Raw genomic sequence first — 574,251 nt, 5'->3', positions numbered from 1 at the left:
ACAGAATCCATGCTATATGTTAGCTCTAGGTAAAATATAGACAGGAAACAGTTTTACTGTGTCTGCTCATATGGAGCTCCTTGTTTCTAATGGACTCCCTTCGCTAGTGCTCAGTTTGGCCTCTTATATCAGCTAACAAAGACAAACATGAAATTAAAATGTATTCCATAGGTCTGTTATCTTGACATTCCTAATAAAATTGAACTGATTGGGGTTTTTTTTGGTATCTTGGTGGTGGGGGGTTGTCTTCCTTGTGAAAATGGATCCAGAGTTCACTTGCTTGTGAAACAACTTTATGGCAATGCCTGTCCCCTTTTCTTTTAACTTCAGCACACAGTGCATTACCACTGGTGTGCTTTCTGGTTGCATGCCATGAAGATGTTTTTCTGTAGTTAAAAATATATATGCATTTTTTAAGTTTGGCAACTGTTCTGCCAAACAAGTAGTAATTCAAAAATGTCCTGAAAATACATATTTCTCACCAAAAAAATGTTATTTTCTGATTCATGCGCAGCTGCTGCCCTCTTTGTACTGGGGTAGTGGCTACCTGCTGCTCCATGTGTCTCCATCCTCAGATCAAGGAAGGCATCAGACAGCTCTGGATTTTCTGCAACATTACTTTTTCCTTGAGGTCTTAATAACTTTGTTGGTTGGGAAAGCCGCCTTTGATCTTATCTGTGCTCCAGAAAGTTTGCTGAGAAAAAGAGTGATTGTATAGGTATTGCTTAAGCTTATTTTCTCAGATGAAAAGGGATGTCTTGTCAGTATATCTGCCTGTATCTGATATCTCTTAACTGACAGAGAGAGTGTGAATGATCTTTCTGCTTAATGGCCTTGTAGTGATTTACACTAAGCCCCCATCCTATTATTACGGAAATGTGAAGGGATCTGGAAGGAGGTGTAAATTCAATGTGTGCTTATTTTAAACATGAAGGTGTAAAGGAAACTTGACACGGGAGTTGGTTCCTGAATATTTAGCACGTCCAATTACTTGTTATGTGTCATCTGCAGAGGCTGATGTGGATTCTTTGTGGCCTGTGCTTGAGAAGATTTATGGAAGGTAGAAACAGGCTTGTGGGTGGTGGAAAATTCCCTTTCAGCCCAAGTTAGCTGTGCATGTTCCTGGGCTGCTGCCTTGGGGAAGGTTTTAGAAGGAAATGATCCTATTAGCAGCAAAGCCTGCAGCGCTTGGGCTGGTGAGTGGAGTGCCTCCCTCCTGGAGGAGGAGTGAGTTGGGCTCCCGCTAATGTGTGCAGCAGCCAGCTTTGGTGCGGCCTTGTATAAATCTCTGTTTTTGTGCTTTTAATGCAATTGTGTGCAGCTGAGCTGTCAGCTTGGTTTCCTGTGTGTAGCAGTAGCCTGAGGTGCCTCGTCTCATCGCCACCAGAGCAGCTTTGATAGGCCTGCAGCCTGTTTTGCTGTGCAGCAGGAGACGTTTCCCTTATGAAGTGAGCAGCATTAAGCCTGCAGCCATGCAGCTGGTGGCAGCTGGCTGGTGAAAGCACAAAATGGTGCTGTTTGGGGCTTCCTGCTGTAAAATCATCATTTTCCCTTTTAATCCAGGCAGGAGTGAAAGGGAAAGAAAGATGTGTGTTTGCTTTGAGTCATAAAAAAGAGCCATGCTGATAGAAATTCCAGACTGGAAAACCCAGGCAAAGCCATGATGTCTGGGAGAGCAATGCTGACAAAAGCCATGGGCAGTTGTTTCAAAGCCCCCAGAAATGCTGGACTCCATGCTGAAGGAAGGTTGCTGAAGCTTTATGGGAGGTGTCAGAGGAGCAAGTGTGCTCCCCCATATGATATGTGTGCATGCCAGAGGAGCAGATGCTGATGGAACAGCATGCACATGGCAGGCTGAAAGCACGAAGCATCTGCTATGGGTGTCTGTTTGAAATCACAGAAAAGATTAAAAGAGGGTGGGAAGGAAGTAAGGAAAAATATTCCTGAAGGTTGCACCCATGGGAATACAGTACCCACTGCTAACTGCCAGAAACACCCTGCCCTGAATGTGTACAAATAATTTCTGAGCAGTTTGAGGGACAAATGCAAATCTGCAAATGGGAGAGTAAACATGGATCATAGGGCATCTGTACATGCTCTGGAAAGTGATTTAATACTGAGAACCTGGCCAAGACTCCCAATTGTGCCTAAGTAAATGGATCTCATCTAGGAAAAATGTATAGCTATGCTGGAAGCATACAAAGAGAGAAGAAAAAGCTCTTGTGGGACAACTGGCTCTCTCAACAACTAAGTGTTATGCACCTGCTGTGATTTAAGACATAGGAACATTTTGTCTTGTACATCTTTTTTTTTTTCCTCTTGTCTACAGCCTTTCTGTTTTATTCAGTTTTCTTTCCCAGAGAGGTCTTTGGATGATAGCACAGTATGACATGTCATTTTTCTCTTGTCAGAAGGGCGGAAGAGGCTGTAGGAAATACAAAATGTCCTCCATAATTTTGAGGAACACAAAGAGAAAATTGAGGGAGTTGTTATCAATCATGAATGACCTGTGGTGACTGTGGAACATCAAGATTGTATGACCTACTTCTTAGATGTTTCATGAGTTGGGAAGGAGTTCACTTATGGAAAAATTATCACTGTTCTGTTCTGTATTTGGAATCTCTGTTCTTATGTTTTGAATAGCTCCCAGTAAGGTTTTACAACAAGTAAAATTTGAAGGCTGCCATCACAAATCTTTGCTTTGGATCCACTTATTTTGGTCTCATTCTGCTTTAAGCATTTTGTAGAGTAAGAGTTGATTCTGCACTTACTCTTGATTTCTGACTGTTCTTTGCAATGCTGTAGCATTTGTACTTGTGAAAAGTAAGAAGGCTCAGCAAATACTCTGGAGAGAACAGGATTCCAAAGTGGACTTTTATTTGTATGCTGCTTTCGTCTGCCAGCATCTGCTTTCCTTTCATTATCTTTTCAATTTAGCTCTTTGCTGTAAACCCCATTGGGGTATATATCTGTGGTTAAGATTACAGATTTAGAAATGCATGAGAGGAAAGGGATTAGGAACAGAGTTGCAGCAAGAAAGAAGTAGCATGAGTAAGGGGCTTCCACACTCCCTTTCACAGTTTTTTTTTTCACATACCTTTTGCTCCATCTTGTTTGACTGCTTTTAGGACCTGGGTTCTTGGCCTTATGGTCAAGTGTAGTGGATAGTGTAGGTGGGTTTCCCATTGGTGTCTTAGTGGCACACATGCACACGCTTGCCTTTCTCTGGTAGAAGCCGGATAGGTTCTCATAGGTGAGACCTTTGTCCCATCAAATGTTACAGCACTGCATAGCAAAGATGGAGCAAAGGTGTTGTTTCCTCACTTTCTGAGCAGTACCAGTGTGTTGTTTTACTTCTCTTGACTACTAGACAGCATAAACATAATTTTGCTTTTTTGGAAGATGTCCAGTGATAACAGCAGTATTTTAATCAGGTTTTAATTTCAGCACACTGTTTAAATACATCTATCTCTATGTGACAGCAAGATACTGCAGTAAATTGCAATTGGTTTTTGTGGGTTTAGAGTTGACTTAGTAGATCACTGGAAATGCCATTCTGATGGAAAACAACTTAATTGCATTGCTACTATCTCCATGTAAGGGTCTGTCATATGATTGCTTGCCGATCACAAAAAATTACTTCATTAGATAGTGTTATTTTTTTATTGTAATCCTCTTACTTGTGGATTTGAGTCTTTAAGATAGAGCATGGTAGATTTGTCTTGTGCAGTCTTCTCCTGTTCTAAAGTAATGTTGGCAGAGATTTCATACCTCTGTTATTTTGGGGCCTCTTTCTTCAGCTTCTAGTTGGAGCTGTTTCAGGTTTAAACACTTTGCATTGGAAAGTATGTAACTGGACTATAGGTACACCAGAAGGGTGTAGGCTTTCATTAAGAACTACAAGCCACATGTTACACTACAGTGTAACATGGCTGTGAGAAAGCTACAACTCAATTCTGGATGCATCCAGATAAATAATTCCAGTACTGGCCAGTAAATATTAATAAGGTGACTAAGGCTGTGGAGAGGCCTTGCCTTGACCTCATTTCCAGTTCTCATCAGGTGTGACATGGGGGAATTAGCAGAGATGCAGAGCTGCTGGCATTTGAGCAGAACACCCAGAAACTGTTCAGCCTAAGAAAGGAGAGGGAGTATAATTCCTGTCTAAATCTGTACTGGGACAAATGAAGCAGTGGGAGAAGCTCACATCCAGAGAAGGAGGGGAGCCAGAAGACAATGCAGTCACAGACAAACCAGTCTGAGTTGGCCAGGAGCCAGCTGAAGCTGGAAAATGGGAGATTTCCTATCCTGAGGCTCTGTGTTGTCATTTTGGTGTATACAAAGGAAGCAAAATAATAACAGGCTGCTGCGCCACTGTGTTCAAGCAGCAGAGGCCTTGACTTCATAGAATTATAGAATCATTTAGGTTGGAAAAGACCTCTAAGGTCATGTCCAGCCATTAACCTAACACTGCCAGGTCATTACTAAACCATGCCCATGAGTGCCACATCTACATGCCTTTTAAATACCTGCAGGGATGGTAACTCCAGTACTTCCCTGGGCAGTCTGTTCCCATGCTTGACAACCCTTTCAGTGAAGAATTTTTTTTCCTAGTATTCATTTTAAACATCCCATGGCACAAATTGAGGCCACTTCCTCTTGTCCTGTCACTTGTTACTTGGGAGAAGAGACCAATACCTCACTACAGCCTCCTTTCATGTAGTTGCAGAGTGAGGCCCAGTGATCTGTGGCTGTGAGAGGACAGCAAAGCAGGGTTGGTGTGTGTGCTGGGTGATCCAGCTGAGAGGAAGAGGATCAGCAGAGGCAAGTAGGGCCAATCTCACACAGCCATGTACATTCAGTTCAGTCTTATATGCCAAGGGATGGGTTATATATCTGGAGATATATATATATATGAAGAGATGTTGCCATCTCCTGCCTCATCATCTTTAGCTCTTGTTCATCACATTTGGAAATGATGAAAGAAACGTCAAATTTTGAAAGGACCCAGGAGCACAGAGTCAATTCCCTGACTTTGTTTTTAGTGAAAAGTTTATGGTTTTTGTGGAAAGCTTACAGTGCTTCCCCCGAGTTGATGTCTGACACAAGCCGAAGTGACTTGGTAGGAAACAAGACAGAAGGTAAAGAGTCTCATGGAAGTAACTTCTTCATTTTTGGGATCCCTGGTCTCTCTCCCTTCCTAATCCAAGGGAGAGGCTGGACAGTGTGCTAAAACTAGACTTCTGCTCCAGGTCCAGATATGCCATCTCTAACTGGCCAGACTGACTTGAATGTCAGCATGGCACAGTACAGGCAGATGTCATAGCTTGGAAGGACCTCTACAAGGCATCACTGCTGTAGGCTCTTCTGATCCCACTCAAACAGGTATCCCCTCCAGAAAATGAATCATGAAGCTTCAATCCACCTCCTCTTTCCCGTCCCTGAAGGGGAGAATAAGGAGCACTTTCTGCAGAATAGAACTGCCATCATCAGACATGAAGAAGCTGTTGCTGGAGGGACAGCATATTAAATAAGTTTTATTGATGACTGAATCCTGTAAACAAAACTTGTGCTATAAGGGTAAGAGTACTGAAGGTATTTGTAACATGTTTAGAAAAGGTGAAAAGTTCCTGTAGGAGGCAGAGCAGGACTAAAATATTTATGGCTTTATTATCAGCAGATACCCTTAAAAGAGAATTGTAACCTCTGGGTTCAGTCATGCAGAGTGAACTTAGCATGTAGGCTGCCAGTGCTTAGAGCTAACACAGGGTACACCAAATACTGTCAGGAGCTTAATTTGATGCATTGTTTTAGTTTTTCCCTGACACACAAACCATCAGAGGTGTATGTGTCTGCCATCGGTGCAGCAACCTAATGCTCCAGACCGCAAATGGTACTTTCATTTGCCATCTGAAACTTCTAAGATGTAGTTGAGGGCTTTCTTTGTAAAGTTTTATTCTGAAACATACTGAGTCTGCTAGGCACTTTACTTGAGCTAAAGGAACAGAAAGATTTAGTGTAGTCTGCTCTACCTGAGAGAGAGTCAGGGAACCTGGACTTCTGTGCAGTTACTTGAGTTTGCTTTGTTTAACACCTGTTACTTGAGGTAAAACAAATCAGGCCTGAAATTCCACAGAGCGGGAGGTGGACGAGAAGTAAGGGATTGACTGTGCAAGAAGACTTGCACTAAGAACCTGTGAATGATGCTGAAGCTGATTGGATTTGCTTTGCTTTTTCTGTTGTGGATTTTTTTTGGGGGGGGAGAGGTTCTTTTATTTTTTATTTGTCTGCTTGTTTTTTTGGTGGTGGTGGTTTGTGTGGTTGTTATGTTTGTTTGTTTGGCCTATGTCTAGAAATTTACATTCAGGAAGTGATGAGTTTGCAACAAGCTGGTACAAAAGGCTGGGAAATGCCAATATTAGGGGCTTCCCCTGTGCTCCTCTTGCCCACACTTCTTAGCATAGAAGTTATTTTCATTCTATTGTCACGTTACAATATTTTCCACAGAATTCATGTCTCATTCATTGTACTGGAGAAATGGAGCTCTTGGCTTGAGCAGGTCTTGAAGACAATTAAAATGCCTGTGGTTCTGCTTTTTTACCTCTCTCAGAAAATAGAAGGTGGATACTAAGAGAGGGGAGAACTGCATGAAGAAAAATTATGATCTTACAATCTGCCAGCAGTTGCTGCAAAAGTTTTGCATGATGCTTATTATGTCACCAAACCCCGACTCTCACTAATCATGTCACTGGTTACAGGTTCCTCATTCTTTAACTGCAAACCTTCAGATATGACATGTATGAGCCCTGTTTGTTCACAGCTGCAACTGAAGTCAGACAAGGCTGGAGTCTGAATAAGACACTTAGGTTTAGGTACGTCAGCTGACACTCCAAAATGGGTGGTTTTTCTTTCTTAAGGCCTTCTGTGCAGTAGATAACAGGCATTTTGGAAAATAATTACTGGCTGGAAAAAGAAAAGATGGGGAGTTTCTCAGTCCTGCTCTGGGCAGTGTCATATAAACATGCCCTGAAAGGACAAAACTAAGCAGAGGAAAGCTGCTCAGCCATGAAGGAGGAGAAACAAGCATAATGCATAGCTGTAAGGTGAAAGGGAACCAGGACTAGCAGGCACATTTCCCTAGAGCCCAGAGTTGCTGGTATTAATGTTGGCTATGAAATCACAGAGCTATCTATCCACAGACCATCTATCACTTCGTGATAGAAGTTACAGTGTGGGTCAGGAGCATTCCTGAAATAAAGATCTGACTTGCCATTCCTTTGATGCTATGGCTCAAATGTCTTGTTCCTGGGGCACAAGAAGTGGGCTCCTCAGATGCATGTAAGCATCTAACCAGATCATACCGTGCTGAACAGAAACCCCTTGAGTATGGATGTAGTGACCTCAGCACCCTTGGCTCTGCAGATCAGCTCCTAGGATCTCTCTTAGTAAATTCACACCTGTTCAGGCCACTCTAACTTCAGTGCTACTGAACTTTTGACCTTGGCTTTGCACCCTTGATGCTCAGGTTTTGGGGAAAAGGGGGTTGGTATGAATAAGGATGTATACCAATGGGCATGGGCTCAGGGTATTTCTTAAGGGCCAGTCACATTAGTTTGCTCTGGCGGTGAATATGTGAAAGGCATGCACCAGAGCCACAGTACAGAATCTTGGATATAGGCATAGATAAGGAGACTGACCACTTCAGGAAAGCTTGGGAGAGAAAAATAACAGGACTGAAATCCAACAGGGTGGGAGATGGAGGAGAAGCAAGGGACTGACTGTGCAAGAAGACTGGCATTAAGAACCTATGAAGGATGCCAGGGCTGCCATTCATCTCAATCTGAATTCCAGGAAGGATTTGTCTCTGTGAGTCTCTTATGGTACATGCATTAATGCACTCCACAAGTCTTCATACACTGCATGAGTTTTCCTCACAAATACTTGGGGCTGGAGGGTGGTGTGAGTATAAGACTGCTGCTGATCATCAGTGGAAAATCATGGAGATCTCTCTGATGATGGGGAAAAAGACTAATACTAGTGAATTAGGATCTAGGGACCAGCAGGGTGAGCAGCCTCTCTCCGTCCATTGGGTAGCAAGAATCACACAGCACATGCCCTGGGAATCCATTTTCAGACTCATGAAGTACTGGGTGGCCAGTCAGGACCAGTCAGCATGGCTTCACCACATGCATGTCACTCCTGGTCAGCCTGGATGTGCAGGAACAGCTGGCTCTGGAAACATGGGGACAGCAGTGGGTATCATTTATCTTGTCTCTAAAATGTCTTTTGATGTGGTGTCCCACAGGACTCTCCTAATGAAATGCAGGGTGGGTGAGGGAGTGGGAAGATGGATTAGAAGTTGTCCAATTGCCAGACTCAAAGGTAATAATCAATGACTCAATGTCCAGGTGGCAAAGCATAGTAAAAAGAGTGTCCTAAGGTCAATGCAAAGGGTCAGTATTATTTCATATGTTCATCATTGACCTCGGATGATGAGCCAGAGCGTACCTTCAGCCATTTTTGAGGATGGCATTAAATTGTGTGCTGGGCAGGAGAAGGCTATGCTGGATGGTAGAGCAGCAGCAAAAAAACTGAGGGCTGGGCCAGTGGAAACCTCTTGAAACTCACTAAGAAGTGCAGAGTTCAGCACCTGCGTTAGAACAATCCAGGCATCAGCACAGGCTGGAGACCAACTTGCTGGGGAGCACACTGTATATAAACTTACCCCCCGTCCCTTGTATACACTGTATCTTCCTCAGCTGTACAGACTGTGTTCTTAAACTACCAAACAGGTAGCAATGGTGGGTCAGTGCTGGAGCATGTGCCCAGGACAGCTGAGAAATTGCCATCCTTGGAGGTGAAACTGAGTTGTACACAGCAACCTTCTCCAGTGACTGCCTTCATCTAACTCTGTGTTTTTCCCTGTGTTGAACAGGGTTTGTAGCAGATGATCTCCAGAGATCCTTCACAATCCACATTGTTCTCTTACTATGGTCTAGGGAGGCAGCAAGCATAGTTCTCCTCAACTTACTGCTTACCTTTACCTTTCTGTCCTTTTTCTCTTGAAAACAGAAGTTATATGGAAGATGAGCCCATGGGACATGTAGTTCCATGAAGTGACCTGTGCAGAAGGTGAAACGCTTGCCAAGTGCCGGTCACTGTAAGTGGGCTAGAAAGGAACATTTAGTGATCCTATCTGCTGCTAGCTTTTTTTCTCCATCTGATTAACATTACTCTCTCCAACCTCTTGGCATGCAAGCAAGGCTCTTTGTAGAATTCCTTGCATTCAAAACCCCCTTTTTGAGACACAAAGAAAGCAACATTTGCTTGGCTGTACTCTTGACCTTCTTACCTTGTTTTCCACCACCACCTTCGTACCCAGGCAATGTGATCTCCTGCTCACACGCTCTTTTCCAAGTAACATAGACTGGGTGTGGTGTGCTGAGCAGAACACAAACAGCAATTTCACTTGTCAGGGAGTTCCTTTGGCCTGACAGCTCATGCTGTTGACTCACTGGGAGGTTTTTAACCTGGAGCACTACTGCTATGGGACCCAGTTTTACTGGAGGACAGTGCCTCTGGAACACCTGAATGGCACTGTGCATGTGCTGTGCTGTGCCTTTCAAAGAAACACAGTAAGTGCTTGATTGCTGCTACTCATTGCCTTGATTGACACCCACATAGAAACTGGGATGTTCAGTGTATGGTAGGAAGGGAAGCCACTGTTAGTAATCCTTTTACAGTTGCAGAAGCCATAAGGTATTTGTGTGAAGGTAATGAAATGTGCATGGAGAAAATCCTTGTAAATGGGTAATGATTAGCTTACATCACTATTGCTTATTTGGCCTATCCTGGGGGTTTTTGGTCATTTTATGGGTTGGGATGAGGGCCAGGGTCAGACTTTGGAAACAAAGAGAGTATTTTTAGTTAATTAAGAAAAATTAAGCTTGAGTTCTAAATTAAATCAGAATACCCTTAAGCTGCCCTGCTGCGAATGCTTTTACACAGATCTCCTGGCAGCGAGTCAAGCATTGTCACCACTCCTCCACTCCTGTGCCTAGTATTTGTTATTTAGGCATGTACTTTGGGATTTCTGGTGAAGACAGGGCATTATTAATGCTGCTGTGCAAGCTCTGAGTGAAACTTCACCCAAACATGGGCAAACAACTCCAAGAGAGACTTGTGAACCAGAACGACCACAGAGAAGCTCGGGAAAAGTTGTGTTAGGGATCTCTGTCCTGGACTGATTCACAGGTTGTACAGACTCTGTAGTCATCTTTTCTGACTTTCTACATCACACAGCCATTAAACTGTACTCCTGAATTGACTCTTATTTTGACCACAGGTGCACATTTAGGAAAGGGGAGGAGAAAGGAACCTGACCTGAATTTACAAAGGTCCATTACCGGAGAAGTCATCACAGCTCTTGGTAAAAGGTCTTAGTTTTAATTACCTTGACAGGTACTTACCTTCCATTATAATCACAGTTAAATATTTATTATTCATTTGCACTCTAAACTTTCTTCAAGCTTCATCTGATCAACTGTGGGATGCTTCAGTTCACTACAGCCAGGAGATTAGATGTGATGTCTGTTCTGGCATAGATGCTGGTGGAGGATCCTGCGCCTTACCACAACAATCATCAGAGGTGGGAAGAACTGGGACTGACTTGTAGCAGTGGGGTTTATGTCCTACTACTCTCATGTACATCACCACTCTAGTGTTCCTCACGGAATAAGGCTCTGTTCTTGGCATGCACTGAAGAAACAGTCAGCTTTTCAACTTCTTTGACCTTGTATGTCAGTCCCATGATATGTGGGCTGAAGAGAAATGGAAAGGGATAAATTAAAAGAAAAAAAAATGGCATTGTTTTGTTTCTCAATCCCTGTTTCCAGAAATTTGTTTTAAAAATCAAATCAAGCTGACCTAGCAGGGAATTCAAGAGAGAAGCATTAGGATGTCTTTTATTCCTTCGTGGTGTAAATCTAAACCCCTGGCATGATATCCAGAAGACATTTAATTTTGCAGTTATGTAGCAGCAGTCTGTATCTTTCTGCAAATCACTTGCATTGATTCACACTTAATTACACTGTTGTTTGTTCTCTTTGACCTGACAAACCAGAGACATGAGGATTAAGTTTCCAGACACCGTGAGTCTTTTTTCTAAGTGATCAATTTGAATTTCAGGTGGAAGTGAGCCAGTTGACCGCCTAGTGAGATATGGCACACCTTTTTAGCCTTGAATATAGTTGTAAGTCATCAGTGACACCTGCCTGTATTACTTTACCTGGTTAGCTGACACTGACTCTGTGGTCCATGAAATCTACTGACTTTATTAAAGGATTGGGTTTGCTGCCCCACCTAGAAAAATAAAGACATTGAAAGACACCATCTAAATAATGTTTACAGAGGATTTGAGCCAAGCAGTCTGGGGAGAAGAGACTGCTATAACAGATCAGAGTGGTGTGTAGTCTGCTGATTACTAGTTTAATAAAACCAGAAAGTAGGTGTGAGTATGTATGCAGGGAGGATTAAGACTATGTATTGTGCATGGTTTGCTTGAGAGTAGGCTGGAAAAGGATTTATTCATGTGATAATCAGTAAATGAATGGTCAGCTTTAGCAGTCAGCTATGGATATTCCATAATAGGACTTTATAAGAATGACCATTTAAAATGCACCTCCCTATAGCCCTCAGAAGTAAGTACTGTGTATTTCCATGACTGAGAGACTACAGATTTTTTACTTATGTTGTTGCATGAATAGAAGAATGAGCTTTATGTATGAACTTCACACACATTTGAAAGCCGTATCTGGTTCTGCATGACCCTGCTAGCTGTTCAGACTACATTTCACTGGAAACCTTAACAGCTTTAAGAGATCTCATTCTAAATATCTTAATGGAAGACACGCTTGTGTTTTTACTCATTTTAGTCACTGCTGCATTCATTAAAAAGTATTTTGAATCAAAATGGCTACAAACATCCTACACTTATTTTTGTACTTTCCATGTACAAAAGGTTTTTGCTTGTATGCTAGCTAACACACTGCAAATGCAATTAATCACAGAAGTGGTTTTCCCTTCTTGTCTTAACTTCTTTCCAAATAATTAGTTTTAACTGGGGCAATGGTGATTATTACACAGGCATTCACTTCCCAGTGTTCTTCTTTTGTTCCCTAACAGGGTGATTCACAAAATAGCCACTTGTTTATGGTGGAGTCAATATCTACATTTTGCTTTTTCAGTTCTTTTGATAGGGTTGCATTCAGATATTTCATTAAAGGGGCTGATCTAATCCTTTGAAGTTTTACTATTGGCTTCCTTAAATCTGGATTAGTTTTAAAACTAATAATTCTTAGCTGGATAACACCCAATGAATCTGGATGGTGAATAAAGCAGCATAAAGGATTATCTTTGTTGTGACTGAGCCAATCTACATGCACATAACCTTATTTTTGGCTGTGAACTCCCTTATGTGATCTTGTTTTTCTTCAGTAATTAATGCATGAGTCCAGTGGACATAGGTTAAAAAAATAATCAATCAAACAAAGCAAGGATTTTATCTTTTCTTTTTCTACTTCTGTTCTTCCATCTTCCTGATCCTGTGGCTGAATCCAGTGTTTTTTGCTCAAAAGGCTCTCCAACTTGGAATCTTGCTAATTTCTTCAAAGCTAAAAGACATTTGAGAAGACATCCCAGGTGCCTGAAGGAGCCTGTTGTGTTTCATCTCCCCATGGCACTGCTGCTATAGAAGCTTAAAAGTGCTTGCCATCTTCAGCCTCTCCTTCCCCAGAGACTCCAGCCTCTCACCTCCTGCCTTCTCTTACCCTTTACCTTGTTCTTCCCCTCAGCTTCTTACCAGCCTATGTGGTAAACATCATTTTTTGCAGCTGTCACACAACGCTGCCCTTCCTGCCTGCCTGCCCCTTCACCTCCAAATGCTATCAATGTGCTACTCTAATTCTACTATAGGTCATCCCAGTTTGTTTTTTTTGTCCTACCCAATGTGTTTTGCAGTTACATCCTGTCCTCCATGGAAGTGTTCTGGCCGTTGTCTCCTGATTCCCTTTCTTTCATGTCCTAAGGCAGAAGGATGCTGTCCCTTGGAGCTTTCCTCTTCAATGCCCCTCTGAGTGATGTCAGCCCAAACACAGCTTCAGCTATTAGCTTCTTTCTCCCCACAGCTAAAATAAGTCATGATGCATGCTCATTACAGCCCTTGGTGGGTACCTAGCCTTGGCTAACCTGTTTGATCAGAACCATCTGTATCATTGTATTTCTTGTTACTCAGACCTGTAATCTTGGTTTCCTACAGTTTGGCCCTAATGTTCTGGTTTTGTCTAAATATTTTTATTCCTGTCTGCACTGTGTTTTCCAAACAAGATATCCTGTCTCTTCACACTCTTTTATCATTTTCCTGGTCTCAGCCATGCTGTTGCCACAACTGAGGTGGCTGCTCTTCTCTGGCCTATTTTCTGATGGCAGCCATTTACTAATCAGTTGTTCAAACCTTCTTCCCTCCCTGTTCATTACTCTCTTATTCCTTCTTCAGGTCATCTTATTGCCTCACTTCTTCTGTGTGAGCAGAAATCCCCTCAGACTCTTCTGTAGCATTGTTCAGCCCTGCTTGCCTGGCTTTTTGGCTTCTGAGGTAATGGCCACTCCCTTGCTGAAGGCCATATCTCTGATGGATAATGTGGCTGCGGTGCTGCTGCCCTCTCCAATGCCTGGCAAAGAAGGCAGGTGATCCTGCCTGTGTCCTGATAGCTGAGTTTGGGGAGATGTGTGCAACCAAACCTACTGGCTTGGTGACACCATCCTAAAGTTGTCATCCGTGCTGATCCCCGCCATGTAACCTCACTCTTCTTCGTGGCTCAGCATCTTCCTCGTGTTGCAGAAGAGTCTCAGCACATGGGTTTTCATTTCTTGGAGTAGCAAACATCCAGTTTGCCTTCTTGGCCTAGGTGCTTGGAGCCAGCTCCTTCTCTAAGTCACCCAGTGACCATCCAGTGATCTTCTCTGAGCCCATGTTTTCACAGCCCAGCCCACTCAGTAGAAATGTTGGAGGTTCTGACTCGGAAATAGCGATGCCCTGATTTGGGCAGCTGATGAAATTCACCCCCTCAGCTGCACCCTGTAGAACAGGATAGCTGACCTTTCCACTGTAGCAGCCTGCTCTGCTGTGGTGACCCAAAATCAGTGTTTAATCAAAATATGAAAAAACACTATAGTCTTCTTTCAATAATTGGCTCTGTCAAAAAAAAAAAAAAAAAGACACTTTTGTTTAGAAGGTGGAAACTTGCCTTGTCCTGTTTGGGCTTGGCTGGAAAAGATCAGCAGATGTATTTTTATTTTGCTGTGTTCCCTCCAGATTTTATTGTCCAACCTGCCTATGCATTTTGTAGGCTGCTCAACTTCTAGGGCCAGGGATGTCATCAGGAGGTTTCTGGTGCTTGAGCTGATGATAGCAATGAGGCTCAAGGTGATGGGTGGTCTGTAAGGGACCCACACTAAACACCTTACCAGGAATCACTGATAGCTGCAGCAGAGACTCCCAGAGTATATTCCTTGAGCAGGGTCATGAAGACAGCAATCACCAGTTTACAGGGGGGACAAGACATGGCAGTACTCTCTACCTGTAAGAACGTAATCTCTCTTCTGCCCTAACACTGTCAGCTCTTTGCAATGTTTTTCCCATTTGACCCACATTTAATTTTGTTAGCATAATGTCTGGGAGTTTTTTTGAAAATGTGTCATAGGCTGACTCACAGTAAAGAATTGATTGAAACAGGACAAGAAAATTTCAGGCAAAACAGTATTTCATGTGTGCATCTAACTGATGTTATTTGCTTTTCTCATGCTAGATTGCCACCAACCACGAATTTTAAATTTGGGAAAGAAGTTCATGCCTGAGGTCCAGCTTTCCCTTTGGTAAATCCCAGGCAGCACTCCTGAAATGAAAGCCCTCACACCTCTATCAATAAGGGTAGTACCTGGGCCACAGCCCATAAGGCATGAGAAGCTGTGACCAAGGATAAGATGCTCGAACACAACACCAGGATGTCCTTCTAGAAAATTTGTTTCCAAACACATTCTCAGGGAAGACTTGCTGGTGGTGTCACACCAACACTGTAAAACTATAGGGGAACCCCTTATGAATTGGATCAAGGTGCTGCATTTCAATGGGTCCTTTTTCCGCTGGTAACACTAGCCAGAAAACAGGATGAAAAAAATGCCATGTAAAAAGAGAGATGTAAGATTAATGATGTTTCAAAAGTCAAGCATAACATGAAGGAGATAAAACATCTGAGAAGAAAATGGTGGCCTAGCAGGACTGGGAGAGATCATACCTTGAGAAAAGCTTCTCCCCATCCATATTTCCAAGGCAGGCCATCTCCCTGAAAAATATTTGTGCAAGGCTCCAGAAATGGGAGAGGTCCCCAGATGCCAATAGATGTCTGCTGTACCCATGGAGATGCCACCTGCTGTGCCACCATCCAGCTGGATGACCACCCATGTGGGTGGCTGGCACCAGAAGGGATTTGTGATGTCATGAACTGCAGCGTGCTATCCTGCTTTTTAAAATGAGCTCATTACCAGATGCCAGGAGAGTCCCTTGCCAGAGTGTGTGTCATCTCACTGAACTCCAGGACACCCTGGTGTGACATGAGCATGGGCAACAGCGCTTTCCACCCATGCAGGGTAAATGCTTGGGCTGTTAGCTTTCAGCCTGGGCCAGGTGCTGCTGCACTTAAGCATGTACAGGAGTCCAGAGTAGTGCAAGTGCTGCTTTGCTAAGCCACAGTTTAAACAGGGATTGCATAGAGGTGTAACTTCACCCAGTTTCACCGTGGATTTGCTTGCAGAACTCCCTCCCACTCAGTGGGCAAACTGACTCTGTGTAACCAGAGGTGGATGGAGATCAGCACTCAACCTGAGGGCATCCTCCTTCAGCTCTGTGCCTGACAACAGCCCTGGTGGCACCAGCAACAGAAAGAAACACAAGTCTTGATATTTATTCAGGTATGTGAATCACCACAGTGGAAAATATTTGTGTATTATTCCAAAAAATCCAAGCTGATGTTTACTGAATGAGACTGAAAAATTCCCTGATTCTATGCTAGGAAGTAGCACAGCCACTGGGACTGGGCTGTCCTTTAGTTTGTTTTACTTAAGAATGAACAATACCACCTCATTACATTACAGTGTATAATGTGAACTAATACATAAATTACAAAAGCTAATACATTCTCATTCTATAAAGACTGATTGTTATCATAGTTAGGAAAGGGGATTTTCTTTGCAGTGCTTATCTCAGAAGCTATTGGAAGGGAATATGGTAGTACACTTTAATTGGCTCCCTTTGCATCATAGAATGTGTTAATGATTTGTTGGACAATTATTAAGCTGTTTAATCTTCCTGTCAGCCCATGAAGGGTGTAGTTATGAATAACACCTTTTGTACACAATATACATGTGTCACTCTGAAAAGACAATACCCATCTCCCTCTTTGGAATGTTGCAAAAAACCACGAGAATCTCCAGAAATAATCCTAGCTCCTGCAATTCACAGCAGCTGGATTAACATATTATATTTCTTCGGGGGGGGGGGGAGGAAATATCTTTGTTATGTTTAACATTGGTAGATTTTAAGTAGCACCTTTGCAACTTTTTCATCATTGGCACTATCCTGCAACTTTCTTATAAAATACTTCTGAAAAAAAGGCTTTCTTGAAAAAAAATACATTTTTGCATATTCAGTTGGGGCAAATTCATTAAACTGGCAAAGACTTTAGTAGTAATAATCATACAGTGACCTTTTCTTTTAAAAGCTGGAAAGCTTGTAATAAATGAGTCAGTGATTAAGGAAAGAGAAAAGCAGGTTGAGTGCTGGCTGGAAGGACTGCATTTGGCACTCTGCTGTGAGTTTCCTCTCTGCCAAGGTGTGAGGCATTTACATCATGCGTTGGGTGGTGGTGGTGGTGTCTGTATTTTGCATAGCTCTTGTTTGCAGAGTGCTCTAGCTGAGGCCCAAACTCAGGCTGAAGTCTCAGCACCTCCGTCCAGTTGCTGCTCAGCTGAAGGAAGATGTACTTCTGAAATAATCTGCGCATCTAAAAAATCATATTCTGAAATTTCATCCCCTAAATCCAGTGCCCCAAGTTAGTGGCCACTCTGGACTTACCTCAGCTTCCCAGCTGCTAAAGGGCAAACTATTATTCCTTTTGACTCATGCTCTTGCTGCAAATATAAATATGTGCATATTTGGGAATATTCCAGTGCTGTACCCTGAATTTTATAGAAAAGCACACAAGGAAATCTGTAATTGTGCTACCACAGCAAAGTATGACTAATACAAATCAAAAGGTGCAAGGGGACTGCACAGTGACCAGAGAGAACATTACAATTTGGATGCCCATTAATTATCTTCTTTCCTGTGGTTAAACCACAACAGACATGCATCCTGCAGAGAAAATAGTATGTCATTAATTAAAATTGTATCAGGTTAATGCATGAAGGCTATATTAAATAAGCATATACAGCCTTAATTATTATGTACCCTAATTTTTGTGTCTTTGACTTTACAATTTCTGTAACATTTTAGCACGGTACCTGTATGTGACCCTGTGGACTGATTATATCCTAATTAACTCATCTTGAAACAATAAAAGACAGATTTCCTCAAAAAAAATCATCAAAACAAAATGGAGTTTAATACTTCAAACTACCTTGGATTAGAAAAGTGTTAGAGAAATTAAAAATGCCCTCCAAATATGTAAATGCTGTCATTTCAAAGTTGCTTCATCTTCTCCTTTCCCCTTCAAGCTTCAAGTAAATTCTACCCTGGGGAAAACCCTGTGGAAGCTGGGCCTCAGGAAGAAGTTGAAAATTAGGCTATGAACTTAAAGGAAACCTCACGACAACTTTGAACTGTGTAACAGTGACTCAGTTGAGTAAGTACCTATAATTCTCCCCTTGGAAAGCAGATGGACTTCTACACGTTGCTTGAGAGAGCGTGATGAGGCCACTCCTAAGGGGAAGTGTACTATTAACAGGAAAACAGTACTGATAACGGGGAGCACCTCTTAACAGCCTTCTACACAGGAGCTAATTTTGGGTAACAGGTTTGCGTGGGTTTTTTTTAAGTTGATGAAGCCAGCAGAAGTTTTGCCATGGTTTTGGTGAGAACAAGAGAAGGTCCTTTATCTCCTGTGGTAGACAACATTTCAGTCCTATGCAGTAGCTACAGCTTTTCTTCTAATAAAAGTTATAAACCAACTTTGGTGTTTCTTTTGGTGTCAGCTTTCAGGTCCTTTATGGCCAATTCATTCTGTTTTGTGGCTGTTGCAATTTTTTGCTTGTAGTTTATCCAGCAAGAAGCCATAAACCACATGACCATGTCATGAAGTACCTGTTCCACTGGAATTTCTTGGCAGGAGTCTCCTATGTCACATTCAGTGGGGTAGTCATAATACTGATAATTTCAGTGAGAAGCATGAGCTTCTTAAGTATAGATTATTAATAATTTTACTTTGGTTTCTTTAACCCTGGTTCTTGCTGTTTCTTAATCCTTTCATCTTTCCTGAAAATTATTAATACTTTGGGGTGGCTCAAGTGGTGAGTCCACGTTTTCATCATCCCTCCAAGATCTGCAGCTCAGTGAATTCTTATCGATTTTGCAAAAGGCAATTGTATTAAAAAGTGGCTTTGTCACTCAGATAGGGAAACAACAAAGTGCAGACAGATGTACAAATGAACCATGCTCTGGAGCAAGAAAACTTGTGAAAGAACACGGGCCCCAAAATAGACATTGAGGAGAAGAGTGACGCAGGTGCGTTCAGACGCAGGTGGCAAGCAATTCTGCACATGGAAAGCAGGGAAAAGATGGCACACTGAGTCGGTTTGAACAGCAGTGAGGTAATTTTGTTCCTTGCAAATAGATGTCTTGGGAAAAAATAGATGCTGTGTGCCAAGAGGCTATTGATCACGTTGCTAAATAAAGTAGTAGCCTTGCTTCACAGTAGGTTCTTCTAGAAGCACCTGCTAAGCATTGATGAGGAAAGGACTGCAGCCATTCCAGCATGCCAGCACAGCATGAGCTGACACAAGCACAGCAGCAAATGGAGGGGCTGACAGGCAATGTTCAATACCACCATCTGAGCCATTGCCTCCCGAGTCACCCATCAGAAGGGACAGCTAGAGCTGAAGGACCATCATGCAGCAATCCCAAGACACATGGGGAAAAGCAGCACACTAGGACGGACTTCCTTGCTGTCTCGTGCAGGAAAGCAAGGAGGGCTGCTGGGGAGTTCCCAGCCAAAGAGCCTAATGGCCAGGTGAGTGGGATGGGAGCAATCAGCAAAAATGCCATTGCTCCTTGTCAGGGTTATAGGAACCAGAAAATAACGCTAAGAAAATAAGGCTTAAGCAGTGAGTCTACATTTTCATCATCTGTCCAAGATGCCATGGCTTGTCCTTGATACCTCAGAGTAGAACTGACTGCACCGTTTCTGTCCTCTAACCTATGAATCATGTCCCCAGGTGACTTTGGTAAAATGGCAATGGGATTCCATCCTAATTCCAAGTGAACATGTCAAGAAAGAGAATGATGAAATAGTGACAGGCTGCTGAGGTCACCTTCTGGATAGAAACCGTGAGCCAAAGAGGACAGTACAAGTGTTAGAGCAGTGAGCATTGCTCAAAGAATCAATTGCTAGAAACACAAACAGTGAAAAATGGGTAAGTCACGCAGCAACTTACCACAAACATATCACCATTCCAGAAAACAACAATACTTCTACAGACATCATCCACCTGCTTCTTTATTGATCTGAACATCCCTGGAATCAGTCTTGCTAGAGTTTCTAATCTATTATGCCAGATAAGGGGAGGGTTTCACAGAGGTATCGGAGGGGTTAAGATGGCTGGCACGACTTTGGTAGTCTGGGGGTATCCTTTATCCATCATGGATGGCTTTGAGGATCTGAGAAACAAAGGTCCTGCTTCTTGCTGTGAGCTGGGTCCTTTGGTCATGCTTATTTCACCGCGAATACTGATGCTTAGTTATGCCTGACTGTGCAGTATATGACATAAACTACATATATCTAAAGAAAGATAATGTCATACTATTTAGAAAATATCAAATATCAAAAATATCCTTTCATAGGATAAAGACTATTTGGTACAATAGTTAATGAATGAGATATTCCTGACGTGGGCTAAGAGGCCAACATTTGGGGGCTGGAGGCCTAGCAGGAGAGAGGCTAAGCTGAAAATACCCTCCACTGTCTAGTTGCAGTCTAAAAAGCAGCTGGAGGTGGGTACCTTCCAGTTGGACTGACAGGCTCTCCGCTTCTCCAAGCGGTTTGTTTACAGCTGTGTCTAAAATAAACGTTGCCTTTTTTTTTTTTTTTTTTTTTTTTTTTACTCCTGTTATTCCTGCGGAGCGAGTTGGATTCCTTTCTGACTCACGCATGATTAACTAACTTCCAGCTGCATTATCTTTATTGTTGTTGCCGATGCACAAGCCAGCGCTCAGCATGACTCGCGGATCCCAAGCTGCGCTGGCGAGGCTGCCACTTACAGAAAAGGATTTTTCCTGAGAGTTGTGGGGTTTGGGAATTTGTTTTTTTCTCATTTATTTATTTATTTGACAGCACCTGCTTGCTTTCTCGGGGACTGGGGAAATAACAACAAACAGCAGCCGGTAGACGTGTCCCGACCCGCCCCGTGAGGTGCTGCTGGCCGAGAGGCCGAGCCCGGCGGGCGGGCAGCGCCGAGGGGGTCCCGGCACACGGCGGGAGGGCAGGGTCCGGCAGTGCCTGCGAGGAAGCAGTTGATGCCGGGCACCAGGAAACGGGAAGGAAGAGGCCGAGCTCAGCAGGGGCCGCACAGCGGAAGCCCCCCCGGCCCCGCTCCCTCAGGGCCGCAGCTGCCGCCGGACCGGGCGCACGTGCGGGCGCGGCGGCGCGCGGGCACGTGCGGGGCGGGCACGTGCGGCAGCAGCAGCCGCCGGAGGGAGCGGAGAAGGGAGGGAAGCGGCGCTCCCGCCGCCCCGGGGCAGGGCGCCCGGGCTGCCGGATGGGGGCGGTTTTACCCGGCCGTTCGCCCCTTACATAAGTCGGGAGCGAGTCCACCCCCCATCCCTTCTGCTGTTCCCCCTTCCCCCTCCCGGAGCCGCCCCCCTGCTGCAGCGATGTGACACGCCCCCTCTCCATCCCTTCCTCCCTCCCTCCCTCCCTTCCGTCGCCGTCCCCTCCCAGGAAGGAGCCGGAGTCGGCAGCGCCGCGGGCCCAGCATGGAGTAGGGCGGCCCGGGGCTGGCGGCGCCGCGCGGGCATGGAACTGGGCCCGGGGCCCTGCGCGCTGCCCCCCGCCGCCGGGGCCAGGGCGGCGGCGGGGGGACCCTGCGCCGAGATGCTGCAGGTGGCGGAGGAGGCCTTCCGCGGCGGCAACTTCGAGCTGGCGGCCGAGATCTACGGCTCGGAGCTGGCGGGGCTGCCGCAGCCCGAGCGGGGCCTGTGCCTCCGCCGCGCCGATGCTCTGGCCAGGGCCGGCCGCATGGCCGAGGCGCTGGACGCCTACGGCGCGGCGGCGCGGCTGGCGCGGTTGCGGCCCGAGGAGCTGCGGGAACTGGCGGAGAGCGTCGCCCTCAGCATCCGCGACAAGGAGCTGCGCCTGCCGCCCTGGGGGAGCGACGCGGCCGGCGGCGGGGCAGAGGGCGAGGGTCTGGGCGACCCGGCGTGCTGCCGCCCGCCTGAGCTGTTCGCCTGCCCGCTGTGCCGGCAGCTGCTGTGCGAGCCGGTGACCCTGCACTGCGGGCACACCCACTGCCGCCGCTGCGCCGAGCCCGGTGACTGCGGCCGCTGCCACCGCCCGCGCCGCTCCGCCGAGCCGACCCCCGCCGCCGCCGCGCCGCCGCCGCCGTCTGCCGCCGCCCGCCCGCGGGTCAACGTGGTGCTGGGCAACCTGCTGCACAAGTGGTTCGGCGCCGAGAGCCGGGCGCGGCGCCTCCGCGCCGAGGGCGACGCGCTGCGGGAGCGCCAGGAGCTGCCGGCCGCCCTGGAGAAGTACAACCAGGCCCTGGACATGGGTGAGTGGCACCGGCGGGGAGGAGGAGGGGGCCAGGCAGGGGCAGCGCTGACCTCGGCCCCCGCAGCCGTGCGGGGAGGGGGTTTGCGGTGAATGGTGGGAGAAGGCACCCGGGGGGGGGGTGTGGAGGTTACGAGCAGGAATCCTGCTAGCGGGTCTCCTCTCGCCCGCCCCCTCCCAGTGAATGGCTATTTTTGTTCCACTGGTATTTCTGTCCTTGCTCTCAAGGTGCCTGGTGTTTAGCTGCTCGTAGCTGATGACTCATTATGCAGTATTTCTAGAAAACCCGCTTTTCTATTTATGGGGAAGCCATCATTAAGTGCAGGATACGCAGTAGTGGTCATGTTGAGCCCCACCGCGGCTTCATGGATCGGATTCATTCACCTACGTGCAGCTGCAGCTTCAGCAAGATATAGTCTTTGAAAACACCTAATGAGGTATCAGTAGGCGTAAAGGCTCAGAAAATTTCCTTTATCTTACACTGCGCAAAATACTTAAGATAAACCTGCGTTTTGCCTCGAGGAGATAAGTCCGCCCATGTTTTGAGCGTAGCCTCTTTGTTGGCACGAAGGATTTCTGCGTGCAGTGTTCTCTGAGGAGCTTGGCTTTAAATAAAAATGGCACTGTCTGCCTTCCTCCTCTGCCAAACCGATGGCAGCCTTAGTTTATGAAAAGTAGGTTGTTTTCAGGCTCTGCGCCGAGTAGTAGGTGGATCCTGCTCGCTCGGTTGTAGCCGTGTAGTAGTGGTTGTGTGCGTGCGCGCGCCCGGCTTGTTTGCCCTGCGAGCGCAGGGGGTGGTACAACACCGGGAATGTCTGAAGCGCCTGGAGAGGGGCGTGGAGCTGGGGAGAGCCGGTATCTCGACAAATTCCCGGGATCTGCCACTCCTCTGGTCTGAGCGTGATGGATGTCCGATTTAATCGAGGAGGAAGGGAGCAGAAAGCCTCCATCATGTTAACAGAGACGAAATCCTGCCGGTAAATGTCTTCGAAAGAGATGTGTAAAAAAAAAAAAATGTGCTTCCCCTGTGAATGAGCTCCTTCCCTGCATTGAGTAAAATTGCTTTCCTTGTTCCTAGTTGTTACATAAATGGCTCTGGTTTGTTTTTTTTTTTCTTAATTTATTTTGTCGTGTAGAGAAACACGCTGTTTTGTTAGTCGTTGACTCACTGTCTTTTTTTTTGCGACGGTTGCATGATAGGCATTGAAGAAATAAGAGTTTGAGATGGGATAATATGGCATAGTATCACCTCACAGCTGATCCTGGCTGCAGAAACCATTACTTCTGCTGTTTCTTCCACTGCTGCAACTAGATGTGCAAGTTTTCAGTCCTAGCCGAGTGTCCCTGTAAAACTGTTACGCGGTTTAGCTGAAGTAATAATCTATTAAAGTAGGGCAGGACGGAGAGTCCAAGAAGGAAGGTGAAGCAGAGGGAGGGGAGAGGCTTTATGTAGGTCACTGGTGGTTACAGTGAGTTTTCAGTAGTGGAGCCTCCTGATATTTTGGGTTCAGGGTCCTACTGCAGGGGAAAGTAGCATCTCATCAATTAAATTAGTGTTTGAAGTGGTTTTTAAAGAACTAGTTCTCACTGTTGCCTGTGCTTTTTGCTGTGTCTGCATGGGGGTGAAAGGAGAGGGAAGACTGTAGTGTGCTGCTGGTGCTCTCACACAGCATGTCCTTCCCCTTCCTGTCTCTGGAGCACAGTCTCCAGCTATGGCTGCAATGCATCAGGGTCTCAAGATAACTCCTTTGCAGTGTCCTTATTTCTGTCTTCTGTGATTTCACAGCATGCTAGGAATCTGTTCAGAAAGTCCTCACTCTGTCAGTGGCACTAAAATTGCTTAATAAGACTTTTTAAAAATAAAATAATAGTAGGTATCTTGCTAGCTTTTGAAATCCAAAACTCACAGGCTCACATGTTGTAACTTCCCAGTAGTGGATCCAAATTCCTGCTGAAGGACAGCCCGCCTGCCAGCCCTTCACCTTTTTTGATGTTTTGTGTGTGCCTATGCCATTTCTCACAGCCTAAACTGCTGTATGAGCCTCATGTTCTGAAATTCTTCCCACATATTCATCAGGTACTGATTTTTGGCATGCTGCAGTTGCCCTCTTGTTTTCTAGTCAAATATCAGGGTAAATAAGAAGGAAAAAAAAAGGAAACACATGCCTTTTTGGTAGTTGTGTTAGCATATGGGCAACTTAAAATGCACACAACAACCCCAAGAAACATGCCATTCCTGAGACCATTGTCCCAACGCTTCTTTAACTCTGTTAGGCTTGGGGCCATGACAGCTTCCTTGGGGAGCCTGTTCTAGTGCCTGACCACCCTTTGGGTGAAGAACCTTTTCCTAATATCCAGCCTAAACCTCTGACACAAATTCAGGCCATTCCTTTGGATCCTGTCACTGGTCACTGCAGAGATCAGTGCCTGCCCCGCTGCTTCCCCTCATGAGGAAACTGTAGACCATGATGAGGTTTCCCCTGTCAGAGACTGAAATGTTTGATGACTTATGCATTCTAGGAGACTTTTGCAGGCTTTTGACTTGCATTATACCTCTGGTGAGCAATCTGGCCCCTCCCTCCCTCCAGTGCTGAAGGTTTGAAGCCCTGAAAAGGCAAGAGCCGAGCTTGCAGGCTTTTGACTATTGCACTGTACCTCTGATGGCCCATAGGAGCCCATCCCTCCCCTCTGCCAGTCGGGAAAAGGGTGGGAACCAGGCCAGACACAGTAACTCTTGCGCAGGGCCCAGGGAGAGGTTGGAGGCTCGAGGCATGGCCCGTGACACTGACCATGGATATAATAACTCATAACTTCTTGGAGTGTGGGGGCTTCCCTCCTTCACCCCCAGCAGATCAAGGCCACCACTTCAACTGACAGACATGGAAGCTGCAACTACTAAGTTTCATTGCTGGACCCCGTGGGCGGTGACTATATACATCTGTCCACTCTCAGCTTTTCTTTCCCTTACTCTTATCCTGCCTTCCTCTCCCCTATGCATTTTCTCCCCCCCCCCAAAGGTTATCTCTATGTCACATTGTTATATGACAGCACCTAAAATTCTAGCATACCTGTTGATGCAAAATTGTCCCCTATGCATTTTCTCCCCCCCCGCCAAAGGTTATCTCTATGTCACATTGTTATATGACAACACAGAAATGCTAGCATGCCTGTTGATACAGAATTGTTAAAATAAACCTTGCCAGTATATGTTTTCAGACACCGATTATTCAGTGTCGTTTTACTCTAATCCACCCCAAGGGAATTATTGATAAAAACCTGGGTTACCCCCCTCCCTTTTTCTGGGGCGGGTGGTAACATCCCCTCAGTCTCATCTTCTCCAGGCTGAACAGACTTCTAATGTGTGAGAAAATAACTACTTTTTAAAACCTCCAAATATTAATGTACTACTATTAAGTGTCAAGGGCCTGGGTGTCCTTAAAATGTCATTTTAGAGACTGAAGGCACATGAACACATTGATTATACAATTGTGGTATAAAGTTAGGTAAAACTCCAGGTTTCTTGGCAGGACACAGTTCAATTTTTTACTGGTGTTTTTTTGTGGAGTACTTTCTTGCTCCATCTGCAACAACTGGCTTTGCGTGATGCAATATTAAAGCAAGTTTTCCAGTTACCTATGACTTCTTTCATTCTGATTGTGATCTTCTCTCTTCTGGTTTGCATTTTAGTTCTTGCTATGACTGTGACCTCCTGTCTTCCAATTTACATTTTAGTTCTCAGGGTGCTTCAGTTCTAAATACAAAAGACTCCTGTTATGTACGCTTATTTCTGGTGTGATCTGGAATATCTGCTAGTTTCAGGTCTGGGAAGAGGTCTTTGTCCTTCAAGTTGTCAACTTTTTCCGATTCAGCTAGTTGCTGTTACAAAAGCATACTCTTAACAAGTATGTTCCTCTTTTGTCCTTTACTACCGGACCTACACCATCACTGTTGCTCCCATGTTCTCTCGATAGTCTGCTATGGTTTCAGGTGTGGTTGTGTGGGGTTTTTTGTTCTTAAGAAAATCAGCTTTGCTATTTGATCCTTTTAGTCCTGGTGAATTGCCCACAGCTTGGTGGTCTATGCTTTATATGTTTTATACAAAGTTGCTGGCTTTTCTTTTGCTGCTGTAGATGTTGGAATAGATCGCTCATTATTGAAAGGCATCTAATTACGACAGCTTCAAAGCAAACACATGTCAGGTTGCTTGAAAAGAAACATTTGTTTCCAGCTGGATCACTTTTTGTGCCAAGCTTTATGCTGTTCAGCCATCATAATATCAAATATTGTCCAAATGTTGTTCTCCTGGCTGTTACCCCAGCTTTCTGAATTTCATTTGTGTGGGGATCAGAGGTGGGCTTCCTCTCTGAGATCCCTTCTCTTTTAACTCGTCTTTTGATTATATGAACTATTAAGTCAGTTAAACTGAAATATATTACATATGTGTGCAGGATTAGTTTATTTGGGTTTGGTGTTTTGGATTTTGCATTTGTTTTTGTTTTGTTTAGATTTGGAGCTTTTTTGTGCAGTAAGTGCTTTCTGCACGCTCTTTTCTCTCACCTGCTGCTCTCTGATGGAGGTGCTCTCTGAAGGGCATGTGCCTGCGAGGAGTACAGTTGTTTCTGTGTATCCAGGCGTACAGATCCTTTAAGCTGTGTGCCTGAAACTAAACAAAGTTAGATTTCAGATAAATTAATGTATTTTGAGGATGTCCTTTTGCTAATGTGTTTTAGTTCTGTTTTTGTTTCTACAAAGCAGTTCCCAGTTACGGAGGTGGTAGCAGGTGGCTATTGCTTCATAGGGAGTTTGTGAGTAGAGCTTTTCCCAAGTACAGAGCTCTAAAGGAGACCAAGCTCTCCTCAGGATGAGGGTGCACTTGTAAGCCAACACATATGCAGAGTGTCAGAGGGTTGGGATGGTAGTGGCTCATGTCTTCAGCCAGCATTTCTCTGTGCCCTTCTTTGCACTGAGAAAGCCTGTTAGCATCCTGTGCCTTTCCTGTAAATAAGCCTGAGGATGTTTGCTCAGAGATACAAAGCCCAGTGGTGTAGTCCTGTGGCTCCTGTTGCTGCTGCTGTTTTGTAGCAGTGCTGGTTCCTGGGTTGTGTCTGCAGTTGCCAGTCTTGGGTGGTCTCTCAAGCCTGAATTAGAGCTGCAGCTCTGCTGGAAAGGGCTGTGTCCCTGCTGTGCCCACCTGACCCTAATCCCAAACAAGCTTCTTTTGGTGGAAGGGGTGACTGTGCCCTGGTGCCTGTGGTGTGATGAAGTAGCTGCTTGTTTGCCTGCTCTGTGCTGTGCAGTTGTGGCTGGCTCCCAACAGGGTGGCACACATTGTATCTGGACAGTGGTGTTTCAGGACACTCTGTTTCTGCATGAGACATGTTGGGTCCAGTATGTAATTACCTGCTGCTGCAAAGTTTATCAAGCCTGAGAAGTTCACTGTTTCCAGAGAGCTGTGAGAGCTCAGCAAACCCTGAAAGTGATTGTTTACTTTCTGATGTGATGGGCTCTTTCTGAGCAGAAATAGATTTGTCCTGGGAAGGGGGATAGCCAATGCATGCAGCTGCTCAAATTGCTCAGCATTTTAATTCCACCCCCGGCCAAGGGTTTCAGAATGAGCATGTAGGAAATAAAGCTCAGCTGTATCAGAGTTTTAAAACACAGCGAAGAATAGATATATATGTGAAGGAGGTCTTTTCTTCTTAAGTCCTTTACATGGATCTCTGTTTCCAGAGGATAAAGAATGGTGCAGGAAAGGCCAAGGAGAGAAGGCAAGTTTGTACCAGGCCCATAGTGTCAGAGGTAGCACACTGCAGGGCAAGCAAGGGAGGTGCTTCTGCCTGGGCACTGGAGATGCTCCATCTCTAGTCTCCTGGGATGGAGAGCTGCACACTGAGCTCTAGCCCACGAGGTGATGGTTAGGGCATTTCTAGAAACAAAATATAGGAGCTTTCCTGAGCTTTGGTGGAAAGAGGAGAATCTGCCTTTCTTGGCCAGACCTTGGAGAAACCTCTCCCTTTTAATTCCAGTGCATGTTCACCATAAATTGATCTGATCCAAAAGAAAGCTTAATGTGGCAAGACAGCACTAATTTATTTTGTGATCAAGCAATTAATGGAAATTTATCTGATGCCTTCCAAATTCTCCCTGTGTAAGAATTGAATGAAGGGGGCGGGGCAGGCCAAGAGACAGTAGAAAATAGATATAAAGGGAGCTACAGACCTCCAGTGATTCAGGTGCAACGACTGTAGATTGTCCTGCTACGTAAATGCCAGGTTGTGGGGTTGCACTGCTTCCTGAAGAGCATGGATAGGTAAACTTCCAGCCACACATTGTTAGAGTTGCACTGAGTGCTTACAGCCATGAGTAAATAGGTATGGGCGAGCATTTTGCCATGCCTCAAAAATTACTTGCTCAGGCGTTTTTCTTCCAAACCTGCTTCTGAGTTGTTTCAGGTAATGGGTGAAAGGACGATAAGAATTTCTTGCTGGGCTGGTGGAACAGCCTCCTGGTGACTTCCTACTGCAGCCCTGAGTGGTGATAGATTTCTGTGTTAGTCATGGGTCAAGATCAGAAGAAGCAAAGAAGAGTCTGTAAAGGGAAGCTGCTGAACTCTAATCTTTAGAGAGTTGTGCTTAAATTTTTACAGAGGTGACTGATGCCATTTTATTAATTCTACTGTTTTCAAAGGTCTTGCACTCGTTAATGGTGCACTTGCACACCAAAGTTGCGTTGTTCAAAGAAAACTGCTAGAGAGCTTCCACGTGCACCTATATTTGAATTATGTGTGTTTAGTGCACTTTAGAGGTCTCTTATTTTGTATACCATTTCTAGAAGGTTGCTAATAAAAGATAAGGTCATCTTCCTATGTGGCAGAAAAGAGGTTGATCAAATTTTCCTTCCTTACAGGGTCTTGGGTACACTTTCCAGTTTGCAGTAGTAAAGAAGTAAGTCTTTGATGCTGTACCAGCCATTTAACAAAAACCACAAAAAAGCCATGGTAGACAGCTGTCATGACTCCTGCAACAGCAAATGGTTCAATCATTTTAATAATTTATCAGAAGAATATTTAATTTTGTAGCTCCTAAAGGAAGGTGACTTTAGGAGAAGAATGAGAGGTAGTGTTTCTGAAATTACCTGCTACAAAAAACAGTAGATGCTTGCTGCTTAGAGGATTTGTGCTAAAAAAGGAACTTTCCTATCCCTCTGTAAAATCATGTCTTGGAATCCACTTAAAGTGTATCTCCAAAACTCCTTAGTTCTGTTTTACATGGACAGAAAAATGTGTAAAAGTAGGAGTTTGACTGTTGCAGTAATCCTAGTGGTACTATTTTTAAACTTAAAATATTTTGCAGAGTTCTGTCCCGTAGTTGCCCCTCCTCTTTTACTGAAATAGTGCTTGAAAAATAGTAGTAAATACTTCGTATATGACACAACTGGAAATGTGTCAAGTCCTTTGGAGCAGAAGCTCATGTTACTCTTGGTTTGTATAGAGCTTGCGGTTGACTGCTCAGATCCTGTAGTTGTATCTCTGGAAGGTTTTGGCTGCTTCCAGGGGATCTGCTGAAGACAGAGGCACTATAGGGCTGCAAGACCACATCCAAGGTGGTCAGGAGGCTTATACATCACTGGCAAAGGGAAGGAGGCATCATGCTGTATTATAGACAGTCTTTGTGGTGTTTTGTTTTTGTTTTTTGTTTTTTTTTTTTAAAGTGATTACATTGGTCATGTAACTCACTGTATCTTAAGTGGTATATAACTGTATTTTCCCTTCCCCCTTCATGTATGTAACCCAGATGTAACTTCCTATTAATAATTGAACTATTTCAGCAATCCTAGAGAGTGAACTATACATACATATCAGAAAGTCTGAGGAATTTTTGAAGTCTCTTCAAACAGCATACTCTTTTTTTTTCCTCTTTGATGAAGCATAACAGAATGTCTTTTGTTTTTGATAGAAGACATTTATAGAACTGATTTGTGCTTCCTTCTCTCAAAATTAGTAGGGTATTGCGGTACTCTCTCTTTTCCACAAGTGTATTACATGATCAGCTCTATATGAGGACAGAAGTAGTAAGGTAGTCACTGAGAAACAAAAGGCCCTTTTTGCAAAAGTCAGAAATTCTGAAACAAGCTTTAACTGGAAAAAGCAAAGGTTATAAAGACCTGAAAAGTAACTAGTAGATATGGTTGCTTATGTACTAATTGTGTCAAAGAAAGCAAGTAGGTTGTCACTGTTAAAATAATTTTATCATAGAATATCTGCCTGTAAATTGATCTTGTTAAACTGTGATCATGGGAGACCTACTTGGCTGGTCCTGCCTGTCTCGAAGCACAGTGTGTCTTTGGAGTGTCCTTGCAATCACAGGTTCACGTGCATCTAGCATAGTTCCCTGTTTCTGTGGGAGGGTCAGGAATTTTCTTTGGGTGCTTTGGAGATCTGGCAAGGGGGTTGACCTCATGAGGTGTTTTGTTTTGGTTTTGAATCTTGCTCGTTATATCATACTTCAGTCCGTAGGAATCTTGATTGGGGCAGTTTCTGTACCTGCTGTTTGAGATAATAGTTCCATTCTGACTGAGGCTTTGGTCAGAAACCTTTCCCAGCCTTGAACTAAATGCTGAGTGAACTAGTAAGCATCGAAAATGAGTCACATTTGTGTCATCATCATCATGGCTAGGCTTCGTGAACGAAGATTTGGGAAGGCTCTATCCATGTTTGTTACAAGCACGCTGGTGGCTTATGAGGCCAATACGAGATAGACATGTCCGATTGCAAAAGGCACAGCAGAAAGACTCCTTAGGTGGTATATTCTGCAAGACATGGTTCTTTCTGCGTTGCCTTTTCTCCTCGAGAGTGGTCCTGCATGTGTTCTCAAAGGCATCAGCAGCGTTATAGATGGTGTGTCTCCAGGCCTCTCGATTTGAGGCCAGAGTAGACCAGTTATGATGATGAATATGGCCGAGGCTGAGATGTTGTTTCAGGGAGTCCTTGTATCTTTTCTTCGGGGCTCCTCTCTTGCGGCAGCTGGTGGCAAGTTCACCATAAAGCAAGACACATTTGTGTACTTACTGTTTTTATTATGCCAGTGCCAAGTGGCCACAGATGGACTTGGGGTACATCATGCGAAGCTGTGCCCAAATGTCCAAAGGGTAGAGTGGGAACTGGAAATACAAGGAGGGGGTGTTGTTTCATGCTATCTGAAAAGAGTAGCATGCATCTAGCAGAGTGTTGAAACATTAGAACTTGGATAGGAGGGGGCAATGATCTAATGCATTACATTTAGCTGTATGCTGGGACATTCTTGAATTCAGGACTTCTGCCGCTGCTGCTGCAATTCATCTTTTAATTGCTCTGGGAAGAAGGTTATCATTGGCTTTGCAGAAATGCAGACTAAACTGTAGGTTAATGTAGGTCTGGCATGCTTCTGCCTCATGAGGCTAGAGGTACAACACAAAATCAAGGCTACAAAGCTAGTTGCATTGTCTCTGTAGCAGCTCTTCTTCTAGGTAGCGTATAATTTCCATTACGGTGTTTCTGCTGAGTAATGATGGGAATAGTTGATTAGCTGTGCTTAGTGGTAATGACAGTCCAGCTTTCAATAATGTATCTGAGGACTTACTGAGCCTGAAATAAAACTGCTGGGAATCTACAGCATTTTGTTCAGCACACAGAAAGATCTGTGTTCTTCAGCCTGGGCTTTTGAACAGCAAAATACAGAGGCCAGGAGAGAAGTTAGTTCAATCTTAAAATTATATCTTCCTAAAAATAATCTAGCTCATCTATTGCCAGTGCCTTTTCTTTGAGTCAGAGTAATAATACAAGGGAGTTACTTTGTCTCCTGTGCCCCAGACCACCGAGCACATGGATAAGTGTACTGCAGGGCAAAGCAGCGAGTGGGTTGATGTCCTCTGTCTTTGGGTGGGAGGGCAAGAGGAGAGCATTGCCATTTCAGTTCTGCTAATTAAGTGGTGACTGCAGTTTGTCCACTCCAGTTGAAAAAGGTCTGCTCTCCTCTTTCATTTTGGAGTGCTCTGTGCTTAGGTTGGGTGCAGAGGTGAAATCCCAGTCAGGCATAGACCAGTTCTGTAGCTGCACAGTGCAGATGAGTTATACTGGGGCTTTCTGATGATGTCTGAATCAACTTTCCCATGGAGGTAACAGGAGAGAAAACTTTGGCTCAGGGAGGCTTTTTTAAATTCATAATGGGCACTTCTGAAGGAAGAAAGACATGAAGAATTCTTCATATCTGCATGAAGGTAAAAGAAATTAAAATATTTTGAAGTAGAGCTTGATGGGATATACACTGCCTCCTCTGATAGAGTCTGTTTTATTACACTGGTTGTGGGCAGTGTGAGTGTGGATGAGGAGGGAGGCCTTTGCATGCACAAACCAGCTGCTGCCTAGTGTCAGAGTCTCCAAGAAGAGAATGGTGGGGCTCTGTGCTCCGTGTCCTCATCACAGCCTATTTCAGGAGCTCCTAAGGTCATACGCTACTGTCTGCCAGTGTTGGTCATCCAGCGGAAATGGGTTTTATATTTGCTTGCAGAGTACTGTCTGCAAGTGCCTGCTTCATAAGTGCAGTGGAAAGATGCTTGGTTGCAGAAGTGGACTTTGAGAGGAAAAGGTGTCTTTTATTGCATCCTCTGTGGACTAAAAGCTCTTGCACATTTCCTCTGTGATCTTTGGTTACTTCACTTCCTGGAGACTGACAGTGATGTAAATGCAAGGAGGAAAAGCCATGATATTCAGAAAATACATAGGTTTTTTTTAAATCCAGTTGCTAATTCAATTAAGGTAGACTGATTATTGAGAAAACAGGCCTGCTGATTGCAAGTATGTGGTCATCTTCACTGTCCCCCTTAATCAGGTTTGGGAAGCTGATCCTGGTTTTTGTCTTCGCTGTGAAATAAAGTTTTATTTGAATGTCTTTACTGATTCTGTTAATTCTTTTAAATGTGGCCCTTTCTCTGTGCCACCCTTAGCCTCTACCAAACAACCCTGTGCATCCAGTTTTTGTGTGCGGACTTGTCATGCTTCCATAAAGTTTGGGGGAGAAAAACTAGTTTCTGTTCAGTTAATTACTAAACCTTGCTAATTTCTCATTGAAATGAAAATATATGTTTCCTATTATTTTCCAAGCTTATGAAAAGGCTTTCAATACTGAATTGTTCAGAACTGAATGCATAACATAACAGAGCAAGCCAGATTTCTTTATCTCTCTAGGGCAGAAGTTTCTTCAAAATGTGGGAAAAATTTCCCCTGAAGTACTGTGCAGAGTTACTCTTATAAGCAAGACTGAAAGGTGTTTGTGATGACACTGTTTCAGTTCTGCTCATGCCTTCAGGAAATACGCTTAGGATTGAAATAGGTTTTAACAAGATGTGATTTTCTAGGAAGAAATGTCAGATAAGGAGGATTAGGGAGTTCTAGTAACTGTAAGCTTGTTCTTTTTCTGCTGAGTTCGTGGAAGAAATCTCAGTGGTAGTTTATTACAATAAAACTTCTGTTATCATCTCTGATCAGTTGGGCAAAATTCTCTTAATTACTCTAATTCCCTTCCTGGCCCAAGGAGATTTTGGGGAGCCATGTTCTCCTGCCAGCCTCTCGAACTCAACAGCATAATTTTTTTAAAAACTTGAATGCTTGGGCATATCTGTAAAAGTAATTTTGAGTCTTAGCTTCTGCATAAGTAAAAGCACAATGTAACAAACGTCTGCAGATGAGCACAAAGGTGGTGTGAGTGGAAAGTTAACCATTTTGGAGAAATCCAAGCTGACAACCACACTTTGGGCAGGCAATATTTGGCAGTCCAAAGGAAATTTCAACAGGCAAAGACCCACTCAGCTCCCTCGGCTCTGGGCCCTACATGGGCCAGTTTTGTGTGGTGCAGTGGGATTATGCTGGGAGGCTGAGAGGGAGGGAGGGAGAAGCGTGGGAAGGCTCCCAGGACCTGTGGCTGGGAGGAAGTCTCTGTGTCCCAGCTGCCCGGAGCCACAGATCCTGGGAGCCTCAGCAGTGCATCCCTGATTCTGACAAGGACATAAATTTTGCTGTGCAGCTGCAGACTCCCAGAAGGAGTTTGATTCAGGAAATGCCATCTGTTGGTATTTTGGAAACAGTAACATTTTCTACGCTTTTCTTTTTTAATTTGGCCTGAAATAATAAATTGTTTCATTAAAAAAAAAAATCTTTTCCCCCCCTCCTTTACCTCCAGAAGAAAGAGTGGGTACATTATTTTAAAACAAACTTGGCTATTGTGCAATTTTTTATTTGTGTTTATTTATTGTGTGTTGGGTTTTTTTTGTTTGTTTGGTTTTTTAACCAAATAAACTTGACAGTTGTTATAGTATAGAATCATAGAATGTTATGGGTTGGAAGGGACTTTAGAGATCATTCAGTCCCAATGCCCCCCTGCCATGGGCTGGGATACCTCCCATTAGACCAGGTTGCTCAAGGCATTTTCCAACCTGGCCTTGAATACTGGCATACTTGTATACTGGCATCTAGCAGTGTTCACAAACTCTGTATGTCCTCAAGCCCTCTCCGTCCACTTTCTGTGACTAATTATAATCACCACAATCCGTGCTGTGGTGTACACTTCCACATGTACCCTAAGTTGGAGTCAGCCAGCTGATGCCACGCTTCCACTGACAAAGAACATGAGGTTTCAGTCCATCTAGCATTGCCCTGACCAGTTGTGGACCCCCCAAAGATCTTCCCAGGACAGTCTTGCTGACAGCAGGAGGCTGGGAATGAGGGATGCATGGATTGGGTGCAGAGCTGGCAAGATTTCAGGCTGCACTGCCTGCTCTGGGAGTGGGGGAGCCTGAATGGAGGTGGCTGGGCAGTGCTCCAGCTGTGGCATCTTGTCTAGATGCTTCATTTTAGAAGACCTGTTATGCTATAGTCTCATAAATACTTCTCTCTTCAGCGATGCTGTTTGGTTTGTTGGGGTTTTTTATCCTTTCTCTCAGTTAACTAAACATTCCTTGCCAGTTACCGATTACTCATTAAGATAGGCCACACCTTACACTTTCTGAATGAGTCTTCAGTGAACAAGAGGCACAAGCTCTGAATACACACATATCTTTTCAGGTTTGCCTGGGGTGGTTCTCTTTTTTTCTTTTTCAGTAGCTTGTTTCCTTTCATATTGTGAGACCCTTTGAACTTTGCGTCTGGAGGACCTGCAGCCTTTGCTACACTGTTGTGCTGTGTGCTGGCATTTTTTTACTTAGAAGTCTTGCAGCAGAGACAAGATCCTGAAAAAGAGCTGATGAAGCTGTTCTCTCTCTGGGTCTGCTGAATGTATGAACTGTGTTGAATAGTGTGCAGGGAAGCATCAGCGTGCTCAAAACGTGTGGTAGTAAACAGAAGCAGGAAGCTGATTTGCCTTGCCCCTTAATCTCACACTACTTCCTTTCCCTATGGTGCCAGAAAATGCCCCACCCAGGGCCCTGTCTGCCTGCTGAGGTGCCTACCTCTGCTTACTGCCCCTATCCCCCTCAACATACTCTTCACACGTACTGTACAGCAGATACAGCGATGGAAATACAGACTATGCATTCTTACTTTACACTGTTCAAATGTAGCTAAGTTAAATAATTTCCTATTTGAGCATCTGCTAAAAGAAACAAAAAACTTGCTTCTGAAGATCTTTGGTTAATTACCTTCAATTGCATTCAACTTGTAGTCTTTAAGAATTGTGATCTAGAAATGTGGATCACTGCAGTGAAATAGAAAATGAAATAAAATATTAGATATTTAGCTATGAAGGTGTGACTTTGCAAAATGTAAAACTGCTTAAAAGTCTCTGACCAAACTGTGGGCAATTGAGATAAAAAGCTTAGAGAATAGGGAAGGCTTTTTAGCACGTAGAGAGGGGTGTATAACCTGAAACTGTTTGAAGTGATAAAACTTTATGTAACTACTCTATAATGGTAAGAATAGGAGGTAAAACTAAGTGTCTATTTAGATAAGACAAACTGCAAAGGAGTGTATGTGTATAACTTGTAACTGTTTGAAGTGATAAAACTTTATATAACTACTCCATAATGGTAAGAATAGGAGGTAAAACTAGATGTCTGTTTAGATAAGACAGACTGCAAAAAGAGTGTGTGTAAAGATAATTTTGAGCTTGCTACTTTCAAACTGTATAAAAGGCTATGTTATTTCTTGGCTCGGTGGAGTGCACTGGGGAGAACACCTGCCCCTTTGCATTCCCCGGCCGTAATAAAAGTGCTTTTCAGATTGGCAGATTTCTTTGAATCAGCAGAAGCTTGCAAGTGTAATAGTTGAAAAAACCCTAGCAAACCAAGACAAAACCAATCAGACAAAAAACCACACAGAACCCCAGTTTGAACTAGCTTTTGCAGACCTCCTTATTTTAAGTGTTTTCTCTAGCTGTCACCATCTGAGACCAGTGGAGCAGCATCACCCCTGATATGTCATTCTGCCATTAGTATATCTGGTGTCAGTCCATGCTACAGCCAAAAAAGGCAGCAGCACTCCTTGCTGTTACTTTCCTTCTCATCCCTTGTCCCGGCACTCATATTTGTGTGGCTGTGCAGTGAACTAGCTGAGGGGAAACTGATCCTCTTAAACCTTTTTATTTATTTGTTTTTATTGAATTAGCATTCGGTCAATTGATTCTTTGCTCTGGTTCTCAGCGCAACCATGCGAGCCTGGTTTGCTGCACCAGCACAAGGGAGGGGAGGAGGTGGGAGAGGGATGTGGTATTGGGCCATCCATCCTGGTAGGTGCTTGAACTTAATGAGTGGTGACACCTGGAGCAGTTGTGCTTACTCTCTGTCCATGCACATGTGTGCATGTGCCCAGGCTTCGTATTGGCAATGTGGTCTTATTGAGCACGTGTTTAGGATGCTCTGGCTGAAGTGAGATGCAAATGGTGAAGCAAAGCAGGCTGGAGAGAACAGGAAAGGTACGGAGACAGAAACCCTGCGTGAGGATATGCAAAAGGTGACATTTGATGGAAAAATCTTGAAAGAGCTAGCTTGGAGGTGAAGTTTAAAATTTGTAAAAATGCGATACCATCTCTCAGCACCTTGGAGCCTTTGTAAAGTTTATTACTAGTTCTGACAGTTTTAACCAGCTCACATTTTGGTAAGAGTTACTGTACTTAGCTGCCAGCAGCCAGCTTCCAGCCCTCTGGAGGCCTTTTCCAGCACATGAAGGTCAAGAGTGACCAGGAATAAATTTGATTTCTTAAGATGAGGTAACTGTTTTAGTGGACAAAAGCAGAGCGTTGTTTGGGACTTAGCGTGTGTTTTGCAAGGCTGCTACTGCAGCCTGCTGCAATGTCCTTCTTGCCAAGCTGGGGAGGTAGTGGCAGGGAGGTGGAGAATCGACTGGACCATCAGAGGCATGAGGTGGTGTCTCCTGGCTTCAGAGCTGCTGGACGACCAGTGGCATTGCTCAGGTGTTGGTAATGGGGTTGACGAAGCTCAGCACCTTATTAACAACCTCCATCAGCAGCCAAGAGTGCGCTGTCAGCTAGTTTGTCCATGATACCAAGCTGAGGGAGGTTGATGTGCTGGAGGGCAGGGCTGCTACTCAGACCAACAACCTTGGGCATGGGCTGATCAGCCTTGCCTATTGCAAATGCAGGTGAACGTGGGACAGAATAACCCTGTGCAACAGGATGGGCTGGGCTAGACAGCAGATCTGCAGAAAAGAGCTGGAGGTCCTGGTGGACCAACTGAATCCGGATTAGCCAGTTTTTTTCTGTGATTCTATGAAATTTTATGCTGGAGGAAGATTTCCAGCTTAAAATGTGTTCTAGAGACCTGAGAAAAGAACAAAGTAATAATGCTTGAGAAGTTCATAATCCATGCAAACTGAATGATTCATGAATTTGTGGATACAGAAGCAAGGTGTGTGATCATGAAAGGTTTGCCTGCCCCGAGGAAGGCAAGTGGATATGAAGTGTGAAGGCTGCATGCATTTTTCTTAATGAATGGCTTCCAGGAACGTTTTAGCTGAAGTCCTGCATTTGTGATTTCTTTCAAGTCCTTCGCTGGTGATTCCAGCGGGAAGAAACACTTGAAGAGTGTTTGGGAGAAACACTTTTTGCTTTCTGAAATGTCCTGTAAGCAAGGTGAGGGAAAGAGCAGGTGGCATCCTGTATGTGAATATGAAAGCTGTCTTGCTAGATAAAACACAGAGGTTGCTTCCAGGCTGAGAGGAATATATTTTGAGAAGGAAAGAATGAAGGAATTGACCTTTCTTTCCTTTACAGGAGAGTATAAATGTAATCGTTGTGCAGTAAAGCTTTTTAAGTTACTGTGGCTGGATATAAGTGTCGCGACGGAAAGCTCTAGACACCTCAATGTGAGAATCCAGGAACTTCGTTTATTGTAGATTGACAACAGCTTAATATACACTCTATAATAGGTTCATGAATATTACAGAAATTAGGCTCATTATTGGTGCTCAGTTAGGTGGTGATATCATCTTAACTGTCTTTCATTGTTTACACAGGTGGCTCGTTAAGTGTCTCTGTTTTGGTAATGCCTAGCTCCTGTTTTTCAGCCCAATTTAGAATACCCAAGGACGCTGCTGCTTTCTCACGGCCCTGCTATCTCACACTTTCTCATGGGCCTAGTCAGACTGCGTCTTATACTTTAGCAGCTCATCCATAGCCTTAGCCATGTTCATATGTCCTCGCATTTCTAACCAATCCTCTACATATAAGGTTACTGTATTTAGCATGTCCTAGTGCTTCTTTTAATGAAGTTCCGTGCAATCATTTTTGTTTTCCAGCTCCTTGCAAGTGTTCACTAATAGCACAGCGGGCAGAACTCTGTACGTTGATGAAAAACTACCAGCAAGCTCTTCACGACGCAGATGTCCTCTGCCGAAACAAACCCCACTGGCCTGCGGTACGGTGTTTGCATGCTGTAAAGAACGAAATGAAAACTCCTTTTTCTTGGGCTTTTCTCCGTGCTGGGGACAGCGTGGCTGCTGAGGGTGTTGTCGGAAAAACACTGTGGCATTAAGAGGGCTGAAAATGTCTACCAAGAGCCAATTCTTCATAGGACAAGTCTGGAAGGTCCTTAGCATCTCTCCAGCTGGTGGTATTTTGGTAGTGGGCAGGCAGCAATGTGGTTTTGTTTGTGCTGGCGCCTGTTATCTGTTACAGATGGTGCTACAGCTTGGAAGCAGAATTGGATCTATAAGGCACCAGCAGCCCAGGATGGCCCTGCAGGTCCCTCTAGGATGATGTTCCAAGGCAGTGGATGGTCTTGACAGGCTGTTGGCCAATGTGTCTTTCCGAGGAGTACCTCAGACTGTATTTCAGAATGGTTTTTTCCCCCTTCTTTAATACTAAGATTTCATATCTGTGATTTCCACCTGTGTCATGGTGACTCATAGAGGGGTTGGGATTTTTTTCATAATGAAGGGAAGTGCTACAAAGAGCACTGGTTTGTGGGCAGTCTGAAGCAAGCATCAGAAATGCCCATCATTACCATTGGTTGCCTGAGGCTAGACTAGATGTCCAGCAACTCACCTCACCTAGGATTACACCTTCAGTCAGTCCCTCTCCCTTCAGCAGCAAAACTGCAGAACAAGTTAGAGCAAATAAAGCCTCTGGGTGCTTTCTGGAAAGAGGGTGACATGGGGGATTGGGGAGGGCAGACCTTGGCTTCCTGTGGAGACTAAGGAGGAGTTGCATAAACGCCTTGGCTGCCTGCCTCAGCAAAGGGGGCTGCAGCTAGTGCTCATTTCCAGCCAGGGATGACACGGGGCAAGCAGAGAGGTGCTTTCAGAAGCACTGAGTCTCTGAAGGCTGTGTGTCTTGTCACCCATTAAAATCTTTAATGTTGGAAGGCAGTTCATAATCTTACCCCACATCCAGTTTGCCTTTCTGTCTAGGATAATTTCTCATGAAGTCAGGAATCCCATCTTGGGTGGCGTTGGCTGTGCTTCTGTGCTGGGGCAGAAAGATGAATTACACATGTTCAAATGTTTTCTTGAAGTGTCTTCTCTGTTTGCCTGAATCTGTGGAAATGTGATGTGTGTCAGTCGTAGGCAGATAAAGGTTTTATTAATCCCATCTCTGAAGAATGTTAATTGAAAATGAAATTTGTCATCATGGCATAACTAGCAGTGTCTCACACATACTTCACTTATGCTTTTGTGTTTGTGAGGACATCCATGTAAGTTGTGCTGATCCAGAATCTGTGTTCTCCAGGAGTCCTGGGCATCTGCTTTGTTTTGTATCTTGCAAAATCTCATCCAGTGACAGAGATTAGCTCAAACATTTGCTGTGTAGTTACAAAAACCCCAAAACCCAACAAACCAAAACCAAACAATAAAAGTAATTCTAGGAGTAGCTCCTGGGATGCAAGCATTCACCTACCAGTACCTTTTGGCTTATTGACAGTTGAAATTTAAAGACTTGCCAAGTTACTGTGAAGCTCTTTGGTATGCTGTAGTCACTGCAGCATAGATAAGTTGGTTTCTTTTCAGTTGCTATGAAAACCAGGTCCATAGACTCTCTGAGGCAGGGAGGAGTTTTCAGTTGCAGGGCTGTGTGAAAATAAGAAAGGGAAGGTGACAGCAGTAGTCTCTGAAGTATAAGGGACCTCTGGTCCCTGGGCCTAACTCCCAGTGTTGGATCTTTAGGTACTTTGTCTGTAGACAGCCCAGGTCAGTCCTCCCTTGCAGGTTGGATAAGGACAGTGCTCTTACGGCTCCTAAGGATGAGGCCAAAAAAGCTTGTCGGCTCCCCAGTGCAGGAAAGTAATGCTGACAGAGATGGCAGGCGGGTTAAGACCTCCCTTAAGGTTTTACAGGGGCTGTGCAAGCATCAAGGTAAGAAGGTCAGGGTCAGGTCTCACAGTACCTCTCTTACTGCATTGAGGAAAAGAAAAATTATGTCACCTGGAGAGGCTGGTGTGTACTGAGGCTTCTTGTTCATGTCAACAAATGATATTGTGCTAATTAATCTGGCCTAGGCAGTGCCTGTTACTTCCTTTTGGTACGAGCCTCCTACCCAACAGTGTAAAGGTAAAGATCTTAACAGGTCTCAGCTTGGAGGGCAGTATTGAAAGAATGAGGGAGTTACCTGCTCAGGAAGATTATGCGGTACTGAATCTTTTGGCATTAGAATGAAGGACAGAAAAGTGTATCTGCTTATCTAGCCAGTCCCTTAGATGAGTAAAGCTGTACTTTCAGTAGATGTTCGTGTGGCTCAGAGGTGGACTTCCAGAGCACACTTCTATCTAATAAGTGAGAGGCAAATGTTTAAATGCACACTTTGTTTTCATTGTGAAGGAAGTAATTTCCGTAGTCAGATTTGAACTGCAGTTTGATGTCCACAGGGAAATTCAGAGGTGAGACATTCTTCTCTTGTTATTAGTAGCGAGTAAAGTGGGACTTGTTCCCAAGCTGGCTACTGTGCCTGTTGGCGTGTCCTCTCCCAGGACATGGGAGAGGTAGGATGGGCTAAAAAGTTTAGATTAAGCATTGGTAAATTGCCCTAAATTCATAATGTTGTGGTCTTCTGTAGCCAAATAAAATATGTGAAAAATCACCTCTGTCCTGGTAAGACACCCAGGAGGAGTGAGTGTCCTGAACTCCCTCAGCTGCCACCTCCAGCCTTCCTCATATCACTGCCTTTTCCATGCAGCTGATTTACTGTTAAGTTTGCCTTGGTATGTGAAACTGTTCTCTGGTGTATCCAAGCCCAGTGGGATGTGTAGTAGACTTTGTCTTTGGGGAGACAAATATACTTTCTCATTTTCAGGTCTCCTCTGAGGAAAAGAGCAATGCCTTTGGCAGGGGATGATGCCGCAGTGGGTTCCTGGGGAATCTTTTTTCAGCAGAAGGGACTGAATTTCCTTCAATCATGTGCGTTTTTGTTACCCAAAAAGCATCTTGTTCTTACCTGCAGAACGATGTGAACTTTCAAGTTTGTTTCTGGTGTCTTGCTGCTAGTTCAGAAATGATCTCTAGATTTGTACGTTTCCTTTGTGTGAACAGGGCCATTATGTGAAAGCAAAAGCTCTTTCTGGATTGGAAAGGACTGAGGAAGCATTGAAGGAGTTTCTTTATTGTGTTGCCTTAAATCCTGAATGGAGCTCAATGAAGAAAGAAGCCCAAAAGGTATAAAAAATATTTACTGGCTACTTGGCCATCATGCTTCTTTTACTCCTACAGCCAAGTAAAATTCATGTTATTTCAAGTGACAGTAAACAGCCAAATGATAATTTGATTCAGTAGATTCCCTAGTGAATCTTTCTAGCATTATGCTGTGTGAAGCACCCCTCCAGTTTGGTTTGATTCTTCAACTAGAGGAGTTGTATGTTTGTGAATTACACCGCAAATCTGTAGGTTTGGCTGCTGTAATTTGTAAATTATGCTTGTAGTGTGTCAGCCAAATTTGAGTAGGTTGGTACGCAAGCACCTGGATTGCACAGGCTTGAGGCTCCTACTTTTAGTACCATGAGAAAATCACTTTTATGTGGGGAGTGGCAGAGAGTTGAGAAGGGGAAGCTTTGTGCTGCCCTTCCTGGAAAAATCCTGTGGTATTTGTAGCAGTTTGTCCCTTACGAGAAGTTAGACACACTTAGTGCTAACCAACCACCATCAGGTATTCTGTGAAAGTCGATACAGGCAGCTTTTTATAAAAATGCAGTGAGGATTTGGCAAACTTGGTGGGGACTGGTGAGAGGGGTAACTGGCTCTACACAGCTTTTGGCTAGGGGTTAAATCTGCTTGAGGATAGAGGACATGGATGCAGGGCATGAGGAATGTTTAAACACATCTTTGTTAACCAGCTGGGGGAGCATGGTCTGAATACTTCTCAAGGCAGGGTCTGAGGGTCAGAATAGAGATAGGTAGGGTCAGGAGAAGGATGCAACAGCTTGTTTGCTGCCCTGGATGCTCCTGGAGAGCAGAAGCCTTTGGAGAATGAGGTGGGCACCTGAAGAGCACCTTGGAATGTGACTGTGGTTGTGGTGGGGACTGCCGTTCAGGTTTCCCATGGGCATTGGGGAATGCAGGGTATCCTGGTCGTTGCAAGCTTCTTGGCATCTAGAAACTGTGAAGTTTTTGCATCTGTGTTCATACAAACATAAATATCTATGTTGTAATTATTACTTTTTCTTTTTTTTTCTCTTAATTGACTAGATAATGTGTGAGATGTTTTTCCCAGCCTTTGAAAATGTGCATGATAGTCTAACAGCACCTTTCTCTAGTCGAACATCCCATACAAGATTGAAACCTGCATTTCTGAGTAGCATAAATACACAGTCAGCTGTGGAAGATAACTCTGTTGCTGGGTCCTCAAAGGTAAAACAAAAAGTTTTCAACATAAAAATACCAAAAGTAACTCAAGAATCTGTCTGATCTGTGTGACGTTGTCTTTGTCTGCACTCATGTAGGCATTTACTTTCATGGTAAGCCTGTTTTCTCCATTGCTGTTGTATCTCTTATTGGGATGTACTTTCTCAGAAGAATAAGAGAATGAAACTTTTTCTTCAGAAAGCAATGTGATACCTTCATGTGGGGGTCGTTGTGTTTTTGGGCAAGTTTTTTCCACTAAGGATTTTAGTATAACAGGAACATAATTTCTAGAGACAAGAGCTGTAGGGAGAGAAATGGCCCTATTTCATGCAACTGGAAAGTGATCTATTGTTGATAAAACTAATAGAAAAAAGCAAAGCAAAATTGTGTCATGCTGTATATAACTGTTCTTAATTGTTTTAGGATACTGTGTTCAGGTTAACAAAAACCCCGTCCCAAGAATCTGATGTATTCAGAAGCACTGATTCTCCTGTTTCCCATCATGTTCTGGATCTCTATTTTGAAGACAACAAGAAGTCTTTGGGAGCTATTCTCTCCAGTTTACCTGGGGTTGGCTTAAAAAGAAAGCTGTCGAGTGATATGAGGGATTTACAGAGTTTGGATGTCCCCAATAAGATTCCTAAAAAAGGTTTGTGTTGTGGCTTAGAAAGGCAATTTCTCTTGCACATACTGAAAAACTATGAACTTTTTTACTCCTCCCTTTATATAGGTGTCAATGAAATATTCCCTATTGGAATTGGAATGATATTTTGTTCTCTGTGTCTGTGTAACAGCCTATTTACCTTATTTCAGAGCAGTTTCAGTTCATTGAATGAAAATTGTATTTTTCTTTCTCAAATGGGCCATTTCCAACGTGTAGCCCACTCACAGTTTAGTCTTTGTGTTGCTAGTGCCGTTTCCATTTTCTAAGTCTCAGCTATAGCTGAACTTCATTGTCTGTCTTTATGATTGAAAGATGCAGTAAGCCTGGAAACTGATCTTTAACTGGCATCAGAAACGGTCACATGCAACTTTACATGAAATTTTCCAAGCAAACAAAGAAGCCTTTTAAAGGGTAATAAGCCCACCCAGTTTTCTGTTACTTGATAACTGTGCTTACAATTGATATGCTACTCAAGCTTCTAACAAAGACCTCCAGAGTGGTTTTAGTACTCAGGGCTAAAAATGCTGAAGGCAGTATTTCACAGTAGTGGAATGATTGGTTAAAAGAAACTTTAAAAATGCCTCTGTACTAGTTTGCATTTTTTCCCTTAAAGAAAAGAAAAACAACCCGCACCTTGATTAGTTTGACTTCTGTCTTGAAATATTAAGAGTCTTTGAGTGCTGCTGTCTGTCTGCCACCTCTACAAATGATCAATATATAGCCATTTTCTGATCATGTTGCTGTGAAGGGAAAACCGTGTACTTGCTTGTGAACTGCAGACTCAGTAAATAGATTGTGAAACCTGACCCACCTGTATCTTCCCAGCAAAGGCCAGAGATTGCGTTTTACCCATAACCACTAATTTCTTGTCTGTGCTAGGTCCCAGTGCCATGTTACTTTTTGCAGAATTAATACAGTTAGTTCTTGCTATTACTAAATGCTAACAGGTGAGATGTAGGTTAAAGATAGTGCTGTTTTTCTTTGTAGGCCACACACCATCTACCCTGTCTGTGCTTGAGGTAAATCAGATGCTGAGCATAAGCTATCATTTAACAAAGTCTAGCGGTTTAACTTAACATAAAAAGCTGAGCTTTTTGGTTTTTTTTAAATGGTCAAAAATTTGTTTAACAGAACAGAGTGTGAAGGCACCATTCATGGTTCTATTGCAACTGTCACTGAGCAACAAAGATATGAATTGTAAAAGAAGTTGCAGAAATTGCCTATGTAAATGTCATCCAAAGCTGGAGCTGAGAGCTTCAGAGCTTAAATAATGCTGATGTAAAGTTTAAAGCTCATACCCTAACACCACAGGGCTATAAAGCACCCCCAAAACATCAGTCTGGGCAGAATTTTAAGTGAAGTGTTTGCCTCTGTTTGCAGATTGCTGAGCTAGTAGAATCAGTATTAGCTAATGCAACTCCAGTAGTCCTTTAACTTTAAGCTGTCTGAAATGTGGGATTTGCACAGCAGCCTAGTCTCGAAGTATGTAAGCTTTTTATACTTGTAAGAAAAAATAACCCTGCTGAGAAATCTGTGATAAACACTGATGAAATATGTTGACTGGATGTATACAAATTAAATTCTGGACTTAATGTACTTTAAAACATCTGGCCTGGCTGATGTGGAGGTGGTGATAGTAGGAAAGCAATAGCAGAGTATTTTAAAAACTAGACTAAAAAAAACACGTAACACAATCATTTTTAGAGAAGCAAATAATGGGTGTTCAGCTCTAAATAATGGGTGTTCTGTTCTCTGGCTATAGACGTCATCCTCTGTTCTCCAAAAGATCTTCTGTCAAAAAACCTAAAACTCAGATGGGAAATATGTTTGTTTGGAATAAAACTTAAAAAGTAAAAGACATAAATCAGGTTCTTTTCTTTATGAAAAAACAGCCTAAACCCCATCTGAAAATGTAACAGTACTTAAATATTTACTCTAATAATTTTCTAAACTACTTAGATGCAGATGTTTTACCTGAAAACACCACCGACACTTCAAGTGAGATACCAACAACTCTGGTGGATGCATCAGACTTTGAGTGTTCCCTCTGCATGAGGTATGACTGCGCTGACCTGGAATTAATATTAGAAAGCCTTTCTAGCTTCTGAAAAAAGTTTTCATGGTGTCAGAAGAGAAACCTGTGAGAGAATATCTAAATCATTACTCTGTTCCTTTTTGCTGAAACTTACATCTGGTGAATCTTTACAGATTCAGTTTTCTCCATTATGCATGGTGTTCTCCATTGTTTACCACTTCTAAAAATGAAAATCTTTTATATCCTTAGATAAAATTGTCGCCCATACTTTATACAAAAGCAGGAAAGAAAGAGAGGGCTAGGAGTAGTCACTCCTTTCACTCTTTGGGAATCTGCATTGTTTTTGTTGGCAGCTTAGCTTCTCTGTTCCATGTTTTCATGTTAAGGTTGTTCTACGAACCTGTTACCACACCCTGTGGACACACCTTTTGCCTCAAATGCCTTGAGCGTTGCCTTGACCATAATCCACTTTGCCCACTCTGCAAAGAAAAGCTGTCAGAAGTAAGTATGTCCTTGACCCAATTAACAAAACTGCACAAAGTTGTGTTCATAACAAATGTGGATAGAGCCTTCCTAAATCTTCGTTCGCGAAGCCTAGCCATGACAAAGTTGTGTTCTTCTGAAAACATCTGTGTGGGGATCTTTTGTGCTCTACTTGTGAGCCTCAGCAGCAGGTCAAGGGAGATGATTCTACCCCTCTACTCCACTCTGGTGACACCCCAGCTGGAAGTACTGTGTCAAGATCTGGGGTCCTCAGCACAGGAAGGACATGGAGCTGTTGGGGTAGGTCTAGAGGAGGGCCACGAACATGATCTGAAGGTGGAGCATGAGGACAGGCTGAGCATTGAGGTTGTTCAGCCTGGTGAAGAGGAGGCTCCAGGGAGACCTGACTGCAGCCTTTCAGTACTTCAAGGGGGCTTATAAGAAATATGGGGACAGGCTTTTTAGTGGGGCCTGTTGCCGGTCGTAGTTTTAAACTAAAGGAGGGTCAATTTAGACTAGATATGAGGCAGAAATTTTTTACCTTGAAGGGTGGTAAAACAATGAAGTAGATTGCTTGGAGAGGTGGCAGATACTCCATCTCTGGAAACATTCAAGGTCAGGCTGGATGGGGCTCCAAGCAACCTGATCTAGTTGAAGTTGTCCCTGCTCACTGCAGGGGGGGTTGAACTAGCTGACCTTTAAAGATCTCTTCCAAGCCAAACTATTCTATGATTCTGTGAAACCAGAACAAAACAGTATTACCAACAGCATCAAACTGTGCACAGACCTCATTTTCTCCAAGATATATTTGGTATTTCTTAGAAGACAAGGGGTTTTGCTGGTTCTTAAAGAAATAGAGGCTTCCAGTATCATGTCAGGCTCATGCCTGGGGAGTGCCAGCCATAGTCCTGTTCATACCACATCTCCAGACTGTATATCTGCCTGTGGTGAATGAGGAATGGTCACTCCTTGGTGAACACTTCTGCTCCTGCAGACATGATATTTCTTAGAGTATTTCTTGCCAGTAACTTGACAGCTCTAGGTGAAAAAAAAATATATATCTTCTGCAAAAGTGAGGAAGGACTGCCTTTTTTTCCTGGTAGTACAACTTCTGCCAAAAAAAGGGTATGGGGGGTTACAGGTAAAAGGACAGTGCAGTGAACCACATATCCTGAAGTGGAAGTTTCAGTGCCTAAGACTGAAAAGGATGAGAAATCAGTATGGTCCTAACTAATGTGTTCTTTGGCCTTAGGAAAGGATGGCTTGGGAGGAAGAGATGTTACCTGTCTTCTTGTTATCAGACTTAAGAGTTGACTCTTCCTTGCAGTTTCTGGCAAGCAGAACTTACAAGAAGACCGTCCTTACAGAAGAACTGATAGTCCGTTACCTGCCGGAGGAGTTATCTGAAAGAAAGAAAGTCTATGAGGAAGAAATGAAGGAATTGTCAAAGTAGGCTCTCTTTATACTACTGACAGCTGTTATAAAACTGTATTTTTCAATCTAAATTACTGAAGAAGCTTCATTTGTTTATGAAAATGCGTAAAAGGAATGAATTCGTAAACAAACCTGCCAGATGTTTTGTATTTTTGACATATTTATTGCAGATAAACAAGTTACATATCCATGGATGTTGGAGAGGCGCAACAATATTCTTAAAGATAATTGCCTTTTCCTCTGAAACAATATAATAGCTTTAAAAGTTATAATAGGGTTTTTCTGGGAGTAGAATTCAAATTATGAATGGATAAGGTCAGGAAAAGTTCAAGGATCTAGTTTTTGTCAGTGACTTGTGAATCTTATGCCATGTATAAACTGAAAGAGTCTGAAATATATTTGTCTTGTAAAAATGACAAACCTTTAACAGACATACATTTATGAAGAATGAGTTTAAGGAAACCACTGGAATCAGTCTTGTATTAAGGGTTCATGCTGAACATAGCAGTAGCCAGAAAACAAAGTGAATTTTTTTAAACAATTATCTTGCAGTTTGAATAAAGATGTTCCCATCTTCGTATGTACCATGGCCTTTCCTACCATCCCTTGTCCGCTACATGTCTTTGAACCTCGTTATCGCCTAATGATAAGAAGATGCATGGAAACTGGTACCAAGCAGTTTGGCATGTGCTTAGCTGATGAATTAAAAGGGTAAGGAGATGAGCTAAGAATGTCCTGTTGTTGCAGAGGCTGTTGTGATGATAAGGAAATACTACAGCACAGTATACTTGTCTCCCTAAACCACTGTGGTTCCTTCCAGTCCTATGTGAACCAATACCAAAGTTGCTTACTTCTTAGTTCTGTACTTTAAACATTCCTTTTGACACAAAGATGTAATTTTACTGCTCCCCTGTTGGATGGGTAGCAAGAATGCAACTCATCCTGCTACTGCAGGCTCCAAAAATAGCACTTAATTGGCTGTGTGGTTGGAAAGCTTGCTGGCCTGTTTGTTCCAGTGAAAGCTGACTGTCTGTATAAGGTTCCTCCTCTGTCTGCTCAGTTTAAAAACACAAAACAAAACAAAAATAAGGTAAAAAATCCAGACCCCCCCATAGGTTTCCCGCATGAGTGGTATCATTTTAATGAGACAAAGTATACCTTTGGCTGAGAAGTCTGTTTTGCTGCTGAATGTTGAATTTTGACGTTTGTCTTTACCTCTGTGTTGCAATGTCTAAACTATCTGCAGTGAGTGAGTGTCTTTCTGTATGATTTTACCTTTAATTCATTTTTGTGAATTCTGACATTGATGTGTTTCCAGCTTCCTATGCAGAGACTGACTAGATGACAGTTAAAGGTCCCTTACAACACAAAACTATTCTATGATCCTATGAAAACCATCAAGTTTTACGTACTTTACAGATAATAGGCTTTTGGGTGAAGGTGATAAGACTATGCTCATTGCAGAAATACGAGGTGGTCTTGAGAGGTCTGCCTTATGAGATGTGATAGTTACTGACTTCAGAAGATACGTTGGCATGATGCAGGCTGTAGAATGGATGACTGGCACGGGAATTCTTAAGAACACGTTAAACAGGCATCCTCAGGAGCAGCATTTTTATAGTGATCATCATTGGAGGTGAGAGGAGGGCAGTCATACTGAGGCTTGGCAGCCTTGCTTTGTCCACTTCATGTTTTCTTGGGGAGGATTTTTTATTTTTCTCCCCGACTGGACAGTAAGGTGGCTATAGGAATACAGGAGATGCTACAGCTTCCAGTCAGCTGTGGCTGTGCTGCAGTGCCATTTGGCATGTTGTCAGTGCTGCACTCTGGAGTTAAGGTTCTGGAGTTAAGCAGCTGATGCTCCACAGTTCCTTTCAGGTCTGTTACCAATTTCGTGGAAGCAAATACTTGTAAGAGTGAGGACAGAATGACCCTAGGACATTAGTGAAACTCTCCTTATATCTATGAAGGCTTCTGGAAGAGCCAAACTTACTTGGAGTCAGGTATAATACAGAGGGCCAAGGGCTTACAATCCCCAAAACACAATAATTGTTTTGTTAGAAAACATTATGAAGGATATTTTAAAATGCAATCAGTGTGATTAGGTTTCTGTGTGTGGTCTGTTTTAAGTTACTAAAATAATTAAACTTTTTGAGCATGATAATTTAAATCAAACACTGAAGCAAAGAAAGCCTGTAGCTGTAGACACCTAGCAGGCTGTTGCAGCTTCTTACACAAGTCAAGAAGTTCTTTTGTTTATTCAAAATTGCGAAATCAACTTGGGAATACAAGTGGGGAAACTTGTTTTGCCTCATCTACTAAGACATGGATACATAACTCCCTTGAAAAACACAGTGAACAAAACACGTTCAGTTCATTACCTTCCTCTGTTTTATTTCTCCATTTTAAGTTAAAGCTGGGAGAAGAATATAAACTTTTAATGTGTCAGTACATTTTATACCCATCTTCAGGTGCTTTCTTGACCTCTTTGTTTAAGGTCACTTTCTAGCCAAAAGTAACTTCTTAAAGAACAACAAAAAAGAAAAAAATCATCACTTCTGTATTATTTCCTAAATCCAGTATGAATGTCACTAAAATCCTTAATTAAAAACAATTGTCATGTAGCTGTTTAAATAGTGTTTAGTGTAATGCTACTGTAATAAACTAATAAACTCACTTATTTTTAAAATCAATCCTACTGGTAAAGCACCAAGGCTTAGCTGTTTGCAGCTGTACTCTTCTTGCTTGTCCTGATTTTTTTCCTGTGGAGTGGCTGGAAGAGAACAGTTGTCCGCAGTGGTGAGCTTCCCCTCTGCCCCTCACAAACCCACAATTTCTGGTAAAGCAGAAACAGAAGTAATTTCTTCATCACTCCATTGTAAGAAATGACCAAGCCCTGGTAAAACAAGTGTTTCCCTGATAAAGAATTTATCACACCCTGCAGGGATTTGGTATCCTGAGATGAGACTAGATACATGCAGTACTTTCTCCTGCCTAGCGGTAGGCTGAGGTGTAGAGCTGCAAATGTATTGTGGTGAAGAGTCATTGTACAATCACCCTCTCTAGTGAAATCACTACAGCACAAAGGTAGAGTAGGTAATCTTGATAAAGTAAAAATGTATTGCATGCTTGTTTCCAGGGTGTGATTAAAACCTGTGCCTACTTTAAATATAATGGATACAAATGTGCTTTTGTAAAGAGTATTTTGGGTTTGTTTTGATTTTTTTTTTAAAGGAAACAGATGCAACAAAAATCTTACTATATAGAAGCCTTTTTCTTCTAAAGCCTGCAATCCTCTGCTTACACGTTGGAGTAGGGGGATAGCCCTCACATTTTTCCTCAGTTTCTGGGCTTCCTTATGGTATCTTTACCCATCTTGTTTTCTTTGCAAACCAGGTGAATTTGCCACCAGCAGCTGGCAACTCCCAGAATGAAACATGCTTTATTTAGTTTCCTGTCCCTTTCCAACCATCTCACCCCACAAACATGCCCTGAAAATACTGCTGTCCAGGTCCTCTGAGGGAAGGCAGAAAGGGTGGGGGTTGTGTGGCTTATGGGAATAAGCAGAAATGTATTGTCACCAAAGCAGGATCCTCTTTCAAATAAGAAGTGCTCAATTAGGCCCAGTATTTGTCCTGATGTCTGTAAACACGTGTTGATGACTTCCACTTTTATGCCCTTCTGTCATTTCAGATTTGCAGATCATGGCTGTATATTAGAGATCAGGGACGTAAAGTTTTTTCCTGATGGACGCTCAGTTGTTGATACAGTTGGTGTCCGTCGTTTTAGGGTCTTAAGCCATGGCCAACGAGATGGATATAACACAGCAAACATCGAGTATCTTGAAGATAAAAAGGTGATCTATGGTGCAAAGTTATTCATACCCATGTATTGCTGGATTCACTTAAATAGCCTTTCCTTGTTGCATTTCAAGCTAGCTGTGCATTATTTTTAAACCAGTATCATTACAAATACACTAAAGCTCTATTTTAAAAACCGTGGAACAAACTTTGTCTCTTCTTTCCCTTTCTTCCTTCCTGCCCTTATAATTATCTCTGCTTAAAGTGTTACACTCCCTTCATGGATCTCAGAGTAGCTTCTGAGATGCTGAGGTCTGTCATGAATGTGTAGGTGAGGTCGGAGTAACATTTTAAAACTGGTACAGAATTTAAAGTCTTCTAAAAGCACATGCTCCTGTTGGTAGAGAACTGACTGTTCTCTTGCACTGAACAGACAATTGGCACACTTCCTATGTCCTCCAGACTCTCATTTACAGAACTGGTCCTCAAGTAAATGTGAGGGTCTACTCTTAGAATGAGTTCTGAGTGACATGTAGTTAACTGTGCCACGTACAAACCTCTGTCAGAGCTGACTGAGAGCAGAGAAACGCAGAGAGGGGAGTAGCTTTTAAAAACAGGTCGTCTTAGAAAACCTGCATCAACTGAGGTGCTTATGATGGATGTTGGCCAAAGGGTGAATTTTTGGCCATGCTTAATAGCTTCCTGGATCATCTTCAGACCATGTTTGTAAAACCCTGGTAGCTCTTAACATCGAGTTTAGTAGTAATCTCATGCCAGTTGATGGAGTTGGTTGGGTCATACAGCTCTTTAGCTCACTCTCATAGTTGAAGTGAAAGTCTGTAAAGTCTTAGTAGGGCTTTTCTAACCTGTGCAGAATGATGCAGTTGTTTGTCAGGGCATGAAGGGTGGATCTCATGGAGGTGTCTCTGCCTGTGAAAGGCTGGAGTAGGTGGTCTTCTCAGCTCTGCTGTGTTTAAATCCCCAGTGAAGAGTGGTGGAACACAGGTATCAAGGCAGTGTTTGTAGATGGCGCCAGAGACCCACCTCTTCCTAATCAGTGAGATTTACCTTGTCTCGAGTGAGAGACTGGTGTCTGTGTTCAGCACCCTACATTTATGTTATATCAGATGGTGAGAAATCTCAGTCCAAAGATGCCTGTTTTATCTGCTCTTAGATACCTACCTTAAGATGAGATTAATTGCCCTCTAGAGCTGTTTCTCCTGAACTGTGAAAGGCATCCACAGCAGCTACATCAGATGTGCATCTGAGTAGCATAACTGAAATCACACCATTGATATGTACATGTTAAAGGGGAAAGAAACCCAAACAACCCCTCCCAAAAAAAACAAAACAAACCGAACAAAAAACAAACCACAAAAATCAAAACTCAAAAAGCCCCCACAAATCACCATTTGGTAGTGGGTTTTGCCTATGGTTTTTTTTCCCCCCTTAATAGCTAATAGTTAGGGCTGTGCAACTAAAACACTCTTTGCTTCAATGAGGGTGTATTTCTTCATGGCTGTTTCTGGTATTGGGAAAGCATCCACTTTCCCTGTTTCCTGCCTGCTCCGGTGTCTGTCCTCCTCTTTCTCCTTGGCTGTCCTACCATGGCCTTAACACTTCTATGGAATACTGCTGGTCTCTTAAAGGCCATAGATCTCCCCATCTCTGTGCTCAGTGGCAGTAGTGCTTGTTTTGTCTTGCCAGACAATATACCACTGTTAAGGGTTGTTCTGTGACAGGGACTTGAGGCTGTGGGTTTGAGATGATTAATATGATGTCCTAGGATTAGAGAGCAGAATCTTCTGTTGTGCCAGTATTTAGGAATGGATATTAGCAGGGCAGTTACTGCTCCAAGAAATGTCACTTCAGAACACCTAGGGGAGGGTAAAAAAACTCCAGCATCACAGGTTTGAAATCTGAGACTTAGGCACAGTTGGTTTAGATAAGGGCTTTTGAACAGCTGTAGTCACTGCATTATTTTGCTTCGTTTGCTTCTGGGGAAGCATATGGGCTCCACGGTATCAAACCTGTTTTTGTTCCATCTCCCTTCTTTTAACAATAAGGTTGAAGGACCAGAATATGAAGAACTTGTCCGTCTTCATGATTCAGTTTATGATCAAGCTGTTGCCTGGTTTACTTCTCTTAAAGACAATATGAAAGTGCAAATTCTCAATCATTTTGGGTCCATGCCAGGAAAAGAACCAGAGCCACAGGTAATAGAACCTTCCTACTTAAACAGCCTTATTCTATACCAAATTTTTACAGTAGACTGTTTTCTGACAGATTTTTGCTGTGGTTTTGTACATTCTAAATCTTATTTACCCAGTTTTGGTCCGTTGGCATAAAGCATGGAAAACAGCGTCTCTATGTAACTTGATAGCTGAAGGAATAAGTTCTTAGTGGTATATATAGACAAAGAGAACATCTGCAATTAAGTGTTTAATTGTTGCTTGAACTGTTTTGTGGTAACTTTTTTAGCAAATACAAGGTGAGAAGGAAGGCGATATTCTTAATGGGGCAGTGCTGTTGAATACATAATTGGTGAATACATCTTTCTGTTCTTTTGCAGAGCAACCCCAGTGGTCCTGCCTGGTACTGGTGGCTCTTGGCAGTGCTGCCTCTGGAAAACAGAGCTCAACTGGCTATATTGGCTATGACCTCCCTTAAAGATCGTCTTATTGCCATCAGACGCGTATTGATATTTGTGACTCGCAAAAGACCCAGATAACATGGACTTCAGTTGAGTGGGCACTGAAAAAACATCTCATGATAGGTTGTTCTAGGGGAGGGCAAAGGGGAGGGGTTGTTTTTGTATTTTTCAAAGATTCCTTCAAAAAAAAAGCAGCCCTTTCTGACTATGTCCTGGATCCATCGATTGCATCAGTTTGTTATCCTGGGTATTCACCAAACCTTGCACACTCTCCTGTTATCCTGATGAAAACTGAGCCTCTACAAAGCTGTGCTACATTTAAAGTGTAGCTGATGGATGTGGATAATTGCTTCAAAGTACTGCGATAGAGTTGATGTTTCTAGCCTGCAAGAGAGTTAAGTACTAGAGTAGCACCATTGGCCTGCATGTGATTTGGATTTTCACTTGGTAGGAAAAGGAAACTGAACAATGGATTGAAGAGGTGTTTCCTAGACTTGTAGTGAGCAGAAGAGGAGTTGTTGCTACCCAGCAGAAGTATGCATGAAGACTATAACTGACACTACTGTCTGTCAGTGAATCGGAAGGCACTCTGTCATAAACCCACATCTCGCTTTCTCTCTCTCTCTCTCTCTCTCTCTCTTCAGCAAATAGTAGTCTGAGGAAAAAACAAGTTAAGCATTTGTGGTCAAGGCATCTGAGGATGTTTGGATGAAAGAATAATAGCTACTGAATAAGTACACTATTAAGTAGCCTTAGGTAATCCCTCCTTTGTGATTTATGTGTTGTAGCAGAATGAGTATGTACAAAATGTTTGGAAAGGTGTACTTTGGTTTCTTTGAAAAGAAAAACCAAAGTAATCCTAACTGGTCTTACCGCTAAATTCAAATCAAGCCGCTCCCTAAAGTATGATAAACACTGCTGTGAAATAATGATTTCACCCCAAGTAGGAGGGAGGCATGCTGCAGTTTACTCTGAGCACCTGCTCTGCGAGTGGGACCAGCGAGGATGAAAGATGGGGAGGTTTCCATCTCTCTCCTTCCTGCAGTGTCGTGCCAACCTCCCGTTACATTGAGGTGATCTCTACTGAACGTGTTTCAAACCGAAAGTATTGTAGTTTAGTACCAGTTGCTGTATGTGATGGGAATCAGTCCACAGTAACACCGTGAAAGGAGTCACAAACCGAACCTATAAAGGCAAGTCTCAATGCAAGCTTAAGTCAGGTGTTAACCTTCATTTGTCTCTTTGATTATTTTTTATGTATTATTTTGTTATTATCTAATTTTGATAGCTATTAAATTGATCGCTTGTCAGTCAAATGATCAATATTAGCTCAACTGCCAATGAAATAACTCAGTGTTACCAATTCAGTTGGCACAGTTTCCTATAACTAGAACTGATACTACCAACAGGGAAAAAAAATTGACTTGAATCTCCATGTGCTGCAAGCATAGCAAGACCAATGTAAAGACTTGTTCATGTGCAGAAGTCTGGTAAGAAGAAATGGCTGCTTACCTACATGGTCAAAGTGCCTGGTTTCTTTTTTAGTTCTTTTGTCCTTATTTGTCAATGAAGAGGTATTTAAACTTTTTTTTTTTCCACTTTGCACATGAATTCTGGAAGAAGACTGCATTAAAATGCCGTGATTGAGATATATTACCTGCTCTCTTTGGGTATTGTAGTTATAACCTGTGTGGTCTGGGAAACAAAAATTGAGAGTTTTTTTTCCTTTCAGCAAATGGCTACCACAAATGGTTTCTGTAACATACCCTGAATGTACTGTAACTGCCTCTACCTTGAACACGCCTTTTCTATTTAAGTAGTTTGTAAGTATATTCTCTGAATTGTGAAGTGCATAATGTACAACCAATGATGTCATAACCTCTACAGTAGCCTTCTGCAAGTTCTGCTACCACCACCAAAATACTCAAAATTCAAGTTAAATGCATTTCCTCCAGGATTTGAAGATGAGAAAGAGGAATTCATTGAAGTGTAAAGGACTGGTTACATAAGTGGGGAGGAAATGTCAGAAGTCAGTAGGTCTTCAGCCCACTGTCAGCTGAGCTACTGAAAGGTGATTTCACAAACTAATTCTCGGACCAGAAGATGGACTGTATTTGATCTTGCAATCCTTTCTGTTCAGATTCCTGTTCTTCCCATTCCTTTCCATGCTGTGTATTTCTTCGAGACTCACTCATCTTGCTTGTTTTTGTGTGTCTGCCTAGTTTTGAGTATTACTAGCTTAGCTGAAAGAGGACGCCAATTGTATTTGTATATTGCTGGTCCCGATCTTATATGTGCTTAATTTTACAGATAGGAGTGCATTTAAGAAAAAAAATATCAAGGTGCTAGTTAGTGTCTTCTTGGCTTTGCCTCAGTAAATGTTAATGTTAATATTCTTCTTTGCAAAAGTGATTTGTTCAAGATACCTACTTTTGAGGTACTTCTGAGAGAAAACCCTATGGAAAAAGAGAGGTTGTTTACTGCTGTTCTGTAATGTGTAAAGACATTCTACATAGGAAGTGACATTACTGTGTTCATGAAGGCCTGCATAGTTAATGGAGTGATTGATATTGAAAAGAAAGCGGAACTTTCTTTTCCCTGTAGAGGGATTTTTTTTTAGTCAAGGTTTAAAGCGGTTTGTGAATATTTCAGTGACTGATGTTTTGGATAAATGGTAATAACAAGGGAATTGTCTGTGTATGGATGCAAATAATCATATTAGCAGCCCAAAGCTGACTTTTCCTCCAAAACATTGAATGCTGATCAAATAGCAAAGCTTTAATAAATAAATGAAATCACCACTGCCCTGTGGTACTTGCTTTCTAAGGGAAAGTACCAGTTTCATTTTTACCAAATCACCTCTGCCATATAATATCTACAGCATCCAGTAGTACCTCACAGGAAAAGCTAGCTATCTTATTGCTCTCTAGAGGAGATGTCCATGTTACAGCCAGTCTATGCTTAGGTGTAACTTGTCACCAAGGTACATGTGAAAGCATTGGAGCTGAGCTCCTGGAAGAGATAGACAGGATTCGTTGCCTTTCTAGCTCATTACACTTTTCTTGCTTGCTATCCAAGCAAGGATGCTGGGATATATGATGAGTCTTTTCACTGTGGTGAATGTGGCCCTTCTTTATACATCGTAAAGAGGCCAAAAAGAAAAAAAAAATCCCTCTACCTCTACACCTGTTGTTCACCTGTAAAATTTCAAGCTACAAAATGATATATATATTTTAACCTTTTTTGTCTTTCAGAAGCATACTAATTGTTTGCCACTGAGGCCTTTTATCTACTGTATTTTAATATGTTCATTTGATAGTCATCAAGATCTCTTTGTACTTCTAACCTGTAGAACTTGTCATGTTTCTTACTGCTCTTTTTTCCCTGTTCTCCAGTCCACTTTTAAATTGATAAATAGAAAGCTGTACACTCTCTATTCCTGTTACATTTTACACAGTGGAACTGGTATTTTGGTAGCGCCTTAATTTTGCAGTTGTGAAATGATTGTATCAACTCTTATCTGGGGCTTCTGACCAGATGTAAACGAGTATGTTTAATGTAGATAAACTTGAAACCATTTTTTACTGTTTTAAAGCTAGAAATTAAATGGAGTGTGTACATATGTATAAATATAAATTATTAATCTGCACCTTTTTGTATCTAGTAAATACAGGAGAAGTTCATGTTCTAACCACATTTGGCACTTTTTGTTGCATAAACAAAGCCAAAACTTTTTTTAAAGATTGCAATGTTCATTTCATGTATATTTGCAATATTCATGGGAAATGTATTTAATTTATGTGATATTTGGAATAAACCAGGTTGAATTTATAAGCGTGTGAGTTCGTGGAGAAAGCTTTATCACTGGAGGATTAAGAGCTAGAGCTGTCGTAAATATGGTCTGAGCAGAAACAAGCCACTGATGTGCTGCTGTCAGAAGGGGGAGGATAGTTTGATTTCCCTTATGGGAGCCCAAGGGCTGAGCATTGGCCTCATGAGGTTTTAAGAAGCAAATGGCATCTGAGAAGCAGTGGTTGGATGTTGGGGCTCATAAGTTGCATGGCAATGGTTTTAGCCCCAGTATGAGAAAAGTGGGGGAGGCTGTAGAGATGGTGGCACAATGGGGTTTGCTGGGGACCCAGGGCAGCCTGTGGCACTGGGTGTGAATGTTAGGGGTGGATTTGAAGGGGAGCTGGAGGTCCCCGAAATACAGGGTGAGGGGGAAGAGGAAGAGGCCCTTGGAGTAGGTAGGATGGAGGAGATGAACCTTTAGCTTCCTCAGAAGTGAGTTGTGACAAAGATGGGGTAGGATCATGAAGTGGGCTTTTCCTTTTGTAGCTTCTTGGTTATTTTTTAGCCCTAAGCATGACCTGACTGGCCCCGTAGAATAAATGCAAAAAAAATATGTGGTTGCAATGAAGAACAAAAAATTGTTTTTTTGTCTAAGCCCAGTGAATTAAAATGCCTTCAGGGTGTTGCAAGGTAGAGGCAATGTTTCAGACTGAGACACTGGCCATGGCTGGCACCACTGTAGGGGGTGGTGAGACACTGGTCACGCTGCAGCAGCAGCAAAGCTTTGGTGATCCTTGTGGGTTCCTTCCAACTCAAGCTGTTCTATTCTAAAATGGAGTTGTGTGAGGGCAGAGTTGAGCCAGATTGTGCAGGGAATATCCCATCTCTCAGTTACGTCTTGCTGCCAGCAAGCTGCTGAGCAAAACCATTGTGAAGGTATTTTTTGTAAATAGTAGCCTTTTTTTTTCTTTCGGCATTGGATTGACTTTGGCCTTTGCGCCTGTATTCACTGAATGTCTGAGCAAACAAATGTCAGTTACAGGACTGCTCTTTTGCTTGCAAGTGTGTGTAAATGCTGCTTGAGCTGCTTTGGTACACTGGACAACAGCATTTTTGAAACATCGTTCACCAAAGGAAGGAGGTGGGGAAAGATGACTGATCAAGGTTTCCTTTTTATAACCCAGATCCTTGTGCACCCTGAGACTTGAGAACAAAAGTAAATAGAGTAAAGTAACTGCATGAAGTTAATAAATAGTTTTTTTCCTCAACCTGCATGTCCTGTGTTGGTAGATGTTGAGCCGTGGAAAGACAGCATCTCAGTGCCTACTTCCCTGAGTAATGCCATTCTTAGAGTGTGGAGACCCTAGTGGTCTGTTGTGCTATATGTATCGCTCTGCTTCATCAAACCAGGTACCAAAATAATGCTGCTTAATTCTGTCCAGCAGCACTTGCTGGAAGCTGTTGGCTATTGAATCATAGAATAAGATGAGTAATCTGGAGCAAAAAATCTGATACTATCAAGTGAGGTGCAAAAAAGTGAATCCATGCCAGCACTTTCCTTAGTTCCTCTAACAAATGTGCATACTGCACTTGCAGCTAAAAGACAAGCATGTTTTCAGTTGCATTTACATTACTTGGTAGGAACAAGTTGTTTCTAAATCGAGATGAATATCACTTGCTGACAACTTTTATAGCTCTGTTCTGCCATATGTGGGGTTCTGCCTTGTCTGCTAAATTTGGGACTTCCTGCATACATGGAAGAAATGTCTTTACTTGTAAATGTTGCTTACATTTTTTCTCATAAACATCTGCTGCTCTTTTTGTGCAACAGCCACGTTGGAGCCCTGCTCCTGGGAGGACGTGGGTTTTCTGCACAGAAACTGGTGCTGGGGTCAGGCTAGTTAACCTCACCACAGATGAAGTTAGAGAAACAACTCTGGTCCCTTTTCTCCTACACAGGATGCTCCAGAGGCAGAGCTGAAACTTCTCAACTTACAGTCTTGTGTCTGTGCAAACCTGAGAATGGCATCTTTAGGATGGTACATGGAAAGTGGCCGTAGCCCCTTCAGCCCATCAACCTATTCATGTTCACCACAGCATTAAATCCTCCCACCCTCCCTTCAGCTCATGAAGCCCACAGGAGACACCCTGCTCATTGTCCTAGGTATTTCTTCTGATTCCCAGCCCCTTCTCATCACAAGATCTCGTTCTTCCCTTGCTGATCCACTGGTTTTCTTTTCAAGCGAGAAAAGAGAGAAAAGGTAAATAAACCGAACACCCAGGAAGGTTTTGCTGACTGGTGGCTGCAGTTGCCAGTTCTTTGGCCAAAGCTGCAGTAAGAGAGCAGGTTCAGGCAGCAGGACTCATGTCAGAGCAGATCTAACAGGGAAACAAAGATACTTTTAAAGTAAAAGAGGGAGGAATATGTAATATGGTGTCCTTCATCATAAGAGGAGAGATATCCAACTTTGAGCTCAGCTCTGCCCTGGAGCAAGTACCTTCCATTTTCTGCTGGTGGCTGAGGCACCTCACAGTGCCCTTGTTGGCTAACAGAAAATGGACTTGCTGTTGCTAAGGAGTCAGTGTCAGAAAAATGCCTAAATGCTCCATGCCAGCTTTATTTTCTCTTAGCTGAAATTACTTGGCTTGGGCAGAAGGAGAAAGATCATCCGTTGCTGGAATGGAAGTCTACTTAGCAAGGACCCCAGGACCAATGAGATTTCCCTATTCTCTCTGTTTTTAGTGTTCAGATGAGATCTATTGTCATGAGGTTGTATGGAGATCTGAACCTGGCACCAACACGTCTTTCAGCAGTTCCAGTTAAACCAGCAGTCTTGAGTCTCTTTTTACAGAGAACAGGTTCTATATCAAGAACTATAACAAGGCTATTAAAGTAAATTTGGTTTCTGCCTCTCAAGTATGTGTCACCAGAGCCTAAGCTGCATCACGGGCTTTGCTAAAGGGTGACTTCATTCCTGACACCCTCAGGTAGCTGCCTGGAGCCCCGCCCATACTTTCAGAAAACATGCTGTAGCATCTGGAAAGGATACTGTTCTCACATCAACGGGTGCTTCTTCACGTGGAGCACTCTCAGAGCAACTTCGTTTTAAGTAAACCTGTGAGGTCTTACGTGGATGTAAGACCCAAAGGATGTACACCCTAAAATTTCATTGCCAGTGGAAACTGTGGTTCAAATAGAGGTATTCAAAGAGAACAGAAGATACTTACCTTGAACCAGAAATCAATGAGTATGTGTGCCGTGTGCGTTTCCATCCCAGCCTCCTTCCCCTCCTCTTGATTCTTTCATTCCTTGATCTCTGCTGGAACTGGAGTGCAGGGGAGCATGTGCGGGGAACACCCAAAGCTCAAGCACTGTGCTCTGTGGTGGGACCAGAGCAATTCCAGATGAATGGCTAATATTGAAGTATCCAGTCTCATTTGCTTAAGGTGCACCATTCCCAAAAACCTTTGGAAGATAGAGTAAGTTTTTATTCATTTGTTCACTGTTGTTATGAATCAGTTCTCTGTCACCTCTGCCCCCACACCAGATGTACTTACAAACGTTAATTTGAGTCTTCTATATGTCCTGGAAAGCTTTTTCTTTTCCAAATTTGTATACAGAATTTGAGGGAGGCTCTGACTTTGAGCAAGTAATGTGGTATAATCATGGCATCTTTTTCCTTCTTTAATCCTGCAATATTGTGACCTCAGTACCACAGTGTACCAACACATTCCTCAAATTAATTGTACACAAAGATCTTACAATTTCCCCTCATTTTTGTTTTTGTATTGTTTTATCCAATCTCAGAACTACTATTATTTCTGGTATGCTTTCTGCTGCTGGAGAGGCCCAAATCGATCACGCTTTTCTAAATAAAGGAATTGTAAAAAAAATGTGCCTCCCACTCTTCACGCTCTTGAATGTTTTGTTTGCTGCATAGACAGTTACAGGGTTGTGTTCAGAACAGTGTGTCTGAATTGCAGGCTTCTCGTTTCACAGAGGTGCCTCTTTACCAGATGGTCCTTTCAAGCAAGTAATTTTCATGTTTACTTAGCAGCAATTGACTCTGCATAAGTGTCAGCTTTGGCCAGATCCTTTCAAATATTGTCAATATGTGCTAATTATACAGTGGAAAGGCTTCTTCATTTTATCTTTATGAGTAATAACAGGTAATTTCTCTTGGAGAATGTGTACTAAAACATTGGTAAGAGTTCATGTTCTTCCAGTTGTAAGACAGCCTGGGTGTACATCTTTTTTTTAGCAGTGATATCTGTTCCCCTTTAGACAGACAGCTGCTGATTGCAGTCTACCTTTTGCTCAGCACTCTGTTCCTTCTGTGTGTAGTGCTGGAAAATCTCTTGGCATGGAGGAGTTAAATATTTCTGTGCTCTTGTTTGAGTCATATGTCCCCAAATGGGGAGTGGGTTTGCTTGCAGGCACGTATTGGTTTGGAGCTGGTCCTGGAACAGGAGTGCACGGCTCACGTCCGACATGCACCCGCCTGGGCAGAAACCAAGCAACAGCCACTGCAAATCAAAACACATGGAGGGGGGGGGGGGCGCGAAGCACAAGACTCAGGAAAGGATTAGCCAGTGATGCTATTGCTTTGCCTGCATTCATTCAAGGTGGAAGAAGGAACACAGGGAAACCAGACGTTTTTGGCTCTGCCTCTGTTCATAAGCTGTGTGTGAGACTGTTCTCTGACACAGGCACTCTTGGCACAGAGCAGCTGTGTGTGTCCACAGTGTTAAATCCTCTTTCCCATCCAAAATGTGCAACTTCACACAAACAACCTGTTGGGAATGGGTCCTGCTTTGTGCAAATTTAAGGAGGGGAGGAGAAAGGGGGTGTAACATTATCTGGCAGGAGCCTAAAGCTTTCCTCAGCTCTTCTTAATTTGTTTGTATAGGCATAGCCTTGAGGGTTGTTTTTCTAGGTAATGAGAAGTTTCGCAATGAGGGGCCCTGGGTGTGTGGGGGGTGAGCACAGCTGGGGGTGGGACTGCGGGAGGAGCAGTTTGGCTCCAGCTGGCTTTGGATAGGACACTGGTGGCTAGCATAGGGAACCCTAGCAGGCATCTCCTAGAGAAGCACATATACAGGGCTTTGCAGTGTTTTGGCTTGATCTCCCTAAGTGGAATATAAGGTCTTGGTCTGCTAGGTGTGTGTGAAGGGGAAGGAGTAGAGGACTGGAGAAGTGGTGATAAATTTTGGAAGAAATCACAGGAAAGTGTCCTAAGGGAATTGCCTCTGTCATGTTTCCCACTGAATGAGGACAGCATACAATCCCAGGCTCTTGCATACAGGGCTGATGATGACCAAAGGGCCTGGAGTACACTGCACCATAAAGGAGCATAAGGCCACCAGTCTGGACTGGAATAAAAGCCTGTCTGACTCAGTGTTCTGTTTTCAGCAGTAGCCAAAACCCAGAGGAGTACAGGGTAATACTACATCTCTCAGCCTCCAGAATGAAGAGACTTCCTAAGCCAGATGCAATGTGTGTGTGTTTCAGAGCCCTCAGTAGATCTCAGTTCTGTATTTTTTGAACACCTTTTTGAACCCACACCTTTGTTTGGTGCGGATGTCCACGGGGTGTCTGGAGGGTGTGTAAAGGACTGCTTTTCATTTTGGACTAGGATCTTACCAGCTTCTCCCTAGCTCTTGTATTGGAAGATACAACAGGCACCAACAGGAGGCACCAGGAGCTGAACAAGAAAAGGGATTCTTCCTCTAAGCCACAATCTCTCTTTGTGTTTTCCAGTTTTGTTGCACTTCTAGGGCTGGCATAGACCTTTGTCAGACCAGAGAGTCCAGGGTTGGCCTCTCACTCAGACCCTTTCTGTAATTCCTCATGATCAGCCTTCACCTGTATAACCTTAAATGACTCAGCATTATTGAGAGAAAAGAGACGTCTCCACACAAGGTCTGTGGTGGGTTCATGGAGGCTCAAGTGAGCAAGCAGCCAGGCAACCCCAAAGGCAGCTGGATCGATGGTCTTTGCCAGAGTGAGTTAGAGATGTTTGTACTGGCAGCAGAGTTTGCATGATGTGATAGAAAAATATTTTTAGCCTTTTTTTGTTTTTTTTTTTTTCTATTCAACAGGTAATTTTGCCATTTCCTCTGCCCACAGCTTTAGAAAGCCAAAGAGCAACGCAGAACACATGGTAGATAGAAATCAGCCTGCAGCATTCACAGGAAGTAGATGTTTCTGCTGTCTGTGAGGGAAGTGGCCACAAAATACAGATGCTAATCAGACTAAAGCCATGCATATCAAATGCTTCAATTCGCCATTGAAAGATGGAAGCTGAGAGGTCACCTCTGAGCTTTATAAGCATCAGCTCACAGCAGACCATGCTAGAGTTATGAGTTAGGCACTGTGGGAATACTTGGCTGTTACCTCATACTTGGGAGAGTCAGAGATGCTCTCAGCATCTGCATTCTGCACAGGCCAGCTTTGTTCTGGTCCAGAGCTGGGCCTGTCCTGCCTGCTGGCTTCTTCTTCAGCCCTTCCTCTGGATCCCACATTTCTGTCACCAGTTGCAGCTTGATGTGTTTCTTCCCCTCTCTCCCAGCCTATCCAAAGCATGTCAGTGAGAGAGCTATTCACAAGACAAGGAAAAGAGAACTGATTCTGGAGACTTTCTGGTGTGGTTTGACTGCTGTAAGTAGTGCTGATTCTGCTATGAGCTGGATGTGGTACCAGCTGGGGACGAGGGCTGGCAGGAGAGACCTGTGTGATCACACTGTGCCAGAGGGACCGTGAGTCTTGCAGCTGAGGCTGCTTCCCATTTTCTTCCTCAAGTACAGCCATGCCTTTGAGGATAAGAGGGAAACCTCAGCAGAACAAGGTCTAGTCAAAGTATTCTTCATTAGCTTTACTAACCTGATCTCCTTCTATGACAAAGTGACCCTCTTAGTGGTAATGCAAAGGCTGTGGACTCTTGTAAAGCCTTTGACACTGTTTCCCAAAGCATTCTCCTGGACTAATTAGCTGCTCGTGGCTTGGATGGGCATATTCCACTGGATAAAAACTGGCTGGATGGCTGAGGCCAGGGAGTGGTGGTGAATGGTGTTGCATCCAGTTAGTTGCCAGTCACTAGTGGGGTTCCCCATGACTCAGTTTTGGGGCCAGTCCTGTCTAATATCTTTATCAATGATCTGGACAGGAGGATTGAGTGCATCCTCAGTCAGTTCAAAGACACCACCAAGTTGTGTGGGAGTGTTGACCTACTGGAGGGCAGAAAGGCTCTTCTGCGCAGAAGGATCTGGACAGGCTGGATCAATGGGCCAAGACCAATTGTATGAGGTTTAACAAGTCCAAGTGCTGGGTCCTGTACTTGGGTCACAATAACCCCATGCAGAGCTGCAGGCTGGGGGCAAAGTGGCTGCAAAGCTGCCCAGTGGAAAAGGACCTGGGGGGTGCTGGTTGACAGCAGTTCAAAACAAACCAGCGGTGTGCCCAGGTGGCCAAGAAGGACAATGGCATCCTGGCTTGGATCAGAAATAGTGTGGCCAGTAGGACCAGGGCAGTGATCATCCTCTTGTACTCGGTACTGGTGAGGCTGCACCTCAAATCCTGTGTTCAGTTTTGGGCCCCTCACTACAGGAAAGACATGGAGGTGCTGGAGCATGTCCAGAGAAGGGCAGTGGAGCTGGAACAAAGTCTTATGAGGAGCAGCTGAGGGAACTGGGGTTGTTTAGCCTGGAGAAAAGGAGGCTCAGGAGGAGACCTTCTCGTGCTCCACAACCACCTGAAAGAAGACTGTGGCAAGGTGGTGGTTCGTCTCTTCTCACAAGTAATAAGCAAGAGGACAAGAAAAAACAGCCTCAGTTTACACCAAGGGAGATTTATATGGGGTATTAGGAAAAATTTTTTCACCAGAAGGATTGTCAGGCATTGGAATAGGCTGCCCAGGGAAGTGATAGAGATATTTAAAAGACGTGCAGATGTGGCAGTTAAGGACCTGTTTTAGTGGTGGACTTGGCAATGCTGGGATAATGGTTGGATGTGTTGACCTAAAGGGTCTTTTCAGCCTAAATGATGCTATTAGTCTATGATTTATAAAAATGTTTTCCTTCTGAAATCTTCCAAATCTAGCAAACCCTTGACAAGTTTCCCTGCTCTTCTTTCCCTACACCTTTTCTGTCTCTCTTTCTCTTTCCTATACTGTGATACAAAGGAACTTGAGGGTAAGGAGAGGAGCAGAGGGAGTCTGAAAAAAAGCCAGAACTTGGGTGGTTTTGCTAAGCCATCTCATTGCTATCCCAGCCTGAGTCACTGCACTCCTCACTCACTCCAGCCCCTCCTGAACAACACAGGCAGTCGCAGAGCTGTATGTACCTGTTGTTATGGTGTGCTGGTTTTGGCTTGGGTAGAGTTAATTTTCTTCACAGTAGCTAGTGTGGGGCTGTATTTCGGATTTGTGCAGGAAACAGTGTTGATAACACTGGGATGCTTTAGCAACTGCTGAGCAGTTCTCAGGCAAAGTCAAGGCCTGTTCTGCCCCTCACCCCACGAGACCCACAGGCAGGCTGGCAGTGCACAAGGAGTAGGGAGAGGACACAGCCAGGACAGCTGACCCCAATTGACCACAGGGATATCCCAATACCATATGGTATCATGCTCAGCATATAAAGCCGGAGGAAGAAGGAGAATGAGGGGACATTCAGAGTGATGGCTTTGTCTTCCCAAGTCAGCATTACACATGCTGGAGCCTGGCTTTTCTAGAAGTGACTGAACACCTGCCTGTTCATGGGAAGGGGTGAAAAAAATTCCTTCTTTTGCTTTGCTGGCATGCATGGCTTTTGCTTTACCTATTAAACTATCTTTATCTGAACCCACAAGTTTTCTCACTTTTACCCCTGCAATTCTCACCTCCATCCCACTGGGGAGAGGGCAGTGAGAGGCTGTGTGGTGCTTACTTGTCAGCTGGGATTGAACCATGACATACAGCCAGCAAATGAAGCCTTTACTTTGGTTACCACTGGTTACCCAGTTCCCCTCATTGCATAACAACTAACAGGTCACCCTCTCTTCTCTCACCTCTGCTTAGCTCTTGCCTTTTGCAAAAAGGCACAGGCAAAAAGGCAGCTGCCTGTTCTGCACCAAGCCAGTCCAAGGGCTTCACCCTGACCCTACCCTGCCACCCTCCCAGACACGTGGGAGAAGGGCCCCACAGTGATCCTCCACACTGTGCTGTGTCCCACTTGCTTCTGTTCCTGTCTGTAACTTTATGCCTTTGAGGGCTGTACATATGCAAGTATTTTTCCTAGGCACATTTGTGCAGACAGTTATTGCCTGTATGTTCTGCATTCCTCTGGGAGTTTTAGTATAATATTTGTACTTTGGGAAAATTCATCCCTTCTCCTTGGAGCCATGAGTCCCCTGTGGATTCCCAAAAGAAGCTTAGAAAGAGCCCTGTGAACCTGACTGCATCAACACATCCTGCTTAGCAGCTAACAGAGAAACTCAGATCCCTATTGCTTCTGGAAAGAGACACTGGGGCTCCTTTTAATGCTTCATTTCTCTTGCTAGAGTTTTAGATAGGAAACCCTGCCTGGGTGTAAGGCTGTGCCTCTGCTTTCAGCCACCCAATGCCAGATGACTGAAACCAGCTTCTTCTCCCTACAGCTCCTGAGAGGTAAATACATTATTCTGCCCCTGCAAACTGCTGGGACTGAACCATAACAACCACTGACAGAGACAGTGTTATGTTGCAATCACTAGTTATTATTGTGGTTAAAATATACCCAGAGCATGTAAAACATGAAATAATCCTTCCCATCTTTCTAGAGGGCTCCAAATGTTCCTGCCAGCAGTGACAACAGTGGGACTTCATAAGGCCTCACAGCTGGAGGGACAGCTCTTCCCACCACAAAATTTTAAGTTGCTTGGTGATTTCAGCAAGATTTCTCAGTGATAGAGAAGTCTCAGTTCTTGTAACTTTGATGAAAATTGTTGACCAAGCAGAGGAGAGAGACATTAATTCCAATTACTGTTCCTGCTAAGGAAAAATCTGTATTTTTAGAGGCTATTGATCAAGAAGGAGAAATAAATATTGAGAAAATGAGGCTGGGATGGTTCTGATAGCCCTGGGAACTACTTGTTTTAGTATTAAATCTTCTGTGTTGTCTTTTGCCCTCAGAGCATGACTAATCCCTACAGTACACTGCAAGGGTCTGGATGTTGCTCTGACCCAGTGTGACCACAGCAGTATTCATCACTGCTTCTATCTTTGTAGGCTCCCAGGCAGGAACCTGGAGATCCTGCTATTATATCCCTCCTGCCCCCTCACCTGGACTATCACAGTTTTCCCCTTACCCTTTTGCTGAACTGTGGGACACAGTGATGCTCCTCTGATAAATGAGTGTTGGTTGCCTGGGGGTGCAGCACCCTGATGCTGGTCCTACACTGGTGGAGCAGTTTAGCCCAGGAATCACAGGGATGCTCTGCCTCAGCCTCTTCTCTCAAGGAGAACTTCATGTCTAAGACATTGGGCAGGAGAACAATTACATTATTGTAAATGACCATGCATCACTTGGAAGAAAGGTAATTAAACATCTGAAGGCCAGAGACTTGGTTTAATGACAAGAAGGCTCAACCAAAAGCTGTGGGGCAGTGATACTGCCTACATGAAACGGTGATCACCTGGCTGCTGCTGTTTCTGAAACTTGAGAGAGAGGTTTTGAGACCTGTGGAAATTTTGAAATCATATTAAGTGATGAATGTTAAGAAGTAATTACAGAAAAAGAAAAACAAAAAAAATGAACAGTGTATTTTTTCCCTTCCTTCCCCATGTGAAATGGTAATGGAATATGGTTTCCTATTGTAATGTAATGCTTTAAGTACTGTGTGTCCCAGTTTCACAATGCTCAGTACGATGTGTACAAAAAATAATATGAGTATGTTGTGGTTAGGCTGTTTATCAGCTATCTGCTTTACGTAATATATATTTATATATATATGGTATTTTCACTGTGAATTAACTGTATAAGTAAAGAAAAGGAAAAATTCATTACCAGTCAGTTAAACTTCACAGGATCCTGAAAAAAGCTACAGAGGACAGTCAATGTCAGGAAGATAAATTTATGCTTTTTTTTCCCTTTTCTTTTTAGAGTATGACTTTTTTTTTTTTTGCCAGGGTGGGGGGGAGGAAATTGTTATTTGTGTTAATAAGTGGTGCCTGGATAAAGGAAGCAACTACAGTGGCACTTTGTAAAACTTGCTATGTATTCTCTGCTGTAAGACCTCTGAATATGAGATGATTGTGTACAATTGGCATCATTCACTGCTAATAACTGCAATTGACAGCATGTGCCAAAAGTCCACTAGCAAATCCTGGTTCACATTTCAAATGACTGCTTGTTTCAGCCAAGTGCATGCTCCTTTTAGTTGCTGTTCATGAAACAGATTGCTTTTTTACATCAATATAAATTTTTGCTTATGTCTATCCAATGAGATATATGGAAGGTGTGTCCATTCTTCTGTTTGCTACATATCATTCTGTTTGTGGTCCCTTCAGGCTACTCACATGATGGTGGGACTTTGATCCTTCCCCTACTGCAAACACTGACTGGTCAAAGCAAAGGCTGCAAAAGCCTGTAGACTCAGTGGTTGTTGTATGATCTGCATATTTTCCCTTCCATGCCCTCCAGCCCAACTGGAACTGTGCAGAGTAACCATAACTTTCTTCAGTCCTCCTTTTGCTGGCAGGAATAGGATAGCTTCCTGCTCTTCCCTGATGGTCAGAGTAACCCATCCCTGCTTTAGATCCTCTTTTGAATTCCTGTGACTTCAGGTAACCTGATGCCTAGAAATGCACACTATATTATATTCCAATATTTCCCCACCTGGATAGGACATACCTCCCTCAAGACTGAATCTTTTTAATGGATTCCAGGGCCACTGATGGATCATCATAAGCTCACTCTTTCTTTCTCTCCTTTCATCATTTCCAAGTTTGTGTTCCTATCTTCCAAGTAACTTTTAATTGCTACTTCCAAAAGATATTTTGCATGACTGAATTTCATTTCCATTCACTCCAGTCCTGTGGGTCTTCATACACATTATTCTTGTCCCCTCTGTGCTGATGTCTTTCAGCTTTTTAAAACACTTCTATAGTTATGTAAACCTCAGGAGTTATTAAACAGGAGGGGCTTCTCCCAAGACTGATCCTTAGGAAAAACCACTAGGTATTTTTTCCCATCTCCAGCCACATAATTACTTTTCAACCTGATAGATGGAGCACCTCTCCTATGAGGAAAGGCTGAGAGAATTGGGTTTGTTCAGCCTAAAAAAGAGAAGGCTTTGGGGTGACCTAATTGCAGCCTTCTAGTACCTGAAGGGAGCCTACAAGAAAGATGGAGAAGGACTTTTTACAAGAGCAGCAAAGAGAGTGCATTTAGGTTAGACACTAACCTAGAAGAAAATCTTTACTGTGAGGGTGGTGAGACACTGGAACAGGTTGCTGGTGAAGCTGTGGATCCCCATCGCTGGAAGTGTTCAAGGCTGGATGGGGCTTTGAGCAACCTGGTCTAGTGGAAGGTGTCCCTGCCCATAGCGGGGGTGTTGGAACTAGATGATCTTTAAGCTGTCTTCCAACACAAACCATTTTGTAATTCAATGAAAGAGATGTTGGTATCCTGTGTTTATTCATCCCGTTTTTCTGCAAAAACCTACGAGTCACTTAAGTTAAGTGTAGATGAGACTCAGCTGCTTTGGTATAAACCTCAGGCTCTTGAGTTAAAACATTGATGAATGCTAATTGCAGACCAAGTGTCTGTCTATGACTTTGAGAAGCCATAGCATGGCTAAACCCATGTCTAAAGTGGAAACCAAAAAGAGACGTATGGTACAGAATACCCTGTGACAGTAGTCTGAATGTATCTTTTGTGTCCAAAGTCACAAGACAAATTTTTTAGCCCAGGTGCAGTTATTACTGACTCATTAGAAGCCAATTTAATGGTCAGTGGCATTTTTAATTAAGGAAAAACAAGCAAGCAATCTGTTTGTTTTGCTCAAACAGATGCAACAGCTTTAATTGGAAATACCAAAATCTGTTTGTGACTTCTGGATACAGTATCATGCTTAATTAATAAACCTGAAGACCATCCATTTCTTTTTTAAAACAACTCTCTTCTTCTTCGATATATATACTATTTTCCTTTGTAATTTAAAGATTTGGTACACTGAAATTAGGGGTCTAGTCATAAACTTGGACAAGGGAGAAATTGTTTATTCTTTTATTGACAGTAACAAATTTATTAGAAATGCCCAAAAAAAACAGGTCAAAAACTACCACCAGGTTAAAATAACTTGAATTAGAAAAGGTTTTAGAAATATCCACAAGAGGTCACTGTTATCATTAACAATAGCTAAACAGAACTTGAGAGCTGAGCATCCTTTGTCCCTTAGAGAAAACATAAGGTCGTTCAGAATAAATGTTCCCTACATAATATCTCTCTCATCTATCTTACAAAAGAAAACCCCTGAGATAACAGTTTTTCATTCCTAAATTAGTTATAAGAATCCTAGATTTTAAAGATGCTAAGACTATTCAACATTTTCCCTGTCAAAGAATGACCTTTGCAAATCAAGATGTTTTAATTAGAAGGTTTTCTGGGGATGTGTGCATGGTTTGGTTCATGGTTTCCCAGGGTACTACAGCAAAAAATATCAATAAATAAGCCTCAAAATTTTGTCTTTCTTAGGTTGGCAGAGGATTGCAAACTCCCTGTGTTATAGGTTCCTTTCCTAGCTGGGGCCTTTTCTTATCTTAAAAGACACAGAGACTGGGGAAAATGACAGTAGAAGTAAAAGCATCCATTACAATATCAGATCCATACATTTCCTTAGGGAGAGGTTATATGAAATGGTAACTTGATACCCTGACAGTAAAATTTGATGGTTAAAAAAAGGGAAAATTTTGAACTGGGACCTTTGGAATACCAAATTTTCAACACCGTAGAAATAAAGGGGCTGCCTGTAAATTCCACCATGACAAACACAAGGGGAGAGTAGGATCCATGTTATTTGAACATTCTTTTTTCAACAAAATTGCTTTCTGTTACCTTGAAAGAATCATTGAAAAGCACCATATTTGAATGATTAAGATGCACACAAGGGTGCCTTTCCTTTCTACATCCTCATATGAAATGGAAAAGGAAAGTAGGGAGGTCACCATAATGTGCTGTAGACAGTAATTCATAGCAGCAGCGTGCCTGCTCAGTGTGATTGCTCCAAAATATTCTGCTGTCAAATGGAGGCAGTCATTCCTCACAGAAACAGCAGTCCGCTTCCTCACAGGGAAACAGAATGGAAAGGGCAGAGGGATATTACTTTAGGACAGATGCAGATCAAATGAAGCAGTGCTTTGACTAGGGCCTTCTGCCCAAATGACAGTGTAACTGCTGTGTTAATGGAAACCCTGGAGGTGGAATGAATATGGGCCCTTCTCCGAGCAGGCATCGCTGGACCAGAGTAATTCTATACTGTGACTGAGGTGCAGACGACAAGAGACAAAAATAGACTTTGCTTTTTTTCAGCATCAATTTTGTGCCAGCGGCAAGTGCTTAGGTAAAATCTTCCACTCTGCTCCTTATTGCTCCTTAACCTCTGGGTAAGTTGGTCAAAGAGCATTTCTAGTCAACACCTCTCCTGACCTTCTCCACCTGAGCAAATTTGCTATAATAACTACCACAGAATACATCATCTCCCAGTAGTTGCTTGGGAGTAGTTCTAACTAGGGCATGCTAGTTGAAGAAAAGCCACTGTATTTCCAGAGGTCAGTGATTATTCATGAGAAATAATCTTTTTCAGGAAAGCAAAGCCACCTGATGAGCTATTCTGGAACAGCAACTGGAGCATGTTTGTTTTGGAACAGTTAGTTATTCTGGTCTAAAAAGGCTGGAGGATTACCAGATAACCTAATGTACAGACACACACACAGACACACACACACACACATCCACCCCAGCTGGCTGGGAGTCTACAGTTGTGCGCCTATCTAGGCAATTATGTGGAAAAATTACATGCCCAGACACTGAGAAGTTTTAGTGGTGTGTGGCCCTTCTCGATCCCAGAAGATGTCCTCTGTATGCAGGGGGAGGTGTTGGCCAAGTGTCGTAGTTGTTTGTGTCATAGAATCATAGAATTGTTAAGGTTGGAAAATGTCTTTAAGATCATCAAGTCAAACCATTACCCTTACACTGCCTTATTCACTACTAAACCATGTCTCTGAGTGCCACATCCACATGTTTTTTGAACACTTCCAGGGAGGGTGATTCCACCACTTCCCTAGACAGCCTGTTCCAATGCCTGGAAACCCTTTTTGTTAAGAAATTTTTCCTACTATCCAATATAAACCTTGTCTGGTGCAACTTGAGGCCATTTCCTCTTGTCCTGTCACTTGTTACTTGGGAGAGAGGCCGACCCCCACCTTGCCACAATATACTTTCAGGTAGTTGTAGAGATCAGTAAGGTTCCCCTGAGCCTCCTTTTCTCCAGGCTAAACAACCCCAGCTCCCTCAGCTGTTCCTCATAAGACTTGTGCTCCAGACCCTTCACCAGATCCACTGCCCTTCTCTGGACATGCCTCCAGCACCTCCATGTCATTCTTGTAGTAAGGGACACAAAACTGGACACAGGACTCGAAGTGTGGCCTCACCAGTGCTGAGTACAGAGGGACAATCACTGCCCTGATCCCGTTGGCCGCACTATTGCTGATACAAGCCAGGATGCCATTGGCCTTCTTGGCCACCTGGGCACACTGCCGGCTCATGTTCAACTGCTGTCTGCCAGCACTCACAGGTCCTTTACTGCTGGGCATTTTCCAGCCACTCTGTCCCCCACCTGTAGCACTTGCATGGAGTTGTTTTAATCCAAGTGCAGGACCTGGCAATATAAGGTTTGGACCACCTCATGGCTAGAACTGGATCCTCCCAACCTGGGATACAACCCAGCCATGAAAGAGGGAAACAAGGGAATAGGTCGTGAACAGGCAATGCATTAAATAGACCAAAATAATTCTCAGACAAGCCCTTTTCACATAACTGTGTCAAATTGTTCAGGCAAAATTATTTGCATTAATGTCATATCTCAATGCATGATGCTTTGGCCCTTGGCTGTAAAATGTAAGGTTGCCTTTGAGATTGAAATGGACAACTTCAATTTCTCCTTAAGTATCTTAAAATCTTTAAATCTCCCTTTTGACAAAGAGCATTAATATATCTGAATTTTTCATTTCATTAAGACACTTTTACAAACTGTGTCTACCACTATAATTACTTAACAGTGGCTTGAAGTACGGCTTGTTTGTGAGCTTGCTCGTGAACAATTTTTGCAGTTGATGGAAAGCACAGCAGCATCTGAGCCCAGGCATCGGAAGGGTAAATCCTGTGAGTGAGAGCAAAGCAGGGATGGCAGCATAGCACAGAGCTGGAAATCCTTTTGTGATGGTTTTCCTGTGGGAAGTGAAGAAATGTTCTCTTGACACACAATTAAGTGAAAGGCAAATGCTAAGAACGGTGCTTTGAAAAATGAACATAAACCTTTCTAGGCCATCTGTTTCCTAAATCTGGGAAGCAATCCAGTCTGGAAGTGTGTTCCCAAACACCTTTCATAATCAGCAAGGGGTTTCTCTCACCTGAAGCTGAAATTTTTCCCAGGACTAGATGCCCAGTAGTGTTCCTGAGCTAATCATATTACCTTAGATAATAACTAAAGGACAGGAACTTGAGTGATTTTTTTTTTCCTGATTCAGTTATAGTTATTACAAGGAAGGGAAAGCTGTGGGATGCACTCAGATATAGCTTGTCATTGAAATCCACATCTGCGACACAGTTTGATTCACAGTCGCTGAATATTAGAAAGGCAACATTCGTGATAGTGATCAATATATGTGCTGCATTTAATGATGGCAGTTCAGGTAATTAGGAAGGACGCCTAGAATGAAGCTGGGATCTGAAACCTGCAGGTTTCCCTTCAGAGAAAGGCATAAAGGAATAAAGCAGGGGGAAATAGCACATTTGGCTTTCAAGCCCTGTGGAAAGATCCTCTTTGCCAGTGGCAGAGGCTCTATTAATCGGAAGAGGAAAAGGATGCTGCCTTTGAACCTCTTTGCTTTCTTACCCCGTAGAGCTTTGGATCATATCAAATGAGGGACACTGATGAGGATGCATGTGCACACACAACAACAGCAGGTAAGGGCATTGTAGCCACCAGAAAGAAAGGTTTCTTCAATTCAGCTCTTGTAATCCTGGGCAGGGCTTTATTTAGATGTTTCTAATTACCACAGTATGTTTAAATAGATACCCAGAGAAATCAGCAGGGAGCAACAGTTTTCCTCACCGCCTGGCAGGGCTGATGATGACAAGGGTCATGTAATGGCTTAATATGATGCCACTTAATATCCTACTTAAGCAATGTAATTATGGGGTTTATTTGATAGAGCAAGAAGGTTTATCTCCTGCAAAAGGCATGAATAAGACTGCCAGATGCAGGTGCTGCTGCGTTACAAGACTCATTTTTTATATTATATAGTTTTTACAGCCTTGTCCACTTGGGTGATTTTCATTTTCTAAATCCAATGCAGTCTGTCTCTTCAGTCTGTCTCAGTGGTGCCCCTGCATAAATAAGCCACTTTCCTGTAGTAGTTGGCAGCTCTCATTACAAATATTTTCTGCCAGCTGCTCTTGGAAGATTTCTTTATTTTAGCTCTTCACCACAAAATGGAGATCTCAGACACTCATCCCATGTTTTAACATAGTATGCCTCAAAGGAAGTGACTCAGTCTTTGTATACAGTCTTGGTTGACAGCAAAGTTTTCATGTAGAAACATAAAAAAGAGATTTATGTAACTAATATAACACTGAAAACAAACAAGCCCTCCAACCAAGTTCAAAGCAGCAGGTTAACACGTACTTTCTAAATAAATATGGTGCTTTCAAGCTCGTCCAGACCTCACGATCTAAATCTTAAGATGCTCAAAAGAACTAGGGAAGAGAGGAGGGAGACTGCGCTAAAATTTCAGAGCCATTGGGGATTTTCTGTAAGAATTTGCAAATGCTGAGCTCTTGCCACATCTTCTGAAGGACTGTAAAAGGAGAGAAGGGTTCCTGTCATTGAAGGCAGGGGCAGCAGCCTCTGGGGAAGTGTACCCCCATCAGTGCAACACCAGTTCCTTCAAAAAATACTGAAACAAATAATCTGACACCTGGAAGGGAGCAGGGAAGGAGTAGCTGCCAACGTGGACTTGTCAAGCTAGTCTTATTTCTTTATGTGACAGGGTGACAGATCTCGCTGACAGAAGCAAATGCATGTCTGGTCACGACATCTCCCGCAGAGCGCTCACAGGCAAGTGGAGCAAGTGTGTGGTCTAGACAGATCTGCTGCGTAGTGGGCACAAAACAGGCTGGAAAAATACTACTCAGAGAGTAACGGTGATTAACTCATTATCAAAATGGAAGTTTTGATCAAGAAGGCTCTGCGGGAGGCTGCTGTGGCCCTGTGATTGCTCAGTGTCTTCGGCAGTGCAGCCAACGGTGCCAATGATGGACTCGAGAATGAGCCTGTTGCATTTACAGACAGCAGCAAGGAGTGAGCACCCTCTGTGGTGCTGGGAGCAGGCTTCAAAAGGCTTGATGTGTGTAAGACATGGCCACCTAAAAAATGAAAAAGAAAAAAAAAAAGCAATTTAACAGGGAAATGTCTAAAGTACTAATGGCAAATGCCAGAGAGGGATCAGCTCTGCAAATAAATAAATCTGAGATACTGAACAGGAGTCTACTGTGTCATGCTTTAATGAGAAAAATAAACTTCATATTCCTACATGTACGTAAGAATATGTAAAGCAACACTTTAGTTCTGTTCATCCCCGATGTGGTCTCAGCTGGAAGGTTATGGGGTACTGCACTTGAAGAAAGGTGAAACCTATCTGGAGACAACTCAGAAGAGACCACTGGAAAAGGCAGAGCCAAGAAAGCAGGATCCATTAGCCAAGTCTGAAAGACATCAGTGCAGTTTAGCCTTAGGAGAGACAGCTAATCTGCCCTTCATGCCTATTAGTGAGGAGACAACTAGGAATGGACCAATGTTTCAGCAAAAATGGTGAGGTTAGGTATAACACAAGCCCTCCCTTGCTGAGTCAGGGGATATTGGGAGAGATTGTCAGGCCTCATTACTGGTGGCTGAAGAAAATCTTAGGCATGTAGCAGCCCCACACAGCAGACCCAGAGTAGGTGACCCTGCAAGGAGGGCAGCCAGTTCTGCTGGAGCCACCCACCAGCTGCCAGCACCCATGCACAGGTTTAAAGACATCCGCATTTTTGCTGAGACTGGTGGTCAGGACAGCCACCCTTCTTCCAGCTCTTAAACACCACTTGCTTCCCCTGCTAAGTGATGAGAAAAATAATGGAAAATGCTATTGAAAGGGATAAAGTTGTACTTGGCACCTAGGAATTATATGCAAGCAGTGACCTTGCTGTGCTGCCTGTCTTGCATGTGTCTGCACATGCATGCTTCTACCTTGAGGTCTGTATGACAATAATCTGTGTTTGGGTCAGCACCTCTCTTCAAGTTTCTGTAAGATTTATCTGTATGTTGCTCTAATAGCACAGTTACAAGGTTGTTTTTCACAAGAAAGTGCCATTTAAAGTATTGAGTCTTTGGGAGAAACCAAGTAGTGGGCTGTGTGGAGTCCCACAGTTTGAAACTCTCAAAGATATGCAGGTATCATGAACTGAGGTGCAGGGCACTAACATCTAACCTTTCTTAAAATAGGTAGTCTCCTGCTTTGCTCCCTTTCCTCCATCTAGTCAGAGGGCATGGCACATTCACCAGACATCTTATGCTTTAAAAGAAAATGAAAAGAAATGGAAATGAAAATGAAAATGGAAAGCAATGAAAAGAGCCTGCTACCGGTCTCACCTCAAGAAGAAACAGCTTTCTGTCCCTGGGGAGCACACAGGTTTCTGATGACAAACTCAGGGGAAGGACATCCCACACTGCCTGCCAGCTTTTGAAAGCCATATCATGCCCTCCCAGCTGGCACGACCAAGGAACTGGCTCTCTTCATGTCCGCAGGGAATTAAGGCTGGCTGAAGGAACACTGAAAATCTGAAGTGATTCAGACAAGCATGACTCAGCCACCCTGTCACAGTAAGTTTATAATGCTGAGGAAGAAATTTACTCTCGAACATATTTTAATTGACACACCAGATAATATACACTGAAAGAATATCTTTCAAAATAAAAGATGACAGACTTTCAACATCTGGTCTAATTCCCTGCAACTATACTAGCAGATGTAAACTGTTATGCATTCTATTAGCAAATATCCTTCCTTTATTTCCTTTTTCTAAGTATATGAATGTACTTGTATATATTTTTTATTACAGCTATAATAATCTATCTTAATTTTATGTATTCATGCTTGAATTCTGGATTTAAGCAAAAACTGCTCATGGTGCTCAAAATTCTGCTCATCAAAATGGATAGGAGTTTTGCTAATTACTTATGTGGGGCTAGGATTTTGCTCAATGAGATTACGCATGTCTCAGGAGTTTCCAGAAGCTATATAAACTGTGAGACTGAAGCCCAAGTTGTGTTTATAGGCACCATAACTGCACCAGAAAAATTCCAGGGTTTTTTGCTGTTGTTGTTGTTCAGCTTATTTGCATTTTTTTTCTGGAGCTGATTGAATGAGGACTGCTTGTGAGCCCTTATTTTGGCTGTCTCATGGTGATCAGAGAATGACAGAGTGGAAGAGCTGTGCCAGCTTCGCTCACTGCACCCTGTCCCATGAGCCTTCAGACAGGTTTTGATCCAACAGGGGCTCCCAAGGTGGGGGCTCTCAGGCCAGGGAAGTAAAACCTGCCAAGATGCTGGCTCAGCTGATTTTTGTTTGTTTTTATTTTTATTTTTTCCTGCCTGCAGCAGTTCTGCACAAAAAATTTCCCAGGTTTGGCTGCCCTTGGACCTGCCAGCTCTCTGCTGCTGTGAACAACCCCTAACCCCTGTTCACCTCAAAGGATGACTTAGCAGAGACCTACCATTTCTGGCTCATTTTCTCATGGGGTAGCTCACCTGGTAAATGCAGGGGGTAGTAATTTCAGCAAAGCAGTAGTGACAAGTTCTTGGGGCTGGTGACCTTTGCCACTGGAGCAGAAGCAGCCAGGATAGGATGTGCCGCATCCTGTGCCCCACTGCCCACTGCAGCCAGTGTTAAAATCCCTGCTTTTACTGACCGCACAGGATTGGTTTGGTAGGGCATTGCTCAAAGCATCTAGCACAGCATCTTCACAGACAAAGTGCATTAATGGAATGGGAGGGGGAAGCCAGCCTCCAAAACAGCACAGGCTGTCAACAGATGCATCGCAGTCCTCATTCATCCAACATCAGCCTCTCCAAATATCTAAGTTAAAAAGTAAGCTTTGAAGCCAGCCTGGGAGGTAAAAATTGAAGGAGATGAGAAATTTGCATCTTTTTGTGCATTCAGTCAAAACTGCTCCTGCAAAACTACATAAAAGCCCCTAACCATTATGGATTTGTATATGCAGATTTGGTTCTTCAGCTGTTTTATGGTAAGACACAGAAACCTGTCAACTGAAGCGCTGTCGCTATGTTCCATTACCATGTATTTATTTATATGACTATCAGAAACCAAACACTTAAATAAATCATTGTTAGGGAAGTGGACTACCTAAATAATGTGTGGCCCATTCACCCATAAAACACTAATTATCACAGCAGCACCTCTCCAATGAATCACCGGTAATGAGATACCGTTATGGAAAGTATCAATTTTCAGTGCAACTCATTCTCACTGTACATGGTCAAGTAATTGTACTGAAGTGCCTAGCGAATAAAACTTTTCCATGAAAATGCATGTCCTCTGAGTAAAATAATTTTCCAAGAGGGCTCAGTGTTTGTTTTTTTTTTTTTTTTACATTTATATTATGAGCAAATAACATCTGGATCTCTGTGTTGCTTGTTGCTGTTTGGAAACCTGGATAGGTCTTTACTTACAATAAGAGGAACTCTGTCAAAACCTGTCATCTTCAGGTGTGAGGTCACATTTGTACATCTGTGCTTCCTACCAGAAGGAAAGATTCACAAGGCCTTTAAAAGCAAATCACAGAATCACAGAATTACAGAATGGGTCAGGTTGGAAGGTGCCACAATGGGTCAGCTGGTCCAACCTCCCTGCTCGAACAGGGTCATCCTAGAGCACATGGCACAGAATTGCACAGAATTTCATCCAGATGGTTCTTGAATATCCCTGGTGAGGGAGACTCCACAACCTCCCTGGGCAACCTGTTCCAGTGCACAGTCACCCGCACAGTAAAGCAGTTCTTCCTCCATGATGTGGATATGCAAATGAAAATATCCTTAATTTGATTTTCTGTCCTCTTCTTGGTAGCATCCAGAGGCAATGTATCTTTGTCATGAAGCAGACAAAATAGGTTTTTCAGATTTCCTGAACATCTTCATAGTATTCCCATGAGGACCGTATTTCATTATGCTGAGGGGAGGAAGAGGCAGTTTTATACTGGTGCAAAATGGGTCAGGTTTGTGGTGATTCATGGAAAAAAGTCACTGAAGATACCTATCTTGGATATTCCACGTGAGTCAAGAGTCCCTCTTCTGAAGCAGCTGCTGTCTACATCTCTGCCCTGACAGCCCATAACGTTACAGAGAATCAGGTCATTGCCACAGCTCATTGCAGCCTTCAGATTTGTTTTAATGAGAGACAGTGCCTCTTGCTGCAAAATGTCTAGAACAACTAGAAAGAAATCTTCACAGCAACGTGCCTCCCTATCCTCCTTCGGAAGGAAAGCAAACAAAAGGGGAAGTCACGTCTGTACACGGCTCAGGAGGTGGCAGCCCCAGGCATTGACAAGTTCTTAAAGCAGGAGCATTGGCAATATATCAGGTAACCTCCACTGAGGCTGCCAGAGCTTTCCAGGCCATGGAAGCAGGCAAAGGGGAAAGGCAGTGCTTGTGTTAAGACAGGGAGTTTTTTACACTATGTGAAGCCCTGGTGTCAGGATGCACAGAGCTGGGCAAAGATACTGTTCTGCCAACCAGTTCCAGAAATTGGCTTTCTCCTATGTACATTAATGAGACAAAGCAGGTCTAGGGTGATATTCATGGTTAGTACTTACCATGGGGGCTCTGTAAAAGAGAAGATACTACAGTTTTTCTCATTCTTGATGTATGTGCAGACTGAAGGCCTGTTGTAAAAACTATTAAACAATGAGCATGTGGCATCAGTCAATAGAGACGATGAAATATTTCCTCCTGTCTGCTGCAGTTGCAGTACCTGGTTTCATTTTGAATGTATTCTTGCAGGGGTATGGATATGGGCTTCTCCTGCATCCTATAAGGACCACGGCTGTATGTTCACATTACAGTTCTGCATGTCCCATGTATATGGACAGATTTCTCTGAAAAATCAATTTTCAGGGTTGATCACTGTGGGCTCTGTCACTAGATGACAATTTTGGTCACTTTTTGCATTTCCATGCCCATAGGAGGCCTGTACATAGCCATGGACTACTTTTATCTGTCAATATCTACATGAAGTAGGTTATTCTGGAGGTTTGCTCTTGTGATGGAGCCCCATCTACCTGTGATGTGGTTCAGAACAAGATAGCAGGGCATTTACATTCTTCTTCTCTTTCCTTAAGCAGCTGTCTCTTTCTGATTCTCTTGTGTGAACACTAGTTTTCTTGCCTTAATCAAATATCCTAGCTCAGGTCTTCACTGCTAAACATCTTTTTCCTTTCATCTCCGACACTGTGCCAAGTGTCAGAGGATAGGTATTTAGTAGGTTTCCTGGTGGAATGGACACTTAGTGGGCATGCTGCCTGCTTCATGCTCAAACAGTATAGGCTTGTGAGTAGGATTTTATGGGGTTTGATTTACTAGAGATTCATTTATCATGAGTTTAAGCAGATGGCATGAGGCTGGAGTGGTGGGTGCTTGTCCTCCACACAGGGCTCCTAGGCCACAGGCAAGGCAGTCTCACAGCTCTCACCCGCGCCCTTCATGGGTGCTGCCCTTATTGGCTGCTTAATTGCTCCTCCCACAATCCAATGTGTAATTCAAAACCAGCAGCTCTGCTTTTGGCAGGACAGCAGCCTTCTCTGATCCATGAAATACTTCTGGCTGTTGATGTCGCACATCAGGTTTCTCCCTGCAGAAAGCTCAAGGCAGCAGTGGATGTGTGTTTTGTGGGTTACCTTTTTTTTAACCTTCATTTCTCATGTAACAGCCCCTTGTCAAGCTTGGATTTGGTCCAGGGAATGAGACTTACCCCTACATTCTTAAAAAACATCGTATATCTTTTTTTTGACTTATACACCCAAGTGAGCTATAAACAGAGAGTAACTGCCATAAGCAAGAACAAAGGGGTTTGCTAAGCAGTGATAAATAATAAATTGCCCAGGAAAAATGCATCCCCTACCTTGGGTTTTATTTTGCTTTGGCTTAGCACAATTTCCACAAACTTTTGGCAATCACACTGCCATTATCTTTTCATGACGGAGGCCCTAGGAACTTGTCCAGCCCACAGCGAGAGCCCTTTATGTACCTACTAATGTGCTGGTTCACAGACAGACAGAGGGAGGATGCTGATCTGAATAGCAATCAGATGCCAGCATACACTGCTTCTCTATGAGAGCCATGGACATTAATAATGTCTCTGGGGAGTGGCTGCAGCTGTAATAAAGAAAAGATATCTGCAGTGTTTGCACAGCTCTCTTCATTCATCCTGATATGTAGTGAAGTGTGATAATAAGGACTTTACAAAATCTGTCAGTCTTGGGGGGATATTCATCATGGGGAGAAAAGATGGAAGAAACATTTGCTTCTGCTAAACATAGTTGAAACACAGAGATATTCTTAAAAGTGACCCTCTGATTTTTTATGCTTTTTGCGGGATTTTTTTGGGGTTGGTTGTTTTTTGTACATGAAAAAAGGTTCACAATATGGTCATTTCTGAATATAAGCTAAGGGGGTTTGATTTAGAGCTCTGACTCTGAAAAACTGTCACATCACAAGACTGCATGCACACTTTAATTCTCCATCCACAATAACACTTGTGATTAAAGCAAGTTCATAAAAAATAATTGCTTTTCCTCTGAAAGCCCAGATACAACAAAGGATAAGTTACACGATAAAAAAACAAAACAGGCTATCTGATAGTTTGACAATACTATAGACCAGCTTCTGCAAGTGCAGTGTGTCCCAGATCAGGCCCTTTGTGCTTCCTGCAAGACATCAGGAGCTAAGCATCAGCCAGCATACACAGGTGAAGCATGGTGGACTTGCACTGGTGCATAACCTCCTAGGGCTTCAGGAGCTGCTCACCTTCACAGAGCAAAGCAATGCCTCAGGTGCCTTCCTGAGAGCCACAGGGGATGAACTGGGATATGGTCACCAGTGTTTCCCACCCTGGAAAGCACAGGCAGATGCCCACAGGTCAGGTCACAGCCAGGCTCCATGTCTCAGCCTTAAATCACACCTTGTCAGGGCTAAGCAAACAGAAGGAGAGACTCAAGGCACAGCGAGGCTGACTTTGCTTTATGTTTACAATCTAGCAGTTTTCTTTGGTGGCTTTTGGGCACCTAACTTTTCATTTTTAATGTTGCAGCAGCATACACTCATCACCTTGCTCCAAAGATGAGGGAGACATACCAAGACAGAAGCCATGTGCCAGCTCAGTGACTCGCATTTTTGACTTGCACAGCAGGTCTGTCAGAGCCTCAGCAAAGAGGAGGAGATACATCTCTTCAGTGGCAACCAAAGGAGACAGAGGCGACAGGGTACCTCAGGGTGCTTGGAGCACTGGAGGGTCTCTTTAGAGCACAGTTTAAGGTACCGAAACATTGGTTTCGGTGCAAAATCACCAGTTTCCACCACCAGCATCACTGGCCACCACTAAGACCCTGGGGCATTTCCATGGTCTCTAGCCCAGGAGAGGTTTTGGTGACAGTAAATGTAAGATGGGAAAGCACTTGTGGATGACAGAAGTGCCATTGTAATTAAATGCAAGAAAAGTTATATGAATACAAATGTAAGCAAGCACAGTGTCAAAAATTTGAAAACTTAATGTCTCATAGCAGTGTTGCCAGGTCTTTTTACTAGTTTCTGGCTAATTGAGACTTTAAAAAAAAATCTCAGTTGCTGGAGTCTTTTGATTGTGGAAGAATCTCATCTTTCACTTCAAATACCAGTTGGACTGCCAGTCCTTTTGGCTGAGTATAAATATCCTGAAATTATGGCTTAGGGATTCAGAAACTAAAAGACAAATAAAAGAAGTTCTGTATTTATTAATTTTAAAATTCTTTTGACTCTTAATTCAAATGATGCTTTCAAGGCCTGCACTGCAGTTTCATGAAAGCTTCAATTTTAGCTCATCTGAGCATCTTCCGCATGCTCAGTGTAAGATTTTTCTCCACATAGCAAGTGTATGACAGGCATAAAGGTAGGAGTAATCCCATATGCGCATATTAATGCCTCCCTACATTTTCTGAAGATACCAGGAATGTGGATGTCAAAAAAGAAAGTCCCTAAGTATAAAAATGTCAGTGGCTTCTTGTACAGGTTGGTTGTTTGGTGGTGGATTTTTTTTACTTTATGACAAACTAAGATGTAGCGCTGGGCACGTCCTCATCGTTAGTCCCCAAGATGCCTTTGTGTAGCCCTAGGGATAGTCTGGGGCAAGGAGAGCCACACAAAACCAGTTTGGAACGAAAACTGATGCTCTCACAAAACTGTGAGTGGCTCTGCTGGCCAACACTTCCGTCCGGATGGCAGCAGCACTCCACCACAAGTGCTTTTCTTCACTGTCAACGAGCAATTCAGAGAACAACATGATCCCTCATCTGCTGGCTCATGTTTTGAGTTGGTTCCAACTCCCAATTATCCAGGCTTGGCTTAATTCAGAAAGTATGTCTGAAGCGCTTCACCAACAGCAGTAACAGCAGCTGGGCAGCCATGCTGGAAGAGTGCTGTCAGTCAATAGCATGGCTGTGTGGTGAGGCCCTTCTCCCACATCCCTGTCATACACATCACCTTCCTCTCCACCACAAGGAGGGATTTCAGAACATGCACAGCAAGGGTTGAGAGGGCACAGGGGAAAGGACATCTAAACCATGGCAAAGGGAGCTCTCAATGGGGCATCACAGGCACCGAGCATTAATGAAAAGTGGGATGCAAACCCATCCATTGTTGTTTCACATTTCCCAGCCTTGGAGACAGTAACTGCTCTAATTGCAAGAAAGAGTTTGCAGGATGTGTGGCAGAATGGTTGGTGTTTGCTTACATTTATTTTTCTCAGCAGGTGAAGGGGGACATGCAAAGTTTCGGAGTCCCTGTGGTTCTACTTAAATCCGAACAGATCACAGTGTCTTACTCCTACTAAACATACCTGTGCAGGCCAGGCAGTCACCTTTGTGCTTTCCCAGCAGAGCAGGCATCTGTCAGTCCTCCAATATGTGCTTCAGACCTGGCTTCTATACATCTAAGAGATTAATTAATCTCTGAGCAGCAACTGGAAAATGTAAAGTGCTACATAAAAGATAAGTATTACTGTTACTAAATCTGTATTCGATGAGTGCAACTTGACATAAGGTGGCAGGTTTTATCTTACTCATTGCTACTATCTGAAAGACGCCATTGACAGCAAATTTCTGGAGCATAATTTATTCCATAGGCATAGTGGGGTAAGTAGTGAATGTGAGAAACTTACGTGGCATGCACCACGGGAAACGCTTTGCTGACAGAATATGCGATGGGTTTTTTTTCACACATTGCTCCACTACCTGTGACTCAGAGGCCCAAATGAGGGGCATCAGATGGGTATGCCATGCTCCCTTGGGAAATTTGGACTAATAAATCAATTGTGGCATATGGTAGCAGAGTCTCCAGCAAGACGTGGAGGGTGGGGGTTTGCGGGAGTGTGGCAGACTGTAATGGCAGAGGTGTGACTGGAAAGCAGTGACATTATTAAGGCTGTCACCGAGGGGGTGCAGGAGAGGATGAGAGGAGATGGGTGAGCAACAGTGCTGACAGCGTGGATGGAGGGTTGTAGTGCTTAGCCTTCTCCAGTTGGGCATTTCTTGCAGTGTTCATCGGCTGTGTGGAAGCAACAAGAGGGGTCAGGAAGACATGCTGGAAAGTAACACAACTGGTAAATACATATATGAACTAATATTTACATCTTGCACACTTGTGGAAAGCCTAGTGCTATATAGAGCTGATTCTGACTATTCCCTCTGGCCCGTATGGTAACATAAATATTTAATATTAATGATAGTAATAGTAAAGAGCTTTGAAAATGAAGAACTCTGTAGGCAGTTATTTTTATTAATAGGAGTATGGACTATTTGTGACTTACTGACTGCCAAATACTTTCAATTGATTTGAGTTTATGAAGCCAACCTGAGCACGTGATGAAGGCTCACAGCTTAGTGTCTCAATTTATTTGGATTTGGTCTTCTTTAAAGAAAAATATGCGTTAGTGTTGCTGGCTTCTCTTTTGCTTTTTTCAACATTTTGTGCCTCTTGACATCTTTTTGAAAAATAATGAAGGAACCAGTCCAAGCGCTCGGGCACAGAGAAACTGCTCACATGAGGATAACCTCTGACTTTGGCCCTTGACCTGACTTTTTCAGTCCCTGTGGCCACAGCCTAACAGCGTGCACATTTGACTAAAGTAATGTGTGCTGGAGGATGTAAATCTACCTGGTTAGTGGTTTAAACCTCACTTTCTCAGTAAGTCAGGTGATACAAGGCTCTGCTTACGACCAAGATCCCTCTCATAACAGATGCAGTCTTCTGTTTCAGCCTTCAGCCTAGCATTCCCGCTTGTCACCCCTGTTCCTCATCTTCCAGGGTTTCCCAAAGCTGTAAAGAAAGTACCTCACTTTTAAAGGGTTTAAGTTAATAAATGACAAATACAGCCACTTGCAGGTAATGTGTCATAGCTTAAGGAAAAGAGAAAGATCATGAACAAACCTCAGACACAAAATATGTGGTTTCCTTGAAAAGCCTCAAATGCATCGGGAGAAATTTTTCTTCTTGTGCCAAGCAAGGTTTCTGGACAAGTTCCCAAGCATGACTTTCTTGTGGATCTCCTGCAAAGTCCTCAAACCGGCACTTAAAAAATTTAGCTAGCCTCTGAATTTGCAAGAGAAAGAAAATTAAAGTAACTGTAAGGGGAAGGGTAAAGAAAAAGCCTCTGAGATTTGTTTTTTAATTTCTTGTTCAAAACTACCAAGGATGTGAGGAAATCTTTGCACAAAAGCAATGAGAGGGGACAGAGATAGTACCAAATGGAGGCAAATGCAGGGGAAGCGTGAGGAAGAAGCAAATCTGTGCTGCCAGCATCAAAGTGGCATGCTACTTCTCACCACATTCCACATTTTTTCCCCTCGTATTAACTTATTTGGTTATCATCCTAGTTTTCAGCAGCAATCCCACACAGAATTTGCTTGGCAGACAAAGCTGGTTATACCAAGGAAAACTGGAAAGAAATTTTCTGCAATTCTAAGTTAGCTGATGCACCAAAAAGCATGGCATGTGGTGAAAATGGTGACCTGGAGCCACTCTGGGGCCTTCAGTGAAGAGCACAGAAAAGATGCTAGTTTAACCTCGTGAAGGTCAAAAGCAAGATAGGACCTTAAGAAGATCCTAATCAATTACCTCATTATGCAAGATTTTGGACACGATCATGAAGTTCATGCCAGGGTTTAATACAAAGCTCACTGACTGCATTCAGTTTTATGTGAAATTTGTGCTATAAATCTCTCATTTCCTTAGGAGGTGTGGCTCCAAGCTTCTCAGGCACTGAGGTGGACTTTTATCCCCAGGTGGAGCTACACTTGGCCAGGATGCTTCTTTAACAGAAGGAGATGGGGTAACACAAGCTGGAAAGCAAAGGTGAAAGCCTGAATGAGGGCTTGTTAGTCTTGTTCTTGCCAGTGAGATGGCATGGAGAAATTGGGCAACTTCTTTTGTTGGATGCCTGTTTTCAATTCTATTGGCAAAATTCCAGTTTTGGCCCCTTTTCCCTTCTATCCACAATGTGTCTCCTTGTCCAGCACTTGGAGCAGGAGAGGTGGTGGGCTGTGGGAGCTCACAGCAGGTTTCCTGTCCTTGGCAGCTTCCTACCCTGTGCCCATACCTGCAGCTGCCAATTGCAGGTTCCCATGATAGGGCAGGAGGGAAATGCTAAACTCTGCCTGCAAGCAGCTTACGTGTTTCACAGCCCTGCATATTGCATCTCTTCAGATGCTGCTCAGGCGTGCACACAGAGGAGAGATTTTTTAGCTGTCCCAGCATCCCAGAAGATCTTTGGGTTGTGGGGATTTTTTATTATTATTTTGGAAAGTTGTTTTTCCACTCCTTATTTCATTGTTTTATAGCCAGGCTCTGTGAGTACATCACTAGCTCTCCATTTGCAATGGACTGTTGGTGCTGCAGAGTTATTTGACTGGGTATCAAACTGTGCAATATAAAATTATTGAGTAGCCTTGTTATTGAAATAACTCTTGGGTGTCTGCTACATTCCAGTATTGGACCTCTTCCATTTATTTCCGTATAGTCCTGCATTTGGAAGCAATTTGTGTCTTGGAACAGCAACCTGAAATTATTGGCTAACCTTGTGTATAACGTAATGAGTGCTAGAACATTTATAAGCTTAGCTAGTTTGTCAGGAGAATATCAGCTTCCGCTCCTCACCCTATTACCAAAGGTGTTCTGGCTGACCCTACAGTTGCCCCAGAGTTTTAGTCATCTAAAGGTTTTGGCTTCAAAATCAATACAAGTTTCAATGATGTTTGTATATCTTCAGCCATAGTAGAAAGCAATGGTCTCTGCATCCATCTGATCCTGGAAGCAATGTTGTCTAATAGCTGAGAGAGCAGACGGGAGTTGGGCTGGCTTGGGCACGCTCTGCTGAAATGGATTTTGAGACCTGGAACAAAGCATTTAGTTTTTGGGCTTCTTTTGTGGTCTATAAAATGGTCAAGGTGGATGTTAAGAGGATGGAGGAAGGAAGCAGTGAGAAAAATTTCTTCTTGAAAAGCTTCATTAGTTTGCAGAAAACTCTATATGAGGCATAGTTGCACACACGGCAAATAGATGCTGCTATAATAGACACTTGAAAGAGGATCTGCCTAGGGGCAGAGTTTTGCACCATAGTTGGAGACCTTCCTGATGGCAGATGAGAGAGGCAGGATCAGTTGTAATCCATGCAGTACAGACGTGCACAAATTCTTATTAGAAAGTTAGGTAAACCACACCATGGGCTCAAATACCCATTGAGGACCATGTAGCTAAAGGATTCAAGCATGAAATCTTGCTTTAGTTGAGCTGCTTCCAGTGATTTAGTGTGTATATGTTATTTGGACACCACTTATGAAAAAAACCCAAACAACCAAACCCCCCAAAAAACCCCATGAAAAATATGATAATTGGTTCACTTCTCTAGAATGGTCTACTCAAACTAAACAGATGTGCCTGATTTTCCAGAGAAATCTCCATTCCTTGTTTTCACAGGTCCTTTGAACATACAGCCAAACCACTTGATGCAGAAAAGGAAATGCTATTAGAGAAACAGATTGGACATTGTTTCATTACAATTCTCTAAACATATAGTAGACATTGACCTACAAATACAATAGCTATTGCCTCAATAACATTTTTCAGTAGTGTAGATAAACACTGCAGGTGAATAGTTGGCTTCCACGTTGGGTTCTGTTTCGTTTCCTGGACAGATGATGGCATTGCAGCCCTGCTGTATTCTGCAAACCCAGTCAAGGTACTCCCAGAGTGAGATCTTGATTTGATTGTGCTGTGCACGCTTTAGCAGCTTAAGATTTTGCCTTTTGCTTTTCATGTCTTCAGTGAAACAGATGAGTGCTATAATAGCAGTACTTTCTAAAAGGAAGACATGAAATTCCTACATTTATGATAAAAAAGTGTTACCAACCTCATTGTAATTCAGACTTGAACTGTTCACCCTGTGCACGTCCAGAAACTCATTCTCTAATACTAGATGCAATGATCTCTGGAGGGAAGTTTTCCATCTGTTTCCTTATGATGTTAAGCTGTTAGTGCTGTTCATTATTTATTACATCTACTGGAATATGTTAAGCTATGATTTTCTTCTTGTCTGGTATTAAGAATTTGACTTGGTTAGTGTAAAAAAACCCCTAGGATTTGCATATTGCACATTGATATTTAGCGTATTTGGGGTGGGGGGAGACAGAGGGCTGTAATTGCTCCCAAGCTGCTTTTGTGCTAGCAGATAATTTATATTTAATTCAGCGATACAGAGCAAAATTAACCACTTAAAATGGAGATAAATATAGATGTGCTATATATAGGTGGAATCTGCCACCCATACTCAGATTAAAGAGCATTATCTCTGCTTGACTTCAGTAGGACTACTGCAGGGTAAGATGCCTCCCATTATGAGCAAGGTAGGCAGAATCGGCCCCATCATAAATACGTATGAGTATATATTTCACCTATATGAATGAATGTGAGAGAGTGGGATATATAAAATATGAGTATGCAGTTACCAATGTGCATATTAAGCAAAAGCAGGAATATGGTCTATTCTCTGTATTTTCACATCTAGTACAGGAAAGTGTGGTGAACTTTGGTTATTACGTTGTTCTATGCAGAATGAATGACTAATTCTCTCTTTGGGGTGAGGAATGGTTCAGCTTGATTTGTTGTTTCTTCACGGAAATTATTACCTTTTTCTGCAGATAGAATTCTTGTTGAGTTTATCCTATTTTGTCACTGGTTCCATTTAATACTAACAACAGTTTAGATGCCCCAACATAGCTGGGAGGGATAGTGTTTGTGTTATTATTTGTATCAGGAAAAGCTCTTTATATCCAGCATCTACCTCACAGAAATATCTTTGAAGATGTACAGAAATAAGATCAGTATCTTATTAAACTGTAATTAAAGTATCAGTTCAGGCTGTGAAACATTATCTAGATCAACCACCGAGGTTACTCTTAACAATACTGATTCCTTTGGAATAAATATATGTGTTTCCAAACTGCATAATGGGAAGTTTCTGCATATCATTCTCACATATAGTGTCTTTTGATGTGATGGAGAATTGTAGATGAACTGAAATGTTCACTTTCCTGTCATGTAGCTGGTTCTTTATCATAATATAGACATTATTAAGATAAAATCTGTCTTTCCATATTGTAGTATTATAAAACTCAGAATTAGAAATGCTTTATCATTTCTGAAGAACAAAGACTATGACTACTTTAAGCAATATCAAAGTCAGACTACCTTTATCGAGGGGAACATGAAGGAAAGCACCAATATTTGCCAAAGCATAAGTTAATTCTTGTCAGACTTAACACAGGATGTTTGCAATTACTAGGCAAAATAATCACCAAATGATAAAACAAAAAAGCTTTCCTAGTGCTTTTTTAGCACTTTTACTGGGTGGTAGCAGAAAACACCTACCTGGGAACAAGATTGCTTGACTGTACCTCTGCTCTTTCGACTCCCAAGTCAGATGCTTCTGTGGAGTAAATCAACACTGCTTTGGCAAGCCAGTGGAGCTACGTTGACCAACACCTTCTAAGGTATATGTATAAGATACTGGGTTGATAAATATAAAGGTACTATTAAGGTGCTCTGAGCACCAGAAAAATTCTTGGTTTTGCACCCATTGAAGATCACCTCTATAATACTGAACCCATTGGAGCCACTTTGGAGAGAAGGTTTAAAGCAGTCATTGACAGATTGCAATTCTCACAGCAACATGATCCAGTGGGATTTTGAAAAGGACATGAAAAAATATGATTAATCACCATACAGGCACAAGACTCTCCTGTAGTCCTCAAAACCTATTGTCTGCGCTGAGGATCTGGAGATCATCTTTGTAACGTCTCTGTACAAAGACCAGCTCCTCTCCCTGCTTTTCAGATGGTTTTAAATGGAGGTTGTGGTACTAAATGAACATTACTGGTATTCCTCCTTGTATATGTTATGACTTACTTCACTGCATTCTGCAAGAAGCACATTTAGTCTACCAACTCAGTTAGATTGTAGAGATGAAGTCGTCTTCTTCAGGCATCCTTCCACCATAGTTATTTTTTCTCTAAGCTGGACACGTTCTTTAGTCCAGTCTGGGTATTACCAAACCCTTTCAGAGTTGTCAGACCACTGATAGGTGCTCTGGGGCTGTGTTTCTCCATGTTCCCATATGACTATATCAATGGATAGTCATATATGATTATCTGGCTAGTGTTCAGGGGTGGTTCAGACATCTCCAGGTCAGGCATTCCTAGTATCCAGGCACTCGGGCAGCAGCAGTGTTCCTGTCATTTCAATCATGGCCAGTTTGTGTATCCCTTAAAATTAACCCTTTGTATCAAAGTGAATTAGGTTCTAATTTAAATGTCTTCAGGGGTTGTTTTCTTTTTCACTATATTTTGATAACGAGTTAAACAGACAAATTAAAGTGTCCAAAATTATTAGAATAACACAGATTATGGTTTGTAAGGTGTTCTTGCATCACAGTACATCTGTTGAATCTCACTGAGTTTACCTGAAAACCTTTTAGAACATTTGATGTCAGGAAATTACATATAAAAGTATGAAGGCTGCTTCCCTGCTGCTAATAAGGATTTACAGCATAATCTATGGCAATTGCTGCATGTTGCCCTGTATTAAACTGGACATGAAGCAATGTGAACTAACCACAAATTAAATGATTTTGATATGGATTTGGAAGGATTCTTAACTATCAATATAGATTTTTATTCTTTTTTTACAGTCAGTTCTTCAGCATTTTAAGTTCATCCAAAACATTAGTTCCAAGAATTATGGACTCTTGTAAAATCCCACATGACAGTCAAAGAAAAAGAGAGAAAGAGAGAGAACAGGAGAAAGAATTCTAGCACTTACTGTTTCAGGAGTAAGTTGAATATATAATTAAGATAATTCCAAACCAAGTAGGTAGAGTCCTTAATGGAATCAAATAAAAATATAAGATTTTTAACCTTTACTGTTTGCAATGCTGCATGATATACCATTAGGGTATTATATCATTAGGGGACATACCACTGGGGATCAGGCCCAGCACACATGGGTTTAGGAAAGGAAGGTCCTGCTTGACCAATCTGATCTTCTTTCTTATGACAAGGTGACCTGCCTAGCAGATGAGGGAAAGGCTGTGGATGCTGTCTGCCTGGACTTCAGTAAAGCCTTTGATACTGTTCTCCTGGAGAAGCTGGCAGCCCATGGCTTGGACAAGTGCACTCTTCACTATGTTAAAAACTATCTTCATGGCCAGGCCTGGAGAGTGGTGGTGAGTGGAGCTACATCCAATTGGCATCTGGTCACTACTGGGCTCAGTACTGGGGACAGTCCTGTTTAATATCTTGATAATTTGGATGGGGGAATCAAGTGCACCCTCAGTAAGGTCACAGATGACAGTAAATTGGGTGGGATTGTTGATCTGCTGGAGAGTAGGAAGGCTCTGCAGAGGAATCTGGACAGACTGGATCGATGTGCTGAGGCCAGTTTTATGAGGTTCAAAAAGGCAAAGTGCCAGGTCCTGCACTTGGGTCACAGCAACCCCAATGCAGCGCTACAGGCTGGGGGCAGAGAGGCTTAAAAGCTACCCAGTGGAAAAGGACTTGGAGGTGCTGGCTGATAGCAACTGAACATGAGCCAGCAGTGTGCCCAGGTGGCCAAGAAGGCCAGTGGCATCATGACCTGTATCAGCAACAGTGTGGCCAGCAGGGCCAGGGCAGTGATTGTCCCTCTGTACTCTGTAGTGGTGAAGCCACATCTCAAAACCTGTGTCTAGTTCTGGGCTCCTCAATTCAAGATGGACATGGAGGTGCTTGAGCAAGTCCAAAGAGGGGCTATGGAGCTGGTGAAGTGTCTGAAGAGTAAGTCCTGTGAGGAGCAGCTGAGGGAGCTGAGGTTGTTGAGCCCAGAGAAAAGGAAGCTCAGGGGGTACCTTATTGCTCTTTATAACCTCCTTTCAGAAGGTTGTAGCCAGGTGGGGGTCAGCCTCTTCTCCCAGGCAAGCAGCAACAGGACAAGAGGAACCTCCCTAAAGCTGTGCCAGGGGAGGTTCAGGTTGGACATCCGGAAGAAATTTTTCACTGAAAGGGTAGTTAAGCATTGGAATGGGCTGCCCACTGAGGTAGTGGAGTCACCACCCCTGGAAGTGTTCAAGAAACAACTGGACATGGCACTTAGTGCTATGGTTTAGTTGGCATAGTGATGTTTGGTCAAATGTTGCACTCAATGATCTTGGAGGTCTCGTCCAACCTTAATGATTCTGTGATTACTTCAGAGAACCAAGCACTTACTGGCAGCAGCTTAGATGATCAGCTCCCTGCAAAGGTGCAGCTACCATCTGCTGTTAATTAAAGATTCAGCCATGGCCCCTCTTGTAGACACTGAGAGTGCCCTGCCTTTCTCATCCTGAATATGAGTTCTGACCCTGTTAAAAAGGGGTGGGGGAGGAGGATGGGCTAGCAGAGAGGGGATAGCCAAGAGTGTGGCAGTAAGAGCAGCTACATGAGATTGAGTGCTTCACCCATATACAGGCCAGGGAGGCTGAAGGAATTAGTCGGAAGTTACCCTATTGAATGCTCACTTCCCATTTCTTTAAAAAGACATCTGGGAAGACACAGAAATGAAAAGCCTGAAAATTGAAATCCCCAAATCACCCTTTTCTCCTGTTGTCTTCTTAGGCAGAAAACATGGCAGAGCACAAACCCCAGCTCTGCTCATGCAAAAAGTTTTGATAACTCGCATAATTATGTGAGAAACCTGAATGAGAGACTATTTCAGAGCTTCTCAGGAAGGTACACTGTAAGGACTAATAGTGCTGGAATTGTCAACTATATACTTGTGCATATATAAAAAGGTTTATTTATTTATCTTGTTAAATATGCTTTTAGCAGGGGGATTGCTAACAGTAACACTCTGAAACCACAACTAACATGGCACTTACACTCTAAACCCTTATCTTTAGTTACTTATAACTTTCTCAGAAAAGTAGCTTTTGCATTGATTTATCATGCTCCACTTGGGACCAAACACCATCATTTTGCCAATGAAAGGGAAATTTTATTAACATCCATCCAGTTACTTAGCCAATTTGGAGTTGTCTGACTGAGAAAAAGCCTTTTTCACTTTTAAAACCAGCACATAAATTCTGAGGGCTGAGATAACTCCAGACTTGTTTGGTTTAAAAGAAAAAACCCAACAAACTGAAACCAATTTCACCTGACTTGAATGGAGTCTTCATCTGTCCCCTTTCTGAAAAAGAAATCACAAACTTAAAAATAACAAAATAGCAACATGTGTGTTTGTGCTCATGCATGTGTGTGTGCATATGTGAGTGAATGTATGGACCAATTTAAAAAACAAACTGGCACAGGTAACATCTTCAACACGAGTCCCAGGTATCGAAAGGGTCAAAACACATGCCAGTCTTTAATCTTATCCTCCAAATTGCCCACTGACAGAAAGTGCTTAAGTCTGTGCTAAACTGGAGACTGGATTCCCAGTAACTTAAAAGAAAGGAGATATTAATTATGGAGGTTGACAAATCTCCTTAGCTTTTTGACTGTTACCTGCACAGCAGTTGATAAAATGTTCAAGCTAATGGTATAAAGAAGTTAAATAATGATATTGCAGACTTACAGGTTTATCCTGGGATTAATAAATTGCAGGAGTCCTCAGTTGTGTTTGAAGGGATAGCAACTGGATCCTTGAAAACAGATGGCCTTCCTTGTCTAAGTAGTCTTGATCTTGTCTAATCATAAAAGCTACGCAAGTTTGGGTCTGAAAGATCCACCAGAGAATATCTGGTGCTCTAGGTTGTTACTTTCTATAGCAGGAATTGCTGCTCATAATGTGATATGAAATTTTATGATAATTTTGTGAAAATAAATAAATAAATGCAAAAATTATAGCTTGATTTTATGTGGGTGGTGTTTTTTTTTTTTGTATAATTCCTGGTAGCATATTGCTAGAAATTTGCTGTGTTCTATGGATGATAGGAATTTAATACAAGCTTCCTTTGCCTTAGTACATGATGCTTTGTTCAAATGGGAAAACATTACCAGCCTGTTGCTGTGACCTGCAGCATGAATTTTGAGAAAGATTGTTTGTGAACTGGAGAAAATAAAAAAATTCTTGAAAATCCCAGATACCCAGTATTTACAGTAGTTGTTTCGTAAGTGGCATTTTTGTCTGTCCCTTTTTGTTTGTTTGTTTGGTTGGTTGGTTTTTAATTGTATTGGATGTGATTTTCTTGTAGATTTTCTTAAAAACCTGAGCTGTTAACACACTACATGACCTCAGCACACTACAGCATGACCATTCAATCCCAATCATTTAACATCTATGCATACAATTGATATGATATAGTATGGCATGGCCCCAGGAGGATGGAAGGTTCTGCACAGCCCATTTCGTTCATGCCAAGTGAGTCATGAGGAGGTCAGGTTCCCACTCTGGTTCCCAAACCACTCTATGGAAGGCAGGCTGCTGCCAGACAAAATCGCATGCACTCGTCATTAGGAACTCAGTAATTCAGATTTTGAGGAGCAAATTCCCATCTTATATTTTTTTTTTGTGGGAAAGCAGCAGGTACTGAGGCAATGCTACTTGATTTTCTAAAAGCTGGGATCACTAAAGATTTTGCCTTTGGCTTTGGTGAGAGCAGCATGAAGCCCTGGGGCAACTGGGGAGTATTTATAGGTGACCACTGAAGCTGGAGGCTGCTGAGTGCTGCCTCGCTCACACGGCAAACACTGGTATTCAAGACTGACCAGATTAATTAGTCTGTCAGAATGGAAGGATCTGGTTTATAGCCACTTGACTATTTGTTACGGGACTTTTTCTCTGAGCACTGTTAACCAAATACAAATGCTTGAAAACTGCACTATTCATGAATCAAGTGAATATGGAAAGAGTAATTGTTACTTCCTTAAAATGCAACAATTCAAAATGCCTTATATAAGCATTTAGGATTAGAAAAATGCTGTTCTTTTCTGGTAATTTATTTTATATTGTACTGTATGACAGTCAGTATGGTAAAGCCCTATATCAATTATAGCATTTCATCACACAGTAGCAAAAAACATAACGTTGTATAATAGTCTGCTTGCTCAAGAATAGGCAACTCTACCTCAGACAGTAAAACCCCCCTTAGAAATCCACAGTTAAATTACATCAACATCTCATACTATTGCAATCAAAAAAAGCATTTTTTAAAAAATCCAATTGAGCTAAATTAATTACTTCTACATAATCCAGGTTTCAAAACCAGAAATTTTCTCAATCAAGGTAAAATTTCATAAATTATTATTTTATGCATGTCATAGAATTTCTGATGACAAAACGAAACCATTATAGTAGTTTCATCCTAATCTCTTAAAAAAGACAGGCTTACAAGCAAGGATAATATACAAGTCTTTATATAAATGCAGTTCCAGATCTCCTAAATACACAAGTGTTTATAGGTGCTCATGCACAACACACAACTATGTGTGTGTGTAATTGCTTCTCCACTGACTGCAGAGTCGCTTGTAACGCATTTGCTCCACAATGTCAGTTCAGAAGTTTTCTAAGAATTGTGAGTCTCTGCAGATGGTGATAGCATTATTCTAGCTAGTAATCACTTACAAAACCTCATACTTGACTTGCATGTACCTTTATTTTTGTAAATATTTTTCTTGCTATAACCAAAGCAGTTTTTGCAAAACAAATATTCTTAAAAATCATTAGATCCTGTTGCCTGATGTAATGTGGATCAATTTTGTAATTTTGATATGATGAGATAAAGGGGCAAATAATAAACCAGTAAAAACCCTGAAATACTCTCCACTAAAGAATGTCTTGAAACTATAGCTCACTTAGGTTTCTATTACAGAAACACTTCCACAAATTTTACACTAGAATAGAGTGGAAAATTCATGAGTGGAATATAAAAAATATATCTCAAAAATAAAACCTTTAGTGATTTCCTGAATTTTCATCTTTATGGCAATAATCAGTAATATGGACCACGTAAACTTATGACTAGGTACTAAATTTTCATCTGATTACACGACCAATTTATAAATGTTCATGTCTGTTCTATGTATAAAATATGACAACAGTCTTTGCAGGAGCCACAGAGAAAAAGCAAATCACAGAGTATGCCAAGTTGGAAGGGACTCACAAGGATCATCGAGTTCAACTCCTTGCCCTGCATAAATCGTAGCTGTGTGTTTTGCCTCAAAGCAGAAAGGCAGGTGACCCTGTTGCTTCTGCGAAGAGCTGTGACTGTGACACTTTACATTTCTACAGTGCTCTCCACATCACAGTTTCAAGGGAAAAAAAAAAGTGCTGCTTAATGTATCCTCCCCTTGGGTGCTAAGTCTTGTTGTCCCTATCTATTTAGTGGAAATTTTTGAGGGCTCATTGGAAAGTTTAAACTTTGTTTTCTGGGAACCCAGCTGAAGCTGGACAAGCCCCTATGTTCCGAGGCATAGTCTTGCAACTCCACCCCTTTCCACCCATGGGAAATGGCAAGTTCAGCACTTCTAAAATTCAGTTTTAGAAGATAGAACTAAGAAAAATTCCAACTCTAGTCAATTACTAGAAACAATACGTAGTGAAAAGAAATACAGTGAACCCTCTTTTTTGAATATTAATTTTTGAGGCCTTCTATCCAGTGCAATGTTAGTTCACTTTGGAGATTGGTGGAAAAGGATTTCAGAAAGTATCCCATTTACTGATCTATAAACCTTTCTGTGAGACTAGAATGAGTCCAGCTCACTAAGCCAGGAGTGTCAAGTCTTGCCAGGAAGATGAAGATGACGAGGAGGATGAAGAAGAGAGAGAAATGAGTAGCCTGAGGGAGCAGGTAAGTTTATTAGCCTGAGCCCATCTACCCAGAGGCTGCTACAAGCACTGTGTGGTACAGCATCAACAACTGTATTTGCTGCTTCCCCAAAGGCAGATCTTGATGTACTCGTTTGTGTATTGGTGAAGTAAGCAAATATTAAAATTGACACACTGTAAGAGGGTTTTCTCAACTGTACTGAATAAAAGGAAAAAAGAAACCCTGACAGTTTGTCAGGTTAAATAAACCACTAGGATAAAGGGAGCAAAGTGATAAAGACTTAGATCCAAGCTACAGAAGCAAACATGAAAGCATTTTTTTTTTAAATTGAATGGGGTGTTGGGTCAGCCAGTCAGTGTGTCTGAACTATGATTTTGAATGAATGTGAGATCTTACAAAAACAGCTTCCCTGATGGAAAAATGGAGGGAAAAGCAGTTGCACTTTCTAAGGCAGAACAACTTTGAATGGCAACACCAATATTGATAATATTTGTTTGATCATAGTTCAGTAGGGGGGCTTTTATTTTTAAAAAATCATTGATGCAAAAGAGTATAACAAATGTTTTGCAAATCAGATCTGTAGCTAAATAAGACTATTCCAAACCATAGGTAGCATTGGAAAAACATGCCTGAATTTGAATAATCAGCCTACCAAACAGAATCATGCTATTGTTTACTTACTTTAGAAGGGGAATCATATCTACATCTATATCTATCAGTCTGTCCATTCATCTAATTTTTAAATATATATATGTATGCACCATTTTTAAATAAAAATATATATTATCTTCCTCAGTTGATGGCTTTCAATTTCAACTGGAAACACTTAAAACATTTCCTGTATCTTTGGAAGCTATTTACCAAAGAGTAGGAAAGTGTAGCACAGAACAGTTATGTTTTCATAGTTTCTTTTTGTTCCTTGCTACCTCATAGATGAATTATTTTCCAACACTTTCACAAGAATTTTAACTGTCAAGATTATACTTCCAGGAAAGTCTGTGAAAAAATTGATTTAATGGGAGGAAGTTAGCCCAATTTAAAAAAAAACAAAAACAAAACAACCAAACCAAAACAACAAACCCAAACTGCCAAATCCTGATTATTTCAGAACCTTGCAAAACTTATAAGATTTTTTGTTTGTTTGTTTGAGATGTAAATTTGACCTGATGACTCCCTTCTCTGGCTAATTATCACTGGCATTACCATTCTGCTTTAAGATTATAATTGGTTCAACTTGCACAATGAACCCTTTTTTTAAATTTTTGACTTCATAAGAAACCCTCAGTATTTAGCATTGTTTTTCTTTGCTAAAGAGAAAAATACATTTGGGAATGTGTTCTAGTGAACCATTTAAGTGGGTTCACACCTTAAAATACTTGAAGAGCCCCATGGGCTTCTCCTGTCTAGGTTATATTCATCACTGTGCTATTTAAATGCTAAACAAATTTATTCCATAACCTTGCTTTCCCTTTCCCTTTCCTACTCACCTTCTTCTCCTTCCCCTCACACATAGAATCATGTAGGTTGGAAAAGACACTTAAGATCATTGAGTACAACTGTTTATACTACTGTGTATGTTCACAGACTGCAAAACAGTCTAAAAGCCAATGCAACATTCAACATGCTCATAGAAGGTTTCTTTGGAGCCACAGCTTGGTTTGCTAGGCCTTCCTGTGCTTTACTGGAGGCAAGCTCAACCCAGTAAAGCATTTTGTTTGGAAAGCAGCTGAATTCGTATGGTAACCTTAGTGGTGACACTGCAGGTGTAGGGTTGATGGCATATCATGCAAGGAGAGATTATAGAGAGAGTTGCTGCCTTTAAGTGCACCTCTCAATATGGTTGGGAAAAGTGGTCAGGTTTCTAGTCTCTCTCAAGATCTCTGAGAACTTTGTCCACCTTTTCCAGTGAGAGCCCATGTTCAACAGAGGGAATCCCCTTTCTCTGTGAGCCTTGCATTTGTTAGGTTTTGGATTGTTCTGGTACCCCTGAGTCAATTGTGCCAATCTGGACCAGCCATTGAGATCTAGGCCTGCGAGTGTCCCCCATGCTGTGCTCATGCAACAAGGCAGTACATTGAGCTGAGGTTAAGGTGGGCTGATGCTGAGACATGAGAGCCCACTCCATGCACAGTTCTGCTCATGTAACTCAAGGAAGCAACAATAATGAAGGAGATCTGACCCGTAATGTATCTTTAAAGGTGTCGAGGCACCTTTATATGATGTTGTTTTCACAGTGTTCCCTGGAGTTATTATTGGTTCCACCTACACTAATTCATTCTCACGGAGCCTGACTCAGAAAAGAACTAGTCCATGTTTCATCTGACGCTATCCTAAAAATTAACAAAAACGAGTGAAAAATAGCTGAAGAGGTTATTTTCTAATGTCTACTTTAAATTTGAAAAGGAAATGTCTCTACTTTTTTCTTTTAACTCTCTCTGGTATTTTGTCAGGTAAGTCTTAAGACTGTCCATTGAAAAAAAAAGTATAATACTGCAGTATCTGGGTGCAAAATTTGCAGAGTGGAACAACCACATCCAGCAGTCTTTACTTGGTCTTGATACAAAGGTCCTTGTTAAAGTGTCAGTAGTATGATTTTAAAAGAACCAACTGAGGGACTGGGTCAAGTTAAGGTATTTTGGCATCCACAAAATAGAACAGCACTCTAAAAGCTCAAAAAAGGCTGTTGAAGCCTGACAACCAGCAAGATGTTGTGTAGGTGTGTTTGTGAAAGAGAGAAGCATGCAAGAAAGTGCCCAAGGAAGACTTGCTTGCCTGGAACTGGAAGCAGATTTAAAACTGTTTGACAGACTCGGTAGGATCTCAGTAGTCTTAATAAGCTCGGAAAAATACTTGCCATACTTACCAAGCCAAATTGACCTCTATTAATTTCTGGTTCCTTCTTGGGTATGCTTATAAGATCTGAGTTTTTCCCCCTCACTTTCCTGTTAGGATGAACACATGCTTTGCTACACTGAAACTTCTCAGCAGTGACTATAGCACAGTTCTTCTATCTGGCTGCATAGAGTGGTCACAACCTTGTTGCCTATCCACAATGACTAAAGATAGATTATGTCTGCTGCAGGAAAACCAAATCAGGATCAAAGCAGTTTATAGATTTGTTAACAGCACCTAATTAACCAGCAATTAGTGAACAATACTTTTGGGATCCATACCAGCACAGATAAACCACAGCACTAGTCACTCACACATATGACATAGCATTTACATGACATCAAGCACACCAGCAGCACCTTTGAAACCAAATCTATTGCTGCATCAAGGCCACAAAAAACTGCTTTTCCACATTATTTGCTTTTAGCTCATATAGATGAATTAATTTCTTGAAGAGTTTTGACTATGTGGTAACTCTATCCAGTATTATGAAGGTATAGGGAAATGCTTAGAAGATGAACCCTTTGAGTTGAATCCAGATACGGTAACAAACTTTTTATTTCCATGATCAGCTCTCCCTGAGAGAGGAGTAGAGTCCTGGCCCATGATTTCTCTGCCCAGTTTCAGCCCATTCAAAATGTAGAGTGAGAAGCCAGCATGAGCAAGGGTTGCTCTATCAGAGAAGCTGGTACAGAAACTTCTTTTACTGTTTTTACTTTTCATTGCAAGAGCAACCTTTCAAAGGTACTGACCTGTATAACTCCAAGTCCAAACCACTGGCAGATGCTGAGGTTTTTTTGGGAGGGTGATTGGGAAGGGCATTTTTGTAGCGTTGGAGGTAAGATTGCTCTAGAAGTGAATGACTTCTGCAAAGCAGAGGGTCAAGGGGTGCAAGTAATAAGGGGAAATTTTGATTGCATTTTCTTTCAACTTTTTCCTGACAATCCCACAGGGAATTGAATGACACATTTTCATTTCTTTCTGTATTGGTGTAAAACCTCTTTACTCTTCCTTTTCACAGTCACTTTCTTCTAGTGATGATGAATATTGTACAAACAGTGCAAACATAATAAATTGGTTCTTAATTTCCTTCTAGCTGATCCTGGATTCAGCTGGTGGCTATAAGTGAAGTAAATGTACTAGAAAAATAAATGGTAGGTTTTGAAAATACAGATCTGATTGTCATAGCCATATAGTCATTATGAGTGTTAATCACCAGAAGTGAATTCCAGTGTATACTTAACTGCACACCTGTCTGACATCTGGAAAATTGAACTAATCCATTTCCTGAAAGGAACTCCAACTTGGAAATCACATTTGCGTTTGGCACTGTTATGCCTACTATTGTTACAAATAGCCCTAAAGAAGATTAGAATGGAAGGAAATAGAGGCAATCTCCGTTGTTTTGCAGGCTGTGTATTTTGTGGGTTTGACAGCACTGGGAGGGAGTTATTTGCCTTGTTTTATCAGCACATAGCTCACACACAGCACCAAGAGGGCTCCTGCACCACTTGCCCAAGGCTCTGTAAGTGAAGAGTTACACAGCACAGCTTTTGGAAAGGCAAAGCCAGAGGAGGATGGTCATCAGGGCTGGGGAGAGGGAGCAACTTGGGATGGAAGAGTGAACCCCACTATTTGGTGTGTTTTTCCATCCCTTCAAGCTGCCCTGGTGAAAGCAGAGCGAACAGGGGAAGACTTCATGCTGTGCCTTTCAAAAGCGTTGACAACTCCTTTGGAAGATATTCCAGATTAAAATAGCCAGTTTGTTAGTGGTACTCTTTCAAAATCTTCGAAACTGTCAGGTGAGTTTGTCTCTCGAGCGAAAACGAGAGAGCTACATCTCATGCATCACCTACAGCTTCTCAGGACTCCTTAAGCCCACCAGCAGCCACATACAGGTTTTGCTGGCAAAGTGTAAAGGTAATGCCCAAGACTCAACATGCTAGAGATTAAACGAGCACATTTATATTAATGTAAGTTTGTCTTACATCAGCTACTTTTTACTTTTTATAACTGCTAATTCTTCTACCTGTAAATCAAATAGTATACCTTCTATCACTGGGAGTAACAGTTATTATACTGCATTGTTGTATTTTCTTTCTTAGAAAAATCTAGGGTGTCTTACGGGTCAATGTATTTCTTCCATAGGTCTTGGTTGTTTTGTCATAATAGCAGTACCTAAAAAAAAATTACGTTACAGAAACTAAATCAGACAACTGATTTTAATTTTGGATTATTTAGTCCTCTCATAATGTGTGATTGAAAGTTTATGAGATGCTCAGTGTGGTTTATAAAACCCTGTCAAGCGCTTGTAACTTTGGCAAAGAAAGACTTCTTAATACACAGTTTTTAATGTGAAATTACCATATTTTCTGTTAGCAGGAGAGGTCTTTTTCAGCAGCTAAAATTAACTGTTGAAAAACGTTGGAAATGTGCATGGTAATGAGTTCATTCCTGTCAAAATGAAATCATTAATATTAATTTTTACCCTCCTCTGAGTGACTCCTACACCATTTTTCAAGTTAGGAGAGAAGTTAGCAAATTTGCAAGACCATTTCCTGCAATAAAGGGGTAGTTGGTCTCCCCCCACCATCAAGAGACTATTTTAATGTCTTGGCTTCTCCTTTGAAAACTTCTTACCACAGTGTTTAACTTTTCCTCTGCTTATATACAGACAAAACCATTTAAATGACTGTAAGCCTGTTGACTTCTAAAACACGTAGATGTACAGACCTTGAGATTGCCATAAGATGGTCTTCCAAAAGGTCTGGGTTTGGGGTTTTTTTTAGCAGCTAAGTAGAGCATTGCATCTCAGTTCAGACTGTTCCCAAAGGACCTGTTCTCACTGAAGTAAATGGAAAAATTCCCATTGATTTCAGCATGCCTGGATCAAGTCCAAAGTTCAGACATTTACAAGAGGTCTCTGAGTGCAGCAAAAAATTGGAGGATTCAGAGGCTCTTGGTTCACTGGAAGATTTCAGTAGGTATTTAATCTATGCTGATTTTATTAAACTTATGCATAAAACTAAATACAAGCATGAATTTAAATGTCTTTGTTTAAAAGTTCTATTTATTTTTTTAAAATCACACCCCATACTGAAGCCGTGCTTACCAAGCAAGCAGGTGACATGGAGTCTTAGTGACAATAGCTTATAACAATAAATAGGTTTCATTTCTGTGTTAAAATTACAATTTTAACTCCACAGTGCATCATAAAACTTTTAAAAGATAGCATTAACAGCAATACTTTTCAATTTAAAAATGTCCTCATATTTTTAAGTGGATGTACCTTGTTGGCTTTTATTTTAATTTTGGGGGAAGGGAAAATGATCAACTTTTATCCTCGTTTAATGCCAACTAAATATTCCTTAGCTACTGAAGTGACTTAATGACATGAGTATGTGGTCTTATCAAAGTCCCATTATTGTTCTGACAGTATCTCATTTGTATGCAAATCCACTTGCCTGCAACTTATTCTTTGGCAAACGGTGCTAGCAAGCCAGCGAGCATCGTTTTAATTATGTGCATGTCTGTGCGTAGTATATTTGTTACTGCACAGGAACATTATGCTGCTGTAACAACTACGGTACCTTATATCATGCTTACGAATGGTGCTGCAGACCATCCTGCAATTTTTATTGTGACTGATAGACATGCTCTGTCAGTCTCTGTCACCCAAGGGTAATTGCAATACATAAGGCATCCATTTAAATAAAATATTCATGGGACACTTTTTTGGTGATTTCCCATCTTTTTCATAATGATGCCCATTGGATATCTGTTCAGTTGGTGCCTTACTTCACAGATTCTTGACCATTAAGAAAAATTAATCCTGTTAGACAGAAACCAACACAGAGACGCCTGTGCACCTGCGTGGTAGAGGACAGCTTCCACTTAGTACATGTAGGCTACTGTCAGAGGACAACTACTATCAGTAGATGTACAGTGGGGGAGCGGATTGGGGTGTATATGTGTACCTGATAGGGGGTATCTACCAAAAAATATGGGGAAGACAGGGCTGGAAGAGCTGTCTAGGTCATTAGCTGCAGTGCTCTGCAATTGCACACATCCCTGTATATGTTTATATACATCCCTGTGCACAGGAATCATAACATCTGCACACCTGCAAAGTAACCTGCATTTAGAGAAACATTTTCTGTCTGCTAGGAAAGAGAGGCTCTAGTCGAACCAGACGAAAAAACTTCTGCATTTACTAATAAACCTGACAAACTGATTTATGGATGTTTTTCTTGCTGTGATTTGTTGACAGATTGTTCTTTATGCAAAAATTACCAAGGTTTAAATCTGTATCATATGGCCTCTAATTCAACTGACAATATGTTACCAATTAAATTCCGCTTAAGCTATCATCAACTAGCAAACCATAGACTGTATTAAAGTGAATGACAGTCAGATAGTCAGTAAAATTATTTGTGCCATGATTCTGAAGGCTGACCTATAAAGGAGGGACATTAACTATGAAAGATAGAAAGAGATTTTTTTTCTGTTTAGTGAAAATGAAACTGCTGGTGTTTTTGCATTTAATGCATCTTCTTTTGGAGAAAAAGAGATGGGTTTCCTGCCCTTGGCATTCCATACTGTTCTCTCATGAAGAAGGAGAGGCACAGCAGGGTCGGTGGTTAGTGGGAGGAGTATTAATGAAATTTTACCACTTGCCCTTTCATTTGATCTTAAATTACTCTTTGGTTCAATTCTGGCCCTTGCTCTTCAGTATTTTTGTTTTCACTTGTAGGGAGAGGATGCATTTTCTGTCAGGAAAAGAGTGGATCCCATGGTAAAAACAAAGGTGTTTCTAAATGAGTTTCATTTCCTCAAGTACATTTCTTTTTCACTAAGGTGAAAAAAGGGCTCAGCACACAGAATGACATTGAATGTCATAAAGAAGAATACAGGTCCTCCCTCCCAATACTGATCTTGGCAGCATATGGAGTTGTGTAGGGCATTGATACCTTCCTTTGCAAATTCACATAGGCAACCTCACCTGGAAAAGACACATTTTGAATGTTGCTGTGAGATAAAAACTGCTACACATCAAGGTCTTTTAAGAGCTAAAGAAAAAAAGTGCTTTTCTGAGCAGCCATTAGCTGGGTTTGTTCCAGGAGAGGTGATCCTCAGAGTCAGAGCTCTGCTGTGTGAAGTGGGCTGAGGTTGGCTTAGGAGGTGGAGGTGGCTGATTTGCTTTCTTGGCTTAAACACAGTAGTGCCAAAGCCCAGGGTTTAAACACTGTGGTGGAAGCTTGTCTGTAAACGCTACATTGGACAGAGCTTCCTGCTGTCAGTATTATCTGCCTCTTTATCTCAGCTTTAATGTTGCATTTGTGTATTAAGTGTATGTGTGCTCCAGAGAATGGGTAGTAATCTTTGTTTAGAAAACAGAGCCTACCACTATTAACCCTAGTGAATTGAAAATTTACTCCTTTTCCCACTATATCATCATCGCAGTCATTATTTACTTAAGAGCTTTTTAATGTTTTGCTGTCTGTACTGATGACTGCAGTGTCCTAGGCAGGGACTAGGTTTTGGGATTTCATCATGAGGTGTCTCTAATGAATGCCAGAACTTCCCTTCCTTTCTGTATGTTGCAATACAATAACAGGAGGCAAAATAATCCACTGAGAAGCAACTAAAATCATAACACTTTCAAAAATACAAACATCCCTCTTACCGAAGATTACAATGTAAATCAGGTATCTATTATTTCTGTGTCAGTATAATAATTTTAAAAGAATTTGCACACGATAAGAGGCATTCTCTAAGGAAGACAAATTAGGCATAATAAAACAGTTAGAAGAGAACATAAATAAGGAGGCATTTGGGGCAAATCCTCTTCTTTCTCTGCAGTCATGCAAATAAACGGTTTAGAGAATATATGTCCCTGCTTACAACATGATAGCCAGTCCCAGAGGCTGTTAGAGATCTCATCAAGTCCCTTGTCCCAGCTGTCCTCCACAGAACAGAGGGAGGGGAGCAGCAAAGTCTTTTGTCCTTGCCTTACCTCATGACATCGTGGCCACAAATGTAAGGATTCACACTGCCATCTCACACCTCTCTGTCACGGGACAGCACGCAGTCCTTGCTCTACAGGTAGCTGGGACAGAAAGACCCAGGGCAAAACAGGCTGCCCCTGTAGTCAGAACACTAATATAAAGGTTATGCATAAAACTAGATCAACGTAACTGTAATGTCTATACGCATTTCTGTGAGGTCTTCATCAGCTCCTGTCTGTACAAGAAATGCAGGAATATCCTGGTGTAGCTTAGTTGAACTACTTAGTGTGCTCCTGCATGAACTAAGAGTCCCTGTGCTACTCAATATTAACTCCTTCATTTTATCAGTATTGTCACGATGTAATGTTTTTCCTGGTTTTTAATCTTGGCTGGGAATCTCCATGTCATGCTGGAGAAAAAGGCAATCCTGCAACAGCAGGTGAAGTTCTTGCTGACAGCTCTGCTATGGTACATTTGTCAGTGTTTTCTGCTGCTCTGCTGTCTCGTTCGGATTTTTTCCAGCTTATTTTATAGCTTGCCCTGCAGACCATGTGGGAATGCAGATCACTTCTGCTGAAAAAGGTAGTCATGAGGGATGTCACACCAGGAACAAGGATAGCTTTCTCTTCTCCATTTGCTCTTTGAGAAGCTGACACTGCAGATGCCTCGTGAGCCTTAGGCCTCTGAAGCCCTACTCCATAGGGTCTGGCAGACTGTGTGTTGCCTCTAGTTTTCTGTATCTGAACTGCTGGATGTGCAGGAGTAAGATCCAGAATCCTACTGCTCATATTTCCTCCTGCCCTCTGATTTTCCCTCCCACAGACAAGCTCTGCCTCAGAGCATGATGTTCATTTACAGGCGAGGGAAGAGGAACAGTTACCTCACCTCCGTGCAGACAGTGTTTTATTATAAGCAAGAGAGCAAGATGGAGAAGTCATAGATCACTTCTTCCAAAGACCTGGAATGTACAGATGACATAAGTCATGGTAGTCATGTACAGATGACATAAGTCATGGTAGTCTTTGTTGTAAATCAGCAGACTCTGGCCTCAGGATTAGCCATAATGGTTCCTCTGCTGACCTCTGTGTCAGCAGAGCATGGGCCAGGCATAGCCCTCCACTCTGGCTCTGGAGAGGAATGGAGAGTGTCTTTTGGACTGCTGCTGCAGTGGGATATATAAAGATCCCAATGGGAACCCCCCTCCTTGTCTGTTGCATTCCGTGCAAGGGCTCTGCTTGTTGTTGCGGAGATTGTCATGGTTCTCCCTACTGCAGGTCACCAAGTAGATGGAAGAGCATGGTTTTTGATAAGCCAGGTTGATAGGGGTCAGTATTACAATTTAATTTGAATACTTGGGGATATAAGTCTGCCACCACTCACTGTGATTATACAGTAGTGATATAAACAAGCAAAACTTCATTAATATCTCACTGTCTTCCATAGCAACTTTTTTTCCCTCCTTGTTTGATTTTTCAGATGAAAATACATTTGTTCAGAGGCTCACTGATAGTGAATGCACATATTAGACATTATGAACTGCATGCTGCATAGTACTTTGTAAGATTTCCCTTCCAACTCTACCAGCAAACAACAGAGATAACAGCTGCCTCCCAAATTTCCATACTCTGATTCCTTCGGGGCCTGGTCCAACTTGTACTCAAGCTAGTTCAGAAATTTTCACTCATTTTCATGGACTTTAGACTAGTCCCTTTCCAGAGAAAAAACGTAATTTATACCAGAAATGGATAATTACTTAATGGCATCTAAGCTGCATGTGCACACAGGAAGGATACAGGGAAAACAGAATCTGCACCATCTAAACTGGTGGCACCATCTAGTCCCCAGTCAGTGTGTTTGATACATTTCCTAATTTATACAGTGATTTAACATTACAGCAAGTCCAGCTCATTGAAGCAAATTTATATGCAGGAGCACTATTTTAATCTTAGACTTAAAATAATTTTAATTAATGATAGCTTCCTTTTCCAGTCTGTCAACATACCTCCACCTCTTGGCTTTTTAAGAAATAAAATAAATATAGAAATAAAAATATTAAATTATTACTAGGCAACCAGAACAAAGAAAACATCAGAATCCTCAACTCTAGAGATGTGAAAAATAGCCTAGACTTTTCAACTCTGCTGTACCTTCTCAACACAACCATACCTGGTTCCATCTTATTTAAGACTTGCTAATTTGACTAAATTAGGAAAGGAAATAATGAAAATACTATAACAGACCGTCTCATCCTTTATTCTTTCAGTCTCTAAGGTGTGAGATTTCTTCCTCAGCCTGCAACTGCTAACAAATATCACCTCATGACTTTGCCTGCGGTGTTTATCCTGCTGCTACTATAATTTTGCTTCCTCTTTGCAGGAGACAGCTGCTCTACATGAGTAGCTCTTCTGCAGCATGGTAAGACATTATCAAAAAGCTTATTGCTGATGCTAATGGAGCTGGTCTAGCTGCTGACACAGAACATATGGCGTTACTGGATTTCAGTTCCAAAATGCTGACCCTCTCTTTCAGGAGGAAGGAGCATGGTCATCTGGAGGATGTGGCTCAGCCACCTCCTCACTGTAGGAGAGTGAGAGATGTATGGGCTGTTTCACCCTCCTTGACTTGGAAGGGAAAGTTAGCATGCCTAAACTTCCCTCATCCAATTTAAAGAAAACAAACCAAAAAAGTTGTGTTCAGAAACCACCATGCTGATTCCAACAGGGTTAAAGTTTCTCCAGCAGTGTGCCTTTTGGAGGTTTGGATTTTTTTACTATTACTTGGATAAAAAAAATGAATAAAGATAAGACATGCATTTTTCTTTTTCTATCAATGTACTTCTTTAATGGTTAAACACAAAAAGGGGCTACTAGAAGCATCCTGAATTACAGCTTAAATGAGTTTAAAATTCCAGTTGCTTATAGTTTAAAAAAAAAAGCCTTAAACCAAATGGTCTCAGTGGGGTGATGCATGGGCAAAATGTAAAATGACACATAATGAAATAATTTTATTTGCAAACCTATTTGAAAGGCTGGTACAGAACGTAATGATCAAGCAGAAGCAGTCTGGCATTTCTCTTGGTGTACTTTTGCAGAATTATGTGACCCAAGAAGGAAAACATTAAGATGTTCTGATTTTACCCTATAGGACAGAGAAATACACTTTGGTTAATGCTTACCATAATTCTATCTACTTGGCTCAGACAGTTATATTTTTATGAATCTTACGTTACTTTCTGTCACCCTCTAGGCAACAATATAGAGTTATTACAGTATAAAGGAAAATGCTTCCTGTTGAGCTTATACTTGAACAAGTCTTAACCAAGTGGAAGCTCTTAATAAAAGGGTAAATATACTAAGGAATAAACAGGTAAAGTGAATAAAAAAGGAATATCGGCTTTATGGATGCTCGGGTTGATGGCATAGAAACACAGAAACACAGAAAACTCCAAGGTAAAGCTGACATGCTAAGCTACATCAGAAATCTGAGGGGGTTAGAATTTTGTTAAGTGAATTTAGTGCTCATTAAGGGATTTGTGGTGTCAGCATTATAAAGCAAAGTCCTCTCTCGCCCTCAGAATTGGAACAGCACAGTGCAGCAATATTAATTCCATGGCCGTTCCCTTCTTGGCCTCGCCAATAAAATTATTACCCAGGGACCCAATTGTTCGGCACTGCTCAGTGAGTGCCTCCTCATGAGGAATTGAGCTGAAATCACCGGCTCTTTTAATGTGGCACACAGATTGTAACACACTGTGCCATGCCAGGCTTGAAACACAGACGGCTTTCACCTTTAGTTTAAAGGAAAATATTGTGAATTACTCTTGTTGCTTGCTATAAGTGTCTCCCTGAAATATCCACAGAAACTGTTTCCTTCTGCTTTACATCTCTCATCATTTTCCCCTTTGTTCTCAGTCTAGTTATTTTGACTAGAAGTTTATTTTGCAGAAATAGAGATCCCCAAGTACTAACCAGACTTAGGAAAAAATATCAGTGTGTAAGTTTTCAAATCAGTTATATGGAGCACAGAAAACAGTGTGGTGCGGAAAACACTGATGAGATTGAAAAAGCTATGCTTGGTCTCTCTGTTTGTGCATCTTTCTCCCTTAGCTGAAAGTCAGCTCAATATAGTTTTCATTCTACTGGAAACTCTTTATAATGAGCATACACATTTATTGCAACCCCTTTTTCGCTATGGCCCCACGTGGCTTTTTAAGCCCAAATATAAAGCTTTCCTCAGCATTACCTTATCCTTTCATTCAGACATCATTCAAAGCTACAGTTGACTTTCTAAATTACATCATATGTAAGTAGATTTATTTTTCCTTTTCTGCAGATACAGTTTAATTTCCTTTTCCAATTTGCATGGGTGCACACTCATAAATTTTAAATATATTTAACCTCTTCTTGAAAAATCCTTTGAATTTCTCTAAGGTCTATGACCTTTAACTTTGATATACAACCTTTTCTACATTAAAACCCACTAAGACATCCAGAAATAATGCTTTAAACACCTTACTGCCTTTTGAAAAGGTCCTCTTTTTCCCTCATGAAACAAAACATTCTCCTGCATGGTGGTCCTGGTAGCCTAGAAATGAGGGCTTCAGCTGAGAGACATTTTCTGGGGCTTTGCTGATCACACAGTTCATCAAGTTTCAAATTAGTGAGGGAAGGTTGGACGGGCCATCCTGGATCCAAACAGCAATCCTGCAAGCCCAGGAACTGACCAGCACCTGCAGCTGTTAGTGGAAGGCAGAGAACACATTTCAACATGACAATGATAGGTTAACTTGCACCCATGGCAAGTCCTTTGTCAGCTTCTGAGATGTTACCAGTGATGAAAGGATCCCACCCTAAACTGTGGAGTTTTCTTTTAAGTGCCTGCTATTTCTGTACAGTCCTCTTGTCACCCAGGCAGATTGTTACCACTCTCATCTCCTGTTCCTCACCATCAGATGCCCCTTTCTAGGAGTAACTCCCCTGAGAAGTCCACATCCACACCTGCCAGATGACCATGCTGAACTATTTCCTTGAATCTAATAAACCTTTGCCATGAAAGGCAAGAAGTAGGAAGCAAAGGACCTGTATCCTGAGCTGAGCACCTTTGCTTAGGTTTGGAGAAGAGTAGGTAGCAACCTCCAAGCCCAGTTTGAATGATTTGTCTGGGACAGTAAGCGGGGACAGCCCGTTTCAGATCCTGGAGAAGATGACCTAGGGACCACAGCTGGCCAGAATGGGATTGGCATGCTGGCTCTAATTCCATTCCCACCTCATGCCCCACAGCAGGTCCTGGCTGCTGGTAACTAATCCCAGCTCACAGCAGCACTCGAGACCCCCAGAAAGCACACAGGTGATTGTTCAGCAAGGATCACCTGCCTCCTCCTTGTTTTGGTTTGTAAATGTAATTATCCCAAATTATGTATGTATGTATGTATGTATGTATGTATGTATGTATGTATGTATGTATCTATCTATCTATCTATCTATCTATCTATCTATCTATCTATCTATCTATCTATCTAACTATCCATCTAACTATCTTAATGTAATCTTTCCTCAGTGCTAATTTCTCAGCGCTGCCATTACTCAGGGTTTGTCTGTGAGCTGCAGGCAGTGGCTTGAGATGGGGAACACGCACAATGTCTGGCACGATGTGGAGGCAGGCAGGGATTGTGCTGTGCACCACTGCCTTTGTCTCCAGCTTGCCTCTCTCTGCCTGTTCAACGAAGGCTGCCAGGCAGCAACCTTGGTCACGCGGAGGTTTTCTTCAGGGACCTACTGCTCCAAGACATGCTCTGAAACGATGCAATCTTAAACTGGTGCAGTCACTGAGAATTGTAATTATGGCATTTATTAAAGCTGTTTACAAGGTGGGAATGTCAGACAAAAGGAAGTACGTAGTAATCGCTTAACAGAATCTGACATCTCTCACAAATTCAGAAATTTTTGGAGGAAAGATGAGGGACATGTTAATAACCTTTCTCTTTCAGGTCCAAGGGGCATTGTGTGCTGCTGGCAGTGGTGACCAGCTTGAGCCTCCATCCACTGATCCTTTGGCCACTTTGTGTGATGGGCCCTGACATCTGTTGGGGGGTGACTGGCAGGCATGTGTAATAGGGAGCTGTCACTGGGGACACCCTCTTCGCTGCCCCACATGCCTGACCCCAACCTGAAGACCCCTCAATGGGCTCTGCTTTGGAGGATGGCGTGTACCTGTCGTGCTCATTGCCAGCAGGTCGTGCCCTCCCCATCGCCGAGAAAGCTACCATCCAGCAAAAGGGCTTTGTTCAACCCAGACCCCAGGGAAAACCCACTCATAGCGTTGGGTTCGGTCCTTTTGTTTCCAGGTTAAAAACTTGACCTTCCCCTCCCCTGAGCCTGAAACAGCCCTCACAGCACTTCCGTTCAGCAATTACATTTTCTTTTTAAATCTTTCTTTGGGGCTCAGGTGACAAAAAGACTTTAATAATATAAATAGGTCTCAAAACCTTTTGTGTGGGTAAAAAACTAGAGGAAAGAGAAAAACAACAGAAAAAAAAAATCTCTGTCTTTCTAATTGGCATAATTCCTTCAGCCCTGGCTTATAATTCAAGATGGATCAATTCTGCAGCTGACAAGATAGATGATGTCATCAGTACTCAGAAGCAGCAATTTATATTTCTTTGTTTGGGGACACAGCCATCCACCTACCTCCACAGGGGTCCTATGTGTGAATCAAGAGCAATATGTGGCCAGTAGACTAAGACTTGACTTAGACTTCCAGCCATGCAACTTATTAAAATAATAAATATTTCCATTATCCAGAGAATCCGTTATAGTTCTCTGATTTAGCTATTGTTAACTAATAATTTGGATTAATTACCAAGTTAAATCATTAAAAATTAAATCCATATATTTTGCTTCTTTAAAAGAGCGATAGCTTGCAACCATTTGTGTATTATGCATGTTAAGTGGGAGAGTGATGAAATATGTTGCGTTAACTTAACTTTGACAGCATCTGTATCCATGCCATATTACACTCTGATCTTATCAAATCTCAGAAGCTACAGTATATAAATAGAATGTGATGATATTTGCAGGAGAGAAATCACTCACAATATTTTTGGCATCTTCTGTAGTGACTACAGAAGAGCCACCTAACGAATACAGCATATAATAATCCAATAAAGGGGTGTATAAGAGCGTAGAATCAAGGAGTACTTACACCTGCTGAGTCAGAGTTAAGGTTAGGCATACGTTAGCAATCAGACATAAACACAACTTTCATCCTAAGGAATTTCAAAGCAGATTGCAAGCTTAAATAAATAGGGAAACCCAATTCAGAGCTCATTTCACTCTCTGCTGAAGCAAAACCAGCCATAGTGCTGGAACTTAGCACTGACTTATTGAAATATTATCAGCTTAAAGACATACAGATACAGGAGGAAAGTAAAGCTATTTAGAGAGTAAAAAATTGTTCACAAATGTACATCTTATTATGTTAAGAGTACTAAACTGTGGACTGTGCAACTGCACACTGCAAGTTACTGAGCTCAGTATGAGAAAAACAGTGAAACTGGATAGGCTGTGATATACAGGTGGCTACAGTAAATTATCCAGTGGGTTTGCCTTGTTCTAAACTACTAGGTTATGAAAAACTACTACATTTAAGACTCTTTACAATTAAGCCTATAAGTATATAATTATAATGGAACACTCTATTTGAATTTAAATAGCAAACCTATTATAAACTATAGTCATTAGACTACTTTAGAGATTCCCGGACAAACAAAACACATTCTAAAGCACTGAGACACTGACTCTGCAAAACCAGCACTAGTTTAGGATTCTTTGCCCCTGTGGAGCAGGTGCCCATCTGAAGTAGGTACTACTCAGAATGGTAATGAAATGCTGAAGCAGCAAGACTAAATAATGCTTCTTGGCTTCTTCATCCCTTGGAAGAGATTTGCGTCGAGGCATTGTGTAAACACACACTGAGGAACCACATATGTCCTGTGCCAGCCTATACAAGAGCTCAGAGCAGTTAATGGAGCTGCCATGGGAGGACTGCCTTGCAATGAGAGCTAGAAGTGCATTGCACACCAAGAAATGTGTGACTAGGCTTAGTAGCCCTCTCCTCGAGCATTGCAGCAGTCTGGCCTCTGAAGGAATTGCTGATGGATTAGAATGTTCAGACAAGAGCAGGCATGGATTTACTGGAGAGACATGGTGAGAGATAACAGCCCTCACTTTGTCCCTGAAACTGCAAGATGCACTGTGTAATCCTGGACCACACTCTGTGTACATGGCTGTGAGGCTGCCCCAGCAACTGCTGAAATTCACAGGCAAAAAAAAAGGTACTGCCCATGTTCCACCATGAATGCATTGGTGTGTCACAAGTGGGGTAAGATGTAGAAAATCACATTTTTGAGATTCACTGTACTGATGCTAAAGTATTTCCTACACTGGTCACCTCTAGAACTCCTCTCCTCTTCTTTGAAAGCATTCAGCTAAGGTCTTATGAATTCTCTGGCAATTAATTTCTTGGGTACATGTTTTAAAGGTAGGTCATACCAAAGAGATACTATGGCGATATTTTGTATAGAGGATGTTGACAAAGAATATAGTATTTCTCACCTCCCTCTTATTTTATGTTGCATTAAAATTATCTTAACTCTTCCTCAGGCTATGTTGCTATACCACACTTCTGACAGAGAGTCTGAGAAGTGGGAGATACCAACTTTTAAGATGATGTTCAGCTTTACTGATACATGCAATCTTTATGTAAGGTATTTGAATTACACATTGTTCCTAGGCCTTCAGCTCTTCTTACAAAGTCTGCTTGACTGGGCACAGTTGCTTGCTTATTCTTAATGAAAAGTTGTTAAAAGAGGAAAGAGCACAATGAGGGGGCAAGTAATGTCTACATGAATCATTAAAAATATATGTACAACAAGCAGGATTAGATGGCACACGGAATACTTTTATTTATATATAACACCATGCTTTCATAAAGAGGCAGGATTCACTCCCTACAGGAGCTGAAAATATGTTGACAAGTCACACAGCAAGGGATGACAGGGGAGAGCTGGTAGCTGTGGGGAAGCTGTGGGTTGCAACAGGCAGTGTGGAAGGAGTTCCTTCAGGCACAATCCTGAAGTCCTTTTAAACAGTCTGCGTTAATTTATTGTATGTTAGTGTTCTGATCATGGAATGCATTGGAGATAGATGGGACATTTTTAAGTAAGACAGTAGCAGGTGAGGTTACTGTTCTGTGGCTGGCAAGCGGAAAGCGTTTGAGTGAATGAGACCATGTAGTACAGAGAATGCTCCAGCCACAGGAACCAACCACAGTGTTATGCTGAGGAGTCAGCAGAGGAGCACAGCAAAGTCCCGAGCCTGCCCAGCCAGGAAGCAAAATTAGGGGGAGAAGGTTAAAGGTCGCACATACATGGAATTTCCAAAATGCCACCAGGGTCAGAGGAAAAAAGGGGAAACATCCAGCATCTGGCAGCTAACCAAAGCAGTCGAGATTTTCAATTGATATTAATTTCAATGCAATTAGTCTTGATGTTCTCTGCTCCGCATGAGAAGAGAATCACGGCCATGATGGGAAAGAAAAGAAAACCACAATAATAATATACATGCAAGAAATGTAAAAGAAAAATAATAATTTTTTGTGTTAAAACATATTAAAAACATAAAACATACTGCCTATGTCGCTATCATTATGTATTACTGTTTGAAATTTAATTCACTCAGTGCTATTCATGCTGTTTGTTTACTTTTCCTATTGATCTCAGTTTGGATGATGAATTTAGACTACAGAATTTTGCTTCCAAGTTTCCACGTGTTTGTGAGCTACCACTTGTGAGCATTGCAGTCCACCTTGTGCTTTACAGAATGACCTTTGATCTGCTCCAGTGCTGATGTAAAGGGAGTCTACCTCTAGCAATTTAGTCCATAAAGACAGCCTAAGGCTGACCCGCCATACGTACTATTTCAGGGGTGATTTAAGCACTTCTGCAAATCATTGTGCAAGCTCAGTGCCAGGGAAAGAATCTGTGCCATGCTACAATATGGGTTGCACAACTTCCCTTAAAATAAGAACAGTGAGGCAGCACAGGCTGTGTCTTGAAAAGGTCAGAGTAAATATGCTACCCTTCGCTCCTTCACACATAACTAATATATTTATTGAGAATGTTATCTGCTTTGCAAGCTCAACCTTTCAGCCATGGTAAGCTTTACTTCAGCAGACAGAAAAATCTGTTTTCAGATGGGTTTACGTGTCCATTTAGTATTGGACCAAGCCTGGCATCTGAATTGGCCTGAGTTTTTCTCATTTTCATCTTCATTTGCTCTGATTAGACGGGGAGTGCCTCAAGCCTTCTCAAATGGGACATGTCCTTCTGCCTCCCCCGGGTAAGGTGAGGAGACAAGCCTGGCAGGAGCCGGCTCCTGTGTGTCAATCCAGGGCGAAGATGTGCCACATCCAGAGGGGTCGGGGGACTTCTGGCAGTAGGAGGCAGCACCACCTTGGCTGTGCAAGGGAACGGAAGCAGCTCTGGAGTGGCTCGGGACTTTCAGATGATTTGCCGAAAGCTGCGTGCAAACTGTAGGGGTTTTCAAACCTTTCCCTTGCAGCGTGCCTACGCTGCAGCCAAAGCTGCGGCTGCAGCCCATGCAGGATTACCAACCCTAAATTAAATCGAACTAACTCAGAAACAAATGACATAGTCACAAAATCAGACGAGAAGCCTGCGTAAATACTTGAGCCTGAACAAGTATTTTCTTGTTCTGGGCTGCCAGGGTGCCACGCACATCGGGGTGTCCCTAACCAGCTGCCAGCTGGATTGGGTTGGTCTCCAGGAGCAGGGATCTCCCAGTGTGGGATTGCTCTGCAGATATTCGCGTTGGCGCTGTTGCATGAATAGCCCCCTCTTTTCATCACAGATTTTGCACATTTCTTCTCCCCGTCTGCGATGACATGGCACTTCTCTGGCAGCTACTCACTGCTTAGCTGAAAAGCTCAACATTCTGGAAAGTATTTAATGTGCGTTAACCTCTCCTAATGTGATTCAGCAACTACAAATAAGGAGCGCCTGCCTCCCTTGGCCAGCCAGATATCACAGCCAGTGCCTCACGCAGGCTGGATGGACAGCGTGAGGCGTCTGACTCGCTTTGGGTGGCAAACGCTGATGATTGGTACTTGTATTTTTAACTAGAGATCACTCATTTTTAAACGTTTCATGCAATTCAGGGACCTTTAATGAGCTACGCAGCTCTAGGTGGACCTGCGTGGAGATGGAGACTTGCACAGGTGCAGTTTATTACACATCTAATGAGGAATCGTTGTATAAAGGCCTTGAGCCACCTCAACTGTGGAGAGTGCTAGGGGGCCGCGGACACCGTGGGGGGCCATGGCCGCATCCCACAATAAATATCACAGTTTCTTCTTAGTGTTTCTCTGCTGAACGTCCTGGTGCACGCCACGCATGAGGTGCTCGTCAGTCGGGGTGCTGTGGCCCACCCGAGGGCAACCGGCTAGAAGGAGGACGAGGAAGACGGGGAAAACCCCTACCCCAAACCCAACTCCGGCGGGCCAAACCCTACACTGGGGGTGCAAGTTCTCGCAAACTCCCGGTGCCCGGCGGGCTGTGCCGCCCCCTCCCCCCCCCCCCCCCCCCGCGCCGAGCGGGCGCTGCGCGGGTGCTGCGCGGGCGCAGCGTGCGCGGGGCGGGCGCCGCCTCGGCCGCGCTCCCGGCGCGCGGGTGGGAGGGAGGAGGCGCGGGGGAGCGGGGCGGGAGCGCAGCGCGGCGGCGGCGGCCGAGCCGAGCCCAGGCGAGTCGAGCCCAGCCGCGCCGCTCGCACAAGAGCAGTGGCACCGTGTGCTCGCTTTTGGGGGGGAGCGTGTTTGCTTTCCTTTTAGGGGGAAGCGGGAGGAAGGTGGCCGTGGGGGTCCGTCCCTGCCCGCGCGTGTGCGGAGAGGGGCCGCCGGCAGCGCCGGGGGTGCTCCGCGCCCTCGCCCTGCCCGCGGTGCAGTTACGATGCGCCCCGGACGCCGTGTGGTTGCAGCGCGCCGGCGCTAACATCGCTCACCATGGACAGCTTCGACTTAGCTCTCCTTCAGGAGTGGGACCTGGACTCTCTATGGTGAGTGGTGCCCCTGCTTCCCCCAGGCGCGGGGACAGAGGGGCTGCGGGAGATGCGCGGTTACTAAAGGGTTGTGATAACTGGGGGATGTGCAATAATTTGGAATGGGTGTCCACTTTCCTAGAGAGGTGGAATAAATGTGGGGTGCAGTAATAGTGGGTGTGTGATAAGGGGAGTACACTGGCTCGAGGGTGCAATAACTGGGGCAGCGGGTGCATTAGCAGAGGGTGCAGTACCCCGGGAGGTGTCTCTCCTGCCACTTGCTCTCCCAGCATTGCTGGCCCGGCAGGAGCAGAGGGAAGGGTACCCCGATCCCCTGGCTGCCAGAGTGGATCCAGGAGGTGAGTGCGGTGTTTGGCTGAGGGCGGAGGTCTCCTGCACTCGCCCCTCTGCCGCCTCCCCCCCCCAATAGTACCTTGTGCTCACCCGCCTCTGGTACCCCGGTTTGCACTCCCGTAGCTCATCACCCATTCTTCCCGCACACCCCTTTAAAACCATCCCCTCCTCGCCCCCTACTCCCTGCAACTCCCTCCCGGACTGTCTTTATTGCGCCCCCCCATTGCATGCCCTTGACCTCCCCCTGCTCACCCCCGTCCCAGCGGCGGGTGCGGGGCTGCCAGGGAGGAGGGGAAACAATTTCTAGAAATGTCATTAGCGGCTGGAGGTGGGAAGCGCTGCCCTCCCCCCCGCACCACCTCCCCAAGCTGCTGCCTCTGCCAAGTCCCGGAGTTTGCTGCGGGAAGCACGCTGCCCCCGGGCGGCCGCCGCTCCACGCCGCCGGCTTGGCCCTGGGGCGGCGGGCTCCCGTCGGGTCCGTGTGGGGTCCGCGGGGTGGGGCGGACGCGCTCCGCTCACCGCCGGAGCCACCCGGTGTGCGGGGAGGAGCCCCCGGGCCGCGCCGGGACCCCCGGGGCGATGCCGTGATGGGAGCCCGCGGTGATACGCGATACCGGCGAAGCCCCCGGTGGGACGCAGGTGGGATGCAGCGGGGCCCCGCCGCTCCCCCCGCGCCGTGGGCAGGCGGTGTGTGCCTGGCGGGGCGGGGCGGGGTGCGCTCCGCCGGGGCAGCGCCCGCAGTGCGCGCTCGGCCGGCCGGGTCGGGAGTGCGGGGTGATGAGGTTACTTTTGCCTGACATGTTACCGGTGTGCGTTTTGTTTTAAACCTTGATACATGATCTATAGCTTCTGTCAGTAGGGTGCGCGTTCGACAGCGCCGGCTTACGTCCCCGGTGGCAGGTGTAGCGAAATAAGCCGGACCAGCGTGTCCCGTTAGTTGAGCCGCTTCTTACAAAAGGACCTCAGGATGACGAGAACAGCTTGCCCTGCATAATATGGGTGCTTATAAATGCATACATTGATCATATCGAGCCTAATAAAACTTTTACATTGCTGTGGGAACTTTAAAGAGTACATATAATACAAAATTAGTTACTACCCCATACAAGTTTTTAGTTATAGTATTTCTGGCTATGACACAAGATTATATCCTCGTTTCAATTATAAATACTAATATGCAGTTTATGTCCAAACAATAACATTTATCTCTGGCCTGATTTTAAGTTTACAGTCTGTATGCATGGTTTTATGATTAAATTACACGTTTTTTTCTAATAAACGAGAAAGGGAGAAATAATACTTTTACACATTTGAATGCTTTTCCTTTTCTTCTTGAATGAAGACAAACTTTGGGGGAATTTCCTTTTTCCAGAAAAAGTGGGCTGTCCATTAGGTTATTCCACAAGCTGGCTATTTGAGTTAATAATGAATTTGAAAAACTAATGATGTAACTCTGGGACATTTGGGCTTTAGGCTGGCAGATGCTCCTTCTCATAACATTTTTAGCATGCTTTTTGACTGTTGTGGAGCCACATTCAAATGACTTTGGTTGCCATGAAGCTCCCATACAGGTCCAAAAGGCATGAACTGTTTTCAAGCTAAATTGTCTGCTTAAAAATACCTGTATTTGACTTGCAGGTGATCTTGTGGTTTCGTAGCTCTTATTGTTTTTCCCTCTATAATTGTTGCAGTTTAGAAGTTGAGTTCATCAGAAGGGCTTCAAAAAGTATGTGAAAAGCCATTATGTAGTGGCAGGCCTATGTTCATTGCTAAACTTTCACCCTTTTGTAGGGGTTGAACCCCACAATTGCCCAGAACAGTGCCTAGTGAGGGGGGAGCAGGGGGTTTGCAGGTATTTGCTGTTTTGTGTCTGAGTCCTTTTGGGGCACTAGGTTGTGCTGAGTGGCTTTAGCTTGGAGTATTTGAGATCATGGGCTGGAAGTTCATTGTGAAGCAGCTGTTTTGGCAAATGGTTCAAAATAGTCAGTTTTGAAAAGTTGTACAAGCAGTAATAAATAAAAACTTACTTTTGCTTAGTGAGGCCTTCCAAAGTCTGTTGTGAAGGCCATCAGTGCCTCGGGGCCCTCGGTCAGTCTCCCATTGCAGGTGAGGTGCCTGTTGCACGCTGCCCTCCTGCTGTCCTGCCCACTCACCACTGGGCAGGTTATGGACGTTCTCCAGAAACCTGGTTTGAATTTGGTACTACACTAAGGAAAACAATGCTGTTATGATAATGTTAAGCTCTGAAGGCTTGTGAGGATGCCTTCAAAGTTGTGCAGTTGTTGCCAATAAGGGAAATAAAATATACTACATAGATAGAAAGTACTTCATGGCAAAGAGCAACACTTAGAGACTTAATTTTCTCTGCAGCAAGAATGAATGTTGTCCTCTTTTCTTTTGAATGTAGCCATAATGGCAATTTGTGCACTTAATTTATGACTGAAAATCCACTTTTTGCAGTATTTGGTGAACATTTTGCTTAAAAGTACGGTAATTAAATATTAATGTGCTGTTCCAAAGTGCTTTCTTTGACTTGAGATATTCTTGGAAAATCAGAAGGGGTTTCCAAATGAACAGCAGCATGCTAATCAATTCTCATTGATTGTTACTATTATACTATTAATGAATTTTTTCTCTAATTAATACATGCTATGTCTTTTATTTTGCTATAGCATAGAAAATGTAATATGTCACATAATGGGTATAAGACAGCATTTAACTAGTAAACTGCAATGAGAGAATATTGTAATCTGTATTTTACTAAACAGTAGTTTTTCAAGGTTGTGTTGATGCCAATAACACTTCTGCTTCCCAGAAAACAACCATAATTCGAATAGTGAAAGCTGAGCACAAACTCAAATAGAAATTTTAAGAAAACATGCCAATCTGTGGCATAAACAAAAATTGTGCCCATTGGTAAGCTTTTTCTGGAACACTTTGGGGTGATCAGCCCAACTTAATTCAAGGTGTTGTTACTCCTGACTAACACAGTTATCCTGAACACAGGGCACTAATGACTTCAAACCACAGCTCCATCTCCTGTTTTTCTTTCTCCGTGCATTTGTTTGTGCACTGCATGGGTAGTTTTACTTGTCCAGACTCAAGGATGTGGATTCTCCAGTGTCTTACAGCTTGGCATTTGTTTACACTGGACAAAAAGAGATGGAAAATCTCAGACGTGTTTTATATGCCTCTTTTGCAGCAGAAGACATACTATACATGAGTGCCAGGACTAGTTCTGCATTACAGGCATTTGTGTTATTTGCCTTATGTAACAAATCTAGAACAAAATTCAGCCAGTTCCTTAACTCTGTGCTCAGGCACAGTGATAGCCCCGGTGAAGACCAGTTAGTAAAGGCTCTCCTCGCATGCTGATGAAATAACACGTGTAGGCAGAGTTGTTCCCCATTCATTAAAAGCAATTAGCAGATATATTAAAGCACTTACTGTGTTGTACCAAACAAGAAAATAATCTTGAATGTAAGATATTTGTTAGCCACAAATGAAACCGTGTTTGTTTAAGTAAAAGAAGCCAAGTATGTAATTGGTTTATTTGGTACTTATCTGATACTTCTGTGAGTTTTGAGTTAGCATCAGTTTTGTAGGGGTTGGATAGTCATGTAAAAAATGTATAGCTGTATAGCTTCCAAGCTGAGATCAATATCAAATGCCACAGTATAAGATGGCCCAGTGTGTTTTACAGACCACATATTGAATTATTAGTTCATTTGCTATCTTTGGGTCTGTTCCTGCTCCATTTGAAGTCAATGAGAGTTTTGTTTGGAAGTTGCTATTAACAAAAACTGGTCAGACATCCAGCAGTCTTATAAATGAACCTTTTGTAACTTCTTGATCCCAGGTTGTCTAGCTTTTAGTCACTACACTTTGTGTAAGGCAAGATTTTTTTTCCGTATGTTGCACAGTGTTTACTAGAGACAGTTTTAGAAAGCTACTTCCACATATGCTTCTTCAGTCAAAGTAGAAGATCAAGATGTTTTTTTCAGATAGCTCCTTACTGTTACTTTGGGGGAAAACAGTCACTCCAGCCATTCTCTCAGTATGGGACAGGCTGGACCAGCTTAACGTTTTTACAGACAATACTCAGCAATAAGACCTCCCTCTCACAAAAAAAAAAAAAAAGCATTAAGTTAGTGTTTTCTTTTATCTCCCATCTCCTTTACACATCTAGTTCAGCCTGTGTCTTGGACTTTGCCCCTCATTTCTTTCTCTTTAGCTCTTGGACTCTTTCAAACAATAATGCTTGAAATAATCTTTGTCCCCTTCTTATTTCTCTCTGTGGTGTTTCCCTTTTTGCCTTCCTCCCAGTCTCACCTCACAGTTACCACCTTCCCTTCATTGAGATCCTATCTAAAAATTTGTTCTTTCTGTGATGATTATAAGTTGTGAGCAAAGAATAACACAAATGATAACTATAGATTGTTCCCTTCTCCTGCTTTCACAGCATGTTCTCTCTTCCTGATGCCTGTTTTTTAGGCTGGAAGCCTTTTGGGTCAGGAACTGCTTTTATTGTTTAAGTTTCTTTTTCTTACAGCACTGAACATATTGTATGTGCTAAAACATTATAAATAATAAGAGGAGCAAGCTTTTCATGGTCATAATACTTTATAAACATCAACTGAATAATAATATTTTAAAAACACATCTGCTGTGACGTGTGAATGCCCATTTGCTGTGTGTAATGTACCATGTCCTCCTCTCTTGCTTTAAGTCTCTACTGAATCCAGAGGCTTTGTCACTTTATATCAGATGAGAATCTGGCCCATCATCCCCAATTCACAGTACTCAGTTACCTTTTTTTTAAAAGAATAATTAGTTTTCTAAACTTCTGCTTTGTTTTTGTGTAATAAGTAAAATTCTGATATGCCAATAGGACAGTGGATGTGTTTTCATCTCTTTCCCTGAGGACTGTTTGAGCACCCATGCCCAATTGTGTGATGTTAGAGATGAACAGTCCTTTGGGCTTTCATTTTGACACTCAGACCTGTAGATTTGTGCTCCTCTGGGGATGCATTCATCAGAAGTTGAGGCAAAAACCATACTGGGTTATTGGAGAAGGATTCAGAAGAGGGCATGAGATGCATACAGCATTTCCCATTTTATGTGAATATTTTGAGGAAAATACCAGGTTTCTTAAAACTAGTGGAAGTTTTAAGCCCAAAAATACTAGCTGTGGGAACATCTTGTCATCTGTATATTAGCAATGACATCATACTCAACTCCACAACACTCTCACTGAAGACAGCAACTGTTTAATTGCAAGGGTTTTAACCTTATATAACAGATTAATCCATTTGCATCATATTTATAACTAGGAAACAACAAAGCATGGATAAAAAGAGAGATACTTTACAGTCTGGTCATAACATTTTTAACAATAGGAGTAATAAATTAAAATCTATAGAAATGAAGAAAAACTGATACCACATACAGCTGGAAATCAGGGAGGTTAAATTCTCTGTGAGATGATGTCACATCTGACAGACTGATCAGGTTGTAACTGTGAAGTGGCCTTGTCACAAAAAGAGATTTCAAAAGGATATTTACTAGGAAACTCATGGGGTGGTTAGCATTAAGGCTAATTCCAGGGAAAACCCCCAAGTTCTTTGTGGAAAACTGAAAGTAGGAAAAGGGAAAGCTTTTTTGGTTTTGAACAGAACTAGCTCTTCGTAAACCCTGCCCTGCTGGGGAGTGGGAATTACTGTTTCAGTGCTGCTGCTGCAAGCTGGATTTGCTTGCTGACTGCTCCCAGGGAGCCCGCTGGTCCCCATGCCAGCCAAATCCACTGTGTTCACATCATTACCAGTAGGGCTACTCACTAGTCTTCTCTCTCTTAAAATCAGTATTAAGACATTGGTTGTAGTTGCTGGTGCTGCCTAAGGCCCCAGGAGAGCAAAAATAGACATTTGTAGTTGAATACTCAGGTATCTATATAGTTTCTGAATAATTTGTGGGTAACTACAGATCTATACTTAAAGAGCGAATGAACTGTAGTGACAGTTAAATGAACGTGATGACAATTATTAATATTCTGTACTAAACATCTTCTGTATAATTTCAAAAATAAAGATGCATAACCTGTGTTCCTCTCTTACAGCTTGATATCTCAACTTTTCTAGTACTTTAAGCAAGCAAAAAGTAGTGTTAGTGACTTAAGATGACTGTGTTCTATCCTCTTAGGAAGATTTAAACCTGCATGCATGTACCAAGGACTTGGATATGGATGTACCTTGGGAAATATGACAGTAGGAATGCAATTTAAACTTATCCTTGGAGATCCTTTGTGTATTTTTGAAAAAATAAATTAGTTCCAACGCAGCAGTGGTGGTCTCAGCAGTCAGGAAACACTTAAAATTATGCAGAAGGGACTAGAAATCTTTGCTAAGAAGCTTTTTGTTACTGTGTTTTGTTTCTCAATAAAGATGATCCACAACTGTAAGTACTTAAAATAAGAGGGTTTATATCTGACAAAGCTGCACAACTTCTTAATGTAACCCAGGCTTTCTGTGTGGTTGTTTTCACATGTTTTAGACCAAAGAAAGAGTGGTTTGTGGCTTAGCCTGGTTTGACTACATGGCAGGAGTGGGCAAATAGAGGATAAAGGTGGCATCTTCTTTTGCTGAGTGTGTTTTGATTGCTTTGAGCTGTGATCACTTCTTGTTGCACGTTGAAATCTGTTAAGAAGAAACTCATGTCCTCCCTAGCTCATGCATTGCCATGATGGTGCAGTCCAGGTGATAGGTATTACGATGACCTGTGGTGGTAAGAAAAATGCAAATATGACAGCGAGATGGATCAGGAGGAAAAAACATTGGTGAAGTATGCATTTGCATGGTTCAGATTCAAAAGTCATCCCAGCAGTGGTCTCTCCAACTACCTATCTGCCTGTTTCTGTCCTTGCCGCCTTTGTTTTGGTCACTGTGAAGGTTTTGGGGAGCCTGTTCTGATGTACAGGTGCTGGCAGATGTTCTTAAACCTCCTTTGGGGGATGGTTAGCTTTTTTTCTGATGATGCTAAATGGTGTCTACCTCCTAGTGATGCACCAAGACAAAATTGATTCTTTCTATCATTGACTGTTTGTGATTGACCAGGAGGGTTTGTCTTTCAGGTCTGTCGATTTTAGGAGGGAATGATGTAATTTTAATGTTTTTGTGCTCCTTTGTCTTACAACAGCAAGTGCAGTAGGTGGTTGAACCTCAGTCCAGCAAAAATGAACAGTTTGTTGACAGAGATACTCTGGAGAAGATAATTATATTGATATGCGTCCAAAAGAAGACGCTGTTTTACATTTTTTGTTTCTGACATAGGTAGGCAGGGGACCTGTCATGTCATCAACTGTTTTAGAGGACAAAGTAACAATAAAAGCTACGCGTGCATTTCTTCATCTGTGTTTGGTAAGGAGAGGGTAACATTTTCTCAGGATGATGACCTTGGGTTAACAAAATGTAACCAGTTTAAAGAGTAAATCAGTATCACTATGTTCTTTCTTTGCAGTTAGGCCTGAAGACTGTCAGGAATTTCTTAATACAAAAGGTGTTTGTGTGCTAGTCCATTTATGCAGGCTTCCTGCAAGAAAAGCACCACGATCCCAACTGATCTGAAATAGTATAACCTCTTTGTCTTCTATGTCTGGTTTTGCCAGTGAGTTTGCAGCTAGCTTGTGGAGTTTTGCCCCTTTCACCCTGTATTGTAGAATCATAGAATGGTTTGGGTTGGAAGGGACCTTAAAGATCATCTAGTTCTAATCCCTCTGCCATGGGTGGGGACACCTTCCACTAGACCAGGCTGCTCAAAGCCTCATCCAACAGGCCTTGCAGGGAAGGGGCATCCACAGCTTCTCTGGGCAACCTGTGCCAGTGCCTCACCACTCTCACAGTGAAGAATTTCTTCCTAATACCTAATTTAAACCCACCCTCTTTCAGTTTAAAGCCACTACCCCTTGTCCTATCACTCCATGCCCTTGTAAGAAGTCCCTCTCCAACTTGCTTGTTGCTTCCTTTTAGGTACTGGAAGGTGCTAATATGTCTCCCTGGAACCTTCTCACAATTTCTTATGTTTCCTTTTTCTAAGAAGGAGTGAATCCCTTCAAAACCCACTCATGCTCTAACATAAAAGGGGCAAGGGTTTGGGGTTCGTTTGTTTGTTTGTTTTTTGGTCACTGCCACTGGCTGTGAAAATCTGTTCCAAACCCATAGCATTGATAGGAAAAATGTACATGTTACCAATATATGTGGCTTAATTGCAACTGGACTTGTCTATCTCATATTGGCCTTTTTAGCCACCAGGGTGCTTGTAGCACATGTGGGTAGAGCTCTTCCCAAATCTTTATTTGTGAAGCCTAGCCATGATTATGTGGCTTAATGTATCCCTGGCTATTTAGTACAGATGACTTTGCAACATCTGAGGTGAAATGGCATTGAGATAACCCCAACAAAGAAAAGCACAGCTAAATGCTTTTGCTGCTAGAGCTGCACTGGCTTTTGTAGATCCAAGCAAACTACCTCCTTATGACACTCTTCAAGGCCTTGCACTGTATAAGAACTTACCAACTTGGGTGCGTGGCTGCACGAGCATGATTACATACCAAGTGGTATAAATGCAACACTTTTTTTAATTGTTGTTCTTAGAAGGGTATAAGTAGCAGTATCTTGAACTAATTACAGCTGATGTAAAGCACATTTAAGGAAACCCATTAGGAGAGAATTAGAACTAGAGCAGATTAGCTATTCTTTAATGGCCTTGACTGTAGATCTTTTGATGCCTTGGTAGCTTTTCTAACACTCATTGCTCATCTGTCTTGACTAAATGACTGAGAAGCTTCTTTCAAGTCACAGTCTGGTTGTAATGTGAAAAAGATCACTGTTTTCAGCTGAAAAAATGATTATCTGGAAAGGTAAACTCTACAGAGTTCTGTACTGTATTTGTTGTTGAGATTTAAAGCATTTTGCTGCTCAGTGTGTCTGTATAATAGAATGAGCAATCCCTAATATGCTTCCTTGGAGTTATTAATTATTTACTTTCTTGAAATACAGATCATAGACTATTTTACATGACCTCCCTTCTTATAGACTTCCTTGTCTCTCTCTTTATTTTTGTGTGCTTTGCAAATGCCTGTAAATTCATTTTCACTGAAAGGGGAAATAAGTAATTTAGATGATTGCAGCTGTTTCATAATTAATTAATTTCAATTTAAAACAATCAAATAGTGCCCATCCATTGTTCTGTGTGCTTTTCTGAGGCATTAAGATTCACAATATCAAAATAAGTTCCAGATGGAAGTGCATACTTTATAATCAGAGAAAAAATTTGTGGTTTTGTCAGAAACCTGAAGAGTCCTACCCTGATCAAAATAGAAAGTATTATGCTTAAGCCCATTTTTCAAGTTTTGAGGCGTTGCTTTAGGAGTTACTTAAAAGTACCAATTTGAAACGTTTATAGGGTACTAACTTATAAACAGAACTATAGAGTGAGAGAAACAGTGATGTAGGACTATTTATTAATTTGTTTCCTCAAATACTCCTGGCATCTGTTAAAATGTAACAAGGCTTAGCACATTTTCCCATTTTTGGCACTATTCTGTGATATAAAGAAATATTTGCAATAATAAATCATCTCTTTGCTAATAATCAATAAATAATGCATTTGCCTGATAAAAAAGTGTTGGTAAAATGAAATAAAAATATTGAGCAGAAGGAAAAATGGTTGAAATGGTGCACTGAGAAAGTCCATATGTTCCTATACTTTAATAAATACTAGGGTTAGCAGAAGAACTTTTAATGTGGCAGTTTGCAATAAGAATAAAAAGTCTTTTTTGAACGTGAAAGATTCTTATGTAAGAGTTTTACATTATGTAAATGTTAGTGTTATTGGCAATAGCCCATTATAAAGGAACACTTTATATTCAAAAAAGCATTTGCAAATAATGGGATAGATGTGGCAGTCTCCAGTCCTGACTTGGACAACTTTCTCTTTGAAGTCAATGGAAGTTTTGCCTGAATAAAAGTGGAAGGAATTAGCCCATTCATTATTATCTGAATTACATCAAGAGCTGACTGCTAAACAATAAAATCATGATTCATAACGTAACGGCTTCACTTAATTCTTTTGTAGTCTTAATATATCTCATTATATGGTACTTCTGTTCTTTCCTCTCTGTGCAGTATTCAAATTAATAACAACCACCTTTACATAACTGATGGTTCGACATGTTTTGCTGTCTTAGCAAGATCAAAGGATTTTATATACCCTTTTTGGATAGATATCAAGAATGGGGTGATCAATCTCTTCTGTAACCATTAAGCATAGTGTAAATATCTCAGGGTACCCAATTAAACACAAGTGGTTTGCCAGATGCTGAGACCATCACCAGTTGTCAGGAGGTTCCCAAATATGTGGGACAGTCCAGAATTTATTAGGGATTAGTGGTGGTTCGAGTTGTCACTCCACTGATTTGTGGTCATTCAGCTGTGCCCTGCCATAAGCAGCCTGCATGATATGTGGAGATAAGGTTTAAGTGACAGATTCTTTGTCTTCCCCTCCCCATCCCTGCTGGCACCTTTGGGTGGGAAGGAGGTAGGGATGGATGGACACTTGTGCTCCATTTCCTTGCCTGTGACAAGAAAGGAATGTGGGACATAGTGAGTGAGATAGCAAAATTAGAAGAGCATAAAAGAAGCAGACTGAAGAGAACAGCCCAAGAAAAGAGACCCCCAAAAGGCTTTATTATGAAGCTGGAGTTAACCCCTCACCGAGAAGCCATCTGCAGCCTTCAGGCTTTAAGAATTCTTTTTATCTAGAGATGTAATTGAAACAAGATGTGTAACAGCTGCAAGATGTCAGGTTTGTCAAAGTAACTAGAAAAATGAGTTCTAGGACACACACACACACAGAGCAAAGTAACATATAGCTGAAAAAAAAGAAAAGTAATAAATTGTTATATGGGTTAAAAGGAGGAAGAAAAATAGTCAATTAATGAAAGTTACAGTTAATTCTGGAGCATTGATGCTTTGAAAATAAATTACAGTGAAGATTTCCCAGAAGAGTCAACATCCTAACTCTTTACCCCAATAGAAATAATAATGAAACTCCTCATGTTCCCATCATAACTGTATTTCATTGATAGGTTGGAATGGCTAGTGCTCTGCACTGACTCCGTAACAGAGTGGCAGCTGTGTTATTTTACCCTACTGCCTGTTGCTGTTGTTATTCAGGTGTGTTACCGTTGCACTTTGCATCTACATAAGGACCCAGATTTGCTGTACTAAGAGATGTGGAGACTTGGGACACACAGCCAGTCGCGGGACCAAAAACTTTGCAGACAGTGACAGGCAAAGGAGAATTATGGATAAAGGCAAAACTGGTCAGCGAAAAAAGACTGGAGTATTTTAATAATCCAAATAGACAGTGGTTACAGCAAGCCACGAGCCTGACACTGCTTCCAAGTGCATGAGTGTAAACATGATGGGAAAGCCAAGAACTTTCTTTTTAAGAACCTCAGAAGGATCAATGAAGTGATTTTGAGCGTGTTTATGAGGACTCCTCCCAAGTATGAGTGACAGCACAGGAATACCCTGAAGGGGTTAGCTGGAAACTTGGAGAGTGAATTGCCTTAATGGGTCAAGAGAAGACTGGCGTCAGCCTTTTTGTAATAACTTCTGGTACTGATGTTTCATAATGATGAGGATAGGCCACAAATGTCCTTCATGCTGAGGAAAGTGGGAACCAGTGAAGAACTGTGAAGAAAAGAGCCTCATTGTCAAAGCACCCTGCCTGGGATATGCTGCTTGCTGCAGCACCTCAGCTGGAGCTGGCTCTCATCTGTGAAATCCAGTTGTGCAAACGGAGGCATGTATAGCAGCAGAAAAATGCCCTTAGCCAAAGAATTCAGTAGATAGGTAAGGTAAGTCTCAGTAACACATGTTGATAACTATTGGGTATTCTTTAAGGCACTCAGCACCTCATCAGACTACATGTGGCACCAATGGGAACTAATTAAATATACCTATTACAGTACTACTGTGGAATACTACTCCAGTTCTGCTGCTTTGGATCAGAGTGAGTCTTGGAGCCTACACCTGAATGCCAGTCAAATATACCTAATTCCCACTTTCAGAAATTACTTGGAAATGTACCTCTCATTAAAAGTCTTAAAGAAAACGGAATTCTGATTTTTTGAACAAATACGTAACTCAGGTATTTTCCTTTGCTCAACACACATTCACATGCAAAAACAGCTAATAAAATTACAGTGTTGCTTATACTGTACTTTGGTTGGCGGCAGAAAAGTCCTCTATTAAAGCTGAAGTCATCATAACATTAGGCACTAATGTATCTGCTGGTTGGTAGAGAAGCAGGCTGGCTCTGTTGAAATGCTGCTAGTTCGCCCTCATCCGCTCACAGTTGTCTCTGGAGGATTGGAAAGTATAAACAAGTTTTCTAACAATACATGCTAAGAGTATGCTAAAGTAGCTGCATTTACTTTATCCCAGAAGCCTGTCTCTGTCTGCAGACAAGTACAGAACCAAAGTGAATCCAGAAGTTTGAATGTGGTTCCCATATTTCCTCCAAGGAAGTCTCAGGAGAAAAGGTGATTGTGTGCGCTCACAGATGTCCTGTGTATGTGCAGTAAATCCAGCATTTTCTGAATATGCTGCTGGCCTTGCTGCACCTGGTAATAAACCCTGGCAATAAATCAGGTGATCTGCACATGCATAATAATTCTGAGGCACCTGAATGCCGGCATACAGGATGGACATGCTGTGCACAAACTGGCAGTTTTCCAGGTCTTCTGGATGTCAGGCTTCCACCGTGACTGGCTTGCCTGGGAGTCCTGGCAAAACTGCTGACATTTTCTTTTCATATCAGCATTTCTAGGGCATATCCAGGGGGAGCGGGACACATAGGGTACTAAAGCTTAAGCATCATTTTTTAGTGTGCCTGTACTCATTCAAGCAGTGATACAACCCTGAAAGTATAAACAACCCAACACCCATAAAGATGCTCTTTCTGTTAACTTAGGCATTTTTTGCAAATTATACTTCTGTTTCCTCACAAGTTCAAATCTATTCTCCAGTTCTTTACATGAAGATTTTGTGTGTGTCAGGTGAATGCTCTTACCACTTCAGGGCATCAGCATACTGAGTACCCTGTCAGTGTCCATCAAAACATTTGATTTTGAAGGAGAGCTTTAGCTTAAGAGCTGTCAATGTGTGAGGACCTTCCTGAGGGCTGTGGAGGTCAGAATATCTCAAGCAGGGAGAGATTGGAGCCTGGTAGTCCCATGGTGTGATTGCATTTTGTTCTGCCACCTCTGAGGATGGTCAGAAATAGTGAACTCCAGGCTACAGCAGAGGTACTAAAATAGGCCAGGGATTGCTCCCTGCCCTGTAGGCCAACTGACTTGGCACCAAATATCTTCCCGTGCTGGAAAATCATAGAATTATAGAATCATAGAAAGGTTTGGATTGGAATTGACCGTAAAGATCATTTAGTTCCAACACACCTACCAGGGCAGGGATATTATTGACTAGGTCAGGTTGCTCAGGGCCCCATCCAATGTGGCCTTGAACACTTGCAGGGATGGGGCATCCACAGCTTCTCTGGGCATCCTGCTCCAGTGCTTCACAACCCTTTGATTAAAGAATTTCTTCCTAACATCTAATCCAAACCTGCCTTCTTTCAGTTTAAAACCATTGCTCCTTGTTCTGTCACTGTCTGCCCATATGAAAAGTCCCTCTCCCTCCTTTTTATAAGCTCCTTGAAGGTACTGGAAGGCCTCAGTGAGATCTCCCTGGAGCCTTCTCTTCTCCAACAACCCCAGCTCTCTCAGCCTGTTTTCATAGGAGAGGTGCTCCATCCCTCTGATTATCTTCATGGCCTTCCTCTGGGCCCTCTCTAAGAGGTCCACATCTTTCCTGTGTTGAGAACTCCAGAGTGGATGCAGTGCTCCGGGTGGGGTCTCATGAGGGCAGAGTAGCGGCAGAGTATCACTTCCCTTGACCTGCTGGCCACTCCTCTTTTGATGCAGCGCAGGATGTGTTTGGGCCTTCTGGGCTGAGGGCACACGTTATTGACTCATGTCTGACTTTTCATCCACCAGAACCCCCAAGTCCTTGCCCGCAGGGCTGCTCTCAATGACTTCTTCTCCTAGTCTGTACTCATATCTGGGATTGCCCTGACCCAGATGCAGCACCTTGCATTTGGACTTATTGAACTTCATGAGGTTCTCTTGGGCCCACTTCTCAAGCTTTTCCAGGCCCCTCTTCATGGCATCCCGTCTTTCTGTTATGTCAACTGCACTGCTCAGCTTGTGTCATGTGCAAATTTACTGCAGGCGCACTCGATCTTACTCGACAGTGTCTTTGATGGAGATACTGAAGAGCATGGGTCCCAAGGCAGAGCCCTGAGGGATACCACTCACCCACCTCCACCTACCTCCACCTGCACATGGAGCCGTTGACCATAAGTCTCTGGCTGTGTACATCCAGCCAATTCCTTATCCACTGAATAGTCCATCCATGAAATCCATGTCTCTCCAGTTTGGAGATAAGGATGTTATGTGGGACCGTATCAGAGGCTTTACAGAAGTCTAGATAGATGACATCTCTCGGTCTTTCCATGTTGGCCATTGCTGTAACTCCCTCATAGAAGGCCACCAGATTGGTCAGGTGTGGTTTGCCCTTAATAAACAATGTCAACTAAGTTTTACATTAGTAAGGTAAAACAAGGTAGCCATATGCAACTTGTGTATTATAAATGCTTCCTTGCCACTTGGTTATTGGAAACGCCAAGCATGTACACAAGGGTTTGATTTTATTTTGGTCCAAGTGGAAGCAGGAACAAACCTCATTGAGAAATGGAGGAAGAGAATCACAACAGAGACCGGAGTGGTGCTTCTTTATCGCCACCTCTGTATTCATTTGAGGGGGAAAGGACCTCAGTGCTGTAAGAGTAGGTGACTGATTTTGTAAAAACGAAAACATCTCCTTCTTTACTTTCTCTTGAGCCGCCTTTGCCATCATGATATGGGCTGCACAGAAATGAAGCAGGGGACTTTACTGGACTGTAAATCAACTGCACTTGTGTTTAAATAAGGACTATATTCAGAGCAAAGATGCTAGCTTGATTTAAATAAACCAGAAAGCATGTCAAATGACACTAGATACTATTGATTTACAGTCTTGTGTCTCCTTAGGACTTTCTTACAGTGGTTTTCTGTGCCAATTAAGGACACTGCCTTTAAGCTAATTAGCAATTCTGAGAAAGTTGGAGGGAATTCATGTTTTTCTTCATCTGGGCGACATGCTTATCAAGTCAGCTACCTACAGTCTGATACAGCAGGCTGCCAAAAGACTTGTCACAATTTATGAAAAGGGTTTGTGGTGGAGAGAGAAAGTATAATGAAAACCACATCCACCAATTAAACACCTACATTTCCTTTTAGAGTCCAAACAATGGGCATCTTTCCTTTTGCAAAAGAGATTTCTCAAATCAAAGCAACTCATAGAAGAAATATAAATTAGGAAGGAAGTTGTGAGTAGATCTTTAATGAGTCTCTGGCACAATGACATAGTAAGGCGTGACACATTCATGAATATGATATAGCAAAGATTTAGGTTTCAGCAATCAAGCAAAAGTAATGCAACCAAATATGGGATGTGTTCAGGTCAAGGTTTTGATACCTGTAGTATCAGTCTTTTCCTGATAGGACAAGAGTACACGTCATGCTTTTCTTAGTCTGTGATACATAGTTTTAACACTCAAAAAGTAGTATCAGTTATATTTTTACTCAAGTGAACAGAAACTGACCTTCTCATAATGATAAAAAGAGGATCTTTGAAAATAACTGTGGACTTTTTAAGCAGAGGATGAAGTAGAGCCTGGATATGACATGTTCAGTGGCATTGCAGGTAGAGACGTAGCAACAGGAGCTTAGAGAGCTATTTTCTCTGAAGAAAATCTCTGTTACATTACAAGGACACAGAAGAGCAGAGCAGAGAAAGGGTGTCAAAATTAATTTGCATAATTTTACTGCCAAGACATCATACAGTTCATATGGACTGGATGCATTGAAAGGCATTACAAAAACACAGTGGGTAATGATAAAAACAAATTACATTATTATTATTATCAGTGGGTTTGTATTTACCTCAAGTAATGGTCTGCGATACTTGGCACCAGTTGCTCTGAGCATTGTGTCAGTGGGTCTGTAAGCAGTTCAGCTGTGTTCACAGAGAAAAACATCTGAGTTGATCAGCTTTGTCCATAGTTGTGTTTTTTCAGATGGAAAGAGTAACTATTTTGGGCTCAGCGTCATGTGAGTACAGCTATGCTGCTTCTAAACCAGAGCCTATAGGGCTGCATGGTGCTACATGTGAAAGTCTTGCTCTGGTTTCTGTTAACTTGGGGATCTCTGCCTGCCTGGGCTGTGTACCTATGCCCAAAGTTTCCCAGAGGATGTAAGCCACCCCTTTTTTGTGGGCATGGACCACAAAAGGAGAGAGGTGAGCCAGGCTTTTGTGAGACTGTGTTTCCTAAGGAGGATAGAAAGTCAGTAGATTGCACATTGTACAGTACTTCATAGAGTGATGCATCTTAACCTGAAGTCTGTAATTTAAGGTGTGTGATTACTGGGAAATGCAGTCAGTTTAAGCAAGAGACGTTGCTTGTGGGGAGTACAAACTAAGGGAGCACAGAAGAATCTTAGGTCTTCAGTAAAAAGAAAAAGCAAGCAGTTCTGGAAGATCAAAGTACATCAAGAAATCCACAAAGTATGCTTGTTAGCAGGCTGGAGACATACCTAGGTTGGAAGCTGAATGCAGTGCTAGCATACTAGTGGCCTATCTCTCCGAACCACTAAAAATCACTTTCATTATATGTGTCATTTAATATGCTTAGCAACTGACACATCAGCCAGAAATTCCTCTGTTATTTGGAGGCTGGATTTTGATTTTGTTCATTGAACCAAGCAGTGCAAGTTTATGCCAGGAGATTAATTTAGCTAGTGGTGTGCCACCAAAGCAGATCCTTACTTCAGTTTTACCTCTTTACGGAAGGTTCAACATAGTGGTTTATGTGCATATGTAGGGAAAATTAACATAGCAAACCACATGATCGAGAAACCCCACATGACCCAAACAGGCACCCAAGATGATGATGTTTTCTGGCAGAAGCACATTTAGACTTAGATCCAGCTTTGCTACTACATGTGTCTAGAAGCAATTTGGGGATTAGCAGACTTGCTAGCCTGATACATAAGAGTCTGGAAAAGTCCAGGATATGCTATGGCCACACACTGTCTGTGCTGCTTGCATGTCACACATTATATAGCTTTGGGATGATACTACCCAGGGAAATCAGGACTCCCCTTTTCCAGCTGAATATTTCGACCACTTTAGTCTTGGTCCCGTGATCTCTCCATTCCCAGATCCATACTGGGTGGGTCAAGCTTCAGGGAGGGTGGTGAAGGAGGCTACAGAAGTAGCTTTTGACCTAAAGTCGAGCATGTTCCTTCAGACTGAATCTGTGGATGTGAACCCCATGCTGGGGAGATACTTGGATCTGGGCTTCCCATTTTTTATGCTGGTGTTTTAACTGTTGGAATGTTGGCAAAACAGTGTGCTTGGCTGCGTCCTTTGGTTTTCTTCTCAAAGAGAGGTGTGCCCCTCTTGCCTGACCTAAAAGCCCAAGAGGCCACTCATGCTGTGAGTCCTGCTTTCACAGTGAAGTCTAATCACAGCAAAAACAGTAAGTTCTCTCTGACATTTTCCTTTGGCCAGTGTAGGGTTTAGCTCCCAATGTAGCCTCTGGATGTTGAGAAGCTGTCTGTTTTGGTGCCAGCTTCTCCTCAGTTTCCCTATGGGAAGCTTTGGTACCCAGTGCAGCACAGTGACATTCTTTTTGGGAGCTGGGTACCTAACTCTGCACCCAGCTGTGCAGCTCACCCAAGTCTTTTAGAAGAAGGTTTAGATCTTAATGTCATTGCATTTATTAAGTTTATTGTTACCCCACCAGATTAACTGAAGCCAGCTGCTTCTCTCTAGCAAGGGCTGGTAAATGTTATTTCAGAGGAGACAGGAACATTTGTCCTATCTTTTAGTTTTTCAGTGAAAGCATGTTTGCCTGGAAAATATACCCAGTTTTTTTTGTTAATGCCAAGATGGTCTAAAAAGACAGAAGATAACTCTCATCTAATCTAATCTATTTAGAGTATTTCTGGAGAGCCCATTACTGGTGTCTGAGTGACAAATGAAGGTCTGGATTGCACCTGCCAGGTATGTGCCTGGAGAACAGGCATGTGCAGTACATAAGGGTAAAGGCATTCGTGTCCTCATGCTCTCATGCAGGAACTATCCGCTATCCAGCATTTTCTGGTGAGACCTATAATAATTCCCAATAGACAGCAGGTCAGATTTCTGAAAGAATATCAGTAACTATGGGCTTGCCTATATGTGACCAAGCAAAATACGTGAGTATGTAAACTGAGTAGCCTGCTGTAGAGTCTGCAGGGTGCTGGCACTGATATGTGGAAAATTACACACATATGCGCAGTTATTTAACTGAATTTGCTTGTACAGATTTAAAATACAGCTAATGTAATACTGGGCATTTATTCTAAGAGTGAGAAGTACCACTATAGGGTAGAGCAGTCAAAATTAACAACTTCTATCCAAATTTTGAAGATAGCCTATATCCGTAATTGGCAGCTTCTCTGATACTCCTCAACCTGGTGCAGGCACAAGCATGGTGCACAGATTTTGGCATTAGCAGATAATTTCTTTCCAGAAGGAAGATGGGACAAATAAGCATCCTGTTCTGTTCCTGTCAGCAGGAACATTTCTATCTGTTCCTCCTGCAGATGCTCATTCCTTAGGGCCACTCACACCAAACAACACCAAGCAAACAGTACAGGATTTCACACCTAAGGCTTCATCTGTGCCTTTGCAGCCACTTCTAGGCTGTCCCAGTGAAGTCTCTGTCTGGTCCAGCATGCTACTTCCTCTCTCTGTCTTTTACATGAGCTGCATTGACCATGAAGAACTAGGACCAAGTCTAGGACTAGGTTGTGCTGGTCAGGTGCAGCCATAGGGGAAAGGAGGATACGGTGTACAGGAATGTGACAGTGGGAAATGAGGGTTGCTTGAGGCCTGGCTACCTCGTAACTGGCTCTGAGAGGCTGGCAACCTGCCCTCCTTAAGGAAGATTCTGACAGCTCCTCAGAGCAATTGAGCTCAGCTCCTCTCCTGCTACCCCTGACCATGCAGGAATGGCATGGTTACAGAAAGGGGTTTATTCAGGGGAATGAGAAAATAAAAAAGGCTCCCCACACCCTTCAGTTTGCTGTCAAGCATCACTCGTCTGACAACCAGAGAAAATGGGGAAGTGAAGGGGACTTCAGATTGCACACCTCATCTCTGTTCTGCTCAGGCTCAAGAGGGGGAAGAGAGGATGGTTGCCTGCAGAAGGTTAGTTGCCCCTCATGTCCCTCAGCTATTTTGTTTCCAGCAAAACCAAGAATTTCATGAGGATGACAGGAGCTCAGTGGAGAATCTTGCCCATTGCTGCTGTGCTGCAGTGGGACCCTTGCCTCCCACCCACAATATTTAGTATTTTCTCATCAGTGAGAAGTAGGTAGGGAGCTGGGCAGCAGCAGAGCTTTGTGCTGTCAGAGGGCTTCTTAGTGCAGCAATCTTTTTTTGCTGGTTGTGTCTTGTCTCTCTGAGTGCAAAGAAAAATAGGGAATCTGCCTGTTAGCATGTGTCCTACCTAGACCCCAGCCTGCATTCAGGGACGTGGGTTATTTCTGGAACTGGGTACACTGCAACATGTATACATTAGCAAAATCAAGTCCTTATGCTGTTCAGGAAAATTTGGCTCTGAACTGAATAGCTAAAAAAGCTATCTGTCTGAGCTGCTTAGAATACTGTACAGCTTTTGCCAGCTGAATAAAACCAATAGCATTTTTATGAACAGAAAGCTTTTGACAACAGTCTTTGAATTATGCGTGGCAAGAACTGTTCTCTTCATTTTTAACTTCTAACCCATGATGAATAGCGTAGTCCTCATTTGAGGATAAGAGGTTAGTATCTTATTGACTTGGCTTTAAATTGCATTTCACTGTATTAAAGAGCATCTGTTTTGGTTTGGTTTGGTTTGGGTTATTTTTTGTACAGAGCAAGGTATACTGTAATGCAGGAAGTATTTGAGTTTCATGTAGCTGTAAGGCTAGACTTTGGAAAACAGTCAGCCTCAAAGCTAAGATGCTATTTAGTAAAAACATCCCAGAAAATTATGATTTTACAATTACCTTATTGGTAGTTTGATTTTAATGTAGTTTTGCTGATAGCTACCTTTGTGCTTAAGGATTGTAAATTAATTAGACATACTGCTTCATCTACTCAGGAGGCAGGAGAAGAGCTGAGCTAATAGCTATGGGAGTGCTGTACCAATTTGAGATTGGGGCTAAAATGATATGATGGAGGGAGAGGTTAGTCCTCTCCCAAGGTTGTCACTCCTGGTCACATTTTAATGTGAATTTATTGGACTAAAAGAGGTTAAAGAGGCAATTCTGCACAAGAAGAGAGAAATTTCTAACATAAAATGGAACTCATCAATAGTCCTGGTGTCAGTGGGGAGTTGTCAGATTCCATAATATTAACCATGTAATTAACAGGATATATAAAGTGATGTGCTTTAAAATAATTTGTATTTCAGATGCCTTTCAATGTGCTAATAATACCTCTCTTTTTTCCTCCAGTTTCTTGGAATCACTGTATTCCTTTTTTTTCCTTTCCTCTGTATAAAAACCCTTTGCATCTATCAGAGAGTTCTAACTAGTGCTCATTCCCAAGGGTGACTTAATGGACAAAGTATGGATAAATCCACATGACACATCCACTTTACAATATGGCACAGCTGGCATTCTCTGCTCAAGTTCAGCTCACAAATAAACCTGTAGGGAAACTGCATCGATGCAGAGTGCAGGGCAGTGCATATTGCCTCACTCTGTCCTGGAAATGACCTCTCATACAGGTGCTGGTGATGCACCTTTTGCATCACCCTTTTAGACGAGTCGGGGTGCTGGGGATCATTTGCAGAGTACTTTGCAAGAGGATGAATGCTCATTGGTGGTGTTTTTGTTGCTCTTCAAAACCTCATTTTTCTGTCTTTAATGATTGAGCTTTGAATACTTGTAGGGTCTGACTGACAGTTGCTAGAACTCAGTTATTATTATTATTATTAGTCATCTAGATAGGAAAAAAAAGCAGGTTCCCTGAACAGTGGAATTACCAAAACTACACCATACTTGTAACCCAGGAGTCCCACTGCATAAACTGTTTAACAGAGATGGCATCTTCCCTCATGCTCCTCTTCGGTGACCCAGATCTGGGATAGTTTCAGAGCTGTGCTTGAACTCAACAGGGCTTGTGTGCTGATGGACAGCTGGCTGCCATCAGCTGGCACGGATAAGGACCAAGTTATTAGCACTGCGTAAACAGCTGCTCATTTTCAGTAGGACTTTTTTGAAACTTCTGTCAGATTTGGTTGAAACCGATTAGCAGGTTCAAAGTAACAGCCATGAAGAGAGAGTAGATGGCAAGGAGACACCACAGTCTGAAACTTTGCTTCCAAAGGAAGCCCTGCTGACCATGCAGTATATATCAATCTGTGAAACAAACGTGGGTTAACAAGAAATTGAAAAAAAGAGATATGTATTTCTTGTTTCAAAACTGTATTTAATTGATAGACGGGAAAAAAGTAAGATTGAATATCTGGTGTAGAGCCCCAAACACATGCTTGCAAGAGATTTCCTGCTGGAGTAAATGAGTCTTTCAGAAGAGGTGAGGGGAGTGGCAGCTGGAGGAGTCCGTGAAGGGCAGTTGCTGTGCCTGCGCTGGACCTGGTGCAGCATCTTGCACCAGAAGAATCCTGATACCTCATATTTACAGCTAAAATGATAAAAAACTACAAAAAGTTGAAGGGAAAAGGAAGGTGGAGCCTGGACCTCAGTCTGAGGCAGGCCACCTCTCCCAACACATATTCAGCAGCATGATGAGAGCCAAGCCGAAGTCTATATCCACAAACCCTGCATGTCTAAATGTAACACCCTGGGTTTACAGGCTGACTTGGTTGCTGAATAGTCTAATGATTACCTTTTGCTGTGACTGAAGATGAAAATGCTTGGTCTAGTTGCAGGACATGGGCCTAAACCTATACCCAAGTATGAACATATGTGTCTGCACAGGATAGCTGAATGGTGTCAAGCTGGTTTTCTCTGCTATATATAAGCAGCATATGGGAAAAAATTCCATTTCCATTATCATACTAGAAACATTTTTCTCTTATATCTGTAATACTTATAACTGATCAACATAATGTAATGTCATTCTAGGCATATTCTAGTAACTGCATGTATTTCTATCAAATATTGTCAAAGAGCAATATTTTGTAGTAATATTTACAGCTTATCAGAAATTGAAGCATTTTCTTCTCCTATGCCCTGACCATACTATTGTGAAAATTCACTTATACAACCACTTCCAGCAACTGAACAATAAAATATTTTCAGTCACCCTACAAGTTCATTTTATAGTAATTTAAAACTACCCGTTACAACCAATAACTTTGGTGCTGGAAACCACTACAGCAGTTATAAAGTCCTGGCGTATAACTTCTTATGGAAAGCAGTGGTTTTATCACAGCCATGAACACGCAAGTGACCTGAGGCATAAAATTACTGCTCAAAAAAAAAAAAGATCTTATCTCTGGAAAATGCTCAGATATCTACTTACGACAATTACAACAATGATAATTTCGCATCTGTTAGGCAGACAGTTTTAATCTGTAAAAGGTTAAGTATTTGACAGTTACTTGTTCTTACATACAGATTAGCTGCTTGAAGGTTTAACCTTTAGATGTACTTAAGCAACTACTGTTTAAAATTTATTGTGTAAAACCACCCAAATAAAAATGGTCTCATCACTTGGAACTCAGGAATATGGAAGATTCAGGAGGTTCCCCTCCCTTCTTACCAAATTGCTCAGCTGGCTTTGCTTCTTGCTTTGTGCCTGAAAATATTTACAAGCAATGCTGCTTTATTCAGCAGACACTGGTTCATAATTAGAGGATAAAAGGAGGATTCTGTGATTAAAAGTGTGGAATGGGTTATTTTGACTCAGTAAAGGAATCTGGTGAAGAACATGATTATTCCTGCACATTGAATTGTCCTGAAAAGCTGGGTAGGGGAAGAAGGAAAGAGAGGATGAATCTTCACTTGGCCTTTGCACTTCCCTGCGAGTAGAGTCAGGGGAATTATTTATTTAGTAGCAGACAGATCTCCAGATTTCTGTAGGCTTTTATTAATATTTTCTGAGTATCATAAAACATGGGTTATTTTAAACCTCTCACATGGAGATGATTTAAATTTAAAATTATCATATGGAACTCAGATTTTCTTTTCATTTACGCAGCTACAGTGTGTCAGTGGGAAGGGCTTTCTCATTTACAGAAGCAAAGCTGCCCAGTCCTCCCTTTTTCCTTGATATCAGACTGTCTCTGTCTTCCTTTCATGCTTCTCACAGTCATAAACTTCTTATTTTCATCAGAATTTGGGTCCCTATGTGGGACATTGCAGGGACAGTTTTTATGGAAAAGAACTACCTTGCCAAACAAGGTTTGCAACATTGGGCATAAATATGTAATCGTATCAGTCACATAAGTGCTCTCTATCTGTGATTTCGGGGGGATATGGAAGAAGGAGACTAGGCCTTCTTGTGGAGAGTGCATCACTTTCCTTTTTTTTCCCCACATGATGTGGCGGTGTCTCGGAGTGCAGGGAAGGTGGATCACCTCTGCGGTTGGTGTGTGCAAAGGCTCACACTTCCTGCAGGGAGGGCAGTTACTGTATGTGTTGGGTAAGTGTCTCATAAAGGAAGCTGTTATGGTGGATGCACAGCTCATGGAGTGGAAGGAAGCCCAGTACACACACTGGGCAGCAGCTGTGTTGCTCTACAGACCTGCTCCTCTCCTCTCGTCCTACTTACGCTCTCCTGTAGACCTTATTTTGGTTATCAGCACTTGTGGAGACTGGTCCTTGCCTGTGGAAAACCGCCAAAGGAACTGAGGAAGCTTTTTTTTTTTTTTGCAGTGGCATTAACTATTGTGTTTTTATGCCCCACTTACCTTGCATCATTGTAAATGTGACTGCAGTAGGTCTGCCAGCCCCGTAATACTGTAGACCATTTCAAACCCATTAAAGTCTAATGGATATCTAGTGACTTCAAGTGTGCTGTGTGCCAATTAGAATATTTAAACTGTGCAATAAAAAGGAGTTAATAAAATCACCTTAGAACTTGAAAATATGATTGAAGGTAATGTACTGTTTTTTCTTCAGATGTTTGAACAATAAGATTGTTTTTAAAACAAAATTGATCTGTCATTTTTTAAAGGCCAAAGAACATGCAGAAATATGTCTTCTTTCCCTATTTTCTTAATATATTTTGCTATATATTTAACAATGTAGAGTTTTTTTCCCTCACATTGTAATGAACTCTTTCAAAACTGATAGCTGGTGGATTCATGTGCTTAAGCATAGGTTTTATTCCATATATAGAGCAAGAATTTCACTGAAGATACAGAATGCCACTGGCATGAATATTTGATAGTTGCACTTTTAAAGTTTTTCATCCTTCTTTCTCTCTCTGGGATTACCAAACCCATCTGTTTGACCTCTAAATCTGTATACACGTATTTAAATTAAAAAAAAAAACACAACCACCTCTTAGGTGCAATTTCAGAATTTTATGATGAAAATGGAGAATGCTCACCTTATTTGTGAACTGCAAAGTAAGTAGAACAGTTGATTATTTTTTCTTTTGGGTCTCTGGTGACATGCAGTATATTATATTTCAGTTCAATGTAAGAGATGCACTTTGTGGGAAGCTACAGGCCAGACACAGTGGTGTAAATTCGTAGAGCTCCATTGACTTCTAAGGAATTAGACCAGTTGGCTGATGGTTAGTTATGACTGTGGCCTACATCTTCATCAGAAATTATGAAATTCATACATTAGCTGTAGTTGTCATGTGTGGAAGCTATTATTTAGGTTAATCGAATTAATTAAAATAAATATTTATGTTTAAAGCAAAACAGTTTATGTTCTAATAAGATAACAGACACATTTTACACATCCTTTTCTTTGCTGGATTTTCTTCCCTGCAGATAATGATCTTTCAATCTCTGTTCCATAAATATGCATGTCATGTTCAGGTTTCTATTTAATGCATGTGTGAGTAAGTACTGCTGAATTTGATTAACTTCATTAATGATAAATAATGAAGAACGCTATATTAACTATTTTAGGACAAACACCTGGATAATGTTACTTGCTTGAGTAACCTTCTTCATCCTAATGGGATTGCACACAAGGGTAAAGTTACTCAGATATGTATGTATAGGTTCAATCTTTTATTATGTAGCAACCTTTAGAGCTTTTACTATCTGGCAAGCAATCATTTATATCCTTTTTAAAAAATATTTATGGCTTCCTTGACTAATTGCTTCTTACATGACTTAGAGCCTTTTGCATTGGTATCATTTGTTAAAATATATCCAGAAGCAGGCAGAGCAGAATCATTTTTCAACTTTTTAGTGTCATTTTTATAGACAAATAACACTTGTAAATGATGGATAATAGCCAGCAGAATGCTGTGTTGTATAAAATGAGCATGAATTATATTTGCTGGGAGATAGAAGGTTAACTTGGCTATGAACTAATTGAGGAACCTCATGGTAAATGCAAAGTGGTGTGTGCACATTATAAACAAGACTTGAACTGGCTAAAAGGAGGATTTAGGTTAATTCAGTATTTAATTTATTTTTTTGCACACTACCTGGTGTTTTCTTTAGAAAATAAATCTCAAAAGCCCTATTGAATCCTAATGAGCTTGTGGAAGGTCCAGAAGGAGAGACAGAGGCAGCATGTTTAGTAAGATGGGATATTAATGTGTCAGAGTCTTGGGGATGGATCTTGTGCTCCTTCAAGTCCAGTGCAGGCTTGGTCACTTCCATTTGCAGTTTTGGCTGGAACATTTGTTTCTTGTCTCGTAAAATACTGCTTGCTTGGCCAGTATTTGAAAAAGTCATTACATTTTTTTGTGTTCTGCAGTTCATAGTTTACACTTGTGCTGTATTTTATGGCAGAAATCAAAATAACTGCCTTTTCTTTACCCGAGAAATATATGCAGTTGCATATTACAAATGTATGCAACTGAATAATTTTTAAAGGAGAGTACTTGACAGATGCCAGTTAGCATCAAGGGATACAAATGCTCAGTGCCAAGCGATGGCAGGATATACAAATCAATCTGGTACCAATTTTTTTTCTGCATAAACAGCACAAGACTGTGACCTAAATGGACCCTATGCACAGGAGGAATTCCAGTGATTTAAATGGAATTTTTCAGGTATTTTAAATGTGTGTGCTTATGTCCTCACAAAATGGGGGCTACGTGATGTAAAATCAGTTTGAGATTTCAGGTTCTGTAGAGAGCTGTGTAAATGTTCTTTCACTCACTGTAAAATTCCAGATAATAGGATCACTTACAGAGGCTGGATCCAATTTGTCAGTGCTGCCTTACACTTTGGGGGACATTGCTGCAGAGCAGATGTAGTCAACCTTTGGTCTGTCCACTGATTAGATACTCTTCATCTCCTTGGGGTTTTTTGCACCTTGCAACTTGCAGGCTGTTTGCTTACCTCATTTCATTGCCTTCTTTGGGTATGAGAATTGAGAAAGCTGTAGACCATCTAAACAGTTATGGTGGTCTACAGCTGGTGTCTGTCTCAGGGGTAGGCAGCATCTCCTCCCTGATACGATCAAACCTGCCTCCAGCATAGCCCAAACAAAAGCATTGTTCTTGCTTGTCAGCCGTGTGCCAGCTCCTATAATGGGCTGAGCTTTCTTGCACTGGGACACAGGTTGGGCCCACAATGGCACAGGTTCAGCCCATCGTGTGATCGGGGTCAGCCGTGTGCCTACTCTGCGTGGTGGGAGAGAAGCCACACAGAGTCCTCCTGTGCCCACCCTGCCTGCAGGGCAGGCACCACTTCTGTAAACTCAGTCATCACAAGCCTTTCCTTAAGGGCTCCAAGTGCTCTCTGAAGCTCAGCTCACAGTGGGAGTTTGGGATGACCTTTTTAATGCATGTTCCCAGAGATTTTTCCAGTACTTTAGTAGGGCTAGTTTGCCCTTGTGGGTCATTGTAAATACTTAACATTGTATTTACTCATCCTGTCTTTAATTTTTGCAATGGTTTCAATTTAACTTTTAAATAAATATTTAGGGTGGGGATAGAAATTAAAGAGTTGAGCTCTTGCCAGCATCCCCTTTTTTGTCCTTTTTCAAAGGCACTCATGAGACTCAGATGTAAAACTCTGGATAATATCCTTCCAGTTATGGCATCTGGCTTCTTGGCAGCCTTTTTGAGAAGTTGGCAGGCTTGGTGTTGCCTTTAAATCCAAAACTAGCTCTCTTGTAATTTTTTTAAGATGCTTTTTCCTTCTGCTCATCATTTTTTGCTTGCTTCACCTTTTGATTCAGATGAATTCTTGCTTTATTAATCATTTGAGTCTACCGTGCTTGTCCAGTTTTCCATAGTAGCCAGAATCTTATGGTGAAAGGAGATTTGTTAATGGTTTTAAGATGCGTACATATATCTGTTTTAAAGTGACCTCCATCTGTGTGCAAGAATCTGGTTTGGTTTTGTTTTGTTTTTTTCTTCTGAATAAATCAGGAATAAAAGTAATCTTAACTCCAGTGGACTGAGTAGCCTGAATGTTACGTTTCAGTAGCTTCTTTATCACTATGGGTCTATGTTTTTAAAGTGTTAGCTCTTTGGAAGGTAATGTAATAGCTTTAGTGAAAAAAAAGTTTGGGTAGGGAGTATTTGACTACAGCTACTTTTCAGATATTCCACTCCCCCCATTTTTCTTTTCCTTGCGATTTGTTTTGGTATTCAGGATCCTTGTGGACCCCGAGTATATCTTTCAGTCTATTGTAATTTCCAGTTTTCTGTATTTTTTCCCCCATGTTGTACATAATGTGCAGCTGTGTATGTGTGAATAGGTGTCTGTGTGTGAGCATGTGTATGAAGCAGCATTGCCTCAAGGTAGCTAGCAAGCCTGGAGAGGGGAGTGTGCTTGTGCACACACACACTGCGGTGTAGTTCCTGTGCATTGCAAATAGTCAGGAAATTGGTTTCTTTGTTTTATTTTGTATTACCTTGCTGCTTCATGATTCTCCAAGCGGTTCTGGGGGAGGTGAATCCTCCATAGTGCAGTTTCACTGCGGTACTGGGGAGAGAAGGGCATTAAGTCTGTGATACTTCCTTTCCTGCCTAGGGAGAAATATTCCCATGCTGAGGTCAGTACTAATTGAAGCCTTTTGCACGACAGCTGCAGGAGTGGGCACCAGGAAGGCTGCCCGGGCAGCAGCCTTGCCTTTTAGATAGTGTCAGATCACAGGTATGGCTTAATGCAATTATTGCTTATCCGTCAAAATAGTGTTATTTTCTACTAGGAGTAATAAGGAACATATGACTTGTGTCATGTATTGTCTTTCTGTTTGCACTGGTGGGTTTCCACTGGATGCAATATCTTTGGATCATCCCCTTATTCTTTTGGAAAAGACAGTTACGTCTCAATCTTTGTTTTAGGGATAAGAGGAGGAGGACAAGAAGAGTATAAATGCAGTGGTCCATCCCCAGCTGGTTCCCAGCTGCACCAGCAAGGCAGAGTGCCCCCCTGGCTGGCTGGGCAGAGCTGAGGCTGGTGTGCTGCTTCATACTCAGTGAGCTTATTACCTGGTGGATGTGGGCTAAAAGTAATCAAAAAGCTCTGATCTTGGCCAACATTGTGAGCATTGAAGAAAATGTTAGGCTTTTCTATGGGTTTTTTTGTGTCAAAATATGCTGTGGTGGAGAAAAAAGAATTAGACCAAGGTCAATATTTGGTCGGAAAAGCAGTATCACTGCTTTCAGTCAGTTGTTGCAGATAAGAAAACCCCTTTTGGGGGTTGGGGAAATCATACTGAACGAGCCCCAAAAGAGCCAGCCCATGGTTACAAGAAAGTAAAATATTAGAGGGTATCAGCGGGAAAATATTAGAGTGAATAAATGTATTCGGGCGCTGGAACAGGCTCCCCAGAGAAGTGGTCACAGCATCAAGCCTGACAGAGTTCAAGAAGTGTTTGGACAATACTCTTGGGCACATAGTGTGACTCTTGGGGATGGTCCTGCACAGGCCCAGGAGTTGGACTTGATGATCTTTGTGGGTCCCTTCCAGCTCAGCATATTCTGTGCTTCTCCTATAAACTCAAATTTTTCTGAAGTCTGGTTAATTTAGCAACTACAGACCCCTTTTTAAAAGGCACGTACTTGCTTTGCATGTATATATTCTACCACTTTAAAACTCAGATGCATTACAACTTACCATACAACTAGGTGTATTTCTGACTTCAACAAAATAACATAATCAGCATAATTTCAGTTTTAATTGCTCATGCCTCTTCCCTGCTGTTGCAGAGGGAGTAGCCTAACTGTAGAAGCAGCAATAACATACCGTGGTCAGCTTTTCCTGACCGTGTCTCAGCAAGGGTAACTAGATCCATTTCATCAGTTTCTTCTTTGGGAAAAAACCCAGCATTTATAGTAATCCAAATTTTCTGGAGGTGGAGGTAATTAAAACCATGACACTTGAGGAAAGGCCAGAAATTGCTTGTGTACAGGCTTGATTATGTTACAAAACACTGATTTCTTCATTTTAATTATTGACTTTATAATAAAGGCACCATTCAGAAATTTTGACTAATTGGATTTGTTTTCAATTCGCATTTCTTTTAATTAGTTATGACTCAGACTAGATTTGTTATCTTACACTTCACTATTAAAGATAGTTAGCTATTAGAAATTGTCAGTGCACTTTGGATAGCCTCCCCTTCCCTGTGCCCCATATGTAAATAAAAGAGAAAATGCTATTAGTGTAAGGTCAGAGATGGGGTCCATTAAGTCAGCCTTTGCTACCAGTGACCACCTGGGGTAGATAAAGGTGACACCAGAACGTAGAAGGCACTAAATACTTGAAGTCAACCTGTGTACATTAAAGTGTGTTAAACCTCTGCGTGAACACTCTTGGTCTGTCCTCAAAGTGATCTTACATCAGTGCAGTTGATCCCTTTTCCTTTTGGAGGAAGGATAAGCTGCCATAATATATGTTCGTCTGACTGGGAACTGGCTTCAGTCCCTCAATTAGTTTGCGTTGACTTTCCTGAGAACCCCTGTGAAGATGAATCTTCAATTGCGGCACTATTTCTCTCCTCTTAACCTACAAAATAGTTGCCTCAGCTGAGATATATCTCTGTTAGTTTTTTAAAATGCTGACTTTTTAATAGCAGCTTTTTCTGCGTTACATGAGGCTTTCTATTTATACACTGTTTTCTTTTCTCTGTTGCAGTGGATTAGGAGAAGGTGGGTCTGTGATCTTTGGCCACAGAAGATACTGGCTTAATTCTTATTAGATGTTTAGATTTCATCATTCTTGTTATGCATTATATGTCCAAACCATGATGATCTAAATTCATATATTTGATCATTATAGGCAGCATTTGATATTCACAGCTGTTGCACATCATTCCAGAGGCAACCATTGCCCCTATTTGGGAAGCTATATCCCTGTCATAGCCACTTTGACAGCATCAGCTCATCGACTGCACCCGTTTGAGTGCTGTACAGATGCTCTGCCCATGTTGTGACAGTGAGATAGTGTAAATGTGTTAACCTTGATGGCTGAATGAAGCAGAGCACCTTGCGACATAGAACTCATTGAGGGTCCCCCCCGACTTGTACAATTTTATTTTCAGTTTTAGTTTTCAGAGTACTGAATTTTGTTGTAAGTACTGACATAATGTTATTTGAAAGCAACAGTACGTCATACTAGGAGCAGCAACTATCAGTTAGAAACATAACTCTTTTTTTAATCCTCACTTCAGATTTAAAACATAATGCTAGGAATGAGCTTCAAGGAAGTAATTCATAAAGAATTTTTATGACTCTCCTCCTTTTTAATCTGAGCAAGTGGATAGATAATGCAACTTTCACTGGAAAAGCTCAGAGTCCTATTTGTAAGGGATAAAGACATAAACTTTTTATTCCCAAGAAGTTTAAATTGCACTTGATTTGCAAATTTATTGAGCACTGTGTAATACATAAGACTAACTCTAGATATCAGTGGATGAGTATCAGTAGTAGTTTCACATTGTGCAGATAACTGAATGAGCTGAATACTTATCTTCTGGTGATTCCAAGCTTACGAATGCTAAAGACAGTTCTCCATGTCACTGGTTTAAGATCTTTGATTAAAACAGTTGTGCTTGTTGTTTAAATAAAATGTCATTCTGGTAATCTGCAATTATTGAATACACATTAGCAAAAATGGGAGAAAGCAGTGAGGTCACTAGAAAGTGATACCCAGTCACCATATGTATTTATTAGTGTCACATATGAAATTTATGAGGCAAAGTAGTGCTGAATGAATTTGCTGTCTTTCTAAGCAGTACTCATTTGAGGAATTGCCTAAGATAAATGGGTTTGGCTAATTGAATCATACGCTTTCATAGTGTGCTACATATAAAACTAGACTAGGAAATAAATATAATTAAAGTAAACATGCCCTTCTAATTAGTAATTGTTTCTGCTATTTTAAGCAAATTTCAGTGGCACAAAGTAGCTGTTCCAGTGTAAACCTAATAATGGAGGCTGTAATAACAGGTGTAAATTAATACAATGGAGAACATCTACAGTGTAACGTTCTGAATTAAAAATGACATTAACAAGTCTGATTTTTAAAAAGCTGTATAGTTAACATTTATTCAACTCCTGACAAATTAGTTCAATACAAATACTAGATGATTTTATTTATAGCTTGTGACATTTTTTCATGCTTTATTTTTGTTAAGCAGTAAATGGAGCAAGTGTGGTTCATTTTTTCTAAGAACATGTCATATAAGGGCACTGTCAAAGCAAAGGCAAAGAAAAAGAGAGAGCAAAGATATTTACCCAAAGGCATTTTTTTGTAAGTGATGTGCAGGAATTGTTTGAATACTTAACAACATCACCCCAGTCAGTGTTCAGAAATAAAACATTTCAAATGGTCCAGGTTTGGAGAAATGCAACTACAAACAGAAAAATATCTATTGAGCAATAAAATACTTTGATTCCCCCAAGTGCATCTTCAAAAAAAATGTAACATACTGCTAAGTGCTTAGCATTCATTTGTCTCTACAACTAAATATGGCCAACAGGATTTTCTTTTTATGATGGACATAATAGAATGCCATGTAGGTAAGAAAAAAGTATCCGAATAAGTTTAAAAAAAAGGCTTTACCATAATTTGTGACAGAAGATGCCATAATTTTCACATTACAGAAAATACTTAATCAGATCCCAAAATTGAGTATAATATATCTGCACCATACAGACAATTTGTTTTCTTCTTGTTTGATTTTTTTTTTCAAAGCTCATAAGAGTAAAAAACGTGTTCTGGTGAGGGTAAGGGGGAGTTATAATTTTTTTCAGCTTGCCTATCAACATGGGATGCTAACAGTTGTGACATTCGGTCACTAAGTGATCTTGCTCACCCCTTGCCTTTCCTGTTGTTATAAAAGAGGATTCAGATTCCTTGTGCCCCACAAGAGTTTGAAGGATCAAAAGTAAACTTCTGATAGCAAACATAAGCTGCCACAAGTAGGACCTTCTGGAATTTTTAGTGTCAGAGGTCGTTTAAAGTTCTTGGCCACCCGTGCAAGATATTTTAGAAAATCATGGGTTTTGCCTGTCTCCTTTTGTCTGCCTTGCATGTCTCTAGCAGCTAAGCATGGTTGATTTGGAGGTGCTGGAAAAGATGTTCCTGCTCTCACATCTTGCAGATCAGTTTCTGAATTCAGTGACTGAAGAAAGGAAAATATCTCTGTCCTTTAGCCCCTATATTAAAAAAAAATATCACAAATTATTCCAAATAAAAATTATTCCAATACTGGGCTGCATAGAACCTTCCTTCCACCCCTCAGCTCTAAGTCAGGAGAAGAGCACCTAGGCCAGCCTAACAGGTGAGAATATAACCTTTATGGCACACATGGGTCCCTTAAGATTGTGGAGCAGCTGCATAGGGACTTACGTCTGTAAGTCCCTATGTTCCTCCCAGTGAAGTGTCTTGATTGTTGCAAAGAACAAGTCCTGCTTTGGTAAGTGCTAACAGGCAGGTATGTATGAAGGAGGATATATATAATAATGTGAGGAGGCACTGTTGCTCATCAGGAAGGAAGATTTTCCATTCTTGTTTATTTTGTGTATTGAACCTGTCTGAGAAGGAACAAACTTAGCAGTAACTGTCTGCTGCTGGGGATAGGGTTGGGGGAGGACTGATCAACCTGTTCTGAGATAAAGAAGCCATGAAGGAGGCTGTGGAGTCGATAGCCAGCTTCTTGCAGCCCTCCTTTTTAAGTTAGATAGCATTTCTGAAATCATATCTAAATCGCCTCTTCTGCAAATTAAGTCGCATGACCTAGCAGACAGAGAACACAATTCATCACTGTCTGCTCTGCAGCAAGTTTTTATAGGTGGGAAGATCATTATCATCTTCTCCCAGTGTGTCTCCCAGTCTTCTCTTTTCTGAACCAGACAAACTCAATTTGTCCCTTTTCGTACCTCACTCTTTTATCCATCTGTTTCCTCTTTTCTGGGCTACACCTCCTCTTTCCTACAGCAGAGGTCCCCAGGCCAGTGTGTGTGCATTTTCTCGGTCCCCAGCTGCGGGTCATATGGGGATGAATCACAGAATCACAGGATGGGTCAGGTTGGTCATTTGGTCCAACCTCCCTACTCAAGCAGAGTTATCCTAGAGCACATGGCACAGGAAGTTTGTTTTCTTAGCTTTAAATAATATTACCTTCAGCTTGATACTTATGTCTGCCCAACTAATCATTTCCTTTTAATTTAGTGGAACACATCAGGAACAGCACAATGTTGTCTAGAATTACTGAAAAATTTCAGAACTCTTTGACAAACTTTTGTCATTGAGTTACTGAGATATGTTTTGGTTCAAAGCAAAATAGAACATGGGTATTACAATTATTTCACAGCTTTCCAAGAAACAGTCCCAAATTTAAAACTGAACAAATTCACTGAGCTTATTTTCTTTCAGTTGTATCAAAAAAATAAAAAAGAGTATTATTATTGAAGGTTTTTGCTTTCCATAATCAAGAAGGAAGTAATTCTCTGCCATTCCCTTTGTCACTGAGAAGCTGTATCAACATTGCTGCTTAGGAAATTCTAAGGAAGGCTAAATGTAGTAGCAGTTTTCTGCTTAACATGGCATGCTAGCAACTAAATATTCTCTTGCTAATAACAGCTTCTATTAATTTTTTGCACTGGGATATTGCAGTTACAAGTGTGAATGTTACCATGCTTTGTTTGGGTTCAAATAAAAACCAAGTTCACCTGTGATGTCTAGTTTTATGCTCTCTCACCCTCATTTTTTCTCACAGCGGGCCCATCCAGCAGGGTTAGGAGGGGACAGCAAGCAGCTCTTTCGCCTTTCTGTTCAGTGCTACACCAGGTTTCTGCAAGCAAGTAACACTGGTGGAGTAATGCCACGTTCACTCGTGTTACAGCCCACTGCAGGAACATCACCTCTCTGACATGCAGAGATGTGCTGGCTTTTGGTGGGGAAAAAAATGTGTTATTGTACATCTCCCAAACCCATGCTTTTAGAATAATACATAGAATTTAGATACTGTCTCATGCTTTTACAACAATATATAGAATTTAGATACCTCTTAACACTTTCAAAATGAAACACTGAATAATTTTACACCTTACACTATAAAGGTAAATAATACCCTTATAATCTATTGTGATACAAATATACATTTATTAACTCAGGCTCCAAATAAGTTTACAGTAAAAATTAAAATTTCTCTCTTTCAAGCTTTTGTTGTTCTTGCTAAAGCTAGCATTTGCTAAGAAAAAGTAGTCAGGGTGAGGCAGCTGTTAGAGAGAAGAGGGAATGATGTATCCATTCATCAGGTCACTCACTTCCCTGCTTTGGACTGGAACCAGGCTGATCCCCCCCCAAGAGACAGCATCTGCCTCTCTGGCACCATCCCTGCATGGACATGGAGTGGTTTCTGTATCTACTGCAACTATTCAAACTTCTGAGAGGTTTTTTTTGTCATTTTTATGTCATTTCCTTCAGATTTGGAAGTATTTAAAGGCATTTTAACCTACCTGAAAGTGAGGCACTTGAACAGTTGTACTGTATCTGCAAGTTAAAACACAGGAGCTTATTTTGCACTTATGTTACCTTTAGAGTTTTGTATTCCTGACATGTTACATTTTGGTTTGGGTTTGTGGTATGGCCATGTCACCACCACTCTTCTTGAGCAGAAACACAGTGTCAAGGGAGGCACAAACTGAAAATTGTGTTTGAAATGTTGTGGAGTTTTTTTCTATAATGAAGATAAATACCTCACTTCCCATTGTGTGTCACTTAAGGGGGGAAGCGCATGGGTGCTTCTCTGTGGAGCTCTGAAGGTGCACATGAGTTATGATACAGTTGTCTTTGTGGGCAAATGAATTGGGACTAGCATGTGTTAGAAGCTTATGTGCATTACACCAGTCACAGGGTATGAAAGTTTTAACTTTTTCGTTATCTTAACATGTACGCATTTTTATTCATATATGGACGTAAATTCCCGGCCCCGGCAGTGATACCCGCTATAGCAGAAGGAATTCTACCTGAAGGCCAATGTGGTTTCAGAGCCAACAGGAGCACCACAGACATGGTGTTTGTTCTCAGACAACTTCAAGAGAAGTGTAGGGAACAGAACAAAGATCTCTATGTAACCTTTGTTGACCTCACCAAGGCTTTCGATACTGTGAACAGAAAAGGTCTGTGGCAGATTTTGGAATGCTTAGGTTGTCCCCCCAAGTTCCTTAAAATGATCATCTCGCTCCATGAGGATCAGCATGGCCAAGTCAGATATGGCAACACACTTTCTGAGCCCTTTCTAATAAAGAATGGTGTGAAACAAGGCTGCATTCTCGCACCAACCCTATTCACAGTCTTTTTCATTATGATGCTCCAAAGGGCCACTGCAGACCTTGATGATCAGGACAGTATCTACATTCGATATCGTACTGATGGAAACCTATTCAACCTAAGGCGACTGAAGGCCCACACCAAGACCTTAAACCCTCTTGTCCGGGAGCTGCTTTATGCTGATGACGCCGCCCTTGTTGCTCACACAGAAGCAGCTCTGCAGCGTTTAACATCCTGCTTTGCAGATGCTGCTGAGCTCTTTGGGCTGGAAGTCAGTTTAAAGAAGACAGAAGTTCTCTATCAACCGGCACCTCAGGAAGTCTTCCATCATCCCCATATCACCATTGGCCAATCAGGGCTCAAATCAGTCCAGCAGTTTAAGTTTAATTACCTAGGTAGCCTCGTCTCCTCGGATGGTAAGACTGATGGAGAGATAGACAATAGGTTAGCAAAGGCATATAGTGCCTTTGGAAAGCTTCATAAAACAGTTTGGAGAAATAAACACCTGAAGAAAAGTACAAAGATCAGTGTTTACAAAGCCATAGTGCTGTCTACTCTCTTATATGGATCTGAATCATGGGTCATCTACCGCCACCATCTGTGACTCCTAAAATGCTTCCATCAACACTGCCTCCGCACAATCCTAAACATCCACTGGTCAGATTATATGACCAATACATCTGTTCTAGAACAAGCAGCAGTCACACGTATTGAGGCCATGTTGCTGAGAACACAGCTGCATTGGGCAGGGCACGTCTCAAGGATGAAGGACCACCGCCTCCCTAAGATCTTGCTTTATGGTGAACTTGCCACCAGCTGCCGCATGAGAGGAGCCCCGAAGAGAAGATTCAAGGACTCCCTGAAACAACATCTCAACCTTGGCCATATTGATCTTCATCACTGGTCTACTGTGGCCTCCAGTTGGGAGGTCTGGAGACACACCATCTATAACGCTGCTGATGCTTTTGAGAAAGCATGCAGGATCACCCTTGAGGAGAAAAGACAATGCAGAAAGAATCGTGCCCTGCAGAATATACCACCTAAGGAGTCTTTCTGCTGTGCCTTTTGCAACCAGACGTGCCTGTCTCATATTGGCCTCTTTAGCCACCAGCGTGCTTGTGACAAATGTGGATAATAGAGCCTTTCCCAAATCTTCATTTGCGAAGCCTAGCCATGATGGACATAAATTATTTTCTTATGCATGGTATACTGGTTTTGACTAACTTCCTAATCTTAGTTGCGTATCCCTTGGGGCTACATGTCAAGATATGACAGAGCTGCAACACAGCAAGCAGGATATAATGAATAAGATACTAAAACTCATATGGTTTGCATGCTGTGCACTCTTCTTGTGCAGGTTCCAAGGATATGTGGTGATACTATTGTCTGGTCAAGCATAGACCTCAGTTTACATTCTTCATTTTCACAACAAAGAACTGGGAAGGAATTTGCATTTTGCCTAGTTTAAATGTATACACTGACTTTTAAAGAAGTTAATTAGCTTTATGGTACAGTGCAATATGTTTGGCTACTACAAGTTTCTTGTGAAAGGAGAGTGAAACATCCTGTATATAAGCAGTTTTTTCATTGTTTGTACCTTACAGTTATAAAAAGCCACAACTTTCTTAGATTCTTGAACCCAGACTTCGTACATTGGTCCTTTTAGTTCTGTGAAAGCAAGCTGCCTACATAGGTACTAGACAGATAGATTTAGAGTTAAGTTTTTTATATTTATATTTATATGTAAATATGTAAATATATATCTCTCATTCCATTTTCTATTGAAATGTTTTCAACTGAGCCGAATGAAGATGGAATTTCATAATTCCCCATAATTAGATTTTATGCTTACAGATTGATACAAGCAAGTTATTGCTAAAAACAGTCACAGTTTCTTCTCATAGTGAGCTGCATTTGTGTGTTCATGTGAACAAAAGTACAGTTTTTATTGAATTTATTATTTAGGCATTTACAGAGGTTGATTTTTTTTTAATCTATATGATTGACATAGGTCTTAACTTCTTTGGTTGCTTTATCTGCATGTGCAATTATTGACGTAATCCAAATTTATTTTTATCATGTAGACATGCTAACATAGATCTATTTAAAACTCAGTTCAACCTTATGTGTATGTAGTGATGGTTTCTCTGCCATATATAAAATGGTATAATAAGGTCTCCATCTCTCTATAAAATGTGAAGGAAAGATAAATTAAAACAAGGCATCTCAAAACATATCAATTCTATTTTTACAGAAAGCAAACTCACTGACTATCCGCTGAAGATCCCAAGAAGTGATTTTCTGTGAATACATAAAATCTGATGACTTATGCACTGACTTGTTAATAACTTTTTTCCACAATGGGGCTGTTGCGTGGGTTCCATAATGCTGTAAATCATGATTAAACACATAAAAAAGATTGTTGCTGAAGATCCATTTTAAGCCAAGTGAAACATAATGCAATATAAAATTTACATCATTTTCTTGATTAACCTTGATGAACCTTCAGTCATTATCCATTATGGTAAGAGTAAATTGGAAATGTTACTTTGTTAATAAAACATGTATAGACATTTTCATGAGTCATAGATTTGATGGTTATTAACAGCTGACACATTCATAATGAAATACTGTGCTTTGGCTTTCCATGAAAGTACAATACTATGTAAGGCTGCACTCCTGTGTCCTGTACTTCAGGACTGTATTTTGGTACTCTTTGGACATCAGATAATTTTGAATATTGATTTAAAATCAGAACATAATACAATCAAGAGTTTTCACAGCTTGAACATTTTGGTGCTGAATCTCTGTGTATCTTTCACTTGTGTGTTTCATAGGGATTCTTAGCAGCACCAAAATAATTTAGCAACTTAAAACTACTCATCTTTGTCATCCATGGAAGCCTGTGAAGTTTTGTTCCTTTTGCCTCTATGCCAGGAATGTTTTCTAATACACACTGCTGTTGCCTGTGTAGTGGCCAAGTGCTCTTAGAGCTGGCCTTAATGATTTAAACTAGGTTTGAAGGGAGAAGGGCATAAAACCAGGCTCAATAGAGGTGAGCCTAGGGGTGGCATGCCAGTGTTGGGGGTGAAATCAATAGCCCAGCTGAAGCGCATCTATACCAATGCATGAAGTGTAAGTAGCAAACAGGAGGAGCGGGAAGCCATTGTGCAGCAGGGAAACTATGATGTAGTCGCCAACGTGGAAATGATATGGGATGACTCGCATGACTGGAGTGCTGCCATGGATGGTTCTAGGCTCTTCAGGGGGGATAGGCAAGGAAGGAGAGGTGGTGGGGTGGCTCCGTACATTAAGGAGTGTTTTGACTCTGCAGAGCTCAAGAATAGTGATGATAAGGTTGAATGCCTATGGGTGAGAGTCAGGGAGATGGTTAACAAGGCAGACATCCTGATAAGAGTCTGTTACAGACCACCCAACGAGGATGAAGAGACAGATGAAAGCTTCTATAAAAGGCTGGCTAATGTCTCATGATTGCTAGCTCTTGTTTTTGTGAGAGACTTTAATGTGCTGGATGTCTGCTGGAAACTGAACATAGTGGAGAGGAGGCAGTCTAGGAGGTTCCTGGAGTGTGTGGAAGGTAAATTCCCAACACAGCTGATAAGTTAGTCTACCAGGGGTGGTGCCCCTCTGTTTATGAACTGCTGACTTGCTGTTCATGAACAGAGAAGGGCTGCTGGGAGGTGCGCTGGTCAGAAGCCATCTTGGGCATAGTGGCCATAAAATTATAGAGTTTTCAGTTCTTGGTGAAGTAAGGAAGGGAGTCAGCAGAGACTGGTGGTGAATAGAACTACATCCAGTTGACAGCTGATCATTTATGGTGTTCCCTCAGGCTCAGTTTTGAGGCCAGTTCTGTTTAATATCTTCTTCAATGATCTGGAAGAGGGAATTGAGTGCACTCTCAGTCAGTTCACAGATGACACTAAACTGCATGGGAGTGCTAATCTGTTAGAGAGCAGGAATGCTCTGCAGAGGCATCTGGACAGGCTGGCCAAGTCCAGTTGCATGGGATTCAGTAAGGTGAAGTGATGGGTCCTGAACTTAGGTCACAACAACCCTACACAGTGCTACAGGTGGGGGACAGAATGGCTGGAATACAGCCCAGCAGTAAAGGACCTGGTGGTGCTGGTTGACAGCCCCTGAACATGAGCCAGCAGTGTGCCCAGGTGGCCAAGAAGGCCAATGGCATCGTGACCTGTATCAGCAATAGTGTGGCCAGCAGGATTAGGGAAGTGATTGTTCCTCAGTACTCTGCACTGGTGAGGCCACACCTCGAATGCCCCTTCCTACAAGAAAGACATGGAGGTGCTGTAGCATGTTCAGAAAAGGGCAACAGAGCTAGTAAAGGGTCTGGACTACAAGTCCTTTGAAGCAGTGAGCTGGGGTTATTTAATGTGGAGAAGGGGAGGCTGGAGGGTGACCTTATCACGTACCTCTACAATTTCCTGAAGGGAGATTGTAGCCAGGTCGGGGTCACCCTCTTCTCCCAGGCAACCAGCGACAGGACAAGAGGAACCTCCCTCAAGCTGTGCCAGGGGAGGTTCAGGTTAGACATCAGATTGCATCAGGGTGAATTGCACGGTAACATTTTTCTACCAGTTGCAAGCTTTCAATTTGTGTGTGCCATGTGAAGTATACCTTGGTGTATTTACCAGTCCTGCAATTAGCTGTGGGTGGATGGACCACTGTACAGAGCCCCCTGGAAAGAATAGGCTACTTATTGCTTGGAAAAAAGTGGCTACAAGGAGGTTTTTCTTTTCTGAAAAAGGCCTTTTTTTAAAGAAAAATATCATAGAGGCAAAACATATTTTTTCACAGTTTTTAGGAGACTTTTAAATTCATTTAGATTTTGCTAGGTTTCAGGAAACTTTTTAAATTTTTATTAGGTGTTGTTAGGTTAAATTTTTTTAAAGTTTTAATTTTTTTATTACTGAAACTAGCACTGAAAATCTTTATTGACTGAAAACCAGTTTTCAGCAAACGCATCAATAGGAAGCTCAACAAACATTTTAAATAAAATATTAAACACTTACTCCAAAATGTCAAATAGATTTTTAAAAGGCCAGAATTTTTTCATTACACTTTAAAAGTTCAGAACATCCCTAGAAATCACACAGTGATAGGAGTAAATTCAGTTTATTGCACCACTCAGTCTGACCAAGACTGTATGAATAATTTGCATATGTGTGCACATCCTCTACAGAGATGGGGCAATAAAAAAAATGCTATAATTTTTTACTAATTATGACTGTAAAGAGCCTAAAAAAGTATTATCAAGGAAGAAAACCACACAGGCTTGTCAGATCATAACTGGAACGGTTTCCCATGCATAAAGATGCAGTGAAAAGCAAAAGTCATTCTGGAGGTACACAGACAAGTGGGGAGTTGTGTCTGACATCTCATGCAGGGAAGGAATGTAAGAAGAAACTGCATCAGATATAGACATCACCAAGTTAGGTAAAGCCTTGTGTAGTAGCCCAGGGAATTCAGCATTGTTAGGTTAGACAGAAAAAAAAGGTTTCTCATTGATTCCCTCAGCTGAGAGAAGCCCTGAGGAGAAGGACTTGGGGGTGTTGGTTGATGAGAAGCTCAAGCATGGCCTGACAATGTGCACTTGCAGCCCAGAAAGCCAGCTATGTCCTGGGCTGCATCAAAAGCAGTGTGACCACCAGGTCAAGGGAGGTGATTCTGCCCCTCTATTCCACTCTGGTGAGATCCCATCTGAAGTACCGCATCCAGTTCTGGGGTCCTCAGGACAGGAAGGATGTGGACCTGTTGGATTGAGTCCAGAGGAGGGCCATGAAGATGATCATAGGGCTGGAGCCCCTCTCCTATGAAGACAGGATAAGAGTGTTGCGTTTGTTCAGCCTGGAAAAGAGGACACTCCAGGGAGACCTTACAGCACCTTCCAGTACCTAAAGGGGACTGACGAGAGCTGGGGAGAGACTTTGTACAAGGGCATGTAGTGACAGGACAAGGGGGAATGGCTTCAGACTGAAAAGAGAGTGGGTTTAGATTAGATATAAGGAAGAAATTCTTTGTTATGAGGGTGACAAGAGAGTGGAACAGGTTACTCAGGGAAGCTTGAATGCTCCATCTCTGGAATTGTGCGAGGCCAGATTGGATGAGGCTTGGAGCAACCTGGTCTAGTGGAAGGTCTCCCTGCCCATGGTAGGGGAGCTGGAACTAGATGATCTTTAAAGTCCCTTCCAGTCCAAACCATTCTGTGATTCTGTTGTATTTTTTAGTTACGACATAAAAGTAACATTAAAAAAAATAAAAGGGCTTCACTGTGGTCTGTCAGGTTTGTGCTCTTCAGTGTTGATTTCGTTTTTATCTCCACCTGGAAAACAGAGATGAGGATACAAAAGGAATACTTTGTCATATCTCCAGTATCTGTTTCTTGGCAGCCAAAATCTCCACTTAATTTCTGGAGATTTTAAATATAATTTTGGATTCTGAAGAAAAAGAAACAGTCATTCCAGGTGTGAGATGATTAACAGCGGTGAATTTTACACTTGTGAATATACTTTTGAAGAGTATATTGTTAGAGCAGTACAACATTAAAAGTGATAGTAATGTTTTGTTTCTAGTAACAGTGTTGTTACTAGATCTTCATCCATCTTAGGCATTTTTGCTAGCAGTTTTAGTGTTAGACAATAGTAAGGTGTTGAATATAGGATTACATATTAATACTGAGTGGCATATGTTTGGATATCTGTGTATCCTGTAGGTATGGACCGGTAGATTTTTATCATGTGATAAAGTTATTTTTCCTGAAAGTAAAAATAAATTAGAATTATGTCTCAATTTCTCTCATTGGGCAAAACTTCACAGAGGGAAGAAAATGTGCACGTTTTATCTGTAGCAGGGCTGGAAGAGGTGCTCTTAATAGTGTTGAACTAGACTGGATTTTTTTTTTAATGTTCCTCTGTTATGATGCTCTGGGTCAACAACGTGGATCCCAGTCTCAATTGCAGCCCTGGGTTTTCTCAGTATTTCAATATATATTTAAAATTCAGTCAGGTTGCATGCAAAGCACTCATACATTTTTTGAATGTCCAGTGTGAGTGCCTATAAGTTAATAACTGCACCCACAATCAGCCTTTCCTTGGTTCCTTCCAGTTGCCCAGTGTTAGCCCTCAGAAGACCTGACTCAAACGCTACAGTGCTGATTTTGCAGATATGATATGTATATATTCATTCATTTGGTGGATGTAATATATCTGCCCCTGAAAATATAGCTCCCCGTTTTGGACGTGGAATTTCTAGGCAGATAATTAAAGCAATCTCACACCTTCCAGCCTGCACCTGCCACTGTGCAAGCAGCCGCCCCAGCTCAGCCCCCCCGATCGTATTCATGTTTGGTCGGTAGTGTTTCATGGCTAATACAAATCATAAACAGGCTGTAAAAGCTGAAGCATCAATGAATCCTAGCTTTAAAATTGCTGGAAGGTAAAGTTTTAAAACTGATACTGCAAAGTGAAAAATGAAATTTAACCAGGCATTTTGGTGAAGGAAAAATAATTTATTGGATGTAAGATGAAAAGCTGTGAGAGTAAACATCAATCTCATCTTAGACACATGTCATTGATTGATGTTTGCTCTGTGCTGCTGCCTGGAGGTAAACTCTTTGAAATAGCAAAATAGGTACTTTATCTGTCTGTGGATTGGAGCACAGTTTGTTAAGTTACTGCTTTTTTGAGACCCTGCTACATCTTTATGTTCAATCAAAGTGAAAACAGTAAATCAGAGTAATTGCTTTATCCCATGGCATTCCTGTTTGTAAATGGGAAAAAATACTGTAAAAATCATCAAATTAACTTCTGCTGTTTAAGCTAGATAAAAAGTCTAAAAAGTCTAGTTGAAACTTAGGAAGGTATTTCATTGATTATGGCACTTGACAAAGGCAGCCCCTTTGTCATAATTTAAATAATAGTTCAAATATGATTAGGAAAAACATTTAATGCTCAAAAATGTAAGGTTGCCGTCTCTCAAAGCTCCCCTACCCCATTATCAATAAATTTCCAAACAGGTATCAGTTATACTTAGCTGGAAACGGAACCGGTACCAAGAAATTGGCCAGCAAAAACCCTGGACATGAACAGTGAAAGCGAAAACAGGCATTAAATGTTTTAACACTTTCATGTTAAGCACAGCAATTCAGCAAGCAATGTAACCCTGTTGTAATTAAATCATCAGAGTTAAGACTATTTTCTAAAAATGCCGGGGACTGTTGCCTTTACAGGGTTTCAGGCTGGTTAGTTGTTTCGAGTTTTAAAATATGGCAGAGATACAGGAATGATAGTATATTTAAATTCAGAATCCACTTTCCATTCTGAATTGAGTTTTGAAATCACTGTCCTGAATCAGGGCTGGACTGCTTTTTTATTGTGTTGTGTAAGTTTTTCCTTTGACTTTCTCTATTTAGCTACTTTGGCTAAATGTAGTAATTCAGAGGAGAATTAGACTATTAAATATTTAAGAAAATGTCCTCACTTCAGCCTGAAATTTAGTATATTGACTTGTGTGCCAGATTAAAATTTGTGGAAAAATGTTCAGAATAATAGTGGACCGTTTTAAAATTTATTTTCTTGAAATATTGCCTGTTTTCCATGGCTTTGAAGCAGTTCCAACTTTGTTCATAATTCAAAAATGACTGTGTGCTAAAGTTTAATTTCAAAGATGTATGTGTCCTTGCAGAAAACTTGTTCACAGGTCTGGTTTGTTCTTGAAGTGCACATATCTTTTAGTCACTTATGGTATGAGTTGTGTTTCTGGGATGGATTTTTGTTTGTTTGTTTGGAACAAAGTCAGCACTGTACGCTCCCAGGGGATATTCAGGGACTGCACCTGGCAGGTTGGGGATGATGTTGTTCCCATGACACTGGGAGTGAGTGTTGTAGTCTCATGGCATTTTGATGGAGCCTTTAAATGTGATTACAGAAGAAGGGTCAGTTTAGGAACAAATGGGGAGGTTGATAAAATCTGGTAAAGAGGCTCAGCCCTGGGAGCTATGTCTTTGCTAGCAAAGACCTGCCAGGAGCCCGCAGGAACTGTGGGTTTGCCAGTTTAAGAAATAGTTGAATGGTGAAGCATCAACTCTGCTTTTGTAATTAATATGTCTAGACTTCAGGTTCTGAAAGTTTTATTCTAAGTGCCATGGGTAGGTGCTGGGGTGAAGGACATCAGTCTCCTGGGTAAACATTAACTGCAAATAAACAAGCTACACCAGCTAAATTTATATCACAATATTGGGGGGGGGGGGGTAGAAGGAAGGTGAGTGTGTATGTGGGTATAGCAAAACCCTCACAATTCAGAAATAATGAACTAAATCTTTGGACTGGAAAATTATATTGGAAGGTCTGGAAAGGCAAAGGCGAGATTTCATGTTGCTGTAAATGATAAGTTCAGAAACTGCAGCCAGGTCTGCATATACATGTGGTAACACCATCCTCTGTCATGCTGGTAGGGCTGCCTGGGTCACAGCCCCCCACAGCCAGAAAATAAACTGATGCCAGGCAAGGGGAGTACCAGCAATCTCACTTTCAATTTACCTACCCATGTCTTTCACAGCCTCAAAGATGCCAGCTGTTATAAGGATAGTGATCTTGTAACAAAATAACACTACCCTTCCTGAATCTCTCCTTAGTGATGCAGCAATTTTGTGGTTTCTGAAAAGGTCAGGCAGCATCGTTAATACACACCATACGCCTGCAAAGGCTTGTAATTCCTCAGTGAAGGTGCAGTGCTTTCATTTGTGGGAAAGGACGTCTTCCTCTGAATGCAAATTTGGGCATTCCCTAAAACAGAAGGACAGTAGGATACATTGGTGCACTGTCTCCACCCAGTTCATTATGGAGATCAGACCTTTTTATTTGAGCTGCTCCAAGAAGTGATGTCTGAGGGAGGTAAATAGAGTCAGAAATAGTGTACTTTAAAAAAAAAATATAAAGGAAAGAAAGAAAAGGATATTTTTCAACATTTAAAACTTTAGGCTTTTTATATGATTACTTTCAGCCTAGCCTGAGGCAACATAACTCTTTGGACTTTGTAGGAGATTAAATCCAGCTGCAGGTTTTTCAGGTAAAATTATTGCTCTGCTCCTAGGCTGTCCCCTGAGCCATCTCTATTTCTAATTAAGGACTAAAGGAAATGGTTCCTTCTGATGTCAGGAGTAGCGTGAAGAAGGCTGTGAGTATTTCTGTGGGGAAACTTGTGTCACTACCACTCTCCCATCAGGCACCAGCATGCCTAGGCTCTTCTCTTCAGGCTGTTCACCTTGCACACAGCCAAAGAGTGGGTAGTCATCAAGGTGATCTTCCAAAAGGCATCACAACAGATCAAAACACTGAACATACGTACTCTGAGAAGTTTGGAAATCCATTGGAATTCTGATTTATCAAATATCTGAGAGTGAAATTACTCAAAGTATCCTGGAAAAATCAGAGAAGGTACGACAGCTGTGACCATGTGGTGGTGATGGTGTGCTGAAAGTGCTTTGAGACTGAGACATTGGTATTTAGACCCAATTAATTGGTAAATCCAGTGTGTGCCTTGGCAGATCTTAGGGTTGAGATAAATCAAAAAAAAGCAGTGTGCCAAATCTGAGATAGTTTAATTTCTATCATACAACCTTTATTCATATATAACTTTTGCAAGTATTTGACTTGTTTCCTGTGCTTTGGTTTGTGTCCTCTAAGCATGAATTTGAAACAGATGCAGCATTTTAAAACTAATGGTATACCATATAAAAACTATTTAAATTCACCCTTTTGGAATTTGACCTGTATGAAACAAATATAAATGACAGTGACTTCTGAGAGATGAGTATTTGCATGTTCTTTAGTTTCCAAGTCTTACAAAACTGCTTCAACATTTTGGCCCATACTAGCAAAATTCTTCATCAGTAAGCTGATGTATAAGCATGGATATTACACATATATATGTAGATATCACTCACATATGTACATATCCCCCAATGAAGAAAAAATCATGAGATTTTCACGAGCTTGTTCTTCATGTCTGAGCTGTGGAAATGACATGCTGTAAACGATTAACAAGTAGATGTACCTTTGGGATTGTTTTAAATTGCAAATTAAAAAAAATAGAGAAGAAAACTATTAAAAAGAACTGTTTTCCATTAACTGAAGTGTTTGCAATAAAGACAATTATAGCAGTTGGCAGTATTCTCCTTGAACCAAAACAAATAAATACATTTGGTGACATACGTTCAAGGAAATGTGATTGCTACAATGTTCATGCAAATAAGGAACAGCCTCACAAATGCTAGACATTTTGCCATCTGGTATTACCAAAGGAACACAACTCTCAACTTGTAGCTCTTTCTAACTTACTGCTTATAGATGGCATGTTAGGCATTGTCACACAGTTCTGCCATTTGCATAATCATTCTGAATTATTGCAGGTTGTGCATTGCATTGCCAGCAGTGAGCTCATTTGAGAAGGGGGTTCAGAGACCTGGTGACTTGTACGTCTTCATCAAGTATGTCTCCATCCAATAAAGGGATAAAAATGTCCTTCCATTTCAGGAGTATAACACCAGTGCATTTTTAAATTTGTATGAGACCTAGTGAAGAATGCTGCACTTGCTTACTTCTTAGAAATTGGGTAGAGATCAGTATTATAATTAATCTCAGGGAAACTGCCGATTCTCTATTTTATTGCAAGCTAAAGTCCAAATGCAAAGCATCTCAAAGAGCGAAGAGATTCCAGATGGGGTCATGTAGCTGAGGATGAAGTTATAACCCGATCCCTGCAACTCCAGAAAAACCCAACCTAACAACAGCTATTCATTGTGGCAGAAAGTCTGCTTTAGACACAGAGGCGGTTGCTAACTGACTTAGCTGATGGGAGTGTACTCAGTGGCATGATGTAGTAACTGAAGACCTTTGCTCCCATAGCAGTCAATGACAACTGCTCTGCCTCTGGCTTTGGCAGCATGTGTCGCAGATGATCTCGTGCACAGAGACCCAATGGGGAGGCCTTCGCTATCCCCTTCTTCCTGGAGGAAGGCATTTTCCAAAATTCTACCCCTACAATTGCTGCCTCATACACTGCTTTCCAAGGAGAGCATGTTGGCCCGAATAACATGTATTGCTCATGAAAAATATGGTATTAAACCCAAAAAACCCTCAACCACCTGTAAGTGGAATAAACAGATATGTATTTGGATGCTGTCTCCAACCTGCTATCCTGAAACCCTGTGCTTTATAGTAAGCCCCTGTGTCTGAGAGCCCTGCTCGGAGCCTGGAATCTGCCCTCAGACCCATCAGAAGGGTACTGTGCAGTCCAGTTTGAGTTAGCAGCATTAACAAGCAAACACAAGATTTTGTGTTCCTTTGGTGACTGCTGAGGCATTGTTTTTAAACGCTAATAGTGCCTAACATATCCTATGTATTTTCAGCTCCCTCAAGTCTTGAATTAGAATCAGATCACTGTTGGCCTTTTGGCTGCCTTGCCTTAGGCATACTAGGTAGCATCACGTGGGTAGCCAATGCAACATATGTTTTACTAACTGGGAAGTTGGTTAGTAAGACGATGTTTTTCTTATTAACACGTTGTGCACTTACATGACATTAATACATATTCCTACTTTACAGATTTACAGTGCCAGAAGAAAAGCATTAGCTGAGCTAAGCAAAACAGGCAATCAGCATACTTGGCACATTGTCCTGAAATAACACATAAACTTTCTTAGACACGTTGGTTTTCTCTGTGAGGAGAATAAAACATAACAGACTGAAATGTGTAAACCTGTGTGGCTTCTCTGGTTTATGTTGTCATGCATTAAACTAGAAATCTGGAGGGGGGGGGAGGTGAAAGAAAAAAATTATTCTGAATGTCTGTATTGGAGCCAAAGTAGTTAATTTCTAAAAATTAATTCTTTTGTGTAATGCAGTGATTTTATTCTCTCTCCAGCTACACTCTACCAGCCATACATGCACTGTCATGCCAGTATTCATTTATTCATGTTCTGAAGTTGTGGTAGTGTCAAATCCATCAGAGAGAGGAATTGTTTTAGTAGTAGTTTCACGACTTGGCTGATTAACAGAGATCAGAAGAAGCAACCTAACTGTGGAAACCACTACAGCATATAGTTTTAACAGCTCTTTAGGGAGCTAGTTAATGAAAGAATCACTACAGAAACACATCCATGTGAAAAAAAGGAGCATGCAAAACTCAGAGGATATGTCATAAGTGGAAATATGTTCATAATTTCTATTTACTCATAGCTGTAATTACCCTCTGCCTTAAGAGTACTTTCAGTCTTTGTCAAAGTTGCTTAGATATTTCCTTTATCACATTTCAAGCAGAGAAGTTCTGCATAGACTAGATCCTGCCCTGTGATTTCTTTTTTATATTTCTATAAGAATTTAATTATCTATTCTCTGCAAAGAAAGCACTAGCATTCCCAGAGACCTGAGCCTCCCCAGCCTACTTGAACTGGCATTCATCCGATTCATGTTGGTGCTTATTTGTGCCATCTGTCTGCAAAAGTTTTTAACTTTTAAGTGCACACTGGTTTATATGTTGCCGTCTAATTTTTAACTCTTAAAAAACTATTTCTCCTTTTTTTTGTTGCAGTGTCTATGAGCCAGATAGAAATGTGCTGCGAAGGAAAGAATGGGAAAGGAGAAATCAGGAGGCCCAGCAGGAGGATGGCACATTTAATACGAGCTATTCCCTCTTCAGTGAACCATACAAGGTAGATGCTTCCCAGCTGTGTGACTCTTTTTTAATTTATTTATTCCACAGTTCAAAAATGCTGTCTGCAGAAGGCATTGTCCAGGTGTCAGTACCCTCCCCACCAAATTCCCAGAGAATATGCATGATTCATTGAGAATCAGATTTTATGTATGTGTATATATATATATATATGCATATGTATAGAGCTTCTTATAGTATTCAGCAGCAAGAGTAAAATAAACTAGAACTATCCTAACAATATTTGAGATGGAATTAAAGCTAGGAGGTGAAGGTGACGGTGCCCTGTTTCTGCAGCACTCAGAAGAAAACAATTGTGTAAGAATAGTGGGTGAAGGTCAAGCAGTACAGTAAGCATTATGCCGTGGCAGGGTTAATGTAGTGAAATATGTTGCTGTTCGCTTCTTTTTTTTTCTATAAGCATTACCAAGAAAATTTATCTACTATACGTGTTTTGCCCTCACCAAAGGCAGAAGTAGCTTAGGAGTCTCAGCTCCCTGCTTTGCTTCTCGTGGTAACATTAGTTTGATCAGGCACAACCGTCTTTTCTCACTCCGTGTTAGAAGGCTCAAGCAGGATCTTCTGCACTTTACAGAAGGCTGAAAACAGAGCCCTCGTGAACAGGACCAGAGAGCAGTATCCCACAGAGGCTGCTTATCTTCCCCAGTGAAACCAATGACTTTGACAGCATGCATCAAAGCATCATCATGTATTGTCTGGTGTGCCTTTCCAGTAGTGTCGAAGTTACTGTTACAACCACCACACTGTGAAGTCTTTCCCTCCATGCAGCATCACTTGTCCTTGATGCTTTGGGTGCTTTAGTTCCTCTTTCCATGAGACGTATTTGGGACCTGGCACTTGGCTTCTGCACTTGACTTCCATGCTTCCATTTTTCTTCTCGTGCTTCAGGGTCAGCTTTTAGCTTGCTCTTCTTCCAGATTGTTTTTTGTATTTAGTCCCTAGTAAAAAAGAAAAATCTGCCACTTTCAAACCATGTCCCTTGATGGAACACAGCTCTATCTGCCTTGAAGCTGACATTCAGCTGCCCAAATTTCAGATTCATTACAAAGACATTTAGAAACCATGGCAAATGTCTTGAACTCCTCAAGGATCCACTTGAAAAAGTCTACTGTGAGACCAGTCAAGGGCTAATCCATGGAAGAGAGCCTGAAAAACATAAGTCAGCTGTGATTTCTTGAGGGCTCTGTTTCAGTGAAGACCTAATGATTTTCCACTTGGTAGGTCCAGTTGAATAGACCACTCACAAAAAGGACTGGGCCTTTTGCTGGGTCCTCACTACTGTTTTGTCTGTGGTGCCTCAGGTTGGTAATACTGAAGCTCAAATTACTTATAAAAGTGGTACAGTTGGAATATTTTGTGCACTTTGATTATTACCTCTGGGCTAGTGTAATGACTATCATGACACAGGCGTGATATGTCAGGGACACACCAAGAGTTTCTGAGTTACGATGTCTGAAGGCACCTCTATGCAACCACAGTTTAATTCTGTCAACTCTAATAGGAATGATTGAAAAATCATTACCAACTCTAGAAGCAGAGAGGATACTGAGTGGATATCCTACAGGGTGATCAGAATAATGGCTCCATCCTTGCTTCTTATCTTTAAACACTATGTCCCTCTTTTGGACAATCATGTAAAGAAGGTGCTGCAGAAATACATCCTACAGCTAACTTTGTCCAGGAAACATGGCGAAAGGCAAAGCCCAGGACAGCAGTATAACTCACAGCTCTGTTGGTGTGACAGCCACAGTTGCTTGGGGCGACCAGTCATTCTGGTAATATTAGACATCAAAACTTCATCAGTTTTGTAATGTATACACTGGCAGTGGACCATTGGGCTGTCTGAAATCATCCAAGCATTTGTGAACTTTCAGTATGGGGGACAGAGCTGTGGCTTGGGCATTTTGATCTTATTGTGGAGAGAGGCTAACTGCTAAAGAGGAAACCTTTCTGCAAAAGCAAAACTGAAACCCATTCTTAGTGCATTTAAAGATGTTCAGCTTTTGAGTGTTTCCAAAGGAGAATGAAATTATAGCAGACATTCACTGCAAGCTCTGATCAAATTCAGTATTCCTCTGCACAGCTTGAGAAACATGAGTTAAAGCCAAAGGATATGCCATTCAGAAGGCCATATCTGAAAATCAAAAGCAGACTGGAAATCTCTTAAATCTTATGTCCTCTCTCACCTTGACATGTATCACTACTACTGTAACATCGAATTTTCTCAAAAATCCTGACTCTTTGGGTTGCCCCTTATCCTGTTCAAAGTATCCATAGCAACCCTTTATGAAGGATTACAGGAAATCCAGTATCATTTACTTAAAATCTCTTTTAGAGGGGGATGTGAAAAATAGAAAATTAGTTCTGGATATTTTCTGGACAGAATATCTTGCCCCATTAACCATGTAAGTATTTTTAATGAGGAAAAAAATTCTGATGGCCTTCTGGGCAGCCATCAGGTTTATTTTTAGAAGTTCTGGATGTTGCCATCTTCAAATGCATGGATTCATCTTGCGTTGCAGAAGAATATCAGAGCACTCTAAGTTAGACATGTTTGGACAAAATGCTTTTCCTAGTTACTCATTTTGTGACCATGTTTTCCTTATGTGAATGCTTAAATAAGGCCACCAATGTTTCAGAGCAAATAGTGGGACAAACTAAAGCTCGTAGCAGGTTACCTCAGATCCCATCATGTTCCCAAGAGGATTTAGGTGAATTCTTCTTTGTGAGATCAGCTCCAAACAAAATCTCACCTCACATTATCCCCAGTGTGTTCTGAAGGAATAAACAACACAGACCAGTTGTCAGCACATGCTGTGATACCAGTTTGCTGCAATTATTCTTGTGGTTATCTGTGATCTCTCAATACAAGATGTCTATGTGTGACCTTCACATCACATCCATATAAAAGGCAACCTGATGACTTTTCTGAGCTAGTGATAGTCTAGAGATAATCTGCAATGAGGCTTTTATTTCCTTCCCATCCAAATAGCAGCCATTAGAAAAAAATAAACCTTCTTTTAGGGAAATTGGATTTTTCAGGGACAAAACTTGCACACAAATTCTTTTATGCTCATGGAGCTAGTGGCATCGGGGTGGAGAACTGCCCTCATGAGCTATGCATGCTGTAGGAGACTTGTGGATGCCAGGGGCCCCATCCCATTTGGTGGTCCTTGTTGCCATGCTCTGGCAGGGAAACAAACCTCATACACACACTGACTGAATCAGACTGAGTGCAGGCCCAAGGACAGATCTCTCTCCATAGAGGGAAGCTGGAAAAATATTTCTCTACAAGGAATCTGCACAGGGTGGAGAATCCACAGGAAACATAGAAGAGACCCACTGGGAAAAAGGAAAATTCCCTATGTCTTCTGGAAAACAATTCTGCTGGCCAAGGAGATGCCCAAATGTAGAAGTTATTTTATGGACTCCAGGAGACATGTGAGTGTATCTCCAACCTTCTTTCTTTTCAGATGTATATGATGCTTCCTACTTTTGAAGCCTCATTAATAGTTTCCTCTTCTTTAGGATATTGATGTGATTCCTGTGAAGTGAAGGAACACCCCTTTTTAAATCACTTGCTGTCTGTGAATTAATGCTTCATAGTTCTCTCCATAGCAGGTTGTTGTCTTTATGATAGTAACAGCTGTATGTGCAGAGGGAAGATCAGGCTGTAGTGGTTGAGCCATCTTATTCCCAGTTTGAAAAGCAAAGTTTTGGATGCAACACTTTTGAGTTTTTCCCTTCCCACTCTCCTTCAATATATATTTTCGATATATATTCAGGTCTATTAGCACAGTAACAAATATATATCAGAAAGCTAGATGGGATATATTTTACATAGTTACAAGGTAGTGTCCTTGAAATTTGAAGGCAAAAGTTTCAAGCAAAACAGGACTGCTTCTACTGTTTGACTTAAGAATGCTTCCACTGTAGTCCTCTGAAAATTTGCATTTGGCAATCACAACACTCATTTACGGGGCGTTTTTGCTTGGGTTTAGCTTTCCTACTAGGAAACCCTAAAAAAGCATTGTTCCAAACTGGGTGTTACCCTTACATACCTTCCCTTACATATTCCAGTTTTCTAGAGTAACTGATGTGGTCACGACATCTTTCATATTTTTTAACATAACTTTAGGGGGATCTTCTCCAGTCCCTTTTTCTCCCTTTTTTCTCCTTCTTTCTGTTTTCCTCTAAAACAGAGAGTCTCAAGATGAAAGCTTGGCCTTCTGAAACCACTAGGAGTTTTCCCATTCAGACTCTATGTCTAGAAGAGAGAAAGGAGAATTGCACTACCTCATTACTGTCTTCCTCTGAAAATGTAAAGTAAAGGACATCACACGCCTGAATCTTGGCAGGGTTCAGAAAAATCCCTACTGCATAAATGCTAATGATACACTCTTTTGCTTACAGTGGCTTTTTAAAGCAGGATTCTTCAATCTTTTCCAGTATGTTTTATTTGCTTGTTTTATTTCTTTGTGAAGCTTCTGCCTTTTCAGTCAGGAAGTAAATGGGTTATTTTTAAGACAATAATTAATCTTAAAGGGTAGGAAGAGTGTCTGTGTTCCCTCTGCTACTCACAGCAAACACTGAGCAATGTGAAAAACTTGGTGGGCGTTCTGTTTACTTCTTCTTTAAAAGAAGAGAGTGCCCTGGAATGAGCATCCTGTCAGAGCATTTTCAAAGAAGGGACATAATCATCTGTACTTTTCTCATTTCCCACAAACTGTTTTCAAGTCACCTTATAGCATTTGGCTGGCTTAGATTGATGAATTTGTTCAGTGCTTGCATGGGACATTGTGTGGCTTCCCAGATGGTTATGAAAACTTAGGCAGGCAGAGAAGGAAATTGGGAATGCAGTCTTTTCATTCATGGCTGAAGGAGAGCTTGCGTTGAGCTATAGGAAAAGTTTTATCATGGTCAGATTTAATCCAAACCATTCTGTGTAGTTGCAATAATAAATTTTCCAGTTTCCAGGTAATATACTTTAAGTACGGCATGATATCAGTGATAGATTTCTTTTTTTATATACTCTAAGGCCCTTTATAGCTTTTCCAGTTCAGGGTAGATTTAAGATGTTGACAAGTGTCTTCAGAGACAATAAGGATTTTCGATTTCATCCCTCAACGCTGCTGCTGAATAAGGCAGTGCTACTTCAGTAAGGATTTCAGCAGAATCATGCAGGGAACTTTGTTTTCTTACATTGATTGTTGCAGAACACTCAATTTTTGTTTTGCAGACTAACAAGGGGGATGAGCTTTCCAATCGCATCCAGAATACGTTGGGCAACTATGATGAAATGAAAGACTTGTTAACTGACCGATCAAACCAGAGCCATCTCGTTGGGGTTCCAAAACCTGGGGTTCCTCAGACGTCTCTCCCCAAGCCTGATGACCATTTTATTGCAGACTCAAGACTGCCACCTCCTCCTCCCATTTCGAGCACTACTTCTTCCAAACCATCATCCCTAGCTGCCCAGCAGAGCAAAAGTACCACAATGGGCTGGCAGAAGACTGGGCGTAATGCCGCTTCAGATGGCCAGCAGAGAGTGAGCAAACATGGACACCGGTCGCTGGAGTCACACAAGGGTGACTTCAAGTTGGCGAACCAAAAATCCAATCTGGAGAAACTAAAACGCTATGCATCGAGTCCCACCTCCTCTTCCTCCACTTCCTCCTCCTCCTCCTCCTCCTCCTCCTCTTCCTCTTCCTCCAATACTGCCCAGCAAAGCTCACTGAGGGCCACGTTAGGAGACAACATCAGTAGAGTGCAGCAGCCAGCAAAGCTCAGTTGTAGCTCAGAAGGAGGAACTCAAGCACAAGAGAGGCCAGCAAAGCATGGTGGTGGGCACTGCGTCCAAAACTTCCCACCCTCTCTTGCTTCAAAGCCCAGTCTCGGTCAGCAGAAACCAACAGCTTATGTAAGGCCAATGGATGGTCAAGACCAGGCTCCTGATGAGTCTCCAAAGCTGAAGTTACCAGCAGAGACGACCAAATCATATAGGGGAGTGCCTTCCAACAAGCCTGATTCGGCCAGGCCCAAGTCCAAGATAGCCAAGTTCAACATTCCTAAGCAAGAAGAAGTAAGTGTTTTTATACTTCTTATGACATACCCCTGTAGATGGATGGATGTTGCCTTATTGCACCTGTTTCTTTTACACATTTTTAACATATTAGTTTGCATGTTGAAATTTTTTGGTAACATTGACATAGTAAATTGCAAGTAGAAGTCTCACAGTAATTTAAATATATCTCAACAGTGTCATCAGGATCTCGCTGTCATCAGGACCATAACACTTCTGCAAAGGCACATTTTCTAGTAGTATATGTTATTTCACTGATTTTTTTCTGAGTGTCCACATATGAAATCTGGATTTTCTTTTACTAGGCAGGTATATTGCTTCTTATTGTTCATTGACTTATTTCTCTGTGGCAAAGATGAAATGAAGTGCATGTGATTAGGAGTAGTTCTGCTACCCTTGATGTCAAAGTAGTTTCACAATCTAAAAAAATTACTTATATAATATGAAATTTGTGAAAAACATTATGAAATTTGTGGAATAGATGAGAATACAGCAAGGAAACTCTCCTTTTAGTTCATAGTTTATGTTTCATTCCAATCTGTGAGAAGACTGAGGTTTGCTTCTTAAGGAATTGCCATCTGTAGAAACCTGGTGTAGTGGGTTGACCCATGCTACAAGTATGAGAAAGTGTCTGAAGAAGCTTCTAGACAACATTTCTGTTACCAGCAGTAAATATGAAAGATTTCTGCTTTACATTCATTTATTTCACATTCATTTTATGCCAGTAGGACATTTTGCTTTATCACTTCGACTGTGATTTTCTGTTTGGTCTTTTTGGATGGGGAGGAAATGATCGATTTTGGCAGAATAAAGGGTGATTTTTTTTTTTTCCCAGGGGTGTATTCAGAGGCCTGTATGCCATTTCAAAGATGGTCTCATCATCCTCTTATGCAAATTGATAGCACTCCCATGACTTTAAAAATTCATAGTATTTATAGGACTAAAAGACTATTTGACTGAATCTCTGTGACTTCCTCAGAGAAGACACAGTGATTGTTTACTCTTACTTGACAGCTATGGTGTGTCTTGATATGTTTTTAGTCTTAAAATTTTGTTTCTGGCATTGTTAAAGGAGAGGAAAATCTAATTTTTGAAAGAGTTCTCTGGCCTCTTAATGCCCATTTTTCAGAAATGGAGTTGACTCTTGTATTCCCCCTTTGGTTTGGTTTGGGAGAGAAATCTCTCTGGAAGCAATTACTTCTGTGGTTTTTCTATAAGTGAAAATTCCATCAGTTCCAAACAGCACATAGGTGATATGTTGTTCCGAAAAAGGGGTTGTTTAGCCTCTTAAGCCAGATTTCATACACAAATTTAGCATTCACAAACTGCTGTAATTGTGCAGATAGATCAGGTAATTGCAGATACTAATATCCATTTAGCTATTATTGCGTCTTTCAGGCTTGTGCTTCTATGTGCAAGTGGGAAATATTGTTAGAATTAAGGATGCCTGTGGCAAATATCTGGCTCTTTTGCATTTTCCCCCTTTACATGTATGCAATGCTCTAAGGACTAGTTTGGAAAGTAGTTTTGATAGGCAATCATTTTTTTGTCTGAAATTCAGGATTTACCATTTGCATTCAAATTCACCTACCTCAGGAAAGAAAGATTTCATTTGTTGTATGTAATCCATGCTGATGCATAACAGTAAGTTTATACTGCAGTTTCTAGACATGTAGACATATTTGAGATAGCTTTAAACTTGTTTGGATACTGATGGCAATGTAGATTATGGTAGGAGAGAGTGGACTGCAGAGTAACCACTAAAGTATCGCCAACTTCTCACAGATTTTATATGATGCAGTATTAATAAAACAATATTTGATAACATAAAATAAACATTTAACAGAATTTGAAGGACAAAAGCCATTGTATAGTAGGTTAAAAATAAATATTATGAAAGATGATGGACAAATTACTAAGAAGACAAATAGTAGGTACTATAGGTGTTGGGGTTTGAAACTGGAGCTAATGAAAGACAATATTTAGATCTGCAAGATCAATGCAAGACAATGTCAAGAGAGCTGAGAGTCCTGGTGATAAAACTGGCCAGCTTTTTTTCTTTACCCTGATGTTTACTTTGTTCTACCTTTTCAATCCCAAGTGGCACAAGTTGAAATTGGTAACCCACTGGTATTGCTACAGGGAGAAATGTTCACAGAATATCACAGAATATGCCAGGTTGGAGGGGACCCAAAAGGATCATCGAGTCCAGCTCTTAGCCCTGCACAGAACCATCCCCAAGAGTCACACCATGTGCCCAAGAGTATCATCCAAACACTTCTTGAACTCTAGTGCTGTGACCACTTCCCTGGGGAGCCTGTTCCAGCAGAGACACCCTCTTTCTAATATCCAACCAAAACCTTCCCTGACACAACTTCAGGGTCCTGTCACCAGCCACCACAGAGAAGAGATCAGTGTCTGCCCCCTCTCTTCCCCTCACAAGGAAGTTGTAGACTGCAATGAGGTCTCCCCTCAGTCTCCTCCAGGATGAACAGACCAAGTGACTTCAACTGCTCCTCATACGGCTTGCCCTCAAGACCCTTCACCATCTTCATTGCCCTCCTTCGGACACTCTCTAATAGATTAATGTCTTTCTTATATTGTGGCACCTAAAACTGCCACAATATTCAAGATGAGGCTGCACCAGTGGAGAGCAGAGCAGGGCAATCACTTCCCTCAACCGGCTGGTGATGCTTTGCCTGATGCTACCCAGGATGTGACTGGCCCTCCTGGCTGCTGGGGCACTGCTGACTCATACATTGACCAAAACTGAAAGTTTTTTCAGTTGATGTTGCCTCATCCATCATCCTCTTAAATTTCTGCTTTTAAACTCATAAATTTTCTTCAAATGTTCACCATCCTCTATTAGGGAGAGAAGTTTTAAGCTGCTTTCAGCTCAAAAGCTGTCATGATCCTGTAAATATTTGCAGGCAAGATGAGGCTTCTGTTTTTCAGGGTGAGGCTAAGGGTGTTGACCAGGAAAGGCCTTGTATCCGTAGTGGCTGTTGGAAAGAGTAACAATGCCATATAGGATGATCATGAGGGAAAGCAGGCTGACAAGTAGGCTACAGCAGCGCCTGGAAGCTACGTGGAGACAGAAATGAGAGTGGCAGAAAGCTGCCTAAGATCAGCCAGGAGAATATAGGAAGAAGGACGGGGGCAGGGAGCTTGGGGGTAGGGTATCTGGAATGCCGATGGTGAAATGAAGCTTTTTGTCTGCTAAAATAAAGAGTGAGTGGCTGCAATGGGCTAGGTAGGGCAGTTAGTGTGCTCTAGGGGTTAGTGTAGACAGCACTGTGAGGTGTTTCTGGCTCCTGGTCACCTTGTTGTCCACCAGAACCCCCAGGTCCTTTGCTGAAGAGTTCATGTCCAGCCAGTCAGCCCCCGGCCTGTACTGGTGCTGGGGTTATTCCTCCCCCATTCAGGAACTTATGTTTTCCCTTGTTGAACTTCTTGAAGTTGATGTCAACCCATTTCTTCAGCCTGCCAGTGTCCCTCTGGAAGGCAGCACAACCTTCACCAGAAGGTCCTATCAGTCACTCTTCCCAGTTTTGTACCATCTCCGGACATGCTGAGGGTACACTCTGCTCCATCATACATGTCATTACTGAAGGTGTTAAATGGTATCGGCCCCAGTATTGGCTGTGGGGACTGGGCTCCAGCAGGAGTTTGCACTACTGATCACCACCCTCTGGGCCACTTTTATAATAAAGCCTTTGCTTTCTGTCTGCATGTCTAATTTTGTCATTACACAGGTTTTTTTTACTTTCAGCTCTTAAAATGTGTTCATAGTGATACCATGGTCCAAAGCCTATGGTTTTCAACTTAGCCTAGAAAAGTTCTGCAGCTGCCTAACTGAACTGAAAACTGAGCTGCAGAAGGCTGTAAGAAGAAAAGTTGCAAAGAGGGGAAGCAGATTAAAAAGAGGAAAAATTGGAGGGGGCAAGGGGCAGGGGAGAGGCTATTGAGCCTGATCAAGTAGAGAAGTGAATGGAAAGAAGTGACCATTTCCCCAACTCTTGCAGAGTAGGGGCACATGAAGTGATGAGCACTTCTGTGTGATGTTTCAGTTTTAATTTGAACATCATGTGACTTTGGGCAATTTCAAGATCCACAGAGAAAATGAGGGAATAAGAATATATTGTTGTAAATCTTCTGGTTTACAAATCCACTTACTAATGCATCCAAGTTGAGTCCTCTGTTTCTGTGCACATATGTTTAGCTTATAGTACTTTCCAGAATCTATCAGTATATCTAATACTCCCTCTATACTCTGCTTTTGTAAGAACCCACCTGGAGTACTGTGTCCAGCTCTGGGGCCCCCAGCATAAGAAGGATGTGAACCTGTTGGAGCAAGTCCACAGAAGCGACACAGACATGATCACAGGGCTGGAACACCTCTCATATGAAGATGGGCTGAGAGAGTTGAGGCTCTTCAGCCTGGAGAAGAGAAGGATCTGGGGACACCTTTTAGCGTCTTCCAGTGCCTAAAGGGGGAGCCCACAAGACAGCTGGAGAGACTTTGTACAAGGGCATGTAGTGATAGGACAAGGGGTAATGACTTTAAGCTGAAAGAGGGTAGGATTAGATTAGGTATAAGAAAGTAATTCTTCACTGTGAGAGTGGTGAGGCACTTGAACAGGTTGCCCAGAGAAACTGTGGATGCCCCATCCCTGGAATTGTTCAAGGCCAGGTTGGATGGGGCTTTGAGCAGCCTGGTCTAGTGGAAGGAGTCCCTACCCATGGCAAGGGGCATGATTCTAGATGATCTTTAAGGTCCCTTCCAAACCAAACCATTCTATGATTCTGTGATACCTATGCACTTTCATTTGTGTTTACCAGTTTGAAGGAACCTTCAATGGAAAAATAAATACATAATGAAACCAAGTTAAGCCTCCCTGTAAGAACTGGAGAATAAGAAGTATCATAAAAAGTGTGTGTGTCTTCAGCAGGATACAAACTCCTCTTATGTATATCCCATGAGGTTTTCAGAGAAACAGGGCACAGAGTTGGCTGCAGTACAGTTATTATTCACTGGCAATAAAATCAGTTGAATACAAATTATAGACCATTACTTTTCAATACATGAAAAAGGTTGATTTTTAATGCAGTTCGATACCTCATATAATATTTTTAATCAGTTTTGGAAGGCCTTCAATACCTTGACACAGGCTGAAGCTTATAAATTTTTTTAATTGTTGTAATGAGAATAATTTGGATAGATGTGTGTAGAAAGGTAGCAGTTACTCATTTGGGAATTTAATCTTTAGGACCAAGGTACATCAGTGTTAATTAGAATCCATACCCAACCTCCTGGTCCTTCCAGAATTATCATACTGCTCTGTAGAAATGATAGCTCATCATCTCAAATACTGCTATTTCACATTTTAAACTACTTATAAATTACATTGCTTAGGTACCCACTGTATTGGATAAAAGGGAAGAGAAATTTGATACAAGGGTATAGAGAAAAAAAGGCAGAGAAATCAAGTGCCTCATTTTTCTAAAATGTTCTTGAGTGAAACAGTAAGAAAAACCTAGAATGGCAAATCATGTTCTTTATATTTGAGTTTTGTTTTCAAATTTTATTTCAGAGGCTGCATGCTGCTTTTTTATTACATTGAAGAAGCCTTACCTATTGTCCTTTACTTACTTCTCTTAAGGGTTATGGAACAAGGAAATAGAGGTTGTATTCAGGAATGACTATCAGTCTAATGGTAAAAAAGAAAGATTTGGTTTTGTTAAATTTGGGAGCACATTTATGTGAAATGTAGATAAGGTCATCGTGAGGACGTGTTCTTATTTCACTTCACGGAGTACTTACACAACTTCTTCTGCAGCAGAAATGCACAATAGATTAAATGTTGAGTTTGGTTTTTTCTTTTCATTTTTCTGGATCCCTTTCCCCACCCTCGACGTGGGGGAGCCCAGTTGTGGTTCCTTCTCCATCTGAAGAACCATTCCGACGTCTTGAAAGGACGGGGAAAGGGGACTCCAGCGACAGGGTTTTTCAGGCCCCGAGCCTGGAGAGGAGAGGTGCTCCCCCCTCCCCCCAGCACCCACGTGGTCCCATGGCAGGCACAGAGACAGCACACCGGGCGTGGAGAGGAGGCAAGAGGGTGTTTATTGTTGGGGATGTCACATTTATAGGGTTAGGGAGAATCACAGGTTAACCAATTAGAAGTCTCAAGGGGCTTACAGGAACACCCAATCACAGGAAGGGGTTAACAAGGACCAATGGGACACCTCAGGACACCTTTCCCAGGACATTCCTGCATGGGAGATAACAGTTGCTGTGGGGGGTGTTGGGAAGAAGAAACATGTGTTTACAAAGGGACCACAAAGAGCCATCCTAAGACATGTTCAAACAAGTTTCTCATCAGACTTAGTGCTACATCCCACCCCTTTTAATTCCTTAAAGATGAATATGTCTTTATTGATATATGGATTTTAAATTTACCCCATTCTCTTAGTGTCTGAGGGTGTCCCTATAAAACAGAATTTAAAAATGTTTTTATTGATGTATTCATAAACAAGTTTTTCACTTACACAAACTTCCAATTTACTGCTGAACCAAACAAACTACTTATTGCTGTTAATTTTAGTTTCATTAGAGTCCAAATGGTTGTTTTCTTCTGTTCCTCGGAGGCAGTCCTGGTGTCCAGAGGGGCTGCGGCGGCGGCTGCTGCCTCGGCCACATGGTGGGACGTGGGGGGTGCTGTGTGCGGCAGGAGCAGGGCGCAGGCGGGATCGGCGGGGGCCGCCAGCAGCGCCGGGGTCTCGGCGGAGCGGCGGTACCGCGGGTGTCCGGTCCGGTCTGTTGCGGGGCGGGGTGCGCCCCGGGCGGCTCGGCCGGTGGGAGCTGGAGCGGCGGGAGCGGGGCCGGCTGATGTAGGGGTTTTCCCGGAGTCGCGGCGCGGGGGGGCCGGCCCGGGGCCGGGAGCCGCGCAGGGGGATTGCTGCGGAGCTGTTTCTAGCAGCTTTAACCCTTTTTTCGCCATGCTGGCGTGGTCTAAGTCCCTTGTTAGAAACGGGACTATCTTTCAGGTTAGCAAAACAGTCTTATTAGATGACTTGCGGATGGAATTAGATATGTTCTTTAAGCTTTCTTTTTCTCTCTTAAAGAGGCATGCACGCTTCTTGTAGTTACAGGTTTACAGGGGGAGAGGTTTAGGGAGTATGCCGAAGTCTGCTTATAAGGGAATATGCCGGGTCTGCTCCTTACCTGAATGTCCTCAGGAAGGTTGAGGTATTCAAAACAGGCTGCTCTCTTGTGGTGATGCCGTCTGCTAATACCTTGACGCTTAGACTCCGGTCCACCGTTGAGCACGACTTCGCCCCAGTCTGTGCGTTAGGACTGCTCTAATCTTCACAGAAGAGTTCAAACAATCTTGGCCTTCACCACGTGGCACCAATTACGGCGGATTGAGGGGGATTGGGGAAGACTTCGGGGCGTCGGGGAACACAGATGTCGCATCTGCGCCTTAGGAATCACCTATCTTCATAGAAGAGTTCAGTAAATTCGTTTCCTCACACGGGGCACCAGTTCTGGATCCCTTTCCCCACCCTCGACGTGGGGGAGCCCAGTTGTGGTTCCTTCTCCATCTGAAGAACCATTCCGACGTCTTGAAAGGACGGGGAAAGGGGACTCCAGCGACAGGGTTTTTCAGGCCCCGAGCCTGGAGAGGAGAGGTGCTCCCCCCTCCCCCCAGCACCCACGTGGTCCCATGGCAGGCACAGAGACAGCACACCGGGCGTGGAGAGGAGGCAAGAGGGTGTTTATTGTTGGGGATGTCACATTTATAGGGTTAGGGAGAATCACAGGTTAACCAATTAGAAGTCTCAAGGGGCTTACAGGAACACCCAATCACAGGAAGGGGTTAACAAGGACCAATGGGACACCTCAGGACACCTTTCCCAGGACATTCCTGCATGGGAGATAACAGTTGCTGTGGGGGGTGTTGGGAAGAAGAAACATGTGTTTACAAAGGGACCACAAAGAGCCATCCTAAGACATGTTCAAACAAGTTTCTCATCAGACTTAGTGCTACACATTTTTACCCTGATCTTACTCAGGCAAATTCCTATTTGCCTGTATAAGATACTCTCTGCAGTCATTCTCCTTCAAGGGGCTATATATAGCTATCAGTATCTGGCACACGCACTAGCAAGTGTCCTTTAAATCTGCAATCTTTTTTTTACCTCTCAGCTCTGTCCCCACATATTAATGGAAAGCAAAGACACCCTACAACTTTTTCCTCCATCTGAAAAAAGTCTTCAACATTTGGCCTTAATGTTGGTAATTTGTTCAAAATCAGTCTCTTTTAAGAAGAGCTTTGGTGCATAGCACATATAATAAGCAGTTCCATTCCAGTTTAAAATTTGAAGTGGAAGTTCATGTGTGAAAAAAACAAGTGCTGCTATATCTTACTTGATAACAGAAGGTCCAGAGTAAACTAAAGAGGGAAGATACTCATTATCAATGCATACTTCCTCTGGAATTACCACATACCTGAATCTATGGGGCAGTAGAGGTGAAACAGTGTCTCAGGAGGAAGGAAAAGGGTTTAGAGGAGAACTAAGTGCTTTTCCTCAGAGGCCCAATGCCACATCCCTCTGGCTCCAACAGATCCTGTTGAACTGTTGCAGGACTAAGAGCTGAATCCAGGTTTTTCTTTTCTACTTCCCAGGCTGTTCATTTCAGTCCCAGAAAGGCAGAAATGAAAATAAAAGTAATTGAAGATGCTTTTAGACAAAAAGGGAGGGAGAGATTGAATGCATTAGCAAAACGGTCCAGACTTCTTCCGGCAGCGTTTCAGGATGTGCCCAAAGAGGCTGGAGACATAAGCTCAGAATTAAGTGTGTTGATACTCCTCTACCATTTATCGACTTCATTGAAGAACTTGCAGTGCTTGAGAAGCCAGTTAGCAATCACAACACTCGAGTACTTGTAAGTATGAACCAGTTGTAGATGTTTTCTTTCCCAGATGTTCATGGGAACGAGTTAGCAAGCTGCGTTTACAAGAAGACACAGATCAATTCATCCCTGTAATGGTAGTGCTGACCTTCCCCACAAATAAAGGATGTTTTTCCATGTTAAACAGGAAGAACTGCATAACAAGAGCAGTGTGATGCAAAGATCCCTGCTAGTTGTGAGTTATTCAGGACCTTCGAGTGTGTCTGTGGGAGGGCTGTGCATTACTGCCTGTTTTTATGTAGGAGAATTCAACAGAGTAGAACTGCAAAAAAAGAGTGTATTAAATAGAGTAGTGTTGGAAATGCTCTTAACGAACACAGTGGAGACCACAATGTGAAGGAATGTTTTTTTGGTATAGTTTTCAAGTTGTGACTCAAGCCTTTGCCTTTCTCGCATTCTGCAGTCACTGAGGCACACAACAACTCTGTGTGCAGGCAGCTCCAGTGAACACAGTGGGCCTGATCTCTCTGGTTATTCTTCCATGGCAGCTCTTGTAGAGGGAAAATCCTGTTTAGATGCCTTTACTTTTAGAGCTCCATACTGTTTCTACCCTCAGTGAAACAAGTTTCTCTTTTGAATTAATTGTCAGTATATTTTTTTCTTGGAAAACGCTAGCTAAACTTATCTATAGGTTTTTCAAAATAAAGAATTTAATAGAATCATAGCCTCTAAACTTTTCTGTATGGACTGATTATGGTGAATCTCTTGTTCCTATTTGTTTTTCATTGGTAGGATGACTATGATCAGAGAAAAATATCTTGAAATAGAATGTAAACTTACGATTGTCAAGAGAATTCCTTAATCTTTGCACCTGCTGTTTTGCAAGTTTTCTCTGAGGTTGCTGCTTTCTAATTACGGAAAAAATATTTGAATTCAGTTCATTGGGATCTTTCATAAGTCGGATACTCCCTTTGATAAAACTGACCTTTCCATCTTTTCAAAAGTTGAAAAGCAACCACTTTTGGGGTAAGGATAGCTTGATTGATGTACGAATATGATTCATTGTGAGAAACGTTTATTCATCATGCCTTTTTGTTTTAACCCCCCAGAGTGGATAGTTTGGTTTATGAATCAGCTCTGGAGCTGATAGAAGAGTGAATGCATAAAAATGTCCACAACCATGTATAATTGCTTTTTTAGTTCCTTGTAGTAAGCACTAAAGTTATTGATGAAGGAAATAAGATTTCTGGAATTAAAAACCCCAGATTTTAATGGCACATTTTGTCTGATTTTTTTTTAATCCGTTGTAGTCCTTATGATGATAACTGCATGTAATAAAAATCCTCCCAACCAGAAACAAAGCAGTCTAACAGACATCGTTTGTGAAATGTGCCTGAGAAGATACTGTTATCACTTTTCCACCTTTGCCCTCATTAGCATGGATTGCTCCCAGGCCTGTAAGGGTATTCAGCAGTTGGAGAAAGCAGTCCTTTCTGGACACGGCTGCAGGAGCTGCATGCTGCGGCACGGTACTCCAGCCAACACGAGAAGCTGTCCTCAGTGTAAGGTTGTGGCTGAGCATCTTCTCCCCATCTGCTTCATGGCTCCTTGAACAGAAGAGCACTTAGAAAGGGTTAGGGTACAGAGAGAGAGACAGGGTGGCCTTGCTGTGGACTTCAGATTACTGGAGAAATACTTAGATGCACTCTCTTTTCCCAGACCTCACAGTGCACAGCACTGGAGCATTGTATCAGTGCGCAGTCAGGTGTGGAGTCCAAGCCCTTGTTGCTCCTACAGGGCAGTTATATTAATGCCAACTCACATTCTCCTTTCCACTAATTATAGCAAGGTAGGGCATTTCTGTCTACTCTTTGTCTTCACAGAAATCTGCAAGGTGGTTTAGGATATTTAAAAAAAAAAAGCAACAATGAAAATTATTTAACTGCTTTGTTCTGTAGTTTCCCAGTCTTCATGAATCAGAATGACATGAAAGTGTCACCACTGAACATACTCACTCGGGTCAGGTATGACTGATGAGCAAGAGAACCAAAGGAAAATAAAGCGAGCTTCACAGATCACTGTTAAATTCCAGCTAAATAAATAATGTATATGTGCCACTTGATGTATAAGGTCAAAGAGGTCAGATCACTAGTAATTGTTGTAAATGCATCCAGCCGGGCCAGAAGCAGTTAAAATCTTTATTTTTGGTCACATATTCACTTAACAGTAAATGAAGACAAATATACCCTTAAATATCTGCATGTAACATACTTTATTCACACTATGTGTCATAAAGTTGTCATTTCTGTAGCACTTCTGAATCTATCTGAAGATCTATCCCTGTGGTATCACAAAATAGCTTCCTAGAAAAGTAATTAACATAAGGCTTTTTTTTTTTTTAAGCTCAGAAAAGATAAATAACGTAGGCGTCTGATTTCCTGTCACTCTTGGTTAACTTTATATGAAAATGGATAGCTTCCAAATTAAAGCAGGCACCGGACTGTCTGGAGAAAAATGCATCTGTAAAGAAATGTGTACATTACATATTCATTTAGTTCCAAATCTCTTTAAATGTATTTTATATATAACAGTCGCATGTTCTGAAATATGGTACCTTTTTTACTTCATGTGTCAAAACCAGCATGCCAGAAAGGCTGAGGTTGTTTCTTACACAATTTAGGTTAAGCATTTCCTTTCCCAAATTCACTCATACATGTCCACTTTCTTCCTTCCCCACCAGCATGTTTCTCTGAGCGCTGGAGGCTTAGTATGAAGTGGCTTTACACCATGTTTTATTAAGAAGATAAATACACAAAAATCATTCAAGCTAGTGAGCAGCACGGTCAGGAATACTGAGAACCAGCATTTTCCCCCCAAACCAAAAATTTCTATTTGTATTCCTTTGCATTTACTGCAAGTGGCTGTAGGCTAAGCTTGTATAGCTAGAAAGAAAGGAAAACCAAGAGTATTTCTTGTTAACTCTTATGGCTAACAGGTGTTTAAGGAGAGATGAGATGGAAGACACTCTCTCTCTTTGTAACTATTTTGAAATGAGATGTTGTGGGTGATTTTTTTTCTTGCACATGCTAGACATTATTAGTATTCAAATACCAGCAGCATAACGCTAATCTAATTTTGCATTTATTTAAAGCTAGTTGCACAACTGCGGTCAGATACAGAGGCAGGTACAACTTTATGTGACTGCTGCAGCTTTGAGACCTGAAGTAGAAAAGGGGAAGACAGCTGTGAGATTATTGATTAGAAATGCAATCAAACCCAGTATTAATATAACGTATATAAAATGGCCATGATTTGGCAGTTCTGTAATATTTTCCAAGAGGCCTTTTCCAATTTTAATTACAATCCCAGGGACATCTGATAAAAGAAAACATATTATCAGAGACATCTGATACAGTAAAACATATTAGCTGGGTAATTTCTGATTTCGTGGAAGTAGCAGTCCAGAACAGAAGTATGCTGTCTAGAAAAAAGGCATGGGATGGAGGGCCAAGTGCAATGTGACAGTTGGAAAAAATACCATTAGCAGAAAATGAATAGTCTTCCCTGCACCAAATTGTCAATGTTTAGCCTGCAGGAAAAGTTAAAAATACATAGATAGAGAGGACATAACAATGAACTGAGCTCCATAACTGTGGAGGAGTCTGAGAAAAAAATTATGTGGGAGTCAGAAGAGGAAAGAATGAAATTATTCATTTGGGAAACCCACCAAAAAGGAGTTAGTCACGGTCTAAATGTTTGTCCTCATAGGACGACCAAGTGCAATGTGAGACAGTTTGAAAAATACCATGAGTAGCAGTCGTAATTTATGGTAAAGTCTGCATGAAAGATCTTTCAGTAGCTTAGAGATGGCTAAGCAGGAACCAAAACTTTATTGTTTTTCTGTAGTGTGTTTGTTCCCATGAGGAAGCCTTAGGGAACACCCATCCTTCCCATGCTGTTCCTGCTCCCAAGTAGGAATGGCCCTACATGCAGAGTACATCCCTGAAAAAAGAATCAAACTGCATGACAGTGGTTGTTTCTAAAGAAGCTTATTCTATCCCATGAGAAGAAAAATTTAGACAGTGGGCATCATCACCTTCACATATGTGAATCACTGTCTCAGGAGGAAAGCGCATTACCCTTCTTTTCCCCCATAAGCAGTATCACAATAGGCACAAATCTGGGCTTGTGTGTAGATGTAGCTTCAGTGGGAGGTGGAAGAGGTGAAACGTCACACTCACACAGGGTGTGCTAAAAGTCTGTGAACAGCCTCTACACAGAACTGACATTTTCTGAAACACAGCAAGTCCTTCCTCTCCCCCCCTTACCTCCCCAAAGGGATTAGTGCTCCTGATAACACCCAGTTGCATTCTCATCAATAAATAAAAATTATTTTTATTTTCTACTGCTGTAATTTATTGCATTCAGGAATTTCAAAGCTCTTCATAAGCATTAATGACATCTGTGAAAAGAATATTTTAAATCTGGTTACAGAGGGATTAGCTGGGGTGAAGGTGGATGGGGTCACTTTCTATGATGGTGCTGCTGGCAGAACAGGCCAACTTCTTTTGGCCCCATTTGCTGATATAGGTTGAGGGATCAGATGGAAAATAATGTGGTAGGCTGGGGTAGAGGACAGAATGACACACCCGGATTGTACGCCTTATTCCATCCCCAGACCGAGGCTGGACAAACTTGTGGCTGGCCACAGGCCCAGAGCAAGAGCAGCCCGGGTGAATTGATGTCAAAGCAGAGTGCAAAACTGCAGAGACCGAACCCCCAGTTCTTTGTTCTGATGCTTGTGCTACAACTTGCCACATTGCAGAGTGGCGCATGAAACTCTGCCATAACTTTGTGCTGGAAATGGAAGTTAACACAGAAGCGTAAATAAAGGCTTCTTACTAAATTCTGAATTAATGTTTCTCACTGTATTTCTTCCTATCATTTAGGTCGCTTTCAGACAGAGACAGTTTCTGAGTGATTATGTCACTTACGTTTTACCACCTGCATCTGAGTTATTCACTGCACATCCTCCACTAGAAATTAATAGGGGTTTTGCCATTGCATTAAGTGGTAGCAAGACCAGGGTTTGACAGGGAGGAATATTGGTTTTCTACATTGTACGAACTTCCTTTGGTCAAGACGATATTGCTTGAGGGAAGATGGTCTTTTTTCTTCAGTCTTCCTTTGTTTTGTTCCAGAAGCGCAGCTGTCATGCTTGTGGTTGTTTTTTGAAATCATTATTACTTTGAAGAAAGTTAACAATAGTAATACAGAAAAACAATTGGTGGCAGCAGTTGGCATTTGAATTCGGAAACACTATGCTGCATTAATCTATTAAATTCAGGACATATCTTTAGAGCATCAGAGGAGCTTCTTGACCAGTCTGAGGTGTTTGAGTAATTTTTTTCTCTCTTGTAATTAAAGTTTCTAGCTCCCTGTTCAGAATCAGTTTCTTCACCAACTGTTCAGTGAATAAATCTATGTGAGTGATTTCCTGACAGTCGTACATTAGGAATTATGGCATATCTCTGCTCATAACTTACAGAACTATCTCAATACAGAGAAGAGACCATAAAACATGCCAAATGGGGATTTCTCAGATATGCTAATTGCTGCTATATAAAGAGCACGGGATGAAGAGCTGACACAGAGGAAGTTCAACTAGAAAGTACCTGCCACAAATCTTTGAAGGTCCACAGAGAAGCAAATCCTTCTGCTGCCACTTCCTGGCAGAGCTCTGCTGAGCGAAGCCTTTGTAGCTGAGTGAGCTTGGGCAGGGAGGGTTGGTGGCTCCCTGCAGGTTCTGTGGCCAGACAAGATCAGGGACAGACGTCTTGACTCTGGGAGCTGCTGCCATCATCTAGGGGCCTGTGGAGTCGGCAAAGGACCAGTATAATAAGCAGACCCCACCTTCTCTTGCCTTCTCAGGTGTGGTGCCCAGGCAGGGTTCTCATCTGTTCTAAAATAGACCCAAATGCAGGCCTCATTAATTTCTCTTGAAATGGACTGGATTGCATTTGGCACTCCCATTTTCTTGTCTATGAGCTTGGCTCTCAAAATAAAGCTGCTGTTTTCTTTAGACTGAATGTTTGTGTATTCAGAGCAAGGCTGACTAATGGACATCCACTGCCTCTTCTGTGAAGGTTAGGTTTGCCATTCAGTGACAGAAAGATGGTGTCCATGTAAATCATCCTCTCCTTTTTTGCAAAATTTGTACTAAATTGACATTCATGCCAAACTTTGCAAATTAACTCCGTATCTGTAGAGTACCATGAAAGAATTTACAGAGCAGAGTGGGAGATACAGTTTAGCAAATTTGCTGTAAGCAGGTGTGAGTTACACTCCTGTAGCTTTTTTAAATGATACGTTTCATGCACTGACTACAGATAGGTATTTTTGCACTCAGTGGAGTGAGGCTGGATCACTGAACTCATTTTAAGTAGGCCATTAAGCATCTCTGTTTAATACTGATTTTTAGCCATTGCACTTGAACTCTTTGCCTGCAGGCTGACCTGGCAGACAAAAATCAAAATAGCTGTGCCCCAGCAGCTAACAGCAGCTCTGCTACATCTGCTGATACACCTGTACACCTTTTTTTTTTTTTGTAAACAAGTTTTTTGTACTATTTATGAAATACACATCTTACTAAAGGTAATAATTAATGTGGAAAGATGAAACCAAATAATTATTATTCCATAATTTCAATATAGAACACTTTTTAAAAATAAGTCAGCTAGACGAATCAAACAGCATAGAAATGGAATGTCCCTTTTCAGGCCCTGTGGGAAATTCAGCTAATGAACTGAACAATATCAGTTTCTAGACAGGCAAGAAAGTCTGCTTAATTTAAAGAAATAAATTCAACTATTTGCCTCCTTATTTAAAATCATAGTTTTGGGAATGATCACATAATATGAAAAAAGTAACTTCAGTATGGTCTGTGTGTTTTTAACCACCAAGCAAAATACAATTAACTTTAAAATGGTAAATTGTAATGCTAAAAAAAAAATTTTCTGCCTTCTGGGTGTGACTATCATTTGAATGTGGTGATGTCACCCTGTGAGCCATTTAAGCATTATCAATGAGCAGGCTGTGCTTTTTCTAATGATTACTGTGGGGTTGAAAAAGACTCTGCAATGTTCCTGCAGTTTGTTCATCATTTTTGTTTGATAATTGTCCTAAAAATCAATGACAGCTACTGAGTACAGAAATTTGATTTAACCAAGTATAAATATAGGCAGCAATTTAGACTGTTCTTGCTCAATAGGAAAATGTCTTTGGATAATAAGTGGATTCCTATCTAAATTCATGAGTTCTTTTATGACATTTTGGGTTAAGCCTGAAATAGATTAATCTTTTTCTGATAAAGTTGCATAAGCTGTGATTTCTCTGGTGACCACATTTAATTGGATATTAAATAAAGTGCTTATCTCTACACCAACAGGTTTTACAGGCTGGATTTCACAGATTAAATAACAAGTAGTAGGCACACACAAAATTTTTTTGATTAAACCGTGATATGCTCAGATTAAAAATTAGACTGTCTTGATTAAGGTAGGCTTTTGAGGTGCATGATTGCAACTGAGGGTTAAATGCACAGAATAGAGGGAAACTGCAGGGTGGTGCAAAGAGCCATGAGGACAGGTCAGGTCTGTGTATTCTTCCTTTCCTGCTTATTCTTCAGCAAATGTACGGTGGTGTGATTTTTTTGTTGGGTTTAACAAGAAGCTTGAATTCCTGATAATGTTTTTGAAAAGCTTGAGGTCGGGATTCATTATGCAAGGTGCTGTACAAGCGCACAGCAAGAGGTATCCTGTGATAGAGCCTATCAGCCCTGGAAAGGCAGAGGAAAGGTTAACAGAAGCCTGGAAAGTAAATTAACCTATCGCACCTGAAGAAAGGAGATAGGGACAATGCTGAGAGAAGTACCCAGATGGAAAAACATAGATGGTGTCTGGGAGGAGGAAGTCTTAATAGGGTGAGCAAAGACCACACTTGGGAGGAAGAGTGAGGTAAGAAGGAGGGGATGGAGAAGGTGAAGCTGAAAGCACAGCCTGGCTGTTACAGGAGGCATTTGTCTGGTACTCTGCTTGCTGGAGAAGGCAGACTGGCAAAAGGGCTCCAAAGGGGCGAGAGGTAGTTAGGACTCGCTGCATTTCCTTTAATGATAATGGAGGACACTCTTTGGAGCTGAAAGGACACTTCTGTCTGAGAAAAGGACAGGACGTTGAAGGAATTTGTCTGAATGGCTCAGGTACATTGCTGAGATCCGTTGAAAGGAATAGAGCAGCTGTGCAGAGTAAGACAGGAGGGGCACCACCAGTGTGAGCCGGAGGCCTTACAGGGGGAGAAAATAAATGAAGACATTTGCGTTGAGTAAGCTGTGCTAAACCAAATTATGTGGAGCTCACACTAATTACCATTTTCTCCCCACTGCTATGGCATACTGTGAATGTGAGAACAAACTGATGCCTTCCTATGTAATCAAGCCTGCTTTTGACTTTCTGTGCATGGAGCTGGCAGCCCTCTGATAGCATTTAGTTGGTTTTGTCCTCATATATGGGATGAGAGAATTGCAGTAGCACTATGCAGCCAGCTCAGGAGCTTGGACAACCCTTTCCTGGTGGATTTTTTTTTTACTTTGGTAAGATCAACCAGGAAGAGCTGTGGTGTGAGTTTATCTTTTTTTCCCCTAAATAAAATTGACCCATTGCACAAAGCATGCAGTTGTTCCCAAGCTAATGTCAGACTTGGAAATTGTAGTTGCTTGCTGAACACAGCTTACAGCAAGTCGGCAAAGGCTGGCAATGCTACAGGTGCCGTGCATTGTTGGCCAGGCTCTGGTGACTCCCGGCTGCTGGCATCATTTGGCTGAGATTCAAGGCACAAGGTGTTAAACAATCCCAAGTGTGTTACTGAAAGACAAAAATGGAAAGTAGTTCCACCAAGTAATGGGGACATGCATAATGGCCTCGTGCTATATTCCAGTCTGGGGTCACTGGGCCTGTCTTTTTGCCTGGTAGAAATAGCTGGTGTCATGATGATAAAGATGTTGACAATTATCTTCTCTATCCTCCAAAGACCACACAAAGCTAAGCCTTTTCTTTTTACTTTTGCCTAATTTTCTTTTATTTGTCTTGGTTTTTTTTCTTCTTTTTATTTGTCTCTTTATTTTGACATTGGCATGAGGCTATTTTCCAGAGGAATTTTTTTTGCCTTCTTAGCATTTGGTAATGCAAAACATTTTGTTAAGATTTTTTTCTCTGAAGCCACATTTTTTGTTAAGACTTTTTAGGATGATGTTCTCTTTCCTACCTCTCACAGAAGTCAGCTAGTACATTAGCAGCCATTATTTCTCCCTAGGCTTCAGAAAAATGGTAAATTACTTAAATTTTTCTCTGGCTTTTTTTATTTCCAGTAAAAAAATAAAACAGCATTTCCAAAAAAATGAAACATCAGGAAAGGGATGACAAACTTCAGAGCTTGTGTTCCTTTTGGAAACCAAGAGTTGGGTCAGGGGCTACATCAGTCCACAGCCACATAAACGGGTTTCTGTGGAAAGAAGGGCTGTACAGGGCTGTCCGGTGGCAGCCACAACCTGCCCTCGGAGATGAGTCAGGATGCTTCTCAGTGTCCAGCTGGGAATTCCCAGGGATGTCTGCAACCTCTGCTGTTAACAAGCAGGTGGCACGTTCCCTGTGCAGTCAAGGCAGTGGTAAACTGTTACATGATAGCTTGGAGACTTTTCTTACCAGAGCTGTATCTGTTTTTTAAACCTTGTGCAAACCCATGAATACATGAGTTAGCACATAGCGTACCCTTAGAGGTGTGGTTTGCAGGGGGGCTGTTTGTCTGTAGGCCTCCTTTCTCCCCTAATAGACCTGGGGAATTGTTCAAGGGGAAGCAGATTTCTTTAAATGTCTCTGCTCTGTTAGGGTGTCAGTGCTGAGATTGAAAAGATGGTATCTAGATCACCTCAAAGTGTAGGTATGTTTCATTTCTAGGTAACGGGGACCACGGCCTCTGCAGGTATAAATTGATCTCATGCCACCAACACTGGGCATTTACCTCTTTACTTACTGGTCTCTTACTAGACACAAGTAAGTTCCCAGGGTCCACACACCCTAACAGTAGTTTAATCTCTGCTTTAACAGCGGGTCTTTGTAAAATTCACGTATGCAAATAGAGTGTTTCTAAATTGCCAACACAACAGCAGAAGCTTAAGTGCAATTTTTATTCCAATAAAGACATGATGAAATTATGCCTAATGGTCTGCAGACTGCACTTTTATATGCACTTGCAATGCTCCCATTGACTTCAACTGCTGTTGTCAAGGTATTTCAGTACTACTGAGCTAAGGATCATTACCCTGTGCTATTACAATACATTAAACTAATGCTATCATTTTTCTATTATAACAACAATACCTGGCGACTAAAGGCTACCTCCGACCCAATAACTTGCAGTCAAATATTTGTTTCGGATTTCAAAATGCATATAAATTATGAGACCTGACAAAAATGTCCAGATTAGACTAGCCCATACCTCCACCTCGATCTTTAATTATTTGCATGTAAACAAAACAAACTTGGCACTGATAAACAGTTTAGACATACTAACATTTTTAGGAACTTGAGGATTTTAGTTTATAAGTTGTGAACTAAGCTTTCATTGACTTCCATGCAAACAGCGTTGGAATAATAGATCTATACTGTACATATCCCAAATCCCCGAGCTTGTGTCCTTCAAAAACAAAGTAATTCCCTGACTACTGTTGATGAAGCATGCATCAGGGAATGCTTATACGAGTGTCTTGGAGCTGTGCTCAGTTGTCTGACTTCTGCTATTAAAACCAGTCCACCATTTTGGGTGAGTCCTGTTTGCTCTAATGTAACGAAAAACACTGTACTTAAGTGCTGCAAGGAGATAGCTTTGCAGAGATTACTGGTTCCTAAGAAATTAATAATTTTAAATCCATAAAGGAAAGGAAATTCACTGCTTATATAGCCTTTGCTACACTTTCTGATTGCTTGCTACTTCTTTTATCTTTTTTACTACCTAAAAAAGAAAAGGAGCTGGAAAAGGGTTGAACATTTGACTGATATTACCTTTATGATAAAGTGAACCACAGACTAGGAGGGGAAAAAAAAAAAGAAACCAAGACCCTGAGTTCCCTTGGAAACCTCTGCAAACTCATCTTAAAAATGTACACACAACATCTGCCAGACAAACAGGAATGAGGACTCGATAACCAAAACAGAATCCAGATGTGCACAAAAATGGGCTTCTTACTGTTACTCCTATGTCGCTTCACTGCAAATTTACAGCTAAGAGATACGCAAAAACATAGTTGATTCACATAGTAGGTCTTTTTGATATAGTTTTCTCCCCAAAATCTAGGAGTTACTTGTTTATTGTTGCATGTTGTTCGCTGTTAAGTTGGGAAAAACCCTTAACTTTTCCTTTTTAAGAACCAGTTTTCAAGAGCTACTCTTCAAGACGAAAACATTGTTATGAAAGAACAAATAATAAAGTTATGTACAGATCTGGAAAATTGTACTTTTAAGACATCAGGCCAACAAGTTTCATTGCAAAGGTATTTCATGGTTCAAACTCAGGACTTATTCTAATATGCCTAAGAATTTTGCTTACGGAACACATTCAGCCCTGATTGCAGAAGTCCTAATTTGGCCTCCTTTTTCTGTGCACGCAAAGTTGCAGATGCAGAATCAGCTGCTTGTGCACGTGGGCATCAAGTTTGGTGCCCACTTACTTTAAGGGTACCTAAGATTGTCAGCATGTAAGATCCAGTGTTGGCATCATAGATGTCTCCAAGTGGCGCCTCTCATGTCCCTTGCTAAATGGACAGGTAAATCAAGAAAGAAAAGGATTGGTTCCTCCTGCAAGAGGAAAGAGTTGCAGTGCTGGTTAGGTTCAGGAGACCTGGGTTCGGTTTCTGGTAGTGTTACCTCCTCAGGGGTATCTCCCACACTCTGTGAAGAGCATGGCTAGCTCTCTGTACGGAAAGAACAGCAATAGAAAGCACTCCGGTGCTATCTGGGGGGTGCACAAATTGCCTCATCAGTGTTGCCACACTGGGTGAGTGTGGTAACACAGCTGGAAGATTAAAGGGAATTTCTTGTATTGTCTAGAGGCCCTTCCTGCAAAACACAAACAAGATGTACATGGTAAAAAAGCGTACATATCAGCACCACTCTGCTCTCCTGGCTGTGTAGCCCCTTCGTTATTAATGGAGATTTCATTTGAATTCTTTGCTTGCTGTTTTGCTGTTAAAATCTTGACATTTACCATTTGCAGCTAGTTATATACTTCTGTGAAATAGCACTGATGATGCAGTGGCATTAATTATTTGCCTTATAAAGGTGTCCATTCTCCAGAAACTGGTTCTCAAGCAATAACCTCCTTTTGTAAGCATGTGAAGATGTCCACACAGATATCTGCGGAACTCTTTACAAGTCCCAACCCCTCCATGTAAAGGTGTGTATCTCTAAAACGTGCAGATTTTAAATCCCAGTGCCTGTAATACAGAGCAAATCAGCTTCTGAAATGAGTACCAGAGGAAGAGGACTGAGGACACGGAGGTTTGAGTACCTACAGTAAGAGCTGTATTTGATCAGTCTGTCTGAAAAATAACTGTGCTCCAACTTAATCATCTAATTCTGCACAGTACTTAAAATAAACAAATTAATTCTACAGAGGGATTTAAATTGAACAAATGTATTCACTAAGGAAAGCATAATTGCATGACTGAATGGCTTAAAATACATCTAAGGCAAAACTGTTCTTCGAGTTACCAGCAGATCTGCAGATTTGCTCTTTAAACAGTCTATGGACCTTGATAATCACATTCTTTCCTTAATTATCACAGATTTACAGACAGGAAACAATTAAAAAAAATGTTATGTCAGTTTGCATAAAACCAGCTAGGTTATTTAGCTATGAAATAGCCATAGCTAAGAAAGATCTATTTTTGGAGTGAGGACAAGAGAAGCTAGAGTGTCATTGTGTTGTAAGAGAGGCTCTCGAGATACTGCATGCAACTTCTAATGGACATGCTGAAGTTGTGGGGGTTCGGTCACTGTTGCATTAATAATAACACTCCGCTTTCACAGGGCATGATGCTATACCCTTTTTAGTTTGAAAGGGTTGCATTTCTTCTCTACTAGATGATGCTAGGTGACCTTTGAAAATATGTGGATAAATGAAAGGGCAATAAATTTTGTGCATGTCATGATTAAGAGAAGTAATTCTCATATTTCCCCTTTTTATCTTCCTTTTAAGGCATGCCACTTGCAAATAGAAGTGCCTGAGGATGGTTCAGAAAGCAATTCAAGATTGTATCTTCTTGGACATGATAGGAAGTTTTGGTATTGGATTGCATGACTGAAATGTGGACTTAATAGGTATTGGTGTTGCATTATATTTCATATACTGATTGAATGGGTTTGATGAGCAAAGACAGAGGATTAGCATGCAAACCACCCCCATTGTTTCATATTAAAAAGTGAATATTTAAGAGCTGAAAAAGCAAATTTGTTTCAGCTACATGGCACACATTTTTTGGTATGCAAATGTGCCACATCTGTGTATTTGTTTTGCTGCAGATACAACCAGCAAGAGTTTAGTGATGAAATCTGTTCTTAATTATGATAGCAGCTGTTGGAGCAGTAGCCATTTTTTTCCTCCTGATGTGAAGTTGCCTGATTTACTCATTTTTGTCTGCATTTGTCAGGGCTGCCAGTGCAGAGAGAGAACTCTTTGTGAGGGGTTGCAATTTGTTTTCTGTGTGAGAGCCAGTGAAAATTGACTAAATCTGCACAGCAGGGTAGTTTTATCTTTTCTTTTCCTGCATTGCAAGCTGTTGTACCTCTGCTCCAGCACAAGAGTCCTATAAAAGTACCAAATAAATGAGGGAGCTGTTAAGTGTTCCAGCAAGTATCTTAAGCAGCAGTTTGTGTAAACGAACTATGCCTTAATGAAGAAGGAAAAAGAAGTCTGACATCATAGCTGTGGGACAGATGGCATTAATATAATGAATTGATAAACACTTTGGAAGCTTATTTTTCCTTTCTCAATTATTTCATTTCCATATATGAGCCCAGTACATAACTGAAGTTTGTAAATTCCAGACAGTTTAATACTCTATTTCCTCAATATTTTGGTAGTAGCAAGGAAGAGAAAGAGTGTGAAGATTATAAAAGGATGATAAAAAGCCTCCTTTTTGAATACGCAATCTCTTACAGTAATTTGTTAACGAGGCAATGCTGTTGCAAATCAACAGAGAAAACGACCAAGAATGCTTCATAGCATAATGAAAAATTGGCTAAAAATTGCAGTGGAAATGAAAACAGAATAAAGAGAAGACATAAGTTATTGATACTAAAACTTCTGTGCTAAAAGCCTGCTGAATGCAACATTTATTGTCTCCCTACAATCACAGACTAATAGTCTGTTTCACACTGGATTGTTTCCACACCAATATTTTATGCCTTGTTTTTCTTCTGATCTAGGCAACACTAAATTTAAACAGATTTCAGCCCTGCTCCTCTTTTGGTTAACTTTTTGATGCCTTATCTGGCATGACTGAAACCAGTGAAAATAGCCCCAGAATACAGTGAGAGCTGGAATAGGTCTTGAAAGAATGTGCAAAATTTGCCATTCTTTATTGAGAGAAGCAATTTTCTTCTGTTTCCACAAACAGAGTTCTACGGATTGTACAGCTCTTCTCTTAAGATAAGGATTCTCCCTTTATTTTCTACAATTCAACTTTTCCTCTTTCACTTTTGACCTTGGAGTCTTGCATATAGCTAAAAGAAACACAAGATCATGAGAAAATGAGACAATGCAGGTAAACTATACCTTACTTACAAATAAAAGTTATCTCAAAGTTAAGCTCTCTGAAGTAGTACATCTGTAAGTATAGATTGTTTCTCAGTAGAAGAATATGCTTCTATGTCATGGAGATGGTCATAATAAGAATTGATGGTCAGAATAAGAACATAGGCATGGATACCATGGGAGAATCATCAGAAATCTTGTCCACAAGTAGTTTTTTACTTAAAAAAAAGGCAGGAAAAGGATTATGCAGTCGATTCCAGCAAGGAACTGGAATGGTATACATGTGTAGTAGGTAGGCAGGAAGACACAGTGCTTTATCCAGCGATGGGCAAAGCATACTGTAGTAGGGCTCACCAGCGGTACCACTGCCTGTCTGCTGCCAGTGCAGCCACCTTCATGGTGGATGACAGCAGCACATTCTCACTGGAATAAATATCTTCTCTTAGAATTTACAGACTCCTAGTTTACTATTTTTCTGAGCTTTCCAAGATGCCTGGTCATGGGCAGTTTTATCCTTTTGAGCTGTATATATTGTTCCCATTAGCCTGTATGTTAGAATGCAGCTATGAATCTCTGTGGTTTCCCATATTTTTCTTTGAGCATGACTTTCTTTAGAAAGGTATTTTGTCTCCTGTCAAGAAGCCCAGGTGCTGTTGTTGATGGAATATAAAAAGGAGTTTTGGGACTTTTGTCTATATCACATGCATGTTTTCATGAAAAGTATAGTTGGGAGGAAAGCAAGAGTCATAATGAAGTTACTGGAGAAGTGAGGAAGGTCTCAATTTTCCACTAAAGTGGAAATTTAAAATTTGTCTTCTCTGACTTTTTGTTTTAACCATTTCATGTCTTCTGTGTGGACCTGCCATTAGATGTTTGTAATACAGATGTGGTCATGTGAACTAGTGACTCACGGCTCCAGTTGCACTCAGTTGCAATAAATAGACTGCTTTTAGATGCAATTAGTCTGACCTTCCCAAATGTCCATTTAGAATAAGATAAATCCTTGAAAGCATGTAAACCTCTCCATCAACCAACAAGGGAATGTAGAGCAGTTAGCTTACATGTATATGTCTGGTAAGTCAAATAAATGCCTCGTTTTCTCTGTCTGTTTTCTATTGCTGCTGTGCCAAGCATATTGCATACCTAAATAACTACTGTAGTTTTGAACAGTAGTCACTGAGCCTGTAGCTGTGAATTGCATATTATTCACTTAGTGGATTTTTTTCCTCTCAAAAAAGTACCATTTACAAGAGGTTATAGGTTTTAGCAAGGTGTCTTCGCACTTTACTATCATGGTTACAGTAATAAATATACAGAAATGTTGCTCTGTAGCATTATGTCACTGAAATTTGCTGACACAGTAAATGCAAAATTGAATACAGTGAATTATGGCTTATGACTTCAGCATATGTTACAGAGGGTACTTTAGTAGAAGAGGTGCATATGATACTAATTACACTGTGAAATCACACTATAATAATACTTCAAGTAATCACACTTCAGAGTGACAAAATTTTCTTAAAAGGCATCTTGTTGGGGATGCTGTCTGTTCCGACTTCTTATGCCTTTTCCTTATTACATAAAAAACATTGACTTTTGTGTTGGCAAATATTTTCAAATATATTCTATATAAAAACAGAAGTCTGATACTGCATTTGGATCAATGCATAGCATTTCAAAGCACTTGAGGCTGCAAAATCTTCAAACCTTTTCTCTGCCTCAATGAGAAGACCATCTCCTCTATTTTCACATCATGTCATCTAGAAGGAGCAAAGATGTATTATAGATGTCACCTCCTGCTGTCTGGTAACTTACAGTCTGTTAGGCAGTATAAGAGAAAAAGATGCCCTATACTCAACACCTCAAAATCTGCATGGTTGAGAAATGTGTTCTGCGAGGAATTTGGAGAAGAAACCATACCCAGTCCTTGCTGCTCTGAGTAGCAGCTTGGCAGCAGTTACCCCGGGCTGGGAATGAAAAAGTGGGATGTTTGATGCACTTCCACTTCTCCACCCTACCTCCTCATGTTCCCACAATTAAGACGCATTTGAGGATAAAGTAGACAGCCCTGCCTTCCTGATGGAGATGCACGCAGAAACACCCTAGTACTCACCTCCAACATCCTGCTCCATCTTCTTACGATCTTGGTTATCTTCTAGTCATCGTTGCCACTGCAGGATGTTTGTAGGGATTTATTTTTCTTTGCATAACATGAATTTTTTCCTCCCAGATGATTTGCACAACTACATGACTTCTGGAGCTAATGTTCAAAAAATAACAGATCATAGAAAAGTGTGTAATGCATAAAATCTATATCAATGTAGGTTAAAAATTCAAAATACCAGGTTTGTTCTCAGTCCTACCAGGTTTGCTCTCAGTCCTTTCTAGAAAAATCACAATATCTTTATTGTGTAGATAAAGACAAAAGGAGAAGTCCTGGCTCCATTGTCCTGGCTCTCATAAATTTCTCATGAACTTCGAGGTTTTTTAAAAAAATGTTTGGCATATTATTATTGAGCTAGGTTAATTTTCTGTTTGTGAATAGTAGATTCTTCAAGGCAGTTGGCGCAGAGACGAACAGAACTAACTGCTTTAACTGGGGAAAATAAAAAAAAAATAGAAACGTTAAAAGAGTTAATTCCAAAATTTCAAAGTAAAATGTTTCAGATTTTTACTGTGAAACAATTTCCTCATATAAAAATTTTCCTTGGTTTCTTACTCTTTCAAGGGATAAAATTATTATGATATCAAAACATTTGGTTTCAAATAAAATAAATAGTTTTGAAGAAGGTAGTACTATTAATTTAGTATTCCTTGTTTCCTTTTTGAAGAAAAAAACCAAACCCAAAAATATTCAGCTCAAATGAGAACCGTTTTTCTTACAATTTTCACTTCAGCTACCAACCCAGAAAATCCATTATTTTCACATTTTTAATTCATGGTAAAGTCTTAGGAGCTATTTTGGCCTGTCACTTGATGGGCATATTGCAGGAAATACCTTAAATATTTATGAATGTATCAAACTCTATGACACAAGTAGATTGACTATCAGATTTGTTTTCTGAAGGAAACTTTACAGATGTATGATCTCTGTATGATGAAGAAAGTCTTGCTTAAACTGATGCCAGAAACATTTCATTATAAAACACATGGTTTAAAATAGAAGTGGGGGGAACCCAGAAGGTATTTTTTGTCCTTCTGTCTTAGGTCGCTGCAGACTGAGCTATACTAAATGTTTAATTCATAGCCAAGAAATATGTGATTTTTAGTAGGTTCTCCTGCTGGAGTACAGCTCTCTGTGACTTAATTGGAAATTTAATTTAATTTAAATTGAAAAGTTTTTTCATTTGTGAAGTATTCCCATCAGAAATCTAGGATATCTTGCAGAATTAAACTGTATCATTGTTAAACCCTAATTGACTATTTCCCATCTATGTGCTTTCATAGTCATAAGTCTCTGTTTGAATTTTGCATTGTGTGTATTTGATGACACGTTCCTTTCTTTAATGCATCCATTTTTTCCTAAAGAAAAAGTGACAATGAAAATAAATAATTAACATTGAAGTTGAAAAGTGATTAATTTACTGAACATTTGCTGAGAAAGCATTGAGGTAAACCCACAATATATTTTTGGATGTGTTTTGGATCAAGGTCAAGCTAAAACAAAAGGCCTCAACTTTGCCATGAGGGAACTCACTGGGACCTTTCCAGGAGGATCAGTATTTGCCGTACATGGAGTGAACAGTAATTGCCATTTTCTTTAATACAGAGGGAAGGGCTGCAGAAGTCATTGTGTTTGGAGTCCTCCATCTAAATCAGAGTGGCTTCCTTCTCCTTCCAAGGTGGAGTGTTGCTTCTTGCAGCCAGTAGTCCCAAATGCCACATCAGGCAGAGGAAACCTAATGCTATAGCTGTGGAAGACAAGACAGGTACAAGCTACTCGAGGGAAGTGTATGCCTTTGGTCCCACTTCAGTAAATCCTATGCTAAGCTTTAGGGGAAAACCGATGTTTAATTGTCATTTTAAAAACTTGTATTTCAGTCAGCATAGGCCTTTGGAATATTTTTTAGTAAATCAAGTCACAGCATTTTGGCTGCACAAATTGCATCCATCAAATTCACTTTGCGTGTTGTTAAGAGGGTGATGGAAGGGAAGAACAGTACAAACTAGCAGGGAAGATTAAAACAAACCAAAAAAAAGCTAACTGCTACATTACTGACTGGCCACAGTCCGACTCAGATGGTTATTTCTGTCCTCACTGGTGGCTGGGCTGCAGACACAGGCAATGCACTGCTGACTGTGTCAGTGTCCTGGTGTTAGTTCTGTACCAACTCCTGTAGCAGCGCTGGAAAAGCTGGAGAGAGCTGGCTTCCCTCATGGGGGTTTGTATTTCCTTTTCTATGAGGCTGGAGAAAAGAGTGTGTAGAGTGGTGGACCCACATCAATACTGGCAGCGCTTGCTGCTGCACAATATTAACATTTGAAGGCTGGGACCGTTTTTTCAAAAAGTGGAAAACTAAATAATCATCTGTAGGCATTGACCTGATGTTCTTCTGTCGATTCATCATGCACCCAGTGGCCACTGCTGATGTGAAATGAAACTTTCTGAGGTTTTTGCAAGGAGCAGGGTTGCTGCTTTTTGTGTTGATTTGGCAGCTCTTGCTGTTGTTTTAGTTACTCTTAAGGTGAAGACGGTTTCTGTGGGCACAGACTGAGACTTTCTTTTCTGCGCTGTAGAAGCATGGCCCAAGGAGTGCCACAGCTGAAGTGGGGAGGAGCTCAGGAGGATGATGGGTGGCCAGCCTGGAAACCAAAAACCATCAGACCCCGCATACTTGAAGGTTTAATTTTGAAATTCCTGACTCAGACATTATTTTCCTAAGCATGATGTGCTGAAAAAAAACCCAAAAGGTGAGAAGTAGGTGGATCAATATGAACTATGTATGGCCTTATTTTTATTTATTATCAAGTCCCTTTATCTGCTTTTTATCTCCATTATAAAGGAGCCCTAAAATTAGTGTAGAAATTGCAATTTAAAATCCACTGCATTCATTGTAAAGAGATTCCCTATCAGGATGAAGAAAGAGAGACATGGTTTAGTGATAATGAGAATCAGGCCCATCCATTATTCCCAAGAAATTCGTTTTTCTTGAGTGAGAGAAGGGGAACTTCTAGGTCATTTCAGTAGTTGTTTTATTCTGTAAAGAATAAACAAAGGAGACTCTGTACCACTGGCAAATTTGATCTATAATGCCTCATGCACAAATCAGATTGCTCAAATGAACCTTGATGACTATAGAGAAGTGTAAGAGAGACTGACAGGCAGTATTAAGTTTGCAGAAAATAAGTCTTTGCTCTGCAGCTGATTGACTTGGTCATCAAAGAAGCTGTAGAGCTGAGAGCTGAGAAATGTATTTTACTGGTGGGTTTGCAGATACATACCCCATACTTCAGGAAGTTTCTTTTACTGTGTGTATTAGACAATATTTTTATGTGGATATCCATACACTTTGGGAAATACTGTACTTTGTTCTTCAGTGTGATCTCTAAACCGCTTTCACTGTAGTTTCCTCGAGTCAGGAGCATGTAACTGTCACCAATAAAAGTGCTCACCATGTTTACCAGTGTTTCAAGGGCTTTCTCCCCATTCAGAAAACAGCAGTAAACTATATTTGCTCAATTTTCTTCATGGCTTGAAGTTGGCTTAAGGGATTTAACTGAAACAAGTTATCAGAAAATACCGAATGTTAAGCATACTAGCCCAAATGATAAATATTTTGAAAAGCTGTGAGCTGACAAAAGAAAGAAATTAATATAGAGACAATTTTGAATTAGATGCAAGTAGATAACCCTTATGAAATCTAGTGATAAAAATTCTTTACATACTGAGGTAAATGAATTTTTACTTTACCTATTGTATGTATGCTAGCACCTGTTATAAAATATAAACTTCCTATACAGTAACCTAATCCAATGCTATTTATAACACTAATATAACATATTTCCGTTATCGTGCTCGTCTTGCTTTGGAAATAATGGCATGTAGATCCAAAAAACCCGGGTTCACTTTTCTGAGTTGTCTTATCTTTGCTTGCTTTTAATTCCATAAGGAGTGTTAATACAATTGGCTAGTGAACATAGAAGGGAGAACTTGTGTTAATGGTTTGTAGATCAGTCTCTTGATCTCCCAGGAGGATTTTATCTTCTAGCTACAGTAATATGATGAGGTATATGACTGGGTTTTGTTTTAATTAATGTTTTAGACTTCTTATCCCAGAGAGTTTGGATGGAGATGGTGTGATCATATTGCACCACTGTGTCAGGAGTGTTGAATAACACACTTATTTCTCAGCTTGGAAAGACTTCATAATGAGTTCACAGGTGTTAAATTAGAATTATTTTAATCTATTATATAAAGTCAGGCACCGATTAATTTCTCAGTACTGGTTAGGGCAAACTGAAGAATAATCAGTTAACAATTTTAAGCTCCTGTACTAAATTGCTTCTTTACCCCAATGCACTGCAGCCCTAGGTTTTGGATTTTTGTTTCTAAAGAAGATTGGACTTATAGATATGAAAACAATTGATATATGAAACAATAACTTTGACTAACTGTATCTCTATCTGTAATACATAAACATCCTTTTATCCCAAATCACTGGTAAGGTTAAATTCCTTTTGGAATAATATTTAAATGTAATACAGAAATGGTGACTTCTGGAATTAATGAATGTTTCTGCTGGTTTAGATGTCTCTTGTGTTCTGATTACAGGACTTGATGCAAGGCTCTTATTAAGAAAATGTCTCATTAATACACTACTTCTAGAAGGGAAGAATTCTCAGCAGACATTCACTCCCATTCAGCAGATCACAACACAAGGTCCTGGCCACAGATATTTAAAAATGAAATGGAACCAAGCAATCTAATTAAAATAATATCTGTAGAAGCTCTATGTGCCACCAAAGACCCATACATGGAGTAATAATTTTCTGTAAATGGTTTCATAAATAGAAAACAAAAGAAGCAAAAAAGAAAATTTCCAAAGGAGGAAACAAAATGTTTATTTGTAATTAATAACACATAAATTCAGCCCCATCAAAACTTCCTTTAAATTAAACCAGAGAGAAGAAGATTGAGGGAGTGTCTGTTTTTGCAATATATATTGCCTCAAGTAATGTTTTCCAAAAATGTTGAATGCTACAAAATTATCAAAGGCTATCTAGCAACCTTGACAAGATCAAAACCCATGAATATACATGTAAACAAGGACTAAAAAAAGAGAAGTGGATAAAATCCACCCTTCCCTGAACAGAATTGTGAAAAGGTTTTTTAAACATCATTTTAAACCTGTTTAATCCCTCTGCAAGAGTATGTGAAACTTGTGCTGGATTCAGGCAAGGGTAAAATCATCTAGTCTGAATTAGCAGTATTAGCAGCACTTCAGCAGAGAGAGATGGAGGAAATGATCCTTTCAGAGCTTGTTTTAAGAAAGCTTACACTCAGCGAATAAGTAGCTTCTGTTATTAGGGCATCTATAAAAATCCCTTCTTTATCTATGTTTGCATTCAGTTAATACTAATGTAGAGATAAGCAGCAAAACAGTGGAAAGGGCTTACTTTTGAGAGTTGCTCTTGTAGCTGATGACAAGAGATGATAGAAGTTCTGTCAGGGATGAGCGTGGGTGCAGGATGCTGAGAAGAGCAAGTTTAACTTCAGTGAGCAATCAATATATGGAATCTGAAGGTCAAAGGAACTTGAGAGCATTCAAAAAATATATAAGGTATGTCAAAAAACTTGAGGGGGTTGCTAACAGTACATCTTTCAGTCATTTTCTAGGCAGACATAGAATTGATGTGATTTTTTTTCACAGCGTGTGTAAGAGTGTATTTTGGTAATGGTATTAAGGCCAGGTATGACACTCATAACCACTTGTGAATAATGGTGAAGGTGTACTGATATGTTGCAACAAAGTGCTTGCAGGTGGTTTATTGACTCTTTATATGGCAGCACTTGTTCTGTTCATTGCATTTGATGTGATCAGCTTGGCCTTTTAAGGGGTGGTATCTAAAAGTCCACTAAGTAGAAAAAGGTATGGAAATCTCAAATCATTCCTCAAGAGCACAACAGAAATCCCCATCTCAAATCAGACTCTGTGTACCTTATTAAAGTACCAAAAGGGTATCTCGTTGAAGAGAGGACTAGGTGAAACCAGAAGTTTCTAGTTAGCAGTAAGTTTTGACATTTTAAAAATTTGTTGTGCTTTTATTCAGAATCCTTGACAATGTAGATATTGCATTGGCATATCCTGGCTTCTCCAACTAAGAAACATGCAGCTCCCAAAGTCCCTGGCTCATCTGGAGGCCCAGTAGTGATTGCTCCCAGCTCATCTGCCCAGTAGCATCATTCCACATCCTGGAGAGCTTTTGGGGAACCACGTGATCTAGTAAGAAACCAGACCAGCTTCAAGCGGGCCCAGGGACTCCCACCTGGGACATGTGTGTCTAAGGTTCACAGTGTTTTTCAAGAGCAGTGTACTACTGTGAGACAGACTGCAGCACTCTGAAAACAGGAGTTTCTCTCTTCAGATAGCCCCTGAGCTGTACCTGAAGCTTGAAATGTACATTATTAATTCAAGTTGCCTTGTTCCAGCTGGTATGTATAAAACTGGCTCCATAGTTATTATCAAATATGGATGTTCTTCTAACAGCTTCCTCTTAAGTGAACTAATGTAATCTGAAACATACTTATGTCTGTGTCAGATACCTGTGGTTGAAAGAGATAATTTCACTGAAAGTCCTAATGCATGTAATTTCAAGTAGTGTTTTACAAAAATGTTGCATTTTATAGATGAGCCAAAGATTCATCAATACCATTCAGACCATCTGTTACATTTCCTGATCACCTTTTCCACAGTACAGTGTGGTTTCTGTCCTGTTCCTTTCCTTCACTTCCTTTCTTCATGAAATGGAGACAATCCCTATGTATCAGACATTTTCTCAGCTTACAAAGGCAAGTGTTTTGAAGGATCATTATCTGTAAAATTCAGTGCCAGAAAAGGCAAAAGTGTGTTTTGCATATATCCAGCATATGTTATACACATTTATTATTTAAAGTAAACCTGTAAAAGAATAATGTAAATACATGGTAAGAATTTTAAAAGGTTCAGCACTGGCCTCAATTCCCACTGAATCAAATGTGAGCAAAGGGAGATTGAATTCAGCAAGAGTGCTCTTGAAAATCTCACCCATGGTTGTTTGTTTTGTTTTTTTTTTAGAAAAAGGCTGGGTTGGAAATGGGAAAACAGCAAGCATGTTCTGGTCTCTGTCAAATGATGTTTGCTGTCACTGAGAGCAGAGAATGTAGCAGAAATGGAGTATATTTAGAGGATGCCAACAATGTACCTTCCTCCCCATCAGGACTTTGATAAATAGCATGTGTTCTGCTGTGTTTCTCTCACAGGGCATCCAGAAGCAGTAGAATGACATACACACACTGATTTTGTTTATGTGACAAGTCTTCTGGTTGGAAAAACTTATGAATGAAATGCCACATGTACAGCAATGCAGGAGATCTCATTTCTCTTCGGGCTGGAAAATGTGTATTGTGCTGAAGTCACGTAATTGTGTGTGTGTGTGTGTGTGTATGTGCATGCGCGCACATGCAAACAGCCAACTTCTGGGAGCTGTGCTGAGACAGTACAGCTCAGGCCTTTGCCAGGGCTGCCTGCTAACACCTCTTGCAACAAGGCAGTGGGGACGCACATCCCTGGCCTTCCACCCCGTTTCTACAGGGGAGGTGATCTCACTTTGCTGCTGCCCTCCCCCAGCAGCACCCATTCCCTGCCAGAGCAGACTCTTTGGCCTTGCCACATACCACCTGCTCTAGATAGTATAAGGGAATTGGTACAGTCTCTCTGTACTTACACAGGTGAAAGGATATACCCACTTTTGGTTTTGGATTCCTGTTCCTTTGTGTCATGCCACAGTTAGTTGATTGTGACCCCTGAGCTGCATGCAGCTCCAGAGCAGTTTGCATGTGGCTCCCAGGTGGGAGTACATCCTGTGACAGCCCAAGGCAGTGCAGACAAGGGAGGAGTAGGGGTAACCCAAAGGGAGTTACCTTCACAGCCAGGTATAGGGCAGAGGGCTTATTCACACCGGTCCTATCTGCCTGGGGCTAGGCTTTCCCAGTAGCTTAATGGAGTGGGTGGTATGTGCCTAGTGGGTCAGTGGAATGTTTTGTAGGTGTCCCAGAGAGGCAGGGAGGTTGATAGCACCATCACAGCTTAATAAGCATAGCTCTTACATTTCATTTAGCAAGGCTCCAGCTCCAGCTTTGGCACATGGCATTTTAAAAGCACTACCTGAATGTTCTGTCATGTCATCTCACCACATTGCAGACCAAATCTTTCTGGCTAAAGGATGTGGTTTCTTTTGCAAATGCTTGTCCTTCATTGGCAAGCATGCCTAGCAGTTCATGCTTCCTCCTGATTACTGTGCCAGGGACTCTTTTTCACACAGATCCTGTCCATGATTATCTCATTTCTCATGCCATCTCCTCAACTACCCACAAACAGTTTGTTTCAGAGGCTCAGTCCTTGTCTGGCAGCTTTCTCAAAGGTCCACATCTCTGTTGCATAGAGCAGGATGGAGAGCATGCATACAGAACAGTTTGATTTTTGCATCTCAGGAGAGACCCTTGTCTCTTCACATAGGCTTTATGTTTCTCTGGGGCAATGGTCCCAGCACTGTCCTCCTCACAGTCCCCTTGGAGCACTGTCATTGTCCTCCCTGATGATGCTTATGAATTAGACAAAGCTATCTGCATTTTCTGTTTTGCAGCCTTCTGTTTTAGTGTCTTCACTATCTTGTATTTTTCTGTTGAAAAGGTCTGTGCCATGTTGTATGCATCTGAATGTGGTAAAATTCTCCAGGCTTAGCCCTGTTATCTTTTGATACCTGTGTAATCATTAGCAGGCACATGTGCAGATGTACATTTTTCTTTGCTTTATTTCTATTTATGTGTATGTCTTGCATCAGGTGCAATGGTAGATGTGTGAATTTTTGTACTGCGAATGATCACAAAGTGTTAACTACAGAAGTTTTGGAGGCTGACCCTGTAAACCATATCAGTAATAATTGAGAAGATGTGCATGTGCTATCTGCCTCACAGAAGCTTAAATTCATGCAATCAAATTATTTACTTGTGACAAAGGTGGAGGGAGAAAAGCATAAACTCTAGGCATTTTCTTCCTATAGTGTATGTGCTCTAGGAGGTACAGAAGATGAGAAAGGCAGCAGTTTTTGTGTTTCAGGAGCTTCAGCTGTCCCTCAACATTGGCTTCATGTTGTCCAGGATCAGCAGTACCAGCTCATTTTCTGATCAATCCATATCTAAGAGGCCCCTCCTGGGCAGCAAGCTTGAGGCACCAATTGGTGGATGCACAGTACCACCATATATCCCACCTGTGCTTTTCTCTCCACACTACTGGAAAGAGTTTACGCCCATGGTAAAAAGATGAGTGTTTTTGTTACTTTCTCCTTGGAAATGCTTCAGTCTTGGCCCTAACTTGCAGCTCCGTGTGCTTGGCCTCACTGCAGCCATTCAGATTAGATCCAGGTAGCTCCAGCCCCCTCCTCCTTTGCTACAAGAAGTTGTCTCCATTACCCACACCAAGCATTTCTCTTCTATCCAGCCTTGACATCCCACCCCACGTGGCCCTGCCCATCTGTGGAGGCCAAATGCAAATGTAGAAATGACCTGCAGTGACTGTGATCTCCAGAGCCCACCATGAAATACTTGGGATAGGGAATGGAGATCACCTCTTGTAGCAAAGGAGGAGAAGCTGAGCTATTGAGCTTTAAACTGGCCAACAGTAATGAAAGAAGCACACTTAGACTTGTTTGTTGTAATGGCATCATCTGATGTGAGGAGAGGAGATGGCTGGCTGTGGCTGTACCATGACTGAAATTATTTTTGGGGAGTTTTTTTCAAGTGCGCGCTTATACTACAGGGAGGTTGCATAGATGAATTCCAGTGATCCCTTTGAGCTGTAACCATTCTGTGGTTTTGTATTACCTGGTACCTCACCTCTTGTTGTCTTCCTGACTTCAGTGTTTAGGAGTCTTAAATCCAAACAGCATCTGCTTTTGTTTGGAAAATGCCTGGTATATTGGAAATGCTCTTGAAGTTAACAAATGAAGGCAATGGTGATGGCAGTGTAATGTAGACAACTTGGGAAGCAAAATTAGTGATTCCCCCAAAGTACATCTGGGTCAAATTTGGCTCTTCTTACTTCCATACAAGACAAGGGAGTGAAATCTGCTTGGATTAGTGGGAAGTCAGAAATCTGATTTTTCTGGGCTCAGATGTAGATTGGAAGGGAAAGCAAGAGAACTCTGCTCCTGATTATGCTGCAAATCAAATTAACTTTACATGTTTGCTACGTCTTTCAAGTTTAGTGTTCTCTGAATTACTGCCTTCATATTTACACTGTTAAAAGCCTAATGCATTAGTAAGCAGCAATCACCACAGCTTTGCTCCGCATTAGGGAAAAAAAACCGTACTCTCTTTACCAAGGAGGACTGTCAGGGATTACTGCATGTGCGCATTGTGACAAACCAAACAGCCTTCAGGGTGCTTATCTCTGCTGCTGCTCACTCCATGTTTTATCCATTAAATGAGCCTGATGATGGTATTTTTTCTTGACGTCACTTTTAGCACACTGGCAAAATTTAACATGCAGTATCTTTGCTCAGTATAAGCAGTAATGTAATACAAATTAGTTTTGAAGAAATAATTTTTTTGTTAATCATGGATTTAAAAAGCTTCCTTGTTCATGTTGTGTGTTTTGAAGAGAAATACTTCAAAATACTTCGTATGCTGTTTTCAGGGCCTCATAGAATCCTCAGTGATCTCCTGAATCTGCGCATAATTGAGTTTTTTCAGCTAGATCAATCCACCACTTGTTCTGGATGTCACGGAGTTTCTGTTGGAGCTTGCTGCATGCAAGACGAAAGGCTGTTTTTCTTGCGTGACAGGATGGCAGTGCAAGGTGTGCTTGGTGGGTGGTTCTCTTCTTCCTCAACAATTCCTGGATCTCTTGATCATTTTCATCAAACCAGTCCTTCTTCTTCTTGAAGGAGAACCCTAAGGATTCTTCAGAGGATTGCAGGACACTGTTTTTAATATGGTGCCAAATTGTTTCAGGAGAGGAATCTTTAGAATCTATGGAATGGTTTTCGAGCCTAGTCTGAAGGTTTGCCTGGAATTTGTCTCCCACTGTGGCTGATTGGAGATTGTTAACTTGGAGTCTTCTCCTTGGGATACTGCCCCTTTTAGGTTTGAATTTAAGATTGAAGTTGAGTTTGCAGCGCACAAGCGCTTGTAACAAACGTGGATAGAGCCTTCCTAAATCTTTGTTCGCGAAGCCTAGCCATGATGATGATGACTTCAAAATACTTCATTACTTGGGTTAGGCAGGTTTAAATTTGGTAAGATTAAGACAAATATGCAGGACTTTCCCCACATTATAGGGTTTTTATTATTGCCCTGTTCTTGTGGGAAGTGTATACATTTTAAACGTATTTCAATAATACAGTTAGGTTAATCACATAGAGAAAACCGTTAATATAACACTATGGTGATCTATAGGTATTTTTAAAGGGTCATTCCAAAAGAAGAGGAATTGTTTGAGGAAATGGGTTTATTGTAAATGTATTGGGATTACACTCAATAATGGAGTTGATTCCCTGGGAAAAAGCTTTTCCCTTCTTCTCTGTTGTATGTCAGTCCTTATTTGCATTTTTAAAACATTTTCATTGCACTCTGTGGAGTTTCCTCACTTCTTCTTTTAAGAATTTAACATAGTTGAAAGTGATATTTGTCTCCAGTTGCTCTGGGAAAAGAATAACAACTGCTACTGAGAAGACAGAGAATTTCTGATTGTTGGGTTTTTCCACACCACTAATTACAAAATTGCATATTGCCTGGCGTGATAGTCTTTGAGCTGTGGCTTCAATTGGTTGTGGCAGGATGAGGAGGGCATACACGCCCGGCCTGCCAGATGGGATTTGTATTAGCAGGAAAATTCTGGTTTTGACAGGGCTATCATAGTGTCCCGCTGCTCATCTTCTTTGGTATTGTACGGACTGCTCTATTCTTCAAAGACTAGCTCATCTCTTGTGCTTCTGATGTAGAATACACATCAGACACAGCAAGAATTTCCTAGATCCTGAGGTGGATTTCCCCTGAAAATGATTTAGCTTGCTGCCTTTATCTTCAATAAATCTTGGCAGCCAGACAGCACAATCCATTGCCACTCACATCTTGCTTTGTGTGAAAGTTACCCTTAACCTAATGGGAGCCATTTGATCCTTTTAAAACTGCAGGCTGTGTTTGGTGAGGTCCTGCTTTTCAAATACTGTGCTGCAGCTTCAAACAATTGTTTTGCCCTTGTCGCCATCCATTGTTCTTTTCTTCCTCAGCATACTTAATCTCCTATATCTAAATCCAGGCTTACATGTAAATAAACCCAGAAAAATTCTCTTTACTCAGTTGTGTATGATAATGTTTAATAAAAACAAAAGTTATGTGGGAGATAAACATTTAGGAATGATACAGGTGCACATTTAATCTGAGAATCAGTTGTTGAATGAAAAAAAGCTGCAATACCTTCCTGACCACAGCATTCTATGAAAAACAGACCTTTATTAAAAAATTATCTGTATCCTAGAGGAGAAACAAAACAAATGGTGAAAAAAAATTGTTCTATTTTGTGGTGGTTTTATGCATGTGGATGTTATTAATGACGAGGTGGTGCTCATAAGTAGGGCTGGTTTTGTTGGTGCACTTTTGTAGGCTAGGGGGAGTGCTCTCATCACTCCTGTTAGTGTCCATCCCTCAGAGATATTAACCACCCTTTAATTTTTGATGTAATAAAAAGACCTTAGAGTCAGAGCCCTGTACTCTGGGGACCAGAGTGAGCCTGTTGTATCACCCAGAGCTTATCTCTCCTCTCCATCCACAGGTCCATCAGTTCACATCCGCTGAGGGCAAAATGGGGTCCCATGTAGGTATCCCTGAAGTCATTTGAAGTGTAAGACAGCCAGGTCTCCTCAAGGAGTGGTCAAATATGACACAGGCATGATCTATGGTACCCAGGCTGGTCTGGAATGAAAGTCACAAGTTCCCCACTAGACACCAGTAGTGGTCAACCACATCCAGCACTAATTCCTGATCCAGGAATTGCAGCTACCACCACATCATTTTTAAGGTAGAAGTGTAATATATTCAGGAGGAGTGTTCTGCTTTGAAACTAGGTGAACCATGTGAACTCAAGTAATCTAACATTAATTTTTTCATTCTGGGTTTCAGATTTTTCAGAATCATTTTGCTTTACCACTCTGTCTTCTCTCCATCAACAAAGAAAGCACTTCAGTTCCTGCAGCTTCATAATTCACAACCTTGATTTGCTTTCAATATAGGATTTGGGGATACAGATGTTAAAAATTGTTTTCAAAATTAAGAATTAAAGACTCTGTTTGAATTAAACTCTATCATTCCAGATTGAAGTAATTGAGAATTGGCTCCATAGGCCAGTTTGTAATTATTCTTGTCTTTGATTAGTTGACAGAAGATGTTTAAAAAGCCAAGTCCATATCCAGTAGGAATGAAAGCTAGCAAAAAAATTGCTTTAAAAACATTTTTTAGTGAAAAATCACGGAGTTTTGCATAACATTATATTTTTTCTTCAGAATTCTTTGATTCATTCTTTCTTTTTGGGCTGAAACAACCAAAGCCTGAAAAACACTTTAGGTATTATATATGAATAGCCTGAATCTTTTAGCAGAAGCTATGCAAGCAGTTTGAGTAGCAACACTGAGACAATAAAGCTTGCTTGGAATTTTGTATCATTAATCAGGGTTCTTTATATAGAAATGTTGCTTGAATTGGCACAATCCCACACGTTGATGGGAAAGAACTGCAGAATGAAGAAGTTCTTTTATTTAAAAGCAAAAAATAACCCTGCAGAAGCATGACTAGCAATATTATACTAAAAATAGTTGCTTTCTTTGACTTTTTAGCTGATTAATTGGTTATGTAAGAGGAATATTTGTAGCATAGGAGCAGCCCAACCTGCTGCATACCCAAAAAGCATAGCATGACATGCAAAATTTGGGGAGAATAGCTGAAATAAAAAAGACTTGTCTTTACCTTCTTGTCATTCTAATGATATTATATTATAATATATAGGGTATACTATTTCATTTGATAATTTGATGTGATCTATCGCTGAGGCCAAGAGACACGACTGAAACCAAGATCCTTTTAGCCCCTTCAGTTGGTTTTTGGGGTGGCAGATTTTCTTTGAATGAATGAATGAATGAATGAATGAATGAATGAATGAATTTTCTAAAAGAAGAACTGGTTGGTAGATTTAAGTTTGATTGGTGGATTGTAGTAAATTGAACATAGCAATGTTAGTGTCTCACAGTAATGACAATTTCTCAAATGGCAGTGTCATTCCTTCACAATTTCAAGTGACCTTGCCTTGCTACTTTTACTATTTTTCTTGTAGAACAAGTGAAGGTGCCATATGCCAAATACGCTTCGTGCCATGGCATCTCCACCAACTCACAATGATACATTACATCTGCCTTAAAAACTTGATTCCGTTTTGTAGTTTTATATAAGAATGCCAAGGTTTTCTCAAAACAACTGAAGTCACTAATTTACCAATCTGTTGCCAACACACTAGGAGCAGAGAAGGAGTGGAGCCTAAGAAATATGTGAAATGTATTCTTTTTCCTCTTTCTAAGATTTTCAGCACTCCCAATTTCCTTGATTAAGGATAGGCTCAAGAAAGTGAACTTTTGTGCTCTGAATTTTGTCTGTTTCTGTTCCAACTCTTATGTTGTATGTATACTAGAAGAAAACTTTCCAAGTTAATAGAATATATGAGATTAAATGAGAGAGGTGAGATTAACAGCCAAATAACAAGTTTTGGCTGCAGCCAAAGTAAAGAAGAAAAGAAGGCAACACAGTGAATAAGGACAGATGCACAGAAGTGCTGTCTGCAGTGTGTTGTTGTCACTTATTTTTTCAAAAACAGACGAATGCAATCTTCATCATTATCATTGCCCCTTCTGTTATGCCCTGCCATTGGCAGTGCCACTAACTCAAGAAGAGTGAGTTCCATGTAAATTCTCAATTTATATTTTCTTGAAAGCAAACTAAGAAAACAAGCTGTTCTCAATGGAATGAAATACCTATTCTGGCCCTTAAAAGTTAAAATAAAACAGCATAAAGCTGTTTTTCAGGTGCATCTGCATTAGTGCCCTATTTTGCATCAGGAGTTGCATCTGAGGTCAATCTCTTGGTCATCCTTACTTAGCGGATTCTGGTTCATCTTGTCTGTCAGAGTGTGCAAACTAGGTTCACTTCAAATGAAAGCAGCCCCAAAATTTTTTTTAGAAGCACATCTAATGCTCTCCAGACACTAATGGGCACTCTAAGGAGTAGACTAAATGCTAGTCTAAAGTCAGACACACAGGAATTCAAGTAGGGGGGCCCTCGGCACAAACTGGTTTGGTCTACTGCTCCACTTCGTCCCCACTTGTCGATGAAATATTCTTCTTTACAGAGGTTCTCATTCACTTACTGTGACCTTTGTTCAAGCAGTCTGTGTCTCTCCCCCAGTTCTACCTGCTCTGAGGCTAGTTCTTTCCTTCCCTGTTAAAAATCAGCAAAGCATAAGGAAGTGAGTGAAGTGATACAGCCTCATGCCAGCTGAAGATCTCAATACTCCTGCTTTCACCTGCCAGTTCTGTCTCTCTCATGCTCAAAAGATTGTTAGAAAGAAAAGCTGATGGAAGGAGGATGTCTTTGTTGGGACACACAGAAGCATTTTTGTGATAGATCCATCCAGTTTTACATCAAATCTAGCTCAAGCAGCAGTGCACCTTTGGTTTTATTTTTAAATGGTAATGTTTGCTCCTTATTAATAACAAGATTGCCTTATAGTAGACAACTTTGGACCAAATATGTCCGGTGCTCACATATTTAAACAGTCACAAAAGAATTTTAACAGTTGCCTATAAATTTAATTGCTTCATAGCAATTATTATACAGAATAGTATATGTTTTTTATTACCCTGAGGTCCCTTTTTAATAGGAGTGCTGTGCTTTGTACAAGTCAATTATTTTTGATAGTTACAGTAATTAATGTTTAATTATATTTTATTAGTCTCATTTTGTTCAACTATCTTGGAACCACTCCAAGCATTTCTAAATGCTATACTTTGTGTGTGCACGTGTGCACACATCTGCATACTCTTCTTATGTTGATATGTGCAACCTTTGAGAGCATTATTCTCACAGAGGGGGAAATATGAGACTCATCTCAAAAGACTACAGAAACACATGTGCTGTCCTCTTTCCCATGGCTATCAATGATATCCCTCATGTTCATCTCACAACTGCAAGACCATTTCCCAATTTTCCCCTACACAGATATATTTCTGATATCTCCTGGTAGATGTTTCTCATGACTTTAGAACTGTATTTTCAATGGCTTTCAGTTTGCACATGTATGAGTGACTTTTTTCCTCTTTAATTATTTATTTTCACCTTTTTATCTTTGTTAGCTTTCTGCCTTCTTCCTCTTTTGTTTCTGTTCTCCCTGGAAATTACTTTTGTTACTCTTTATTTCTGATCCCTCTTCCTTTCTTTTTCTTTCTTCTTCTGTAATGTTTCTCCCTTTTCTGTCTTTCTTCCCCACTCCAAAGGGACTAGAAAACTTCTGTCTTCCTCTGAAATCTCTCTCCTAACTCTCACATTCCACCTGGTGTATACCCTGTCTCAGAAGTTTAACAGCTCTAGCATTTCATATTTTGGTTCACTTTTTCTGTTTGGGGTGGTGATTCTCTCCTCCTCTCTCTCTTTCTCCTCAGTTTTGTCTCTGTGTCATCTCTCCCCTCTTTCCTGAATACACAAGTTGTGTTTACTTTGTTCTTTCAAAATGCATACTCTTTATTTTCTGGATTTTCATTGAATCTTTATGCACTTCATATGTTTGTCATTTCCTGTGGAATGAGGATAGCACCGCAAAACTGATAATAATTTACTGGATTTTTTTTTTAATTCTTGAAAGAGGATACTGCTACTTGAATTGTGGTAATTGACCAAGCATGATTTCCCAGCCAGTTCAGGAGCTTGTGACCTTATGGATGAATCTCAAGTCCTGGAGAAGGCTCCATGTTAGGGAAAATCTATTGGCTCCACACACATTGCTAATCTTCTGTCTTTCTTGTTTGATTTTTTCTAGTTTCTAATTTGACCTTTTTCCATCAATGAAGCAGCTGTGACCAATTTTGTTCTGAGTACCATTTGTGTTATGGGAGTATCCAAAGGCCTTAGCAGTTTGGAGCTTCATAACCTGGGTGTCATACATTACTAGAAAAAAAGTTCCTTCATCTGGAGGATCTGCTGCTTAAATGGCTGCAATGAGAGTTTTGCTGTGTGCTGTTTTCAAAGCTAACCTTTCTAGCATATTTGCGCATATCACAGTGCAGTAAAAGGCAGCTGTGCACAACTTCTGGAGGCTGTAATTCCATTACCAGGTGTTTTCTGTTCCCTTCAGTGATGATTGAGTTCAACATAGTGAATTTTGCCCATAAATCAGGGATCAGAGTCACCAGTGAAGTGTGGGAAGGAGCCTGAGTCATCTCACTCATTAATTCCTTTTCATTCATATAACCATGTTAAACTAGTGTTGACATGTCAAATTTTGGGGATAGCTATTTTGCATGTTGAAGGACAGCCAGTGTTTCCTAGCTGTCCTGGCCTGCTGCCTGTTCCTGTGTCCTTTCACTTTGCTGTGAACACTCTCAGTGCAGTGTGTAAACTTGGACAGAAACTGAACACACCAGTAATGGAAGATGCTGCTGAGTAGTTAGCTATTGAATATAATCTTCTCACACTGGTTTAATAATGTCATGGGGCATCAGTTATGAAGAACATACTGCGTGTAATAGGAATAATGGTATATTGACCACATATTAAAGAACATGTTAGAACTGCTGAAAGAAAAGCTACTTTACACAGTGTATTAGATAGAGCAATGGAAACTGAAGAAAATTATCTCTTCTGAGAGATTAGGAAAAGAAAAAAACAAAAAATATTTCCAGCACTATAAAAAGCATTGACAAACGCCACAAAAAAGCAGGGTTCTGAAAAACAGATCACAGAAAGACATCCAGGAGATGTCTTGTATGGACTACATGACTCATTGAAGTGCTTCTAGAGTGGACAGAGTGGTCCTGGTGTCCTACAGATACTAAGGTAGGATGATGGTACGGGTTTACTTCGAGACTTCTTAAAGATTTCTGTGATGGAGAGATCCTTGCCTCCCTCCAGGCAGAATGCTTTTGCTAATACACATTATCAGATCAGACCAGATATTTGCCCAATATATAAAAGTTCAGTTTCTGCCCAAATAAATCAGAGTGGGGCCTTTGGTGAGTACTTAACTATTTGTCTATGGCAGAGCCTTAACGTTTACCACTGTACCCTAAGGAACCTGTCCAAAACCATTTAATCGAACGCAATACATTCCTATTAAAGGCTTGAACAAATCAGCATTTTCCATTGCTTATCATCAGAAGTTTACCAGCCAGCTCTAATAGTCGAATCTAATTGCCGAATGCCAATAAGCATTTGTAGGGGGACCCTTAATCCTTTGCCTGAACAAGACTGTGGAAGGCACTAACAGCTTTGGCAAAGGCACTGCTGGTCCTTTCTACCAAAACCAGCCCTGTTGACAGCCTGTTCAGAGATGTTCACCACCACATAAGGATGTGCAGTGAAATACTCAAGGGGGTTCTTCAGTCACATAACACTGTCCAGGAATTATTCAGCCAACTGAAGTGGCCCCTTTCCTCACTTCACTGCAGTAATGCTCATGGGCGTGACATTAAACAAACTCTTACCAAGCATCTAATTAAATGGGGTCTGAGTACTGTATCCCTCAGTGTTCTAATGCAGAATGTGGATTCTTCCATGGCTAACTCATATCAAGCCAGCAATGGCTGTTTTGTAATGAGAATACAAGACCCGATAATAGCTCCCCAGTTATTATCTCTATGCCAAGATGTGTAACTGTAAAAGGTATTACAAATAGGAGACTGGAGAGTGCACTCCAAAACCCTCTAACTAGTAGATGGGAAGCAGCTTTACAGCTTGAGCAGATTTACTACTTTCCCTAAAGAAATCCCTGTCTTCCAGAACTGAGAAAGACAAATCGTTGGAGAATGCCCAGATGTGATTGTGTGCAGCCGCTTTTGCTCCTGTCAGCTCCAGTCCCATGCATCTGCTTCCAGGCTTGGACTCAAACAGCATCAATCAGATGAGCTGAAACGGCACACAAAGAAACACCCATTCTAAAAAAAATATGTGGGAATTTTGTAACTGGTGTTTCTCAGCAGAAGACTTTAAAAAAAGACTGAAAACATTGATGTTTCTGGTGTGGTTGGTACTAATCTAAGTAGGCAAAGGCAAATTCAAAGAGATTAGAAGAGACAGCACTTAAAAACAGGGAAATGCCAAGCACTGTGCAAACTATTTCTTAATCTTAGTAATAAATGTAGACCGTAAAATATTAACAAAGATAATGACTAGCAGATTAGAATTTATTATGCAAGACTTCATTCACCATAACCAAGGGGGATTCATTAGAAATAGATTACAATGTACAGCAATAATAACAGACAATTATTGAACATAATAAATCTATGTAAAGAGAGGGATGAGTTAATGTCTGTCTTTTCCATTAGAGGAAGAAAAAATTCATCTGATCATGTAAACTCAAGTTACTCTCTTCTTGCTGTCCTCAGAATTTTCTAGCAAGAACAGGCCCATGTGACAGAAGAGAGCCATGAATAAGCAGAAGTGGATTCAAGGAGATGTTGCAGAAAGAGGCATAAGCTCAAAATGCCCCACTCCTTTTTACTTTTCAATTATTTTTTCCATAGTAAAGTGTAGCCTTACATAACAACCACAAATAAATGGATTGGGCAAGGATAAAATAAATGATTGGTAAATAGTACATTAATATTGCTATCGCAACCAACATATGCTATTTGTTAGTATTCTATATTTTTCTTTCTTACTCAGTTCAGTTAGATGGTAAGAAAGAGGATGTGTGGGGTTTTTAAAACAGCCTTAATTAATATTCACAGTACATCATGGCATTATATTTCTAATATTCAACTTTTGATGTTATTCTAAGTGTTTTATTAAAAAATTTATTCCAGTGGGAACTTATTTTATAGTGCTTCCAATTCAACATTGTCAAATGTTGTTATCTGTGGCAAGCTTTCTATGATTCCACCTGCGGGAAACATTTGCCTTGCAAATTTTCCAGATAGTAAACAGTTTTTTCTAGGTTCTGTCATCTTTTTTTCTGATTTTTCTCCTACCTTTTGGTCCTATACCATTCAGCACATGAGCTAGTCTTGGAATGATCCAGTGATCATGTTAGGCCATTTTTCTTAACCCTAACAGACAGCTTTTTGTGGATGTTTGCCAGCTGACTGTGTTGGGATCAAGCATGCTGGACTTATTCGGGAAGCTTCATGGATCTTAGAATGAGTTGTACTTTACATCCAACTTATGGGTTATAAACAAGTGGACACTGTCTGTGCCTTCTGCTGTTAAGGGAAGACCTTGTTTCACTGGCTGGTGACATTGTTCTTGTTATTTCTGTTGTTACTGACAATAATTTGATAATAAATATCTTGTCAATAGTTACTTATTTAGACAAATATCCTTCATTCCCCCTTTTCACTAAATAGGTATGCTCTCAAAGATAATTTTTTTTTTAGAAGTTAAATGCTTTCATTTTAATGAAGCAGTCCAGAGCATCTGGCAGATACTAACTGTTCCTCAGAATGACAGACCTTAAGTTGGATGGAGCATTTGTAAATTTAAGATTAAAAAAATCATGACTTTGAAAACAGGGCTCTTGATGCTATCCTGTGAATTTTAGCCCTAAATCCAAATTTCTGATTTCTATTGAAAAATACGAGTAAAAGCTGAGAAAGCTAATAAATCATTCTCTGATGTGAACTGAGCTCCATTATAAATAGAAATTTGTTGCTTATAATGTACAGCTCTTGGCTCTCATTAAACCCTTGTAGAAGTGATGCACTGTACTTGAAAACCATAGACTGGAAAATAAATACATTCAAGCTGCATTGCTGGGCCAGTGCTCTGTATCCCAGCGGTAAACTTAGCCTATTAATGGCTAATGCTTTAAAGAAACACAAAAGCCCTAAGGCTACACTTGTATTGCATTGTAGCTGCATAGTAGCTGCAAACACTAAAGCCTTTGAACTTGTGAAGTAGCGCTGTCCTTGATCATCTGTATCTGAATCTAGACCAACTTTTGACACGGTTTGACTAATTGCTTCTGCCTGAAAATGTCTGGTATCTTTTATAAAACAGCTTTATTCTCCATTTAATTGCCCAAATAAAAGAGTTGCTTAACAGGACAAGCAGCAGTGTTAGGCATTGGATGCTGGGGACCTGATTTTGCATAGATGTCCATGCTCATCTGCTTCATTGAAGTGACTAGAGGAACCCCCATAGAAGTCCCTGCGCTCTCCTTCCCCATCTTTGCCGTGAGCAAAGACCCTCAGCACTGGACATGTCTTTCTGTCTGTCTTCCCTCTCTCCTTCCCTTGCCTTCTTCGACCCTTCCAATGCAGTCTTCGTCCAGGGGCCCTTGTGACAGGGAACAAGATCTCTCACTGAGATGAGAAAAGAGTATTTGCAGCTATGGAGATCACAAGAATGTCCTTCTCTTTCTTCCCGGCCTTGTCCCTCCCCTGATAACAGAGCACTGGGCTCTGGGGGCTTTACCAGGGTACTGAGTGAACCCAGCAGCCCCATGCAAGGAAAGAAGACAAAATCCTCTCCTGGCCTCTCTCTTTTTGCCGAGTCCAATGGACACAGAGACACTAGAGGAGCTTTTACTTCCATCCTGATGAAGCACACAGTGTCAGTGGATACCGTACTGCTTCTTGACTGGCTCTGTGGGCCCAAGAGCATCCATCAGTACTCCTGGCTCAGGTCTGGACTGGAGGGATCAAATGTTTCAGTCTTCCAGCTAGCTGACACATATTATGCAGCATTCAGAGCACCAACACACAGAACACAGTGCAGGTGGGTTCCAACATTTTATCCATAGCTGCATTGAAATCCTAACAAACAGGAGTGTATGGAATGTGGCAGTCCCTCACTTCCAAAGCTTCCTCACAGGGGCTACACTTGCCACCTTGCATGTCATGAGTGGCAGTAAGGCTCCTGTGAATTAGAACGACATCAACATGGAAACTTGAGTTGCGTCACTGTGAAAAGAAATCTATTTAGTGAAGTGAGTCACCCTGGAGTGGCTGGCAGCTGATTGAAGGCCACAGAATGCTTCTTGGGAAAGTAATTGCTCAAGCACTTGCTTTTCCCAATCTCTTTTGTGAGGAAGGAGGGGAAAAACAGTGTTCTGTTCATTTTTTAGACTCCAGGAAGGTTGTCAGTCAATCTGACCTTTATCAATTTTGAAGACAAGAAAGCAGTCAGCAAGAGTTGCTCTCCCACCATGTTTGGGCAGACAGCAGGCATAGGGTTCTGGAAAAACCCAGACTTCTTGTTCTGAGTGTGGAAGCCATTGGGCTTGGCCTAGGTTTTTCACTGCCTGGTTTTGGTCTTGTCATTGCTCTATTTACATCTGGTTTGTGGGACGAAATTAGTGGTGCTACTGCACTGTGCATTCAAACCACTGTAATGCCTTTCTTTAATTTTGGTACTGCTTGCCCTCTATTTATCTCAGGATTTACAAATCTGCAGTGTAATTTGTTCACAGCTAAGGTTACACTTACTCAAAGTGAGAGCTGAGAAGCAGGAGTTGCAGATTGCTGTCAGAAGACATAGACCAGTATTTTCAATATTCTTTGTACAAAGCCCTTTTTTTTACTCATCCAGTGCTACATGGGAGAGTGATCATAAGGGATATGAGGGAATACAGTGGAAATTCAACTTGAAAAAGTTGCCTATCACTAACTAAGGAGACGCAGTTACATCATTTCACCACTTTGTTCTAGGTTCTTTTCCAAGATTTAATTATTTAGATTATGTCATTTTATTCAGACATGTACAGCAGCAGCGTGTTGAAGATTCCTTTGGCCATGATGTCTGCAGTCTCAAGATGAAGAATTGGACAGTAAAAGTAATCCACAAATTTAAGTTAATTTAAATCTATTGATTAGTTTTAAGATTAAATAATAAATATTTATAATTATTAAAAAAGTATAAGTAGAATCCCCAGAGGACTGAGCTTATATCCTGTATTAGTGACATGCAGATTTGTCTTTAAAGCAGGGAGTGTGGGGGGACATGTAGCTATTTTTTAGTTATAAATTAATAAGAAGAAGCAAGGTAAGCCGGAAAATATAGATAACACCACATGGTTCTTCTCTTTTCCAGATTTGTTTGAACTGATTAGGGAGGAGAGTGAAACCTATTTTGCAACTCAGAAAATGTGAACAAATTGCTTTTGAGATCTATAAAATTAAATTTCAGTGATTCCCTCTTACATTCAAACACTAGCATCAGGCTTGAGAATGAACATAATTATAAGAATTAATAAAATTACTTAGGAGACACACCATCATACTGAAGATTATCACTGAGCATAAATATCCTCAGCTGATATAAATTGGTATGGCTCCATTGACGTCAAAGGCTCTGCAGCAATCTGCACAGGCTGGGGAAGCAGTCTTCTGTGGCTAAGAGTGTTTTCACCCAGTCCAGACCTGCTGCTTTAAGAATTTTAGAAAGAACAGAAAAATGCCTCATAGTCTTGTGACAATTGCTTGTTGCTGTTGGAGAAAATATTGTACTCTACGTGCCTCAGCACAGGCTGCTGGAACAGAAAGACACCTTCATTTGTGAGAATTATATCTGAGTACTGTGGACATTATTCAGTTTTACTGGGCTGTATTTACTTTAACTGGGTTTATTTATTTTCTTTCTGTACAAGAATTTACTGCATGCACATAACACTTTCTCTCTTCTCTATGATTGGATTTGCTTTATCAACTTATCTCACTCCAATTTGTTTTGGTTATAACCGAGCTGTTACTTTTTACGTATAAACACTGAAATGTAGGAATTGCCATTCTGGGCAAGACCAGCTGTCCCTCCAGTCCAGCATCCTGCCTCTGGACTCAAGGCAAGGCACTGAAGTTCAAAATAACCTCAAAATAAGCCAAGGGGGAGCACTCAAGCCTCCCCAGTCTTGAGGTTTCTAGTTGCTTTATTCACTGAAATGTGAGGCTTCACACTTCTCATTAAGAAAACTTTGTTTGCCAACTAAGGTAACAGAACGTGTTCTCGTTACCTATATAAAGATCCTGTCTGTCTTTAATCCTGCTATGCTCCAGGCTTTTCTCATTAGTTTGTGACAGTGAATGCCACAGTTTCATTATGTTTCACCTAGAAAAAGTTAAATCTGTCTTCAGTGTCATCAACTGTTCCCTTATGTTGGTATTGTAGGAAAAGTCAAATGGCAGCATCCGACTGACTTTTGCTGCAATAATCTGTGACCCATTCTTCTCTCAGCTAAGCCATTCAAGTCTTTTCCATCTGTCTTCATCTGGAAGTCCACACATGCCTTTTATCATTTTTACCAGTTATTTCAACTCTTCACTCTGTTCTCGTTTGGTCCCTGTCCTAACTGTAGGGCAGTTGTGCTCCTCAAGGCACTGCGCAGTCCTGATTTGCCACTTACCAGAGGGATTTCTGGAGCATATTGTGGCCTCCTTACTCCCTACATACCTATTTTTCCACTAGAAATCAAAACACTAGTGGTGCTTAAAAATGTAAGCAAAGGATGTTACACAACTGGGCATTAGCAGGTCTTCTTCAGTCAAGACACAACTGTTGGGACCTCAGAGTTGACAAGTTCTCACACAACCCAGAGTTGGACAGCATGAACTAAACACCGCATTTCAAGGAAGGGTGAGTCACTAGTTTCAAGCAAAGCAGCCTCATCTCTTCTGGTTGGGGGGATTGAAGGTATGAGAGATGAAGGATCTCACAAGATGTGACCTTTTACCTGTACCTTGTGAGATGTGTCCTCCTACCTGAAACTGAGGAAAGCTGTTTGTAGATTTGTGCTCTAATTTTGTTGTCTTCCCAGCATGGTGACTTTGTCTTAGGTATATTTAGCAGAGTACAGTACTCATCTTCAGCAGTACAGAGAAGAGAGTGAATAAGCTAATGATATGACACATTTCATATGACACATATGACCTAGATGTAAAAAAAAAAAAAATTGCCATTATGATGAGATCAGTTTTAAAGCAGAACAGAAGATGAAAAGTTCAAAACTGTAAGATTGCCTAGGCAACATAAAACCATAAAATGACTTGCAGCAACTGGGGGGAAGAAAACCCCAACAAATCACCATGCAAAATAAAAGATAAGTTCATGGCACTGTTATAGCCCTTTAGCCCATGCAGTATTTATGCATATTGGTTTTACTTGTAACCATGCAAAAGAGAATAAATTTAAGTATTTCCTTCTTTTTGATAAAAAAAAGAAAAATGTTTTCATATTGCCTTAAATTTATAAACCACTTCTCATCATGAAGGAACCCTGACTGACAGGGGAACTGAAATGTAATATCATCCTTCAGAATGCTGTACTTCATACTTCCGGTAGCATTTGTCATTTATTTGAGACAAAAGCATCTTAAAGCTCTGTCTTTTCTATATTCAGTATAGGTTTAATGCTTTTGGAGCTCAACAGATAAAAATACCCGGTTGAAGCAGATCACTCTTCTAGTCTCGGGTAACTAAACTGAAGCCCAGAGATAACCTCTTTGCCTGAACTAATGGCATCTATTGGTGTGTCTTGGTGGAAGAGCCTCTCTCTTTTTCAGAGGACAACAGAGGTTACACAACAGAGGTTTTGCTGTATTCCTAGCAGAGTTGTTTAAAATTACAGTTCACTTATGCACCTTGTCTAAGAGTGTCCCCTGCCATCTCTGACAGGTAGCCCTCTTCCCCTGAAGATAATGCTGACCACAGTATTGAAAAGGAGAATGTTCTTGAGTGCCAGTTAGGGTGCCAGAGGAGGGCTTGCACACCCACACCTGCAGCATAGTCATCACTGGTGAAGTCATTTATGAGGGTATGGATAATGTCACTTGACAGGTGCAAAGGACCCTTCCTTTAGCAGTGGCAATGGCTGCTGAATCATTAGGTCTTTGTTAGGGATGTAGGTCTTCTTGCACAAGAAATGGTCCCATGCTGTATTTTGAACAAGTGTGGTTTTTCAGAAGTTCATTTTCTGACTCTGCCATAGGCCCTGAAATCTAGTGATATTTAGCAGTGTTTCAGCAAAAAGGATGCTTTTGAGAGCATCTCTTTTTTATTCTGTTTTCACTTTATTTTTCAATACTGTTATCTCACTCCTCTAAGTTACCAACCTGTGCTCTATGAGCATCTCAAGTTTTGTTTTAAGCAGTATTAATACAGACAAGCTGTCAGCAGCCTCATTGTATAAATACTCCATTGATTCCCTGAGGGAACCGTCCTGCTTTGAGCTACTTAGCACTTGGTCTACTGTTTGGTGGCTGTAAGGAGGCTGGTGTCCCTGAGGAATAAGGTTAAACAAAACCCCACAGCTTGTCTTGTCTTCGTTTTCCCCCTCCTGCCCTAATGAATGCAGAGTACTTTTGTTGACGGCTTGGAAATGGATCCCTTTCATAAAAAAGCAGCAAATTTCTATCACTGACAGCCATAAGGCTGAGTTTGACTGGGAGAAGGAGGGCTGCAGAGAGAGTTATTGTGGATAGTGGACCTTAGTTTGCATGTCAGAAGTATACAGCGTCAGCAGGCTTCAACCGTATCGTGCCTTCTCAGCATCTCCCTCAGCCTAATGGTGAAGCAGAAGCAGCTGTCAAGATTGCCAAGAAAATATATTGAAAAGGCAAACTGAAGAGATAAACACATGCAGACCGTGCTGCTGGACTGGAGCAGCACACCAACAGTAGGTACGAGCAGCCTAGTGCTACATTTCATGTCACACTGTTGTGCAAGCTCTCTGTTGCCTGCAGCAAATAAAATCTCAAAGCCATAATAGTGGAGAAAGTGACAGGATGAATTAAACAGCTGCAACAGCAAGGCAGTAATGCTCATTGGGTACCAGAAGGGACATCCAGTAAGGCTACAGCCAGCATCTGATGACAAAAAAAGATGGTTAGGACCTCTCTGCAGCGTTATAGTCATAAAGTAGCATCCATGTGGTGTTATATGGGAAGCCCTAGTGAGCCATCATTCTCCTGGGATAGTTCAGATGAATCTTTCCATATGAGTGCTGTAAAAAAGAAATCAAGTATTGACTCTGAGATCATGACATGCCTATATGTGATCCTCGGGAACTACATCAGTGACCACCAGTAGGACAGAAATCTGTGGGAGACGTGCTGGTATGTTCCTTACATGCATTAGAAAGAATATAGTTGACTAAAACTGATTTCCACTCCCAGGTAGCAAAATTTGTCAGAGAGTTCTATGTCCACATGTAATTAAAAATAGATTCATTCTATGTCACTTCAAAAATCATGTAAGTGGTTGCATAAATATATGTATATATACAGGAATGTAAATGCATGTTTCTCATATGTGCATGACTAGACACATAGAGTGGTTTGGATTGGAAGGGACCTTAAAGATCATCAAGTCTAACCTCCCCTTGTCGTAGACAGGGACACCTTCTGCTAGACTAGGTTGCTCAAAGCCCCATCCAGCCTGGCCTTGAACTCTTCCAGGGATGAGGCATCCACAGCTTCTCTGGGCAACCTGTTCCAGTGTCTCGCCACCTCATAGTGTCTCACCCTCACAGGAAAAAATAGCTTCCTTATATCCAATCAAAACCTACTGTCTTTCAGTTGAAAACCATTACCCCTTGTTCTGTCACTACAGGACCTGGTAAAAAGTCCTTCTCCATCTTTCCTAAGGTCTCCTTTATGTATTGAAAGGCTGCACAAGGTCTCCCTGAGCCTCCTCTTTTCCAGGCTGAACAACCCCAACTCTCTCAGCCTGTCTTCATAGGAGAGATGCTCCAGCCCTCTGACCATTTTTGTGTCCTTCTTCTGGACTCACTCCAGCAGGTCCACGTCCTTCTTGTACTGGGAACCCCAGAGCTGGACACGGTTCTCCAGATGGAATCTCACCAGGGCAGAGCAGCAGGGAAGAATCACCTCCCTCAGCCTGCTGGCCGTGCTGCTTTTGGTGAAGCTCAGGATACAGTTGGCTTTTGGGACCCTGAGTGCACATTGCCAGCTCCTATCTAAATTTTCATCTTTCCATATCCCAAAGTCCTTTTCCTTAGGGCTGCTCTCAATCCATATGTGCTTGTATATACATAGGATACCTCAGGAAAAGTAAGAAAAGGTTTTGGAGTCTCTCTCTTCTTTTGACCCTCTCCTATAATCTGTTCATTAACTGTTTGTTGCAAGGGAAATCAGAAATTGGAATTCTTCTCATCCAGACGACTGCCATGACCATCAAGCCATGTGATTATTTTCTTGTCATTAAATACTAGCTTTGTCATACTGTATGTCTTGCTATAAGAATTTTGCTGAGTAAGCACCTACCTTTACACTGGGACACTGTGTGATGACAAAAAGTTTTCATCACCTAAGAAAATGGATATAACATTTTTGAGGACATAGTTAATATTAGTATCTCTGTTTCAGTCTGTTCAGTCTATCTTTTAAAGTTTTGTTCAGTCCCAAACACAAGTGTTCCCCTTCTACCATACCTGTATCAATTCACAGAGCTGAATTTGGGATTTGACAACAGTCAGGTAGATGATCTTTCTGAAATTCCTAAAACAAAGAGAAAAAAAAAGCAGAAGCAAACAAAAGTCCTGCATTCAGGGAGCTACATTGGAAGTGTCTCACTACCAGACACTTTCTCTGGGAGAGGTCAGGCATCACTGACAGCGCTGGGATCTAGTCAGAAGTGAGCACAGAAATATCAGATCCAGGGAGGTTTATGTTGAGATGGCATCAACCTCCAGGAAGGCATGCTTTTCCTGGAGACAAGAGTGTCCTGCACATGTGGGTGCCTACAAGCGTGGTCTCAGGCATTTTTGAATATGTATAGCAGCTTAAAATTATTTTTTGATTGTCAGAGGAACCAGTGTTAACTCCTGCTGGTGATAAGCAGACCCTCCTCCAACTCCTGTACAATTTGTAATGCTCCTGGGCTACTTTTAGACAGTTGTTGTAGTGAATTGGAGGGAATCAGTTCAGGAAATAACTATTAACTTATCTGTTTTGCTTAAAATTCAGAAGGTTCAGATCCACTATCATCACGATCAACAGCAGTAGGAAAGAAAAAAAGGGGGCACAGGGCCTTGAGTAAGTTATATGTGCTTTGCTTCAGTTCTTTAGCCAAATAAAAATATATTAAAAATTGTTTAAACATTAGCTGAAATTGAAAATACGGGTTTTTTCATCAGAATGAAAAACTAGGGGAATTGTTTCTACTGGAACAAAGCATCCTACTCCAACCCAAAGGTAAAATGCTGCTGTAGAACGCGCTTGTGCTGAGAAAGCAAAGGCACTGACAAATTATTTTGCTGATAAAATGAGGTGAGGAAGAGATGGCACAGGTACTTTTACCTAAAAGCATTTGAAAGACTGTGTGACTGCAAACCTGTAGGATACTTCAGAGAGGACTGAAAAGGGTTTTCCACCCTTCCTTTTGGTGCTGTTCTACTTTCTCATTGCAGACTGGTCCCTGGAGAATGGGCATCCTGTGCCCCAAATGAACTCCCTGTAAAGCAAGGGAGTTATTTACTTGTTCCCTCTCTTTTTGAGTATTGAGTGTTCAGTGGAAAAAATGGAACAGCTTTACTGGGAGGAAATTGCATATGTCCCATCTTCACATTGAGGCATGGGAATTTGAGCTTGCTGCTGTTTGGACCAGGATGGATCTAAATGTAGCTCTCCAGTCTTCCCGGTGAGCATCTAGTCAGCACGCAACATGCACAGCAGGACCAGGCTCACGCAGTTAGTTCTGTGGGAGATACTCAATTTTTGCACCCTACTTAAACATGCAGTGAACCAGAGAGAGAAAAAGTATGATGACCCAGGCTCAAACCCCTGCTTGCAATCAATCAGGTTAGTGAGTGTATTTGAGCCTGGTTCTCATACATAATGTGTGCTAAAAGTGGGGCTGATGGTAAACAGATTGCTAGCAATGTAAATGTATACCTGATTTTCTTTTCACCTTAAACAATTTAATAAGTTTATCAGCAGTTCTGTGAAGGCCAGGGTTGAATTTTTAGTTAAGTCAAACATTTCTACCCTAAAATTTTCAATCCCTTGTCTCAAGAATGTGACCCAGGCCTCCTAGGACTTCACAGATAAATTACTGAATTTCCATGCAGAAACAGCATGAAGTAAGGCCTTGGGCGGTATGATCCATGCATGATGTTCCTGTCAGTAAGCTGCAGAAAGCAAGTCCAGGTTTTTATTCTTAGAGAGCAAAATTGTACTTTTTCAGGTGATGAAATATATTAAACCTTCATTTCTATGGCTCTTTGCCAGCCTCCAGATTAAAACAAAGCAATAGTTCGAAGGTTCTGTCCAGCGCTGTGACTTGGACCAGTGGTCTCATAGGCAGGCCATAAAACTGATCAGGAATTTCAGCCACTGCAGTAAGGATTTTGCAATGTCATGGGGAAATAATTATCTAAATCTAGTATTGTATTCATTCCAGTACTAGCAGTAGGATTTTGCTATATTCAGTCTGGAGCTGGAGTGATGACACTATTTTAGGGTGGCCACATATGTTATTTTTTAATTCCCAGTAGTCATTAAATTGTATTTTAGAGAGAGTTATCTTTCATTCCTGTCTTTAAATATTTTATGTAGTTATTTCAGAGTTTTAAGGGTCAACAGTTGAGTGTCAGCCCTCAAAATTATTCACAGGTCAGTGTGTATTCATCAGAGTTTTAGCTGAAAAATACATCAATGAACATACTGCAAATGTACCTAGAGACCACTTACCATGACCAGGAGAGTCATCAGTGATCACCGGAGCAGAAATTAGAAAGGAATCACACCAACAGCAAGGCCAACATAGCAAACATTTTTAGAAGAGAGTTTAATGCATCTTTTGCCCATTTCAAAGTGATGCACTAGTGTAGATCCCTCTTACAGTCAAGTAACCATGCTGTTTTAAAACACTGTGACATCTAAGATTTGAATGCAATTCAGAATCTCTGCGTGATGCCAAAGACAGTAAATGAGTGACTTCAATGTTGTCATTAAAAGATTTTGAGGAAAGGCTACACAGGCCATGCAGTTGTTCTCAGGAGTTAGATTCACTGCTACCTATCTGTTTGGGGAGGAGGTGAAACTGAAAAATTTGAATTGGAAATCTGATCCTCTAAATACTGTTCGTTCTGCTAGTAAATACTGGCTTCTCCCACACCAGTAAACTGATTTGAAAAATACAATTTAAAAGTAAGAATTAAATTGTTTCTCATCTGAAGACTCCACTAATATAGGCAAGTGTTGTGCTGTTTCATACATTCATTTTCATTCTGATCTTTTTAAGATTATTCCTCAAATACTTTAAATATGCAAACATTTGGGAAAACAAAGGTTTTTTCTTAATGATAAATTAAGGTCTGTCTCAAATTGAAACACTGTATTTTTTCTTAGAAATACTGAGTTCTTAATCTTTGAAAATAGGAAAAAATCTTCTTGATGGAAGCATTAACTAAATGCCTAGAGCATAATCTCCTCTGCTAAAAATGGAGGTACTTGAGCATTTATGGTTGTTCCTCTCCAAGAAATCTTAGTATCTGCTGGCCCACACTGTGCAGCCCTCTTGTAGACATGGTCACCTCTAGTGTTGGCAAGGTGCTCCAGCATTTCTCTGCAGAGTATTCTGATAACTCTGTTAACTGTGGGGTAGTGTCTAGCCAGCTGTGAACCAGTTTGACATCACCAACTTTTATTTAGTTGTATTAAGAATCATAGAATTACAGAATCACAGAATGGTTTGGGTTGAAAGGGTCTTTAAAGGCAATCTAGTTCAAGCCCCCTGGCATGAGCTGGGTCACCTTCCCCTAGACCAGGTTGCTCAAAGCCCCATCCAGCTTTGCTTCATTCTATATTAAAAATATATGCCTGTGTTTATAAGCTATGTATGGTTTTCATTTGGAAATGTGGAAATTGTGAAAATTTACATCAAAATAAATCCAGGCAGTCCATTACTGGTTTCATAAATACCTGAACTCTTGTCAAGCCATCAGTGTCCTGTTGGTGAGCTCACTTGACCAAGGGTGAGCACATACCTCTGTGTGCTCAAAAAGTTAACAGATTTTAAATGGTCAAATTGTAAACAAAGAGTGCTCTATGTGGTAAATGCAAAGTAGAAGAAATTTTTTAAAATAATAGGAGAGAAGTACCAGATAGAACAAACAGTAAATTATTTATTCCCTTTGGACAACTAAACTACTCTGAAAGAGAAAAGCTTTTATAAGAATTGATTGTGTACTAGCACATTATGACTGGAGCAATACCACACCATACTAGTTCTTCAGAGTTTTTATTTCTGTAATATTTTTATGTAATAGCCAAAACAATAAATAAACCCCAGAAATTTCTTTGTACTCTTTGTGTGGTGGGATAATGCAGCACCCTTGTCAGGCAAGAAACTACACAGTCTGTCATTTATTCTTATTATTGGCTAATATAGTATCTGATGTGGGGATGTTAGTTCATGAGAAACCTAGACAGGAAATAACGTGAAAGGCTGTTAATCCCTATTAAGAAGGATAACAGTGTCAGGAGAAATACGAGGATGCTGTTCCATTACAGGTGTTAGATGATGGGGAATGCACCATACCAAGAAGCTGTGACTAACGTCCTTTCTATCTGTGGGTTTCCGTGAGAGTGCATTTATGACCCTTTGCACAACATTTGTCTTCATGAACATAACCTTTTGAAGGTTTTCCTACTTAGCTCCTCTCTCTCCCCCTTTCTAACACCTGGCCTGGGTCACAATGCATCTGGTCCTTGCCACCATAGGTGGATGGATCTGTGTTTGCACACATCCAGTGCAAACACCGTGAGGATTACAGCCTCCAGCTGTAGGGAGAGGACAAAGACTGCATGGAAAAGCAGGTTGTGACCTTCTGCTTGGTTTTGTCACGGTCTCCAATTGCTCAGAAAGAGCACCTGCATTTGGGACCGGTAGTTTAAATATCACAGTTTGATCATTAATTGCTGTGCGAGCACTAACCCTAAATCAAAATCTATAAAATGACAGCCATAAACTTTGGGATACAGATTTTACTGCTGACCTCTTGGTGATATCGTGGCCAATTAAAATTGTTAAGGTGTGCTCACTGTGCTCCATGGAGTCTGAAGTTCAGATCTGTCTCCAACACATAACTTGCAAATGCTACTGCCTTGAATACCATATATGTGTAGAAGACTGAAAATGTCTAACATCAGTATAATTAAGGAAAATAGTTAAAATAGGGGTCTTGAATGCATAGCAACATATCACTATGAGCACTTTTTTCAGAGAGTACTGTTAGAGATCAATCAAATTGATATTTTCAGTCTATCCCATTTTAGATTCGTTCTGCTATCATATATATCTAAAAAGCTGACCTCCTAATGGATTTTGATTGTTGTATATTTCTGCAGACAGCTTAGTTTCTAACAGTTTAAAACTCCAGTCTGTTTTAAACTTGCCTCGCTGAACAGTGCTTGAAAAAATTACAGACTCTAAATTGTCAGAACAAAAAAGTTATTTATTGTATTTTTCACAGGATCATTTAGATAACTGTAAATCTGAAAACCTGCTGAGGCAACTAGTAATGTATTTTGGTGTGGCAAGACGGGGTGTGACTCTTTGCTAATAATTCGTACAATTCCAAATTATAAACTGACATTTATGAACTGTATTTGGCATAAAACATAAAATTTTAGCTAAAGGTAGAACTACTTATCTTTATGTCTGCTGGCAAATAGTTTTCCACAGGTCATAGTGGTTCCCACTCTGAAAATTTAATAATGCCATGTTGTTAGGTTAAGTATTAACTTTATGGCAAGTTAAATTTTATAGACCAATCACTTCCACTAATTAAAATTTACTTGTCTATAATAAGGAGAACACAACATTTTTTATACATTGCACTTTACATTTCTAATAACTGTTACTTTATAGTGTGTTTTGTCAATGTAGTAGCAATATATTACATTTAGATGGCACAATGCATGGAGAGGCCTGTGTCTGGGAGTAGGGTCCAGAAGCCTTACCAAAGCTGGCCATATGGAAATCTTACAAAGAGGGCTATATTTTTGGGTTATTCTTCTCCTCAAGGCTTGTGCCTCTAACTCTGAGCTGCAGATAGGTGCACCTGGTTACTCCAAATTCACTTGCTTGATCCACTACCGACCCTGGTGAGGTCCTCCAAAGAAAAGCTGCCAAAGATGATCCCTTTTACCATCTTTCCCCTTCACTCACTCCCTCTTCAGTAACAGGTGAGAAGTGAGAGCACTCACCTGGAAAAGAGAAAGCTCATTTTCCAGTCTCTCCTTAGTCTATCGGGTTTTCAAGTCCATGTTGTCTGTCTGCTAGATGCTCTTAGCCTCTGCCAGCTTCGCTCCTTCCCTAAGGGCAGATGGCTCTGTTTCTGTCCCCACTGGGTGTTTTTAATCTGCAATAGTAGCTCTTCAGACTGCTGGCGCCATGTTCCCTAACCTCAGCAAGGCATCCTTGCTGTGGAGGCACTGGTTAAAAGGAAGCACCATTCTCCTGAAGGTCATGTGTTTTGTGGTACCAGCCCTACAATTTGTTACATGGTGAGACCAGCAGATAGGTGATAGCAGGCTTGGAAGCCCATTACAGGACTTTGCTTTGGGGTATGGTGTGTGCCATGTCTCCAGAGCCTCAGTGAAATGTGCCTGAGACACTTCAGTGCAATCCTGGTGCCCACAGTAGGTGATACCAAAATCCTGTTACAGACCAAGTCAGCATTTTCTGAACTGGGGAACATCCCTTTTCCTCAAGGCAAGGAGCATGGAAATACTTACGAAGGTGGTGGGAGGAAGGGCAGAGCACAGCAGCCCAATTTTGATCATCTTGGCACATCCAGTGGTGAAAAGGGTGCAGTGTGTGTAGGGACTGGGAACTTCGAAGTGCAAAAAGTTACCTCTGAAGATCCCAGGCTCCCATGTAGTAGAGAGACTGAGGTGCCTGGGTTTAAGTGCTAGACTTTGTGGGTTGTTGATTGTTTGGATTCTCTCTGATTTTGGTATGGGGGCCTTTTTGGATCATTTAGTTGTATCAGCTGCATTTGTATATTCTAATTTGTCTAGTTACTGTGCTTTGTTTTGGTCTATTACACTTTGTTAAGTTATGCATTTTTATGGGTTTTTTTGGTACTGCTATTAAGCTTAATGGTATGCTCAAAAAATCCTCATAATGGGACTTAAACTTAAAAATATTTTTTTTCTGGTTTGTGTGCTTCACAGTAATGAGTCTGTTTGTATCTAATATAGTCCAGTAAAGGTAAGAAAGAAAATAAAGTCACAGCAGTTGGTATGTGTTACTTTACAGAGGAAAAAATCCAAAACAACCTAAACTGTTGCAAATTTATTTACGTGAGTAAAATAAAGGCACAATTAGTGCCCAAAACATCTGACATAAGGGCTATAAAATTGGCTTTATCAAGGGCACATGAAGGAGGATGAAATTTTGCATTTAATCTGAGCCTCCACAGATCCTTCAGAAGTGGCTGGTTTTTAATAGAAAATTAATTAGCCATGATACAGGGAGAAACAAGAAGGACTGGAAACAGCTGCAAAGAATTAGGATTGTGCCATGTAGCCCACAATGTAATTATTCAGGCATTTCAGTCAGGTGGGAGGGAGCATATTCAGGGAGATGTAGGCAGGGCAGAGGTTACAAAGTGCAGAGTAGGCAGGGGAAAAGTGCTTGTACCAGAGATGATGTGGCCATGCGTGGAGCTGATGGCAGGAAGGGTTGTGCAGCTGACAGGCAAGGACCCAGTTCTCTTGGTAAAGAGCTTGCTGTCCACCTCACTAGCTACTGATTCACTTCTGGGTCTCATTGTACATTATATGATGGACTGCAGGAAGACCCAGATGTCCAAGTTGTGAATTGTACTGACACAGAATGAATGTATGAATATGAATACCTGTGATAAGGGAGGCCTACATCAAGTCCTTGCATTCCAGTTGCCAGATCACAAATACTATTAAAATCCATATCTGTTCCATTTGCTTGGATCACTGTTGACCATCTGAGCCTGTGTGTCTCCTATGCAAGTGTCCATTTCAAGGCCCCTCGGAAATAATGTGCCTCAGGCTGCCAGACCCTATTTATTGAAGCCTAGGTGATATAAGAAGGAAAGATGGCAAATGGCATCTGTGTCGAATAAGGCCCATGTTGAAGTTCCAGGGCATTTCCTCCAGTCTCTCAACCCTCCTTGGTCTGGGTGGGGTATGCACCAATGGGCAATATACCACCCAGGACCACTTGTCCCATACAGTTCAGAAGGACAGTTATACTTTTGAAGGGGAGGCATAGGAGGTTAACGGGTGTGGTGGATTCACCTTGGCTGAACGCCGGGTGCCCACCCAGCCGCTCTATCCCTCCCCTTCCCAGCCGGACAGGGGAGAGAGTAAGGTGGGAAAAGAAAACAACACAAATCATGGGTTGTGATAAGGCAGTTTATATTTATGGAAAAAAAGAAAGCAAAAGCAGCGTGCACACGCACCAAGCAGAAGCCAGCAGTTAATCTCTACTTCCCATAAGCACCAATGAGCAGCCACTTCTCTGAGAAGCAGGGCACCAGCACAACTCCAGGTTGTCAGCAGGCAGCCATCAGAGACAATGACTGCCTCCAATCCTGCTCCTTGCCTCAGCTTTTATATCTGGGTTGACATCATATGGTATGGAATATCCCCTTGGTCAGTGTGGGTCAGCTGGCCTACTTGTGTCCCCTCCCAGGATCTCGTCCTCGATTGAATGTTATAGTGCTACGCTCAGCAGTAGCCAAAGCATGGGTATGTTATCAACACTCCTCTAGGTACCACTGCAGAGCTACTATGGGGAAATAAATTCCAGCTCAACCAGACCCACCACAATGGGCCTGGACATATTTGTGCTATTTCATTTGTTTGGCAAAAGTTGGTAGAGATAATCTATCTGAAGTGCACATCTCATGGTGGAATAGAGTCTTTTATGTCCATAATGCATGACTATTATATTACAGTAACAGGACAGGGAAATAACAGGGAAATAACAAATGGGAAGAAGATAAGAGATTAGTATAGTCTTTAAAAAATGTCTATTATTATTCAAAACTTTATAACTGTCATTGCTGAAGACAAATTGTATTATAAAAACACAGAGTAATATAACCTGAATTATGGAATCATAGCTTCTAGAGGCATAAATACCATCGTTTTGGCAATTCTGCTATGGTGTCAGTACATAGATCTGCTTGTTCTATAGAATGTGGAAAAGCTACATCAAAATTTCCTGACAACTTCTGATTCAGCAATTTTTATAATAAGTAAAGATTAGACTTATGCCTGAAAGACTGTTTTGGGGGACTTTGAAATACAAAAAAACGAAGGTGAAAACAGAGCACAGAAGAGAAAAGAAGGGGAGAAGGCAGCAAAAGAGACCAGAGACCTTAGAAAGATGAAGGAGTGCCTGCTGGATGCTACATCTGGTTGGTATACAGTCACTAGTGGGGTTCCCCGTGGCTCAGTTTTGGAGCCAGTTCTGTTTAATCTCATTATTAATGATCTGGATGAGGGGATCAAGTGCACCCTCAGAAAGTTCATGCACAACACTAAGTTGTGTGGGAGTGTTGATCTGCTGGAGGGCAGGAGGGCTCTGCAGAGGGATCTGAACAGGCTGGATTGGTGGGCTGAGGCCAGTTGTATGGGATTCAACAAGGTCAAGTGCCAGGTCCTACACTTCAGTCACAACAACTCCAGTTCAGCACTACAGGCCTGGGAAGAGTGGCTGGAAAGCTGCCCAGTGGAAAAGGACGTGGGGGTGCTGGTTGACAGCTGGCTGAACACGAGCCAGCAGAGTTCCCAGGTGGCCAAGAAGGCCAGTGGCATCCTGGCTTGTATCCAAAATAGTACGGCCAGGAGGACCAGGGCAGTGACTGTACTCGACACTGCTAAGGCCACACCATGAATTCTGTGCCCAGTTCTGGGCCCCTCACTTCAAGAAAGACATTGAGGTGCTGGAACATGTCCAGAGAAGGGTAACGGAGCTGGTAAAGAGTCTAGAGAGTAAGTCCTATGAAGACCAGCTAAGGGAGCTGGGGTTGTTTAGCCTGAAGAAAAGGAGCCTGGGAGGGGACCTTATTGCTCTCTACAACTGCCTGGAAGGTTAGGTGGGGATTGGCCTCATCTCTCACGTAACAAATGACAGAATTAGGGGAAATGGCCTCAAGTTCCACCAAGGGAGGTGTAGATTGGGTGTTAAGGAAAAAATTTGGAAGGGTTGTCGAGCATTGGAACAGGCTGCCCAGGGAAGTGGTTGAGTCACTATCCCTGGTGGTATTTAAAAGACATGCAGATATGACACTTGGGGACATGCTTTAGAGATGGACTTGGCAGTGCTAGGTTAACAGTTGGACTCTATGATCTTAGAGGTCTTTAGGTCCAGCCTAAATGATTCTATTATTCTGTGAATACTAGAGTGACTAAAACCTGAGGCCAGCAAACATGGTGAAGGTATGATTATTATCCCATTAACTCCAACTGACTTGCACATACTTGGAAAAGGTGTTCAGCCAACCTGGTAATGAATAGTTCATGAACTGCCAGTCTTCCTCTTCATGGAGAGGAGAACTGGGTGTGCTTTGATCAGCTTAAATGCCTGAGCAAAATACTATCATTTCAGTGGCATCTACTCAACTGATGTAAATTATTTGGATTACTTAAATTAATCAATAAAGTTCATTTCCTATCTCCTCTGCCCATCTTCTAAACAGATCAGAACACATACAGGAGAGGCAGAGTTCCTCAGGTCCATAGCAGTATAGGGTATTGAATGTTGGCACCTGCAAACATGCATCTAGAAAGCTGTGGATTTACAAGTGGGACCTGAAGACCCAATGCCAGGTCAGGAATTAGCATGACTGGTGAGGGGGAAAGCTTGCAGCTTGCAAAGAGTTTGGATGTACATGCTCCAGAAAAGACAGATAAACAGGCTGTGATATTCAGATCTTTTGAGCCTTGTTTTACATAGATACGCTTTGCACTTCTTGGCCAAAGTGAACTTCTGCTTAGGCTTCTGTAGCCTCTTCCCTCTGCGTTCAAAGCTAAGGATCCCAGTAAGCTCCCATTTTCCACCAAGGTCTTAAGAAATACACTTAAAACTGACATTTTAATACTGTTTTGTGTACTTGCAGCCATTTTTTTAACTACAGGTATTCATAATATTTATTTAACATGTGATGCCTTGCGATGTCATACTGATTTGGTGGGGTTTGGATTAACAGTGGCCAGTAAATTGGTAAGCCAGCTTGTCCTACATGGTGCTGGGGATTGATTTTTTAACTTTTTGAAGTTACTGCCTAAATCTTTCCACACAAAGAACCATCTCATTCCCCCTTTTCCACTGTGGTTTGTAAAGATGGGATTCAACTGATCAGATTTCACTGAGCTAATTGTCTAGACTCTCCTTGCTGTCACAGGAGAGATACAGGGTCTCATCGGTCTCAGTTCGCTTAAAGCAGACAGCTATAACAAGCCAGATGAGTGACATGTTCTCAATGCATGTTTCTCTCTGGTGATTCATGTGAATCAAGATGATGTGAGTGTGGATGTTTCAATGTAAGTGAGTCTTTACCACCTGCAAGTGACATTCTGCCAGAATAAGATAATTCCCCTTTAGCAAGGATTGCTGGTATAGGGGACTGCAGCCCTTACTCAACAAAGCAGGCTTTAGATGATTAATTTCCTGCTGATTTCTTATATACACTTTGTCTCCAGAAGAAGTATGCATTTCAGAATAATTTTTACATGATGGGCTTCTTTTGGACTGGTTTGGGTTTTGAGGAGGGAAGTGTTTTGCTTGTCCTCTTTTCTTCTCTTGAAATATTTAGCTGTGGTTTGTTCAGCCAGAGTTTGTTGTATGTCTGTTGTATGTATGTTCTTGTGGAAAGCACTGTAATCCTTGAAGTCATGGCACTGAATTTCATTGCTTTTGAAAGACGCTTTAGGAGATTCCTAGAATCAACTTGGGACCAGGAGGAAATAGTGCTCTGAATATTTACGTTTTAACACAAGATGTCATTCAGTGGAGTAACATCTGCCACTTAATGTGCTGTTTTTTCCAGGAAACTGAACCAGTAACAGTTAAGTTTTATCTTGAATTTGTGCTGATACTGTGATTCCTTGGATGGGAAGGGGAGAGTTTATCTGAATAGCCAGGAGGAATGAAGAGCTCTTCAGGTTCTGGAGGTACTACGAAGAAGTTAAGCAGCCTTTACATTGCTGCAAACTAAAAGAAAACCAGTCCCAACCATATCAAAGAAAGAAAGAGCCAAAATAAGTCCTACCTCTGGGTGGCCAGTTGAGTGGATCTGAGAACAGACTTCATCCTTGCTAAATAACTTGGACACTTGCCATGACTTTTGCAATCTGTGTATACAAGAGCAAAATTCTGCCTTGTACTGTTCTGCTGGTAACTAAGGCCAGATCCTTGATGTCCTACTTTTTATTATTTGGTCAAACAATATGTATTATTCAGCAGGCTTCCCAATTAATTGATTTTCTACTATTTGGGATATAAGAATTCAAGCTGATAGCATAAATGGTGTTCGTAGTGGTAACACAGACCGATGATGCTTGTAGGGAAGATTGGGGGATTTTTGTTTTTTAAGTGATACAGCTGTGTTCATCTGTTCCTTAGAAGTGCATTTAAATTGGCTTAACCATATGTTCATCTAGCTTTTCTAATACATAATGGCAGGAGTGAAACCTCCCAAAGAACAATTCCCTTATGCTTCCAAACATGATGTTAAACAGGTCTGCTTTAATATTCTTTCACTGCATAAAGCAAATGTATAAAATAAACTCATTTATCAAATGAAAAGAATACAAACACTGAAATACAATTACTTCTCTGATGGCAGTTGAGCAGGTGCTATATTGTAACATAAGACAGAATACCAAACATATTCATTATGATTATTGCTCACCATTACAATAAAGGTAACTTTTTTTAGGGTGTGATCCTTCAAGCATTTGTACACCTGCCTGACTTTGCAGATGACTTCAAATAAAGTGGTCCCAGGGGCATGTTTTTAGGATTGAGAATGTAATGCCTGGACTCTTAAATAATACATCACTTAAAGTGTAAGAAAGTGGATTAGTTAATTATTTAGTTTGTTTATTACTGTCTAAAACAGTTGCCAGCAAATAGAACAGATACATAAGAAGAGTCATGACCTGTAGAGATTTTTAAATATAGAGCAAACCAGAAAATGTTATGTTGCCATTTGCATAGATTCCTAGAAATAACAGAGAAACTCAGATTGAAAATCGGAAACTGTGAATGAATTCAGCAGATTTGTCAAACAACATGATTTAAAAATAACTGATGGGTATAGCATATGTCAAAACAACCTAGGCAAGGCAGCTTCACTGTCCTTGCTCCTTCTTCCGTGGGAGTCACCAGAGATGTGCTATCTGCCTTGCTGAGGAGGGAGGTTGACCTCCCATTGCTGGGAGAGGTCAGTCTCCCTGGAGCCTGCCTGTGCCCTTACCTCACTCTACCATCCTTCAGCCACCATTCCAGGGCACATCTACAGAGCTGTGACCAGCAGCGGCTCTTTTCTCCCCCTACTAATAGAATTTCTATCCTCTTTTGAGTCAGTTGCCTTCCCTGTCCTATGTGTTTTGGCTCAGACATGCTGCTGCTTCAAAGCTTTGCAACAACAAGGTTTTGACAATCTGTTGGTGTTAAGCCAGGTTTATATCAAAGCACAGCAGTGAAGTAATATTGCATATAGTGCCTGTGGGACTGATTTTTCCTTTCAGAGGTGTGGTTGATCTGCCACCTTCCCCAAACATACATATGATCTTCACAGAACAATGTTACAGAAGGGGAAGAGTTTTATTGTTGTCCAGTTCGTGAGCCAAAACAGCATCCCAGGCCAGAGGAAACATACACTGTATCGTGTATTAACCAGTGGGCAGTAAAAAAAAAAGGGGAAAGAAAGTCATACTGAAATATATTTATACTAAATATATACTTTATTATGTGAAAAATATTTGTATATCGTACATGAATATTGTTGCTGGAACATGGGAAATGTTATATCTCCACTGTTTTTTTCTGGTTACTGTTGAAAAATAAATGGTTTGCTGGAGCAAATAAATCACCACTTCGCAGCTGTTACTGGCAGGACAGACAGTAAAACACACATATGCCGTGCACAATATTTCTGTCTCCTTTTGTATGAGCGTAAATGAAATAAAATACTAGTAGGTGCTTCTGACCAACATTAAGCTACTCTTTGTTAGTCTCCAAACAAGGTGAATACATAAAGATTGGTTGTAGTTGGTTTTCTTTAGCACCCAGCCCTGGTTGATACAGCAGGTTGAAGTTATGTACATCTGGCCAGATTCAGACACGTGAATGGTTTTCTTGAAGCATGTTTCACCAAGAAGGATCTTGATGAGTGGACCCTAGAGCCAGTTGGTCTTCATAACTGACAAGTAGAGCATCATCTTCCCATCCTGAATTCTCAGTCTGAATTCATGTGTCGTGTGGTAGTCATCTCTGCTCTGCAAGGGAAGGTTGCCTGTACACCACTGAAGTTTGCCACGTGGTAGCCAAAAGCAGTAGCTGCTTTTGTTGGCTTTCATTAAGGCTCTGTCACTGTTAAAGCCTACAAAATGTTAGGATTTTTAGCCTCACTGGCAAAAAGATGGAAATAAAGCCTAGAGTTGCCTGGTGAACAACACCAAGGATCTTCTTCTTTGGCTCTTAGGTGGTCATGGAAAGAGCTGTGTGGGTGTGTGGAGCCCTGATGTCATCAGAAGAAACTTGAAGGTCAGCTCTCATTGCCCTCACCTGTCCATGGCATGCGTACATAAGATTGTAGGATACATAAGGGCTACCTTACTTTGACCAGTACTTCCAGACAGCAAGACTGGAAGGGCCCAGGAGGGCCACAGGGGCTATCTTGCAAGACTGAGGTACAGTGGTACTTATCAGATCCCAGTTGAAATGCCAAATCAGATTTTGTTTCATGGAGATCAAAAAGCACAGCTCTGAACTGTGCCAGTGTATTTCTTTCAATAGAAGTTTACATGCTAAACCAAAAGGAAACCTGCTTGTTTATTAAGTTGTCAGCTTTTGTTAGCTCTCCTTTTCTTCATGCCCTTCAGTTTCTTTCCATTAACCACTTAACACCATCCTTTTAACCTTTTATTTAGCTAGCTGTGCTTTTGTAGTCCTTCAGACTTTAAAAAGCCTCTGTGTCTAACCTCTTTTCTTTCATAAGAAAGCACCTCCACCACTTGCAGTAGACTTGTTTGGCCATGCATAGTAAAGTTTTCCTGAAGTTGCCTTTCATTGTTTCTTCCTCTCCCCATCTCCACTCTAAATGCGGTACCTTAGATAAGGAGCCCTTCTCAGAATACTTGCTCTTCTGGGAGAGTGGGGCACTGCCTTGCAAGTTTTAGTATGCTAAAACTGAGGTGAAATCACAGAATCAATTATGTTGGAAAAGACTTCTGAGATTATCAAGTCCAACCTATGACTGAACACCACCATGTCAACTAGATCATGGCACTGAGTGCCATGTCCCATCTTTCCTTAAACACCGCCAGGGATGGTGACTCCACGACCTCCCTGGGCAGTCCATTCCAACAGCTAATTACCCTGTGAAGAAATTCTTCCTAATGTTCAACCTAAACTTCACCTAGCTCAGTTTAAGAAATGTTGATTGTTCTGAGTGACCTTGTGCTTTTCCACTGGCAAAAGGGTGATAGTCTCTTCAAGTACTCTTCCCTGGGTTTCTTAGGAGGCTGCTGAGAAGTCATTAACCTAGTTTTTAAGAAAAAAAGACTCAGAGAGGTTTGTTCCAGTCTTGTCAATGATGTTTTCATTGAACCCCATGCAATCATTTAAAACTGCTGAAAGTTTAAAACCATATGTGTGTCCCTGGTTTTTTGTTTGGGTGGTTTTGGAGTTTTTTTTGGTTGGTTGGTTTTTTGGTTTGGTTTGTGTTGGTTTTGGTTTGTTTGTTTGTTTGTTTGTTTGTTTAGGGTTGTTTTTAATTTTTATTTTATTTTATTTTGATGACCATGGGAAAGGCAACTTCACTTGTTGAACAACTACCTGATGGTCTCTCATTCTGGTGAATTTGGGATGTCTTTCTTATCACTGATACGTTGTGTAGGGTTCATTTCTCTTCACTTGGAATTTTTAAAATTTGCACGTCCTAGACTAGCTTAGACTCTTTTTATAGTCAAAAGACCAAAGCAGGTGCCCACAAAGGCTGACTCATCTGGTCTTTCTTATACAGAGACCTCGGAAGAGGAACTGTTTGCAGAAAGTATTTGATTCTTCACAGGGACTGTGAGCAGAGCAAAGCTATGAGCTGAGGTGTCTAGTTTCTAAATACTTCAATTCAGATGTATAACACTCACCTATTGCCTAGGTATCATATAAAAAAGGGTTATACACCTTCTCTGCCATTTTATCTTGAAACCATTGCATTTTTTCTGTTTATTTACATATATAGGCTTACAAAAGTAGACTCAGTCTCTCCCAGTGACAGCAGTTCTTATGTCTTACACAAATCTCATTTTTGTCTTAATATTCTCTTAGTACCTTAAATGCACATCATAATAACATCATAGCAGGCTCTGCATGACTTTTTCACTGAAATCTTTATAATATCGTTGTAACTTTTTGAAGTAGCTATTATCCTGCTTGCAATTACAGCTGCATAAACTCACTTCAGAACATTCTTATTTTTGTGGGCGTATGTGGTTTTTCTCCCCCTGGAGTTGATGATGGATGGTTCTAGGGCAGACTTCCTGGTGCTGACCAGGAAGAGGGCCAATAGAAGTTTTAGTAACACCTCTGTGATAACATATTTAAGAAGAAGTTTTGTTGCGCAGAAGAAAATTCCAGCGAGGGGAGAGCTGACCGTAGCTCCCGGGCGGCCCTGCACCTCCCCGGCCGCCAGCCCGAGCCCCTAGCCCAGAGCAGGCAGCGGCAGCCCCAGCGAAGGGGCCGGGGCTGAAGCACGGAGTGCAGCCCCACAGCACCCCCTGGGCCCGCCCTGGCCACGGGCTAGGCCGATGTGGCAGAGCGGCCCTGCCGGCAGGGATTCCCCCCCTCCCATCCAGACTGAGCCGGGACAGGCCGGGGTGGCCCTACCGCGGTGCAGCCATGCCCATACTGGAGAGGGTGGATGCATGAAGAAGGCTGCCCTCCATGGAATGCCCAGGGTGCAGCGGAGTCCTTCAGGAGACTTACAGCCTGTGGAGAGGAAAGTCCACGCCGGAGCAGGTTATTCCCGGGGAGAGACTCATGGCCCTGTGGGGAACTCACATTGGTACAGCTCACCCTTCGTGAAGGACTGCATCCTATGAAAACCTATCAGGGTGTAAAGACGCCCTGCACTCCATGGAGGAATGATCTCTGGGACGGTACATATGGAAGACCTGCAGCCCAGAGGGGTGGAGCCACGTTGGAGAGGTTCATCAAGGACTGTTTCCCATGGGAGGGACTCCACGGACAGGGGAAGGACTCAGAGCTTTAGCACCCCCTGTAGCCTGTGGTGAAGCCTGTGGTGGAGCAGGCTGTCCCCCTGCAGCCCATGGAAGGGTGACCCATAGGATAGCAGACTTGGAAGACCCGTTGCCCTGTGGGTGGACTCCTCTCCCTGCACTGATGCAGGGGGAGGAGGGAGAACATGGAAGGAAGGAGGGGTGGTTGGAAAGTGTGTTTAAGACTGTTTTATTTCTCACTCTTTAGCTCTTATCCTGTTAGTAATAAATTTTAGTATTATCCCCATGTTAAGTCTGTCTTGCCTGTGTGACCCCTCCCAGCCCTTAGCGATTTTCGTAGGTGCCTAAATTCTGGCCAGGGTCAACCCACGACACTCATTGCTTGCCAACATGAATATGTGAGATGTTACCAATTTTTTTATTTTTTTTAAATAGCAGAATGCATCAGTACAAGTGTGATTCAGATTCATTGCAAATACAAAAATAAAGGCTCTTCTCCCTTTCCTTTTCTTATCATGTGAGAATTTCCTATCTTGTGGAGTATTCTACTCTACATACAGTAATACTCATCCTAATTCACCAAACCACATTAAGAATAATAAACTAGGCAGTGTGCATCAACAGTGAAATGTCATATTTTGTCCTCATTGTTAGTACTCAAAGCAGCATAAATATAATCCTGATTTTTCAGCTCAGTCCTGGCAGAGTAGATATTTTCCCATTGTTCTCAAAATCTTTGTATGGATAGTATTTCTTCACAATAACATTTATTTATCAAAGTTTATGCCACTTTGACTTTCTATAAAATAACAGCAAAGATAAATGAATCGATTGACCCCAAGAGCAGTTTATTTATCCCTTTAGTCACACTTCAGTGGCAAAATCAATACTCTTCTGAAATATCTGATATTACAGTGGTTCCAGTAAATACTGACATTCCTGAGCTATGTGAAAGGGGAACAAAAATTTATTATCAACTTAGATTTTTAGTACCTTTATTGATTTTTCTGGGGATGCTTGAATTTTTATTTATCTGTCGCTAAGTAAGTGACCTTTGTTTCAAAAAAAACCTCAAAAGCAAAACCAAAAGACCTTAAGTTTAAACCTTAAGAAAAGTAGAAAGGGAAAAACCACACATCTAACACTGTCAGTGACAAGGATCTTGGCAGAGAAGTGTGTCTGGTTTTAAATGATGCATAGCACATCACTGTGTGTTCTTTTTCATACCATCTCTGCATTTGAAAGAGCATTACATGTAATTTCTTTTATACTGATATTGTTGACATCCACTTCGTGCAACAGCTAAGATGTTTCTGAAGCATGCAATGCTACCAATTATTTTGATACAAGGGTGGAAGAGATGAGTGACCTGAAAGAAAATAAAATAGTGCACAACAGGTTATATATTTGATCCAACAAACAGATCTAATTCCTGCAAGCCTTAACAAATATTATGCACACATACGGGAGAAAATTTTCTCTCTCTTATCTCTGAAAGCTTTGAACATATAAAAACTGTCTGAGAAAGGTAAGATTCGAGGGAGTTACTGAGGGCAATGTGGAGTTTCCAGTTTGGGGGATCTCACTGAAACAATGCTTGGACAGAGTACAGCAGAGAACAGCTCATTTTTTTCAGTTGTGCTAAACTGACAGGAGCTCACTGTATCAAAATTTGGAAGACAGGTATTACTAAACCAATCTAATGTTTGGGACAGAGATGGTCAGGAAAGCCTAAATTCTGCAGTTGCCGAGTAGTGCAGGTTTGCCCTAGGTCTATACCACCCTTGCCATACTATGTGCTTTGAGTTGTGGCATAGTTGTCCCAGGATTTGTCAAAGATGGTCTTACAGACATTATGTGTCTTAGAATATTTCATGAGACTCTGCTATCCCTTCTGAGTAGATAAGGAGGCTAAGTGGTCAACTCAAGGTATAAATCAGCTTTCCTACTGTTTCGTGTCCTGGCCGTGTGCTGAACATCACCCATGTTACTCGGCTGTGCAGAAAAAAATTCGAAATGCATAGAGAGGGGGGTGCTTGCATCTGCATGTTTATATAAAACAGTGAAGCTCCTTACCTTGGAAGAAGAATGATCTTTCCAGTAGCAGAATATTTGAGACCTGAATAAAATTTTAGAAACTGGCAAAAAACAAACCATAGTTTGAAGTTTGAAAAGTTACTATCTTGCCAGTTCCTTTTCTTCCTGGGATAAATGTGCTCATTTTTGAACAACCTTAATGTTATTGATGACACATTTAGATTTAAATCTTGAACACTCTTCACCAAACTTCACCAAAAAAATATTTGATCGTGAGTGCTTTAACTTGGTCGTCACTCCTTCAGCTGTCACTTTGTTCAATCCTTATCTCAAACAAGTCTGTTCTAATTTCCGTTGGCATCGTTCACACAGAAACACAATCTGCCACCAGCAAGAACTAATGATATATGTCTGTGGTTCCTTGATGGAAGCGTACTTCTCTCCAACACTCCTGTTAAGAGCAAAAAAAGAAAAGGCTCAGTGGCCCTGTACCTCTTTAGGATGTAGACCAAAAGGTGTGAAAACCCATCACAAGCTCTGGCCATCAGTTGGTAGATACTACAGTGAGTCTCAGTAAAGCATAGGTCTAACCCTAATATTAAAAAACCCCAACATTTTCTATGGTTTTTTCATTCCTTTCTAGCTACATCCCTTGATAATCATCAAATCATCCAGAGAGAATTATCTCATTGTACATTTCCTCCTCTATAAGACCTGCCAAAAGATTTATTTTCCCCCGAGAAAAAGAATTCCATAGCTTCATTACATCTGTGTAAACCAGAAAATCACTTTCCTTCAAAAGACAGTATAATTAAAATACATTTTCAGAATTTTTATGAAAACCAGAAAGTTTTAAGTAAAATTTCTGACCCAGATGAGAACTAAAATACCAGTATGGTCTTAAAGTTAGTCATTGCATAAACTTCATGTAGACTGCAGGTTAATCACGACCATAATTTCTTTGCATAACAGGAATATATAATATTGGAAGCAAAAAAACCCCAAAACACAAGCCAATTTCAAGCTGTATAGCTAGAATAGAACTGCCTTATGGAAGAAAGATCTGGGAGCAGATAACTTTCCAGAAGTTTCAAAAACATTGGGAAAGTCATTGTAATGTCCTGGAGCTATAAGCAGGAGAGTACATGAGGCTAACCTTCAAGTATTGTTATGCTGAGTCTAATATTGAGACAAAACTTGCCAGAGGACAAAAGAAGGAAAATAGACTAAAAAATGTTCAGAATGGCTGTTATGTGATGGAGCTTTACTCTCCAAATGTTGCAATACTCTTTCCCAGAGACCTTTACTGGTGTTCTGCTCCTCCAAAGAACTGATAAGTTCTGACCTATTTTTCTGTCTTATATCCCTAATGTCATAGTTATAAATCTGCTGAAAATCAAGTATATTTTGAAATTTTTAAATTGAGTATCACCAGAAGGTATTGCATATCTAGAATAAATTTTCTGACAGGAACATTTCTCACATTTTTTCTTAAGTCTTGTTTCTGAGAGTTCATGCCTTTAGACTATTGATCACTAAATACCCCAAAACAATAGAAAAACCTGTTTACCAATAGGTCCAAAATTGACTGAAATTTTAAAACATGAGACTATTTATAAATGAATGGATTTCTCCACTTGCATTTAAAATCAGGATGTCTGACCAAGAAGAATCGCATCATAATTAGTAAGACTATTCAGTTTTACTTCAAAATAGCCCTGAACACAAAATTATTTTGGTGCTGGCTGCATGAAGAATGTTCCCCCTGCAGTTTAACATGTCAGGTGCTGAAAGGCTGTATTGGACCAAATGGTTTTGTACATGTTCTCTGGTAAATATAGGAAATAAAAGGATGTTAATAGACGTGGGGCGGGAGACTTAGAAGTCTCGGCATGCTTTTCATTTCTACTCTGTTCCCTCTGTGGCAAGTGCCAGCATATGTGTTTGAAGCACCAGCAAAGGTTCTTGCCATATGCTGGACCATTTCAGTGGTTTTGCCTGTATGTGTTTGCATGTGCATTAATATGCATATATGCATACATGTGCGAATGACATAAGGTCAGTGTGCAGTGCCAGATACTGAAAACAGTCAGTGTGGAGGAGGGGGAGAATCATAACTTTGACTGCTTTGAACTCAAATTAAATGTGAAAATGAGTAGTTACTTGAAATGGATTTGTCAAAATAGCCAAAGGGAGTTTGGACCTCGTCACTCATACTTGATTGGCTTATGGACAACTAAATCCCTAGGTTCCTTGAAAATCCCAAATCTAAAGGATATTTTTTAGAGCTAGCAACAAGACTCAGTGCCACTGACATAATTCTGAGAAATTGGCATCGTGAACCTTCAATCTGATTAGTTACACAGGTACTTGTGAAATTGCTTTATACCAAAGCCTTAAAAAAATGTACAGGATGTATTCCAATGCTCAGAGAAATTATCACTGTAAGAAATACACGTTGCCAACAGGAAAAAACAAGTCAATATGCCCCTGCCTTCGTATCTAGCCAATCTGCCTATCCAAGTATTTTCCGTAAATTTAAAATAAATTTAAAAGGTTTAAGGGAATGCAGTTGTATCATCATTTTTAAGGCAGCCAAATTAATTCTTTCGTGCAGTGCTTGAACCTAATGGAGATTGACTGTCCTGTTTTCCTATTGTAATGATGTGTACCGAGTTGAAAATGAAGATGTTGGAGGATAAAAAATAGTGCTGTGACTGCTATTGATTAGCTGTCTTGTTTGCTTCATTGTTCAGGCTCCATTGGCCTCTTGGGCAGAAGGACACCCAAGAATAACATCCCTGACATTTTCCTGAAAAGATGCATGCCTTAAAAGTGACAGATTTACTTTAAAAATGCAGTTTTGATGTATAAATGTGGTAGTTTTACCTGAAAGGATTCTGATGAATTAAAGCAGACAAAGAGAAAGATTTCTGAAACATACCTCAGGTCAGTCTTGTATTGAGAATAGATTTAATAGCAAGTGTCTTACATGATGATGACATCCCTAGTGTTTCTGCATTTCTGTATATGTGGGAATGAGCAAGAAAAGCTGAGTTTATCTTCAAAGACAGAGCGATTAGGTTAGTCTGACTAATGTGCTCAACTTTCATTAAAGGCTTTGAGTGGTCATGAATTCCAGAAGACTTGACTGTGTGCACTGAAGAAGAAAAGAGGCCCTTGAACTAGCACATAATTTTATCAAAAATACTGCCTGTATTTTTAAAAGCCCTGGTATAGATTGTTTTTCACAGCCTTCGGGCAATAGGAATTTAATACCATTTTGTTTATTTCCTTGCCTGTTTTCCATGCAAAATATTTAGTACAAGAGTCATATAATTAAATTTGTAAAAACAATTACTCTTAATTGCATACATACAAATTGAATACACATGGATGTGTATACTCAAATATGGCTCTTGCTTATATAGAAAACAATAATTTACCTACCTCTCTGTCAAGGTATTTAAAGGAGTCAGGTACACCAAGTGATTTCATGCATCACCTTTTAATGAAATGCATGAACGTATGAGCATGACTGTAGGACTTGGTCACAGCCATAGTTAGAAATGCCTCTGCTTTTATCGGTGTTACATTAAAAAGGGTCAGATTCTGCCACATGTACTGTCGTGTCTAGAAGAAAATAAATTTGCTCAAAAACTGACCTGCTGCTCAACAGAGGTGGAGATATCAGAGACTCAGTTTGCTAATGGCTCTGTGGCGAAACTATGCTTTTTATTAGTTAGCAAAAACCTACCCAATCTGTCAGGCAGTAAGTGGAAATCAGCCAGAAAAAACAAAGAGGTTTCTGATGTGCTTCAGCAGGAGATGTTGCAGCACAGATCTGACTCTTCCCTGCCTCTCATCCTGTGCCCCTGAGAGCAAGCCCAGGCACTGCTTCTCTGTGATCCATGCTTTGTAATGATCCTTCCTTCACAGAGCATGTCCAGCTTGGCCAGTTTCTCGGCTTGGTGTTTCTCTTCTCCTGGCTCATGACAAGGTCTCATTCTGCTCTTGCAAACCCCCCTCACAAAGACCACCTTCCACTTGGCAATGTTAGCCCATTTCTTGTCTACCAGATTAAATTTACTTTTCTCCTTTTCCCCCTCAAAGCCACTGAGAAGCCTGTTCCTGTACTCTTCTTCAGCCTTGTCCCCAGTGAGCTGAATGCTCTGCTCCAGCAGGGACACTATGTCTCTTGCACTTCTCTCCGTCACCATGGACAATGGAGCATCTCTGCTGAAACAACCCACAAGATCACTCCTCTTTCCCTATTCAGGATCTCCAGGGAATCCATCTAGCCTGCAGCATCCACTGGAGATATTTATTTATTAGAAGTAAACTATAGAAGATTGACAAATCCAGGCCAGCCCCCAGTCCATTCAGTTCACTGGTATGTTTTATTCCTCTCCATGCATGATGTTCCCTGTGTCTATTTTAATGGCAAAGTGTTTTGGGGACAGAATCTACTTCTTGCCTTCTGCTTAGTTACTTTTCTGGTTTGAACAAAATTACTTGAACATGAAGCTCTCAGAATTAAAGTAGTAGCTCAATTTTGGCAATGGTAATCTTAATAACAATCTTAATTTCCTTCCCATGCATTGTGATTTGATGTTTCTTTATATGGTCATGAACTATTTCTCAAATAATGCAGCATATATTTTTGGCTGAACTAAGATCTATTAAATACGTATTTGCAATATCTTACAAGCATGACCATGCATATATGTGTTCATACAATTACTTGACTTACAGAAAGTCGTCGATAAAGTGTAGATACACTGAAAATGGCATGTATAGACAGAAAGCATATTAAAATTATTTCAAGGAATATCAGACATTATCACTGAATTAACTACATGCATCTTATTTGAAGCAGAATCCCTGTTTTTAATTCTGTGAGCACTCATTTCAAAAAATGCAAGCATAGGGTGGAAAAATGAGGAGAGTGCAGTGTCAAATCTAGTACGGAAAAACGGGTCTGATATATTCAATGTCCATTTACATCCTTCAGCACTCTCAAAATCTCTTTCTTCTTCAGCATTCACATTTTACCCATTCTTGACGGGTTTTGCTTCTAACTCCTTTGTGCTCTACAAAGATATTAGGAGGAGGTTTGTTACTTCCGGTATAGCAAAAGCTGCCAAACTGCACTATATAAAGGATTTTTTTCTTTTCACTCCTTCTCTTTTCTGCCCAATGCCCTCTGTAGTAGTCATTTTTGGAGTCTGTGCAATCTAGAAAACTGTCAAGTGAATGGAGGAGTCGTAGCTAATACTGCCAGCGTCAGACTTACAAATATGTCCCATGTAGCCAGCAGCAACAAATGAAACCGGCCAAGGAACAGGATGCATGTGCTCAGGGGAGACGAGAACATTTTCCCCAGATGAGCTTAATTCTTCTACTTCCTTCGTGTTTTGATGTATTTCATTTCCATCATTGTTGTCAACATTGTCGTCATTGTCAGCAAAATGAATCCTGCATAATAGGACCATACCTGGGTCCCAAATGACAGCATCTATTTTGGGGTTTTAAATTGCTGCAGGTGCCAAGGAAGAGCAGAGGTTGTAAATTCTGTACAGCACTGATGGCTAACCTTCAGGTAGCCTCTCCATCCACTACAGGAAGCACTGAGGCTTCAGTGATGCTGAAGAAAGCCAGGATCTCTGGGAGAAGGCTCAGTGGCAGATCAGTTCCATTAACTTTTCCTTTGTTGCTATTTCTGTTAGATTTTAAAAATCAAATGAACACTGATTAAAAAACAACCAACCAACCACCACCAACAACAAAAAACCCAAACAAAATAACCCACTCAAAATCCAAAAAGAAACAAACAATATCTGCAACACCCAGTTCCTTTCTAATTATGCCATTAAAATTGTGGTATTGTGGATGATCTTTAAAATAGTGAATTTGCAGTATTCTTTTAATACCATAATGAGATGCACTGTTTTCTGGTTGTCAGAGAGTCAAAATAAAGAGTTTTCATTTTTATTTTCTCTTTTCTGGCTTCTTGGGTGTCCTGATGTCTAACAGGAAGATTTTTATGGAATCTCTGTTCCTTTTTGCTTTAGTTTTGGACAGCTGACTGGAAAGACTCTGACTGGAAATTTGCAGCAGTATATAGGATCCAAGGATCTGTGTTTTGACTGTAGTGTAAAAAACTTAGGTAATAAGAGGTACTAAACACATCAGTGTTCATGAAAAGGATGGTTAGTAAAAATACAGGTAGATGTGTTGTATGTGCACAAGGATGTGAAAGGCAGGCTTTTCATCTAGTAGCTTGTCTGTGTTTGAAGATTAGTTGAGCGAAGTATAAACTCAGATAGCTTCTGCATCGTGCGACTCTTTCCTACAAGCTGAGTATATTTGAAGTATCTTCATATATATTTTCAGCTTCAGCAACTTATTCTGTGTGCATAGTCTTTACTTAATTTGTAAATTACTGTCTTCATTTATAAACTACTATAGTGTATGCATTTATTTTAATCAATCACTGTAGTTGTGCCAGTCTGATTTCTGAATCAGCACTCAAAGACAGATGATAGATGGTCTATTAGGTTCTCTCAGCTAGGGTTCATGATGCTTAATTTTCTTAAGTGACAATATTTCATACTGTAATCCTGATGGGTTTTTATTCTTCTTTCTGCTTAGTGGAGTTTAACCTAATTACATGTATGGTCTTTTTAACAGTTGCAGTATGGAGCCTTCACTGAACTTTCATAAATCACCATTTTAAGTTTTTTAGAAGACCCCCTTCAAAAGGTCACCTGTCATCAAAGATATTCTAGCTAAAAGTTGCAACACTTAACCCTGTCTCTAAGCTCTCTTAACTCAATTACACCAATGCATCACTCATCTCTCCCTGGGTTTGCAATAAAAGGAGTATTGGTCTAGCACCACTTTTTGGATCCCTGGCAGCAAGACACCATACGTGTACTTACCTCTTTCACAGCTGGATGGTTTCATTGTAACCCCTGGTGTCTCACTCCAACGTTTCGACCTCATAAAAGCATAATGTCACTGAATGCTGAGATTTTACGTAATTTATTCTGAAGATTGTGGCTTTTAAATCTTCCATATGCAGTTTAATACCGTATTCTTGTCATCAGGCAACCTTTGCTCTCTCTATTAATATTTTTATCTTCATTTTGTACACACAGAAACATATATACACCCAAAATAAGTTGAAGATGATTTACAGAAGCATTAGGAAGGGAAAGAGAAGGAAACAAGATAACTGAAGAGTAATCATACCAAAACCAGACATGCTTTTGCTATGTTTTTTTCCATTCCTGTTATATTTTTGTTTGGATTGGCTCCAGAGAAGCACTGTTCCTCATTGCTCTTGTTGTTGAGTGTGTGCTCATGCATAAATTCAGGTCAAGTATGAAACCTCTTTTCTGCATTCCAGGTGAGAATGTGTAATGTCCTTATCAACAGATAACAAGAAATCTCAACTAATTCAGCTCATGACCCTGGATCCTTTTATTTTTGCTGCCATTACCAAAAATACGGTGTTTGCTTAATCATTAATGTATTCAGTCCTGTAAATTAGAGCTGCTTGAAATTTCTACTAATCCTTTTCCACTGAGGGTTTCCCTGTACTAAGTGACGCTGAATAAAACAAAAACCACATGCATGCACAGGTTTCTGAGATTTTCCAGATCAAATGTAATTTAAGGGGCACAACATTTTTAAATGAAGTGTTGTGGTTTTGTTTTCTTTTTTTTTTTAATTACTGTACCAAAAGTAGCAATGAATAAACAGTGTTTACTGAAAATATGCTTTGCTTGAACTTGGCCATTATAGTATACAAGGGCTGAGGGGTTATTTTGCAATGAAAGAATGAACCAATATGTAAGGACAAAAGTAGAGAAAAGGTTTAACACACAGCACAAAGATGTTTTTGAATGAATCAGTCCTTGCTATTTAATTTACATTTTGAGGGCTCATTAGGATGATGAATGACAGTGCTTGAGAATAAAACATACTTCCTGAACAAAAGAAAATCTCTGTAGCCTAATAACATTTTATGCCAGCACTTACATTTGTCAGAAGTGGATGCTATTTATCCCTATGATTATTTAAAAATCATTTTTATTGTCCTTTGTGCTGTGTCCTCTTCAGGGAATTTTAATTCAGAGTTTGACACCTACTTATTAACTTCCATGAAGTATGGAGTACAAAGGCTTATACTATATAAAGGATTCTAACCAGCCATGTTTATATTGCCTGCAGCTGTATACAAATTAGCTGAGTTTGGATTCATTTCTCTTAGAAGTGGAAAAAAATTTGAGTTGTGTAACCTTTACCACCTCTGTAAAGTAACTGTGGGTTGAGTATGGCTGACCTGGGCATACTGGGAGACAGCAGTAAGTCAAAAGAGCAAAGAGGGGAAATGTATGGGATTAATGCCATGAGTTAGGAATCTGTATGAGTTGAGAACATTCTATTTCATGTCTTCTCCTTTCTCCTCTGGAAGGATGAGAGTGAAATAGGAATACTAATGTTTCAGACTTCAAGCCCATCCTCTCCTTAATCAGTAAATAATTACTTGCTGTCTTGCCTTCTTCAGTGCTTATACGTGTCTATACTCTAGAGTCAGAGGTATGCAAATTCCAGAAAACAGACTATTTGGAAAAATGTCAAAATATTTTGGTAAATTACACACTATTATAATAATTGTATTTTTATGGTTTGTCTCAGGAGACATACTGCTTTTTTATCAAACATTAGATTTTAGAACCTTATCGAGCAGAAACCATCATTTCACTTACCTTCTCTCTTCCACCTTTCGTGTTGTAGATCTGCTCAGCAGCAGTGATATCCAACCTTAAGGGTGAAACAAATCAAAGATTTTATTTGCCTTGCTGGGGGGAGTTTACTAGTTGCTCAGTTAACTTTTTGTGAGAACATGTAAAAGATGACGTACAGATTTGTTTGTTCATTATGATAGGAGATGGGAATGTTTGATCTTATTTTCTTTCTGCTTTCCAAAACCATCCTCCATACCCTGCAAGAAGTCCAGCTGACAGTAAAGCATTTCCTTACATCTAATTCTGCAGTTTCATACTGATTCTTCCATGTGCGAGGTAGAAGATGAGATCCCAATTTTAGCTATATTTTTGATTTCTGAAGAAATTGCTTGTCAACCACCAATATATTTAGCAGATTTTTGCTATTTCATGTTATATGGGCAAATAAATTACGGGAACATTTCGTAACACCGTGACCTGACTATGTCCTCGCAATGGCTGGGCACACAGAAACTTTTGGCTACTTCTCGTCCCAAGGTGTGGTAGAGGTATTTCTGGGCATCAGCTGTTTGGAGAGCTCCTAAGGAGTTCTTATAAACCTCCTCTCTGTAGCACCCTGTGGTTGGGTCCAGCTGCTGTGAGTGAAAGCCCTGGGAATACAGCTACAGGGTGGACCGTGCCTTGACTGCTGTCTTGTGAAGGACTGAGCCTGAGAAATCAGCTTGATGTCTGCAAGCTTGGTTTGGAAAAGCTGGGATCTTGTGGACAGGCCTGTTTGGTTTCAGAATACCCATTGTATGTTTTTAAGGCAGGGGTTTGTTAGAACTTTCCTTTAGTTGGTACTGTAATTTTCAGGGGGAATTACATTCTACCTACCTAAAAAGATTCCAACCCTTTAGGCTGCACAATGTACTCTTTGTTATCTTTCCTAAAAATATATAGTGTTGCCCATATAGAACTGTAGCCATATTCTGTATCTAAAGTTAGAAATACCACTGTATGTCTAGATTGTGAAGTGCTATGCAAGCCTTCATGGTAATGTGCATGCATGAAAAATGCAGGTTATTTCAAACTATTTTCAGTCAAGACATCTATTTAACGTCTTTGTTGGTGACATGGACAGTGGGATTGAGTGTACCCTCATCAAGTTTGCTGACAGCACCAAGCTGTGTGCTGACATGCTGGAGGGATGGGATGCCATCCAAAAGGACCTTGACAGGTCTGAAAGGTAGGCCTGTGCAAACCTCATGAAGTTCAACAAGGTCAAGTGCAAGGTCCTGCACCTGAGTCAGGGCAATCCCAAGCACAAATACAGGCTGAGAGATGAATGGATTGAAAGCAGCCCTGAGGAGAAGGACTCGAGGGTGTTGGTTGACGAGAAGTTCAACATGACCTGGCAATGTGTACTTGCAGCCCACAAAGCCAACTGTGTCCTGGGCCGCATCAAAAGCAGTGTGACCAGCAGGTTGAGGGAGGTGATTCTCCCTTTCTACTCTGATTTCATGAGATGCCACCTGGAGTACTGGATCCAGCTCTGGGGTCCTCAGCAAAAAAGGACATGGACCTGTTAGAGCAAGTCCAGAGGAGGACCACAAAGATCATCAGAGGGCTGCCTGTGATTCTGTGATTTAATATTTTCCATCTGATCAAATAGCAGGATATGCCACTTTCAAAAGTCACGTCTTTTATGTTGGTGGCTTTGATCGAGCTCTGGACCCTAATACACAATGTTTGACTTTGGGTATATTCACATGGCAATCTCTGCTGTGGTTATTGCTTGTACAGCCTGAGAGGTCTGTTGCACAGGTGGGCACAGATGAAGAGCTGCTTCTGCTGTAGAGATCCATCAGCTGTTTATGCAAATTGCCAAAATTAGTGCTAGTTTATTTTAATATGCCAGACAGTAAACTATAGCAATTCAGCAGCTGCTGTGCAAGCAGGAACTTCCGAGAGAGTATCAGTACAGAGAGATAAGAATGGAAATGTAAGCTTGGCTTCTGTCTCATTTTTGCTGGGTTTTTTCTTCTTTAGCTTAGAGGTATGGATATTCTGGGTGGCAAATGAACCAATATCACACTTTTTAAAAGGCAGTGGTTTGATTTTGTGATTATTTTCCAGGAATGAGTAATCCCATTTTATCTTGAGTTTATATATAGGTGCTGTCAACAAAGTATCTTGGGCAGTGAGTGAGAGGTGACTGTTACCCTGCCAAGCCTGAGACCTGCCTAGATGAACTGTGCAAATGGACTGCTGTGTCTATACAGTCCCCATGGATAAAGTGTTGCAGGCATTCAGCCCATACTGTTGACTGATGTGCCGACTGCAGGTATTTAAAATCCTGTTGTGTTTGTAGTGTAAGTATTTATAAAATTTAAATTAGGTAGGGACTGCTCTTTAGTGGGGATTTTTCCACCAGCCCTCTGGCAGAGGCAACAGTGACCAGCCAGTTTCTGAGTGCCAGGGCTGTGCATTCTTTGCCACAGAAACAGTTAAAAGTCTTTGCGTGTTAGAGTACCTTGTTTCATAGCTGTATTTCTCTGTCAAAAAAAGAATCATGAAAAAGAGAGTGTTTTGCCAAGAACATTTTATTCTTTTCCTCACAAAATACCTGTTGCTGCAAATAGTGCAGAGCAATCCATGTTCTGGAATACTTCCTTATCCTCTACCTGCCCTAAAATTTTAACTGGGCCACAAGTGACTTGAAGTGACATCTGCACATAAAATATGCATGAAATGCTACTGGAAGTATGGCTGGGGAAAGGGAGCCAGAAAGCTAAAGGAAGCCTGTAGAATATGCATAGCCTTTTGCATCTTTGTTTTTTTCTGGTGTTATTGCCTGGTGTCCCTACATGGCAATATGGGCACACAATTAAAAATCAGAGCCCAAGAATAGCTTTGCGTTTCCCTCCTCTCCAGGAACAACCAGGACTTGAAACTCCAAACCCTTCATCAAATAGTTAATTCTCAGGAGAATGAGCCATTCATCATTCTCTTCATAAACAAACAAATAAATAAAAGATACAAGGATTTGATCTGTTTAAAACGCACTCTCTGAAAAAAGAGTGCAAACTAAACATAGTAATCTGATGATTACAAATTATTCAGTCCTATAAACAAAGCATGACAATTGATGACAATGTGGTATTATATATCATAAACGCAGAGCATCTTCTCTCATCCAAAACAAATAATTTGGAGTATTTCAAACCCATAACAAATATATTTAATGCAGTTCACTGTAAAATAATGTGTGTTTCTCTGTTTCTAATGCTGTATACAAAAGCCAGCCAAAAGCTTTTTGTGTTTTATGCATTATATTCATTTATGCTGCCAATTCTACTTACTATTTTAGTATTCTGATTTGAAAAATCAAAATTTAATGTATTTCAAGGAATGCTTGATGCATGCTTGCCTTCAAATTATAGGAGATGGTTTATAAAGTAAATTATGAGACCTTAATATAATTCCCAAGTTTCAGATAGATTTTTATCTCGCTAATTAAAGTATTGATCTCAAACCTTATATTCTATTGGTAGGTTGTTATGTGAGACAAATCAGCTGCCATTGTTACCAATGCTGAAAATCTCCCTGAGTAACCCATGATAGGTTTATTACATAGGATGCTTTGATCCTCAGTACTCAACTAAGATATTCAAAGTTCTTATAAAAGTGTCTTAGAGTCTGCAATACAAATTCAGATGTCTGCTGTCAAACGATTCCTATTCAGCAAACCCCTGTGAGCCACCTTTGAAAGTGAAACAGCAAGATGACACCGTTCATAGCTTGGCTTTTGGAGAGGTCTTTGTGCTCCCCTGCCTTTTGGTACCTGACAACTTGTTCCAGGCCCTATCAGAGTTGCATAACAGAATTTCTAAAAAGCCACACAGAAGGGTTTAATGTGTTGAGAACAAATAACTTTTTTGATATCCACTGCCAGATCAAAGAGACTGAGAGTAGTGGGCCCAGGACTGCATTACCTTCAGTTACACCAGGGAACAAAAGAATAAAATAAAACAGGGGAAGGCAGCAGAGAACAATAAAAAGGGAAAATACTAACAAGTTTAAAGGATTCAACACCCTGAAACATGAATAAAAGCCACAGAAATAAATTCATCAAGATCACATAACAAAAGGGAAGCATGTAGCTTCTCAGCTCAAAGGCTTTCCAACTGCAATCTTGTTTCCTATATATGTTGTTATAATTCAGGGTGCCACAAGACCTGCCATTTTCAACAGGGACAAAGAGCTGGCTCTGCTGCTTAAAAATGCAGATTTGTTGTACTTGACCTAGATGGAAATGTCTGTGAGCAGTATTAAGGATTTTCTCTCCATGTAGCTTCCATTTAAAATGCAATGGGGGTACATTGAACATTTCTTCCTCCAGAGATAAAATAACCTGGGTTTAAGTGAAGGATCACCTCATATGTTCAAAAAAATAAATATGGAAGTCCAAGAGGCTTTTTGAAGCTTTCCAGTGAATGTTTTGGAAATAACCCAAACCAAAGCGAAGGGCAACATAACCTTTCTGAGAAAACTCACAAACCCGTCTCATACATTGTAGTACTAGTTTTAGTCTGTAACCTAGAAAAAATTAAACTCCAGTATCACTGTCCGTTTCTTCCTTTTATTTTTCCTGACTGTATTGTATGTTGCATGTGCACAACTCCTGATACATACAGGATTTAAAATAACTTTTTGGCACTAAGGCTGTTGGGAGAGCAGTTCTGTGTAGGCACCAACCAAAGCTTTGCAGTCCATAAACCAGTTATGCCCCTATGGCAGTGCACTGTTATAGAATGACTTGTGGCTCATTTTCTGTATTAAAAAGAAAATTGTTAATGTAACAGTAAAAAGTGGTTACAGCCCCTGAGTATCATGGCCAGTAGTTGTTCTCTGTACAGTTTTGTATTTCTGGGTTTTATAAGTGATGCTCCATTAGCCATTACCTGTGTGGGAGAGCTCAATGCCAGGAGATGGGAAATGTGTACTCTACTGGAAGGACAAGCAAAGTCTTTCAAAGACACAAAATCTGGAAAAGCTGAAGCCAGTTTTTCTTTATATTTTCTTTCTGTATTTCACTGTTACTTGTAACAGTGACAGGCAAAAACAAAATCAGAAAGCTTCGCGATGTTCAGATGCAATATCCTCTTTAAAAGGGGATAATTTGAGAATATATGGAAAGAAAAGTGAAATCCGAAAGAGAAAGAACTAAGATCATTTTAAGCCAACCTTTTGTCCTCCAAGCCGAAGAACGAATGTGGCTTCCATCAAAAAATGTTAACTAGTAGTGTACAACTACTTGAGAGCTACCTACAACCCTTCCCCAAACCTGGGGCATCCTTTATTATCCTGCTCCTGGTCTTTGTGATTGCCCAAAGAGTAGAGTTCTGTCATGGAGCCCAGAGGAAAGCAGGGACAAGTGATGGGAAGCTGACACTCCTTGGGGCAGATGGTTTTACGGTGTGAAAGTATCCTCACCTCTGGAGGTAAGGCAGCATAGCAGTCTGCTATGGTGCCTGGCTTCTGCTTAGCTCCCAACAGAGAGGACTGATATGGACCTGAAGTGAATCAGTGGTAAAAAAAAAATCGATGAGGTGTGGAGGAAAGACAGGACAGGAAAAATAAAGAAGGTATTTCTCTATTCTGCAACTTTATAGATTTGCTGAATTTATTGATTCCCACATTAAGGCTACTGTTGATAAGATTTGACACTTGTTTGGTTAGTTTGGGCATTTTCAGGAAACAAAAGTTTTTTTGTATGATGTATATGTACATACATGCATATATATGCATACTTTGGTGTATATGTATGTATACTGTGATGTATGCTCAGTGTCATGTACATTCTTAACTGGAAAGAACTTACATGCCTGAGCTCTAAGACATTCAGCACTGACATTTGAAATTTTTCGTGTCCCATTAACTGCAATACCTTCAGAGTGTACTGTTTTCAGTAGCTTTGCAGTGAGTGTGTTTCCATCAGTCTGTCAGTGACTACAGTATAGCTGGATTTTTCTTTTGACTTTCAGGAATGCTGAAAGCACAATAAAACTTTGCGGAGATTTTCAGTGCAGCTTGTAGAATTGTGCTATTTATCATCTTCCATGTGGATTTTAAGAGAATCTACCTGAGCTGACCAGAGGCATCAATGGATTGATTTAAAGATGAAGATGCATACAATTGTTTATCTTCATTGATAATGCTTTGGGTTTTCAATAGCAAATTATATTCCTCTTGGACAAATAGTTGTCCAAGCCGTGATTGCCATTCTTAGCAATGAGACTGAGCTATCATTGTCAAAACCATATGATGCTCTCTTCCTTACACATAATCGACTCTTTTTTTCTAACTCCTAATTCTGGTCCATATGTTCGATGAAGCAATTATATTCTGTGCAAATCAGGGAAAGCAGTGCAATGTAAGTGTCTTAGGCCAAAATTAATTCACTTTTAAGTCATGATCCAGAAAAGAAAGGAAATATGCATGACCTATGCCTAGGCAAGGTAGAAAAAAGGTTGAGCTCTGAATTTGCAAATAGATTTAATTCCACTGGCTTTATCACCAGATACTCTCTGCTCTGCCTGTACTTCAGGTCTGCTTTGTCAAGGGTTCTTGATGCTTGTTGCCCTTATGAAAGCAGTTATAGTGAAAGATTGAGGTTTATTTTGCTGGGGAGGAGACACTGTCAAAGCCAAAACTGTCAGATGCTGGTGACATCCTTAGACTAGCAAAAGGCTTTAGCAGAAAGCCAAATGTTGCTCTGGTCTCCAGATCATAGGGGTTTTTTACCATGTAAGTTTAGATCATGTGTCAGTCTCTAAAATTCAGAAGGCCGCTTTCAGCAATAGGGATTAATGAGAGTTTGTTTCTCCCCAGGAAATTTTTTCGTCTCTGTGTAGCAGCCTGTTATGAGAAATAATCCAGTGTTAACTTCTGGAGACACAGGCTGCTGCTCAGTGTTTTGGGCTCTTGGCTGCCATTTGAAGTTCCTGTAATCCTCTTTTAGCCCTCTGTGAAAGCTTTTGGCCCTAATCTTTGAGGGAGGTATGGGGTAGAGTAGTGTCTTTGTTACCAATCATGACAGAAAGCACCCCTGTGTCCTTTGTCCTGTCCTCAGCTTTGTTAACAGGATCATCACCCAGATTTTTAGTAGCATTTCAGTGTTAATATCTTCCCTTTAGACTTCATAGAGATGGTTTTTTGTATGATTATGTTTCATTAATATTGAATTCCTTGTGCCAGGTTCCATTTCTTTTTCCCTCCACCACTGCCCAAAGGGTAGATTTTTTTTTTCCCCCATGAGCTGTTTCTAAATCCATGTAAATACGCTTTAAGGAACACCTGGTAGATGTTACTCTTTCCATCAACACTCATGTACAGGAGCTTTCTTCCATTGGGGGCCTTTCGTGGGAGAGATTTCTGCGGAGTTGTGTACCATAAAACATTCTGTCTGTAAGAGGTTTAACCCTTCCTGCACAATGGTTTGTAATCACATACCCTTTAACTCAGTGGGAACGAATACCAATTATCATTTATAAACAGTTCCTCTCATTATGTGCCTATTTATGGCATCTTTTATAGCTTGCTAATTACAAGCACACAAAACAGAAATGTTTGTAGTTAAATAATGTAAACAGGGATGTAATTGATTTTCATGCTGAATAGTTTTTATTGATTTATTGTTAATTAACACTTTTAAAGGATCTCTTGGCAAAATAATCCATTTAATTTATTGAGTATTATACTAGCTGATGGTAAATTCACATTAACATTCACAAAAATATTAACAGTTCCATAATACTTGTTTTTCCAACTGTTGCTGCTATGGAGATGTTATATATCCTCCCCAAACAAACACAGACAATATATTAAATGCAATCGATTGCTCTCAGTCCAGGTCCTAGTGAACAAATGTCCACATCACTAAAAACACGGCATTCCAGTTGACACTAATTGACCATCTGTGCAGCAAGGAGGACGGGCATCTAATGGGGAGAAAAGCTGACATCTCTTGGTCCTAGGGCAGGGTCCTTGGGTGGGCTGTTGGAGGACTGCATGGGTGAGGGGAGCACATATCTCCACTAAAGAGCCTTTCTTGCTGCAAAACCAGAAGACTCTGGTGTCTATAATGGAAAGTTTCCAACAAACAGACCACTGTGTCAAGCAGCAGTTACTCAATACAGTTACAGAGCATGCATGCGGTGCTGGCTTTTTCTAATTTTTGGGTGGGAGGAAGGGGTTGTGGAGTCCATTCAGGGGGTCGTTGACAGCATTTTCAGATCTGTCAGTTACCTTCAGCTCTCCTTGACTTTACTGAAAGCACAGGTCACTTACTTAGCACTTTTACAAGAAGTAAAAGTGCAAGTTGCAATCTTCATTATTACCAACCCATTATATTTTTCACATGGGTAGTAAGAGAGTGTAATCACATCAGACCCTGTTTTTTAATTAGCGAAGAAAAACATTAATATGCTGTGACATGGTATTGATTTGATAAAATCAATCTTTCCCAATAACAATAAAACCTTTATATTTTATTAATAGAACAATGCAGTTCTTCTCCATTACTGCTCCTTTTTATTGTTCTGGGTCACGGTGTAATTCTGGCATGTTTGGAATTTTATTTTTATTAATATAATGTAAAAGCCTGTAAAATCACTCCACTGTTGTGCCAGTAGGTTTCATTTGAGGCTCCCAATCATTTGTTACTAGATGAAATGTTACAGGTACAGCTCCAGTCGTTGATTGTTCAGTGGCCCCTAGAGATGGAGAGGGGGAGAGGGTTAAAAAGGGTTCGTGGCCTTTAATTATCTTGATTTTTTTGTTGTGTGGGCACTGAGACTTGGACTCAGACCATCTCATCAGAGATGACCTCTCAACACATGACTTGACTCAGTTCTTCTAAATCCCCTCCAAACTGGGCTGTAGGTGTCTAAGCTCTAGTGAAGCTCCCAGCAGCCATCCAGACAGCGGCCCTTCAGCATCACTTCACGTTGTGCCCCTGGGTTTCCTACACTTAGTTCAGGTCAGGTGCTACATGGCCAGGAGGTGCCTCAAGGTCTGGGACAGGCCATGGATATGCATTGGTGGAGTTACACTCTTAACATAATTTCCCTACTATTTTAAAAAAACTACAATATGGTGAATGCCTTTACTTTCACATCCACAGTAAATCCATCTTCAGTTAGACACCAGCCTGAACATCAGGTCTACATAAAGGGCCAGCACAGCCTAAGGCTTGTGGTACTCTGGATTATGGCTTTATGATCTCCTCTCCTTTATGAACTTTCTTCTGGAGGGTCTTGCTCTCCAAAAGCTGCTGTCCTGCCGTGGCTGTGGGGGAGCAAAACGTGCTCTTGTCCAATTAGCTTCTCTTTTCTAGTGTGCGTGGCAAATCTCTTGGATCATTTGGCATTTCTCTCTATCTGCAGATAAATTTTGGATTCATTGTCTTTGACTAGCCAGAACATCTTCTTGTTCCTAGTACAGGATGGGCATCATGGTATTCCAGTTGCAGTGAGGCTCCCAGTTAATACAACCAGATACTTTCATTAAAGCAAAGCTAGATGACATTCATAACTTGCTCTTTATTAATTTTTTTCCTGAAATAAAATCTTTGTTAAACTTACTCCTCTTCCCTTTTGAACCAAGAACAGTGTTGCAAGATCCCTTGGTAGAAAAAATAATCCCCATAATAAATATGAAGGCTTCATTTTGAAAGAGATGGGTTTATTAAAGGTAACAGTTTATTAACATTCACTGCAAATTAGATGGATTTAATAACTTTAATTAGTGCAACACTTTCTGACACAGACCTTGAAGAGAATTCAGCTGTTCTTTCTCATCTCCCTCCTGCACTTCTCTGTGTCTCAAGTGTCAGTAGTTCCTCATAGTTAAAGTGAAACAGGTCCTACTTGCAGCAATGCAAACTGCAGAAGAAAACTACTATATCAACAGATCATGGCCACTGGCCCTACAATTAGTAGTAAGACAAAGCATGAGTGCAAAGTAAAGCTTTCAAATATCAGGAACAACAGAAAATCAAGTTTCCTGAGCTCTCGCTTCATGTCTCTTTCCCTGGTGTAACCCGACAAAATGGAGCCCTGCTTGCCTGCATCCTCAGGGAGAGATCAGGAGTCTTCTGCATTTAAGGCACAAGCATTGCTAATGCCAGCTGGTGAAATGAGGGTGACTGCAGTATGCTATGGCTCACTGAAGTCCAGCCCTCTTAAAGTAGATGGAAACAATGCTGGTAGTTCTTACATCACCCATCAAGATGGAAATGCCATTCTTGTTAGGGGGGGTGGTGGGAAAGGATAAATGCCATTTTTAATTCTGTTCTGGTCAAAGGTTTTTCCTGTTCCATCGTTTTCCTATGAGATGTTCCAGGTTATCAAAACTGAAAATGTCTGCATCTATGTTGATTTTAACCAAACCCATTTTCATTCTATTTTGAAGAAAATTTTTTCTTAAAGTGAAAAATCACCAAATTTGGAAAGAAACATTTTTATATTTTGGTTTAATATCTTCTTGATTTAGGCCATATCTTATTCTGTGACTTCAAATTATATTTGTATTTCTTAAAATTTACCATTGAAGTATTTTGATCTGATCAAACTTTGATTTCTCAACTTAATTGAAGAATGCTTCTTAAAATTTTGTTTTTAAGGGAATGATGTGACACAATTGCATTTTGAATAGGAACACAGCCAATGGAATAAAATTTACATGGAGGTGCCTGCCCCTCCACCCCCCAATTCAGAATGAAAACACGTTGCAAAAAGTGTGCATTTTGTGAGGGACAGAAAGGTAAGATTTTAACCTGGTTGAGATCTGTTCTTTTAACCAGCTTCAATTTAAGCCTTAACCTTTCCTGGCGTTCAAAGCCCTGCCTTTTCAGGACTTTGTGCTGAACCTGTGCAAGTTCAGCGCTGCAACTTCATAAAGAACATTTTGGAGGATGTAGCACATGTAAGGAAATCAACAAGTTAAGCTCTGAATGTCTTAAAAACTCTTCCTGGACATCTGCAAATGACACCTCCCAAAAAATTCCTTTATACAGCCTGGCTGTATTTCTACAGAATCTCCGCAAGTCACATCTCTGATCTCACGGATGAATCCTAAATTCCAACATTTTATTCCACAACTTGAAGGTATTATGGTCTCTTTAGAGAAATAATCAAAGGGAAACTTTGGTGAGCGTAATGGTTTTCCACAACCCAACAGGCAGAAGCTGCACGTATGAATAAGTAGAAAGATAAGGAATTTATTTATCTTCCTCCTACTGGAAATTCCTTTCTAGCCAAATGCATTGTATAGAAAGTGTTATATATACATATGTGCATGTGTTTGTGTGTCTTGCCTGGCAAAGAAGCATTTCTAATATGCTTTCAGATCCAGGTCCATCAATATGGGCTTTTTTTCCCCTTTTTTCCCCTATTTAGTATCACCATGGATTTAGGTTATTGGCTGCCAGCATTCACTGCATGAAGCTTCCCTTTAGGCTCTGGGGGAAATTCCGCAGCCCTGCAGGAGCAATGCTGTGCCATGCCTGTGCAGCAGGGGCAAGAGCTGCCCTTGGGGCAGAGGTGGCACCCAAGGTGCCACGTGTGCTGGCCACTGTCATGCCGATGGTTGCCGATGGTGTTCAAGCACCGACACAGCCAACCTGGCTCCCACTGTGAGTGGAAGAGGATGAGTATGTACCTCAGGCTTCTGGAGATTATAATCATGCCTAATTGATACTGGAGACAAAAATCCAATGACTTCTGGATACTTTGTAAAAACACCTAGTACAGTCCAAATAATAAAAGCACCAAAAGCTTGCATCATAAAAATCACTTAGGCTAAAATGGAAATAGATACTTGCAGAAGATTTTTCTTTCTTTCCCTAACACAAAGATTTGAAAGGAGGGAAAAGTATCACAAGATAGGCAATTCCTTTCAGAGAGGTTTCTTTATATATCTCCATGTGAAAGCTCTTGGTAAGGGAAGAAAAAGTAATGCTCTGAAATAAAATTTGTACAGAGGTAGCTTTTTTTGAAATGACATCCTGTTTCCCAAGAATTTGATGTAGCCTTTAGTCAGCCTTGTTTCTTACAGTTCTCTGTGCTTTGCATGGTAATTAGCTGCTCGAGTTATCAGCAGTGCGATGCTCCTGGCTATTTCTTCAGCAGCCACTGCTGTCATCCTCAGCAGCAGCTCCTCACATCTAGCCTGCACTCCAGCCCACCCATGTGTGCAGATGTTTGGTGTCCCAGTCCATACTGACTGAGGGACGGAGGTAATGGGCACAGCATCATCGGAGGGGGAAGAGACTGGAGCCCACTTCCCCTGACAGCTCCCCAAGACTTGCCACTATTTCACTGATGGTCCACTGGAGGTTCAGTGAGGCAAGTTTGTTATGACATATTGCAAAACACCACAAAGGGAAACAAATGAGACAGGTTCATCAGTGTCAGAATAAATACAGGGGAGCAGCTGCTTAGCTTAGTTGGCAACAGCAGCCTCAAAATCTTTATCTTGTTTTGATTTTACATTTTTTTTAAGTAACTAAAACATTTATTGTACAAGTGTGCTGTGGCTGTTGAGGGGGTGGATGGGACTGCCTTGCACAGCCTGCCAGCACTGCCAGCATAAGCCTCACGTCACACAGCCAGCACTGACGCAATAGCCTTCGGATCAGGCAAGCTCACTGAAGCAAATAGCACATCAAGTGCTCTGTGGTGCTTGTTCCCTGCAGTTATTACAATCTTTTCTTTTAATTCAGATTTCAAGAAACATTTTCCAGCTTTTGTTTAATTTTCTTAATTAAACTATGGCCACAAAGTTTAATTCAGGTTGCCAGATTCCCGGGCAGTGTGTATTCCTCTGTAATGTGAGTAGAGATGTAGTGGGGAAGAGCTTTTAAAGTGAGAATGGGGAGTTTTTTCCATGCCAACGTCTACAGACCCTTTTCAGACATACCTTAGGTCCCACAATAATATTCTGCATTGTGTTATATGATATCATGACAAAAAAACCTCAACAATGGCCCCAGGCCATATCAAATTGAAGTCACTTGATGTGTGTAGAGCATGGTCTCTTAACTACATTGACCTTTTTCTAGAAAGTTTGATATCAACAGTAAATTTAGGATCCTTACAAGTGTTCAAAGCAAAAATAAATTTAAAAATTTATATTTGGCACTCAAAAGGTGAAGAACTAAGAGGAAAATGTAGAAGTTTAGGGGGTTTTTTCCAAATAATGTTTCAGTCGTGCGTATCTTGTCTTTGGTTTTGTGTTTCCAGCTCATTGTTCATCTTTTGAAAGGCTGTGTGATGATATTGAGGGAGAGATGTGAAAAGTTTTTTACTTCCTGCCCAGAGAGATGATAGGCTAGGAAGACTAGCTAAAGTTTTAGTTCTGTGGTGATAGAAAGCAAAATTTCTTGCTGATGAGTATTTGAAGACTTATTTAATTCCACTTCTAGGAGAGTTACTTAATTTTGTAACAGAAGCTTGTTTCTAAACCTAGTCTGAAATAGCGTGTTGCCAAATTTACCTTCAGTAGTTTTATCCTCACACAGAAATAGAGGTCATTATTTTATTGTATGTTCAATGCATTGTATACAGCATAAGATGGTAAGTCATTTAATCCCTTCTTCTGTAAGATGGCAATGGACTTGAATAGAGAACTTAACATTATTGTTTGTGGAATAACAAATTAATAGAAGGGGATTTGGGGACAGAAAGGGAAAAAAAGAGAAGAGAGAAATAGCAATTATCTAGTATGAATTTTTGAATTATTAAATATCCAAAGATCTTTGTGTTTCTGTCCATCTTGTTAGGTTCACTGGCAACATGAACACTGTTCCCCTGCTCCAATAGCAGGAAGGTTGCACATGGTGCTATGCAGCTCCTTGGGGATAGGACTGAGGTCTGAACTGGCCTATCTGCTCAGGCTGCAGCTTCTCTTCTGCATTTGTACATCAGATATGAGTAATTCTCCAAAGGCTGACTTTATTGCATGCTTAGTTCCTTTGCCTTTGAAATCAGCAATGTAATTCGTGGTGAACTGTAAAGCTGATGGACTTGTGTTGCACAAAAAAGAGTTAATGCGATTCATTTGTTTAACAGTCAAGGGCCATATTCAGCAAAGATTTAGCAGGAGTGAAAAGACAACAAAGGACTTAGGACTTTCTATGAATCAGTGTGAAATAATAGCCACAAAAAATTTAAAACCAGAAACTGTTCCCATGCATATGCATGGCTGCCGTTCTCCTGCCCTTGGTTACAGCTGGTGGGCTGCAAGCGGCTGCAGATCCAGACCTCCTCAGTCGCTCAGCTTGGGCTGGGGAGTGGTGGTGAAGGTGTCTAGGAGCAGGATTTGCACAAACTGACTAGTGGGATCATTTGGTGCCAGTAGGCACAGAGGTATTCATTTTTGAAAGTCCCTGATGATTTTTTTGGGTGCATAAATACACGTCATAGAGAAGTCTGATTTCCAGATGAGAAGAGTTCGGCAGTTTGGAAAATCATATTGCATTGATATATCTCCAGGTGGACACCTGAAAATTAAGAACATCCAGGTGTTTTTTGAAAATGAGAGAAGACCAAGCTCACCTCTCTGCTCATTTTTTGGGGACAGTAATTAATCAGGTTGGGCTTTTTTTCTGTCCTCTCCTCCCACATGGGAAGACCTCGAGCCCCAGTCCCCTGCCTCCTGAGTTAGTTCTGTTCTGCAAAAGGAAGAAAGCCTTTCTTTGGGGAATTGTCAGGGAGTTAGGGTGGTGAAGTAAATCCCCAGAAAACTTGCTGGATGCAGCAGCCACATGTGTCTTGTGGAGAGCTGCAGGAGACAGGCATCCCCTCAGCATAAGTATCATAAGGTATGCCCTCTCTTCCCAGTTGTGTTGGGCAGCGCAAGCAAACTGGGCAGAGGGCAGGCAGGAGAGTGGGGAGGGCATAATTGTTGGAGGCTGGTGTCTCACACTTCCTTGTCCTTGCTGGCAAAAGTTTGTGTCCTAACAAACAACTAAGCTGAGCATGTAGGTGAGGCACTGGCTGGATGGTTCCTGTGGGAGGATAGCTGCTCTGCCAAATCTCTCAGTTCCTCTCTCCAGAGTGGCTCTGGAGTGAGACAAATTTGGGAGAGCCGAATTCTTCTGCACCCTCAGACCCACAATGTACAGGTGGCTTTAAGGTTGGCATTTTGGGAAATGGTAGTTCCTCAGGACAGCTGTGCTCAAGCTCAGTGTTGCTGCCTGTGCTGTAATCTCTGCAGGTGTCCCCTCAACAACATAGGTACATACATGGTCAGATTTCACATAGGCAGTGTCACTGCAGTCTTTCCTTCACAAAGGATGTGGAGAGATGTTATTTATTTGATATAAATAAATGCTCATATATATAATACTCATGCAATAGAGCCAAAACAACAGGAATCGCACCCAAAAATGGTGTAAACAAAATCCTATGAATTTATAAAATATGTTGCAATCATATGTAGACTGCAAATATTGCATCTTCCTGTTGTGCTGATGGGGAATAATTTGAGAATTTTAAACAGTGCAACTTCTCAGATGCTGGAAGGACTTGCCCTCATTTTGAAACTGAAGTAGAGGGTGAAATATATTTCATGTGACAAACCATGTCCTCAGACCTATTTGTTATTTCTTTTAAAAATATAAACAAACTGTTTTCTCATTTTGTTTACAGGACAGTGGAACAGGAGATAACAGCTGCATTGAAGAAATATTACGGGTAGGAATCCTTAAAAACCACATTTTTCCAGTTCCATTTTGTTTACTCTGAAAAACCAAGAGAATAACAAGAATATTGCAGTTACTGCTGTTAAAATATTGCTCTTTTAGATTGTAATCTTTCTAAGAAAAAAGTAGGCAAAATTATTTTCTCATGAAAAATAGTTGAAAAATCTGTGAGAACAACATTTCAAAGCCTGTGGATTTCACTGCTACTTTATGCCAGTACAGCTGACCTTCACACATGGAGAAGCAGATAATGGGATAAATTATAAACTGAAATGTACAATGATGTTTCAGGTTTACAAACCATGCAAAGTGCATGTTTCCATTAATCATGACTGTCAAAAATCTTAATTTTGAAGGGAGGTCTAGGAAGGTCATTTTCCACCTGGATTTAATTATGTAATGTCATTATGTTCATTATGTCCATTATATACTGACAGTGTGCAAAATCCATACTTATTTCCATACTTCATTATTATTTCTTTTATCTTAGTAATTTCTAGTTTATTTTCATGGAGTAAATTAACATACATCCAGACATGTCTTGGCTTGAATCAACTTTGATAGTGATTATTTTCTGTGGCAGACAAATTTCCAGACAGTGAAACTTTTCCATATATTTTAACTCATGGGGTTTTCGGTACTTTTTCAAAAATTATAATTCAGTAATTCATAATGCTTATAAATCTGATCTAATAGTGATTGAAACACAAAGGAAGGTAGATGGAATGATAAAACCTCCCTATTACTGTCTGTGCTTCCACCTCTTGGATATCAACTACCCAATATTTCTGACAATTTATAAACTACAGGGCTATAAATATTTGGTTTAGAGATTAGTAGTGGATTACACCCGTTGTTTCTAAAGGCATTTCTCTATTCTCCCTCAATATCTTAAATGCAGCTTTTAATTCTTAAGCTGGACAGTTGATGATATATTGCTTATGACTTCACTGGCAGAGTTTTTGCTTAGCTAACATTTACAAAATAGGCTTTTGTAAGACTGAAACGTATATTCCACAAGCCTTAGCCACAGTCCTGCTTGTTTGTCACAAATTAGTAGCAGATATCACGAATTCATGATTTGATGAGGCTCAGACACCCCTTTTTTATGCAAGGCTTTTAAAATTAAAAGTCAGAGAAGCTGACTTTAGGTTCTGTAATTTGTGTCATGCAATTAGGAAAAACGTAGAAGAGACACAATTGCTTCCACACAGAGAAAGATGGATATGTAAGAGATCCCAGCTGAGAAGAAAAATGCACTGTATGACTAGAGGTGTATCTCCAAACCTGTGAACACAGCTGCTACTCTCTCTTTTTTTCCCTTTGGCATGTTCCTCAAGAAATATTTTTATCAAGCTTGATGATGGGCAACCTCTCCAATCTGCTCATCCTCCAGGTCTGCAACCTGGATATCGCTTACTATTCTGAAATTCCCTCATGTCTCTGTGTCTAAGATTAAACATAAATCTTGTAGGCTGTTACTCTCTATATAGCATTTCTACCTGAATCTCTATATTCATAAGGGTGTAAGTCTCAGGTCCAAAATTCTCATTACACACTTTGATTGCTGCAGCATCCTTCCCTTGTTTTTGACAAATGCAATGTTACCCACCTCGATTCGTGCTGCTGCACAGATGATTTTCCTAGCTTGACATCTTGCCCAAAAACATTTGTCTTTACATCTCACCAATGTCATCTCCTTCTCTACACATCAAGTACAGCTATTTGTCTCTGGTTTTGAGAACTCAAGTCTACCAGTCCATGCTAACATGTTAGATCCCACTTTCGCTTACCCAGTGATACCATCCCCTGTCAAAATGTTGCTAAGTTTTACATCAATGAGTTTCTCCCATGCTTCCCCTGAGATCTGGGAAGAGCCTTGAAGACTTTCCCAATAAGTTCCATAGCTATCTTCCAGTCCTTTCTTAAGGGCCTCCTTTTTCCCAAGCATGGTGGAAAACCAGTGGTGAGGTCAGGGCAGTACCACTGTTTCTCATGCCTGCACATTTCTGCTCCACTTGTACTTTCCCTTGTAGTACTGTCTCAGATCGGATATATCTATCTGCTCTCTTTTGTACTGAAAAGTGGATTTTCTGTGTCAGGAAACTGCTGTGTAGTACAAAAGCACTGCCTAGGTAGTCTCACAATACACATCCAGATCAGCAGTGGTGGTTGTCACTGCTAATTGGTGAAAACAGCAACAGTAATAACAAGTCTTTGCTATTCACTTTGTAAATTACTGGCATCCAGATTTTTCCAGCCCTCCCCATGCCCCCTTTTTGTCCCAAACAGATCCATGAAGTTGTAACACAGATTTTCTGCTTTTCTGAAACAGACTGTTTATAAGGAATGCCATTTCTATGTTTTTTGTTGGAGATGCTATTACATAGTAAAGGCAAAGTTTAGCTTCTTTTCAGACAGAATATAGGAAGAATATATACAGGTGCCCAAAGGCAGACAGGCAAAAGCCACAGGAGCTTCAATACCTGTGTTCCCCTAATAAAAGATAGCTGGTGTGCTGAAATGTATTTATTATAGGAAGAACCAGTCCTACTGTATGGAGCATCAGCAAAAGGAAGAAGATGCTTAAAATTCATCTTTTTAAGGAACATTGCACCCTGTTTTAGCTGTCTCTTGCACAACACAAAGCAGAAAACATCCTCTCTTTCTAGGTAGTGTGTTTCTTGGACAAGTCAGGATGTGGCTTTTCCAAGGAACAGATACTTCCATGGCATGTCCATGTTTCCTCAGTCAAGACCAAGGGCAGTAGAAAGTGTACTCCAGATCTGCTCCATCTGCTTCTCTGCATTCCCTTCCGCCCAGCAGGTGGGGAAAGGCAAGTGCTGGTTTGTGCACAGATCTTGTCACCCTCTTTTTTTGGAACATCGCCATGGCCAGAGCTAACATCTGAGCCTGGGCTGCAAAATCAGTTTAGTCAGGGTTTAAAATCACCAAATCTTATTTTGCACTAACTGAAACAAGAATTTATAGTCTTTTTACTGTCTGGTGCAACACAGGGTGCCACAACTAAAGTCTAGCCTTTTTTTGATGTTGTTTTACCAAATGTATCAAAGCTCTGTAGACTTTGTAAACTGACAGATCCTTCTGCACAAAACTGCAACTTCCAGAGAAAGCCCCCAAGAACTGCTTCCAGTCCTTAAGGAGGTTCACACAGTCACACTGTCAAGATTGGAGCTGTTGTGAGGTCTCCTGCTGAGTTTATAATCACTGCAGGAATCCTGAACCTCATCTAACCCCATGCACTAATTTATATCAACTTCTTCAAAGTGCAGTGACTTCTCTGTATAACTGCAGGCACACACATTGAGGATAGATAAACTTCCAAGAGAGCCTTCAGTGTAAATAACTATACTAAGACCAAGTTACACATGTTATGTCAAAACATGAGATAGAAGACTCATTACTTGCTAGTAGATGTAAAAGGCAATTCCTTGTAAGCTTTTGCATTGTTTGTAGAAGACATGATAGAAAACTTTGAAGTGGAAAATAAAAGTTAAGACTACACAAATATCCTTGATGCTGGAGCAGTTCCTATGCGAGTTCCTGAGACATGGTCAAAGCCAACCTATTCACTTCCTTGCTAAAACACAGGCTTGCTAAGCAAGATTAGTTCAGTTCTGGGATCCCCAGCACAGAAAGGACATCTACCTGTTGGAGAAGGTCCAGAGGCATGCCACCAAGATGATTAGAGGAATGGAGCACCTCTCCTATGAGGAAGGGCTGAAAGAATTGGGGTTGTTCAGCCTGGAAAAAAGACAGCTTAGGGATGGCCTAATTGCAGCCTTCCAGTGCCTGAAGGGAGCTTATAAGAAAGATGGAGAGGGATTTTTTACAAGACCATGTAGTGACAGGACAAAGAGGAATGGATTCAAACTGAAAATGAATTTAGATTAGGTTTAGATTAGATATTAGAAAAAAATTCTTTACTCTGAGGGCGATGAGGCCTGGAACAGGTTGTCCAGAAAAGCTGTGGATGCCCCATTTCTGAAAGTGTTCAAGGCCAGGCTGGATGGAGCTCTGAGCAACCCAGTCAAGTGGAAGGTGTCCCTGCCCATGGCAGGGGGGTTGGAACTAGAAGGTCTTTTGAGGTTGCTTCCAACCCAAACCATTCTGTGATTCTATGATAGTAATTTTGGCTGATTTCTATTTGAATATATTAGCGTGTGGAACCATGTATTTTGTTACAATTGGTGGAGTTTGGAGTAAACATTTGTTTTGCTGTAGTACCTTCAACAAGAGTCCTGCCTCTCTACTAAGTTAACTGTTGCAACCAATATTGGATGCATTCTGAGCATATTTTGCTATGGATTTAAGGAGTAAGGAAGTGTGTCAAGTGCAGGCAGCTCTTGATTTGTAAGGTAAGTGGCTGGAGATTGATCTGGCTATTCTTACAGTCTTAACTGTGATTTCCTACAGTTGCAGTAGCTTTGTTGAAAGGAAACCCACAGGTGAGCTGGGCTTTTAATTATTGAAGATGTTCTTTGTGAGTTCCCTGGATTTTTTGTGTTGACATGACAGGTGTCATTGAACTGGTGAGAGACCAACATACTTTGAGTGTTTAGCCTGCAAACAGTGTTCATCTGCAGGATGAGGAGACAGTAGGAAGCTGATGGAGCAACAGGAATGCAGAGAAAGGACTGGAGAGAAACCAAGCTCAGCAGTTAACACAGAAGAAGCCACCTCCTTTGAAATGGCATGGAGCAGTGGGCAGACAGGATGGGGTGTGGGGTGGAGAACAGATAAGTTTCTTTCAAGGAAGATGGAAAAAGCGGTTGGGAAGGCAGTGAAAGGACAGGAACTCTAGCTGTGTACATCTGTCCCAGTGAAGGACAACTCTCTGTGGTGCCATGAACCTCCTGTCCAAGGATGAGCACCCTTTTGCAAATTACCTTGCAAATGTCACTCCTCATGGCCATAGGACATCCACTTAATGAAAACATGACACTTTAGGTGTGATGGATCTGATGAATGATTTGCTTGAATCTCTCTACCCTGTGAGTCTAGTCAGAGTATGTAAAGTACTGTACTTCTTATTTGAGCAACATAAAAAAAAATGAATAAAAACAGAATCTCATTCTGTATTTTTTCCCTTCCCCACTTGGAATCCCTTGGCTCATTACCAGTCTTGCTAATTCTTTAGCAGAAGGCATTAAGGATCAACCTATCAAATATTCAGGGCCTTTTTTCACACATGAACAGCCGTATGTGCTTTTAGATCAGCTGCACTCCATCAGCTGACTGAATTAAAACAAGAGCAGAGGTAAATTATAAACTGTCTGCACAAGACATGTCCCATGAAAACATGATATCCTACCAAACACACTGTCACTGTGAATAAGCATCACAGTCAGTGGAGCACGTGTCAATACTTAGAGGAGAGAAAAATCAGTTTCTTAGAGGTAAGTTGTTAGTTCAACAACTGTGAACTGCTGCCTTGTAAACATTAATGACTGTAAGATCCCACTGGCTATAGTTAAGCTCCTGGTGGAGTTGGACATGTGAAGAATTACAGAACACAAATACGGTAATCAGCAGTATATTTCTAAACACTACTCTTGCTTTCCAAAGCAAAGGGAAAACCCTACACATGGAATGAGACCCACTTTGCTGCTCAGTGCTGGTTCAGTAACTGCCTCTGCACTAGCAAAGCATTTCATTGCAGTCTCACTGCTGGAAAGAAATTGCTGGGCTACTCTGAAAAGGAGAGGAGGAGGCAGCACCTTCATGGAGAATTTCAGATTGGCTGTTGTGATGGAACTGGGTGAGAAACTCCTGGAAAAGTTGCAGGAGGAACACACCAATTTCAGGCAAAATAGAGATGGGGGGTGAGACAGAAGGTGTGGAAACTTAGAAGCAACCCCAGTCTGCTGACACTTGATTAGTCTCATTGAATACAGAAGTACTCCAAAGTGTCAGAATCGTATTAAAAATGTATCAGATGCATAAAATATCACTTTTTTTTCATTGCAGTCTTTCAGAACTTTCACAGCACAGCTTTGCTTTTAGTATCCTAAATTTCAAGCAATTAAAGCATTATTTTGGCTCATGTATACTGTTAATTGCATTTCTTCAATATTATTCTTCTTGTCTTTCTTACTCAAATAAATGAAAAATCATACATACCCAAGAGTGTTTGAAAAATCTGTCATTTTACCCAAAGCATTAAATCCCAGAAACATTAAAACATAGTTTGAGCCATTTAATACAACCTCCAATACTCAGCTATTAACATTGCCCTTCTTACCACACCATACATCCAGCTCATTTGTACAGTATCTTTTCTATTGCAGTCACTGTACCTATGTCAGCTTTCCCCCAGCCAGCCTGGGTACAGCTAGTGGTGTGGATGGCAGCACCAGAAAGCTTCAGCAAGCTCTGTCTGGAGCTTCTCCAGCTTCTCAGTGAGAATTAGCATTCTATGCAGTACCTTGTGCTGCTAGAGCAAAATTAGCAGCAGTACCAGAGCTAAAGATATTTTGTCTTTGTCCATGTAAGCTGCAGTGACTAGAGGGGACCCATACCTTTGTACACCACCATCCCCTTGACTCCTCACACCATGACAGCTTTCAGGATACGCCAAATGTATGTGGTGCCTTGGACTATGTGTGTCTGCTGCAGTCAGGGTCTCTCTGTTACCTCTTTCTCCATCCGAAAGGCTGGGGGGAGGTTGCTTACTTTTCACAGATTTTGGCCCTTTTGGGGCTTTCTCAAATCATCACAGTCCCTCTTCTAATGATCTGTTACTTGTTATCAGCTCATCTGAACAGTAACTGGTCCTGGCTTGGGCACCATGAATGACACATCCTCTTTATTTCCCACATTGTGATTTTCAACTGTCAATAAACCTTCAGAGCCAACATGTTAAGCCCAGACATGTAAACATAGCTTCCCTGGCCCTTAACATATAGAGTCTGAAGTACAGAACACCATGTAAAATGGCACTAAAATACTCTAACAGTGGTGATGTCAACCAACCATAAATCAGTTGTACATCAGCTGCCCCCCAAATTGTCATAGTTGGATTTTTGCTGCTGTCACTGTTTTTGTTGAAAATATTGTCTCAAAGGAGTCTGAGACTTGAAATATGCTGTATATTTAAAAGTTGAACATAACAAATCTTGGTATCAATGAAAAAATACCACCTTGAAAAGGCAAAAACTATAAATAGTTTAGTGGAAATAGGAAATCAGGCTAGAAAATCTTACATGGGACTAAGACGTACAACTAATGCCACTCAAAAGTAATGTCTTTCAGTCTTCCAAGTTCTAATGCAGGACATGGAGGCACATTCTGTGGCATTAGCTACCAATATGCTGGCACTGACATTTTCAAATACAGCAAAATCTGATGTGTTTTGAATTCAGTAGGGTGGTACAGAGGAAAGAGACCCGTATTCTTTTTAGAACTCAAGTAGCTGATGTGCAAAGGCTTTGTGTTAGGGAAAGGCAGGTCAGTATAAAAGACCCGATGAAACACTATAGTGCTAATGTGGTGGAATTAATTTTCAAAATTGCTGTTTTGTAGTGAATGTATACACTCTGTTATTTGACAAAGCAAGAGAGAATCCAGAATGAATTACCCATCCTCTCTGCTATGCAAAAAAAAAAAAATACAGTAAAATACTTAATAATTTTTTCTTCCATTTAGAGTGTTTTACAAAGCTGTAAAAAAGGCACAAGCACCATCTTGTTCCAATACAGAGAAGTGATTCCTTGTTATTAATGGCAAAGGGCCAAAGACATCCTCATTTTGTATATCCCTGCTACTGATCTTCTGAGGCCAACAGAATTAATACCATAATACCAGAAAGGATCTGTGATACCAGTCCTGATGAAAGAAGAATAAAATTTGGGCAATAGCAAGTATCTGCACTACTACGAGCCTGAGATTTGATGCCTTCAGTTGCCGCCTTTAGAGAACAATCTACATTCTACCCCCTTGATAAAATTCACTCAAAAAGAATTGAAGTTACAAAGGAAGTGTAACTTGAGATGACAGCAGCATCCTCCAGTATACCCGATGGTGACAGTGCTTTCCTCCTTGATTAAATAGGCACTAAGGAACCAAACCAATCAGAGAATAGAAGTAGATGCTGCTACATGATACATTTTCCACCCAAGTTAATGTTCCCATTTTCTTTGCCATGTCTCCAGGGATAGGTGTAGAGGAGGGACAGACCTGCTGCCATCCCCACTGTAAATCGTGTCTCTGAAAACCTGCATTAGATCAAGATGTGAGTTTCACACATATTTCCAAATACACAAATATTTTCAATAGACATTCTCTTATATCTAGGAAATTCCTCTCTGGTGCTCGACTTTCCACAACTGGAGATGATCAGTGGGGACTCTTCCACCACTATCACATTTTCATCTGACCCAGGATGCATGAGCTCCCAGTTTATGTCTGAGAGAGGCAGCTTTCCTCATCTGGGGGCTGAGACAAATACTCTTTTGTTAATCTTATTTAATCATCTTTAGGAGCAACACATGAGTTAGCTTTGCTTGGCAGAAAGACTTTAAGGAAATTGTGGGAGAAAAGAGGAGTCTAATAAAAGGAAATTAAACCGCTTTCAAGAATAATCCACTGCAATGTCTGTACTAATAAGTAAAATGGACTAATAACTGTTCTCTTAGCCTGAGGCCAATTGGTGTTGCATGGCTCATGCCCAAAGAGCTAAACTCTCTTACAGCCACTCATGAAGCAGAGTGGCTTCACCCATGCTGCCTGTTGGGAGAGACCCCAAGCATGCAGGGATTTTCTCTGGAAGAGCTGACCCCAGTCAAAACCATGCTAGTGTCAGTGATTTAATGATACACACAGTTGTGGGCCATCACTGTTAGGAGAGATGCAGTCTAATTTTCTGTACAGCACACTAGGCTTCCTCTGGCTCTGTGAAAAAACTCAAAGACTTTGGAGAATACAGTACAAGCCACACTGCAAAAAAAGGTGATTGAAAATCTCTAACATTTTTAATTCTGGCATCTTTTTGCTATTGTAGTTCAGTGCTCTTGGGAGATATTGGGTTGAGTTTTTTCTGTGAAAATGTGAAAGGTAAAATTTGTTTTTGAAGGAAATTCAAGAACGTACACAGCCATTTTTCTGCAGTGCTGTTAATAGGATACTTTAAGAGAGACTGACTGAATACTGATCAAGTTTTCACCAACCAAAATGCCATAGTATCTGTCCTTCATGGTTAGTGCTAAATGCCATTTACCGTGTATGGTACATTGTGTCATTCTTAGAGTTATTTTGGATTTAGTAGCTTAGGAAGTAAAATGCTATCAGGTGTGATGCAAAAGTGAGGTACTTGGAAAAGACGGAGTTATTTTATGCACAAATTATTAATGTTGCCTTAAATTATGGGATTCTGAGTCAGCCATCCAAACAGTACACTGTACAGATTATGATGAAGATGGTGATAAACCAGCACATTTCTGACAATTTCTGAAAATCTAATTTTTGCCAACAAAATTAATTTAATTAAATATATATATATATATATTTCCAAGAATATTGACTGTCCTTAAAGCCACACTATGTGTAAGGGCTTACACTTAAACTTCAGTTAAAAACCATGCAGTTTTATATAGAAATTGCAAGCCTGTCACTTTACCCTCGGAGGGGGAATAAGTTATTCAGAGTAATGACAACAGCTTAGTGGGAGAGAAGGTGGACTTCATGCAGTAAAAAAGTTTCTCTCCAGCTGCGTGGGTTTTCCACGAGATTCTTTTCATTAATATTATCAAGTTATTTGTTATTTACTCATGAATGCTGAATAAATACCAAGCAAATTCAAGACATTATTAATTTTTCTGGTATCGCATGTACGCATATGTAATGGATCATTATAGCGCTGCATTTTCAACATACTCTAGTGTAAATGAGAAAAGCCCAATTAAAAAAACTGTAGACCCTGATCCAACCTTTGTTGACTTCAGATTCTGATGTTGAATTGAGCACCAAAAGAGAAAATTATGCCTATTGAATTGAGTAAACATTTTCTTCATTTATCTGGGCAGCTCTTTTCTGTCACTGAAAACTATTTTTTGCTAAAAATGCCAACCCTTAAAAACTTAATGAAAAGCTGGAATAATTTAGCATGGACAAAAGGAGGGTAATTTTCCTTAGACGTTTCGTTTAATATGAACTGAATCCTAAAAGGTCTATTCTCCTTGTGGTTTGTCAGAATAATTCTCATTATAGTCAATAGGTACCAGGTATATATGCATCAACAGCAGAACAGACTGCTAAATAATATAGTTGCTGTCACAGCAGCTGGTTCTCTCTCATGTTCATCAGGTGGGGAAGCTCGAAGCTGCAATAACCTCATAGTATAAGAAGGTGATGCTTGAAGAAATTTTTTTTCCTGGGAACAGGGGCATGAGCTCAGTTTTTCATTTCAGGCACTTCAGACTTTTTCCAAGAAGATGGACAGTCTTCATCCTGTTAACCGTAGGCCCACACAGGGATGAGGGGAGTGCAGGCTTTCCTTCATCTAAGCAGGGGACCCAGATTTTCTGTATGCATCACATTGTCCAGGCTCTGTGACCACTGCAGGTTCTTCAGTCTTTCTAGAAAAATAGGTGGCTGGGCTTTTCTCTGTTAGCTGTAGAAGCAGCGTGTATCTCTAGACAAAGCAATAAAAGAGCTGCATGCTTTTCCTCATCTAAATTTCCCCATCGTTTTTGCTGTCACTCTGCAGCTCCCTGCATCTGAAGATGACATTTCCACCCTGTCTTCCAGGCTCAGCCTGGCTTACTCTCTCCCTCCCCTCCCTGGCAGCAGCATCTTTCATCCTCCCTGGTGTCTCCCTTCGAAGAGAGCTGCCCCCAGGCTCTCTTCTCCTAAACAAGCTGCCTTTGTCTCTGGGCCCTGGGAGTCTCACAGGAATCACTTAGGCTCTGTGATTTTTTTTAAGACCCAGGATTAGTATCTGCTGTCTTTTTTCTCTTGTGTGGGATTTTCCACTATCCAAAACCTAGACCCCTCTGGAGAGGCAGGGAAAAAACCATGGCTCCTTAACCTTTGGTTTTCCTTGGGTAAGATCTATTCAGGTGCTGATAATCTTTAGCTATCAACCTTTTCACGGACAGACATCAACTTCTTTTCCTTGCCTTCTTAGCACATGGAGTGTAAAGCATTACACAGTAAAAAACAGCCATAAGGAATTCATAAATTATACATAGGCAGATTCCCCAAATCATCAAACATTCCCTTCTGTTAAAGATGTTCCTTATCAGTTATTTTTTCTGTGGTGTATGTACCTTTCCATATCTTGTCATCTATGCTTTCATGAATTTTTTCTTTCTTGTGTTTGGTTTGATTTGGTTTGGTATTTTGTAATTTCAGTGAGTTCTGATTTAAAACAAACCAAACCAACAGGAGTCTGTTTTTTTAGCCCAGTCTCTGTCCCTCTTCGCCAGCAGAAATCACACAGCTTGGAGGGACAGGTGGAGGGATTTTTCAGCACACAGACCTAGGGTCTTCGGTTTCTGTGTCCTTTCTCACACACTTTACTTGGTAAAAGATAATTCAAAAGTCATGCCGGCTAAATACTGTGAGTACCAGCAAGCTCAACACATGCAGAAATGGGCTGATCCATGACTGCATCTTGTTCTGTCTGTTCAAATGTCTGTATTTTGGCTAAGAGCCATCGTATTGGTAGGCAGACTACACCCTGAGAATCATGCAGGATTTGTGGCCAGCAAGATGTACCTAGTTATGGTGTTACCGTAATTGTATGATCCATTGCAATGTTTCCTCAATTTTTTTCACGAAAGATACCACTCTTCCTAAATTTTTAAGGCCATGTCTCACTCTACATGTGAGCTTTCCTGCAGCAATGATAAAATCAAGTATTACAAGTGAAAACTTAGGTGTCTTTAAAATACAAAACAAGGATTTTGAAGCATTGTTGGTTTGGCAACTGCATTTTTACAAAGCTCATATCCCAAAATAAAAGCACTTTAAGAATCCTGTAACTTAAAGTGTGTTAAAGTATATGGAAATGGAGCATTCTGTGAGACAAAGATAAGGGGAATCAAGTGCTGAAGCCAGCAGAAGTAAGAGGGAAAATGTAGCTGATCATACACCAGCCATCCCAGCCATTCTTCTCCAGCTCACGTCCACTCATTTCTCCACTGCTCTGTTGCCATTTCTGAATCCAGTGTCAGTCCAGCCAAGCACTGCACTATTTTTCTGATGTGCAACAAGTCAGTCTCCTGCTGTGAATCACCTTTGTACTGCTGCCTACTTCGTTTGCTGACTCCTGTGAGGGCCTTGAAGGAGCAGGCACCCAGCCACAGGTTCAGTGTCAGAGACGCTCAATTTGAGCACCCCTTGCAGAACAGACACAGCACTGACAGGTAAATGCTTTGCATTAGTTCTGAGCAGGAGGAATGCAAGAACCTCTAGGCAGATCTAATATGTGAAACATGTTGTATAGATCTGCAAAATGAGATAGGTTTGTGTAAGAATGCACTGTTGGTCCATCTGACTCCATCTAAACTGGTGGTGGCCAAGAGGTACTTTTGATCTCACGTCTGGTTGTGTCCTATCTGCACAGGAGGACAACAGACCTATGTAAATCAGCCCACACAACTTTGCTGCACCCTAGTTTCAGCCCCAAATTCCCTGGGTGCATGAGTTGAAGGGAGTCCCAGTGTAGCTCAGCTGGTTCATGGATCTGGGTAGTGAGACAATAAGGAGCATTGGGAGCAATGTACAGCTCTGCAGGTGAATTCAGACTAAGCCAGAAAGAAATCATTACATTCATGAACTATCCAATGTTTATGTCATTTATCTGTCATTAAGATGTGAGAAAGCCTATAAAATGCACAACTGCACTTCTCTGAAAAATTACAGTGTTTCTTCTGTTTGGAATAATGACTGTAAATTCCTTGCTATTATGGAGACTATTTAAGGTCACACCTACCAAAATGTATTTAAAGAAAGTTCAGACCTTTTGTGTCTGACACATTCTGATTATCTGTCTGGAGGCAAGGCTCCTCATTTTGATATGTAATGAATAAAATGCACAAGTGGAAGGAATCAAGATAATGAATTTGCAGGATAATTTTACTAATTATCTTGTTGCTGATCACAGAACCAAGGCTCTGCAAGTCAATCCTACCACAGCTATTAATATGCAGTGCCTAAAGCTGTTCTTACAACATTTATTATGCATTTCTCTGGTTCTACACAAGCTGATAGTTTACTAATAGATTTGTGAAAGCCAGGTTGCTAACATGTTCATTGTTCTAAGCATGACATGTAAAATTATACATATTTACCAAAGTCTAGAGTAAATGAGAGCATTAAAAATAAGGTATTTTTTACTCGGTGAGTTGAGATGGAATTTATCTCACCTTTATCTCACCTATCTGAAGATAGGTATCTAATTTACATCAGTAATTCAATCTGTCTAGCCACAGGAGAGAGGATGGGACAAATTATTTTTTGAAGATGCCTCTCTCCTCACTGACTACAGAGGGATCCCAGTCGCTTTGCCAAAATCAACAGTTAATTTTTTTTTTACTAAAGCTAAGGGGGGTAAAGGTTTGTTGTTGGGAAATAATGAATAGGAAACTTTTCAACAAGGAAAAAAGCCGGAAACAAGTAATAGTATCGTGAGGTTATAACTGACCCACCAACTGTTTGGTTGGCAATGCTTAAAAGATAGTTGGAGGACTTAAACATAGAATCCACAATGATCATCTGCCTTTGGTAACAGATGAGGAATATGAAAAAGTATCTGTCAAAGTGAGCCATGGAAATCCAAATCACAGCAATGAGGGAGACAAGCTCAGGAGCCATAATGTGATGCACAGTGTGACTTAAGGAATAGGAACAGGTGAATGAGGGTGAAAAATTGTTAAGTTAAAAATATATGCAAGACAAAAGCAAGCACAATATTGGAGAAGTGACCAGCAGGAGGAAGCAGGTGGATCCTGTCATTTACCTATCTCTTCTGCATCCCAGAGGACCAGGATCTCAATTTTCTCACTCCCCAGAGCAGTGAAGCGTTGTCTCCCTACCTGTGTAATCAACCACAAATCTCTTAAACTGGTCATGTGACCTTCACTGCTGTGCCCTCCCTTATGCAAAAGTTTAGATATTGCCCTTTATTTCTCCCATGTAAAAAAGTCTGGTGTTTATTACATTACGGTGCAAAAGGGAATCAAAAGAGAAAATCTGTAGGCATTAGAAATGTAGAATTCCATAGACTGACCCCATGGAAAGGGAGTGCTCTGGGAAAGTGGCTCAGCAGATCCTGACCCTGTAACCTCAATTCTGCGTCATCGTGGCTGGGCACCTTGTCTCTGACTCGCTCAATGTTTGTTTAAGCAGACTTAGATCTCCAGCCCATAGTCCTTGGCCCTGCCCATGTGATGGATAGCATTGTGATGGGTATACAATTTCTGCTTAGAAAAAACAACAAATCCTCCCAAAAAAACCTATTGAGACTACTCCTGCAGCAAGCTAAGATCCCATAAAGTTTTTGATAACTAAATCCATTTGCTGTTTTATCTCTTGCCTCAAATCATTTCCCTCTGATATTAGACAAAACTACAGCACAATAAAAAACAATAATGGTCTGGCACTTGGCTTAATAGAAGAGTCTTTTGAACTGCTATAACAACACAGAAAAGAGGTCACCCATTTCAGCATGGATCTTAAAGTTAGCTGGAAATATTTGTAATATTAACAGACGAATCAAAGCGGCTTCTCTGCCAGCCATGCCACAAATAAGGATTCTGCAAGTAAGGACTTTATAAGCTCCAGAGGACTCTGCTTTAGTAAGCAAGTCATCTAAAAGCACTGTTGCAGACAACAATAGGGTACAGAATAATCCAGACCAGAAATGATCTGGCTGCAGAGAGACACTGGAAGGCAACAGGTTCTCTCTAGACAACTGGATAAAAAACAAGACAATTCTGAAAAATGAGTATCAACTGCCTTTGTAGTTTCTGTTTCATGGTTGCTTGGGCTTTTCTCTCCCATAAAAGTTGATCAGAAACATTAAAAGTAGAAATTGAGTGCTATTTGCAGGTTTTGGTTTTGTTGTTGTATGAAATGGAGAGCGTACTGTGCTATAAATAAAAACTTGTAAGCAAATTAAAACCTGCCTAACTGGAGATTAAGATGATCTGAAGTCACTGACTCAGATCATAAACAGTACCGCCAGTAGCTGAAACTATTAATCACTGTGGGACGAAATAAAAGAGGAAATTTGTTAAAAAATAAGCAGGGGCAGGATGCTAACTCCAGGGGCACGCTGTTTGGCTCGTTAATAATGTATAACGAAGTGTGTGCCAGATCAAAAGCAAATCACATGCAGCTGGCAGAAAATGAAATGGTATTAGGCAAAGTATTTGTCTAGCTATGAGGCTATTTAAGAAACTGCTATCTATTAATGTGATGTTGATTAAAGCTTTTCAAATTAAGCTTTTCAAATTAATTTTTGCTCATGGAAACCCCATCAATAAAACATGGTATATGCCATTTATATATATTCATGCACACATATGGGGATATCCATATGTATGCATTATATATTATAAATACTGCAAATATTTAGTCACAACTTTGCAAAATTACCAGGCGTTATCAGCAGCTTATTTAATCATCTTCGCATTCTTATTGTAATTGTCACTGTGTGTATGTACTAAATAATTGTTATTTGACTGTGTTATGATGCTATTTCTGATGTGACAGAATTTGACAAAAATCTATGGCAGAGGGAAAAGATGAGTGCTGATGTCACATTCCTGTTCCTCACATATTAAATTGTTGGCTTTTAAAATCTAGAAGGGACACACCTGTCTGCTGAGCTTCTTCAGCTTTGAATGGGTTGGCTCAGCAGCCAGGAAGCTGATGAGCACTGCTTACACAGGCAGGTGCTTTTCCATCAGCATTCAGTTTTTAAGACACTGATATACCCATCAGTGGCTGAGGCTAGGCTTGTGCAGAAGTCCAGAAACATGTGCTTCTGCATCTGGGTTCAGCATGGACCTGTTTTTAATCCAGCGAAAGTATAAATCCTGGCCTGAAACACTGAGGCTATCCCTCTCCAGCCCTGTGGTCTAACTAAATGAGACCCTTCACTGTGCCTCTTGGGCTGCTGGCTAGGGCTTTGCTGCTTCGCCAGAGGTCCAGCTTCAACAGGAGGGAGTGGGCAGTGTTTACCCCCAAAACTCAGTGTGGCCTAAAAGTCTCCTGAGAAGCAGGAGCCACCTGAGGCCAGTGATAGCTTGCAGAGTCCCCACTCTTGAGGTTGATCCGAGTAGCAGAGTGTCAACCAGCCCCTCTGGCACTAAATATTTGAAAGGCAGCGTTGGTCTGTGCTGTTACACAATGAGCGACACCACATCGCCTCAGACCGCCCCGTTCTTGTCACTGTGCAGCAGAAACCGTCGGCTGACGTGAGCGGCACGTGTGGGGAAAAACAGAGCTCCCGCAGTCTGGCAGCCCTGCGCCCTTCTGCAATTACCATCAACACTTCGATTCTATCACCGCTTACTAAAAACATGGCACAGTTACCGAAATAAGTGAGCACTTAAGGGAAACCCAGACCTTTTATGTCTGCCACTTATTTCCTGATTATCTTCCTGGAGGTCAGGCCCTTCGTTTTGACACTTAATGAATAAAATGCCCACGTTGCAGGAAATGGGATAATGAATTGTGAAAAGACATAATCAGCAATGACTAAATAATTAAGGGAATTGAAATGTAGAGTCATATGGGAATGTATTAATAATAACATGATTTTTCCATATGCTAAAAAATTCTGCCTGTTTTTAGAAAAGCAGTCATCACACGTGCTCTGTGGCAAAAAAAAAAAAATTAACGTAGACTAATAGGAACTGTAATTAGACGTTCTGCTTTTAAACAGCTGAATAAAAGATGAAATCATATAGAAAGTATATTTAGATACAAGCCAGAAAGTAAACTGATTATTATTCATAGTGCTGTTAATAGGAGCTGTAATTTATGCATCTAGTGGGAATCATGTTAGGCAATTAGGAAAGGGAGTCACACTTGACTTCCCTTTATGCATTTACATATTTATATATTTTTCTATATCTTGCCAATGTCTCCATCTTTCCAGTTACCTTTAATCTGCATAACTGCCTAGAATAAGACCTTTTACAGTGAAATTCTCTGTTGCAACTCAAAAGTTGGCCTTCACTTAGATTAAAGGAAACCACACAAGCTTCTCTTTGATCACGTTTGTCTCCTGACACTGGACTTTTGCAGGTCCCCAGTACTAGATGAAGAATGGGACTTTATAATTTTTCTCATCACTTCACCTTCAAAGGCTTGCAGCAGAAATTATCCTGGCAGCAGGTCAGAATTGTGCCTGCTTGTGCTCTCCTCTCTCTGTGTTACTCTCTCCCTGCTTACTCAGGACCTGGGCTCAATTGTTTGGTCTCTGTTATTTGCACCTAACAAATCCTGGGATCCTATAATTCACCACACTCCCAGCACTGAAATCCCTACGATTTGGATTTTGGTTCTGGTTGGCATTGATGAGTTTGTGGAATATATGATCCATTACATATATCTAATACTTTCAAAAGTTCAATGAAAGAATGATTTATGGGGGTTTTGTGCAATAACATGGTTATTGTTTTCATTTGAAAATGTCCTAGTGTCTAATCACATGTTAATGCAGACTCGCAGCCCTCCCAGAAAATGTGGGTCAGCTGGAGAGGATCACATCGCCAGATATGTTTGAACAGATGGGTGGGCTGAGGTATAGAGAGCTGTTGCAGTTTGCTCAAGGTAAAAAAGCAAGTCAGTGGTAGAGCAAAGATTAAAATTCAAGGCATTAGATCATCAAAGGATTAAGTGCTGTATTCATCTGCTTCATTTCCAGACATATGTAACATGTACCCCAGCTAATCTGCAGGTTTGGAAATATTCCAGGGTTTGGAAATATTCAGCACATAACTTTCAAAAAATGAGAGGCAGGGAGACTCAACAGGGACTGGGAAGGGATGTCAAGGGAGGAGTGGAGCAGTGGACCTTTTTCCCCAGGAGCCATGCTGCTACTGGGTTGCAGGGCTGTTTCACAGCTAGCCTGTCCCCATGAATACTCAGGAACAACGCAAGGTGATAACCTGAGACAAGTGCCCACTCACAGCAGATAAACAAAGTCTCTCTTTTCCTCTCTGTGTAATGCTGAACTGGGCAAAACTGCCCCATAAGCCAGATGCCAGCTACTCCCAGATGTGTCTGAGATGACTTCTCAACAAGCCTTGTAACACATTACCAGTCCTAAACTTTGAGTTATTTATCTGGTTTTGCTTGCCATGTTTTGCTAAGGCTGTTCTTCTCACCGCTTTGTTGAGTGCGATGCCTCAGAGGGAAAGTGAGAATGTCCCCAAGACACAGGGTACATCCCCTCTCCCTCTGACCCTCCGCAAGCACTCCTAGAGATGAGGACCTAGTGTCTTGGCACGGTCCTCTGGCTGCAGGGCTTGCATTTTGGCTGTGGACCATTTTTAGTAATTGGGCTGGCGAGTGCTGCCTCTGCTTCTGCTTGGGGCTGGAGCTGCCGGTGCCAGCTGCTCCCCCTGCGTCCCGAGCTGCAGATGGCCCCACCAGCACCCAGCACCTCACCCTCTGACAGTCCCCTCATTCCCCCTGTCTTGTCGAACCATCTTCACAGTACTACTTTTAGCAGCCATTATTGTGTAATGACCCACTCTTTGGCACACCCTGCCACCCTCCTCGCCTCTCCCATTCCAGAGCTTGGAAGCAGGAGGTACTCTGTGAACAATATTGTGTTAAGCTACAAGTCATAGGAAAAAAAAAAGCAATAAGTGCATTCCCATGCATTCCAATAATGCTATTTTTTTTATCAGGCAGCAGGTGATTTTAATTCACCCCCCATAAGTGCATCTCCCTCTCCTGGACCTTGCATGAGTCTGGCTCACTGCATTTGTTCTCTGTCAGAGTGTGATATCTTGGGATGGATTCTACAGGCTTAAAATAGAAATGTTCCTGCTTGCTGCTGCTGATGTATCATTGGGTAATGATTAAATAAATTCAGTGTTTTACTGCATTAACAAAAACACATGATTGTTTAACAGAGTGTATTACAGAAGATGGAGGCTTTAATGGTCTCTATGGATTTTTAGTTTGTAAGAGTACATTATGAAGCTGTCTTGGTAGGGTGCTGTTTTCATATGTGAAAGAAGTTACTGGCGTTATACATCATTTTTATATCTTGTTGCTAGGCAACATATCATAGTGCAGTTATTGCAAAGGTGTCTGCTTCCTCGTTAAAAATCTTCATGTTACTCCTTAATTCTGCAAAATTAGCTCTGTTATTGATCCTATTCTGCTTCCTTGGATCTCTCTTGATTGAGGTTTCATCTGTTAAGTTTTGGAGAAATATAATAGATTTTTTATTAACTGAATTTGGGGCTGAAGCATGTTCATTAGTGCTAATCTTTAGTTTCCCCCTTCATCACAATTTGTTTTTATGCAGGGAGCCATGTGTTTCCATTCACTTGAGATTCAAAATCAGAGAAGTAATTTGAGTGGTGGTGTATTTAAGATATGGCCTATGACAGCTAGGCTTAAAAAACCAGCAACAACGAAATGCAGGGGCTACCTAGGATGCTCTGGGAAACTTACAAAATTCACTTTCAAACTCATTTCTTTCTCTCTTCAACATAATCTGCAGTTCCTGCTTCAGTGTGGTGCTGTTGCAAACTCTACTATGTTAGCATTTCCAAATCTGGGGACAGTTCTGCCTCAGCTTGGGTCAGGCTGTGCAAGATTTGACGCTTTACAGGACCAAGCTGACTTCATCACCTCACTTCATTCTCAGCTGGAAAAGGCAAATCTATTTCAGAAAAATGCAGTTGGTAATAACAGGCAGTATCACTCACAAATATCTTCCGCACAACAAAATAACATTTTTTTTCCTGAGTGCCAGCATTTATTCCCTTCATTACCACTCCTCCCAAGCTTCTTTGATTTGGAGAGCTGTCTGCCAGGGCCGTTATGTGCTCCCCAGGCAGAGAGGTGGCTCTGGCACGTGTATCCCCAGATGCCTTCGCAGGCTCACATGAATCCACAGCACGTGGAGGGGCTGCCAACACCAGGCAAGGGGGAACCAGGGGCTCCCACAGACCTCTGCATGCAGCAAATGGCTCTTTATTGTCCTTATCCCTCATACCTTTGTTACTAGTGTATTATAATTCCTTTCATTAACTAGATTTAATGCACTGGCAGTCAGTATTGCTACTGTTCATTTTGGGGTAAATAGTACTATTATAGTATCAGGTTTTAATTAAGCTGTTTTGGATAAAAGCTGGCATGCTAAAAGCCTTTATTAATGCTGTTCCTTGGTACACACCCACATAACAACAACCAGTAAGTCAATGGGATTTTGTTTAACATCTCCCTTGGAAGATATAATTTGGCATGTGGTATCAGGGCAGTTATTTCTAAAGGCATGTGCTCCAGAGGGGAGGAATGAAAGAAACTTGAAAGAAGTTAATTCTCTTTTTTTTTTTAGCTGTAGAATAGTTAGAAACAGACATAAGAATTTGTTGTGCTCTAAAGCCCCTTTTTTAAGGAAAATGTGCAAATAATTAATTTCACAATTCTGTGAAATTTTAATAGATGAAATTGCAAATGGAAGAAAAGAAATTGCCAAGGCCAAAATGTCTAACTCCCAATCAGTCAATGTACTTTCCTAAAAAATATCTGGAAATGATTTTGACAACATTTTAAAGCTGATAGTTACCTGTTCACTCTGGAACAACTGCCTACCCATGGATTTCTCCCCAGGAACACACTGGGCTGTTCCTGAACAATCACATGGCTCCATTTGCACTCTTTCTGCTTCCCTGTAATTTGCAAGAGAAGGTGTAGGGTGGCCTCACACTACTCTTCCATTGCTTCCAGCAACACAATTTGCATTAATATTTGGGACCCTGAATCATACAACATCTTTAGCTCTGTTCCTCCAACATAATTAGTGAAAACAGCATTGTTTTCCCAGTAACAATTCCACTGCTCTGCACCACTGGCTGGCCCTGATAAAAGTGAGTGATAAATATCCAACCTGACTAGCTTGGTCTAATTCCTTTCCTCCCCCATCTCTGATCAATTTGAAGAGATTGTTAAAATGGATGTAACTCACTGTAGTTGCAGAGGTGTTGCCAGTGTCCAGAGGAACCTTCCATCCATTTCAGAGAAGAAAGGAGTTTGGGGAATCAGCGTCATTTTTATTATCTGTTTATACACAAAGTCGGGCCCCCTGGTGGTCTAGTGGTTAGGATGCGGCGCTCTCACCGCCACGGCTGGGGTTCGATTCCCAGTCAGGGTAGCGCTCCGGGCAGATGGAGCTCGTCAGCCCTGTAAGGCCATCCATCTAAGAGAAGGTCACTCTAAACAAACCTACGTCCCGAGGACTTCGCTGCCACTGTCCGAGCTTTGCTCGGCTCCGGCAGTTGGACCTCAGGATTAAAGGGTGGGCTCAGTTCAGTGCACACTGTGTCTCACCTAAAAAATCCACTGCGCAGGCTCAAAAGGTAATGACCTTTCCCAAATCTTCGTTTGCGAAGACTGGCCATACATATACACCGTCATATTTTTTTGAACAGTTTTACCAGTTGGTCTCTTGTTAGCTCCTTTGGTTCATATGGAAACCACTGCAAAGGTGATTGCATTCCCTCATGGCCTGCGAACTCAGTTATCGGTTAGAATCAGGTTAACTGGATGATTGTTTCATTCATGGGAAATTTCTGACATAGGTAGCTGAGTTGGCTCAGTTAATCACCTCGTTTTTCTCTGTGCAGAAGACTGAGAATTCTCTCTTAACCCACAGTCAGATTAAAGAATTAACCAAGACAGTGCCACAGGAAAACACAAGCACACCTGTGAGCACTGAAAAAGCTGTTACTTCTCACCTGACAACTCCAGAACAAAATGGAAGGCACTCCAGAACAAAAGAAAAGGTGAGGCTCCAACTCACACACCACATTATGCCCCATACCTATGTTGTTTATTATTTCACTGGTTTATAAAAAATTAATCTGTGGTTTCCAACAGCAGTGTAGACCCATTGCTTCCCATTTCTCTAGAAAGGCTGTCCTTGCTGATCAGCAGGACAGACGTGCAGCAGGATTGACTCATCTTCCAGCTACCACAGTATCTCCCCTCATGCTCATGTGCAAGTGATCAGCTCAAGAGGTGAAGTGACAGCCTCCCTCTGGAACTTGCTGGCAGGTATGAGACTGCACGCTGCCTGTTCAGGTGATGACAGGAAACCTAGTCCTGAGCTGTTACAGCCATGAGACACTTTATCTGGGTCCTGGGGAGCAAGCAGACACACATCTTTCAAGACGATGCATATTTCTAGCTGCCACCAGCTGGCATGATCTATAAAATGCCCTACCCAATCAACTCAGCTTTTCAGGGCTCTGCAGGGATTTGTGGATTAAAAAATAGCTATGACTTGTAAGAGATATGTTACCAACATCAGCACCCTATAGCATTCATTCTTCTGAAAGCTTTCAATAAAGACCAGATACAATAAGTGCAACACTGGAAATGTTGTGTTTAGATCATGTCACAGCCTGTAGATAGTTTTAGAGACTTCTGTAGATCTTACATCCATCTCCAGCTCCATCAGTTTAGCCTTCTACTTGTTTTCTTCCCCAGAATCTCAGTTCACTCATAGCATAGGATGAGAAGGGGATGAGAATTCATTTAACTCATAGATGGGGATGAGAAGTCATTTAACATGTGTGGGATTGACACATTTAGGTGATCCTCTAAAACTGCTCAGGTGTCCAGTCTGAAAGCATTAGAAGCAAATTTATTCCTATGCAGACCTGTCATGTAAATTTTTTACTGTATGACTAGTTCCCATGAATATCCTCCAGAGCGAGACCACTCGTCTCTGTTTGCTGAGGTACTCATACCTGCTTCCTAATGCTTTGTTTACTTCAAGTCCCAAATTTCAGGTGGCAAATCAGAGTGCTGATCAAGTTGTTCTTTGCGTAAGATTTCTCCTCCCACATCTGTATTTAAAACACAGCTTGTTTGTTACCAAGGAGGGGTCTTTGTTGACAGGCACTTGGAGGAGAGAAGCAGCTTCCTTGACGCTAACTGTGGTTTTTCACAAAGAGTTTTCTACACAGACTCAATGACCCATGTTCCCTCAGTGCTGACTTGGAGCCCAGTGCTCTGACATACCTCACTGGTGAGGTACCAAGTGGCAAATGCCCTCCCCATCACAACCTTACTGCTGGTGCTCCTGAAAAGGTCTGGATGGAGCTGGTGCACCTGGGGCCACTTCAGGTCTAGACACTGTAGAGGAAGCTGGTGTCTCCTGCACCAGAAGCTTGCCCCTGCAGCAAAATCTGTGGAAGCCCCTCTTCAAGAACCACAGTTAATGTCAGGTAAGTTACCTTTTTTCCCCCTCAGTCTGTAATTAGACATCCCAATTATGCAGTTTAATCTAATTAAAGTAATGATGCAATTATACAATAATTGATACATAATCGGCATGCAAAAACCTGTGTAAGTATTATTTAACCAACAGAGCAAATTCTAGATAAACCTTTTCAGTCTCTTAATAGTATATCATTTTAGCAGCCAGCTTGAGGAAGGGATTTTGCTTACTCAAGCATTTTTAAAGCCTTACTGCCACTAGTGAAATGACTTTTTCTTACTATTTATGGGCATTCAGCTTCCATTGACTTCAACGCGAGTTGTCTGTGATCACCCACAGACAGAAGTAAAGCTTAGAGCCTCTGAAAGACCCACCACAAGTATCTCATCCAAAGATGGCAAAGTGCTACAAAGTCATTTCAGGAATGCCTAATACTGGAATACGTGCTGGTAGAGATGATAAAAAAATGAAATAAATCTCATTTTTGATTGCAAGAGAAAACAGCTCTGTGGTACCTGTACTATCACTTTCTCAGCAAACCTTACCACTTAAGATATTTTTTTAAAATTTGCTCCCTCATTATCCAAAGTAAACATGCAAAATATGCGTATTACTATGCACCACACACAAATGTATAAACTAAGCCTTAGCTGTGTATCCACCCAAGGTCTCATGCACCAAAATGAGAGCATGAATGTGGATTCAGGAGTCCTGGCTCTAATGGCACAAACATTGGTTCATTTTTCTGAAATAAATAAACTGAGAAGCATATGTTTCATTGTATGAGTATGTTAGCTCTATCTGTAATTGCCAAAGACCCATGTTCTGAAATGACATCAGAGACCTGGGGGCTTATCTGATAAGAAATGGGATTTCTTCTCATCGTTGGATATTTCCTTTAGCCTACTCCCCATCCCCTTTCTGTTGTGCAGTGAACTGTGTACCCTGTGTGGCTTTTTCTCATCAGTGATATGGCTGAATGTCTGCAATATTTTACCCTTGTTTTGGAAAGTACTGTGGAATCAAATACATCCACATGTATTTAACACTCTCTATGTAATCCAGCACTTCTGGATGTGTGAGGAAATGAGAATGGCCTGTCCCTTTCTTGGTTGCATAACTCATGCTTTAAACTAGATGCATTATTTTGAGAGATGTTATATAGTGAGTTTGTTCAAAATGTCCCAGTATCTGCGTCAGTAGAACTATTCACAAATAGGGAAATTTCAGAAGAAAATGTGAATGTTCCCTCATAAGCAGTCACTTGGAATTTTTTTGATGTTGTTTTTGCACAATTTGCTGCTAAGGATCTAGTCTTAAGTGTTATTACTCATGTGTGTGGAAGTACAATTTTGATTTGAACCATATTGTCTTTAATGCCAAAATTGCTTTAAAAACTTGTAAAATTTGGTTTCAATTCAAATATGATGGTTTTACTGTCATCTTTTAATTGTCAGTATTCATATTGCTAGTATAAGTGTATGATACTTTTCATGACAGACACTGAAAATATGTTAAAAAGCGCCTTTGACTGAACAGTTGTTCATTCATGGTGATATAAATTGGGTTATACATATGGAGCCACTGATAACTTGCACATATGTTTCCAAGCTTGAGAAGAACTCACAGGTGCTTAGGTGACCCTCTGGTCACTGGTAATGGTAATAGAGAGAGCATTTTTTTCTTCCACCATTTTTCTTCCTCCCACTTGGTGGTTTCAGACTGAATGTAAGGGCACAGATTTGGCTGGGCAGTGTATAAAGGAAGTTTCTGGTTCATATTGAGCTCTAGTTCTTTGACCTGAAGGATTCATTTGTTTCAAAGACAGAAAAAAAAAGCTATTCCCATGCCTTTGTTGAAAGAAATTCTCTTGTTAATGGACTAGAGAACATCAGTAGGTCCATTAGAAAAAACTTCCCAGGGAAGTTATTTAAAAGATGTGTAGATATGGCACTTAGGGACACGGCTTAGTGATGGACTTGGCAGTGCTGGATTAATAGTTGGACTGGATGATGATCTCAGAGGTCTTTTCCAACCTAAACAATTCTATGATTCAGTAGCAGACACCTGGAGATGGGAAAAAAGCAAGGTAAATGAAGCTAAAAGCTATGAAAAAAATCAGCAGGCACGCTACTGCACAAAACCCCCCAAAACTCTAACCTATTTATATTCCATGGATAAAAATCTAATATCCACTTATTTCACAGCTCTGCTTACATTCATTGCTAACAGAAGTCTCTGTAGTGTAGATCACAGGCAGAATCATGGTGCTAATTTTTCACCAGTCTTTGTTGTTTTAGCAGGAATTCACACATATTTGTTGTAGGAACTTGAGCTGAATTTGCCAACAGTTTGGTGATTCTGATGGGCCAGGAGCTTCTGTCTTTGGTCAAGATACAATAACAGCCAAAATACAGCTGATCTCATATTGCTAAGTGCGATTTAAAGGCAGATCTTTGAAAGAAGTATAACTGCCCGAATTACTACTCTTTTATATGTTTTTAAATGAGAATGTAAAGGCCAAGGGCATTTTTTCCTATTTAATACTATTAAATTCATCAATAAATCTCTTGCTGAACACTGGATTTAATGGTGCCCTCAAGTGCTGATGCTGATGCTTGACTGTGTTAATATTGTTGTATATACAGATACAATAAATAATACTTAGCTAAGGTAGTGTTAGCAACCTTATTAGGTATATCAGTACAAATAGCTGCACTAATGAGATTAAGCATCACAAACTAACAGCAATGCGAATCTAGGCAGAGGCTAAAATATGGGAGGAGATTCAACACACTGAACCTATCAATAAAACCAAACAGACTCTACTAAAAGCTTTACTGCTAGTTGGCATTAAAGGATTAATTTGAAAGTACAGTTTTTATCTTTTCTCATCACACTTTATAATATGCTCTGTCTTAAAACTTCTGTCTGTCTGGTACACAGGTATTATGAGTGTTTCTATTTGCAGAAGAGTTGGCAAACGCCTGAGCAGGCCAGTCTGCTTTGCCTTGGTGTAATGTGAGTTCCCTTTGGTTGATGTAATTCATCAGTGGGAGTGGACCGGTTTTGTGCTGGTTTTTTGTATCAGTTTTTACGTCTGGTATTCTAAACACAGAGTTTCATTAGTTAAGTTACATCTAGATCACTGTTTCTTCTCTCCACATATACCCTTTGGATGCATGGGTATATATATTCTCTCCACATATACCCTTTCCCATGCAGATTATTTTAATCCACCTTAATTCCAGGATCCCCAAATGTTCCTGATTACAGTACTCTTTTACCAGTGTAGTAATCTCCAACAGTCTCCATTTAATTCTGAGGGCCTTACCTATTTATGTTTTTATTGCTGGTAGGGAAAAAAGCTTCATGTTGTAATCTTTCTTCTGATGGGCTTCTTTGTGTGCTAAAGATTTGAAAGATATATCCACTGCTTTGTTTTACTAAGAAACTCTTTCAAAGTGAAAAAAAATTGACCTAAAGGACTAACTCTAATAAACAGTGGTGAAAACCTTGCTTGGGTCATCATCACGGCTAGGCTTCGCGAACGAAGATTTGGGAAAGGCTCTATCCACATTTGTTACAAGCACGCTGGTGGCTAATAAGGCCAATACAAGATAGACATGTCTGGTTGCAAAAGGCGCAGCAGAAAGACTCCTTAGGTGGTATATTCTGCAAGACACGGTTCTTTCTGCATTGTCTTTTCTCCTCGAGAGTGATCCTGCATGCATTCTCAAAGGAAGCAGCAGCGCTATAGATGGTGTGTCTCCAGGCCTCCTGATTTGAGGCCAGAGTAGACCAGTTATGTTGATCAATATGGCCGAGGCTGAGATGTTGTTTCAGGGAGTCCTTGTATCTTCTCTTCGAGGCTCCTCTCAAGCAGCAGCAGGTGGCAAGTTCACCATAAAGCAAGATCTTAGGGAGGCGGTGGTCCTTCATCCTTGAGACGTGCCCTGCCCAACGCAGCTGTGTTCTCAGCAACATGGCCTCAATACGTGTGACTGCTGCTTGTTCTAGAACAGATGTATTGGTCACATAATCTGACCAATGGATGTTTAGGATTGTACGGAGGCAGCGTTGATGGAAGCGTTCCAAGAGACACAGGTGGTGGCAGTAGATGACCCATGATTCGGAACCATATAAAAGAGTAGACAGCACTATGGCTTTGTAAACACTGATCTTTGTACTTTTCTTCAAGTGTTTATTGTGCCATACTCTTTTATGGAGTTTTCTGAAAGCTCTATATGCCTTTGCTAACCTGTTGTCTATCTCTCTGTCAATCTTACCGTCCGAGGAGATGAGGCTACCTAGGTAATTAAACTGCTGGACTGATTTGAGCTCTGATTGGCCAGTGGTGATATGGGGATGATCACAGAATCATAGAATCAGCTGGGTTGGAAGGGACCTCTGAGATCATCAAGTCCAACCCTTGATCCACTCCCACTGTGGTTGCTAGACCATGTCACTAAGTGCCACATCCATGTGTCTCATGTTAAAAACCTCCAGGGACAGAGAATCCACTACTTCCCTGGGCAGCACATTCCAATGTCTGATTACCCTCTCTGTAAAGAAATTCTTTCTAATATCTAACCTAAACCTCCCCTGGCACAGCTTAAGACCATGCCCTCTTGTCTTGCTGATAGTTGCCTTGGAAAAGAGACCAACCCCCACCTGGCTACACCCTCCTGTCAGGTAGTTGTAGAGAGTGATGAGGTCTCCCCTGAGCCTCCTCTTCTCCAGGCTGAATAGCCTGAGCTCCCTCAGCCTCTCCTCATAGGACTTGTGCTTGAGTCCCTTCACCAGCCTAGTTGCTCTCCTCTGGAGATGATGGAAGACTTCTTGAGGTGCAGGTTGATAGAGAACTTCTGTCTTCTTTAAGCTGACTTCCAGCCCAGAGAGACAAAAGGCTGCTTTTCTTACGTGGCAGGATGGCAGTGCAAGGTGTGCTTAGTGGGCGGTTCTCTTCTTCCTCAACAATTCCTGGATCTCTTGATTATTTTCATCAAACCAGTCCTTGTTCTTTTTGAAGGAGAACCCTAAGGATTCTTCAGAGGATTGCAGGATACTGTTTTTAATATGGTGCCAGAGTGTTTCAGGAGAGGGATCTATAGAATCTATAGAATGATTTTTGAGCCTAGTTTGAAGATTTGCCTGCAATCTGTCTCTCACTGTGGCTGATTGGAGATTGTTAACTTGGAGTCTTCTTCTTGGGATACTGCCCCTTTTAGGTTTGAACTTAAGATTGAAGTTAAGTTTACAGTGCACAAGCCGATGGTCTGTTTGGCATTCTGCACCGGGCATCACGCGGGTATGGTGGACATCGCGGACATCTCTCCGTCGCACCAAGAAATAATCAATGAGATGCCAATGCTTAGATCTGGGGTGCATCCAGGTTGTCTTCAGACTATTTTTCTGTTAAAAGATAGTATTAGTGATGGTGAGCTGTTGCTCCGCACAGAATTCTAGCAGAAGCCGACCATTATCATTGCAGTTTCCAACACCATGCTTGCTTAATACTCCTTTCCAGGCTTCAAAGTTCTTTCCTACTCTGGCGTTGAAATCACCAAGGATAATGATCTTATCATCTGCAGGAACCTTTTGGGTAAGGCGGCACAGGTCAGTGTAAAATTTATCTTTTTCGGCAGGGTCAGCTTGGAGAGTTGGGGCATATATACTAAAGAGGACGACGTGTTGCTTGTTGTGTAGTGGAAGGCGTAGGGAGATAATGCGGTCAGAATGACCTGTCAGCAGATTTTCGAGTTTAGGAACAAAAGAGTTTTTGATAATGAAACCAACTCCTGAGAGATGCCTTTCGGTTCTGGGTTTGCCTGACCAAAAGAGTGTGTAACTAGCACCATGTTCTCTGAGGCTGCCTTCCTCATGGAGACGGACTTCACTGAGACCAGCAATGTCGATGTTGAGATGTGATAGTTCATGGGCAATTAGGGCAGAGCGACTCTCAGGGCATCCACTATTCGCAGAATCAAACATGGTTCTGATGTTCCAGCATGCTAGAGTCAGTTTGGTTACACCTTTGGAAGGAGGTGTATGCCTTTGTCTCTTGATCTTTGTGTGACCGCATTAGTAGAAGATGCCCGTTGGCTGCAGTTAACCAACCGGGTGAAAGTGGAGATGAGCTTTGTTTAGGCCACCTTTTCTAGGCCCCTCTCCAAGTGGAGCAAGCAGTGCTGTCCTTGAAAAGGCTGCTTGGTCGTTCAGGGTGCTGCCCCAAGAGACTGTCATCTCCAGTCAGTCTCAAATGACCAATATCCTGAACCGCCTGCATGCAGGGTTGGGTCTGCGGCTTCCAGTGCACCTTTCACCTGCCGTTTCGACCCTCGCCCGTCGCTACAGGGCTTTGTGAATGTGGGTAAAGCTTTTGAGCCTGCGCAGTGGATTTTTTAGGTGAAACGCAGCATGCGCAGAACTGGACCCACCCTTTAATCCTAAGGTTCATCTGCCAGGGCCGAGCAAGCTTGGACGGTGGCAGCAAGGTCCTCAGGATGTAGGTTTGATTAGAGTGACCTTTGCTTAGATGGATGGCCTTACAGGGCTAAATGAGCTCAATCTGCTCGGGTTTGGAGTTAGAGTTGTTCTTCTCCTAGGATGACTGCCAGAAGGCTAACGAGCTCATCCTCCCCATGGATATATTGTGTCTGACCCTGCGGTTTTGATCTGTCTGGCATGGGAGACCCTGCCAAAGGCATGTACTATCGCCAGCATAGCTCGCAACTGCGAAGGGGTACACAGGCTTCTTTCCACTAAAGCAGATTGGGGCAAGCCATTCACCCCCTACGTTTCTGCCACCCATCTATGCTCAGTCTCAGGGAAATACCCAGGAACATCCCTTTGTCCTGACCATCCATTCAGGACACAGTAAATATATCCAAGACATACTGAACCTGAGCAGTAGCCTCAGGTGAGCCAAAAACAAACTGTTCCAGCCCCCGCACCCACCTGGGGCTCGGGTACTTCCCAAGGCCCCAGCCTGGCTGAGACCCACCAACCCCCCCACTATCCACCCTGATCTTATCCTCCCCCCACCGTGTTATCACAGATCGTCCCACGCACTGCTCACCCCTGACACACCATACACTCCATATGGGACTGCCCTGCCCGGCTTCCCGCCAGCCCGAGGACCCTCACGGCCCACCCAACATCCCACCCCTCCCCCAAACCAGACCGCCAAACCTCTGTGTGCTCCGAGGTTCTCAGTCTTCTCTCCCACGAGGACGCAGTCCTCGCCGGCAAAGCTGCTCCTTCGGGGCCGGATGCCCAGGGGCCGCCCCGGGGCTGGGTACCCACGGTGCACACTGAGGGGGGCCACGCGCCCACGGTGCACGCCGGGCTTGCTTGGGTAGAAAAGTCATTGAAGGCTTAAGTGGGTGTTAATTGCTACATAGACGCTATCTGAACCTTCTCATTTCAATGAATTGCAATTTGATGTTTCTCATGAAGAGAAATCAAAATACATTAGTGTTTGCTGCCACAAAACAAACTTTTGTGACTTTTAATATTTTAAATTTCCAATGCTAAGACAGTTATTTTTGATTCCCTGCACTCTAAAAATAGGTAGCATAATTAAACAGTAATAATGGTATGTCTTCTTCCCTTTTTCTTAATGTATTACTGTAATTTTTCCACATTATTTCTATGAGGTTAAAAAAAAAAAGAAAACACATACATCCTCATTTTTTAAACATCAGCAAAAACATGTTAATTTTGTTGTAAAGTGGATAAGTAAATCGTGTAGTTAAGAGCAAAAAATAAACAAGCGTTTGTAACCATCTTACTTTCTTGCATACCTCTGTCGATACAGCCTATAATTTTATAATCACCTACTGCTTGCTGGCAAACGTATTGAGGAATTTTTAGAGAGTTGTAAAAACTTTCATTAGTATCTTTTTTCATATCATTCTAGCCGTAAAACCAAGCTGTCTTTTTACAGAGAGTCTGGTGTAACATTGACAGAGGGTACCCAGAAATGGTGAGGCAGCAAGATATGTTATTCCATGTATGCTTTCTGTGCATACTGGGGCTTCAGCAGTTCAGGTTTAGTTGTTTCATAACCAGTGTACTTACAAACTGTTTAAAAGATCTATTTATTTTACTTTCCATTTACTTAATTTGATTTTAAGCAATTTAGATAAATCTAAATATATTTGGGTTTAGTTAAAGTGATTTAAAATCATTGGGTTTTTTTTAAATAGATGCAAATTTCTTATGCAGACAATGCCAACAATAATGAATAAGATACTAGTATTACTCTGCTTTTTAATGAAATAAATTGTATAATGGATGAAGCTAGAACGTGCTTTCAGAGTAGAGTTAGGGCTTTAGTGTATATTTTCAGACCCTGTTCTGTTTTTTCCAAGTGGAGTCACAGGTTGGCATTGTGCCATTTGTGCCAAAACAGGGATTTTCTTAAGGGATTTTCTGACTCAAGATTCTTTCAACCTTCGTTCCAGTTTTATGTGTTTCAACTCATAATAATATTATGGTACTTACAGAGATTACAAGGGTACCTGGGATGCCTAATTCAGGTTTGCAGGCTACCTTGCAAATGAAATGAGTATGATAAGCACTAAATACTATTTCAGGGCTTAAAGCAGACAGAGCTTGAGACAATGATGGCTTTGAAGAACCGACTTAATATAATCACTAGTCAAGTGTGAATTGAACAGCTACAGTATGGTCTCCTTCACTGCTCCATGACTGTTTTTGCAGCTAGAGAGAAGCACAACTTGAAATGAGTTTTAACAAGAAATGCCAGATTGCCTAGGGACATCTGAGGCAAACAAATGGGCTCTGCCTGCCTCCGACAGCATTGCAAAGGCCACCCCTTGTGTTGCAGGGAGAAATGGTAAGTGCAGTTTCGTGCTCCTGGCACAGGCTTCTGAGAACATGATGGTGAGCAGAGGCATAAAGCCCTCGCAAGGACTCCCAGAGGCACCATGCTGCTCGCTTTCTACACAGCAACAAGGGACTGGCCTCCAGCCCTCTCCCCACTCTTCCAGAGGATGCTCCAGATCTTAGGTCCAGTGATGTGCCCCATGCTAAAGTCTGTCTTTCTGCTGACCATAGCAAGAGTGTTGGGCAGATACCTCCATTGTGTTGACCCCTTCGTAAGATCCCCAAGGTTAATTGTGGTGCATCTGGAGCCTGTACAATCAAAAGTAGCAGAGAACAACTATAGGCCATAGATTACTCATAAGGAAAGAAGAAACTTTTGTTTCTGTGTTTTCTAGATGTGAATCTGAATGGTGTATTTTATCATTCAGACTGACTAGCATTCTGAACTGTGTGACAAGCCAGATAACTGCAGCCCCTCTCCCCTGTCTTGAGCCCATTATCTTGTATTTGGCTGAAGCATATCATTCAGAAAATCATCCTTTCACTATCTTACAACTTAAAGAGATGAAGACAGGCATTTCCATAGCACTGCGTCCTAGGAGTAAACTACCAGCTCATGAGAAGTTTTTCTTTATTCCTAACTTCACTTTGCCTTTTTGTTCTTCTCTCCACTGGCTCATGATGCTAGAAGTAAGTATGTTGTATCACTAATGAAGTTAGTGATTTTCATCTTTTTCTATTATTGTGAACTGACAACAGTTTCCAGTGAGACATATTTGGAAATTTTGTATACACTAACTCTATTAAGCATGAACAACCTTGATTTTTTCAGTCATCTCTTGAGAATCCTGAAAGCATCCTCTTGAGTTGAGTAGAGGTTCTGCCTTTACCTTGGGAGACTTGACAGTTAGCTACAAATAAGTTTTATAGAAGTCTTGTTAGAGAAAGTTTTCCCCCCGTGAAGACACTTATGCAAATCAAGCATAGTAGCTCTTAGTCTAACAGAGATGATCTCTGTAAACATCTGTGATCTCTTTTTGTTCCTTTTTTTCACCTTCTGAGAATTTCCAGCATTTTTGAAGAAATGTTTTCAAAGAAAGAGGCTATTCCAGCATTGGCTTCACCAGTTTTACTGTGCTAATTACTTATCCATTTTCAAATACACCCTGATGGATTGAGCTCCTTGGACAAGAGTATGAGATGTTGGGAGATCGTTTTTAGTTTCTTGTCCTCTGACAGTCCCTAACACCTTTCTGGATCCAGTGTCCCAGTCTAACAGGTATATATCGTGTTCTTCCTTTCCAGACATGAATGTGTGTTCAATTCTGTACACTTCTGTACTCTTAGCTTGAACTGCTGTCTGTTGGCTTCAGCCATCACTTTGTGCCACTGTGCTGCTTCTAGAATACAAACCATCAAGATTTAACATCTTCCTGTCAATTCAGATCTAGGAGGCACACGCAACCTTGAGAACAGATGGTTGAATTCACGTACACTGAAGCACACAGTGCTAAACTGATTTCTTAATCTCATTCAGAATAAATGACTTGCATATGAATAGATTCCCCACGTTGTCAGAGCATCATAAACAAAATTGTTTGCTAATTGCAGTCAGCCACATCCATGCAAGGTTGTCCAGGAAGGATTTACAGACTGCTTTGCCTTGCAGAACCTCTCTGTTTTACGACAGAGAAAAGGGAAGAGTCCCTGCCTTGATGCTCAGCTCTGTAGTCTGAGGTCCCAGCTTGGTGTAATTTTCACCTGTAAATTGAGTACATTTAATCTAATTTCATTAAGAAGCCACAAGTGCAAAACCTCTTGGAGCTGTACTTTATAGAGCCACATTTGACAGCATTTTAACCTGTAATACTTTAATTCTGACTTTTTTTTCCTATGGTCTTTTCTTACCCTCTCTACCATCTTTTCACACTGACCAAGTTTGTTGTAGTAGCAGAGAACAGAAGCTTCCTTGCTTCTTGTTACAGTTGGCAGCCTTCACAGGTATGTTAGCCAAAAGACATTCTGGTAGCATCTTAAATTTTAACCCCAAGCACAAGGTATTTACTTCACGTAATGTCTACCCATAACTTATGTACAGAGCACACAGGCATCACTCTGTTACCTCGAAGTTCATGAAACTTAACATAATCAGTTGGCTGAGCAAGCTGAGCTAAAAATACCAATTCATACCCACTGGTGAACCTCCACTGTGGATGCACAAAAGAGCTCTTTGTATGAGCCGTCAGGTTCCCAGGAACCAAGAAAGTCTTTATGGTACCCCCAGTCCTCTTAAAAGGGCTTCAGGAGTATGAAAAACTGGAACTAAGAAAGAAATCACAGAATCACAGAATATGCTGAGTTGAAAGGGAGCCATCAGGATCATCAAGTCCAACTCCTGGCCCTGCACAGGACCATACCCAACAGTCACACCATGTGCCCAAGAGTATTGTCCAAATGCTTCTTAAAGTCCTGTCAGGCTTGGTGCTGTGACCAAACCAAAGACCTGCTATTTCAGCTTCTGTCCAGGGTGTGATCCAGGACTACTGATGTACCTAGCAGAAAGCTTCCAGCCTCCCACAAAATAAGAAACTTCAAAAATTTGTCTGGTTTCAAAAAATAATAGATTTTTTCGCCCACAAAACTTGCTTCAATGACCTCCATGCATTTAGCAGTATATTTTTGCCTGGATTAAAGGGATGTTTATATTAGAACATTGCATGCATTTGTGGAAAAGATATTTCAGTATTGATAAATATTTACCGTGATGGTATTCTTGTCTTCTCCAAACTGCGGATGTTTTCCTTAGTAAATGTGCCTGTTCTTCAGCTTTGGACACTTTTTTCTGTGTTCTTTTGTCCATATTAATACAATCATCCATCAAAACCAGAATAAGACTATGACCAATGTCCTGGTCTTTTTTTTTCAACAGTCTTTGTTTTAACTTCTGAAATGTTTTCAGAGCAACCCTGAGGCCACTACCATTGCTTTGTTAGCAGAATTAAATGCTTGTTACAGTCCCTGAAAATGTCGGCTATGTGTACTTTTTCATTATTATCTGAAATCGTGCAGAGATCTGGACCTTGAGTTATCCTAGGTCTTTTCCTTTCCTCTTTCTTCTCCCCGCACTCCCAAGAGGCAGCTATTCATCTTCATTAGCCACTTCTGTTAGCTTGCTGCCAACTGAGACTAGAAAACTAGCTGCATCAGTCTTGCATGGCAATTCAGGAATTAGAATCCATAGTCCTTGGGTGCAGGAGGTTAATGCACTAATAAAGATTGTACCTTGATTAACCACATCATCTCAGCTTGCCTGGGCAAGGCTGGTTTTCAGACAGTTTGTTGTATCATATGGTTCAATGCATTCATCTAAAAACATAGCTTCTTAGCAAAGAACAGATATTCGTTGTTGTGACTAAAGGAGAAATTTTGTCCTTTTTTTTTTTTTTTTTTTGCATTTAAGTGAAAACTAAAAGATTTTAAGGAAGTCCTCTAGATGTTGTTGTATGGTTTACCTGTAAAGGGACACCTTGTTGCAGGTTATTTGCAGGATGGTTCCACTAAAGCAGAGATAACATATTCCAAACAGAAACTTACTCCACTGACATTTCTGATTTCTTAGTGAATTGATCCACAGTTCACATTGCAAATGTTCATGATTTGGAATCCTTTAGTTCTGTAGATACAAAATACCTGGAGATTTAATGCTGAATACATTCTTTAATGCTGCAGTCTGCAAAATCTCTTACCTTCTCCCTTTCCACGGGCCTCATTTCTCTTTTTTCTTTCTTTCTTCCCAGCTCACAGGCATGTGAGTGCACGCACACACATGCACACACATGCACACACACTCACACACAGAATCCTGTTTCTATCAAGCAGTTTCTGCTGATGACCATCTGTGCATGTCTAAAGAACCAAGCACAGCACAAGTGACACAATCGGAAGCTGTACAATTACCTTTATTTCTTTGTTTAGAACAAAAAACAAAGCATTGACAAGCACTGTCCCCTGGATTGTCATATATTTTTGGATGTTATACCAATGAAGCCTATTGAAAGGAATTCATATTACAGAAAGCAACAGGGCGTTTGAAGAGTCTTGGGATGGTGCCAAAGAGGAAATGTGGTAGAATGTGTTTGCAGTAGATTGCTATGACAAGAGTGACTCCTTGAAATCATTTTAGCAGGAGTAGGGCAAACCAATTAACTGCTGACTGAGGTTCAGTGCTGAACTGGTACCCAGCTCAGTGTCCTTGCTGCAATTTCAACACCTTGACAGGGATCTCATGATCATTCCCTTATTTCCTCCTCCAGTTAGTGAGTGGGTAAAACTACATATGTCTCTTATCTCAAGTTTAGAAAGCATTTTGCATCTTACATGACATAAATATTAACTATAAATTAAAACCTGCCCAAATAAATGGACAGAAAGGAAGTAAAACAGGAAACAATGGAAGCTGGAAAATGGCAAGTTATTTTGTTGGGTGGTGGTGGTTCTCGATAACATGCTATCAAAAAGATAATGACAAAAAAAGTTGCTCAAATGGAAAGTGGAAAATTGTTAATTGCTCAAGAGAAACTACAGGGCTTATGAGGAAGAAGAAGAGTTCTGAGTATAGATAAGTGACATAGAGAAACGAGGAAACGGCTTTGTCTTTCCATTTTATAGGTGCATATTTGAGGTTTGGGTTAGAAAAGTTACAGCAAAAGCAGATACTACAGAAACCAATTTTTGAAAAAGAAAATTGGCTTTTCACATGATAGGAACCTTACCGTAGTGAAATGCTGTCAGCTTCAACATAGTCTCCAAGTTTCAGCGCCAGACTCTTTGCTTTGGGTGTTTGACACTAAAATTATAGCCATGTTGTCAGCTAGTGGCAATGTAGCTTCACTGAACTGAAAGGGATATTTGCCAACTGACAGCAGTTAAAAAGTCTCCTGTGTTAAAAAAAAAAAAAAAGGGAAAGACAAGAGAGTAACTGGATTAAAGGTTCTCAAACTGTGTCTTGTGATCACTTGCTAAAGGGTCTTGGAAAGCTCTGCATTAGCTTTGCGTTGCCTTGACTTCCAACTGAATAAACATATCTAATGCTTCCCCTAAAATCTGCATTTCAGTGTAGGTAACTACAAAGACAGATCCTCTCCAGTCACCCTGAGCTAACCAGCAGAATATTTGCAAAGGAAAATTGTGTCTCATGAATCTCCTATAATTCTGTGACGTGTCAGTAAAGCAGTGGATGAAGTTGAGTCAGCTTAAATAATTTCCAAAAGGTATTTGACAGGGTCCTTTATAAGATGCTACAAATATTTCTTAAATCATCATGTGTGGAGATACAAAATATTATTAATCAAAAATTGGCTTGGTGAGCACAAGCAGAGAGGAGGATTAAACAGTCAATTTTCGTAATGACCCGGTGATCATTTCTGGTTTTGGCAGTGAATGAACACCAAGTTTATACATATGGCTAGACTTTAAATCTAGATGATACCCATCTCCCTACTTGTTATTAATCAAAATTTTTTTTAATCAGTTCAACCATTCCTGGTATCATGTGCCACACAGCAAGATTGATGGCACTAGATAAATAGCATTGCCTTAAGTCTAGAGTGAATACTGTTATTTACCTCTGCATGGTACTTTTCCTGAAAAATTACTTACAAGCTAGGGTTAAAAGCCCCAAATAAAACACTGCCAAGCAGTCATTAATCCACAAGAAATGTCTGGTTACTTAATTGTTACTGCGGAAACTGAATTTGGAGCAAGGATACACAATACTATAGATTTCTTTATTTGAAGGTTTTCCCTGCAGTAAGAAGAAAAGCCAAGTTGGCACATTGAGTAAGATTAACTAGGCTTGGACCTTTATAGCTTGTAAAAGTGGACATTTATGTATGACTGCTGAAAACTGATTTACTGCAAGTAGAGGCGAGTAGAGTTGCGGAATTGTAGAGTTACAGCGTGAGTATGAATGAGATGTGCCATCACCACCACCACCACCACTACCAAGATGTCTGTGCAAAACAACATCACTGCAACCCTCACAAGGAGAAATGTGTGTTAAAAAACAAAGAGGGTGCCTCAGAGCTGCCCCTCAGACTTGTGCATCTGGCTGCAGGAGGAGGAGGGCAGTCACTGTCGTCTCAAACAAGCTGTCCTGCAGTTGGGCACACATGCTCGCTCACATGTATTTTTAAGCAGTCTAGTCAGGGCATCCTTCTTTGATCCAAAAGTCTTTGTTTTTCCCACTTCTGGACCCCAAATGTCAGTACCTTCTTTAGTTAACATTGTTCAGGACTTTAAGCTTAATATAATCAATTTTGAAGAAGGATCTAAATTGGTTTTAAATTAGACCATTATCTTGTAGTGGCTAGAACATTTTCTGATGCCAGGTGTTTCTGACTTATTTTTTTGTTTAATTTGCTTTTTTTCTCTTTCTAATTTCAAAAATCTTTTCTGTCAATCAATGTTCTAACACCAAGTTGAAGCTTCTGAGGATCTTAAGTACATTTAAATTTTCGTCAGTCAATTCAAAACAGTTTTCAGTCCAGCGGGTGCTTTATGCCAGTACTGCCAAACCCAAACTCCAAAGACAGGCAAGTTACCTAAGCAGAGAAGAGATGCTGTGCATGAAAGTTAATTTTAACATTAAAAGTTGAGTCCTTTCTGTTTAGTTAATTAAATAGTTGCCATTTGGGCTTGCATTTTCAAACATTTAACACAGTGTACTGAAAAAATTGATCTTGATTTCATCATATGTCACCACTAGTGTTTTTAATCTGTCTCAAATATCTTCAGATTGAGCCTAAGATCCCAAGATTTGGCACACAGCAACATATTCTGGGGTTGTTTCTGTTTGGCCTTGCAAGGTGCTGACACTTGCTGGATACCTAAATTCTTTCTCCTGATTTTTGAGATTCTGTTCTTGGCAGCCAGAAGAAGACTGTGCACATAGTTTAATGTTTCTCTTTTTAAAAAATATTTTACTACATTTAAATCTTACCACTCCTCAGTGGTGACAACCTATAGTTTGGGATATTTTTCATGGTAGTTTTCTGATTATTTTTTCCTAATTCAATTTAATTTTCTAGTTGTCTGAATTTTAAAGTGTAGTGATAAATATGCCATATGATCACAACTCAATATATTATTCTAGTAAATTTCCATTCAGCTATTCATGATAATGGCAATTATTAACCCTGACAGATATCAGTGGTCTTACTAAATCTTTGTGTCAGAAAGGGTTACATCAAATTTAAATTATGTAGAAAGCATTATTATATACCACAACTCAAACTAAAAAAGGAGAAGAGAAGCTAGCTAGGAAAAAAAAAAAAAAAAGAAGACGACCATTAAGGCTATTTTTCATTGAAGTGTGGATGAGAAATAATCTTGGGGAAAAGAAGAAATGAAAGATTTTGACATGTCAAAAAAAGGTCACCCTTATTTTTAATCAGCCCTCTGGTCCTTTCCCTGGATGAAGGCATCATTGTCAGACTCAGGCAGGCAAGGTGGGAGGAAGGAGCTCTGCTGCCGTAACAGATTGGTTTCTGCATGGCATATAGCAGACTTCTCAGAAGATGTTTCCCTGAAGGTGACAGTGGGGGTCACCAGTCATATAACCTGGAAGAACTGCTTCTTGAGCAAATGGAAATCATAAGTACTGAGTAGAATATTTCACAAGTAGGATAACTTTAGGTCAAAGCTACCAGATGTTCCCAGTCTGTCTGCTCCCATTCTTCAATTGACAGAGATCACGTGAAGCATTGCCCTTCAGAAGAAAGGGACACATAGTCATTCCTATGCATTCTGTTGGGCTCAGCACCTGAACTTGTAGGGAAAAACCCTTCTTTTTTGGGAACAGGATTTACCAGTGGAAACACCTTTAGTCTATATACACAACATTACATTTTCTACAAAGTAAGCAAATGGTCCCGTAAACAAAAAGCAGAGAAAAGCAGGTGTGAAAATTATGCTTTTTTTTAGTCACAGATTTAGGGTTAAATATCCACATTGCAAATCTCCTTTTTGTCAATTTATTGTCATAAACCTTTACCATTGGAAAAATTCTTGATATGTAATTCCTTAATATTTTGCAAACAATAGCACGTGTGCCAGGTATTTGTAGCAAACAACAATCTGATTGCCTATGATTTTTGTTGCCTGAGTTTTAAGAAGTTACTGTATATTAAAAATTACTATATCCTGTTATTGCTGGCACTTATCAGATAAGGAAGTCATAAGATGAATGATCTGCCTCAAAGAACTGAAAAGCAAAGCAATTCTGATACAGAAACTGCAAACCAGATGATGCTCTGATTAGAGGCACGCACATAGATTGCAGACGTATAATAAATCATGTAACTTTTTAGCCTCAAATAAAATAAAAGAATGCAGTTTTTATTAGGAAATAAACTGTTTATCAAGAATGCTTTAAAGGTGACATTTATTACTAATAAACCACGTTGAAAGGCCTGATCCTTTTATTGGCAGAACAGTCAGAGACTTTCCACTATGTAAAAAATGCCACAGCTCAGTCCATGCTGGGTCAGGAAGCAGTTCCATCAGCGCTAATGAAGGATGGGCAAGAGACTCACATGCACTTTTTTCCAAACAAGAACATTTTCTCTTTAAAAAAGAATGAGTCATAGAAATATAACTCCAGTATTATTTTGGGACTGATTGTGGATCTCTGCATGACTCCTTGGAATATCACTGAGAAACAATTCCACAGTCAGCTAAGGGTAGCATAACCCAGTAAAGCATCTGCCAGGCAAACTCTTGATAGTGTCAGCAAGCCCCCTGCTTAGGCAGGATGTTATTTGCTCTTGAGCTCTTCAAACGTATGGGCCAGATCTTCAGGGTTGTCACGCTTGGCACTACTTCTCATATTAATTCTATTAAGTTACTGTGTACCAAATATTATGGCTGTTAGTGCTGAACATGTCAAAAAAACATGCCCATCCCTTAACATCCTGCACTAGAGAGGAATATGAAGCCTCTCTCTTAACGAACTTCTTGTCTGAAGTGTTTAATTTACCCCTCCCCAAAAGCGGCCTTGCTTTGGAGACCAACTCATTCAGGCTTGAGTGATAACCGTATTGAACATGTGTCTACCTGCTGCCTGAAGCTGTGTCAAGGATGATCGCATACAAGTCAGGTCAAGCTGACCTGTCTCTTAGGTGTTAAAAAATGTCCCTCAAGACAACACAGGGAGGAGACGAAGATGGAGTCCAGCACACCTAGTTTAGGGCTTGCCACATATCTGTCCTGAAATACAGGATGTCCACAAATACATTGTAGTTAGGAACTTATTCAACTCCTTCACAATGATAAAGGCAATTTTAGGAATTGAGTTTTGAACAAGTGCTAAGCATTTATTATTCTGACCTTGTCTATGAAATCTATTTTGTGGTGAGCACATAGTGTGTACCCCATTACTTGGTCATGAACTGAAATTTCTATTCCCATGCTTCATGTTAGTCTTACTAGCCAGAATACGTTGTGTGATTAACATGTGTTTGCAGATTGTCCGAAAAATCAAACTTGCTACTGATATGCTATCATTGTCTCCTGTTCCACTGACTTTCTAAACACAGTTTGCTGAATTATACTGTTTTTCAGGAGATGACCCATTCCTGGCCTCCACCACTGTCAGCTATTCACACACCAGGAAAGGCAGAGCAAAGCAAGTTTCCCTTCTCAAATAAGGTAAGATGTGCTGCATCATGTAGAACCATTCCTCCTGCACCTCACAATATGTCCTACACAAGCCCTGACTGAGTGTGTGAGGTCTCTAGGCTGAGGTTGATGCTGTGCTGATGATCTTCTCTGTATGTGTGTGCCACTATTCCCTGCTTTTTCTCTGCTTACAGCCTCAGGAAGGCTATACAGTCTTGTTTGCATCTCTCTTGGCAGCAGAACTGATGCTGATGTGTGGGTCACACATTCCTCACCGCAAGGCAAAACCACAGGTGTCTTGGATGGGATGTCCAGATGTGGTGCTTTCTGTGGGCACCTGTTGAAGCTCCTGCCTCAGGGCACAACAGCTGTGGAGAGTCAGGAAGCTCCTCCTTGCACCCATTGCTCCTGCATCATTTGGCTTCACTAGCTGAAATTTTTGTTGAAGCCTTTGAGGTCTGAGGTGGCCTTTACACTGGCCTCTGTAGTCGGGGACTGAGGATTGGGCATACATCTCCTGCCACCAACCCGACTTCAATGGGCAGCTTTGCTAGAGAGGCAGCCCAGTGCCATGATGCCCAGAGGGGCCATGGAAGCATTTGCCAGGGAAGTATTTGATTCCCTCAAGGGACCAAAGCCACTGGTCCTGCTGATGGTCCCTTAAAACTAGCTCCACTATTGTTATGTATTCCAGGGAAGATACAGTGCGGCATGATAAAGCTCATCAGCACGAGCTTGGGGAAACCACATTATTTATACATGGTAAGTCAGGAGGGAATGAAATCGGCTATCCCGTGCAAGAGCCAATAAATTTCACGTTGTATCACCATATACTGTTTAGATGTCACAACCATATTTCATGAAGTGTTCAAGCTTGAAAGATGATATTGATGCTGTTTATAGTCTTTCTCCTGTTAATGCAAGCTCCTTTGGCAACTTTTAAGTCCATTCTGCAAAATTTAGTCCAGGGAATAATTGTAACCAGAAAGCCAAGAAAACTTCATTTGCCTACAGTAAAACAGCTTTTCTGTGGATGAGAGTGTCACAATTTTGAAGTATCAGGGGTGTAACCCAAAATATGTCTGGCATTTTATGGAAGAAAAAGAAGGAAATAACTCACAATTTTCTCGTTGAAGGCAGACAGATGACTGAGGATGGTAGGGGGGCTAGAGGCTTGTTAGGTTAGGGTAAGTCCAGTAGGAGATAGATGGATTAGCAGCTTACAAGCAGGTGAAGTGCCAGATAAGGGGTGACAAAGTGAAGCAGTGCTTGCAGCTCTGCAGTTTCTGACACAATTACCACCACACTATGTGCTTGCATGGCACGTATACAGATGTGCATAGGCAAGGTGCATACACGTACCTGTATGTGTGTGGCCATCGTGAATGCACTTCCTTACAACTAAATGTATTGTGATAAATATAGGAATAGGAGAACCACAGATGAGAGAACAAACATATGTGAATAATGCTTGATAATTGACTTTCTCATATTCTGTCTGCCAGTTCATCCATTTCTCTGGGAAATTTTCTATATTGCAGAGCCATTTCAGAGATCTACCATTCATTTTTAAAGATCATTCTTAAGGTGTTTTCCCTTATCAAAGTAGAATTTCTTTTTTTTTTTTTTTTAAGCTTAGGATGGACAAGATTTCATTTAGCAGTATATAAGCATACTTTTGTACATATAATAACATCAGAACTGTATTGTGGTCTGAGTGGTCTGCATGGTCAGAAATTAGAGTGCTTTGTGTGAGATGGGGAAGAAGTACCTTAAAAAACTCATCACAGTCCTGGAACAATCTTGTATTACTGATCATAGATTATGTTAATTTTAGACACCATTTCTATTTTAAAATAATTAAAAGTTAGTCTGTGGCTTAGTCTGAATCTGCAGTCATGGATTTTAGAAGGTATCTGCTTTTCAGGCTCCAAAATGCAAAGAATGGTTTCCTAATTTTTCAAACGTGTTTTTTAAACCTTCATAAGCTAGCTGTTGTTTTTCACAAAGTGTGGTGTAAAATCATTTTTGGACTTCGTAGGGGATGTCTCCATAGCTCTTAAGAAGCATTCCTGTAAGTAAACTACATAGCTGTACCAACTTTTTAAAGCTTGAGGACTACACCAAACTGTTGTGGATCACGCATTATTCAGATGAATGGGCCTGTCAGTTAAGTAGTGACCAAGGCCAACAAAGAGACTGCAAGGCTAAATTTGGGGCATATGCTTTATCTCTTAGTTCCAAGCCATGCATGGTAACATGAATTCCTTTTCAGTCTTAATGTCAGTATTGAGAGATCAATTCATTTGCAATGACTCTTCCAGCAAGAGAAGCAAGTAGACTGCAATCCCTTTTAACAGAAGACAGTTTCCAAGCATAAAGATACTCATCATTTTGGGAATGGAAAGAAAAGAAGCTTGTAGGACTCATACCCTGTTGCAAGGGTGCAAATCATAATTACTTTTCTGTCCATAAGAACTGAGTGTCAGCATCATTAGTTCGCATACCTGCCACACTGCTTTTAACCTGCAACTCAAGTAATTAGCGATCTGACAGCTTGACACTTGAAATTTATTAATTAGGCTATTAAAGTTGCAAAGGCCACAGCAACTGTAGCTAGACTGGTTTTGAAATCAGTCTAGTAATAAAAGCCAAATAACCGAGATTTATATATCACAAATATAACAGAATTGCACATTTGAAACTGCACGTGTGGATGTATCCATCATTATAACTATATGCTGATTTGATGGAGGGTATGTATGTGCATATGCTGCACTTCTGTATGAAATCAGACCTCATTAACGTGGGCGATCTGCATTGATTCACATTCTGGAAGGAGAGTCTGGGTCAGGTTTGACACATGTGGCAGCGCCCAATAGTCTTCCAAGTACAGCGCTGCTGGAAGAATACCATTAGGGAACTGCCCTTTATGTAATGGAGGGCATAAAGTTACTTCTCATCCTTAATTTTGAATTTTCTTTCTCTCTAGAATTAATTTGTACTCTTGAATTTACTAGGAATGGGCAATGACAGTCTCTTTATTTCTTGTTTTCCAAAGCTTAAGGAAAATTGAATCAGTGTGTGATGTGATGGGCTGTGTGTGCTTTCCTTTCTCCTATCTCTGCCACATGTTGTTATGCACAAATGATCAGGCATTTCATGATTGTAATTTTATTAAAAGCATCTTAATAAATAAACTTTAAATGAATAATTAAATTTGTAAATAAGAGCTCACTTGATGCTTGTGCAAATGAGCTTTCATCTTCAGGTATTAGTTCTCTTGTGCAGGAAAAAATGCTTTTAATTCTGCTGCCTGCTTTGCTCTCTTTCTTCATTTTTACTGTGATTTCATGTCTTGAAAGTTTGATCAGGTGTTTGATTTCTGGTTATGTATATGTGATATTATGGGATCATCATTTTGTTATTTGAGAATTTAATTTACCCACTCCAGGTGAACTGGTGTCTTGTCACAAAGCTATTGGGTGATTATTCTTAGCAGAAGCTAAGTTATCATAGTGATGTTGTTCTTTACATGCTCAATTAATTTACTTTTTCCTTTCTTGTTGATTTAAACAAGCTGGAGGAAATACACTGGACAATAATCTTCAGAAATGAAGACTTCAGCTTTTTTTAGCCATACTTTTATAAAGCCATACTTTTATAAAGCCATACTTTTTTTGTACCTCAGTGGGAGCATTCTGTATTTGTCTATGAGATATTTGTATTAGCCTTTATCATTAAGACTAATTTGTTGAGAATCAACAAATTTTAAAGAATTGGTTAAAAGGAAACGTGAAAATGTGTACAGTTTACATGTTTGGCTGATATTAAATTTTAGACTATGCATAGCCAATGGCAGAGTTAAGATACTGTGCTAGGCAATTAAACAGGAGGTTAATGAAAATGTAAAAGAGTAAGCAAGATCCTTGTTTAGAAGTTGCAAACACTTTTACAAATATGAGGGTGAACATGCTCTAATAGTCTACATTTATTGGGAGTGTGACAGGCTACAAGAATAGCATTTAAATTCAAGTGTACATACCATTATATCACCGCTGCAAACTAATCTCGACTTTTTAAGATTACATTCAGAAAAAACAGCTTTAATTTCTCTTCATCAAAAACATTCACAAAAAACTGACTCAATTTGTCAAAAGTGCACAGTTTCACATTACTGGGAAATTATTCTTGGCATGTTAAACATGGTACAGATTTTCTCATATTGCAGTAGAAGGTAGAAATTCTTAGGGCTTGCCCAGAAATTTGACGTCTTGTATTACAGGTATGTAAGATGGAAGTGAGTTGCTGATTTGTATTGTAGTATTAAAATTACAGATCAAAGTCATGCAGTCTGGAGAGCCTTGACTCCAGAGCAAATCGTGCAGATCGAGGGGTTTTGATCAGCTGAGCCTTCAAGACCTCAGATCCTGCAGTCCACCCAATGTCTGTTTAGAGAGGCCAAGAAGCTCTTGGGACCCGAGCCCCTGAGGTGTGCTCCTGAGGGACTCAGCAGCATAATCTCAGCTTGGCCAGGTCAGAGCATCCTTGAGCTTTCTGGAGACTTGCAGTTCCTTTCTTGATGATCTGTGTGTTTGGCTCATCACTCAGCCTCTGAGGACCAGGGATCTAGTCTAGAGCCCATTTCCTCACCAAAAATGACCACATGTGTTGCTGTGGGTGCCTGGCCTCTCTGAGTAGTCTTAGCTGCAGTTGTAACTGCAGCATGTATAGAAGGTGTCATTTCTCTGTGTGTCTGGGTTATTCAGAAGCAGAGTTATATACAGGATGCCTTCCCTGCTGTCATCCATAGCATTCTTCTTTCCCTTAATTTAAATATCTTTTTGTTATAGTTTATATTTGTATTCCCTTCTATTTATAGGCTTCTTTTATGTTTTTGTGAATGCAAACAAATTCTGTGAGTAAAACGCAGTGAGTGAACATTTCATGAGGAAACAATGGTCTGATTTATTGCACCATATTCACAGATATTGCTGTTGTCATACAAGGTTGACCTTGTAATCTCAGGGACACAGAACTAGTCTGTATTTCCATTGTCTGATGCTGTCAATGTCAACATGAGAAAAAGAAAGACCAGCTGTGCTACCACCTCAGGAATCCAATGGTCCATGAAACAATATTGGTCTTCCCTTTGTCTTCTCATCTAAACTTGTAGAAGATAACAGACAAGTTTTGGCTGATCAATAAATGAATAGTGAGCAGGAGGACCGTAATTGCTATACAAGGAATTGCACCATTAAAAGGTTGTTGCGAAACAAGTTTACAAGCCTTAGAATTAATGGATTTTCCAAGAAATATTGGATTTATTCTTGTAATTGAAAACTACTTTGAAACCAAATGAACAATCATCAATGCTGTTTGTGTTGTTAAGGTAATGTCCAAGCAAGTATTGCAGCTAAAAATTGTTGTAAAATAACACACCTTACCTTTTTTCTGTTATTATTGTAGGAGTCACAACAGGGATCTACAGGACACAGCAATACAAGTAAGTACCAACTCATTTTCTAGCTAAATTGTGGGGGGTGACAATGACTATGAAAAAGAAGCAGCTGATGAGCAAGGGACTAGTAGCAGACTGGGACAGTGCAGAGCCTCATCAGGCAGTACGCAGCTATGTGGCAGAATGTGGAGAACCAAACTGAAGAGTGACCATCAAAATGTCAGATCTTTTGGTGGCCTGGGAAGAATAAAAAGTATTAATTTTGTTATGGCCATTTCATTACGTAAATGAGAAAGACTGAAAGGGCAAAAGAGTGTCTTTTTTTGGAAAGCCAGAAAAGAGCTGACCTAATTGCAGGCCCAGATCCAGACTGCAAGAAAATTCTGCGAGAAGACTTGTTATCATTTATCTTTCATAGGCAATGGTGTATTTTGTGGCCACTGCACAGTAATAAGCTACATAAATCCTTGCAAACTAACACCAAATAATGTTTTGAAGACCGTATGGCCATGGGTCTTTTTGGCTGGCATTGTGGGTACGGAAGCAATATTTGCTTGTTTAGCTTCTGGTCAGGGCTTTTCGGTGGACTCCAGTTTACAAATCATGGTGCAGATCAGCAGCATTTTAATTACATTTAGTTACGGTAACAAACTTAGCAGCTGTATTGAAAGGGAAGATTGAATTGTTCTGCAAAACAAAATATTAATCCTCTCCCCTGACACCTCTGATGGTTGTTGATGTTGTCTTGCATATTAAAAATACATGATCCTGTCCTGCTCTCCACATAAAATGACTGCAACCAGAGGAATTATTTTGCTAGCTTCCTGACCTGTCAGCCAACACAGAGCCCTGTTTGCAAATTGCAGGGCTGTGACTGAAGACGAAAAGTGCCCTGAGCTGGTAGCTAGGGCCCTGAGCTGGTAGCTAGGGCTTTGAAAGGGTCTAGTCACTCACTGTGTGAGGGAAAAGACATCCAGAGAGACAAGGCTGGGAGATGTAGGCTTTTATAACAGTGTGGCTCTTCACTGGGGAAAGGTCAGCATGTGGAAGGCAATGTTGTGAAGAAACATGCAGTGGTGTCACTTAATTGCTGGCGTTGGTTTGATATCAGTTCAAGTACCAGCACTAAGGAAGTAATAAAAGGCAAAGGGGATGAGGTTCTGTCAGAAAATAATGAATACAGTAATGAGAGAAGGAAGCACAAAAGAGCCATAACAGAGAGGGCTACGCAAACACAGGCAGAGGCACAAGCATGACAAACACACCAGCTGAGCTGAGGGCTTTGCAATAACATCAGAGGCCACAATACTTGGCCAGCTTTGGTCATAGCTGAATATTTCCTTCTTTCAGCAATTGAATAAAATAGGTTTTTTCTGCAGATTTAATGAAACTCACTTTCCTGTAGATTATGCAATTGATCCCACGTCCTTAAAAGTTTCCCCTGCTCTTTACTCCAGCAGTCTCTGACTCCACTTCACTTCCAATTCCCCCATCTGCCTTCCCACACCATAGTACCTCCAGTTGCTTATCTCCTCATTCATCCTGTTTAGCAAAATCAGCATATATTTGCAGCTGTGCAGAAGCCAGACTCGGTACTGACTGGCTGATGGCAACCAAACCAAAGAATAGCTGAACCAATGCAGAAACATTTTATTCATTGGTACCAAAAGTTCTGGTCACTGTCGGACACCCAGACACTTTTCCTAACATCACAAAGAGAGTTTGACTACGTCTGAGACTGTATTCTTGAGGATTCCTGTTGAGGTGCTGGAATAAGACATCAAATAAACACATTAGAATGAGATATAGATTTTACCGGTCCTGTGTGTCAAGCCCAAGGGAAATTTGGGGAAAAAATTATTCAGATGCATGGTGGGTTTACCCGGACCAGGTGTCCACCAAAGCTGCTCTATCGTTCTCCTCCTCACTTGGACACAGGAGAGAAAGGACAACAAAAGGTTCATGGGTAGAGGTAAGGGCGGGGAGAGATCACTCACCAATTACCATGATGGGCAAAACAGACTCAACTCAAGGAAATTAATATAACTGATTACCAGTGAAATCAGAGTAAGACAATGAGAAATAAATCTTAAAAGCACCTTCTTCATGGGCTCAACTTCACTCCCAGATTCTCTGCCTCCTCCCCACCACCAGTGTAAAGGGAACGGAGAATGGGGGCTGCAATCAGTTCATCATACCTTGTCTCTGACACTCCTTGCTCCTCACTCTCTTCCCCTGCTCCAGCATGGGGTCTCTCCCATGGGAGATGATCCTTCATGAACTCCTCCAACACGAGTCCTTCCCACAGGCTTCAGTTCTTCATGAACTGCTCCAGTGTGGGTCCCTTTCACGAGGTGCAGTCTCTCAGGAACTGACTGCTCCACTGTGGGCCCCCTGTGGGGGCACAGGTCCTGCCAGCGAACCTGCTCCAGCATGAGCTCCTCTCTCCATGGGTCCACAGGTCCTTCCAGGAGCCTGCTCCAGTGCAGGTGTCCCATGCTGTCACAGCCTCCTTTGGACACCCACCTGCTTCAGCATGGAGTCCCCTATTGGTTGCAGGTGCATCTGTGCTCTACCATGAACCTCCGTGGGCTGCAGGGGGACAGACTGCCTCACCGTGGTCTTCACCACGGGCTGTAGGGGAACCTGTGCTGCAGCACCTGGAGCACCTCCTCCCCCTCTTTCTTCACTGACCTTAGTGTCTGCAGAGCTGTTTCTTCCCATAATCTCACTTCTGTCTCTGGCTGCAGTTGCTTTTGTGCAGCATCTTTCCGCCTTCTTACATCTGTTATCCCAGAGGCGCTACCACCATCACTGATGGGCTTGGCCTTGGCCAGCAGCAGGTCTGTGTTGGAGCTGGTTGGCACTGTCTCCATCAGACACAGGGGAAGCTTCTGGCAGCTTCTTACAGTAGCCTCCCCTGTATCCAGCCTCCCCATTACCAAAGCCTTGCCACACAAACCCAGTACAGGATGTGAGGAAATACTAGCAGATTACTCTGTGGAAAAGAAATCTAATGATCTATGTACTGTATTATCCAAGTGCACATCTTCAGAGTCCGAATTAGCTGTTATTTCCCATTGCACCGTGTCTTCTTTGGAGTGGCTCTTGAGCCTGTCATTTGCAATGGTTTTACTGCAGCTGCCAACACTGTCTTTCTCATGGATAACATTTGCATTTGTGTTACCCTTCCCCCACAAGGAAATCAAAGCATTAAAAATCCAATAATGACTGAAGTTATACAACTCCATCACAATAAATATTATTTATCCCTGTTACCCAGAAGGGGAAACGTGTCCTGGTTAGGTTGAGTGATTCACAAAATTCCAACTCAGAGGAGAGAGGTCTTTTTCTGGCCACCTACTATTCAGCAGGGAAATCCTACAGAAGTTCATTTGAAATTTATTTTGAAATTCGAGAAATCTGGACACATATCTTCTGCTTGTATCTAAAAATGTTAGGAAAGAAGTTGCGTGAGATGAGGTAGAAACTAGCAAAGAACTCCCAGCTCTGGGGGTAAGGATCTGAGGACTGATGATTTCCACTGTGTGTTTTCTGGAGGCATGTGTGCACATACACCCACCAACACACAGACACACCTGTTTCAGGAGACCTACACAGCACTTAGCACCTGAAATAAGGTGTGCTAACAGCAATCCCATAGCAAGGTGGGGAGCATGTTCTTTGTTAATTCCAAAAAGACTAAGAAAAACAAAGGATGACACTAATTGACCCAAAAGAAGAAGCCAGAAGAATCTAGAGAAGATTCAGCAATTTGGCAAATGCCAGTCTCCCACAATGGTACCTGCATGCATTTGGCAGGTTACATAAAAATGAAGAGGAAATCTTAGTCTGGTCAAGGCTAAGTATAAAAAACCAAAGTTGTTGTGACAGGTAATTCTCTTTTACATATGCTTGTCCAAAAACAAAAACTGTACCATGCCTGTGACATTCAACTATAATTAAGCTATATACATTTTTAAAATTTCTAAGATTCAATCAAGTGAGAATAAAATAAAGCATTAATGGCCAGATTTTCTACTCTGATAGGCTGGACTGATGAGTTTTTACCATCTGTACAGGCTTCATCCTTGCCCTCCACACAGAAGTATGTTAAGTGACAATTAGCATAAAAGCAGCTACAAATGCTTAGTGTAGGGTAATTCATTAATATCCAGTTTGGCTAAATCACAGAGATTCCATTTCCTCTTTCCTCACAGTACATATACTGTTTTCCTTGTTGCTGCATTAACATATATTGCTGAAAGTAGAACTAATGTGAACTCTGCTGGCAGAGCACTCAGGAATCCATATTCCCTCTCACACTCAAACAAACCAGGGTTCATGGTAATAATTCATGACTTAGAAAAAGCCCAAGTTACAAATAGAAAATCTTTGAATATATGCCAACTGTTACTGTTGGTTTCTTGTTCCAAATTACCATAATGCAGATGAGCTCCAGTGCTCCAGGCACCCTAAGGCTGACAAACACATACTGTAGCAACAGCCTTCTTGCCAGCGAGTTTATCATTTGGATATACTTTCTGAGGTCTCTGCTAAAAGTGAAGAGCAGCCTAGAGATTATGAAGTGGATGTATTCTGTCCTATGTGGATGCCCCACTCATGCCTAAATTTTGGGTGCCTTTAGCTGTCCTCTTACAGAAAGTGCTTGGCTTCTCTAGAGGCATCAGTGAGTTTCAAGTCATCCAGAGTTTTCCCCATCCTGTTTAATAAAGTTTAGGCACCTCGGTTGGGTAGACACAAACCCTTCCAGAGGGGAGAGGACAAGATCTGAAAGTGTTTGCAATACTCAGAACCTCCTGTACAAGACACCTACTTCCAGAAGGTCACTGTCTAGGCTAAGTCCTTCAGCTTCTTTCTGTACAGCAATGGAAGAACATTGGTAGCAAAATCCTGCCTCTTCTGAAGGCAATAGCAAGTTTTCCAGAGGTGCCCCTTACAGCCATTGCTCTATGAAAACTGAAGGTGAGGACTTTACCAGCAGCAAATGGATGATGCATAATGCTCACATGCATGGATGTGGTCGACCAGGACTTGATGCAGAACTCACTCAATTCAATGAGCAGAAAATCAGGCAACACCACTACAGCCTGGCCAAAATAAGCATTTCTCATATTTTTTTTCAGAAGGCACAGGTGGATTTTGGTTTAACAAAGCTCATTAAAAGGTAATGGAGAAAAACACATCCATCAGTAAACCAGTCACATTCAACCTCTGTGACTCCTTGTCTGCTAGGCAACATAAACTCATGTATAGACAGCCATTAGCATCCAGTGACACACGAGGAGCAGCAGCTGCACAGTCACTAGGTCCAGAATTCAAGGTGATTCAAGTGGAGTGGCATAACCTGTACATCCATGGTAGAGCTAAACAGAAATCTTACACTGAAGTGCAGCTTTCTTGGGTTACTCAGAGAACATTAAATACAAAAAACAACATCAGCCTTCCTGTGTTTTGATAGGGGGTGAGGGGTAGAAAGGAGGGCAAAGGATCTGGCCTGACTTAGCAGAAGCAGTACCACCTCATGAGCCAGCAGTCTGCTCCCCCTGTCTGTGCTATGTAACTAAGTTGTGTTGGGCAGATGCATTATTTTGGACTCAGTATGGGGGTTGTAACAAGCCAACATGCCAGGACCCATGTGAGTCATAAGGAAATGTGAAGAAGCATCCCTTGGGCCTCTGAAAGTTCTTAAGCATTTGGATACCTGACCTCTCTGACGCTGAGTGCCTTTGCCAAAATGTACAACATAGCAAAGAGGGCTTCCCCAGCCCCTGATTTACAATTGCGAAAGAACACATCCTTAATCTGTCAAAAAGAATGTGAACCAAAATATCCATTGGCAGAATTGTGCCCTAATCACTGCCTTACTATCTCCTGCTGATGCTGTTTTGCTTTGTATGAAATAGTTATTGTTCCTGGAGCAGGGTTTTGGAGCAAGTGCATGTTGTATGGAGTACACTCTCAGTAGCAGAACTGTAGGGCCCTAGAGAAATCCTTTCCTTTGCTCCAGGGTCTGCTGTCCCTGGTAAATGCTGTGTCCTCTAAGCAGCCTCTCTTGTGGAGTTTCTCTGCCTGACATTTAGAGAGTATATGTATCAGGGACAAGAAAAGTCAAGTCAGGATTGACCCCCTACTTGCACATGCTCCAGCAGTGCCCCTGCAGCCCTGTGGTTGCCTCCACAGCCGTTTGTGTGTGTGTGGCAAGAGTGGTCAGTGTTAGCAATGAATAAAACATTGACATGTCACATCTGAGCAGTTTCCATATTGACCCATTTCTGATGTCATTTTCTTCTTCTTTTTTAAAGGGAAAAGTGATGTAGAGCCAAAGAGCCCAGAGAAAAGCGCAACCCATACATCGTAAGTCACATTTGCGTTTAAAATTAGAGAAGACAGCTGTGTTTTTATCAGATTTGTGGGCAAAATAAAATTTGTTTGTTTTCATTAAGATGATCGCTTTCACTGATGCTTTTCTTAAACCGGCTTTTTAGATAATGACTAAACATTAATTATTCCTATAACTTTTGCATGCTAGTAAGTCAGAGATCTTTGCAATTGAAATGGCTCCATATCACACTGAATACATATGAGATTATTTTTGTGGGTGTGCGAAGCTGGCCTTTACAACCTTACTTCAGCATTACCTTAATGCTGCTGGAGTTTGTCACACTTGCTAAAAAACATTATGTCACATATACCTTTGATGTACTGATGTAATTTTAAAAGACTGCAGCTTCACCTCCGAATTACTTGGAATCCAATTACAGTTATCTCTGGTCTCTCACGATTTTGTTGATGTTTTTGAATTAACAAAAGAAGTCGAGAAATAGATGGGAACAGGCACTTGTAATATATCAGTGTTCACCCTCACTCTAGTGCAACAATAGAAGCTTTTACCATTTTTAACTCCAGTATACAAAAGATTAAATTGTTTTGCCAACATAAACCAGTCTATGAAACAGATAGGCTGCAAGTTAAAAAAAAAAAGCATCAGTCTCCCAAACTGAGCAAGATAAGTGAATTCTTTTAATAACTACCAGGCAGGAGCACTATGAATTTCTGCAAAACCATTCACCTTTTTAATCCCATTTGAGGGAGGGAAGTTCTTGTAACAGTCAGTCATGTGAATTTTAGAATGTGTCTAGTCCATAATTTATGTATTCTGATTCCTGTTATTTAAATTCAGAACATTATATCATGTAAATCTCATAAGGTGTCACCATTTGTTACATGGCCAAAAGTATTCACAGAAGGAGGTACAATAACAGTGATTTATTGTGAGATGTTTTGATTTCTGCTGCAAATACGCATTAAAAAATCTTCTGGAAATGAATCTAGAAAAAGATTTGACACAGTGTAAGAAATGGCTTGTCCTGCAGATTGTGTTGTGGAATGTAATTATAGTATGCGAGCATATTTAGCCAAACTTATTAAATGAATTAAGCATTAGCAGCCTTATGCCTTCTGATAGTATGATTGCTGGGAACGGTTAAAGAATGATTCCAATAATTATCATTTTTTAAAATAATATTGCAGTAAGAACCAAAAGAAGAAGGGTTTTAATGCCATCTGGAGGTATTTTGGAGAAATGAACATATTTATTTTTGCTCATATTTAGCAATATGTAAAACGTAAGCTGTCCTCCAAAGTGTTTTTCTCTAGTTATACAGTATTTTATTGATGAGGAATGTTCCTTTCTGCTCTTTCATCGGACCCTGTACGATGTCTGAACCCACAATAGTGGGATCTCTGAACCCAAACTATGAGTTCAGAGATACACCTCAGTATGGTTACAAATTTGGTTTGAGACTACATATTGTGTCATATGGTGGGCTGCGTTAGATTGAACAGACTTCAGAGTCTGGTCTAGTGTGAAAGGTTCCTTGCCTAATAAGAGATCTTAGTACAACTTTCTGAAACTGTGCTGTCTACCAGATACAGTATATTTATAATGCTTATCTTTAAATTGTTACTATATTCTAAGGCTATTCCACAGCATACACTGGTTCCCAGAACAACTTTTAGAGGTAGAAACAACTGGTTACTGTTGATAAATGTCTGCGTTCAAGAAGCAGAGGAGCCTCTAGTTAAAGAAATTCTGCAGAAAAGGAGGCAGAAGAAAAAAGAGGAGATGAGAGGAAGGGAACCAGCAAGTGCTGTGCCAAAAGAGGAGGAAGAAAATGAGAGGGGGGATACAGCTAAGAAGTAGAAAAAAGAATTGCAAACATCACGTTTTCAGAAAGAGATACAAAAGTGAGAGCAGTAGAAGAGAAAAACCAGAGGTCAAACACTGAAAACAAGAAAGAAGGGAGAGTGATACAAGTAAAAGCTATTAACAAACTAAAGTGCATGTATTAGTCAGTAGAGGACTGGGTCCATAAGCATTATAGTGAAGGAATGCGACTCGTGTTGATATGTAGGCACACACCAATGCCTCAGTTCTCTTTATGCTACCCTGCTCTTGACCTTCCACAAGTTTCTTCTCTTTTCTGTCTTCTTCTAGGACAGGCTTTTATCCCTGGTATCTCAGGCAGTCATGGATACAGACTTTCTCTGCTCTTTTGATGGTGTAGCAACTCGCACCTGTGTACACAATGCACAGGCAGAAGGACCTGCAGTGCAGGCACACACGTGGATGTGTGAGTGTATGTGCTCGGTTTGTCCACAGTATGGGATGTACTCTTCCCTTGCACACATGAAGAAGGCTATACCATTGTGCAGCTGGATGAGAGGTCCAGCAGTGCCCAGCTAGGAGCTGCAGGGGTGTGCAAGGAGGCATGAATGCTGCCAGGGGTCCCTGTGAGTAGAAAAGCCTGCATCTTCTTGTGAAGTGTCACTCCCCTGAGTGTCAAAGGAGTCCAGTTGGCACCTCTTGGCAGGGGTGCTAAAAAGGAACAACACTGATATAGGAGAGATGGCACGTTCTGGCCTGACCAGGAAAATCTGTGAATTCATTTCACTGTGAATCAGTGTTTCCTTGTGAAAATGGAACAAACAGCAACAAAAAAATCCCACAAAGTAAGTCATGTTTGCCTAGAGGAAAATAACAGAGAAGATGGGGAGGAGTAAATTAATGTTTCTTCCTTGAAAATGTCTTTTTTATTTTCCTCAGGCATGTTACAAGCCACACACTCAAGCCAAGTTTATATGACTCAATGGCAGTTAATTCATCCCTGGTGTAGATATACTACCTCCATCCAAACATTATTTATGCAGCTTCAAAGGACAGGTTGATTACCCTCCTGAATCAGGCAGTGAGGCATTTGTGCACCAAGCATGTACATGATGTCTCCGCTTCAAGACATTCCTCATGCCTTGTCCGCTGGTCTCCAGGTCCTCAAAAACAAATGTAACTCTGAGACCTGCAGCACTAGGGCCAAAGGTGCTAACCTCCCAGAGTATAGAAACCTAGAGTGCAGGACATGTGGTGGTCTGTTCAGAGGGGTTTGGGTACAGTAATCATACAGAATGGCATTATGCATAGGGGTTTTTTTCCTATATGCATTAACTCCCTAGACAGACTTGGTATGATACAGCTCTCCACTGATAATAATATTAAACATTAAAAAACTAGTATGCATTAGATGATGCACATTAATTGATGCAGCATCCTAATGAGGCAGCTAAATAAGGGCAGTTAGTACAATGCTAAGGATAACTGAGATGGATTTAGGAGAATGAAACTAATGAGAAAGCAGGAAGGAAATCTGAGCAGAGCTGTGTTGTTTTGCACAATATTCCTATGGCCTTCACCACTTTGGCGTGCACAATAATCACCTGAGCTGGCACTGAAGAATTGCAGTAGAAGATACCAAGGTGTAAAGCTGTCTGGGGTCTTCCCCAGTTGATTCATGTTCCTTGTAATTGAATGCTTTTAAAGCTGTGAGAATTGTGGATTTGAAGGGATTTTGTTGTTGTTGTACTCAATATATATATAGCTCTTTAAGGGTCATATGGTTACAGCTTCAATGAGCATTTCTAAACTTTTAGGATTGCTCAGAAATATCCAGCAATGTTTTGTTCTTTTGGTTTTATGACAAGAGGGTCAATTTTCAAGGGTCAGAGAACTTCCACAGTTTTTGTTAAAAACACCTAGTTTTTGTTAAAATCCTTCTCCCCCCTGGTTTTGCCAGTTGTAGTCTGGAGGGCTACAGACTGTATTAAGGAGTGGGGAATGAATAAAGAAAGAGAGCTCTTTGGTTCTTTAATATTTGAATTTATAGAATTTTAGTCTTTCTTTGGCAGACACTGTGTCCTCTCAGTAAGCTTTGGATTGTTGCAACTAAAACTTTTAATTTTATAAAACTTGTGTGCAAGGCAAAGTGATTCCAACCAGTACACATGTTTCCAAGGACCTTGCAGTGCCACAGAAACTCCTCCATGAGTGAGGGTCTAGGACCCCATGAGGGGTCTAGGATCTTTCATCCTCCCATGTGCAAAATATGACAATAATTAAAAAATGGCATGCATACACAAAGCACTCAGCATGACTCCTGCTCTTGGAATGACTTTAGATGTCTGTTGAGATGTTCTTCAGTACCTTTGTGTTTGTAAATGATTTCCAGTTCAGACTACCCAAGGTTAATCATGCCTGACTGTGATTCACTGTTATGCATTTACCTCGACATTTCTAGTGCACTTACTTAATGATATCAGGGCTAGCAACTAGATACCTCAGTGCTGTCTCTTTATTAACCCTCCAACAATTGTTTTCATGCTGAGCTGCTCCAGATTTTTCCCTCCCTTTTTACAGGAGAATTAACCAAGATTGAGGGACACTTTTATAATTTATGGCAGTTATGCAGGTTTTATCCTTTGCTAATATTCTCTGAGAACCACAACGACCACATTGTGTGTGTGTTGGCTTGTTTGCTTTTGCCAGGCAGAAATAGATGTTGACTCTGTTCCTTTCCTGCGCTGGTCCCCAGCATCACTTGCAGAATGGTTTGCTCAGGGGAATCTTCATTAACTACTAAATTCAGCAGCTTCCAAGCTGCCCATTTGCAGACAGTAGTGCTACAATTTCTTGCCTATCCAACACCTGCTCATTTTTCTCACCATCCTTATTCTTCTTCAGGAAGGAAATAGAAAGTGGCTGTTGTTGCTTGATGTGACACAGCTGTAGTGGTATAAGCGGTCACCTGTTGGTTCTTTCTTCCTCCCTTCTGTGTTGCCCCTTGTATCTTCAGAGTGACTCATGGATAAACAGCCAAAAACTCCTGCTGGTTTCCCCTTCTGCAGGTGGGAAGACTGAGGCAGAGGGGTTACAAAGTGCCTGCAGAGAACAGAGAGAACCAGTCCCAAATGCAGGCAGTGAGCTTGAGTGAGTGTCATCAGTGCTCTGTTCCGCTCTTAGCCCCCAGGGAGCTTGGCCTGTCACATCTAACTGATGTGTGATCTTGACCTTAAGTCTCTCAGGCAACAGCTTAGCTCAGTTGATTAGGGCATGGTGATAATAACATCAAGGTCGTGGGTTTGATCCCTGTATGGGCCATTCCCTTAAGAGTTGGATCTGGTGATCCTTCTGGGTCCCTTCCAACTCAGAATATTGTGTGATATGACCTTGGGAGTCTTACTGTGATATGAACTGCAGCCTGGTGGAACACTGGAAAGAAGAGTAGCCTTAATCCCCCCTCACTTCACTGAAAGGCCCGGTGCAAGTTATTTTAAGTTAACCTTGGCTTTCCCCCATCTAAAATAATTAGACCACCATGAAGACTGTCTTACTAATATTTGTACAAGGTGTTGAAAAATGTAATGTTGTGTAAAAAAGGCTGAGGATTACTCACCCAAAACAGTAAAGGAAATGAGTAGTAGTTTAAGTTTTCAAAGACAAACCTGGGTAGTAAGTAGTAAATGTCCTGAGGAGTGTAGGGAGAAAGCTGTAGCAGAAGATGCTGCCCCTCCCATGTGCCTGCAGACCTGGTGTGCAGGGGCAACTCCTGACCCATCACCTCTCCACCCGGAGTTTCAGTCTTGGAAGAGGGGTCATACAATTTAAATTAGAAGGATCTGGCTTTTGTCTTGCTGAACTGGAGGGAGGGGTAGATGGCAAATAGGGAAGGGACAAAGCATTCAAGCTGCAGAGGAGAAAACCCCTCCAGTGGGTAAATCTTCAATATCCTTCTCTTTGTTTGCCAAAAGGACCCTGATGGTTCAAGTCAATTGAACCAGAAAATAGCTAACAGATGGGTTTAGAGGACAATGGAGGGGGTGAAATCCATGCTAGTGAGGAAGTCGGTTCCCAAAAAAGGGGTTCCCAAACTTTCATGGGGTGTAATCCACTTTTTAGCTCTCAGATTAAGATACTGGGGCAGCTTCCCAGTCTTCCACAGCTCAGATTGTGGACATTTTAGGTGACAAGAACATCTCCAGAAGATACATCAACCAATGATTTGGTGAAACCTCTTTTAGTAACTCCACAGGCTTTATCGGGGGCTGTCATGGAGTATATCAACCCTCTCATGAGCCACAGATGATGCTGCTCTGCTGAGAAGCACAACTTCCAGGAGATGGTAACCAATATGAAATGGTGTATTTTATGTTAATTTTTGAAATTTGTTGTTTCTGAAAACATCAGTGTGTCAATAGCTTTGAACGTACATCTGTGATGTTTCTGAGAGAAGTTGTGCAGTCCATGATTTCAAAAAAAAAAAAAAAGGAAAAAACCTCCTTAGAATGATGAATGAAGGCAGTGTTTTTCAGAGCGATGGAGGTCTTGAAAACTGTAGAAGTGAAAGTCTGGTGTTTATCCATCAACTAAGTTGCTGGCAGAAGAAGAAGGCTGGCTTCATTGCACTATTCCACCTGTTTACTTGAGCCTTGGCTTGCCGAGCTAACCCCTAACACTGCCAGACTGTCACTCTGCTCAACCAGTCCAGCGAAAACAGCTAAAATTTTAAAACACTCCCCTCAGCTTTCAAAGTCCCATGAAAAAGTTCCTTTTTCTGCCCTGTCCCCTAAAGAATTACCTTCAGTCCATGTATAGGGTGTTTCTCTGCATATTAAATATATAGACTGTTAAAAAATATAATTCCACCATAACTTCCCACTCCCAGAAACAAAGTGATTTCACCTGTTGGATGCATCAGAGCCACTGTGGTATTGTCAAAATACTGATGTGAACCTTTCCTGCCAATTCCTAACTTTTTCTGAGCACAGATTTTTTGAGTTTACAGTGTACAATGCTGCTGATAGTTCACAAAAAACCCTAATGTAAGTTCATACCAAGATGTCTATTTTCTTCAAATGCTATAAAGACGTTTTCTTGGAAGACATTTGCTCTCACAGATCTTTACTGAATCTGTCTTTAAAGCTTACAAAGTTAAGGAGGAAGAATAAATTTGTATTATTGGTCTTTTCTTTTTTGCCATGTAAAAAATATAGACACATAGCAGTCAAAGATGATACAAGTAAAAAAGAAATCTCTAAATAGCACCTAAAGTCATATAAAAATATCTTAAAAACATGATCTCCCTGAAAGCAGATGAGATGGAGCTGATTTGTTTGGTTTAGAAAGAAAACACCTGGAAGCCCAATCTGACCTTAATTGCAGCTGTGGTTTTCCTGGGACAAAATTTAGCTTCTGTTGATTTCGAGTCAGACCAAAAAAAGCATTATCTGAGATGTCAACAGAAATGGGGATAGGTGAATGCTAAATAAAAGTACTACTGAGTCTTGTTTGACTTAGATGGGGTGAGATAGGGCTTTCACTGTCCTGTTTTTTAAATTCTATCCCTCTCTTTTACCAGATATAGCCAATAGCTTGAGTTAACCACCCTTATTGCTCTATTCAGAGGTTTTTTTACCAAGTACCCTTGATACAGGCCCACCTTCACCTTTACTATCTGCCTGTACTCTGCACACTGTAGGGAAAAATAATTAGCCATGGGAAGTTGTCCTTGTTTTGATGCCACCCTTGGCTCAAAGCTGAAGAGAAACCTTATACAGGAGAAACCTTCACTCTGAAACAGCAGCTTTTGTCCCATTGGAAAACTTACTATATTGATGGGCATTATTCTAATTTTATACCAAGTCAAAAAATGCTTCTGTATCACCCATGTTCATTTAATGTCATTTAGAATAAAGCTGAGTAATTTAACTGGCTAAAATATCATCAGGATTGAGGAAATGTTTTCCTGTATTGCACCAAAAGCATATTATTTTTCTCTTAGGCACTGTTTTCCTTGGACTTTGTCATTTGTAAGGGACTAATTAGGAATTTCATATTTATTATATATTTGCTTAGAATACAGTGGTTAAAGAGAGGTTGCCAGGAAAATGGGGATATGCGAATACCTGGGAAGAAGGCTGTTTCACTGGAAATGCCTTCAGGAAGGCAGACACCATCGACCCCGCTCTGTATTTTTTTCTCAGAAGAAAATGATAAATGGAAGCTCAGCGTCTCACACATTGAGTTTGTGGTGTGTGCATGGTGGTGTTTTTTGCTGGGCTAAAATTCCTGGTTGCCAGGGTAACACATTTTGGAAATCTCTACCCTGGGCGAAAGCGGCTGCAACTTGAAACCTGCCAGGGCTGATGCTTGGCGGGGCACCACCACTGCTGGATGCGGGGGGCTGCTGGCTTCCCCCAGGGGTTTTGGGGAGGGGAACAAAACAAAATGGGTCCAAAAGAAGAGAAAAGCAATTGGGAGCATTTGATACTTCCAGGGTGTCGTAACCTGATTTTTTTCTCCACACTATGTCCCGTCAGCCTCGTCCCAGGGCTGAAACGCTGAACTGCTGGGTGATGGGAAGAGGAGAGGAGTGTGTGTGCCTGGAGGGTGGGGAGAGGAGGACGGCGAGAGGGGGAGAAAGAGAGATATAGGGTTCTGGCCACCTGCCAAGAAAAATAACTAGTATTTTGCAAAAGAGAAATCCTAAGACTGAGGTCATAGTATGGAAAAAGTCTGTTTCACAGACTCTTGAGCCTGAATACAAGCCAAGTTTTTTTAGGGTTATTTTTTGGGGGGGATTTGTTTTGTTTTGGTTCTTGGTTTTTTGAGGGTTTGTTTTGTTTTGTTTTGTTTTGTTTTGTTTTAATGCAGGCATCCTATTAACATTTGAACACTAAAGCTTGTCCAGGAATGGAAAGATTTGGGAATTTGAAGTGCCTTAGTTTTCTACTTTGATGATGCACAGATAATTTTTTTTAATAACAAGAAAGTGAGATTTTGAATGAGAAGCTCCCTCATTTTGATGTTAACTTATTTTATGACTACGAAGACCAAATTAAGGGAATCTAAACAAACGCCTGTTTCTCCCAAAGAGTGACTAAAAAAAAGAGACTTTTCAGACTTGGTGGACAACTTTTTATTTGCCATGCAAAATACAAAAAGATACTGAAACCTGAAATGATGATGAATTTTCCTGTGTGGAAAAGCCCTACTCTTCAGCCATGAATAACTATGATTTTTTAACCTTTATAGTGGCAGCCTGGCAGTTTCATGACGAATTACTTTTCATACCTAACTAACAAATTATTGAAGTTCTTCTGCCTTAATCTCTGGATTTGGATTAAAAGTCAGTGTGTGGATATTTTTTAACTGGGGAAAAAATAACTCTTTGGATTTGTTAGGATGTTATTGCAAGCAAGTTTTCTGGTCTTTGATTTGCTAAGCTACAACTGGAGTCTGTCTTCCTCGGGGTAAGAATATTTCCACATTATTATTTCACCTGTGGTATTTTAAAAGGGAGAATATTGTATCTCAGCATGTATCTTGGCTTTTTGCATTCTGTTCTTTGTTTAGCATGCAGACAAGCTTCATCTCCCCAAAGAGATGTGGAATATATTTATCGGCAATTTAGAATTGATGATAGATTTGACAAGCAAGCAGGGTGACACACTGAAGCTATCAAAGCTGGAGATGAATCAGGACAAAGGTTTGGATTAGGTATATTGTTCCTGAGATTCAAAAGGGTTATATTTATTGATCATTGCAAAAGCAGGGCAACTCTGCCATTGACTTACAAAGATAAAAGCTAAGTTTTTCCAAAGAAAAAAAAACAACCGCATGGTTTGATTGGCCCACAGACCTTTTATGGCAAAATAGTGCAATTACAGCTGGCATCTCTGCATGCTGATTTTTATTAGTTTTGTAAGATATTTTGTCAGGATTCATTTGTGCTGATTCCACCTTTCATGACATAAACTGTAAGCAATTGTCAGCAGAAAGAAGGCATCTCTCAACATATTTCTTCTGAGATACGCTCCAGAAGGTGTGATAGATAAGGCATACTAAATTAAAACAGAACTGATCTGTTACCTGATAAACATGTGGACTTACTGTGTATTTAATTGCATTAGAATTTAGTACAGTTATGGGTACAAATCCTATACATTCACATCAGCTTTCCTACTATCAAAGCAAAGACAAATCAGCAAAAATAATCTCTCAAAAGTATTTAGTAGCATGATAAAGACAAAGGATAAGCAAATTACCCTTTTGTACCTGGTTTGATGACCAATTTTTGTGGCATTTATAATGCGGGGGTAGAGGGGGCCTTCTGGTCCGAAGTCCCTTAGGGAGATGAGGCAGGCAACCCAGATGCGTGACCCGTCTTGATGTAGTTCAGATGGAGGTAAAATACAGCAGAGAGCGAGGAGAAGGTCTGGGGCTGAGAACCCCAGAACATCACAGAACGTAAACTCAAAAATAATTTGTCATGACTCTGGTCTATACTGGTTTTAACTGTTGGACTTAAGAAAAAATTAACGTTCCTGCTCACATAAAATCTACATATGTTCCCAGTAACTTATACAAAAAATGTAATATGAGACACAAACTCTAATACTTGCAATCACTGTAAGTAACAGCAGTTTCTGTAGACTTCTGTGGAAGGAAAAGGATAAAGTCTTTTGCCACAAACTGTTAAAAAATCCTGGGTCTTCCTCTGTCACAGAGCAAGGTTTTGATCTCATAAATAATTATAGACAAGCATGATGCCTTCCAGCAGGACTTCTTTCAGCATTATTGTTTGAAAGACCAAGAATTCCTGTAGGTGCCTAAATTGGTGCTTATGCTGTGCTGTCCATCTCTAGTTCAGTTAAAAAACATTTCCCCAAGAGCAGCATGCTTTACTGTGAGCAGTCTCAGTAAAGCAGGATGACTTGCGTGTGTTGAAAAAGTGACTGCACATGAAAGACCGAGGGGAAAAAAAAGAAGAACTTGTGTTGGTCAGGGTGGAGGTCTGCTTCTTCTCCATATCCCTCACAGCTGCCATTAGCACACTGATCATTGCATCCTGCAGTGCAGTAATCCCAGCACAGCTCCAGTGAGTGAGCAGTCCAGCACCGAGGCCAGGAGAGGAACAGTCAGCTCAGGAGGGATGTCCTTTCCTCCCCTGGAGATGTTTACTCTTTCAGGCTTTGTATTCAAGAGAAAGAAACCTCTCCCTGAGCCTTTTCCGTGGGTTTCATTACTGTCTAAGAGTGGCTGGCTGATGCCACTGTTAAGCCCTGCAGCACCCACAGCAGCCTCCTGTGACCAATGCTGAGTAGGCAGAAGTCAGGACCAAATTTCCAGCTCTCAAGCCTGGGAAACAGTGGAATATAAAGAGAGAAAAGGGAAGATCAGTGGTATAGTAAAAGAAGACTTGTCAGCCAGAATTTTAGGAGCTCCATTACTCTATGTAATACATAAGACTAAATAAATACAAAGACATATATAATACATGAACAAAGAGAGATGGGCACGAAGCTGGATGCTAAAAGTTAAGTATGTAGAAGGACCTATAATATCGATATTATTCCCAATTTGCATATATTTCCTTCAGACAACAGTAGGTGGACGACTTAATAACCATCATCTCCAGACATTGTGGAAAGATTATAAAAAGCAACAGCCCTCCTTTTAAAATTATTTTGATTTATTTTTATCTAACAGAAATGGCCAAGTGTATCTTTAGCATGATCCCATTTGGCTCAATGACATTGCAGAGCTATGAATTCTCTATAAGAACAACTCTTTCTGCGTGCTGAAGAACATAAAAGCCTTGGTGCCTAGCTGGAAAGCAAATACCTCTTGCTCAAGCCGCTTATGTTTTCCTACTTGAGAGAAATTAAAATCCCATCTTATTTCTTTGCATGCACTTGTCATCCACTCAGAGTTTTATCCAAATAAATCTCTGGTTCTTTTCAAAGAATATCTTCTATATAAGTTGTATTAGCTTTAAAGACTCACCAAGAACAGCGCAGTCCAGGCTGACACACTTCCATAAATCTTATCCTACAATTCTGCAGCTCAGTTAATTAAATATTTGATGTCCCAAGAAGCTGCTGCCTCCCAGACACAAGGAGAGGAAGCCACCACACTCCCTTCCTATCTTTGTCCACCAGACACAGTGATGTTAGAGACTTTCCACCCATCACACCATGTTACACAACTCTTCCCCTCTCCCCAGCCCACAGCATTGATGAAATTAAATAGCACAAAAAATTAACCCCACTGTTGTTGTAATGCAGCTCGGTAATGTGTGGCCATTTCCTGCTACAGGAGAATATGTGTTTGCTGCTTTGGTAGTGGGTGCTTTGTGGATGGGGCAGAGGGGATCCCAGTAGCACAAACCTGGAGAGCACTTCTGCAGCCTCACATCCCTGCCCACTCTCCAGGTATCCTTGGGCACCTTTGATCCAATGCTCAGGATGATCTCTGATTTGTCTTTCCCTGTCTTGTTACCTGCTATCCATCCCATGCCATTCACCACTCCTGATTTTCTTTCCTTCCTTTTTCTTTCTTGCTGCACCCTCTCTGCTGTTCTCCTACCATCCTAGCCCTGGTTTTGTAAAGATTCATCACCTGCAGTCTCATTTCTTACTGCTTTTCACTTCTGCTGGCCCTTCCCTTTCCACTTTTTCCTCACAAAACACGTCTTCATGTTTTCTGAGAAACAGAAAAGAAATAAAGTGATATATGTAACAAGGGATACACAAATACACCCACAGTAGCTCAGGTTTCTGGATTAGTGCATGTCACCATTTCTCTCCTTTCTTCTTTCTCCTTTGATTTCTCCATCATATCATCTTGGCTTCACGGTAAAGAATAACTTATAACTCTTTTGTCAGGTGCCCAGGTGTTGCCCCAATCTTCCTTTGAGGGACATAGTTTTCCATTCCTTCTCTTTTAAGAAATACACAAGAAAAACAAATTAAAATAAGAGAGAGAGATTAATATGGAGAAAAGTTTTACTTAGCTACAAAATGTTTTCCGTTTATAACTTTGGGCATGATTGACAGATAGGTTTATTTAATCAAATTGCCTTTTCTAAGAGTGTATTATTTAATGAGGGAGTCATTTTTTTGATTGCATAGGAAATGTGAAAGCATCTGAGAATTTCTGATGTGCTATTTACTCATCCATTATGTTGGGAATCAGTGTAATTTCAATGTCAGCAGTGGAATTAATAATCATAACTGTTATCTGTCACAGAATGATCTATTTGGGGATTTTCTCAGCAAACCGGTACATATCCCCCACCCTTTCACCACAGAAGGAAGTTTTAAAAAATAAATCAAACTTGAACATGTTTTTGTTTTGATTATCCCTTCCGGGCTGATGGTAAAGGCACATATTTTCAGGCTTTAATTCAGCATTGAGTCACTGATATGAAATCCTTAGTAGCGTAAATTACCCCTACTTTCTTTTCCCCACTTATTTCACTCAGACTTTCTCAAACACTTCCATCAAGGACGTCTACCCATTGAAGTGCACCCTCCTTTCCTGAAAAAAAAAAAAAAAACACCAAAAAAAACCAAAAAAAAAACCCCAACAACAACAACAAAAACCATAGAAATCACAGTCTATCTTCCAGAGATAATGCAAAATGCCTTTTTGGCAGTAGTGTTAATTTGGACTGACTTTGTTCCATTTTTGGTGTGGTACTTCACTGTTGGGCAAACAGGCTTCCCATGTGAGAGCAGGGGAGTGCTTGAGCAGACGAGTGGACAGATGTGAGGGAGGCAGGCAGAACCCAAATCTGTTTTACTCTCTTTAGGTTATGTGCAGCCTCACATAAGTAAATAACTGATAAATTAATAAAAGCTTTCAATTGATACATTAAATAAGTACCAAGACTCCAAAGTAAGGGCAGTAGCTGTTAACTGAATTTCTTTTTAAATAAAACACGTAAGAGAAATTTTTAAATTCGTCATTGTTCCTTAAAGTGTTTTAGTGCCTCATTAATTCTTGATTAGCCTGGTTGTTAAGAGGCCGTTATTATATGGTAATAAGGTGTAGGAAATTACATCTAGGACAATAGTAATGTCACACAGACCTGCTACAGTTAGCACCTCATCAGGTGCTCACACCAGGTGCCAGGGGTTCCCTGCCTGGTGGTGGAGCTCATAGTGGTTGTCTACCATGATGGGCTGTTCGCTGAGATGAGGTGAGTCCTCTGGTGCAGAGAAGTAGAGAAATACGACAAAATAACCCTCTCAGCAGCCTCCTGTCTTTCAAGGGCTCATTGGTCTTGCCTTTGGCAGAGTAGGACAACTGCTGTAAAACAGTGGAATAAAATTACTTTGCAATTATATTCATTTAAGTAATTTCAAATATGCCTGAAGCTAGCACAGGTGAAAGTCCACTCTTTGCCTATGATTTGTTACATAGAGTAAGAGGAGATTTGGTGCCAGTCCAACACAATGTCCCCAAACTAATGACCTCTTCAGGTCATTAGTATTTCTTTTGAACATACAATCCCCCTCAAAGCCTGCTACTCACATTGGAAACGCTAATCATTATTACCCTTTTACAAATAGTAAAATGAGCCCTAGGGGCTATTTTTGTTGTGATTTGATGCAACATTAATCAGCATTCTAAAACAAAAGACATATTTCCATGTCCCAAGCTGCATATATTTATTTTTCACTGTGTATTATTTTTTTTTCCCTTAAATCTCTTTGAGGTTGATGCTCTGATGCTCACAGCATACAGCTCCCATTCTTTACCTATACAGGGAGCTAATGTTATACAGTAGCATCACCATCTGAAGAGCCCCAAAGATGCTAATAATTAAAGCCACAGAGTGAATTCTCATTAATGTACTTTCCTCCTCGGTTTTCAGTCTTCACACAGTGGATGAAGCACAGTCCTCGGATGAGGGAGAGCAGCTCAGGGCCAGTGTGGCCACTGTCACTCCCTCTACCAGCGCACAGGCTAATCAAGAATTAATGAGGCACTAAAACACTTTAAGGAACAATGACAAATTTAAAAATTTCTCTTACGTGTTTTATTTAAAAAGAAATTCAGTTAACAGCTACTGCCCTTACTTTGGAGTCTTGGTACTTATTTAATGTATCAATTGAAAGCTTTTATTAATTTATCAGTTATTTACTTATGGATACCTCGAGGAGTGTGCCAGTGCCTGCTCCCTGACATCTTCTTGATGTCAGGTGTCGGAGGGTGTTCACACCTCGCGAGCAGTGTTGGAGCAAAGCTGTGAGGGAGGCTCATGTTGTGCCTGAACTCACAAAATTGGGCTGTGGTCTGGGTTTCAGTCCCAAATATCCATGTTTGTTGTTAAATAGTTACTCACTCCTTTGTGCTTTCACACAGGTCTTCAACATTCTCAAGCCCCTAGTGTGGTTCTTGGGCAATGTGTGACAGTGTCCCTCACCCCAGCCCTGAGTACCATCCCAGAACTCCTCAGGGACTGGCCCTGAGCTGCAAGCAGCTGGAGGAGGGAACATCTTGTGTCCCCATTTAACCTTTTGTCCGCCTCAGAGTTGGGGCTGTGGGACAAAGTCTCCACACTGGGTATTTCAGCTGCTTCAAAAGCCAAAGTAGCCCCAGGACCCGTGCAAGGGTGGCTGCTGCAAGCTAAGGGCAGCACTCCCTCTCATTCCCAAGCCCCAGACCCTAGAGCACCCCAGAGGACATGGCCATCCTTCCGAGCTAATTTTCACCTACACCTTCTCGCTGTGACCAAGGACACCGCTGAGTATGGCATTTGGCTTTGGCTGATTTTGGGTGGGCTTGCCTGCCTGCTTAGTAGCAGACCCACACCAGTGCTGAGCCAAGGACAGACCCGGTCCCCCCACAGAATGTCGTGCTGGCAGCAGACCCCGTGCAGCTTACAGGCAGTCAGGGACCATCATCCCAGCTGTGGTTGACATCTCATGCACAGCACCAGTGGTCGCAGGCCGAGGTGCAGAAGGCATATATCTGCTGCTCCTTCACAGATCTGCTGAAATGTATTTTTAGTATTTCATGGTAATAATTAGCAGTGAATTGTCCTGGCTTTTACAAGATGGAAGGAAAATGCCACCAAAACTCAAGTATTTAAAGAGAACTTTTGAGTGCAGTTTCAGGTCTCAAAAAAACTAGTGGAAGGAGCAATTACAGCCCAAACCGAAGACTATTAGGAGTTAATAACTACATGAGACTAACAGTAAAGAACATCAAGAGTTAACAGTCCCAGCGTGATAAAAGTTTATTTAATCCTACTCTAAACAATCAATATAACAAATCCCTGTTAAGAATGAATGATCTCTCACATGTAGCTTAAAATGATCAAATTTTGATTTAAAATACCAAAATAGGTCAATTTTATTTTGTATTTGCAACATTTTACAGATGAATAAATGCATTCTTTGCATAAAACCCACTTGCCCCATTTCAGGCAGGAATGTGTGTTTGCCAGAGGATTACAGACTCTTGAGTGTTGACATATTCTTCTCCAGTAACTGCTGTGCTCCTCTGATGGAAGAGATATTGTTGTATGGAGAAGGGGACTGTTTTGGCACATCTTCATCTTCCCACCTTGTCTTCGGCTTTCTTTCACTTTTTTCTTTCCTCCTAGTGCAGGTTTCAAAAGTGAAGTGGAGACTGAACTGCATAAGATGTTGGGTCATGGGTGCTTCTGAGGCAGTGCCTATGCCTTCTCATCGGGATCTGGAGTTTCCTTCCCAGTTCTGAATCTGATTGAACAGTGTGACTTTGTTAAAAAACAGTGAATATCTTTGCCTTGGTTTCATCTCTCTGATTGAATGAGAATTATCATGGGTTGGCTTACTTTTGGCATCATAGGGCTTTGGGAAATGTAGCTGCACAGAGCTCTCTAACTAGAAAACAGTGCAGTAGAATGCAGCCCAACAATAAATTGGTAGCTGTATTAATGTTTCATACTAGTTAATGATCCTGGTAACAAAGAGAGTAAGTCCTCATGCTTTAGTGTTCAGCTAGGAGGAAGAGTGGGAAAAAGCATCGATAAGAAAATTCAGGCAGACCTCTTTTTTTACTCCCTATTCTTCCCTGGCACTCCTTTCAGTTGCAAATAAACTTGAAGCATGAGATATTTATTAAAAGATGTAATGAGGGCTGTTTGCTGCTGCATCTTTGGAACAGGAAAAACCTTTCTGCAGTACACTGAAAAATACACAATGATTTCTTTGGACTAATAAACTCTCTGCTGGAGATAGTCTACACGTTTATAGAGCTTCTGAGAAGTTATTTAAATATTTCAAAGGTCTTTATTGTCAGTCTCCTACATTTTACCTATTTTATTTTGTATTTTTATCAGCCTTCTCTGCTGTTGTCAGCACTAAAAATATTTAAGTGCCTGATATAACATGTACATCTGAAGTTTTTTCTCAGTAAAAATCATCTTCCTTGAATATAATAGAGTGGGATAAATTAATTGCTGATGAAACCAGTTTCACTATAGTGACACCAATGATGAAACTAACCCAATACATTTTGCTCAGGTGATCCACTTTTGACCATTAACAGTGGTTAAAACTACTGAATTGAATTCTTTAGAAGTTGTCATCTCTTGTATACATGACTTTTTAAATATATATTTCATAAGATATACATAATATTTTATCACAAATTATTTGCAGTTGTACTAAATTATCATGTTATTATCTATAGGGTTTATTCTTACCTAAATATAAAACAGATAATTACCCATTACCCACAGCTCTGTCAATGTTAACTCCTGCATATTTTATTTCTACACCCAAAAGTACTTCTGAAATAATGATTGTTTTGATTGAACTCAATCTGAGATCAAAATAATGACAAGTTAAGCCTATAACTTCCTTATGAGAGGAAGAGGAGGGACAGACACTGATCTCTTCTCTGTGGAACCTGAGGGAATGGCCTGAAGTTGTGTCAGGGGAGGTTTAGGTTGGATATTAGAAAAAGATTCCTCACCCAGGGGGTGGTTGGACATTGGAACAGGGTCCCCAGGGAAGTGGTCACATCACCAAGCCTGACAGAGTTCAAGAAGTGTTTGGATGATACTCTCAGGCACATGGTGTGACTCTTGGGGATGGTTCTACGCAGGGCTAAGGGTTGGACTTGATGATCCTTGTGGGTCCCTTCCAGTGCAGCATGTTCTGTGATTCTGTGGTACTTAAAGCCATTTTTTCGAAGGTGGAGGCCATAGGTGGATCCACTAAAAATCCAGCAACACAAATCCTTCCATTTCAGTCATTTAACAATCTGGTTCATACCAACACTTGCTCACAATGCTGCTATCGATGTTTGCTTCTATTGATGGCAGTCTGATAGCTCATGACAGAAAAAAAATATTTCACTGAAAGCTTCAATTAACTGCCAATGAGTGGGAAAAAATAAAAGAAGCCAGTAAGTTATGTGGATCCATCTGAAACTCAAAACAAGGCTAGGTTCAGGACTTAGCAAACTGAATAAAATTAACTTCTGAATCAGCATGGGTAATTGATATTTTGTTTGATACAATAAAATCATGTGGGTTAACTGAAAATAAAAATACTTGTTTTTATTTTCTCAGCAAAATAAAAAAAAATACATTCAGGGCTAATCATTTAATTTAGGTTAAATTAAATTTAACCTCTAGGGTTAAATTAAATTAACACTCTAGGGTGCTTGGGCAGCCTTGTTACAGTACTAGATACAAGCATATTTCAAAGTATAGTTTTTGAAAGAAGAAAATGAAAGTGTAGCATTTCAGAAATGTTGAAATTAATCATTTTACATAGCATTCAAACTTCTTTAGTTATTTAGGGGAAAGCATTGCTCAAATCTAGCAATTGCCAAGCATTTTGGCTGGTCCTCACACTGTTCTTGAAGGCTAAACTATTTGTTAGAAAATTCTCCTCAGCTCTAAATCCCTCACGCAAGATTCTCGAGTCTTGTCCATGCTCGAGCCTTCATGAAAAATTATTGTTGACATTTTTCTCAAAATGGTTCAACATTTCTAAAGATTTAGGATGGCAGTAAGTGTTGTCAAACATAATTTAGACTTCCAAATGATTATTTTTTACAAGATGGTTGTGGTAGTTAGCAGCTGGGTGGTAGAATTTGTCAATCAGAATACAATTGTGTCTAATTCGTTTTTATACACTACTCCCATTAGTTAAAAAAGGATGTTTCTTTGCAAGTGGCATTACAGCCCTGACATATGATTTTTGCATATGACTTTTTCTCAGAAACTGCCAGCATGGTACTGTCAGCACGCCAAGCTGGTGCCCAGAAGAAAATTTAATAGCAGTGTGATAAAATGAAAGGAGAAAATAGAAGCCCTTCTTGCAAACAAGGGTTTGTAATAGATATTCTGACACAATACGAATGATGAGGGATGGAAAATTCATAAAGTTGTGTGGAATTGCAACGCACACTCTGTGCATAGAAGACTGACCTATAACTCATAAGATAGGGTGTGTCGAGTGAGTTATGAGAGTTGTTCCCTGGTGTATATTTTAGAAGAGACATTAGAAAGGAGATATAGTGTGGTTTACTGTTTGAGAGCTATCTTCATAATTTTTTCCGAAGACTGTTTTTAAAGAAAAAATACTTTTTTTTTTTTTAATACATATATATTAAAGTCCAGATGGTGTATTTCTGCACAGCACATGCTGTATCTGAATGCTGGGAGTAAAGCTCTTCTCTCCAAAGGAACAGCCCTCAGCTGACTATTTCTGCTCTTGCAATGTCCAAAGGAGATTATTGCTAAGGAAGAGGAATTTCCCATTTTGAATCCTAGAAGGGGTTATCTTGAAGTGAAACAAGCACTGAACTGGTCAGTGCCATCAGACCCCAGGGCAGCTGAGGGTCTGTGACTGAAAGCCCACGGGCCTCCACACACACCACCCCACGCACACACCCGGACCGGAGCTGCACGGTACAGTTTGAATTACTGGGATCCTACATGAGTAACCATCCCTCAGTGCACCTCCATGAGAAGCAAAGGAATTATCTGACCACTGCAGATTGCACACATTTTCTTCCCCCAGCAGTGAAGTTCATGGCCACGAGCTCGCCCCAGGTGCCAGTGCCTGCCTCTAGCTCCCCTGTCCCTGCAAAGCCCCATGTCCTGGCCCTGCCTTAGCAGCCTCTTCCCTCCCTTCCTCAGCCTATTGTCAGGCAAACCTGAAAACTCCCATATTTTGGTGGGACTGCTATCACTTTGGAGATATCTGCCTTGTTGGGATTATCTTTTCCCCTTTCAGCATCCTGCAATACATCAAAAGCAGGGAGGAGTAAAGGGAATACTATCACTAATGCACCATCTCCTATTAAGTTTGTTAGCGTGCTAAGCTTAATAAAGCTGTTGAAAACACCATGGCCATGGATGTAGCCCCTTCAGGAGCAGTGGTTCCCGATGCTCTGAGCTGAGCCTGCAGCCTGCAGGTGTCCATAACGAGCAGCAATCCATTTGCCCCATGGGGCAGAATGCTTCCTGGCGTTCGGCCGAGAGCTTTGCTTGCCTTTTGTAGTCTGCCTCGTAAGGAAAAAAATGCGTTTTTCCCTATGTCTAGCTTGGCTGAAAATGAAAGGCACTGAAAAACCTGCTCATGGGAGAGGTTTAAGCCCATTTCTGCAGAAATTTGAGGACTGGAAACTTCGGCAAAAATCACAACAGCCCCTACATACTTAATGTGCAGAACTCTCTACAGCTCACTCCTCAGCATTAGGTGATGGCACATCACCCTGGCCATATATAAGCTTTTAGGTCTTTCTATCCCTTGTTTCTTTTTTTTTTCCCTCTCTTGCCACACGCTGAATTAGTTATTTGACAATATATTCTGACATTGTATTATTTCAACAATAGTGGAATGTAATGGTGTGTAATTAGGAGCCAGAATATAATAGTGGTATGAAGATGATTTTGGCAATGAGATTTTTTTTAATTAAAATTTCATTACTTAAAAAGCATTGTGCTATTGCCCTTTCCAGTGTGTGAACAACAGTGTCCATGAGAGAAAGGGATGACCGCCAGGGATGGATAACATGGTTTTAAGTCTCTTGAACTCCAGTTGGGGATTCTTCCAAGGCACTGCTCTTCCATACCATGAGAACCTATAGGGGCACAATATATTTTAAAGCCTCTGTAGTGTTGATTTTATAGTGAAACTTCTTCCACTTTTGAGGGGGTGGGATTGTTTAGGGAGGTGTCTCTGAAGCATCTGGAGTTGCAAGAAGTCTATGGACTATGGACCTGCCAGTTTTCTATAGATTATCCTCACAGCCCTATCATTAAATGAAATGGTATGCTTTCTTTCACAGTAGCCAACTGGATTCTTGTCTGTTTGTTTGCTTGTTTAAATTATTTTTTCTCCATCTAGTCAAATAAACCTCTAAATTCAGTGTATGCACTATGGAACCTCGTCCAAAACTATACTGTCTCCTTCCTGACAGGGCTGACAGAGAGTATAATCACTTGTATTGTCCAGAGTACTGTTTACATAAAGGAGCAATAAATACCTGTTGAAATTTTTACTGGAGGCCTCCCAGATGGATAGTTCATTTATTATTACAGACAGGGTTTCATTTACTTAGTTATTAAAAAAAGCAGGCCGCTACAGCCCATTTATAACTATATTAAAACTAAATGAAGCTATAAGTATTGCAGACAGGACTGAGTAAAATATATATAGTGACTTTCCAGGAAATGGCTAGGAAAAGTATTTGAAAGGAAATGCTGAAAACTTTGGGGGTCCCGGTGTGTCTTTCACAGATGTGCTTCTACTGGCTGGAGTTGTAGAGAGAATGGAGGAGGTATAGTTCCCATATGTTCCTGTGCCATGTATATATTCTGCAATAGCCTCTCTGTGTCAGCCAGTCAGCCATGTGCCTTTGGGAGGAACCAAATTAGCCTGTTCCTCCCTTCCTCTAGCCTTTCTTGACATGAAAAGCTCCAGCTCGGGGTATCAAATAATCTTCTTCTTCATCCCAGAGCCAGAATATCAACTGAATATCAACTCCTGTTACAAGAGGGGACGAAGCTGCTCCCTCAGCACCAACCTGTAAAACAAAGGCAGGGTGGATCAGGTGGATTCCAGAGGTCTTAGTTTGGAAGGTATCACCTTCAGCTGTAAAATTACAGCCAGCTGTAAAATTGAAGTGAAGGTTGTGGATGGTCTTTGTGGCACTTTTCTAGCACTGAGGACATTTCATCAGACATTCTCACCCCTGCTTTGAGTAAAGATAAATTAGTCACTGGATGGGAAGCACATGGTTGCCTGTGAACCAGATCATGCTTTTATTATGTCCAAGCTAGAAAAATAAGGGACAGTCCCAACAAGGAAAGGCTGGTGTCCCAAAGCATAAAAAATTGTTGACCAGAAATTAATGGGGTAGAAAAAGAAACAAGGAGGTTTGGAATTTTTTAAGCGGAGTTTGTTAAGTTAGCAAGAGGCTGCATTTCCACAATCAAAGGAAAAAACAGTTTTGCTGAAAACTAGTTTATCTTCAGTGGCCAAGTAAAAGTAGTAATTAAAAATGAAAAAGCAATGGACATGAATACATGTACATGAAGCATAACAATCAGTCTAAAAAAGAAAATATAAAATACTGAAGATGGATAAAAAGAGTGGATGATACTAGAGGAAAGTTCAAGGAAAATGAGAATATGGGTTTTGTTAAGATATATAAAGAACAACAACAATAAAGAAATTCTAGCAATATCCCCTTATTAGCTGGAAATATTAAAGCTGTAACAATAGTAGAGTCAGTAAACATTTTTTACATGAGAAAAAACAGGTTTGCTTTTGCTTGCTAGACAGACAGGAAGCTGAACAGTGTCTAGAGACAATAAGTTATTTAAAATCAGTTATCCTGATAGAAGTATCTGTAAGCCTCAGATCTTATGCTGCCATAAAGATGTGAAGACCACTGGCTAGCAAAATCTAGGGTCATTTTGATGTACCTTGAAATGTGGGGTAAATCCCAGGAGGCAGTTAATGCTGTGTCATATGCCAAAAGACTCAATAAGAAAGTTTAAGTTTTAAGGACAGGTCACCTGGCCCCTGTTACAGCACACAAAGTTTTAGGGGAGCCCAAACAGGCTTCCTTTAATACCATTAAGAAACTGAAACATAAGAGCAAAATTATTTGTGTTCAGTATTTTACTTTCAAGGAAAGAAATACAACTCCTTATCAACCAAAGCTCATTTCATTCTGTGAGGAGTTGGCAACTAGGTCCTATATTCACAGACTATGGAACTTTTTGGAGGATGACGTAGAAAGAAACAGTGGGCATAGAGCAGGTTATCAAATAATCTGGTAATTTAATAATTCAGCCTCACTTAAACAAAGGAGGCTTGAAAGAAACCAACACAAAGTTGTATATTACAGAACAAGGAATGTCACCCTGACTCTGTTTTTAAGTGGGGACTGTACCCTGTGAAGCTGCAACTCTGAAAATGCTTGTAAGATGGAAGTGAACAGAGAACTGGAAGTGAGTGCCAGCAGGATGCCATGGCACAGGGATACATCGTGAGACTCTGGTAGGCAAGGCAGGACCCAGAGGACCACACAGGGATGTGGACCCTGCTTTCCCCATTGCTTTGATGATACAAGACACTTTTCATTTCAATGCAGGAAAGTTTGAGAACCACTAGACTAAATGATCTTACTTCCCTTGCCCCACCAACAAAATAGGGATAAACACCACTGTGGCCTCGGGTATGAACGTTGATAAATGTGTTGTACAGATGACTGAGTTCATCTGCAGGGGAGCACAAGAATACAAATGTGTGTTCTGGAGGCATCCTCATGATGACTCCAGCATGAGGACAGATGCTTGTAGTGCTGGGGATTAGGCAGTGAGAAACCATTTGTAAGGAAATAATCACTGAGTACAAAATCAGATGCTGCACCTTCAGCCAGGAGACTTGGCAGTGGCAGTTCTGTCTCAGACACATTAAATTCCCCAAGATTTCTACCACAATGGCTGACACATAGGCAGAAGTGCAGTTCATGCACTCTTCTTTCATTTTGCATTTGAAATTAATATTTTGTGGATGGCAGCATCAGCTACTGTGCAAAAATCGGAGGGAGAGCATTAGTAAATAACTGCTAATTACACCCTTTAGAGCCTTGGGGGAGCAGGGGTAGGGAGGCAAGAAATGGATTAGAAAATTACGAGCAGCCCATTCAAAACTTTTATTCCCCAAATGTGTTTCCTCCTGTCACACGGAGCATGATTAGCATGAAACTTTGGTAAGCGTGAGCTGCCCGTATGTTGCTCATCACTCTTCCCTCTTTCTGAGGTATTCATGCATTTTTAGGTGGCTCCCTTGCTCAGGGAGTTTCCCTGCTTTTCTGCATTTCTCTCATTTTTAGGGAGGTACTCAGGGTCTTTCTGCCCAAACATCCTTCTCAGAAAGTGCTGTGGTCTGTGAGGCACTTTCTTACCACCATGACAAGGAGTTAGAAAAATCAGGGTATGATTCAATTGCATTTGTTCACTCTTTCTTTAGAGGGGGGGAAACATCACCAGGGCAAACACAGTCATTCACTGGGGCAGCTGCTGGAGAAGAAACCTTATTTCAGCTTCTGCTCATAGGAGAGAGTGATGGCTGTATCCCTCGGAGAGGACTGCCTTGCATTTCTGATGAGACCATCAGTGTAATGGGAGTTTAGCAGCGCATTTAGCCAGTTTAAATGGTTTTGGAGAGTGGTGTAGACTAGCCTAGATGGATTCAAGCCAAGGACAGAAAACTTTTCCTTCAGAGTATCTATTTTTTATTTGAATTGCTAATTCTATTTCTATAGACTGAGTCCGTTTTTCAGACGTTTAAATTCTGCGCTCTGGAATTAAATCTCACATTGATATATAGGCTTCATTCCAGCATTAAGTACATTAATATTTCACCAGCCTGATTTTACTAGCTTTCTCTCTCTGTTTTTAATTAGATTTGACGATATTCTATATAATCGTGTTTTCCTACATGTTTCTATGGAGCAGAACTTGCACAAACTGTTTGTTGGGGAATTTTTACAACTTAAACAGTGTATATTTCGAGTGAATTTTAGATGTTTCAAGCAGTGCTTTCAGAGGTCTTACAAGCCTGCCAAAAGCTCTATCACAGCATTTATAAAATATCCTCTTGATCTAGCTGTTTACCTCAATCCATAACCTTTTGACTTTCTTATAAAATACAAATAAATACTACACTTTTCAGATAATATAAATGCATGAGCTTTTTCAAGTTGAAACATTGGCATCAATTATAGCACTAGAGTGAAAAATAATTTCAGCAATCAGAATCTAATTAATTAAAAATTACTACTGTATAAAACCAGCCACTCCTATATTTAGGATTAGTAAACAAAGCTATTTGAAATATCTGTAGGTAAGTAGTGAATATAACTGGCCATCTGTTATGTGCAGTAACCAAGGTAATAGCAAGAACATTCATTTCCCTTTTCTTCTCTCTCTTTTGTTTTTAAGAAAAGAAACATGTTCATCTGTTTCTTGTCAATTTTCTGTACTTCTTACCAGGCATATTTTTCCTTGCATTTCTCTTTTAGAAAGCAGTGTAAGACAGACAGAAACTGGAGGTACATTTGTCCCGTTGGAGTTTAAGTCGTATTACGTACGTGAGCGCTCATAGGTGAAACAATCCCAGTAACATAAGGAGCAGCATATTCCCACCTGGTATTCTCTTTCATTTTGCTGGGGACAAGAGCTAAAGGTTTTGCACGGTGCTGTGCCTCCAGGAAGGTTTTCTACAACGTGAAGGAATACTTTTCTTCTCCTATATCAGCGCATCAGTTGTGACATAAAACATCTGGGGCCAGTCTGAAAGCCTTTTAGCATACTGCTACTTAGAATAGTATCTATTTTCTTTCTGGGTTTCTGGTAATATCGAAACTAATGTCCGCTTCTTGAAAGGTCACTATGCATTTATGGGAAAGAAAGAAAATAAAATGCCAATATAGTGCATTGAAAAATAAGATAATTTTCCAAAAGCATTCAGAATGAAACATTGTGGTAGCGTAAACTTGAATGAGCACATAGTTATTTTATTTTGGTATTTCATCACAACTCTTTTCTTAGTGGGGTTCCTCTTCAGCTAAAATCAAAGTATTTTTCCATTACTGAAGTTCCTTTCCTACATAATGAGCAGAAATCACAGAAGTCCATAATAAACATGTTATTCTGACTGAGATGCTGCCTAGAATTAAAATGGAACAATATACTTGATCAGATTAACACATTAATGAGATTTTTCACAAATTGCAGAGATGGTGACTTCTGAGTTTATTTAAATGACAATTGCAACATATATATATTTGTGCCCCAGGCTTACAAACCTTTGGCATATTCTCTCCTAAAGCACTAGTATTAATGATTTAATTACTACCAATATTTTTCCTTTCCCATCTTGATTTTTTTTGTTGTTGTTCTAATTATCAAAATTATCATCAAGAAAGACCATATCTTGTATAGTAGCTTAGACCACCAGAGGGGCATGAAGAGAGTTTTGTCCCTCATTTGTATAACCTCTCTCGAGGTGCCAAAAGGGAATCTCTCTAACAATAAAACCACAGAGGCAGTTCTTGAGAGTTTTATGCCTCAATAAGTAATTTGCAGGGAGGAAGGAAAGAATGCATTAGGCCAAGGAATGTGAAATTTATCAAAGGTTAAAGTGAAATACAAGGTGTGGTGCCTACTGCTTCTTTCATGTTCACCAGCAGACATGAAGGATAATTCCCGACTTGAGGCATGTCTTCACCCTGGAAGAAAATGGATATCTTGTTAAGTAGGGCTATGCTGGAAGGGTCTCAGACTGGCTCCACATGTGACAAGGGATTCCCAACTGGCTGTTGAAGACCACCTCCCCCAGACACTGCACCAGCGACATCTCCTTCCTCAGCAGCTCCTTCTTCTCAAAAGGAGAATCTTCCAGCTCTTACAGAGACCTTTGACCTAGGCCCTGGCTCCAACCTCATACTTCAAACTTGTTACTCTGATGTTAACTCCCAGAGGGGAAACTATCTTTCTTCCTGCTATCCCCTGGACTCTCACAGGAGCTGAAGATAATGTTTACCTGGGACTTGACCTTCCAGCAACAACAAATCAGGAAAAAAGACAGACAAACAAAACAGTGAAGCTACAAGTCTTAACTACTCCATTTGAGCAAGGCGGTTCCCAGGCAGCCTGCGATGACCTCCCATCCCATGTACTTTTGACCAGGAGCAAATCCTGGCCCTTTGGCTTGCTGGGATTAGCAGGAGTCTCACAGGGTCCCTCTGCAGTGCCCCACATGGCCACTCCGCCACTGAGCCAATGAGCTCCCAGATAAAACAGGTCAGGCTTTCTAATAAGCTATGCAGGAGATTTGGACACACAGTCACACTGAAATTGCGAGATGTTGGGTATCAGTGCCCTCTAGATGACTTTCTATTTTCCACTTCATGTAAGTAACCCCACATACCTCCCTTCTTTTCCTCTGTAAACGAGTGGCCCATCACCTCAGGCTGCAACCACTTAGCTGGTTACTGGAGACAGAAACCAGCTGGCTTGTTGAAGCATTTCTCAATATCCCAAACTCATCCTAATTTCCTTTTATTATGCCTCTACCTGTCACATTCTTTGTGGAGAAAGGAAGAAATGCATTAACTAGAGTGCAGTGAGCACTCCCTCCTCAGCCTTCCACCCCTCGCTACCTTCACGACCTCACAGAGATTTCTCTAAAAATGTGTAATTAGGTTCTGCAAACTGACTTCCTGACTGTATGCACTCTTTTCAAGTGCAGAAGCCCTAAGTGGTGGTGTGTGTTTTTCAGAGCTGCTCTGAGTACCACTTCATTTTTCTAGCTTTTGTTTATGAAGTTATATTTACTTACCAGTGTCCAACTACATCAAAGCCAGGTCCATTTGAAAAAATCTGAAAGCTCATAGATGATGTCACTTACTGGCCTGGATTTTGTGTATTCTGAAAAAGGTGTTATAGAAAATAGCTATAAATAGTCTGTGTTGAAAAGGCTGTGTTTGCACATGAGCTTGTATATGTTTGTCCATCCTTGTACTAGTTTGCCAGAATACATAAAAAAATACTGTCCTGAGCAAGGGTTGATTTAAACATGATCTAAAGTGCTCTGCTAACACAGGGTGTACCAAAGCTCATTTGGTGCTGAATCTGTGCCAAAGAGCTTTTCAGATAAATTACAAATTAATGCAATACCTCTTGTCAGCTTAAAGTATTTTTATTCTCTACTGTTCTCCCTCTCTTCAGGTGGGGTCTCCTGGTCCGGTTGTGGGCTTTTTCTTTTAACCATCATCATTTTCACAAGCTGTTGAGGAGAAACATTCCTCAAAAGCATCCATACTCAAAATTGATCTAGCCTACTTAAGACTCTTACTGCAAACTGGAATCCCTATAACACAAACGCGCCCTCCTCACCCCAGGTATGCTTCAGCCTGGGCTGTGAGAGCTCTGGTGTCCGAAGAGTGTCCCTCTCTAGGACAACTTCAGCATTACCTGCCAGGTGACAGTGTGTCCTGCTCTGGCTGTAGCTTTGTAGATGAAGGCTGAGGGCCTCCCTGACAGTGAAAGCAGTCTGGGAAGCCGTGAAGACTTTCAGGCAGAGAGGTTATATCTGCTCAGCTCCTGCCTTTACATGGTAGACCCCTACACTGGCACGCTGTCTTAACCTGATACATCCTTGTGACAAATACATGGATCAGGCTGACCAGGTCCCACTCTGGGGAAAAAAAGCAAGCAAGCATTCTATGATGACCTGCTTTTTCCTATCCCCAGTGTTAGGAGCTTGTTTGTACGTTGATGGTAGTTCCAAAAGGGGCCATGAGCCCCAGGCAGGCAGTGCTTTTCTTGGAGAGCAGTGCTTCTGAAATGAGAAACAGACAGGGAAAATAAAGACGGACTAAAACATACAAGCAAGGAGAGTTTGGTGGGCCAGAGCCATGGTTTCTTGTTCCTTTTGTGTGGATGGTACCTGACTGCATACCTTAGTGCACACTTCCATACAACCCAAAGGCTTCAAAGATGATCCTAGTTGCTTCTAATCAGAGGATCGCAAAACACTTTTTTTTAATGTTAATACAAAAATCCAGGACACTAATAAATACATAGAACTATCTAGAACATTTCATTATACTCTTTTGATTTGCCAGCCTCCATTTAGGAGAAGAACGAAGTTGCTAAATCTAAAATACTGTTCTTAACTACCACATTCATGCACTCAAACTGGCATGATTTACCTCCAGCCAGCAACGAAGTACAGTTGAGCGAAGAGCAGACAGTGACACCCTGGCTGTTCTGCTTTTCACACAATAAGCACACCTCTTTCTGGTTAAATCACTATCAGTCCAGATTTCGTCACCCAGTGCCCAATATCAGATCTGAACTTTCTGTTTTCAAGCTCTGTTTTCTCAGAGATGGGAGATCCCTGAGATCTAACTAAAAAGATGAGCAATTATAAGGTTGTTTGAATCCCTGTAAGTGTTGGAGCCAAAGCCAGTGTGGATCTTGCAGTGTTTACAGGAAGCTTTGCCTCTCTGACATAGTTTAGTTCCTGGGAGCCATACCCTTTGTCATCATACCTATCCTGTTTGCCCACTTCTCAGCAGGGCTTGTTAGCTGGGTCAGTGGCTGTATTGATATGGCCATCAGAGTTTTTGCTGACTTGGGAGATGGCAGAGAGAACTTTTTCCTAACCACGGACATACTTCCAGATAAAACATAGCAAGTCCTGCTGTGAGATTGTCAAGTCCCTCTCAGTGGGTGTCCTATATATTTGAGGTGTCTGCATTGCAACAAGATTTTGCTGAATTCAGTATGTTGACTTTACAGAAGAAAAATCTTGGCACAAGCAGAAGGAAATGGGGAGGGGGGGGAAGCAAGATGAGATGAACTAGCAGGAGTTTCTGCTCTGACCCCCAGTCCTGTTCTTATACACCTACGTTCCCTGAAAGGTGCCGTGGGGAAATAGGGAAGCAGCTGTGACAGCAGCAACAAGCAGGGACTGTATGTATAGCAAGGAGCTGAGGAGAGGGTGGTTCGTCTCAGCACTCTTTTTAAGACACAGCACACCATGTTGCCCATGTAAGAATCATGCTTTTCAGGCACACTCTTGGAAGATCTAGGCACAAGTACAATGAGGTGGTTTGAAATTACTACATATGTCTTCTTGAGATATTTACACTCCGGGGACCACCCACGTCACAGGATGTGTTTGAATTGCTCACCAAGCTTTCTTCTGGAGTCAAGATGAAATTACAGATTCTTTTTTCCCAGAATGCAAGAAAAATTAGCAACTTTCTGAATTATTACTATTATTACAGAGGTATTTTTTCAAAAATAGGTCCCATTATTGAAGACCTTTTAAGCACTGGGGGAAGTCTTTGCACCTCTTCAACTCCTTTAAATGCTGGTTACTTAACCTTAGCTTGTAAAAAAAAATGCATGGAGGGAAAAACAGATTCTTCTTCTTTGTGAACCAGTTTAAGCAAGTTGAGGAAAGGATATGGGAAGAGAGGATGAAATCCCCATTAGAAAAGATGCATTATTTTCTATATTTACATGACAGTGAAATCCTTGTGGATACTCTTGTGCAGAGACAATATATTTTAGTTTTAATTGTTTCAGTCAATGTCAGTTTTGCATCAAACATGCAATAAAGTAAAAGTGGCCTTTGGGAAACATCACTGAACCTTATTTTGTGCTGCAGTACTGCCAGTGTAAACATCTACTTCTGTTTTGTAAACTCAAAGCCAAATGGAGAAAAATTTTCCTTGCAGAAAGATTACTGACCTGTCAGCATCAAAAATATTATTTTTAGCATATAAAAATTGCTTGTCAGTGATTGTAATAGCAAGAATCTTTGCAAAGTCCATTATTACTCTAGTAAACATTTTCCTTTAGGCAGCAATAGTAGGAAATTTATTAAGAAGTTAGCTGATAGCAACTGGATAAGAAAAAATTATAGTGTCACAGTTACAGAGTTATTGGGATAAAATATATTTCCTTTCTATTTTAATTATTAAATGTTTACAGTAGCTCTGAGAAAACATCAGATCTAAAGCATTTTTGGTAAGTTACAATTTATTCTACTGCTTACTTTCCAGAATGCTAGAAGATGACCTCAAGTTAAGCAGTGATGAAGAAGAGAATGACCAGGTAAGAACCAGACAACTAGCATGTCACTTGTAGCATGTTTCATGTCGAGACTGAGCTACTGCAAATATTTTGCCAATGCTTTTTCAAAACATACATAGAGGTTATCAAAATACATGGCAGTACTGTAACTGGAGTAACAGATGTTGCTTCTCGGAGCCAGCCTCCATGTGCTAACTGCAGGATTGGTAGGGAACAGTCTGCACTGCTCTTGATTTATTACCTTCATGTGACCCAGAAGGTTTTTGTATCAGCTTCCTTCTGATTTGAATTTGTTTTGTTTTAAAGATCAGCCAAGGAGGGGAGAAACTGGAATTCTGGATTAAGGGTTCAAGCCAAACTTTTGCAATCATGAGATGGCCTCAGGGATTAGCTGCTGGGCTGCTTATCTTTTACCTGCCTCTGGCATCCCCCCAGCCCTGGCCTCTTCTCTGAGTATTTTTGGTTCTGTCTCTGCATGGTCCGTGCTTGCTAAGAAAGCTGAAGGGAACTGAGAAAAAGCCTTAGCTGTGCATTTGGTTCACTCTGTAACACAGTAATTAGGGTAATTGCCTGTGTTTTAAAGACCCCAGACTACCTGACTGGCAGCAGATATATCATCTGAACTTTTCCATGTGTCAGGAGAGCTGGGTTTTGTTGGGAGGTGTCTCCCAGTTTTTCCATAAATTATTGCTGTGTTTTGTCTAAATAATTAAGAACTCAGTAGAATAAGGCTGAATCTTGACTTTCCCATGAACAACTGAGTGCCTTGATGCCAAGCAGTGCTACGCCATGCTCTCTCTTTCTCAGTATACTGGCATGGGTGATTTGGTTGGGGATGAGAGGCCAAGAGCCACTTTGGTTCCTTCTTGCCCTAAAATGCATGTCCTGTGCCTTCACCACACGAGAGCAGTACTGCCCCTGCTTGCATCTCACAGATGGATCCAGACTTGGATATAACATGGTTTTCTTTCCTGGTTTTGGCTGGGATGGAGTTTGTTTTCTTCCTAGTAGCTGGTACAGTGTGACTTGGATTCAGTATGAGAATAATGTTGATAACTCACTGATGTCTCAGTTGCTGCTGAGCAGTGCTTACCCTAAGTCAAGGACTTTTCGTTGTCTCATTCTCTCCCAGTGAGCAGGAAAGCTGCTGGAGAGCTGGTGAGAGATCATGGCCAGGACAGCTGACCTGAACTGGCCAAAGGGATTTCCCTTACCACAGAACATCATGTTCAGTACATAAACTGGAGGGAGTTGGCTGGGAGGCACCAATCGCTGATTGGGGATGGGATGGGCATTGGTCACTGGGTGCTGGGTAATAGTGCAGTGCATCTCTTGTCCTTTCGTGGGGTTTATTTCTTCTGGTTTTGTTGTCTCCCTTTTTATTGCAATTATTATTATAATATTATAACTCTATTTTATTTCAACTGTTTTTAAATCAACTCAGGAGCTTTATAATTTTTTCTGCCTCTCCTCCCCATCCCACTGGGGTGGGGGGAGTGAGCAAGTGGCTGCATGGTAGTTCGTTGCTGGCTGGAGTTAAATCATGCCAGTTTCAAATATGATTATTTCAGTCATGGGTAACTAGAGTTATCTAGACTTGAAATTCAGGATCTTAGACAAATAATTCTAGGTATGTAGGCATGAAGCTCTTCCAGGGTTTTCTTTAACTCTTGTTATTAGATGTCTCTATTTTACAATATATTCCAAACAACAGGTAAATCAAAACTTTTTAATATTTATACTAAACCATTTTTTCATCTATTTTGAGCAAGACTTCTTGGTGTTAAGAAGATTCAGCATGTAGATTTGATTATTTACATATTTATACAATTTCTTTTTGTTTAACGTATTTCATCCTGAAACACTTCACATTTAATTACTCTTCCTGCTTGTCTAAAATACAGCTCATAGACAGCATAGGGCAAAGTAAAGTGAGGGACGGAAGGGATGTCTGAAGAATAACAATAGCACACCAATGTGCCGTGGTGCTTCCAGCAAGAGGCTGAGTGGGAGGAGAGGGGCGAGCTGGTGGCCAGAGAGATGGTTTGTCCTTCAGGCAGGGAGATGGGATCCTGAGTAATGGTTGTCAGAGTGGAACAAGCTGGCAGAGCCAGAGAGATGAAATTCTAGTTTGCTTCATAGCAAGCAGAAAAGGACATGTGAAAGTGTTTATTGTGCATAAAGAACATTAGTAGGTTTAGGCAAAGAAGGGATTGTGGAAAAATAGCGCTATTCAGGCATGCGCACATGGTGCCTTTGGTTTAGCACTATGACTTATAATTTTTAACATCTTCCATGTGCTTGGATTGCTCAGTGTTATGTGTGCTATGCAGGGTCTCCCCTCAGAAACCAGGGCTTTAGGTTGCAGCTGATACAGCCTGAGTCTTTCACCTCAGTGCTCAAACAAGCTCCTCAGAGCCAAGACAGAGCTTGCCACCCATGCAGCAAAAAGCAGGGCTGAGATCCCATTACTCACTTCTAATCATCACAGGCCTTAGCATGAGCAACCTTTGGAGATTACTTAGTTATTTGGTCCCCTTTCCTAGTCACATTTTTTTTCTGACTTGACCCTACAGACAAAGATCTTCCAGAGGCACAGGCTGGCTCCTGCTCTATGAAATGCTTTGCAGAACCTCAGCTGAGACTTGCAGGTTTGTTTAAAGAACAGTCCTAAATAAATATGCCTGGTGGATAAACAAAACACTACGTTTTCATCCACCTAGCAGGAAATAGACCCAAAAAAGAATAACACAGACCTTCTCTGCCATCAAACGCTCAGATGGGAACATGGATCTGTGTTTAAATGTCAGTAGGAGAACTTGTTTCCTTTTACTTCCTAACTCAGATGCTCTTTAGTCTCCTATCTCCTGAGCTTGGGAACAGTAAAGAAAGAAACCAAAGATGAATGGATAGGAACAGTACATGAGGCATTCCCAGATATTCCTCATGTAATTCATTAACCTTTGAGCAGTCAGACTCATTCAAGTAGTCCAGTTTCTCAAAGAGCTGAAGGTGAGCTGTACAAAAACTGGGAAACTTTTCATTTTGCTGATTTATAAATGGAGAAGTTTAGGGGAAAGACTTTGAAAGCTTTGGAGGAGATTTTGCATTTACATCTGAAATTGCCAAGCAGCAAACAGGAAGTTTCTGAAGCAATGCAAAGGTGCTTCTGTGCTCCCAGGGCTGGCATTTGAAGGGCTGTGACTGACCCAAGGAATGTGAGCCATGGATGAGGGAGGCCAAATGCAAGACAGAGACATGATTAAGTGCTTCAAGACTGCATGGGCAAAGCATTCCCAGCCCTTCCCTCTGTACCAGCAATTAAGGTAGTGAGATTCACAGACCCAGGAAAAGAAAAAGAGGCTTGGTTTGAGCTGAGTATGTGTGCACCCACAGTAATTATATTATCCACACATATTAGTCTCTTAATTTTAATTACATAAATGTATTTTTCCTCTTTAATGAGCATAGTTTATCCATTTAATCTGATCATTTCAATTTTACAGGCAGTGATCATAGGATCTAATATGCAGAGAGAAAATTTCCTGTTGGCATATTTTACACCACACAGATTGAAGAAAATACACTTTTTAATCCTCAATCAATATCTGAAGAGCATGCAATTAACAGATACCAAGGTAGTTAACATAAATCTGCAAGTTAAAGAGCCAATTCATTTTGATTTATAACACATAGAGTAATAATTTCATCATCATCTCTCCCAGAAAGCATCTGAAGCTTTGTAGCATGAAGGTGTCAAAATTGTACTTAAGATTGTTCAGAGTGCTGAATTGTAGTGGTTATTGCCTTTTGGTTCTTTGAAGTGTGGCATAGCACATGAAACAGTCCCCATTATAATATACCCTGCTCTTCTCCATAGAGGTCACTGGATAACTTATATCAGTCTTGGGTGAAATATTAAAAGGAGATTGTCAATTGTAATATTAACAATTCTCTTTTTCCCCCCCACTTGTCCTTTTACAACATGAACATTCTGTAGTAGAAAGTAGTTCTTTTAAGGGGAAAAAGATCCCTGGCATCATTTGTGCAATTCATGTCACTCAATAGCCAAATAAATTAACTGACTGGTACGCATACATGGAATAATAATCTAACATATTTTTGCAACCCAAGTCTGTTTCCTTGTATGCATTTTTTTCTGTGCAGGATCAGGTTGGTTACTGCTGAAGTTTTGTGGCTGTGAAAATTTATTACCCACAGAGTCAATCTGCATTCTGGCTGCCAAGTCTGAATAAATAGAGTCATTGTGCTTGTGTGGAATATGTAACCAAAGTTCATCGAGTCAGCTTGACTTTCACATCCCATGGGATTCATAAAAGCCAACACCCTGGTATGTGCTCTTGATTCCTGCCAAAATTTTGTAAAATTGTATAAACAGAAGTTGAAGAAGCAATCATAACACACTCCCAGGGACATGGCTCTGCACTCCAGCCCCGGCTGATCTCAAAAGGGAAGACACAACTTTAATACTTTTTTTTTTCTGAAGAAAAAACAGTAGTATGACTATGCTCCTGTGTGAGCAGGTAGATGTGGGAGCAAAAAATGCCCCCCCACAGAGTGCACAGGGAGGCAGCAATCAATCCTCTCAGGTTCCTTGATTTTGCTCATGTGCCCTGCACTGAAGGAAGAGAGCAGGCAGCATTTGCCTGCAAGCAGCTGCCCTCCTCAAAAGGGACAGGTACAGACTGGCCCTGTGGGGTCTGAGTGGTGTGAGCAAAACCAGCCCCTCCACAGGCAAGCCAAGGCAAACAGAAAGCCATGTGATTTCACAGGAGACCTCGGGGGAAGAGCAGCCTCAAGAAAGTTCACAGCTTCAGGACAGTAACATAAAAGTCTTGTCAGTTTGGTCTGGCTGGCCAGCCAAAGCCCCACAGGGTGATGGCAGCCCACCCAGCCTGGTGCCCTCATGGGGATCCTGGGAGTGCCTCCCATGGCAGCCTAGGGACAGTGAGGGTGGGTTGCTGGCCCTGGGAGACCTGTCCATGCTTCATCATCACCCTGGCCATGGTTGAGCCATGAAAACTGATGTTAAATTGAGTTACACCCACAGCTCCCCATTTCTTTTCCTACATTTCTTTTCCATCGCGTACGCCCTGAGGGTTACCAAGGCTCATCACTGGAAATGCATCTTTCTGGTAGGACTGTCTGCAGCACAGACATTTCAGACAAGCCAAATCTGTCCTGTCATTGCAACAGGACAAAGGTCCATCTATGTGGTCAGTGGCAATTGGTGTGGCCATGTGCCTACATAAGTAGCATTAGGAAACTATTAATTTTTTTAAATCATAAAATCTTGTTTCATTTCCTTAGTGGTACTCAGAAACAAGTGAGTAAGAATGTATGTTAAGACAATCTGTTTAATGTGTAGAACTTTTCCCTCTCACTTCTGGATATGGACTGAAAATCAACAGAAAGATGAAAATTATCCTGAAATGAACAGTCATGCATCTACCTTCTTCCAGAAGGAATAATTCTTAGTAGAGTCTTTAGAAGCAGTACTTCTGCCTATGAAATGTGATATTCCAGCTAATGTGAAGGCATCTGTAATGAATTCTGAAACAAATTGAAAAAGAAGCAAAGCTTTCTTTTTTAAGACCTCTGTTGGGACAGCACTTTCTGAAGTCAAAGATCAGCTCAGCAGAGCATCAAGGCAGGTATGTCTAGAGAGAAGAGTTATATTGGAAAAATTGTAACACACCACTGCATAACCTTGTTCAGCATTAGAACTACTGTTAGATAGTGCTAATTGCATTCACATATGCCATGTCCAAATATTTTAACCACATTAAGTCATTTTATTGTTGTGCTCCCTTTTATTCCCTTCTTCATCAGTGCAATACTTGATGCTTGATCAGAAGGGAAAATGAGTGAAAAAAGGAGATGAGAACGTTCAGTCCTGGAAAAAAAGAAAAAGCACAGAGCTTGCATCATTTCTGCAAATGATTTTTCCCTCAAAAAATGCTCTGATAAACTTGGAGGAAAAAAATCTTTGTGATGAGAAGTTTCTCACCCCACTGAGCACAGAACACTTATTTCGTGAAATCTGGCTACATAAGAATCTGACTGCAACCAAAACTGCACAAATCAAAGATAAGCAAAAGTGGAAAAATTAAGTTTTGGGTAAAAGAATAGCCATCACTTCAGGTTGGTTTTTACTTAATCCAAATGTTCAGCCCCCTGTCACTATAACGTGAGTGTGTTTTTAAACTGGAGGAATAGCCACTGTAACAGCCTTACTTAACTCGAGTAAGTCTATTATTTCCTATGTTTTAAAGAAGCAATCCTTTTGGTATCCAACTTCGCTAGAATCCAGAGTAAGATTTAAGCCAGCTGAGCCAAATTCTTTTTTGTGGTTTGCCAGCTCTTATTTTAAAATCTCTGTGACATCTAAATTTGCACTTCCACAAGGCATGACAAGAAGACCAAGACTGCCTCACTGAAACTGTCAGATGAAACAAAATAAGAGCTCAGTCTTGTCCTGCCAAACTTGGCTCACATCACTGACTGTCTTACAAAGTCAGATTCAATGTCTGGCAGGCAGGATCAAGCTCTAAATTTGAATGCCACCACCATGAATGACAGTGAAAAAGGTTAGAGATCAACTTGGCTGTTGGACGTGCCCAAAATTCAGGAACATTTGAACACAACACTCTGATCTCCATGCTCCTCAATAGCAAACCTCTAAAAATAGACAGGAAAATAAACTTAAAGTACACAAGCATCTTCCTTTTCTCTTCGTGTGAATGTTGTGACTAAGCTAAGTTTTAGTAGATCTCCAAAGCTTGCCCTTTTCCACTGGTGTCACCTCTTCCCAAGACTAACAGTTTCTCTCTGTATCTACCATAACATCCTTAACCTCATCTTCTTGAAGTCTTTGGTGAGAACTTTTCCCCCTTGTGAACTGGAATTGCTGTTCGAGCATCTGTTTTGACTGGGGTGGGAACATATCCCAGTGCAATCAATTCAGAATTGTTGGCTAACTTGAGGCATAACAAAGGATTCGATCCCACATATCCAGGCTGTCTTTCCCTTGTCCCCATCTCTCGTGAGTCCTCCAGCCCACGTGCCACTCAAAGGTGGCCACAGAGCGTCTGTTTGCCTTCAGGCAAATTCATTCCAGCGTGCCTTTAAGAGAACGGTTAAATAACCAGCAGTCACAAATAATTTAGAGCACAAATTAGTGCCATTTGCAATATTGCAGCTATTAAAAGCTGTAAGAGGAGAATGCACCCTGTTTTGTATCTCTCTCACACGTGGGCACATGCTCATGCATGCACACAAACACAGATTTCCAGCCTCTCTAGGAGCTGCCTGTTGCTTCCTGCAAGGCGGAAGGTCAGGCTCACTTCACTCCCCTTGGCCTTTCAGCTCGGGCTGGGGTAGTGTCAGCATGAGAAGCTGTGTGGAGGAGATGTGGCGCACAGAGATGGATGGCAACAGACACAGAGAAAGAGGCATCTGAGAGCATGTCAGAAAACAAAATGAACACAAAAGGAGAAAGGGATTAAGGGAATAAAAAAGAAATTAATGAAGAAAAGAAATTGCAGGGGAAAAGGACATTATAAAGAAAGTAGCAGCTATATTAGAACATGATGAGAAATAAGTAAAAAGATGCAGCAGTCAATCCATCAAAACTAGCATTTAAGAAAAAGAGGCTAAGGAACCATTGCCACAATTTCTCCTGCACCTAGGATGAAATCTGTCTCCTCTGAGGTCATTGAGAGTTTAGCCAGTGATTTCAATCAACCTAGGATGTTACCCCCTGTTTTCTTTTTTATTTCCTAGCACAATCCAAGCAGATACTTGGGTAGTAGCAAATGCATCTTAGGTGGTTGACATAGCACATCCCTGGGAAGAGTTACCACTATTTGGGGAATTTAGGCTTGTATTTCACCTATTTTCACATATATGGACTTTTGTGGGGGAAAAAAAACCTGCTTTAATTTCTGAGCTTTCAGACTTCCCAATAAATCTTGTAAAGCCTGTGGCACAACACTGGCAACTTTTGTCTGCGATATCCTAAATGCTAGCAGCACTTCAACCAAGTTACTTTTTCCTGGATAAGGAGACTACTTCTGTGAAGACAGAAGAGGTGTTCCAAGGTAACTGCTGCTTTGTTTGCAATGACCGAGACCTTCCTCCAGTGGCATTGGAAATTAACCATTTTATTAATGTAAAATACCAAGGATTTTTCTTCTGCTCATCTCCACTGAAAAAGATTAAAGTTAACTCATCTGCACTGAAACCCTGCATGGTTGTTGTGGCCAGACTGCAGGAAAAATTTGAACAGATGCAGGACAGAAGACTCAGCATTTACAGATCTGAAAAATTCTCTGTATGGTTAATACCCATGCTGATTATACATCAATTTGGAGATCCAAATCATTTAACAAGAATTAACTGCTTAATACAATGCCCCTGAGAGGTATTTAGGTAGAGCTAAGCAAGAATTATTGTCTCTGTAGAACTGACAAGGGAGACTGAGACTGAGATGCGGCTTGTTTGAAGCCACATGGCAAGTCAGCTGCAAAATCAGGATTAGTGCTTGGGTCTCTCACTCCCAGGTGCCATGTTCAAGTCACTAGACTGTGTTGCCACTGAAGATTAATAGGGATTAATGAGCAAAGCAGAAGAGAAAGAACAATGTATGCCAAAAATATAATAATAAAACTCCAGGGTGAAAAATGGGTACTGAGGTGTTGAAAGGCCCAGAGAAATCATGAAATCCAGAACGAGTTTTACAGTTTTTTAAAAGATGTGGCTCTGATGATAACCAACTCCAAAATGGGAAGGAAGGGAGACCCTTTTAAATCTTACAGCCTGTAAATCTTAGGAAAATATGAACCAGACAGTGAAAATCACATTCATACATTTATATTGCAGATTTACAGAGAAACACTCAAGCCGCAGTTTACATGTGATTGTAAATCCCCCAGAAATCCACACTGGAAGACAATCCTCAAACAAAGCCCCTAGGAACAGTGAGTAGTACAGAATAATGCAGTGAGAGAGGGCATGTTAGGAATCACGATAAATTGCCTGACCTGAGCTCCTCAGACAACTTCTTGTGGCCACAAGATAGTCATGGGCATTTAAACAGGGCAAGTCTGTAGGTGCAAGAGGTTTTCCTTAACCTGTTTTCAGCCCTGATGAGAGAGAGCATCATTGCAATGCTGTGCAGCTCTGCACTCTTCAGGGAGAACACCAAAAACTGGACAGGGTTTCAAGATGAGGGAGAACGATGCTTAACATGTTCAGAAAACATGCCTTGGAGTGAAAGATACCCACGCAATGAGCTGAGCTTGTCTGAAGCAGGGCCAGTGGCTGACTTGATCACAGTCTATAAACACCTACACAGGGAGAGGAGCTATGAGGCTGGAAGGCCGCTCTGTCTCAGAGGCAATGGTCTAACTTTAGCACAAGAAGATGTTTATAAACAGAGTTAGACCAACCTCACATCTTAACACAGAAGGTGAAAAACTGTGCGTGTGGTTGGACTGAGGTGGGTTCACTATAAGAGGATTATCCAGAAGTTTTGCTCTGGGTCCACAACAGCATCCAGATCTGAAGCAGACAAAAAGCTCTGGAGAATCCTATAGCCCGAGTTACAGCATGCAATGAGGTTGTGCCCTTCACAAAATTTTCTTCCCAGCTTTGCCAGCTTAGGAATAAACTGCACTTAAGCTAAAACAAACAAAACCTTAGGAAATTAAAACAGAATCAACATGGAAGACATATGAAGAGTGAGACGTGAAAGAAGACAGATATAAAAGCATTCTTTCTGGTCTGGTTCCCAAATGGCAGTATATAGTAATGACATCTTCCCTTAACCTTGGCTTGGAAAAAGCGTGTCTAGAGCTCACCAACTGTGGTCCAAGACAGGGTGACATCCAAAACTCTGGGTGGTTGATAATATGACTTAGAGCATAAATGGTTCACTGCACAGTTCCAGAGCAGCACCTACCACCCAAGGAAGAAAACAAAATCCTCCAGAAGCAATGCTATTTACTCATGAACTGGCAGCACATATTGCTACACTGTCACCAAAGAAATGGTTCAAATTCTCACCATGTGTACCCCTGTGCCATCTCACTGAAGTCTCTGGTATAGCTCGTGTAACTCCGTACAATTGCTGTAGCAGAGCTGTGCCACGATAACAGCAGTTAATCCACAGGACAGGCAAAATGGAAAGCAAAATCTCTGAATCTGCCAACAGTGAATTTATTGGCTTTTATTTGCCAAAGCTGCCATGGGTGAAGTATAGGAAAATGCATCCACAGTCAGCCTACAGTGCCTCCAAGACAGTCTTCCAAGCCCAGCAGAACATACTTCAATAGTTCTCTCATTTGTTTCTTATCCAAAAATGCCTGTGAGCCCAGCAGTTTATGAAACAATCCTTTTATAACAAATAAATAAATTAAAAAAAAAAAAGAGGGGTTTCTGGGGACCACTCTTAACACTTCTGTATCTCCATCTCAATAGCTGTATTCAACCTGTTCTGCTCACTGCTTAGTACTTTTATTACAATAAAAGTATTCAATTTCCTCTCAGATTTCCCTTCAACAACAGAATGCAACTTGTGACACTTTAAGCTAATTTTGGTAGCTCATTTAATACACACTGAAACCTGAATATGTTCCCAAGCTCTGGCTCATTACAATAAGGGATGGAGAAAGGAGATGAAACCTCTGGATATCGAGAACCTGACCATGATTACTGCCGGCTGAAAACTTGGTTTGTCCCAGCATCCTCGGGGTACAGCTAGAATCTTTAGTGAATGATTAATGGACTATAGGCAGATCGATGAAAGTCTGCCCTAAATGTATTTGAACCAACTTAGGTGGGAGTCAGAGAAGTTTAACCAGCCAGTATCCTGTAATTTGCAACCTGATGTAGTGAAACAGCATAATGCATCTCATTTACTGTGGCTGGTTTCTCTAGCCCAAATACCTGAGTCACCTGAGTGGTTATTTTTTTTCCCTTCCCTGCTTCCTACTCAGCATTAAAGTTATTATGTGGTGAGTTGGCCTCCAACATCCATTTTCGTATTGAGGAGAACCTTCCTCCATCAGTAACCCCTCTGAGTCCAAGAACTGAAAATTCAGGTTTATATTCATTGCTGGTGAATACACTCAGCCACTTATCAAGAGAATATTAAGCTTCCCATAAAGCACTTTACAGTGATAAGTCTTGGAGATATTTAAATTCTGTCACCAATATTGAACTTCAACATTATTTCTTATCCCTGATTTCTGTAACCAGTACAGTCACTTACTTCCAGGAATAACAAAGACTGTAGAACATATTCTCATCTTTCTTGCTGGATGATGAGTTGGCCTCAGTAAAGTTGTTAATGATGTAAAATAAAATGCAAATTAAATAGCACAATCAAAATCTAGCTATTAAAAAAATAGGCAGGCAGTATATGATACTAAGTACCATCCTTTTGCTTACATTGTTAGATAGATAATACCAACATATTATAAATATAATAAATCACAAAGAGCTGTTTCTATAGTCATGAGTTTCTCAAACTATGGGTCATTACCTCCATGGGGATTCAGGAATGAATTTGAATGGGGTCACAAAAAAACTGTTAGCAAGAAGTGAGGGCACATATTTCCCCCTAAGTTGAGCAGCCTAGTCTTGTGGCAGGGGAACAGGAGAGCAGACTGTAATTAGTGGCTGCAAGTATTTATACTTGCTAGGGAACTGCTAACTACCTTTAATTACAACAGCTCACTTTCTCCAGGAGAGGGAAGCAATATAGGCTAGAATTAAAATTGCTGGATAGTTGCTAACTGCCTTTCATTGCAGGCAATAGATCTGTTTCTCCAGGGAGGAAGAATAAACTTGTGACTGGATCTTATTCCCCCATCATTTAGAAATGGGGCCATTACCAACTCAGGGAGTCACACAAATATGCAATCAAACATGGTTGTATTTTGACTGTAAGAAAGAAATCAATAGTCTCATTTAGAGAATGTGTGACCACCAGGCAAAGACTGAGGCACCCCATGCAATCTGCATTGCATCTTGGTGAAGAAGGATATTTATTAAAGGACTTAAAATGAGAGGGTAATTGAAAAAGTAGAATGATCTCACTGAAAAGCATTTGTGCACTTCTCTCTGCTGCCCTGCCTGTCATCTGAACTCACTTTCTTGCCCAGAAGGGAATCATCTTTTCAAAGCTGTCAGCAACTGGATGCACCAAGCTGGAAACTGAAGATTGGCACTTGAGGCTGCAGTCCCACACCATGTGTCCTGGCTCAATTAGCACAATAAGAGTCTTCTCCTCTTCCCTCTTGAGGGCAGCTTTCCTCAAGCCTGGAAGAGAAAGTATCCAGCACTTCTCCCTCTCAAAATTAGGGATTTTAGGGAAATAGAACAGTGATATGAACCCTACATCCCATGTTAGGGGCTTTTAGTGTAATCAAAGTCCATTTTTGCTTTCCTGAGGTCTCTGCAATGTCCATGAAGCCTGTGGCTGCAGGGCAAACTATCTCCTTCAGTGCCTTCTGGCTACCACAGCCACCATGTGCCTTGCTCCAGGAGTGCTCTGCAGCTCCAGACAGGAGTGGAATTCATGTCAGGTGAAAGCAACCCTGCTGATGGACATGACCATACATCAGCAGCAAAGGTCTCTGCTGCACTACTCCCATGATCCCATTCCTATTCTCACACTGCACCCTGTGATGTGACATCCTCTCCCTGGGGAAGCAGCTCAGAAAAGTGATGCAGATTAAAAATAATAAGGGGGAAATGAAGGGGGGGCGTAAATTAGGAAAACTGTTCTTTTTTGGCTGGATCAGTTTTCCAACCTATTGTATTGTACAACCACATGAGCACCTGTGGTGACCTGAGCCAAGAGTGGGAAACAAGGTAAGCGGCTTAAACAGCATTGCCACATAGTTGGCTGCATGTGAGGGAAAGACTAGCCCTGGCTGCTGGTGGAAGAGGAGAAGGAGAGGTGACCTGAATGAATGGTGTCTGCACAACTTGGCCATGGAAAAGGGCTCTGATAGTGCGAGGAGGCTCCTGAGTTTTGCAGGCAAAAGTGTAACATAGCACGAGCCTCAGCATCAAAGCTGCGCAACTTGAAACTCAAAATGCACATAGCTTCCTGCTAGTGAGGGTGATGAGGTGTGGGAGGAGGGGAACCTGTGTTGACCCAGGGTGTTAAAGAAGAGGTTAAGCCATAAGTCATTCTGAAATCTAAGATCTGGGTCTCTCCTGTGCTTGTGTGCAAGACGTGAGATGAAATTGTCCTAATGAGGCCTTTTGGGGAGGAGATAGGAAGAATGATGCCACCCCATTGGACTGGAGAGTGGCAGCTCTCTATTTAAAGACTGCCCCGTACTCAGTGGCTGGATGGCATGGATGGTGGTGTATCTAAAGAGCATGCAAATAGTATGACCTACTGGAAACAGTGAAAAATACCAGACTCACCATATTATTTTCCTAACACTAAAAACAGTGTGTTCATGCCATGGGCACACTCCTGCTGAGCTGGTAGGACCTTCCAAGCCCTTCCCACAGGTTCTCTGCCCACTGCAGATGGTCAACACTAAGGAAAAACCCTCCTGCAAGCCATGCCACTCTGTCTTCTGACAATTTGATATGTGGCACATGGCAAACTACATCACCCCAGGGAACCCAGGAGGCACAAGTTATTCCAGAAACTTCACAGAGCAGAAATACTGATTCAAAAATCAACTGGAAACTCTTCCCACTCCTGTCAGATCTTCAGGGATCTGTTCTGAGGATCTTTTCACATCTTTTTTGTGAAATGCAACATAACTGCAACCACAAATCAGGTTCTATCAAGTTTTCCTTTGCAACCTGTCAGAAACATTTTGACAATCCAGAAAGGTTACCTCCATGCTCTCTAGTGCTGAACAGGATGCCTGTAAGCCATCTACCTCTTTTGGGAATAAGGATGCAGCCCCCAGCCTGGAAAGCCAAGAAGAACAGTTTCAAAACGTATTTACTGGTAACTGCAATGAGAAAATCGATGTTTAATTCCCCGCCTCTTGAGTCTCCATAAGTCATTCTTAGCTCTGTGTCCCTTCTGTGCCATGTGAGGCACAGCCTGGACAGGTACAGCTGGGAAGAGGACACTCTGGACAGCTCCAAGTAGAATGAAGGCTTTAAGGCGGATTTTCAAAATGTTATGAATTTCATCTTTGCTTAGCAGCTGGTTACTGTGCCAAAGCCATGAATCACATCACTTGAAGTGATTGAAGGAGGGGAAAGAATAATAATAATAAAGTGGCAAACTAGCTCAGGGATAGGCTTGGGAGTCCTATTAAACTTGAGAGGCTACAATTTCTATTCCCAGACCTTCTGGTTAACACAAGAAAAAGCATCATGCTTCCCCACCCCATCGAAAGAGTTGTACTAGGCAAAAACTGAAGAGCAAACCAGTAACAGGTCAATCCTGTACTTTGTAGGCAAACGCTGCCAGCAGATTAACATGGCAGCACTCAGGAGAAGTCTGCAGCAGCTCTGGCAAGCTTTGCAAAATTTATAATTCATCGCAAATGGAACAAAATATGTGATGTTTGTTTCTGTGGAAGAATGGGAGGAGACTAATGGTAAAGGAGAGGGAGTGGGAGTGCGGAAGCGGGGAGAGGGGAAAGCAGAGAACCAAGCCCTGGCGAGTTTTCAGGGACCCGCAGAAAAAATTGTGTAAATGAGTAGTTCAGACCTCAAATACCATGCAGTGCTTTGACAATCTTCTGGGTTTTGGCATTTTAAACAAAGTGTTCTTACATTTACTAGGCTGGAATGCCCATTTGACTATAGACTCTCTGCTACTTTGCTTGTACTTTAACATTTTGGACACATGACAAAAATGTGTGTAACGCATTTTTTAAAGTGTTGATTGTGCTCATAATTTTCAAGTCAGAATATAAAATAAACATCTCTGCCCTTTCTTCCAGCAGGCAGCACAGAGATCTGCTCTCCGCGTTCTATCTGACAGGTACATTTTGTCATTTTTATGAACTATAAATTGCTTTATGAAACGTTGAGCCCTATTTATTGTGGCATATAACTCATAATCGGATTTTGTCCCCAAAGTATCTGTGAACTGGGATGTTAAACATTTTGCATGCTTGGATTTGTCATGCATGTGTAGAGTTTATTACTGCAAAAAATCACGGTCTTGTTGTATTTCATACAGAGTATGCAGAATGCCTTGTTGTGATACCAAACAAGAGATAAGAAACTTACTGGAGAAGGCATGAATGATGCAGTAAATTCTGAGCTTTAGAGTTTGCTGAGATATATCTGAGCTCATTTTTCAGCAATAAGTACTTCATTTATTCCGAGATGTTCTCTTTTGACTTTTTCCAAATCCTTTCTCTGGGAATTACACTTCTTTTGATGAGATCCTCTATATGGTTTATGCACAAAAACAATGCCCTTTTTTAGCCCTTAAGTTTTAAGGGATTGGTATTTTGGAGGAATTTAATTAATTTTTTCACTTCTTCTGGAACCGCAGCAGTGCTCCAGGCAGATAAGCAGGGGATCTAATCCTTAGACAGTGTTCAGGTTTTACTCAGCTCTTTTTCAAGCAAAAATCCATTAACTTCAGTGGGAAACTTGTCCAAGTGAGGAATTCAGGATTTGGGCCATAGTAAATGTTATAGTTGGGCTGTAGGTCTGCACAGGTATTTACCTTAAATGACTTTTATGAAAGAGGATTGATTGAAACATAAGGTAGCTTTCTAAGACGGTCCTGATTTCTTTTCCAGTTTTGGGAAATGGGGGAGGGAAGGGGGAGGAGAGACTGTACATTTTAGTGCCTGTGAAAAAGAACTAGCAGATTTACATTTTTCCACAAATGAGGTACTGTGTCATGCAGGCTGACACAGAGTAAATTTCCCCATGCCTTGTTGGCAGCCCCCTCTGCTCCGTCTGGCCCCCAGCCCCCCGCCTCCCTGGGAATAAGCGGTAATTGACTCTGGAAGCCAGCTCAGGCCAGGATTTCTCCAGAGCAGAGCCTGTCACTTAGGCTGAATTATATGTTGTGCATGGATGAATAACATTTCTCTCTGCTCAGAGGCTAAGACCGCCAAAATTATCGACTTTCCCTTCCCAAGTTTACAAACACAGTTTTGTTTAGAATTTTTTGCCCCCCTTTAAGGAAAAAAAAATTCCCCAGTGAAATGTATGGGATGCTGGTGAAATTGCTGGCACGGTTGTAGGGCACAGAAGTATTTGCTGTAACTGGAATGAATGTGAAACAAAGAGGAGTTGGAGTCAGCATTATGCCCCTCTCCCTGGAGGTGTGCAAACTCACCCCTAAGGCAAAGCAGATTTTGCTCTTGGTGGGGACAATACCATGACCAAAGGAATCACGGGGATTTTTTTCTCAGTATCCTTCCCCTGAGCTAAATGAGGAACATTTCTACAGAACTGCCCCTGGAGGTAACTAACAAGCCCCAAACCCCGCAGCTCACTTTCTGTCTCCCCTAGGAAGAAAAGTAGTGGTGATGGACAGATGGTCCCTACCTCATGGAAGGTGGTGAGGGAGCTGGACACAGACTGCCCTCATCCACAGGGCAAAAAGGCTTCAGTGTTAACCATCACACCTCAGTATTTATCATCAGATAAATGTCCTGTCTGCCCCTAGAAGCATGCCCAGGGACTACAGCTTTCTCACGTGCTCTGCCAGCATTCGGTGCTGGGGCACCCTTCTCCCCCGGCTTCGGGAGGGGGTGCCGGGAAGGCTGGGGGTGCACCCTGGAGGTTGCCTCGCTGCCACCCCTAACCTCACTGCAGCAAGCAAAAGCAAGGGCAGGGGGCCAAAATCCCACACTGTGACAGCAGCTTCTGTCTCTTTTTGGCTAAAGGGAAGATGCCTGTGATACCGCTGCTCATTAGTTGTGTCCTAGTAGCAACTGAGAGCTCCCAGTCACACACCAAGTGTACTTCCCAGTACCAAGGGAGATGGCAGCTTATATAAAGCTTTCAGTAATTTTGCCCACTATTTTTAAAAAAAAAATATTCTCCAGCAGTTCCTGTTGCAGTTCCTGCTTTCAGTTTCTATTAACGAGCTAACACCTAAACTAAAAGAGGAGAAAAAAAAAACACAAACAAACAAAAAGAGAGAGTTTTTAAACTTGTAGCCATTGATTTCTGTAGTGTATCACACTCAGTCTTGTTTTCAGAATGACACAGTAACCCCCAGCAGATTTATGTGCAAACACAAAGATTAGTGACCCAGAAGCTTGACTGAAACAGCTTTTCTGTTTCCAGAAGACAGGTTGCTCTGCACATGCACCGACTATTTTGTGAGAAAAGATGCACTGGCCCCATTAGCTTTTCGTTTCTCATGAAAAGCCTTCGGTGTTTATACAGCGCAGCTTGGTTTTAATTTTATTGTGCTCTCCAGGAAAGTGGTCTAACTCTACAGATTACTCAGTTTCTGGGACAGAGAAGAGCAAGATCTTAACTCATATACCTTAATGGTATAGTGCTGGCATATTTTCAGCTGTCTAACTCTCATACCCACTGCCTGAATGGCTTTCAAATGAATAAAAATGTCTGTAATTAAAATATTCAGTGTGTTCTGTTGTTATTTAACAGTAAGCACTGTGGTTAAGCCAGGTCTTAAACCTGCTTAATCCCACTGAGCTAAATAGATTTTATTATTGACTCCCATGGTTCCAGAACTCTGACCTTAAGGCTGAAGTTAAAAGCTAAGTTTTTTGTAGCCTGTTCCACTAACCCAGAACCACTTGCTTGCTGGATACATTTGCAGTGGAGAATGTCCAGCTGTAAATTACAGCTGTTTGCAATCATACCCAAACATAACACTCATTATTATTCTTTTGTTCTTTTTAGGCTGAAAAGCCCACCATGAGGGAGACCGCACAGTACTTAATCCACACATTAAATTTACTCACAGCTCATATTCATGTGCAAGATAAGATTTTCCATGAAGTAAAGTTTTACAGTGGTCCTAGGGCATTTTTATTCCTCTGGCTGCTTTTATTTCTCTGTGCTGGAGTGTAGGCCAAATGGTTCTGCTGAAGACTTTTGAATGATTAGAGGAAAGTGTTGTACCACCACTGAATTTACAAGGCAAAGATAGGTCCTCCACTGCACTGCTTGGGTGGTTCCTGGGTGGTACTTGGAGATGTGCTTACTTCCCAGGCGCAGTCTGTTCTCCTTTCTGTGTACTTACACTGGAGGATGCCCGCAGACCCCGCTAGCTCTGCCCATATGGATCTCAGTGCAGGCATGTAAGGTATGAACCCGCTCATCCCAGCAGCCACATGGCTGTGCTGACAGGCCTGCCCTTCCCAGCTGATAAGCCCTTTAAAGAGCCCAACTTGCTAGCTTACACTCAGCACCTGGTTCATATATACATGTCGTCCAGACCTCAGCTCTCAAGTACCAGCTATGAAAGCTTTTAGATTTACTTGTGCTGTTGACAGAAGGCGGCATCTCAGAACATCCATTTGGCAATGTAGACAAGCCCTGTTCATGATGGCTGGTGAACTATACAGCCTGTCTGAGTTTCGGTCTAGGCAGAAAGGATAGTGCTTTGCATTTCCATGTAACCAGGCCTCATCCGTCCATGTCTGATCACGGTTAGGACACCAAAATGCAGGCCGTGCCAGCCATGAGCTGGTTTACCCTAATGAGACTGGCCACTAGCACTCAAGACCCTGAAGAGCTAAAAATTTGCCCCCTTGTCTGCTGGAGAGGTGAAGGGTTTGGGGAGCTGAGAAGCAGGGGAGGCTCACATCTGTGGGGGGAGACACATTTTCAAGCAGAGGTGCTGCTGCATTGCCTCTTATGGGTGAGTGCATCCATTTAGCACTCAGCTGCAAGGAAAATAGAAAAGGTTGACCTGGGACAATCCAGTCCCTTCCCCTGATATTGTAAGCAGCCACAGGCTTGGTGATTAGTCCAGTGGGATGTGTAGCATGGCTCTTCTCTAGACAAAGCCACATTGAGATACGCTATTTGGGTGAGGAGGCCTGGGGAGGGACAGCCTGTAAAGTATTAAGGCAACAAAAAGAGGCAATTTAGACTTTTAATAGATCACTTAAGGCAGGGAAGGCAGCTGTCCAAGCAGCCTTAAAACTTTTGGTGGACGGTGCCAAAGTTTTCTTGTTCTCAAGTATCTGCTTGAGCTGCGATTATGTGAAGCAGTTAAACTTGTGATACCCTAAAGTAAGTAAATAGTGCAGTGGCAGCTAGCAAAAAGACTCATGTACTTCATGTCACTCACATACCTAATGTTTTGTTGGACTGGTGTTTTTGATAACATAGCCTTTTACATCGTGAGAGTTCTCCACATGAGAAGCTACGTGGTCAGCTTATCAGCGACTCAGCTAGCTGGCTGGCCAAAAAGGCTTCATGTGACAGGTCTGTGCAACCAGTGACAGTCGAGGGGAAGCCTTGGCTTGGGATAGCTGATCTGGGTCCCAGCAGACAATGAGAGAACTAAGATCACGGGCTCCACAAGAGTCAAAAAGCTTGGCTGGAGAAGAGCATGTGTGCACAGTGCTCACTGCCACAGAAGCAGACATGCAGCTCTCGCAGCATTAGCACATTGCTTAAGCTTTCTGGATTATCTTTGAGAGGAAAAAAGAATACCTGTGACAGGGACTATGTGGATTTATCAATTATGCCTTACGTGAGGCATGTTGGAAATGCTGGTGTCTCACAGTTGCAGCCCTCTCACACAGTATAGGGTAGCAAAGGGTGGCTGCTACTTGGAATGGTCTAGAATTTCTCAGTCGTGATAGTTACAGAACTTGAAGGTGGAAGAGTAGTGACACATATTGTATATAGGATACTATTTCCAGTATTGGAGAATGTGGTGAATTAGTGAAAAGGGGCTTTAGAAGAAAAGGCTGTGTAGATGGCTTGGAGTGAAAAGGAATAGGTATCTCTGTAAAACTGGGACTCCATTTCCTTTTATTTAATTTGCAAGCAAGACCTGTAGCACTCGCCTATTAGCTGTTGGATGTTTTCCCATACCTTGGCTGTTGTTGGTGTTTATTTAGAATTATTCTACCATAGCACCGCAGATGTGATTTGGATGTATTGCTGCACGAGCAGGTGAAGCAGGGCTGTCCCAGGGAACTGTAGCAATTTTAAGCCCTACTAAATGCTGAAATTCCTTTGAGGTTTAAAGAAAGAAAAAGAAAATATGTATTTTTTATTAAAGAAAGTGATGGTGTTTTGCTATCATGACAGCCAAACATCTCCCAGCTCCCTATGGGCAACCTCGTGCATTCTCAATGGCTCCCCAAAGATATCTGGGGGGAGACGAACAGTTCTAGTTTCCAGAAACATTTATATTTTGAAAAATATCTATCTGCTAAAAGAAAGGTCTGACTAGTAATTTCTCATGTTTTTTTTCTTTTTTCTTCCTTGGTCTTTTAAGAATCAGTGTGTGAATAATTACAGAACGAATGTGAAAGGGAAAAGAGGCAAGGTGTAGGTCTGTGGTCTTTCATATATTAGTAAGGAGAAAACAGGTCCCATTGCTGGCTGGCAGCATGAAGAATATGCAAAGTGCTATTGGGAAGAAGAGTGTATATGTGTGCAGAATATGAAGTGCCTCAGCATATGATTAACCTCTCTGGGTATGTAGTAAATAGTAGATAACTGTGATCAAAAAAGTATTCATGTGATTTATCAAACTGAGCAACTGTGCATTTTGCAGGGAAGCAAGAGGTCAATCCTGAAATCTAGGGCAAGTAGAGCAATAGGAAATTGCAGGGACTAAGAAGTTAATCATACTGTTGGACTGCTTCCATCTGGTTTTGAAAGACGGAGTCAGTACAGTGCTAGCGAGGATGCTTCACAGCAACAGACCAGGAATTAATTTTTTCTGCAAATCTTCAGCTATCATTTGTGGTAGCACAGGCTTATAAAAATGTAATTTAATTTCTTGGGAATAAATCACGTAGGACAAGAGTGTTTTTTTAATGTGTGTATCTGAGGCAAAAAATAAAAAGTGTGAGAGTAGGAGAAACAGTAACAATCCATGAGAAAACGAACATTAACAATATGAAACCTGGAAGGCATATGTGGCCATCCAGTTAAATTATGCAGGTAATTGTCTTAGAAAAATCAGTTTGCAGTTGGGAAACTTCTACATTTTTATGACCCTTGGGGGCATAATCTTGTCTAACCTATCTGTCCATCTCCATAAGTGTGGATCAAAGAGCACTGACTTAAAGTATTATGGAATTGACACTCTGAACACCACTCCCATATATCATCAGTACATAGCTATGGGCAGTGAGTTTGTTAATGAATTCTGTTTTCCTTATTATTGATATGACTTATGATATTTCGATGAGATTTGAACATTTTTCTCCCTTTGGGCAATGAAAGTCCCCCTAGGCAATGAACGTGTTGTAAAACAAAAGGGATTTTAACCTTGATAGTAATTCTGGTAGCCAAGACTTGCCTTATTGGAAGAAGTAAGAGGACAGTTAGTTGATAACATTATGCCTTTCTTACTTCAGCAGTGGGATAAGAGAACAGAGAATCCTATACTATTGTGCTATTTTTAGTGCTATGCTGAAAAAAGTGAAATCTTATAAATACATTTGTATCTATTTCCTGGCAGTCTGATGAAAGAGAGCTCAGATTTACACAGCACCGAGAGCTGGAAACCAGCGGCCACACTGTTCACACAAATAACCACACTTTCATTACCATCTTATTTTAAGAAAAGCTGAAAATTCATAGCAATCAGCAACACCTCAGCCTGGTCCAGTTACATGACACTAGCTTGAGACTTTTGACCCCTGTATGTTTGTGAATCATGTCCTAGCTGTAGTCTGGGGAGTCTCCAGAGCAGGTGCAGCAATGCAAAGGAGAAATTTCAGTTCCCTTTCAGTGAGGCAGCAGTCCATGCAGCAGATGGAAGGAGATCCCCCATTCAAGCTTTAATGATTCAGTATACAGCCAGGCACAACAGGGTTTTCTGGCATCAGCTCCATGGATGATGACGTGCTTGCTCCAGTTGGTTTTTCCTGCCTTCCTGCAAAGGTAGCTTAGAAATCTCAGCTGAACTTCAAGGTTTGCCTTTGTCACTGGTACAGCTATCTGCCTTCTGCCCTCTCTATTTTTTAATTTTAGATTCAATAGCATTTTCTCCATGCTCTTGGTTCTGTTCTGACTCTGGCAACAGTGGAGGCAAAACGGAGATGGGAGGCCTGGTTTGCTTGGGTGAGACCAGTCATGTTCTGCAGGAAGCCAGTCCCACAAAAGAGATGTGCTTGCATCCAGGGTGGGCAAGGGACTCCTCAGTCTTGATGAGGCCCCAGTGGGGACAACACACAGTCTATACCTTGGCTGGCCCTTTGCTCTCTGAGTGGTGGAGAAGATCCTACACGGATGCAGAACTGTGTCCAGTTTCTTTGCAGGAAAAAAAAGTAAGATGAGTTGTAACAAAGAAAGAGGTGCCCTGTGATTTCACTATGGGGAATAGTTGTGGCTGAATCAGGCCTGAAATGCTCCTGCAAGGAATCACATTGTTTTGATCTGAGATACTTTTCTCCCCTGTGCAGTCCCATCCAGATATCTCCTCCTTTTTTCATGACTGTCTTGATTTTGATGCATGTTGAAGGAAAACTTTTATACTTTCCTCTCCACTTGGAGAAGAGTTGGATTTTTTCTATCACTGAGGAATGGTTCACAGTGTTCTAGGTTTGTTGCATTTCAGTTAAAGAAAATGTGTGATCTGTGAACAGCCTGGGTTTCCTTCCAGAGAAAAACTGGAACATTTGTGAAATTAGATGGAGCACTTAGGATGGAAGAGCTTTTTCCCACTTAGCTATTCCACATACATTGGCGTGAAGGTACACCAGCAATCCAGTAGGGTCCTATAGCTCAGTGTGATCCATAAAATCTCATACCAATGCTTTATCAGCTGAATATCATAGCTGAAAGGTTTCAGGCATGTTTGGTAGTACCTCTGCAGAAGTTCTTGGCTATGAAAGCCGTGGGAAAGACTCAGATCCAGAACTTTCTGAGAAAATTATCAGATTCATGTAGTTGAAGATATCCCTGTTCACTGCAACGAGGTTGGACTAGATAACCTTTAAAGATTCCTTACAACACAAACTGCTCTATGATTCTATGAAAACCTCCCTTCTTGCTTGCTTACTTACTTTCTGCACAGTGCATTGAAATTCAGATACTGAAGCAAGGCCACTTTTGGAGAATTTCTATGCCCTGCAGCGCTGCCAAAGTAGGGACTTGACCCCACATTTCTGATATACCCAGAAGCGAAACTGAAATCTTTGGGAGTTTTTGGTGAGCAAGGAATGCTATACCTAGCTGTTGGGCTTGAGCTGGTTAAGGAGGAATACTTTTTCCATGCATGTGAAAAGTCTTTTTATGCAGACCTCAGGAGAAGGAGGAATGTTTATACACTTTTCAGCCAATGCTGACAGATTGGCTTTGCATGCAAACCTTTCCATTTACCCATGTAGTTTGTGGCAGCAGGGAGCATTTTTTCATGGTAAATGTGAAAAGTAAACAGAAAAATTACAAGCTTCTGGTTTAGTGTGATTGAGATATGTTTTATTCTGCATGAAATGACAGCTTAAATAATATAATTGTTTTTAACATTTTGAGTCCCATGATAGTTCTCTTAGTGGCTCTGATTGGCGCACACTGGCGAAGATCTTTACTTTACACTGACTGTACTCTTTGGAGTCTTTTAAACTTCTGGTCACTGTTTTAAACTTCAGTGACCAGATTTTCACCAGTACGACATGAAATCGGCTTTACTGATTCTGGTGGGGTTATCCCAATTTTCACCTGCTGAGGATGCCAATTTTCACCTGACCCCACTGAGGTGCCTGGAGCCCTCCCTGGAACCCCTGTACCCTACCAGTGTTCCCAAGCTGCCCCCAGTCTCAGGACTACACAGCAGGAGCCAAGCCCCTCTGCTTGCAGTGTCATTCTTGAAGCCCAGCAGAGGGTACCTCAGGACCCTGGAAATACTTCCATCTTTTAAAATTCACATCACTACCTATTTGTGTTTCCAAAGGTTGCACAAGTGAATTACTTTAAAGGAATACACCCAGTGTGTGGTTTAGACATGAGGATTTGGTTAAGGTTCCACTTCAGCTCAGGCTGACTATTTACCAGCTCCCCTAACACCCTCGCTGGCAACCTGATGAGTAGGGCTGCAGGGAAAGTATTCAGGCTCCCAAACCATTGGAGCTTTTTTGATGTAAACTGAGACCCAAAAATCTCAAATGGCTCATTTTCCAAAGTTACAAGTTTTTTTTCTCACTCAGCATTTCCAGGAGGTCTGTCTGGTGACCTTTTCTTTACAAATTATCAGAACAAACACTTTCTGCTTTGTTTTTCATTATTATTGCTTGCTTTTGAGGTTCTGTTTCATGGGAAAATTCAGAATTGCAGAGCTGTGTTCCAAACTGGAATGGCGTGAAATTTCAAAATCCTTCTCAAAATGGAAGGCCTTCCTTCTCTCAAGGATTCTATTTATAGTAGGCTGCCCTTTTTGCAGTCAGAGAGGGGCCAGATCATATTATGACTGTGTGCTCTAATGTGTTTTTAACTTAGAAGTAAAATTAGGCCTGGGTTAAAACTAGGCGTAAAGAAACTAAGTTCAGACATTACATTTTTATAACCTGAAAATTATATCATTTTGAAAGGCAGAAATAGAAATTACTTAAATTAAATTAAGTATTTTTCCATGGGGTGATTTAAACATGACACATGCTATCTTAAATATAGTCTGCAATCTTCTGTCATTTCGGCAAAAAAGAAAGTTATTTATTTTAAAGGTAAGTATTTTGTATCTAATGAAATTTACTTTGCATAGGAGTGTATCTTCTGTGTTAGATTGCTATCAAGATTTTAAAGGGTTTTTTCATTCTTGACTCAGGCACAAAACTCTTTTTCATGCTGAGGCACTGCCTCTGACACACACATTCACACAGAAGAGAATAGGCCCTTCTCTGTGGAAATCTAGCAGCCAAATAATTCACAAATAGCTCTCACTTATTATTTACTGGCACAATCAAGCATAACTGCTCTAAATGAACAATTTGCCAAATAAAAAAAAAAAAAAACAGGAGCAGGGTTAAAGAATCCCATGATTCTGATTTACACAACAGATAAAAATCCCCCCAGAAAAGTCATAGAGACCTGCCAAGTAAATTTCTTGCTTTGCAATGATCGTTTAAGACACTTTAATATGCTTTTGCGAGGATCTGCTCTGGCCCTGGCGCCAGGCATACCCGGGGAGGTCTGTGTTGTTTCATACCCAGGAAGGTGATGCCTGTTGGCGGGAAAGGCAGTGGCGAGAGGGCAGCTAGACCCTGGGTCCTAGCAGCCCTATGAGACTTTGCTTGCCATTCCCATTTTCCTTTCCTCCTGGCTGCATGTCATGGAGCCTTGCTGTTTTGCTTGCTCAGTCTTGCCCTTTCTCCATTCTTCAAAACCACCCTGATCCCACTGAGGTACCTGGAGCCCTCCCTGGAACCCCCGTACCCTACCAGTGTCTCCGAGCTGCCCCCAGTCTCAGGACTACACAGCAGGAGCCAAGCCCCTCTGCTTGCAGTGTCATTCTTGAAGTCCAGCAGAGGGTACCCAAGCATCACCCACATATGGACCCCATCATTTAAGGGGGACAACAGAAAAACAGCTGTACTGGGGGGCCAGCCCACTGCCTTGTTTTGGAGCCCCATGGACACCGGTGTCCACCTTCTGCTGAGACATGGTGAGACACAGCCCAGCTGGGCAGCAGCTGGGGGTCAGCACTGCCCCCTCCCAGCCAGGGCTGCCCCTTGGCTGCCAGCCCCACAGTGGGATGACCACACCATCAGCCAAGCATGGGGGGTTCTGTCTGTGCCATTCAGCTCACCGCGATAACCATCGCTCTTCCTTGATTATAGTGCCCTCCAGTACTGATTTCCTGAAGCCACTTCTTTTAAGATCATGATGTGCCTTGTTCTAAAACTTAATAAGCTTGACACTGACCATGTGGACTTAGAGTTGGTTTGTAAATATTTGTATCCTCTGTATTATTCCTTTGATAGGAGACGCTAGGACAATATTTCCCACATTAAAAGGCTCTTAGGCAGGGTTTAGGAACTCTGGACAGGCAAAAATAGCTGCCTGAAGGAAGAGGAAAAACCCTGGAGAATTACCAGACTCTTTTTTTTAAATTTTGAGACAAATGGACTTTTCAAACTTTGCCCTGAAAAGAGATCTGGTCATGACCTACTATAAATCTCATATGGCCATTTAAAACCTTACAGTGCTCTGGTTAAACAGCATTGCACCAGACAAAACCTCCAGGGCATGGGGACATTGCTGCAGTTTTTCCCTTTCAAGCTTGTATATTGTCCCCATAACATATTGCCAATGTTCACAGGACCAAATGAGACTGTGGCCTTTCTTTAATGTACTCAGAGCTCTTGTGTAGAGAGCCTGTGAGGTCAACAGGAAAACATGGAATGAAATCTCGGCTGAGTGTCGGTCTTTCCCAGGCTTCCTGGCAATTTCCAACTTCTTACCCTATTGTTTTCACTTAATAAGATAGAGCTTGTCCTGTGCTCAGTTAAAAAAAAAAAAAAAAAAAAAAAAAAAATTAAAAAAAAACCCACTAGGGAAAGAGCTAAGGCTCAGAAAATGAGCAGTTTTGTAAAAGCCTGGCAGATTCCCAGTCTGCTGAACCTAATAACAAGCACACTCATTTTTCCAGTTTGAAACTTTTTGGTGCTAACACCCTTCATGCAAACACCTCCCAGGACTTGTGGGAAGAGCTACAGTGTAAAGAAAAATAAGAGTGCTGGTCTTCCAACATGAAAGCTGTAACCTACATTTTTGAAATAAGGATGTTGAAAGGTAGAGCTCTGAGAAGAATCTAATTTTTGGCTCCTCCAGCTGTCAAATCATCCTCAGCTTTCCTCCTCCTCCTCCTGCTGAAGGGACTCACAGCACAGCACCTCTCTCCAATAAAGCTGAAGAGGAAAGCAAAAACTGCAGAGTTGTTTGTGCAGACCCAGAGAACAATCTGAGAAGACAGCAAAACCTAAACACTCCTCTGAGATTATCACTCTCTAACTGATAGAGATGTACTGTGACTTCTGGTTCAGCTTCTCTTTTTATACCATTGTCTGTATTAGCGTATTATCTGCTTGTCAGGTGCCACCAAATTTTAACCTCAGACTGCTGATGTTCTATTAGTATTGTGTAAAAATATATGTATTTCCTAAATTATTATACGGGATTTAATCTTGATGAAAAGCACCAAGTCAGCACCTGATTATCCAGGAGTTTTTCCCTTGTGTTGCATGCAAGCACATCTGCCCCTCTCCTGGAGCCTTGAATTATCCCCATGCATAGTCTTTATGTGTGCAGACAAAGGGCACTGTTGAAACAGATGATTGCCTCAGCATTCAATATAGTTAACTAATCTGAGCCAACACCACATTATTTTCTAAGAAATGTATTTTATTATTCTATTTGGTCAAAATGCAGCATTAACCATTTAACAAGAGCCATGACAGATTTCTGTCATTGTCCACTTTATATTGCTGTCCTCTGCCTGCGTTAGGTCTTACAGGTTGATTAGAATAGGTAATTACCACAGACTTGCCCTACCCAAAGTATTAGGGTTGTTTTTATGACCAAAATTCTGGTATCACTATGGAACAGCAGTAAATTGTGTATCTGGTTTGAATTGTTCATATGTCAGTCATTTACCCTATCAGCCTTTTAAATATATTACAGCAAACTATGAAAAAACACTCTCTGATTAAATGAAAGAATACATGGCAAATTAATTCCTGCTGCCCTATATGGAGAAGGCATACTACAGTGTCACAACACCCTCCTTGGCTGCTTTGGAGTTGAGCTCCACAGAGATAACATGCATCAGTGTTCATCTGTTTACCTGGGAGGTTAGCTGGAAAGCACTGGTGACTGCAAACTCCGTACCTGCGTTGACCCACCAGTCACTTCTCTGGTTAATCGAGAGCTGCAAGGATGAAGAAGAGGTGAAATGTGGGTAGTCTGGCCAGTGTAAAAAGGGACATCATGGAGGAAAGGTAAAATCTGGAAGGAGAAAAGATGAGCCTCAGTTAAGCTAAGAAATTCTACAGTACTTTTTATTAAGGCCATACCATGCCTGAAAGAATAGATTTTCTGGTACTGTTTTCAAATTGTCATAGGCTGCAGTTTAATTGAGTCAAAGCTTAGCTTCTGTGAATGTTTGGGATGTTCAAATGCACTTTCTACACCTGTGCTGAAAAAATAATTACCCCCAAAAGTCACACTTTTTTGTTCGTTTGTTGGTTGGGGGTTTTTTTGTTAGAAGTGATGGGGTTTTTTTTTAGAAGTGACACCAAGCTCACATGGCAACTGATTCTAAAATTAACGACATATGTTTCCAAAGCGGAGATGTAAACAGGCTTTGCTTCGTTAGGAAGTGATTGCCTTAGGTTTGTCTTGCACCTGGTAGAGAGCTTGTTAAAGGTAGTATTGCAACCTTGAGATTATTTTAGTTTAGTTGCTTACTGAGACAGCATTTTCGTACCTTTATTTTAATCTTGATATGGCCTTGTTGGGGATAGAATTATTTATTTGGTTGCAGGGCCACATGCATTGGAATTATCTTATTTAAGTTACATACATCTTTAGTTGACATGACTCATGTTACTATCAGAATGAATAAGCCAGCCCTGTATACTAAAAATAAGCAAACAAATGTAAAACACATTAGCAGAACCACAACAATCTAATTAACGATGGACAACACAGTTGTCAAATCAAGGTCATGATCAAGACCTGAACCAATGAATCAGAGCTTTGAGTTTTCAAACAAACATATTCAATGCAGAAGGTAATCAGCTTTACATTGGAAGCTTGACATGAGATGGAACTACATCCAGTTGGTTTTGCATCAGGAAAAACTGAAGAGAAGCCAGTTCATGTTTCAACCAAGCTCCTCAACAAACATTCAAGTCAACATAAGGCATTGAGTAAGGCAATCGAAGACTGTAATCTTCAGTCCTTGCCAGTGGGGCATGGAGGACTGGTGCTGTTATGGTTCAGCCAGGGGGAGTATACCCATCAGAGTGAACTTGCTAGTGATGCACAGTTTAGCACTTCCTTCTCATGTCACATAGTTATCATGTATGATAATTCTTCTGCTCTTAGAGGTCACTCTGAAAATCAGATGCTGTTGCAACTTTTAAATTATTGATGCAACATTTATGAAAATACTTCTTGAATAATTACTAGGTAAGAACTACAAATAACTTTTGGAATAATTCACTGGTAGTAAATGACAGATTTAAGAATCTGGCATTTGTTGCTAGGATTGCAAGCAACACCTTCTTCCTTTTTTTCTCTTTTGCCCAAACACCCATGCATTCAAACACTTGTGAAATAAAGAGGGATCCTTCCCTTAAAGGAAAAGAAAGTATTCAGACTTGTCCTTTCTCCCTAAGGATTTTTATTTCTCATGGTTGCTGAGCTCAAAACTGGCATCTCCCGCTTGGTGATCCCAAGAGGTGGCAATGGTTCTCATAGCTCCATCCTTTTTCCTGCTTATTTCATAGGATAGATGGAGCCTTGTTTCCTGGATGTGGTCAGTACAGCCAGTTGTGCAGTTTGTAAATTGCTGCTGAATATACCCATGGCCTTGCAAGTGGGAACTACAGGTGAGGTGTGACACACCAACCTCCTGCACACTGCATGTCCTTGTGACTAATGTCAACCTTTTCCTTCAGGGAAAGCACTTAAAACCCACACTCAGCAGGCACCACCTCCTCAGGACAAGCTAATAACCTTGTCAGTGTGTAGTATCTCCATGCCTTTTCAAATAATAGTGACTTCTTTACCCTAAGTTAGGAAGCTAATATGAATCGGTTCACAGCTTGCCCTGATGACTTTTACTCTAAGACCACAGCTGGCCTTTGTGCTTTTTATCGGATGGATTAAACAGAGTTTTCCCAGTTCTACTTCTGAGCCAAAACATCTGAGACAATGTATCTCACAGCCCCTATTACTGTGCCACACTGGTAAAATCCTGCCATCCTCTAAAATCAGTGATGGCAACATGAATAATTAGTTGCTCTATTTGTACAGCATCAGCCTTATACTTATTTTCTAGTTGTCTATACTGCTTTTCTTTGTATCTAGTCTGGCCCTGGAGAGTACAGAGCAAGTCTGTGAAGTTTTAGTCCATGAGATCATCCCAGTAATTTGTTACTGCAGGCACTCTCTGTCTAACTTTGATTCCCCATGTTAAATAATTGTGATATTGTTTCTTTAAAACCCTTGACAACAAAAATCAAAACAACCATAAATATTCCACAGACATATGGAATTGTTTTGAGAAAGTAAATTGCTGAGACTCCTTAAAAATGAGAATCTACCAAGGAAACCCCAGCAGTGTCTTTGACAGTCTGCTCTAAAACTTTTCACTTGCTTTGATGTTGTTTGTAATTTATGCTCCTCAGAGGCTCTTAGATGAAGGAAATCATCTATTTTAATAATGTGAAGCCTTCTTCTGGCTACCCGAGATGGGAATTCCTGCTCTGTTTCCTGTGCCTCTCTGACAGGGCCAAAAGGGGAAGGAGGGCTTAAAAATTGCATAGCCGTTAGTGATCAGAGCCGTGGCATCACCTACCATTTTGAAAGGTCTGCCCAAACATTACTTATCTCTCACTGATGAGGTAACATGTTTAGGAAAGCTGTCCTTTTAAGATCACTCTCCACAGTGATGTTATTTCACTATATTAGTAATTCATAAGGATAGGTTATGTGGTGAAAATTATAGTAAAAAAGCAATTATTTAAATAATCCCTTTAATTCAAAATTATTTTAATTACTAGTGATAGCTGTCCTTTTTTTTTTTTTCTCATTTCTAAGTCTCTTATGATTCAAAAATTGCCGCTAGGCTATCACCTCTCATAATTGCCATTCTCTGAGCTGAGTGAACAAAGAAAAAATTAAACTGGAGTGTGTCAGGCAAGCAGAATGGGAAATATATGTTCCTGCAGGAAAGCTACTCTCCTCCTAATTACCCTGCAATTGCCAGGTTCAAAATGTAATTTATGAACAGCATAGATAGAATGGCCACATTAGTCCATTATTTCATGATAATCTTTTCTACTCTTGATTTCAGAAAGGAGGGATTTTGCAGCTGTTGGTGCATTGGCATTGTCAGCAGCTGCTCTGGGCAGTGATGCTAGACAACTGCACTTGAGAGATACTCCCAAAAAAATGTAAAGCAGTCTCCTAACAACACAGTTTTATTGAAGAAAGGAGGTGCTGTAAAGTACAGTTAAATAATAATAATAATGGCCAGTCTTCGCAAGCGAAGATTTGGGAAAGGTCATAAACCCTTCGAGCCTGCGCAGTGGATTTTTTAGGTGAGACACAGCGTGCGCTGAACTGAGCCCACCCTTTAATCCTGAGGTTCATCTGCCGGGGCCGAGCAAAGCTTGGACAGTGGCAGTGAGGTCCCCAGGACGTAGCTGGATTGCCATACAAGGCTGACGAGCTCCAGCTGCCCGGGGGGCCGGGAATTGAACCCGGGTCGCAGCGGTGCGAGTCCTGCACTCTAACCACTAGACCACCAGAGGCCCCAGTACAGTTAAATAAATAAAGCATAACCTGATGGGCTGCCTCAGACACTGCTGATCGCATTCAGAAACAGATCCAGAAATGTTGGAAGGAGAAGGCCTGTGACTGCTGCTGCTGCACGTTCAACCTGCTGTAAAATATACCAAATGCAGCAAATGAACCTAATAACACCCCCTGAGTCCATTTTACTCTGACAGGCATAGACTAGACTGCAAAAGGATAGAGTAGCGGGCAAAACTGCCAACATGTGATATGCAGCTGACACATTTTAGCTGTAGTGTTGGTCTACACTTCATTCAAGTTGGGGCATTGACTAGCGTAGTCATCTGAGTGAACTTTAAACACAAAACAGCAGGATGCTCATGACCAGGTGGAGCTCAGGAATCATTCAGTGCCCACGTTATCACATTATCACATTAGCTAGCACCATAGTTTGTGGTACTTGAGCTAGTCCTACATGGTCACAGGATGACTGAGGCTGGAAGGCATCTCTTGGGGTCATCTAGTCCAACCCCCTCTCAGAGGAGGATTAGCTAAAGCAGTTGCTCAGGGCCATGTCTAGTTGAGTCTTGAATATCTCCTAGGATGGAAGCTTTGCAGGCTCTCTGAGCAACCTGTTCAACTGTTTGACAATTCTCACAGCAAAAAAAAATTTTTGTTATATTTAAATGGAACTTCCTGTATTTCAATTTGTGCCCTTTGCTTCTTGTCCTGTCACTGGGCAAGACTGAGAAGATCCTGGCTCTGTCTTCTTTACTTCCTCCTGTCAGGTATTTATCCCTCCTGGTCATCTCAGCCTCTCATCTTGTGAAAGATGTTCCAATCCCTTAATCATCTTCATGGCACTTTGCTGGTCTTGCTCCATGCCACTGAACTGGGGAGAGCCCAGACCTGGATCCAGGGAGAGGCAAGGGGAAAGCAAAAAAGTGAAAGGAAAGGTCAAGTGCAAAGGCAAAGGGAAAAACTATCTTGGTGATTCTGAATGTGACATGCAAACCTCTGAGTCAACTGACTGAGAGTTCAGTGGCTTCCAGCTCTACACAAAGGCCATCAATATTTTTCCTTGTTGCAATCCAAGTCCATAAAGAAGCTTGCCCGTTCCCTGAGAAAGCATTAGGTTATATTGCTCAGGAGTGTCACTCCTAAGTATTCCATTTCAGTTCCCTGCATAGAATGTTGAACAGAGCACTCTTAGGAATGGGAGATGCCTGCCCTGATTCATTCTTCCGAAGTCTTGTTTTTACTTTGCCCCCGAGGAATTGGCCATTTTTAATGACTTTTATGATTAATAAAACTGTCTGAAGGCCTGCTGGGGTCTTCAAGCTAGTTATCAACAAAGTCATCTAGCTCTTTCCCCTAGTGGCTAAGCTGATGGCAAAGACCCAACACTTGATCTTTCTCCCCAAGCTGAAGCTTGCCTAGCAGCATTTAGAGTCATGTTGGGGTGGTAAAAAAAAAATCTCCGAGTTACTTTCTTGCTGCACTGACAATGGAAAATTGTACTGTCCTGGAATTCTGTCTCACATCTTAACTGCAAAGTTCTTGTGCAGACTCCCCCACTTTCCCCCAGCTGTTTCCCAGCTGCAGGCAGGTGCTGTGATACACTTTAAAGAAGCACTGAATGTATATCCTCAGCTGGGCACTGAATTCCCAGCAGCACCACATGTTGACTCCTACACCTTTAACAGTCTTATGCTGAATCACATTGCTAAAGGTACATTCATTACCACTTCACACAGCACATCCCAGACCATGTAATACCTCAGGCAGGCAGAGGCATGTTTAAGATACTGCAGTAAGACCGGGGTGCCAGAAAGGGATTATTACCCTGGGAGCACAGAGAGAAAGAAGACAGCAACAGCTTGTTGTGCAACTGGGAGGGAGAAGCAGCACCAATGAGCAATATTTCTCCCTGTACCTGCACCCTCTCCCCAATATCATGTGTGTATTTCCTTTCTGCCCTACTGGGAGAGGCAAGAAGAGCAAAAGATGCATTTAAGAATAGGCAAAGGTACCTGGGCATGCCTTAGTGATACTGTAAATTCATAGGAAACCTAAAAAGATGCATGGTGGTTAATGAACAGCAAAACAAGTGAGATATGAATTGAAAAGTATATTGGAAGATATATTTTTAACTACATCAGGACACAGCATGGTGTAAGACTAATTTTTTTTATTAAAACAGCATACAGTTCTAGTGTTTTTTGTAGTAGTTGGTAGCATATTTCACAGACATAAACAATTGATAACATCCTGCAGGAAGGTGCAGCTGGGGAGCCACTGAGTCCAGACACTTTGGTACCACATTCTAGATTAATACAGCAAATTAAATTATATTTACTTTGAAATTTATTTCTGCCTCCTTTCAGCATCTGTGTGTGCATGAACAAACCTCAAGTTTGCTTTCCATGGATGACATCATAAAAAAAAATGCAATTCACATTTGATTTTTCCTTTGAATTGTAAAGGGCGATTTTTATAACTGTTCTTAACAGTTATATAATTGTGCATATCATATTTATTCATAGTTTTTCACAGGCCACATTGTATCTGAGGAAGGCACAGCAAAGGTTACTAATACGCATGGCTGTCTGCTTCAAAGTCCTTCATCAAGTATCTGCAAACTGTGTTTGCTGGGTTACTGTCAGGTCCTGGTACCCTCACTAGCAGACCATTTGTGCTCTTCAGGAGCACTTCTGGGTACCCTTATTCAAGCTGTAAAGTACAATACTACTAAACCAGAATAAGGGGTCAAGAATCTGAGCCTGGTCAGAATGGGAGTTTTTTCCCCCAGTGGCTCAAACTCCTGAAAACCTAAGGCTGCACCACAGGCAAATACTCAACAGCTGAAAATTAATTTTAAACATCCTTTATTGCCAGTTAAGATGTCAATAATATGTAAACAGCATATCCTGGACAACTTTTTCTAAAAACATATTAAAATAGTTTGGGATGTCGCCAGAAAACAGGCTGTGCTTACATCAGAAGGGAGAACAGAAGAACCTTTTACAAGTCTTCAAATAATCTCAAACTAATTAGCTTTTAACATCCTCTCTGCTACAATTCTGGACTTTATTAGCTGTTCTGCTTGCCTTTCCTGGGTCTGCCTAATGTCTTCTAAAGAACAACTATGCATTTTTTCCAGGCATTTGTCATTTCTTGAAACATATAAAAGAGAGCACTTGGATTCAACTAACAGACCATCTAAATGCTGCTCTGCATAGGGAGTGATATATACTGACAAGGAGAAAAAGTCAAATTTTCTTTATATGGCTCTTTATGGTGAGCAAACCTACTTAAAATAAGCTCCTTCGCAAGGCAGCATATTGATTAGAGCTGACGGGCCAAAAAGACCTTTGGGAGACAACAGAATGTGGCTTGAGTCAAAGAGTAACACTAAAGCTGGCAGCAGCAACATTAAGAGTCAGTAAAACCTGAGAGAGTTTGTCTCATGCTGAAATTTATTGCACCCATTTAGACAGTCATTATGGTAGTTAGTAATTTTATCTGCACAAGTTCATCTGTATTTGGACTCTCAGAGCTTAGTGAGAGGTCTTGCAAGGCAGAACCATACCCAGGGCTCTGCTGACTGAGGCAAAAGACTGCTGTGCTGAAGCGAGGTGTGACTGTGTCTGAAGACTACAGAAGGCTATTCATTTCAATGCCCAGCTACAACATGAGTTATGTTAACAGTAATTCTGAAATAAGGTGATGGTAGGCCAGTGCAAATGAAGATTTTCTAGTCTGCACTGCTGTAGTTTTCTTTTGTGACTTGATGAAGCTGTCACTCTCAAGCAAAAATTGCTGTTCTCCTGGATAGAAGTACATTTATCCTTCATGTTTTAGGGCATAAATGAGACCAAAAAAGCAACATCCAGACTAATTTCCGGAGAAGTGGTGTCAAATTCCCCCGATGAGACATTTTGAAAATGATGGGTTAATGCCACTCTGCAGAATATTTTGCATTGTTCCTATGCCTAGTTTCTGAAACTACCGTGGCCGATGTTCCATATCTTCACTAATTTGTTGCAATGCTTAATTACCTTTATCTTTGTAACATCTCTCTCAGCAGGTTGAAGCCTATCCTACCAAAGACCAAGCTGCTGGAATCACCTTCAAAATGTTAGTGGAGGATCGATTCCTGAGACAGGTGGTACTGATATCATTAAATCTGACAAGGGATCAGCTTTTGATAGTGCTTTAATGAAGCAGTGGAGTACTGAGTTTAGAGTGGATATAGGTCTTCATAGTGGCTACCACTCCCAGTCCTTAGGACAAATGGAGAGAGGTGACTGAACCCTGAAATTAAAATGAGGAGGAGGAATCTGAACTGAACCTCCTTTGCTTCCCATACAGATCAGAATGCACAAGGTGTTGGGCATATCAAGCACACAGTTTAAGCAATTTTTAGGATCTTAGATTCCTTCTAGTACATCAAGAGAGGTAGGAATCTCCAGAGGGCGCTTTTGAGTGCTGAAATTAGGCAGTAGTTAGGTCCCCTTATAATTTAAGGGCATACAAACTGTATGCCTACAAACTCACTATCCTGTACCTCACCAGCCAGCTATATCAAGATCTGACCGAGGGTCCAGTTCCCCCCTGGCTTAATTCTGTTGCATTCTTCTTCAGTCTTTTTAAGCCCTACACAATAGGCAGAGTCCTGACTGTATGAGTCACATGACTTATTTATCTACAAAGTGAGAAAACTGGCTTGGTTGAGATCTTCAAGTGACCACCCAGCTGAGCTTAAAACACACCTTAGTCGGTATCACTCTTTACACTTTGTTTTCATTTGCCTCTCCGTAAATTAGAGCCTTTCTTCCCATTTTCATCTATTTCAGGTGTAACTTCCTAATTTTTTATTTTGCTAAAGCACAAGGATGTCTCTCCTTCTGTTGTCATATGTGCCATCAAAATTTTCTGAAACAGATCCCTGTGGAGCTCTTCCTCTCTCTTGAATGGCCATTGATCCAGTAGTCTTTCTGCTGGTGGTAGGATTCAGCACTCTGAGTGACCAAAGATCCTGTGCATCCCTGCAACCAAGAAAAACTTGTGCAGAACCTCATAACATCTTTACTTTCACATACATTAGCCCACTCTAATAAGACCCTCTTACAGCTGAGCCTTGAGCTCCTATTCTGTATCTGACTTATCAGGCAAACCAGTGAAATGCAGGCGTGTTTTTAACTCATTTAATGGGAAGTGGAATAGAGCTCATGTCTAGTGATACATTCTTCTGTGAGCCTCAGTAAACTCATCTCCTCTGGGCAAATCAACTCATGTTCCATTTGTAAGTGTATGCAGCAACACCTAATGCAGCAAGGAAAGGACCTTCTTCAAATGAGGAGGAGGGTAGGAGAGACAGGTGGAAAAGAGGAAAGATTGGAAAGTAGAAGTGTCCAGAATGCACTTGCTTATTACAAACCATCGATGAGTGCCAGAAAAACATTCAAAGCTTTATATTATTGGATATGGAAAAAAGATACCTGAGCACAATCTCAGCCACTAGTACTATATATCTACAAGTGCTCAAAGGATTCCTTTTTCCTTCTTGCAAAGTCTGTCTAGGTTTCTTGCACCTTCTCTGGGCCTTTTGTTCTGATGTGAGGGCTAAATTCCTAGAGCAGAAGACAAAAAGGTATGTCTTCCAAGAGAATCCTTTCAATAATGTTGCTTCTGGAGTATGGGTGTCACTCTTAGCCACCAAGAAGGAGAACCTTCACACATTGAGGGCATTAAAGGTCCAAAAAGTGTGTCTTCTACATTCCCTTTCAGATGTGTGATTCAAAGACACTGTCAGATTTCCACCTAGCAGCACAAACTGGCCTCACCCAGTCAACAGAGGGATCTCTCTTTTTTCATTAGAAAGTTCCTAACATGGCCAAACTTAATGAAGAAAAGAAAAATTAAAGTTTTGGGGTACCTATGAAATAAAACACGCAAAAGCCATTTGCCCTTGGTCTCAGGTGGAAATCAAAAGCAGCGTTATATGAATCTTCTCAACACCTTTATCCACTTACGGTTTATTTCTGCCCTACCCTCCCTCCCCCTCAAAAAAAGTCTCCATAGAGATTGCTTCCTGATTTCACACATGAAGCAGAAGGGTGGCTGTTCACGGACTATTCTCAAAGCTGTTCATCATTCTTCAGGCCATTGGTCCACAGCCATGTTCTAAGGACAATATAGGACACATAGTCTATGCCTGTCATTTTTTTCTTTTTAAGTCACTGTACTTTGAGCCATTAAGAGACTAATTATATGACCAAGGCTAAAAAGACTCTATCACTCCTCTTTTACTAAAGAGTTAACTTTCCTGGACCAGGGGTTCTCTCTGCTTATATTCAGCTGATGCAAGGTCAACGACAAACACACCGAGGAAGTCAGAGTTGCTTTATTTTTCTTGTGAGCAGGTCAAATAAAACACTGCTGATGCTCCATTTATCTGGTGCGACAAGCAAACACTTGGCAGCAGTGGAAAGCAGACACTGGAATCTGGCACCAGGCTCCTAGCACAGCTGTCAGCCTGCTGACTAATCACTTCATCCCCACATTAATGCTGCTCCAGGTCTACTGGACTCTTTCATCTCCAATACCCTGGCACATGCTCCTCCTGATAGAGTGATTTATCCAGAGATGTCACTACTAATTGTTATGTAGCATTTTATTTTAGGAGGAGTTTCTTTAGCCAAGGTGGTTTTGGTGGTTTTCTCTTTCCTACTGTATTCCTTCAAGTTAGGAGCTGTGATTCTCCTTCCACTATCAACCAGACCTTAAGTAGATGCCCCATGCCAGACTGAATTTTTTGGAGGCTTTTTTTTATGTGTGTGTGCATGCACTTCATAACTTGTTTTTCTAAACAGCCTTTCCTATCAATTTGTTTTTATTTGGTGACTATTCTGACAATTAAGCTGCAATTGCACAGTGCCCACCTGACTCTCCTCAGAGAGACCTGACTTACCTTCAGTTTGCATTATCAGATGATACTTGTAGTCTTGTCAGCACAAACTATTTAAGCAACTTCCAAGGACAGTGTTAAAATATAGGTAGAGTCTATGAACTCTGTTCTTGGCAGCTGTGCTTTATTAGCTGTGCTGTGCAAAGGTGGTGCTGCTAAGGTAATGCAGTGCTTTCACAGAAGCATTATATATTGTGACAAGCCAAACAACCTCCAGACTCTCACTCATCCTGACTCCCATTTCATACCTCATCCATTACAGGAATGAGGTATGAAAACATTTCTCTGTTTCCTAAAGATATTAAAAGACTCCTGGGAAATCGTTTACCTGGAGAAAGGGAAGCGTTCAGCCTCATTTTTTTGCATTCAGACCCAAACAGCAGACCATGGCAGGGCTACTGTCTTTTCTTGTTAGTGAATGATAGGTAATTTTTGCAATTGGTAACTGTAAAGAACTCACACAGTTAATTGGTTTCATGCTCATGGTTAGCAAAGGTACGAAAGATAAATTTGTGTTACTTCCATACTGACTTCAGAACAAAGATATCCAAGTGTCTTTTAAAGAGTAACAAAGGACATCTAACACACTGAACATAGGCAATTTCGGTCATACCCAAAAGTATGACTGAGATGGTAGCTGGAGCCCTGTAAAGTTCCATTGATTTGGTCATTCAGACTTGACATGGCAGACCTAAAACTAGAGCAGAGGCTCCTTACCATAGAAGCATAGAATCATGGAAGGGCTTGGGTTAGAAGGGACTTTAAAGATGAGGGAAGTTGGAACGGAATGACCTTTAAGGTGCCTTCCAACCCAAGCCTTTCTATGATTATACTCACCTTTAAATGTTAAGTACAGAACAGCCTTCATACTGGTATTTTAAACCATGCAGGTATCTGGCTGTCCTCTGTGCATATTCTAGAGTTTATGGTATCATTTCCCTTTTCTCAGCATGATTTTGTCCTGAAACAAATGGATGAGGTCCACATTTATTCTGTAGGCTATCCTTATGGTGCTATTTCTTGGCATTCTACAGTTGCCTCAGAAAATATCCCCATATGCTCTGTTACAATATTGGGATGGCCTGATCTGCAAGTCCAGATAGATTCCCATGGTAAGCATGTTTCAGATGTCTTTGCTGGAAGAGAATTTGAAAAATACACAGGGGCAGCAGCAAGAAGTGGGCATTTCCGTTGACTCTGTGATTCATTCACAATTATTGATACAGGAATCCCTACTGTGTGCAGGGGAGGCATGCAATATCTTCAGTGCCAGGCAGCAGAGATAATTATACAGATCTTGGCACGATGTTCTCAGTCAGTGGTTTGAGGAAGCACCATGTGGAATTTGCTTCTCGCAACAAAGGGATAAAGAGTTTTCTGTAAAAGACGTTTGATGGGTTTTAGGTTGGCTCCAAGGGAAGAAGGGAAGGTGCTTCAGATACTTGAATCTGCAATAAAAATAGTGGTTCTGCCAACAGAGCTCCTTTAAATCATTAAACATGTTTTCATCACTGAATTTGAAATATCATTTCGGAGTCTTGGTCAGTTTTACTGTCGGATTTAAATCAGTGTAGCCTAATTGAAAGCAATGGAGCTATGACAGTTTATACCAGCCAAGGGATTGGTGTCTGTTTCAGAGTATTGTTTTCCCACAATTGGCCTTGATCTTTCAGACAGTGATAGATTTTCTGGGTATTCCAAATACTGTAAGTATTCATAGGATTTCATGGTATTTCTTAGGATTTTCTCAAATGTTTGTGACGTACAAATTCGGATCACCTTCTGCATGCCTACCTCTCAGTGTTGACAATGTGATCCCTAACAGTGTCATTTGTTTATTTAAGTCAGCTCTTCTCACTAAGTGTTGCATTCCTCTCTCCTATGGGGAGTCAGAGCCACTTGATAGTTGCACAGTGCTTGATGGATAGTACCACAGGGTGAAATTTAGAAGAAAAATAGTTTAGATGATCAGAGCTATGCAGATGACACTGGATAAGTAGTGTCCCATTTCCAGACACAAAAAGAAATACAGCTTACAATATCAGTGAGCTTTCTAATAAGAAAGCTCTGGATATAGTTCTTGCAAAGTGAAATTACACAGACCAACTGGACTCTAAAACATAAAGCATTTTCCCCCTGCTTGGTACTGGTGAGGTCACACTTCAAGTACTATGTTTGGTTTTGGGCACCTCACTACAAGAAGGATACTGCGGTGCTGGAGCATGTCCAGAGAAGGGCAACAAAGCTGGTGACAGGTCTGGAGCACAAGTCCTATGACGAGTAGCTGAGGGAGCTGGAGTTGTTTACTCTGAAGGCTCAGGGTAGATCTTATTGCTCTTTACAACTACCTGAAAGCAGGTTGTGGTGAGGTGGGCATCAGCCTCTTCTTCCACGCAACTAGCAACAGACAGGACAAGAGAAAATGTCTTCAAGTTGTGCCAAGGGAGGTTCAGGTTGCATATTAGAAAAATTCTTCACTAAAAAAGTGGTAAAGGGAAGTCATGGTGTCACCATCCCTGGAAGCATTCAGAAAATGAGTAGATGTGGCACTTCGTGACACAGTTTAGTGGACGTGGTGGTATTTGGTCAAAGGTTGGACTTGATGATATTGGACGTCTTTTCCAAACTTACTGACTCTATGATTCTTTGAGCGTTTACATAGCCTTTGTTGCAGCTGGAAAAGTATTTCAGAGGCTTACTTTGATATGTTTCCTTGGCTGAGTCATTTTTCCAAGGCCTGATTCTCTCTTGCTTTGCATTCTTGATAATCATTCATACCTGTGGAAAGTAGGTATAAAGTGCCTTCATATTGTAACACATATTGTTACCAAATACTTGCAGTTTGGTAAAGAACTGCATCAATTTTACTTGTAGCTTTACCCATGCTGTATGTCTGTGAGATAGTAGGAATGTAGCCTGTGTGCCCCTATGTGGTTGCGAGCTATGCTGGCGATGGTACATGCCTTCGGTAGGGTCACCCATGCCAGACAGGTCAAAACCGTAGGGTCAGATACAATACATCCTTGGGCAGGATGAGCTCGTTAGCCTTCTGGCAGTCATCCTAGGAGAAGGACAACTCTTATCCCAAACCCAGGCAGATGGAGCTCGCGTAGCCCCATAAGGCCATCCATCTAAGAGAAGGTCACTCTAATCAAACCTACATCCTGAGGACCTCGCTGCCACTGTCCAAGCTCACTCGGCCCTGGCAGATGAACCTTAGGATTAAAGGGTGGGTTCAGTTCCGCACATACTGCATCTCACCTAAAAAATCCACTGCACAGGCTCGAAGGCTTTACCCACAAAGTTTCCTTTGAGAATGCACGCAGGATCACTCTCGAGGAGAAAAGACAATGCAGAAAGAATCGTGTCTTGCAGAATATACCACCTAAGGAGTCTTTCTGTTGTGCCTTTTGCAATCGGACGTGTCTGTCTCGTATTGGCCTTATTAGCCACCAGCGTGCTTGTAACAAACGTGGATAGAGCCTTCCAAATCTTCGTTCGCGAAGCCTAGCCATGATGACGATGATGTCTGTGAGACTGAATTCCTACAATACAGCATATGCCTAGCTGCCTGGGAGCTTCTTGTGGCCAGTGCTGAACACTATGATTTATTACAATGGAAAGTAGTGCGGCTGTAAGCAGCAGCTTAATATAAAGCATAGAGCAGGACTCGGATCCAGGGTGATTAACCTAAAGAGGTATCCTGAGGGTCACCAAAGCAATCTGATTTGGGAATCTGTCTCCACTAACTGAACAGCAAACACTTGCACTTTCCTGCATAAATGTTTAAACCACCTTGGTGCCATTCAAAGGCTGGCCATGGTCATGCAGCCTGATGGGGCTAATAACAGGTCCCATCATAAATAACCTCTCAGGCTTCTCCAGGGATTGAGATGCCTCCACCTCTCAACTTGGATCACAGTTAGTTAGAGTGGGAAAGAAGTATTAATCTCCCCAAATTACTCTGTTTCTGAACCTATGGACATATGAGAAAAATTGAGGCTATGAGGTATCTTGCAGTTTTTCCAAGAAGGGTCAGTTGACCACTAGACAGTTAAGGAAAACAAGCTGTTGGAGACTTACATAGCATTTAGTTGCCCAGGTTCCATGTAGCCAAGATGATGGGAGATATCTGATCAGAAACTTCAGGTGGTGTGCTGGTTATTAAGTGATATCATTACTGAACTTTTGGCAGCTTTACAAGGTATTTCTGAACTTCTGGCAGCTTTACAAGGTATTTACTCTCTCCCTTAAGTCAGAGAGTGCATGTTCTGATCAAGAGTTTTAAAGAGAAGTGGTTCTTACCCAAATCGTTGTTTAATTCCGTAAAATAAAAATACAATTTCTATGATGTGGTAATTAATTCTGGGGCATAAGCCAGTAGCAAAATATGTATGAATGTTACATGCCACAGTCATTAAAATGTAAATTGGTTGACTGCATGATCTTGCTTACATCCTTCAGAAAGAACAGTCCAAAATGGAAGTCACCAATTAGAAAAAAGGTTGTTTTTTAATAAAAATGCATGAAGAAAGATATAACTGATTTTACCCTGGTCACTAAGTATAATGAGGATCCTTCTAAGAACATGGTATATTTAAAAATGGAAAAGGTAGAAGGGGGGCAGGAGACTTAAACAGTATCAGAATGGGAAAATATTATAATGCTTAATTTTTGTAGTATATTGGCTACCATTAGAGCAGCAAACATAGATTTCCAGATGTTTGTGAAGAGTCCAACAGTTATATTTTATATCTATGGCTGTAGTTACAATTTCTATTCAGCAGCCTAGAAAAACATTTCATGTCACAGCAGGAAAGAAATACTACCATGGGTCTTTTCCCCCCTTATCTCCTATATAGGAATTCTGAATAGTTCAGTCAACGCCAAATAAAAATGATGGTTTAAAAATTAAAAGCACAGTCACTAAGGGCAGGGCATAAATGTGCAGATGTTTTGTGATGCTGAAGAACTTTTTAGGCAAAGGTCACAATGCCATTGTGGAGAGGACTGGAAATCCATCAGAGTTGGACAGTCTCAAAAGCATTCCCTAAGCTACACTGTCAGAAAAGGCAGTTACCTTTTCATATTCTCTTAAGGGGGGGGGGGGGGGGGGGGGGGAAGAAAAAATTCAAACCCACAAATCCTATTCATAATGGCTTTTATACAGCTCTTAATATTTTATTAGCAAGGGATTGACTTGTTAATACAAGTGAGCAGCTTATATGTGGAGTTTACTGGGCAACCTGTACAAGTGGAAAGCTACATTGTCCCAAAGCTATGTACAAAATACCAGTTTTCCTTCTGCAGGAAGGAAAAATTTTTTAACAAGCTTATCACCTGTTTTTGTTTCAGTCTCTGCCTTAATGATGTTATACAAATGGCTGCCCAAAAATCTTGTCTTTATCACAGCTACATGGGTAGACAAAAGATGTCATGAATAACGACAAGTTTTTAAAGTCTTTAACCTTTAATGCCTGTGCATGAAGATAGACCTCTTGCCTCCCCAGAGCTGGCAGGCACTTCTGCAACCAGGAGTGTAGCACGGAGCCATCCTGATGGAGCATGAGCTTTTACGATTGCCCATCTCTGTACCATCAAGTAGTTCCGAGGATGGAAATAAAGCTCAAAAATAAAAATGGATGTCAGCTCCTCCCTTTCCTGTTTATTTGATTTGCTTTTAATTAGCAAGGTGAGATTTTCTGTACTGCCTGGCCCTGCTGTGCTTTAAAGGGTGCAGAAGGCTCCCCAACAGTGGCATGATTCCCCAAGTAACCAGAAACTGCTGGAGCAAGAAAGCCATGGGCAGCTGTGCCACTTCCTAGCAAAAGGCAAGGGGATGCTGCAAGTAAAAGCAATGTTGTGGGAGTGTTGGCTTGTGCAAGACAGGTGGTCCAGAGGGGAAAATTTGGCATATGTTAGGGGAGGCAGGAAGAGGGCCAGAAAGTGTGCAGCTGTGGGGAATCATGGAGTTGAAGCTGCATCTCTGATGGCCTGGCCTCTTTTCAAAGCCCCAGAAACTGCCTGTCATATTTGGCTTGTGTCAGGTTTCAGTTTTCCGTAATGAAAAGCACTATTAGCAGGTAAAGACAATTCATTAGGTGCAACATAGCAGAACTGTAATTAATTATTAGATATTATTCCTCACAAAATGCATCTCCAAGATCACATTGAATTAGCCACAATATTGGACTGATGGAGCGTAAACAAGGGTAATGATAAACACCAGTGAATGGATTTGGGAAGAAATGGTTATTAGGGTACTGGCGTGTTTCATGTGGGGTTTATTTAACGATCTCATTAATGAGCTGGAAAAGGAAGTGAATAACCATTTAATTAAGTTTGTATTTGATACTAAATTAGAAGTTGCTGCAGACACCTCCGAGGGCAGAGAAATAAATCAAAAGGAGCTAGAAGCTTGTGCGGTAAAGAAGAAAATGAGATCTGGTATGAAGAAAAAAAGCAAGCTAATCTCCCTGGAAGCAAATAATCTAAAATGTAGCTATCAGTGGAGGAATTCTGGAGAAAGCAATGTTGAAAGAGAGGTAGGGGTGTTAATGGACTATACATTCCATCACAGCTTGGATATATGTTTACAGAGGCAACGTATCAAGGAGCAGGAAAGTAATAGCCGTTCATTGTAGGGCTCTAGTGAGAACCCATCTATAATGCTGCACTCTGTTTTGGGCACCCTGTTATCAGAGAGATATAGATGAATTGGAATGAGTTCAGAAAAGAGCTGTAAAAATGATCCCATATCCCTGGAGATAATGACTTATGAAGAAAGATCAGAAGACGTAAATGTGTAAAGCCTTGTCTGAAAGATGACTGAAGCAGGGCAGAAAAACAGTCTGCAAAAATGTGAAAGCAAAAAGGGAGGAGGATAATTTATCATAGTAACTATTAGTAATAGGATGAAAAAATAACTAACAACAATAAATTTTAAAAGGGCAACTTCAGGTTGAATGTAGAAGAAATTTCTGACAGTGGAATTTGAGTTGGTTTGCAGAGAAGTTTCCCAAGGGTGAAAGTAAAAGCTGCATTCAAGTAATTTAAAATCAAATTGGACAACTCACTAGAAAATGCACCCTGCTGTAGGGAACAATCATCCATTGCCTGGGGAATAAGCTGGATGACTTAATAAGATATTTCACACTCAGGTCTTTATGACTGTGATATTTTTAATATGCATGGTCAACTATTTCAGGAAAACATACATTTCTTCTGCTGCCAAGCCTGAAAATACAAACACTTGCATGAAAACATAACTTCTAAGAAGCACTGCACTGGTGACATGCAAAAAACACAACCCTGAGCTCTTCAAGTTTTTGTAAGCTGAGAGTCTCAGATTTTGAGTTGTCAATATCAAGATGGTATATACAGGTAACCGAACAGTTTATGGGTAGGTGAAGAAGTGTGCAAAGCAGAAGATGGGGGTTGGAAGCTCCAGTGAAGATGTATAATTATGGTTATTTTTATGGTTATTGCTATTACTACTTATGACTGGTAGTGTGGGGTTCAACTCAGTTGAACTGTTCATCTTTTTGATCTCCTGCTTCCACCTCTGTGCTGAGTGTTCATTAGACAGTGTAAAATTGCTTTCTGTACTCTGTTTTTTCAAACATTTGGTATTTTTAATATATCTTAAAATGTCTAGACAAGCTAAAGCGAAAACTTGACCCTCTCTCAGATGAAGAAGAAATGGCAAAAGCTATGTATTTAAATGGATATGAGAGTAATCCCATATTTCCCCCCCCCCCAGTTATAGCAATATAATGTTGAACTCACTTCACCATTCGTTAGCAGCAGAGACAAGCTCACAGGCATTCAGAGAGGTATGCTCCCTAAAACACCATGGGTTTTACATGTGGGTTTTTTTATGTTCCTGTTTTCTTTTCTTCCCTCCCCCCTCCCCGCTGGGCTGTGTGTGGGGCTGGCAGCCTGGTGGTGCCACAGCCCAATGCCCGAGCCTCAGGACTCTCCAGCAAGGGGTCAAGCAGCAGCAGCTCCAGTGAATCCGAGACCAGCTCAGAGTCTGACTCAGAGAGTGAAAGCAGCTCCAGCGAGAGTGACGGCAGCAAGCCCTCGCATTACTCCAGCCCAGAGGTAAGGGCTTCTGCTCTTTAGGATTTAGGGTGCACTCCATTATTACACCCACTCAGACCTTTTCCCAGCCAAGCCAACACAAGGAGCCTGTGGGGAGATATACAAAAAAATGGAAGAGAAGGGCCCAGGGATCCTCCTCCTGGCATGCTGTGAGATGCAAGTGGCCAGGGATCCTGGGGCAGATTAAAGGATATAAAACAAAAATGAAGAAAGAAATAAGCCTGTGATGTTTTCCTTAAATTGGAGATGAGTGGACCACCTTGCAAAGCTCACAGCTTGCTTGAAGTTTTATGCAATTCTGCCTCCATAGCAATGACTTGCTCAGTGTTTAAATCCTGATGTGGGCTCCCGGCACTGCAAGGGAACTAAAGGCTTCGCCACGCAGGAAGCTGTTATAAAATCAGTTTGCGGGTGGGTTTTTAAAGCAAAACAGTTTTCACTCACACACTTCCCTTGCCTCACTCTATAAGTGAATTATTCTCTCCTACTGCTGCCTTTGTGTGATTTATTTTAATCCACCTCCAAAATGGACTAAACTTAATTACTCATGGTGCAAAACATTGAGCCCAAACTTGTCATCTGGAAAGCTAGTACTGAAAATTTCCACATGTAGACAAGCCCTAGCCAAACTACAATTAAGCTGACAGTACTGACATCACCTGCTTTCACCTCTACAGAACACAACAAAGCTACTTTCTCTGCTCTGCTTTTCTACCAGGATTGACATTTCTACATATTTTTGTCAATACACACCCTTAGAATTAAACCATGAACTCCACAGCCACATCACACACATTAATGAATGTAAAAATATTCAAAAATTTAGTGGCAGGATTGTAAATACACGTGAAATACAGTCAATGAATTTTCCTACTCCACATAAAGCATCCAATCACCAGACTCCTCCCCCCAAAACTATATCTCACCTATTCTCTCACACGAAAAAAATGACACTGAAAAAACAGCAAACCTTTCCTCATCTTTTCCTTGGTTATTTGGAGCCAATCAGGCAAAATGCAGCACTCACAGAAACATCCTTAATATAGTTTTCTCAGGTTCTGTTGCTTTTGTTCCTTATTTAGCACTTATCTTCCTGTCTGTCTTTCCTTCACAGTATTTTCAGATCCATTTCCAGTTAATTTTCCTCTCATTTTGTCCCTTTCTTACATGTCTCTCTCTTCCTTCCAGTCTTTCTTACCTGTTGCCCTCCCTGCGGTACCCCATGTCTTACTTCCCATTCTGAGCTTTCTCATCTGACCTGTTAAGACCTTGTTTTCTCTCTGCCTAATTCCACACTGGAATTAGTGCAGAGATCTCATGCTCGGTCTCTCCTCTCCCTGGGGGATCTCGAAAGGTGGAATAAAAGGGGCAAAGAGAAGAAAGAGAAGGAAACACTGTTAGAGGAAGGAAATATGAGGTGAAAGGAGGAGAAGCATTGTACCCAGGAACGGAAGAGTGGTTACTATCTAGGCAGTTACCCATGCTGCTTGGACTCGAGAGCAGCAATTCCTCTGGGAATGCGTGAAGTTAATTAACTGAGGCAGGTCATGGATTTCATAAAGTCAAGCAGAGGATTGAGTCATGGAAACATGGAGGAAGTGCCTCCTCTTAAGCATTTTATACGTATCCTCTCGAGATCTGTGGAACTACTTTTGTACAGAGCCTGAGTTGTCAGTGATCATTGTCACGAAACAGCTGCACCACTCCAACAGATTGCTTGTCTCTTTGCATTATGTTTGTGCGGTTTGTCTTCTAGGACATGCTGTATGAAACATGCATATACAAAAATGTAAATTACCCCAAAATGTGAAGGCTACAGTGATTTTCATAGGGCATTTTCATCCCCTGATGGGATATGGGAGATGGCACACATGGATAGGGTCAGGGTGTCCCAGGGAAGTAGGATACCTGTGTTTTCCCCAAGGGCAAATGCTTTCCCAGGCCTATCGTATGACTGATGGCACCAATTCAAATGTGCTTACACGATGTCTCTGCCTGGAAGTCATTTCAGCTTTGCATAAATGCTTTAACTTACATTTGTGCACCCAGTGAAGACATCTTTCTAAAGTACATGCCAGTTTCTTAACCAGTAAATGGAAAGAGACAGGTCCTTGGAAGCTCTTTGAAGGGAGGTCCTGTCCACTTAAGTTTAAGTAGCGGACTCAATTCCAGAACTAGTCTTAAAATGAACTTAATCTATTGGATAAGACAAAAAAAGTAAATACATCTTTGCTTTTGATTTAGCATTAACTGGTAAATTCAGGTACAATGAACTCGAGTGCTTCAGCACAGTGCTCCATATTTCCAGATTGGGAGGAACTTAATCTAGAAATCCACAAACCGTTATGAAGCCTTCATTCTTTTATTTTCTCTCGTAATCTGAAATATTACATGCATATACTCAAAGATTTTTATTTCTAGGACAGTGTATCTTCTGCATATGAGGTTATATAACAATTCAATTGCTGTTTCATTTCTTCTGTAATTTTTTCCTCACCTCATTTTGAGATCTTGAAGTTGTCCTCAGGTGTCTAAATGCAGTAGCCTAGAGTGTAAAAGCAGCTTATTGTAAAGCATACATATAAAGTAGATTAGATGAATTGCACCCTAAAAGTGTCTGTTTCTTTCCATTGACTATTTAGAGCCTGTAGTGACTAGCTCAGCTGTCTACACTTTATGTGTGCAGTAAACTAAGAATAATGTCTGAGCTAGAACAGGAGACAACATTCAGACTAGTTTCAGTGATGTGGACAAATAACGTGCCTCAGACATTATTGTGAGTAGTTACACGTTTGTGGACTGCCAAACCTAAAATTATGAACAAGGGACTGAGACTTCTATCTCCTGTTTCTTTGCTGAAGTAATCAATTCTTTGAATGACCTTAATTAACGTCATAAATGAGGAATCTGGAAAACAATGACGTCTTGTCCTTGCAATTATTTCAGATGGTAGAAAAAAACTTTGGTGTCAAATCTATAGAAAGAGCTACATTTCTAAAACTAAGAATTTGGGGTTTTTGTTCTTGTTCCATTGAATTATCCTGCAGACCTTTAATAAAGCTGGCTTTGGTTATACAACTGTGAATTCCCACTATGGGAATGACAAGAGGGGAAAATGGGCAGGAAGGAAGCAGAGAAGCCATCACATGGGACAAAGGATATCAGTGGAGACTCAACAGTAACAGGTCCAGAAGACAAAGATGCCCTTTTCTGAGCGCAGCAGCCCCACTTAGCAGATTGCAGTGTCCTTTACAGACTGCTGTTGTGACTAGTTCACAACCAATAAAGTTTCTTCCTCCTTTTTGAGGATTCACATATACAAAAGAAAAGGGGATTTTACCACTAGACCAATTGTAGACACTATCTCTACCTTTGCAAATAGGATTCATGGGCTTTAGCTGTCCTGTGGACTATTTTTGAGTAAAACTACAAACTACTCTCTCTCTTCCCTCCAGAGAAAACTCTTTGTGGCAAGAACCACCTCATAGGGTATAAGTGTGCTGTGCCTAACATAGGGAATCCCCAGTTCTAACTTGTTAAAGCACTAGCAGCAGTGTTAACAGTATCAATAAAGTAGTAATAATAAGAAGAATCACCATCATCATCATCGCCGTCCATGCCTTAAATATAATGAGAAGGCACCAGGGGATTGCCCTGAATAAAGTATTTGATAGCAGGGCAGCCCAAGCAAGTTACCATAAGGTTAAATTTGTATGTGGATTTACAATAGGCAGAGTAGACTGCAGGGATGGCAAATAGCTCAGTCCTACCCAGAGTGGGCTAAGTCCATGCACATGGGCTATCTAATATCTGAGTGAAAGTGGTGTCATGCTTCAAGTTTACCATGTTAGCCACACCTTAGGTGCCTCACAACCGTAGAGTGACCCCATTACACTGACATTGTTTAACAGCCCTTTACCCTAGGAAGTGTTTCTGGATAGTGTTTTGACAAAAGTTTCTTTTTGGATGTATGCCACTCGTACCTCTGGTTGCACTTGCAGCCTTGAAGAGATCTGAGATATGTAGATACGCCATGTGGGAGTCATCCCACCTAAATTTGCACACTTCTGCTGTAGATACCTACATCTGCTCATCACCTCAGCCTCCCCTTACAGTCTGTGGCGAAGAAAAGACGTTTTTGGGGCCCAGCTGATCTGGTCTATTTCAGATGCCTATTTCAAGATGGAATTTTTCACACCCTACAAGAGCAGTCCACTGACTGGAGAAGGAACTTGTTGACTAGCTCAGATATAGGTGTCTATATTGTACAGATGAATCCACCCACGTTTAAGGAAATGTATCACATCCTTCTGTTTCTCCGTGAAGCCTGGCACATGTGTATGTCTGTGGTGCATTGATCCCCAAAACTATCTGTGTCCTGTTAAGTTTCCTGGCTTGGGTTTTCATGCCAAGCCTATATTTAATTGCAAGTCAGCTGATCACAGTGTGTTGTTCCTGTTAGTGGGCACCACAGGCTTTACTCCAATTTAAATCTGGACAGTTCTCTAAAAGGCCCTGGGGGCAGCCCAATTCCATGACACAAAAACCCAAGGGCAAAGAACATTCTGGTATCAGAATACTCTGGTCATATATATTCATTTCCATCCTTAGCGGGTGCTGAAAAATTTCCAGTTCAAGCAAACCAACTTTTCTTCCATAAAATGGTGTGTAACATACTAAGAGGGATGATGTGGAGTGGAGAATTAGAGATTTTCTTTTTCTCCCACAGATTATTACAATTAGGCATGTAAAATGGACTGGCAAAAACTTTCAAGGGAATGTTCCCAGTCCCTTTTTTTACCAGGCCTGATATTCATTCTTGGCTGTCATGATTTTGTTCCCTCACAAGGTACTTTCTTTTTTTACTTGATTTCAAAGTACAGTCATTTTCAGGTAGAACAATCGATTGAATAAATTATTTCCAAAAATGAATTGGCATCACTCATATATACTGACAATCTCAAATATTCCAAAACTGTATCAGGCCTAAAATTAGTATGAAAAGTTTTAAAATTATGATTTTTTAAATTTGGATTCTTTTTAATTTACCCGATAGGCTGTAGCCATTTTACTTTTGGCAGATGCATCTTAAGGGATTTTTTTAGCACAGATCTTAAGGATTTTTTCAACAGACAGATCTTAAGGATTTTTTCCAGCAGCCACGAGGATTTAAATTTTTATTTAAATAAACCCCAAAAGTGCACCTGAAACTCCTGACAAAATCAGTAAAGCTGGCAACACTGTTGATCCTTTTTATTGGACTTCATAGCTGGCTAATAGGTTGGTGGGACTATAGTTATTCTGCCTAAATAGCAGACATACCACTCTAGGAAAGTACTGCACTGCCAAGTTATAGCAGTGTAGCACTTAATCACTGTTTTCTGCTGGTTTACTGTGACCCCTTGAAATCCATATTTGGTGAACCACTGTTTTCAAGAATTACAAGGTACATAAAGAAGCAGAATGGGATGTAACATAAAAACTGGAATTGTTTTGAACTTTCAAGCAACACTCACTCTGACCTATACTATGGGCAGAGGTATATTTTTCCCCATGTGCTTCTGATGTATGTCCTTTTTCTTAAATACACCTGAACAGTAGAAAGACTTCCATGTATATAGAACCTTTTATTACATATCTGGTAAATTCAGTATGTGCACACTGAATGGCACCGAACAAATCTATCTGTATTTTCAACAACAATAAAAAAAAGTGTTGTTCACTTTAGATAAAGAGTTAAGAGTTGTAAAAATACAACTTAATCCAAGAGAAATATTGACCATCTGTTTTCAAGATTTACAACTCAGGAAAGAAATTCCTCATGTAAGATATTAGGGAGTGTGCTTTAAAAGAAATAAACTTTAGGCAATCCAGCAAACTTCCCATAGGTTTTGGCTAGCTCAGTAATAAGTAAGCTAGACACTTTTGCTAGAAGGAATATTCTTATCATATGAATTTCGATGTCTAATTTTTTTGCTTATTTTAGGAGCCTTTGCTCCATGTAGAGTGAATACAACCCTCAGTGGGTGATTCTGGAGGCGCCCTTGGCTGTGCAGGAAACCTGTGTTGCCCTCAGGCATCTACTTTAAAAAAGAAGTAAGAGACTCTTTTAAGTTAGATACTGTGGATATTCTCTCTTGAGCAAACTTTCTTACAGAGCACTGATGGCTTTTATGTTTGACTCATGACACACTTTTTGATTATTCATATGCAGTAGCCTAGCGAATCAAATTTTGGTTGCAGTTGAGGAAATTAGGAGACTTTTCACTTTCACTTCTGTGAGGTTAGGTTATGGCTGGCCATCTACTCCATCATTTATTTCTTTTTGTTTTTTTTTTCCTTTCCTCTTCATTTTATTACGTTCAAATTACTGATTGCAAGAAGCACTAGAAAACACTCGCATATTGTTCTGAAATAACATCATCTGAGCTGTGGTTACATTTGAAATCATGATTATCCCACTTCTTCCCTGTCCAAACACCATTATGTTTTAGATGCTCTCTTATAACGTGATGATGTTGTGACAGAAATGAAGAGAAAAACTAACAGCCGCACAATACTCCCAAAATGAGAACTTGACAGCACCACCACACAACAAATGTTTGTGGGATCTCAGAGGATTATAACATCAATACCAGGCAGATTACATAAATCGCCCGGTTAGCCCTCCAACTCCCCACCAAATGCTTCTTCAAATACTTTCTGTATTTACTGTGATGGCACAGGACACAGAATACATATCCCTAGCTTTCCTACTAGCTATCTTCCCTTGTACCCTGCCTTGTTTTCATCCCTTCCTATCGCCATTTTTTTTCTATTTGGAAACTTAGAAGTGTTTCCCAGTAAAGCCAATGCCACTGTGCTGTGTGAATCACCCTGGGAAATGATGAATCACAGAACCCATCCTCTTTTCCAATGCCATTCTGAAACCAAAAACATCTCCACTTGCAAGGCATGCCCCACGAGCCCTGTCCTGCCGCACAGGGCCAGTGCCCAGGGGTTGCTGTAGACTGGGGGTGGCTCTTGGTCCAGAGGAAAATCTCTGTGGTACTAGGAGGGGCACGGCGCTTCTGCGCCCCTGAGGGATCCCCGGGGTGGGGGCAGCAGGGTGTCGGCACTAAGCTCGTGTCCATCTGTTTGGCTTTCAGCCCGAGCCGCCGTCGTCCAACAAGTGGCAGCTGGACAAGTGGCTGAATAAAGTTACCACGCACAAAGCACCCATCCTAACCCACCAAGATGGCCCAGCGCTGGAAGCCCATCCCTACTACGGCCGCGTGAAAGTCGAGCGGCAGGAAAGCGAGAAGGCCTCGGCGGAGGGTCCGGCCGAGCACCGCAGCGGGGAGAGCCGCACCGCCACCGCCGCCGGGGACGGGCCGCGGCCCAGGACCGCCAGCAAAGCGCCCGGCAGCAAGGGCAGCCGGCAGAAGTCACCCCTCGCTGCCGACGGCGCGCCCCCGAGGCGGGCAGCGGGCAAGAAGGCACCGCGGCGAGCCGAGAGGACCCCCGCCGGAGACGGTCCCCACTGCCCCGGCGCAGAGGAGCCCCCCCGGAGCCACAGCTTCCCTGAAGGCGCTGCTGGTGAGGCGCCGAGAGCCCGGCCCGGCGGCACCGGCAGCGGCGGGGGCTGCAGAGCGGGGCATCGCCGGGAGCCCCGCTCAGCTGCAGCTGGTGAGAAGCGTCGGGCCCGGGGGCCGAGCAAAACGGCGCCCAAATCCAAGGAGTTCATCGAGACCGAGTCTTCATCCTCTTCATCCTCCTCTGACTCCGGCTCTGAGTCGGAGCGGGAGGAGCGCCCGCTGCCCAAGGCGCCAGCGGCAGCCGGGTCCGAGCCGCGTGCCAAGGACGCGGGGACCGGCACCGCCAGCAAACCCCACGGCGGCTGCAGTGCCTTTGGCTCAATTAATGCCAGGACTAGTACTGAAATAGCAAAGGAGCTGGAGGAACAGTTTTACACCCTGGTTCCTTTCGGTAGGAATGAGCTCCTGTCTCCTCTGAAAGACAGTGATGAGGTAAAGTCGCTGTGGGTCAACATTGACTTAGCTCTTTTGTCCAGGATTCCAGAGCGTTTGCCCGAAGAACCGCTGGCCATGAGCGCCGAAGCAAACCAGGCGGCCAGCCTCCCGCAGGGTAGTAGTGCTGAACCCCCCGCAGAGAAGGGTTTACCGAAATCTAGAAGGAAACGCAAGGTGAGCTTCTGGGGGACTGATTAGAAGGGGTAGGGGAGCCTCCAGCAAGTGGGAGGCAGGCATCACTTGTGCCCACATCCAGTGCTCGATGGCAGTGTCTTCTCCAGGACAGCATTTCAGAGCTGGGATTTGTCCCTGCTCTCCACATAGGGACTGGCCAAACCCCAGGGGAGTTGCCATCCCAGGAGATGATGGAACTGCTGATCACGAGGGATCACAGCCCCTTGGAGACAGAATTCACTGCTGGCACATGCTTAGCGAAAGCACTGCATTTTTAGTAGGATAGTTTTCCCTCATGAGGCTTCTCTCAAAAAACTGAGCATTTGGAAGTGATGCTCAGGTCAGCAAAGGGACAGCTATCTACTGTCTTGTCATGGTCTGCGTGGCATCACTGCGTGTGCGGTAAAAGAAGAGGCAGCATCTTTTTTCCCCTTAGATTGTCAGCAAGAGGCAAACCCTTCAGCCCCAGCAGGGAGCCCTGGCTTTGTGGGGGTGCACTCATGGAAACCTGGTACCAGCCTGATTCTGGAACATGCCTCCCTCACTCCCTGTTGGCCCTTTTTTCCATCAGGGCTCTGTAGAAGTGGGACCATAGTCCATTAGTTGCCCCCTCCCCAGCAGCACTGTCACAGCAGCCAGGTGGGCACAGCCCTCCGATCACATCCACCCCTCCACCCAATCTCTCCCACACACTTTCTGGTGCTAAGGAGAAAACCCCCTCCGCTTCATGGCCACAGCTGCCCACCAAGCAGGCTTTCTGGTCTGTTTGTACTGATCTGACCCCAAAAGTGACTCCAAACTGGAATCGCCATCTGCTCAATTTCCGGGCAGTTTTGCTGTGCAGTCATCTGTTGCCCTCTGAGCTACTGTACATGTGCAGATGGATCTGTGTATTTTTGAGGACCATTTATCTAAAGCAGTCTTCCCTATTGTTTAATCTTACTTCATTTTTGGTTTGTTTTTTTTTTAGTATCTGAAAGGTAGCAGCCCTGTTTCAAGTGGCGAAGTGGTGGGAACAATTCAAGTTTTATACAGTTCTCATTTGTTTACACGCTGGCTCTTTAGATTTTATTTTCTTAAGACATGGCCCAATCATCTCTGATCCATGTTAGTATATACTCAAAGAAATTATCATTGTAACAAAATGACAGAAAATACCAGCCCCTGACTTGTTGAAATACTTTTGGATCTGTAGTAAATCCAAAACCTACAAAATTATTACTTTTCTCTTCAATCAGTGTGAGAATGAGGAGGAGTGCAGAGACATCAAGAAAACTCACTTAGAACAAGAGAGTTCTTCACGATTAGCTGCCTCAGCCCACAGCATCACAACAGCAAATCACTGCAATATGAATGAAAATAGGTAAGCCTTTCCCTTCTTATTTATCACTCAATCGTACAAACTGTTGCAGTTTAATGCTGTGTGTTACTTTTCACTTAATTGGGATTTATTTTTTAATTATTATCTTTTATGTTGAAAAATTACCCACTACAGTCTCCATTCTTCTGGTTTAATGAACAAGTTAGTAGCTCCTGACATATTCATGTGCTTGCATTTTTGTCCTGTTGCACAAAGAAGTTGTGAGCTCAAGTGTGAGACTCATGGAATGAGTAATTATAGCTAGAGCAGTGTGATTGTCTGAGACATAGTCATAAACGCTGTATTGTAGGTACCAGTTCACATATAAAACCATCTTATAGCCCTTACCTTATAGTGCTGCAAGTTTCAAGCTTAAAGTTTGACTGTATACATAGAATTTTGTATCAGCTCTGTGGAAAACATTGAAAAAATATTCATAACAATGCGTGCAATACTCCTTTCCAGAATATATTTGAGATCCACTGTTTTTGAGATTACAAGCATTCCATTCTGTGTAATTAGCAAGTGCTCTAGGACAAGGAACTTAGACTTTTAAAAAGGTGAAATTTTAAAAGGATGTAGGGCATGAAAAAAAAGATGAATATTTAGCACTTGCTGGCATGGTTTATGCACACAGACCCCTGTCAATGTCAGAGCAATCACACTTGAGTTTCTCTGGAGGCTTCCAGAAGTCAAACTTAGACATGCGTCTTCTCAGAGTTCAGCTGCATACTGCTTGGTAAATGCTGGTCATCAGTATTTTTTTTTAAATCGTTTTTCTGGTAGTATCAGGGTATCTCTTGGGCTGAAACTGCTATAAAATAAGAAAATATTCGTATTTTTTATAGTAGGCTTTTCTATTGTACATATCATTGATGAGCTTGAGCAACTCTTGTCATTAATACTGAAAAAAATCATGGCAAAACCTAATATATATAGTGGTTATTCAAAAATATGCATTCAATTTCTTTGTCCTGACATGTCACATACATTTCATATAGTGAAAACAATACACAGAACAGTTTGCTTTATTGTGGGTGACAGTATGCAGACATGCCATTCCTCTTACCACAGTGTCACATTTTACATTGTATTCATTTTCAGAGAGTAGCATGGCTGTCATAGCTTGCTGTGTCACAGGGTTAATTCTGTGCTTGCAGGAAGCAGGGAAACAATATGTGTTTTTCTTAACATTATAGTCAGTACTTCTGGTAGCAACAGTATATTAAAGAAACAAAGAATGTTTGAAATGTATGTTTGCCTCCTAATTGTTTCCTGATTTGTTCTGCTTCCAAGATGTTTCTGTGGTTTGTACTAGTGTAGGACATGATATCAAATGCTAATATTCCCACAGCTGAGGAAGGGCTACCGAGGCTGTAGCTAAACGAGCAGTGCAGATATCAGGACCTCCTGGTACTCTTGCAACAGCAAGCTGTTCATGTTGTCACATCCCCTCTCCAGTTACACCACCAGAGATGCCTGTGAGGATCTCCTGTAAATACACTCAGGAAACTTGTTTAGAACCAGAACTCTCTTTTCCTTTTCTGTTTCTTTTTCTTTTTTCCTTTTCCTTTTTATTTTCTCTTTTTTCCTTTTCCTTTTTTCTTTTTCTTTATTTTTTCCTTTTTTTCTTTTTCTTTATCTTTTTTCCTATTTTCTTTTTCTTTGTCTTTTTTCCTTTTTTTCTTTTTCTATCTCTTTTTCCTCTTTTTCTTTTTCCATTTTCTTTTTCTTTTTTTCCTTCATTTTGGTTTTTTGGGGGGTTTTTTGCCCAATTATTATTATTCATCTCCCAGTACAGTCGCCCAGACAGTTTTGGCAGCACAGCTGAGGGCTGGTAGCAAAGGGAGGAGCAAAACCACCTACAGACATCAGCATTTTGTACTGTGGAACTAGAGTCTGAGGTGCAGACTAAGTAAGGTCCTGTTTGACAAGAAAGGCTGCAGGGTCAGGCAGAGATACCCCAAATATCTTGCACCTATGTGAGATGCCACAATCTGTCCATTTCCAGCAGATGACAGCTCTGAGACTGTCCTGTGCTGCAGGTTGCATGGCTTCTCAGTATAAGAAAATGTGCTGCTGCGCTTTGACTGCTCACAGTAAGTTTAGGTGGACCCTACTCAATGTGCCAAAGGCCACGTGGAAGGTGAGCAGTTGAAACTACAGATTTCAGCTATTTCTCACAAGCTCTGGGCCAAGCTTTTGAGGCTTGGGTACACTTCTAAAGAGCTGTGGTTTCTCTTGGATGCTTCAGGCCCACACTTTGACAGTGATGTGTAAACACGGTTAGCCAAGCCCTGGGTTTATGTTTGAAGAGAGGAAAAGAAATTGCGGTATCAGCCTGCACATTCAACATAGCACTAAAGATCTTATTTTTCTTAGAGGGAGAAGAAGGGCACAGTTGTCTGTCTTACACACCCAGAGTTTTGCTTTTGTAAACAGCATCAGTCATTAAAGCAAAACAGTTGACATAGTGTTTTGAAGGTACTACGTGCTGTGAAACAGTAAAGGTTCTGAATTACAATTCATGGCTTCTTTTACAGCTAGTTTTTAAAGACTTGCCAGATAAATGGACAAATGTATGATAAGAGCACATTTAATTAGCTCTGTTCCCTGAAATTATGTGCAGAGATGAAGTATAGTTCTTACTGTATTCTTTTTTGCAATTCCATTAAGTGTATATTGTCTGATACAGTAACTATAAAGAAGTGAGAATTGTCCATAAAAAGTAATAGTCTGAATAAAGGGGAATGTGACAGGGAAAGGTATAGTGTTAAAATAGTCTCTCTGACCTTAATTGCAGTTTTAGTCTTAATGTCAACTGTCTCCTTAAAAAACTTCCAATTTTTGTGTGTTGCTTTAAGATTTTCAGCTAAATATTTTCTTCAAGTTAGTGCATCTGAAGTTTATTTCTGGGCATATTTTTATGCTCTGTCTGACTTCTCTTCATCCAAAGCTTCTCTTGAACAAATGGAAGCTGAAAATACTGTCTGTGTTATAGCTTTCTGCTTTAGAAGACAGAGCAGCTCACATTTCTCTGCGTCTACTGTTTGCATATGCTTCCTTTTGTCTGCACTAACAGCCTATCTTTCTTTATCTTCAAAATCTGTATTAGATTAGTATAAACAGTGCTACCAAAGGCTGAGCAGTGAGCACAAAAACAAGCCAGTCATCTTTAAACACATTTCCTGTTTTAGTTCACATATGGTTTTATTGCCATGGCTTATAAATTGTCACCTGTAACGGTGAAATAGGGCTCCATAACCTGAACTTACACTTCAGAGCCTAATCTTCGTCTCCAGCTATCCCTTAAGAAATGGTGAGCAAGTGGCCATTTATCTCTGTATTTTTTTTTCAAGTACTGTGATACGGACTTTATATTAACTCCAGAATTACAATTTGCCTTGAAGGGAAAGAGAAGAAACATGATACAAATTTGTAAATGAACTCTTGGTCCCAACACTGTACGCTTGTTTCCAGATACCAATAGACTTTATCCTGCCAGCAGGTTTTAAATTCAAAGTTTTGGTAATATATAAAACATTTACTTTTCTCAAAGCCAGCTTTGTGACACTCCATTACTGTAATTTCCATTTCCAGCTTGGCAATACCAATAAATAAAAATGAGAAAATGCTTCGGTCACCCGTCTCTCCCCTCTCTGATGCATCAAAACACAAATACTCCAACGATGATTTAACTTCCTCCAGCAGACCTAATGGCAGCAGTCTATTACCTTCCATCTCCTCCAGCAAAAAGCAAAAGGGTGAAATCCAGTCGCAGCCACATCCCGGAGACTTCAATGTAAGTGTATGCTGTTGTTCACAATATATAGCCTAGCAGTATATTTTTCACTTTGTATTGCAGTCTGCAATAGTTTTGCAAAACATTATGCAAAAAAAAAATTGTAATAATGAATGTTATTTTGTAAGTTCATCTTTTCTGGCTTGGAGCTTAGCAAGGCACAGAAGAAAGGAAAGAGGGCAGGCTGTAAAATGGGCAAATAACAAAGGCTACATAAGCAAAAGGTAAAAGCTAATGGCCCAAAACGAATAGCTGTCGGCCTCCAGAGCATTGCTTGGACATGATGCAAGGCCCTACATTCGTGGTGCATAAGGCCCCTACTGTATAAGGGCTGCCACTGCCTTAACCATGAATGTGCCTGCAGACAAGTTCTCCTACCTGTCTTAGAAAAAGTTTCTCAGATCCTACTTACACCAGTGAACAGCTTAGCACCAGCCTCACAACTCAGCTCCATCAGAGCCCAGGTATTCATGTCCTTATCAGAGAGTCTTGCTCACACTAAATGTGCCCAGAGCACTGTTCCAGATAAGGGTGTATTACTGCACTGCATGGTGGCCACTCCTTCAGAGCACAGAGAGGGAGGAGTAGATGGCTGCCCCCATTTATGCATGAGTTCTGTGATTAGGATGCTGGAATAAAGAGCCTGTTAGCTCTTTTGATTCAGGGAATTCCCATCTCTCTCTCTCTCTCTCTCTTTCTCTCTCTCTCTCGTCTCTCTTTCTCTTATTTCTCAAAATCATACCATACCCTCAGGCCTACAGGACACTGATGGTAGAAGATCAAGGGCATAATATTGTCACATCCTCCCCACGACACTGTTCTGCTTTATGTGAAATTCCTAGAAAAATCAATTTGGATACTATCGTCTTGATGCCCACTGCTGAAACATCTAGTCAAGCTGTTAGGGCGCTCTTCTGCCCATGCTCCTCTCCTTGCTACAAAAGCTGTTCATATATTTTATCCTATATCTATTTGCAGTATTTGTTATTTGATATAAAAGAGGCTTCAAAAGCCTAAGTATTAGTGCCTGAGCAACTTTTAGGTAAACAGTCTACCTGAGTTGTAGCAGTGGTCTCTTCCAGCCACTTTTGCTGTGGTGATAAATGGCCCCACAATATCTGTTAAGTATATATGCATATACTTAAATATATATATTTTTTTTTAGAGTGGAGGAGGAAGTAGTAAATATAATATTAATTTTGAACACTTTTTCAAAAAAAAGTTATAAATTGTGTGTTTCAAGAATATCTCACAGATGCTTTTGGTAAATTAAAATAAACTAATACATAAAATATTCCAATAAAAAGGCCTTTAACATATAGTTATTAATTTATTTTTCATTCATTAAATGCAAAGCTTTAAACATTTTAACTTTTAAAATATAAATTTAGATGTTTATAACCCATTCAGAATTACAATGATATGATCCTTCACTTGGTATCTTGAAAATAATTTAAATTCCTTTACAGGCAAATGTGTTGGAAATCGAAAGTAAAGGGCGATTGCTTTATGATCCACACCCTTATCAAATGCATTTCACTGAGATTTTCTGCATAACCTAGCAATGCACCATTTGGTCAACATTTAACTACCTTTGCAATAAAATTCTTATGTATCTGGTTATTCATCTGAGCCTGCTGAACTGATCTGGATGTGCCATATAGAAGATGAGAGCTCATGAACTATAAATGTTAAAGTTAGCTTTGTTTTATCCCATCTTCTCATCTGGCACCTAACTGGCAGATCCTTCAAATTCCTGTCAAAGACTGCAAGCCAGGCTTGCCTACAATGGGCTTTTATCCATTTGAGCTTTTTTCCCATTTCCCCGGTGCCTTTTTGTCTGTCACCTGACAAAGAACGGTGATTTTTGGCAGTGGTTATCAACCAAAAACAACCTGGGGCCCTCTGTTTTGCACTGTACCAGTGTGTAGTAGCTCAACATAGCAGGTCACTTGGTAGAACAAAGGGCTCAGGAGGCCACATGAAGGACAGGGCTGCAGCTGAGGGAATGCATGAGACCCTGCCAAAAGACATGTTCTTCCACTGCAGCACAGAGAAGTGGTCTTTCAAGGTGATCAGGAGACCAGAGCACAAAGAAACCTGGACCTTGGGCTACAAATTCATACCACACAAGTACATCAGCAGGGGAGCATGAAACAAGTCGAACATGTAAGTTCTCACTCTCCTGAGGCAAGGGACAATGCTAGTTTGGAAGCTGAAAGCTAGAGATATAACTTGATCTTCTAAATTACTACAACAGATCTATTCTTTAATAATTTCACTTACTGTGTTTCAGAGTGTTTTGATAGTTAGTAATAGTTCAGGTCAGTTTCTTCTCTTTATCATATTGAAATTCAAGCCCTTTACAAAGTGCTCTGACCAATATCTGTGAATTCGTGGCTGTTAGTGATAGGACACTAGTACATACTTCCTGCTCAAATAGTAGGAAAACTAACTTCTTATTTACAACACAGTGCAAAGACACTCTGGTTTTCTTGTTATTTGTAATTTTTTTTAAGTTAGTAGCCAATTCCTCAATGTCTTACCTGCTGTTTGTTGTCTAGAAAGCAATTCACCTCAATTCAGAAAATGTTCTTCTCTGCAATAAGCCACAGTCCCAAACACAGCCTTGGTCACCTCTGTCCAGCACACCCAGGGACTGCAGAAGGACAAAGCTTATCTTTGATGATATGTAAGTACAAATGGCTTTAAAATTAAAACAATATCATTTTTTGCATTTAAAAAGAGAAAAATACAATTTGTGCAACAGGAACTGAGATGTGGCCAAAATTCTAGTAAGACTTATTGTACACTGAGAAATGAATGAAACATATATAACATATATAAACTCCTTAGTTTGTCATCATAAATTGAGCCTCTAACCACAGAATATTAGAATTCATAGAATCACAGAGTCATAGAATGCTTTGGATTTGAAAGGACCTTAAAGACCATTTAGTGCCAACCCCTTCACCACGAATAGGGGATGTCACCCAGTTTTGACCAGGTATCTCAAAGCCCCATTCGACCTGGCCTTGAACACTGCCAGGGATGGGGCATCTGCAGCTTCTCTGGGCAACCAGCTCTGGTACTTCGCCACCCTCACAGTAAAAAATTTCTTCCTGACATCTAACCTAAACTTGCCCCTTTTCAGTTTAAAGTCATTCCCCCTTGTCCTTTAACTACAAGCTCTTGTCAAAAGTCCCTCATCATCAGGGAGCACTGAGGACTGGGTGTTCCCAAAGGATAGGGCACCAAGAGCCAAGATGCAAAATGCAGCTGGCAGGGGTCCAAGTCCCGCAACACCTAAGCCAGGTGAGCAGGGCAAGCCCAAAGGTGGAGTCAGGTTCAGCCAAGCGCTAAGATCCTCAGGCACTTCCATGGTGATGAGTCAAGTCCAAGGTCAGGCCAGGAAGTCAGGTCAGAATCAGGTCCAACAGACACAGCCTGGGGACTGCCAGGCATGCATAGTGACAAGGCAGGTCTGAGGTCCAGTCAGGAAGGCAAACCCCAGGGCAGGGTCCAGGCCAATGCAGGACATGGCCAGGCACAAGCACTGCTGTAAAGGGCACGCTTGCAGTGAATTGGACAGGGAGTGAAGGCCCAGACCTGAGCTTAAATGGATTTCATTAGCCCATGGACAGAGGGGGAGGCCCTACATGAGGCGGGTCAGGGCCATTAAGACTTTATTAGTATCCTTGTGGCACTGGTATTAATTATGCACACATCAGACTAATAATGTATCATAACTATAGCAAGGCAGGGTGAGAGGGGCACCTTCTTGTGCACCCTTTGGAGCAAGGAGAGAGGACATAAGGAACCTTGCATCTCTGAGCCTTGACAGCTGCTGTTACTTCTGCTCAGCTAGAGGTATCACAAGGGCAGGGTGAGCAGGAAGCAGCAGTGGTAAGCATGAGTACCTGGAGGGGTACCTGGCCCTCCCCACCTCCATTGCATCCTTCACACATCCCTGGCTACTTCTCTGAAAATATTTTAAGCTTGTAATTGTCTTTCTTTTATTTTTGGTAAATTAAAATTGCCAATTTGTTTTCCAAGGTCATTTAGGACATAGTATTATTTAGATAAGGTAAAATGGGGAAACTGAAGGTTGAAATACTAGTATCTAGAAAATCCACATTCTTCTTGACTGATAATGTTCTGGCCTGGAAATGCTGATATTTTTTCTGGCTATTGTAGAAGAGGTTCTGTTCAAGGCATGCCTCAAACTGCCTGGAGCTCTAAGCTGCATGACCTTGACATAGTTTTCGTACTCCAAGACTTTCACCCACAACATCTCTAACTCCTTTATACCAAAATCTTGGGATAACAGCCTTGTTTTCTCAGGAACTGCTTTCTGCCAGAATTGGTTTTTTTTTAATATTGACAATTATTATTGTTGTTGTTGTTGTTCAAACTGTAATGTTTGTTCACACTGTCTGGTCTCAAGGACAACTAGAGAGGCAGCAGCCTCTCATAAAGAGAAACCAGGTTTCCTACTATAAGGTACAAATAATTCCTGTGGACTTCAAAAGGATGTAACTGGCTTGCATGTCAAGAAAAGAAGGCTTAATTTCTGTGTATATTCATGGCAGTCATAAGCAGATGTAAATTGAATAAATGTAATCAGTTTTTCTGCCTCTTTTGGAAAAAACTCTCCCCTGTGTATATATATCCTTGTTATTCCTCTTACTCCACCTCCCTCCATGTTTTTAACTCTTCCAGTATGTTTATTTAACAGTGTTTAGAAGTACTACCTAACTCTTCATATCTCTTAAAATACTTTATCATCTGTAATTTACTTGCAACTGCTTAATTTTTCTGCAGTTTAAATATGTACATATGAGGCAGAAAGGTGTGAGAGTCAAAAGTCAATAGGATGTGCTCATCTCTTTGGATTAGAAACAAACATAGTCAGAAACAGCTACAACAGAACTATTGTATCTTCATCTGCTTTTCCCTCAAGATGCTGACAAAAAACAGGGGGACTGATTTGTTTCACTTTCCCCCTAGGATACTGTCATAGGAGATCTGCTTTGGTCAGCATCTCTGTCATCTGAGAGGCTTTTATCACTTGCTTTCTCCATTAGTGATAGAAATGATTTCTCTGGCAGGCATCTCCAATAAAACCGTTTCAACTTTTCAGACAGATACAATTAAACATTGTTGTATAGTGCCTTCCATGTAAAATATCCCCAAGCAACTTGTAGACACTTAAAAAAATAAAAAAAAGCCAAATAAGATAAAACACAGAATCAAATCTATCTTAATTTGTCCTTAAAACCCAGCAACAGTTAAATGCCTGTTGTGCTAACTAGAGGAAGGACATTGTCAAGTACTACATCTGTCATCCACAACCTGTATCTGGCATATGCCATCAGAATACTAGCTGTACTAGATCTTGATTCTGAAATTACTGTGCAGAGAAGTCACTGAAATGTAGCACATTAGACTGGCTGTAAATGTTAAATGCCAACAGATTTGACTCACATATTAGAAGGATCAAATTAAACATGGCAGCCAGTGTCTTTCAAATTCATATAGTACCACAGCAGAGGAAATGCAGTACAGTAGGTCTAAATTATGTAGTAATCCTAATGGCAGCATTTGTCCAAAATGATGCCTATGAAGTATTTCATCTCATAATCCATGAAGTTCTGAATTACTGTAATCCAGCCATGGCTTTAAAGTCTTAATTTTAATCCGACTCTGAAGTTTTTAAGACACTAAATCCCTTATATTTGATTTAAAACAACAACTATTTTTTTAACCAGTGTGTCTTTCCTTTATTCTCAATTTATTTTCTCCAGATCATTGACAACAGCTGTCACTAGCAATAAATTGGAACACAAGTAGGTCAATAAAAAGTGTATCTTGCTTGGCAGAGTACTGTATACTCATACACTGCAGTAGAACAGTAAATATAGCTAACAGTCTTCAAAAGACAGGCAAAATTCTACTTTACCTAGTTTGCCATTTTTTACTGATAGATAAAGATATGCTTAGAGGTACCCAGCATGCCTTATATGTTAAGTGACATCTATGCTGTTTTCAGTGGTAATTCTTAACAAGATTTCCTGGATTTTTGGCCATTTTTGACCCCATGAAGAGAACATTTTCAAGGCTACATAGTAATGCTTCAAGCCAAATTGATTCCTGCTGTAATTTCACTGAATGATAGAATTCCCAATAACTGCATTTAGGAACTAAGTCTGTTGTCCTTGAAGGGATAAGCACAGACATGCTGTGGGTGCCCAAGGGCACAGTCCCACACCTTCCTCAAAATACTGCATATGTGGTATAAAAAAGAGCAGAGCATACCCAGCTTCACAGTTTTCCTTATGTCTAAATCAGAACATGCTCCTCAGGATTATTTTATTGCATTATGGGTATTCTTTCAAACTTGGAGTGTGGTTTTTCTTCACTTATATTTATTTTTCTTTTTTTCTGGCCTTAGAGGAGTGAGATAATACATCTTCTACGGCTTTTTTTTTTTTTTAATTCATGTTTTGTTGAATGTCTGTTCCACCTTTATGGATTTCAGTGCTACACACATCCACCAGCTTTACATTGTCCAAGGGACATATCCTGTGGTGAGATAGAACTCCCATGTTTGTTTGTCAAACAGTAAACCATATACCCAGAAAATATTCAGACTGTAAAGGTGTTATGCATAGAGCTCATGAAGAGTTCAAAAAACAACTTCTTGGCACATCTCTTTGTTTTGGCTTGAAAACCCAAGTGTCTCATTTTCAAAAGTCTCCTCTTCCTTGTTCTTCCTCAGAGTGGAAAGGAGAAGGTGCTCTGTTGTATGGGTTCTGATTCCCATACAACATCTGGAAGTGATTTCACTTTGCATTGCTCAAAATGCCCCAGGGACTCCTGAAATATTTAGTGAAACTTTTGTAGTGCTGAACACATCCTGAGGAGCACAGTTAAGGAACAGAGCTTGGCTCCTCTTTCTTCTCATCAGCAATCTAAAAAATCACTGGTCAGATAGACCAATGTCTACTACACTAAATTCCTTAAAATTCATATACTTACTTTGGACTGCTCCCAGTTTCTTGGCTTTGAGGGATTTCAAGACTTCATCTGACTATCCCAGTCTCCCTCTTATTCTTACTTGTGGCACTGAATTTTCTCATGTGTACTCTGCCTATGATAAAATAACATTAGATGTGCCAGACACTGCCTCCCATGCCAGTGTCTCCCATGCCAGACACTGCCTCTTATGATTAGATAATTAAGCTACCTGTTCTCTGCAAGACCACCTACCCCCTTTCTTTATAGGGACACTTGGTTTGGTGGGAAACAGATGCTTAATCAGCTCTGGCAGGAGATTCTCACAGGGTATAGAATTTATAGCCACTATTCCCTGTCATTAAAGGAAAACCAGACCTGTGGACCTCATCTGAACTTAAATGCTACATCCATGCCCCTCCTCCATTCCTGTGGGCAAGTGGTTCAGCACTGCTTATCTTTGTATGATTAAACTGTCTGCACTCCCCAAAACAAAGAACATTCACTGCCTCCTGAGAACAGTCCCTGGCCTGTGCTGTCCCCCAGCTGTGCTCAGGCATTGTCTGGAACTGAGCTCAAAACTATGCCAGGGAGAGTGAGTATCAGCAATTACTCAGCATGGATGATCAAATGATAAAGCTGGTATCCTTGCCCTGCTTATTTCACTTGCACAGGCATAGCCAAGGAATGTTTTTACTGACAGACTCAGATCTGAAAATTTTGTCACTCAGGAAGGAGGACTTGTTTGCATTAATTGATTTTGATGTAGCTTTTTCTTACTCTACAGATAGACTAGAAAATATCTTCAGTCCACAATGATTCATAATAGCCAGCAAGACAAGGGTCTTCTAATCAGGTTCAACAAACTCTCCTCCAGGTCCCAGCAGCAGAGCTGAATCTCATGGATGGGAAAAGACAGTCTCTCCCACGAGTCTTTCCCAGTCTTTCCTCACCTCTACAGCTGGTGAGCAATGAGCAGATGCCTACAGCAGATGATGAGCACTCTCCAAACCCTGCAGCTCTTGGAGTAGTCTAGGTCTCATGCTGAATATGCGGAAGTCTCAGCTACCTTCCATGGTGTTTGCCGTTCTACCACATCTCTGGTACTTGACAGAGCTTGTTTTCCTGAGGTTTGATTTCTCCTCTGCTATCTAGAAGTCCATCCCAGTGTAACTGGGGTTTTGACTACTTGTGCTAGCTCACAGGGAGGTGTGAGTTTTCATCACCCTCAATTCCAGGATTCACAGATGTGGTGTGTACAAGATATTCTAATGCCTCTATTTGAGGCTTAATTCCCAAGTCAGCTTTGCTGTGCCCGTGGCAGTGGAAAATGTATTTACATACATTTGAAGAATGTGTTTCAAGTCCATTTTTCACAATATAATTACCCAGAAGTTTCCATTTTGCACTAGAAGGTTCAGTGTAATGGCCCTAGGGTGCAAAGGCTGTGATCCCCCAGGGAAGTCTGGGAGCTTTCCTGATCATTCCTTCAACATGTAAAGTATATTTTCATCTGCCAATGATAACAAACCACACAGGCAAATGATCATAACCTCTTTAATCTAGAGAATCACAGGTAGACTATTCAAAATCATTTTTAGCCTGGGAATACCCTGTTTATCTTCAGAACAAACAATGAGTCATGGAGCTGGAGAGGGGCTATGATAACCTAACACCCCTGAGGAATATGAATTCTCAAAATCCCTATCAGTTGTTTACATGATTATGTGCCTCATTATGATTTCTTTCAAGTCCTGTGATTACCAAAGTTTCTTAGGCAGGCTTGACAAGACAGGATCCTTGGATAAAGTCTTTGTTTCAGGATTGCCTGCTTCTTTCAGTGTAGATATCCCATTCATGTCACCCAGCAGTTTCACCCAGACCTTGTCTTCTCCCTCAACAGAGCTGGGTACATCAAAGCTGGCTGCCGGGTAGTCCCTCTCCCAGAAAGGTCTTTCTGCCTTTGGTTTTCAGCTGCTTCTTAAGAATTTAAGGTGTCATTCCATGGGATTTTAAAACAAAATAGATCTGGACTGCTGTAGTCCTGCCCTCTCTCCCTAGGTCTGATTATAAAAGTTTTCACTCCATCTTCAACTGAAATTAGTTTATTTCACTGTATCTATTTAACATACATTGAAAGAGACAAAAGTCCCTATTGTGAATACTTCTTTCTTTCCTCTCTTTTCACTTGTACACTTTGCCCTTGCGTGTTTTAGTTTAGATATTGATTTCACATGGATATCTATAAGTTATGAATCTGGGTCATACCCAGGAATTTGTAGTAGATTTTGACTCTTTCTCTTGTATTTCACTACATTAAGATGGTTAGTCTGGGGGATTTTGCATTTTTGCCAGAATAGGAGTCCCCACTTATTTTATCCTTCTGCATTTCATTTAAGTTAGATGCCAGGCTTTAATTTTGTCTGATATTTTTTGCAACAGTAACTCCCTCTGTAGGTATCTGTACTATTCATCTATTCATCCAATCTGAGCTATTGACCTTGTTATACTAAACCCAACAAGATGTTGTGTAATTGTGTGATTGAGTAAATTTTTCTTACATTTGGCCTGACTCCAATCAGATCCTTTGTGCCTGTCTTTCTGAAATGCCTATAGTACTATCATTTAAATGGCTCAGAAATACTCTCCTGTCCCTCTCCACTTGGCATGCTCCTCTGGTGAACCTCCAGACCTGCTGGGTCTGCCAGAGTAAGCATGAGACTCCTATAGTTGGGTACCCACTTGGTGCAGTGTCACGGGCTCTGTGTGTGCACCATGCCTCAGACGCAGCACTGCTGTGTCCCATAAAACAGCATTTATTTGAAGTTGTAGAATGCACAAGAGGCCGTGATACATCAGGGCAGAACACTATTTTGTATAGCAATACCCACTCAGCTCTGTTGTTTACCCCAAAGAAGAACCCCCTTATCTGTGACCCAACATGCCAGACAAACTCCTGACACATGTCCTGGTATGAAACAGCAAACAGGCAAGGCTGTGTACCCCTGCCTTTCACTTTACATGGTTTTCTTCCTCTTATAGGATTTTCTTCTCCTCCTGGACTGAAAGCTCAGGGCATACTGCCACAGCTTCAAAAATGGACATAGGCTTACCCTGGCTATGCCCTAGCTCTGACCTAGTTCTTCTGATTTGCCCTAGCTCTGACCAAATTTTAAGGTCACTCATTTTGCTGTTCTACTTCTTTCCAGCACACCCATTTTTTCAGTGTTTAGACTCCTAAAGTTGTGAAACTGGTCCTATATTTAGAATTATGATTTAAACTGCTTTTATTACATGCAATTGTTGTACACTGAGGAAGCACTAGTTGGGTTTTTTATAACACTTCAGCAGTATTATCTCTGAAGGGTATTAAAATGTGCACTTGGCTACATTTATGATGTTTAATTGAACTTTTATTAGTTTTTTTAATGTATCCTCATAAAGCACCGTACGACAGTAAGAAATAACGTACAAGTGGTAGATTATGTAAATGAAGCAGAAAATGCTATAGTTTAGTATTTAGTTCATATAAAATATAAAAATTAGATGAAAAATGTGGGTTTGAATGCAGTTATAATTAAAATTGTATATTGGAGTCTAACCTACACCATACTCTGTAAATACCACTGGTTGCTCTGAGTTCCAAGGAGATTATTTTGCAGTAGATACTGATAAATTACTGTACAAAGTAAGGCTTTTAATGATTCACTTTGTTTGATTCTTTCCCCTTTATTTTACTGCATGAGTTTACATTTTTGCAATTATCTGCTAAACTGGAGTAAATTAAATTCAGAGAAGACAGCAAAAGACAAAGGGGGCAGAGATGCACTGTAATGGCATGGAGCTAAATAGGATGAGAGAAACATATATACACACTAAAGCATTTCACCTGGGTAATGGTAACACCACTCTTAGGAGCTCAACAGCCCAGAAATTCTGAAAGGCTGCTTCTGGGAGGGGAGTAATTACGATGCCCACAGCCATCTCACCTCATGCTGGGATCCCGCACAACATAACAAGCAATGGAAATGCTGTCTTTCCCGCTGGTTTTCGACAGGCTCCCAGAGAAAGTGGTGCCAAGGCAAGTGAGAGAAATTCTGGACAGTAGCGGATTGTTTGATAAATTTCATCCTGGATTCAGCCCCAGCCATGCTACTGAGGCTGCCCTTGTCAAAGTCATAAATGGTTTGAATGCCGCTGCTGAAAAGGAAGCCTGGCCTTGTTTGTACTATCAGATCTAGCCGTGGGGGGGTTATTCTGTAAAAGGCTGGATTCTGTTGCAGTGCCTAGGTGACTGGCTAGTGTTGACTGAGAATGCGTTGAAATGGTTCCAGCGGTACTTGATTGCTTTCCCCAATCAACGTAGTAGGGTAAATTCTCCTCGAGAGCAGCCAGTTTCACATAATGACACTTGATCCCAGGGAGAATTCACCAGCGGCCTGACTTAGTTGGCGCTGATGCTTTACGCTCTTTCTCTTGCCTTTCAGAGAGATATATGAGATGCATTAGAGCAGTGTATTAGAACTCCTTTTTGGCTTTATTGAAGAGGACTATATTTCTAAAAGTACCAACAATCAGATATTCAGAAACAAAAGACTTTCTTGTGCAGTCAAGATTATTAATAGAGATAAAACACTTGTTTCTACCTGTTAATTTGAAGTCAGACTTCTTTTTAATTTTTTTTTTTTTTTTAAAGAGGTCTGAATTATCTTTGTAAGTCTGGAGTGACAGTGCTGATCTCAATAGATTCATACACTTGTAAATAACTTACAAGAAGAGTCTGACTCAATTGTCTGAAAACCAGAAATCACTGAATAACTTTCCTGGGGACTTCAGTTTACATTCATGACCAGGAAGCCTAACAAAGAGATTCCAGTGCTGCTTCTGCTCTTCACAGCCACTCCAGTTCAACCAATATCCTAGTACCATTTTAACCCTGTAGAAATTTTTCTATTCTCTCTCTTCTCAGGCTGTAGCAAGGCTGTCATCTGCAGGGGCTTTGCAAAGTTGAGACCAAAGACCTGAAAAGAGTTTTAGCCACAGACCTTTCTGAGTGTCTTCAGTGGGAAAACAGATTTGCTTCTCCTCCAAATGCCTCTTGTCAACAACACACAGGATCTGAAATAAGCATCCAGTGAGATTGCCTGCAAATTTTCCAGTCTGAGATTATCACCAATGTAACTAAATAAACCAAGCTGCAGAGGAAATTTGGATGAACCTTCATGTTTGTAACAGAGATGGGTTCTTGGTCACCAGGTCACTATAACTTCAGATTCTGTAAAATCAGAATAAGATTAACAATTTTTTGTGAACTTCATACATACAAAATGTGCAGTATGCAAAAGAGCTATCCTGAATAATTAATTTATGCATCAGTTTTCTCACATGTCTTCATATGTCCATGAGCTGAGGCAACCTCTTATCTTCAAGAAGCCCATAGAAGAGGAGTTTTTTTCTACTTTTTCTACTTCATGGCATAATAATTTAAACTATTTTGTTACTGAAATGATATAAGAAATTTATACAGTGTATAAAACCATGCATTGAATCTATAGGACATTTCAGCTTCCCATCTTCACCCAACGTGCACATTAGTTATCTGAATATAAAGGTTATTAAGATGTAGTGATAAATTGAAGAATGGTATTTCATAGATTGAATTAAGATACCAGAATTTGACTTAGCATGTTTATTAACACTATTGAACAAGTTCTGTTTAAAAAGCTAATGATAATCTATCCATTTTATCCCAACGCATCCTAATTTCTATTAGGCATCCCCTGACTTCTAAATCAGTTGTGTATTTTTCCCATGGAAATACCTAAACATTCACATGGAGAATATATATGCTTTGTTTTAACATGGCATTTTAATAGCTTCTCTTTTTTATATGAGACTTCACAAACAACAATTGGACTTAGTACAAACTGATGACTTCAGTTTTTGCATTACACTTAACCCAGCCCTCAGCAGGGCCCTCAAAGCAGGCTTCTCGGTTCAGTAATGTTCATATTCGTGCTAATACCCCCATTGCTAATCATAACGTGGGAGAATAAAACCTGCTGCAAGTTGAAAATCATTTTACAATTAACTTATAAATAAGCCAACCATAATTACATTGTGTTATCTCACATTGTTTTTACAGCCTCTTGCCATGCTTCAAAGAAGGAAATTAGACATACAGTGCTGGGTGATATTTAGGACAGAATGTTGCAAAGGATGTATTTTAATGACCTGAGTTTGAAAGGCTCATGTAAAGGTTCATCACTTTGAACATTTCAGATAGATGAGACCACTGGTTTGTTGCTCTGCCTTGCTTTGTTTTTTTGTACTTCATAGTAAATCATCTTACCTAGGTCATTGCACAAGACAAACAGAACATTTTTTTAAGAATTCCTTTTGTGTTTCTGAAAACATAGCTATTTTTCTGTATCTAACTGTTTCAATGTGTAATATTTCATAATTGACCAAGACCAAATTCAGATGGTTCTTATTATTAAGATAATATTAGCATCTTGTTGCACACAGGAAGTATTTGCAGCTGTAGTAGGTTATGAGATCCTGGGACACAAACCTGTCTTTAGTCCCCTTGCTGACCTACTAGGTAGAGTAAGCTGAGGTGAAATTTCACTCTGCAGAGAATAATATTTTATAGAAAGTTGGAACAAAGGAACCGTTTTTCATATCAACCAGTTTTTTAGGACAGAAATCATTCTAAACTAGGCAGACTTTGAATTTCATTTCCATCTAGTTATATTTAGCCTTTCTTCTCTTCAAAATAAGGTTGACTAACCTTCTATGATACAATTAAATGTCCTTAAAACAGTATGCACATCAGTAGAAAGAAACAGACAAAGTAAACACACTGCCAAATAGCCTTGTGTTCTTAAGGAAGTTATATGGCTGTGCTCTTCTGTCAATAGGCTCCTCTGTGCCCCCATTGATCTCAGTTATGAATCTGAGCATGTTCTTACTGCTATCAGCAAGAAAGTTTTACTCATTCATTCCTCTGACTTCACTTTTTAGGTCTGCATCTTCTCTGGCTGACACAAAACATGCTGTTAAACACACGTGCAGAGAAATCCCAATTTTAAGAAAGAAAAGTAGTTACGAATGTGGACTGGTTTGGACTGGGATAGAGTTAATTTTCTTTGTAATATCTCCTATAGTGCTCTATATTGGATCCATAACCAAAACAGTGTTGATAATACAGAGATGCTTTAGTATTGTTGAGCAGCACCTACCACAACCTCAGGGCATTTTCTGCCTCTCACCCCACCCCACCAAGCAAGCTGGGGGTGCACAAAGAGTTGGGAGGGGACACAGGTGGGAGAGCTGACCCCAGCTGACTGCACCATATGGTGTCATGCTCAGCCAGAAAGAGCTGGGGGAAGAAGGAGAAAGAGGGGATGTTCAGAGTGATGGCATTTATCTGCCCAAGTCACTGTCAAGCACTTTGAAGCCCTGCTTTCCATGAGATGGCCTTTGTCTCAGTGCACAAGTTTTCTTACTTTTACTCTTCTACACTTTTACTCTTTTGATTCTCTTCCCCATCCCACTGGAGGGAAGTGAGTGATTATCTGTGTGGAGCTGAGCTGCCCATCAGAGTTAATGTACAACAGATGAATGGTAAAAACATCAGAACTCAGACTACTCAGGAATATCTCATTTTCTTTAGATAAGGACAAAGGGATGACACTCTAACCAATACTGAGAAAATTATTTTGCAAGGCAAAACTTCCCTCTCTGAGAGACAGGAAGATGTGGCATTAACCACAGCATAAGCTGAGAAGAACCAGGACATGTTTTAGTAGAGAAAGAAGAAGGTCACCTCCCACGTATATGAGACTGGAAGAATCTGCAGGGTCAGGAAATGTGAAGACTTTTATGAGAGGCAACAACTACAGATGCAAGGTTACAGTCTGAAATGACTTGGCAAATGGCTGTTCTCCATAGTGACTGAGAAAGGTGCCATAGGGAGAGCTTGTAGGAGGAGATGAAAAAATTTGCTTCAGCCACAAGGAGCTCACTGAGGTGGTGACAAGGAGACATCAGTTTGTTTTGAGTTTGAATGGGAGTGGATAAATCTGGATCACAGATGGACTTGTGAATTTAAGGACAGAGCAAAAAGTTGAATTTCTGCCCTGCAGGTTAGGTAGATTAAGGAAGGGATGGAATTTCCAAGATCTGTTTGAGGAGAAATCAATGGAGAAATTGGCACTAGGAACACCAATGGAATTGCAGCAGGCAGCCCAGCACTGAGTCGGAGATGAACTCCAGGCAGCAAAAGTAAACAGCACTCTCAGCATGCTTACAGATAAGAGGGAGAAGAGTGAGATGGTAGCTGTGGAGGCAAGCAGGTTCAATGTGTGTTTTCAAAGTGGAGAGATTAAACACACACTTGTTTTGAGAGGAGGGTGAAGCCAAGGCAAATAACAATGTACAGAGAGGAATAGAAAAAGAGGTAAGCAGGCACCAGGGAGAAGAAAAGACAGAATATCTTGTTCCGCTTAATGCTTACATCCGTTTTGCAGATCAGAACTGCACTAATTTGGGAAGCAGTTTACATAATCCATAAAAATGCATTTTATTAGCTTTTTTTTACTTTGAATCACTGACTTCTAAAGAATGAGAACAGCCATAAATGCTATTGTCTCCACAGGCAGCAATTTGAAAATAGAAGATCCATGGTTACACAATAAGTGTATTTTCTTCATAAAAAATATTTGCAAATCAGGTTTAAAATAAGGGGGAAATAGCTTTAAAATATTCTGCACTTCAGAAAATAATAAAATGTCTTCTTATTTTCCCCTGATAGGCCACGCAATGCAGATTACTTTATGCAGGAAGCTAAACGGAAGAAGCATAAAGCAGATGCAATGGTGAGAACATTTTCTTTCCAGTTACATTGCTGCAAATTATTTTTGTGATGCACTTTCTTCATCAGCACAGTATTGCTGGGGTAATTATAAAATCTATTATAAGGATGGCTAGGCTTGTTAAATTAAGAAATGTTTATATAATCAAATGTTCATAGCCCAATAAACTATGACTTAACAAATAATGACTTACTGAGATAAAGGCCTGGATAAATAAAACTTTCTGTTTATCCCTTTGCTTTAATTAGTAACTATAGTAATGGAGGCTGTGTAAGGGATCCACATGCCTATCTTCTCAGTTTAAGTAGCTGACTAGGTCCTATAATTGCATCCCCAAATCTGATCTGGTGGCTGAGGTATTTGTACTTTTTTTTAAAGAGTTTTGGCTTTTCAGTGCCAGAAGAACCCTGGTTTCATGGCAGATGTTTCTGGACATAATCAGTAGCACACAAGGAATCTGTGCAACCCTAGAGGAACACCTAGCACACAAAGTATTGTTGCAACAAACAGATTCTTGGCCCTGGCTTTGACCTGTCTAAAAATGTAGCCAGTAAGAAATAGGGGAATCTGAGGTTATATGGAGCACTAAACTTGTCTTTCTAGACAAATGGGTGCAAGAAAGTATACAGGGCTCCAGGAGAGCTCTGCTTAGCTATCCTTCAGCTTTCTCCAAGGCTGTGTTCTCCAGCACCATGGATAAGCCAGCGACATGAGGTCTCTGAGAAGGCAGTATATGGAGTGGAACCCTGCATTAGTGTGGCTGTTTTGCAGGTGGGAGTAGCTGCATTCCTGCCTTGCTCTGTCAGTCAAACACTCTGCTGTCAGAGCATCAGGAAAGAAGAAAGGTGACTCAGAATCTCTGTTTCTTCACCTCTTTTTTTCTCAGCTGTGCAGAATGTAAAAAGGCCATGGAAGCAGAAGCAGGCCCTTAATTTAGGACACTAACACCGCGTTTTACACTCTACCTGAGTTTATTAGCACAAATTTCCATGGTTTATTCAGTTCCATATTACTTTAAAGTGAGTCTTAAATCAGAAAATATTGTGGAGAAGTACAAATGGTGCAATTTAGTGTGTTGCTTTAAACAGAATGGAAAAGATCACTTGATATGCAAAGGAAATTCTTAGCCTGGAGAGAAATGTTTTTATGGTAGAATCCCAGAAAAAGGAGTTGCAAGCATTATTCTCTGCTCTCTGCCAGAAGTTTCCTGCATGAAAGTCATCTAGACACAGTTTGAATAGCTTCCTATCAGTATTAGGTGGTTGAAATATCCTCCACATTCAGCTTCCCTATACAGGGGACCAGCACCTTACTTACACCTTGTGAATTGCCCTTTGCAGATACTTCCTTTCCCTCTCTGGCTGTGTAGGCATCCCGAAGGAAATGCCATATTGCCAAAGTGCCTTTAGGCACTTTGAATCACCTTGCTGGGCTCAGCACCACCTGCTTTGGCACTGCATTACTTAACATAGGCACTTAGAGTGAGCAGCCCTGAAAATCTCTCTAAGTCTCTCTGCTCCTCAGTCCCCCATCTGTGAAATTGGGATAATAGCACTTCCACCTCCACTGGAGCATCAGGGAGAGAAATACAATAAAAAGTTTGTGAAGTTCTCTGGTATGATCGCAATGGGAGTCATATAAGAACCTAAAATAGATTGAAGCCAGTGTGCCATTCCAAAGTTACTATTTAAAATCTTTATCCGTTGGAAAAGAATAAGGTCCATTAACCTTTCACTGTGTGCATCAGATTTCAGCCAAATACATCCAGTCCATTAATGGGCTTTATGTACCGCAGGAGTTGTGACTGAAGGAGAAAGAAGTCAGGATAGAGAGGTATTAGTATGATTCTCCTTTCACATCAAAAATAAAATTCTGAGAGCGGATAAGTGGTATGTAAGTGTACACATATGAACATCATGTGTATATTTGCATATACACTGTCACTGAGGACATATATATGCACATATATGCCTATAAGCACAAAAATATATACACAGAGTCAAAGAAGTACCAAAAATAGGAGAAGAAATGGGACAAGGAAGGAGGATCTTGGAAGATGCTGAGGGAGCAGCATATCCTCCTGAAAGAGGAGGATATAGAAAGCAAATTCCTGACAAGAGGAGAGCAGTGCTGAAAATGGTAGGGATAAAGAAGACAGGGTAACAGAGATGAGCCTTTGTATATGAGTTAGTAGTCAAAGTATTTAGTTCTCTTCTCTTAGTTCAGGGTTTCATTTACCTTTCTTTGTTGGGTGATAAAAAATTACATCTGCAAAGATGTGTGAAACACTTTTTAATGAAAGCTTGAACAAAAGGCCTGATGAGTTTGTGGAATTTCCAGCACTGGAAGAGCTTTGACAAACACTTGTCAGGAATGTCCTAGGCAGACCTGATCCTTCTTTGGACACAAAAGTGTTGAAGAAATAATATCTCAGAGCTTTTTTCAGCTCTGCTTTCTGTATCTTCTGCATGATTTTCACTCATACACAGAGTTTGATGGGGTTTAGCTTTCTCCCAGAAAAAAATTGTGAATCTGAAGATATACCAACTGGTGTCAAGTTTACAATTTATGTTGAGAAAATCCTATGAAATGTAAGCACATCTTGATGATTACACTATTTCTCTGTGTCCTTATTTTTTCCCTCTAGGTGGAGAAGTTTGGAAAGGCACTGAATTATGCAGAAGCAGCGCTATCATTTATTGAGTGTGGAAATGCAATGGAACAAGGCCCAATGGAATCTAAATCCCCTTATACCATGTATTCAGAAACAGTTGAACTCATCAGGTAGGAAAGGGAGGAGATGGTCTCAGGGGTTGATGATCTCTGTGCAAACATGCTCATCTGCATTATCACATAGTTTCCTACATACAGGAAAAGGGGAGAAGTGAAATCCTCATAAGTGCTTGGTCAGTGCATATGTAATGTGTATGTATTATCTGTGATTTCCTTAGAAATTAAATCAGGAAACTTTGAAGAATAAAAAAAAATTTAAAAAAATGGACCAAAAAAAACGGCACCCAAATACTTTTATATTACTTGAGCTGCAAATTACTTCAAGAGTGTCACGATGTAAGTCCCAAGCTACTGAATAGAGAAAAATAGTAATCCATAATAATAAAACACTTTCACAGAATGGTAGTTTGAAAAATCTTGCAATGTGTTTTAAGATTGCTGTTTAAAGGTTACCTGAAAGAAGATGTCAACAGGGATAGAAAAATGGACACTCAAAGTCCACTTGGTGTGTATGCTCCTAATGTAGCCAGTGGAGTCTCAAAAGCAGCTCAGCTCACCCTAAAGCCACTCCTACTTTCAGTCACCTTCATGGCTCTCCAAACAGTACAGTGTAGAATTCTGTCCCATCCACAGTCCCTATGAAGAAAATATGTCTCTAAAGTCCTTTTCTCCATTACAGTTGGTACTGACCATTAACATTACTGGCAGTGCTGGTAGAGAAAACAAAGATCAAAATCATCCCAGCAGCTGAGGGACTCTCTGCAAGAGAGTGACACACTAGCAGAGAAAGTTGCACTGCCAGTGTTCCTCAGGACAGTCAACCGTGCAGCTCTGATCAGGATTAAGTTCATAGGAAGTAACACATTTGCATTTTTAATAATATTCATAATGGATCGAAGCTTCTAAAACAAATGCATTATTTTGGACTTAGTGTTGATGCAAAAATTTCCTCGCATGTTAATAACTCCACTGGCATTTTATTCCACTTAGGGTTGTCTTCTGATGCATTTCAGTGGATTGAGGCCAGCTTTCTAACTAGGAGGTTATTGAACAAAATCAAATAGGTTTTTTTTCTGTAAAAGAATAGTACATTCCATCTCTGCAATTCTTCCCTTCCTTTTTGTTTCCCCATGTCTGCAATTCTTCTCTTTTTTTTTTTTAAAAAAAGGCAGAAAGCTCTTTCTTGTCTGCCCTGTCTTTTCTCATGGTAGTAAATATATGATCCTAATTCTGGAAATGAATTTTGCTTGCAGATCCATAGCTTTCAATAATATGTGTAGCTGTGGTTGTGTTGTGGTGTGAATTGCTGTTGATCTCACTTTCTGCAGCTCAGAAAAATAAGTGGTTTGCTAGGTATGCCTGTAGAAACAAAATGTTCATGCTGAATTTTGGCACAGATATCAAGATTAAAGTCTGAAAGCAAAGGTAAGAAAAAAATCACAAGCAGCTAATTATGGGAAACAGGTATTTTTCTGGAAGTGAGCCCAGAAGCGCTCTGTGTTGTCCTAACCTTGTCTGTTGTTCAGGTATTCAGCTGGAAGCTGAGATTTCCAGAAACCAATTTGTGATTGCATAGCACATACACTCTTGAAACAGCAGTGCTACCTCTGTGAATGTTTAATATTTATAGAATCTGAATGTAATGTCATATGAGCAAAAATAGCTCTGAGCCACATGTTCCCCCTATGCTGCGCTCTGCTTGGAGGAACAAATCGGGGTAGACACGCTCAGAACTGGCAGGGTGAGGTCAGCACCAGCTTCCAGGCAGGCTGTCTGCCTTGAAATGCTCTGAAAACCTTTCTGCATGAACTCTGTGTAACTGGGTCTCTGCAGCAGCAGAGGTTATTTTGGTAAGACGGTGTCACCTCACCAGGTGCTCCCCTCTGGACTGATGATGTTCAAGGGAGTTACTGCTGTTCAAAGTGTGCAGGGAGGCACGCTAATGGCAAAACAGCTCTGAAGCACAACCAGAAGAAACACATGTATGTCTGGTAACTTAAGCAAATATGTATAAGGGGCAGACCAAATTACATTGGCCAGCTTAGCTCTCTAATCAGTAATATAAAGCTGTCTCAGTTAACTCACATTGGCTTTTTTCCTTTTGCTTAAGGTATGCAGTGAGACTAAAAACCCACTCAGGCCCCAATGCCACGCCAGAAGACAAACAGCTGGCAGCATTATGGTTAGTAGATCAAGCTTTCCTCAAAAGGCTTCTTTTCTGCAGTAAGCCAGTTCTTGAAAATCAGATGCTGGACGCAGCCAGATAGAATGATGTTCTCTGTTGAAATTAAGAGAATACTTTCTGCTCTGGGAAGGTCCAGCCCTTGTATCACTGTACCAGGTCTGCATTCTGTCTCTGTATATAAGCAATTCATACTTATTTATTGACTGTGACAGGTTGGCTATGGTATGTCAGTGTAATTAATTTTTAAATGCCTGATGGTTTGTTGTTTTTATGAGTGATGTACTTTTTTACCAATAGCTCACTAAGTTCTTTTATGGCTGACATTTTAGGCTCAATAATCATAAATTATATTTATATTATATGAAGGGCAATATGGTGATGGGGATAATTAAGCCTCTTAGATTATCTACTAAATTGAGTTTTCTAGATATATATGTAAGCACCTTAGATTCTATAGGATGCTTGCTGATTGCTAGTAAAGTAGTAGAATGTTATTAAAATCAAATTTTAATTTAATATCTATGTAGTTAATACATAAAATACCTATTACATGGTTAGTGAGTTCTCAGTAAGTGGACATTTACAATCAGCAAGTGTGTTTTTAACATCTATTAACCATCTGTTAAAAATCCAAATGAAATGCATCTTTAGCTTCCATAAATAAGGAGCCCTAATTAATCATTTGTATAAAAAGGAGCAAAATATTCAGAGTTACTATTTTTTTTTAATGCCCTTTCTCTGTCACTGGTTTGCTGTGTCATCGGCAGGCGCACAGAATGCATTAATGGCAATTGCTTTAAAAACGCTTAGGTGGGAGAATGACTAAAGAATGGTTAAAAAGAATATTTAAAGCCTTATTAGGAAGGCTTGCTGAGAACTGCTGGAGTGCTTCGGTGTGTGAGGAACCACATCCAAATTCAGGGAGCTGCTGCATCTGTTTCAGCAGCAGAAAGGTCAGCGCGAGGGAAAGCAGACGGAGCCTTCTCTGGGCGATGAATGGCAATCTTAACTCACCGTCTGCCAGCCAGCAGATGAGCTGACACCATTTGCATATGTGCTGTACCTGTGAAGGTGACAGAGGGAGAGTGATGGTGGAGGCTGCGAGGCCGCCGCATCCCCCGGCTGCTCCCGGCGCCCGCCGGGCAGGCTGCCAGCCCGCCCCGCTCCCGGCCCGCTTCTCCTGGGGAGACACTGTCCTCCAGCGGCCACAGCCGGGATTTCACCGCCGGCTCTCAGGAAAGGAGACTGGCAGGCTGAGCAACCCTGGCTGGCACTGTTTTTTTCAGGAGCAATTTGCTAATTAAGGGGGTTCGCTGAGGTTTGGGCAGCTCCTGGGCTCGGGGAGCTGGGGAGAGGTCTGCACTTCCAAACTCAAGGCACCTTCTGCTGCTCTGGGTTGGCTCCAGGACTAAATACTGTTTTTTAAAATAAGGCCTCTGCTGCCAAAGGAAAAGCAAAACACACTAGGTTTTTGCTTTGAAAGTGGTGTTACTGTGGGGCATTCCCACACTTGCCAATCCATTGGGATTTCTGTTTAGGGGTCACCCTTTACCTTCTGCTCTCCCTTATATTCCAGTTACCGCTGCCTGGCTCTTCTGTACTGGAGGATGTTCCGACTCAAGAGAGACCACGCGGTCAAGTATTCAAAAGCGCTTATTGAGTATTTCAAGGTGCATTACTTATGGCATGGGTTTAGATCAATGTATCATTACAGGGGATGGAGCACTGTACTAAAACAGTAGCTGTGCTGGGCTGAGTTTTTTCCCCTGTGAAGTCAGTGGAGTTTTACCATAGACTCCCATGGCAACACCTGATCTCTAGTCAGGTCTGTTGTCTTCACAAGGGCCCCTCTCTGAAAAATACGTACTGTGTCCCTTCACAAAGGATGATAAATGTATTGTACTAACAAACAGGTACTTTCAGATTATTCTTGGTCAATTGTCCTGCTCTGTTATGAATAGGTTTTGCAGATTTTGCTCTGAGAATCTCCTCCAGGATAACACCTCCCACTAGACAACCTGTGAGTTGAAGACTTTGATTTAGATCAGTCCTCAGATGCAGGGCTTCCACTTAGGATTGATAGGTAGGACAGTGCAGTGGGACCATCTTCTTACCCAAGCAACTGTCAAACAGCCCACGCTGTCTTCAGTGGGAGTTGTACAGAAGCATCAGAGGGCAAAAAGACCACCTGCCATGTACTTGACACAGCACTGTTGGCTTCTCCTTCCTACTTTGCTTCTCCTGCTTCTGGTTTTCACTCTCTGCCAAGTCCAAACACTGGTTATTTTGAAAAAGACCAGACGTCCCTCAAAGTATTTTAATATATTTTGACAGGCAACCTTTCCCTGGAAAGCACATCAAGAGCAAAACCTTCCAAGTAGAGCTCACCTAGCAGTCAATCCATCCAGCGTTTGATGTACAAACACAAAAATAAGCCTTTATCATCCTGATTTTTAAAAAAAGTATGAACATACAAGTACTTTAAGACAAACTGCTTTGGGGGACCTGGACAGTCTTTGAACCCAGGGCTCATCTAGTGGGTTTTTTTGCAGACTTGAGGAATCTTGAAATGAAAAACATCCATCCTTTGACATTTTGTTAATAAAAAAATTCAAATACAAGCACGAATGCTCATGACCAGATTCTGAACATGTGAAGACAGTGAACGGAATTGACAGATCCGTTATTGTCAAATAGAAATTGAAGTCAATGTAATTGCTTAAAAAATTTTGCAAGATATATAACTCAACATGTTATGTTTCTCTAACAGTGACTTGATTTCAGGGGAAAGAAATATGTGCCTATTACAGTACTTTATTTTTCTTTACCAGTTCAGAGAATAGCTGCATTAAGAAAAGGATGGTCAGGCTCTCAACCATGTAAAATGTCTCCTACTAGCAGACAGAAACTGTTTCACAGAAAACATAAAATGGACTTACACTCTGCTGTAGTCAAGAAGAGCTTGTTTTTTTTCAGAGCTCCTGCTGATATAATGATAGCGTAGTTTCACATTAGAAAGTATTCTCACCTTTGAAAGTAAAAATGGAAAAAAAATCCATTTGCTATAATTTTCAGTGGAAAACAAGCCAATTCTCTACTCCTTTCATATTTGGTATCTAAAAGCTTTCAAAACCAAGTTACATGAAATGCTGACTGCATTAAGAACTTCCACATATATTATCAATCAAAGAAAGATTTTAAACCTTGTCACACATGTTTGCAGGGAAAATTAGACACACTTTTCCTTTAGAAAATAAAAAATTATTATTTAAATCTCCTTTTAAGTCTTTTATTTCCATTCTAAAAAGAACTAATGCGGCAGAGAATTAAAAAGAAGGCATAGATATTCAGGGGGCAGGCACATTTGAAAGTATAAAGAAACCGGGAAGATGGTTAGCAGTAGGCAAAGTGGGATAAGAGATGGTCCCTTACAACATTACACTGTTTTGAATCCTTACCCCCACCTTTCTGGTGCAGAACTGAGATAAAGCTGGACAGTATACCTAAAACATGAAAAAAAAGATGTGGGGGAAGTTGTACAGTAAGGCGGGGTTGGTTACATGTACAGTGGAAGTATCCTTGACTCCACTTTGATTTCCATATTTTCCTGCCTCCAACTCTGCAAGTATACTCAGTTTCCATTACACTAGAAAGATGAAGGCCAGTAGCTCTGCAACAGATCAGAAAAGAAAGGGGGGGGAATGAAACTATTCTGCAGGAAGAACGAATGCCAAGGATTCTCACGGTTGTTCTATTTACGATGGTAAATGAAAACTTTTCCTTTTTTTTTTCACACATTAGCCCTTCCTTCCAAAAAAAACCCCAAAACCCCAAAAGCTAACTTGTCATATCATTTACCTGGGACGTGGAAGACCAGTGTCAAAATGCAGGAAGAATGCCAGGGCACACGTGGTACTGGTGTGATCACTGCTAAAATACAGCCAATGTTGGGGTGCCCATGAAAGATATGAGAACCCAAGAGGCAATTCAGAGGACGCATCAAAAGCGAGACAACAAACATATCTGAAGAGAGGCTCAGGAGATATGTCCAGCTTAGTGCAGAACAGATTAAGAGAGGATATAATCATTGTGCATATGGAAGTGGAACTGATAATACCAAGTTACATGCAGTTTTGCTGGCATTGGACCAACAAAATCCAAAAGCCAGCACTGAAGTTAGGAAAATTCAGCCTTAAAACTGAGAAACAGTGTCTGTTTTTCTAATTGTGAGGCCTGCAAAACACTAAAACAGGACACAGGACAACAAGGAAGATAAATAGTGTCTTAGGATTTCAATATCACTAGCTATCCCTTTTAAAAAGAATAAAATACAGTTCAAAAATAATTTAGCTTCTTGTAAAAGCTCCATGATTGGTGGAAAACAGAAATTGCAGAGTACATGCCCTGGGGGATTACTCCTGGCTTGAAATCCATGAATGTCTGATTACCATTTTTCCTTCCTAAGCCATGAGAGACCAAGAGTTTTTGTACTTCTGTTACTGCTTGTAACTCCTGCAGTTTACAACACCTGCATCCTTGCATTTAAAACAATATCCATAAACAGATCTCAAGCTGCAGGACTTTGCTTGTTCTCCCATGGATGTCAAGAAGGGAAGGTTGTTCTCCAGCACACAATTACCTGCATGTACAGTTTCAGGGGAGAATGCAAGGAGGTCACTTTCCTCTAAAGAATCAAAGCCTGGCCATTGCTGAATATGAGGCTGTGGATGGGATGGACTAGCAAAGCTTGGTTTCTTAGACTTCTGGTTTTTACATCCTTCTGTCTCACAGGCCCAGGATTAAATCAGTCACTGCACTTGAGAGAGAGGAGTAGTTTTTCCACAGGTCAAGTGGGCAGGAACCTGCCAGTAAATTCCCCTCAGCTCTTGCAGGTTAAATACTAGAATCATTTTATGTATCCAGTCTCCATTACTGCTGATACCTAGATTTATCCTGCTCTGTATATGCAGTCCTTGTACAAAGTGGTCTCTCCACAAGCAATGAAATTCTTTAGTCTAAGGAAGTATACCAGATAGAGTCTTAATGACTCCAGGTATACACTAAATGATCTAATGTCCCCTTCTGGGGAGTTCAGGGGGGGAATCCTTCAGCTAGGAAAACCACCAGTCTACACAGGCAGTCTCTCTGACCCTGTGAATGCTGCTGTGTTCAGACCAAGGGAAACAGCTCAAGAGGAGCAATTGTGAGGGAGATTCTTGAGCCTCGTGGTTAGAACAGCTACCTAAGCTGAGGGACCCCCGATTCACATCTCTGTGGTCAGCCAAGCTGAGCAGACTTGCAGTCTTGAAGGTCCTAGAGGAATGACATTTGTCAGTGGGGGCAGGAGAGTAGGAGGAAAGCTTTCTGATTTTTTCCATCACAAGAAATTCCAGCCTAAACTTCACAGAGTCCTGACATCACTTTTCTGAATTCCCAGGATTTCTGTGGAAAGGTTCCATTTCAGCTAATGTGTTTTCCTAATCAGCCCCTATCCCAGGATGTTCAATAGACTATGATTCAAGTCTGTTCTGCAGCAGTGCTTCATCACAACACCAAAAAAAGGCTGACTGGATTTATTGCATCATGAGATGCAATTGCCTCATTTTCTTTACATTTCTGTATTTTTACACTCTTTACTGTTTTCATTTTGTAGTCTTATATAAATTATATGCATTGTGAGTTACTCTTTCCTTTCCAGAATTCATCAAAATCTGCACAGAACCCGTCTCCTTGGGGTGCCAGTGGAAAGTAAGTTGCACAGAAACTTACATCAGATTGGCAGTCAGAAACCGTATTTTCTTACCTGCAGTATAGTCTGATACTCTGGTGATTTTAATCCCAACACCTTTTAAATAACTGTATTAACATCTGTTTCTAGGAGCACAGGAACTCCATCACCTATGTCCCCCAGCCCATCTCCAGTCAGCTCTGTAGGATCCCAGGGGAGCACAGGGGCCCCTTCCCCATCTCCTATCATCAGCATTCCTCAGCGCATTCATCAGATGGCCGCCAACCACGTCAGCATCACCAACAGCATCCTCCACAGCTATGACTACTGGGAGATGGCTGACAACTTGGCCAAGGAAAACAGAGGTGAGCAAGGCAAGGCAATGGGCTATTTTAGAAGACTGTTACATGATTTGGATCAGGAAAATAACTATTTTGATAGGAAACCTGTCGGCAAAGTAGGGATGCAGGGGTGTTTTTCTCCTTTGGTCTGTTCATAGTGTGTTCCAAAACAGCCCAAAAAGGCAATTTTGATTGCTATCTCACTTAGAAGAATCTAATTTTTTCTTTTATTTGGGTGGCCAGGACTCGTGACAGACCAGTTGCAGACATAGCTGTGGGTAGCACTCACTGCCATCTGTGTCACTCTGGAGAGAAAGAGCTTCTTGCCCCCAAAATCGCGGACGTGGATGAGATGTGTTTAGCCAGACCACGTCAAAAAGCAGGAGAAGAATTTCTTTCTGCAGAAGGAATGAACAGCCCCTAGCCCTCCCTCCATCCAAAACGTACACAAATGGCAGTGAGGTGCTTCACTCCCTCTTCAGTGCAAACTTCTCTTCTTCTGAAATGGTTTCCATGAGCACGTGCCTCAGCATCTGACTTGATGGTAAATTATTCCCTGGTTTTCAGGATAATTTATGCATTTAAGGCAGGGACAAGGGCAGAATTCAAGTCAAAACAGGACACCTAAGTGTAGGTGTGTACATGTGAGTCGGGGGGCTCATCTCCCATTGCAATTGATGGAGCTTTGTTCAATACAAACAGCAGAGTTCAGAGTGCTGTTCAGTTCACCCTGAAAGGGAGACAGAGATACAATCCATGTGGCTAACCACAGCCACCCAATGCCATTTGAGGTGTCTGTACCTGCACTGCCACTCTGTCTCCTGTATATCCTATGTTAGATCTCCAGTCCAGGCTGTGCATATCAACTGCCTGAGAGTATTGCATTGTCCCTATCCATGGCATGGGGGTTTGAACTGGGTGATCTTTAAGGTCCTTTCCAACCCAAACCATCGTGTTATTCTAATGCCTAGTGTCTAGTTAGCCAAATTACTCCTTAGGCTGAGTTTACCATGTTGTACAGGCCTCTGTTTCTCTCTCATGGTAGCTTAAATATCTAGCATATCACATATGTATCATTAGACACTTGTGTGTAGACTTTTTGATTTAGTTGTCCCTAATCTCAGAATAAATCTTGCCCAGCATCTGTTTGCTTTATCAAGACTCAATGGAAATCATTGAAAAGCAAAGCTGAAGAACTGTTTTGTTCTTTAAAAAGAAAATTGTTGTGCATCAGCCTGTAACATCATGAACCACGGCGCTTTAAAATTAATCTCACCAGTGCTAAACTTTCATTCCCATGAAATGTTCAGCTTGACTCAATTTGCAAGAGAATAAAATCTATTAAAGGGTGACAAGTAGCAAATAAAGGTTCACTCTTCTGATGCTGAATCTTTTTTTTTCCTGCAGATTTTTTTAATGATTTGGATGCATTGATGGGACCTATCACCTTGCACAGCAGTATGGAGCATTTAGTTCAGTACACTCAGCAAGGACTTCACTGGGTGCGGAATAGTGCTCACTTGTCATAATGACTGCTTGCCATTCACATGGACAGTATACCTTTCATGGATAACTCAGTTATTCTGGACACTGTGCTACAGAAATAGTCAGCCACAGCATTGATCCAAACAAAGGTGAATATTTCTTCAATACTGAGCAAAATTTTTCTGACTGTAGACATGTATGTGTGCAGCAGTACAATATACAGTGATGTCTCTTCAGAATGAATTGTTTGTTCTACATCACTCTCAAAACATTTCCATACACTAGAAATACTATAAAGAACTGATCTTGATGCACAAAACATACCCTTTCTATTCTTGTACTAAAAAACTCAAAAACCAAAATCTCACGGGTTGATTGAGCCGAGTGCAATAAGCACAGATCCCTATTCAGGAAAGCTCAGAACAGATTCTTAACTTTAAGCTGGTACTGAAATCCTGATGACTTCAGCAGAGCTTAAGCACATACACAAGGGCTCTCCTGAACTGGAATGAATGAGGGCAAATTATAGACATGGAGAACTTTTACTGCGAGCATGGGCACGTCACAGAAGTTTCAGTATTAATGTGCCATCTCCCTGTTACTTCTCCACTGGAGCACAGAGAGGAGTTGTGTAGCCCCATTAAGTCAGACAAAGATGGCATTCCTTCATGTGCAATAAGTTTCAACAAATTGCATGCGTTTCTTTATCTCCTGTCTTTTTAAGTAACTTTATCTCTCGTTCAGTTCCTCACCAACAGTACAACCTACGGTATCAAGCAAAAGGCCTGAAAACAGATATGCTGATAGCAAGAACTTAAAAGAGACAGTGGAAAATTGCATTTTGTTACTGACAGTAAATAGATAATGAAAAAATATGGCAAACAGCAATCCACTTAGGAAAGAAAATGTGTTAATTTCAGCTGCACACACACAGAGACAGATATTTATAACAGTTGTTGGCTTTCCATGGGAAGGCTCCATCCTGCAGATTTTGACTTTCATATCTTTTTCATCTAGCAGAAGCTTGCAGCATTTTCTTCCAAGCTGTATGGGAGCATTACATGCAATTTCCTTTATCTGGGAAGCTGAGTTTGCTGCTCATCAGGCTAAGAACTGTTTCCTATCATAATCCTCTCACTCTCCATGCATAATCCTCAACTAGGCTTTAACGCTTCTTGATTTATGGGATGTTTTCAGTTCTTGTTGACAGGCTGTGTTTTTCATGCCAGAAGAATTAATCCCACAATAATTGGAGTTTAATTTGGGTCAGCTGAGGTCAAGGCCAGTTCATATCAACTGTGCTTGCATTCAGTGCATTTTTGTTCATTTTAAGTGATTTTTGCATATTTAGGGATGTTTTTCTGTATTGGAAATATAATTTTTTTGCAATCAGATTTGCAGCCTTTACTCCAATCATCAGTTCCAGTGACTTCCAATGGACTGTTCTTGTCTGAGTCACTAGTTAGACCCTTTCATTATTGTTTTCTGATCTCATTTACATACATATTAAGGAAATTTGAGTACAAAAGACACTTTCAATAGAAGATACAGGTAGAAGTAGCTACTGATATAAATGGTTGATTAAATGGTCCTTGCTGCCTTTTTTTTCTTCCCTCATTTTTGAAGAGCTGCATTCTGAAGAAAGGTACCAAACAATGCAGTATGATTTCTCAGTAAAATGTCTTCGGTAGCACAGGTTGTATGTAAAGATGGGCTGGTGAGCACCCTGAGCCCCACATAGCTGTGATTTTGGCAAGGCTCCTTAGCATAACTCCAGCTATTGCTCAGGCTCAGAGCCTTCACTGTGTTCTTTGGAGCAGCTCAGCAGGGTAGCTACCAAGGAGCTGCTCAGCCCCAAGACATCCTGGGACGATATTTATGTGCCCATCAGTGCTCAGATACTTCCCCCACAAGAGAAGTCCTGAGCTCAGCTGTGGTCACCTCTTAGCATGGACTTGAGTGTTAGAGGGTGGCTGGCTCTAAGAGTGAACACATACATGCCTTTAAATGACAAAATACACAACCTCTGAGTCCTCCTGTCACTCTTAACCTTGGCTGTTACCCATCCCAGAAGGAACACAGTTTGTTTTGTCACAAGTATTGTGGAGAACTTGATCGGTGCCTTTCTGTTTATCACTTGCCTAATCTCCAGCTGTGGAAGTCTGTCAGGATATACTAGACTAGTAGCAACAGATTCTGTCAGCTGCTTCAATACCATATGAAGGTACTGTGGAATTTCCCCTCAGATCAGGAAAGTGAAATTCCAGTTAGATTAGCTTTTGTTTTCTTTGACGGTGCCTATGATGTTTATCTTCAGATAAGTTTGAGGTTTTGGGAGCCCTTTCTGCTATTTAATGTTGAGAAATTTTAGAAGTGACATATATTACTTGCCTTAAATGGAGTTTAGTTTTCTTGCACATGTGGCATTTGAGTTTCAAATATGGAACTTTGAAGCATGTTTATTTTACTAAGATCGGGATATTTTTATTAATCATGATGAACTCTTTATATGTATATAATATGTCAAGAAACTTCAAAGAAATGCAAGAATTAATGCTGTTCTGTTGTAACATTTCCAAGTATTAAGGATTCTTGCAGATGATTGTTCTTTCCTGTATGTTGTTCTCATATTGAATTATTTTGGCTGAATACTCATTGTTTCCATGGAAAAACACACTGGTTTTTAGCGTTTGTGCGGGCATCATCTGTGTTGTCTGATGAGAATGCTGAGCCTTAATTTCTAGTGGTTCAACAGGATGAATGGATTAGAGGGTTTGGCTTTCTCTCCATAGGGTTTCTTGCAGCTATACTATTTTGGTGAGGTTATTTAGAATACTCTTCTGTTCAGGCTATTTGCCTGAGGGCTGTGGCTGATTAGATGACTGAATGTGGCACAGTGACAACACTTCATTTGATCTTCTTAGGGCCTGGTCTGAAAAAGTGCATGTGACTTTCAGGTCTGGTCCAGTTAAGCATATGCTCCACCTTAAGAACCTGAATAATATTAGGCTCTTCACACTGAGACACTCAGTGTGTTCTGGATAGGACCAGAGGAGACTGTCTTTCTTTGGGGCTCCATGAAAAACAATGACTCATTTTAGTCTGTTGTGAAAGTCCGGGAATGTGCAGGTTCTTTGTGCCATAGCAATGTCCAGGTTCATTTTGAGAAAGTAAGAAGTCATCCCGTACAAATCCAGAAGAATCACAGAATCACAGAATATGCCGAGTTGGAAGGGACCCATAAGGATCATCGAGTCCAACTCTTGGCCCAGCACAGGACATCCCAAGAATCACACCATGTGTCTGAGAGCGTTGTCCAAACGCTTCTTGAACTCTGTCAGGCTTGGTGCTGTAACCACTTCCCTGGGGAGCCTGTTCCAGTGCCCAACCACCCTCTGGGTGAAAAACCTTTCCCTGATAAGTAACCTAAACGTCCCCTGACTCAGCTTCATGCCGTTCCCTGGAGTCCTGTCACTGGTCACAAGAGTGAAGAGATCGATACCTGTGCCTCAAAGTCCCTTCATGAGGATGTTGAAGACCACAATGAGGTCTCCCCTCAGTCTCCGCTTTTCCAGATCATGCCTGGAAGGAGAAATTTGCTTACAGAGGCTTCTGAAGCAGTAAGGGTTGGTAAAGAAATGGGACGGATTCAAAGGAATTAGGTATTGCAGATGGATGTGACAAATGCAGAACAGCCTATAGGATCTTCACAGAGAGCAAGATCATACAGACTCCTTGGCCTTAATCCTTTACAGTATTCCATCATGGCATGAGTGACAGGTAAGAACAAAGCATATGCAGAGGTTCAGTTGTGGCCAAAAGTCAGACATGTCCTCCCAGTCACATGACAGGATACCCAAAACTCTTGTTTGCCTATTTCTTTTGTCCAAATACCACGGGGCTCCAAAGGAAGAGAATATAGTGAACAGAGGACCATAGGTAAAGGAGATTAAGAAGATCAAGCCCTAAGTGTAGATACACATATGTATATACTGTAAATCTAAATAGTCATAAAAGTCACTCGGCATGAAGGATATGACTAGTGCCTACCATTGATCATCAAGTACTCATCACTGAGCAGCCATATCACCTCAGAAGTGCAGTAGCTGTTGTCAAAATAATTTGTGTAGCTAATTAATTTATACGAAATGCACCTTTGGGACTGTGCCATAGTATCTCTTTTGTAATACAATTGTTCAACCATTTTTCATGGCTACTGATTCAAATCTACATCACTGAAATGTCAGGATATCTTTTCTTCCCTAGATGAGAACATATACTTAGACCTGGCTAATCTGTACTTAGTTTATCTACCCAAGAGACTTTAGCAGTCACCAGCCTTAATGCATGTTCAGTATATACTATTCATTGACTTAGTAGTAGTTTTTAATCCAAATGAAATTGGAATTTGCAAAATGACTTGGATTAATGGCATCTGCCTAAGAGATCCTGCAGATGTGACATTAAATGATTCATGATTTTAGGCAGGAAAGGTTGAATTTTATGTAAATAACAGTGGATGAATTCCTTGATCTTTTTACTAGACGATTTTTTAAAATTAAAAGATTGTCAAAGCAATATGTTTTTTTAACTCTCCTAAATTTTCTGGTGGGTCATGGGTTCATAGTAAAAGCTATATTAAGAACATCTCCTTCTGCAATATGCCTTGCCTTTACATAATCCTCTTAATGCTTAACATGTCAGAAAGAAATGTTTCTTTTTCAGAGCGATAGCAACATTTCCCTCCCCCATTCAGGGAGAATCCTCAAACTGAAGAATAAAATCTCCTGGCACAGTAGAAATACAAACAATGCTTGAAGAATATGGAGTTGTTAATGTAACAACTGAAGTTTGGCTGGTGCAGATCTAACATGCCTCTCATTTTGGTATATTTTTGTTAGCATACACATATTTGAACTCATTGTGTTTGAAACTAAGGAATTAGTCCGATTTTCATGTCTTAAAAAGGCCTGGTTGGTCTGACGAGTATCATGATTATAATTTTTACGTTAGCTTATGTACTGTGCACCAAGGGCTGGGAAGGCATGTAACCACAGAAAATTTGTCAGAATGCTTTCAGAAAAGCATTTGGATGATCTGTCTCAAAAAATACAGAACGTCTCTCAGCCAATATTGTTAGCATGAAAATTTGGCTACTTTGATGTGTCTCATATAGCTGCCATTTGCCCTCAGTAAGGCCAAGACTCCATTTCCAGCATCACTGGTGCTGTAAATTGCTCCTAAGATTAATTAACAAACTGGGAAAGTCACTTTAGGCCCTGTTTGTGCTAACCTGACTAAAGCTACATAGAGGAAAACCACTAAGATTTAGAGCATCCAGGGCTCTGTTGTTCTTTCAAAAGACTACAGTTTTCCTCAGTGAGACAGGTGGGATCCAGTTGGGGCTACTTCTTCAGTTGGGGCTATTTCTCTCCCTCCATTTGCTGTCTGGCTCTGTTGCTCTTGGCAGCCCACAAGTATGCCTGCACTTTCAGGGGTGTTTGATAATTTGGCAGTCCAAGCTACCTTTTAAATGAGGTGCTGGAGCACAGAGCAAGTAACTCACAGGTTGCGTAAAGGGCCTTGCTTTTGCCCCCCAAACCAGCAGCAAATACAGGAAGGCTCACTTGCTTTTTCAGTCTGTGAGCTTGAATCTCACACATCGTAGCTTGAAGCCCAGCCTCATCGCTGCTGCCCTTGAAGGATTCCAGAGGGTCCAAGGGAAATAACAGAATTAGGGGGAAAAGGGGGGATTTCCTCTGTCCCAAGGCACTTATTCCCTTTTTGGGAGCGAATAGTGAACAACATGGATGATAAGGCACTCAGGTCTCATGTTTCTCGTATATACTAACATGGGGATACTTAACACTTATCTGCCTCATAGGGCTTTATGAAAATTAATTAATGTTTGCAAATCACTTTGTATCCTCAGAAGGAAAGTGCTGTAGAAGAGCTATGGAAAAAACTGCTAAGTACAGTGGATGAATTTTGCCCCTGAGTCCAGAGCTACAAGACCCTCAAAATCCTTAAATACGGTGTAAGCTCTTGATATAAGCACCAGAGAGAATAAAACTTTTGCTTAGTGCTGAGGGGAGTCACAGCCTAGGTGAAATTGCCATTCCCATAGTATCTATAACTATGATCCTGGTAGAGAGCAAGAATTACAAGCATACATAAGGAGACAAACAGCATAGGTTTGCCAAGTGTTGCATGGCCATCGAAGAATTTCACATCTTTTTATGGCTTTCAGCCACTTTGTATTTCTGCGGAAGAAATTTGTACAAAGTGTGTTTCTCATAACAGCTTCAGAAGTGTTCAAATATTTGTTATTCCAAATCCAGCTTCAAATAACTTCAAATCAATGGAAATTTTCTCTTAGAACGATGCACTGCAGAGAGAACTAGTTGCTTAACAAAACATTAAAAAAAAAGTCTCTCGTAAGAAAATATGTGTCTGATGCACATTGTGAGTAACTGAACTGGGAAGTCAGAGATGCACTGGGAGCATAATATGGTAGTTACCTTCCCAAATCACACCATTGTTAGCCAGCATCCCCAAGTCAAACTCTCAGCTTTTTTCTGACACATTACAAGTAGAAGTCATCAATAAAGCACTTCACCAAGGATTGAACACCAGTCAAATCAACAAAATGTTTCTATTGTGGTTCATGTTATTCAGTCAATACTAACAAGTCCTTCCTTGGCACTAAATACCTTTGCTCCTCCACTTGGCATTCTTAGATATGGAATTCTCACCCTATCAACAGACATCAAAGGAAACACTTCCGGCAGGAACTAGTTAGACATAGGTGATATTTACCAAAGGACAAGCCCTTCTTATTCTTTTTCTCACTTCCATTTTGGAATATATTTCTATTGAAAAAGGGTATTTTCATTTGCAGTTTAGAATTATCATAGAATCATAGAAGGGTTTGGGTTGAAAGGCACCTAGTTCCAACCGCCCTGCCATGGACAGGGACACCATCCACTGGACCAGGCTGTTCAAAGCTCCATCCAACCTGGCCTTCAACACTTCCCATATATGTGGCATCCACAACTTCTCTGGGCAACCTGTTCCAGTGCCTCACCATCCTCATTGTGAAAATTTCTTCCTTAGATCTAATCTAACTCTAACCTCTTTCAGTTGAACACTGTTGCCCCTTGTCCTGTCACTACAGGCTCTGGTAAAAAATCTTTCTGCACCTTTCTTATAAACTCCCTTTTTGTATGAAAAGGTCACGGTAAGATCTCCCCAGAATCTGCTCTTCTCCAGGCTGAACAACCCCAGCTCTCTCAGCCTGTCTTTGTAGGAGAAGTGCTCCAGCCCTCTGACCATCTTCATGGCCTCCTCTGGACCTGCTCCAACAGGTCCATGTCTTTCCTGTACTGAGTATGCAGATCTGGACTCAGTACTCCAGGTAGGGGTCTCATGACAGCAGAGTAGAGGGGGAGAGTCACTTCCCTCAACCTGCTGGTCATGCTTTTTTGGCTTTGTGGGCTGCAAGTGCACATTGCTGGCTCCTGTTCAGCCTCTCACCCACTAGCATCCGCCAGTACTTCTCAGCAGGGCTGCTCTCAATCAGAACATCCTTAATCTGTATTGATATTGGGACTTGGACTAACACAGATGTGGCACCTTCTACTTGGCCTTGTTGGACTTCATAAGGGTCACATGGGTCCTTTCCTCAAGTCTGTCTAGGTCCCTCTGGATGTCAAGGTCCCTTTGGGGACTGTCCTGCAGTTCTAGACATTTTCTTCCTCAACTCCATCTCCCAGCCTGGGCTTGTGACACGCAGGACAAGGTAGAGTTGAAATTAGTCACAGGGAAAAGGTGAAAGTCAGTGCAGAGCTACTCCAAGCACCTCAGGACTTTTCTGCTTTCTTCTCATTCCCACCCTACCTGTGGGAGTGGCACCCACCTCATCCCATTATTCCTAGCAAGAGAATTCAGTTCCCTCTTGAGGAAGAGACAGTGGGTGCTGATGACTTCATGCACAATTTCTGACAGCTCTTCTCCTCTGCATGGAAAGGCAGCAGATGGGAGAGAGCATTAATCTGGGGAATGTGTTGGTGACTCAAATACCTTGTGTGAAACAGAAGTGCAGCTGGAGCGGTTCCAGCAGCATCACCAGGCCCAACACCTTGGCCTGACACTGTGTTACTGATCTGCTTCAGTAAGCATTGCCACTTTATGGCCCTGCTGTAGAATGAGCAGGAGCTGGTGGTCACACCTGTGCAATGACCTTTTTTAGGCTCTTAAGGACACAACAGCCTTGTTAAATAGGAAGAGAGGGTGAAATGGGAGAGGAAAAAAGGTCCTGATTTAAACACAGAAGTTGGGATTTGCCTCGTCTTGTACAGAAGGTCTGAAATAAGCACAATGAATCACACCCTAGAAATGCTTGTTTCTGTCTACTGGCTACAAAGGGAATTTAGGTGATGAGTTCAGATATAGAGGTGCCATAAATCCCACCCCAGGTTTACAGTCACACCTGTTGCTGACAAGAGTGCATGATGAAATTGGTAAATATCGTAGGATGCGCTGAGGCAGGATGGTGCTGAGATCATGTTGGGAGAGAGCAGATATGCAGGAAAATAGGTATGGAGTAAATATAGTTCCTTCTGAGCTATTTCAAGCATACATTTTAGACTTGGACCATCTCTTGACCACTCTGTAATTCACTGGGCCTAAATCCAAAGTAGTTCCTTGAGAACTGATTGAGCATCTTTCTTCTACTAAGATTACTGAAATATCAAGGAAATATATTTTACATTTTACTAAACACTTGCAGGCACTTTTCCCAGATGCTGCCTGGAAGTAGAGCTGGCTTCCTTTAAAGAAGGAGAAACAGTTTCTCTGTAGGTGATGAAAGAGATGAGATTGGCTGTGAGCCCACGAGGCCAATATTACTCTTTTTTATGGAAATTCAGCGTCATTTTTCAATTCACTATGTGAAAATGACAATTTTATCCATGATGAACAGCCTATAGGCTACACAGGAACACCTAAAGCTTGTGGCCTGCCTGCAGACCAGCAGTCCTCTACCAGCTCCTAGTGCTGGCTTCCCTTGGTGTCAGTGGAGGCAGAAAGAGCAGTGGTACGTTGAGAGCTTCAGAGCAGCCAGGTCAGGGTGTGCTTGCAGTACCATTGGTAGGCTGTCTCTTCCCATGGATGGCAACAGAAGGGGCAGGAACCAAAGCAGAGGAGCCAAAGCAGAGAAGCCAGGCAGTGTGAGAACTGCCCAAGGCTAATCCCTGGTCCTCCTGTGCAGGGACAATGCCCCGTGCTGACCATGGCAAATGGAGACAATAACAAGTATAACAAATCATGGCTGCACGCACACTTACTGCCTTTAGCAACTCCCTGCCTTCATAGGCATGTTATTTACGGAAACCTGGACTGCAGTGGTGCCTGCTGACCAGTGCCATGTTGCAGTAGTCCTACAGAGTCCTACAGAGACTCTCTTCCATGGAGCTGCCACAATGCAGAAGCCAAAACCAAACAATGCTGAGGGTGGGTGAGGGAAACAAATAGGTGGAGAAGACAGTACAGAGTCAGCAAAATAACAGGATGCTTAAATTTGTCACTACTTCTCCGGCCAGTTGCAACAGTCACAGAGACCCCTGCCAATTTCCCATGCTGCACGTAGCACCAGTGGCTGAAGAGGCAGTGTGGCAATCCCAGTGTGGGATCCAGCCACTGACCATCCTCCTGACAGGCGCACTGGCAGTGCAGACAGTGCCTGGGGAGATGTTGGTGCATTGCAACTCTTCCCTATCTCCCCTTTTCACACAGTGAACTCCTGTGTGACTGTCCCTGGCCAGATGAGGTACACAGAGACCAGTTTATGACTAGAATTACTTTTGTAACGAACCACAGAGATTCATTTCCATATTTCATTTACAGCAACAAACGCCAGCAGGTTTTTTGTAAAATTATTCGAGTTGGGATGGCTTTGTTTGCAGCTCATAAAATATCACTCATGTTTCTCTCTGAGGATGTGCTACCTGAGACCTCCCCCACTCTGCTACAGCAGTTTTTCTCTTTCTGCTGACCATAATCCCACAATAGGTCCCCATACAGCAGGCAATATTGTTTACACAGGTTAATAAACAGAGTATTCTGTACAGTAATTTATGCTGTAAAGTATGTACATATATCACAGTAGCAGTCACCAATGCTTTAAACTGCCTTATTTATTAGATCAGTTAGCATTTCCCCCCTTGCTCCAGAATACTTTAAATTATTTTTATCTTTTGCATTAGGTATTTTTTTAGTTGCTGCAGTTTGACCCAATTATTGTCAAAAAAAAAAAGTCTTTACAGTAAATAAATACCTAAAATTTAAGTAGAAATAGCATATTCACTGTCCATCCAACTAATAAAGCTCTGATTATGATTACAAATAAATGTGGTATACTCTTATGTGTGTAACATAGTATATGCCAGAAATCATATTCCACTTGTGATCAATACAAACAAGAGCTTTAGTAACTTCCACCTATTTCATTCTTCCATTGTGAGACAAAAACATAATAAACTACTTAATGTAAAATGTTCCCCGTGAGAGCCCTGGTCTTATTCCTCCCTCAGGCAAAACTCACATTGGCTTCAGTGGGAGCTTTACCTAAGTAAAAGTACAACATAGGGACATTACAAAAATAAATATATCACATATAAACAGTACTTGTGCTTTGTAGTCATTCCTTTCCTCTTTAGTAAGAAACATAAGGTAGATGCTACAACTGTAATGCTCCTCTCACTCCTTCCCTTTTGCTGTACAAGTAAAAAATTGAGATTCAGAACCAATTGTATTTGTTCCATTCACTCAAGCAAAATACAAATCTTTCAGGGATCAGTTCCAAGTCAAACTAGAAGATACAAAAAAAATTTTCATTTGTTTGTTTTCATGTTAAATTATGTGACACAATTAAACAGATTAATGCATACAAAGGCAATGAAATTAATAATGACTTGTTTTACCGTTTGGAGATTTTGCTATGTCCGCAGTTCATATAAAACTCATGTAGCACAGTTTCTGGGATGGTGAAAAATCCTACTGTAATGTAACAGAATGAGCCTTAAGGATTTGTAAGAATAAGCACTTTTATATTAAAAAGCAAATATTAATTCATCAGTAATATTACTTTTTTAATGTGACAATAAATCATGAATTCAACATCCTTCTGTCTCAATTATGCCTCATCTGTCTCTTTCTTAAACCTTTTTCTGAGGGAAATAATTGCCTGGTTTTCTGTTGCAGCTTTTGGTTCCTATTGCAGTCGCCTTTGCTCCTGCCTAAATCACCTACCTTTATCCACACTTCCTTCATGGGTGAGCTCATTTGCAACCTTTCTACAAGGAAGGAGGAAAGGCTCAGTCACCAAAGCAGATCTCATTAGCAGGGTACCAGATTTAACTGGGGTGTCTGGCAGAACCAAAGATGTGGAAAGAGGCCGCTCTCTGGGGAAAGGAGAGCAGAGTCACTACTACATTCTAATGAGGCACAGGATGAGCACATCACCAATCCAAACTTTTCTTTATGCAGATGTAGGAGACAAGCCCCTGTACCTAAAGGCCACTGACATTTCTAAGTAGTGCCAAGACAGCCACAATCTCAGCAGTTGCAGAGCAGCAGTTCACAATGTATAGGCCACCATTATGATAAATCCATGAGAAATACAAGTACCAAGTCACTCTCCAGCCTGCCTTCCCCTATCCTCACACACACATGCACATTGTTCACCAACTATTTCCCAATTCCTATAGCTTCCTCCCACATAGGATTGCCATCTCTTAGAAGTACTTATTCCGTACTTACACCAAAACTTGAATGCTGCTGTTTTAACATGACCATTTTAGCATCTTGTGGATCTTTTCTACTTGATCAATACCTGGGGAGTCAGTGCTGAACATTTTCCCTCTTCTTACTGGGGAAGGCCTGTTTTCCCAAGCAGCATCTGACAGCTGGGGCAGGTACTGCCTGAACATCTCAGGTGCAGGCCAGAAGAAATGACCTTCCCAAACAATGTTCCGCACTTTCATGACTCACCCCCATACACAAACCTGTGCCTTTAATGGACTGTGACCATCACATGTTCAAGCACACAAATGGAAAGATTTTGCTACTGAGGGTGGGGAATGTATTTCAGGAACAAGTTCAGTCTTATGACATGCTGTGATTCATGATGGGCTGACACATGGCATCGCTGCCCCAAATCACTGCCAGGCTACTTCCGTTAGGACAGGAAAACAGGCAAAGAACAGTCTCCCCAGGCACTGCCATCATGCGAAGATGGAGAGAGGCTGAGGAACAGACATGCAGTGGCTGAGGAGCTGACATACCAGGCACGAGGAATACAATTGCCCATAGCTGTGTTTTACAAGACCACTGAGGTTCAGAGTGAGTCCACTGCTATCTCCCACACCAATGCTGGTTCAGTCCTACACACCATACACAGCTCCATTAACTTCTGCTAGTTAATGGAGCTTTAGCACTGCCTCTGTCCCGGAACACCTCAGGAGTTTGATGGCAATCCTGCAAAATATTCATGCAGAATTTTACTTCCTGACTTGTTCCTCTTAAACTTCCTCTTCTCAGTGTAATTCAAGGTCAGGAAGAAAATCAGGCACCGCTGAGCTAAAGACCTGGAGGGCCCATTATGATGATCTAGTCTTACTTTCCAGGAAAACACAAGCCATAACATTTCATCAAGGGATTCCTTTATGAAAGGCTAATAACTTGATGAAGAGAAGCCTAACCTTTTATTAAGGCACCCAATCTTGATTTAAAGACACAGAGCAATGAAGAATTTACCACAGCTCTTTGACTGCTATTTGCTAAAAATTCTGCCCCAGGGCTTCACTTTGAATGGTATCAAGCCAACTGCAAAGTCAAACAGAAAAAAACCTCAAAATCTGAAGATGGAATATGTGTACTGAAAGAAAGGGGAAAAAATAGAGGGAAACTTTGCATTTTAGGGGAGTTTCTGCTGCTAATTTGAGGAAAGTATGCATAGGCTGTAGTATTTGCTATTCTGAAACAGAATAGGCTGTGATCTTGTTCACTAGACATGCAAGCCCACAAGACAAAACACAAAAGGAAACATTGGAACAAGTCCTGCTGAAATGCAGACCCTGTTGTTGTCCTTCACTTCATTTGCGTCAGGCTCACATTCATAATAATGTGAGTCTTATATTTTCTTTGATTTAAGAATAGGAACCACCAGCATGTCTGGATGTTCCATAAGATTAAAGCCAGGCTACCCAACTGCCTGGATAGAGATTATTAGCTTGAAATCTGTCCTATAAAGAATTACTGATCAGTAGAGATGTACTGTTACAGTGTCTCCCAAGACCATTTATGCAACTTCTGACAGTGTGAATTTGTACTGATTTGATATTCTGTAGTCATTTTTCAAAAACCAGTATTACAAATCAGCTATAAGAAGCTAAGGTTACATATGTTGAGAACTGTGACTTGAGAGTACGGTATATATGCCTATACCTAGTTTAAAATAATGGGGAACACAGTCCTATAGATACAGATCTTTCTTTTTCCTTTTTTTTCCTGCTCCCCAGAAAAAAAATTTCTTAGTCCCACAGTGCTATGGACAGCTTATGATTTGCAAATCCCTCCAGGTAAAGCAGAGAGAATGGACACTAAGCACAATGAGTATATCTGTTTTGTAAAGCCATTGGGGAAAAGGTACCCATCTTTGACAGATTTCCTTGAGAGATATACCCAGCCCTTTCACTGCTGCCCTCTCACGGAGTACTAAGAGTAAGCTTTTGCAGCTTTGCTAGTTAAAGCATTTAGGCATTGTAACAAGATACATCATTTCAGGTGCCTGGCCCCAAATGTTGTGTCAGGCCCCAGGCCACCCTATGTACTATGTGGAGGGATTGAATGAACCTTGTGTATGCCTTGAATGAACCTTCACTTGAGGGAAGAGCTCCTGGATCCAGGCACTAGTCCCTACGCAGAGCAGTAATTTCCAGTCCCTTCTAAATCACCAAGCACCTGATACAGGGCCCCAGACAAGACTTCCACTCTGCCAGATTAGGCAAAGTACACTCCTACAAGTATTCTTCAGGGTACGGAGCAAATCCTTTAGGAAACAGGGGAGCCAGAAGGCAATAGTTCCATGATTTTTTGGTTTTCTGTCTATCTGCTTGGTTTTTTTCAGGTCAATATAGTGGGTTACCTGTCACAGCCTGAAAGCAAGCCTTTCTTAAACTAAATAGGCCCTCTCTCAGGAAGAGACCCTACTCCAAGCTGAACATTGTGGCCACGTACTTAATACTGGTGTTTGAAAAATGACTAAAGAAAATCAAACTTCCAAAACAGGCTCCACAGTCCCAACATCAGCCACAGCACACCCTCTGGTAAGGGCCTGGGGCCTGTTCCACCACAGCATGTGTGCTCCATCTTTATGTTGCTTTTGCACATCTCATACTAGCAGCAGTCAGAAAAAAAATCACTAGTCTTAATGGTCCTTTGGTGTGATCAATAGAGTAGTTCTTACTAGCATCCTAAGCTAACTGGTGAACTGGGAAAAAAAAAAAGAGGAAGCTAAGAGTGATAAAAGTTGTTTAAACTTCAAGGACACAAAACCATAAACAAGGTGTCATCTGCTTCCACAAGTTACTGCAACCTGGCCAATCTGGACTCAGTGGATTGTTTTTATAGCTCTCTTCATGATGCTGAATAGAAGTTTAATAAAAAGGTTTAGATGGAGCAGACAATTTGTTCTTGCTTCATCAGAACATAAATTTTGACTATGCAGGGATTTAAGTATCTAGGCTTAGGTCCTGTGACTAGCTCGAGCTAATAGTTTCTAATCAAATCAAATCAAATCCTCTGCTGTGTATGAAGTTGTTTGAGTTAAAACACTGCAAGAGTAGAGGATTTAAGCTTAAACACGGTGAACGAGGTGTACACAAAAATTTATTTTGTATTGTCTTGCTGCTTTAGGTCAGTCTCACAAAACTCATCATCATCATCCAGACAAAGCCACAAGAAGAGGATAAAGCTATATGGTCTGTCTCCAAGCATAAGACAGGGTAAATTGATACCCACTTCACATGGTTTCATAAAGCTCCTGTGAAAGCATGAATAGGTGCTTTGAGAAGATGGAAGGCAGTTGGAACCCTGAAAGCAATCCAAAATTCTCTTTTGATTATACCTTTATCAGGCATGCTTTCTGAAAATTTTACACCAAAGAAACAGAAGTGACCCAACTGGGTTTGCTTCTTCAGCTCAGCTATTCTATTCACCTTTCCATTCGCCTTACAAGTGCCAATTTAAAACAGTCAGACACAACTGGCTCATAATGAAGAGATGACATTCAGATTACATTGCATTTATTAAAGTGTTATTAAAGTAAGAAAAAGATTCCACTAAGTGGTGTCTTCCCAATTTTAAGTAGTGTTGGAAATTGTCCACCATTCTAGTTGCCCTCTCTAAAAATAAACTGGACAAATCCTAATACCACTACAGCTCCTTTTCATATAAGAATAGAGAAACAAAATCTTCGTGGATTTCAGCACAATGTATCCTTCTCAATGGCACTTCCCCAGATAATATTCTTCAGATACCTCCTGAACAACATTCAGTCAACTTCCAATTCACTCACAGCTGTGATAATTTATTAATTTCCAATATTACATACTAATAGGAAAGACATATTTATCTAGCCAACACAGTAAAATAGCACTTTGGTATGAAGTAGGCTCAAAAAACAAGTAACACTTGGAAGTCATTCCTTTTTCTGTTTAAAGAATGTTTGGAGTTTTAGTTGTAGAAGACAGGACTTTGCAAACAGACCTCCCATACAAAAAACACAGCCCACAGGAGCTGCATGGGAGAGACACCTTCAGCTCCAGAACTCTAAGAAAGCTTTCTGCACTGAGTCATAATAGGATGGAAAGTGGGATAATCTATTTAACTGTTTTAGTGCCTGGCTCCCCTGACAGCCCTGGAGGTCACTGTCTAATGTGACATGAACTATATCTACGACTTTCCAAGGAGCAATCCCCATGAGCAAGGAAGTATAGCCAGAAAATGAGGACCTCAATACCAGAGCATTTAGTACATACGAGCAAACACATATATGGTGAAGTAGGTGTGGTTCTTTTGACACAGAAGGCACAAATTGGCTTTGATTGTGCTATGACTCCATGTATCAAGCTGTGTTGAGGGGGTTGGAAGGGGTACTCCTCCTGCTAAATATCAAGGGGAGCTCCACCTTCAACATGCTGTTCGTGCTTTCAGATCTAGGCACATCTTACAGACATACCACACAGGAATTCCAGATGAATCTGCCTTACTACCCTTCACTGCATCTTGGAGGTATTACCAGAAAACTAGACTTTTAGGATGGTCTTGCAGATCAGCATAGAAAAGCTCTTACATGGAGACAGCATGGACAGTGTGGGCAATGCATGTCAAAACTATTAATACATGAAAAGGAAGCCATGAAGAGCTTAAGGATGGCATAAAAGCAGACAGATAGCAAAAAAGAAGCAATGAAAAGGCCTTTTTCAGTTAAGAGTAAGACCTTTCTTCTTAATGTGGTAGAAAAAAAGATTTAGGAAGGTGAGATAAGGTCAGGTTACCGGATCATGCAGACTTCCTGGGTAGCGAGATTTCTGCCAAATGAAATGAAACAGCATGAACGTTAGAGATGCCAGAGAGGAGCTGGTTACAGTAATTAAGGTCTGAGGTGATGATCTCAGCACCAACTGTCTAAAAAACAGTACAGACAACTCAACTAAGACATCTGCTCAGGGTACAGTTGCAACCCAAACAGCTAACTAGATGTTCAGCTACTCAGTGAATGAGACAGTGAATAATGCAGAAAATATTCTCCTTTATAACAGTCAGTGCTGAATTCTCCTCTGGCATATTGTTCATGCCCCTTCCCAAGCTTTAAAAGATCTTGCAGAAACAAGTGGAGGTCAGAGAGTAAGAATGAGAATGAGCAAATTAGGGGGTGGGAGGTATAAAGACAGAGGCAGAAACTATCACTGGAAGAGACTGAAAGGAATGAGATTTGTTTATCTCAGAAAGGAGGCACATAAGAAGGCACACAGCGAGATAAAATAACAAATACTTTAGAGAAGAAGTATCTGACACTTCTCTCTACCTTGCCACATAACAGATGAATAAAGGAACATTCAATGAAATGAAGACCTCATGTATTCAAAGCTGATCAAATGAAATTCTCTTTCACAAAATGTGTAATTGGACAGTGGAAGATATCACCACAGGAAGCACTAAGGTCAAGAACAGTGCAGGATTCAAAGAAGGATTGGATGGCTATATGGATCACAGGAATATCCAGTCAGAACAATTATGCTAAACTTCGGAAAAAGTAAAAAGACAGGCTTTTAGAATTTAAGCCAGCACCTGACTATGGGAGAATTAAAATTAGGTTTCTGTAAGGGTAGATTATCCTACATCTTTCTCTGAGGTCCTTCTATCTCCTTTGCAAGCAGTTTCACTTTAAGGCCAGATCATCAGTCTACATGAACTACACAATTTCTATTTTCCCACTTCCACATAAACTTCAGAGGCACAGAAAACCTTTGTCTAGCTGCAACAATGTCAGCAAATTCAAACCTGCATTTTTCCACTAGTGAGTCATGGCACCACCTGTAGTTAATCAGCACAAGGTGTTATCATCTCAATTTTCTTTATCATAGGGTGGCTACAACTGTGGAGCTGCAGCCTTGTAGACATGGGAGTGACAGCATTCGCTACCTTCCTCACTTCATCTCAAAATCAAGCTCAGTCTTGCCTGCTCCTTTTCCCTGCCTTGCATTCCCTTTTACAGAAAAGGCAAAGCTTGATCAGGACTTAATCCAGTAGCAAGCTCTCTGTTAGGAGGCTTGTGCATATGAACCTCCTATATCCTGACGACATACCCCAAATAGAAGGAATATACTGTCTTCTCTGGCCACGGTGCTAAATGAAAGGAGCCTCAGCTTCCTGTCAAGGCCCATGTAGTTAATCCATATGCTCTAAACCATATCTACCAGCTTCAGGACCTCAGGGCTAAGGAGGAGATATGGGCTCCATCCAGCTCAGCCCAGCTGCAGTGGTAGCATTTCTGTATCTGCACCACAGCACATGTCAGTAAACTTACTCCAAGTGCCTCTCTAATGCCTGCACAACCACGCACAATTTTTCTAGGTATTGGTAGTTTTCTAGGTAGGCATTGGTGCCTGAAACCTGTTTAATTGCAATTTTAGTGCTTACATCCTCTTTTGCACATACACATGCTTCCAGTTTTTCCCTCCTTCCCTAGTCTGGTAAACTACCTGCTGACCTCAAATTCAGCCTATTGCCTATTTTAGAGACCCCACCTGGTGTTCCAACTTTTCATAACCATCAGCCCAACAACTTTTCTGTGTCTTAATTAGACCTGAATCTAGCCCTGCAAGAAGGCAAGGCAACATTTAGCTTCCCCCTCACCTTTTCTCCTCTTTGAATGTGGTTTGGGAGAACCCACATTCATTATGACTTGTGTATAAAGGTTGTTCATTCTATTAGCAGGTAAATAGATACAGTTTTGGAATCTGCTCAAACTGAATCCAAATTAAAACAGACCCTAAATCCCTGGGGAGGGATTCTTCCCTTAAATCATTTTCCTATTTTTATCTGGACCTTTACTCTCCTCCTGCTTATTCCACAGGACAGTTCCACGTACTTTAATTGTGAATCATTCACTTGACTGAGCTATGTGTTCCTGAAGCTGTATTCCACTTCAGCTAGCTCAATGCAGTCAGAAGGTAGCTGTCCTGTTTTTTGTGCAGCAGTTTGTGAAGTTTCTGCTCTCTGCTCAGTACCACTTCCTTAATTTTTATAATCTTGCATTACTATGAGTATTGTCTGGTAACTGTACTGATCATTACTGTAATTTTTAAATCTCTATAAGGTCTCTTTGACACCTCAGAATGAGCCTCTTAACTTTGCCTCAGAACTGAAATCATTGAAACCATTAGAGTTTAGTTGCGTTATAATGCACCTTTCTCCAAACATAGCCTGCCTGAGACAGTGACCCATGTTCCATGCAGTAGTCTGGAGGGGCCTAATAACCATCTTCCAGAGGACTGTATTGCCTCTTTCATGGTGCATTATAGCTCACTGTTCCATCGATCTAGTGTCTTGTTTGCCTTTTTTATTGCAGCTGTGCACTGAAGTGACAGTGTCTCTGTGTCTTTTTTCCACAGTAACCCCTTTCTCAGTCTGATCAGTGTGCTGGATGTAACACCCTTTCCCTACATTTGCTCTTTGTTCCCGGACTAATTACTTTTCATTTTCTACACCAACCAGCATTTACCATCTGCTGGCTCATCAACTAAATGATCCAAATCCCTTTTGTATCCGCTTGCTCTGTTCCTTATCGCTTCTCTGTGCTTCCAGTTTTACCGTCCAACCAGTGGAGATTTCACATACACAGTGCTCGTCTGAGGCACAGGAGCGGAGACATGGGAATCCACAGGACCTTCTCACACCTAGGGCAGAGCATGCTGCCTGGATTTGCCACTTGCTGCATTCATATATGAAAGAAGGGTTAGCTTTGGCAAAAATTAGGTTGAGGCTGCTTGAGATAAAGGATGGCTTCAAGGCCCAGGCCCCATGCTGGAGGACAGTGCAAGGCAAGTGTCTTACAATGGGAATCCAAGACCAAGGTGGGCTTGCTGCAGCTTTTAGAGACCCCACCTGGTGTGCCTACACCAAGACACAACACATATTTCACTACCCACCTCACAGCTCCCACAATGAGTCCTGGAAGAAGAGGCACATGCCACATCTCCTCCTCACACCATGTCCTGTTTGTCTGTGTTTGTTTGTGTGTGTCTACATATGTGTGCACATGGAGAAAGCAGAAAAAGAAAGAGGAACATGGAAACAAAATGAGATTTCACCCATATAGAAACCAGTACTGCTGTATCCCTACAGGCAAAAATATCAACTTCCTCTCAGCCCAAGAGTGCAATTTCTGAAAATCCAGCACAAAAAAGGCTTTGAGGTGACCTAAACACAGCCTTCTGGTACCTGAAAGGAGAATACAAAAAGATGGAGAGAGACTATTTAAAGGGCAGGTAGTGACAGAACAAGTGGGAATGGCTTCAAATTTAGATATTAGGAATATCAGATATTATCAGATATGAGGAAGAAATTTTTTAGTGTGGTAGTGGTGAGGCATTGGAACAGGTTGTCCAGAGAAGCTGTAGATGCCCCATCCCTGGAAGTGTTTAAGGCCAGGCTGGATGGAGCTCTGGGAAACCTGGTCTAGTGGAAGATGTCCCTGCCTACAACCAGAGGTTGGCACTAGATGATCTTAAAGGTCCCTTCCATCACAGGCCATTCTATGACTCTATGAACTTATTCTGAAACCTCTCAGGAAATGTCCCAGCCGTGGAAGGCCAGATGTGTGTGTAAGAAGCAGGGGTCAGCTAGGGACAGACACTCTTTTCACAGCTCTGAGCACCAGAATAGTGCAGGCTAAGCACTGATGCTTTTAAAGCAGCGTTTATGGGCAAGCCTTACGCTGTGCTGAAATATGAGCCACATGGAGTTCTCTTGGAAACTCTTTTCTGTCTTAGCATTAGCAAGCCTGACTTGCTGGTCTATTGCCTTTGCCTTGTTTTGTTTGTCATTTAAGGAAAAAAATGTCTTGGATTACCTGGAGTGAGCCATCTTTTGGATGATCTTTTCTGGTCTTCCCTTGAAAGCATCGCACACACTTTTGAGGTATTATCAGTTGCCTATCCAAGATACACTCAGGTAAGAGAAGAACTAGACAACTTGTGCATTGCTTGCAATTTTTTTAATAATTTACTTATGTGGAAAATGACCACAGAGTAGTTAATTCAGAAAGTGTAACATTTTGCAGCTGTTTTAGGGTCCACATGTAAAATGATCTATTTTTTCTTTAAAGTTCATTGATTTTCTGAACGCTAAGTTCAGAAAGACCAAGCTTGGTTTGAAACAACACTTGCTGCTGCCATTTATAGTGGTTTTATATGGTGATTTTAGTTAGGAGTGCAAAACATAGATAAATCCTTAATAAACTACAAATGTCAAAGGAAATAATTTGTGCTATGCCTTTCTCAGGCAGGAAACCAGCACACCCAGCCAAAATAACTTGCCCTTGGCTGTGGTTGGAGATAATACTTTTTATCCCAAACTTTTCACACACTTAAAATCAGATGGAGTTCTAAATGCTCAGCATTTCTGAAAAAAAATTTTTACCTCTAATTGAACATGGAAAAATTAGCATTCACTCCATACTACACTCATATCCTCTGTCCAGCTAGGACAGAGTACTAGGAAGAGAGTTTTGCTAATTCATGGTATTCTTTATTAATATGTAAGTCAGAAGAATTCATCACAGGCATGAGTGGAAAGATTTTTCATAGTCTTCCTTTTAGTCTCATGTCTCTAATAAAAGAATGAATCTCCAAGCCAAATTTCACTTAGTTTCATGTCTGAAGAGGTAGCATTCCAGGAGAACAGTAACAACCAATATTCAGCATTTTTAAACAGTAAAACTCCTGAAATCTGGTTTAGACCTGTTTCTGTTCATCACAGCTGTATGATTTGTGCAGCACGCAGCCTCATAGAACTGCCTGGAATTCAGGAGTGTGACTGCAGCATGCATCTGTAATATTATATAATTCACTGGAACTTATGAAAATCTTCTCTATCATAACATTTAGACCCTCAGTCTTGCTTTCCCTTCTGGCAAATTTGCATCCAATGAACTTAAGACAGGAATTTTGCAAAAAGGGAAGGATTCCAATGTTCCCACAATGAAAGTATGATTTGTTCTATCTCATCATCTGAAGCAATTGAAATTCTCTCCAAGAGAATTGCAGAGGCCTCTGTCTACATTAAAACAAACAAACAAAAACCAAAACCACAAAAAAACCCCTAAACCTGTATTGACTAGTCTCTGGCTCACAAACATCCTCCAGATTTTTTCCTATATCTAGTCTCAGCAGAAGCTTTTTTTTCCTACTGCTTTCTACTAGTAAATTGGTTGTAACATTCATGCCATTTCATCCTGATGGCATGCTGTCCTCTTTTTCTCATGTTACTATCCACTTTCTACTTGTTTATCCCTTCTTTAAGTGTTGTGGCAATTCTGACTCTCTCTGGGACTCCACACTGGCTGAGAGCCAGAGTAGGCCAGACCCATCCAAGAGGCTGTTTTCTCAAGAGCTGTCAGCGTGTTTCCCAGTAGCCCAGAATAGCCAAAGTATAAAGTGTAAGAAGACCACGATGCATGGCAAAAAAGTGAGAATATGCAAGACTGATTTTTGCAAGTAAGATTTATCATAGTTAATATCAGAGCATGGACCTTTACATATGAGCTAGTCACCCTAGGGTCTCAGTGGAAACAGGTGCATTCAAGGCTAACTCAACCTTGGGTAGCTAAATTAGGAGAAATTAATTCAATCCTTCATTCCTGGTTCCAATTGCATCTTCTGTATTTGCATTCACTAAATCCACCACATCCACTTCACTGATGTCAATGGCATTTTTCAATACTCGCATTCTTCAAGATACCGCGAGACATAACATGCAAAGCTATGTCAGAGTGCAGCTCTGTCTTCCAAAGTATTTCAGGATCCTTCCTGCCAGTTAACTGCAAGTTGCAACAGAATCTGTAACTTTTTTTCCAGATATGGTACTCACTGTTATTCAGGTACCTCAAACACCCTGAGAGACAGAAAAAATACACTGACTAATTTCCACCATGGAGAAGCTGAGCTCTGCTATGGCTTTACAGAGAAAGAGCCCCAGCAATAATGCCTGGCCCTCTGTGCAGAGAGAAAAGAATATGTAAGTCTGTTTGAATGCTGCCAGTGGCATCCGTTAAATCCCTGATCACAGTGGCAGTAAAGAAAACCCCTGACAGCACTCAATGGAAGTAAAATTTATAGACTTCCATATAACTAAGATCTCAAATGATTCTGAGAAGAAAGAAGACACTGACTCTAAGTAGAAAAAGGGAAAAGAACTGGAGGTAACTGACCTTGTAAAAGAAAAATCTTTCCCCTTCCTTAACACAAATATCTGGAGTTTACAGCAGAAAAATATTCCAGAGAGTAAGAATTCTCCTCTTGTGCAACTTGCAAACAGCTGAACAAGGGCCTGCAAAGTCCTGCAGTCAGCAGGGAGTCATCTGCTGTGGAGAAGAGAACCACATTTCTGAATATGAAGAAACTGGGGAGTTAGGTGAGAGACACAGCTTGAGGGTTCTTTATATTATCATGATCCAATACACCTGCTTAGGGTTTTGTTGTTGGTTTGAGGTTTTTTCCAGTTGCCTAATGGTAACTTTGTTGTTTTGAATAGACTGTCCTGTGTTGTAGCAAGCACTCGCTTTAGGCAAAACTCTGAAAGAACGTCTGTGTCCAACAACGCTCACAGCTCAGCTGGGAATGATGAAGAAACTGTAAGAATCACAGCAAATGAGATCAAGGACTCAATTTCAACTTCTCTTTGAAGCAGAGATTCAAAACTTATTATCAGTGAGTATTAGCCTATGAAGACTATGAAAATAAAAGGTCAGTAGAATAAAGGCACACATTGTATCTATATATGGATAGTATATTATTTAACAATATCTTTGAGTACAGAGCCACAGTTTCAGATACGTTATAAATGGTGCTGCAGATGGCAATCCAGTCATGTATATTTGCTCTTCACAAAACCAATTTTGCATGGAGGGAACTGCTGAAATGGAGATACCAGAGCAGTATTGGGATGATGTAGAAATCTTTGCAGATGTGCAATTTTTATCTAAAATAAATTCCACTGCAGTGTCCTAGACTGCTTCAGCATGAAATTAGCCAAAATAAAACTTATTTTTATATGTTCCTCCCAGTTCCAAGGGCAGATGCAGCCCTGCTGTATGACTGGGGGAGGATTCTTCACCATTCAGCTGCGTCCACAGAATCTGCACCAGTTAAAGAGTTTTACACCCACCAACAGTAATGAGCAAGAGGAAAAGAGGACTGAGGAATCTTTAGACTCTTCAATAAATTCACACTTTGTACAAAATAGGCCTGATGCATTCCTCCATTTTGGACACTATTGCACCTCTCCAGAATGACTACTGGGGGTAAAGTAAGTTGGCAAAATAAAGCCACAGGAATAGGCTTCACATGCCAGCATTTTTTACTCTTTCTAGTGGAGCAGTTTGAACACACAGGAGAAGTATCTGTTGGTGACAACTTTCCTTTCAAACACTGGTCCTGTGGACTGCAGCAGGAACACAACAACCATATTGCTCCATCATTAGCAAAATGCCTGAAGCTAACTGGTGGCTCTGATTCTTTCCAACAGCCTTTCCTTTGTCTGTCTGTTTTTCATAATTGCTTTTCTTCCCACCATTTTTTAGCTGGGTCTTTATTCTTGCCTTGAGAATGCCTTCTGTGCAAAGAGTCCTACAGCCATTTCCCCTAAAGCCTGGCCCAAATGCAGACTGCTGCTCTCTGCAAGTTTTGATTTTATGTTATTTTATCCTTTCAGAACTGTTTTTATTAACATGCTGAGAAAAAAAAAAGATTGATTGCAAGTGTAGATTATCCTGCAGAAGTTGGGTTTTCTTGTTTGGTTGGGTTTTTTTCTGTGATGTTTAAAAATCATGTGAGAAAGACACAGATTTCTATCCCTGTCTAGAAATCCTTAGGTTCTTTCACTATTGAAAGAGCAAGAGCAGCTCTGCTTAGCAGAACTAATTAATCATAATTTTAATAAAACATATATTGCACCTAAAAATATCTGAGTGCATTATGTTTTAGGAGCTAATGAAAACTAGCATCATAATTAACAAGTAGGTGTAGGTAAAGATATATAACATATTGATGCTACAACCAAACACTGCAGATGAGATTTAACAATAGCAGTTTCACTGGTTACCATGAAACAATGGTGCCTGGTCAGGAAACCACTGCAATAATCCTGCAGCTTTTACATGTCAATATTTAGGGCATCACTACAGCAGCCTGTGTTAGTACAGCATTGCAGGAGTTGTGAAATGTGTCTCTGCCGTTCGTAATTACCTCTACCCTGCGAGAGATACGCGAAACTGCAGACGAGCACGTTTCCTTTCCCTCTGGCTCTCCGACCGACACCTCCCGGACGGGGGCACGGCGGGGGTGTCACCAGGGCTCTCTAAGAGGGAGAAGGGGGGCGGGCGGGGCGGGATGTGCCCGCAATGCAGCACCGCCTCGCCGGGAGACGCCAGCGGAGCCGCTGCCTCCCCGTGCGGCGCTGCTGCCGGGAGGCAGGGGCAGCCACGCATCCGTCCTGCTGCACGGTGGCACGCCGGGACAGGGCTGTCCTGGGCCGATCCCCACCCCGGGACAGGGCTGGCCCGTGTCGATCCCCGGATATGCGGGTGGCTGCTGCAGGAGGTGCCTGTGTACACACGTGTTTGCGCGTAAAACAGCACCACAGAGGCGGCCACAGCCTGAGCGACTCGCAAGCAGGAGCATTGGGCGTGCTCGGGAATAAATTATGCACATCTGTGCTGAACAGCCTTCCGTGGCTTGGGCGGAGAAAATACCTGACTTACAGGGCTGAACCTGTTGCTATGAAAGGGTCCAGGGAGCCCAGTCAACCCTTTGATGTGAATTCAGTGCCCTCTGACCTCGTCCCTGTGCTGCCCGAATAAAAAACACCTCTGCATTTACTGCTGAAAACCTGAGTTGAGGAGTCTCCCGCCCAGCATGAATTTCGCACAGATGACGCTTCCAAGAGCTCCTCAAGCAGGAAAACTGCAGAGTGAGAAGTAAGGACCTACCTACCACAGAACAAGGGAAAGGTCCATTGTAGCCATTCTCAATGGGTTATTTGCTTGTCAAGGGACTGCTGTCACAGAGTAAGGGCTACAGAATCTGCTGGCAGGTGACTGCTATGGAAAATATTGAGCAGCAACTGGTTGCTTCACCTTATGGAGCCTCCTTGTTTGGAAATGGGATGAGGGTGGCGAGATGCCTTCTACTAGACGTTTAGCTGGCTCTAGTAGAGCCAAGCAGTTGAAGTATACTACCTGTGCACTAGCAAAATGGCAAGCAATGGAATAGCCAGAGCTAAGTTTTCTCCTTTCTCTGTGGAATACCAGAAGCTTGGTTCTCTGTTGACCCTCATGTTTGTGCGTACTATGACAGCCCAACATCACTCTGACACATGAGACTAGAAAGAATACACAAAAATATCAGTATGGGGAGAGATCTGGTGGTGGCTTTACATACCTTTTCTCACAATAAGAGACCCAGAGCTGTTCTATATTTATGACAGCAGCCCTCAGAGGCCACAGTCACTGCTCAGTCACTGCTCCCATATTAGGCTGCAAGTAGCATGACACTGAGCCTCTCGTATTTCACCTGGAAATGCCTTTGTGTTGAAGCTACTGAAATTACATCAGACATACTTTTTGTAAGTTGGAGCAGATTTCGACTCAGAAAGTGAGATTTATAGGTAAAGGTTGCTCAACAATAACACCTCACTGAGATGGCCCAGCTAAGAACGCAGTCCCACAGAACATACAGTGCCTCTCTCCCCAGCCTCAAACTGGATTCCAAACTCAGTGAAGACAGCAAGAATTCTTCTACTGAAGTCAGCACGCTTTGAGCCAAGCTTCACTCTGTAAATATTTACCAGTGAACAAGCATGTGACCCTGTCCCCAATCTGGCTACTATAACCTAAGATGTTTCTCTGTCAGTTCAGGCGCAGATGCATTACAGCGTGAGGGTGTTACAAGACAGAGAAAATAATTTACTATTGTTAATATTTGGCCCTTTTCCTAAACTTCCCTATTTTATTCTCTTTTTGACATTAATTCCTTTTTCTGTTTCTTCTTAATCTAATATTGGCCTATTTTAAGTAACTGTATGTATTCTTTGCTGAAAGTATAATATGGCTACTTCAATGTAGCTTTTCACTGGTAACTCTTACCCCAGCTTTATTTCACAGAACAAAACAGCTATCCCCATATGCCTCTCTAAATAATTGTTGGTTCCTCTTATAATTTGCTTATATGTCAGTTTCTATTTAAAAATAAAATATAATCATTGACTAACCATTTTAAAGCTGTTCTTGCTAACTTAAATTAATCCCTATTCCACTTGTCTTTCTGCCTTTCTGCTCCACAACTGCCCCCTAGAGAAATAGCTCTGTAAGGAAAAAATAATGCACACATCCAGTCACACAATACTTTAACAGTTTGCTCCAGACTGGCAAGGACTGGGATTAGTAGAGACATTTCTCAGAAAAAGTGGAAAATGCTGGCCCAGTGAAACAGATATATTTCTTTTCTGAAGAAAGTGTTTTTCAGAACTTTTTTTTTTGAGGGGATGGGGTAATATAATTGCTGAGGAAATTAGTCTGAAAGTGGCCAGCCACAATGTCTCCAAAATTTGGCAGGTTAAAGCTGGTCAAAACTCTAGTTAGTGCTTCCCTCTAGCAGGAAACACCCACATTTTGAAGAGGAGTTTCATTGAAATACTGAGTGAAAGCCAAATATTTGAGGGTGCTAGGAGGTTTCCTAGAAGTATTTCTCCAAGTGAAATGAAGAAACGACACCCTGGCTAAAATAGCTGATGGTCAACTGACCTATGCAGACCCAAACTCGACTTTTTCTTATCCTACATGGATACCTTGAGCAGTATGTAACTAGCCATGGGTAAAAGTCTGAACATGCATAAAGGTTCTTGATTTTATCGCACAGTGTAGAGCACAAAAATACTTGAAATTGTAACATTTTTCACAGAATAGGACAACTATTGCTTTGCTCTGGCAATGCAGGGAGAGAAAATAAGGTTCCACATAAGCCCTTGTCTTACAGTGACAGACATGTACCACTTCATCCCTGGAACTGGGCCCATGTGGGTCGACTGATGTGGTTCTAGGAAAATGGAATTTTGTCTAGTATCAGTGATGGCTCCTAGCAGATCTGTGTGAACACAGTTGTAGGACTGCAGCTATTTGCTTTTTATAAAACAAATTGCATATAACAGAATTAGAACAAGTAACTCAGTAATAATTTTTATCTAAGCAGCACAATTAATAAGGCTGGTTTTCCTAAGGATTTCCATCTTATTTACACTTCCTTTCCTATACAAGAATGTCCACATACCCTATGTCTTCCCCCACAACTGGCCTTCCCTTCTTCTCAGCCTACCCATGGACACATTTCAAAGTATCCCAAATGTTCTCCCAGGAGCTACAACTGGGGAAGAACTGGAGAAGTGCCCACACATGCTGTGACCAGCCTGGCATTGGAATATGTTGGCTGTCAATAGAAAGCTCAGCAGGTAAGTTACCTTGAGCTCTCATGCAACATCACTGCCACTCTTTCTAATGAAACTTGTAAAGCTTCATAATGGTGAGTCTGAGATCCCTTCATCAGACTGGGTTGAAATGGACACTGGATTTTAAAGTTACCAGGCAAGAACAGGTAGCACCCTGACACTTCTCTTAATCACTTGTGATGTTGCCCCGGGCTCAGTACTGGGGCCAGTCCTGTTTGAAATCTTTATCAATGATCTGGATGAGGGGATCAAGTGCACCCTCAGTCAGTTCACAGATGACTCGAAGCTAGGTGGGACGTTGATCTGCTGGAGGGTAGGAAAGCTCTGCAGAGGGCAGGACAGGCTGGATCCACGGGCCAAGGCCAATTGTCTGACCTTCAACAAGGCCGAGTGCCAGGTCCTACACCTGGGTTACAACAAGCCAATCCAGTGCTACAGGCTGGGGGAAGTGAGGCTGAAAAGTGGCCCAGTGGAAAAGGACCTGAGGGTGCTGGTCGATAGCCATTGAACATGAGCAGCAGTGTGCTCAAATAGCCAAGAAGGTCAGTGGCATCCTGGCCTGTATCAGCAACAGCATGGCCAGCAGGACCAGGGCAGTGATTGTCCCTCTGTACTTGGCACTGGTGAGGCCACACCTCAAGTACTGTGTCCAGTTTTGTGTTCCTCACTATAAGAAAGACACTGAGGTGCTGGAGTGTATCCAGAGAAGGTCAACAGAGCTGGTGAAGGGTCTGGAGCACAAGTCTTATGAGGAGCAGCTGAGGGAGCTGGGGTTGTTTAGCCTGGAGAAAAGAGGCTCAGGGGTGACCTTATCGCTCTGTACAACCACATGAAAGGAGGTCGTAGCCAGGTAGGTGTCAGTCTCTTCTTACAGGCAACCAGTGACAGGACAAGAGGACATAGCCTCAAGCTGTGCCACAGGAGGTTCAGGTTGGACATCAGGAGGAATTTCTTCATGGAAAGGGTTGTTGAACATTGGAATGATCTGCCCAGGAAGGTGGTGAAGTCACTGTCCCTGAAAGTGTTCAAGAACCAACTGGATGTGGCACTCAGTGCTTTAGTTGACAAGGTGGTTATTGGTCAAAGGTTGGAATCAATGATCTTGGAGGTCTTTTCCAACCTAACTGATTCTGTGTTTCTGTAAATAAAAATGCATAACCACATGTGAGGAGCCAGTGGGTGTTAGGCCCATGTCCAGCAAGCAAGAGGAACAAGCAGGCCCTTTTCCTGAAGAAGGAATCCGTTCAAGAGTGAGGCTGCGGAGACCTGAACCCGGCTCAGACCCACTTCAGCCACCAGGACCCAGCCGGGGCAGGGGCAGGGCCAGGGCCAGGCCGTGACCCCCCTCCCGCCATCTCCCACCGGTGTCCAGGCCGGAGAGAAACGCTGGCACCACCACAACCCAACTCGGGCCTTCCTCGCCCGCTTCTTCCCTGAACAGCGACCCCCGTACGCGGGAGGTGCGGGCCGTGCTGGGCACACCGACCCCCCGCGCTCCGCTCCCGTCCCGCTGCCCATCGCCGCCTGCGCTTGCGGCGCGCTCGTCGGGCCGCCAGGGGGCGCCGCCACCCCGCAGCCCACTCGGGCGCGCGGGGAGAGGCGCGAGAGCTGCTCGCGCCGCGCCCCGCCCATCCCCGCCGTCACGTGCCCCGCGGTGCTCGCGCCCCCCTCCCAGCCCCGCTCCGTGTGCTGACGCCCCGCCAGGGGGCGCCCTGGCCCAGCGGCCCTGCCCGCCTGGCGCGCGCCGTTTGTTGACCGCGCGGCGGCGACGGGTTGGTGGCGCGAGACTCTCCCGTGACGCGCTCGCGGGAAGGGGCGGGGGGGGGAGGGAGGAGGAGGGGCCGTGCCGGGGACACCGTGCGGGGGGGAGAGGGAGGAAGGCAGGGAGAGCGGGGGGAGAGGGCGGCTGGCGCTGGGAAGGAGGAGGAAGAGGAAGAAGGCGGGCGGGAGGCGGCGGTTGCGTGCGTCCGTCCGTCCGTGCCGGAGGGGGAGCCGCGATGTGAAGCACACACGGCCCGGCAGGGCAGGAGGCGGCGGCGGCGCCCCCGGGAATGTGCGTCTGGGACGCGGCGAAAGGTGAGCGGCGGCGGCGGGGCTACCGGAGCGGGCGCGTTCCTCCTCACGGCGCGGCGGGAGGGGGGCGTGCGGGGGGCGGCTCGGGGACGGGGAGCAGGAAGGGGAGGAGGGAGGGAGGGGGAGCCGGAGAGGCAGGCGCGAGGCCCGCAGCCGCTGCCCTGTCTCAGCCCCTCCCTGGGCCCGCGGCCTGGGCCTTCCCTGTTCTTTTCCCGGCGCGGGAACGAGGGGCGGGAAGGGAAGGGGGGCCTGCGCGCGGCGTTATGTAACCGGCGCGTGGGGGCCTCGGTTGCCCGCGCGCGCGCGCGGGAGGGCGGGGGGGACGCGGGGACGGACCCCTGGGCGCGCGCCTGGGCGCGCCCCCGCCCGCCCCGCGAGACACCGCGGGTGCGCGCCAGGTGTGCGCGTGTCCGGGTCACCCGCCCCTCCCCGCACCTGTGCGTGTGTCTGTCTGACTGTGTGCGTGTCTGTCTGTCTGTATCTGTCACATGGGGCCTGCGCCGCAGACACAACACGGGTCCCCCCCCGGGAGAGCCGGGGCGAGCGAGGCTGTGTCACAGCGTTCTGCCAGCGCCAAGGGGTCACTGCAGGGAAATAGGCTGGAGGGGAGGAGAGCGAAAGCCCGAGCCCTGGCGCGGCCGTGCCCTCTTGAACGCTCCCCGCGATGTAGCAGCGTGTATCTTGCCTGCGGTTTCCCGTCCTGTTTGTGACAAGTTGTATTTGCTGAGCAATAGTGCTGGGTATAACCGGTGTGCTGAAGGGAAGAGGGAGGACCTGTGCTTGATGAGTAAGCCCGTGCTTACAAACACCGAGAGACAGATGCGTTCGCTGATGCTTCTTTCACCCCTTCCCCGTATGATTGTGGTGCATTTTGCTATACAGTTACCACCGACTTGACCTGTGATACTGAGCAAGAAGCTCCTGATGGGAAATGCGTGGTAATGTCATGTTAACCTTAAGAAAGGGGAGGAAGATAGTATCACAAGCACGTTTATTGGGGTTTTTTTTTGGTAGAAAACCTGAGTGTTGTATCCCATTATTTCTGATGCTTTAAAATTAATGTTACAGTCTTTAGAATCACAGGGCTGTGAATGTTCTTCTCGTGTTAATGATTGTCTTAATGAAAGGATGAGTTGATGTTTGTTGTGCATCTTGATCTGAAATCCAGGTCCAGCCTCAAATTTGATATTGTAGTCTAAAGAAGGATTTACAATCTACAGAGGATTGTAATTTACGATCTAAATTCATTATTCATTTAGATGCAATTGTTGCTCTCATAGAACTGGTTTAAACAGTTGCCTAATTACTATTAGTTGCAAGAGCTTACAGTTAAAATTTATTTCTGGAATAGTCCCGTTTTACTAAGCTTTATGATATTTAACACAGAAATACAAATCTCTGACAAATTCTTTGCCATCTTGCCTCAAGCATGTGGGTATTCCCATTCCCACCATATTGGTCTTTCAGTCAGTCCATTTCTTCCAATGCATAATGTACCAAATCCCTGTTAGTAAATAATCCCAAGATTATTGCTGGAGGTCACTGGTAGGACAGTGTTAGTAGAGGCACAGTGCAAGCACCTACCTTGTGACTCACTGATGTTTAGGAAAGGTTGTTCTAAAAGCAAAGCTCTAATAAGAAAAATACATTAGAATATTTCCAGCCTCAGTAGTAAACTGATTGTATATTTTCCTTTGTATAGAATATGTGTCTTAAGTCATTCAGTAAAGGGCCCTTCAAACCAGTCCATCTTTTTGGATACTACATACATACTCTTACTTACAGCCTGTTCTGATGCAGTGATAGTGTGTTGTAACGGGTGCCAATTTTGATTATTCATTTCTGATCCCTTGACCCACATGACTTCTTGAAAGAAGTTTCGTTGCAAATTTTCAGTATTTCTACCATCCCTTTCAGTCACTTGAGAGATTTTAAAAAATAAGAATGAAATCTGGTTTTAAGTAGCAAAAAATTATTAAGAAAAAAATTAATGTGATTACACAGACCTTTTTTTTTAATAAATCAGTTGTTCAGGACACGCAGGGAAAAATAACTTGCCTGACCCTGCTGTGTGCTTTCTCTCTGTAATTTGTTAGCTATTGTTTATTTCACGAAGAATGATTTTCTTTTATTCAACATTTTTCTGGGTTAATCAAAGGGCCATATTAATATCACTGAGATCTCTGTCAGCTCTTAGCAGCACGTTTGCCTGGTATAGATATAAATAGGGACCTAAATATCCAAATGTTGAAACCCTTCCTCAAGAATACAATGTAGATTAATTTGGTGATAGTGCCGTGTGTTTACCGAAGCATAGCAAAATGAGGAAAAACTGGAAACAAATAGAAACGGGAGTGGCTGTAGAGTTGCAAAAAATGTTGACTAAGTGGATGCAAAAAGTCACAAGGAATTCTCAGACGTGTCATATTCTACTTTTGGAAGTGTGTTTTTTTAAGAGAGAAACTTGTAGGGCTTTACCCTAAGAACAGCTTTTTGCTCTGTTGGGGAAACCAGACAGCATTTGAATTGGAGATGCAAATGTTTTTGGGGAAGAGAGCCTCCGTGTCTGAGATCTCCTCACTTCCATATTTCATGTGGAGTAGCTGGTGATTCTTTACTCTTATGAGTAAAGAACTCAGAAATCAGAATCAGGAAACCCTTTTCTTTCTCAGTCTTCAGCAGAAGAGAGGTGAGTGTGCAAAACAGCTTTAAATTCTGGGATGTAATGATATCTTCCATTTCTGTGGCCTTTATTTCAAAACTTATTGAAGAACTGCTGCTACTGTAGTTAAGGATTCTGTCTGTGACCATGAAATTCTTCAAGGAGACGCTTTTAGTTTGGTATACCCACAGCAAGGATTGTATCTTCTATATTCTTTGCTTTGCATGCCTGGGCAGATGGTGGTCCCTGAATTTCAGTGTTAGGTTTTGGGGAAAGCAGTATTTTATTAATTATTTTTTGTGGTCAGGAGACATGGGGACAGACTCCTTTCCTGTCTCCAAGTTTCAGGTCTCCCAGTTGGTATTCTGTCTATTTAATAGTTCGTTTGCTTGCGTAGGTAAAGCTTAGCCATATTGTGGTTAACTCTTCTGTTGGTTTTGCTTTCTGTTCCCCAATACCTGTAAATACTTTAACCAGATCCCAGCATGAGGGAGTTCTTGGTTGTAACCTCTTTATTTGGTTTGCCTTGATTCGTGCACATCTCTTCAGCTTCTTGTTTTATGAAATAATTCTGAAAAAGAGAAAGCTGATTTTGCTTAGAAGACACTGCTCAGGTACCTTGCAAAGTCATTCTTGCAAATGCAGGTGGATTGGTTTGAATACCAAAAGGCAACGAAGCAGTGCTGAAGCCACACAGAGTAGGGTCAAGAACTGCTCTCAGGTTTTTCTGTATTGAATTAAAGATTGGCAGTCTTCTCGCAAGGTGAGGTGGGTGGTGTGTTTTGGCAGGATCCTGGAGACTGTTGCTAGTATTTTTTGTCAGCTTCTAGTTGTCAGAGAATATCCAAAGTAAAATAAGATTCTGTCCACCATGTTCATGACTTCATCTTTTTGAGCTGACTCAGATCAGCTGTTAGTTCAGGGCATGATGAGTCAGCTTCTTGGACAAGTGTTTGCACTCCACTTACATCAGTTTGGAAACCTAGAAGCTGTTGCTTTTTGAAGGAATTAATGAAATTGCTGATGATTCTTACAAATAGCAAAGCTCCTGACCCTGTGGCATGTAAGGTAAATTATTAGTGCAGTTTTCCAAGTAGAGTGAATGTATTTTACCATTCTGTGCTATTGAATGCAACTCCCATTTGAAGTAAAGAACTAAAATAATGATCTGTATTGAAAAGATACTCTTCCTGGTTTCTGAATCTGCCTGTTGTTTTCAGGAAACATTAGAGCACTAGTCTCTAATAGTGCCTTTTCAGTCACTGTTTGCTCTGTTTTCCTGCTGAAATTGCGTGATTTGGTAAGCGGTTTCGATAATCTTCTTTATAAAACAATACGGGGGGAGAGGTAGGGAAAATGACTTTTCACTGTAATTTCTGGCTGATTTGAAATTTTAAGTATTGCCCCTCTATAATGATTCCTGTAACTTCTGTGTTGATTTTTAACCCAAGTTCTGCAAATGTTGTATTGGCTTGGGATAAGCTGTTTGTGCTTTGTGGCCATTTTGTATCAGTCTGTCTCCACTAAGTAGTAGTGTAATATTGTTGTTTTGATGTCAGAGGTACTTAAAATACCAACTTAAAACCATTTTAGGCCAAGAGTACAATTCAGATTTGAGTTTAATTTAAGGATCCTAAAGAATTAAAGCATTTTTATTTTGTCCCAAGAACTTAAAACTGTATTTTTCCTGGAAAACACAGAACCAGTGTGCTCTGTCTTTTTATCTTTCTCTTGGAAATATATTGGATCAGATCAGAAGTTTGCCTCAGTAATAATAAACAAACATACTGGGATACTTTCCCTTTATATGGTGTAGTTTGTTACCTAGTTTCTGTAGTTTGTTACCTCAAAAAAAGTATGATGTCTTTTTATTCCATTTATCTATTCAAATAATATAGACTTTTAGCTTGGTATCCAGTGTCAGAGAATCTCCAAATAAACTAGGCAATAGATGAAAAAATATTTCCATTTCTTTTGATTTCTCCAGTTACTAGTTTCATCTGATTCTTCCTAATCTTGTTCTGAGTTGATGAAAACTAACAAAAAGACATGGAAAACTCAAGTAAAAACTCAAAACTTCAAGGTTAAGCATAGAAGCCATATGTTGTGAAGATTTTACTTCAAAAAAGATTTTGCAGCTTTTAGAGGTTCAAAGACGATTTCAGAAAAACACTTGGGAACTTGACTATGCAATGTCAGTTAAAATTAAGTAATGTCATTCAAAAGCTGCTATGAACAGAAAATCTGTCTGTTTAAATACTGAATCTTTAGTCATCAGTGCTTTTGCTGGTAAAGTTATTGAGTTCTTAGAGGCTTCCTGCCCGTGTATGAGTAGGGAGATGGTCCTCCTTAGTATCTGACATCATCTAACATTTGCAAAGTGAACGCCTTATCTCTCTTTTTCCCTGAAAAACCTGGGCTGTGTCAGTGTCTGCTCAGTGATAGCATTGGGTTGACCGTAAAGCACAACTGCCTTGGGCATGCCTCCTAAAAAAACCCAGCTTCATCAATGAGTGGCCTGGGTTGGAAGAGACCTTAAAGATCATCTAGTTCCAGGCCCCCAGCTATGGACAGGGACACCTTCCATTAGAACAGGTTGCTTGGAGCTCCATCCAGCCTGGCCTTCAACACATCCAGGGATGGGGCATCCACATCTTCTCTGGGCAGCCTGTTCCAGTGCCTCACCACTCTCACAGTAAAGAGTTTCTTCCTAATATCTGATCTAAATCTGTTCTTTGTCAGTTTGAAGCCATTCCCCCTTGTCCTGTCACTACCTGCCCTTGTAAATAGCTTCTCTCCTTCTTGTACTTTCCCAGGTAATGAAAGGCTGCAATAAGGCCACCCCTAAGCCTTCTGTTTTCCAGGCTGAACAAACCCTATTCTCACAATGTGTCTTCGTGGGAGAGGTGCTCCATCCCTCTAATCATCTTGGTGACCCTCCTCTGGACTTGATCCAACAAGCCTGTGTCCTTTTTGTACTGGGGACCCCAGAGCTGGATGCAGTGCCCAGGTGGGGTCTCACCAGAGTGTAGTAGAGGGGCAGAATCACCTCCCTTGACCTGCTGGCCATGGTGCTTTTGATGCAGCCCAGGATATGATTGGCTTTCTGGAATGCAAGTGTGCTCTGCTGGCTCATGTCCAGCCTCTCATCCACCAGCACCCCCAGGTCTTTCAGGGCTGCTCTTGATCTGCTCATCCCCCAGCCTGTATTGCCTCAATCCAGGTGCAGCACCTTGCACTTGGTCTTGTTATACCTCGGGTGCCTTCTCATTGCGTTAGTCAGCACACTGGCCCACAGCGTGGGTTTGTTTCTCTGCCCTTCACTGTTGCCACAGTGGTTAATCTGGGCAGTGAGCAATCAAACTGGTCAGCAGCAAAGGTTGGTGTATTGTGTGCATAGACACGTACGTGTGTGCGCACACACACAGGTACACACGCACATGTGTGGAGCCAAACAAATACGTAAAATTGATCAAAAATATGTAGTCTCTTCTGAAGGATTTCATCAGTCTGGTGGGCTGAAGTCTGGGGAAGTTAAAGGTAGTATATATCAGAGGTTTTCAAAAGCAGAGTTCCTCTGAATTTGATGTTAATAAATTCAGAATGTTCACAGATTCCTTCCTTTGATCACCTCATGAAAATTTTCAAGTTGTTTATTTTTTAATAGTTTTACCTCCACTTACCCACATTTCCTGACTTAAGTTTTTCTTTAGGTTTACAAGGATGCTTCCTTCAGTTGTTTCTAGGAAGTCTTAGAAAGTCCTAAATCATTCAGCAGCAGCAGCAGCAACTCTTCTTGTTGTTAGGGAGGAGGGATCATGGTTTTATTATGCTACCTGCTGACTTCTTGACCTGCACCTCAGCATGGGCTACTTGGGTAAGACAGGATTTGTAGGACTGGATTGTCAGACTGGGTGCACAAACTAAAAACCTCCTGAACAAGTTCTGTTGGTTTATTAGGTAGAAAATGAAGATCCCAGTCTTCCTTTCCAAAGAAAAGAATTAACACAGTTCTCTGTTCTCAAATATTATAGATAGCTAAACACAGGGACTTGAGGGAAAACTACCCAATGTATAAACTCCTCTCATTTATTGTTTCAGATACTCAAGTCCAAGAGAGAATTTCCTTTTGGTGATTTACAATCCATTTACTATTTTGCTATTGAGAGTCCTGATTCCATGAGCTATGCTTCTTGTTCTGATTTTCCTTAATGGATTTTATTCTGGATTCTAGGCATTTAGAAGCTGGCATAAAGACAGTGAATGTGCAAAGTACTCTTTGAGTTTGAAGCCCCAAAAGCAAGCACAGAAAAGAAATTATGAAGCCAATCAAAGTTTGCTGAAACTTGCCAGTGTATTGTGACAGTAAGAGCAGATGTGTCAAAGAGGTGATATTTGAAATAAAAGTGAATTGAGCTACATGGTTACATATAGCAATGAAAATTTGTGACAAAAAACCAGTCATCGCTGAGGAGCTCTGAAGGGGCTGAGGAGGTCATGACTTTACTGAGAAATACAGAAATGTTGAAACTGAAGGCCAGAGTTTTCTATAAGCAGAAGAAAAATTTAACCAAGTTAAACCACTACTTGTGACAACCTCTAAATGGACTGGAGCTGCTACTGAGTGTTATTCCTAGAGGGGAATGAAACATTGACAGTTGGTCTCAAATTGAATCTGTCTTGCTGTTTTTCAAAGAACTAGCCATCTCAAATGCCATGTATAAAAGCAAAAAGGATATCTTGAAAAGAGAGTGCTCAAAGCTGGTGCAGACTGTGCAGTGATATTGGTTTCTGGACCATCTGCTCATGCTTCCTCAGTCTGGGACAACTAAAACAATCATGTGCCCTGGATGTCCAAGTAAGTTGTGAAAAGATATAAACTCTTCTGTTTTGTACCGCTCTCATATAGATGGTTACCTGCTGTACAACTGCTTTATGTCATTGTGATGTTTAGCTAGCAAAAGAAATTGATATTTCTTAGTTGTTACTTGCGTGTAAAGTATTTAGTCCATGATTATAAACCAGACTGATTGGAAATAAAGACCATTTTGAGTTGCAAAAATAGTCAGTTTGGAAATGGGATTAGTTTAGGAAAGAGTTCCTGCATCTCTTTCTAGGGGTGTGCTTGAAATGAAGGTCAGAGTATCATTTCTTTGCTGTCAAGCTCAAATTAAAGTGCACACAGAACACAGTTTTAGAATAGTCATCTGCACAGGAGGAGTTGATTCTGAAGGACTTGGGGTTTTCCCACGCTTTGTGTGAGTTGTATGGTATTTCACCTTTCTAGCAAGTGCTATGGATGTTCACATCTTAGAAAAATGCTACATCTAAATTTCTTGTGCTAATTGTTTTGCGTCTAATATTTGATTTGCCTAAGATTTTAAAATTTGTTCTTTCCTAATTTTTACTCTTAGGTTTATTCACAGAAGATGGAGGTGGTGTTGGGTGTTTTTGACAACAGCTATTGTTGCAAGTGTCCTTCAGCTAATTTCTTTTATCTTGCTTTAAAATATCATCAAAGATTGAACTTCAGAATAAAACTTGCTGGTTGACCCTGTAACATAAGGTGCTTGTAGTTAGGAGTACTTATCATATGGGCATACATGGCCTAAGATGGGGAGCTGTTTGATTGTAATGTTCTTTAAAACCCTTATCCTAATGGAAAAGGTGAGGTAGCTTACCCCTTGGTTTGTTGGGGGAAAAGAACATGAGCAGCTCTGGTCAACTCATTGTGACTCTGTATCTACATTTCCCCTCAGTTAGTTATAACCATGACCCTGAAAGTTGATTTCTATTAGCTATTTTTTAATGGCTAATATTAGGATCCCATCCATTTCTCTTTTCTGGCCTGTCTGCTTTGGCTTTGATGCTTCTGTAAGTCAGTTCATCTTGCTGAACTTGCAGGAAACTAACTAACCAGTAATTTTATGTCATACTTCTGGGTTTTTTAGTGAGCTGAATTGCATGTGGCACCGATGTGAACATAGGGGTCATGTGAACTTGGAAGCAGTGTAGAGGTTGGGATGAAGGCATAAAGCCTGTTAGGCCAGCAAAGGTTGAAGAGCAGAACCGTCCCTTTTGGTGACAGTCAGCCATCAAGTTGACTCAACCATCTTAAGAAACTTCACCCTGAGAGTTTATTTCCCACTTAGAATAAAATTCAGTTGCTTTGCAGTATAGTGTTAGCTCTGAATTTTCTAAAATCACAGGCATTTAAGCATATAGTATCTTTAAAAAAGCTTTTGAACTTTTTTTGTGTGAGTTCATCTGCTGGATTCTGAACTTTTCAATATGTGGTAGAAAACAGTTTTATACCCTGTAGCAGCGGTTCTTTTCCAGAAGACTCAGCCAAGAATGGGACTCTCTTGTGCTGAGAAATGTGTAAACATGTAGGTTAGTTCTTTCCTCAAAGAGCTTGCAGACTAGTGCCAAGTAGAGTGGTGAGTTTGATGTGGGAGCTGGAAAGTAGATGTAAGAAACTCAAACAAGCCACAAAATACCCACTTGATGGAAACAACTTTTGAGCCCTGCTGAGCTGGGATGGGTTGAATCTACAGTTCAAGCAAAAGATTCTGATACTCATCATCTGTGGCGAGAGACACCCATATTTCTGTTAGTAACACCTTCAAGAATAAGACTTGTGGGGTGTGAATATGTTAATTAAATCAAGGTTTTTTGCATTAGGGGACAGTGACAGCATGTCTACTCTGGTCAGAAGTGCAGAGTAGCTGTTACAACGTGTTATACTTTCATGCAGCTTTCAGTTACCTAAAATTAGATTATCTGAATGAAACATTACTTGTGCCATGTATTTAGACACAACTTTGGGAGGGTTGTTTGTTGAGTCACGCTGCAGCCTTGTTTTGTCTTTGGAAATAATTCATATACTTTCTTGTAGTGCAGAGCTATGAAGTGTATATTCTGCCAGATTCAAATTGGCTACTTGAAGAGGCAGCAAAAATACTTCTGCACTATATATACTTGGCAAAGAGACTGCTGAAGAGTATGGCAGAAACAACTCAAGTTTGGGCAGGACTAGTACTGATCTAGAATTAAAAAACCCATGGGGATCCATGTTCACTTCTAACAGGGTCATTAAGATCTGCATTCTGTATTCCCAACCATTTTTCCCCACAACACCTGTGGTTTTGATTTGGGATAGTCCCTTATCCACGTTATCCCAGCTGCCCAGGATAATGGAAAGTCACTGTCTTACAATCACACCAACCTGAATTTAGAGTATTTTAAAGAAATAACTTTCCTGCATGAGACTGTATGGGCTACAGATGAGATTAAAACAAATACTAACGTCAACATTCACATCTCTGTTCCTTGCTCTGTAACTCTTCTGTACATGCAGACATGTTTAGAGAATGCATAAAATGTACGCTTAATATTTCATTCCATTACCTGATCTGCTGGCTTTGATTAACAGTCTTTATTAAGAGGATTAAGTGATTGTGGATTGGGAAGTATAATGCTAGGCCTGTGAAGCAGTATGCAAAGGGATGTTACATACTTTTGGCTATATTGAGTATTTCTAGCCTCTACTGATGTACAAAGCATCAAAGCTCTTCTTTTTTAACTCCGGTTTTGAAAAGGATTTTCCAATAAAAATTTGAATTTTAATTAACCCTATTTGGTAGAATGATAAGATTTTGCCATTTGTAAGTGGTCTAGAAAGAGGTACAGGACCAAATTACGCTAATTTTGAATGCAGGAGTTCTTAACTTGACCTTTTTTTTTTTTTCTTGAAAGGTTGTTTCTCTTGCACTGAAAACCTGAAATCTATTCCTAGAAATATTTTTGTCTTTCTAGGCTTTTGTGGAGTTTCAGAATTTGTTGGGATTTTTTTTTTCATTGCTGAAGATTTCTTTGTGTTCAAAGGTTCAGAATATGAGCATTTAAAAAGCTTTTCTCTGGGCAGAGGGTTGCTGTATACCTTGTCTTCCAGGCTCTAGAAATAACGTAAAAACTAGTAACTGGTGGTTCACTTTCACTGAGTCTCTATATATTTGTGCTCTTGAATTTGTGAAAACAGAGAAAACTGTTCTGAAACAAGTTAGATACTATAAGAGAGAACTACAAGGAAAATGAATTCTTGTCTGAAATTGGCCTGCTCGTGATGGGTGTTTGAAGTCCCATCTTGATTTCCAGTCACCCCCTCACTCTCAACCCCCTACTTCAAGGGTTCTTTACAAAGCATTTCTCTTACTTATCCCTTCATCGTGATTCCTATAGAGGGAGTATCATACCTTCCTTACATTTCTTATTTCATGACACAGTGAGCATATTTAAAATCTTGCTTAAATTTTCCTCTGATTGAATGTATTCTGTGCAAGATATCTCTTATGCTCATTTGTTCCTTAGATTTCAGCAAGGCAGCTGTAGAGGTTACCTTCATTTTCAAGGAAAAATTCGCACTGTAAGTGCAAGTCTTTAGCAGTGAGGTGTCTTTGTAGTCTCTAGAAACCTTGACTCATCATTCAGTTCCTGGAACTACAAAGGGAGAAATTAGTTTCCCAGGTTTTCATATCAGCATTAAGAAAATAAACCATGACCCTCAAGACTTGAGCCAGAGGCATCTAGTGATCACTGAAGCACCGTATTCCTAACTTGTATGTTTAGAATTTAAGTGGACTGGTTTAAGTGGACTAAATCAAAAATCACATCTGCCAAGGAAATGGTATATCATTATCAGATGTTTTAAGTAGGCATTACAGCCTAGTTTCTCTAGGTTTTCAGGCTCTAGGAAGACGACTTCTGAGCAGTTGATTTGTCATGTTTTTGGCACACTGACCTAAAGTAGCTTTGTTTGTCCCATTTCTGATTTTAATCAAACTAGGCACATACTCATGATTCTTATTTGGATTGGCCTTCACTAGTTGTGTTGTTCAGCTCTAATGGCTTTTAGACTAGAGATATTTCTTCCTCTGTGTCCTGAATAAAAATTAAACGTGTTTCAAGATTTCAGAAAAGCTTGCCCTTATGAAGGCAGTTCTTCAGTTTATCAGGCATTAGTTAGTTCAGTTTAATTTAAGCAGGAGGTTGCCTGTTTAGGGGTCAGAGTTAACTACCTATCAAATCCTATCTTCTTGCTGATTGGAGTTGTGATTCAGAGTGTGCATTTCGTACAGTCTTTGGCCTTTTTCAGAGTAAGAGTTTATTTTTGTATGAGGTCTTTTTGATAGACATAGAATCATAGAACAGCCCAGACTGGAAGTGACCTCAAAAGACTAATCCAACTTTTCATGAGTAAGGAAGCCTAGATGAGATTATCTAACACCCTGTCCAATTGCAACTTGAAAATCTCCAGTGATGAGGATTCTACCATGTCCCTGTGTTCCAGTGACTGATTGTTCTCACTCCAAAAAATATTTTTGTTATGTCAAGAAGAAACCTGGTGCAGCTTGTATCCGTTGCCTCTCGTCCTCTCTGTGTGGCTCCTTATAAAGACAGAGCCTCTCTCCTTTTTGTAGCCACTTTGTCATCCTTTATTAAGAGAGAGAAAGGATAGTTAGTAGTTCAAATTGTGGTGTCTCTTATGAGCTCATACACTGATATCTGTAGTATCTAAAAACAGATGACATCTTCGTTAACGGATGGGGTTTTTTTGAACTTGCATTTTTCTTCAAGAATTTCTTAGCCAGAAGTGATAGATTGTCAAAGTTGACTTCAGCTGTGGAAAAATACAAATTTTCAATAGGAAAGAAATCATCAAGACATTTCCAGTATATACTGTCCTCTCCAGGAAAAAAGTCAATTTTGTATTTTATGTGGTCATCTAGCTCATCTCCTCTCATTTTTCTCAGTGCTTCTTAAGAGTTCTGTGGTATCTATTACATATAATTGAAACCACTAAAAGTTAATTTCAGAAGGCCCAATGTCTTGGAAATAGGTCTCTGAGTAAGAAAGGCAGGTACCTCGAGAGAAAATACAGTAATCTGAGGAGGGATTGCTTTGTTGTGGTTGTTGGTGTAGAGTTCATCTCCTTGACATGTGATTAATCTTCATAATTACATACATGTGTGTCGGTTATGTATCAAGCTACAGCAACTATAAGAATAGAACCACGTGCATCACGATCTTCTTGTGTTTGCAGAGGTCCCAAAACATAAAACAGAATCTTGTCTTTTCAAGATAGTTGTACTTGCTTTGACTATAATCTGTGGTTACCAAATTTAGCATATTTGCAGTAGTCCATGAAAACGATCATACTTACAAAAACTTTTCCTGCTGCTGTGTCTTGTTTTGCAGTCAAACCTGCCTGCAATCCAGGATGGTTTAACGGGTTTTCAAAGTATGCCTGTTTGGTAGCTCTAGGACAAAAGGGTTTAAAGAGAAGCTAGAATTCACTTTCAGCCAGGTTCATAGGAAACAGAATTTTAATACAATAAATGAGGCAGTCTCCAGAACAGGGCAGTAGAAGGCCTAGACAGGAAAATGACCAGAATGTGTTGCATTTTTATGGAAGATAAGAGTATATAAATTAAATATTTAATGAAATGGGACATTTATGGCAGTCACCTTTTTTTTGTTGTTGTTTTGTTTTGTTTTGTTTTTTTTAAATTTCAGAGTCCTGTCCTCATACTGGAAGAGCTGATAGACCTAAAAGACAAAATAGTCTTTTTGTTTAGAGAATGAGTTTGGTTAGAAAGCGAGAGATTTAATAGCAGGCCTCTTAGAGGTCATTCTGTAATAGTGACCTCTTACTACATCATTAATCAATATTTTAAAATCAGTGTTACAGCAGCTATAGTAAATGTGAGTCACTTGGATGCAGGGAACAGTTGGCCACAGTCCAAACATTTTCTATCCAAGAGTTCTGTTCCAGCCAACTAATAGCTTATCTGGGGACACTGCTGTGTTCCGCTCATGGTCCAGGGATAAGTGTCTTGCATAAAGCAAAATTGCAGTTTGGCTGGTTGTGTTTATTTATTTATTATTAAGCAATACAAACAAACAAAAAGCCCCGAAGAATCACATCAGAAACCTAACTATAGATCTTCCTAGGTCGTTTAAACAGCTGGCTTTTTGTTGACTGTAAGATAGCCTTTGGTGGTTTTGCTTTTGTGTGTTGTATTGCATCAGAGCAGCAAGTTTTAGGACATTTTATAAACAGCTGTAAATCCATTGGTGAAATTAATCCAGTCTCTAATACCAGGAGGAGTTTGCCTGCATCACACCATGTATATGGTATCAAATAGGAAATAAAAGAATGTTTATGACTTGGGCAATGTTTTGCATGAATGTTAGCAGTTGTGTTTAAGAACCTTTTATTACTCCTTTTTTTTTATGGAAGATGTGTGGTGAACAGGAAGAATCTAATTATTTGTATTGAAAACTGAACATTGTAAGGAGTTTTTTGTGTTGAGGGAGAATACAATAAAATGTACATGTGTGGTTTTTGATACATAGAAGGAACTACAGTATGCATTGCTACAAAACTGAGGAACTAGTTTTTATGTACTTTTGCATTTCTAGATTGTCTGTGAAACTCATATACTTCAGTGAAGCCCGTTGAAAAAAATGTAATATTTTTGATTATCTGTAAATGGCCTGAAATGCTGAACATTTAATTGATCAAGCATTGTTCTTCCTATGCAGAAGCTTCAGGATGAGGCGGGGTGGATGGCGGAAACGGGCTGCCGAAGGCGATGGATGGGGAATATGGGTATGTTCAAAACAAAGTGTCTTTTTTTTTAAAGAGGTAAATGGCACTGTGGTTAAAAGGGTTTTACAGTTTTTTTATATGTGCTAAAGGGATGCCGTAAATGAAATGCTTTTGCTTTGCTTGAAAATGCATAATTAAGTTCAAAAGAAATTTTTGAGTTACGAAGTTTTGAAGTCTTTGTTCACAATAATCCACTAAATTGCATTATTAATAAGTGCAGACCCTTGAATAGCTTTAAATCTCCATTTAAAAAATACACTAAGTAATTTTAAAACTATTTATGGTTGTCTCCACCACATTCTGTAGTTGGACAGACAATAACTGAGGCACCTAATTTACATAAATTACTACTGTCTCATGTATATTTAAGAACTGAAAATACACGGAACTACATTGTTTCTCTAGGCAATGAGCCCCAATTTAGCATCCAAACTTGCATTATCTCCTTATTTCTTCTTTCTTGTTATTTCATAAGAATTTTTAATATAGATAGAATCTTTTTCTATAGGAAAAAGATAAAAGAAGTATGAAATAAATCCTACCATGTTGGTAACAAGATGCAGTTATCTAGATAAGAGTTTATGGTGGAGGATTTGCTGCGTTTCATTTGGAAAATGAATGTCTTTTGCGAGTCAACCAAATTCAATATGAAGGAATGTGTGTAAACATAAATAAGTGTAAACAGAAATAAGTCTAGCCTCATGGGTTGTGTTTTAACTTAAAAACTAGGGTGGGTACATGTCGGCAAAGGTTAAGAAATTGGAGGATCAGTTCCGGTCGGATTCAGTCATACAGCAGCAGAGGGATGGAAATGCATCAAGTATCTTCAGTGGAGTCGCCATCTACGTCAATGGCTTGACAGGTGAACTTTCTTTTTTTTTTGAGGATCTGTTTTGTGTTGTTCTAATGTTTATCATCCTAATAGGAATGAAGAACTGTAAAATACATAAGTTTGCACCTAAGCAAATACGTGACAATTACTGTATATGTTTTGTATATTCCTTTGTTTTTCATTATTAAGGTTTTCAATATAAAATTACATTTTGAATATAAATATTGCTTTACTAAATCATTTCTGTGAGAGATGACTGCTAGAAATAGGAGTAGATTTTTTCCATGTTCCATGATCTTATTATTTGAAATGAAACCTTTTAACTTCCTCCATATTCCTACATATATTAAATTTTTAATTTTCCAAAATATTGATGGTTGGGTTGTATGCCTTAAATCTGCTTTTGGGTGGGTACATCAGGGTTTTCTTTCTCAGAGTGGCATAGTGCTTGAGACAGAGAACCCACTAATAGTGGAAGGAGGAACAAGAGAAGAGGTAAGACATATATGCATTATCTGTGATGGACTGGTAGGGCATGTTAGCTGGAATAAGGTTTTTAATCTACCCTACTTAAGTTCATGCTTCTCCTGGGTTCTGTAAAGCAGCTTAATAACCTTTTTGAAACTCCCCAGAAACCTTTTTCAAGGATCTCTGCCAGGAATGCTGTGACTGTTATGTAAGTGATGTGTACAGCTTCTATGATATGGATTAATGCTGGTTTAAGCACAGGGCTCAAACGGACTGAAATAGGTTAAGGTGGATATGTTAAACTACTAATACGTCTGAATCTGTTATTTAGTACAGGCAGTTTCTTTGGTGAAAATCTGGCATTTGTGTATTCTTCAAGGTAGTAGTGCCTAAATAGAGCTCTACAAGACATTTGTCTGAAAGGCTGGAGTAGGAAAGATAACACTTGGAGAAAATGTGTGCTACTTTTACTTATAAGGTAGAGGTATAATGAAATGTTAGACATATTTTGAGAATTGACAGTATACCACTGGAAAGAATTGTAACTGTACCCTTTAAAAAAATTTTCTTCCTTCCTGTATTGATCAATTTTTTTTTAGTGCCTTATGCTAGATTCACTATTCAAGCATTGTTTGTACTGACTCAAACCTTTTGGGGCCAGTGTGACACCACTGCAAACATTTTCAAAGCTAAAACTTCTTGCCTTCCACCCGCCCCCCCCAACCTCTGCTTGCAAAAGAAGTACCCTTTTTAACACTGTTCAGGAGATAAGAAGAGTTGTTAGTTTTTAAGATATTCACTGTTCCCAAAAACAATTCATGAATAACCTGGTGAGGAAAGAGTGAGTTAACTGCTTCAGTAAAGCAGAAATTTTATAGTAAAATTTGCTAAACCCTTTTTATAGTATTTATTTTCTATTACTTCTGGATATAAACTAGTTTCTCATACTCTGGTGAAAATATATGTGAGTTAATCTAATTTGGTGTTATGTAGATGTTATGCTATGATTAAATTTACTTATTTTTTCCTGCCCTCCACCATAACGTATTGTGGGAAGGTCCAAGACAATCCTCTATAGCAAGTAGAATGTTTACATTTTGAATCAGTCTTTTAAAAAGCACAGTTTTCTACATTTCTCAAAAAATGTTTTTCTGATTTGTTCTTTGAAGAACTTGTAAGGTTTTTCAGGAGAAAAACAGTGGTTTTCACTCTTTCTGATTGTGGCATCATATTTATGAATTAAAGTTGATTTTCTTTTTGTATTTGCTGACACAAAACAGGAATATTTCTGGGTTTAATTTTATAGATCCCTCAGCTGATGAATTAAGACGGCTAATGATGTTACATGGAGGCCAATACCATGTGTACTATTCCAGATCAAAAACAACTCACATCATTGCCACCAATCTTCCAAATGCCAAAATAAAAGAACTGAAAGGAGAAAAAGTAGTTCGGCCAGAGTGGATCATGGAAAGGTGAGTTTAAGTCTATTGCATTTGGAGATTTCTCCTTTTGGGCAGGAAAAAAAAATCTGAAAAAAAAAGCATTACAGAAGATTGCCTTTTGAGATTATGGGTTAGTTTAAAATTAATCTGTCTTTGTAACAGCTGTAAAAGTATCACTGTTACATTGAAGATTTGCTTCTTAGGGATTGTTCCTTGAGAAACTTCACTAAGAACAGTCAGAAAGTCTCAAGCGTATCAGGAAACTGAACATTATCCTAGTGATTCCATTTAGTGTCCAACCAGCTGACCAGCTGTCATCTCAGAGTTAAATAAGTATTAGGTGATTGTTTTTTAACTTCTTGCTTTGTGCATTGCATAAGTTTCATTTCTTCTGTAAATAAAGAAGGATGTCAATTGAAAAGCATTTTCATAAAATTGTAACTAGTGCATGTAAACATTTATTATGTTGTGACTTTGTAACAAAACAAAACAAAAAATAATACCCCACATTTTATTTACAAAGAACTTATGTTCTTTGGTTCCTCCACTGGAATATATAGGATCAATTAAAGTTGTCCTTAGATCCTTGAAAAGATGGTAGCCAAGCTCAGAGCAGTTAATCTGGTTTGTATCTGTCTGCTTCCATCTATTTCTATGGGAAATAGAACGGGCAGGAATATGTTCTGGAAATTATTCTGTCAGTGTCACGCTATTCTTGAGTAGCCTCTTTCCTAGATGACCAACAGAAACACACAAGGAACTGTTCTGCATATGTACTTGGGAAATCTTATTTGCAGTTCCTGTTTTCAGTTTGCTCATTTTCAGTCCTTTGAATTCAGTTGTTTCATATCATGTATCTTTAGGATAATTTTTTTAAACTTTAGTCAGAAATTACAAGTTTTTGTTTCAAAGAGATTTTAGATGGATTTTTAAACAGTTTTAGGGCCTCACCCCTGAGTTTAAGGACTTGAAAAATTGATTGTAGTTGTGGTTTTAGTGGAAAGATTTGGCTGTTGTCATTGGTGTCATTAGAGCTTGTTATGATTTTAACCAAGTTGGAAAAATCAGTTTGTATACATTCCATAGAGACTTGCTAGAACTTAATATATGAAATCTAAAATTTTCTTTAATGGTGTCTTGTGTTCAGTTCTGCATCACTTGGTTCTGGAAGGTGGTGCTTCCAGAGTAAGTCAGAAGAACAGAGTATAGACAGATAAAGGGTGTTGGGCACAAGGAAACAAGGAATTCACTGTCTCAGTAGAACAGGGTTCATATCAGAATCTGGAATAGAAGCTAATTTCACAATCACCACCTCTCTTTTTTTTTTTTTGTCTTCAAGAATGTTAAAGAATGCTCAGTAGTTAAAAACTACATCTCTGTATATGGCACACCAAATTATGTTCCTCTTTAGATCAGTTGGTGGAAATCTGTGTTGTAGGTATAGAGGTTCCAAGTTTCATAGAATGGTTTGGGTTGGAAGGGACCTTAAACATCATCTAGTGCCAACCCCCCTGCCATGGGCAGGGACACCTTCCACTAGACTGGAAGTGTCTTACTCGGAACTCCATTCAGCCTGGCCTTGAGCACTTCCAGGGATGGGGCATTCACAGCTTCTCTGGGCAACCTGTTTGTGTCTCACCATCCTCACAGTGAAGAATTTCTAATACCTAATCGAAACCTACCGTCTTTCAGTTTAAAGCCATTCCCCCTTGTCCTGTCACTATATGCCCTTAAAAAGCCCCTCTCTAGCTCTCTTGTAAGCAATATGGTGAGCTTGGGCTTTTTTAGTTTGGTTAAGAATCAAACCTAAAATGTTATTGTCACAAATTGCTGGTAAAAGCAGTGTCATTAGATATTCAGTCTTGGCATCCAAGGTTGCAAAATGAAAAGTTCTGTTTGTCTGTGGAGCTTTGATTTTTTTCTTATGTGCAAAGATTATGATTTAGTCCTTAATTACATAATCACATATTATCTTTTTTCACTATGGTACCTGCCACATTCTCTGAACAGAAAAGACTTGAGTTCAGGTTGCAAACTGCTAATACAGTGACTTGGGTTTTGCTTCTTGACTCTGTAACCCTTTTCCTTACTTACTGCATGTGACTCGAATTCTTTGCTTATAATGGAATGAATTATTCCTGTCTTTTACGGGTGCTTATCACTATAGCATCTGTCTGCTTTCCAAAGATTAATGAACTTACCACAACACTTTATTACAATGGCTTTTGTTTTCATTTTTTATTTGAAAGCCACCAAGACATTAATGTAAAACACCAAAAATGTTAATAATTTGGAATACACTGTGGAAACTATTTAAGATAAGATTATTCAGAGTTACTTATCCAAGCATGGTAAGGCATATGTTGAAGTTTATTGCTGCATTAAAAGCTTTGCTTATTATGAACTGTGGTCTGAAGTCAGACTCTAATAAACCTGATGTTAAATGCAAGTAGCTCTAGAATTTTGGTTTAATTAGCATCATATTTTGATTTTCAAATTGAGTGAATATTTTTTGTAAAGAACTGTGTTAATCTAACAAAAATGTGAAGAAAATAGTTTAAAATAATTTAAAAAATATTAGTCTGGTATGACACTTGAATAAATAAAAGCTATCAGTCTTAGAAAAGTACAGCTTTTGGAAGAGATGCCACTTTACTTTGGCACAGTAATTTTTGTGGGGAAATAGTAAACTGAAGGGGAAGGAAATGGCTTTTACAGCTATATCGGAAGCAAATGGAGCAGACCTGCTCTTGAATAGTGGGGCAACCTCATGACAAAGGATATGGAATAAGCGGAGGAATTCAATACTGCCTTTTCCTCAGTGTTTAGTGGCAAGGTCTATTTTCACACCTTGAAGGCCTGTATGTCTAGTGGCAGAGTTTGGAGAAGTGCTACCAAAGGTATACGAAGCATAAATTATGGTTCACTTAAGGAAACACTCTACCGTACCAGATAAAATGCACCCAAGGGAGCTGAAGAAGTTGGCTGATACCAGTGCTATACCACTCTGTCATTTTTGAAAATTCGTGGCAATCAGATGAGGTTTTCCAGAAGACCGGATAAAAGGCAAATGTCACACTGTCTTCAAAAAGCAAAGGAGGGTTACAGGGAATCTAGGGAAGTACAGTGTGATCAGCTTCATCACAGCCACTGAAGAATGGAAGATACCTTTCTGAAAGCTCTGTCTAGGGTAGCAAGTCATGCCCGACCAGCCAGGTTGTCTTCTGTGAGTGAGGTGACTGAACAATGGGAGAGCAGTAGATTTGCTTTGACTACACTAGGGCTTTTGACACAATTCCTTCTTGCATTATTTAAGACAAATTGGGGAGATAACGAGTTGGATAGTGGGCTGCTAGCTGAGTGACGAACTGGCTTGACTGCCTCACTTAGTAGTGGTCAACAGTTCAGAATCAAATTAGCAAATGCTTACAAGGGGCATTTCTGAAGGGTTGGTACCGAGGGCAGATGCAGTTTAATGTCTTCATTAAAACATGGACATTGGTGATGCAGTGAAAAGTACCTTTAGCAAGTTTGTGGATGACTTGGAAAAGAACAGTTGGAGAGCAGGGCTGCCCTTCAGAGAGTATCAACAAACTGGAGGAATGGGATGGCAGAAACTTGATGGAATTAATTCAGCAAAGTAAAATACAGAATCCTGAACACGAGACAGAATTTATTTCATGCAACCAGACAGGCTAGGGACTCGCTTACACCCTTGTAGGGAAGGACTTGAGAATCCAGGGGGACTACAGGTGACCACGGAGCAGCAGTTGTGCCCCTGTGGAGATAGACACTAACAGCATATGGGGTTGCATTAGCAAGACCGTTGCCAGCAGGTCAAGGGAAGTGATTCTTCCAATCTGTTCAACACTTCTGAAGTTACATCTGGAGTTCTGTGTCTGATTTTGCGCTTCGCAGTAGGAGAAAGATATTCACAAACTGCAGTGAATTCAGAGGAGTACCATTAATATGAATACAGGACTGAAAAATGATACATACTGAGAGACTGAGGAAGCTGGTTCTGTTATGCTTGGAGAGAAGACTAGGAGGAGATCTAATTGTTGTCTTTTGTTACCTGTATGGAGGTTATGGAGAGCATGGAGCCAGGTCTTCAAGATGCACAGCAAAAGGACAAGAGGCAATAGTCACAAGTTGCAGTGAAGAAAATTTTGACTGAGTATGAGGAAAAGATTTTTCACAGTAACAGAGAGTAAGCAGTGGAACAGGTGCCTAGAGAGGTTGTGGAATTTCTGCCCTTGGAGATACTCAGCGTTTGGGTGGACTCAGCCCTGACCAACCTGATCTGACTTTAAAGATAACCCTACTTTGATCACTGTTTGGACTAGAGGACCTCCAGAGGTCCTTTTCAACCTAATTTTTTCAGTGATTATGAGTTTTGTGATCCAGGGAATGTGAAACAAGGAACGATACTGAATGACGCATCTAAAGTAGGATTCCTATTGCTGTATCTTAATTACAGTTTGGTAAAAAACAACTGTGGATTCATCTAGTAATGCAGCTATTCCAGAAGCTAAAATCTTGAAGTCATGAACCAGTTCTTAAATAAATGTGGGCTTTTTAATCATCTTGAAATTGCAGCAATTATTTTGAAATATTACGTGATAGGAGAAAATGTCTAATCAGGCATTGTAAAAGCTTAGTTGCTGCATCACTACTTTCTGTACAAGAAAGCTTTTAAACTCTACCTGTGTATTTTTAACTCTGTTTGGCAATGTTAAATGTAAATTATATTCCTTTATGAATGCTATATATGTATGTATCAAACAGTATTTAATTGGTATGTTTTTGAGGCTGTTCTTACTATGCTATTTCCATAGAAACCTTACCAGGTCTCTTTGTATATGCATAACTAGTTTTAATTTATCTAATTGGGAAATGTGATCTCCCACTATATTCTTCTCTAATTGCAGCAAGAAAGCTCCCAAGGGCTTTTGTTCTACTGCTCAGCTCCCCTGGCAGTAGTACAGATCTGAGCTAGTTAAAAAGCGCATCTCCAAGAGAAAGCATTCAGGTATTGAAGAACAGAAGAACGGTATCTGCCACTGAGCTAAATTCTCTTAAAAAGTTTGAATCCAGTTGTATCTTCAAAACTAAATACTGCTCTTAATCTGCTTTGATATGGGAGAGGTTCCTCTGCTCTAAGAAGTTTCAGCATCTCTGACCCAGTGTTCAGTGTGAAGAGTTGTATACAAAGAAGTGAAGTAGGCTGGGAAGGCTGTTATCTCTACTGCCAGCAGCAATACTGTTGTGTATTTTTGAGATGATGTCCCTTCTAAATGTGTGACTTCCCTAAGGATTTTAGCAGTTACTTAAATATAATTGCAGTTTCAGTGGAAGAAGAAAAAGAAGAGGGAGATACATTGCAACACAACTGGAATGATTGCTGTAGATATTTATGGAAAGTGTGTTTAGAAATTATTCTTCTGTCTAGCTTGCATCAGTGTTTTTTCTCACAAGAAGGGGTAATTAGCCCTGTGGAATGGAAAAAGTAGTTCTTTTTTAATAGTGAACCCCATCCTAGCTGACTTCCTTCAAATTCTACCCAAATTTAGTTAGAACATGTGCATTTGCATTGTTCCAAGGTAAAGAGCTCAATCAGCATTGTTCAGGTGGAATAACCTGGACCACTCATCATGGCTTTTTTGACTGTTTATTTTGGGGTTTAAATTAAATATTTAAGCTTTTTGTGTGCTTTGTATGTGTCAGTTGGAAAGAGAAATGGATGTAGACAAGAGAACAACATTACTGTGCAAATATCTTTTGTAGTACCAGTCACCACATCACAAATTACTTTTCGATTCAATCCAGTTAGAGGTGGGAAAGGGGTTGTGAAAGGAACTGCAAGTACGACTGAACAGCAAAAGGTAGTGACCAAAGTAATAGTTTGTTGCACAAGGGGGTTTTTTTTAGCATAGAAGGTTGGGTTTTTTAAAAAATTTCTTAGGCAATAACCTGTTCCTTTTTTTTTTTTTGTTTCAGCATTAAAGCTGGACGTCTCCTCTCGCACATTCCCTATCAGCTTTACACCAAGCAGTCAAGTGTTCAAAAAGGTCTCAACTTTAACAGCATATGCAAACCTGAAGATGCCATGCCAGGTCCAAGCAATATAGCTAAAGATCTCAACAGGGTGTAAGTGTTTTAGATCCTGCAATGCAGATGCTCATCATTCACCTATGATGGGTTTGCATTTATAACTATATAGCATTTTTAAAGTTCATTTCAGCTTTATGAGGGAAGCTCTGAGGCACTGAAACTTGAAAGTAAGGTATAGCTATATAAATAGTTGAGGGCAGAACTACAGTTACCTTGACTTCAAGCCTTGTCTCTAGTCTTTGGACCACAGTTTGCATGATAATATCACCTAGGTGTCCTTGGATATAATATATCTGTATGGAGGCAACAGGCATACATTAAAGGATTATGTCTAGTGACACTGAAAAGTAGGTTTTTATTTCAAAAATAAAAAGCTGGTATCATTTGACTACTTTTGCTAAAGGTGCCTAGGAATGAATATAAATGTATACTAGTTGTTAAGCTCTTTCTTTAGTGTCCTTAAAAAAAAACAGTCACAGCATACATTACGTATGCTAACAGCAAGGTTTAAGTCACGCTTGAGAGAGATGATGGATTAAAAAATGAAATTACAATATAAAAAAAAGTGTCCTAAAAGGCCTAGGACCTTGAGAAAGAAACTAGAACAGAAAGCACCGGTGAAACTCTTTAACTGGCAGAGGAGTTGGAATTTGGAAAGAAACATTCCACTTGAACTCTTCTCTGGATTTCTTTTTCTTTTTGTAAGAAGGTTCCTGCACCTTTTTCAGAAGTACATGTTTGTTCTTTAGAGGCAAGAATCATAACATTATAGAATGCTGTAGGTTGGAAAAGATACCTGGATGTCATCTGGTTCAACGCTACTGCTCAAACTGGGCCAAGGATACTGTACAAGATACTGTATTTTCTGATTTGTACTGAGTTCTTCCACAATCAGCTGATTTATTTAAAATCCAGTTATGCATAATGCTGAGGAGACTCTAATACATGAGTGGGATTTGTTTACATTTAGGAAAAATAAAATCAGTCCCACAAAATAAATATCCTAAACAGTATTTCGTACCAGTATTTTAAACCATGAGTGGTACAATCACCATCACCTCTTATTATTGCATTGTTAAAGTTTTTTTTCTATGAGAAGAATATTCAGATTTCTGAAATTATCAATTTAGTTTGAAAAACATGAGTTTAAAATCCTGCCCTATCCACTGATGCTGAGTATATGCCACTGAATATACTATTTTCAACCACGCAACTCCTCAAAAATAATACGTTTAATATAATTTATGTTTCTGATAATCTTAACCAAATTGTTGTCACAAGTAATTGGCTTTCTGGTTTAACTGCCATACAAGATAGCTAACTATTTCCCACCTCTTTTTGTGTATTTAAATTGCTAGCTTTGGGAGTTGGGAGTGATTGTTGGGTTTTTTCAGCAGATCAGGAGTTTGTACAACTCTTGAAAGCTTTGGTTTTAATACCCAGAGTTAATTTTTTGAGTGAAAGCTTTGTCTTTACACTGTCAGAGTAAATGTAAATTTTCAGTGCACTTGTAGCAGAATACTTTGGTTTATATGCTTATAAGTTGAAAAGTAGTTTGTTTGTTTTTTATCAAAAGCTAAGAACATATTTGATTTTTAGAACTGGAACAGATTTTTTTCATTGAGGGGAAAAAAAATTTAAAATGCCTTAGTCTTAGATGGTATCTCTGTATGAGCCATTCACTTAAGAGCTGGACTCAGTGATCCTTGTAGATACCTTCCAACTGAGAATATTCTGTGATTCTGTGAAAATAATTCTCTAAAAAACAGGTTTTTGTGTATACCTGTCTTCTTGTTTGTTTTTAACTAGATAAGGAAAATCACATGTTTTGATAAAAATATAACCCCTTCTGATGGTTTGCATATTCCTGCAGCATTCATGCTGTGCGTGGTAGTACAGTTCTGTTAACAAATAAATAATTATTGCAGTCCAGTTGGAGACCTCTTGCCAAATTAAAGGCCTTGGCAGCAGCTTTTCTAATGTGAGCATGGTCACTCTCATGTAAACTCCTGGTAGTGCTGTTAATAATAGATGTAATCTGCAAAATCTTTGGTATGGCTATACAATATTTTGTGCCATTGAGAGGATGTGGCTCAGAGTTTGAGATAATTGTCTTGAGAATGTAAAAAACACAAGTATATACTGATAAGGATTAGGAACATAAATACTTAGTACTTGAAATGACTTGTAAATGTGCCTTTATTTATAAAAGATACAGTATTTAATCATTGTATCTGTTTCAGAAATCATATTAAAAAGTGCGAAATGGAAAATGAGATCACACCCAATGGAATAAGTAGCTGGAATGAAGAAGAGGAAGAAGAAAGTGACGATTTTGGATTTACAGAACTGGAGGAGATTCTTCCCATACGGAAACAAAATGGGATTCAGTCTCATAAAGACAGCACTGCCATTTTTAACGGACACACACACACTTCTACCAGTGCCTTAAAGACACAGGATTGCTTGGTGCCCTCCGGCAACGGTGTTGCAAGCAGGTTCTCTCCAGGCCCTGTGCAGGAGGAGGGGAAGACTGAAAAAGGCATGGTTGACTTTAGAGACTGCACAATGCAGCAGTTGCAGCAAAGCAACAAAAATACAGACTTTTCGTGGAGTCCACACAGGACTACAAGTAACTCATCCTCATCTTCATTTTTGCACAGTAATACTAAAATAAATGGTGCTCACCACTCCACTGTTCAGGGGCCTTCAAGCACAAAAAGCACTTCTGTACCTGCTCCTAGCAAGGCAGCTTCCTTACCTGTGTCCAAACCTTCAGATTGTAGTTTTATTTCTGATTTTTATTCACGTTCAAGACTGCACCATATATCAACGTGGAAGTGTGAATTGACAGAGTTTGTCAACAGCCTGCAGAGAAAAAACAGCGGTGTCTTTCCAGGAAGGGAAAAATTAAAAAAATGGAAAGCAGGCAGGTCTGCACTTAAAACTGACACAGGTAGATACTTGTTTAAGGAGGTTTATGTTGAGAAGATGCCTTATATCTTTGTACTTTAAATGTCTAAATGAGACTACATAGGTTAGTATTCAATATTCATATTACAGTCAGACTATCTGGAAAAACTTGCTGACTTGGATGCAGTGAAAACTAACTGATCCAACTGCTTTTGGCTTTGTTTGGGTTTTTTTAACTTAAAATGTGACTTAATGTGATACTCTGGTCTATATTGAATTCCTTCTCATAGAAATACCATTCCTGACGTTACCAAGATATGTGGATTGATCAAGGGGAAAAAATACTAATATATATCTATCTATATCTAAACATACACGAGTCTGTAGTTGCTGTGTGAAAATCTGTAGGGAAAAAACAGAAGAAAAAATATTATTGTTCAGCATGAAAATTTAAAAGATGAGTAACATTTGGAAGTGAGTTAAAATTAAAAATATTTTGATAGTAAGAGTTTTATATAGGTCTGTGTCTGCTTAAATGGGTAGTGGTGTCATATGAGACTTCTGAACCTGCCTTGAAGAGAAATGTTTTATGTTATTGCATCAAGGGCCAAAGTGAAAAAACTTGTGTAATTCATGAGAGGCAAAGTGTTAAAAACATAGATGAAGTATTTTGCATCTTTAGAATCCCTTGTTTACAGTCTTACTCAATTAAAAGGTTAGCTGTCTACCATTAAAGAGATTCCAACTCTTGTACTGTAAAAATATTTGCTTGTAATCATACGAATATATGCTTGATGATAAATTGCCATATCTAAAAGAATTGTTAGATAATAAATTAACTGGTACTGTGTTTGTGCTAAGACACCCCAGTTCTCAAGCATGTTACCTTATAAACTACCTAGATATATATTTTTAATCAAAAATATGGTATTAGGTAATATATTTTTATTTTCTCTTTGATTTGGCCTAGATGATTCAAATAGTTAATGCCTGTATTTCAGTTGACAAATAGCAGCTTCTTAACCTGATTACTTGATTTGTAAATACACCCATTATCAGATAGTCCTTATTTTTCAAAGAATGAGTTCAAATTGTAAATTACTTAAAACAGGAAAACATTTTTCTGATTACTCAGTAATTAACTCACATGTTAAGCGGAACAGTCACTTGATGTATTGAAGTCTTTTTCACTGTTGCACTTTATGCATTGTTCAGATTAAGATTTTTTTGTTAGATATTGCCTTCTCTAATAAGTCAGCAACATAGACATGGAGACTTGCAACTGCTAGGAAATATTTGTAGTGCTTCAGGTGTGTAAGGTTTTCAATCTGGAGGTATCTTGCTCATCTTTGCTGAATGTTTGTGTGAGTGTAGATACAGCACCAAATGCATGGGAGGTTTTAAACTTATTTTGGACTGTTTCATGAAGAGTAACAGTAGTTCTTAGTGCAACTAAACTTCATCTTTTCAAAAATTCTTTTGATTGATGAACAAAAAGGAGTAAAATTCTCTGTTCCAGATACAGTGTTAACATGGCGAAATTAAGATCCAGTGCCCACAACATGTGTTAACCTCCTTGGATTGGGGGAACTTGTTAGGTAGAAGGTGTTAATTATGACAAAATAAAATAGAAACTCTTAAGTTTAATGCATTGTTTAGGTTGTTTGTGAACTGTTTATGTTTACCTTTCTCAGAGTAAATACCTTCTTGGTGAGAGGAAACAAAAATACTTATGATTTAGAGGTGGTAAAAACTTGTAATAGTCCTTGATGACTACTGTGAGTAGTAACAAAGTGTATAAATTAGGGTTCAAGCTTTCTATTGGTGTATCTTCATACTAGGTAATGTGTCTGTTGCGAGCTCAGCCAAGCCACAGAGCTGTATAATGCACGTGGATATGGATTGCTTCTTTGTGTCTGTGGCTATCCGAAATAGACCAGATCTCAAAGGTCAGTACTTAATTCTCTGTGTTACAGTTTACTCAATTGAGCCTTTAAAAAACCAAACTTGTACACTTACAAAATTAGCTTTGCATATTAATAATTTTTCTTATGTCTTCGATAGTCAGACTATGCAACTTTCATATCTGCTTATTGTTTCTGTCCTGTTTACTTTCTCACAATCCAAAAGCCAAGTGGAGAGAGAATTGGAATTCTCCTTGCTATCTCCTTTCAGTATCTAAACTAAGAAGAGAGAAGTAAAATCTGTAGTAACTATTCTCTGTGATATTGCACGTATCTTATTGAGTCTTGTATTTACCATATTAGAAATCAGAGATCAAATTTGAGTTGTACCAAAAATGGGGTTTGGTCACTCTCTGTTTAAAAAAAAAAAAAAATCCTAATAATTTTCCTGAAGTGGTTTAGGAAACTTTGTTTAACTAGGAAAGTGGAAAGGTAAAGGCTGAGAATTAATTGTCTCTTTGCCTGATGCATATTTTTCAAGGAAAATTTGCTTCTCCTTCCCTTTCCTATCTTACATGTGAAGTGTTATAAGACCTGAAGCTGAACAATTCAGAAGGCGTTTAGAAGCCTGAATTGTATGATCATCTTTAGGACATAGGAGAGTTAGTGGAGCACCTTAGCAAGTTTTGGTGGGTTTGTTTATTACAAATGTACCATTCAGAAATGGAGATCCTAGTTGTTCAGTGCAAACACTGAATTTCAGTGATGCACAAGTCTGAAGACTTGGTGCAGTGGTGACCATCTCACGCCCAACTATCATAGACCTTGGGAAAAAGAGTAAGCTGTACACATGATTCCTCTACTCTCTTCTGTCCAAAGGCAGGAAAAAGATACTCCTGCTACATTTGGAACTTTAAAACCTTATTTCCTGCCAAGTTCCAAATTCCATTACTGGAATATAAAGAATGTAGATCTTTTCTGCAAATACTTTTTCTGTTCCACAGAAGTCTGCCAGAACTTTCAGTGTGTAAATTAGCTTCCATTAAAAACACCATGGAGGTGTTGATACTACAGAAAAGTCAAAAGTTTTCTAAAGATTTGATTTTGTACAGTTAAACAAGTGGAACAGAGTGTTTTGGTATTCTTCTGGTTTACTTAGCTAATAAACATGTTGAAGTTTTTAAAATCAGTACGATGTTTGCTGTATCTAACTAATGAATCATTAGGTCGTTGGTGAAGTTTCACAGCTTCCATTTATACTTGTTACTAGAGTCAAACTCTTATGGCTGTATTTTCACTCCTGGAAAACTTTTCTTTTTTACACGTGACTGCAATAAGACATTAGATTTGTTGTCACAATTCCAAGTCACTTTCATACCTGTTTCTTCTTTAATGCTCTAGGAGCATATAAGCTTGAAAGAAACTATAAAAAATAAATTAAAAGGCTTTATGATCTTATCCTAGTTGTGCTGTTATTAAAATGTAAGCTATTATAGATGTTGACTTTTAAGTATATGCATTTTTTTCCCATAGGAAAGCCAGTAGCTGTCACTAGCAACAGAGGTGCAGGAAAAGCACCACTGCGCCCTGGTGCAAACCCCCAGCTTGAACAGCAATATTACCAGAATAAGCTATTGAATGGCAAAGCAGGTACAGATAAGTCTGTCTGTCTGTCTGTTTTTAACTGCTGTTATAAAAGACTTTTTCCTTAAAAACTATTAATAAAGTGCACCGTGGATACATTTGTTTCTTTCATGTGGGGGTTTCAGAAAAGAAATATCTTTGGACAACGTGGTACACTGTGGCCTCAGGAATAGCACAGCGCCATGACTTCTTGTTAGTTTGCTTCGCTCAGTATGGGTAAATTATTTTAGGATAATTTTAGGTTTTACTCACTTCCATTGAGGTTAAGATAAATGTTAAGTAGTTATTTAAAATAAGAAATAAATACAGATTGTCCAGGATCACTTTTTTCCTCAGAAAGTTAGTTATAGAGAGGAATGTACAAAATAAATTTTAAAAGTCTACTACAGTTTTTTTACTGTGAAATTAGGAACAACAGCATATGGCCAGTGAGAAATTGATTGAAGTTGGCTTTTGAGTTGCATGTGTAGAATATCTGTGTACAATGAGTTAATTTGGGTGGTCCTTAGAGCATTTTAGGTTTTTGGAAAGTCTGTGCAACTTCTGTGAGTTCTCTTTGTTCGGTACTTTGTTTCCTGAAAACCAGGGCATCTGCTGTAGTTTGAGAATTCCGTACTTGCCTGCAGTAATTTAGAAATTTGTTACTTTTTGTGTCCTCAAGTAGTAATGTATTAATGTAAACAAACTATAGTTTTATTAACAAGTTTTATTATTATACTGCCTGAACTGTATTTAGTATGAGAAAGTATATTGCTAAACATTGGCAACTTCAGTGGCCAACAACATTCTGTTTAATCATCTTGAAGGTTAGTTTTTAACATGAGGTTGGTAGAAGTGTGTGTACAAGGGGCAGCTGCTATTTAATTTCAGTTAAGATTTGGATGCTGAGTTTCTCCTTTGTATATGCAGTTTTTACCAACCTTGTGGTAACAAATATTGTTGTTATAAAGTTTACACCTCAGTGAGTTATTTTGGTGATACAAGAGGGGGGAAAAGGCAGGTTGTTCTTCCATGGTTGTTCATGAAACATTAGTATTTTGGAAATTTCCAGTTTTGATTTGGATTTTTTTTAAGACATTTGAAAGCAACATATTACTGGAAGTGATGCCATTTGCTTTGTGTTTTTGCTGTAGTTTACCAACACTTCAAAACTGAGGTAGAATACATGTATGTGGAACCCACTGACCTTTAAGTTTTTAAGGACTTTTCAGTATGCACCAGGCAGAAATAGCTGTGGTTTTTATAGGGTTGGATTTTCTGTAGTACAGCTTGTGTATGAAGTATTCATTGGTTGTTCAGTTTTATGCAGTGACTACCTAACTTTTATTAGGATCTTACACTGGATAAGGGTGTGACTTAATACAATCAAGTGATGTTTGGAGAGTGAGGTGGTGAAATTACAGAAGTTTAGCTGATATTAGGATGTTCTTTGTGATTCACAAATTCAATAGTATCTCTTCTACTGTATGTGTTGCTTAAGGTTACACAGATTTCAACCTCACTGCGTAACAAGCTCAGTTTCTTACTGTGGCAGCTTTTTCTGAATATCCACACATTCATTTCTTTAACTTCAGCATCCAGTCTCACTGGCTTGCACACAGGCAGGCAGCTAGCTCTTTCTTTCTTGATACTTAGGCTGATTGTGCAGCCTGTTGTTTTGGTGAAAGGATTTTTCCCTAACACTCTTTTTATAGTCTCTATTTCATTAGCTGCAGTCCATAATATTTTTTAGTCTCTTTATTAATTTTTATCTCCATGTGCAGTGGTTTTATCAACAGAAAAACCCCAACCTGTTGTTTCTGCTTGCATTCTCATAAGTACATGGCCTGTCTTCCTTTTGGGGCAAAGAAATTACAGTTAGTTGTGGTCTTAGATGAAAAGGTGGAATTGCTGATTAGGCTTCTCAAACACCACAGACACTTCACAGCATATGTTTAACTGTGCCGTGCCAGAGGGATACATGGTCCAGTAGGCACATGTATTGCATGGAAAAATGCTTTTTCTAAAATATCAAAAATACAAATACTAAATTAGGCCATTAAACATACACAATGGGAACATGTTATAAAATGAAATGAAAAGGTAGTTGGGAGCAACTTAGAACATGAGCACACTTTTACATCCATGCTTCAACATGGAACCCACTGGTTTTTGGTGCTTCATATTTTCCAAGTATTCTCTGATTTTGCCTTCTCCAGGTCTTGCTTATTTGAAAAAAGGTTCTAAATTAAAAACCAAGTAAAAAGACAGAAACAAAGCACCTCACCCCCTCAAAAATACACAACCAAAAGAAACCAAACAAAAAACCCCAAATCCTTATGAATCACTTTTGACCAAATACTGAATTCTGCTGCTTCAGCTACTTTTTTTTTTTTTTTATACTGATACTTTGGCTTTGATCTGCGTTGCAACACAAATATCTAGTGCCAATAGAATCTTGACTCTTTTATGAAATACTTTCTTTTTCTTGTATTAATTCATCCAAAAATGCATAACTTTTAAATTCAAAAACTTGCTGTCATTCTCACCCTAAGTCGCCAAATTGGAGATAGGCTTTCGGGGTAGTAGAAATTACTTCTCTACTTACGTGCCATCTTTAACATTCATGTTCTAAAGAAAAAAAGATTAATCATAGTTTGGGGTCTCTTTTCCATGGCCAGGATGCCCAAGATGTGAATGTTTTCTAGGCTTCCTTTCCCTCAACCCTAGTATCTCCCTTTTCATTCTAAAGAGCAGCAGATTTAAACCATCATATTAGTCACAGATTTATTCTCAGCGATTTCTTTTTCACAGACTTGGGTCCTGGCCTCTGATTTCTCCATCCGTTGCTCCACATTCACCATGTGCCTGTCTAGTTTCCCAGCTTTTGATGAGAGGTTCTCTACCTTGCCTTCTATTGAGGACAATGTGTTCTGCATTGCCCTGAATTTCACATGAAGTGACTCCATCAGCTCATGGGGGGATCTGCTCTGCTGCGATGTGGAAAAAGTCGACGAACCCAGTGAAGATAGACAAGATGACAGCAACATCTCAGGCCAGGGCACAGGAAGGCATGGACTAAAGAAGTTGTTCTTGTCATTCTTATCTTTATTTGGGGCATAATTTTGCTCTAATTTTCAGTTGCAGACATCTTAGGTAACTTATTGAGCTCATCATACATTAAAATATTTAAGACATAAAAAGGTGCAGAAATTTAGCAGAAATTCTGAATAAAAGCAGTTTTCCACATGAATCAGGCTCTACCCCAGCTATCTCCACTCACTCATTACACCACTTTCTCTGGTTTAATAGCTACTCATATGTGCACATAGCACCATGTTTCCTTTCAGTCAGCTTGTCAGTGTGTAAGTTGTTAGTCCCGTGGAATACAGTTAGGCATGGTGGCACTCTGAAGAAAAGTCCCCATTTACTATATTACAAGGGTGTGTGGTATTAAATGGACTACAGTAATGAAAAAGAACTGCATAGTGGATTTCATTTTAAATAAATAGAAGTATTTTTTTCTGTATGATACCTCGTTGTTTTGATTCTAATGGGAGTTTGGGAGAGCATAATAGTTTTTGCATCTATTAATTTTTTTCAAGCTGATCTGTATTTAGAGTATAACAAGTATATCGAGGTTTACGTACTGTGAAAACCCAGATAGAAATAAATGGAAAATCCTTTACTTGTTCCCATTATTCAGTGTCATGGAATTCTGTCTAGTACCTAGTATGCAGTGGAGATTCTTTAAAATTTGTATAAGAACAGGCAGTAAAGTTTTGCAGAATTAGGGTCAGTCTGTCTCATTTTAAGTCTGGGGTTGCAGTATTTATAATTGTGTCATTTCAATCTGAGATAAATTTATGGTGATATTTGAAAGAAGTTGACATATCCTAATAAGAGAATTATTAGTAAGTAAAAGCAGAAGTTCTTTTAATTAATATCCACATAAGAGTCTTAAAGGAAATATAAGTTTCTAGCCAGTGTTTTTGCATTTAACCTAGTTAGCATTCTGGTTATTTCACTTCTTAAAAATCACTTTTGGTATTTAGACTATTAGAAAAATAATTTTAAGTATGATAAAAAGTGGATTTTTATTTTGTGTGCAATTTCAGTGTTCTGGTGATAGGTGTGCTTTTTGTAAAAAGGAACATAACTAAGTGTCTTCTTGTTTAGCCAAGCAGTTGGTAAATTTTTTAGTGTCTTGTATTTGTTTACAGGTTATGGTTGTAGCAGTTAGTCACAGGTGTTTGATTATTTTTATAGTCACTAAAGCTAATCATTCTTACTTTACAGTATGGTGTATGTAGTCACCAACAAGGTGCTGTCTAGTAATTTGGGGGAAAATAGAAATGGAATTTTGTATTGATATTCTTTTTAGTGGTATGTCCAGACCTATCCGCAAAGAGACATTACGGGGGAAGGAGGTCTTGTTTTTTTTCTGGTCCATGATATGAATCAATATAGAATTGAGAACCTCTTCATAAATAGATAACAGTATAGAAATTGTATAAAATGCATAATTTTTATTTTATTTACATTCATTCCGTTGCATTCTTGGGAAAAATAACCTAAAGATTAATTTTATTTTCCCAGCAGAAATTAAAGTACCTGATAAGTTGGACTCATCAGTCTGGGAGCATCCGGATTCTGCACATTTAAATGGAGCTGACTTCGATCTCACTGTTCTGTCCATGGCTGAAATAGCTTCCTGTAGTTATGAAGCCAGGTAGGTAAAAGTTACCCAGTAGTTTGCATAAGATGTCCAAAAATAGCAGTTGTTAGTTTCTTTAAATTTATCTAGAGAGAAAGTTTTATGATGTTGTAGTTACATGGGTTGTTAGAATTTAACAGAAGGTCTTCCCTATGGATGATGCTTCTTTTTAGATGCTGCTCAATAGCTCTCAACCTACATGTTACTTGAAATAAAGCCCATTAAAGAAAACCTTATGCCTTTCACTGTGATGCTGTTGATTTCATAATGTTATCTTCATGTCTTTATATCAAAATTGCATTATTTTATAGAATTAATGACACATACGGAAGGTTTTACTTAAAATAAGACAGAAAGTGTGACTACTAAACTTAAAAGCATTCCTTGCAGAGACTATGCTGAGCATCTCCAATAACATAACTTATAAATCTTTAGAGTATGAAACAACTTTTATAAATATAAGCACAGTGTTAGAAATACAGTCTTTTTCTCTGATGGAAATAATACTCCAGAAATTATTTCTTCATTGGAACCTTTCTTGAGCTTGCTAGGATAGGCAGGCTTCTATTTGTATCTCAAAAAGTTAAAGTTTATTTATTAACAGGAGCCTAATTATGTAAACTTGCACCTTGGAATATAAGATCCAGCTATCTTAGTCACTATAGTATGTGTGTGGTTTTAATTTGAGGCAGAAGATAGCAAGGAGTGCTTTTTGGAGTCTTTGTCCTCAGCATTTGCCTGAAGGCAGGTTGTTCATGCTCCATGGATGAATATTACACAGCTGATTCAAATACTCTGTTTGCAGTTATTTTATTACCTATTAAATTGCTAGCAGTTAGACTGAGTTCCATTTCCCATCTTTTGGGGAAAAGACAAATAATTAATTTGAAAATACTCCCTATTAATTTGTGGAAAAGTTTTCACTGTGTTTACTTGAGGTTTTTTTATTATTTAATTTCAGACAAGTTGGCATAAAGAATGGAATGTTTTTTGGCCAAGCAAAAAAGCTGTGTCCAAATCTTCAAGCGGTTTCATATGATTTTGATGCGTACAAAGAAGTTGCACGGACAGTATATGAAATATTAGCAAGGTAACTTGCTGTTTGTTTATGTGATCTTTCATGGTAGGATTATCAAGCGTATTTTCTTTGCCATTGCCATCTCCATGTTACTCTTCAGCTTCAATAAACCTATTCCTATTTGAGGTCTTCCTTTGTAGTAATTTTTATTTTGAGCACCATGCTTCTGAGCGTTCTTTTATCTTGACGTCAAATCCTGTAAACAATCAACATCTGACTTCCAAAAGAGTTAAATTTTTTACTGATTACACCACGAGAAGCAGATCCCCTGCTTTGTTGTGAGATCCTTTAAAGAGGTGTTTTTTTGAGTAACATAAGAACGGGTTCTTGGAGTAACATCTATTAGAAACTATTTTCTGGTTTAAAATGCACTTGAACAAAAACTAAAAATTTGTTATTGTCAATGAAAAATAAATATTCAATTCCTCTAGCTGTTCCTTTAAACTCATGATGCATGTCGAAATTAGTCCTACATTAATAATATTACTGTAATTTACTGGTTTAGCATTTTTAATGTCTAAGTAATGTGTAATACAAAATAAGCAGGGAAATGCCACCACAAAGGGAAGACTTTATTTGCTACATATTTGTTTTAACAGATGGTGAGCTGTTGCTGGTGTTTCACCTCCTTTACTTTGTGTTGATAGCTATACTCATAACATCGAAGCAGTCAGTTGTGATGAAGCACTAGTAGATATCACTGAAATCCTTACAGAGACCAGATTGACTCCTGATGAATTTGCAAATGCTATCCGCACTGAAATCAGAGACCAAACTAAATGCACAGCTTCTGTTGGGATGGGTAAGTAACTTCATTTCTGTTTACAAGCAGTGACTGCTTTTGTTAATGTATCAAAGCTTTTTAAGTTTGCTAGAACTCTTAAGTGTTTTTGGAAGATTGTTGCCATTTACATTAAATTAGTGTGAATAAAAATGCAAGAAAATCTTCAGAAGTGGAAAGTTTTAAGCAAAAATGTATAAAATGGCTATCATGTCTCCTTTGTTATCTAAACAGTATGCTAAAATTCCATCTGTATGATATTCTTGCATTTATTTTTATGAAATGCGACTGTTTTTCCAGCAAATAGAAAAATGAGCACAGATTGTGCTCCTAGTGGACATAGCAGCAAGAGTTCATAAGGTGACGTGATTTTGCATAATTATTAGAAGGTACTGAAAGCAAGGATCTGTGTGATTTGTAGTAGGTATTGTATATGAAATCACACATCTGAAAAGACTTCCGTGATTTGTTTTCACTTGGCTCCTTCCTTTCTCTTTTGTTTTTCTAATTTGTCCCTAATTAATACTAGAGTTGAGTATCTGTAAATACCTGTACTGAGTGCATGTAAGTGTATGAAATCCACTTGTGGAAAATCATGACTGTAAGCAGAATTCTTCCTTTACTGACTTTGCAATTGCAGCTACCACTATAGTTTCACTGCTGAATAACACATACTGCTAGCTCATACTTTGGAAGTAGACACTGCAAATATATAGATGAATATATTTCATTAAATTCTTTGTTAAAGTTAAAGAATTTGACTATACTTTCTACTTTTTTTCTTGAGTATTGGACTGCAGCATTCTACTAGAAAATCAACAGAAGTTACCACAGATGTGGTTTATTTTGTTTTTACAGGTTCCAATATTCTGCTGGCCAGAATGGCAACTCGTAAAGCAAAACCAGATGGACACTATCACTTAAAACCTGAAGAAGTGGATGATTTTATCAGAGGACAACTTGTTACCAGCCTTCCAGGTACTCCTGACTTTTAGAGGACATTTTGCCTCCTGATATTAAACCAGTTTCAGCTACAAATCTGCTTTCTGGATCAAACAAGTTTAGATACTATTGCACATTTATGATCCAAAATGTGATAAACAGTAAAGATATACAGAATACGACTGTGTGAACACAGGCTTTTTTGTGTATATTTATTGTTCCAGGAACATAAAGTTGTACACATAAAGTGTTTCCTGACCTGTAGCTCTGTGTTGTTACTCAGTACACATATGCAGTGTAATGGGACACAGGAATGGTGCACAAAGTGCTGAGTAAGCACTCATTTATACTTTTTTAGTGATCAGCTGATCTCAGCCTGCATGTATACACACATATATTTAGTATTAAATGTTCAAAGTAGTATTTTTACCTATTTAGGAAAAAAAGAAAGAAGGGCAGTAAAAAATAGGCAGCAGTAGACAATGAAATGAAAGAGTGGTAGGAACAACATCTATAGACAGATGCAGGTTTACCAGAAATTCTCTTCATGTAACCCTTTCCATGGCCTAACACAATTTACAGCACAGTATCATTTCTTCTCTTTGGCATAACTTACAGAAGGTATTTCTTCTTCAGAATGATACTTATATAGTACTGGGCTTTGACTGGAATGTTTTAAAGCTTTCAGAATTCACTTGTATGTTCATAGTAAAAACTTTTTAGTGTTTGTGTCAATAATACCACCTAGACAGAGAAACAGATTATCAAAGATAGAATCTGATTACCTGAGATTTCTAATTTTTGCTGACTTTGGTAATGTGAACACATAGGACTAATATTTTCTGGAAGTAACAGACCACCTCTCCAAAACCCAGAAATATACTTCAGTTTATCACACTTACATATGTGCTGTTGCCATGGATACCTACAATTTCCAGTGCTTGGTAATTCAAAGCACAAGTAATACAGGTATGCTATCACTTCTACTTGAAATATTATTTTTCTACCCAGGAAGCAGTGGAACAGTGGTCAAAATATTTGTTGGCTTTCTTTTAGATTAAATCAGTTGTACATGATGGAAAACATATTACATGTTGGACACTCTCTTTGGACTGAGTGTTGTGAGGATTCAGAGCTATATAACCTGTAACAAGCAGTACCTTGTCAAGACAGTTTGCAAGTAGGAGTTGTTCACATTTTACCCAGAAATAAAGAGACTTGCTGCAGTATGACATCCAAAACTAAAATATGAAACAGATTAAAGAAATAAATATGAAGACAGCAAAAGTTTCCATTCAAACCATGTTTTATGGAGCAGAATTTATTTTATATGGTATATATTTATTTGTTAATCTGACACAACCTAGTGTAGATTTAAAAAGAAAAATTTTATTTTTTCAAAACTTAACTAGCTCTGAATTGCATAGGGTTAACAGAACTAACTACTTTGTTGTTAGGAGTTGGCAGGACAATGGAATCTAAGCTGGCTTCTTTGGGAATTAAAACCTGTGGAGATCTGCAGTGTGCTTCGATGTCAAAACTACAAAAAGAATTTGGTCCAAAAACAGGGCAAATGCTCTACAGATTTTGTCGTGGTTTGGATGATCGACCTGTTCGTACAGAAAAAGAAAGAAAATCTGTTTCAGCAGAAATCAACTATGGAATAAGGTTTACACAGGTAAATTCTAAATTGCTTCTTTTCTGCAGTGACTTCTTTCAGCTGTAGAAGAGTCTTCTCATATTCTGATTATTTTCACTTACACTTTGATCTGTTAGAGCACCATCTTAGCCACGAAATAGAAATGAGGAAAATGAAGAAGTAGGAGACCAAACGATAAAATGGGAGGAGAGACTGCAAAAGTATTGGACTGAAAAGAAGCTTGCACAAAATTAGCTGGCTATTCTGCATTCGTTATACAAGTCTGGTACAGAAAAAGAGAACTGCAGTAGGTTTGTCAGCACCTAGCATTCTCTTTCATTTAAATGCTGATTATTTGAAGATGCCAGTGGCTGAAACAATCACCAGCTGCTCCAGTACAGCATTTTTATTAGACTTCTTACAAATATTGTCGGGGTGGGGGGAGTGTTGTTGACAAAATTGTGTTTAAAAAGTAACTCAGCTTTTTGTTGAGAACTTGAGTATTTATGGGAATTATAGAAAAAAGTCAACAGGTTTGGAGAGACTTCATGATGTTGTGTAGTCCAACCTTTTGCTCAAAGCAGGGGAAGCTATGAAATCGGAACAGTTGCTCAGGACTTTATCCAGTCTGGCATTGGAAATCTCCGAGAATGAAGACTGAACAACTTCCCTGAGCAACATGTTCCACTGCTTGACTTTCCTCGTGGAGAAAAAGATTTTCCTTATAAGCCCTACACTCTTCATCTTCTAGGTTTGTGCTGAAAGTTAGACTTGGAATTCTGTGTTGGGGTTTCTAAATACAATTTTTAAAAACTTATTTCCAAAAGGACTTACTGTACATATATTTCAGCATTAGGATAGGAATCTACCATCTCACCTAACTTCAGCGACCTACAATGTAAACAAAACACTTGAAGTTAAATAAGACCATTGCCAGTGAATCAGCTTGCTCTTTTCAGTTTACACAGTCTGGATTGTATTAACCCTTAATGATTTACCTTTGATATTTGAAGACTATTAATTACCTAAACCTGTTGTTTTTTCTCTTCAGCCTAAGGAAGCAGAAGCTTTCCTTCTCAGCCTCTCCGAAGAAATCCAACGTAGGCTTGAAGCTGCTGGTATGAAGGGTAAACGATTGACCCTTAAAATTATGGTCAGAAAGGCTGGAGCACCAGTGGAGCCTGCAAAATATGGAGGTCATGGAATCTGTGATAATATTGCCAGGTAACTACTAGGCATGAACACACTTCTGCAGGATTTTGAGCACCAAAATTTAGAGGAAGAAAGGACAGAAATTTCAAAGTTCTTGATACCTCTGTCTGTGTATCAAACTTGCAGTGAAATAAGAAGTAGTATCAAAAGTCCTTTTTGTTTGGGTTGTACATATGTGGTGTTTTGGTCATCAGTAATACATATGTACATATATATTGTTGGTGTACCTTTCCACAGGTATTGAGTATAGTATTGAGCTGGAGGTTTTCTTGTAGTGGCTTGTAGAAGACATATTTACATCCTGCACTACAGCTCACACACAACAGCATTTTTATTTCTTACAGTGACCAGCCAAGTTGAAAGGTTCTGCTGCTGCATACTGCTTTCTCTCCCTGAACTGTGTGACGTGGGGTACTTTCCCCGGAGAGGCTTTCTGCTCTTCCTTGATAGGTTGTTGGTCACATGCTGGTTGTGACAGTTGGAGTCAGTTCTCAAAGAAAATTGCACTTTGTACTTGTCAGGAAGGATGTCTGACAGTTCGGTAGTTGTCCAGCTCTAGACATGGGTGCTGGGACAGTATTTGCAGAATGATTTGCTGCAGAAGACTGAGAGGCCACTTAGGATTCTGAAGATTGGAGCTGGCATCAGACACCTTGAACTGCAGTCATCTGTCTTAGTACAAACCAGTTTGTTAGTGTTGAATCTTGTCTTTCTTCTTGTTTTACCCGTAAGTCTGCAGAGAAGTTTTTGGTCCTAGAAAAGACAAGATTCAAAGTGGAGCTTAGGAAGTTGAATCTCAAAATCTCAAGGTCAAGGACTGTGCCCCTTATTTCAGCGGTTCAAGCAGGCAACCTGTTCATGTCTCTTGACCTTCACACTTAGATCTTTTCAGGTAGTTGTAAGTTCCTTATCAGAAGTGCCTTTGTTTTTCCTGTGGATCCTTATCCATATAATAAAGCCTCTCCTACTTTGTCTCCCCGTAGCACTGTTGATCTCATTGAAATGCTCCCTGTAATGGCTGCCCATCTGTGGGGATATGGGATAACCCAGTTATTTTGCCTGGGTAGTCAGTTGATAGGTTGCTGTCAAAGGAGTAGGAGCTTCAGCTTCCACAAGCAGTGCTGTTACTCTTACCCATTTTTTATTTCTGATTGATCTTTGTTTTTTATTGATAAACTGGATGATGTTATGGTTATGCTATTTGATGGTATACGTATTTTATTCCTGTCTTTGTTAGAGCATTTCTGTTCAGTCCAATGAAAAACTTTTTAGCAGCAGCAGAGTAAACGAGAGGTTGGTTCCAAGCAAATGGATTACAATCTCAGAGTGGTGTTCCCTCAAGTGTCTGGGTTTTCTCTTTGGTTTAAAATTTGCTTTGTAGCTATGGCTCATGACCCGTTTCTTGCTCCTTCACCTCACAGGTGAATGAGTTGCTATGTTTTCTTACCCTACAGGTCAAGATTCCCTAGAATAATAGTCATAGTACTACAAAGGATTCAGACTTGCAGACACACTTAAAATGAAAAAAATTCAGCTTCTGAGACATTAATGGTATTTTTACCACATCTTTGAAATCAAGTCCTGATAGTACAGCATAGACCTTTTTAAAATATTCTTCCGGAATGTTGTGTGCCTTTAGACTCACACTGATATTGATCCCCTTTCTCTTAAAAATATTATCATCTAAGGCTTAGGGAGATCTTCATCTTGCTCACAGTAGGAAGCAGTTTCATTTTCATATTGGCAGAACTAGACCTTTCTGGAGATTACTTGCTTTTCATTGTGGTTTCTAACAGACCATGTTTGTTTTTTCTTTTTAGGACTGTGACTCTAGACCATGCAACAGACAGTGCAAAAGTAATTGGGAAAGAAACTCTAAATATGTTTCACACAATGAAACTGAACATTTCAGATATGCGAGGGGTGAGTTAATGGGAAAACTGAAATTTATTCTCTTTATGAACCTTCTTTGTTGTCTTTCATAAATTTTCAGTTCCCCAGGGTAGATGATAACCAAACTTAAGCAGAAGTGTAGATACAAAGCTTATGTAGGCTACACAATCATGCTATGTTTGCTATATTTACCTTTGAAAAAAATGGTTAAAAAGCCATAGATGTAAAAAAAAAAAAATTTACTGGGGTATGAATTGATCCACAACTTGAAACAGCTTCCTAAGGTAGCAAAGTTAGACTGTATCTTCTACAGTTCTGTTAGCACGTGTAAATTTTATTTTGCCATAGAATTTTCTGTAAACTTTTGCAGAGCTATTAGTTAAGTAACTAATATAAATATTGCTTGTAATGCCAGTCAGAGATATAGATTAGAGGAGATTTTGTTCTAGACTGCAGGTCTTAGAGCAAGAAAAGTTACCAGCCCATAGTTTGGCCTTTGTTTGCAGGTGATTTGCTGGTTCTTTTAATTCATAATTTATTTTAGAACAGTCTTGCTCATCTCAGTGGTTTTGTCATAGCAATGTGAACACATGATAAGACTGTTTTGGCATCAGCCATTTGTTAAAATGGAGCACAGAGTATTTATTGGTCATCTGGATATAGAAGTAGGGTTTTGACTCACAGTGTTGCCTTACAAAGTCAGCCCACTGGCTTGGAGGTGAGGAAATATTTATTTTCCTGTCCCTATCTTTTTCTAGTTTCTTGTCTGTCTCCTTTGCTGTCTTTGCTGACTTCTTATGTCATTCTGTTTCACCTGATTTCTTTAGCCCTTGTTTTAAGAGGATTCTAATTTAGAGTTACTGTCCCCTGGATGTTGGACATGTTGTTCTGCAAAACAGTGTACTACTTCTGACCAGGTGGCTCTATTGAGTACTGGAGGGGCCATTCAGTTCTAGATTATAAAAAAAAGGTTCAGAACCATCCAGGATCCCTTAGTGGTTGTCCTTTCAGCTGACTTCAGACAATGTATATGTCTGTGCAGGAGCTAGTCCCCTTAAGCTTTATACATGAGGTGAGCCATGCTTCAGTGTCTTTTTTCTGTCTTTCTAGAAAAGATTCTGAACTGATACCATTAGTTGTTTGTGCCCACACTTGGGCAGATAAATGCATTCAGTTGTCCCATGGACTTCACATAACACTTGAACTCAGGCTCTTGTCCTAAAAGACAGAAAAAAACCCAAGGCAAAGCTGTTCAACACATCAAATACAATATTCCAAAGGCTTTGTTTAACTTAGAACTTTAGAACTCAAACCTAGAAATATTCCAAAGCAAAAACAAAAAGCACAAAGAAAAACTTTTTACAGTGATGAGGTCATTTCCCATTATTGCAACTAAGAAACTGTTAATAAAAAAATTACTGCTATGTAATTATAGAAGAAGACCTGGTAGAAAAAATTGTATATAGGACTCAGAAAGCACGAAGGAGCTAGTGTATATTTCTAAGTGCCCAGTTTTTTTATTAAAAATTATGGAGGATTTGCAATAAGCTCACACAATGTACCAGTGCATTCTTAGTTGGACCCTGTTTTTGACCCCCTGCTCATTTGGTATTTAGAAGTTACATGAAAAATTAGGTTGTCTTGAAAAAGACTACTTCCACCAAGGTGCTTTAATCCATTGAGACTTTCTGAAAACCATGTCTAGAAGTGAAGCAATATTATTTTTTTCATTTATAGACATAAGTGGTGGATATAATATACATTATCCTTGGGGAAAAGATTGCTTTCTTGTGTGGGTAGCCAGATTTAATAGTCACTTCCTGGTCACTAATTCTATATCTCTTAGTGTCTAAGAAATTTCATAATAAACACATTGTTTCATGATCCTGTTGACAGCACTTTTCTATATCAGAGAAGATGGTATTATCATTGTAATTTCTTAGTTGTTGGATTGTGCTGGATGATCCTGGGATTTGTTTGGGTTCTTTTTAGTGGCCGTTTGTGTGTATTTCAGCATACTTTTATTTGTCCTCTCCCCCACACACAACAAGCAGCCAATTCCAAAGAAGGCAGTGCTACTGTGATAGAATTACAGATTTTTTTATTTACTTTATTTTTTTTTATTTTAAACTTCTTCAAATGAGTGTATTTATGTTTTGGATTTAGGTTGGAATTCAGGTACAACAGTTAGTTCCCATCAGTAAAACCACTTCGGCTCACTCAGCAGTACAATCTGGACATTTACCTGGTGGATCACATTCAGTTATTGATCTTTTTCATGTTCAGAAAGCAAAAAAACACTCAGAAGAAGAACATAAGGAAGGTCAGTAAGCTTTGTACTTGGCGTGTGTGATAATGATCAGTTCTGAAGGACCCCAACATAGATTAACCTTTGGAATACTTATTCAATATTTTACCAGTATAAATTATTTAACATAAACTTTTTGAGAGTGGATTACGCTGCTGCAAATGAAAATTCTACTAATAAATATTTGTATAAGGTTATTCCAAACTTTTTTTTATTAATTGTAACAAAGGATACTTTGAAATAGGAAGTGTTATAATTATGCTATATATTGTGTAAACTCTTTAGCAAGTAACACTGGAAACTAACTTCACTGTGTCTTGAATCTTCAGAGTATTTTTAACTATTAGATGATCATTCGGTATTTTGTTTTCATATATATAGTATTTGTGGCTGCTATGGACCTCGAAATATCTTCTAATTCAAGAACCTGCACTTTTCTTCCATCTCGTGGTACCCATCTCACACCTGGTCTCAATTCTAATGCCAACAACACCGAGTCTGCTGTCAAATGGAATGGCATGCATTCTCCCATCAGCGTGAAATCCAGGCTTAATTTGAGTATTGAAGTTCCATCTGCTTCCCAGGTAAAACCTGGGAATATTAATCATCTGCAGTGTATTGTAATAACTTGGGATTGTCTATGTTACTTGGATAGACTGAAAAGGAGCTCTTTTTAAATAAAAAGAGTTCTAGTAGAGTATGATGCACAGGAAGTAACTGTTATTGATGCAAAACTACTTCGCTTTAATAAAATAAATAATGTTGAAGTTAAGATGCACACTTAACATTTGTACAGGATATACTGTTTATATGAGAGGAAGACAATCTTTATTTAAGTAAAATATTTCTAAGGGTTTGGGGGATTTTTTTTTTGGTGCATTTTAGCAAATGGAGAGCCTTTTATTTCCACATGTTATTCAAGTAGACATCTGTTAGAAGGGTCTGCTGTGAGCCAGCTGCACTGAATTTTATAGGTAGTTTAGGTATAAGCAGATTTACTTGCTCTTCTGTAAAAGTCTGTCATTTTAATTTCTGTAATTTAAATCTGTAAAAGCATTTGTTGATGTTCTTATAACAGCTTTTCCACATATTTATACATTTTTAAGAAGCAAATTACGCTTTCGGCAGAAAACTTGTTGCTATAATGCAATAACCAAACCAGCTCAGGATCTAAAAGTAATTTGACTGAACAATGTGAAGCTCTGTACACTCAGACTGCTACAGAGGGAATATGTATAAACAAGTGCAAAGTGCACTGGCTGTGTAGTAGAGGTCCTAAAGCCTTGGTGGCCTTATGGCACGATGCGCTCACGTTTCATTTTGCTTTTAACCGTACTATAATACAGAATATAATACAAAATGTGGTACAGGGAAGGAGTGATGAAGGTTAGTGCCACACTGCTTTTTGTGTACTGTGTGCTAAGAAAGCGACAGCAAGGTATTTTACACCCAGGAATCCCAGAAAATATTTGTAGAGTTTTATGTATGTAGCAAATTTGGAACGAGTGAACACAGAAAGTAGAAGAGTAACTGAAGTGATTAACAATACCACAGTTTTCATCAAAATCTCTCAGCATAAGGCAAGTAGATTTTCCTAGGTATTTGTGGTTCTTCTCTGTAAATCCGGAATCTGGTCTTAAGTTCCAAATCTTCTTCCTAAAGGCAAAATATAAAGTGTTCTAACACTGCTATGGAGTCTTATTCAGCAGAACTTACAGGCAAACACTGGCGTTTATCTACATGTTTTTACTCAAATATTACTTGTGAGAAAAATTATGCTGTGCATCTGCTTGTCAGTTGTGTTCATACAGTCACTGGTGCAGCTGTCATTGTATACAGCAACTCCTGGACACTGAGGGATCTTCTCAGTTGTTTACAGTCAATAATTGATTCTAAGTAAAAGCTTAATTCATTATCAAAATCTCTGACAAGAGTCTGACAGTATGCAAACATACCTAATACCATTAAAGTAAATCAGTAACATGTACCCTAGAACTGTAAAAAAAAAGAGATTAATTGCTTTGTACCAAACACCACTTCAGTGTTCATATCAGCATGGTACCTATATAATTTGAACTCAGAATTTGGGTTTCCTTATCTCTAGGTAACTGTGGAGGAAACTCTGTCTGTGATTTGTGATGACAAGACTGAACGTTGTGAAAAGATAAAACTGAGCATTCATATTTACTGAGTTGCTTAGTCTTAAATGATATTTTGCTGCTGCAGAGTGTAATTGTCAGGTTCCTAATTGTGTTCACATACACAGGTCAAAATGTAAGGGATTTTGGAAAATTCAGGAACTGTATAACTAATTTTTTCACTAAAATAATTCTGTTATGTATTCCTTGGAGAACTCTAAAAGCTTTTCTGCATTTGTAGATAGATAAGTCTGTGCTAGAAGCTCTGCCGCCTGATCTCCGAGAACAAGTAGAGCAAATATGCACCATTCAACAAGGAGAGAGTTATGGAGATAGCAAAAAAGAGCCAATAAATGGATGTAACACTGCACTTCTGTCACAACCAGTTGGAACAGTGCTTTTACAAATACCAGAGCTCCAAGAACCAAATACCAGCATGGGAATCAATGTAATAGCTTTGCCAGCTCTCTCACAGGTACGATGTCTGCATGGTGTCGGTAAATAACAACTTCTCATCTATAGGAAGTTAACAGGCTTTCTTGAAACAGCATTAACTAGAACCTGTAACATCCCAAAATTGTTTATGGTCCTTTAATTAAAAGTCTGCCAAATGTTACTTTATCTGTCACAAACATGGTATGACAATATTTATTAAAGATTTATAGTCATCAGTACGCCCGTGGGTTTGCTGTTGTTTAATGTAAAGCCTCATTATTTATGGCTTGCTTTGCAATGAGCCTTTTTTTCCTGCATTGCAGCTGAGTTGCACTGCACCATAGGTCTGAAGCAGTCCTAAATCTGCTTAGCTAGTCACAGGAGACTCACTCTGTTTAAGTGTATGTTCTGATGAAGTAAAGCCAACCTCTACTAGTTTCTTCTGCAGATGTGGTTGTTTGTATCACATTCCTGGGAGAAGGGCAGTCATGGCTAAAGATCATGCTTATGTCCATAGTTTTTAAATGGACTCATATATAGCATGTCCAAGATGAGAGAAGTGCAAAGTTGTTTGTCAAAACAGGGACCTGATGGGGCAGCAGGTAGTGGTAATGATGCTTCTAATGTTATTCCACCCTTCAATCCAAGATGGTGCTGAACAAATGTAGTGTAAAAATTAAAAAAAATCTTTTAAAAAATGAAAGGTTGGGTTACCCAGAGATACAATGTCTTGCATATGCATAATTTAGAACAGAGAAGTATTTTTATTTTTGTTTGTTGTGTCATTGCTGTTCTCAAATGAAGTGATATCACCTAATCACATTTATAGAGAGATATTTGTTGTTGTTTCTAAGGCAATAATGGTGCTTAGCTGACAAAGAATCCAGAGAAAATCAGGTAGAAATTCCTGTCCTGTTTTCACTAAATAGTTAATGCATAATTGCTATTAAAAAGATGTGTAGTCTGTTCTATAACTAAAAGTTCCTCACCTTGATTCAAGTTCATTGGTTCAGAAACAGTTGTGTCAGTTTTTATTCCTGAACTGCAAAGTTTGGTTTTCCCTATGGATTAGTGTGTAAATAGTATCTGAGTTTTCCATACCCCAGCTGTTTTAAATTATATAGTTACATCTATCTCTAAACAGGAGTTTGTCTTGGATTTGTGTGTTAAATTATACTGTGCTTTAAAGTACACTCCTCCACACTTATCATACCACTCAGTACAGTTTTTTGGGGTAAATTGTAACTGCATATGGCTTTCTATAGAAATTCCTTTTAGTTTGTGCTTGTGCTTTATCTGTCTGTTAATTAGGTAGTCAGAAACTGATTGTTGTTTTTTTATAACAGCTTTACTTTTTGAAGTTTTCTTAGAAACATTAATTTATACACTCAAATACACTGGCTTTTCTGTCCCTATCTCCCAGTGCATTTTGTGATTCTGATCCAAGAATGCAGCTTAGCAGAGCAGCCTTTTTGTTTGAAGATATAGTTCAAGAAGAATTGGCTACTTCCTATTTATTTATATCAGGGATATCCATACTATCTATTTTAGAGTGTTTTATGCTTGTACTTCAGATTTTCCTTATTGACAAAAAGAGGAGTAAGATTTACAATTTTCATTTTCTGAGTTAGGTACAAGTTTACTACCTAGAATAGTATGGTCTAATAGCTTCCCTTAGCCGTGGTGAAAAAAAAATGCTACACCCAGTTCATTAATATGGGAGGATTTTTTTCTCTGTTAAAATCAAACATGAACTTAATTCAAAAATACCATCTTACTCTAAGTATAGTTTGACACATATTTTTCTGTTAAAGTCTTTGTGGGAGTGTATATTCTGTGATTGCACACAAACATTTAGAATTACTTTCTGGCAAATGATGCGGTGAAATAAGTAGTATTAGGTTTCAGGTATAGAAATATAGCCAGCCACTCCAAATGGAGTACTTTAGCTACATCAACTCAGCAGATGTAAATTATGCCCTGCCATCTTTTTATAGCTTAATTAGGTTTGTTTTTCAACCTTTCATTCCTTTTGTGTGAACTGTGTTTTTATCACCAGGTGCAAAGTTAATTGGCTGATAGTAATTTATTCATTAAAAAATGTGTGGGAAATGTCTCTTGTTGGGTAAGGTTCTCCTGTAAAAGGAATCCAGATAGGTTGTATTTGTTTCCATCAGTTGCTGGAGTAATCTTAAAATTTAGAACAGCTGTATATCTCTGTAGCAGCTGACTTCTGTAGAAGCATAGGATGCAAAAAATAAAGATTACAGATGCTTAGAAATGAATGAGATTTGTAGTAGTGGCATTAATTAGTGGTGGCAGATTTTCATCTCATCCTCACATTGTCTTAACGTGGTATAGATTCTTCCTAAGGAAATTTATATAAGCACATCAAAAATACTGGTAGCTGTATGCTGAGGTAATACATGAATTTATAAAACAAGGCTCTCCATAATCTGAATATCATACAGGTATGTGAAAGCTATATTAGGACATTCTGTCTGTACAGTAAATTATCTGAAAGTCCAGTTATTAGTATAGAACTCATATGAACTTGACTGATGGCTCTTCTAAGTGAATTTTTACATGTCACGGTCTGAGAGGGCAGTGATAGGGGGAATAAAAGTGCATCCAGTTCCCTGTAGTGAATTATTTCTGCATGGATTGGTAAGTGATGTACACAAAAAACAGTGCCAATTCAGACCAAATTCTTGAGTCTCGAATGCTTAAACAGCGAACACTAACCTTTTTAAAACAGCTTTATTAAATAAAATTTATATTTAAAAAAACAACTTACACCTCTGGATGTAATAGGCTGCATTCCACTACAGTGCTTTGTTCTGCACAATGTATGTGCACAATGTTCTGCACAAGATCAGAATTGTTCCCATTTCCTTCTTTAATTAGCGCGTATTTTGTGTGGTGAAAGATTTGTGTTGGCACATGGAGTTCTAAAAATGGGAAAGAAGGGTTGTGCTGCATTGATGAATTTTAACTTGTGCTATAGGAGCACGTTCATGTTTATGATCTATATAGTTTAGACATCATGTATGTCAATAGCACACTGTACCTTCCTGTCATAGCATACATATTTTGGTTTTTAAAAAATCAAATGTCTATTGAAAATAGGAGGAAAATTTTAATTCATGTGCATATGTACATGTAATGACAGAAATTGTATTGTGCCCTTAGAATAGTAATTGTAGTTTTGACTAATTTTTTGTTGTTTGTGCACATCTCTGAATTTTTACTAGTGAAATGAAGGGCACTCTCCCACTGGCAGATTTAATTCTCTAAATGATAGGTTTGGTTTTTTGAATTAGATTTTGCTGATTGTGAGCTGAAAACACTGTCCAATAACAACGGGAAACTCCAAGACTAGCCTGTCACTAATTTCCTCCTTCAGACACACAGTGATGAAAGATAACTGATAATACAATAAATTTTGTTTTGTCCATATGAGTGTGTCTGGCAATTGGCAACAAACTATTTCCTGCCTAGAATTCAAGTCCCTGGGACAATTGCAAGGGACTGTGGCTTTATTAGTCAAACAAGGGATAGACAACTGTAGGAGAAAGCAATTAAACCTTCTTTGTGCTAGTTAAAGACATAGCTGGACTTGGCTTTTTCTATCCTTAAAGAAGTGAGACTATTTCCAAGAATATTTTGAATTGTGTAGCAGCTTCCAGGAAACAGAAGTATCAAAAGAAGAGGAGGAACAAAAGTCTCATTGTCACAGTGTTTGTGTTTTGAAATTTGAATGGAGCGTTCTTTGAGTTAGGCTTAAACGTGCTGTTAATACAGTATCAGTAGGTAAAATGGTTAGAGTATTAGAGGCCCTTAAGAGTAATTTTATGAAATAATTAAAGTAGAGTAATATTAGATGGAAAAAATGGTTGCTTTTACAAAGTAAAACATACAAAGAAAGTGTACAACATGTTTTACAGTGTTTCAGTTATATCTCGTTTACTTGGCATAAAATGTAAATACCTTTCTCACGTGAGTGACCTAGAGAGAAGCAAACAGTGCTGCTCACTATTAAAATAATCAAATGAATCTTTTGTTCCTGTTCAGGTGGACCCCGAGGTTTTTGCTGCACTACCTGCTGAATTGCAAGCAGAGCTGAAAGATGCCTATGATCAAAGGCAAAAGCAATCTGAGCAGCAACCTGCTAACACTTTTGGTGAGAATATATAGTTGCACGGCAGTCTTGTGTAGGAGTTGGTTACTATTCAAACAGTTACACAACCCTAAAAAATAAACTGGAAAATAGAACTAAAGAAAGCTTCTGTGAAGATGCTGTGTTCAATTGAATTTCTGTATTTATTTTTGACAGACTGTCAGTTACAACCAGCTGTGGTCTCAGTTTGCAAACAGATGCCCAGCTTTACTCAAATGCGTAATTAATTCAATTCATGGGGACCGTGGCACTACTTGGCCACAGCCATATGTTTCAGAATAGAATCTAAACTTGATATGTCTTGTGATTTAAAGTATTGCATCTTCAGTACCTACGTTAGTTAAACTGTGTTCAGAGAGCGTTCTCATGGTTCTCTGGAACCGAAAGCACTGGTATGGGTTTTGGGCAGCGAGAGATAGGCTACATCACACCATGTGTCTGATAGTCAGGTTTACTCTGAGCTGATCATCCAGGTCTCCTTTTTCAAATCAGTAGAAAGAAATAAGATTAATGCCCTGTGAACTTGCTTTCTCATAAAATAGGTTGAAATGTCATTGGGTTCATTGCCAGTTAAATACTGCATTATTATAATAACACCTTGATTTCATAGCCAGTGAACTAGTACAGATATGTGAGTATGATGGAATGAGAGCAGTTTCCTTCATGAACTCTCATAAAAGCACTGGGGAAGGAGCTCTACACTGCTGGCTTTGCTGATAAACCGCTGGTGGGACAGTGCTCTGAGTGAGGTGAGGCAATTTGTCCAATAGACTTCAGATTTCAACAGCTGCTTGTATTGCAGTACTGCAGTGCTCCATATTGAAAGGCTTACAAATAGCTGAGTATCCTCTGAGTACAGTAATGTCTAGCAGTGTTTTTCAAATACTTAAAACATTGCCAGGATTTGGAATGGCATGTGAATGTTAAGGTTGCTTTATCTAGGTTGTTTTCTCCCAAGTGATCGTTAGATTTTTGTGGAAAATACAGAGTTCCCCTTTCAATGGAAAAGTGTTAAATTTTAAATGTGTCAACCACTGACTATTCCTGTGTTTTTCAGTGTCAAAAAATCCTTTCTTAAACCTGAAGCATACAACTGTGAAAAATAAGAAAAAAATACGGAAAAAAAATCCAGTCAGTCCTGTAAAAAAGATTCAGAGTCCTCTGAAAAACAAACATGTTGGTAGCCCTGCAAAAAACATGCCAGCTACATCTGGAAGCCCACAGAAGCTAATAGATGGTTTCTTGAAACAAGAAGGAACTGCTGCTCAGGTACTTTCCGCACTAACAGTGAAGCTGTGTGTGCTTCTTTAGACTTAGTTCATGTTCACAAATGCAGCTGGTGTCCTTTACTGGATTCCTTACTAGACAATTATCTGTGTATATATACATGGTTTTACCATATTTGTCAGAGCATTATCAACTTTTATGTTTGGAACAGCCAGAAGCAGTTCCATCAACTTCAGATTCTTCAGGCCCCTCAGCTCTGCAGACTCACCAGCAGCCAGGTTCGTTTAGGCCTCAAGCACCAAACCTTGCTGGAGCTGTGGAATTCAATGATGTGAAGGCATTGCTGAAGGAATGGATCACAACTATTTCAGGTGCGGGGTGTCACACTAGTGGTAATCTTGCATACAACACAAGGAAAACTACTTTTAGTAGACTTGTTGTACTTTCTTCCTTTTTTTTCCCGGTAATCTTGAAATCTTACTGCCTTGGAAGTCCTGGAGGAACTTGATTCTTTCTGTCAGTTGTTACTCTGTGGTCCTGCCAGCTCCTGTGTCTTGCTTAACATCATGAAAATTTGCATGCTCCCTCTTTAACCCATGTGTCTTATGCCTTGATATTACTTGTGTTGGAGGTTTTCCTTTTTTTTCACGTGTATTACAACCACTGGGATGAAACCTCTTGAAAGGAAATTCCTCTTCTATGAAAATGTAATTTTAGAAGCAAAGGAATGCAGGGTTGTTTTTTTCTCAAAATAAATGCTGGTAAGAACTCTAGGAAAAAAGGGAAGTGCCAAAGTGTAACACTGTTGCTACATTGTGATTTGAATTTTAACATTATGTGAAACAAATAACTCCTTTATATCTTGGGAAATCTGACCTTAGTACCCTGGACATTATAATTCTAAAAGTTTCAAAACAACCACTCCATTCTAAATCCCAGTCTCTTTTCCCTTTGGTTAGTGCTAGCTTGGCTGACAGTTGTTCAGACTGAAGAAAAAGATGTCTACAAGACAGATATTTCAGGATCTTGCAGTCCTGTGATGTGCACAACTTCTGATGTTGGGGAGTCATGTGGGAATACAGCAATTGTTAGGTTGGCCCCTGAGGCCCTGACAGTGCAGAATTTCTTTCTGTCTTATTCCTATTATTCTATGATTATGTTTTGAGTATACTTAGACAAAAGATCTCATTTTTTTTAATGATTTTGTATTACAGATCCTATGGAAGAAGACATTCTACAGGTTGTGAAGTATTGTACTGATCTAATAGAAGAAAAAGATTTGGAAAAGTTAGATCTGGTTGTTAAATACATGAAAAGGTAACTTCATTGCTAGTACTTGTGACATTTTAGACTGTTTTTTTAATATTTATACACTAGATGCTTCACTGTGAGGCCACAAGCCCATTGGACATTCCACTGATGAGTGTAAATGTTTTAAGCTTAAATTTTATTTAAAAACTGGGGTAGCACTTAGTAGTATTTCTTAGAGTCACAGAGTGGTTTGAGTTGGAAGGGGCCTTAGAGATTATCTAGTTCCAACCACCTGCCATGGACAAGGATGCCTTCCACCAAACCAGGTTGTTCAAAGCCCCATCCAGTCTGGCCTTCAACACTTGCAGGGATGGGGCATCCCTAACTTCTCTCTGGGCAAGTCTTTTGTTTCTAGACACAGGATGTAGTTTCCATCAGCATTGTCCCTTTTTTTCATCCTGTTTTCATTAATTTTTCATGGCACCTTAGACCTGACTTCATTCTCTTTCTGTATCCAGATCCTGTCTCACCTCCAACTTATTGAATTGATTCCTGTTACGTAGTTATTATGCTGTTATTACTCTTCCCATGAGTCAAGAGGCCCAAATTGTGTTTATGACTTGCTTACTAACTGGTGCTTAACTGTGGAGCTCAGCTTTCTGTGTTTTAGATCTGAAAAATATATATTTCACAGAATAATCAATACCTAAAAGACTACAGCAGTGTAGAAACTTCACCAGGCTTTTGTATTATGGGGAAGTCTTTAGGCCCTAGAAAATGCAAAACACACAGTGCAATGAACTGTTTTATGAATGTTGTATAGTAAATTCTTTATAAAACTCTTCAGAAAGCATCACGTCCCATTCCTGGTCCCTGTATATGGGCTCTGTACCGATGGCAGCGTGTCTCTGCAAGGCCCTGTAATAAGTGTAGGAGAAGGAATCAGGAGGTGGATGATGTGCACTTGTCCATATGATACCAATGTTACGTCCTCTAAAGCTCTAAATGTAGGAACCCTCTGCTGTCCTGCAATGTAGTGATCTAGAAGGAGATTTTGAGAGTGCAGAGCTACTTTGTTTTCCTTGGGCATTTCCTTAATGTGCTTCTAGTGGCAGCTGAGTCATAGAGGTAACTCTTAGCTCTCCATGGGCCTCCATGATTTGGTTCTGTTCTTAGCAGTAAACACTGTATTAGTGCCCCCAAAACCTGTTATTTAATTGAGTCCATCGCTCTTGGCATTTGTTGGAAAAAGAGAAATAGCATTTCTGTCTTGGAATGAGGAAGGAAAGATGAGGGTCCAGAAGCCTGTAATTTCTGATCTCCAGTATGAAGTTGGTGGAAGGTCACCCGATCACAGCACTGCCACATGTGAGTGTTTACAACCTGCTGTGACACTGCCCACACCAGAAATTTCACCAATGGGTGGCAGAGGAGTCTGTGGCATTATGTGAGACTTGGTGTATTTAAATAGGGAGGGCTTTACCAGAATTGAATGAAAATACCATTCGTGGTGAACTGCTATGACCTTGTGAAGACCAAAGCTGATTGTAAAAAAGACTGGTTCTGTAATGGTAATTTTCACTCTCTTCTTCTTTCAGGTTAATGCAGTCATCTGTGGAATCAGTTTGGAATATGGCATTTGACTTCATTCTTGACAATGTTCAGGTAGTTTTACAACAAACTTACGGAAGCACATTAAAAGTTATCTGAACTTGTAGTAAAGAGCTTGATGAGAGCCTGGAGCTCTCTGCTAGCTGTGCCATAAGTGCTTGTGAGGTATTTGCAAAGTGCATGATAGTAATGCCCTGAGTTTTTATAATTTCAAATTTCTTTTTAAACAAAAAAGTGTTTTGTACATTTCTTTTCAGAAAGTGCCAAATTTGTCAGTATTGCATGTAAATAATTGTGTTAAAATTCTTTTATTGTAGTATAGAATCTATTTACAAAATGTTTGTTTATAAAGTTTTATGGATTTTTACAGTGAAGTGTTTACAGTTGTTTAATAAAGAACTGTATGTATATTTTTGTACTGATTCTATTTTGTGATGCTTCAGTTTGAATATAGTGAATTCCTTTTATTGAAGCTGCAGCTTTGATTAATTTCACAAAGTTCTGCACAGAGGTACTGCCTTGACATGTGGAGGAGGCTGCTGTACGTGCACCTGGCCACGTTTTGTTTCTTTTACACTGACTTTATTACAGATTTTAAGCTGAGGGAAGAATATTAGTTCATTTTCAGTTTCATCCTTCAAAGACTCAAAGCAGAGTGGCCCAGCCACTCCCAAAGCACACAGTGTCTGCTGAAGCCTCTGGGCACATGTGCTTCTGAGAGAACAAGGCACCCAAAAGCAGCCCTGCGAAGGAGCGAGGGAATGGCTGACCTGGAGCACTGTTTAAGCTGCATCTGTCTGCTGCCTTGCTCCTGCTCAAGACAGAGCCACTTAGAGAATACCACAGTTCTTCCCAGCCAGTGTTTCTTTTCTGCAACACTGCAAAATAGGTTGTAGTGAGTAGCAGAAGTGAAATAAATTGCCCCAGCTCTTGTGTCCCTGGTAGGGGGGGTGTTTGCGTCTCTGCAGGTTGTGTTTTGGGCAAGTCTTCTTTTGCCAGGTGTGCACCAACCTCGTACAGTTGTATTTGGCCCGGTATGTTGAAGCAAGGCTGTTCAGGTGCCTGGAAAGAATGAAGACCACTTGAAGAAAACCTGGGTGGTAGGAAAAATCTCTTCATTTTCTTAAGAAATGATAGAGCTGTGGAGAAGTATCCAACATAGTCCTCAAGGTGTGGGGGACCACCTGGGTGTAGAATTGAGAGCTGGAATGCAAACTGGAGCAGGAGCAGGATTTGCACCACTGGCTTAGTTGGAAGCATCTCCCCTAGCACAGAGCAGGAGCTGCTGCACTCAGATTAGCTGCAGTTGACAGTGCAGCTGGAGCAGAGGCCACTGCAGTCACATCACTGGCTGCAGCACAGGTTACAGGAGTGACAGCAGCTTTTAGCTTCAGGTTGTGCCTGTGGCTTCCTGGTAAAGCACATGGGGAGAGGTACCAACCTGGCAGCCTTCTACAGCCAAGTGATGGATGAGGGAAGAGCAGAATGTCATTTCCCTTGACTTCAGTAAGGCTTTTCATAAGATCTCCTGTAACATCCTCATGGACAAGCTGATGAAGTACAGGCTGGAGAGAGAGAGAAGTGGATTGAAAACTACCTGGGCAGGCAGGCCCCAGCATGGTGGTCAGGGCACAAAGTCCATTAGAGGCCAGGCCCAAGTGGTGCCCATAGTCAGCACTAGGTCAGTCTTACTCATCATCTTTGTCAGTGACCTGGATGGTGGGGCAGGGCACCCTCAGCACGTTTGCTGATGACACAAGATGGGCCGATATGACAGAGCAGGGGGTGCTGCTTCTGGAGACCAACAGGCTGCTGGAACCCTGTGAAGTTCAGCAAAGAGAAGTGCTAGGTTCTGCTCCCAGGGAGGAGCCACCTCCAGCACTGGGGGCCAGGTGCTGGAGAACAGCTCAGCATGTAAGGCCCTGGGGTTGTCTGGGATGGCAAAAGTCCCTTGCACCAAAGGCAGCTGAGAGCCTCCGAGGATGCATGGGAAACAACATCTCCAGGAAGCCAAGGGAAGAGATTGTTCCACTCTGCTCAGCACTGGTGTGTGTCCAGTGTTGCTTCCTCAGTACAAGAGACTTGGACATACAAAGCAATCCCAACACAGGCCACAAAGGTGCCTAAGGGAGTGGAGCTTCTTCCATAATACCAGGAGAGGCTGAGAGCTGGGACTGTTCAGCCTTGGGAAGGCTGGGGGGATCTGATCCATGTATATAAACACTTGCATCGATTTGCAGATACATGTCTACATTATCTAAATCAAGTTATCTAAGTTTCCATTAGTTTCTAGTTTAGGTCTTTCAGAGTCCCATCTTTAAAAGACAGTTACGTAATGCTAAGTCAGGATAGCTGTAGTTATACTTTCTTTCTTTGTGATCCCTGTTCCAAGCCCTTAAATATAACAACAGTCATCTGCTTCCTTAAGTCTTTTAGTGAAGGTATTTTACATATTTTATTAAGTTCCCCAGCAGGAAGCCACCAAAGTAGCACAGTCTTTTTCCCAGAATTTTTACCTGTGGGAACAACACCCTTCTACCTTTGAGGAACCAATCAAGAATACATCGAGACCACAGTGTTTGACATCTATGTTTTTAAGAACTTTATTAGTGTAGTTTTCATGATTGCATAGTTTGCAAATGTTAACAATTAAATAAATGCAGTCTTCTCCCTCTGATAATTCTGTTCACCCAGCGACGGGAATTTGCACCACACACCAACCATATTGAAAACATCCTTTTCAATGGCAAGTTTGAAGTCTAACAAAAAAAAAATTCTGGTAAATTAAATTCCATTTGCAAAGGAGGTGAGTTATTAAATGTTCCTTTGTAATGGAGTCCACACAATCCCAATTATAACAATCAGATTTTTCCAACAAAAAAAGTAATCTAAGTGACAGAAGAAATCTGATCAAACTGCTTGTTGCAAGTTAAACTCTTGTGAATATCTTAAATGCTAAAAATCTCGGCTGTGTGAAAGATCCTTCTTGATTTTGTTTCAGTTTGTGCTTTTGAAGAGCGCTTGTTTTGCTCCGGTCACCGTGAGCTGAAAGATACCCACAGCCAGCCTGCATAGGAATACATCAAGCTGTCATCCAGCAGGATGGTAGAGGGGAAGGTAAAGTAGGAAGATGCTGGGATTACAGGCTGACTCCTGGTCATGACAAACATCATCCAGTTCGGAGCTGGTTCAGTCCCACGGTGTCAGATGCCCCAACAGCTCTGATGCAGCATCCCAAGGCGCAGCTCCCTGGCAGGCAGCTGTTCACAGGTACTGACACCGCTCTGAGCAGCAGCTGGAGAAGAGATGCCAGCCCTGAACTCCTCCGGGAGTTGTGCCGTGCTAAACACCTGGCCTGCCACTCCAGTGCTTCAGGACCGCTGACATCAGCACCCTGCACACACTGCAGGGGAAGTGCAGCCAGAGGAAGAGATGCCTTTGCTGGAATGCGCCTCCACCATTTTGCCAAGCAGAGAGAGGCAAGAGGGCCCCTCCTGACCTTTCCACATCTGCCACAGCCCATGGAGTGAAACTGTGATTATTGAAGCAAACTGTAAAACAAATGGGCTACACTCTGTCCATCTCCTTTATTTGTGGCTCTGCATTATAATGATTACAGGTTGACTTCCATGAACTGTACAAGCAGTAAAAGGTGGGCAGCTATGCTTTACAACATTGTTTCACACAAAGCAAATACAGAGATATCCAACTGCCTAATTTTCTATTTAAAAAAATTTCTATAGGCACAAAGCAGAATGTTGGAAAAGAAAGTCAAGGGAAGAGGTATGCATAAATAAAGAAGTACTTCTTACATCAAAAATGTCCCGAGAATCACAAAGTCTGCAGAAGCTTGGTTAATCAAATACTGCAGTACTGCTCTCATCAGTAGAAAAGTGAAAGAGCTTTAGTTCTGTAATAAAAATTCAATTTATTTTATTTTGGAGAGAGGGAGGGACAAAGGGTGGAAGGAAGGTGTGAGAGAAGGAAGGGCAAACTTTAAAACAGCAGCCAGTATTAGGAAGGGCAGTAGGAGAGGTGAACAGGCACATTGGAACCATGGGAACATGTAAATTGACCACTGTCAAACCAGTGTAAATTTCTTGGTTTCTCATGGAAAACATTTTACCCACATATTTTCCTCCCAAACATATATCCAACACTGTCTTTAATATACGACTTTGTTGGTAACTTTTTTAGAACAGGAAGAGTGCATTTATTCCTGCCTCCCCGTTGCTGTAAAAAGTTATCTAGATGATTTCAAACACTTTCTTCAGTTCTACTATAAGCTGCCAGTCAGACTTCTGCATCTCATCCCTGAACCAGTCCTTCAGAGCATCGATGGACTGACGACTGATCTGTAACACACAAGACAATCTCATCAGAAACGCACATATGCAAGTGTATTAAAGGCAGTTTTAGTACATTGGAAACAATCTGAAGAAAGGGCATCAGTCTGCACAGCAGGCCAGCTTGTTCTAATCCCAGGTTTGCCACTGATCAGCTGTATGACCATCCCATTCATTTCCCTTCATTTCTCTTCTCATCACATCCCTTATGTGGTCTGTCTCTGCAGATGGACAATCGCACCCTTATGCAGTAAGGCAAGAACTGGAGAGGTCTCCTGCTTCTACCAGGGCCCACAGGACCAGCACCCCCTATCCCAGGCCCTACTCACCCCTCATTTGTGGGCACATGCCTCCAGCATGTGTGTGTGGCAGGGGGTGTCTTAAAACACAGTGACTAAAGCAGTTGGGAGTGGGGAGAGCTGTGGCTTTGCATCCAACAGCAAAAGACTGAACAAGTGATCATCTCCCCATCCAAGTCCAGTGTTCCAGAATTAGGGCAGCTATTTATTGCACAATTCCCAACACCAGCTGTGATGCTCTGGGGGACGGCTGAGCACCAGCTACGGACAATGTGCGAACAGCGAGTGTAGCATTTTACCCTCTTGGGTGCTGGGAGCTACAAGGTATTTCAGCTGCAGCCCATCACTCCTTCGGGCCTCTCCAGGGACACCACTGCAGACCTCAAACTAAGGCTACAGGGAACTGGGCTGAATGATGCCACACACATACTGTGTTCCAAGTGTCTGTCAGTCTCCAAGAGGAAGCTCCTTGCATGTTTTTTAGGCTTCATGCAACAGTTCCACTTCAAGCAAGCTGCCACTCTGTCCTAAGCCCTCTCCAAAAAGAGATTGCTCTTACCTTACTGACGAGGATATCTGTTGCTTCAAAATGTCGTCCATACATTTTAGGTGATTCCCCGGGAATAGGTTCTATTTTAACACACACTTCTTGGCCTTTCTTTGCAACATCCACTGGTTTATGGTTTATTTCAATGCTTGTAACTATTCCAATTTCAACAAACTGTAATGCAATGAAGCAGCTGTAAGACACATCCACAAACCCCCTGTGCACACACCCTTCCCTAAACTCCCGTTTATACACACAGACTTGCTGCAGGAAGCACAGCACTGGTGGAGCTGCCGCCTCAGCGTGGGCAAAGCAAAACATGGCACAGCAAGTGCTTCGTACCAAAAAGGGCAGCAACATCAACCACCCATAGCTCATCTGGGATATCAACTGGTTATCTCAAGGAGGTGGGAGTTGTCATTCCTGGTAGCTAAGTAGGGGGGAAGTCAGCTGTGCTCGTTACTCGAGCACAGCACTGGCAGTGGGGAAGGAGGACGGCTCTCAGGCAGGTACCTTCCAGCCACACTTCCTGTGTCCAGCTGCAGGGCTCAACTCTGCTGGCAGAGAGCAATTAGGTCCTTGATCCCCAGAAGAGAGATCTGATCTTCAAGTCTGAACCTCATCTCCTACCAGAAATCTGCACACTGGGGAAAGGCGCGCAAACATTCCACGGTGCCTCATCTCAGGAATTACCAGGTGGATCAAACATCCCCTGGGAAGAGGTGCTTACTTACATTTTTGCTGGGTACACACATGGGAGTCCCCTGCTTCACCTGGCCGGCCTCCACAACAACACCCATCACTATTGGGTCACGAGAGTTGAAAATGAACTGAGGGAGGATTTTCAACTTGCATGGAAACACTGCTATATGCCTGGAAGATGACAAGAAAAGGCACTTGGAAGGAGAGACTGGAACAGTGTATGTAGCATTAACAGCTCTGCCTTCTCCCACAATTCTTGGGCATTTATTCTAAGAGTGTCACTTGGGAAAAAAAATCAAGCAGGAAAAAATCTCTTTTCCAAACTTGTTAATTCCAGTCAATAGTTGATCTTCAAGAACTACAGGGAACAATAATCAAGCATGGCTGGCATGGATTTTACTTTAACAGGCTTGGGCGCTCAACTTAGACCACGACTGAAGGAGTAGGAATTTTACAGTATAATAACAACTGCAGAAGAGCACAGGAATAGAAATACTGCTGCCTTAACCCATCACAAGGATTCAAAAAATTTCAAGATTTTTGTTTGTAAAGTGAACAAATACATTTAAATGCTGAAGTATACAAACTCAAATTGGGATCAATATGAAATGAAATACATTTTAATTTATTTTGACTGTCTTAGTTTACTGAGGATCACCCAATGACACACGATTCCAAAAATTTATTTTGGGTCCCTATAAATCCTTAAATGATTGCATATTCATGTTACTGCAGTCAGAATGAAGCCCTCTACACTGGAATTGCATAAATATAAGACAATAGAATCCAAATCCTTTCAGTTTTATTTTCTTAGTCTGCAAGGCTAACCCATCTGTCAGAAATTAGGAACAGAAGCCAAGTATAGAAAGCAAACCTTAATAAAAACACTCCATGTTACATAACAGTTCTAGCTGAATCTTGTACCTGCTGCACAGCTTTCACAGCTCTCACCCTACTGTGCCTAACCCAGATGTAAACAGAGTTAGTCTGGAGCGCTGAATTCTTGAAAATTTATAGTTCTACCCTCCCCTCCCTTCCCATCACTAAGTAATAACAAGGAAACAAGAGGTAAAATGCAGTTTCATGTATACTAAAATAAGCAACAAAACTTGGGAAGCATCCAGAATATGACTGCTCATACTTACTTGAATTCCTCTTGTTTCTGTTTTTTGTAGTCTTGCCTATACTTTGTGAAGGCATCAAATAAATGATAAATTATTTCAGCACTAAAGATACGCACTCCTAAACTATCAGCCATTTCCTGTGCATCCCGTTCAATCCTCACGTCGAATGCCAGAATGACGGCATACCTGTGGGGAAGAGTGAGTCCAACAGGTTACCAGACAGAGCACAGAACCAGAGCTAAGGAGGGCACTGGGCCTTCCTGCAGCACCACCGCACGTTTATCAACAGAGTAAAGTAAAGTTACTTACTGTGGGTCATGCTCCAACATAACTGATGCCTTCATAACATCTTTTTTATGGACAGGACCTATATTAATTCCTGAATACTGTTGAAGAAAGCCACATAAATCCAGTCACTAAACTTGCCAAGTCAAAAGGAAACAGTGACTAAAACACAGAACCAACAGCATCAGATACAGCACAGAAGTACTTACTGGCACTTCTGACGTTTTGAGAAATTCAAGTAATGCCTCTAAAGAGCCTAAAGTAGAAGCCTGGACATAAACACCTTTCTCTTCTAATTTGATTGCATTCAGTGTTTGCTTCAGTTCATGTATTAGTTCATCCTTTAGAAGAAAAAAAAAAAATAAAAGAGAGAAAAAGGAAATTTTAGTTCTCTTGCTATTTATGCCTCAGGATACAAAATCTTCCTGTTCATGAGCTGGTGAAAGTATGTAACAGCCATACTGATAGGTACCAACTCAGACTTGCAGTGTAAGTCATACAGAGCCCTGTGAGACACTGTGATTGTTTCTGGCATTAGAAAAGCCTGAGCTGAACTAGACCTGAGGATTTTGCAAGAAGGTGATCATATAAAACAGAGCAAATGCCCATCTTGGGAGTCTGCAGAATGCACATCGCTCTCCCTGTCTGCTGGCAGGGCTGAGCAAACACTGTGTGTGCTGATACCTGTGGCTGCCTGAGGATTAATAGGAAAAGCTGACTCCTAAAGCCATGAGCTGGAAAGGACCCTGAACTCTCTTTAGGCCTGGGTACAAAACCGGATGCAAGAGCAGCAAGGCCATTTTGCTGCTTTCAGAGGAGTCAAAATCACATTTTTCAGAGCCCATGCCTTTTAAACCCAAGCACTTCCATCTCTTCCTCTGGCAGATAAATGGGTGTTGCCATTTACTTGAGGCCACCACGGATCTACTCCTAGCAGTACACTTTATATACGTTCTTGGATGTACCCAGCAACTAGGTCTGTGTTTCGACATCCAAAAAGTTTAATGTCCCTTTAGAGGCACAAATAAGTAGACAGAAGACTAAAGTAAAACTACGGTTAAAAGTAAAAAACCTTGTGTGTTAGTAATTTCAAAATAATTTTCTGCCTTTGGAGAACAGTAGCATCTCACCACAATTTTGGTTTTAGGATAGCTACATCCTCTCCACAACTTTTTAAGTCAGAAAAGAAATTACGCGAGTCTTAAATCAGCTTTGCAATTATGACAGTTTAAAGAACTCTACTAGCAGATACGTACCTAATATAATGTAATTAGAATATATGCAGAAATTACTATAAATACAAAATCAGTAATTAACAGTCAAACTATGCCATGATACTTGTTTTCACATCTCATTCTACCAGCAGAGACACCTCAGCAAAATATCAGGGAAAAAGCTAATGGTCAAGACACTAAAGACATCTCATCACTAAAGCTTCACATGGGCACAAGGCTACAGCACGTTACAGCAGTTTTTAAAGGAACCAAAAAAGCCAGTTACTTGTGTACTGAGCCCTCAACATTTGAATGAGTTTCATCACCAGAGAACTCAAGTTACCCTCAGTGTGTTGTACTTCAACATTAGCCACCTCACCTTGAGGACTGGGACTTCATCCTCTTTATAAGCTACAAGCAGTGGCAAACCAGCCAACGTTTTTTCCAAATCTTTCCCAAGAATCTTCACACCTTGAGCAGCAACAACTTCTTTGTGCTTCTCATATTGGTTCTGAAAAAGAGATTATACACACTAGCAAAGAGTTCAAGTTAATGGAGCACAGCAACACAACACAGTGCTGAGCAGCTGAAGAAACTGCAACCCACAAGCACGGCCAAGAGCATGACACTGAAGTCCAGCACCTCCCATCTTTCATCAGTGACTGTCTCTGCTTTGCATTTGCATGTTCCTGTCTGCACGCTCCTCTCCCTTCAGATACTCCTGCACCACTGCTAAGAGGGGCAGGGCACAGGGAAATCCTCTAAAAACAGAGAACGGGGCCAAAGATAAACATAGGCTAGAAAAGTGCAAGCAGCAATAGGCAGCTACTCGCTAATAAACCCATAGCGAAGTGAGGGGAAGATGCCAACACCTCAACAAAAGCACTAAAGCTTAGCTGATACACAGCCCAAGTTCTTGTGCAGGAAGAGCTGTCTCGCTCTCCCACTAAAGGCCTCTTTTCCAGCATAGTTCCATGCTCAGTTTCCCAGGTGCTCCTCCCCATCCAGGGGAACCTTGAAGATCTCTCCACACTCAGGGCATGGCCCCAAGGCACGACAAAACCAGTTATTTCTGAAGATCTCTAAATCGATGTTGGAAGTATTTTCTGGTTTGTTTCTTCATTTCTTTTGTTTACATGTCCAATCCTTTTCTTATAACTGCAAGGCAGCTTCCTTCCTCAGGAAGCACTTTGTTCCTGCAAGCCTCTATTCTTTAGCCCTCCACCCCAAAATGTGGTCTTATTTCAAGGATGACAATTCTGCATTAACAAGCTGAATCAAAATGCATTCTCACTGTCTGCTTCAAAAAAACCCAACAGCTACCCTGGATCTACTTGCCCAGCTCTAGTTCCCAAATCCAGTGTTCATCATGATGCTGATACCCTGTGCTCCATCTCCCACCAAAGGACAGAAAATCATCTGAAGATGTTGTTGATGGGAACCTGTTACGTTACGTTGCTATTCAGTCCCCAAAAAAACCATGGAGTCCCTAGGAGTTTCACACACCAGTTCATCTTCTGCTTTCAAATAAAGGGAAGCAAATGGGTGGAAACGCTTTCAATTCATTCCTCATGGTAGAAGAACATTCACCAGCTTCCAACCAAGCAGAGAACAAAACCTAAGCATAAACATCCATTTCCCTTTTGTCCCTCTGTAGCCAAGGTATTACTGTAAAGCTGCGCCCCAGAGCAGGAAGCCTTAGATTTGCCAAGGCAACTGTCCCACCCCACAGCCGATAAGCCGGCCAAGCGGAAAGAAGGGCTTGTCTTTCTACTTAAAGCAGGTCAAGAGGATCTTGCTTGGATTCCACCTCAGCACCAATACTGCATCCTTCAGCACCTCTGAGGCAACAACAATCTCACAGCAGAAGGAGAACACCAACGTCAACCCAGGGCCCCGCAATTATTAGTATTACTTACAAGAGTATCTACATTTGCAGGATGGAACTAGATTAAACACCAAGGACTACAGTGGTCTGCAGGGACACTAGTTTTACACCTCTGAACCAAACCTTTAAGGCCTATCCTATTACATTCACCTAGGTTATCTGTATGGAGTTTTTTGCCTTAAACAAAATCTGTCCAGATACTTTTAAGCAGGAAAAATCAGAGCAGCTCTTTTAATCATGTTTGAAATCAATCTTAATATATTTATCAATTTATTTATAGCCTTTTGTTTCTGTGTCACCTCTTTATTTCAGTGTCTCTCCTCAGGCTATTAAGACTAAGGCAGCAAAACTTCCAACAACTCTTAAAAATGCCAAGAGGCTTCAGATTCTGCAGAAGTCCTGATCACTGCCACTCACCAACCAACCCCAGAAACTCACTTGTTCGCTTTTCTCAAACCTAAGTGTATATGATTTTTGTTACTAAAAAAACCATTTTCACTAATGATGTAAGTTGAACTCAGAAGTCACTGTACCAGTACACTCCAGTTTCCATTTAAGATGGGTATCTCCCTCTCACATGTAGCTACATGCTCAAATCCCTTATTAAAGCATGCACATCCTAATCCTCACTGCAAGATAATTCCTTGATCCTTTTCTTTGCCACTATCGTAACAACACACACACCCCAATAGGTACATACAAGTACATTCACAGAAAAACACCAGATGTGTGCTCTTTCCCTTGAAGCCACCTTTAGATACTGCTAATATAGCTGAACTCTACTACATTCTCATTTTTCATAAAGCTTGATTTATTTTTTCCTGGTTTTAAATGCCAGTACACTAAAACCAGCTGCCATACCTTAACTCGTAGCTCCTTCATAGGAGGAGGTAGCAGAAGACCTCTAATCTGAGTCACTATAGGACCTTCTACTCCAGGAACAATAATGGTGTCTCCTTCTTTCAGGCGTCCATTAATCAGAATAACATCTATGGTAGTGCCCATGCCTGGCAGAGCTTTAACCTGAATGAAAGGGGAAAAAAGTTACTCCCTATTTAAGGACTTCAAACATACAATTTTTTACCAGAAAGAAAGAGGCGGGGAAGGGAGAAATTTCTGTATGAATTTCAAGGAAGAGCTGCTGAATTACCTCCATGACTTGAGCTCTCAGCTCCTGACACTCAGCCAGCCTCTTAGTCAGCATTGTTTGCGTGAGCTCCACAAGAAGAGCTATCAGGCTTCCCATGCCATCCCCTGTGTGAGCAGAGGTAGGTACAAGAGAAACAAAAGTGCGGGGATCCTTATTCTCATAAAACAAGGCAGCGTTCAAGCCCTGAAATCAGGATTAACAGTTACACAGGGAAAAGCATATACGTATCAGTATTAACAGAAACATTCAGCCCGAGTCAAGTACCACTGCATTTTTTTAAAGGCCAATGTAAAAAACCAACACTGTTACTGACAGTATGCTATGGAACATGAATCCTCAATCCACACTTGGAAGCAGTGTGGATAACTCTACAAAGCTAATTAGCCCATCTAGCACTACACAGCACTGTATGTCATCAACAAAAGACGTTCCGAGAACTGATGTGATTCATACCCTGCCAGCATCCAAAGGAAAAAGAGACAGATGAGACTCTCTTGGGCTATTCCCAAAAAGAAGAAGAACAGGGACATAAAACTTCATCTGCTATTCATGACTCCACTGACCATGCACAGCAATTAGCTACTTTTCTCCAAACTAACACTTTTAAGGATGAAGCAGTTAAAAACGGATTAATGTAACAACAATGGAGTTTGTTTTATGAGAGGTAAACACCAATGTGTCAGAGGAGATGCAACAGTTTTCTTTTGATATTCTAAGTTGTTTTGTGGAAGAGGGAAAAAACAAAACAAAATAAAAAACATGCACAACCCCAAAACAAACACACACACACAAACCACACCACCCACCCACCCCATTTACTATCACTTTGTTAAGCAAAGAACCTTGAATATTCCAACCTACCTGTTTTGCAAATTCTACTATGATAGCTTTTGCACGTTCTTCGAATTCATCTTTCGTATTCTTCTTCTGCTTCTTTAAGGTGACAGCTACATCTGTGTCTGGACTTTTTTTCCAGTCATATAACCTATCAATCTTGAAAATACAGCAGTAGGTCATCTTACGCAGCTTACTAAAGGGCATCTTTATGCTTATGCCACATTATCGGTGAGAAATACTTTACCAACCAACTTAGCCAGCCATATATCTGCTCCAGTAATCAAATTAAATCTTTTTTATTTGCTTTAGCTGCTATATTTAGCTCTGTTTGTGTATTTACCCGAAGTCAGACATCATTTTAGAATAGCAATACTACTTCAGGTTTTAAAAATTCAAGCTATAATAATCTAGGTTCATATGGAAAAGGTTTATATGCATTAATTACATCAAGTTTTATCTTAAACATTCAGAAGAAAGAGAGCCATGTATAGCTTCACAAAACACCCAAAACAACTCCAAAATCAAGAGGTGTTGGGTTTTTTCCCCCAAAAAAGAGACTGTACTAGTTTTACATAGAACTTTTAAAACTTATTATTGAATTTGGACCATTTCCTGTGTTGCTACAGAAAAGGGACGACAGTGAGTTGTTCAAAAGACATGACTGTGTACTTAAGAAACACTCCCCTAAGTAAGTTTCCAAAGCAGGACCGACTTAGTCCAAGAAACTATTACATTTGTACAAAATCAAAAGTACATCTTAAGAAAACAGATTATAACCTAGTCAAATAAATACAATTATAACTTGAAATGCAAGAACTTTCAGCTATCTAATCTCAGGTTCACTGTAGGCCTGTGACAGCAGTGAAACGTATTTGGGTCTTCATGTCTAACTGAGACTGAACTCTCTACTATTCTGCCATAAGGCCTTAACACCTCTCCATCCAGTAGGTTGTTTGGGTTCTTTTAAAAAAGTAGCTGTTTTCAGCAATGAGATAATGGCCTCCTCAACCACCTTCAATCTTAATACTCCTTTCATTTTTTGAAGTATACAGCAATTTTTACACTGCACATGAATAGTTCTGACAGTTCTCTGTCAGCATCTCAGATGGCTTCCAAAGTCATTGGACACGAGTAATTTCCACATATATAATTCATCTATATGTTCATATGAATTATATGTAATTCATCAAGTCATCACAAACAGGCAGCATAACTTCTCATGCACAGGATTTCTAAAAACAGGGCTGAAAGTAACTAGCTACTTTACCATTTAATATTGTAAAGCCCAAAACACTTTGCACCAGTGATCAATATTACTGCTCCAAGGGCTTAAAGTCAGCTTGTCTTCAAGTCAAACTAACAAGTATCAGTGGCTAAAATGAAGTGTGACTTTTCAACTTGAAGCTTGTGTGTGAATTTTATCAGAAAATGTACAAAAATCCATATAAGGGAAAAAACCCCCCACAACTGAAGTACAACTTCCAGAAGTGTGAATCATATACAGAAGTTACATAAGGTAAACAAAATTCATCAGTAAGGATTCCAAGAAGAACTGACTGTTCTGCAAAGCTCCTGTAAAGCCATTGTGGTATCAAGGACACAAAAATTACAAACACAGGATCCTAGAACCACCACTTCAGACTTTACACAAAAAATTCCAGTTCAAGGAAGAAAACAGACAATTGTCAAATGCCAAATACACCTTTAGCATAGAGAAAGTGTATATACACTATTAGAATAAAAAGCTATCCTACCTTGTTGAGAGCTACTATAAAGGGGCATTTCTTTGATTTCAACAGATTTAGTGATTCAATTGTCTGTGGCTCCAAACCATGCATGATGTCAACTACAAGTATAGCAATATCACAAAGTGAGCTTCCTCTATTTCTTAGATTGCTGTGGCATTAAAAGACAGGAAAAAAAAAATCAGTAATGTAGCAACAGACTTTTAATAAAAACACCAAGTACAATGTCAAACTTGCACTGACAAACAAAAAGCTAAAGCTGATCAAGTAGTTATTTCCCCTCAAAAATGGAAACTATATAAAAAAAGTGTTCAAATGACACTTTGCAAATTTAATAGAATTTATTAAAGTATGTGTAAGCAAAAATAAGAAACTATTATTCTCCCAATAGTTCTCATATTATTATATATTTTTATCATGTAAGACATGTTCTGATCATTTTCTGAGCAACAATTAGGACAGTTAAAGTGAAATACAGGAGTGCAAAATCTGAACAAGACCTTTTTTTTTTTTACAATGCTACATAAGCACTATGTATACAATGTTATATTTTTTAAACAATATAAACAGAGTATCACATCTTTGGTGCCAAACAAAACCTGGCTAGAAGATGGAAGAACTGTAAGTGGTAAGATGCCAAGGTACTGATCTGGACATTAACAAGTGTCCCACAACATGGCATTTCAGTGCCTGCAGAAGTTTATACTTAACTCTTAATCCTTCTGTTTGGAGATTTCGTCCCAGTGAGTTCAGTTATGCATGCCACGTTTTAACCTTAAAGCTGATTCAGTGGCTTGCCTGCATGCCACTGGTGTTCCCAGACAGTATCTGATGTCTGCTAAGACTCAGATGATTTGTGCAATTAGTAACTCCCGGTCTTACCAACTCAGTTACCTTAACATTGACACTATGAACCGGAGATTAGGACAGAAGTTTTAATTTTTCATAGCAGAGTACTTAGGTCACCTGAAATCCTCACCTTTCCTTCTCCAGCTAGCTTCCTGCTTCTGTCTTTCCTCTTAGTACACTAATTATTTATTTACATGCTTTTTCAGATATTCATGGCTCAACTGGCATGAAGACAGAAAATTAATCAGCTATAAAAGGCCAGCAATTAACCAGATATAAAAAGCACCTGCAAATGAAGCAAATCCACTTATTCCTCTACTTTATAGTTTGGTTTTGTTCGGCTTTTTTTCAAGTGAGGACTAACACAATGAATTAGGCAAAAACCTCGCACTTTGTTAAAAATATGTTTTAGTTGTCACTTCTGATAAGTACAACATTGTGAGAAAACATTACCTGAAAGACTCATGTCCTGGAGTGTCAATTATCAGCATGCCTGGAATTTTTATGTTCTCTCTGTCAAACTAACATTTCAAAATATTAGTCCTCTTATAGAGATTGCACAAGAATTAAAACAAACAAAATAAGAGCTGGCAACATTACTGATAGCCTGCACTTCAAAAATCCAGACACATATATTAAGAAAGGCCAGCACTCTTCATAAAACAAATCAGCCAAAGCTCATTTCAATATTAAAGTAGCACATTCCCCTAGGTATCAAGTGGCCATAAGCTAAAACCTGTAAGACAAGGCAGCCTACAGGGTAGTGAGATTTATCATCCTTGTCTTGATTATTTTCTCCTCTCCCCTCACTTTACATATTTAATACACTGAAAAAATCTTGGAAAAAGCCATGACTACTAAGGCTTTTCAGTCAGCTGCTGCCGCAAGCAAAATAGGATATAGTGTCCAAAACAAGCAATACAGAACAGTTGCTATTTCTGTAACACAAAAATGAATCACCCAGGTACTGGCCCAATTCCAGCACATACAGCAAATGGTAAGTTTAACAGAAAATATACTCAGTAGATTTCAAAACGTCTCAATTTACAATCAAAATAATGACAAATAAGCAGTCTTATGCTTATGGACATATATGCATTGTCCAGAACAAAATAACCAGTATTTGCATATTTTTCTGCAGAAAGGACAATGCATTAATTGAAACCAAATGTATCAACTAAAATGAAAAATGAGACAGCCTCCCCTTTGGTGGGGGAAGGATAAGAATTTAAAAAAATTTAAAAAAAAAAAAAAAAAAATTAGAGATGGGGGATAAGTACATCTGTCCATGTCAGGAAATCTCACACAGCCTTAATTAGTTTACATTTCATATTTAAGAAACAGTTATTGAAGTGCTGCAACTTACATTTTTGACCATCTTGGTTTGCTCATTAATAGCTTCAAGGGGAACATTAGTTGCACCAATCTGCTGAGTGATACCACCAGCCTCACTGTCCTGCACGTGAGTGTGGCGAAGCTAAAGACAAAAAACAGACCAGAAATACTTACATGTAAGAGACTGAAGTTCTCTGAGCACATTTTAATTATTTCTGTCTTCAACCAAAAAAAACACATGCATAAACACGACACACAGCAGTGCCTTAACACTCCACACCTTACCTTATCTAAAATTTTGGTCTTGCCCGTGTCTACGTGCCCCAGGACACAGATAACTGGCGCTCTGAGCTTTTCAGTGTTCATATTTTTGCTGTTTTCAGCTCGTCGCTTCTATATAAAAGACATGAGAATTGGTAAGAATAAACCAGAAACCACACCTCACCTCTTGACTTGATTACATACATACAAACACGTTGCTAACTGCAGGACTTACATTTTCAAGGCAATTCAAGGTCTGTCATCCCTCTTTTGGCAAATCAAAAATTTTCAACTAACAGATAAGTTCTTGTTTGGTTGGTTTTGGTTACAGTCTAGCAGCCTAAGTTATTATATCCACTAACATGTAGCTTTGTTGATGGTGCATTCTGAAGAAGTATCTTGGGTGAAGAAACCAAGAACAGCAGCAGCCACAAAAGTGTTGGGAACAGTTTAAACACACCTTTTAAAACTTGGAAATATCTACTTGTAATGATAGAAGCCTCTTTCTCCAGGAGGGAGAGAGGTGGAGAGGAACAACACTGAAGTTGTCATCTTTGTGGTCAAGTTGCCTAAAAGCAAATACTTCATCTTCAGACGAAACCAGGTGTTTTTTTCTTAATTAACACAATTTCTGAACCTGCCTAAACATTAGTCCTGACATGGCCATCATTTTGACAAATTTGACAAAAAGGCTTTTCAATTAACTGAAAATTAAGTTGTTTCTTATACAACACAAGAGTCCGACTGTATCTTAATACCTCAATTCTCCGTTTAGCTTTGTCATAAGCTCGCTCTTCCTTAGTGCGGTCATCGTCAGAGTCGTATTCAGAATCAGAGCTGATTTCCTTGCTGGTCTTTTTTTCCATAGATTGTTTTCCAATAGCTTGGGAGTCTGCCTCTCTCTCATCTGAAGTCTTTTCATCCTCATCTTCACTGCCTTCACTGTCTTCAGATTCTTCACTCTCTTCTTCCTCTTCCTCCTCCTCATCTTCTTCCTCCTCTTCCTCATCCACTTCATTTTGTTCTTTGACTTCAATGTGAACAGGTTTGCTCTCTGTCAAAAAAAAATTGAAGTAAAAATTCTCTATTAAATTCATAGCTGTGGGGGAGATGGCAACAAGAAGTAAAAAGAGAGACTACTCCAGAAGAGTGAGGACAGAGTAGGTACTACAATAAGTGCTTGTCAAGATAATTTTTCAACTTGCAGTGTAAAAGTGTTTCATGTTTAGAGCTGCTGACTTGTGTTTAGAATCCAGGCAAACAGAGCGAGTTTGGGCTGGGGGAAAGAATGATATCAGCACATTTATGCTTGACTTTACTTGCAGATACTCAGACAAAATGACATCCTTTAAAGCTGTATGCACTTCATAAAGGAATGAATGCACCAACACCTTTAAAAAGAAAGCCAAAATACTCCAAATTCATTCCTATATGGGTTCTGCATACTACTGATCAGGAACACACATTTAAGCAGACATAACAATTAGAACAAATGATCTCTCCTACACCTATAAAAGAATCTCAACATTTTCTTAGACTGTTCAGAAAAGATTAATATTTTTGCAGGGGAATTCTTCAGTAAACAAAGAAAAAGAACTATCAAAAAGTAATTTTCTTTTTTTGAAAGCGTCCCATCTACAATTAGTTCAGAAACCCTAAGAGGCAAGCTAACACTTGGAACACACAAGGAACACTTTAAAGCCATGCATTCTCCTCCTTACAGTGCTGTTAGGAGGCTCACTGCTCTTAGAGATTATGTTTCCTTACTATGCTAAAAGTCCATCAGCTTAGTAATACACTAAATCTAATTCCCAGGAAAGCTCTTCTTCTGGATCCCATTGGCAGAGCCTTCAAATCCAAGCAGCAAGAAGTGCTATGTCCTCCCCAGGACAGTGGTGCCAGACTAAAACAGTCTGAGCAGCCCTTAGAACTGAAAGCAGAACAGTCCAGCACCACAGGAACACACCTGTGTTGGAATGAAATCCATACTGCTGTACATATCTGTATATAAAGTATCACACTTGAAAGCACAGGTGTCAGAAGTACAAGCCTGAGCAAATAAAAGTACTTGATGAATAGTCTTTGAGCATAGGAACCAATGAAGACACATTATGGAAGCACTAGGACCAGCAACTGACTCCAGCTCAGGATGGCTCACAGCAATACACATTTCTCCAACCGGAAGAAAATATCTGAGAAGTTATTCCTGACTCTTGTGCAGCTCTAAGTTCTCCATAAAAATTGCTGTTGAGTGCAGACAGAATATGGCTTTTGGCATATATACACAGGAATATGGATGTTCTGGTAATTCTTTCCTTTTTTCCCCCTCATCTGCCTCTGAAAGAAGCATATCAGAGAATCACAGAACACTTTGGGTTGGAAAGGATCTTAAAGACCATCTTCTTCCAACCCCAATTCCATGGGCAGGGACACTAGACCAGGTTGCTCAGAGTTCCGTCCAGCCCAGCCTTGAGCACTTCTACAGATGGAGCACCCACAGCTTTTCTGGGCAACCTGTTCCAGTGTCTCACCACTCTCACAGTAAAGAATTTATTCCTAATATGTAAACTAAACCTGTTCTCAGTTTGAATCCATTCCCCCTTGTCCTGTCACTACATACTCTTGTAAATAGTCTCTCTCCATCTTTCTTGTAGGTTCCCTTCAGGTACTAAAGGCCACAATTAGGTCACCCCAAAGCCTTCTCTTTTCCAGGCTGAACAATCCCAATTCTCTCAGTCTTTCCTTGTAGGAGAGAACATACTATAATGCATGCCCACTAACCTTCACACCGTTTTGTCCCTCACTTCCTTCAGAACTTGTCTCAAAGGTACATCTCCTAGATGTTGCTAGATTTGTGTAGTGAAACTCCTATGGCTTTGGAACAATTACTAGAGAAGTACAACACCAGGTAAAAGTTTCCCTGAACTTCCCAGATGTGTTTTAAGCACATATTAAGAGAAGAGGATTTTCAGTCCCATAAAAAAAGAACAAAAAATTCCAACTGATTTATTTCAGGTGGTAACTCTACACCCATGAATATTTCCAAAGGGTCGTCTCAAGCAGTATTTGTGCAGCTTCTGAAAGCTCTGCCTTTGAGAAGAGGGTCTTATATCTATTTATAATCACTTACCTCACAGTTTATCCACTGAAGCAGAGGAAAAATCTAAATAAAATAGTTTTGTACAGAAACAGGAAACTCAGCCCAAAGAAACCTCTTAGCCAGAAAAAGCATACATTTGGTATTTACATGCCCACCTTTCTCTCCATCTTCATCACTAACCATAGCTTCCCAGTCATCCAAGCCCGCATCTTCAGCTTCATCCTCTTCCTCCTTTTCTTCTGAAACTAAGAAATCCAACGTTGAAGGAAAAGAAACAGTCAGTCCAGCAACATACAACGTTTTTAGATGCCCCTTCTTCTGACATACTGACACATGCAACTTCCAAGTTACTTGTTATCATAATTCTATCAAATATCTCCACATTCCATAAGGACTTAAGAAATAATCTCCAATTCTCTCCACAAATATTTTATAGTCCTAGCAGCTTTGCCTCGCAAAACATATTTGTGGAAGACACAGCAAATCTACTCATCTAGTTCCTGTCTGCATATTGTGCCAGTGCCTGCCACAAAAACCTCTACCACAACCACGGTCCCTGAAAGGAGCTGCCCAATTAACAGTCAGCCATGTGTAAGAAAGTGAAAGAGAAACACAAATACAAGTTGGGTTGCAGTATAATTTTAACTAGTGGGAAAATACGAATTGTCTATAAAAAGGACTCCAGGTGCCTCAATATAATTATACCATGAATTTCAGAAGCACTTAATTTATTAATTCAACAGGAATGCAGTCAAATATATGAAGAGACTGCAGCTCTTAATAAAAGACAAGTGGAAAAATGCAAACTTGCAACCCTCTCCAAAAGAGGCATTATACAATATATATTTGTTGCAGCACATGTTGAGTTATGAAATTTAAGCTCTATGAAATGAAGAGTAGGTTCCACACTGCTAGAATATTAACTAGGAACTAACATTCTGCCAGTGAGACCTTTTCTTATGGCAACGGAATGGCAGTCATGAGATAAGCCAGAATTAGAGCACACATTCAGCTTTGTTTTCAAAACCTGCATTTTGTCAGTATTTGTCTAACTTAAGAATAAGGGTAAAAATTGAAACAGTCTCCTTGCTGAGGAAGAAGTCTAGTACAAAACAAGTACTGTGCATAGGCAGAAATGAAGGTAACAATCACTTGCTAGGCTGGTAACTCATTTCCACAAGCTCACCCATATCCACGTATTCAGCACTCGTGAAAGCAAAACATCTGGCATAAAGAATACAATCACTGTGAATATTGCACTATCAACACCAGAAGCAGCATATTTCCTCCCTATCTTCACCTAACTGCTGACAAATGGCCTTGTAAAAAGCAAATGAATAGTCAGGGGAGTGAATCATAAGGCACTGAATGTGCTTATTTGAGCTACTTGCCTAAGCAAATTTAACACTGGAGTTCACCCAGAATAAGTAAGGGACCTTTACACTTTTATTTTGAAGCTTCACACCTCTTTGTTCCATAAAATTCCATCAGTTCCTCCCTTGAGAAAAAAAAAAAAGGCAACCACCTCAAGAAAGAATGGCCCCTCAGCCCCATCCAATGAGGTATGATAACTTTCATGCAGCACTGACACACAGGCTGAAGTGTTTGAAGCTTATTAGCATGTACTACCAACCTGGCTCTACTGGAAGAGGAGTGTCTTCTTTCACTAGTGTTTCCAGTTCTACAGCATCTTCAGCTGGGCAAGTTACCTCCACACTTTCTGAAATTGCAAGACAGGAAATTGGTTGCTACATTCTTCCAAAGTGCAAACCAACTGAGACATACAGCTCCACGCCAGCTTATTTGGAAAACATTTGGCTTTCTAAGCAGTTGAACAGATTTATCAGTTATTGGCTAAGAGGATTACTATTGCTTTTGACCTTAAAAGCCTCCTCATTTTCTTTAAAAGGCAAGAGAAAACAAAGTAATACTAATGAACTAGCCATACTTTCTCTTCTGTTTCATTAAAAATAAAAAGTCACCGACACAATTCAGGTAAGCACCATTTCAACTCTTTACACATACTGCTTAATTGCTAAGTAGTCACTAACTCATGTCAAATTAAAAAAAAAAAAGCTAAAGAAGTAAATCTGAATTCTTTAAATTAAGGATTAGTCTTGAAAAGAGCCACAGTAATACCCCCAGAGGAAAGCCATGAACCACAAAAGTAAAAAACTGACACATTCAACCTACTCTAACTAGTGCAATAAATCGTAAGGTTTCAAAAATGCAAGCTCTTTGAACTACTCTGAATGACTTGCACCCAGGAACCAAAATCTGTTTTTATATACAAGAAAACAAGTGAACAAACTGTCTCCACCACAAAGAACAGAACTAAAATGAGGATCAATCCCCTTTCATCCTGGGACATCAACTTAGACTTAATTCTAAGTCATTATTACTTACACTACTTTGTATTTGACCTACATATGCACACAAAGCATTTGTGTGCATATGTACAATGTCACATTTGTACAAGGCCTTTACATCCTGTACATCTCCAACATTTAGAAAATCTTAAGACAATACCCAGGTTAGGAAAAAAATAACAGTCAAGTAGATTGTAAAACAAAGGATTAAGTGAGCAGCCTTCAAAGTAACTTTAGGATCCTAAGGCATCAGCACTTGGATGTGAGGGTAGAGGTGTCAAAAGAACCTCAGAGGCACCCTGAGGTGCAATTAGTTTAGCATTAACTGATTCCTTTCATAAAAGCTTCCAGAAATATGATTAATCTATTAAGAATCCATGCAAACCACACCTTCTTTATTTTCTGGCTGCTGCTGCTTCTTTCTCTTTTTGTCTTCATATATTGGCCTCTTCTTTGGCACAGAGTCTTTGGATGGCACTTCAACACCTGCAAAAAAAAAATCGTTAGAAAGAAAATCCAGGTAACTAATAAACAAACTTTGGTTTAAATAAGAACATGTCTTCCAAAATTGGAAGATGGAGGAAGGAAGAGTGGAAAGTAGGTTCAATGCATATTTTATCTTTTTTAAAAGTCTGGATTCAAAAGCTGCAAAACTCAATCGAAGTATCATTCATCAGATACTACTGAATGCTCTCAAAAAGAAGGTGGATAACTGGGGGAAGGGGATGACGAACAAAAAATAAGCAATAAATCCAATCGCATTTTAAGATTGCAGGATTGAAGTTATCACAGACCTGCACAGGATTTCATGAACACCTATCTCAGTCTAACAATTTACACCATTCTATGTGAAAACTCATTTAAAACTTATTTGCCAATGGTCCTACTTTCAGACAATTTGGAGTAGTTCAGAGGCACAACTCTTCTTAAATGCTTAAGGTTGTTCACCAGACAGTATTTTCCCTTTTGTTCCACGTTGGGGGGGGTCTTTGTTTGGGATTTTTTTTTATTTAACATTGATTGTTTCAGGCATTAAAATAACACCAGGATCAATTCACCAGCTTCATCTTTGCCTCAGCAGAAAGCAAGCGCTGTAATGTATGAAGGGGTTAAATCAAAAACAGAAGTTTGCTGCAAAGACAAATTAATAATTTAATTACTGCTGCGCCTTCTGAAACACTCAAAATTCCTTCAGATATTGTGTGATTTACATTGTAAATTTGACAAAAATCCAATTGTAGGGGCATATAAACAGAAATATTCTAATAAACTACAGCAACGACCAAGGGAAAATGGCCTTTGTGTATATTTAAGAGCCCCAAATACTTTACTAGCTACAGAGACTCCTACATTTATACATCCACCTACCAGTAAACTGTCAGATAGCATTCTCTACAAAGATACACAGCACTCATGAATGAGTTTCCTTTTTCAGTCACAAACCAGTTACCAAGAACAAATCAGAACATTTTACTTACAATATATTGGGTACAATTCAGTTCATTGCAATGGAAACAGATTATATTTCACATAAAAACAGGAAAGCTCCTACATACCCCTGCAAAGCCAAGAGGATAACATATCATCCCCATGGACTAGCTAACTTGAGGCAAAACAATGCCCTTGCCTAATTAAGCCTGTGAATTAATTCAACAAGATCCAGATCACCGGTCTTACAAGATCTGCAGCATAGCCCATCTGCTTTTCCTGGCCTTTGGACTAAGCCTCTTCTTTAAGTGCTTTTTCCTAAGTTTCACAACTAACATCTTTAATCTGCAAGTAGAATGCATTAAAAAGTTGGATATTTAAAGTGTAAGATGAAAATACAGACATTTAAACCTACTTTAAAAAAAGGGGGGGGACGGGGAAGGAAGACAGACACTGCATTCCTTGACAACAGAGTAGCTTTACATGGAATCACTAAGTACTTGCCCTCCTAACTTCAAAGAGAAAAACACAAATGGAGAGCAGTAACAGGTATGAAGGTTCAGTGGGTTTTTCGGGGTTCTTTTAATTATTATTATTTTAAACTTTACTGCTTACCCTGAGCTTGGAGTAGTTTAAGAGTAGCCTCTGCTCTGGCTCTGGCTTCTCGTTGAGCTTTTGTTAAAAGCTTTCCCTCCTTCTTCAAACGCTCCTTCCTCTCTTTTTCCTTCTGTTTCTTTCTTTCTTTCCTCTCTTGCTCTAATCGTTCCTAGAAAAAGATAAAGAAACATGCAGCAATTTTAGAGCATGCTTTGCACAAAAGCTGGCCAACAGTATATTCTGTTCATGACAAACATATTAAGGACCAATTCACAGAATTGCAGAATATGCTGAGTTGGAAGGGATCCACAAGGATCATCAAGTCCAACCCTTAGCCCTGCACAGGGCCATCCCCAACAGTCACACCACATACTTGAGATTATCATTCACCAACTGCACCAGCAAGCATACAAATTAAGATTACATTCTCCCTTATTTTATCCTTGGAGTGACATATACGGTACCTCCTCTTTCCGCTTTGCTTCTAGTTCCTCCAGTCGTCTTATGCGTTCTTCCTCCTCTCGTTTTGCCCTTTCCTCTTCCTCTTTCATTTTAGCCAGGGCCTCTTGCATAGCTTTAACAGTGGCTTTACTGGGACCCTTTTTCTTCTCTTTCTCTTTTTCTTCTTTCTCACCTTTCTTTTTTTTCTTGTCTTTTTTCTTTTTGTCCCCCTCATTGTCATCAGCTACAGAAAGAAGAGGCATACATTCAAAAACCCCAGAAATTTCAAAGATACTCTAAATACAATTAATGTTTGAAATATGATAAATAACACCAAATGAGGAACATTTTCACTGGCTTCTACATAAACACTTCATAACACAAACAACAAAACTGTCTCTTAAGTTCCAAAGTCAGGGCCTGAAGCTTTAAAGTAACAGAATAACTGGGAAGTGAAAAAGTACTCTTGCAATACAGAGCCATAATCATATATTGTAATAAGAATTCACTATCTGGCTTTTATTTTCTCATGTATCTGAACAAACTACAGGCCAGAAAACACAGCCACATATGAGCCAACACAGAGAGGCAGACAAGGCTACCAAATGTCTAGTATGCACAATTCAAAATAAACCAACAAACTCTCCTCACTGCCTGCCACCTCTTTGGCCTTATAAAAGCCATAGTGTTTACACATTACAGTTTTAGGAACCATGTTACAAACCCTCTGTTCCTGCAGGAGTCTCTCCTTTTTCCCCAGGGCCAGAGACTGCTGTGATTTCAGGAGAGGCCTTCTCTTCAGATTTTTTTAGAGATTCTTTTGGCTTTGCTGGTTCTTTACCACCTTCTAATTCTTCCTTCTCTTTCTGCTTCCTGAGTTTGGCTTTTTCTTCTTCACGTTTTTTCCTTTCACGTTCTTTTTTTTCTGCCTTTTTCTGGGCCACCGTTTTTACTTTGAACGAAGGTTCTTCTTCATCATCCCCACTTTCAGCAGCAGGAGCAGACTTTTGCTTTTGGTTTTTCTTTTGTCCTTTTCTAGATTGGGAGACATCATCCGATTCATCACCACTCTCACCTGTAGACACTCCACCCCCACGCTCTTTGCTTTTCTTAGTATTAGATTCATCTTCTTCTGACAAATCTTGTTTTTTATTTGACTTCTGAGTTTTCCCTTTGCTCTTCTTAAGCCGTGTCTCATGATCATCATCATCACTGCCAGAAAGCATGTCTTGTTTTGCTTTCTGAGTTTTCTTAGATTTTTTATCTTTATCTTCCACTTCCTCACTGTCATAGTCATTTTCCAGATTGGCTTTTTTACTCTTTCCTTTCCTTTTTTTATCTTGTTTTGATAAGCTTTCTTCATTGTCATTTTCAACCTGGTAATTAAACAATTCAATAATCAGCCATGAAAAATTACTTGCCATCATGAGCTAAGAAGTAGCATTGAGATATAAGAAGAAAAGCCTCTAATACTGAAGACAAAGTTTGAAAGCAATAACTATTCCTTCTGAGTGTACCATACCTCAGCCCCAATTAAAATTTCTTCTGATTGGCTTTGAATAATTATTAGCATGAAGACATGGCTTCTGGTAAAATCTTCCACAATTGACTTTACTATGAAAATATGATCAAGTATAATTAAAAAAACATGTTAGCTGCATGTTTCACATAGGATCTCCAACTACACTGTATCACTACAACTTCTCTGGGACAGAGGTGTCTCATATTTTAATAATTTTCTGTTAAAAAGCCCACCTCCCTCTCAGTGTTCACCTTTCCTGTAGAAGGCTGTTCCCTGTCAACTTTCCCTCCTTGCGCCTCTATTGACAGTTCCTCCAGCTCCTTCAGGATATCATCTTCACTAAAATAAGAAAGAAGTTAGGGTACTTAAGTAACTGAGGTTTTGGATAATGGAATAAAATCAGACAGATAGGAAAAAAACCCAAACTTACTCAAAATCCTGTTTCTTCTTCTCTTTTTTCTTTTTGCCTTTGGATTTCTGAGGCTCTTGATCCTTTGCAGCTCCTGCACCTTCTATCTCGGCAGCAAGGGCATCGATATCAATATCATCTTTTGCACTAAAATGGAGAAGGAAAGCAGCATTTTCAAGACTTCAAACGTTAAGTTTACATAAGTAGAAGCCATCTGCATAAAACAAAAGCTTCAAAATGCAAAATCAATCACAAAACATAAGCAATGCAAGGGAAACCCCCCCATATTTAACTATTATGCACTGTTACCTTATTTCACTCAGTACAACGGAAAGGAAAAAACCTTCATTCATGTCCTCCCCATGAAGGTGGAACAGCAAAACACATTCAGTTCTTGCAACACTGACTTTAAAAGTTTAGCTGTGAGATTTGATATAACTTCCTGAAAGAATGTGACTAGACTATTTGACTTAGTTCCTTCAAAAGATAAGTTTTTTAGCCCTTCAAATCACAGTCTGTGTCACTGACAGAAAAGCAGCCACCACAGTGAAAGTGTAAAAATGAAGCGTAAATAGAAGAAATTTTGCAATTTATAACCAGGAAAATCTACTAAGAGGTACTTATCTGCTCCTTTAAACACCCTTTAGCAAACAAGTGGAAGTTCTTTACAGCTTCCACCTTACAATAAGTTGCCTGTGCTTTGCCATCAGACTGAAAATTTTATTTTTATCTTTTAAGAAAATAAGCCACACAGAGGAACAGAGTTCAGGCCCAAGCCTCTAAAGCAGCCCATAAAAAATACCAATGCGGTTAATTTTCACCACTTGCCTTAGTATTACCTCTCTCAAGCCTAAAGAAAGCTGAAAGTTTTTGTCCAGATGTTTTACCACCTAAACATGCTCAAAATACAATTGTAAGAAAGGAGACTTACTTATTCCCTGCTTCACACTTAGAAGTTCAGTTCTCAGACTGAAACTGGTCTATAAAGTAGCAAATATTAGGACACTACTTTTATCACAACTTGCAGTTTCAAGAACCATTTAATCAATAAGCTGTTAATATCTCATTTAACTCTTTCTTAGACACGTGGGCAGAAAACACAATTTCACTTAATCACTACCACCCACTTAGGACAAATCAGCCAAGGGCTGACCCACCAAGTACCAGAAACTATAACCAGAAAATAAGGGAAATTAATTTATTCCAAATTCAGGGCTCTCAAGATATCAGCAAATTCTAAACTACTAGAGCGCTTCGGTCTCACCAATTTATAAACCCAGGAGTTGAATCTTAATAAAGAAAATCAAGTATTTAATTATTCATTTACAGATCCTGAAATTCAGTAAGTCTAAGTTATATTTCTCTTCACAAAAGGAAAGGGCTGAATCATTTAACAGTTGTAAAATTTTACAATTTACAACCTTAAATTCACATTTACAAGTGAATGCTGACATTCACAAACCCAACTTACGCCAAGTATTGGGAATATGCAAGTCACCAAACACTATTTATATGAGACAATAGCACAACTAAGCAACAATGCACTTCATTTTTTAAAGGCCAAGATTGATTACTTGTATTTTTTAAGATCTTAAATTTTCTTCTATGTAGATTGAACAAATAAAAAGCAGTACAACAAAGCACCTCGTTGTACAGCACCTGCATCACCAGAGATACTTACTTTTAGTCAAGAGAGGAAAATATAAACCTTAAATATACCTAGAAACACTTCCTACGTGCTGACATGATTAGTAGTACATTCGTCAAAAGAAACTGTTCTCTCAAATAGTTAATGAAAGATTTCTAAAGCAATCCTCACCTCCTCAAGAGAAAATAAACTTTCTGGCCATTTCCCCCTTAAGTTCACTTGATGTTTCAGCAATTGAGGAGCTGGTTTTTTAAGCAGTTTAACTGGCTGTACACTAGGGGTAACAGCTGAAATAAAAATGCCATTCATCTCTACACCTAGAATTAAAGCCCTAATCTCAGGCTAACTACACTACACCTAGGCCTACACAAGGGCCCTCACACTTGTTTTTGCATTAATTGCAGAATATCAAGTTAATTAAGCACATTTGCTCACCTCCTTCTGCTCTAGGAGTTAATGGAGGAGACTGAGTCAAATCCAAGCCTGAAACAGTTTAAAGAGACCAAAATACATGCTCTACTACAATTCCAAGGCCATACTGCTCCCATTACTACAGGATCTTAACCATGTGGTTGTACAGATACCAAAGCATCAGTCCTTTAACAGCTTATATTTCACACAGATATTCTCAAGGCTGACTTTTCACATTACAGCTTAGCAGAAAGTTACGTCCAAACATAAAATACAAGGGTTTTTTGCTACAAGCAAAGAAGATGCCTATGTTCCATTATGCTTTCCAGCATACAGGCTTTAAGGGGGTGAGGGTTTATTTGCTGTTAAATCAACTCACTTCAACTGAACCTTGAGGAAGAAGACTTCTCTGGGGGAAAAAAAGTCTCAAATCAAACACTGAAGAAACTAATTCACAGACATTAAGCTCTAACACCCACCAGCAAGAACACTTTAGGAATAATAATAAAGACTGTCCAGCTGTCACAATAGTGGCATCAATATAGTATAAGCCTTTCCAAACTTGGCTTCTACTGCTTAGTTTCTGAAAAATAACCTATACTTTCCACTACACTTCCATTTACTAAGAAGTGACACAGCAAGCTTCCTCAATGAAGTAAAATTAAGGCTGCATGCACTTATATATACAGCAATATATACAGCTATAATTCTTAAGAATTGACAAGCAAGAATATCACTGGAAAGCTAAAGGAATTCAAACACTGGCTTCCATTACCACAAGTTTATTCCCATATTGACCTTGAATTTCCTTACCTTTTAAAACTCTAATAATAGTCCACTAGGATTTCATAATAAAAGAAAGTCGAATAGAAGATTGAGAAGGTGCTCTCCCTCATCCTGGGAGATTCTTATAAGGAAACCACTACACTTAGATCCACACCAGGAAAGCTTCTTTCCCATTGGCATTGTTAGATACACCCAGGAACTTCTACCAGTAAACTTTTTTTAAGCAGTCCCTGAACACGTTTCAAAAACGCAAACGCTCTTTCAAGAACCTCTTCCTTGAGATCTCCAAAAGGTCTCCACTCAGCCTTTACAAGGGTTCAGCCCTAAGAGGGCCTGACACAGGAACCTGAAAGGACCAGAATATGCTCAAATGGTTTTCAATTTTGACCTCAAAATGCTTTTGCACGAAGACTTTGTAAACAGATTTCACAGCCTCACTACCTTAGACCATCAAGCTCATAATGCTTTACACCAAAAAAATAACCCCGTGTTTCCCCGACATAAGAGGCTCAAGGGGGTCTAGAAAGTGAAAAACTGAAAACAGTGCTACTTCACTGCTGAGAAGGGGTTACTTCCCTGATTTTCCTTTGTCTTTGTTTCACAAGTGAAGCCTAAGCTACCTCTCTTATTCATATCTTTTGATTCCAGCCTCTGTTTTTGCTGCCAGATATAAAAAGAGCTCTGATACTGCTAATACAGCACTTCAATACATTAAATTACACTAGGAGTAAGGTGTGTGTACTTCACTCAATCCAAAACAAGCAATTTTCAAAACAAATGGCTGCAGACATTACTCCATGGAGGTTTGTGCCTAATATAAGGCAAAACTCTGCAGTGGAAAAAGACACAGCAGTCAGATTAATTAAAGGAGAGGGTAGTAATCAATAACAAGTACACAGAGATCACTACATTTCAGATACCAAACAAAACCATTTTTCTTTGGAATTACATTACTAATCAAAAAGAAAAAGTGCTTTACATTTCCCCTACACAATTTCACTGCCTTTTGCCATTTAAGCAGGATTACAGCAATATAGGACTTAACAGTATTCCAAAGCATTTTTAAAACAGCACATTTACATACTTTATACTGAAAAAATACTTACCTTAATGCCCTAGAAATGACATTAAGAAATCAACTGTTGCCCAGAAGGGTTCCAGTATAAGTTGTCTGCATAAACTAATGGAAACTGATATTACATGAGGAAAACCTCATTACATGAGGAAAGGATAGAATCCTGAATATTAACTCGGTTACTAATTAAATGCTGTGCTAACACACCATTCTGTACCTAACCAGGATCATCCAGACCATCCCAGATAAGTTTTGGAGATTTTTAAGACAGGTATGACCAACAGAGGAAATTCAGTAACATCTCTCATGCAAACAAACCATCAAATCAGGCCAGTAACAAAGTGATACCCAAAACACAATCTAAGCTGCTCACATTACATGTTAAACAAAATGAGCAACAAATAAAGCTACAATCCCAAATCCTGCCTATAAGACAAAGTATGATTTTTTTTTTTCAGTGGGAAGATGAAAACAGGAAAAACAGAGCTGTCACCTACCGCTGCTCAGTCAGATGTACAAAGACAGCCAGTAGCTCTCCTACTTACAAGATCCCACACAGCTGCAAGCTATTGACTCAGAAAAGTGGGAAAAAATCTCATGACTGATAGATGCACATTCTGTAGGAAAAAAACAACGCTGCTGTGTTTCTCTTGCTAGTACACCAAGGAAACAACATTTAAGACTAGAAACAATAACAAAAACAACAAACAAACCCCTCAGCTATTAAATCACGTTTTTAAAACATGAGAAACAAGCACAGTTTTGGATGAAGTTTATTTTTCTGATGCAATGGCCTGCAACAGCCAGAACCTAGAAAATCCCTGTGGAAGCCATCTGGAGGCCAGAGTTGACCCTAACACAAGCTTTAATTTACAGATGCTCAAACTTACATTAATCCTAATTTCCATATTCTAGGGTTTGCTTTAGTCTTTTACAGGCATATTTACCATTTTGTTTAAAAACAAACTTACTTAGTGAAGTTCAGTTTTTAACACTTGTTCACAATTAGCAAGATGTATTTTTAAAGTCTGAAGTTTCACCTTTTCTTTCCCAGTCTACAATATTACAGGTGCTCATCAGTGCACTGCTCACCAGAGCAGAAGCTGCCATGCTTCAAGTCAAGACTTAAACTCACAATTCCAAAATAAGATAAAAACTATCAACGCTTCCTCCTAAGGTATGTCAGAACAGTTACAAGTAAACTATAACTATCACTTCACTTTTTCATGGAAGGTTAAAAAAATTACTCCAAGTACTGGTATAGTTTATATACTCATTATTAAGGGATTTCCAGAGTGTGAAGCTTCCATACAAAGGACAGATACTGCATGCAATATAGTCTCTGTAACAGAAAAATCTAGGCATGGAAATCTGAAAGACTTCCTGGGCATTGCCAAGGCAAACAAAGCCAAATGCAGGAAGACAGGACTACAGCTATTGAAATAAGAGCTAATAGGCTTTTATAATTTTTTTTTGCTGAGTGAACTTCTGCAGCTAAAATGTGTTACTGCTCTTCCTGAACAAATAAGCTCCTCCAGCTTTCCATGCCAGTTCTAGTGAAGGAAAGCCAACTGACACCAACAGCATTTCACAGATATTCTTTAATAACAGACAAGCTCATTACATTAGCAAGACCACCAGCAAATGTGCACGCTTTCCTCAAGTGCTTTCCTAAGAACACACACAATTAGGACTTTCAGTACACTTATGACCATACCTACATTATATATCCCAAAATTACAGGGAAAAACTTCATTATAAACAGCTACACATGACAGAGATGGTATCCTGACTAGGCAGCAGTGAGATAAAGAGCAAAGGAAACTACTAATCCATTCATGAGCTGAAAGAGTGGAACAACAGGATTATACAAAGGAGCTGAGTTGCCCTCATTCATAGCAATTTGACTGAAATTAGGTAAATGAAACTGCAGAAATTAAGTGGAAGAATTCAGCTTAAAACGAGACAAACCCTTAACTACTGGAAATCCAACTTCCAGCTTTAAAAAGAAAGTCAACAGGATAACACTGTCCTGCTGAAACTAAAATTAAAGAGTACTCACGGACTCAAAGATTACAAGCACTTTTTGATCCATTGCACTGACCAAGACAAACATGATTACTAACGCTTGCCTTCATCTTAAAGCTAACATGCTAAGACAAATTATGCTAAAAGTCTTTTACATAAGATCTGTTTTAGGCTGTCTCTGTAAAGGTGAAGCTGAAAGGTAAGAAAGCACCATATGATAAAAAACTGACCTAAAAAACCCCACTCAAACATTAATGACCACGGGGCAGAAGAGTCAGTAAGTCAATACAGCAAGAAAGTTGCATCACTGCTGTGAGCTCCCTGCCCACATTCCTGCATAATCAGAAGACTCATTTTTGCTGAGGCAACTTTGGAGATATTTCATCATTTACATGACACCAGCTCTTCTAACCACCTTCTAAGGAACACCATTGTCATTAGGTCATTTTCTTTTGCTTAAACAAAAAAAAAAAAAAAAAGCCCTTGACCTTTAAAAAGACTGAAAAGAAGCTGAATCATCTGTTTCCATGTGTTTAGTTTTGTAGTAGTTTTAGATCAATTAAAACTAATATTTTTAGAGAGATCTTTACCATTACTTCCCTAGAGCACCTTGCCCATCCTCCATATATGTGGGTAATAGGCCAAGTAACAAGGATTCATTTCTAAATACAAGGTTATCCAAAGCCAGCAAGTTACCAGTGCTGAATGGCTTATTTGTAGGTGTTTTTACCTGTAGGCATTAAGACTGTTTGAAAGACAGAATGCCAATATAAGTTTCTCTAGAGAAGCTGGTTCCACTTTGGAAGTTATCATTTAATTGTTCAAAACCCCGCACAACCTTTAAGTGGTGACATTATGACATTAAAAATGCAAGCATCTGCTGGCTCAGCAGGGCTATTCAAAACATGAAAACAAAGCCCTGTCCGCCTTCTAGTTTGACCTATCAAAGTACGTGAACACCACAAACTTGTCCTTTTAGAGTAGAAGCAGCCACATGGTTTTTCCCCCCCACTGAAAACATTTAAATTACATATGCTGAGACAGTCTGAAATTCAGGAAAGAATGAGCTGCACTCCTTCCTCAGCCCAAAAAGTGAAGCAATGTCCATGCGAGCATTAGCTATAGAACCCACCACTGCTGTTGTTGGTACCTAAAGAATAAAAATAAAAATCACAGCCCCACAAATAGGGCACCCTCCTCTGGCATTTTTCTTGAGCTATGGGGCAGGGAAGGGGAGAAGTGACTTCATTCCCCATTCCCAGCCACACTTGTCCCTCTCATCAGCTCAGGCGGGCAATCCTGTGGCCACAAATCCTTACAGAAAACACTTTTTTGGTGGCAGATCAAATCACACACCTGAGTTGTACTGTGGGCACAGAAGCACTGAATCCACTGCACTGGAAGCAGTTACAGCTGGTAGGTGGGGACAATGAGAGTAGCACCAAAAGGCTTGAAAGGTCTGACAGCTCAACTCAATTGAGTTTTACATGAAACTACACCTTTGTGATTTTTCAAAGACGAAGGAAGCTGGTGAAGCTACCTAATTACATGAGACAGCAAATAAGTAAAATCTGACTAAAAGGGTAATTGCTTTTCATTCAGGCTCCCAAGGCAATGATTCAATTTTTAATATTAAAGAGCCATGCCTTCTCTTTCAAGTTTGGCTGGGGAAAAAGAGTGGCATAACTATCAGCTAATCAAAACCTTCTGAAAAAAGACAGAAAACCTAACCTTCAACCCAAACAGGTTCTAGAAAAACAGAACGTTTCCTTTATTCAACTCAGATTAAAAAAAAAAAAAACAACAAAACCACACCACAGCCTAAAATTCCCATTTAAACAAAGATATAACAAAACTTCAAGATAAAAAGCTTTTGCTGTGGCTAGTAGCTGGCAACACGGATCTCTGGAAGAAAGCGGCTCTTCAAGGTTCAGTTTATGTGTTTACATCTCAAGAGAATAAGATGCCTAAAAGCGTGGAATATGAAACACTAAGTAAACTAGCATTGGGTCTTCCTTGGCCTAGTTCTTTTGGGTTTTGTCTGTTTAGGAAAAGTGCAGAGATGACAGAAACTATCTCCAAGTTCAGAGTTTCCTAGCTTCCATATCCTACACATGTCATTGTATAAAAATCAAAATACATCACAAAAATACCATTTAAAACAACTTCACAAAATACACTTTAGATTGTCTATAATTCTGAAGAGCAAAGGATGCCCATCTACATTAACTATAATTAAAACCAACACTTCATCTTGCAGTGTGTATTTAAAGAAACATATTTCAGTCTTAAGACTTAAAATTTCAGAACTATTGTAAAAAAAAAAAAAAAAAAAAAAACCACCAAACTGACATACAGAAAGAATAAGTCATCCATGCTGCAAACACCAGGATCATCAAAACACTTCTGTAAGGTACTAACTGCTTTCAGGCCACAACATCCACCAGTTTGTGCTGCACTTTTTCTGCCAAGCTTAATGACTGAATTATGTGCATACATAATTTGTGTGCAGAAAAATTATCTCCTCTACCAGTCTTAAGAGACTATTTTTGTGGACGAGTCAGAAGGAGGAGGAAAACGAGTATTATGCAAGCACTACAAGTTACTAAATTGGAGACTTTGTCCAGAACTGTAACCTTCACTCCTATGCAGCTTCTAAGGGATGAACAGCACAAAACAAATGTAGAGCAATGCACATGAGCCCAGAGTCAGGAAAATATGGCAGCACTAATCCAATTAAAACCAGGAAAGGTATGCAGAGCTTGTCTGGCTTGATGTTATGAGTGCCAACAAGAACAGCAAAAGCTTAACTTACCATAAACCTCTACTATAAGCAAGGCTTTCCAGAGGTCTTCAGAGAAATGAAAGAACAGATTCTGCAATTCCTGCTGGCTTGTGATGTACTATTTTCACACTTTTCAGAAACATAGTTATACATAAGATTTAGATGCCTTCATGAAGGTAATAGATAAAGAGTATCAATATTTTGACAAGAAAAGCTGCTTCTTACAATCTCCTTAGTGTAGTGCTTTTTGGTTTATCTTGCCTTTATCACAAATATTTAAAGATCCTTATAGTCTTTTTACAATGACGTTTTGCTTTAAAAAAAATCCAACTGATATAAAGATAGTTTTCATATATATATATATATATATGAAATTCCAGTGTTAAAAACTAAATTTGGGAGGAACAAATATACATTTGCATAGAACGGGCCAATAAATTTCTGCAATGGAGGATTTATTTTGCATTATTTTACTACATCTTCCAGATGAGATTGGCAAAACAGGAATCTCAAGGGTTTATCAGCTGTTCTTGCCAGAGCTACAGAAAGCTTTGCATGAGGAAATACTTTTGAGAAGCAGATAGAGACACTTATTGTAAATTTTCTGGTGTACAGAATGTTTCCAAACTACAGGTGTTTGTACACTTTCAAGCCTTCAGAGAGCTTTCCTACAGGACATTAAGAAGATTTTACTTAACACACTAATAAAAAAAGGAGCCAAAGAGAACGACTAGTAGACAATACCAGCAATTTAATTTGTAGAACAGAAAGCAATACATCAGCAAGAGCACTGTAAGTCTTATTTCAGCAGCAGTGTTCACTCTTGGCTGCAGAATCACAGCTGGCACCTGGAACTTCTAAAGCAATAAGCATGAATGATCAGACTGGTATGCCAAGGCAACAGGTCACTTTATTAAAGCACAGAATAAACACACCTAAATACTACCTACTGGAACCTAAGGAAAACCACTAAGAGAAGAGGAATATGACTTAAAGCTGGGAGAAGAGGAAAAACACATCAAAATCTAACACCATCAAGGGGAAAGATCCATATTCTAGGCTGGCAATAATCTGTAACATAGAGCACATAGCACACTTACTAGGAAATCTACAACAGCAGTTTGAGGCTTGAATTGAAAGTACAGTTCTGTAGTTTACAACAGCCTTTCTTCCCACACATTTAAAAAAAAAAATCCTAACTAAATTCCAAAGCCAGCAGAATAGAACCTTGACATACCTTCTGCCACTACAACTCTATCAAAGAGCCAAAGCACAACACCACTTCCAGAACGAGCTAGACTACACATCAGAACACCTGCTCTTCAATTAGGAAAGCCTGAAAACTCAGATACCTCATGTTTTCATTGAAATATTTGCTAAGGAGTTTCATTTGAAAATGACTGATCAACACAAAAATGCCAAAGAGGATACAATCAAAGCAACTTCCCAATGTCTTACAAGCTATTTCTGACCCAACACCCTCCACCTTTACGAAGCACTTAACACACCACACCGTGACCATGTATCTGACCCTTCTAGATAAACATGTTCTTTATTGGCAGATGCACAGCAATCAAGCAGTCAACAAAAGAGTTCCAGCAGAGCATAACAGAGGTGCTCATACAGTAGGAACCAATCTGTAGTGTTCGGGCAGCAATCTGTATTCATAACAGGCAAGTCCTGCATTCCTATTCTGTTCCTGCTCACCACAGCTACCATCTCACTCAGGGTCTTGTCATAGGAACAGGGTATAAGTACACAGGGACAAAATTCATCTGCACCCTCATTTCCCAGCACACTTCCCAGACATATAACAATACTCATTGGTATGACCTCCACTGTACTCAGCAGAAACAAGTGAGGAGGAAACTCCACTACAGAAGTCAAAGCTATGGGAGTGATGGGAGAAAAGCAAAGTAAACATGACTTGTACCTTTCGTAACTTGTCTCACTGTGTCAGAAGATGAGCAGAAAACCTTCCTGTCACCACGTCAATTCTCAAATCAGTATTCACAAAACACAAACATACCACCTGCATCTTCCCTCCTGCTTCCTCTGCATTGCGAGTTGTGCCTGTGAGCTGCCACATGCTTTGGGAGCTGCAATCAAAAGGGATGTAAGGGATTGTACCTGTAATGTAATTGTTGGGGAAGGAGAGAGGAAAAGGAGGAGGACACAAATAACACTGCATAGCACAGAACTGAAGATGTGGCAAGCAAATCCAACTGGGAGCCTTTGATTATGCAAAGCTGTTCCTCGCTCACTCTACTGGAAACAGAAGGGAGACTGATCAGGAATGCTGGAAGTCCAAACTGAAGCTACAGATGCAAATACGTGATGCAGTCTCTCCCTCAGGGAACTTGACATTCACAGGGATGTCAGCTAGAACCAACACCACCAGACAACAGAAGTTACCTCTGCAGGTAACACCTATTCCAAAACATCACTAGACTTCCAAGGCTTACTTTGGCTGAACGTCTCTTGACCTGTCTGCAAGTGTTCCTTGATTTAGCTGTGACAGCAATTTCTCTACTTGACCAGGTGCCTGTGTCTAATTTGTTCCACTTCTGTTTACCCAAGCACGCTGCAGCCATAGTTTCATACAGACACCACTGACGAGCAGGCACTGCACAGAATGAGATATTCACAACTCTACAACAATGATGTAGTGTAGAGAAATACAGGCCTGGTATGGGAGCAGTGGCCTTGAAAAGCGAAGAGATAGGATGCAGTGGAGCGCAGGCATGGATTAACAGAGATGTCTTCTATAGACTCGGCACAGGACACCCCACAACTTGACAGAGGCTGGCTAAAGAAAATGCAGAGCTGGACAAAACTGGTTTTAAGGGTAGCAAACAGGAAAGGAACAGCATTTAACACTCAATGCCTCTCATACATTTGGATTTAATGTGGAGCTAACCAACGGAGTTAGCTCACCATGGAACTTCATGGAGTAACCAGTGAAGAGCAAAGTCACATTAGCAAGCATATAAAAATAATGTCAAGTGGATCCTTGAGCGAGCAAGATGAAACAGCCAACACGAGCCACCATATGCTCCTTGTGAAGGACACCTGATGTGACAGCTCCCCATAACAGCTCCTCTCCACCACCAGAATGAAACCACCGACCTTAGGACTCAGCAACAGTGAGGGGAACTGCAACTACATTATTGCTCTTTCTTTTTTGTAACATTTAGATCCGAATTAAGAACACCTAATGGCTCAAAAAGTTAAGGAAAAAAAGTTGTAGTTTATAGCCTATACACATTTTAAGACATCGGTTTTTATTTAACTACTTGTCAGTATGAAAAGCTAAAAACACTCTTCAAACTTACTGTATCTTTGTATTAGTTACTTTACAGTGACAAGTAAAAACACGTTCTCTCCTGCTTGTGTATTTACACACAAGGCCACTCGGTCAGCATTCCATATGGTTAATACAGCTGCCTCTATAGGAAACTCTCACACACAAAAAAAGTTCACAGATGCGGCAGTGTCCACGACGATATGGACATAACCACAGAGGCGATCCTCCTACCATCCAACCACTAGAATATCCAACATCTGCATTTATTAAACACGCAGATATCTCTGTTACAGCATGAAGCACGTAGATATCACTGTCTCAGCACGATCTATTGCACTAACGCCCGATAAGAGAAAAAAAATAATTAATAAACCCACACCTGAGGCACTGCAACTGCACTAAGCGGCTATTTTTCGGCTGGCAATCGAGCCGCCTGCCCCTCACGGACAAACACACGCACGGCCGGGCCGAGCCAGGCCTGACGCGCCCCGCCTGCGACGAGGCCGCGAGCCCCGGCCGGGCCCGACGCCTGACTCAGCGCCGTGTGGGCCGTGTCACGCCGCCGCGGGCGGCCCGGGGCAGGGGTCCCGGGGGCGGGACGAGCGGGGGGGAATCCCCGTCCCCCTCACCTCTCCTCGCTCCGGTTCTTCTGCTTCTTGCCCATGGCGGCGACACCGGCGCGCGACCCCTCAGCGCAGCCCGCGCACCGCCCCGCGCATATGGCACCGCCGCGCGCCGCGCACGCGCTCGCCCCGCCCCGCCCCCGCCCCGCCACGCCGTGAGGCCTCCGGGCGCTGGCGCCTCCCGGCGGCCGGAGGGGGAACGGGCGGCGACCGAGAGGCTCCTGGAACCGGCCCCGATCCCGTCGGTCTGGCCCTCGGGCAGCCCCCGGGAGAACGTCCAAGTGACGCCCCGAATTTGTAGTTTCCCTCCTGCCTCCCCAGTGGGCCTAAGACTTACTGGCAGGATTGTGGCCCATTTAGCCCCGAAACCTGACTGAACAGTCAAATTTAACGTGTTTGGAAAGGTTTTACCGGTAGGCAAATAGAATGGCTAGGTCTAAATGTGGGAACGGAAAGGCTAAGGGGGAAGCTTTTAGGGAACAGAGTAGCAGGACAGTGACCAGGCAGTAGCTCAGGTGTGGGACATGCCCAGGACACCTCACTGCTCCTCTGGGCACACAAGTTTTTCCCCAGCCCTTCGTGGGCTCTGCTGGTCCATCATCCCCAGCACTCCCCCACCTTGGAGGTGAAGTGTAACCAAAACTCCACCATCTGACCCTGAGGTGACTGGCCCTTACAGGGGGTGCCAAGGAGGCAGCACTGGGTTTGTGGCAGTGACCAAACTCAGCTCCAGGGATGGAAGATGTTCCATGGCAGGGAAATTGGCTGCCGGGCAGCACTAAAAGGATGGTAATTCATTCCCCCCTTTGCCAAACTTTCTCAGTGTACAAAACTTTCCCTCCCACTTCCCTCCAAGGAGCCTTGGGAGCAGACACGGTGCTGGGCTGTCTCACAGGAGAGCCCAGGTCCTGCTGCTGTGGGGCAGGAGGCAGCTGACATCCACAGACACACAGCATGGAAGCAAGGCAGCAAACAGTGTATTGAGGCAGAGGGGCTCTCTGCTGCAACCCCACCTCCTCCTGAAAAGAGCAAAGCAAGGTGGAGCAGGAATAACACTCACAGGGAGCACAGCCATCACTCTATGTATTTAATAGGCTTTGAGAGCTGCACGTGTTCTGTCGTCATCACCCCATCACAGTAATTCCTCTGACGGACGGAGCAGACCTCTTCACCTTGCAACCCGAGGATTGCTTCACTCCCTAAAACCCTGACTCTCTTATTTCTCTCTGCCTTTGAACAGCTGTAGCTCCCTATCAATCTCTCCCACCCAGGCTCCCAGCAGACTTCAGATAAGGCTGAGTTTATCTTCCCGCCGCACCTTGCCTGTCAGCCCACTTCGGTACTGGGGAGTCAGATTTCAAAGAAAGACGACAGCAGAACACTTGAGTTGGTTTTTTTTTGAAGATACGCTTTAATATCCCATTATTTAAATCAGAGGATCTTCCAGCGCACTTACAAGAGGAAGCAGAGACGACGAGCCCCTGCTGCTGCAGCACATCCCACCTTCTCGCCGGGGCGGCCCCGCTCCTGCAGCGTGACTCACCTCCCGCCCTCGCTCCTGGGGCCCGGCCCCGGGGCTCCCGGCCGACACACCCCCGCGGGGCTGCGGCCCCGGCCACACAC

At 40.9% G+C, this 574,251-nt stretch overlaps 4 protein-coding genes and 3 long non-coding RNA genes across 18 annotated transcripts; 3 read left to right on the top strand and 4 right to left on the bottom strand.

Annotated features, from left to right (window-relative positions):
• Positions 1-10,465: 10,465 nt before the first annotated feature.
• On the bottom strand, positions 10,466-15,508 carry LOC135410041 (uncharacterized). Its single transcript, XR_010428493.1, has 3 exons — positions 15,351-15,508; positions 11,288-11,361; positions 10,466-10,820 (listed from the first exon to the last, which is right to left on the bottom strand). It is a non-coding gene; the product is annotated as an uncharacterized LOC135410041 (long non-coding RNA).
• Positions 15,509-21,065: 5,557 nt separating this feature from the next.
• On the top strand, positions 21,066-58,301 carry LONRF2 (LON peptidase N-terminal domain and ring finger 2). 3 transcript variants are annotated; one of them, XM_064646299.1, is made up of 12 exons: positions 21,070-22,092; positions 38,869-38,987; positions 42,094-42,216; positions 43,243-43,404; positions 43,822-44,047; positions 46,022-46,118; positions 46,484-46,598; positions 47,833-48,029; positions 48,567-48,725; positions 51,708-51,870; positions 53,881-54,030; positions 54,387-58,301. In XM_064646299.1, the coding sequence occupies exons 1-12, from the start codon at positions 21,339-21,341 to the stop codon at positions 54,543-54,545; spliced, it is 2,424 nt and encodes an 807-aa protein (XP_064502369.1). In that variant the 5' UTR covers positions 21,070-21,338; the 3' UTR covers positions 54,546-58,301. The 3 variants fall into 3 exon arrangements, 2 of the variants coding, with proteins under 2 accessions (XP_064502369.1, XP_064502370.1); XM_064646300.1 differs by having other exon boundaries at positions 21,074-22,092; positions 47,908-48,029; XR_010428487.1 differs by lacking the exon at positions 51,708-51,870 and having other exon boundaries at positions 21,066-22,092; positions 54,387-54,517.
• Positions 58,302-119,883: 61,582 nt separating this feature from the next.
• On the top strand, positions 119,884-459,235 carry AFF3 (ALF transcription elongation factor 3). 4 transcript variants are annotated; one of them, XM_064646294.1, is made up of 21 exons: positions 119,885-120,212; positions 170,343-170,463; positions 175,723-176,565; positions 274,766-274,810; positions 316,748-316,834; positions 322,274-322,310; positions 328,592-328,643; positions 359,587-359,638; positions 374,587-374,624; positions 406,172-406,337; positions 413,486-414,523; positions 415,762-415,886; positions 419,484-419,685; positions 422,250-422,377; positions 435,521-435,584; positions 438,229-438,365; positions 440,425-440,496; positions 442,076-442,169; positions 446,198-446,247; positions 446,378-446,592; positions 447,976-459,235. In XM_064646294.1, the coding sequence occupies exons 1-21, from the start codon at positions 120,160-120,162 to the stop codon at positions 448,095-448,097; spliced, it is 3,741 nt and encodes a 1,246-aa protein (XP_064502364.1). In that variant the 5' UTR covers positions 119,885-120,159; the 3' UTR covers positions 448,098-459,235. The 4 variants fall into 4 exon arrangements, with proteins under 4 accessions (XP_064502365.1, XP_064502364.1, XP_064502363.1 ...); XM_064646293.1 differs by having other exon boundaries at positions 374,584-374,624; XM_064646296.1 differs by lacking the exon at positions 119,885-120,212 and adding an exon at positions 121,085-121,187 and having other exon boundaries at positions 374,584-374,624.
• Positions 354,741-356,869, bottom strand: LOC135410044 (uncharacterized). Its single transcript, XR_010428496.1, has 2 exons — positions 356,346-356,869; positions 354,741-355,233 (listed from the first exon to the last, which is right to left on the bottom strand). It is a non-coding gene; the product is annotated as an uncharacterized LOC135410044 (long non-coding RNA).
• LOC135410043 (uncharacterized) lies at positions 431,352-476,200 on the bottom strand. The gene is made up of 3 exons (XR_010428495.1): positions 473,145-476,200; positions 443,439-443,527; positions 431,352-431,977 (listed from the first exon to the last, which is right to left on the bottom strand). It is a non-coding gene; the product is annotated as an uncharacterized LOC135410043 (long non-coding RNA).
• Positions 476,201-478,308: 2,108 nt separating this feature from the next.
• Positions 478,309-548,821, top strand: REV1 (REV1 DNA directed polymerase). Of its 6 annotated transcripts, none has more exons than XM_064646291.1 (24): positions 478,309-478,473; positions 492,740-492,806; positions 493,536-493,668; positions 495,413-495,581; positions 501,552-501,701; positions 503,909-504,621; positions 506,420-506,527; positions 508,016-508,132; positions 512,705-512,837; positions 513,784-513,912; positions 514,548-514,702; positions 515,540-515,659; positions 517,081-517,301; positions 518,314-518,486; positions 520,295-520,397; positions 522,534-522,690; positions 523,057-523,259; positions 525,055-525,288; positions 529,323-529,431; positions 530,486-530,697; positions 530,867-531,026; positions 531,870-531,972; positions 533,505-533,571; positions 548,710-548,821. In XM_064646291.1, the coding sequence occupies exons 2-24, from the start codon at positions 492,750-492,752 to the stop codon at positions 548,731-548,733; spliced, it is 3,750 nt and encodes a 1,249-aa protein (XP_064502361.1). In that variant the 5' UTR covers positions 478,309-478,473; positions 492,740-492,749; the 3' UTR covers positions 548,734-548,821. The 6 variants fall into 6 exon arrangements, with proteins under 6 accessions (XP_064502361.1, XP_064502358.1, XP_064502357.1 ...); XM_064646288.1 differs by lacking the exon at positions 548,710-548,821 and adding an exon at positions 544,248-544,545 and having other exon boundaries at positions 512,708-512,837; XM_064646287.1 differs by lacking the exon at positions 548,710-548,821 and adding an exon at positions 544,248-544,545.
• Positions 536,096-573,813, bottom strand: EIF5B (eukaryotic translation initiation factor 5B). Of its 2 annotated transcripts, none has more exons than XM_064646298.1 (24): positions 573,689-573,813; positions 559,987-560,112; positions 559,808-559,895; positions 558,759-559,410; positions 558,058-558,278; positions 557,612-557,762; positions 555,959-556,054; positions 554,833-554,919; positions 553,355-553,444; positions 550,858-551,153; positions 550,124-550,231; positions 549,870-549,980; positions 548,957-549,024; positions 547,664-547,805; positions 545,934-546,065; positions 545,073-545,255; positions 544,784-544,945; positions 542,414-542,545; positions 541,030-541,161; positions 540,845-540,921; positions 540,557-540,721; positions 539,444-539,582; positions 538,722-538,883; positions 536,096-537,872 (listed from the first exon to the last, which is right to left on the bottom strand). In XM_064646298.1, exons 4-24 carry the CDS (start codon positions 559,258-559,260, stop codon positions 537,765-537,767), a joined length of 3,264 nt encoding a protein of 1,087 aa, XP_064502368.1. In that variant the 5' UTR covers positions 559,261-559,410; positions 559,808-559,895; positions 559,987-560,112; positions 573,689-573,813; the 3' UTR covers positions 536,096-537,764. The 2 variants fall into 2 exon arrangements, with proteins under 2 accessions (XP_064502368.1, XP_064502367.1); XM_064646297.1 differs by lacking the exon at positions 573,689-573,813 and adding an exon at positions 572,635-572,930.
• Positions 573,814-574,251: the final 438 nt, after the last annotated feature.

The sequence above is a fragment of the Pseudopipra pipra genome, chromosome 2, assembly GCF_036250125.1.
Source record: "Pseudopipra pipra isolate bDixPip1 chromosome 2, bDixPip1.hap1, whole genome shotgun sequence".
Lineage (NCBI taxonomy): Eukaryota > Metazoa > Chordata > Aves > Passeriformes > Pipridae > Pseudopipra > Pseudopipra pipra.
The sequence above is the reverse complement of the archived record's forward strand: the minus strand, read 5'-3'. Positions and strand labels throughout refer to the sequence as shown.

What these genes read in the sequence shown, in the direction of transcription:
- LONRF2 (XM_064646299.1), top strand. Translation starts at nt 21,339, where the DNA reads ATGGAACTGGGCCCGGGGCCCTGCGCGCTGCCCCCCGCCGCCGGGGCC. An exon ending in ACAAACCCCACTGGCCTGCG is followed by an intron (nt 38,988 to 42,093) that starts GTACGGTGTTTG and finishes TTGTGTGAACAG; the next exon opens with GGCCATTATGTGAAAGCAAA. An exon ending in TGAAGAAAGAAGCCCAAAAG is followed by an intron (nt 42,217 to 43,242) that starts GTATAAAAAATA and finishes TTAATTGACTAG; the next exon opens with ATAATGTGTGAGATGTTTTT.
- REV1 (XM_064646287.1), top strand. Translation starts at nt 492,750, where the DNA reads ATGAGGCGGGGTGGATGGCGGAAACGGGCTGCCGAAGGCGATGGATGG. An exon ending in ATCTGTGATAATATTGCCAG is followed by an intron (nt 518,487 to 520,294) that starts GTAACTACTAGG and finishes TTTTCTTTTTAG; the next exon opens with GACTGTGACTCTAGACCATG. An exon ending in GTTGTTAAATACATGAAAAG is followed by an intron (nt 531,973 to 533,504) that starts GTAACTTCATTG and finishes TTCTTCTTTCAG; the next exon opens with GTTAATGCAGTCATCTGTGG.
- EIF5B (XM_064646297.1), bottom strand. Translation starts at nt 572,669, where the DNA reads ATGGGCAAGAAGCAGAAGAACCGGAGCGAGGAGAG. An exon ending in TCCTCTTCCAGTAGAGCCAG is followed by an intron (nt 553,445 to 554,832) that starts GTTGGTAGTACA and finishes TGGATTTCTTAG; the next exon opens with TTTCAGAAGAAAAGGAGGAA. An exon ending in AAACCAAGATGGTCAAAAAT is followed by an intron (nt 549,025 to 549,869) that starts GTAAGTTGCAGC and finishes TTGAAATGTTAG; the next exon opens with TTTGACAGAGAGAACATAAA.
- AFF3 (XM_064646293.1), top strand. Translation starts at nt 120,160, where the DNA reads ATGGACAGCTTCGACTTAGCTCTCCTTCAGGAGTGGGACCTGGACTCT. An exon ending in CTCCGCGTTCTATCTGACAG is followed by an intron (nt 374,625 to 406,171) that starts GTACATTTTGTC and finishes TGGGGCTGGCAG; the next exon opens with CCTGGTGGTGCCACAGCCCA. An exon ending in CCTTGGGGTGCCAGTGGAAA is followed by an intron (nt 446,248 to 446,377) that starts GTAAGTTGCACA and finishes ATCTGTTTCTAG; the next exon opens with GAGCACAGGAACTCCATCAC.